Source organism: Staurois parvus, unplaced genomic scaffold (genome assembly GCF_062004578.1).
Source record: "Staurois parvus isolate SC_StPar_1 unplaced genomic scaffold, SC_StPar_1.0 ptg000607l, whole genome shotgun sequence".
Taxonomy (NCBI): Eukaryota; Metazoa; Chordata; class Amphibia; order Anura; family Ranidae; genus Staurois; species Staurois parvus.
Genome location: NW_028318403.1, coordinates 1,470,291 through 2,047,006, shown reverse-complemented (window position 1 = coordinate 2,047,006; position 576,716 = coordinate 1,470,291). Strand labels below are relative to the sequence as shown.

Sequence of the window (576,716 nt, the reverse complement as noted above, 5' to 3'; positions counted from 1 at the left end):
CCATCTATGACACGGGTGTCAAACTGGTGGCCCTCCAGATGTTGCTAAGGCCCATGAGGCATTGCAAGATTGACACTTACAAGCGTGACTCCCAAAGGAAGAGGCATGATGGGACTTGTAGTTTTGCAACAACTGGACACCCCTGATCTATGAGTAGATTTAGATAAAATACGAATATAGTTTAAACTAAATTGTGTGAAAAAAGCTTGCGGCACCACTGCAAGCCAGGAAGCAAAAGGAGATCACCCCACCGGTATTGAAAGATGGAGCAGCGCCCATAGATTGTTCCAGTGACTTGTGTGTAATAAAGAAATGGAGGTGCCTCTGTGAGCAAGCCTGGTGTGCAGGGTGAAACGCGTCAGTGGACATGATTGGAACGGTGCAGAGGGAACGCGTCAGTGGACATGGCTGGAACAGCGGCTGAGGCCATCCTACATACCAGATTTCAGGGACTAGTCTGAGCAGCACCCATTTTTCTATTACACACATAGTTTAGCCCAAGCTTCTTGACAAGCTTTCTATGGACAATATTTTATGCATTCCCAACACACTTGTGTACTAAGAAAATACTCTGTAAACGCTGTAGGATTTTAGAGACTCAGGACATGCCTAGAGATGAACGAACGAAACCAGCGCTCCAGTCTTCATACAACCAAGGCGATGCCAAAATGCCAACCGAAGAGGTGCTGCCCTTTTAAGATCGGGGAATCTGACCACTAGTGGAAAAGAACAAACAAGGGCGCAATCTCATCGTGCATTACCGTGGTATAACACGTATTTATTAAATGAAAAGAGGATATATACTCACAAACCAACGTGATAAAAGCTAGCTCTGAGGAAGGGGGTTTAGCTCCCGAAACACGTTAGCCTATCTGCACCATTAGACACAGATGTATTGTGACTGTCCTTGTGGACCACTTTTACTACTTTTTATCACGTTGGTTTACGAGTATATATCCTCTTTTCATTTAATAAATACGTGTTATACCACGGTAATGCACGATGAGAGTGCGCCCTTGTTTGTTCTTTTCCACTCAGGACATACCTAGTTCATCTGGCAGCACTACCCATTGGCATACAATAAAAGCCGTTGAAAATAGCTCTTGCTTCAGTGATAACCTTGATGATTTAAATAAACAATGTAACAATTTTATTACATTGTAAATTGGTACAACTGTTAAATGCCAGTCTGATGTCAGCCTACATTTTTCTATCATGGCAGCTTTTCTCTAACATTGGTAAATGGATACAGTGATGTAAAGCTCTGGTAATGCACCCCCTTTTTCCTTGCTTTATGTTACTGATTACACATGTGCTGAAATCCAAAACATTAACAATAACATATAAAGCCATTTATAACTCTGCCCCAAATTACATCACCGATCTTGTCTCCAAATATCACCCAAACCGTCCTCTCCGCTCCTCGCACGACCTCCTGCTCTCTAGCTCCCTTGTCTCCTCCTCCCATGCTCATCTCCAGGACTTCTCCAGAGCTTCCCCCATCAACTGGAACGCTCTACCCCAATTTATCAGACTATTGCCTACTCTGCTCACTTTTAGGCAATCTCTGAAAACCTATCTCTTCAGGGAAGCCTATCCTGCCTTCAACTAATAATGGAATCTTCTACTCCTTCTACCAGTTCATCCCCCACAGTTACTACCTTTTGTACCACTAGCCCCTCCCTCCTAGATTGTAAGCTCCAAGGAGCAGGAACCTCCTTCCCCTCTTGTATTGAACTGTATTGTTGCTGTATTGTCTCCCGTTATATTGTTAAGCGCTGATCAAACTGTTGGCGCTATATAAGTCCTATATAATAATAATATGTCTCCTTGCTGAACCATATGGACCCTCTTTATTACTAAATAGGAAAGTTTCATATGGCAGTTTAGTTCACACGATATCAATCTATCATAATAACTTCTCTTTCTGTACAGTTATATGTGGTAAGTCTGTGGGTTTGATTTATTAAAACTGGAGAGTGCAAAATCTGGTGCAGCTGTGCAGGGCAGCCAATCAACTTCTAACTTCAGTGTGTTCAATTAAGCTTTGACAATAAAACCTGGAAGCTGATTGGTTTCTATGCAGAGTTGCACCCGATTTTGCACTCTCTAGTTTTAGTAAATCAACCCCTTTGTGTTACTGGAAGACATATTTTGATTGCAGAATATTATTGCTAATATTTAAATCTCTTGTTATATGTTGTTGATCGTTGGGCGAGTGTTAACCATTACAATTTAGCATGTTTCATTTCTATACGGAGAAGATTTGGATTTTAATACCATCTTCAAATTTCATCTTCAATCCTCATCAAACATTTTCACAATCCTATGTTATCCCTCCCCCACCCCAAATCAGGTTCTCTATCTTTTCACTTGTGGACCTCCAAAGTCCTATACAAGATAGATAACCTACTGCAACTCAGTTAGCCCATCACAATGATCAACTTTATCTTGGAGCGGTACCACAAGCTTTTGCACACAGTTTGGGTTAAACTATGTTAGTATTTTATCTAAATCTACTCATAGATGGATCATATGTGTTTCGATCAGCCCACTGAACAAATGAACAGGTTCCCTCATCTACACAAGTGAGGTGGATGGAGGAATCTTCCCTGTTGTGCTACTGTATTCTTTCAGCAGGGACACCTCCGATTGGCTGCAGCTGTTGATTGAATGATCAACACTTCCATTTGATAGATGTCAGTCATTAAATAAAAACCATGGACTTCTCCTTTCTGAAGACTTTGCTGCTTCTTTAGAAACCAAGAGAGCAATCATGTAACATACATGAGATTTTCCATCAAAATATTACATAATCCCAGAAGACATAATTCCAGCAGATAATAGCTTGTTATGGACTTGGGCCTTATTCCTAGCTCGAAAATTACCTTTCAGAAATGGCTCTCACCCACTCCTCCAACTTTATCGCAATGGAGGGTTGCCATTAACTCTGAGATCAAAAAGGAAATCAAAAAGTATAAAAGTTGTAATAAAAATGGTACATAGAGAAGAAATGACCTATAAACGTAGGGGTTGTCCAAAAATGTTTCAAAAATGTTGGTCCCCATGGTTGTTCCCTGCTGAGTTGACATTCGCCGCAGCATGAACCTCCATTTGATCTGTGGACATATGCTCTACTAGGTTCCATATAAACTATGATTATCTGATTTGCACTCCCAATGTCTTGCATGCACTATTTTTCAAGTCCTTATGCTTGAGGTTCTATCAGGGGCGGACTGACCATTTGGAAACTCAGGCACTGCCCGAGGGCCTGGTGTCAGTAGGGGGCCCCATGAGATGCCCCTGGTACCTTTTTAATAGGCTTTTTTAAGTTTGGGCAAGGACACAGTGGCACTATGATCCCCTATTGCCCAGGGGCCCCATGAGTTGTCAGTCCGCCCCTGGGTTCTATGTTTACCCTTGTATGTAAGTTGAGTTCTTACCGAATGCACTGTGACAATTTGAAACTCACAAACACTATGTACCATTTTTATTACAACTTTTATACTTTTTGATTTCCCTTTTGATCTTATGGTCTATGTTTTTTCACTTGGACAAAATGAAAAATTTTCAATAAACATGACCTGATTCAAAATATTACATTACAGTCAAATTGGTCCCAAATTATTCCACTAGTTGAGAATGCCAAATAAGCTTTTTGTTTTGGAACATGCCAACAAATAAGATATGCAAAACGCGTCTGATGGAAAAAGCCAGAAGGTTTCTAGATTTATGTCTACTAAGAACTTATCAGTTTCTCTGTTAGAAAACAGATATTCTGAACCCAGGCCATAAACTGGTAAACTTTATCAGCATGGCTGTAAGCATTCACATCACATCATGATATTTGAAGGCCGGCCTTAATATCAAGGCAGTTCTAAAGTTAAATTTCTTACAAGTGAATACATTTGCGACATTTGCTTTGTTGTGGTCTGGCAACCATGGATCGTTCACACAATCCTAGTTTTAAACATTTCATATTTCCATGAGCCACTTCCCAGGTATTCAAATTTCTGTGCCCCTCCAAATTTCAACCTGTTAGGTCATAGTAATAGTTAATCATGTCACTGTTTCTTCTTCATTACAATTATTGCACTAGTATATTTAATAAATTATGTTTTAAAGAGGATAAGGCACTATATTTTTTTATTACATTCCATGGCCATTACACCTATGGAGAAAAATCCCTAAAGAAGCAAGGAGACCCTCTAATGGGTAGAGGGATATTCCCATCCATCCGGCTCCAGGAAAATCCATAAGGAAGCGAGGAGACCCCCTGCTTGAAAGAGGGAACACTCCATCCATCCATCCCAGGGAAAGAGGGATTATCCCATCCATTTACCACTAAGCCCTATTAAAGGGACACAAGCCTTTTATTTATTTATTTTTTTACCATTATATCTTTTATTAAATTTTCTTTTAAGAAAAAAATACCTTACAAAACCATCAAATCTTTTTACATCATGCATATAAACTTTATCCCCATACCCACCCCTGTCCAATCTCATCTTATCCTCTCTTTCCCCTCCTATTACTCTAGTCATATATATAGATATCTTTAACCATTTAAGTTCTCTGGTACTACTATCAGGGGACCTTTCATTTTTAAGTATTTTTCTGAAGTTCTAAACTTATATCATTTACCCCAAATCTTTCTAAACTTTTCCATTTCATCTTTCTCCACGTAACGTTTCTCCATCCTACTAACATATTCTACTCTGTCTATCCAATCCCTCATTGTCGGTGGATCCTGGGCCTTCCAAAACCTAGGAATGAAACCATTTGCAGCACCAATCAGATGTTATAAAAATCTGTTATTATATTGTTTTACAGACAACTCTGTTCTATAGAAAAGACACACCCATGGATCCTTCTGGATAGATGTCCCCCAAATCTCCTGTATATGATAAATTATCTCCTGCCAATATAACTGAATTTTTGGGCATTCCCACCTAGGGGCGGACTGACAACTTATGGGGCCCCCGGGCAATAGGGGATCATGGGGCCCCTGTGTCCTTGCCCACACTCAAAAAAGCCTATGAAAAAGGTACCAGGGGCATCTAATGGGGCCCCCTACTGACCCTGGGCCCTCGGGCAGTGCCCGAGTTTCTAAATGGTCAGTCTGCCCATCCCACCATATATGAGCTATTAGCTCACAATGGACACAAGCCTTTTATGACCTCCCTTAACGTTCTGGTCATATACACCAGGTGAGAGCACAACCGGTGAAGGTGCATTATATTTTTTATGATTGGTGAACTGCACAGTTATTGACACTAGAAGAAGTGTCAAGGTTAAGGACATGTTTGCAGCAGTAATATAATTGCAGAGATATTGATATGCACCCTTTAGAAGCTGGACTGTTATTTATTTAATATTTATTTATTCACATTTTGCAATTGGTAATGGAGCAAGACACCACTTCTGATTTTATGTTAACTATAAAATAGAGTAAACTTAGCATGGCAATTACATTACTTATTCTGCACATATAGTTCCCAAATTCATTAATTAGAGGAGCTTATCCGCTAAACTAAAGTACGTTTTCCAAAGATATATCATGTAATGTATTAAATATATTTATAGCTACAAACATAGTCATACGGCTTAGAGGCACCTGAAATAAAAAAAACCAGTCACTGCTAGAGAAGCACAAAGAATGTGCACTGTAATCTCTGTGTCTCAGATCATCAGACAGGGCACACCAGTGATCCGTTTGGTTTCTGAATCAAAGGTGAGAGTAAGAGAGATAGATGGAAAATTCCACTTGCGGTGTCCATACTGCTCGGTCTGTTTATGCAATTACCTGTATAAAAACTAAAATTCTATAAAATGTAATCTTAACCCTCTGTAACACAAACTGAAGGACAAAGGAGTACCTATCACCTGCTAGTTCTTGGTGCCAAGTTTGAGCTATAGTTCTCCAACTGTCACTTAGCTTTTCACATTGATCTATGGCTCCCTCTACTGTCCGAAACTTTTGCATAGCTGTTTAGGGGAATCTAGGCCTCTATAAGCCGTACATTATTCCCAGTTCTAAATGCCTCCTGCATACAGGATGTCAAAAATGCCAAAAATGCAAAATTTTGAGGGTTTGTTCTGCATATAAACACCCCTCCATGTTAGCCTACATATACATGCACACACAGGCATTTACAGGCAGAAAAAGAAATGCACAACCAGGGGAGGACTGACAACTCGTGGGGCCTCCGGGCAATAGGGGATCATGGGGCTCCTGTGTCCTTGCTCAGACTCAAAAAAGCCTATGAAAAAGGTACCAGGGGCATCTCATGGGGCCCCCTACTGACCCCGAGCCCTCAGGCAGTGCCCAAGTTTCCAAATGGTCAGTCTGCCCCTATGCACAGCCAGAGTGTTCAGGAGAGAAGCACTTGGGCAGAAAAAAATGCCAAATGTGCCAAAATATGCATTATCATGCATTATTGTTAGTGCATTTAGGCATGTTTGCACGTTAATGCGTCCTAATGGCCAGAATAAATGAATATTCTGGCCAACAGAATGCATTAACGCCAACCGTGCGAATACATATAAACACGCATTAACTTGATTTAACCGCTTTATGCCACCCCATAGAAGAAATGCTGCTACAGGGCAGCAGTTATGTGCAAAATCACATATATACATGATTTTGTATTTCTGGGTAGAGATCACGCGCAGGCCACGTGCGTGCCATACCCACGCTGGCATTCGTGGCCGTTGCTGTCAATCACCGGGTCTTGGCCGGTGATTACTCGCCGGCGCCCGGTGATTGCCGAGCATCTCCAACGGGAGGGAGAACTGCTCGTAAACAAAACAGTTCTCTCCCCTGTCAGTTCCTGCACACTGCTTTGCATGGCTTTGCAAAACAGTGTGCTTACAGTGAAGCACACACACAGCACACTTAGTAAAATGGCACACAGCACACAGTTATCCCTTTGATCGCCCCACATGTTAACCCCTTCCTGCCCAGTGCCATTAGTACAGTGACAGTGCTTTTTATTAGCACTGATCACTGTATTGGTGCCACTGGGGATGTCAGTGGCACCAAGTCAGTTCCCCCCAGTGTCAGAATACCCGCCGCAGTCCCACAGTCCTGCTATAAGTCGTTGATCGCCACCATTACTAGTAAAAATAAAAAATTAAAAGAAAAGCCCAGTTTTATTTAAACACTATAACTTTCAAGTAAACCAATTAATTTACACATATTGGGATTTTCTTTAGCAAAGACATGTAGCAAAATTTATGACGAAATTTGATTTTTTTTTATTTTTTTACTGGATATGTTTAATAGAAAAAAGTCAAAAATGTTTTTTTCTCAAAATTGTTAGTCTTTTTTTTTATAGCGCAAAAAATAAAAAATGCAGAGGTGATCAAATGCCCCTGAAAGAAAGCTCTATTCTTGGGGAAAAAAAGATGTGAATATCATTTGGGTGCAGCGTTGCATGATCGTGCAATTGTCAGTTAAAATAATGCACTGCGGTAAAGCAAAAAGGGCCTGGTCATGAAAGGGGGGTAAATCCTCTGGAGGGCAAGTGGTTAACGAGCATGCTAAATGTGGCTTTAGGCATGTTCCCCCCTGAAGCAAACGCATCTGGTGTAGGAAAAAAAAAATCATGTGTGCATTTAGTCAGTGGTTGGCTTTGACAAACATGGTCTCCAGTGTCAGGAAGGCCATACACGTGAAGATTTTTGGCTGAGAATATTCATTTCAAGAATATTCATTTGATTTTCTAATCGTTAGTGGGGTCAAATCGATGTTCATTTTTGACAGCAGTGACAGAAAAATTTAAAGGGGCAGAAAGGAAAACTTTTCTTGATCAAACAAATTTTTGGCCAGTGTATGTGGTTATCGTTCAGAAATTACATTCATTTTAAAATCGAATGTTAAAAGCAAAAGACAATTTTAGAATGACATTTGTCCATTCCTTGAATGTGCAAAGAATTTTCAGACGACTTTTCTTACGAATATTTTCAGCCGAAAATCTACACGTGTATGGCCAGCTTAAGATATAAGTCTTGGTGACCAGATTTCACTTTGATTACAAAAACACCAGAAAATCAGAATTGATATTATTATTATACAGGATTTAAATAGCACCAACAGTTTGCGCAGTACTTTACAACGTGAGGGCAAACAATACAATACAATTCAATACAGGAGGAATTGAGAGAACTGAATCAAAGTGTTACTAAACCCACAACAGTAAAATCAGTCTGTATATGCAGTAAAGTATGCTTGTTATACTCACTGTAGAACCTGAGGGGTTAATCTCCCGCATTGTGTAAAAAATCTGTTTGATCCTGTCTTCTTTGATCCTCCCCTTCTTCCACAGTTCACGATCCATCTGCTGATAGTACAGAGCTCTAGGAGGCACTCTGCACATGCTCAGTTTAGTGTGTATGGCTAGACAGTTTTGTTTTTCTTTGGGAGACTGCATGTGACCGGCACAGGGCCAATCACAGGGTCAAGGGTTATGCAGCCTCATAGGACAGTCAGAAGAGAATGAAAACTCCTCCTACAAGCATTAACCAGTGCTCTGCTGGGCACTGATAGAAGTCACAAGACTGCCACTGTATATACTGATGTTGATAAAAGGTATTTAGCAGTTTATATTTACTAAAATAATTGTATTTCCATGTTCTGTGTACTGTGGGAGACCAGATTGAATGAGTGAATGCAGGGTCCTGGATTTTATAACACTTTAAGCAAAACATCCAATCAGCCGTGAAGGGGCCAGCCCAGCAAAAGGCCTGAAAGCAGCTTTCCCACTAAGCAATTATGACAGGACAGTGTGAGTAATTCTACACCCCCTGTGCCAGATAAATAAAAACAACTAAAAACCAGCTCAAGGACTGTTTACTGACTTCAAGTGTGCAAATGTGGAAAATGCGTGTTGCCTGGTCATGCAGAGCTTAGGGGGACTCACCAAATCCAGCGGCCCTAAAGAGGGTAGTGCTTCATTGTAATAATGGGTCATATCCCATAAAATTCATACCTTGCAAAAATACCTTCCAATTCCATTTCACAAGTTCCTTATGTAAAATTACAGTATACTTCTATTCTACCTAAAGGTTCATTTAAATAAAAAAAAATAACAATCATGTTATACTTACTTGCTCTGTGCAGTGGTTTTGCAAAGAGCAGACCTAATCCTCCTCTTTTCGGGTCTCCTGCTGGTGCTCCTGTCTCTTCCCCCCTGCTAAGTGCTTGCTCTGGGGGCATGCCTACATGCTCGCTCTAGAACCGCCTCTGTGTCTGTCTATAAAACGCACAAACTCACTCCCTCCTCACTGGCTGTGATTGATAGCAGTAGGAGCCAATGACTCTCGTTGCTGTATCTCAGCCAATGAGGAGGGAGAGACCCAGGAGAGCCACTGCTCTCGTGCACATTGCTGGATCGAAATTGAGCTCAGGTAAGTATTAGGGGCACCAGGTCCAGACTGGCCATATGGGACACTGGTCATTTGCCCGGTGGGTTTGGGCCTCGGGCTTAAGAAGAGCAGCCTGTTGATGACTGGGCTGCACAGTGAGAGGCAAGCAGTGACCGTGGTCTGGACAGGGCTAACAAAGACTGCGGCCACCGCTCACCGCGGAGGTGCATCTATTCCTAAAGCAGGGCTGACAGAAGGAGAGACAGAGAAGGCTTCAGACGACAAGCAGGAAGCACCGCAGAGGACATACAGACACCTCCCTGGCTGGCCGCTGAACACACAGCCACACTGAAGAGACAATGGCGGCCTCTCTCCTTCACCGGCTGGCACACTGTGACAGCTCAGTAGCAGCGGCTGTCTCTTTGCTGGATGGGCTGCTGTCTCTTTGCTGGTTGGGATGTCTCTTTCCTGGATGGACTGTCTCTTTGCTGGATGGGCTGTCTCTTTCCTGGAGGGACTGTCTCTTTCCTGGTTGAGCTGTCCCTTTGCTGGATGAGCTGTCTCTTTGCTGGGCAGGATGTCTCTTTGCTGGATGTGTTGTCACTTTGCTGGATGGGCTGTCTCTTTGCTGGATGGGCTGTCTCTTTGCTGGTTGGGATGTCTCTTTGCTGGATGAGCTGTCTCTTTGCTGGCAGGATGTCTATTTGCTGGATGAGCTGTCTCTTTGCTAGACGGGCTGTGTATTTGCTGAGCAGGATGTCTCTTTGCTGAGCAGGATGTCTCTTTGCTGGATGAGCTGTCTCTTTACTGGATGGGCTGTCTCTCTGCTGGGCAGGATGTCTCTTTGCTGGATGAGCTGTCTCTTTGCTGGACGGGCTGTCTCTCTGCTGGGCAGGATGTCTCTTTGCTGGGCAGGATTTCTCTTTGCTGGATGAGCTGTTTCTTTACTGGACGGGCTGTGTATTTGTGGGCAGGATGTCTCTTTGCTGAGCAGGCTGTCTCTTTGCTGGATGAGCTGTCTCTTTACTGGATGGGCTGTCTCTCTGCTGGGCAGGATGTCTCTTTGCTGGGCAGGATGTCTCTTTGCTGGATGAGCTGTCTCTTTACTAGATGGGCTGTTTCTCTGCTGGGCAGGATGTCTCTTTGCTGGGCAGGATGTCTCTTTGCTGGATATGCTGTCTCTTTACTGGACGGGCTGTGTATTTGCTGGGCAGGATGTCTCTTTGCTAGACGGGCTGTCTCTTTACTGGTTGAGCTGTCTTTTTGCTGGATGGGCTATCTCTTTGTTGGACGGGCTGTTTCTGTGCTGGACGGGCTGTCTCTTTGCTGTATGAGTTGTGTCTTTGCTGGGAAGGATGTATCTTTGCTGGATGAGCTATCTCTTTGCTGGTTGAGATGTTTCTTTGCTGAACAGGATGTCTTTTTGCTATATGGGGATGTCTATTTTCTGGATTGGGATGTCACTTTGCTGGACGGGGATGTCACTTTCTTGGATGGGATGTCTCTTTGCTGGACCTAGCTGTCTCTTTGCTTAATCGGGTCCAGCAAAGAGGCAACCCAATCCAGCAAAGAGATAGCCCAGTCCAAGAAGGGACATTCCCATACAGCAAAGAGACATTCCTGTCCAGCAAAGTGACATCCCATCTCTTTGTGGATTGGGATGTCTCTTTGCTGGATGGGGATGTCTCTTTGCGATATGGGGATTTCTCTTTGCTGGACTGGGCTGTCTCTTTGCTATATGGGGATGTCTCTTTGTTGGATTTGGATGTCTCTTTGCTGGATTGGGCCAACTCTTTGAATATATAGCGGGCACTGTGATTAGATCTCTACTGTAGTGTAAAGGGGCACTGTGATATAAAGAGGACTGCGCTGTAAAGGGGCACTGTACATTATAGTGCAGAGGACTGACTCTGCGACTCCGTGAACATTCCATCACCAACTGTCCCAGCGATTGCCCTTGCACCCCCCCGGCCTATTTTTTGTCCCAACGTATCCTCTAAGTGATTCAGTAGCGCAAAATATCATAAACATAAATTTCACAGTGAAAATTCATACAAGTGAACAGAGTCCAAGGAAAAGTCCTTTTTTATCCCAAGATAATTCAGATTCTTCAGATACAATCACCACGTGAGTAAAATATATAGAGTCCCCCTCTCGGGTGTGTAACGGAACCGACCCAGACAGTGCTGGAGTACTTCCATTAGAATACTGCTTCCCCGTCTGAACACCGACAACAGACACCACAGCCGACCGTACAAGACTAGAGGACACCAGTCTGTCTGAACATGGAACTCTTTATTTTAAACTCAAACGGGCTTTTTATACAATACACACTGAAACTGATCACATGATCATGTGCAAATGCAGCTATATACAGAAATAGACTTAACACTCTAAACAGTAAGTTAATTAGGTTAGCTAGCTGGGTGACCTAAACAAAAGGTGAATAGGAATTCACACCTAGACAATGGTTTGATGAATTAGGATCTCACTACAGAGCAAATGGTCCTTCTTCTACACTGGAGTAGAGTAGAGGCCAGCGTGATCAGCCCTTTCAATTCACATGTCTAGTTCAAAATCAACTACCAGGAATAGTCTTCATATGGCTGATACATATTACTGTCCCATCTGAAGTAATTCCAACCACATTCTCAGCGTCCATTAGTCACCCTGTGCCCCTATGAGATACAGGGTGACTTGCGCATTAAGAGGGATATGCGGAGCTGAGACAGGAGTCTCCCAACCTCTACAAAGTAAGATGGGTTCCATGAGCCTTCCACCCAAAGTGACTCCTGTCACAGGGTGTGCACTCACCATGGATATGTATCCCATTCTCATGGTTGGCTTAATTGCTTAAGAGTAGTTATCCACAAGATGATCAACTTATATACTGGATGACAAACACCTCCTCCAATTCACCACAATCTCTCCTATTCCAGGATATCCAAATGGCATCACATAGATATGGATAAATTGTTGGTATACCGGTGCTGATGAAGGCGTGATTGTGCGGCAAATGGAAGTGAAGCGATCGGAACCAGAAGTGAAGAAATTGGCACCATGTTGTGGAACTCGGCGGTGGTGAGAGCACTGCAGTGCACTGCATCTGTTCTCCGACAGTACACAGAAAATGGAAATGCAATTATTTTAGAAATAATAGACTGCTAAATACCTTTTCTCATCAGTGGTTAGTGCAGTATTGTGACTTCTATCAGTGTCCAGGAGAGAACTGGTTAAAGCTTGTAGGAGATGTTTTCATTCTCCTCTCACTGTCCTATGAGACTGCAGGACCCCTGACCCTCTGTCTGGACAGTACTGATTGGCCCTGTCCTGATCACATGCACTCTACCAAGAAAAAAAGAGCACATTCTAAAGCTTGTAGGAGGAGTTTTAACCTCCCTGGCGGTATGATTATTTCAGATTTTTGGTGCTGAAAGCGGTACCATTTTTTTGCATGGAAATATGTATTTTTTTTATTGTAGGCTGTAATTTTTAGGAAAAACTCACTGAAATCTGTCCGAAAAAGAGTCTAGTAAACATCCCGGGTATGGTAAAATTTGAAACACAAAATCATAAATTATAATTTAATAAATAATCATAAAAATAATATAAAAATAATAAAATATTTAATTCAATAATATAATCAAACCAAAAACACTGAAATGTGAAATATAGCGCCAAGTTCGCACATTGCTGAGCTCAGTCGCAAAATCGTTTTCAGTTTCTGATGACGAATTTCCCCCACGAATCATTATCACTCAATTCTGTAAGTGGTTCTAATTTACTATCGCTGTTCTCTAGCTGGTCTAAACCGCTTTTGACCTAAAGGGACACTTTTTGGACGCCATGGACATTTCTCAGTTTCCAGGCAGAAAGAACAGACAAAATGCAGGCAGGGCACAGGACAAAGCACTCGGGACAATATGTATGTGAAATAGGTTGAAACAGCAATGTTTTACTGTGTAAAATGAAAAAAAAAAAAATGACATTTTTTAAAATTTTTAAATTTCCCGCCGCCGGCGGCGGCGCCAGTACGTCCCGACGTCACAGGGACAGGACACAGAAGCCGGATGCCGGCATCGGCCGGAGGAGATGGCCGGGGACGCTGCAGGGGACACATCGCGGGAGCGCAGGGTAAGGTAAGTGAAGAACACATGCCGGAGCAGCGCCGCATGGTATTCCCGAGTGTAGCTCGGGGTTACCGCTTTTGGTACTGAAATGTTACCCCGAGCTACACTCGGGAATACCGCCAAGGAGGTTAATGTTGCTCTAGGAGGATGCAGAACCCCTGACATCAGTGCTGATCACATGCACTCTCCCAGGAAGAAAAAACCTCTATAGCAATACACACCAAATTGAGCATGTGCAGAGTGACTCCGACTCCACACGATATGTCTTATCAGGAGATAAGAGGGGGACACTGGAAGAAGGATTAGAGAAGAGAGGACCAAACATTTTTACACAATGCAGAGGATTAACCCTGTAGGTTCCACAGTGAGTATAACAAGCATGCTTTATTGCATCTACAGACTGATTTCACTGTTGTTGGTTTAGTAACACTTTAATATTACACAACCAGTTTACGCAAGCTGTTTTGTAACCCCTGTGTGCTTTGCAATGTAGCATCAAAAAGGGAGTAGAGCTTGCCTAAAGTAACACACATACTGTACATTCGCATTAGGCTTCACCATTCTGCTTTATTACATAAAAGTCACATTAATGTGATTAGCAGCCTTTTATTTTGGGATATTTTTTCTTTATTTTTTTTCATATTATTCCCAATAAAAAACAAGAAAATTAAATTATATGCATCCAAATTTTCTATTGATCTGTCCTGAATAGAAACGATGTATAATTTCTAAAAGATATAATGTGGTGAATCGAGACATTGCATTAAACAAATTAGAAATCTGCTACTGAAATATTACTCTCAGTAGAATCTCCACTCAGATGGCAATATGCTTTATCATCCCCTAATTGTCTTATACCCTCTTTGTGGTAAACACTAGAGTTTAAAATGACCCCAACTCCCCCCTATATCTTCTAATGCTCTCAATGCTTCTTTCTCATGTCTAGTCACTTTGCTCTTCCTGATATTGATATGTGATTTTATTGTCTCAGCTGATGAAACTAGTTCCCGCTCTAAATGTTTCTGAAATACGTCCAGTGCTTCACCTCATCATTTGTAACATCCTCCTAGATAAGTTGCTAGTTGATAGGAAAATGTTGTTTTTGGCTGGATGGTAGTCAGCCAATTTTGATTTGTAAAATTGTGCACTTGGTTTCTCCTTAAGCTCAGTGAGGTTGTGATCTCCCACTCTTACCAGTAGGTGTCAGTGGTGTCACTGGCTATAGTATAAGGTTTCCCAGCCAAGCTGACTTATGAATGTTCATATTTACCCCCCAGCTATCCCAGAAGGAGGTTCAAGCCACTAAGGGCACGATGGTATAAATATTTGGGGTCATATGCTGACTCTCTTGCTTCAAGCTGAGGCCTGAAATGTTGCTGTTGGACTGTCTATACTGCTAGGCCCAGAAGCCTAATAGGAGCCTAGCATGCTGTGAGTATACAGCCCTACACATCTGGCCTAGGCCATCCACCAGCTGGGAAAGCTGCCATCTCTGAAGGCCTCACTGCTGATCTACATTGATGCTCATCAGGGTCCTGGTTGTGGCAGACCCAGGGGACCAATACCTGCAACTACAAAGATATCCCTGAGACTTCATCTTTGAGAATCCAATCTACTAGCAATCCACTAGAAGACAACAAGAAGCTAAGTCTGGGCAGCTATTTGGTGGCCTTGTGAGTAAAAGACTGCTGATCCAGGTGATGTTGGTGCTGTAAAGGGCTAGTGTTGCTTTATAGGGTACAGCCTTTACAGTGTCCCTGATTCGAAAATTCCTTCTAGTCTCAGGGATCAAGAAGGGCTATCTACAGGATAGTGACGTTTCCTCCTTTTTGGAACTTGCACCTATGAGGGTATCCCATGCCCTATAGCACTTCTCAGTTGCAGGTTTCATCAGTCACTATTGTGTGTATGCTGGTAGCCTCTGCATAATCAGGAAAAGAACCCAGGTCATCTGGTGGTCATCAGAAGAGGTGCGGGGACTAGGCTTATATCACATTCATTCATCATTCATCAGCAGCCCTTTTGGGGATATCGCTATACATTAATAGTATAAAAACTGGACTTATACTAAGCAGATATTTCAAGATGGTCACATTCCCATGCCTTTGTCCTAAATAACTACCTTCATATCTTATTATATCGAATGCTGATAAATCGTGTATAAAACAAATATCATTAAAATTCAAATCACCCAAACTTGAAGATCTTTAGTGCAATCTGATAAGTCATTAGTGGAAAGAACTCCTAAATCATTAGTATTATTATTATTATTATTATACAGTATTTATAAAGCGCCAATAGTTCGCTCAGCGCTGTAATTGTATCTTAAAACATCTTCAATATAATGGGTAAGGGTTATCTGGACTACACAGGGGGAAATGGGCTTGAGGTTCATTCCTCCCCCTCCTTCAACAACATATTTGTCTCCCCACTTTTGTAAAGCAATCTATGTTTGGTTATATATGATGACTTATACCACCTGGCCACTGCATTCCTGTTTTGAATGAACGATGACTTGGTCTACACAAGTCTTTAAATACATTTGAACCCTCTCTTGATCGATGACTTTTTCTTAGGGTCATTGGAGGCTTTTCCCTGTTCACCCAGATACCCTTGACCTATACCTAGCAGGAGATATCTCAGAATGTGCTGATATCATCGACTGCCACTTATCTTTTGTCCTTTTTCCATGAAGAAGTGGGTTGCGTCCCATGAAACGCGTCTATAACGCAAAGCATTTTTCATGGTTTCAAGTGGATACTGTATCACCAGTTGTTCATTAACACTTACTATGTCAGATGGTTGAGTGTACTTTGAATACATATGTTTATATTTCCACTGATATCCATTTACCATTTCATATACTATCTGTACAGTTGAGCCTACTTCGCTCCAAGACAGTGGCTGCTGTTCGCTATGGCCAATGCCCATGACGTCTATTACATCTAAGACATTGGCTGCTGCCTATTGTAGCCACCCTTTGTTGATTTTAATTATATCCCTTTTTGTGTCTATGTCTGACTAACTTTTTCCACCGATGGGTGTTTTTTTAACCTAATAAAAGGTGTTCAATTCTTTCTACTGTTTTCACGTTTTCAAGCTATTTGTGAGAAATTTGGTATGGAACCTTGCAAAGATATGTACTATGAGTAGCAAAAATAAAATTTGGCTAAGACAAATGCTTCGTGGGTAGGCAGAGAACTTTTCAGTCGCCCCTCGTATATGTAATAGAGCACCAATCGGACCGCAGTTTCTCCAGCATTGAGGATTATCTTGTTCCAGAATTTGGCCATTTGGTAAAGAGTTAGGTACCATTTTGTGGAAATTTTGTGCATTACCTCCCAAAGGTTAACACATCTAGTAGCTGATGATCACCAGATTTTGAGTGCATCATTTTTATTAACTCTACCATTTTGTTAATTAGGAGCAGTCTGGTCTGTGTTTTATAGTGTGCACAGAAAACAGGTCAACTGGATCACAGCTTAAAGTGATACTAAAGGTTCAGATGTTTTGTTATAAAAATAACAAACATGTTATACTTACCTGTTCTGTGTAATGGTTTTGTCATTACCTGCTCTTCTAGAGTCCCCACCAGTGCTCCTGGCTCCTCACCCCTGCTGAGAGCCCCCAGAACAAGCTGCTTGCTATGTGTGCTCGCTTTCGAATCACCTTGGCCCCTGCTCCCTCCTTAAAGGCTGTGATTGACAGTAGTGAAAGCCAATGGCTCCTACTGCTGTGTCTAAGCCAATGGGGAGAGAGAGACCCCGGAGAACTGCTGCTCTTGTGCACATCACTGGATCAGGATTGGGCTCAGTATTAGGTGGGATCTGCACACTGAAGGTTTTTTACCTTCATACATAGAATGCGTGAAGGTAAAAACCTTCAGCCTTTAGAACCACTTAAAAAAGTGGAGTTTAGCTTTAATTTGTTAATCATGTCCATCTATATCTGTGAGTTTAACGCCATTCTCTCCCCAAATAGACAATGCTGCTGTCCAAAGGTGTCTCCATTGCTTCTCTATCCAAAATACAGGCAACCTAAGTCTGGAAGTGTGCTATTGATGGGATCAATTAGTGAAATTGCGGGGAAAAATGTCTAAAAAAGAACCACCACAGCCACCACATTTATTGTAAGGAATGGTAAGCTGAAATATATTACATTTTGTTCTTGTGTTTAACACCCACTGATCTAATTAGTTAATTGTTCTTTATTCCATGTTGTGGAATACACTGCTATATAAATGAAAAAGGAAACTGTAATAATTAATTTTAAAGAACTCACATTGCTGCGTTACTGAAGCCTCCTATTTGCGAATAAATGCATTAACTGGTTTACAAGAAATAGACTTTTTTGCGGCCTCACCCTCAGCACTCAACAGAAAATCTGTCATTTTCCAGTCCATGGATCAAACACTTTTGGACTTTGTTTTGTTTGCTGCTAATTTAGAGATTTCTCTCCCTTTCTGTGGGGTTGGCAGCACTTTCTAGAATATGATCAAACAGCATTTACAGATCACAGGAAGAAGTAGAGCTGCCAGGCAATGATGGCTTAGTGACCTTTATCCAGCCTTTCCCCAGCGACAGCATGCCTTCCACTGGTGGCTGTGACAGTAATTGTCTGAGTAACCCTTGCCTGCTCCCATTGTTTTGAATGGCATGCCTTTCAAAAAAGCAAGGAGGTGAGCAAATATAATGAGATGAGTGTATATTTGGGGCTATATGCGTTTCGTGTTCAGAAAATGCCGTGTAGCTCAGTACTGATTATACTATTTTTGTTTCGCAGTAACAGAATGAGGTTGAATCTATCGTCTGTCGCTATCAATTATTTAAGCCTAAACAAGTGGACACGTCCACTCTTTGTCCAGTCCAGTCAACAGTTCTGCTCATTAGAGAAGTTTAGTCTTGTTGATAATAGCCGCTAAATATAAAGTCCTCCTTGATGGACAGATAGTAAGAGGCACTCTTGTAGAACCTTGAAGGATAACTAAGTCCAAGAACAAAAAGTTGTTATACTGCATCTTTAGTTTTGGTAGCTCTATTAGTCTCTTTTTATCACTCTAAGCAAGTAGAGAAAATAAACGTTCTTGCCAAACCTTGTCACTTCCTGTGAACTGAACTGGAAGATAGGAAGGTATGTTTAAGGTCCAGCCTGTGTGGAAACCTGACTCCTTCCATAGACACATTGGAGGAGTGCGTGTTGCCACCTAGGGTTAGAAAGTGTGTTTTTCACTAAGTTTGAGTTTGCTAGAGTCCTCTCTACCAAACTCGGTCGGTTAAAAATAAAATGTTGTGGTTTATATCCAATGAAAAACTAGCTGACATTTTATACGACAGTACCCACAAATATGAAAACATTTGGTCACCTTGGATCAAGTCTTTCCTTCCTGCTGACCTTGATAAATCCCTACTACTCTTATGACTTACTCATACATCCAAAAATGTCCACTCTTGTAAACCCCAACTTGCTATTCCTCTCCAACTTTCCCCCCTGTCCATATTTAATTGTATTTTATCTTGTAACTTGTTATCCGTTACTCAATGTTTAAGTTACAGATTCTGATTAAACATTTGTTATGTAATCTGTTCTTTCTTATCATAGGTATATAATATTGTATTTTTTTTCCACTTCTATACTTTGAACCTAATAAAAAATTATTGGAAAATAAAGAAAGTGTGTTATTCAAAATATTACCAGGTTAAAATAAAGGGGAAAGGTAAAACAAATGTATCTGGAATTAACGTTACTGGACTTGCAGGACTTTTTTCCTACACAAGATGGCAGCAGCAGGTGTGCTTAATGTTAGATTGAACTTAGACTGCAGAATGCTGGGAAATGTAGTTTAGGTGGAGAACGGGCCCATTACCACTGCTGGGAAAAAAAATACTATACCCAAGTGTTTCTGGAAGTAGGAGGAGCAGACTAGGGGGCAGGGGCGGACTGGCCATTTGGAAACTCGGGCACTGCCTGAGGGCCCGGGGTCAGTGGGGGGCCCCATGAGATGCCCCTGGTACCTTTTTCATAGGCTTTTTTGAGTTTGGGCAAGGACACAGGGGCCCCATGATCCCCTATTGCCCAGGGGCCCCATGAGTTGTCAGTCCGTCCCTGCTAGCGGGGGTTATAAAAAGGAAAGCCCAGGAAGTACTGGGAGGAGTTGGAGATTGCTGCCAACTGGAGAGCTGTTGTGGAGTGAGGAGTCCTGTTCATGACTCTCATGGAGGGAAAAGGAGCTGGTGGGCCAATTTCACGCAAAGTGCAGCTGTATCCTGATATAGACTGTTGGACTGAGCTATGGTGTCAACCTGACCCATTTACCAGTGATCTAGACTTCTGCTACAAAGGTCTGCTGCAGGAGAGAATGTGGTGTTCTACTGCCACGGTCCACAGAATGTTTCCCACCAGGCACGTGAAGGACATCAAGGGGGGGAGGGGGGTCCTCCAATGTCTTGGGTAAGTCACTGAGGAGGTCCAAAGGGAGAGTGGTGAGAGGGTCTCTGAACCACAGTTATGCTGGAATACTGACTACTACCCCCTTTCAAGGAATTTGTGCTTTCAAACCAATACAAACAATTGCCCTAGCATAGTGCTGTTTGCTGAACTAGGCCCAACTTGGTCTCTCCTTTCTGCTTTTCCACCAAGCTGTAGAAATTGAGTAATAAAGAACCTCTCCATATTTCAGCCCGCCCCACTGATTGCGGGATTAAAACTATTTACACCATAGAAATATCAAGTTCACGCATGCCAACGTCTTCAAGGGCCCCAACTCAGCCAGCAGAAGAGTAACGCTAAGGGCTATTCAGGCTACTTGATCCTGAGGGCAGATCTGAATTTGCCCTTGGTTCATTCTCCACAGGCCTAGGCTTAGTCCCTCATTCAACCAGTGGCTCCTACAGGGGTAGCGCTACACAAAGAAAATTAATGTAGCTACTATATCTAAGGGCTGGAAAGCTGCAATATATTACATTTTTGTTTTTGGTCTTAGAAACATTTTCCCAGAAATAACACTGGACACTTTCAACTCTTAATTAGTGGTGAGTCAGTTTGAATTGTTTTTGGCCAATCACTATAGTATGGAACAGGCTCCTGATCATCTGAGTGTTGTGAAAACCAAGCAGTCACCTGATACAGGAGCCATAGGGATTGTTTTAACACATGTTGCTTTCTTTTTACTTTTCTTTGCCAGAATATCTTCTTCTCTGCACTCCTCCAGTCTTGGTTTTGCTAAACTTGCCTTGCTTAGGAGCTAAGTCAAACCCCTTGTAGCTGAGGCTTTCCCATCGACCGTCTACCTACCCAGCAAGAGCATCCCTTTTTGGTCCTACCGTTGGACAATGGCATGGAAAGATTCTTAATAACAATAAATTACAATATGGCTTGTGTAGCAATCGCATGTGCTATATTTTTTTCTATTTGCTATATATTTTTCACAGTTGTGAAATTACCCTGTAAGCAACTGTTTCTTTGGAGCACATTCTTCAATCTTCAGTTGCTTAATGTGCCTTTTACAACACAGTCTGTTGAGTCTGCTGAGTGGCTGCATCTCAGTGAAGTTGATCTATTAAATACAGACTATTCACTTTACAAAGGACATTTCACTTCGCAAGGGACATTGCACTTTGCAAGGAAATTTTCCACGGCACTTGGTGAATGTGGTGAAATTTCACTTTGCAAAGAATACCCAATCCTGTGGAAGGTAAATAGAGAAAATATCTTTTCTGTTTGCACATCACTGGATGATAAAAGTCAGCAGAGATTCACTTCATTCACTAAGATAAGGAAAAATTCCCATGCAAAGTGCACCTCCACTTGCAAAGTAAAAAAGGGGAAATTCCTGATCGTAAGCCACCATCCCTGAAAAAGCAATATAGTTGAGAAAAGAGGGACCCCCTAAGGCTTGGGACTTTAAAGGCTTAATTAGTACCAAGAAAATATTTAAAAAAGTACAAACTTTTTATTTGTCAAAAAATTGTTGTAACACATAGACATACAATACAATACATCATTCAGAGTCATAGTACAGCATCAAAATCAGAATATGAAATTACATGATAAGGATGCCCAGTATGACTGTGTTTGACTGACCATAAAAATATATTGTGGTATCACCATTAGTATTAGATATACTCTGCTTATACATGTCACCCATATGCAGAGTTCTTCTCTCTTCCCTGAGGAAGGATTGAAGTCACTCCGAAACGCGTTGAATTATTTAGAATACTATCTCTGCAGTTGTGTATACTAATGGTCAATCCACAATATATTTTTATGGCCAGTCAAACACAATAATACTGGCTATCCTTATCATGTAATTTCATATTCTGATTTTGATGCTGTACTATAACTCTGAATGATGTATTGTATATCTATGTGTTACAACAATTTTTGACAAATAAAAAGTTTCTACTTTTTAAAATATTTCCTTGGTACTAATTAAGCCTTTAAAGTCCCAAGCCTTAGGGGGTTCCTCTTTTCTCAACTATATCCACTTGCAAAGTGAACAGTCTATTTGCCTTTAATAAATCAACCCCAGTGTGTAAGTACGAAATATGAAGTAAAACATTATCTCAAAATGATGTACGTCATGTTGTGTTATCAAAGTGAATGTGAACTTGAATAGTACCATGTTTCTATTCTACTTTACGACATACTCTGTTTGGCTGGATGTCTATCTGCTCATCGGTTTTATAAACCTTGTAGTATTTTATGACATTGTTGTCTTAGTTAACGCAATTCGTTTTTACTGTATATATAAATTTAATGCGCACAGATGAAAAGTTGTGTTCACTTACCTTTCAGGTCATGAAATAATCAGAATTAGAATCTCCGAGAGTGTCTCTTTATATAGAGAGGTGTCTAATTACAGTCTGCAGATAGTTTAAAGTGTTCTAAATGTTTAAGGCCTTACCATAATGTGTTCCATGCATTAAGGTAAAAAAACCTTCCAGTACCAGACCCCCCCCCCCCCCCCACTATATTCTAATTTTTTGAGTTTCACCTGTACTTTTATAATATACATCAACCTATAATTACAGGAAAAAGTTTCCTCTACCTCAAAATATGAGCCTCTATGTACAAGTATTCTCTCAGACCATACTAATGTACTGTACCTTTATATAAAGTATGCCAGTTATATGTAATTATTTTTTTCATTTTCTTGGTCTACTTCACATATGCATATAAGAGGTAACTGTATTCACAACGCGTTTCATTTTCTGCTTCTTTAGGAGCATGAGACACTCTAGGTCATTCTATGTGGGCCCCAATGTGACTATCTGGCAGTACATCTATGTCTTTTATAGACTATATCACCACTTGATTGCTTGTAAGTGTTGAATTTTCTATTCATGTATTTTGTAAATTCTACAAATTGTATTTTATATTACATATGTGTGTGTTATGACCTAGATTGCCTTGCTCTTCTGAAGAATCGTAAAATGAAATGCATTGAGAATACATCTACCTCTTATATGCTTCAGTAATGTGGACCAAGGAAATGAATGACAATATAACCACACTCTTGGTAATAAGGTGTAACTGCAGCCAAAACATTTTCTCATTTTTTTGGGGGGAATAGAGTAGGGAAGGGTTAGAACCAGTCTAAGGCTTTTATTGATGTCTGTGTATCTTCATATGTAATATTTCCCCTTTCTTCCTGCCCCAGTTGTCATGTCTGTATTGGGAGACTTCCCTTCCAGGACAGAAAGTACAAATGAATTTAACAAAAGAAGGCAATAATAGATGTCATCTGTCTTCCAGGCCGAGAGTCCAGACTGTCATGAATTCACACCCTGGGGTGTCCTCATCATCCCCCGTTTGTGCTCAAACTTCTTCTGCACTAAGTGGGGCCCACATGTCATTATGTGTGCACCACTTACTATAGAAGGAATGACCACCCACTGTTTTTAAAATAGAAAAAAGGACCAATGACGTCATCAGACTGGCCTGAAGACTGAAGGGAATAAAAATATCTGGAGGGTATTTTTAATAAATGAGATCTGATGGGAGGGTGGCTTGGCTGGATAAAGGAGAGTTCTGCTTTAATGACTAGAGATGTTTTGAATTCGCTTGTTAAGTTAATAATTTTGTTTCATCATATTCGTTATGTTAGAATTATTTATTTTCAGAATTCTTTTGTACATTTGGATTCGTTTTGTATGTTTGTTATTTTCAAATCAGTTTGAATTTCTGATGATGGCTATATTTGTTCTATTTTTTCTATTCTATTCTTTTCTATTCTGTTCAGTTCAATTCTATTTTATTTTATTCTATAATTTTTTTCTATTTTATTTTTTTCTGTTCTATAAAGCAGCCTAAGTCGCAATCATCATCTTATTTCATTTTTATACCTTACTGCATTTATTGCAATATGTTTCCATTTCAAATTCAAGTTAATTTTCGTGTTCAAATTCATTTTCTAATACAAATTCAGATCATTTGTTTCTTTATAATTTATTTCAGTTTCATTGAAATTCATTGTCATTATTGTGATTCGGAAATTCGGATACATCTGAGTCTCTGAATAATGAAAATTGCGTCTGAATTTCAATTTGTAACTAAATGAATCACACATGTCTATTAAGGACTTATACAATACAAATAGTTTTCACTCTGAAGTATTGTGTGAAAAGAACACTATCATTTGACATTGATTTTCTTTTTCTAAACAATGTTAGGCAAACCTTTGCTAGGTTAAATATGTATATTTACTAAAACTCTAAGCATGGATGTGGCAGTTGTAAACTATCTTTTTTTAGCAGAGTGTGCATTATTAGTTGTCTGGACTGGTTTCAATTATTGGCTGAAATTGATCTTTAAGGGCTCAAGGTGATTTAATTACCAATTGTACATGACCTTTCCCATTGTCATAAGGTTTTTTTCTTCTTGCCTGTAGTAAGTATTAGCATTAGCATTTGAGTAAAGCACATCTAGCTTTCTGCAATAATCCCTAGTCTGAAGGACATCAAGTTCAGCAGGCATTTGGGAGCTTCAACAGTTTTTTACTAAGCCCTGCAAATTTCAGACCAGTAGTCTTCCAGGGCTTGCCAATACATACTAAACCCTACTAAATGCTGTTCAAGGCTACAGCCATTAAGATCTACTAGTGACAAGCACCAGAAGGAGTTTGTTAATTTAATTAGTGTACTATATGTGTCAGCCTCTGTAGGCTTCAGGGGCGTTTTGAAAATGGCAGTATGATTATAGTCACCTGTCAGAATGTTGGCTTGGAAATTAAAGAAAAGACCCTGAGGAACCCTCAGCAAGAAAGGAAGAAGTGTGAGCCTGTGTATGAACTGTTTGTCTGGATAGCATAGTGGTAGCTAGTACAGTTAACGAGTGTTGTAACTGTGTATAATTGCGGTACACATTGAGAAATTTATTAGTACCACTAGTACTAAAACTATAATGATGGTACATGAGAGGCTCATGGGAATAAAGGTATCAGTGCTGATACCAAGTATTTTCATGAGTACTCATACTTGTACTCGTGAAAATGTTCCCGATACCTGAAACCGATACATTGTGGTGCGATGTGCGTCAATACAAAATGTATGGATGCAAATTGTACCACAAAGAATAGCATGTAATTTGAACAGGTGTGTGATTCCTGTCCAAATCGCATATGGTTTCCCCACTACTGCTGTCTGAACCCAGGCTTGTCACACAAGAACAGTGCAGGAAACCTCCCTGCACCAACCCCATACTGTCACAGAAGGAAAAGCTGGGGATTTAAAATCCCTGCAGGATTTTAAATCCCCAGACTTGTGAAGTGGTTTTCTCTCCTCTCCTTGCAGGGGTGACAGTATGGGCTGGACAGCTTTGGATTGGTCAGCAGTGTAGCGGTGCTGACCAATCAAAAGGCATCTAGCCCATACTGTCATTCTTGCACTGAGAGGAGAGAATGCCGTGGGGATTTTATATCCCCAGCTTTTCCTTCTGTGATCGGGAATCGGTGCACAGAAGTTTCCTGCAGTGCTCCTGTGTGACAAGCCTGGGTTCACAAAGGAGCAGTGAGGATACTGCATGCGATTTGGACAGAAATTGCATTCTTGTTCAAATTGCATGCAATTCTTGTCCATACATTTTGTATTGATGTAAATCGCACCTCAAAGTATCGATACTCGTATTCCTCAATTAAAAAAGGGTATTGGTGCATCCCTAGTAAACACTATGGATTTCTGGAGACAGAGGTAGCAGAGGAATTGGCTCAGTTAAAGATTAATAAAGCAATGGGCCCTGATGGCATTCATTCCAGAGTTCTAAGAGAACTTCGAGGTATAGTTGTTGGACCATTACCTGATCTTTTTAATCAATCTCTTCTAACAGGAGAAGTTCCCCATGACTGGCAGACAGCTAATATTGTACCTATCCACAAGAAGGGCAGCAAGGTAGAAACTGGCAGTTACAGGCCAGTGAGTCTAAGATCGGTTGTAGTCAAATTAATGGAATCACTCCTGAAAAGAAGGATCATTGATCACTTAAAAACACAACTAGCTAGATCCAGTGCAGCATGGCTTTACCGAGGGCAGATCATGTCAGAATAATCATGTCAGTAATGTTTACTGATTGGATTTGTTGACTATATTCAGGGGCGTATTTGCCGTGAGGCAAACAAGGCATTTGCCTAGGGCGGCAGTTGTCAGGGGGGCAGTATAGCGGCAGCGCCGCCCCCCCCCTTTCCTATGAAAGGGACACTTCCATGGGAACGGGACAGGGGCTGCTGTGTCTTACCTGTGTCCGCAACTCCGTGTCCCACGTCGATCCGGTCCACAAGGCGCTGCTGGAGGAGGGGTGCAGTGGGTGTCCGTCCGGTGTCTTCATCTTCCTGGATCTTGATCGGGATGTGGGTGGGATGACAAGCCATCCCTCGAATCTGGCCACAACCCTGGGATCACTGGGCAGCCTATGGCAGCCTGTCCCTCCCTCTGCAAGCTCCGCCTCCTCAATCTGTAGCTCAGAAAAGGCACACAGATAGCCAATCACAGGTGAGGAGGCAGAGCTTGGAGAGGAGGAGCTGAGCAGCAGTGCGAAGATTGAAGATCGAGTGAGGGAGCAGCTGGTGCCGGTGAAGAGGAGGAGACAGCTGGAAAAGGAAGACAGCTGATGGGTAAGTGTCTGTGCCTGAAGGATGGAGCCCGGGCTGGAGCAGGGGTCAGCACAGCGATGTAAGTATAATTGGTGTCAGTGGGAGTAATAGTGCCCCATCATTAGTGTCAGTGTGGGAGAAATAGTGCCCACTCATTGGTGTCAATGACACCAATGAGGGGGGCACTTTTCCTCCCACTGACACCAATGTTGAAGCACTATTCCTCCCACTGACAAAAATGATGGGGAACTATGCCTCCCACTGACATCAATGATGGGGCACTATGCCTCCCACTGACACCAATGATGGGGCACTATGCCTCCCACTGACACCAATGTTGGGGCACTATTCCTCCCACTGACACCAATGATGGGGCACTTCCTCCCACTGATACCAATGATGGGGCACTATTCCTCCCCCTGACACCAATGTTGGGGCACGATTCTTCCCACTGACACTAATGATGGAGTACTATTCCTCACACACTGACACCAATGATGGAGCACTTTTCCTCACACACTGACACTAGTGATGGAGCACTATGCCTCACACACTGACACGATGGGGCACCATCAATGGTATCAGTGGGAGGAATAGTGCCCCATCATTAGTGTCAGTGGGAGGAATCGTGCCCCATCATTGGTGTCAGTGGGAGGAATATCACCCCATCGTTGTCAGTGGAGCTCTAATAGGAAGAGGTGGAGCCTAAAGAGAAAGGGGTGGAGTTTGCAGATGAAAAAGTGGGACAAATTTAGATGCGGGGGGGAGGGTGCCCAATTTTAGTCTTGCCTAGGGCAGCACAAAACCAAAATACACCACTGACTATATTACCAATGTTGTGGACCAAGGTGGTGCTGTGGACATAGCATATCTTGATTTCAGCAAGGCATTTGATACAGTTCCACATAATGATCTAATAGAAAAGTTGTACAAGCTAGGAGTTAGCCCTTGGGTGGTTCAGTGGACATGCAGCTGGCTAAAGGATAGATACCAGAGTGTGGTTGTAAATGGGGTTCATTGGGAAGAGACCAGTCACTAGTGGTTTGCCCCAAGGCTCTGTACTCGGTCCTGTTCTATTTAATCTGTATGTAAGTGATATAACTAAAGGTTTGTTGGGTAAAGTATGTCTTTTTGCTGATGACACAAAGGTGTGCAATAGGGTTGGTATCCCTGGAGGTGTCTGTAACATGGAACATGATTTGGCATTGCTGGAAGATTGGTAATAAAAAGTGGAAATTGTAGTTCAGTGTTTCTAAATGTAAAATAATGCTCCTAGGGAACATAGAACGTGTCCATAGATGGGTAACAAAAATGTTGTATGGTCTGGGGGATGAAACATATCAAGAGAGACTTCAGGAACTTAACATGTACAGTCTGGAGGAAGGAAGGGAGAGGGGAGACATGACTGAAACCTGTAAATACATCAAGTGGGTGAATAAGGTTCAGGAGGGCAGGATTTTCAACATGAAATCAAAATCAAGAACACGGGGACATGACCTGGAGAACACTGGAGGAAAGTTCAAAACTAATCTCAGAAAGAACTATCTTGCTGAAAAAGTAGTTGATGCTTGGAATAAACGTCCAGTAGAGATAGTGAGCCAGTCAACAGTAAATATCTGCAAATGCATGGGACAAGCATAGATCTATACTCAGAAAAAAAATAAAAAAACAAAGAAAAATGCCAAGACCAAGACAAAAAAAAAAAAAAGCTGGAACAAACAAACAAAAAAAAACAACCCCCCCCCCAAAAAAAATACAACAGGCAGATACGATAGACCACTCTGTCTTTTTCTGCCGTCGCTTTTCTATGTTTCTATGTGTAAACTATGTGCAAAGTGATGCAAATTTTCCCCCAGCTGTATTAGGAATTGCATAAGATGCAATGCATCTGTGAGAGAGGAGAATTCTGTTCTGGAGAAAAGCCTTAGAAAAGCCCAGATCTCAGTGAAAGTTTTCCTGTGTGCTGAACTGTGCATGGGGAACGCTAGGATTTACACTGAAAATGCCCTGCTTGACATTGTGATGATGCCTACTATCCTGGGACAATCACACATCTAGGTGTTCTGTCCTGATGATGCTGTATCCCGGGATGCATCCTGAGACCACAGCCTCACCCTTGTTTGAGTTACTGAGCATGTGCAATAACCCAAACAAGGATTACATGGAGTAAATCCCAATCGTGAGCAGGTGGTTCATGTATAATTAGGGGCAAGACCACCCATAAAAATCTGAGCTGGACCAAAGTTGTGGTATGTGTACGGGCGGGGGTGACAATGTTTTGGGGACTGGTCAATCTTGGCAATTATAAATGTTCTCCCTGTGCCTGTGTGTGTTTCCTCCGGGTACTCCAGTTTCCTCCTACACTCTAAAAACATGCTGCTAGATTAGTTAGCTCCTGTCTAAATTGGCCCTAGTATATGTATGTATGAAGGTGAGTTAGGGACCTTAGATTGTACAATCTTTGAGAGAGTGATGTGAATGACAATATATATAAAGCTCTGTGCAAATTGATGGTGCTATATAAGTACTTGTAATAAATTAAATAAATAATAGTACTCCTTGCAATATTCCACAGGATTCTCCTACTTCAGCTCCTGGGGTTCAATGGGACCAGGAGCTAATATTATACATTTCATCTATAGTACCACCTGCTGGTGAAATATAGAATTGCAGTGAAACTATACAACCTTAACATGTTAAAGCAGACCTCCACCCTCTTCCACTACTCCCCTCCACTCCACCCCTCCTCCTCCACTCAATGCTGGATCTGCTGGATGGGTGTGCATCTGAAATCTGCAGATAACACCTTAAGGTAAGCAGGGCTGAAAAAAAAACAAAAAAAAAACGGGGTGGGTTGGGTGCAGATCCGCTTTAGGCATCTGAGTGTTGGCCCTGGAGCCCATACAATCATTGGCCATCAAGTTGAGGTGCTGACTGTGACTGGAGCTTGTGGCCAAAGCTGGCCACTGCAGCTTCAAAGAAACTTTATTTGAAGGTTTTCTTACCACTTTTTCACCACCCCCACTGAACTCTTCCAAGCAAACCTCCCTAGAAGTACATGAACCTAGTTGCACCAGCTGGATACCTGCTTAGCCGCTTCTTCCAGTCACCTGATTGGTTCCTTGAGGTCACATGATTGGGTTTAGGTAAGTAACATGATTGGCTCATGGAAATCACATAACTGACTCATGCAAGTAACATTCTTGACTCGTGCTAGTCACATGTTTAGCTCATGAAAGTTCCATGACAGACTCAAGTCAGTCATATGGTTGGTTAATGGCTCATGGGAGTCACACGGCTGGCTCACAGGAATCACATAACTGGCTCAGGTCAGTCACATGGCTGGCTCATTGAAATAACAAGACTAGCTCATGGGAATCATATGACTAGTTCATGGTAGTCACCTGACTAAATCATTGAAATCACATGGCTAACCTCGGTGCAAAAGGTGCTCCTTTTTTAAAGGATGTGAGTGGCAGAGGTGTGACGTTCAGCAGAAGGATCCCTTTAATTATTGGAAAATGCTGCAGCCATGCACTTTCAAAGAACACCCTCCATGTGCAAGTTTTTGGAAGGAAGCATGGTCACACCAGATAGGCCTTTTTGCCATTATAATGTGTATTCAAGAAGCTGGCCACCCAATAATGAACCATTTCCTTAATCAAATGTATGCAACGGTCCTTACATAGGCACTGTAACATGAAGGACTCCATATGATATAAATTGCCTGCAGATGAGGACTCAGAGTCCTCTACGTCATTGAGCACAATTTGTCCTCTGACTACTCATTCCACTCGGGTAAAATAAGAAGGGTTTGTGAAGGGTTAAAGTCCCCACAAGCCTGTATTCCTCCTCCTCTTCCCCTACAGCTCCCCAATCCTACTTCATGTACTCTTCCTTCAGCCTTCCGCTGTCTCTCTACCCAGTGACCAGGAGCGTATTTACCACAAGGCAAACAAGGCATTTGCCTAGGGCGGCACTTTTCAGGGAGGCAGCACCTCCCCACAGAAGAAGGGATGGAAGAAGGGACACGCACGCCATGGGAACCAGGTGGGACCCGAGACAGGCTGCATGCTGCTTGATGGTGTATGCAGAGTCTGACTCTCATTCCTGGGGATGTCCAGAGCTGTGAAGGTGAGTGTCTCTCTGTTGCTGTGGGGGGTGGTAGTGGAAGGGTCTCTCAAGGGTGGGGGGCAGAGGGTGTTATTGGTCAATGTCCGGTTCATGGTTTCTGACATTGGTCATGGTCCACTGTGACTCCTGTACCCCAGACACACAAGGTAAGGCACTGCATGGCAGCATTTTACTTAGAATGTGATAAAGTCTTTGGGGTGCTTGGGATGGGGGGGGGCTGGTGGTTCAGATAATGTAGAAGGGTTGTCCCTGACACACACACATGATTGGACCAATGATGAGGAAAGGATAGAGTTGCTAGAGCTGCCAACATCTCCCACAAAGCAAGGAGGAAACACAAAGTCCCAATGTCCATTGCTGCATTTTTCCCAGCAGCAAAAAGGATCATTACATAATTAAGTGCTAAGATGAACTTGACTGATGCAAAGTGTTTTCGGCGCACAACGTTTTATGTACATCAACACAGTAATGACCTGGTCTCTCTTCAGACACTATTCCATATGGTATATCTACAAGCTTTGTTATTTCCTGAAGAAGTGAATGCAGCTTCACAAAGCGTTGGGATTTTGTGTAGAGAGCTTGCTTCATGTAACCTACTGATCATGCAGATCTTGTATGTTTTTATTGATACATTATAAACTTCATTTGTTTTGTATATTGATATTTTGAAAGTTTTTAATATGTCTTTTTTCTAATAAAATGTGATTTTATAAATATAGTCTGTGTGCCTCTTGAACAATTTCTTTTTTCATTGTAACTATATCTGGGACTAAGTCACACTTTTTCCACACACACTACAGTCTCTTACATTTATAGACTGTGTAAGTTATCTTCTAAATGGCTTAAACAGAAAATAGCTACAAAAGTCAATCGCCATACTAAAGACAAGGAAAGACCTGTCTATGCTATATGTAGTTTCCACTTGTTCTAGCAATTGCATTATCCACCTCACCCACACCTAATCAAGAAAAATCTCATTTCAGACTGAGCCTCCTAGATGCCCCTTTACTTAGAATTACTTTGCTTAATTAATGAGACCCAAAACAGATGAGCTTGGATGGAAGCCAGACTCTGAATTGCAAACATGTTTTATTTCCTTCTTGATGAAGCAAATTGTCTGACTGGTCACCACACCACCAGTTTTTGCTGATTCACCACAATATACTTCATCCTCGGAAGGCTGGATCGATTCCACTTACCACTTGTCTGCTGCACTGACTTGTGTTCCTCATTTAAAAAAGTGCTATGCGACCAAACGATTGCTCTGCCAAAAATTAACTATTCACAGGCAAAACATTACATGTCCATTATTATCAAAACTATTTATTGTAAAGAAAATATTTTGAAGAAGCAGTTAGCAAAGAACACTGTCTTTATAGAAATAAAAGTGTAGTGCTACCCCCGCAGGGGCCACTTGATAATGCTTGTCCTCAGTGGTTGCCCTGACCTAGAAAGCCTCTCAACGCCTCTGAATGCCTCTGACACTCTGGGTTCTGACATATTTCAACAGTATGAAATAATAATGCATGTAAGCTTTAGGAACACCTCTATATTAGGCTAGTTCAAAAGAGTAGACCACAGAATGAAGGTTTAGGAGGTGCATCCCCAGTTAACGCATAAAAGCAAAACACTGATAAACTGAAAATAACCAAATAACAATGGTTAACAGATTATAAGGTCACAAATTATTATTTTTATTATTATTATACAGTATTTATATAGCGCCAATGGGTATGCTCAACGCTGTAAAGTAGCAGGGGGGACAGAACATGAGACAAGACAGTAACAATACAATACACGAGGGGTTCGAGGGCCCTGCTCTTTCGAGCTTACAATCTAGGAATGGTACATTGTGACTATGTAACTGCAACACCAGCAGCAGGAAGGGGAGGAAAATGTTTGTTGACTCTGCCACCGGCATCACAGTAGGGAATGCAAAAAAATTATGTAAATATATAAATACTCTGGCATAAATGGGTATAGACACCCTAATTTAAATAGCAATTGCTTAGAAGTGAAGAGGTCCCTTTAACTAGAAATAGCAACGTGAATCCTGAGATGTTTAAAGCTCCTGATGTTACAGTAGCCATTGTCTTCTGCTAGCAATGGTGGGGCCCACATACAGTAGTGAGTATATATAATTAATTGAAGATTAATTAGAATTATTAGAACATTATATTATATTATAATTATTCATTAAGGCTGTGGTAAATGCTCAAAGCAAATATCTCATGGTACTGAGGTGTAAAGATGTCTGCATGCATGTCTCTAGAGTGTTGTCAGAAAGAGGGTGTTATCCACATGCTCACCATTCCAATGGATAGCATGGCCACTTAAGAACAGGGTTCTTGCACAGGTTCTTTACTGTTCGCAGAGAAGAGCAATCAGAGATGACTGTCTGAAGACTGGTTAGTGACAGTCCTCATGCATAGAAGCTGATGCGATCCCTCTATGGTGATCTGTGTCACCACTGCACTGAACTTATATGCAGAGCCCCGCAGTAATAGCCAGCAATCCGTCTCAAAGGAGAACAGCAGTCCCCCGTGTTCAGTCCTGAATCCTGCACCAGAAGAGTGAGCCAGTTCCTTGCTGTAGCATATATCTGCTTTCCAAGCAACCTTCTGATTCCACAGCTCTCTGGTAGTTTTAGTTCAATCAGCACTCAGAAAGAACTGGATCTGCTGTCAGAACTGGATCCACTCTGCTAACAGGAAGTGATGTAGCAATCTCAGTCTTTGGAATTAGGGGGAAAAGGATTAACCATAGTCTCATCTGTAAATGTTCCTTAATGTCATAATGATATAGCCAGCACCTGGCTACAGAGCAGGGGCGGACTGACCATTTGGAAACTCAGGCACTGCCTGAGGGCCCGGGGTCAGTAGGGGGCCCCATGAGATGCTCCTGGTACTTTTTTCATAGGCTTTTTTGAGTTTGGGCAAGGACACAGGGACCCCATGATCCCCTATTGCCCGGGGGCCCCATGAGTTGTCAGTCCGCCCCTGATACAGAGGTTACAGATTTAAAATGAAAAGCTGATGAAAATCCAAGATAAGACTAAAAACGTGATGCTTTTTTTTACTTTTTGTTTCAGAATGGGTTGTTGATTTTTTTTCTGAAATCGCATAGGAGTTATATGGTGTGTTAGAAAATGTACTGTTTACCACATCAAAATGTGCCTTTCATAGGGACAAATAATAACACACATACATGTGAAGTACATGTAAAATGCAAGGACAAGGTGTGAATGTATCCTTAGCCTTAGTTCTAGGATTTAAAGGAAAACGGAGAGACTACAATTGTGACTTCACCTGGAAATGCTGTTTGCCTTAATATCAGGCTGACCATCTTGTTTGAGTTTGTTCAATCACTGATCTGAAACGAAAAAAAAAATTGTTTATTTTTTAACTTTAAAATGACTTTCCTGTCCTTCTCATGCCAGCAAACTATTTGGGTCAGCTTACAGGATGACCTTCAACTAGACCATAAAATTACGAGCAATTCACCCTTCTATGTTTCTCTTTTTCTCTTCACTCCAGAATAACTGTGTTCTTGCCCACTTATTTGACATTTTCCAGGGATGAAGGGTTCCTATATTAATGTTAAAGCTTTCAGGTTGTGGGCATCTGGGGTACCAGGGGTGTTGCATGCTGAGTTTAAATTGGTTGCTACATTTTTGTCTGTAGTTTCTGGTCCAGCTTCTTTTCACTTGTGGGGTTGATTGCTGGTAGGTATTTCTATCAGGGCATCACATGTTCCTCTGGCTGGACCTTTTAATCATGGGGGCCAGAAATCTTACCACTATTTCTCTGCTTCCTCTTCAGAAATATTTTGCAGTCCTTGGTATCACCCAACAGATAAAATGCTTTTTCCGAGACGGTCCACCAGATCAGAGAAGATCCTTCTTTCATTGAAGTACTAAATTGGTCTTCTTAACTATCATAACCTCAGCCAGGAGGGTTTTGGAGCTTAAAGGTCTTTTGTGCAGAGAGCCATTCTATAGTGTTTTCCAGGATCAAATGATTCTTGAGACACCTCAAGAGTTATTACCAAAGATCTTGATGCCTTTCAATTTGTCTTCCTTCTTTTTTTTTTCCAGCCACAATTAGTAGCTGGACAAAAACCCTTTCTTGGATATGGTTCACCTCATATTGAAATGTCTTGTCTCATATCAAAATACCAGCAGATTCTGGCCAGTGATCAACCTTTTTGTCCTTCTGAAATGTCCAAGGAAAGGTTTCACAGGATCTATGAATGTGGCTATGTCCTAGGTGTTGTGTCTAACGTGAGTTTCTTGGTGGATGAAAGCTATAAGACTTCCAAGTTGTGAACATCCAATTAGTCAATATTTTTTCTACTTTTTCTCAGAATGGGTTGTTGATTCTTTCTGAGATCCATAGTTTATGTCACAATTCTGGTTATGAAACACAGAGTGGGGAATGCTTGCAATTTTATAGTCTAGTTGGAGGTAGTCCTTCAAGGTCCTAAGGAGGCACAGCTAACTCAACAATTTACATATATATTCATGTCAGTGCTTCAGAAAATATTGAAACCAGTGGATAGGCCTACCAGCTGGGCACTTGTATTTTCAGCAAGTGCAATCTTTCTCTCATGACTGTTTACTTCAACTCTCATTGTGCCTTTGGTTTATATTTTGTTCAGATAAGAAGTACATTTGTGCCTATTTGTTATAATATCCACTTCAGCTCCAGCAACGTACCCATAAGTTGCTGGAGTTTGAGTCATTATAACGGGATGATGCCTGCAGCTGCACACATCATCCCATTACAATCTTTTAGGACCAGAGGTCAGCTATCTTGTAATAGCAATTGGAGTGGCTAACTAGCCACTTTATTGCTATTACAAGCATCGGGAGAGAACGTCACCCCCTCTCACCGCCTTCTGCAGCTTTAACGGAATACCTTGTCCCACTAGGCATACTGATGGACCAGCTGGCACTTCCGCCGGCTGATCACACAGCCAAACAAAGACTGGTTTGGGTTTGTTCAGTTCTGTGATATAGTAATCCGGAAGCGATGACCTTACATCACTTCCGGTTTACTCAGTAAACTGCCATTTTTAAAAAAGAAAAGCATTTAATCACACTGATTTTGGTGTGATTAAATGATTTTAAGGGCAGAGGCAGGATTTGGGGTCTTATTGACCCCAGATCTCTCCATAAAGATTACCTGTTACATGCCTATTACTGTCACAAGGGATGTTTACATTCCTTATGACAGCAACAAAAATGAATTAAAAAAAAAATTAAAGCAACAGTGTAAAAAATAAGACTAAATAAATAATTAAACAAAAAAAATTGAAGTGCCTCCATCCCCATGTGCTTGCTTGCAAAGGTGAAAGCACGCGTCGGTCCCACGTACACACAAACAGCAATTGTCCCACACGTGAAGTATAACGAGGAACGTCAGATCATGGGCATTCATTCTAGTACCAGACCTCATCTGTAAATCTAGAGTGATACCCTGTAAAGGCTTTTAAAGCGTGGCCTATGGATAGTAAAATTTACATAATTTGTTGTGGTTGCAAGGGTGTGAACAATTTTAAAGTGTGTCATGTTTGGTATCTATTTACTCTGTGTAACATCATCTTTTATATTTTCAAAAAAATGTGTTAAATTATGTGCTTTTTTGCATTGAAAGTTACACAACTAATGAAAAACTGCTGCACAAATAACACTGTTCAACAGGTAAAAAGTTTTGGGCATAAAATTAGCTAATCTTACATAATTTTGGGGTGCTGAAAACGAAAATGACCCTAAAAAATGTTGATTGGCTCTAGTTTCCATGATATATTCACCCATCTAATGACGTAAGCCATTCAAAATTATGATGCAACTTCAGCTGCATATTGCGCAATTTATACTGGTGACCAATAGAAAATTGCATGTATACTGAGATGATGCAATATTAGCCTTTAATTGCATCACTTCACTGCATAAAAGCTGCAGTATCTGCAGCTGATTGTAGTTCGACAGCGTCTTTACATTTCGTTTTATGCTTATATAGGCTACTCAGTAATGCCTCGAACTTGTGTGAATAAAGCAGATAATTTCTGCTATATCTGCGGTGAAATAACTTTTATCTCACAAAAAAGGAGGATAACAGGAATGATTAAGAAAGCCTACAACTTGTATTTTGGCTGCAAGATAGGAGACCAGGACAAGAGCTGGGCACCACATATATGCTGCAATTCTTGTGGGACGGCACTGGAGCAATGGTTGAATGGAAAAAAGGCATCTATGCCTTTCGCTGTGCCAATGATTTGGAGAGAGCCAACAGATCATGTTAGTAATTGTTACTTTTGTATGGTGCCTCCAATTGTAAAAGGGCTAAATAAGAAGAAAAAGTTATCTGTGCACTATCCAAATATTCCATCGGCAATACGTCCAGTTCCTCATGGAGAGGGGCTACCAATTCCTAAAGCACCAGAATCCTTTGTGGTTGAGTCAAGTGAGGAAGAACCTGAAGCGTGTAGTCACGTGCAGTTGTAAGAGATAGCCCTTTCCTCGAATACAAGAGAAAAGCCAAGAGAAGCAAAACCGACACAAACTGAAGACAAAACTAGTGAGAATCCTAAGTATTAAAATGATTCAACTTAGCTTATGGCTATAATTTTTCTTGGTAATCCTATGCAATATATTATGCCATTTAGGCTTTGTTATGTAGTCAATATCACTTGCTTTATATTTGTGGAAAGACATCTATCTATATAATTATTGTGCATTATGTAGTCATTACGCCTATAGTAGAAAACTTTCCGTTTACAGAAAAACTAGAGCCAATTGTTATATTTGAACTCAGAATGTGAAATTCATTAAGAAATGGATCCTTTTGTTTCCAAAACTGGCAAAAAATAAAAATTTGTTGAACAGTGTAACAGGTGACTTAAAAATTGCAAAACTCACCAATTTCTTCTCTAGGGCCTTTGCTTTTCAATACATATATAATGTTTGGGGGTTCTAGGAAAATTTCTAGCAAAAAATACTGATTGTCACATGTAAACAATAAGTGCTAGTGTTTTGCAGATTATTTAGTGGTATAAAGCTAAAATGTACCAACAGTAGTCATTTCATGAAAGGAGAACAAGAGAATAGTAATAGCATGTATGTTATTTTCTTCTTCAAAACAAACTTTGTAGTTTACAAGCATTAGAACAAAGACACACTATATAGGTGGATGCGTGGGAAGCTGAAGTGGGCATGAACAGATGCCAGGAACAGATGTACAGTAGCTTATCTAACAAACTTGTGTGCATTATGAAAAATACATACAACATAATTATAGAAACAAGAATTACAATGTGGTAACCCTATTTCTGACAGTCACTGACTACCAATGTATGGCATCACAGATACTGACAACACGTACTTTTCATGTCATAGACCACCAACACTGGCCGTTTTTTCCTCACACTGACACCAGGTAAATGCTAGACAATTTTTCTCCAGGACCAGGATCTGAAGCTACAACCTCTGCTGCATCCGGCAGTAGCTTTTCTTGCCGAGCCACCTAAGATGGTGGACAGCATCCTGTCTGAACCTTTAAATAATCATGTCTTGTACTTTGTTTTTGGTGAATTTCCTATTTAAGCTATACCTTTGCACTTCCTGTTTGCCAGATTATTGTGCATTCCCCAGCCAGTATCTTCCTCCTTTGCGTACTTGTTAGTTGTCCTTATTTCCACTACCAATTGTTATTGACCTTTGACTTGTTCCTCAGCTACGCTTCCCAACCTTCAACCACTTGTTAGCAACCTTTTGCTTGTTTACTGACTACACTTCTGCTTGATCCCTTTCTGCTATATCGGCTACTGGACCTGGCTTCTTGATGGGATGATCCCGAGGACTGCGATCTGGTAAAAACACACAGCAAAACCCATCTCCATCATCAGGAGCTCTGGGCAATACTGGTTAATGCTTAGATCTCAAACCTCTGGTGAGCCCATGTCATCCGCCAGGGTGACCTGCTTGCATACTTATGGAGCTGGTTGGTGGGAGCCTCTCAACTGCTATAGCTGCTGGTCTCCAAACATGGCCATGGCATATATGTAAATAAACAAAAATGTGCAGCCGCAGCGCTATACATTCAAAAAAACTAATAACCATAAAAATAATACATAAAAATTATAATGTCCAATAATGTGCAAAAAAAAAAAATTATAGTAATGAACTATAATGAATAATGAATTATTGAAATTGTTTATCATGGCAGTGTGTACTGCAAGTAGGCTTAGACTATATCTAACCATGTCCCTTAAGTTCATGCGCAATGTCCAGCGCAATTTAGCCACACCTACTTTTTTGCACTCCTGTCTTCTTCTTTTCAGATTTCAGGTACTGAGGTTTATGTTAGGTCTGTAAGACCCATGATTGTGGCACAGTAAATAATTAGTATTGTTTCATTGAACCCAACAGTAAACCATGTTATTTCAGAAAGAGGTGAATTATAGTTTTGCGCTCTGTCCCCTAATTTGCTAGATCAAATGCTATTATTTCCACTCCTACTCCAACCCATTTCCATTACTTTGCCAGAACACAGATGGCAACCCTACCTCTGTGACACCCTACTTGTGCAAATTATTGGAAACATCCCAACAAAGGACAGCATTAGGATGTTATCAGGTGGTATTTGCTATAATGTGGTTATAAATGTAGTCTTTACAGATGCAAGTTCCACTATGTAGCTGGGGTGTAGTTTCCTGTAACATAATGAAGAGAAAAGGGACCCTCCTGTCAATAGGTGAACAGCTCCTTTAAGCGCTATCTATAAATTTAGTTTAAATTCCATTTATTTTCTGTTGACGGTTGCTTTTCGGTGTTGTGTGCTGTAAAACGATAAATAACTGTGCACTCTCATTAGCTGATAGTGCTGTTTACAGTTTATGCTGTCTGCACTCGTGACAGTTTAATCATTTCAGATAGGTTTAGGGAGCTTGGAATTTTTATTCTTCAATCACATTTACACCAACACATAATAATTAACAATAGAGTAGGAAAAGTCAGATTATAATGATGTAATTGTTTACATAAAATTTTCCGTCTTTTCTACATAAGGTTTGCAGTCTATAAGGGCCATTATGGCTACAGGTTTGAGGCTAGAAATTGGTTTCAGCTGGATCCTCCTAAAGTGTTACTGAACCCACAACAGTAAAATCAGTCTGTATATGCAGTAAAACATGCTTGTTACACTCTTTGTGGAAGGGGTTATTCCTCTGCATTGTGTAAAAATGATGTTTGATCCTGTCTTCTCTGATCCTTCCCTTCTGCTGATAGAACAGAGCCTTGGGGGCAAGCGGCACATGCTCAGCCCTCTGGAACTTGTATGCTAAATAGCAGGACTCATCTGGTGAGCAAGGCAGTCAAGGATGACATTTCCCAAGAAAGGTAGCATGTGGGCTGGGGCAAATAAATATCAAAGCCTGGGAGATTGGCCAGGAGAGTGCGGGGAGAGACTGAAGAAGAAGAAGGAAGTTTTCTGATGGCATAGTGCTGAGCTAGGCTGCGGAGTCAGGGTTGGAGAGACAGGAAGAGCGTAAAGAGTCTACTGACCACCCAGTCTGCCACGCTGCCCAGCAGGCCAATCTCACAGCAGGAGAACAGACGGAATGCCTAGTCTGAACCAGAGAGTCCGTGGACTGAACCCCATCTGCAGGGAAATGTGGACCACTACGACTACTTTAATTGGGTGAGAGAGACCCATGCACCCACTAAGCAAGTGAATACTGCCAGTTTGCCACCTCAGCTATCTACCTTGACATAGTTGTGAACATTACATACAGTTGCCCAGTTTGCGGCCTAGTTCTCCCAGCCACCATCGTTGGGATACATCTGCATTACAGTTTGTTGTACAAGCTAACCACAGTTGCAGGCCAGAATACAGCAGGGTCAATTGAAACAAGTTTTCCCTTTTTCAACTAAGCACGATCCCTGCTACTGTTAATTTTCCTTGATATTCAGAGGGAGTTGTCTTTGTCCATAGACACTATTGCTGCTATTCATTACTTCAAGCCTGCCCTATGTTTAATGCTTTAAAGGGGATCCCGCACTAATTCGCTGCCACCAAGGGGAGAAGTGTTAAATCTCCTCTTTTCCCTCACTATCTTTGTGTTGCCATCCAGAGGAACAATATTCCACACCTCAAGTCAACTTGATAACAACTGGGCCCCAATCAGCGTGCAGAAGACACTGTAGTACTCTTAAAGGGACATTGCTCAATTCCAAATGAGAATTCTCTTTACTTCACATCTCTTCCTTGTCATCTAGTTATGAGGACCCACAGTGAGCTTATCTGTTACTTGATAGTTGTTCCTGCTCACTGGGGATTCAGCAGTCACCTTAGATTGGAGGCAGTGGATTATTTCTGAAAGCAGGCTTGCTAACAGGTATTGTTGCTTTACTATGAATGTTGTTACTATTGCTCATAATTGCCAAGAGTGATTATATTTGCTGCATATATCAGTGTCATTTTGTTCTTTTTCACCAAGTTACCTTTAATTCCAATACAAATGTCATATTGGTTTACACCAGTGCTTCTCAATTATTTTCTGTCATGCCCCCCCTAGGAAGAAGAAAACATTTTGCGCCCCCCCGCGCGACTGTAAATAGTATAATTTGTCTATAAAATTGTTATAAGTAGGAATAGTGCCCCATCATTGGTGTCAGTGGGAGGAATAGTGCCCCATCATTGGTGTCAGTGGGAGGAATAGTGCCCCATCATTGGTGTCAGTGGGAGGAATAGTGTCCCATCATTGGTGTCAGTGGGAGGAATAGTGCCCCACCATTGGTGTCAGTGGGAGGAATAGTGCCCCATCATTGGTGTCAGTGGGAGGAATAGTGCCCCATCATTGGTGTCAGTGGGAGGAATAGTGCCCCATCATTGGTGTCAGTGGGAGGAATAGTGCCCCATCATTAGTATCAGTGGGAGGAATAGTGCCCCATCATTGGTGTCAGTGGGAGGAATAGTGCCCCATCATTGGTATCAGTGGGAGGAATAGTGCCCCATCATTGGTGTCAGTGGGAGGAATAGTGCCCCATCATTGGTGTCAGTGGGAGGAATAGTGCCCCATCATTGGTATCACTGGGAGGAATAGTGCCCCATCGTTGGTGTCAGTGGGAGGAATAATGCCCCATCATTAGTATCAGTGGGAGGAATAGTGCCCCATCATTGGTGTCAGTGGGAGGAATAGTGCCCCATCGTTGGTGTCAGTGGGAGGAATAATGCCCCATCATTAGTATCAGTGACACCAATGATGCGGCACTATTCCTCCCACTGACACCAATGACACTTGCTGACCCCTGTTGCAGTATGGTGCTGCTGCAGCCAGCATATGTGGTTGCAGCAGCACCTCTGCACTGCACACTTACCGGCTTTTCCCTCACTCGATTTTCGCAAGTCCGCTCGGCTCCGCCTCCTCGCCCGTGATTGGCCGCCTGTGTACCTTTCCTGAGCTACAGTTCTGGCGGCCAATCACTGGTGAGGAGGCGGAGCTGAGCGGCAGGAGTGAGGGAGTGGCCGAAGTGACGGAAGGAGCAGCGCTTCCTGGATGGATCATCGTGGGAGCCAGGTAAGAGACAGCAGCCCTCTGCCCACCCCTGTACGCGCCCCCCTTGACGGAGCCTCGTGCCCCCCACTATTTGAGAAGCACTGGTTTACACTAACGTGTGTTTTAGTCCATCTTACATTCATGATTTATTCTGGTCACAAGAGCATGGTGGTGTCAGCAGAGGTTGTTCTTTCAGCAAGAGGTCCAGATTGCCAGGGAACCCAAAAAATGACTAAGCAACCCATAAGGGGGTAGTGCTACATGTGTACTGTGGGAGCCTAGATATAGTGAATAAAGGATCATGGGCTTAGTAACACTTTAATATCCCTGAAATATTTTGTTGCCAATTAGGATTTTCTAGACTGTTGATATAAAAATTCCAAATGACAGGTCCTTGCAATGGTAGAGGGATTATATAACCTCTTTGATGGTTGTATCTCTTACCTTTGCTTTTTCTAGCACCACAGCCTCCTTGAGACTCTTCAGCATTCAATGCTTCCTGGAGTGTCAGATGCCTTTGTCACGTGTTTTTCAACTATACCATGTAATTAAGCTAACTAAATTAAAATAATCATATGTTCTCTATTGTTGGTATGGATAATTAGGTATTGTAGAAGTTCATAAATGTGCAACCACAAGGTGACATTGAAACCTATTGGCCATGACGTTCTTTTGGTACACTTGAAATTTTATATTGAATAAAACTCCCATATAGAAAAGCAACAATCCTTTCTGCACATGTATTGTTGTCCAAAAATTCAACATATATTCCTCTGGAGAATCTTGTAGGAAGGTGACATGGACAGGTCTCTCTGCTAGGGTCCTGAGTAGCTGCTAAAACCCAGTGGTGGTGTAGGGTAGTGCCCAGTGTAGTGCCCTCCATTGTCTGATAGATGTTGATATGTTTATTTAGCCTTGAGAACCCTGTAGTGAAGACTAGGCAGTGTAAATACCTAGGTAGCCCCTAGAGTAGTGATGGGGTGTCCCAGAGATAATGAGGAAGTGCCAGCCCTGTTCCTGCCAAAGAAAGATCTAAGTATATATCGAATGACAGGGGTCTGTCTGGTTTGTTGGTCATGAGAAGAAGTGCAAGGATCAAGATGTAATCTTTAAGGATGTAGCTGTAAGGATATTCATCTTCAGAGAAAAGAAAGGAAGGAGAGGTGCAGGACCAGGGGCGGACTGACCATTTGGAAACTTGGGCACTGCCCGAGGGCCCGGGGTCAGTAGAGGGCCCCATGAGATGCCCCTGGTACCTTTTTCATAGGCTTTTTTGAGTTTGGGCAAGGACACAGGGGCCCCATGATCCCCTACTGCCCGGGGCCCCATGAGTTGTCAGTCCACCCCTGTGCAGGACTAAAGGGAATACTAAGGTAGACCATACACAGAACAAATTTTTCAATTCCAGACAGTGTTGACAGGGGAATCCCTTCCATCAAGCAATTGTAGAAGACAGTGAGTACCCCTAGCAGCTATACTTTCTGCTAGTGCTAATCACATGTAAAATCTACCAGGCTGGTTGTACCCAAGTTCATCTATCGATCACTTGGGCACATTCAGCCTGCCCATACATGGTTTGAATCTTTCCTACTGAACCAGCCGAGATTCAAAACATCTATGGCTGGCTTAACATCCCTTTTTCATGGGATGTAGGACTCTGACAAACCTCTAAAGGCAAGGGCTGCTCCTCCACTTGGCTCTTACCTCTGCTGTTATCTGTTTTGCAACCTACGGAATGTTCTGTCATCATTGGGATGACTGAAAAAAAATTAAATATGTAAATCAAATGTAAAGAGTTAAAAGGCTGTCATTAAGTGGACTCTTTCTTCTCTTAACCTCAAGATGGGAATGTCTTCTGGAAATGAAACTTGTACACGGTGCAGCTGCTATTGGAGTTCATTACTACGGTACTGGTTAGGCCGACCAGGCCAGGCCCAGGTTCCTTTGTATTGGCACTCATGGAGGATCCTGTGCCCGTGGTGCCTCAGTGAGTCTAAGGGGCCAACCTATGTTGGGCAGAAACAGGTTAAAGAATACAAACGCCCCCCCCTCCACATGGCTGTACATTTGGAGAACATGCTCCCTAGCATGCAGCTAGGCTACGACATAACAGTGACTCAAATCCTGCCTATCTTTACCTAAAGCAGAAAAATCTGTTTTGTTTCAAAGCCCAACTTCAGCCAAAAACCTTTTAGTTTTTAGCAGAGGGTTAGAATATTTTCTTATTTACAGTATTTGCTCTCTCTTTTTGTCTTTTGTTCAAAGATTTCCACTGCTATCTATGACCCTATTGGGGAGCTTTCCCTTTACTTCTTTGATGATCTTGGAGACAGGACTCAATTACTAAAGGCAAGTAGACTGTTTACTTTGTAAGAGAATTTTCCCTTAGCTTAGTGAATGTGGGAAAAAAAATCACTTTGTAAAGAATACCCAATCACATGCAAGGAAAATTAAAAAACAAACAGTATTTTCTCTTACACATGATGGGATGATGGAAATCAGTAGAGCTTTACCTCATTCACTAAGCAAAGTCAAACCTCCCCCTGCAAAGTGAACAGCCTATTAGCCTTTAGTAAATCATCCCCAAAATATCCTCAGTGGGGACATAAGTAGAGATAAAAACCTGACATTGACTCTGACCCTTCCCTATTCTAATTAAAGTAACAAAAAAAGCTTTGTTGGAACTGGACAGTAAATGATTTGATGTTGTAATCAGTTCATGATCTAGCATCCATGACCCCAAGAGAGACTAAATCAATGCAGTCAAGTTCTAGATTAAGAAATCGCACCTTGAATGTATTATATTGTGTACCCAAAATTCTTGCATGATTTAGACTTCTTTCATTCAGAAACAAGTTGACATTATTTTATTTTAAATCACATATTTTGTGTACTATTACTGTCATTCTTCACATACTGACAGATAGGCTCCAACAGGAGTTCCTTTAAATGGGTTCAGTAACAAAGAAATAACAGCACCACCATGTGACTACAGTATGCTATAACCACCTGCGTACTCTATAAAAGCCTGTTATGTGCAATTTAGAAAAACATTTGTTTCCGCTGTTGATCTTCTGTAGTAAAATAATTGGCAAAAGAAACCTATGGTATTTTTAACTTTTCTTTTTTTACATATGCATGTAAATATACCAGTCTTCTATTAAACTAAGCAATAAGGGCCAATATATTAAAAGTCCTGCATTTCTGTATAGTCTGCCTCTCAGGAGATCAGGAAAGAATTTTTTTTACCTGCAGGAGCAAATTGGATCATGCTTTGCTGGGTTTTTTTGCTTTCCTCTGGGTATATACTGTGGGTATAGGATTATAACTTTTTTTTTAATGGTTGAACTGGATGGATTTTTGTCTTTTTTCAGCCAGACTAACTATGTAACATGCATATAGGAAGCTACTCAGGGCCAGATTACCATAGGGGCTATTGGAGCTGCAGGTTTAGGCCCCTACCTTAAGATAGGCCCAGCCGCTCAAAAAGAACAAGCTGTACACGAAAAGCAATGGGCAAATGGGGAGAGACTTCCCTTGACCGGCCCTGCATTCGAAACGCTCTGACTGGGTTGGATGGTGGGATTAATAATGGGCAACGGGCAGGCAGTCCTAATAGAAGCCTGGTATTCAGCTTTTGTTGTGTTGTTAGACCTGCACCCTTCCACCTCGCCTTAAGGTGCGCCATACACACCGATGTAGGGCTCTTATGGAAGCCTGGGACTTCAGTAGCTTTGGGCTTGCATGACTGCGTCCTTTAACCTCAGGGCACACACCGACGCATGGCCCTTATGGAAACCTGGCAAATCAAATGTGTTATGCCTGTGCAGCTGCACCCTTTCGCCTCAAAGTGCACGCCTTAAGGACCGTACTCCCAATCCATTCCTGATCCTACTGTATATTTGCTCATTACATCAAAGCTGTGGTTCCAGCTTAGCAGTGCAGCATAACGATTGGTCTCTATACTGTTTTTCCATAGTGCAAAACTATCAGCCTTCTGAAACAGCCTGGGCACAGCACACTCTGTATGTGATTTATCATATAACTATGATGTGATGCAGAAGTCGCTGTCATTGAACTAAGGTCTAAAAAGGCTCCAAGTTTATTTCCCAATAACTTTGATTTTATATCAATTTCCCACTGTCAAACTCAGCTTTACATTTGGAAAGTCTGTTGGAAGGACTGTAGCCCTTTTACAACATTGTGTTTGCAACTTTTGTTTCTAAGAAAGTAAAAAAAAAATGGAGCTAGGTTACAAAAATAAAGACATAGTTACAACCTAACAAAGCAATAATATGCAATGTTACATGTAGTTCACATACAGAGAAATTAAACATGAAAAGCATGTAAAAGTCTATGAAACCTAGTAAATTTACAAACATTCCCTAAGCAGGGGCGGACTGACAACTCATGGGGCCCCTGGGCAATAGGGGATCATGGGGCCCCTGTGTCCTTGCCCACACTCAAAAAAGCCTATGGAAAAGGTACCAGGGGCATCTCATTGGGCCCCCTACTGACCCCGGGCCCTCAGGCAGTTCCCGAGTTTCCAAATGGTCAGTCCGCCCCTGTCCCTAAGTGTCCAGGACCTTCACTTTTCCCACCCACTTCCCGTCCTCTCACCCCTACCCAGGGGCGGACTGACCATTTGGAAACTCGGGCACTGCCCGAGGGCCCGGGGTCAGTAGGGGGCCTCATGAGATGCCCCTGGTACCTTTTTCATAGACTTTTTTTGAGTTTGGGCAAGGACACAGGGGTCCCATGATCCCCTATTGCCCGGGGGCCCCATGCGTAGTCAGTCCGCCCCTGCCCCTACCCCACTCCTCTCTCAAAAACCACAAATATCTTTTTTCTTTTAACTCATTTTTTTATTACCTTTTTTGGGGGAACCCTCCTACATGTTCTGGAGCAAGAATGACTTTTCACTTGTTCACAGCCTTCTGGGATACTCACATGCATTCCAGGAGGCCTCAGGGTATCCTATGGTGCATGCCCCATAGAATGTCAACAGAGGGCTAGCTGTCTTTTTCTGGTACTTGCAGCTGACCCCTGCTCATGCACATAATCAGGGGGCCAGGTGCAAGAACCCAGATCAGAGAGCCAGCCCCAAATGAAGTCACAGAAGAAGACGGCTGTGTGGGTTCAAGTATGCACAGCAGAGTATCAGATCCCCACAGAACACCACTAAATCACTAGACATGTGAGTAAAATGCTACCTTAAAAGTAACCCTCAATCCCTCCTACATCCTTACTTTCCATGGGTACATGTACAGTTGGATGTGTGAGTTTCATCCTATATATTAAGTGATTATTTGATCTTGATGGGTCTGATATATAGTTTCTACTAATTAAGTCTATGGCATGTGTCAGATATACTGATGCCCCACTACATCAGGATTTGGTTTGTGATATATTTGAGTAGCCTTAGTTTGTGTGAACTGTGACATAGGCTCAGTAATATTTTGTGGTAAAAATGGTGATTTAGGCTTGCTAATATGCTGTGAAAAATCATGCCATAGGGTCTGTTAGGAATAGATAACTGCTGTATCTTATCATTATTCATTTGATTTTTGGCCACAAGATGGTGTGTGTTATGTTTTGGCTTGATGTGGGTATGGGGTGATCTCCTGGTGGGACGGGATGGTGTCTGTTACTTCCTCCCTTGCTGTTCCCTCTGGGATGTGGGGCAGTGGTGTTCCTACCCACTTCCAGGGTTTGGATGGGTGGGGTGGAGGCTTGCTGCAGTCCTGCCACCAGGGGCGGACTGACAACTCATGGGGCCCCCAGGCAATAGGGGATCATGGGGCACCTGTGTCCTTGCCCAAACTCAAAAAAGCCTATGAAAAAGGTATCAGGGGTATATTATGGGGCCCCCTACTGACCCCGGGCCCTCGGGCAGTGCCCGAGTTTCCAAATGGTCAGTCCGCCCCTGCCTGCCACTCACTAGGAGTGCGCAGACTGTCATCTGGTGTCTGGTGCTACTGGGCATGCACTGTTGATGGGCCATTTCTGCATCACACCACACAGGCCGTCCATTTTTGGTGCCTGGGTGCCATGGGTGGCCTCGTTAAGGGGGTGGGATGGTCCAGGAGCTGTCCTATATGTTCCTTAGCATTGAACACATGGAGTAGATACTCCTGGAAGATTTTGCAGCATGACTCCTGGATGGAGAGGTACATATCAGTTATTTACAAACTCTTTTATATTGTCATTAATGGGCTATTATGAGTGCTTTGGGGGCAAGTGTGTTCACTATGCCCTTATGTAGTTCTCATATTGCTTTTGATGGCGGTCCTATCCTATATATATATATATATATATATATATATATATGTGTGTATATATATATATATATATATATATATATATACTTTTTCACAAATATAACAATTTCTTGCTATACCCTTTATACTGCCTGACTGCATTGAAGGTATTTATGTGAGCATTAATGCTATGGTGTATGAAAAACATATATATTGCCCGGTAGAGGTTTTGAAGATACCTTGGTGTTCCTTTTGTAGGCAAATACAATCCTTCAAAACCACTGGGGATCACCGCTGTTGCCTTTTTCTCCCTGTGTGTGACTTCTGGGGCTGTGGGCTGGTTCCTGCTCCTCTCTGTTTTGATACTATTTTGTGCCCCTTTCTGCGCCTGCTGACATATATGTGAGAGTGTACCATTAACATAATCTTCATTCCTTCTGTTTGAATCTGTAAGTGTATTAATATATATATATTTAAGTGTTTGTTACATTGATGTGATTTTTACATTCATAAATGATTTAAGCTATATATTATATTATGTGGCATCTTTCTGTGTTTTTAGCAGTTATTCACAACCGCACCCCCTGAAGAAGCTACAGTGTGAAACGCGTCGGTACTTGGCACATCCCCCACTTATAGATCAAGTTGTATTAAGCATTACACTGTATTATGTATTTATTTAAGAGGGGAAGTGCATTCTGGGGGTTGTGATACTAATGAAATGCGGTTCTGTTTTCTTAGTATGTTCTGATCCTATCTTTTTTTCAGGAAATGTATTACCCAATTTATTTTAATCAGTTGTATAGTACAAATTGATGATTTTATCTTCACGAGTGGTTGTTTCTGTTCTGAGATTAGGTATCAGCACCTTTCAAATACCAGTTTTTCCTTGTTTTGTTTTTGACTGGTTTTTCATATTAGGGATGTGGTGGCTGAACTTACCAACTGGACCTATTAATATTTTTTGTTCATGCCCCATAGAATGTCAACAGAGGGCTGGCTTCTTTTTCTGGTATTTGCAGCCGACCCCCTGATGACGTGCCACTGCCTCAGGAGCAAAAGACCAGAGCAGAGAGCCAGCCCCCGATGACGTCACGGAACAAGATGGCTGTGTGGGTTCCAGTATGTACAGCAGAGTGTCAGATCCTCACAGAACACCACTAAATCGCTAGACGTGTGTAAAATGCTACCCTAAAAGTAACCCTCAATCCCTCCTACATGTGACCTCTGTGAGAGCCAGTTAGAGCAGTCATGTGATACAAAGGCTGTTAACACCCCGAAACTGCCGCTGAAGCCGATTTAAATGCACAACGTTTACCAAAAGCTTTAGAATTGATTTGCATAAGCCTGCTGTACACATTGTTATAGAAGCTGAAACCTCTGGGTGCAATGCTTTATTGTAATAAAACAATTTGTTTTTTTTTCATGGTTATTCTGAACTGACATCAGTTGAAGCCTCTTCTGAAAAAGTCCTCATCTTTAAGCCATAGCTCTCGATAATTTCTCACAGTTCGTTTCGATGTATTGACTCGTGTCAGAATAATATGTGACTTTATTAGAGGCATAATTGTATTTCAGTACCATATTGTCAGACCAGGAAAAGACCCGATAGGTGTCAGGCATAATTTAAAGATCATATTTCTCTTCACTGTGATATACTGTAGCTTAACAGTCAATAATATAGGTGTCCGTTTATGGACCAGTGGTAATAGATCGCTGCTCAGTTCTCCGGCATTCTCGGAGAACACAGTTCTCCTGTGAATGCAGTTTATGAAGCAGTTCTCCGAACGAAGGGAGAACGGTCTCCAAACGCTGGAGAACGGTCTACAAACTCTGAAAAACTGCTCATTTTACTATAATCTCGCCAGATTACAGTAAAAGATCAGTTTACTAAACAGAGGTAAATTATCTCTGCTTAGTTTGCGGTCCCTCTGATTCTCCAGCTCTGAGCTGGAGAATCTGGAGGGAGAACACAGATCTCCAGTGAAGGGCTGACATGATCTCCTGAGTGTCATAAACTGTGAATGACCAGAGAATAGCTGAGATCCGTTGAATCGCAGCTATTCTCTGTGTCATAAAAGGACACCATAGTAGCTAAAGAATTATCACCACAACAACCGCAAACAACCCAAAAGATGGGTGCAGTGGTTACTATTGTGGACAAATTTTCCTGGGCTGGGATAACACAAAAAAAGTACTTAATTCAAAATATAATCAAACAATAAAGTTTTATTACTAAATATTAGTTAAAACAAACACTAAGGTGGATTCCAAGCAACTGCCAGCATAAATATAGCAATAATAAAGTATGAATAGCCAAAAAAAGACAAAAACATGAATAAAACACAAAATAAATGTCCGGGTGCATGTAGAGTCACACATGGGATCTATACTGCAGCAATTGCTGCATATTAGACTCTGAATCTTAGCATACAGCAATTGCTGCGGTATAGATCCAATGTGTGACTCTAGATGCATCCGGACATTTATTTTGTGTTTTGTTCATGTTTGTCTTGACTTTTTTGTCTATTCATTCTTTATGAATAGACATCAGTGGAGTGGACTGGAAGTGTTGCAATTGGATGTAGTCCCACCCAACTAATTTCGTCTACAGGGTCCAGCCATTCTCCTAGTGCTTTCCAAGAACTTCCTATTATACCTTTGCAAATCTATTTACGTTGTATTAGCATATTGGACTTATTTATGTATTCACTATTCAAATCACAGTTTATTTTGTTCCTCATTAGTCGCCCCTTAGGTATCCCTTTTATCCACAGTTTTTTTGTGGGAAGGTAACTATTCCAATGGGTGTTGTTAAGGTGTGATTTAGTGCCATAACCTCCATTCATGTTTAAAAAAATCTCCATCTAAAATGTTATTTCTGATTATAATCACAACTCCATGTGAATGAAATACCATATTTGTTTTTATTAAAACTTTCCATGAATACTTTACAAGATTCTTGTGATCCCTCCCACATGACTATGATGTCATCAATAAATCGTTTGCATAATTTCAACTTTGGCAAATCTTTATTATAAATCTCTTCATATTCCCATTTACTCATAAAAAATTACTCTTGGGGCACATATTGCACCCATCGCCGCACCCTTTATCTGGTTATAAATGAAGTGAAAGCAGTAAGGCAGGAATGTTCCTTTATAATGGTGTATTTAAAGTGATACTAAACTCTGGTTTTAAAATAAATCTATGCAAGTATTCTTAACTCAACAAAGTGCCTTCCATTGCACCCAGTCTCTTACAAATCTGCAAAAAAAATGGTAAGAAGGTATTTCATGAAAAATAGATTACATTTAAATACTGGTTATGTATGGATGATTTTTGGAGAATGAGGATATTGTTTAGTGTGCACATATCTAATGAATAAAGCAGGACAGGCACTAGGCACTAGACCCAGAAGGATGTGGAGATCACTAGAGTAGCAATGTCTACTACAGTGATTCCCTGATTCTAGAAGGATTCCACAGGTATGGTATAGAGATAGTTACACCAAGCTGGAACAATGTAACTATGTAAAAATTTCCATACCGTGGAATTATTCTTTAAGCAATCCTCAATGTGATAACAGCCCTATTTACAGTTCAAAGTTACAGTCTTCACACTTATTGCATAATGACATTACAGTAAATGTATATGTATATGTATAGACCTTGACATTTAGTTATTTAAACTTTAACAAGTTTTTCTTATCTGTAAAGAATTCCAAGGTGAGATGTGTAAGTTGTTTCTTATGCTCATCTATTGTACAGTAAGATAAGATGTACCATATACAGTTTGTATGAGAACTTATTTAACCTTACCCAGTCTGAATAAGCAGACCTGTTCATGAAATGCGTCAGTACATGACAATGCTTTAAAGTGATACTAAAGTTTCAGATTTTTTTTACCTAACAAGCATTTCATACTTACCTGCTCTGTGTAATGGTTTTGCACAGAGCAGCCCCGATCCTCCTATTATCAGGTCTCCCGCTGTTGCTCCTGCCTCCACCCCCTTGCTGTGTGCCCCCAATAACAAGCCGCATGCTTTGGGGGCACTTTTGCATGCTCATTCCTCAGCTGTCACTGTGTGCTCATAAGAAATACAGAGCAGGGCTTGGCCCTGCTCCCTCCTCACTGACTGTGATTGACAGCAGTGGGAACCAACAAGAAGGGAGAGACCCAGGAGAGCCGCTGCTCTTGTGTTAATCCCTAGACCAGGATTGGGCTCAGGGAAGTATTGGGGGGCTGCACACTAAAGTTTTTTACTTTCATGCACAGCATGCATGAAAGCAAAAAACCTTCATACTTTAAAAACAATTTAAGGCATAATTTTTTTGTGGGCAAATAATATTTATGAAAGATAAATACACTGCTCACAAAAATTAAAGGAACACTTTTTAATCAGAGTATAGCATCAAGTCAATTAAGCTCCTGGGATATTGATCTGGTCAGTTAAGTAGCAGAGAGGTTGTTAATCAGTTTCAGCTGCTTTTGTGTTAATGAAGTTAATAACAGGTGCGCTAGATGGGCAACAATGAGACAACCCCTAAAACAGGAATGGTTTTATAGGTGGAGGCCACTGACATTTTTTCCCCTATTCATCTTTTTTAACTGTTTTTCACTAGTTTTGCATTTGGCTACATTCAGTGTCACTACTGGTAGTATGAGGCGATACCTGGACCCTACAGAGGTTGCACAGGCAGTCCAACTCCTTCAGGATAGCACATCAATACGTGCCATTGCCAGAAGGTTTGCTGTGTCTCCCAGTACAGTCCCAAGAGCATGGAGGAGAGTCCAGGAGACAGGCAGTTACTCTAGGAGAGTTGGACAGGGACGGAGAAGGTCCTTAACCGATCAGCAGGACCGGGATATGCTTCTTTGTGCAAGGAGGAACAGGATGAGCAATGCCAGAGCCATACAAAATGACCTACAGCAGGCCACTGGTATGACTGTCTCTGACCAAACAATCAGAAACAGACTTCATGAGGGTGGTCTGAGAGCCTGACATCCTCTAGTGGGCCCTGTGCTCACTGCCGAGCACCATAGAGCTCGATTGGCATTTGCCATTGAACACCATAATTGGCAGGTCCACCACTGGCACCCTGTACTTTTCACAGATAAGAGCAGGTTCACCCTGAGCACATGTGACAGAAATAAAAGGGTCTGGAGAAGCCATGGAGAACATTATTCTGCCTGTAACATCGTTCAGCATGACTGTTTTGGTGGTGGGTCAGTGATGGTCTAGGGAGGCATATCTATGGAGGGACACACAGACCTCTACATGCTAGACAATGGCACCTTGTCTGCAATTAGGTATTGGGATGAAATCCTTAGGTCCACTGTCAGACCGCTGGTGCAGTGGGTCCTGGGTTCCTCCTGGTGCATGACAATGTCCAGCCTCATGTGGTGAGAGTATGCAGGCAATTCCTGGAGGATGCAGGAATTGATACCACTGAATGAAATATATATTCATTGACTTAAACCCAAAAACCCACAATTATAGTGAAAAGATCAAAACCCAAAGAGATTACCCAAAAAATAAAAAATATCAAATATATATAAAAGAACACAAATAAATAAAGTCCCAATATGCAAAGTGTCCAAATAATGTGTCCAAACAAAGATCAATTTCTCCACTGGAGAAGATGCAAATCAATCACGGGTGGTCTTCAAATACCTCAAAAAACAAAATCTCAACATAGTATATTACCTTTTAAATCCCAGAACTAAAGTGCCACACGTGTATCATGCAAAAAAAAACACTCCAGTGTCACAGCACTCATGTGAGAGAAAAAAAAAATAAAAATTTAAATTTTATAAATATCACTGCAAACTATATATAAAGTGCATAATTACCCTAAAACAAACAAATTCCAGTTTGTAGGATCCTTGTTGACAAAGTCCAGAAGAGACGAAACGCGTCCAGGGCACGCGACGTTCCCGGAAGTGCTGCGGCAGCCATTTTGGATTCTGGAATCCCTGTGTGTTGGAGGTCTGGAGAGTAACGGTGCACTTCAGGTGTCCCCCAGAGCTACAAAGTGATAGTGCTGGATAGGAGTAGCAAAGGGGAATTACCTGGTGATCGGGAGACCCTCTACACACGGAAAGGGGATCGCATACTGGGCATGAGGAGTTTGATGCTGTCTTGCTGATCTTATCGTTTTTATATGTAAGTGGCTACAATAAATTTTATATATGATTATAATTCACATACTGATTCCTGGTCTGTTTGTGAGGTCCTGAGGAACAAGAGGATACCAATCTAAGGACACTCTGTACATATGTGGTTGATTACAAACTGGAATTTGTTTGTTTTAGGGTAATTATGCACTTTATATATAGTTTGCAGTGATATTTATAAAATTTAAATATTTTTTATTTTTTTTTCTCTCACATGAGTGCTGTGACACTGGAGTGTTTTTTTTTGCATGATACACGTGTGGCACTTTAGTTCTGGGATTTAAAAGGTAATATACTATGTTGAGATTTTGTTTTTTGAGGTATTTGAAGAGCACCTGTGATTGATTTGCATCTTCTTCAGTGGAGTAGGAAGCGTCTTCCTATCAAGAAATTGATCTTTGTTTGGACACATTATTTGGACACTTTGCATATTGGGACTTTATTTATTTTTGTTCTTTTATATATATTTGATATTTTTTATTTTTTGGGTAATCTCTTTGGGTTTTGATCTTTTCACTATAATTGTGGGTTTTTGGGTTTAAGTCAATGAATATATATTTTATTAGTACTTCAGGGGAAGGATATTGATATGACTTTAAGGGATTTTTGAGGATTTTATATATATATATATATGTGTGCTGATTTATACTTATTCGATACCACTGAATGGCCCCAATGCTTGCCTGACCTAAATCAAATAGTACACCTCTGGGATATCATGTTTCGGTCCAATCCGACGCCACCAGGTTGTACCTCAGACTGTCCAGGAGCTCAGTGATGCCCTGGTCCAGATCTGGGAGGAAATACCTGTTGTCTCAATAGGAGCATGCCCCAATGTTGTCAGGCATACAAGCACATGGGGGCCATACAAACTACTTTTGAGTTGCTGCAATGAAATTTCAGCTAAATGGACTAGCCTGCTGCATAATTTTTTCACTTTGATTGTCCTGGTGTCTTTGAATTCAGTCCTCTGTACGTTGATAATTTTAATTTCCATCAAACGATGGGGCATCCGTACCTTCCTAACACATTGCCCAGTCCATATCAGTATAGATATCCAGCATGAGATTTTTCCACATTGAGATCTGATGTGTTTTCAAAGTGTTCCTTTAATTTTTTTGAGGAGTGTATGATATGTCAGTGCTAAAAGGAACGCAAGGCAGCTAGGAGCAGGTAAGTAAACCCCAAAAACTAATCTATACAACAAAGCGCAGTTCCTTTTCCAAAGAAAAATCTAAAGTCTTAGAATACAATGTGACAATAATCATATAACAAAGTAATAAATAGATGTGGGACAGTCCACTATATAAATGTGAAGTAATAAGCTAAATAAAAGTCTTTTCAAGATCCAATATGTGTTCATGTGTGACCTCCACCATCCAGGTGAATCCACAGTACTTACAGTCAGGTCCATAAATATTGGGACATCAACACAATTCTAACATTTTTGGCTCTATACACCACCACAATGGATTTGAAATGAAACGAACAAGATGTGCTTTAACTGCAGACTGTCAGCTTTAATTTGAGGGTATTTACATCCAAATCAGGTGAAAGGTGTAGGAATTACAACAGTTTGCATATGTGCCTCCCACTTGTTAAGGGACCAAAAGTAATGGGACAATTGGCTTCTCAGCTGTTCCATGGCCAGGTGTGTGTTATTCCTTCATTATCCCAATTACAATGAGCAGATAAAAGGTCCAGAGTTCATTTCAAGTGTGCTATTTGCATTTGGAATCTGTTGCTGTCAACTCTCAAGATGAGATCCACAGAGCTGTCACTATCAGTGAAGCAAGCCATCATTAGGCTGAAAAAACAAAACAAACCCATCAGAGAGATAGCAAAAACATTAGGCGTGGCCAAAACAACTGTTTGGAACATTCTTAAAAAGAAAGAATGCACCGGTGAGCTCAGCAACACCAAAAGACCCGGAGGACCACGGAAAACAACTGTGGTGGATGACCGAAGAATTCTTTCCCTGGTGAAGAAAACGCCCTTCACAACAGTTGGCCAGATCAAGAACACTCTCCAGGAGGTAGGTGTACGTGTGTCAAAGTCAACAATCAAGAGAAGACTTCACCAGAGTGAATACAGAGGGTTCACCACAAGATGTAAACCATTGGTGAGCCTCAAAAACAGGAGGGCCAATTTGAGTTTGCCAAACAACATATAAAAAAGCCTTCACAGTTCTGGAACAACATCCTATGGACAGATGAGACCAAGATCAACTTGTACCAGAGTGATGGGAAGAGAAGAGTATGGAGAAGGAAAGGAACTGCTCATGATCCTAAGCATACCTCCTCATCAGTGAAGCATGGTGGTGGTAGTGTCATGGCGTGGGCATGTATGGCTGCCAATGGAACTGGTTCTCTTGTATTTATTGATGATGTGACTGCTAACAAAAGCAGCAGGATGAATTCTGAAGTGTTTCGGGCAATATTATCTGCTCATATTCAGCCAAATGCTTCAGAACTCATTGGACGCCGCTTCACAGTGCAGATGGACAATGAACCAAAGCATACTGCAAAAGCAACCAAAGAGTTTTTTAAGGGAAAGAAGTGGAATATTATGCAATGGCCAAGTCAATCATCTGACCTGAATCCGATTGAGCATGCATTTCACTTGCTGAAGACAAAACTGAAGGGAAAATGCCCCAAGAACAAGCAGGAACTGAAGACAGTTGCAGTAGAGGCCTGGCAGAGCATCACCAGGGATGAAACCCAGCGTCTGGTGATGTCTATGCGCTCCAGACTTCAGGCTGTAATTGACTGCAAAGGATTTGCAACCAAGTATTAAAAAGTGAAAGTTTGATTTATGATTATTATTCTGTCCCTTTACTTTTGGTCCCTTAACAAGCGGGAAGCACATATGCAAACTGTTGTAATTCCTACACCGTTCACCTGATTTGGATGTAAATACCCTCAAATTAAAGCTGACAGTCTGCAGTTAAAGCACATCTTGTTCGTTTTATTTCAAATCCATTGTGGTGGTGTATAGAGCCAAAAATGTTAGAATTGTGTTGATGTCCCAATATTTATGGACCTGACTGTATGATTGAGAGTAATATCACACTCATCAGCTCCAAAGCTGTCAATGCAGCAAGTAGCATTGAAACATTCAATCACAGCCTGTCTGTATGGTCATCCAGCTCCATCCATGCACCTGTAATCTCCTGGCAGCAGCAGCAAAATGCACCACTAGAAGGAATTAAGCCACCCACACCACCACTAAATGGGAGAAAAGTGCTCACCACATAGAGCCAAACACCAAGAGATAGTATATAATGTAGTAATTTATTAAAGTTTTAAAATGGCCGCTAGTTCCGTCACTGGAAGTGACGGCATGATGCCAGTGTGTACCTCTGCCCTGACGTGTTTCGTGCAAATGCACATCTTCAGGGACGCTAGTACTAAAAGGTGCTCCTTCAGCCTGCTTTGTGCTGCTTGATCAGTCCCCTATGGGTCTTCCTTTCTTTGCTCCTGCAGTCTCTGATCAATTCTGCATACAAATACAGTTTACCTAAGAATTCCCAATCTTGCAGACTAACATCCTCCCATCAAGACAATTGTATATTTGCATAACTTCTCCCAAAAGCCAGCACATTGTTTGCATCAAATCTGAGAGCTTCTGAGAGGAGTACTGAGTCAGGAAGCAAAATACAGCACCCTGCTGGCCTCTCCCAACAACCATAATCTGCCTGCACTGCATGGAGAAACACAGAGACCCAGTGATGACAACACTGAGTCTAAAATAAAGAATGTAAATAAAACAGAAACATTTTACTGAGAGTTTTTATTAGCATGTTCATGAGGAGGAAAGCAGACAAAATATAATCAGATTAAACTGTAATGTATATATATATGTAAACAGGGTTTTAAGTATTCATCTCCTTCTGCCCATTTTCATATTATCAGTATTTTTTTTAACCTGCTCAGTCAAGGCATGCAGAAAACCCTTTTTCTAGCCTTGTGAGGTCAGCACTGAACAAGGTGACAACACTGCAGTAATTTTACTGCAGGGAAGTTTGTGTTGTCACCCCATTGAAGGAAGTGCCATGTACTGCAGGATCACCAGGTATTTGTGCATGGATAGAAAAAACACATTCCATATAAAATTATGTGTTTCCCTTATGGCTATAATTAGAGATGAGCGAAGAAATGAAAAATTCGATTCGACTGATTCGGCGAATTCGTGGACAATATTCGATTCGAGTCGAATAAATTCGCTGTGAATTTAACTTAAAAAAGGGTGTTTCTAGGCTTCAGAGAGACTTAATATTAGTGCAGAACACTGTACCTTTAATTTAAATGCCCTTGGAGTCTGCTGGGGAAGAGAAATAATACTGTCAGTCAGTATGACATGCAGATGAGTGCCGTCGATCTTAGAATCACCGCACACTTCACTCATTTGGGCAGTCACGGGGCCAAAACCAGAGTGTGGAGCCACAGTGTGGCGGTGGAGGCAGCAGCAATGGGAGGCCATACAGCACCCTATGACAAAAATGGAAACCACCAGCAGTGTGAGGAGACCTGAAAGTGGCACATGGCAGAGTGTGGCGATAGAGACAGCAGCAATGGGAGGCCGTACAGGGACCCATGACACACTCTGGACCTGGCAGCAGCATGAGGAGGCGGTACAGGGGCCCATGACAGATTACGGGCCTGGCAGCAGCATGAGGAGTCGGTACAGGGGCCCATGGCAGATTACGGGCCTGGCAGCAGCAATGGGAGGCCGTACAGGGACCCATGACACACTCTGGACCTGGCAGCAGCATGGGGAGGCGGTACAGGGGCCCATGACAGATTACGGGCCTGGCAGCAGCATGAGGAGTCGGTACGGGGGCCCATGACACACTCTGGACCTGGCAGCAGCATGAGGAGGCGGTACAGGGGCGCATGACAGATTACGAGCCTGGCAGCAGCAACTTGGACAGGAGGACGTTCAGCTTCTGCACCGTCGGGTGCGTGCTCGCAAACTGTTGTCTCTTGGAAACGGATTCCAAGAAAGACTGCTGACGGAATCCGTGAAGAGGAGTAGCAGGAGAAGGAGCATCTGAACGAGCGGAATATGCCAACAAGCGACAACAGTGGCCCATGACAGATTACGGGCCTGGCAGCAGCATGAGGAGTCGGTACGGGGGCCCATGGCAGATTACGGGCCTGGCAGCAGCTATGGGAGGCCCGTAATCTGCCAGCACCCTATGACAAAAAATGGAACCCACCAGCAGTGTGAGGAGACCTGAAAGTGGCACATGGCAGAGTGTGGCGATGGAGACAGCAGCAATGGGAGGCCGTACAGGGACCCATGAGAGACTCTGGACCTGGCAGCAGCATGAGGAGGCGGTATAGGGGCCCATGGCAGATTAGGGGCCTGGCAGCAGCTATGGGAGGCCCGTAATCTGCCAGCACCCTATGACAAAAAATGGAACACACCAGCAGTGTGAGGAGACCTGAAAGTGGCACATGGCAGAGTGTGGCGATGGAGGCAGCAGCAATGGGAGGCCGTACAGGGACCCATGAGAGACTCTGGACTTGGCAGCAGCATGAGGAGGCGGTATAGGGGCCCATGGCAGATTAGGGGCCTGGCAGCAGCTATGGGAGGCCCGTAATCTGCCAGCACCCTATGACAAAAAATGGAACACACCAGCAGTGTGAGGAGACCTGAAAGTGGCACATGTTTGGGGCATGATTCATGGCGGATTTAGTCAGTTGTGTCAGGAACTGGTGGTTTGAAATCCAGACTAATCCACGCCTGATTCATTTTCACAAACGTCAGTCTCTCCACACTTTGGGTGGACAGTCGTGTCCTCCGCGGAGTTGCAATACCTCCTGCCGCACTAAACACGCGCTCCGATGCCACGCTACTGGCCGGGCATGACAGCCTTTCAAGGGCAAATTCAGCTAGTTGGGGCCAAAGGTCAAGTTTCGTTGCCCAGTAGTCAAGGGGATTGTCTACCTCGGTTGGCAGGGTGCTGTCCAAGTAGGCCTAAGCCTGTTGTTTGAGGTCCTGCTCCAGGTCCACCTGATGCTGCTGCTGCTGCTGCGGCTGGTTAGTAGTTTCCTCACTGCGCTGGTGAAGAAAGCTACTCATCATCGACTGCAGACTGAGGCAGCCGCTGCTGGTGGAGCTGCCACTGCTCCTACCACCCCACCCCTCCCCTGCTGCCATGGCAGCGGAACACGAGCGCACAGGGCCCACAGTGTCTGAGGATGGACGTTGGCGCAGACAGGCAGAGACCAGCTGACTACATAGGTGTTTTTTATAGTACGTTATTTTGGCCTCCCTCTCAGCAGGTGTGAAAAAGGCCACCATTTTTGAACGGTAGCGAGGGTCCAACAAGGTGGACAGCCAAAAGTCATCCCTCTGTCTGATGGTTATTATTCGGCTGTCGCTACGCAAGCAACCGAGCATGCTATGGGCCATTTGTGCCAAGGAATGCGAGGGACTCCCTGCCTCCATCTCCACAGCATACTGCCACGGTGCGTCTAGGTCCTCTGTCTCCTCTTCCTCCTCCTCTACCAGATGCTCCTGCTCCTCCACTCCTGTCCGCTGAGTGGAAAAACCACCCATTTCACTCAATAATTCCTGAGCACCAATGTCCTCCTCTACCTCCTCCTCTTCTTCCAGTCCTGCCCCCACAGGGGCCATGTGGCGTTGAGATCTGTGCGCCACGTCTACCGCACCCTGACCAGCCATTGTTAACAGCATTTGTTCCAGGACGTGCAACAGAGGAATGACGTCGTTCATCCCATAGTCCTGCCGACTCACGAATAGCGTGGCCTCCTCAAAGGGCCTGAGCAAGCGCAGGTGTCACGCATGAGCTGCCAATGGCTGACATCTAAGTTACACAGGGAGTACCTTTATCTGCTTTTAACATCAGGAAATCTGTGATGGCCTTTTGCTGTTCGTAAAGGCGGTCTAACATATGTAGGGTTGAATTCCACCTTGTTGCAACGTCACAGCATGAGGAGTCGGTATAGGGGCCCATGGCAGATTAGGGGCCTGGCAGCAGTTATGGGAGGCCCATAATCTGCCAGCACCCTATGACAAAAAATGGAACACACCAGCAGTGTGAGGAGACCTGAAAGTGGCACATGGCAGAGTGTGGCGATGGAGACAGCAGCAATGGGAGGCCGTACAGGGACCCATGAGAGACTCTGGACCTGGCAGCAGCATGAGGAGGCGGTATATAGGGGCCTACGGCAGATTAGGGGCCTGGCAGCAGCTATAGGAGGCCCGTAATCTGCCAGCACCCTATGTCAAAAAATTCAACACACCAGCAGTGTGTGAGGAGACCTGAAAGTGGCACATGGCAGAGTGTGGCGATGGAGACAGCAGCAATGGGAGGCCGTACAGGGACCCATGACAGACTCTGGACTTGGCAGCAGCATGAGGAGGCGGTATATAGGGGCTTATGGCAGATTAGGGGCCTGGCAGCAGCTATAGGAGGCCCGTAATCTGCCAGCACCCTATGTCAAAAAATTCAACACACCAGCAGTGTGAGGAGACCTGAAAGTGGCACATGGCAGAGTGTGGCGATGGAGACAGCAGCAATGGGAGGCCGTACAGGGACCCATGACAGACTCTGAACTTGGCAGCAGCATGAGGAGGCGTTATATAGGGGCCCATGGCAGATTAGGGGCCTGGCAGCAGCTATGTGAGGCCCGTAATCTGCCTGCACCCTATGTCAAAAAATTTAACACACCAGCAGTGTGAAGAGACCTGAAAGTGGCACATGGCAGCAGAGTGTGGCGATGGAGACAGCAGCAATGGGAGGCCGTACAGGGACCATGACAGACTCTGGACTTGGCAGCAGCATGAGGAGGCGGTATATAGGGGCCCATGGCAGATTAGGGGCCTGGCAGCAGCTATGTGAGGCCCGTTATCTTGCAGCACCCTATGTCAAAAAATTTAACACACCAGCAGTGTGAAGAGACCTGAAAGTGGCACATGGCAGCAGAGTGTGGCGATGGAGACAGCAGCAATGGGAGGCCGTACAGGGACCCATGAGAGACTCTGGACCTGGCAGCAGCAGGAGGAGGCGGTATATAGGGGCCCATGGCAGATTAGGGGCCTGGCAGCAGCTATGTGAGGCCCGTAATCTGCCTGCACCCTATGTCAAAAAATTTAACACACCAGCAGTGTGAAGAGACCTGAAAGTGGCACATGGCAGCAGAGTGTGGCGATGGAGACAGCAGCAATGGGAGGCCGTACAGGGACCCATGACAGACTCTGAACTTGGCAGCAGCATGAGGAGGCGGTATATAGGGGCCCATGGCAGATTAGGGGCCTGGCAGCAGCTATAGGAGGCCCGTAATCTGCCAGCACCCTATGTCAAAAAATTTAACACACCAGCAGTGTGAAGAGACCTGAAAGTGGCACATGGCAGCAGAGTGTGGCGATGGAGACAGCAGCAATGGGAGGCCGTACAGGGACCATGACAGACTCTGGACTTGGCAGCAGCATGAGGAGGCGGTATATAGGGGCCCATGGCAGATTAGGGGCCTGGCAGCAGCTATGTGAGGCCCGTTATCTTGCAGCACCCTATGTCAAAAAATTTTACACACCAGCAGTGTGAAGAGACCTGAAAGTGGCACATGGCAGCAGAGTGTGGCGATGGAGACAGCAGCAATGGGAGGCCGTACAGGGACCCATGAGAGACTCTGGACCTGGCAGCAGCAGGAGGAGGCGGTATATAGGGGCCCATGGCAGATTAGGGGCCTGGCAGCAGCTATGTGAGGCCCGTAATCTGCCTGCACCCTATGTCAAAAAATTTAACACACCAGCAGTGTGAAGAGACCTGAAAGTGGCACATGGCAGCAGAGTGTGGCGATGGAGACAGCAGCAATGGGAGGCCGTACAGGGACCATGACAGACTCTGGACTTGGCAGCAGCATGAGGAGGCGGTATATAGGGGCCCATGGCAGATTAGGGGCCTGGCAGCAGCTATGTGAGGCCCGTAATCTGCCTGCACCCTATGTCAAAAAATTTAACACACCAGCAGTGTGAAGAGACCTGAAAGTGGCACATGGCAGCAGAGTGTGGCGATGGAGACAGCAGCAATGGGAGGCCGTACAGGGACCCATGAGAGACTCTGGACCTGGCAGCAGCAGGAGGAGGCGGTATATAGGGGCCCATGGCAGATTAGGGGCCTGGCAGCAGCTATGTGAGGCCCGTAATCTGCCTGCACCCTATGTCAAAAAATTTAACACACCAGCAGTGTGAAGAGACCTGAAAGTGGCACATGGCAGCAGAGTGTGGCGATGGAGACAGCAGCAATGGGAGGCCGTACAGGGACCCATGACAGACTCTGAACTTGGCAGCAGCATGAGGAGGCGGTATATAGGGGCCCATGGCAGATTAGGGGCCTGGCAGCAGCTATGTGAGGCCCGTAATCTGCCTGCACCCTATGTCAAAAAATTTAACACACCAGCAGTGTGAAGAGACCTGAAAGTGGCACATGGCAGCAGAGTGTGGCGATGGAGACAGCAGCAATGGGAGGCCGTACAGGGACCATGACAGACTCTGGACTTGGCAGCAGCATGAGGAGGCGGTATATAGGGGCCCATGGCAGATTAGGGGCCTGGCAGCAGCTATGTGAGGCCCGTAATCTGCCAGCACCCTATGTCAAAAAATTTAACACACCAGCAGTGTGAAGAGACCTGAAAGTGGCACATGGCAGCAGAGTGTGGCGATGGAGACAGCAGCAATGGGAGGCCGTACAGGGACCCATGAGAGACTCTGGACCTGGCAGCAGCAGGAGGAGGCGGTATATAGGGGCCCATGGCAGATTAGGGGCCTGGCAGCAGCTATGTGAGGCCCGTAATCTGCCTGCACCCTATGTCAAAAAATTTAACACACCAGCAGTGTGAAGAGACCTGAAAGTGGCACATGGCAGCAGAGTGTGGCGATGGAGACAGCAGCAATGGGAGGCCGTACAGGGACCCATGAGAGACTCTGGACCTGGCAGCAGCAGGAGGAGGCGGTATATAGGGGCCCATGGCAGATTAGGGGCCTGGCAGCAGCTATGTGAGGCCCGTAATCTGCCTGCACCCTATGTCAAAAAATTTAACACACCAGCAGTGTGAAGAGACCTGAAAGTGGCACATGGCAGCAGAGTGTGGCGATGGAGACAGCAGCAATGGGAGGCCGTACAGGGACCATGACAGACTCTGGACTTGGCAGCAGCATGAGGAGGCGGTATATAGGGGCCCATGGCAGATTAGGGGCCTGGCAGCAGCTATGTGAGGCCCGTTATCTTGCAGCACCCTATGTCAAAAAATTTAACACACCAGCAGTGTGAAGAGACCTGAAAGTGGCACATGGCAGCAGAGTGTGGCGATGGAGACAGCAGCAATGGGAGGCCGTACAGGGACCCATGAGAGACTCTGGACCTGGCAGCAGCAGGAGGAGGCGGTATATAGGGGCCCATGGCAGATTAGGGGCCTGGCAGCAGCTATGTGAGGCCCGTAATCTGCCTGCACCCTATGTCAAAAAATTTAACACACCAGCAGTGTGAAGAGACCTGAAAGTGGCACATGGCAGCAGAGTGTGGCGATGGAGACAGCAGCAATGGGAGGCCGTACAGGGACCCATGACAGACTCTGAACTTGGCAGCAGCATGAGGAGGCGGTATATAGGGGCCCATGGCAGATTAGGGGCCTGGCAGCAGCTATAGGAGGCCCGTAATCTGCCAGCACCCTATGTCAAAAAATTTAACACACCAGCAGTGTGAAGAGACCTGAAAGTGGCACATGGCAGCAGAGTGTGGCGATGGAGACAGCAGCAATGGGAGGCCGTACAGGGACCATGACAGACTCTGGACTTGGCAGCAGCATGAGGAGGCGGTATATAGGGGCCCATGGCAGATTAGGGGCCTGGCAGCAGCTATGTGAGGCCCGTTATCTTGCAGCACCCTATGTCAAAAAATTTTACACACCAGCAGTGTGAAGAGACCTGAAAGTGGCACATGGCAGCAGAGTGTGGCGATGGAGACAGCAGCAATGGGAGGCCGTACAGGGACCCATGAGAGACTCTGGACCTGGCAGCAGCAGGAGGAGGCGGTATATAGGGGCCCATGGCAGATTAGGGGCCTGGCAGCAGCTATGTGAGGCCCGTAATCTGCCTGCACCCTATGTCAAAAAATTTAACACACCAGCAGTGTGAAGAGACCTGAAAGTGGCACATGGCAGCAGAGTGTGGCGATGGAGACAGCAGCAATGGGAGGCCGTACAGGGACCCATGACAGACTCTGAACTTGGCAGCAGCATGAGGAGGCGGTATATAGGGGCCCATGGCAGATTAGGGGCCTGGCAGCAGCTATGTGAGGCCCGTAATCTGCCAGCACCCTATGTCAAAAAATTTAACACACCAGCAGTGTGAAGAGACCTGAAAGTGGCACATGGCAGCAGAGTGTGGCGATGGAGACAGCAGCAATGGGAGGCCGTACAGGGACCCATGAGAGACTCTGGACCTGGCAGCAGCAGGAGGAGGCGGTATATAGGGGCCCATGGCAGATTAGGGGCCTGGCAGCAGCTATGTGAGGCCCGTAATCTGCCTGCACCCTATGTCAAAAAATTTAACACACCAGCAGTGTGAAGAGACCTGAAAGTGGCACATGGCAGCAGAGTGTGGCGATGGAGACAGCAGCAATGGGAGGCCGTACAGGGACCCATGAGAGACTCTGGACCTGGCAGCAGCAGGAGGAGGCGGTATATAGGGGCCCATGGCAGATTAGGGGCCTGGCAGCAGCTATGTGAGGCCCGTAATCTGCCTGCACCCTATGTCAAAAAATTTAACACACCAGCAGTGTGAAGAGACCTGAAAGTGGCACATGGCAGCAGAGTGTGGCGATGGAGACAGCAGCAATGGGAGGCCGTACAGGGACCCATGACAGACTCTGAACTTGGCAGCAGCATGAGGAGGCGGTATATAGGGGCCCATGGCAGATTAGGGGCCTGGCAGCAGCTATGTGAGGCCCGTAATCTGCCTGCACCCTATGTCAAAAAATTTAACACACCAGCAGTGTGAAGAGACCTGAAAGTGGCACATGGCAGCAGAGTGTGGCGATGGAGACAGCAGCAATGGGAGGCCGTACAGGGACCATGACAGACTCTGGACTTGGCAGCAGCATGAGGAGGCGGTATATAGGGGCCCATGGCAGATTAGGGGCCTGGCAGCAGCTATGTGAGGCCCGTAATCTGCCAGCACCCTATGTCAAAAAATTTAACACACCAGCAGTGTGAAGAGACCTGAAAGTGGCACATGGCAGCAGAGTGTGGCGATGGAGACAGCAGCAATGGGAGGCCGTACAGGGACCCATGAGAGACTCTGGACCTGGCAGCAGCAGGAGGAGGCGGTATATAGGGGCCCATGGCAGATTAGGGGCCTGGCAGCAGCTATGTGAGGCCCGTAATCTGCCTGCACCCTATGTCAAAAAATTTAACACACCAGCAGTGTGAAGAGACCTGAAAGTGGCACATGGCAGCAGAGTGTGGCGATGGAGACAGCAGCAATGGGAGGCCGTACAGGGACCCATGAGAGACTCTGGACCTGGCAGCAGCAGGAGGAGGCGGTATATAGGGGCCCATGGCAGATTAGGGGCCTGGCAGCAGCTATGTGAGGCCCGTAATCTGCCTGCACCCTATGTCAAAAAATTTAACACACCAGCAGTGTGAAGAGACCTGAAAGTGGCACATGGCAGCAGAGTGTGGCGATGGAGACAGCAGCAATGGGAGGCCGTACAGGGACCATGACAGACTCTGGACTTGGCAGCAGCATGAGGAGGCGGTATATAGGGGCCCATGGCAGATTAGGGGCCTGGCAGCAGCTATGTGAGGCCCGTTATCTTGCAGCACCCTATGTCAAAAAATTTAACACACCAGCAGTGTGAAGAGACCTGAAAGTGGCACATGGCAGCAGAGTGTGGCGATGGAGACAGCAGCAATGGGAGGCCGTACAGGGACCCATGAGAGACTCTGGACCTGGCAGCAGCAGGAGGAGGCGGTATATAGGGGCCCATGGCAGATTAGGGGCCTGGCAGCAGCTATGTGAGGCCCGTAATCTGCCTGCACCCTATGTCAAAAAATTTAACACACCAGCAGTGTGAAGAGACCTGAAAGTGGCACATGGCAGCAGAGTGTGGCGATGGAGACAGCAGCAATGGGAGGCCGTACAGGGACCCATGACAGACTCTGAACTTGGCAGCAGCATGAGGAGGCGGTATATAGGGGCCCATGGCAGATTAGGGGCCTGGCAGCAGCTATAGGAGGCCCGTAATCTGCCAGCACCCTATGTCAAAAAATTTAACACACCAGCAGTGTGAAGAGACCTGAAAGTGGCACATGGCAGCAGAGTGTGGCGATGGAGACAGCAGCAATGGGAGGCCGTACAGGGACCATGACAGACTCTGGACTTGGCAGCAGCATGAGGAGGCGGTATATAGGGGCCCATGGCAGATTAGGGGCCTGGCAGCAGCTATGTGAGGCCCGTTATCTTGCAGCACCCTATGTCAAAAAATTTTACACACCAGCAGTGTGAAGAGACCTGAAAGTGGCACATGGCAGCAGAGTGTGGCGATGGAGACAGCAGCAATGGGAGGCCGTACAGGGACCCATGAGAGACTCTGGACCTGGCAGCAGCAGGAGGAGGTGGTATATAGGGGCCCATGGCAGATTAGGGGCCTGGCAGCAGCTATGTGAGGCCCGTTATCTTGCAGCACCCTATGTCAAAAAATTTAACACACCAGCAGTGTGAAGAGACCTGAAAGTGGCACATGGCAGCAGAGTGTGGCGATGGAGACAGCAGCAATGGGAGGCCGTACAGGGACCCATGAGAGACTCTGGACCTGGCAGCAGCATGAGGAGGCGGTATATTGGGGCCCATGGCAGATTAGGGGCCTGGCAGCAGCTATGTGAGGCCCGTTATCTTGCAGCACCCTATGTCAAAAAATTTTACACACCAGCAGTGTGAAGAGACCTGAAAGTGGCACATGGCAGCAGAGTGTGGCGATGGAGACAGCAGCAATGGGAGGCCGTACAGGGACCCATGAGAGACTCTGGACCTGGCAGCAGCAGGAGGAGGTGGTATATAGGGGCCCATGGCAGATTAGGGGCCTGGCAGCAGCTATGTGAGGCCCGTAATCTGCCTGCACCCTATGTCAAAAAATTTAACACACCAGCAGTGTGAAGAGACCTGAAAGTGGCACATGGCAGCAGAGTGTGGCGATGGAGACAGCAGCAATGGGAGGCCGTACAGGGACCCATGAGAGACTCTGGACCTGGCAGCAGCAGGAGGAGGCGGTATATAGGGGCCTATGGCAGATTAGGGGCCTGGCAGCAGCTATAGGAGGCCCGTAATCTGCCAGCACCCTATGTCAAAAAATTCAACACACCAGCAGTGTGAGGAGACCTGAAAGTGGCACATGTTTGAGGCATGATTCATGGCGGATTTAGTCAGTTGTGTCAGGAACTGGTGGTTTGAAATCCAGACTAATCCACGCCTGATTCATTTTCACAAACGTGAGTCTCTCCACACTTTGGGTGGACAGTCGTGTCCTCCGCGGAGTTACAATACCTCCTGCCGCACTAAACACGCGCTCCGATGCCACGCTACTGGCCGGGCATGACAGCCTTTCAAGGGCAAATTCAGCTAGTTGGGGCCAAAGGTCAAGTTTCGTTGCCCAGTAGTCAAGGGGATTGTCTACCTCGGTTGGCAGGGTGCTGTCCAAGTAGGCCCAAGCCTGTTGTTTGAGCTCCTGCTCCAGGTCCACCTGATGCTGCTGCTGCTGCTGCGGCTGGTTAGTAGTTTCCTCACTGCGCTGGTGAAGAAAGCTACTCATCATCGACTGCAGACTGAGGCAGCCGCTGCTGGTGGAGCTGCCACTGCTCCTACCACCCCACCCCTCCCCTGCTGCCATGCCAGCGGAACGCGAGCGCACAGGGCCCACAGTGTCTGAGGATGGACGTTGGCGCACAAAGGCAGAGACCAACTGACTACATAGGTGGTTTTTATAGTACGTAATTTTGGCCTCCCTCTCAGCAGGTGTGAAAAAGGCCACCATTTTGGACCGGTAGCGAGGGTCCAACAAGGTGGACAGCCAAAAGTCATCCCTCTGTCTGATGGTTATTATTCGGCTGTCGCTACGCAAGCAACCGAGCATGCTATGGGCCATTTGTGCCAAGGAATGCGAGGGACTCCCTGCCTCCATCTCCACAGCATACTGCCACGGTGCGTCTGGGTCCTCTGTCTCCTCCTCCTCCTCCTCTACCAGATGCTCCTGCTCCTCCACTCCTGTCCGCTGAGTGGAAAAACCACCCATTTCACTCAATAATTCCTGAGCACAAATGTCCTCCTCTACCTCCTCCTCTTCTTCCTGTCCTGCCCCCACAGGGGTCATGTGGCGTTGAGATCTGTGCGCCACGTCTACCGCACCCTGACCAGCCATTGTTAACAGCATTTGTTCCAGGACGTGCAACAGAGGAATGACGTCGTTCATCCCATAGTCCTGCCGACTCACGAATAGCGTGGCCTCCTCAAAGGGCCTGAGCAAGCGGCAGGTGTCACGCATGAGCTGCCAATGGCTGACATCTAAGTTACACAGGGGAGTACCTTTATCCGCTTGTAACATCAGGAAATCGGTGATGGCCTTTCGCTGCTCGTAAAGGCGGTCTAACATGTGTAGGGTTGAATTCCACCTTGTTGCAACGTCGCAGATCAGGCGATGCTGTGGAATTCCGTTCTGCCGCTGCAGCTCAATGAGGGTGTTCTTTGCGGTGTAGGAATGGCTGAAATGCATGCACAGTTTACGTGACATTTTAAGGATGTCTTGCAGTGGGATGGTGGATTTTAGGAACCGCTTGACAACCAGATTGAACACGTGAGCCATGCATGGCGCATGGCACAACCTTCCTTGACGCAGAGCAGACACCATGTTCTTTCCGTTGTCAGTCAACATGGTTCCGATTTTTAGTTTGCGCGGAGACAGCCATCTGTCGATTTCTCTGTTCATTACACTCAGCAGTTCCTCCCCTGTGTGACTACGTTCGCCAAGGCATACCAGGTGCAGCACAGCGTGACACCGTTGCGCCCTGCACATGTGATATGCCGGTCGGGTAATGGGACTTGGCACGGGGGTGGCGGCTGAGGACACGGCGGAAAAAGAGGTGGTAGAGGCGGACATGCTTGCTGGACCAAGGACGTGCAAACGTGGAGGCAAAAGCGTCGTGACCTGTCCAAGTTGCTGGTGCGGCTGTGCCGGCACCACGTTCACCCAGTGGGCCGTAAATGACATGTACTGTCCCTGACCGTAGTTACAGCTCCACACGTCGGCGCTGCCGTGCACTTTGGCAGAGACCGACATGCTCAAAGACTGGCCCACCATCTCTTCTACATGTGAATGCAGGGCTGGCACTGCCTTTTGGGCAAAGAAATGACGGCTTGGCACTCTCCACCGCGGCGCGGCACAAGCCATCATTTCTCGGAAAGGTGCTGAGTCCACCAGTTGGAAAGGGAGGGACTGCAGCACCAGCAACTTGGACAGGAGGACGTTCAGCTTTTGCACCGTCGGGTGCGTGCTCGCAAACTGTTGTCTCTTGGATACGGATTCCAAGAAAGACTGTTGACGGAATCCGAGAAGAGGAGTAGCAGGAGAAGGAGCATCTGAACGAGCGGAAGATGCCAATGAGCGACAACTCCCCTCAGCAGAGGTGTTGGAGCCTTGACTGGCTGATAGAGGGCGATTGACGACGTCGGGTGACGGAGCAAGTAACGGAGCGGGTGATGGAGCGGGGGCTGGGGCAGGCAGAACCGCCGTATGTTTATCACGGTTTTCCCAGGCCACCGAATGGTGACGCTGCATATGCTGACGCAACGCTGTAGTCCCAACATGGGCCCCCTGGCCACGCTTGCATTTCTGGCCACATAGTCGACATACGGCTACGTTTACTTCCTCGGGCGGCTTGAGGAAAAATTGCCACACCACCGAGTAGGAAACTTTGCCCCCGCTACTCTTCACTGGCTGACTGCTACTTCCTCCGTGCGCACCGGCACCACTACTGGCCGTGGTGGTAGGCTGCAGTGGAGCTGGTGCTCTACTCCGTGGACGTTTGGCTCCACTGACACTGATGCGACCCTGCTGCTGTCTCCTGGGCAACCCACCGACTGTTTTGCTCGCTGCCAAGCTGCCACCCTCTTCTCCTGATGATGCGGAAGAAATTGCCTGATGACGACGAGGCTGCCAAGTGCGATCAACCTCCTCATCATCAAGTAGGGTCTCCGCCTCACTACTAGCCCCCTCGGCTGCGTCTGGGTCAGGAGACAGACCTGTCTCTAGACCGGCTACCGAGCCACTCTCCTCGCCAGTACTTGTTCGCTTGGCTGCTGAAAAGGCCGATGTCTCCCCCCGTTCCTGACCGCCCTCTGTTAGCTCTTCCTCACTGTACAGTGGGGCTGAGCCCACAGCATGCGATACTTCGCTTGGTGAGGGAACAGCAAAGGACAGGGGCAGGTAGAGGACACGTGATTTCAGTGGGCTTGGTCCCGGGCCATGCCAACTAACGGTTGTGTCTGACGTACCCACCGACCGTTGGCTGTAGGTGTCAGAGGTGACCTGGGAAGAGGAAGACGACCGAGCCAACCAATCAATGACGGCAGGGTTGTCGGTGGAGACACGACCGCTGGATGACACCGGGAGCACTGGCCTCTGGCTGCGAATACTGCTGCCTCGACCCCTTCCTCTGCTGCCACGTCTGCTCGCTCCTAAAACATTGCCTCCTCTGCCACTCCTCTGCATGTTGTCTGACATACTATTTAATTCAACGATTAGGTGTCCCTGAGTAACAATTCTCTGGCACTCAGTAACAATTCTGTCTGTCCCTGAGTATGAATTCTGTGGCCCTGAGTAACAATTGTGTGTCTGTGCAAGTAACAATTCTGTGTCTGTGCAAGTAACAATTTTGTGTCTGTGAGAGTAACAATTCTCTGGCACTCAGTAACAATTCTGTCTGTCCCTGAGTAACAATTCTCTGGCACTCAGTAACAATTCTGTCTGTCCCTGAGTAACAATTCTGTCTGTCCCTGAGTATGAATTCTGTGGCCCTGAGTAAGAATTCTCTGGCACTCAGTAACAATTCTGTCTGTCCCTGAGTATGAATTCTGTGGCCCTGAGTAACAATTGTGTGTCTGTGCAAGTAACAATTCTGTGTCTGTGCAAGTAACAATTTTGTGTCTGTGAGAGTAACAATTCTCTGGCACTCAGTAACAATTCTGTCTGTCCCTGAGTAACAATTCTCTGGCACTCAGTAACAATTCTGTCTGTCCCTGAGTATGAATTCTGTGGCCCTGAGTAACAATTCTGTCTCTGTGCGAGTAACAATTCTGTGTCTGTGCAAGTAACAATTTTGTGTCTGTGAGAGTAACAATTCTCTGGCACTCAGTAACAATTCTGTCTGTCCCTGAGTAACAATTCTCTGGCACTCAGTAACAATTCTGTCTGTCCCTGAGTAACAATTCTCTGGCACTCAGTAACAATTCTGTCTGTCCCTGAGTAACAATTCTCTGGCACTCAGTAACAATTGTGTGTCTGTGCAAGTAACAATTCTGTGTCTGTGCAAGTAACAATTTTGTGTCTGTGAGAGTAACAATTCTCTGGCACTCAGTAACAATTCTGTCTGTCCCTGAGTAACAATTCTCTGGCACTCAGTAACAATTCTGTCTGTCCCTGAGTATGAATTCTGTGGCCCTGAGTAACAATTCTGTCTCTGTGCGAGTAACAATTCTGTGTCTGTGCAAGTAACAATTTTGTGTCTGTGAGAGTAACAATTCTCTGGCACTCAGTAACAATTCTGTCTGTCCCTGAGTAACAATTCTCTGGCACTCAGTAACAATTCTGTCTGTCCCTGAGTAACAATTCTCTGGCACTCAGTAACAATTCTGTCTGTCCCTGAGTAACAATTCTCTGGCACTCAGTAACAATTGTGTGTCTGTGCAAGTAACAATTCTGTGTCTGTGCAAGTAACAATTTTGTGTCTGTGAGAGTAACAATTCTCTGGCACTCAGTAACAATTCTGTCTGTCCCTGAGTAACAATTCTCTGGCACTCAGTAACAATTCTGTCTGTCCCTGAGTATGAATTCTGTGGCCCTGAGTAACAATTCTGTCTCTGTGCGAGTAACAATTCTGTGTCTGTGCAAGTAACAATTTTGTGTCTGTGAGAGTAACAATTCTCTGGCACTCAGTAACAATTCTGTCTGTCCCTGAGTAACAATTCTCTGGCACTCAGTAACAATTCTGTCTGTCCCTGAGTAACAATTCTCTGGCACTCAGTAACAATTCTGTCTGTCCCTGAGTAACAATTCTCTGGCACTCAGTAACAATTGTGTGTCTGTGCAAGTAACAATTCTGTGTCTGTGCAAGTAACAATTTTGTGTCTGTGAGAGTAACAATTCTCTGGCACTCAGTAACAATTCTGTCTGTCCCTGAGTAACAATTCTCTGGCACTCAGTAACAATTCTGTCTGTCCCTGAGTATGAATTCTGTGGCCCTGAGTAACAATTCTGTCTCTGTGCGAGTAACAATTCTGTGTCTGTGCAAGTAACAATTTTGTGTCTGTGAGAGTAACAATTCTCTGGCACTCAGTAACAATTCTGTCTGTCCCTGAGTAACAATTCTATGGCACTCAGTAACAATTCTGTCTTCCCTGAGTAACAATTCTCTGGCACTCAGTAACAATTCTGTCTGTCCCTGAGTATGAATTCTGTGGCCCTGAGTAACAATTCTGTCTCTGTGCGAGTAACAATTCTGTGTCTGTGCAAGTAACAATTTTGTGTCTGTGAGAGTAACAATTCTCTGGCACTCAGTAACAATTCTGTCTGTCCCTGAGTAACAATTCTCTGGCACTCAGTAACAATTCTGTCTGTCCCTGAGTAACAATTCTCTGGCACTCAGTAACAATTGTGTGTCTGTGCAAGTAACAATTCTGTGTCTGTGCAAGTAACAATTTTGTGTCTGTGAGAGTAACAATTCTCTGGCACTCAGTAACAATTCTGTCTGTCCCTGAGTAACAATTCTCTGGCACTCAGTAACAATTCTGTCTGTCCCTGAGTATGAATTCTGTGGCCCTGAGTAACAATTCTGTCTCTGTGCGAGTAACAATTCTGTGTCTGTGCAAGTAACAATTTTGTGTCTGTGAGAGTAACAATTCTCTGGCACTCAGTAACAATTCTGTCTGTCCCTGAGTAACAATTCTCTGGCACTCAGTAACAATTCTGTCTGTCCCTGAGTAACAATTCTCTGGCACTCAGTAACAATTCTGTCTGTCCCTGAGTAACAATTCTCTGGCACTCAGTAACAATTGTGTGTCTGTGCAAGTAACAATTCTGTGTCTGTGCAAGTAACAATTTTGTGTCTGTGAGAGTAACAATTCTCTGGCACTCAGTAACAATTCTGTCTGTCCCTGAGTAACAATTCTCTGGCACTCAGTAACAATTCTGTCTGTCCCTGAGTATGAATTCTGTGGCCCTGAGTAACAATTGTGTGTCTGTGCAAGTAACAATTCTGTGTCTGTGCAAGTAACAATTTTGTGTCTGTGAGAGTAACAATTCTCTGGCACTCAGTAACAATTCTGTCTGTCCCTGAGTAACAATTCTCTGGCACTCAGTAACAATTCTGTCTGTCCCTGAGTAACAATTCTGTCTGTCCCTGAGTATGAATTCTGTGGACCTGAGTAAGAATTCTCTGGCACTCAGTAACAATTCTGTCTGTCCCTGAGTATGAATTCTGTGGCCCTGAGTAACAATTGTGTGTCTGTGCAAGTAACAATTCTGTGTCTGTGCAAGTAACAATTTTGTGTCTGTGAGAGTAACAATTCTCTGGCACTCAGTAACAATTCTGTCTGTCCCTGAGTAACAATTCTCTGGCACTCAGTAACAATTCTGTCTGTCCCTGAGTAACAATTCTCTGGCACTCAGTAACAATTCTGTCTGTCCCTGAGTAACAATTCTGTCTGTCCCTGAGAATGAATTCTGTGGCCCTGAGTAAGAATTCTCTGGCACTCAGTAACAATTCTGTCTGTCCCTGAGTAACAATTCTCTGGCACTCAGTAACAATTCTGTCTGTCCCTGAGTAAAAATTCTGTGGCCCTAATAACGTTTCTGTGGCCCTAAGTAACAATTCTCTGGCACTGAGTAACAATTCTGTCTGTCCCTGAGTATGAATTCTGTGGCCCTAACTAGCGTTTCTTTGTCCCTAAAGAACGATTCTGTGGCCCTCATTAACAAGTCTGTGTCCCTGAGTAATGGTTCTCTGTCCCTAAGTAACTTCTCTCTGTCCCCAAGTATTGTTTCTGTGGCCCTAACTCTGTCCCTGTCCCTAGTACAGAGCGGTCTGCCTCTGTTCAATGACTGCAGGCAAATGAAGATTTCCAAAATGGCCGCTATATATACCTCGACCATTACACAGTGCTGGCTGGCTGGCTGCTGATTGGCTGATGCGATCACATGTCGTTGAGGAATGCATTATGGGGCAGCGCGCCTTGTCTGCGCGCCTTCCCCGACATCCCCGCTCCGTCGCCGCACATGTCAGCCGCCATTTTCGGAAAAATTTCGATTCGCGCGTCCGAATTAGGCTGTTTTTCGGATTCGGCACGAATCGAAATTTTTCCGAAATTCGACTCGAATTCCACTTCGGATACTTCGATTCGCTCATCTCTAGCTATAATCTCACTACTAAAACAGAAAAAAATTACCATAGGCCTGCTAGGACTGACGTAATGCCATCAAAGCCGTTGTGACTAGAATAAGGATCTCTTTGGATAATCAAGGCTTCTATAAAAGAAGCACAAAGAAAACTCTCTATCTCTGATAGCGTCATCAGTTGTGGAAAAAGAGCCTTTAAATCCCAAGTAGCATTGATTATCTTTTCAAGATTCCAAGAGCAGATCTGTTGGCATTGTGCTGTTGGTAAGGCAGCGATCACATATGGGTCTGTTTTTGGTAGCACCTGCCATGTAGTAAGCAATATCCTGGCAAGAGGGACTGTATGTATACACCCGGGGAACAATAATTGGTTCTGTACGAAGGATACAAACTGTTGTTCTGCTTAGGGTCTCATTTCTGTCCATGGCTGGCACCAAGTAATTTGGAAAGATGGTTGAGTATTGTAATTAACACTCCATTGGGACAATGCTGCCAAGAGTCTGTTGTAGAGACAGAAGAATGTTACCTTAAAGCCCAACTCTAGGCAAAATCAATTTTTTAAATAAAAACAAAGATGTAACTTGCGAGCCACTCACTGCTATTACAGGATCGCAAACATACAACACATCCTCTTTAAATGTGCAAATGATTAAAAAACATAAAAACAATATGTTGCGCTCCTTCTTTGAATATTAAATTAATACATATTTCCAATAAATCAATATTAATAAACTTGTCAAAAACAGAAAATCATGTGAAATCAAAATGTCATCCCGTGCTCATACAAAAAAATATATAATATAAAAAATATAAATTAATCAGTCTTGAATGAAAAATATATGTGACTTTTCCCAGTGATTCAAATCAATAATTCCAGGTGACTTCCTTAGTGAGTATAAGACGTGCGCTCACCTCCAGATTAGCCTGTAACAGGCTAATAACGCTTTTTTGTCCACTTAATGGGACTGATGTTTATTGCACCATATGAAGAGTGGTGGGTCCCTCTCAGGCTGATTCCTGTCTCCTTCTCCTGCTGAGATCAAACTCTTATACTGCTTATCTCCTGCTTTCCTTTCCTTGGCAGGTGCCCTCAGTGGAAAGAAAATTGCCAAAAATAGTGCTTTATCTTTTTAAAAAACAATGCTTTATTTAAGTACCTGTTGCACTCACATTTAAATAGTGTAAAAACCGATTTTATATCACCAACAATACATCAACAGCATACCAAACACTGCCTGTCTTGTGTAGACCTGTTGTCCTCGAATGGCCAGTGACGTCGTAGCCCTTCCCCTACGTGTTACGCCGCCGGTCACGTGGCTTCATCAGGGGGTTGTGATTGGACTTCACTTCTCCATTCAGTCTTTATATACTGGCTGTCCTCCATTTTATTGTAGTTAACATGTGCGCGGCCATCTTTTTGGGGCCGTGATTTTTTTTTTTTCTCGCCGATACCAATTGCTGATACCTGTCAGCAACTATTTTGTTTATACTTCAACTGTCAGCAGGGGAACCCCTTATGGACTCGAGCAGTTTTTACATTTTTGCTATGGATCTGTTTAATCGGGAATAATGTTGTCATTGCTGAAGATAACAATGTAATACATTTATTGTTTTTTTAAGGAAAAACCAGGCTTTCTTTTCATGAATATTGAAATTATATTTTTTTCACAATCCTTAGACAATTAAATGTAACAAAACACTTTTTTCTTTTTTTGAGTACTGCTAGTTTTTAAAATAAATAGTGTTACTGCACAAAAAAAGTGCATATTTTATTCTGTAATTTGTCCTGTTTAAAATGACACTAAAATCATGATTCTGGTGCAAAGCATTGAAAAGTGATTTACAAATGAAATACATTTATTCTTTTTTCAATGTTGAGATTTTTTTGAATGTAAAATGTGTAAATATTAAAGGTGTAAAAATATTAATGAACAAAGCAAAAAAAAAAAAGCTTTAATTCTTAACAGTTTATAAGATAGAAATGAACAAAAACAATCAGCAGGAAAATAATAATTAAATGGAGAAGGAGAATAGACAATTAAATGTAACAAAACTAGAAAAACTAACTTTTTCTTTTTTTATGCAGTGTTAGTTGAAAAAAAAAAAAATAGTGTCACTGCACATAAAAAGTAGACAGATAAAAATAGAAATGAACAAAAAAAAAAATCAGCAGGAAAATAATAATTAAATAGAGAAGGAGAATAATTAGGGCTGATTAGAGTAAATTAAGGGTTAAGAATGGGGTTAAACAGAGAAATATTTCATTAAAAAAAAAACTTTTTCTTGACAGGTGGAAGTTCACTCCTTTGATCTGTAGATGAATAAAGAGAAAGATACAAAATGAAACAATGTTTCTTTTTATCTTTCTGGCCAGGCTATGTTGTTGATAAAAATTGTCAGGCTGCTTTTTTTTTGACAGCTCCAGTTCCTGAGACATGTTTACACTTCAGCTGTCAGCAGGGAAACTCCCTGACAGTTGAATGAGTCATCAGTTGTTAAGGACAAGGCTGCCCAGCTCCTTAACAACCGATAAATGATGTCTCTCTTTTTGTTTTTGGCAGCTTCTTAAAATTTCCATTTCAGCTGTTAGTGGGGGTTAGTCCCACTGACAGCTGAAAGAACAAACCTGAAGGTAATGGTTTCAGGTATCAGAGCATTTGCACAAGTACCAATACTTGTACAAATAATTAGTATCGGCACAATACCAGTATAGGTTATTGGTACCGGTGCAACACTACAGCAAGCAGTTTTTTTTCCTTTTGGGATAAAGGTTTTACATGAACACTGTAAATAAAAGTTAATCACTGAAAGCACCCCTGCCAGTGTTAAATGGTTTGTCTTATCCCTGAAAACTGATAAAACTACAAAAGAGCTTGTTCTTTTGAAAAACAACAGACTTACTGTTTGGATCATCAGGTAAACATAGAAGAAAGAAAGCCTAAAAAAGAAAACTAATGCAAGCGTCTCATCTAAGAATTGGTAAAATGCAATATAATAAACGTTTGTTTTTGGGCAGGGGTGGACTGACAACTCATGGGGCCCCGGGCAATAAGAGATAATGGGGCCCCCTGTGTCTGCCTACACTCAAGCCAAAACCACACCCACACAACAACCCACTTACATATTGCAGCTCAGCTGCATAGGAAGGGAATTAAAAAGAATAAAAAAAATAATAAAACAACTTTGTGGGGTCCCCCCTCCATTCATACCAAGCCCTTCAGGTCTGGTATGGGTTTTGAGGGGAACCATCATTGCCAAAATTAAAAAAAAATGGTGTGGAGTCCCCCCAAGATCCATACCAGACCCGTATCTGAGCATACAGTCCGGCAGGTCAGGAAAGGGGGGGGGGACAAGAGAGCACCCCCCCTCCTGAACCATACCAGGCCACATGCCCTCAACATGGGGGGTTGCTTTGGGGGGGTTCCCCCCCCAGAGCACCTTGTTCCTATGTTGGTTCCCCCCCTGAGCACCTTGTTCCCATGTTGATGGGGACAAGGGCCTCTTCCCCACAACCCTGGCCGGTGGTTGTGGGGGTCTGCCCCCAGATCCTGCCCCCCCATGGGAATGAGTATGGGGTACATGGTACCACTAACCATTCACAAAAAACAAAAGTGTAGTGTGAAAAAAGACAGGAGACAGTCTTTGACAAGCCTTTTATTAAAAGAAGAAAAATAAAAGAACTATCAAGAACAGCGGAGCAGGCAGACAGCCCTGAGGCAGCGTCGGGAGTGCAGCCTTTTTTTTCGGGTTATCATTGTGATTGACATTGGATCTACTTCAGGGGACATTCTTTTATTTTTCTTCTTTTAAAAAAGTACTTGTCCTGTCTTTTTTCACACTACACTTTTTTTTGTAGTGTGATCTGGCCCACTTTTTTCATGTAGTGTGATCTGGCCCTAAAGGAGTGTTGGTCCTTTCTTGTAGTGGGGCTGCACCAGCACTGCAAGGGTTAACTGGTTGTTTAGTCTGGGAGAAAGTAAAAGAACTTTTTCTTGCCCGATCCTCTACTTCCCCAGCATTCCTCTATGCTCTGGCAATGAACTGTCCTTGGTGTTCTCACATCCAATGCAAGGGTATGTCCCAGCTTTAATCTTGATGATAGAGGCCCTTAGAGGTCAGAGGACCTTAGATCGACAGAGCCTGAAAGAGAAGAGGCTGGTCTAGCAGATAGTCAAGGGGTTTCCAAACTATCCGGGCCACTATAGGATTTTACCTGGCACGCAACCAGGGGCGGACTGACAACTTATGGGGCCCCCGGGCAATAGGGGATCATGGGGCCCCTGTGTCCTTGCCCAAACTAAAAAAAGCCTATGAAAAAGGTACCAGGGGTATCTCATGGGGCCCCCTACTGACCCTCAGGCAGTGCCCGAGTTTCCAAATGGTCAAACCGCCCCTGCACACAACTAGGGTCAGTGGCGTATCTTCAGTGGGCACAAATTAAGGAATCAGGTCAATAGAGGCTGCCAATGGTCTCTGCTTCAACCTGATGTAAGTTTGCTGTAGATATCCTCACCTCCTGTTGTTCCCTGAGGGGTGGGTGTTGAAGGGGTTAAATTCTATATCCTTGCCCCCTCTGAATCCAGGTGGCAATATCATCTATTGTGTTGTTCTTATTCCTCATTTTGTTATGACTACAGCCCACCAGGGCTGAAACGCGTCACCTTTCTCCTGTGTATTGGATCCTTTTATCTTTGATGGATTTACACTAAAGACGATTTTAGGATCATAGGACACCATGTCGCCTGCCTTTGTACAGATGAATAGTTTGCCAGCTTGTGTGGCTATGGTCTGGGCACAGGTGAGGCTCTTATTTTTATAAATTGGAAGAGTCGTCGTACACTACAAGATTTTATCCGGCCCTCATCTAGGGTCAGTGGAGTATCCTCAGTGGGCACAGATTAGGATTTGGGTCAGCAGAGGCTGCCTATGGCCTCTGCTTTATCCTGACTTAAGGAAGAATGATCAGGACTCTGATGGTGAGCATGAAGGAAGAGGGACTCTGATGGGCACCCTGATGTAAGGGGGTCTCTGATGGGCACCCTGATGAAAGGGGTCTCTGATGGGCACCCTGATGTAAGGGGGTCTCTGATGGGAGCCCTAATGTAAGTGGAACTTTAATGGGCACCTTGATGTAAGGGGGTCTCTGATGGGCATCTGGAAATAAAGGGACTCTGATGGGCACCCTGATGTAAGGGGATCTCTGATAGGCACTCTGATGTAAGGGGGTCTTTGATGGGCACCCTGATATAAGGGGTCTCTGATGGGCACCCTGATGTAAGGGGGTCTCTGATGGGCACCCTAATGTAAGTGGAACTTTAATGGGCTCCTTGATGTAAGGGGGTCTCTGATTGGCACCCTGATGTAAAGGGGTCTTTGACTGGCACCCTGTTGTAAGAGGGTCTCTGATGGGCACCCTGATGTTAGGGGGTCTCTGATGGGCACCCTGATGTAAAAGGGTCTCTGCTAGGCACCCTGATGTAAAGGGGATTCTGATGGGCACCCTGATGTAAGGGGGACCCTAATGGGCATCCTGATTCAAGAGAGACTCTGATGGGAAACCTGCTGCAAGAGGGAGTCTGAAGGGCACCCATGACGTAAGGGGGTCTCTGATGGGGACCCTAATGTAAAGGGAATTCATTAGTTTATAAAAGTGATTTTTTATTTTGGCCTGTGAGTATTTTGTAAATTATACAATGTGAACCTTGTACTGAAAAGTTTGGAGCCCCCCTACTTTAGATAGGAATGCTCAGTTAACCCTTGCAGTGCAGTCCAACTGCAAGGGAAGACCAGGGGTGGACTGACCATTTGGAAACTCGGGCACTGCCCGAGGGCCCGGGGTCAGTAGGGGCCCCATGAGATGCCCCTGGTACCTTTTTCATAGGCTTTTTTGAGTTTGGGCAAGGACACAGGGGCCCCATGATCCCCTATTGCCCGGGGGCCCCATGAGTTGTCAGTCCGCCCCTGGGGAAGACTTTTAGGTTTCCTGAAGTTCAGCTTTTTTTTCCATTCTAAGGATTGGAGCAAGGAAGTGACAACACTTGTCCTAAAGCAATACTAAACCCAAAGCAGTCATGTATGATATTGCAGCTTACCAATTCTTAAATGTGATGGCTGAATTCTTCTAGTTCTTTAATCTTTATTTTCATCTGGCGATCCAGCTGCTAAGCTCTCCTGCAAATTTAGAGGTTAAGATTGTTGAGACAAACTATTTACCACTGACAATTCACAATGATCAGCTCTTATTTATTCATATAAAACCTTTATCACCCCCCCCCCCCAAAAAAAATAAATAAAACTGTTGTTGTAAGTGCTTGTGTAACTGCAATGTGAGCTTGAGTTCAACTTCAATTTGTTAGTGTATTTAAATCTGCTAGTACATCTAACACTCCCATCTACCCAGACTCAGAGTGCTGCTGTCCAAAGGTGCCCACCGTGCTTCTTCATCCAGAGTGGGGGCACTACAGGAGGTGTTTTACTGGCCAGATCTACAGGTGATCTACAGGTGAAAGCAGAAGAGAAAAAAGAAACTGCAGCCACCACATTTAATGATTGGTAAGCTGCCATATATTACATTATTGGGTTTAATATGGAGAAAAATGAGGTCACTCTGCTGGTGGTGCAGCACGACAAGAACGTATCTCTACAAAACTAGAAATATTTGGGAAGGTAACTCAAATTTAGGTATATCAATCTGTCAGTAATTTCAGTGTTTCTTCAAAGTCTTCAGTAACAAGATGGTTAACCATCCACTTCATCCAGAAACCTAAATCTCATAAAACAAGTCCCACCCTCTGAAACTAATTTCCCAGCATGTTAGATAGCAGGCTGCAAGCTGAAGTGCCCTCTTATAACAAAGATATGCAAGCCGGGCCAATTTGTCACTTTTTAATTGCTTTGTGCCACTGCTACAGAAATTTAACAAGAGAACAAGAAATTCAAATTACAGATAAATATTAACTAAAATGAATATTCTCCAGCCTGAGTTAATGTGCCTCTGATTTGTATGTTTGCAGAACCTTTAAGTGCAATGCATTATACAGCAGTTAGATATTAAGAAAGTGTTCTCAGATAATAAATGAGGCAGAGTGGGACTTTTTTTTTATTTAATGCAATTATTTTTTATATTAAGAGGTCGTAATGTATCGATTGATTTGAAATACAGAGGTCAGTGTGAGTCCACAAGGCTAATTCATCAGAATCAAGCTCAAGCTTCCACATCCATCAGTGATGCCATCACCAGCTCTAAGTGTCAGGAAATAAACATGTTTGGCGACAAGACGTAATGATGCAATACGATTCATGCTTTACTGGTTGTCTACGTCACAGCCAGGGCAAGTGCTAGACAATTTTGCACCCTAGACAAGACCAGCTATTTGCCCCCCCCCCCCCCAAAAAAAAGAAACAGTAGAAAATATTAGATCAACAAAACATGAAACTGCTACATTTCTTTTAATTTGCAAACATCTGTGCCACAAGATGCCACCAGCACCAATATTAAAGACAAAATCAGTGTCACGGATTGACTGTATCTGTGGCTGGCAGCGGCAGGGTGACAGTTGCAGTGGAGAATGATGGATCCACTCTGACAGATCCAGGGCAGAGGAGTATAAAACGCTGTGACAGCAGGCAGCTGAACTGAGCGATCGCACACAGTGACAGATCCGACACAACGGATCGCCACCAAAAAAGACACAGATCAGCAGGCCCAGCACCAGAAGAGGAGGCTGACACTAGCTGACACATTGCTGAATGGTTGGCCAGGTCCGGGGTTGGTCCAGGGGCGAACTGACAACTCATGGGGCCTCCGGAATATAGGGGATCATGGGGCCCCTGTGTCCTTGCCCACACTCAAAGCACACCTAAAAAAGCCTATAAAATGTACCAGGGGCATTTCATGGGGCCCCCTACTGACCCCGGGCCATTGGGCAGTGCCCGGGTGCTTGAATAGTCAGTCTGCCCCTGGCCAGGTCACACTCACAGACACAAAACATCAGAGTTTGACATTACCTTCATCCGCAGGTGCAGCTCCACCTCCAATCAGCAGCGCCAGCTGGCTTGCAGTAAGGGACTGAGTCTGGGAGGAACACTGGAAGGAGCTGCAGCTCAGCTGCTACACTGGTCCCAGACACCCGGCATCTTCCTCTGTCCTTTCTTCCTGTCCTCTGCTGCCCCTCCTCTGTGCTGGAGGATCATTCATGACATGGCAGAGTCCTACACAGAGAGAGTGCCGGTCTGTGCTTTGCCCAGGTGCACCTAGGTGGCAGTGCGCCCTAGGCAGCAGCCTAATTTGTGTAGTGGAAGCATTGGCCCAGGTCACAGCATGCATAGGCTTCTTCAAGGAAATCTTTGCTTTAAGTAACATGGAAGCTACTATTGCTTCTCTTCATTGGGGTTGATTTTCTAAAGGCAAATAGATCATTTACTTTGCAAGGGAATTTACACTTTGCAAGGGAATGTTCCCCAGAGCTTTCATTATCCAATCCTGTGCAAGCAAAAATGCTTTCATTTTTCTTGCATGTGATTGGGTATTCTTTGCAAGGTGACATTTTACTGCATTTACTAAGTTTTGGGCCAGATTCCCTTGCGAAGTAAACAACCTCGCTTGTCTTAAAGCTCCAGTTGGTTTTCTAAAAACTAAGTCAGCAGCTATAAATACTGCAGCTGCTGACTTTTAATAATCAGACACTTACTTGTACCAGGATCCAGTGATGTGCTTACCTTAGGGGGTGCCAGGGACTGTGTTCAGTCCTTGGCACCAACATGTTAACTGTGGGCACCCACAAAGTCATGCCAAAAGCTGTCACAGCCAGGTCCCGGCTGCGCATGTGTGAGCCACAATCTTCTGGGACCTGTCACATGTCCCAGAAGACTGCAGGGAGGGAGGGAGAGGAGAACTTCTGATTCCAATCACCTAGTCCTCCACTTCCACTCCAACCTCTGGTGGAAATTAGGTACCTGATTGCTGTCAAAATCAGGTACCTGCTCCCCAAAAGTGCCAATTCCTTACCAGGATCAGGGGAGGAGGCCTTAAAGTGGAACTTCCCCTTTTGGATGGAGCTCCACTTTAACCGCTTAAGGACCGCCCTATAGCAGATATACTGCTACAGGGCGGCACCTGTGCGCAAAATCACGTATATATACGTCATTCTGGCCCGGCCAGTAATTACCCGCCGGCACCCGGTGATTACCAAGCATCTCCTATGGGGAGGATAACTGTTTTGTTTACAAGCAATCTCCCTCCCTGTCAGCTCTAGCACACTGCTCGGGATGGCTGTGCACAGTATAGCCATCCTGATCAGTGTGCGTACAGTGAAGAACACCCCCCCGCCCCCTGGTAAAACACTCCCAGCACACAGTTAACCCTTTGATCTCCCCTCGCATTAACCCCTTCCTGTCCAGTGTCATTAGTACAGTGTCAGTGCTTTTTTTAGCACTGATCGCTGTATTGATGTCACTGGGCTGTCAGTGACACACCAAGTTAGACCCCCCCCCAGTGTCAGAATGTCCACCACAGTCCCACTAAAAGTCACTGATTGCCACCAATACTAGTAGAAAAAAATCCCATTATATATACTGCCATTTGTAAACGCTATAACTTTCATGTAAACCAGTTAATTTACACGTATTGGGATTTTTTTTTCCAAAGACATGTAGCAGAATACATTTTGGCCTATATTTATGACGAAATTAGTTTTTTTTTAATTTTTATACTGAACATGTTTAATAGAAAAAAATCCAAAATATTGGGGTTTTTTTTTCAAAACTGTCGGTCTTTTTTTGCTTATAGCGCAAAAAATTAAAAAAAGCACAGACGATCAAATACAATAGAAAGAAGCTCAATTTGTGGGAAAAAAAGGATGTAAATTCCATTTGGGTTCAGCGTTGCATGACCGCGCAATTGTCAGTTAAAGTAACGCAGCGACGAAATGCAAAAAATAGCCTAATCATGAAGGGGGGTAAATCCTCGGGAGGGCAAGTGGTTAAGTAGATCGACCACCATTGTGCTCCAGCAGGCAAAACTGCAGAACCCAGTGAGGAACACACAGGGGTTGATTTACTAAAGACAAGCAGACTGTGCACTTTGCAAGTGCAGTTGCTCCAGAGCCTAGTAAATTAGGTGAAACTTAACTTTGCAAGTAACACCCAATCATATCAAGGAAAATAAAACAGAGCATTTTGCCTGCACATAATTGGATGCTGGAAGTCAGCAGAGCTTCCCCTCTTTTGCTAAGGTCTGGAGCACTACATTTGCAAAGTGTGCAGGTAAATCAACCCCATTATCTGATACACTTGGGCGTTTCAGTTGTAACTGTTCCAGGAAGCAAAATTTCACTCACAGCTTGCTGGAAAGGTAAGTGTTCTTACAAACATGTTCATTCACAAGATGCCTATGATTTAGTTTTTGTCCTGTGGCAACAAGGTTGCTTTAAAGCGGAGTTCCACTCAACCTATCAAAAAATAAAAGTCAGTAGCTACAAAAACTGTAGCTGCTGACATTTAAAAAACAGTCACTAACCTGTCCCTCGGTGTGTCCCCTGCAGCTTGTTTCACCGGCCGCCCTGTATTCCAAGAGGCCGGCATCTTCAGTGTGGGCACCCGGCTGTGATAGCTTGCGGCTTCACAGCCGGGTACCCACTGCGCATGCGCGAGTAGCGCTGCACTTCATGAATGGTCCTGTAGCCTTCCGGAACCTGTTATATGTCCCAGAAGACTACAGGTAGGGAGGGAGGGAGGACACCTTCCACTTCCGATCGGACCGGAAGTGGGAGCGGGTACCTGTCAAATTTGGGTACCCTATCCCCCCCGCCCTCCCAAAGGTGCCAATCCTTAATCCTTCCCCTTTTGGGTGGAGCTCCGCTTTAAGTACTGGAGATGCAGAAAGTAGAATACATTTTTTTAATACTGTACATAATATATTTTGCATGCATGTTTAGGGCCCATTTACATGACTGTGCTGCAGTAATGCATGTTACACATTAAAGCAGAGGTCCACTGAAAATTGGAAGCTCTGCTTATTTTCCTCCTTCCCTGCCATATTTGGCACCTTTTAGGGGGGTTCCGGTACCTGTTTTTGACAGGTACCCGCTCCCACTGCCGGCTCAGTTCGCCGCGGCAAAATGAGTTGGAAGTACAGCCCCCTCCTCCCTCCCGCAGTCTCATGGGAACTTTCCCAGGTCCCAGAAGACTGCTGGACCAATTAGGAGGTGCAGCGTGACTTGCACATGCACAGTGGGTACCAGGATGTGAAGCCACAAGCTGTCACAGCCTGGTGCCCACAGTTGAGATGTCAGCTCCGTAGAGGAGATAAGGCGAGAAGGGATGGCGCGGGTGGGTACATTGCTGGACCCCGGGACAGGTAAGTGTGTGTTTATTAAAAGTTATTAGCTACAGTTTTTGTAGCTTCTGACTTTTAATCAACACAAAAACGTCTGGAACTCCGCTTTAATGTAATGCCGTCATTAATTCTAAATGGCACCCCAATGCACCATGCTGACAGATATGCGTTGCAGCGCAATATGCAAACATGCCTCATGCACAGGGGCGGACTGACCATTGGGAAACTCGGTCACTGCCCGAGGGCCCGGGGTCAGTAGGGGGCCCCATGAGATGCCCCTGGTACCTTTTTCATAGGCTTTTTTGAGTTTGGGCAAGGACACAGGGGCCCCATGATCCCCTATTGCCCGGGGGCCCCATGAGTTGTCAGTCCGCCCCTGCTCATGCACATTTTTTGCTCCTTTAGGCTGCCATTCAAATGAATAGGCTGCCTGAAGATAATGGATTTTAATGGTGCAAATGGTGTCAGCCCTGGTTCACACTTATGCTGACCATGCAGTCCGCATTTGTGTGGGCACGACAGCCCATTCATTTGGATGGCCTGCAGTGTCTGTGTTTTCTGTTTTTAAAAACACGGCTGCAGGAAAATCGCATGCGATTTCCTTGCAGTTCCTATACCTGCAAATGCACTGCTGGCTGAGATGCATGGGGGTGCCATGAATGGTGGGGAATGACAGTCCCATGTCTCGGAAGAGCAGCGCGATTTGGCTGCGGGTGGTTGCGGGAACAGATGTGATTCCTGCACTTGCAACCAGTCCGCACAGTGTGAACCACGGCCTTAAAAAGGAAAGCACAATAGTGTGTTTTAGAAACATACATTGTGCTGTATCTGCTGAGCAACCTATTCTCTGATCACATATGACACCTACAGAAAATATATATGAATAATGCGGTGCTTATATAGCCATCCACAGCTTTTTTTAAAATTATTATTATACAGGATTTATATAGCGCCAACAGTTTGCTCAGCGCTTTACAATATAAAGGGAGACAATACAGCAACAATACAGTTCAATACAAGAGGGATAGGAGGGCCCTGCTCCTTGGAACTTACAATCTAAGAGGGAGGGGCTAGTGGTACAAAAAGTAGTAACTGTGGGGGATGGACAGGTAGGAGGAGTAGAAGATTCCATTCAGGAGCAGACTGACAACTTATGGGGCCCCTGTTTCCTTGCCCAAACTCAAAAAAGCCTATGAAAAAAGGTACCAGGGCATCTCATGGGGCCCCCTACTGACCCCGGGCCCTCGGGCAGTGCCCGAGTTTCCAAATGGTCAGTCCGCCCCTGATTCCATTATTAGCTGAGGGCAGGATAGGCTTCCCTGAAGAGATAGGTTTTCAGAGATCGCCTAAAAGTGAGCAGAGTAGGCGTTAGTCTGACAAATTGGGGTAGAGAGTTCCAGAGGATGGGGGAAGCTCTGGAGAAATCCTGGAGATGAGCATGAGAGGAGGAAACAAGGGAGCACGAGAGCAGCTCTAAAGTGGTTTTAAAGGCAGAAGGTTTTTTTATACTCACACACATCAGAATAAAGAAATGTACAAATGCTTGTGTTGGCACATTGGGTTGATTTACTAAAATCAAATACACTGTGCACTTTGCAGTTGCTACAGAGCTTAGTAAATGAGCAGAGGCTCTGCTGAGTTTTTTTTTTTAATTAATTTTCCTTGCATGTGATTGGGTATTCTTTGCGAAGTGAAGCTTTACCTTGTTTCCTAAGCTCTGGAGCAACTGCATTGGCAGAATGCACTTTGCAAAGTGCACAGTCTATTTGCCTTTAGTAAATCAACCCCATAACTACATGCATGTATGTGCATTTACTGGCTTACCTCTTGAGAAGAGGAGATTAAGGGGGGATATGATCAACATGTATAAATACATCAGTGGTTCATATAGTGAACTCGGTGTAGGGCTATTCACCCTGAGGTCATCACAGAGGACAAGGGGGCACTCTTTACGTCTGGAGGAAAAGAAATGTAATCTCCAAATATGGAAAGGTTTCTTCACAGTAAGAGCTGTGAAAATGTGGAATAGACTCCCTCAAGAGTTGGTTCTGGCCAGCTCAGTGGATTGCTTTAAAAAAGGCCAGGATTCTTTCCTAGATACACAGAATATAACTGGATACTAATATTTATAGGTAAAGTTGATCCAGGGAATATCCCATTGCCTCTTGGGGATCAGGAAAGAATTGTTTTCCCTGCAGGAGCAAATTGGATCATGCTTTACTGGGGAGTTTTTTGCCTTCCTCTGGATCAACTGTGGGTATAGGATTTTAACTTTTTTTTTTTTTAATGGTTGAACTGGATGGACTTTTGTCTTTTTTCAGCCAGACTAACTATGTAACTATGATGTTTAGAAGCATATGAGCGTAAACTCACTCTGTTGGCAAGAATATTCATTTATTCTAGCCACTGGAATAAATGTATTTCAATATGTGTGCATTTATGCATGTATGTGCATAAACTATGCCAGCGAGCTCCTCTCCAAAGGCAGGTTTGGTTAATTTTTATTTTTTGATCCTGAGCCCTGTTAAAAAAGCGCATGAGCGTAAACTCATTCTATTGGCAAGCATATTAATTTATTGTAGCCACAGGAATACATTTATACGAATATATGTGCATTTATGCATGTATGTGCATAAACGATGCCAGCGAGCTCTTCTCTGAAGACAGGTTTGGTTCATTTTTTTTTTTTGGATCCTGAGCCCTGTTAAAAAATACAAATTTAAATAACATAATGTACATGGATATATTGGCTGAAATGGAGCTGCATTCAGAGGCAAAAAAAAAAATACCTTTTAATGCAACTTTTTTTTCCTGCCTGTATGCATGAGGCCTAATACCGCATTTAGCAAAAAAAAGTTAATTTCTGCTATTTATATATATATAACTTTAATTATACATGTACAAGAAAGGAATGAGGGACACTTACCTGACATGCTGGCCAATCTAATACTCATTGGCGAGCAGAATAGTTGATCCTTCGCGGCTATTACTTGTTATGTTTGAAAACATATAGGCCATGTGTTTTCTGTGCCTTGTCCATGCAGATCTGATTGGTTTACAGGGCTTAGTCACACCCGAAACGCGTTTCTGCACTTTGTTGCATTTTCCAGTACGTGAAGGTTGTAACCACATGGAAGAAAAATATATTTGAAATATATTTTAAAAATATTCTTCCTAAATATATTGCCATATATTTAAAATGCTACAATTTTGGCCATATTCAATATATATTTCAATATATATATATATATATATATATATATATATATACTGTGTGTATATATATATATATATATATATATATATACTGTGTATATATATATATATATATATATATACAGTATATATATATATATATATTTATATACTGTATATATATATATATATATATACTGTGTATATATATATATATATATATATATATATATATATATATACTGCATGTTGAAATGTGTCTTTATTACAAAATATATGAAAAATATTTTTAACAATACATCTCAAATATACTGTATGTCTTTAAAAATGCAAATCTACATTTTTGGAAAGCATTTACAAATATATGTTAAAATAATTTTTTTATATGTTAAAAAAAATCTGAAGAATATATTTAAAATATATATTTAAAAAAATTTTTTTAAATATATTCTTCAGATTTTATTTAACATATAAAAGAGTAATTTTAACATATATTTTCACATATATTTGTAAATGCATTCCAAAAATGTAGATTTGTATTTTTAAAGACATACAGTTTGTTTGAAATGTATGTTTAAAAATATTTTTCATATATTTTGTGATAAAAATTAATTTCAACGTGCAGTAAATATATTTGAAATATATTTTAAAAATATTCTTCCCAAATATATTGCCATATATTTGAAATACTACAATGTTGGCCAGTATTTTATCTGATGCCGCATACCACAATGTGCAGAAGTGTGTTACTGTATGTTATAATGTGCTACAACACAAGTACAATGTGAAGGTGGCTTGAGGATTCATAATGAATTGCATCACAATGCACCAAGATGTATAACATGCATTAACACGTGTTGTGGAAGGTGCATGTTGCTGCAACACAATCGGGTGCATGGACCTTAACCACTTGCCTACAGGGCACTTATACCCCCTTCCTGACCAGGCCAATTTTTAGCTTTCAGTGCTGTCGCACTTTGATTGACAATTGCGCGGTCATGCAACACTGTACCCATATGAAATTTTTATACTTTTTTTGAGACAGATATAGTTTTCTTTTAGTGGTATTTAATCACCTCTGGTTGTTTTATTTTTTGCTAAACAACCCAAAGACTACTGAACATTTTGAAAAGAAAAACTTTTTTTTTCTTAGTTTCTGTTATAAAATTTTGTAAATATGTGATTTTTCTCCTTCACTGATGTGCCCTAATGAGGCTGCAGTGATGTGCACTGATAGGCTGCACTGATGGGCACTGATAGGCAGCACTGATGGGCACTGATGAGGAGGCACTGGTAGGTGGCACTGATGGGCATTGACAGGCATCACTGATGGGCACTGAAAGGCAGCACTCATATATCGCACTGCTAGGTGGCACTGATAGGTGACACTGATAGGCAGCACTGACTGGCACTGATAGACAGCACTGACTGACACTGTTAGGCGGCACTGATAGGTGGCACTGACGGGCACTGATAGGCGGCACTGACTGGCACTGATAGGTGGCACTGATAGGCGGCACTGACTGGCATTGATAGGTGACACTGACTGGCACTGATAGGTGGCACAGAAAAGCAGCTCAGATGGGCACTGATATGTGGCATTGATGTGCACTGATATGTGGCATTGATGTGCACTGATATGTGGAATTGATGTGGTATTGATGGGCACTGGCAGGTGGCATTGATGAGCACTGACAGGTCGCATTGATGGACACTGACAGGTGGCACTGCTGGGGCTACACTAATCATCATGTCCCCTCTGAGGAATGCCGATTATCGGCTCTCCCCTCCTCACGAGCTGTCAGCGTGACAGCTCGTGAGGAGAGAAATTCCGATAACTGGCATTTCCTTATTTACATGCGATCCACTGTGATTGGACACAGCTGATCACATGACAGAGCCAACGTCTTCGGCTCTTTCCGTGAATTGGTGATCCACTGTGTCCCAGGAACACAGAGCACCACCGATTGCCATGTTGCGCGCCCCCGGGGGCGCGCACGTGTGGTTGGAGTGGAAAGACGTCATATGACATCCTCCCAGAATGAGAGAACCGCCTTGCACCCGTCATCCTTACATGGCGGGCGGGAGGCGGTTAAAGTGACACTAAGCACACACTGTTTAATTTACATTGTCCCTTCTATTTCTGTACATGGATGATGGTTCTGTAATTATTTTAATAAAAAAAAAAATCTAAGTACCTTTTTCCTAATTGATATACAGCTATGACATGACCGAGCTCTTTCCCAACCTATCTGGGAAACATATGCAGGAGGAGTTTCTAGTCCTCTGCTGCTAGTCACATGTTTAAAAAAACAGCCTTTTGGGATACAGAGTAAAAATTAACAATTATATAAAAACTGTTTTAAATGGTCATATAAATATATATTTAAAACAAATTTTCATAATTTTTTGGCAATGGCAATAACACTGTGTGATTGGATTTCCGCCAGTCACAGGTGGTGTCACACCCTCAAATCTGTGTCTTAGAATAACAGGGAGGTAAAGCCTCCATCAATTAAGATGTAATATCCCACTCCCATTGTGTTTAGCTGGTTAGAGGGCATGGAGGAGAAGGGAGGGAGTGGGCGTTGATTTACCACTATGTATACACCCACATGTGTGATTCTATAGTCACATGGGCTGCTCACATGTGATAGGGAGAAAATGCTTAGCAAAGAAACTCACTGAAAACTGAGCATGTGCAGTAGCTGCCAACACTGCTCTGCAAAATCCCCAACTGCACTGGGGACATGGACAAGGGGGAGAAAAAGAACATCAGGATCAACCAGGTTTATTGCGGATTACACAAAACAAATTCCACAGTGAATGAGTGAGTATGAAAAGCACATAATACAGTATTTATAGATAGTTTTTATGATGTGGGTTTAATGACACTTTAACACTAATGCTGACCCTGTGGCAGTCCAATCATTTGGTGTCAATTTCAAGTAGATTTAGACATAAAAAAAATATTAATTTGGTTAATATACTATTTTCAATCAACCTTTGGACAATTTAACAATTCAAAAATCATTTCAATTTACAAGATCGATCAAGGTTTCCTGGTTGACCATATGTTCGATCGAAAGCAGGCTAATGGTGGTAGAAATTGCCTGAAAATGGCTACATGCTTGGCGAGGAAAAAAAGTTACACTGTAGATGACACAGAGATGAGTGACATTAGGAAATGAATTATTCTTATTCCTTCTCAGAAAACTGTAGCGGTCGAGTAACTGAGGCACTTAATTTGTTTCCCAGTAGAAATCAAAGCGGATAATTATTTAGTATTAATTATTATAACATATTCAACCTCCAGAGTTTTGATGGGTTAAGATTAGTAAATTGAAGCACTTCACTTGAAAGCAACATTTATTCAAATCTGCCAAGACAGTTGTGAAAGATGGCAGTAAGCCAGAAAGACGTTATACAAATGTCATCCTTTTCTGTTACTGCCTATCAGTTTTAGAGTTCTGTATCCGGAGAAATCTAAAGCTGTCGAAGGTATACATTGGAAGATTTTTTTCGATTAGCGGCTGAGACCAATCAGCTACTGCCGCTAATTCGTGTATTCTGACAGTGGCGGGTGCGAATTCTAATTTGTAATGGATATCCCTCTAATGAATCTGGACCCTGACCCTTTAATGCCTGTAAATATTTATTTATTTAATTAGTTATTACAGCGACTTATATAGTGCCATCAATTTACTCAGTGCTTTACATATATATATATATATATACAGTATATTTGTGTGTATATATATACTGTATTGTGTATATATATACTGTATGTATATATATATATATATATATATATATATATATATCCAGTGGCGGACTGACCATTTGGGTACTCGGGCACTGGCCGAGGGCCCAGGGTCAGTAGGGGGCCCCATGAGATGCCCCTAGTACATTTCATAGGCTTTTCTGGGTGTAGTTTGAGTGTGGGCGAGGAGACAGGGGCCCCATGATCCCCTATTGCGTGGGGGCCCCATGAGTTGTTAGTCCGCCCCTGTATATATCTATATATTGTACATTTACATCAGTCCCTAACCCTTAATCTAAGGCCCCTAATTGACATTCATTCATACACCTACTAGGACCAGTTTTAGATAGGAGCCAATTAACCTACCAGCATGTCTTTGGAGTATGGGAGGAATCTGGAGTACCCGGAGGAAACCCACGCAGGCAAGGGAACATCATACAACCAACCAGGCAGGTGGTTTTATAAATATACCTTTATGTATGGGCAATGAATCCCCCTCGCAAAGCCCAACACTAGCTTCTGCTCAGTTCCTCTGTGACACTCTTCAACAAAGAATATTGCCTATAGTTGCTCTCTCCAGGCAGCCATTTTCTAGCCCAGCTCCCTCCAGCAGGACAACTAAAGTCTAAGGCCTCCATCACAAGCCCCCAGCTGATGCAGCGCCTAAATAGAGACACACTGGGGGAGATTTACTAAAACTGGAGCAGTCAGAATCTGGTGCAGTTGTGCATGTGTCACGTACCTGGTTGGGGAGCCTGACATGGAGAGGAGGCGTCCTCTTACTACTCCCGCTCGGAGCCCCTGATAGTGGGAACAGAAGGCGCAGAGCCAGGAGTGGTACGAGTGCCGGGTGGGTTTGGAGCTGGTAGCAGGCAGGTGAAGACCCAGGAGATCCGGATGCAAGCCAGGTGCGGATGCAGGAACATGGGTGCAGCAGCAGGCAGGTATTGCGGCAATCAGGATGCAAACTGGGAACGGACACAGGAGCGTGGATGCGGTAGCAGGCAGGTATGGCGGTAACCAGGATGCAGGCCAGGTGTGGATGCAGGAACATGGGTGCAGCAGCAGGCAGGTATGGCGGCAATCAGAACGCAGACCGGGAATGGACACATTAGTGTGGATGCGGCAGCAGGCAGGTATGGCGGTAACCAGGATGCAGGCCAGGTGCAGGACCGTGGGTGCAAAAGCAGGTAAGTATGGCAGCAGGATACAGGCCAGGTGCAGATACAGGTAAGTAGGTGCAGCAGAGTCAGACAAGCCGGTTCAGGATCAAACGAGCAAATCAAGTACAAGGGAGCAGGCAAGTAGATAGTCAGGGATAAGCCGGGGTCGGTGCAGGCGGAGTTCTTTCTTAGTTAGGTCAGATCAGGATACAGGCAACAGAATCAGGTTATGGAGTGCACAACGTTATAGACCAGAAGGCATTGACTGAACTGTATTGGAGGTTTAAATAGCCCGCTTTGCGGTGACGTGTAAGCTCCCGCGCATACGCACTTGCACCGTCGCACGGCTGCACAGAGGACGGATCCCTGATAGCATGTTAGCCAATCAGCTTCTAACTTCAGCTGGAAGCTGATTGGTTTCTACGGAGAGCTGCACCAGATTTTGCACTCTCCAGTTTTAGTAAATCAACCCTTGTCTCTATTGACCTCTTCTCCAGGCAGAAGCTCCGGAGGAAAAAAACACTCTGGAAATGTGCTTCAAAAATGAATCATACCTACTGAGCAAAAACCTCAGGGATTGATCAGGCCAGATAAATATTCACAATTCAGTGATTGGTCTTCCAACGCTGATGGTTGCAAAGTTCTCAATATTAACATTCAGAAGTAATCAATATTTTGAGCTTAGGAGAACCAGCAGAGTCAAGAAAAAGTTAAAGTTCCCCAAAAGGGGAAGTTCCACTTATTTGCAACCTCCTCCCCTCCTGTATAGTAATTGGCACTTTTTATGGGGGGGGGGGCTCCCACTTTCCGTCTCAGCGATTTGACCAGAAGTTCATCCCCCCCCCCTCCTTCCCCTGCAGCCTTTTGGGACATATCACAAGTCCCAGAAGATTTCACTGCCGGTTTCTCTTAGTTAAGATTCCGGCGTCAGGAACCCGAAGCAAATTGAAGAATCGGCTTGGGTGAGGACAGCAATGGATCCCTGGACAGGTAAGTGTCCTTATACTAAAAGTCAACAGCTACAGTATTTGTAGCTGCTGACTTTTAATTTTTTGGGGGGAGACTCTAGCCCCTCTTTAAACAGAGCCCAGGCTCATTTCAGCTTAGCTGAAAAACCCACTAAACTTAATTAGGGACATTCCAGCTTAGGTCAGTGTGGTTCTGAGTGCACTGAGTGTGTTAGTGGATAATTTAAAGTTATTGCGCTGTTTTCATGCAACACATGTGAACACATGGAATAACCCATTTTAACAGGTCTGCAGTACACAGCAAAGATGTGAAGGTTGCCTTAATTACTGTCTCCCATGTCTGTGAAATACCCCTAACTTACTTGACACAAGGGAGCATTGGTGAAAGTCCATTAAAAAATGCCCGGACAACATTGGGTACAGGCAGCTGAATCCTATACTTACATTCCTATTCCTCACAGATCTATTAATGTTTCTTCCCAGAAAGGTCCTGAACAGCTCCCCTTCATATTGGACAAGTGCACCGCTTATTCCTATAGGTAGGCATACTCATGGTGGCTTCCAAAGCTGAAGTTGTGTAGCACCCTCCTAGTTTAGCTAGGGGGAGCTAGATCCTAATGGTTAGACAGGAGCTGTTAGCAGCTCAGGTGTAATAGTCAGAGGGGTCAAATTGTGATCAGGGCTGAGAGGCTCTGCAGGTCAGCCACTCTGGAATTTCCCCCTGCTCTGAGACTTTTGGAGGAGGGCCTTGAAGGCAGTGGGTGGATCTGAGGAGTGGCTGGCTTCACTCTTAAGGGACCTCAGCCAATCCCTAAAAGAAGGCTTGGCAAGGGGCTGGGATTTTCTTAAAAGTGATGGAGTGGGGAGAGTCGAAAGAAAGATGTGAGACTGTGAGGAAGGAGGCTGCCAGGAGGCCTAGTGGGATGAGACCTGCTTGCGAGCCTGGAGCTAGGAAGGAGGAAAGCTCGGAACTCACTGGCCCCCTGAGTGAGAACCACCTGTATGGCAGGGAAGGAACAGCCCAGGTGATAGGCCTGGTAGCAGCAGCCAACCCACAAGCGGTACAGGAGAGGATCTCAGTCAGTACACCTCCTGAGCAGAAAAGAGAGCACTTTGGTGGGAAACCAGATTAGCCCCCTACTAGTGATTGTTCACCTATTTAAAGGGACAAGAACCAGATCCCCTGCTCAGGAAAACCTCACAGATTACTGAAGAGAGTGAAGAGAATTTCATCTAGGGTCTGGGGTGGTACATCAAGGACACACTGGATAGCTCTCCAACAGAGACTGTGTTGCAGAAGAGAAGCTTGTGAGTAGTTTCAAGAAGTTTGTTTCAGTTATCGGTTCCATTGGGCATCCTATTCCCCCTTACCCTTTCCCAGTTCTAAACCCCCCTCCAGGAACAGCAAAACAAAATCTCAAGGACTGATTTATGACTCTGAATACAAGTTTGCATGGAGAATGCAGATTGCCAGGCTGTGCAGGACTATAGGGGGACCCAAATCAACAGCAACCCCCAAGGGGGTAGTGCTACAGTTGCATGGAACCTACTGTAATGACTAAGCTCCTTAGCTATGTCCTCCATGCTAATGGCCTTCCAGCCACTCCAATCCTTTCAAGCTCACAGAAACAGCAGAAATAACAGTTTCTACTCAACACAGCGTCAGGCACCCTACTTGTTTTGTCTGTTCTGGCTTCATCAAAGGGGATCCCCTTTAGGGCTCGCGCCCATGGCATTAGTTTGACATATGTTTGAGATGTCTTCTGAGATCATCCACAATTCATCTTCTGACCAGCATCTTACTTTCTTCAGATTTTAAATCCCCATAGACTTGTGTGGGAAAGCAGAGCCTATGTGATGTAAACAAAAGCCTGCCAGCAAAGGGCCTTAACTGGCTAAAAATTTGCATACAAATAAATAAATGGGCCAAGGCATAATAGCATAAAGAAAGTGACATTTTATTTTCAGGCTGCACTTTTGTAGATGCTATTGAACTGCTCTGATTCCTTCTTGATTTAACTAATACTAAACACCAACACACTGGTGGCAACCACCCTGAGTTTTTCTCCTCTATGATCACCTGGGTACCTTTACTACTTGCTCATCATCTTTCACAATTGGTGATCCCACTGCAAGACAGATATTAGAATTCAGGTGGCATTATTTAACCCAGACAGATTTCATGTATTTAGACCTGTTCTGCTTCTGCAATCTGAGCACTAAAAGTGTGGTCTCTATAACTGATCTGGTTGTGATGAGATAGCTTAGCTTACAGTCTCAGTCGCTTGGCAGATAGTTACTCAATCCTAATGACATCTTGCAGATCATAGAAAGCTTTAATCCAAACTTGTGCAGATCATAACAGATGAACATCAGAGAGGTCAAAAATCATTGTGTGTCTAGCTCCAGCAGAATACAGTACATGTGGTGAATGAACGCTAAACCATGAAGACGTAGTGTGGAGCAAACTGCATAGAGCATGCCCTAGCTATAAAGTAAGGTAGGGACAAAATTATTAAAGGCAAACATACAGCAATGCATATGTAACATGATAAGACCAGTTCAACTTTTTTGAAGGTACACATAAATGATCTTAAACATGTTTTATTGTTTGTCCAGACTTCTATGTTTAGCAATATAATTACTGTAAAAATGTGGATTTCATTCAAATTTATGTCCACTCAAAACTGATCCATGTCCACTTAAAACCAATCACAGTCCATCTGTGTCATGTGATTAGCCGTGGCCAATCACAGCTAATCACAAAAAACAAACCCTGAATTAATCGAATTAATTCAGTTAAATTCTTGCTTATAGCAAAGAAATTCTTTGCTATAAGCAATCAAATTGTGTAAAAAAATAAAATAAAATACTGATCATTTACCCGAAGTAGTACAATGTTACTATGGTAACATTATACTACTTTGGCCATAGTGCAATATGAAAAACAAAATCTTAAAAAAAGAGAAAAAAATAATAAAAAATAAAAAAAATAAAAAAATAAAAAACAAATTATCATTGTTACCAGTCAGTGTCCCTGATCACTGCTACACCAACTATATGCTGACTCTGTACTGCACTGGTGACAGTATGTAAAAAGCACATTGTGAAAATAATTTTTTTAATTTCTTCATTTTCTGATAAGTTATGACAAAAAAAATTACAACTTCAAAAAACTTGCCATGACTCTTATGAAATATGTCGGACTGTCTACTTTGCAAAAAGGGGTCATTTGAGGGATATCTGTACTGTTCTGACATTTTTGGGCCTCAAGAAATAAGATTGGCTGTCAGTACTTCAGGATTGGTCAATTTTCAGATATATCCCATAGATTGTGAACGCTATAACTTTCCTACAGACTAAATAATAAATACTGATTTGGATTATTTTTACCAAAGAAATTTAGCAGAATACATCTTGGCCTATATTTTCAGTCTTTTTTTTGTTAATTTAGCAAAAAATAAAAACCCCAGTGGTGATTACATACCACCAAAAGAAAGCTCTAGTTGTATGAATAAAATGATAAAATTTTAGTTTGGGTACAGTTTTTCATGACTGCGCAATTGTCATTCAAAGTGTAAGAGCGCTGAAACCTGAATATTTGTCTGAGCAGGAAGGGGGTAAAAGTGCCCGGTATTGAATTGAATTGTCCAATTGTCTTTAGATTTATCTTCAACTATGTAGTGCAAGGGTCTGCCTAATTGGATACAATTGAAAGTGTTGTTTAGGTTTGACCTCATATTATATGGTTTTTGGTAAATCTAAAGCAAACATCTCAAGAAAATTGTATAATGTATGGCCAGCCTAAGTATATCCATGCAGATCTGGCTATCTCAGCTGTTGATTCCTGACAATATATAGCATATACTCTAAGTAAGGTTTTGCAGTTTGTCAATTCACAATCCCCCTCTCCTCAAAATGAGCCTCAGGCTTAGTCAACTGTGTCTGTTGGTGCCCCATGGAAGTTAGGTCACTGCTCAGTTTGTGCCAAAATAGTGGGATACAGTCAGGGGCGGACTGACAACTCATGGGGCCCCCGGGCAATAGGGGATCATGGGGCCCCTGTGTCCTTGCCCAAACTAAAAAAAGCCTATGAAAAAGGTACCAAGGGCATCTCATGGGGCCCCCTACTGACCTCGGGCCCTCGGGCAGTGCCCAAGTTTCCAAATGGTCAGTCCGCCCCTGGATACAGTCCTGTACCATCTGGGCGCACCTTAATTCATTGCCGGTTTGGGATTTAATCCTTATGGTGAGCAGAAAATGAAGTCCGTAGAGAAATATACTCTCTCTGGACAAAATAATGCGATCCACTATGACTTCTACATTTAGGTGCTAGAGGACGTTGTTCCAACATTTCTGAAAATTCTGGGCATTGCCATGAAGGTTTGGTGAAGTTCTTCTCGCTCTAAAATTCAACTTAGCTTACATGTTAGTGTGAAGATTGCTGACAAATCTTTGCTATTATTATTATTAATATTATACAGTATTTATAAAGCGCCAATAGTTCACTCAGCGCTGTACATTACAAAGGGGGATAGAACATGTGACAGAACAATACCAATACAATGCAAAACATTGAAGGGATTGAGGGCCTTGCTCCTTCGAGCTTACAATCTAGGAGGGAGGGGATGGTGGTACAGGAGGGGATAGCTGTGGGGGATGGAGTGGTAGGAAGAGTGGAGGAGGCTGGCAAGTTAGCAGGGGGTGGGGTAGGCTTCCCTGAAGAGATGGGTTTTCAGGGTGCGCCTAAAGGAGAGGAGAGTAGGTGATAATCTGATGGGTTGGGGCAGGGAGTTCCAGAGGATGGGTGACACCCTGGAGAAGTCCTGGAGGCGGGCATGGGAGGAGGAGACCAGGGAACTAGAGAGAAGGAGGTCTTGTGAGGAGCGGAGTGTGCTTGTTGGGCGGTACTTGGATATTAGGTCAGTGATGTAGTTCGGGGCAGTATGGTGGACGGCTTTGTACGTCAGTGTTAGGATTTTGAATTTGATCCGTTGCGCAATCGGAAGCCAGTGGAGGGATTGGCAGAGGGGGGTGGCGGAGATGGAGCGGTTGGAAAGGTGAATGAGTCTGGCAGCCGTATTCAGGATCTACTGAAGTGGGGATAGCCAGCGGCGAGGCAGGCCAGTGAGGAGGGAGTTGCAGTAGTCGAGTCGTGATATGATGAGGGAGTGGATGAGCTGTTTAGTGGTTTCTGGGGTTAGGAACGAGCAGATTTTGGCGATGTTGCGGAGGTGGAGTCTGCATGAGTTAGTTAAAGATTGGACTTGGGGCTGGAAGGATAGGTTGGAGTCCAGAATGACACCAAGTACTCTGGCCTGCGGGGCGGGTTTGATGGTGGCGTTGTTGGATGTGATGGAGAAGTCAATGGGGGGTGGTGTCCGGGCTGGGGGGAAGACAAGAAACTCGGTTTTGGAGAGGTTCAGTTTAAGGAAGTGGAGCGACATCCAGTCTGTACTAGTACTGTACTAGTGAAATTACAGATTCAATCGACACTAAAGACCATTAGGTCCAGCGATGACAATTGAAAAGCAATTGCAGCAAACATTTTCCTGCAAAAGGTCTGCCTCTGACCATTTCATAGTAAGGATTATTTTCAGTTCTCTGATGTTCTCCAGAATAACAAGGAATGACCTTTCCACTGTATGTGTAAATTCTGCATAAATCAAGAGGAAAACTGGCAGCCTAGAGGGATAAAGATAGTATACAGTGGGGGAGATTTAAAGTGTTACCAAACCCACAACAGTAAAAACAGTTGCATTTTCCAGTGCGGGCGATGTGCCATTATGATTAATGGCACCCGCCTGTGAATCCCGCGTTTAGTGTGCAGGTGGTTGCAGCTGCAGGATGAAGAGCGGGTCCCACAGTGACTTCCACCTGCAGTAGTGTGAACCAACATTAAAGTGTTACTAAACCAACATCAATAAAAACAGTCTGTATATGCAGTAAAGCATGCTTGTTATACTGACTGTGGAACCTAAGGGGTTAATCCTCTGCATTGTGTAAAAAGGATGTTTGATCCTGTCTTCTCTGATCCTCCCCTTATTCCACTGTCCCCAATCCATGTGCTGATTGTACAGAGCCTTGGGGACAAACTGCACATGATCAGTGTGGTGTGTATTGCTAAAGCGTTTTGTTTTTTCTTGGGAAAGTGCATGTGATCAGCACAGGGCCAATCAGCACTGTCCAGACAGAGGGTCAGGGGTTATGCAGCCCCATAGGACAATCTGGGGAGAATTAAACCTCCTCCTACAAGCTTTAACCAGTGCTCTGCTGGACACTGATAGAATTCACAAGACTGCTCTAACTGCTGATGAGAAAAGGTATTTAGAAGTTTATATTTTCTAAAATAATTGCACTTCCACATTCTGTGTACTGTGGGAGACCAGATATAGTGAATGCAGGGTCCTGTGTTTCCATATAAACAAAGGTGCAGTGCTATGGAATGAATGCAAAATAATGTAAACAATAAGATACTTAAAATCTATATCACGTTTAGCATAAATAGTGATAAATAACACATCATAGTGTAAAAACATATAAAAGTGGGTAGTAGGAAGCTCACCAGGAGCCCAGCGCTGACTCCAAAACGCGGTGTATTTGGGAAGACGGGTGACCTGCAGACCATACTGTGCCTGGCTTGCGCAAGGGACGAGGTGACCTACTTCGGAGCTCTGAACGGTGACATCTACGTGTGGAAAGGGCTGAACCTTGCTCAGACAATCCAAGGAGCGCACGCCGGACTCCTGGTGAGCTTCCTACTACCCACAGAGTTACGTCTAAGGAGGACAGAGCTTGATAGCTGGGGGACCAAAACACGAAAGTAGACCAGACCTTATTCCAGACGGTTCCTGGATCCATACCTTAAGAGGGGTCATCTCTTACATGCGCATATTAATTGCGCATCTGGTGAGTGCGCAGTCTTATATCGATTTTGGATATCACCACATTCCATTTTGGATATCACCATATATGTATTTACAAGGATCCTAACAATCCTTTCATCACTCAACCTACTGGGATATTTCGGACTGGGCACTCACACTTAATTAAGTCACAGTATTAGTGACATCATGTGGACTATGCTATTGTTTGCACTTTTATATGTTTTTACACTATGATGTGTTATTTATCACTATTTATGCTAAATGTGATATAGATTTTAAGTATCCTATTGTTTACATTATTTTGCATTCATTCCATAGCGCTGCACCTTTGTTTATATGTGATCTTTTTGGAGGTTGATTTGGTACCTTTTGTGTTCAGCAGCTTTATCCACTTCTAGCGCTCACTTATCTGTGTTTTATAGGATGCTGTGTTTAGTAACACTTTAAGCTGGAGCACTCAGAATCTGGTGCATGGTATCAATCAGCTTCTAACCTCAGCTTTTTCAATTAAGCTTTGTCAATAAAACCTGGAAGCTGATTGTTTTCTATGCAGAGCTGCACCAGATTTTGCACTTTCCTGCTTTAGTAAATAACCCCCAATGAGTTCTTCTGGTTACAGCTACAGCTCCTACCTTCCTCTACCACACAATGGTTATTTCACATGGCCACCAGCAGAGGTCTCTCTTCAGTGTAAGAAAACTGCTTGCTATTTCCATGCATACGAGAGACAAGAATATACACTATATTGCCAAAAGTATTGGTCGGCCTGCCTTTACACGCACACAGGGGCAGACTGACAACTCATGGGGCCCCCGGGCAATAGGGGATCGTGGGGCCCCTGTGTCCTTGCCCAAATTCAAAAAAGCCTATGAAAAAGGTACCAGGGGCATCTCATGGGGCCCCCTACTGACCCCAGGACCTAGGGCAGTGCCGAGTTTCCAAATGGTTAGTCCGCCCCTGCACGCACATGAACTTTAATGGCATCCCAGTCTTAGTCCATAGGGTTCAACATTGAGTTGGCCCCGCCCTTTGCAGCTATAACAGCTTCAACTCTTCTGGGAAGGCCGTCCACAAGGTTTAGGAGGGTGTCTATGGGAATGTTTGACCATTCTTCCAGAAGCACATTTGTGAAGTCAAGCACTGATGTCGGATGAGAAGGCCTGGCTCCCAGTCTCCACTCTAATTCATCCCAAACGTGTTCTATCATGTTGAGATCAGGACTCTGTGCAGGCCAGTCATGTTCCTCCATCCCAAACTCGCTCATCCATGTCTTTATGGACCTTGCTTTGTGCACTGGTGTGCAGTCATGTTGGAACAGGAAGGGGCCATCCCCAAACTGTTCCCACAAAGTTGGAAATATGAAATTGTCCAAAATGTCTTGGTATGTTGATACCTTAACAGTTCCCTTCATTGCAACTAAGGGGCCAAGTCCAACCCCTGAAAAACAACCCCACACCATAATCCCTCTCCATCAAACTTTACACTTGGCACAGTGAAGTCAGGCAAGTACCGTTCTAATGGCAACCGCCAAACCCAGACACGTCCTTTGGATTGCCAGACAGAGAAGCGTGATTGGTCACTCCAGAGAACTCTACTGCTCTAGAGTCCAGTGGTGATACCATATTATCAGGTATCCGGTGATTCCATATTATCAGGTATCTGGTGATTCCATATTATCAAGTACCTGGTGATTCCATATTATCAGGTATCCGGTAATTCCATATTATCAGGTATCCGGTGATTCCCTATTATCAGGTATCCGGGGATTCCATATTATCAGGTATCCGGTGATTCCATATTATCAGGTATCCGGTGATTCCATATTATCAGGTATCCGGTGATACCATATTATCAGGTATCTGGTGATTCCATATTATCAGGTATCCGGTGATTCCATATTATCAGTTATCCGGTGATTCCATATTATTAGGTATCCGGTGATTCCATATTATCAGGTTTCCAGTGATTCCATATTATCAGGTATCCGGTGATACCATATTATCAGGTATCTGGTGATTCCATATTATCAGGTATCCGGTGATTCCATATTATCAGGTATCCGGTGATTCCATATTATCAGTTATCCGGTGATTCCATATTATTAGGTATCCGGTGATACCATATTATCAGGTATCCGGTGATTCCATATTATCAGGTATCCGGTGATTCCATATTATCAGGTATCCGGTGATTCCATATTATCAGGTATCCAGTGATACCATATTATCAGGTATCCGGTGATTCCATATTATCAGGTATCCGGTGATTCCATATTATCAGGTATCCGGTGATACCATATTATCAGGTATCTGGTGATTCCATATTATCAGGTATCCGGTGATTCCATATTATCAGGTATCCGGTGATTCCATATTATCAGTTATCCGGTGATTCCATATTATTAGGTATCCGGTGATACCATATTATCAGGTATCCGGTGATTCCATATTATCAGGTATCCAGTGATTCCATATTATCAGGTATCCAGTGATTCCATATTATCAGGTATCTGGTGATCCATATTATCAGGTATCCAGTGATTCCATATTATCAGGTATCTTTAGACATTGAGGCAAACAAAGTAATCCAAAATAGCCCACTGCAGGACTTTAAGATAGATATTGCCGAATACAGTATGTAACATGGTGGCCTACATCTCATGCCAGTTCCTGGCTACTTTTCAAATATAATGTAAATGCCTAGAAATAAAATGTGACGCATAAACTGACAACCCTGGCTGGTACTGTGTCTTGCAACACATAAAAAGACTTTGTGGCTTTGGTATCAGACTGTAACAGGGGCGGACTGACAACTCATGGGGCCCCCGGGCAATAGGGGATCATGGGGCCCCTATGACCTTGCCCAAACTCAAAAAAGCCTATGAAAAAGGTACCAGGGGCATCTCACGGGGCCCCCTACTGACCCCGGGCCCTCGGGTAGTGCCCAAGTTTCCATATGGTCAGTCCGCCCCTGGACTGTAAGGGTCTGTGAAACTGAACCCACAGAGGCAACTGAAAACTGGTCATAGAGGCATCTGTGAGCAAGCCTCGAAGGGAGGGCAAAACGTGTCAGTAAGCATGGCCGGGCTGAGGCCAACACAGACAATCTCCATTCAATCCATGTGGGCTGGTCTGAGCAGCCTCCATCTCTCCTTGTGAATCTACCCCCCTGACTAAGTATCAGGATGCCTGCTCCAACTCTCAGTGCATCGGTGGGGTTACTTCATACTGCCAGACTCTGAGCGGCGCCACAAGCCTGCTATATCACTTTACAGTAGTTTGGTTGAATTTGGAGATGACTGTTGGAGATGAAGCACTGTTTGGAAGAAACACGTTGCAAGTGTGTTAGACAGGCGTACATTGAAGGATTGACTTCTGTACAACCAGCCTGCCCATTGATGGATCAAAAATTGTAGCTGGTTCAGCAGGGAATTTTTGATCCAACTATGGCCAGTGTTAGAAGAGTTGATGAAACACTGAACATTAATTCCAAACAAGCTCCAAGTTATAGTTTTTATTTTTTAATTATATACATAAAACGTATATTGTATGGTAATTAAGCTCCAAGATACTGTACATATTAGAATAGTCAAGCTCAAGGTATATGTAGCACCCTTCTAGACTGGTGCTAGGTTAGGTAAATGTAGTTCCTTAGCTCTTCTGTAATCATTGGAGCTGCTTGTGATTTCTTTGGTCTGCCCTGTGTTTCACAAGCTGTGGGTTTGACTGCTCCCCACTCCTATCTGAAGGGTAGTGGGCTGAAAAAGTCACATTTACAGCCTGAATATTTATGTGGTCCAAGCCAATCCCTGGCAAACATGTCCAGTAGGTGGCTGGGAGGGAGTATAAATAGCTTGGGGCTTGGAACAGAGGGGTTCTTTTCCAGGAGGAGAAGATCCAAAGCTGAATGGCTGCTGCCCTTCCAGCTGTGATTCCTCATTTGCACATCGAGGTCCCAGCTGTGCCTTTTGGGATCTGGTCTGAAGAGTTCATGGGAGAAATGTCTAGCGATTGAGCTGTAATCCCAAAACGCTCAGGTGTGAATGGAGCCGCCTTGGTTCAGACATATGTGATTCTAGATCTGTTTTCAAACTCACAGATTCACATGACAGGCTAAATATTATGTGTTCCTATTGAGGTGGTTCACACATATTTGATCCACACACATCGAGTTTTGAATGCCATTACGAAAGGGGTCCTGTGCGAGTTTGTAGAGGTGCATTCCAGACTTGTAATTGATAGAGTAGAGTGGCATGTGGAGATAAGTGTTCCCATAGGATTGCTATTGACAGGAGTGTTTCCATTGAAGTGAATGGGTGAATGGAGGGCGTATTTGCATTGAGGTCTATTGAAGGCGTTTTTGCATTGAAGTCTATGGGAGAAGTTTTTGCATTGAAGTCTATGGGAGGCATTTTTGCATTGAAGTCTATGGAACGCTGTTTTGCTTTGAAGTCTATGAAGGGCGTATTTGCATTGAAGTCTATTAGAGGTGTTTTTGCATTGGAGTCTATGGGAGAAGTTTTTGCATTGAAGTCTATGGGAGGCATTTTTGCATTGAAGTCTATGAGAGGCAATTTTGCATTGAAGTATATGGGATGCGTCTTTGCATTAAAGTCTTGGAGAGTCATTTTTGCACTGAAGTCTATGGGAAGCATTTTTGCATTGAAGTCTATGGAATGCTATTTTTCATTTAAATCTATGGAGGGAGTATTTGCATTGAAGTCTATTAGAGATGTTTTTGCATTGAAGTCTATGAGAGGTGTTTTAGCATTGAAGTCTATGGGAGGCGTTTTTGCATTGAAGTCTGGGAGAGTCATTTTTGCACTGAAGTCTATGAGAGGTGTTTTTGCATTGAAGTCTACGGGAGGTGTTTTTGCATTGAAGTCTATGGGACACAATTTTGCATTGAAGTCTATGGGACACAATTTTGCATTGAACCTAGGCGCCAGCACGCAATTTCTAGTCACCATTGCAACCTAGCACCTGGGATTTGTCAAGCCCTGTATTAGGGTAGTCAGGCTCAAATGTATTTATTATGGTAGTCATACTCCATGTTATATACTGTATATCAGGGTAGTCAAATTCCAGTGTATATATTGGGGTAGTCAGGCTCCAAGATATATCTTAGTTCCAAATCTGTTGGGGTCTTGCATGTTATATGAGATGAGATTCATGTTTTGCTGTACACAGTTTATCGATATGAAATATAGCCCATATGATCATTAATGAAATGTGTGTTTACTGTATGCTGTATGACATGTGCTGTTTGGCTGGGCCTGTGTCCAAGAAGAAGATTGTTACCATCATGAGACAAAGACCATCATTATAAGCAATTACCATGATAACACTCATCTCCAACATCTGTTTTTTTTCCTATTGCTTCCCAAAACTGAATAATTTGTTTGCACAAAATCTATTTATTGTAATAATTTATCAAACCTAATTACATGCTGCAGGACTTTACAGAGCACTGCTGTCTTTACCCTGATGAAGCTCATGGGTGATGTCCATAAGATGGTCATATGGAGAGATGGTTAAATGGACTACGGCCAGTCTGGGTAGAAGCCAACTGGGCTATTAGTGTGTTTTTTTGATCGTAGCCTGGAACCTTGCCCATATGGAAAGAAATAAATGGCAATGTATGCCAAGGAATGAGCACATAAGGGGGATTATTTGCTGAGCGGAGAGGTTTATAGTATATGCATGTAAAGCACAGCATGCAAAATTTCAAGAGCCAGGTGGTGATATTTTTTATTGTAATCACTGGAAGCCCTGGCACCATAAACCATAAACTTTGCACAATACAAATACATTCTACCAGAATAATCTGCTTTGTATAGTTATCTGTAATAAATATGTAAAATGCAGAAAAATGTTACTTGTGTTAAAGATGAATCCCGGGCAGGGGCGTCCCTAGGCAGGTGTGGGGGGTGCGCGCTGCACCGGGTGACACCTACTGCATGGGGGTGACACCGGACCAGCTCCACGAAAAGGTAAGTTGTAAAGCAAGCCAACGATCCCTGCAGGGTCCGATCCAGCATGCTTCTTAATCCACAGATCCGATCCATCCGATCTGCTGAGTTCGATCCATTATGCTCCCCAATCCGCAGATCTGATCCATCCTGCGGGGATTTTCGGCTTGCTTACCTTACAACTTACCTTTTCGTGCAGCTGGTCTGGTATCACCCCGTACAGGTTACATGCCGACAATCCCCGCAGGATGGATCGGATCTGCGGATTGGGGAGCATAATAGATCGGACTCCGATCCATTATGCTCAATCCGTAGATCCGATCCATCCTGCGAGGATCATCAGCATGCAACCTATATGGGGTGACACCGGACCAGCTGCACGAAAAGGTAAGTTGTAAACAGGGGCGGACTGACCATTTGAAAATTCAGGCACTGCCCGAGGGCTGGGGGTCAGTAGGGGGCCCCATGAGATGCCCCTGGTACCTTTTTCATAGGCTTTTTTGAGTTTGGGCAAGGACACAGGGGCCCCATGATCCCCTATTGCCCGGGGGGCCCCATGAGTTGTCAGTCCGCCCCTGGTCATAAAGCAAGCCAACGATCCCGCAGGATGCAAAAAAATTAGTTCATGCACTACTTTAGAAATCGGTGCGACTCCGACAAAGTCAGAACCGCAGCGATTTGACCGCTGTAATTGCGGACAATAGGGGGCGACTTGGCATATGATTTGCAAGCCAGACGGCATGCAAAGCGCATGCCAAGTCGCACCCAACTGGGGTGTGAAAATCTTCACAAGTAGCAATAAAGTCTTCAGAAAACGCACCTGAAATCGCGATGAAATTGCACACAAATCGCGCTTTTTTTAAAAATCGCAGCGACGTGACCGGTGCAGGGGCGGACTGACCACTTGGAAACTCAGGCACTGCCCGAGGGCCGGTGGTCAGTAGGGGGCCTTATGAGATGCCCCTGGTACCTTTTTCATAGGCTTTTTTGAGTTTGGGCAAGGACACAGGGGCCCCATGATCCCCTATTGCCCGGGGGCCCCATGAGTTGCAAACTTGATGGAAAGATCAAAGGAGCCGGGTGGAAAATTGTCAGCTGAACAGTGCTGCATCCTATGGGAGGAGGTCACTGTTGGGGTGTTCAAGCAACCATGAATGCTGCCATTTAAATACCACAGCTGGCGGTTCAGATTCTGACATCCACACTGCTCTGCATGGATGGAGGATCCATTTGATTTTCTCAGATTTTCCGTTTCTGGCTAGATGTACCTCTGTGCCGCTAGAAATCCGATCCTGAAAGCTGTATAATTCCACCCTCTATGCTCTGCTCTGCGGTTGATGGTTCTCAGGAAATTCCTCCGAAAATTCTATCTGTCCATCAACTCATTCTGATTAGATATAGAGGCAGCAAGCCAAGGATGGAAGTGTGCTGGCACTTCAGCTGTCAGAAGAAAACCTCTGGATTGGGGAGATCAGTGTACATTATACTCGCCTTGTCCCACTCCAGGGATTTATCCTGCCTGGATTTATGTAAAGCAGTATTAAACCAAAAAGAAAACATATATTATATTGCAACTTACCAATTCTTAAATGTGAAGGCTGCATTAGTTTTCTTTCTCAGGCTTTCTTTCTTCTATTTTCACTTGGTAACTTGGCCGGTAAGTCTGTTGTTGTTCAAAAGAACAAGCTTTCCGGCAAATGTATCGGTTTACAGGGATGAGACAAACCATTTAGCGCTGATGATGATCAGCTTTCATTTATTCATATAAAACCTTTATCCTAAGAGGAGAGAAAAAAACTATTTTTGCAACTCCTTATAAAGTATTAGCTGGAGTTTGGCTTAAAGTGACACTAAGGCACTGGTCACACCGCTGCGATTTAAAATCGTGCAATTTCAGTGCGATTTCTGAAGATTTTATTGCTATTTGTGAAGATTTTCAACTATTTCTTGCAATTTGCACTGTGATTTCCATTCTATTCTATGTATGTGAATTTGCAACTAAACTGCAAAAAAGTCATGTAAGAACTACTTTAGAAACCGTGCTGCAGAAAATTGCACATGTTAAGACACCAACATTAACATTCATTAGATGCGATTTCAGGTGCAATTTCAACTGAAAATCACACCAGTGTGACCGGGCACTCAAGATTTATTTATTTTTTTCTAAAATCATAGACATGTCAATACTTACCTGCTCTGTGCAGTGATTTTGCACAGAGCAACCCCGAACCTTCTTCGTTTCGGGGCCCTCCAGTGCTCCTGGCTCCTCCTCCTAGAGCAGTGCCCCCAGGGAAAGCCGCTCGCCCTGGGGGCGCCTCTACATGCTTGTCCCCAAGCTGCAGCTCTATGCATTTACAAGACACACAGAGCTGTGGCTTGGCCACACCCCTGCTCTCTTTTCATTGGCTCAACGGCTGTGATTGACAAATGAGCTCCCGTTGGCGTCTCAGCTCTTGAGGAGGCTGTTGAGAACATTTCTGGATCGGAGGGGGCTCAGGTAAGGATTGAGGGGGCTGGGGGGCTGCTGCACACAGAAGTTTTTTTACCTTCATACATATTATTATTATTATACAATATTTATAAAGCGACAATAGTTCGCGCAGCGCTGTATATTACAAAGGGGGACAGAGCATGTGACAGAACAATACCAATACAATGCAAAACATGAGGGGATCGAGGGCCCTGCTCTTATAATACATGAAGGTAAAAAAAACCTTGAGCCTTTAGAACCACTTTAAGTTTGTTAATGTATTTAAATCTGCTAGTACATCCAACACTCCCCTCCCCCCAGACTGACAATGCTGCTGTCTGCTGTGCCCCGTGTTCCTTCATCCAGAGTGGGGGCACTCTAATGCAGGAAATGTGTTACTGGCCAGATCAGCAGTTGAAAACAGAGGAGAAAAAATCCCCAAAAAAGAAATCTAAAGCAGCCACCACATCTAATGAATGGTAAGCTGCAATATATTACATTTTTTGGTTTTGCATGTAATACCAATTTAACTCTTTATTTCTGAAGAAAACATATGACAATGTATTTTCTGTTTTAGCATTTAGCTTTAATATCAGATGATCCACAAATATAAATGTACAATTAAATATAATCTGCAGCATATGAAGCGATATCACTGTGGTGTACAGCAGAGATGATGGAAAAATTGCTTTCATTTTTTAAAACCATACAAAGTAGTGTGATATCCTTTTATTAAGTAACTTTTATTGAATATTTTATTACACTTTTGCTACAAAAAAAAAAATAAAGTTCTCCCTGACAGTAACATATCATGAGGATTCTAGAAAACATTATTTCAGTCTTTGCTCCAGCTGTGGTCACGGTGCTGGAATCAGTGTCAGGACAAGGTCATCCAATACCTAACGCACGGCCGTGGATAAGGGGGTACCACCAGTCCTCTTGGGGGGCTCAGACAGCTGGGTGAATCGGATGTGGGCAGGGAGGTTGATCGGTATGGCAGGAGGGGCAATTACCGGAACCGATCCCTTGTATGGCTCTCCCTGCAGCAGTTGAAAACTGATTCTTCTCCTCTCCCTTCTGCTTGCTCAGCTGCTGCAGAGAAAGCCATACAGGGGATCGGTTCCAGTAAATAACCCCCTTGCTGCACCCATCACCCTGCCTGCCCTCATGGAAGGAAAATATATTTGAAATATATTTTAACCTCTTCCATACCAGGCACGTTTACCCCCTTCCTGCCCAGGCTTTGAATGACAATTGCGCGGTCATACAACATTGTACCCAAACTAAAATTTTAGCATTTTCTTCACACAACTAGAGCTTTCTTTTGGTGGTATTTAATCACCGCCGTGGTTTTTATTTTTTGCTAAATTAGCAAAAAGAGACCGAAAATTTTGAAAAAAAACCCACGTTTTTCTTTGTTTCTGTTATAAAAGTTTACAAATAAATAATTGTTCTTCATAAATTTAGGCCGAGATGTATTCTACTACATGTGTTTGGTGAAAATAACCCAAATTAGGATGTATTTTTTAGTTTGTAGGAAAGTTATAGAGTTCACAAACTATGGGATAGATCTGAATATTGATCAATCCTGAAGTACTGACAGCCAATCTAATATCTTGAGGTCCAAGAATGTCGGAATAGTACAGATATCCACCAAATGACCCCTTTTTGCAAAGTAGACAGTCCGACGTACTTCATAAGAGGCATGGCAAGTTTTTTTAAGTTGTATTTTTTTTGTCATAATTTTTTCGGAAAATGAAAAAATTAAAAAAATTATTTTCACTATTTTTTTTTTTACATATTGTCACCAGTGCAGTACAGCATCATCATATAACTGGCATGGCGGCGATCAGGGACACTGACTGCTGACAGTATGAAAAAAAAAGTTTAAATTTTTTTTAATTTTTTTTTATTATTTTATTATTTTTAATTTTTTATTACATTTTCTTTTATTTTTTTCAAGATTTGTTTTTCATATTTCACTATGACCAAAGTAGTACAATGTTACCATAGTAACATTGTACTACTTTGGGGAAGTGATCAGTATTTTTTTTTTTTATCTTTTACACAATTTGCTTATAGCAAAGAATTACTACACAGTTAACTCTTTGATTTTTAATCCCTTCCTCCCCAGTGCCATTAGTACAGTGTCAGTGCTTTTTTTTTTTAGCACTGATCACAGTATTGGCGTCGCAGGGGATGTCAGTGACCCAAGTCAGCCCCCCCCCCAGTGTCAGAATGTCTGCTGCAGTCCCGCCATAAGTCGCTGATCGTCGCCGTAAGTCCCTGATCATCGCCGTAAGTCGCTGATTGCCGCCATAAGTCGCTGATTGCTGCCATAAGTCGCTGATTGCCGCTATTATTAGTATACAAAAAATCCAGTATCTATACCGCCATTTGTAAACACTATAACTTTCACATAAACCAATTAATTTACTCGTATTGGGATTTTTTTTAGCAAAGACATGTCGCAGAATACATTTTGGCCCAAATTTATGACGGAATTTGATTTTTACATTTTTTTACTAGAAATGTTTTATAGCAAAAAGGCCAAAATATTTGCGCAAAAAATAAAAAATACAGAGGCAATCAAATACCACCAAAAGAAAGCTCAATTCGTGGGGAAAAAAGGACGTGAATTTCATTTGGGTGCAGCGTTGCATGACCGCGCAATTGTCAGTTAAAGTAACGCAGCGCCATAACGCAAACCGCTTCTGTAATACAAGGATTTTCCATGATCATCAGCACCCTCTAGTGGCCATAATAAGGTACTTTTCCTTTAATGCAGGCCATAGATGGGGGAAAAACGTCCGATTTTTCTTTAAAAAAACGAAAAATCGGTCGTTCAAGTGGCCGACGTTACCAGGAACGGTAAAAAAAATTGGACGATTTTCATCCCATCTACAGCCGGCAAAAAGTGTCCCTGCAGAGAGCTCCGCTATTTCTTTGACAGTTCCTTGACATTTATAGCGGTTGCAACAATGTATCTATTTGTATCCATTTCGGATACAGATGTTTTTATTCGGAAACAAATAGATACATTGTTGCAACCGCTATAAATGTCAAAGAACTGTCAAAGAAATAGCGGAGCTCTCTGCAGGGACACTTTTTGCCAGACTGGAATTCTTCTTCATCCTTTTCTTCTTCTTCATCCTCTTCTTCATCTTCCTCTTCTTCTTCATCCTCTTCTTCATCTTCCTCTTCTTCTTCATCCTCTTCTTCTTCATCCTCTTCTTCTTCCTCTTCTTCCTCATCCTCTTCTTCATCCTCTTCTGCTTCTTCATCCTCTTCTTCTTCCTCTTCTTCTTCATCCTCTTCTTCTTTTTCTTCCTCTTTTTGTCTTCCTCTTGCAGGTCACTGCTTATGCGCAGATTTTTTTATCGGTAAAAAGATCGGCCGATTTGCCCGTAATTGCCGCGAAAATCGGCCGATCGGCAAAATCGGCTGATCTTTTTCCAACTTTACCGATAAAAAAAATCTGCCAAAATACCAAAAAATGGCCGAACAATTAGCCCACTAACGATCCAAAAATCGGCTGATTTTCGACCCATCTATGGCCTGCATAAGCCTCAATCAGAATAAACGACAAGATTGCACCACTAGATGGAGCTGCTGCTCATAGGAAACCATCATTGTAAGCAGACTATGGTCAGGATTCATCCAGGTTGTGTCAATTTTTCTCATGTGACGTTTTTCTAACTAGAGCACAGGGGTGGACTGACCATTTGGAAACTCAGGCACTGCCCCAGGGCCCGGGGTCAGTAGGGGACCCCATGAGATGCCCCTGGTACCTTTTTCATAGGCTTTTTTGAGTTTGGGCAAGGACACAGGGGCCCCATGATCCCCTATTGCCCGGGGGCCCCATGAGTTGTCAGTCCGCCCCTGCTCCAGTGTTTCTGTGGTGAGGAAGGGCATGCTGGAGGGAACAAGTAGTAACAAAAGCCAGCTGGGCAGGGCTGACACCACTCTCACGGGCGTTTGCAGAGATCAGTCCATGGACTGTAGAATTATCCTGAATACGTTTTGTTTTCCCCTGACATTCACTTCCATTGCTCTCCTGGGGTGACGGCAATGCCAAAGCAGCTGGGAGCAGGCAGCCACGTCATGCCATGGCAGAGCCAGGTCCCCTCATCGCCCCGCATTGCTCGGAAGCGCGCGCCCCCAGCCTCACCTAACTCTTCTGACCTAACTAGTCAAATGCGCGCTCCCGCCGCCTAGCTCGGTCTCCCGGGACCTGCATGGGCGGGGTTTGCTTAAATAAAGGCGTGGCCGCTTCACAAGGGAGCCGGCCAAGCTCATGGCTCCCCCGCCGCTTCCTTCCACTCCGTTGGCCGGCGCTGCTGCAGGGGGCGTGTTTTTGATGGTGCGGGGCGTGGCCCGGTGCAGGGGGCGGGCTGCGCTCCCCCTCCCCAGTCTCAGACATGTGTGAGCAGGCAGCCCGGTACTGCAGGTCCAGCGTCCACAAGCTCCTGCAGCAGCAGCACTCTCAGAGCCGGGCGCTGGACGGACTTCTCCGCTGGATCGTCACCAAGATGAGCGACAAGAACGAGCGAGAGCTGCGGGGAGAGGAGGCGCAGGGCATGGCCAACCCGGGCACCAGGAGGGGCATCTCTGTCATCCTGGATGTGAGTACACCTGGGCTGTGCATGGAGGAGGGATGCATGGAGTTTGCACATCGCTGACAGGTCGGAGTGTGTGTGCTCAGGGCAGCAAAACTTGTGCGGATCCCTGAGATCATAGGGCAGGCTGACACTTGGGGGGAGATTCACCAAAACTGGAGCAGCTCTGCATGGCAGCCAATCAGCTTCTAGCTTCAGTTGGTTCAGTGAAGCTTTGACAGTAAAACCTGGAAGCTGATTGGCTAGCCTGCAGAGCTGTCCCCGGATTCTGCATGTTCTGTGGGAGGGTGAGTGCAGGCAGCACGCAGTTCAGTCCTGGCTGGAGGGGTCCCAAAGTCACCACTTTCCTGATGTAACACCCACAAATCGCATCCGGGAAGTCCTAAAGAAATCTATACACCTTTCCATGCGTTTAGATGCGTCCTGCGTATCAGATCTGCCCCAGACGCACAGATTTCTGGGTTTTCTAACCACAGCCAAACTGATCTATATAAAAAGATGTGATGGATAGGTGTGAGTGCGACTAAATCGCATCTGGGAAACCATAACGAAATCTGTGCTTCCCACATCACCTTCCGGCGCGTTTAGACGCATTCCGCATACCGGATCCGCCCCCGGATGCTCAGATTTTTTTTTTTCTAAATGCAGCCAAAGTGATTTATGTACAAAAAGTGACACGCAGGTGTGAGCACGGCCAAATCGCATCTGTCATAGCGAAATCTATACGTCCCGCATTGCCTACCTGGGCGTTTAGACGCGCCGTGTGTATCAGATCTGCCCCTGGATGCACAGATCTCATTTGTTTCTAAATGCAGCCAAACTGATTTATGTACAAAAAAAGTGACACGAAGGTGTGAGCGCGGCCAAATCGCGTCTGTCATAGCGAAATCTATACGTTCCACATTGCCTTCCTGGGCATTTAGACGCATTCCGCTTATCAGATCTGCCCTCAGATGCACAGATTTAATTTTTTTCTAAATGCAGCCAAAGTGATTTATGTAAAAAAAAAAAGTGACATGCAGGTGTGAGCGCGGCCAAATCGCATCGGCCATAACGAATTCTATATGTCCAATAACCAGCCAAATTGATATATGTACAAAAAACGACATGTAGGTGTGAGTGCAGCCAAATCGCATCGGCCATAACAAATTCTATATGTCCCGCATCCCCTCCTGGGCATTTAGACACATCGTGTGTATCGGATCTTCCCCCGGATGCACAGATTTAATTTTTTTCTAAATGCAGCCAACGTGATTTATATAAAAAAAAAGTGACACGCAGGTGTGAGCGCGGCCAAGTCGCATTGGCCATAAAGAAATCTATACATCTCACAATCAGCCAAATTGATTTATGTACAAAAAAAAAGTAACACGCAGGTGTAACAGCAGCCAAATCGCATCTGTCATAGCGAAATCTATACGTCCTACAATCAGCCAAATTGATTTATGTACAAAAAAACGGCATGCAAGTGTGAGCGTGAGCAAATCGCATCTGTCATAGCGAAATCTATTCGTCCCACATCGCCTTCCTGTGCGTTTAGATGCATCGTGTGTATCGGATCTGCGCTCGGATTGCCAGATCTAATTTTTTTCCAAATGCAGCAAAAGTGATTTATGTACAAAAAAAAAGTGACACGCAGGTGTAAGCGACTAAATCGCATCTGGGAAGCCATAACGAAATCTGTACGTCCCGCATCACCTTCCGGCGCGTTTAGACGCATTCCGCGTATCGGATCTGCCCCCGGATGCACAGATCTCATTTTTTTCTAAATGGAGCCAAACTGATTTATGTACAAAAAAAAGTGACACGCAGGTGAAACAGCAGCCAAATCGCAACTGTCATAGCGAAATCTATACGTCCCACAATCAGCCAAATTGATTTATATACAAAAAAAACGACATGCATGTGTGAGCGTGACCAAATCGCATCTGTCATAACGAAATCTATACGTCCCGCATCACCTTCTTGGGCGTTTAGACGCATTCCGCTTATCAGATCTGCTCCCAGATGCACAGATTTTAATTTTTGCCAAACTGATTTATGTACAAAAAAAGTGACACGCAGGTGTAATCGCAGCCAAATCGCATCTGCCATAGCAAAATCTATACGTCCCATATCGCCTTCCTGGGTGTTTAGACGCACCGTGTGTATCAGATTTGCCCCCGGATGCACAGATTTCATTTTTTTCTAAATGCAGCCAAACTGATTTATTTACAAAAAAAGTGACACGCAGGTGTGAGCGCGGCCAAATCGCATCTGCCATAGCGAGCAAAATCTATACATCCCACAATCAGCCAAATTGATTTATGTACAAGAAAACGATATGTAGGTGTGAGCGCGGCCAAATCGCATCTGTCATAACAAATTCTATACATCCCACATCGCCTTCCTGTGCGTTTAGTCGCATCGTGTGTTTCGGATCTGCCCCCGGATGCACAGATCTCATTTGTTTCTAAATGCAGCCAAACTCATTTATGTACAAAAAAAGTGACACGCAGGTGTGAGCGCGGCCAAATCGCATCTGTCATAGCGAAATCTATACATCCCACAATCAGCCAAATTGATTTATGTACAAAAAAAAGTGACACGCAGGTGTAACCGCAGCCAAATCGCATCTGTCATAGCGAAATCTATACGTCCCACATCGCCTTCCTGTGCGTTTAGATGCATTGTGTGTATCGGATCTGCCCCCGGATGCACAGATTTAATTTTTGTCCAAATGCAGCAAAAGTGATTTATGTACAAAAAAAAAGTGACACACAGGTGTAAGCGACTAAATCGCATCCGGGAAGTCATAACGAATTCTATACGTCCCACATCGCCTTCCTGGACGTTTAGTCGCATCGTGTGTTTCGGATCTGCCCCCGGATGCACAGATTGAATTTTTTTCTAAATGGAGCCAAACTCATTTATGTACAAAAAAAAAAGTGACACGCATGTGTGAGCGCGGCCAAATCGCATCTGTCATAGCGAAATCTATACATCCCACAGTCAGCCAAATTGATTTATGTACAAAAAAACAACATGCAGGTGTGAGCGCGGCTAAATCGCATCTGCAGTCTATACATCCCACATTGCCTTCCTGTGCGTTTAGATTTGTCGTGTGTATCGGATCTGCCCCCGAATGCACAGATTTAATTTTTTTCTAAATGCAGCAAATTGATCTATGTGCAAAAAAAAAGTGACATGCAGCTGTAAGCGCGGCCAAGTCGCATCTGGCATGATGAACTCTGTACGTCCCGCATCGCCTTCCTGTGCGTTTAGACGCGTTCCGCTTATCAGATCTGCCCCCGGACATACAGATATCTGTATTTTCTAAACGCATCCAAATTGATCTATATAGAAAAAAAATGACGCGCTGGTGTAAGCATGGCCAAATCGCATCTGTCATAACAAAATCTATACGCCCCACTTCATCTTCCCATGCGATTACATTCCAAGTATTGGATCTGCCCCTATACGCACAGATTTCTTTATTTTCTAAACACAGCCAAACCGATCTCTATACAAAAAAGTGACGCGCTGGTATGAGTGCGGCCAAATCGCATCCGGGAAGCCATAACGAAATTATGTCCCGCATCGCCTTCCCGTGCGTTTTTGTGCATTTAGGCTCGGTTCACGCCTATGCAGGTTGTGGTCGATGCATTTTTCCAGTGCGGTTTGCGGTTTTCCACGCACATTTTTGATGTGTTTTTTGTTGTTGGGATGTATACAATTTTTTGCTAGGGGGAGGTGTCTGTTGTCATGCAGGAACAGCACCAAAAACGCATGTACATGCGTCTTTGATGCGTTAACTATGAAGTCTATGGAACCAAAAACAGAAACGGCAAAAAAGTCCCTGACCCTTTCCCAAAGACTCAACGGTTGAAAAGGAAAAGATGTGAATGTGACCCATAGGAGAAGGGACTGTAATGCATTTCTGCAAATCTGAAAACGCACCTCAAAACGCAGAAGTGTGAACCTAGTCTTACCGGTGCACTTTTAGGTGTGATTTGCAAATTGAAATTGCACCTGAAATCGCATCTAATGATGTGAATGTCAGTGTTTTAACATGTGCGATTTGCTGCAGTGCGATTTGGCATATGATTTGCAAGTCGCACGGCATGCAAAGCGCATGCCAAGTCGCATCCGATGTGACCGGGTGTGAAAATCTTCACAAGTAGCAATAAAGTCTTCGGAAAACGCACCTGAAATCGTGCTGAAATTGCACACAAATCGTGCTATTTAAAAATCGCAGCGATGTGACCGGTGCAGGGGCGGACTGACCACTTGGAAACTCAGGCACTGCCCGAGGGCCCGAGGTCAGTAGGGGGCCCCATGAGATGCCACTGGTACCTTTTTCATAGGCTTTTTTGAGTTTGGGCAAGGACACAGGGGCCCCATGATCCCCTATTGCCCGGGGGCCCCATGAGTTGTCAGTCCGCCCCCCTACCGCTGACGCATTCCAAGTATCAGATCTGCCCCCAGACTCACAGATTCTAAACATGTCCAAATGAAATACAAAGGGGGGATTAACCCTAGGCTCACACCTAAGCGTTTTCCACAGCGTTTTTCAGAAACGCAGTACAGTCCATTTAACATGATCTCCTATGAGATACGTTCACATCTGTGCACTTTCACCCGGTGCGTTTTCTGGAAAGGGTCAGGGACTTTTTTAAATGCGAAACGTTTTTGGTTCTATAGACTTCAATGGAAACGCTGCAGAAAAGCATGTATTTGTTTTTGATGCGTTTTGCATTTTAAATCTGCCTAGCAACAAAAAAAATTTAACAAATGAAAAGTGAAATGCAAAACGCATCAAAAATGCAAAAGGTTGCGTTTTTGGTTCTATAGACTTCAATGGAAACGCTGCAGAAAAGCCTGTATTACGTTTTTGATGCGTTTTGTATTTTAAATCTGCCGAGCAACAAAAAAAGTAAAAAAAAGTAAAAAAAAAAGCAAAATGCATCAGAACACAAAAAGTTGCATTTTTGGTTCTCTAGACTTCAATGGAAATGCTGCAGAAAAGAATGTATTACTTTTTGATGCGTTTTTGATGTGTTTTGCATTTTATATCTGCCTAGCAAAAAAAAACTGAAAAAAAAAAAGCAAAACGCATCAAAAATGCAAAAAGTTGCATTTTTGGTTGTATAGACTTCAGTGGAAAAGCACGGATTACGTTTTTGATGCGTTTTGCATTTTAAATATGTCTAGAAACAGCAAAAAAATGAAAAAAAAAAGCAAAACGCATCAAAAATGCAAAAAGTTGCATTTTTGGTTCTATAGACTTCAGTGGAAATGCTGCAGAAAAGCACGGATTACGTTTTTGATGCGTTTTGCATTTTAAATCTGCCTAGCAACAAAAAAAGTAAAAAAAAATGAAAAAAAAGCAAAACGCATCAAAAATGCAAAAAGTTGCATTTTTGGTTCTATAGACTTCAGTGGAAAAGCACGGATTACGTTTTTGATGTGTTTTGCATTTTAAATAAGTCTAGCAACAAAAAAAAATGTTAAAGAATGAAAAAAAAAAAACGCATCAAAAACGTGTCAAAAACGCAATGCAGAAACGTCTCAAACGCAACCTGCATAGATGTGAACCTAATCTTAGTAAATCCAGAGCAGTCAGAATCTGGTACACCTGTGCCTGGCAGCCAATCAGCTTCTCACTTCACCTTGTTCAATGAAGCTTTGACCACAAAACGTAGAAGCTGATTGGCTGCCATTCACATTCTGTGTGCACCAGTTTTTGTAAATCCCCCCCAAAGCGTGAACGATGGCTTGTAGGCTCAGCACACACATTACAGTCTGACTGTACAATCTCCTTTATGGTGGGCATACACACATCAGTAAATGTTCGATTTGATTTTCGATCGATCTGTAGCAGACAACACCATTGAGGGACATGACATGCATGGGGAGGTGGATTTTAATCGCTAGTTGGAAGATAGGATTGTCAACGATTGATCACATCCCTGTTTCCACATCATAATCCGATCCATCGATATCTGATCGGCCAGTCGATGCAAAGCGATCAATCGTTTTCCACCCTGGCTGATCGGTTGATCGAAACCGCTGTAAACCAAACCAAAATTGATTGGAAGGGTAGTTATGGCTCTTCGATTGATTGCCGACTTGATCGTTTGCATTTTGGTTGAGTTGTACAGAACATCGATCGGAGAATCAAATTGAAGTGTGTGTGTCCAGCATGAGATCTACTGGCAGCTTTGGGGTGCAGCTCCTGATTGGATGGATGAGGTAGGCGCTCATATGACATTTCCAGGGACGTTGGAAATAATGGGACTTAATAGAAGCCTACTAAATAGAATGCCTAATCCCAGCTTCACACCTAAGCGTCTTCCGCAGCGTTTTTCAGAAACACAATACAGTCCATTTGACATGATTTCCTATGGGACACGTTCACATCTCCGCGTTTTCACCCGGTGCGTTTTTTGGAAAGTATCAGGGACTTTTTTGAACGCCAAAAGTTGTGTTTTTAGTTCTATAGACTTCAATGGAAACGCTACATAAAAGCATGTGTTACGTTTTAATATGTTTTGCATTTTAAATCTGCCTAGCAACAAAAAATGTAAAAAAAAATGAAAAAAAAAACACCCCGTAAAACACATACAATAGAATACATAGAATAGAATGGAAATTGCACTGCAAATTGCAAGAAATCATTGACCCCCCCGGTCACATCAAGCCCTGACTGTGAAATTGTGCGACTTCACTGTACGTCATTTTAACCGCCTCCCGGCCTCCATATACTGATATGATGGACACAAGGTGGTTCTCTCATTCTGGGAGGACATCATATGACATCCTCCCATTCTCACCGCACATGCGTGGCGATCGGCGGTGTGCAATGTCCCTTGGACACAGCGGATCACCGATCCACGCAAAGAGCTGAAGATGTCGGCTCGGTCATGTGATCAGCTATGTCCAATCACAGCTGATCGCATGTAACATGGAAATGCCGATTATCGGCATTTCTCTTCTCAAGCTGTCACGCTGACAGAGGAGAAGAGAGGAGAGCCGGTAATCAGCATCCCTCAGAGGGGACATGAGAGCACTGATGATCTGTGTAGCCCCAGCAGTGCCACCTGTCAGTGTCCATCAGTGCCAGCTCTCCGTGCTCATCCATGTCACCTGCCAGTGCCACATTTCAGTGCCTATCAGTGCCATATCAATGCCACATATCAGTACCCATCTGAGCTGCCTTTCAGTGCCAGTCAGTGCCGCATATCAGTGCCAGTCAGTGCCGCCTATCAGTGCCCATCTGTGCCACCTATCAGTGTGCATCAGTGCTGTCTATCAGTGCTGCCTATCACTGCCACCTAACAGTGCCAGTCAGTGCCAGCTAACAGTGCCAGTCAGTGCCGCCTATCAGTGCCATATATGAGTGCTGCCTTTCAGTGCCCTTCAGTGATGCTTGTCAATGCCCATCAGTGCCACCTACCAGTGCCTCCTCATCAGTGCCACCTATAGTGTCCATCAGTGCAGCCTATCAGTGCCCATCACTACAGCCTCATTAGCGCACATCAGTGCCACCTATCAGTGTCCATCACTACAGCCTCATTAGCGCACATCAGTGCAGCCTATCGGTGCCCATCACTGCACCCTCATTAGCGCACATCAGTGAAGGAGAAAAATCAAGAACTAAGAAAAAAACTTTTTTTTTTTCAAAATTTTCAGTGGTTTTTGGTTTGTTTAGCAAAAAAGAAAAACCCCAGAGGTGATTAAATACCACCAAAATAAAGCTCTATCTGTCACAAAAAATGATAAAAATGTCATTTGGGTACAGTGTTGCATGACCGCGCAATTCTCATTCAAAGTGTGACAGCGCTGAAAGCTGGAAATTGACTTGGGCAGGAAGGGGGTATAAGTGCCCGGTAGGCTTGTGGTTAAAGTCGGGTGAGATGCCGATTTCAGGTGCGATTTGCAAGACATCTGACACAGATATCTATGCAAGGCACACCAAAAGTGATGCATGTACTACTTTAGATCCTATGCGATCCGATTCTGCACATCGCGCCACATTTTGCGAATCGATTTCGGGGTGTTGTTAACATACACACCCGCAGTGGTTCGCATGATCTGGGTGCGATTCTGATGCGGTGTTGAATTTACACAGAACCCAATGCAAATTCTGCACCGCATCAGTGTGAACCCAGGATCAATCGATTTCGGGGTGTCGTTAACATACACACCCGCATCGGTTCGCATAAACGAGGTGTGAATTCCACATCGCATCAGTGTGAGCCCAGAATCAGAGCTCGTTTATACTCAAATACATGGTTTAAGGGCCAGTTCACATTATAGACAAGCAGTCCGGATGCACTTCTGTATGTGCGTTTTTGTTGCGTTCTGGTGCGTTTTTTGATGAGTTTCAGTTCATTTCTTCTTCTTTTTCTTCAACTTAATAAGGACATGTGATTTCCAGTGCGTTTTGGTGCATTTTACTATGCTTCAGTACAATTCAGGGCTAGTCCACACTACCATGTATTTCATTAGCTTTTTTCTGCATCTAAAACGCACAGAAAGTTGGTTATATGGCTGTCAGTATCCTAGTTCACATCAGTGCTTGTAGTTCCAGTGTGTTCCGGTTGAAACACAGAATGCATCCAACCATGATCGCTACAGGTGATCGCTGGCTGTGTGACCCGTCATGAATATCAGACAAACAATGACAGGCTGACAGCTGGCGGCCAGGGATTACCTGCAGTGATCCTAGCTGGACGCACACAGAATGCATCCAACCATGATCGCTACAGGTGATCTCTGGCTGATCTCTGGCTGTGTGACCCGTCATGAATATCAGACAAACAATGACAGGCTGACAGCTAACGGCCAGGGATTACCTGCAGTGATCCTAGCTGGACGCACACAGAATGCATCCAACCATGATCTCTACAGGTGATCGCTGGCTGTGTGACCCGTCATGAATATCAGACAAACAATGACAGCCTGACAGCTGGCGGCCAGGGATTACCTGCAGTGATCCTAGCTGGACGCACACAGAATGCATCCAACCATGATCGCTACAGGTGATCTCTGGCTGATCTCTGGCTGTGTGACCTGTCATGAATATCAGACAAAACAATGACAGGCTGATGGCCAGCAAATACCTGCAGTGATCCTAGCTGGACGCACACAGAATGCATCCAACCATGATCGCTACAAGTGATCGCTGGCTGTGCGAATCGTCACAAATATCAGATAAAGCAATAACAGGCTGACAGCTGACGGCCAGGGATTACCTGCAGTGATCCTAGCTGGACGCACACAGAATGCATCCAACCATAATCGCTACAGGTGATCGCTGGCTGTGCGAATCGTCACAAATATCAGACAAAACAATGACAGCTGACGGCCAGCGATTACCTGCAGTCAGGGGCGGACTAACCATTTAGAAACTCGGGCACTGCCCGAGGGCCCAGGTCAGTAGGGGGCTCCATGAGATGCCCCTGGTACCTTTTTCATAGGCTTTTTTGAGTTTGGGCAAGGACACAGGGGCCCCATGATCCCTTATTGCCCGGGGGCCCCATGAGTTGTCAGTCCGCCCCTGCCTAGAGTGATCCTAGCTGGACGCACACAGAATGCATCTAACCATGATCGTTACAGGTGATCGCTGGCTGTGCGAATCGTCACAAATATCAGACAAAGCAATGACAGGCTGACAGCTGACGGCCAGGGATTACCTGCAGTGATCCTAGCTGGACGCACACAGAATGCATCCAACCATGATCTCTACAGGTGATATCTGGCTGTGTGACCCGTCACGAATATCAGACAAACAATGACAGGCTGACAGCTATTCATATCTGTTCACACAGCCAACAGCTGCGGCCGCTGTCAGCCTGTCATTGTTTTGTATGGACAGCCATTCACATATATCTGTCATTCCTGCCCCAGAAATCCGCAGATCCTTGCTGCTAGAAATCGCAGAGTGTGCTAATCACTCACCTGAATGTAGTCTTCTTGAAGGAGAGATGCCTCGAGCATTTGTTGTCACCTTTTCCTTGTCCTTGTTGTATCTCAGAACTGCTGATCGCCTGCAGCCTCTTTGCAGCCACGTCCTGCCTGCAGCCACTGCAGTGATGGCTGCATGATGGCTTTCAGCCCGGGTTCACACTTCTGCGGTGCGGAACATCACATGCGATCACAACAGCACCGCATTCCTGTGCAAATCACATGCGAATTCTGTGCGATGCAGTTTCAGCCATACATTTTGTATGGCTCAAATCGCACCGCATCCGCACCAAAAAGGTGCAGGACCCTTTTTTTTGTCCACACTAGATTCGGATCACATGGGTATTCACACCCATACAATCCGATTCTACACATCGCATCGTGTTTTGCAAACTGATTTCGGGATGTTGCTAACTTAACATACACACCCACAGCGGTTCGCATGAACGGGGTGCGATTATGATGCAGTGCGGAATTCGCTCAGAAACCAATGCGAATTCTGCACCACATCAGTCTGCACCCAGGATCAATCCCATCTCCATGGAGAATGAAAATCCTTCCTTGTAGTGGGGCTTCCCTGGCACTGCAGGGGTTAAATGTTCGTTTAGGTCTAGGGACCGGAAAAAAGCTTTTTGACTTACCTGATCCTCCACTCCCCCAGCTCCCCCCCACATGCTCCTACAGTGGACTATCCCTTGGTTTCCTTATGTCCAGTGCAGGGCTATGGGCTCTGCATTGGACTTGATGACATCAGAGGACTACCAGAACATAGGGGAGAAGAGGCTGCAGGAACTGGTCTCCCAGCATAGATGTAGAGAGCGTTTAACCCTTGCAGTGCCACTTTTTGTTTTGCCAGAGTTCAGCTTTCTGATGGTAACAGCAGCACCTGTCATGCGTGTTAAAATGGCCATGTAACAGGGTGACAACACAAGAGCACAGGTGGGATGCGGGGAAAGAATGTTGTCACCCAGTAGGTGCGGGGACCTTCATGGCAGGATCACCAGGTGTTTTGTTAACATAAGAAGCAGATTTGAAAAGATTGATAACGGCTTTTGAAATGACATTAACCTGCCAACATATATTTGAGATTTTGGGCACAGGTGGCGGGAGGGGCAGTAAAAATACGTAGTCAATGTGAATTTTTACCACCCATTTGCAAGTCGACAGGGTGCCACCCAGAGGTGCATACAGCTTCGATGCTTTGCATCCTGGCAGGCCAATTCAAACGCTACATGCAGACTTTGAAAGGCAGCCCGTCCTGTCAAACAAACGCTCCCGTGTAAGTAAACGCTTGGCTTGCAGTTGTGGTGCGTTCCGGCAATGCAAAATTTCTGCTCGGCAACTTTTTTAAAAAAAGGCAAACATCAGGAAGCAGCATTATCACCTCCTGAAAGTCTGCAAACCTCGTTTTACCACCCTCTGAATAGTGATCCATTGTGCGTCGCTTTTCAGGAGTGGGGGGAAGTGGTACATATGAACACCACAAGCCTTAAAGTGTTACTAAACCCAGGACCCTGCATTCACTATATCTGGTCTCCCCGGACCCTGCATCCACTATATCTGGTCTCCCCGGACCCTGCATCCACTATATCTGGTCTCCCTGGACCCTGCATCCACTATATCTGGTCTCCCTGGACCCTGCATCCACTATATCTGGTCTCCCCGGACCCTGCATTCACTATATCTGGTCTCCCCGGACCCAGCATTCACTATATCTGGTCTCCCAGGACCCCGCATCCACTATAGGTGGTCTCCCCGGACCCCGCATTCACTATATCTGGTCTCCCCGGACCCTGCATTCACTATATCTGGTCTCCCCGGACCCTGCATTCACTATATCTGGTCTCCCCAGACCCTGCATCCACTATATCTGGTCTCCCAGGACCCTGCATCCACTATATCTGGTCTCCCCGGACCCTGCATCCACTATATCTGGTCTCCCCGGACCCTGCATCCACTATATCTGGTCTCCCCGGACCCTGCATCCACTAAATCTGGTCTCTCCGGACCCTGCATTCACTATATCTGGTCTCCCCGGACCCTGCATTCACTATATCTGGTCTCCCCGGACCCTGCATCCACTATATCTGGTCTCCCAGGACCCTGAATTCACTATATCTGGTCTCCCCGGACCCTGCATTCACTATATCCAGTCTCCCCGGACCCTGCACCCACTATATCTGGTCTCCCCGGACCCTGCATTCACTATATCAGGTCTCCCAGGACCCTGCATTCACTATATCCGGTCTCCCCGGACCCTGCAGTCACTATATCCGGTCTCCCCGGACCCTGCATTCACTATATCTGGTCTCCCCGGACCCTGCATTCACTATATCCGGTCTCCCAGGACCCTGCATTCACTATATCCGATCTCCCAGGACCCTGCATTCACTATATCCGGTCTCCCTGGACCCTGCATTCACTATATTTGGTCTCCCCGGACCCTGCATTCACTATATCCGGTCTCCCCGGACCCTGCATTCACTATATTTGGTCTCCCCGGACCCTGCATTCACTATACCCGGTCTCCCCGGACCCTGCATTCAATATATCTGGTCTCCCCGAACCCTGCATTCACTATATCTGGTCTCCCAGGATCCTGCATTCACTATATCTGATCATCCCGGACCCTGCATTCACTATATCTGGCCTCCCAGGATCCTGCATCCATATATCTGGTCTCCCCGGACCCTGCATTCACTATATCTGGTCTCCCCGGACCCTGCATTCACTATATCCAGTCTCCCCGGACCCTGCATTCACTATATCTGGTCTCCCCGGACCCTGCATTCACTATATCTGGTCTCCCAGGACCCTGCATTCACTATATCTGGTCTCCCCGGACCCTGCATTCACTATATCTGGTCTCCCACAGTACACATAACATGGAAATGCAATTATTTTAGTAAATATAAACCGATAAATACCATAAAGCTTGTAGGAGGAGATTTCATTCTTCTCTGACTGTCCTATGAGGCTGCTGGACCCCTGACCCTCTGTCTGGACAGCACTGATTGGCCCTGTGCTGATCACATGCCCTCTCCCAAATAAAAAAAAAGACTCTAGCAATGCACACCAAACTGAGCATGTGCAGTGACTCCAAGGTTCTGTTCTATCAGCAGTTAGATTGGGGAGAGTGGAAGAAGGGGAGGATCAGAGAAGACAGGATCAAACAACCTTTTTACACAATGCAGAGGATTAACCCCTTAGGTTCCACAGTGAGTATAACAAGCATGCTTTACTACATACACAGACTGATTTTACTGTTGTGGGTTTAGTAACACTTTTTTCCGAACGAACAAACATTGTTATGAACAAAAAAACCCAAAAATTCTGAGCGCAGTCCACGGCTTGATAGATGTCATCGCAAAATGTTTGCGCTTAACGTTCGATTTTGGAGTGAATTGACTTTACCGAAGTGAACACTGTTAGAAATTCCCGTCTGAGAGAACAATGTCCCATTCATTTTTCTGAGGCTAGGGTCACACCTTATGCGGTTTGCGTTTGATCCGTTTCTGCAGTGCTTTTTGTGGTGCGTTTTGTGTTTTTGCACATGCGTTTTTGATGTGTTTTGTTTTTGTATTTTTTCAGCTTGTTGCTGGGCAGATTTAAACACAAAACGCATAAAAACCGCATCAAATACGCACTACATGCTTTTCTGCAGCGTCTCCATTAAAGTCTATAGGACCAAAAAATGCAGTGTTTTGCATTTAAAAAACCCCCTGACCCTTTCCAAAAAAACGCACCAGGTGAAATCGCAGAGATGTGAGCCTGTCCCATAGGAAATCATGTTAAATGGACTGCTGTGCCTTTCTGCAGAACACTGCAGAAAATACATTGCTGTGAACCTAGACTTCGAAAAAAGTCGAAAAACAAACATCGATTTTTTTCTTTTAACCCCATCAGCAGTTAGAAACTTAAACGAACGTTTTTAAAATGAAAACGCTTGAAACGGCTTCAGCGATTTGGTTTACAGGTACTTTTAGTGTAAGCAGGGTTGGGACTCCTTTCTGCAGCAGCAGGAGTGAGACTCTATGGTTGTTGTGGGGGGGGGGGGTCGGAGGGGTTAAGGGGCCAGCTGTGTCTTATGTTGGTTGGATTAACTCTTCACATACAGGACAGTATACATGGCCGTGCTGCTAGACCTGTCATTGCCGTGGGGTCTTCATTGTTGTATATGATGTTCCAGCAGTTCCAGGCTTCAGGATCGATCACTTCCTGCCCTCGTATATGGCACCAGAAAGTCGTCCCGATTGATCTTCCTTGAATTATCCCTTCCGTGAATCATTGCTGCCGCAGCGTTGTCCGGCTTCCCTTGTGTCCATCAGCTTGGAATTAAATCGTCCCGGGAGGACGATTGTACTGTGTCCCCCCAGGGAGGGTGATTGTGCTGTGCCCCCCCAGGGAGGACGATTGTACTGTGTCCCCCCAGGGAGGGTGATTGCACTGTGTCCCCCCAGGGAGGGTGATTGTGCTGTGCCCCCCCAGGGAGGGTGATTGCACTGTGTCCCCCCAGGGAGGGTGATTGTGCTGTGCCCCCCCAGGGAGGACGATTGTACTGTGTCCCCCCAGGGAGGGTGATTGTACTGTGTCCCCCCCCCCCCGGAAGACGATTGTACTGTGCCCTCCCCGGGAGGACGATTGTACTGTCCCCCCCCCAGGAGGATGATTGTACTGCGTCCCCCCCCAGGAGGATGATTGTACTGTGTCCCCCCCAAGAGGATGATTGTACTGCCCCCCCCCCCCCCCAGGAAGATGAATGATCTGAGACCCCCCCCCCAGGAGGGAGGACGATTGTACTGTGTCCCCCCAGGAGGATGATTGTACTGCCCCCCCCCCCAGGAAGACGAATGATCTGAGACCCCCCCCCCCAGGAGGGAGGACGATTGCACTGTGTTCCCCCCAGGAGGATGATTGTACTGTGTCCCCTCCCGCCCCAGGAAGACGATTGTACTGTGCCCCCTTAGGAGGGAGGACGATTGTACTATGTTCCCCCCAGGAAGACGATTGTACTGTCCCCCCCCCGGGAGGTCGATTGTGCCATGTTTCCCCCCCGGGAGGACGATTGTACTGTGTCCCCCCCAGGAGGATGATTGTACTGCGTCCCCCCCAGGAGGGTGATTGTACTGTGTGTCCCCCAGGAGGACGATTGTACTGTGTCCCCCCAGGGAGGGTGATTGTACTGTGTTCCCCCCAGGAGGATGATTGTACTGTCCCCCCCCCCCCCAGGAAGACGATTGATGAGACCCCCCCCCCAGGAGGGAGGACGATTGTACTGTGTTCCCCCCCAGAGGATGATTGTACTGTGTCCCCTCCCCCCCCAGGAAGACGATTGTACTGTGCCCCCCCCCCAGGAGGGAGGACGATTGTACTGTGTTCCCCCCAGGAGGATGATTGTATTGTGTGTCCTCCCAGGAAGACGATTGTACTGTGCCCCCCCCCCAGGAGGGAGGACGATTGTACTGTGTCCCCCCTGGGAGGTCGATTGTACTGTGTTGACCCCAGGAGGATGATTGTACTGTCCCCCCCCCCCAGGAGGGAGGACGATTGTACTGTGTTCACCCCAGGAGGATGATTGTTTTGTGTGTCCCCCGGGAAGACGATTGTACTGTGCCCCCCCCTTCCCCCCGGGAGGACGATTGTACTGTGCCCCCTTCCCCCGCGGAAGGACGATTGTACTGTGTCCCCCCCCGGGAGAACGATTGTACTATATGTCCCCCCCTCCCCCGGGAAGACAATTGTACTGTGCCCCCTCCCCCCCCCCCGGGAGGTCATTGTACTGTGTTCACCCCCCCAGGAGGATGATTGGGAGGACGATTGTACTGTGCCCCCCCAGGAGGACGAGTGTACTGTGCCCCTCCCCACAGAAGGACGCTTGTATTGTCTTTCCCCCCCGGGAGAACGATTGTACTGTGCCCCCCCCCCCCGGGAGGTCATTGTACTGTTTCCCCCCCCCCCCCGGAAGGACAATTGTACTGTGTTCACCCCAGGAGGATGATTGTACTGTCCCCCCCCCCAGGAGGACGACTGTACTGTGTCCCCCCCCTGGGAGGCTCCATGGATTCTGCTACATGGGAGCAGATTGGAACCATCTCCGGCAATATAACTGTCACTGGATCCTCAGGGATCCGATCATTTCCCTAAATGTATAATGATGGAAGTTGGTTCCGGCTGATCCTTGTGGATTTCATCTCGGTACCAGCTGTGCAGGACAACTAAATATAGACTGTCAGTGTGGTGACTCTGCATTCTACTTGTCATATAGATCGTCGTGTCACCATGGAAATCCGGCGTGGATGAAGGAAGGTTAGAGATGTATCACCGACACTTCGAGTCGCGTTTTCCAGCCGTCTGATTGGTGGTGGAGAGAGTTTAAATATCTTTGGTTGAAGCTGAACTCAGGAGAATGGAATGATGCTTCCTTGCCGTGGAGTCTCAGGGCTGATCCACACCATGTGTGCGTTCCTGTACGTTCCTGTGCGATCTGGGTGCAGGAAATTGTGCCGGACTTCACCAAAAGTAGAGCATGCCGTACTTTATAAAACGCAGAGCAACCAGATCGCAGGCATCTATTGTACCATGCGATGCGATGCAGGCAAACGCACTGCATTAGTGACCTACGTTTGGGGTGTCATTAAAGTGTTGCTCAGCCCACAACAGTAAAATCAGTCTGCATATGCAGTAAGGCTAGGTACACACCTATACAGGTTGCGTTTGAGCCTTTTCTGCATTGCGTTTTTGCACCCGCGTTTTTGATGCTTTTTGCCTTTTTTTTGCCTTTTTTAACATTTTTCTTGTTGCTAAGCAAATTTAAAATGCAAAACGCAGAAAAAACACAATACACGCTTTTCTTCATCTTTTCCATTGAAGTCTATAAAACCAAAAAATGCAACTTTTTGCATTCAAAAAAGTCCCTCATTCTTTCCAAAAAACCCAGCGGGTGAAAACGCAGAGATGTGAACATGTCCCATAGGAAATCATGTTAAATGGACTGTACTGCGTTTCTACAAAACACAAAACACTGCAGAAAACGCTTAGGTGTGAATCGTGGGTAAAGCTGTATTTACACTTTGCGATTTTTAATCGTGGGCAGAATCGCTGCATTTCATCCTGCGTTTCCAAATCGCACTGCAATCGGTCACATTTTCAGCAGAAAACTCTTAGATGTGAACCTACAGTAAAGCATGCTTGTCCTACTCACTGTGGATCCCAAGGGGTTAATTCTCTGCATTGTGTAAAAAGGCTGTTTGATCCTGTCTTCTTTTATCAGTCCCTTCTTCTACTGTCCCCAATCCATGATAGTACAGAGCTCTAGAAGTCACTTTGCACATGCTCAGTTTAGTGTGTATGGCTAGAGAGTTTTTCTTTCTTTAGGTGAGTGCATGTGTTCAGCACAGAGCCAATCAGTGCTGTCCAGACAGAGAGTCAGGGGTTATGCAGCCTCATAGGACAGTCAGAGGAGAATGAAAACTCCTCCTGCAAGCTTTAACCAGTGCTCACCTGGACACTGATTGAAGTCACAAGACCGCTATGTACTGTTGATGAGAAAAGGTATTTAGCAGTTTATATTTTCCAAAATAATTGCATTTCCATGTTGTGTGTACTGTGGGAGACCAGATATAGTGAATGCAGGGTCCTGGGTTTAGGAACACTTTTACATTAGGGTTTCACACTGCTCCAATGCAAAAATGCATATGTGTTTTTGCGGCATTTCTAGTGCATTTTGTGGGTGTCTATTACCCAGCATGCACCTGTGAAACTTGGACATGTGACTCAAACAACGCACCAAAAATGCGCTTTTGCTGCAGTTTTTTTTCATTGTGTTTATGGCTCGTTTTCTGTGGTGACAGGGGAGGGACCTCTAGCTGATCGACAGCCTCAGCTCTGTTCCTGTGACCTGTGTGAAGGGGGAGGTGTCCCTTCCCTTCAATCAGCTCTCAGAACTCTCCTCACTGATGTAACTTCAGCTTCCCGCCCCCTGCTTTTTAGAGCTGGGAGATCCTGTGTAAATTCTGCACTTTGAATGTATGTAGGGACAGATGGCTGCAGATAAACAGGTCCAACTTATGTAGGAGGATTGTTTTCATCTCTGTGTATCACCTGAGGATAGTCACTTCTATCCCAGCCAATTTTCAGTTTGTAATAATTACACTGATTAAAAAAACCAAAAAAAACAATATATACCCCAATTTTTTTGTAAAATATGAAAGAGGATGTTACGGCGAGTAAATAGATACCCAACATGTCACGCTTTAAAATTGCGCACGCTTGTGGAATGGCGTCAAACTGCAGTACTTAAAAATATACACAGGTGATGCTTTAAAAATTTCTACAGGTTAGCAGTGTAAAGTTACAGAGGAGGTCTAGTGTGAGAATTATCTTGCTCTGACGTTCGTGGCGATACCTCACATGTGTGGTTTGAACATCATTTACATATGTGGGCATGGCCTACGTATGCATTCACCACTACTTGCAAGCACGGGGGGGGGGGGCACTTTAAACTTTTTTTTTTTTAATTTAATTTTTTTGTTTTGTTTTGTTTTTTTGCACTGTTCCTTTAAAAAATTTTTTAATCACTTTTAATCTTATCACAAGAAATGCATGCATCCCTTTTGATATAAATAAGTAGTGACAGGTCCTCTTTATGAAAACATATGGGGTCAATAAGACCCCACATCTCTCCTCTGCAATGTAAAGCATTGGATCAAAAACAAGCATTGATCTGGTACTTTAAAAAAATTAATAAAAAATGGCCGTAACGGGAAGTGACATCGCTCCGGTCCTCCAAGGGCATAGAGATGAGTGGCAGCCATCTTTCCTTTATTCATCCCTATGCCCAGCGCTGGGATCGATGGTTCCTCAGGTAAGACTGAGAACTACCGAGCTGCGGTTCTCTTTCATTTCGGCCACCAAAATTTCGGTGTATCCCTAGTTCCAGAGCTTTGTAAATGAGATGAAGCTTCACTTTCCAAGGAATACCCAATCACATGCAAAGAAAATTTTAAAAAATCTGCATTTTTGCCTGCACATGATTGGATAGTGGAAGTCAGCAGAGCTCCCCTCATTTACTAAGCTCTGGAGCAACTACCCTTGCAGAGTGCAACTGCCCTTGAAGAGTGCAACTGCCCTTGAAGAATGCAACTGCCCTTGAAGAAGGCATCTGCCCTTGAAGAGTGCAACTGCCCTTGAAGAATGCAACTGCCCTTGAAGAATGCAACTGCCCTTGAAGAGTGCATCTGCCCTTGAAGAGTGCAACTGCCCTTGAAGAGTGCAGAGTCTATTTGCCTTCAGTAAATCTACCCCAATGTGTGATTCAGGCAACATTTACAACCATCAGCGACAATTTACTGATCCTTGCTGGCAGCCCCCCTGGCCACTGCTATTCGGCTGTGTGAATGTACCTTAACCACTTCCAGTCCGGACACTTTTACCCCCTTCCTGCCCAGGCCAATTTTCAGCTTTCAGCGCTATCACACTTTTAATGAAAATTGCGCGGTCATGCAACACTGTACCCATATGAATTTTTTAGCATTTGTTTTGAGACAGATAAAGCTTTATTTTGGTGGTATTTATTCACCGCTGGGATTTTTTTTTTGCTATATAAATGAAAAAGTCCAAAAATTTTGAAAAGTGTTTTTCTTATAAAATTTGCAAATAAATACTATTTCATCATAGATCTTGGCCAAAATTTATTCAGTTATCTTTTTAGTAAAAAAAATAACCCAAATTAGTTTAGAACCAAAAATTATAATTTTTTACATTTTTTTTTTTACATTTTTATTTTATTCTTTTATATCATTATTTATGTTTTTTTTTCTACATCCTGTCACCCTAGCAGTACAGTGTCACCATGGTGACACTATACCACTTGTGGGGGGTGATGAAGATTTTTTTTTTTTTTTACACTGATTGTTTTTACACCTGTAAAAGCAATAATTTCTCCTTCTCTCTGGCTGCATTCTTGCAGCCATTGAGAAATACTGTGTGAGCTGTGATTGGTCAGTTTGTCACATGATACAAGGCTGTTGTGAATAGCCTTGTACCATATGACCTCTGTGATCATTCACAGATTTCACACGTAGGAAGCAATGATGTCACAAGTGACATCTTGCTTACTACTCTGCATGTGATCACTGATTGGCCAACATGATCGGGACCTCACACAGGGGTCCAGTACGACGATCGGTGTTCCACCGTGTCTGGAAGGCACAGCGGGCACCGGATCACGGTGCTGCGTGCTCCCAGGGAGCATGCACAGTCCATAATGGCGGGCGCCGTTTATGAATGGCAACCCGCCCCTGGACTGCCACCTTCTGGCCGTTCATATACAGCAGCCGGACGGCAAGTGATTAAAAGTTCTTTTTACTCCCCCCAGACTAAATGAACATTTAGGGCCAGTTAACGCCATAGAAACACATTCTGGATGCGTTTCTGCATGCGTGTTTTTGATGCATTTTACTGCGTTCCAGTACAGTTCAGAAAAAATGCAGCATGTTCTACTTTTTTTCTAGAACTGTAACGCACTGGAACTCACCGTGAAATATGCCATTGGAAACCATCCAACATGATGTCCATGTATTTTGATGCAGAAAAAAAAATGCACTGGACTGAATGTGGTGTGAACCAGCCCTTAAAGCAGAACGCCATGAAAATGTTTTTTTTTTCTCCCATGCAGTGGGGCTGTGCCTGCACTGCAGAGGGAACTGCTTGTTTTGTCCAAGGGTGCACAGAAGGGCTATACTTACCCAATCCTTCAATCCTCTGGAAAAAAGTTTTCTGCTGGTGCTATTTAACCACCACTGAGATTTTTATTTTTTTGGTATATAAATAAAAAAATACAGAACATTTTGATTTAACTACTTCCTGTTCGGACACTTTTACCCCCTTCCTGTCCAGGACAATTTTCGGCTTTCAGCGCTATCACACTTTGAATTACAATTGCGCGGTCATGCAACACTGTACCCATATGAATTTTTTACCATTTTTTTGAGACAGACAAACTTTATTTTGGTGGTATTTATTCACCGCTGGGATTTTAATTTTTTTTGCTATGTAAATGAAAAAGTCCAAAAACTTTGAAAAAAAAGTGTTTTTCTTATAAAAGTTTGCAAATAAATAATCTTTCATCATAAATCTTGGCCGAAATGTATTCCGTTATCCTTTTATTAAAAAAAAAAAATAAGTCAAATTAGTTTATAACCACAAATTATAATTTTTAAACATTTTTTTTACATTTTTATTTTTTTTTATATTATTTGTTTGTTTTTTTTACATACTGTCACCCTAGCAGTACAGTGTCACCATGGTGACACTGTACTAATTGTGGGGGGTGATGAAGATTTTTTTTTTTTTTACAGTGATTGCTTTTACACCCATATAGGATGTAAAAGCAATCATTTCTCGTTCTCTGTCTGCATTCTTGCAGCCATTGAGAAATACTAAGTGAGCTGTGATTGGTCACAGCTTGTCACATAGCACAAGGCTGTTGTGAATAGCCTTGTACCATGTGACCTCTGTGATCATTCACAGATTTCACAAGTAGTAAGCAATGATGTCACAAGTGACATCTTGCTTACTACTTTGCATGTGATCACTGATTGGCCAATCAGTGATCATATGATCGGGATCCCATCCAACGATCGGTGGTTCACTGTGTCCGGAGAACACGGCAGGCACCGGATCGCGGTGCTGTGCGCTCCCAGGGAGTGCGCACAGCTAGAAATGGCGGGTGCCGTTTATGAATGGCAACCTGCCTCTGGAGTGCCATCGTCCTGCCGTTTATAAACAGCAGGCGGACGGCAAGTGGTTAAAAAAAAACACTTTTTTATTAATTTCTGTTAAAAAAATTTTTGTAAATAATCTTTCTTCATGAATTTAGGCCAAAATATAGCCTGCTACATTTCTTTGGTAAAAAAGCCCAAATCTGTGTATTTTATTTAGTCTGTGTGAAAGATATAGTCTAAAAACTATGGGATGTATATTTGGAAATTGATCAGTTCTGATGTACTGATGGCTGATCTCGTTTTCTGAGGCCCAAAAATGTCAGGACAGTATAAACAACCCCTCCCCCCTGTTGGGAATGCAACAGCATGTACTATAATGTACTATATATAGTATTGTGTGTTAATATCACTTGACCAGTAGATGGGACTGTACACTAAAGGTTACTAGTTGTGTATATCTGAAAACTTGTTTGTTCTTTCCTCTCTCTATCATCTCTTCAGGAAGTAATATGTCTGCTGAGAAATGTGCTCTGTATGTTTGTAATTTAAGCCACACAAGTAAAGCCTGAACTCTGCTATCACTACCAGTGTCTTCTATAACACATAACCAACACCCCCCCAAATGACTCCTTTTTGGAAAGAAATTAAATATTTTTTTCACAATTGTTTTTTTTTTACACACTGTCACCAGTGCAGTACAATGTCATCATATGGCTGGTGTGTCGGTGGTCAGGGATACGGACTGGTGACAGTATGCAAAAAATAGATAATTTTTTTTCATTTTTTTTTACTTTTTTTGTCTTTTTTTACATTTTGTTACATACTGTGACCAGAGCAGTGAAGTGTTACCACGGCACTACTCTGGGGAGGTGATCATTATTTTTTTTTTTTAACATTATGATTGCTTATAACAGTGATGATTGCTGCTATAAGCAATTATTTTTCTGAATGGCATCCATTCATTCAGAGCCATTCATTGAGTAGTATTGTGATTAGCTGTGATTTTCCCTGTCTGTACCATGTGATCACTGTGACCAATCACAGAGATCATCACAAAAGTACACAAAGAACAGCTAAAGAATGAAAGCCATTCATTGTGTAGAAATATCATGTGACTGCTGTGATTGGTCACAGAGGGACCGACCCGGTGTATTGATCGGTCATCAGCTGTGTCCCGTGGACAGATCTCACAGCGCTGCCCCTATGATGTCCTTGCAGATCTAGGAAGCTCCGGCTCGACTGTCAATTGACAATAGGCTGGGTGGGACAATTTAAAATGAAATTACCATCACAGTTACTTTAATGACAATTTTTTTAACCTCCCTGGCGGTATTCCCGAGTGTAGCTCGGGGTAAAGTTTCAGTACCAAAAGCGGTAACCCCGAGCTACACTCGGGATTACCCTGCAGCGTTGCTCTGGGATTCCCTCCAGCACTTACCTTGTCGTGCGCTCCCGCGATGTCCCCCCTGCAGCGTCCCCGGCCATCTCCTCCGGCCGATGCTGGCATCTGTCTTCTGGGTTCCGGTCCCTGCGAGTGTCGGGACGTACGGGGATGGAACCGGCGGGAAATTTTAAAATTTTAAAAACTGACATTCACTAATACACTAAAATCACATAGTATAACATTAATGTATCAAACTATTTCACATACATTTTGTCCCAAGTGCTTTGTTCTGAGCCCTGCCTGCATTTTTTTGTTCTTTCTGCCTTGAAACTAAGAAATGTCCATGGCGTCCAAAAAGCGTCCCTTTAGGTCAAAAGCGGTTTTAGACCGGCTAGAGAACAGCGATAGTAAATTAGAACCACTTGCAGAATTGAGTGATAATGATTCGTGGGGGAAATTCCTTATCAGACACTGAAACGATTTTGCGACTGAGCTCAGTGATGTGCAAACTTGGCGCTATATTTCAAATTTCAGTGTTTTTGGTTTGATTACATTATTGAATTAAATTGATAATTATTATATTATTATTTTTTATGATTATTTATTATATTATAATTTATGATTTCGTGTTTCAAGTTTTATTCTACCCGGGATGTTTACTAGACTCTTGTTCAGACAGATTTCAGTGAGTTATTCCTAAGAATTACAGGCCTACAATAAAAAAAGACATATTTCCATGCAAAAAAATGTACCGCTTTGGGCACAGAAATATTATTATAATACAGGATTTATATAGTGCCAACAGTTTGCTCAGCGCTTTACAATATAAAGGGAGACAATACAGCAACAATACAGTTCAATACAAGAGGGAAAGGAGGGCCTGATCCTTGGAGCTTACAATCTAGGTGAATATGGACATAATCAGAGATTGTAAGCTCGAAAGAGCAGGGCCCTTGAACCCCTCGTGTATCGTATTGTACTGTATTGTCTCATGTTCTGTCCCCCTCGCTAATGTAAAGCGCTGAGCAAACCCTTTGGTGCTATATAAATACTGTATAATAATAATAATAATCAGACCGCTAGGGAGGTTAACAAAAAAACTACAAAAAATGTTTCATTAAGTTATCAATCTCTATGTCTGTATGGAAGCGACCATTTTTTGATCACTTCCATACAGATGTAGAGTTTGGTAAATTAGTGAAATATATACTCCAGGCTTTACCTGCTAATAGGCTAGGCTTGATTTGCAGCTGGTAAATCTTCTTCAGGTCCATTATTGTTGGAAAGTGTCAGACTCAAGGCTTTCAGAAAACCACAACCTATGCACAGAACGGATAATTTGTATTTATGGAATCACATTTGGACACCTGGGAGTCTCACACCAATGAGCATAATGTCCTTTTACTATACTAATGGGCCATTGGATTCCATGAGAAGAGCCTTCATTGCAGTGCCGTGGTGTCCTCTCTGTCACCTGGGATGTCACTGTACATCCAAGATATAAATTGGATCTGGAGAACTGTGGGAGAGAGATACTAATGATCTACTTACCTGTCAGCAGAGGTGGTTGTGGCAAATTACTTTGTCACATTATGCACTGATCTGAAAAGAGATAGTCGTTTGTGGAATCTGAAGAAGGCATCCCCCCTGGGTAAGTGTCGTAGATGCCTTGACATCACACTATTTTCTAAAATATCAAGGGTGTCATTAATTTAACTCTTGTTTTACCAGTGCTGCCAGCATTAGATATCTAATATGGAGTTTTAGGGATGTGAGATCGGTTTAAAGAGATAGCACAGTGGCTAAATGGTTAGCACTTCCACCTGGCAGTACTAGGGTCAACCACAGCACCACCTGCCTGGAGTTTGCATGTTCTCCCTGTGCCTGTGTGGGTTTCCTCCCACACTCTAAAGACATGCTGGTAGGTTAATTGGCTTCTGTCTAAATTGGCCTTAGTATGTGTACAGTTGCAAGAAAAAGTATGTGAACCCCTTGGGATTACATAGAGTTTTGCATGAATTGGGCATAAACTTTCTCCATTTATAGACAGCCTGTCTTACCGTGGACACATGAACATCAAGGCTTTTGGAGATACTTTTGTAACCCTTTCCAGCTTCATGCAAGTCAACAATTCTTGATCGTAGGTCTTCTGAGAGCTCTTTTCTGCGAGGCATGGTTCACATCAGACAGTGCTTCTTGAAACCAGTAAACCCAAATTAGGTGTGTGTTTTTTAAGGGCAGGACAGCTGTCAGCGACACATCCAATATCATCACAGTGATTGGAGTCAAGGTTGGCTCACTCCTGGCTCCAATTAGCTCTGGGAGAAGTCATTAAGCTAGGGCCTCACATACTTTTTCCTCCCTGCACTGTAAATGGTTACATGTTATGTGCAATTAAACCATGGCAACATCTAATGTTTGTGTAGTATTATGTTCAGCAGACTGTGTTCTTCTATTGTTGTGACTTAGATGACGTTCAGAGCACATTTTATGCCCAATTCATGCAAAACTCCACGTAATCCCAAGGGGTTCACATACTTTTTCTTGCAACTGTTAGGGACCTTAGATTGTACGCTCCTTGAGGGTTAGGGACTAATGTGAATGTACAATATATATGTAAAGCAAATTGACTGTGCTATAAGTACCTATAATAAATATTAAAGTGATACTAAAGCTTTGGGTTTTTTTAGTAGTTTTGCACACAGCTGCCCCGTTCCTCTTCTTTTCAGGTCCCCTGCCAGCGCTCTGGCTCCTCCGCCTTAAGCAGTGCCCCCAGGTAAAGCTGCTTGCCCTGGGGGCACCACTGTGTGCTCATCTCTGAGCCACTACTCTATGCGTCCATAAGACACATAGGGCCGTGGCTTAGCCCCGCTCTCCACTCACTCCTGATTGGTTCACTGGCTGTGATTGACAGCAGTGGGAGCTGATTAGCTCAGCCTGTGAGGAGGAAGGGTCCCCATACAGCTGAGACTATTGTGAACATAGCTGGATCTGAGGGGGCTCAGGCAAGGATTGTGGGATTGGGGGGGGGGGGGGGGGGCTAGGGGGCCACTGCACACAGAAGGTTTTTTGCCTTCATGCATAGAACCTTGAGCCTTTTGAACACGGTTGTCAAACTGGTGGCCCTCCAGCTGTTGCCAAATTACAAGTCCCATAAGGCACTGCAAGTTTTACAATTACAAGCATGATTCCCAAAGTCAGAGGCATGATGGGACTTGTGGTTTCGCAACAGCTGGAGGGCCGCCAGTTTGACACCCCTGCTTTAGAACCACTTTAAATCCCAAACCAAAAATGTATTATATTGCAGCTTACCAATCATCAGATGTGGTAGCTGCATTTGCTTTCTTTTATTTAGTTTTTTTTTTCTCTCCTGTAGTCACCTGGTGATCTGTCCAGTAACACACCTCCTGTATTAGTGTGACACCACTTTGGAGGAATGAGCACAGGACACAGTAGCATTGTCAGCCTGGGGAGTGGGTAGTGTTACATGTATTAGCAGATTTAGCAAATTTAAATTTGGACTTAACTAATTGAAGCCAAATCCAGCTCACACTTTATAATTCGTTACAGTAATAAATTTTTTCCTTTTTGGTATAAAAGTTTTGCATGAATAAATAAAAGCTGATCATTGTAAGCACCCCTGTCAGTGTTAAGTGGATTGTCTCTGGAGAACCTGAGCTTGTGAAAAACAACAGACTTGGTGGATCACCAGGTGAAAATAGAAGAAAGACTTAAATAGGAAACGAATGCAGCCTTCACATCTAAGAATTGGTAGGCTGCAGTATAATAAATGTTTGCTTACTTTAATGTTTGTCAAATTCTATACTAAAGCGTCATATCATTTCAGCCTTAACCACTTCCATACCGGGCACTTTTACCCCCTTCCTGCCCAGGCCAATTTTCAGCTTTCAGCGCTGTTGCACTTTGAATGACAGTTGTGCGGTCATGCAACACTGTACCCAAACAACATTTTTATAGTTTTTTTTAGACAGATAGAGCTTTCTTTTGGTGGTATTTAATCACCTCTGGGTTTTTTATTTTTTGCTAAACAAACTGAAAATTTTGGGGAAAAAAAAGGTTTTTCTTAGTTTCTGTTATAAAAATTTTGTAAATAAGTAATTTTTCTCCTTCACTGATTAATGAAGCTGTAGTGATGGGCACTGATAGGCGGTACTGATGAGGAGGCACTGATAGGTGGCACTGATGGGCATTGGCAGGCATCACTTGTGGGTATTGACAGGCATCACTGATGGGCACTGAAAGGAAGTTCTCGTATATGGCACTGATAGGCTGCACTGATCGAAACTGTTACGTGGCACTGACTGGCACTGATAGGCAGCACTGATAGTTGGCACTGAAAGGGAGCTCTGGTGGGCACTGATATGTGGCATTGATGTGCACTGGTAGGCACTGATATGTGGCATTGATGTGCACTGGTAGGCACTGATATGTGGCATTGATGTGCACTGGTAGGCACTGATATGTGGCATTGATGTGTACTGGTAGGCACTGATATGTGGCATTGATGTGCACTGGTGGGCACTGATATGTGGCATTGATGTGCACTGGTAGGCACTGATATGTGGCATTGATGTGCACTGGTAGGCACTGATATGTGGCATTGATGTGCACTGGTAGGCACTGATATGTGGCATTGATGTGCACTGGTGGGCACTGGTATGTGGCATTGATGGGCACTGACAGGTTGCATTGATGGGGCTACACTGATCTTCAGGGCACTCATCATCAGTGCCCTGATGATTAATATAGAAGTCCCCTCTGGGGAATGCCACTTACCGGGTCTCCTCTCCTCATGCACTGTTGACTTTCCTTGTGTACATGCGATCAGCGGTGATTGGACACAGCTGATCACATGGCAGAGCCAACGTCATCGGCTCTTTACTGTGATCCGCTGTGTCCCAGGGACACAGCGCACCACCGATTGGAGTGGCGCACCACCCGGGGGTGCGCATGCGCAGTAAGTGTGGGTGGACATCATATGACATCCTCCCAGAACAAGAGAACCGCCGCACCCCCTGTCATTTCCTATTATGGCGGGTTGGAGGGGGTTAAAGTGACACTAAATGATATCCTTCTTTTCCAAACAAATAGTCCATACACATCTGCTTAATGTTCCTGTAATCTATTTTAAATAATGCCTCCTTGACGCTTGTAGAAGAGCGGCCCACCAAGGATCACTCATCCGAGGGCTACCTTTATTTTAAACGGGTCTTTAAATTAAAGGTCTCAAACCTGGGCAATTCAGACTAAGCATATGTAAAAAATATGTGGGTAGGGATTACATTCAGTGAACATTGTACAGTATGTAAAAAGTGTTGGCAGATCCAGAGATAAGGACCACCAACATTATTTGCACATCTCAACAATTTTTTTTTTTTTGTAGAGAATTGAGTTTGGCTCCTTCTATTTTTGCCATCAATAGCAGTGTGGTGCTGCCACTTACAAGGACCCATAAGCTGGCTGGGAAGAAGCAGGAGCATGGCCAACCTCATCTCATAGGCTACGTTCACACTAGCTTTGTCAGCAGGTGTTTGGGAAGCGTTTTTTTTTTAACGCTTCTCAAACGCCTATGAAAATTCTGCACATGGCAGAACACAGTGCTGTTCACACAGAAGCGTCAGCGTCGCAGCAAAACTGATGCCTCGTGTCGAGTCATGAGGAGTTGAAGCCTCCCATTCAAGTCTATGGTGCCACTCTGCAAACGCTTGGTGATTGCGAGGCGGTTGTGGAGTGTTAATACCATTTAACTTCATTATAGGAGTTTGTGGTGCGGTTTTAACGCTTGGCAAACACCCATCAACCACCTCAAAACCGCTCATAGGGCGTTTGGGGAGCGTTAAAAACGCTTCCCAAACACCTGTCAAATGCTATAGGGGCGTTTGGCAGGAGTTAGAAATTAAGTCAAGTGTGAACGAGCTCTAACAGGAAAAGCCAAGAATTGATATAACTTCAGTTGTCTATATCTCTGAATCTATTGATCATTTTGACATTTATTAAATGCTGTGTATTCATTTTTATTATATCACAGATTTGCTGTGTAGCTACTAGTAAGCTTTTCCTTTTGGGCAATGGTATGGTATAAAGAGATATAAACAATGAATCTGGAAAGCTGCTCTGTTGCTAAAATGAAAGCGGTAATAAATGGGCTTCCTGCAAAGAAGATAGTAAATACTTACTGCCTGTGCCGCCAAATGCTGCTCTAATGAAGATAAATCATGGTCGCTTTGAAAACCAGCACTTACAGAAACGTTCTAATTCTTCCTATAATAAAATCTTGTATAGGTGTTATTGCACTCTGGCCAGCTTGGCTCGTTTCATACCGACATGTCCCTCTATCTGCTTCAGTGGCTTTTCCTACGAGGGCACAATGACTCACCTTTGCTGGACTTGCTCAATGGTGAGTGGACTCTGGATATGGGTTTGTTATCTCACTCGCACACTGCTAAATGCTAGTTAAAACCCTTACGAAGCATTGCTCAATAAACTTGTTTTTGACCTTTTCTGTATAAAAGAGGCATTGGTCCTCCATAGTTTTCGTGGCCACCAGACTCACAATAGCTAGGGCCTGGAAGACTCCACCCTAAGGCAGGCCATAGATGATGTAGATTTCCCCATCAACACAGTCATTGTTGATGGAGGAATGGCTCCTGCAGAGCTATTGTGTTCTCCCAGGAGGGGGAGCTGTTCTTGTCAGAAGAACACAATGACTATGGGCAGCACAGTGGCTAAATGGTTAGTGTAACAAGCGTGCACACAGTGAAGGACGCAGCCTCCATTTTGTTAAGAATCTCCATTTTTCTCCCCTCATACTTTCCCTCCTTGCTCTCTGTTCATACACATTGACATATGGCCTGTGTGTTAAAAAGTGTCACAGGCCAGAGCACAGCAGGGAACCCCAGAGCTATAAAACATTTCTGAGTGAAATGCCGGGTTGTATACCAGAGCTGTACAATTTAGCACCTTGTAAAAAGATAACGCAGCCTTCCCAGGAGTTCAAGGCATTCCAGAGAAGCAGGAAACCAGATAACCTTTTTAAAAATCAATTTTTCCCCTATGTCTCATATCTTGGAGTATGAGAGACTTACATAAAAACCAGGCATATCTTCAGATTGGCCATGAGGAGACAAACAGTTTGGTACATCACACTCCCTGACTGGAATACATAGGAAAGAAGAAAAGTAGATCTCGTGAACCATTCAAATATGTATGTCATATTTCATATCTACCCGCTCCTCAGAGGCAGCTGCATAATAATCTACCCGCGGGTGGAATGTCACTTGTGCATAGGAAAAGTTATGAGCAAAATATGAGTTATGAGAGATTTTGGCTATAGTTTATGCCTCTGCCCGACGATCCCTCCCTAAACGGGGCATTGGTCCTTGACTTCAGAGACACCCCCTGCTAGGGAACACAAAATGGACTGTCAGGCCTAAGAGAGCTAAGTTGAAGAATTCTCCCACTTTAACATCAGTACCACCTGGGGAGACCCGTACCCTTTTGCTCTGAAACTTGATCTGCTAACCCAGGACTTTGACAAGTACTTTAACCCTTTAACCTCTCTCTGTCTCTCAGCAATCGTGGGATCGTCGCATATTGATGGCAGCGACAGTTAGCACTTCCGCCTGACAGTGCTAGGGTCGCTGGTTCAAATCCCAACCACGACACCACCTGCCATGCTCTCCCTGTGCCTGTGTGGGTACTCCAGTTTTCTCCCACACTCTAAAGACATGCTGGTAGGTGAATTGGCTTCTCTCTAAATTGGCCCAAGTATGCGTGTGTATGAATGTGAGTTAGGGACCTTAGATTGTACACCCCTTGAGGGTTAGGGACTGATGTGAATGTACAATTTATGTATGTAAATTGATGGTGCTATAGAAGCACCTGAAATAATTAAATATTGCTAGTGGCTATAGCTGCTGGCAATAATGGCATGGTAGAAAATAGGGATGCACTCTTTTTTAATCGGCGAGTATGAGTACCAATGCTTTCAGTCAAGTACTCACTGATACTGAGTGTGGTGCAGTTTGCGTCTATACATAATGTATGGACGCAAATTGCACTGCAAAGAATAGCATGCGATTTGAACTAGAATGCGATTGCTGTCCAAATCACATGCAGTTTCTCCATTGTTCCTGTGTGAACCCAAGCTTGTCAGAGCCTGAATCCAAACCCCTATTCAATCTGCGCAACACACCCAAAATAATATGATAGTGCTCTAAATAGTTGCTGCTAAAACAATGTTATTGACTTTACAACACCTGTACCAAAACGAATAACAATAAAGTGTAGCATAACATACTAATATCTCATATGAAAATAAATATAAAACAATAATTAAAGCGGAGCTCCACCCAAAAGGGGAAGTTCCGCTTTAAGCCTTTCTTCCATCGCTCCTCGTTAAGGATTGGCACCTTTGGGGAGCGGGTACCCGAATTGGACAGGTACCCGCTCCCACTTCTGCTGCAATCGCCTAGGCGATCGGAAGTGGAAGTTGTCCCCCCTCCTCGTAGTCTTCTGGGACATGTGACAGGTCTCAGAAGACTACGGGGCCATTCACACAGCGCAGCGCTTCTTGCGCATGCGCAGTGGACACCGACTGTGAAGCCGCAAGCTGTCACAGCCGGGTGCCCACACTGAAGATGCCGGCGCCAGGGAGAGAAGATGACCGGTAAAACCAGCCATGGTGAGGACACAGCTGGATCGTGGGACAGGTAAGTGTCTGTATTTTAAGTTTACAGTTTTTGTAGCGGCCGACTTTTATAAAAAATTTTTAGGTGGAACTCCGCTTTAAAGTCCCATGAAAAAGTCCCTTATAACACCACTGTGAAATGTGTATAAGATAAATCTTCTCTCTTCTTCAGTGCCAACCGTGCCACCACCATTAGGTGAAAAACCTGTTCACCTTACTTTATGACATCATCAATAGGTCATTATGCGCTCAATATGTGGACAGACTTGTGTACACCCTTTCTGGTCTTCCTCCAGCTCCTCTCCCAGCACCGCCACAGTATACACTCCTCCAGCTGACACTCTCATATAATATGTATTATGGAAAAGAGAAAAGTGGAACCATAGTGCTCCCTATTTATAAAACAACTTATTAGTGCCCAGATTAAAAACTCAAAATGTAAGAAACAAGCCAGCATGTAATGTATTATTTTGTTACATGGCTCACCACCCCGCACTCCCAGATGGTCATCAATTCAAAACTTCTAGGGCTTAGCTCCTTCCACCTATACGCGTTGCGCCCCAGATTTGGGCTTCCTCAGTAGGCCAAAAATAAGCAGTTAGCCCTTGTTGTTCAGGCAGAGTAAGTGGAGCAGCTGGATCATGGGGGAGCTCTGTTTGCCGCTGGAGCTGAGGATCGGGTATAGGTTTTCTGTTCTCCCCTTGACAAAATGAGCAGTTAACCCATGTAGTGCAGGCGGGCGTATTTACTACAAGGCAAACAAGGCATTTGCATAGGGTGGCATTTTTCAGGGGGGCACCACTACCTCCATGGAAGAAGGGATGGAAGAGGGGACACATGCGGCTTGGGGAGCAGGTGGGATCTGAGAGAGGCTCCGGGCTGCTTGACACTCGTTCCCTGGGATGTCCAGAGCTGTGAAGGTGAGTGTCTTTCTCTCTCTTGCTGGGCCAGGGGAATGACCGGTGTATGGTAGTGGAAGGCTCTCTCAGGTAGGGAGGGGGCAGGGCCTAGGGCAGCACAAAACCTAAATACGCCACTGAGTGCGGGCACAGTCCCACAGCATGGGTAAACTTTTTTTGGGGTTTTAATAAAGCAGCAAGTGAAAGAAAATCCCAAATTTTGGGTTGTCACCAAAACCGGATAGAGGTGAAATCCTCCAATGCGTATGCTAATTCTGATGACCCCGGTGACAACAAGAGGTCCCATCACTTTGGAGGGGTTTCCTCTCACTTCCTGTTTTGGCTATGGGACAGGAAGTGGAGGAAAATCTCCTCAGGGGACACAGATGGCAAAAAAAATAAAAATCTGGCTGGGGTATTATTATTATTATCATTATTATTATTATAACTTTCTAACTATAATAACTTTCCCTTACTCATATTGAAAAAAAGTTTTGCATTTAATTGTACTTTTACATAAAGACAGTAAAACAGCTAATTACTTGGCATTGACCATATAAATGTAAAAAGTAAAGATTTTTGCAGCATCTCAATACACTTTACAACCCCGGTCTCACTTGCTATGTATCACATTTGCTTCAACCATAAATCAGCTGTTCAGCATATGCATTTTAGGTGTGTGGCTTTTTAATGGAAACTTGCCTGAGATGAAAGTAACTCTACAGAGACAGCAGTTAAATGCAATGAGAAATGGCTTTTCAATTCTATATTGCCAGTTTCCTAATGTGAGGGATTACAATATATCCATAATGCCGGCTGCTTACAGCAAATATGCAAAAACCACAGCATAGGGTGAAAAGTTAAAGAGGAACTCCAATCAAAAATATCTTTCATAGAATCAAGATGAGTCCAGTGAAGCTTTAAAGTGGTTGTAAACCCATACATATACCCATTGAAGTAACTGGCCTCAGGTGATACACAGAGATTAAATAAATACTCCTACATACAGTTAGGTCCATTTATATTTGGACACAGGCACAATTTTAGTTTTTTCAGGTATTTACCAAAACATATTCAAGCTACAGTTATATAATGGATATGAGCTGAAAGTGCACACTCTCAGGTTTAATTTGAGGGTATGTACTTCCAAATTGGAGGAAGGGTTTAGGAATTACAGCTCTTAAGAGTAGCCATCCCACCTTTTTCAAGGGACCCAAAGTAATTGGACAATTGAATATAATCATAAATAAAATGTTCATTTTTAATATTTTGTTGAGAATTCTTTACTGGCTGAAGTCCGGAACCCATGGACATTACCAAAGACTGTGTTTCCTCCTTTCTGATGCTTTGCCAGGCTCTAACCTCAGCTGTGTTCAGTTGTTCCTTGGTTGTGGGTCTTTCTGCCTTTAGTTTCGCCTTCAGCAAGTGAAATGCATGTTCAATTGGGTTGAGATCAGGTGATTGACTCGGCCATTGCAGAATATTCCACTTCTTTTCTTTCAAAAGCTCCTGGGTTGCTTTTTCAGTGTGTTTTGGATCATTGTCCATCTGTACTGTGAAGAGCCGTCCAATCACCTTTGCTGCATTTGGCTGAATCTGGGCTGACAGTATATCTCTAAACACTGCAGAATTCATCTGGCTGCTTCTGTCTTCTGTCACATCATCAATAAACACCAATGACCCAGTGCCACTGGAAGCCATGGATGCCCATGCCATCACACTGCCTCCACCATGTTTTACAGATGACGTTATATGCTTTGGATCATGGGCTGTTCCGAGCCTTCACCACATTTTTTTATTCCTGTCATTCTGGTACAGATTAATCTTAGTTTCATCCGTCCAAAGAATGCTTTTCCAGAACTGGTCTGGCTATTTTAGAGGTTTTTTGGCAAAGTCTAATCTGGCTTTTCTATTCTTCAGGCTTATGAATGGTTTGCACCTTGTGATGAACCCTCTGTATTTGCTCTCGAGAAGTCTTCTCTTGATTGTAGACTATGACAATGATATGCCCACCTCCTGGAGAGTGTCCTTCACTTGTCTGGATGTTGTGAATGGGTTTTTCTTTACCATAGAGAGGATCCTGCGATCATCCACCACTGTTGTCTTCCGTGGACATCCATGCCTTTTTATGTTGCTGAGCTCACCAGTGCGTTCTTCTTTCCTCAGAATGTACTAAACTGTTGATTTGGCCACTCTTAATGTTGCTGCTATCTCTCTGATGGATTTGTTTTTGAAGTGTTACAATGGCCTGTTTCACTTGCATGGACAGCTCCTTTGAACGCATGATGTAGATTCACAGCAATAGTTTCCAAATGCAAATACCACACTTAGAATCAACTCCAGACCTTTTACCTGCTTAATTGATGAAGAAATAACGAAGGAGTAGCCCACACCTGGCCATGAAACAGCTTTTGATTCAATTGTCCAATTACGTTTGGTCCCTTAAAAAAGGGGGGATGGCTACTCTTAAGAGCTGTAATTCCAAAACCCTTCCTCCAATTTGGATGTACATACCCTCAAATTAAACCTGAGAGTGTGCACTTTCAGCCCATATCTATTATATAACTATAGATTGAATGTGTTTGGTAAATACCTGTTTATCTACATCTGTCTGTCCCCTACATCCTTTCAAAGTGCAGAATTTATTTAGGATCTCTCAGCTCTGAAAAGCAAGGGGCGGGGAGCTGAAGTTACACTCAGTGAGGAGATTACAGAGAGCTGAGTGAAACACCCCCCCCCCCTTACACAGCACACAGGTACAGAGTTGAGGCTGTCAATCACAGGCTATGTCCCCCCCCCCCCCCCCCCGCCCTATCATCTTTTTTCTCTTGGTGTCAGGAATAACTCATTAGAAGTGACTTATGCTGACAGCAGAGGAATGAGGCAGCAGACAGAAATGACACCTAGTGCTCTAGATTGAAAGTTTACATTATAGAGGGATATGCTTTGTTCATATTTCATGTCTGAGGTTTACAACCACTTTAACATCAACAATTCGCTCCTTGTGGGATGCCCCTTACTTTATTCTTGGGGAAAAGGGGGCACTTCACCTATTCATTTGCACTGTGCTTTTAAAAGCCAGTTGGCCATCCAGTTCAGACAGCTTGTTCCCCAACTCATGTCATCAACTAATCAAAGTGCTCATGGCCTGTTGGTTTCTAACCAATAAAATAGCAGCCTCCTACGTTAATACAAAAGAGCAAAGAGCTTTCCACAGGCCAACCTCTCAAACAACACAATGATGATATAATTAAGGTGATCAACCTGCCATATTAACAAGGTGTAGGACTTCTCATGTAGTCGTCACTCAGTGGGTCCCTTAGTGACCAGCCTAACTGCAGCTTAAAGCTGGCCATACACGTATAGATTTTCGGTCGAGAATTTTCGTTTCTTAAAAATGCATTTGATTTTCTAATCGGTAGCGTGGTTAAATCAATGTTTTTTTTTTCAACTGCAGTGACGGGAAAATTCAAATGGGCAGAAAGGAAAACCTTTCTCAATTAAACGAATTTTCGGCCAGTATAGGTGGTTAAGAAATTACATTCATTTTAAACTTGAATGTTAAAAGCAAAAGACAATTTTGGAACGACATTCGTCCATTCACCGAATGGTCAAAGAATTTTCATATGACTTTTTGTACGAATATTCTCGTACATGTGTATGGCCAGTTTAAGTCTCTTTTCAATATTGAAAAGTACTTGTGCAGATATAACAGGACTTCTACAATTCTATATTCTGTTTTGCTGTCATTTTGAGCCCCACGTCAGGCAGAACAAAAATACCTTTTGAGTGGATTCCTTTTTCCTGCAGGGGATAATATTTATAACGTCTAGGGGTAGAAGAATAGGTGTAATACTTACTTTCATAGCTTACTCTGGCAGTCTTTCTGTAACCTGTTTGACTGCTCCCCAGAAATCTTTTCTGTTTTTGCCAGTGGTTACAGATGAGGACCTCCCGTACCATGCAGAACCAATAGTCCTGCATTGTATGTGAGGATGGCAAAGACCTACCCACAACCCAGAGCGCGGGATAGAATAGAAGAGCACTAGCGACTGGGGGATCAAGGAATATGGTTAGTATCACAGCCTTTTCCACTAACCCCTAGACCAGTGGTGGCAAACCTATACCACTCATACCGCAGCAGGAGCGCAGAGCCCTCTGTTGGCTCACTAGCCAAGTCACCTCAGTATTGCCCCAGCAGCCGAGCATCAGATAACGGCACACATAGGGGCCAAGAAAAGGCAGAAAGGAGTAGTGGCGCCAGGCGATGACATCACGAGCTGTTACTCATTAGCCTTGACTCGTCCGAGCTTTCATATGGCTGGTCAGTGCCCTGTCAAGGAAATTATATATATATTTACTTGGACTGGCTGTGATTTTAGCAGAAGCCCCCACAAGGTAGGAAATGCACTCAGATGCCTTTTTCAGAGCAGGCTAAAAGCTGGTGGTCAGTGGAACATTGCCCTTTTGTGCTGGTGGTCGGTGGAATATTGCCCTTTTGTGCTGGTGGTCGGTGAAACATTGCCCTTTTGTGCTGGTGGTCGGTGGAACATTGCCCTTTTGTGCTGGTGGTCGGTGGAACATTGCCCTTTTGTGCTGGTGGTCGGTGGAACATTGCCCTTTTGTGCTGATGGTCAGTGAAACATTGCCCCTCTGTACTGGTGGTGAGTGGAAATTTGCCCTCTTGTGCCGGTGGTCAGTGGAACTTTGCCCCCTTGTGCTGGTGGTCAGTGGAAGTTTGCCCTCTTGCGCTGGTGGTCAGTGGAAATTTGCCCTCTTGTCCTGGTGGTCAGTGGATCATTGTCCTTTTGGGCTGGTGGTTGGTGGAACATTGCCTATTCGTGCTAGTGGTCAGTGGAACATGGCCCCTCTGTGCTGATGGTCAGTGGAACTTTTCCCACTTGTGCTGGTGGTCAGTGGAACTTTTCCCCCTTGTGCTGGTGGTCAATGGAACTTTTCCCCCTTGTGCTGGTGGTCAGTTTTCAGATATTTATTTGTAAAACATTTTGAAAACCATTTATCATTTTCCTTCCACTTCTCAATTATGCCACTTTGTGTTGGTCTATCACATAAAATCCCAATAAAATACTCTTACGTTTTTGGTTGTAACATGACAAAATTTGGAAAATTTCAAGGGGTTTGAATACTTTTTCAAGGCACTGTATAAGTACACTGGACAGCAAATGGTTAAGATGAACTTTAGGCATACGGCTTAAAGTGGATGCCACTTACCTGATGGGAGACTGAAATGATGAGGTCGGCCTCACTTGTGTCACTAGCCCTGACCCCACTGGAGTTGGAACAGAGGGAGCCTAGGACCCAGGGGAACAAGAGCGCCAGTAGTTGTTGTTTGCAGCTCTTGTAGATGATGACCTTGGAAGACTGATGATCCTCTGATTCAGGCACAATGGTAACATGCAGAGCTGGTTTTGTAGATCATCAGGTGTGCACCAGAGCAAGGCAGGAAGCGAGAGGAAGAGACAGGAGCAGTGTCATAGGAATAGCCAGGTTCATCAACAGGCGGACAGCAAGGTACAGAATCAAAAGCAAAGCCAAAGTCAGGAGCAGAGCCGAAGTCAGGAACCAGAATCAATCAGGAGAGCAATCAGAGTCAGGTGAGGAACAAGCCAGGTCAGCAACAAAGGAATCACACAGGAACAAGCAGGACATGGGGGAGCTGAAGATCAGTCAGCACTCAGCACAGGCAAAGGCACCTTTTAAATAGTCCATCTGGCACCAATCTTCATCGTGCGTGTGCGTGATCGTGCATTTCTGTGCACATGCGCACGTCTATTCACCAGCCGTCTCATGGGAATTCCCTTACAGTGGAGCTCCACCCAAAAGTGGGTGCTCCGCTGGTCTGCCTCCTTCCCCCCCTCCACTGCCACATTTGGCACTTTTTGGGGGGGAGCAGATACCTGGTATTGACAGGTATCCACTCCCACTTCCGGCTCAGTTTGCCGCGGTGAACTGAGCCAGAAGTTCAGCTCCCCTCCTTCCACCCCGCAGTCTTCTGGGACACATCACAGGTCCCAGAAGACTGCTGGACCAATCAGGAAGCACAGCACGATACACACATGCGCAGTGGGCACCCAGGTGTGAAGCCACAAGCTGTCACAACCGGATGCCCACAGTTGAGATGCCGACCCCGGGGAGAGAAGAGGGAGAGAAGGAACGGCGTGGGTGAGCACATCACTGAATCCTGGGACAGGTGATTGTGTGTTAAGTCAGCAGCTACATTTTTTGTAGCTACTGACTTTTACTAAACACAAAAACAACTGGAACTCCGCTTTAATAACAAATAGAAGTACTTATATGGAAACAATTTACCTGCCAATGGATTCATAATTAGTCTTGTAGATTATGCAAACAACATAGCTAGGTTTGTTACCTGAATTTTTCTTACTGCAGTTTGGTAATGCAGCTTGGCCACCAACCTACCTCTAGACTGTTTGGACTGTGAAGGAGGAGTGGCCCAAGGAGTTTGCTCTTCCATTCTGTAAGGCTCCGTGTACACGAGCCTACCCTGACTGCTGGCTGTGGGAGAGCAATTTTGCCACACTTTGTGTTTTCCCGCAGCTGGGAATCAAAACGCTTCTATCCTGAACGCGATTCTTCTGCGTTCAGGAGAGGGAGGTTTAACCTAACCGCAGCAGCTCCTAAATTCTGCTAAAGGCCTGTGTACATGGCAGGGTGGATTTGATTTAAATCAAACTGATTTAAATCACGATTTAAATCACTAGTCAGTAAGGCTTGATTTAAATCCTAGTTTTCTACATAAAGACTAATTCTTGCTGGTATAACTTTAATATGCAAGTAGATGAAGATTTTTAGAATAACAACTTTTCATATTAGTTTTTTTATCCCCAGTTTAATAGGTTAATAATTCATATTTGGACAACTTTTCTGTTGTATTTAGGAAGGAGAAAAATAATCATTACCTTAATAATAACAATTTAAATAGATTTATTCAACTGAAACAATAACATTCCAGCATATGTGATTTGCTTAAACAAACATCCATGTTTGTTAACTAATTTGGCTAAACAAAATATATATATTTTAAGAAACTTAGACTGTCAGCCCCTTCCTCCTCACACTTAGTTTCACTTTCTTCTTGTGCAGATCTATTCCACTCCAAACAATCAGAAAAATATTGTTTCTATTCTATTCACTGAACTTCGTGAAACTTAGCACTGAAGGGGTTGATTCTGTATTCATAGGTTTGTAGAAGTTAGGATTAAGGTCTTTTTCTTAACTCTGTTCATGTTATAACATTTTTGCTGTGAAGAAGAGGCATGTGATCTCCGCTGAGTCAAATTCAGTTTTGAGAACTGCAAAAGTAAACCAATCATCTGTGATAATATCTTGTAGGCAGAGAAACTGCCCAATAATCTTACAAAAACCTCTGGAAGAGCATGACATTGTGAATGGATTAATGGAATTTATTTACCAAAACAATTAAACATATACAGCCTTATTCTACATAATTAAAAAACTAATCTTTATTTCATGATGGAATAACCATTGGATGGTAATATATTTTCCTCAAAAAGCATTTTATTTTAAAAAATCCGATTTATATCAAAAAAATCCAATTTAAATAAAAAAAATCTGATTTAAATCAAAAAAATCCGATTTAAATTAAAAAAATCTGATTTTTTTGATTTTTAAAAAAAATCATTGATTTTTATCTGCCCTGTTACATGGACACATAGGCTTTTATGGAGTTGAGTTTAGAAGCTTTGGCAAAAAAAAATACCAAAAGCTCCTAAACTCAAGTTTATCAGCTGCTCGTGTACATGAGCCCTAAGCTTGTTCATAAGGTTTCATTCACAAAGTTACTATACCTAGATAATAAAGCATTGACCAAAGCAATGGAGTCCTGTTAGTTACAGTTGCAAGAAAAAGTATGTGAACCCCTTGGGATTACGTGGAGTTTTGCATGAATTGGGCATAAAATGTGCTCTGAACGTCATCTAAGTCACAACAATAGAAGAACACAGTCTGCTGAACATAATACTACACAAACATTAGATGTTGCCATGGTTTAATTACACATAACATGTAAACATTCACAGTGCAGGGAGGAAAAAGTATGTGAACCTTTGGACTTAATAACTGGTTGACCCTCCTTTGGCAGCAATAACCTCAACCAAACGTTTCCTGTAGTTGCAGATCAGACCTGCACAACGATCTGGAGTCATTTTGAACTACTCCTCTTCACAAAACTGTTTCAGTGTAGCAATATTCTTGGGATGTCTGGTGTGAATCACTCTCTTAAGGTCATGCCACAGCATTTCAATCGGGTTGAGGTCAGGACTCTGACTGGGCCACTCCAGAAGGCGTATTCTGTGCTGTTGCAGCCATTGTTTTGTTCAATTACTTGTATGCTTTGGGTCATTGTCCTGTTGCATCACCCATCCTCTGCGGAGCTTCAGTTGGCAGACAGATGGTCGTACGCTTTCCTGCAAAATGTCTTGATAAACTCTGGAATTCATTTTCCCATCAATGACAACAATCCGTCCAGGCCCTGAGGCAGCAAAGCAGCCCCAAACCATGATGCTCCCTCCGCCATGTTTTACAGTGGGGATGAGGTTTTGATGTTGGTGTGCTGTGCCTTTTTTTCTCCACACATAGTGTTGTGTGTTCTTCCCAAACAACTCAATCTTGGTTTCATCTGTCCACAGTATATTTTGCCAGTAGTGCTGTGGAATATCCAGGTGCTCTTTTGCAAACTTCAAATGTGCTGCAATATTCTTTGTGGACAGCAATGGCTTCCTCTGTGGTGTCCTCCCATGTACTCCATTCTTGTTTAATGTTTTCCTTATTGTAGATGTGTCAACAAAAATGTTAGCATGTGCCAGAGATTTCTGTAGGTCTTTAGCTGACACGCTGGGATTCTTCTTTACCTCATGCAGCATTCTGCGCTGTGCTCTTGCAGTCATTTTTGCAGGACGACCCCGCCTAGGGAGAGTAGCAACAGTGCTAAACTTTCTTCATTTGTAGACAGTCTGTCTTACCGTGGACACATGAACATCAAGACTTTTGGAGATACTTTTGTAACCCTTTCCAGCTTCATGCAAGTCAACAATTCTTGATCGTAGGTCTTCTGAGAGCTCATTTCTGCTAGGCATGGTTCACATCAGACAGTGCTTCTTGAAACCAGTAAACCCAAAACAGGTGTGTGTTTTTTAAGGGCAGGACAGCTCTCAGCAACACATCCAATATCATCACACTGATTGGAGTCAAGGTTGGCTCACTCCTGGCTCCAATTAGCTCTGGGAGAAGTCATTAAGCTAGTCACATACTTTTTCCTCCCTGCACTGTGAATGTTTACATGTTATGTGCAATTAAACCATGGCAACATCTAATGTTTGTGTAGTATTATGTTCAGCAGACTGTGTTCTTCTATTGTTGTGACTTAGATGACGTTCAGAGCACATTTTATGCCCAATTCATGCAAAACTCCACGTAATCCCAAGGGGTTCACATACTTTTTCTTGCAACTGTAGAGAGCTGCTCTTCTTTTACCTGCTATGAGCACTGCTGTACAGGAATAAAGCAAAGTAATAGCACAACAAATTCTAGTACTTATACTAGTTCTGTGTTAAAATAAGTAAAGCGTTTCTTAATAAATGCCTAACTGGATTAAATGGTATTTTGTGTGTCTTCTAATGAGGCAGGAGTAGTCAATTTTTTTGACAGTAAATGGCAAGCTAATACATAACTGTGACTAATACATTTGTGTGAATATGGAATGTACTGGATGAAAGCTTCTATATCAAATCCTAATAAATTAAACATCAATACTTAATAGTTGCAATATGTTAACAAGAAATGACCATAGCTGAATTATGGTTACAGGGATTGCTCTCAGTGATAATCACATACACATATAATTCACAGATGAAGAAGAAAGAGCAGCAGTGAGCCTTGGTTCACATATATGTGGCCGTGCGTGCTGTGTTTTGCGCGGGCACGAGAGCCCATTCATTTGAATGGACTCCCGTGCCCCATGACACGCAGGGAAGAAGTCACTGCACTTCTCTGGAAACCGCAGCCCGCACGGGAACCTCGGTTCCCAGTACAGTTGCGTTTTCCAGTGCGGGCGGCGTGACATTAGAATTAATGGCGGGTCCGCATTCCTCTGTGCGGGTGGTGCGGCTGCGCGGATTTTCGTGCAGATCTGCAGCAGCACCACCCACACAGATGTGAACCTAGCCTAAAGATTGTAGGCATTATACACACACTTTATTAGGTACACCTGTTCAATTGCTTGGTAACACAAATTGCAAATTAGTCAATCACATGGCAGCAACTCAGTGCATGAAGATGTGGTGAAGACGACATTCTGAAGTTCAAATTTCAAAATGGTGAAGAAAGTGGATTTAAGTGACTTTGAACATGGCATGGTTGTTGGTGCCAGACGGGCTTGTCTGAGTATTTCAAAAACTGCTGATCTACTGGGATTTTCACACACAACCATCTCTAGGGTTTACAGAGAATGGTCCGAAAAATATCTAGTAAGCAGCAGTTGTGTGGACGAAAATGCCTTGTTGATGTCAGAGATCAGAGGAGAATATGCAGACTGGTTTGAGATGATAGCAAGGCAACAGTAACTCAAAAACCCATTTGTTACAATCAAGGTATGCAGAATACCATCTCTTAACGAACAACACCACAAACCTTGAAGCAGATGGGCTACAGCAGCAGAAGACCACACCGGGTACCACTCCTGTCAGCTAAGAACAGGAAACAGAGGCTACAAGTCGCACAGGCTTACCAAAATTGGACAATAGAAGATTGTAAAAATGTTGCCTGGTCTGATGAGTCTCAATTTCAGCAGCAAAATTCAGATGGTAGGGTCAAAATTTGCGTAAACAACAAGAAAGCATGGATCCATCCTGCCCTTTATCAACGGTTCATGGATGTGCAGCCAACAAATCTACAGCAACTGCGTGATGCTGTCATGTCAATATGGACCAAAATCTCTGAGGAATGTTCCAACACCTTGTAAAATCTATGCCACAAAGAATTAAGGCAGTTCTGAAGGCAAAATGGGGGTCCAACCCGGTACTAGCAAGGTGTACCTAATAAAGTGGACGGTGAGTATATAAAACCTGTAGTGGCTATAAAATCCAAAAGCTGGTCTAAGAAGAACCTTTGGTGAATGAAATATTGGAATTGACTTGTTGGTACAGGTTTTGTAGATGTCATCCTGATCCTAACTTTTCTATGTGTAGTCCTTGTACATATAGGCTTTTGCTTGTATAAGAACAGTGCGTTGGACAAACTTTTATTAAACATTTGCAAGGTGCTTAGCAAGCTTTGTTTAACATCTCCAAACTTTGCTGAAGGGTGCATTCAAGGCTTAAACAGGAGTGCAGAGCTTGGCTGGCCAAAAGCTTTGCAAATTAAAGACCAGCAACGTACTGGTATGTTGCTGGACTTTAAGTGGTTATACTGGGATGATCCCTGCATCAAGGCATTATCCCCATATTGTTTTTTTCAGCAGGTGGTCGACTTTCTTGTAAAAGTAATTCTAGAAGGTAATGAACTGCTGGATTGATTTTACATGCAACGGGAGTGGACGCCCCCCTTCGGCCGCCTTCCACAGCTTTCCCAGGCTATCCTGTCCCATCTGGGAACCCAAGAATACAGCCAGCAGTTCTGCCGGCTGACCATAGAACTGATCCGTGGCCAGAATGGCTCCAATCATCTCTATGGTCTACAAAACTGGAAACGATGAGTATTTCATCACTTCTAGTTTCACTTGATGTAAACAAACCAATAGTGGTTTAAAAAAATCATTGAATCATACCGATCTTGGTACAATCCAAAGCTTTGAAGGGCAGAGGAGAGATCTGGGGTCTAACAGACTCCAGATCTGTCAGTAAAGAGGGCCTTTCACTGCCTGTTGTTATCATAGGGGATATTTACATTCCCTGTGATAACAATAAAAGTGATTAAAAAGGGAACAGTATTAAAAAAAATGAATTAAATTTTTTTTTAAAGTGCCCCAGTCCCTCTGTGCTCACGTGTAAGCATGCGCCGGTCCTTTCTCTGCACAAAAACACCAAACGCACTACATGTGAGGTATCACCATGAACGTCAGATCAAAGACAGTAATATCAGCTCTGGACCTCCTGTGTAAGTCTGAAGTGCTAACCTGTAAAGGCTTTTAAAGCGTCACTTACTGTATGGATAGTTATATTTATTATTATTGTACAGGATTTATATATTGCCAATAGTTTGCTCAGCGCTTTACAATATAAAGGGACACAATACAGCAACAATACAGTTCAATACTAGAGGCCCTGCTCCGTTGGTCACCATTGTATGGGCGTGCACAGTTTTAAAGCGTGACATGTTTAATATCTATTTACTTGGTGTAACATCATCTTTTATATTTTTACCAAACAATTGGGTATTATATTGTGTTTTTGTTCATCAAAATTCAAAAAAGTGTATTTCATGAAGTTCATGAAGTGGCACTGATGTCTTCCAAGTTGCACTGACATCCGACTTCAAGTGAAATTGCACGATTTCAAAGATGGATACAGTGTGAACCCGGGCTAAGATAAAAATTCGTACAGTATGTTTTCCCACCCTTCTCTATCATGCACCTATTATTTCAATTACTACATTCTTCTATATAATGACAGCTTAAAGATGCTTCCTGTATGGAGAAACTAGCCACATGCATTGCACAGGTGTGATTTTGGCCCATTCTTCCACACAAACAGTCTTTAAATCTTGAAAGTTCCGAGGGCCTCTTCTATGAACTCTGATTTTTAGTTCTTTCCATAGATTTTCTATTGGATTCAAGTCAGGTGATTGGCTGGGCTATTCTTGCTTCTGAACTGAAAGGAACTGTTCCCTCTGGCTGCTAGTCTTAGAAGATTTGAAGTGGGATTTGGTGATCTCATGACTGTGCTGCTCAACTTGTTCTCCTTGCTGGAGAGAAAACTGCATACGAGGAACTGCACTGCAAGTATCTCCTTGCTTTTGTTCCATTCATTCTGTGGATCTGTGAGTCCTCCACCTCTCCTGTTGCTTCTTGAACATTTCTTCACCAGTCATCGTAGGGCGGCTCAGCCTCTGCCTAGATGACACAAAAAGACAAGGCATGGTCATCGAGTAAGAGGAAAACTTCAGCTACAGGTGGAGCACAGTCATATACTGCTGAATTGTCCTTTGTGCTCTGCATGACATTTTTGGGCACAGCTTTCACAGTTCAGGTCCTCCCTTTACTATTCTATAAGCTTGTTCACCTTCTGTATCACTGTATTGTAATAGAAAGTAAGCATTCTAACTTCGCATATTGTTTATACTCTAATATAAGCTTTTCATTTTAAAAACTGCCCATGTTTACATTAGCATAAAACTGGGTACATTGGCAATACAGTAGATTGTAAGCCCTTTCCTGACCCCCATAATCACCTACTTATGCTCTTATCCCTATCTTAAATTTTGGTCTCCAACAATATTACGAATGAATCCAAGCTTACTTTCACAGCTTTTACCTTTGTTATTTTGTACCTAGAATATTAAGCAATGCTAGTTCACATTGGAGCAGACGATGTAGACTATTAGTCTGTTCTCCTTGATAGCTGCCTCAATGCCAGCCTACTTGCTTGGAGGCAAAACAATTCTGATGCAAGAGTGCCAAGGAGTAATATTAGAAGGAGGGACAGTGGTGTTTTGCAGTTAAGAGTTCCTGTTATTGAATACAGTAAACCCTAACAACCAATCAGAATCTGTCTTTTATAGGTTTTATTTTAGCGGAGTGAGTTTTGATTGATTGCTGTGCACAGAAACTGTAAAACATATAAGAGGGAGCAAACACCTAGTAAATTACCACCACTATGTTTTATTAAATATAAAAGTAAAAAACATACCAAATATACAATGAAAATGCGAGGCAATCCTCAGAAAACAGCGCTTCACTTCATATAACAACAAAACATGAATAATAATGCAAAACATTTTAAATTACAAAAATGCAAAATAATAAATGATACAATTAAACAAAATAACGTGACGTCAGCGCGTTCGCCGGATGTGACGTAGCCTCTCCTAACGGAAGTGCAACAGCGGTCTTTACACTGAAGCTTGGTGAGATGTTAGCGTTACCATCCAGGTGGTGATTGTTGCTTGAACCTAATGCACATTTCATACGTTTTATGTGAGTGATAGTTTATGGGGGACATTGGTAATACATTTTCTTTTTTTTTTCTGTTTTGTATTTCAATGTTTTTATTAATTTATAAACAGTTTAAGACAGGAGCAATAAAACGCCCACACAGGGGCTATCAATTGCACATAAAACATTTTTTTTGATGTATGTACTGGACCTACTCGATTTGTCTGAACGGTGGTGTTTGGCGAGCTTAGAAAGAGGATATCTAGTTGTGCTTAGTTTTCACCATGTTCTGGTGTGTTCATTTTGATGGGGTGCTAGTCACTTAAAGGACACTGGTGCTGGAGTAAATCTTTGGGATATTGAGAGTATAAAGACTGGATTTGACTCTCCCTATCACACTCTGTTACACCTTGGTGGAAGAACTGTTATTTTATTTAATTTTATAATTTATTTATTATTTTCTATATTTTATATAATTTAAAAAATGTTTGCATTATTAGTCATGTTTTGTTGTTATATGAAGTAAAAATATTTTATAAGGATTACATCACATTTTCATTGTATATTTGATGTATTTAATATCAAAACAGCAGCTCATTTGGGTGAGCTGGTTGGGTTTCTCGTTTTAATACACCAATACATAAGCGCGTAGCTTTATGCTCTTAGGAGCGTTTATTTGTTAAAAAACATACCAACAAACATAAATAGGAACAGGTGTATCAAATCCTTCTTGAAGAAGAGGACATGTCCCCCGAAACGTGTCAGCCTACCAACTTTGGCATGCATGGTTGTGATTTGATAAGCCTGTTCATATTTATTTATCAAATAAAGTGCTGCATTCTAAATATGTAAAAATAGTGACTGAATTAACACAGTAAATTATAAAAAGGCCCAATAGAAAGTCCAAAGATTGTGAACACCTCTGATGTGCCCAGAAATACATACTTCAGTGTTATCCTTCCACCAATAGTTACCACATTAAATTATCAAAAGTCCCAATAGAAAGTCCAAAGATTTTGAACACCTCTGATGTGCCCAGAAAGACAGACTTCAGTGTTATCCTTCCACCAATAGTTAGCACATGGAGCCTCTTACAAAATCTATTGACCCCCCCCCACATACTGAGTGGTCAAAAAGCACTTAATACACAACCAAGGTTCCACAGCCTCCACCTGTTCTCCTCCTTTAGTGTAGCATAAAACCCAAACATTTAATAAAACCACATATTGTATAATCCAAGACAAATCACCAACAAAAAGGATGTGGTCGACGTCACACATTCCCATAACTCCGCCCCACGTGTTTCGCCATAGTGTGATGTCATCAGGGGTGCCGTCCTGTGTGTTTTACAGTTACTTTGGAGATTTCCCAGTCTGCGGAGGGCTGCATTGGATGAAGCAATACAAGTTGTGCCAACTCCGGATGCAGTACAGCTTAAGTGCAGGAGTGTTTGACTTCTTCTGTGGAGCTATACTTCCACCGGTATGTAAACAAGGAAATTTGTGAGTTGAAAAAGGAAGTTCATATGAACACTTTAACTCATCTTCTACAAGCTTTTTGTGCCCAAAACTGGGCTTTAAAAGTTCTTATCCACGTTATGTCACTTTCAGACAGAAGCCTACGGAGATCCTTTTAGAAGTTCCGTTTGCTGACCTATTCATTGTACAGATAGAGGTGCCTGGGTCCCTGGATGACTGCTGGGCTCCAGACATTTGCCTAGGACACGTTATGGGCACTCTCACACTGATTATGGGAGTAGATTATGTGGGCAAACTTTGGCTTTGGAGCAGAAAGGTAGTATTTCCATACTGAGTGTCTTGGGTACAGTGGCTGCTGAGGCACTTTGTGCTTCCACCTTTCAGTCCATGGGAGAACTTTGATATTTTAGCCAATGTATGTTGTGTTTTTTAACGATGAAAAGCAGATAGATACACAACCACTTTTAATGGTGGTAGTACTTGCATAGAATTACTTCCCTATTAAATGATTGCTACTGATCCCTCTAATTGGGAACGATTTGAGGACCCCCTCCCATTGTTTTAGAACTAAATTACATTTTGTAATTGCATTCCTTAAAGGATTAACATGTTCTTGACAAATGCCTCATTTGCAACACATTGAAATCAATGTTTTACTAATGAGGTGATTTAAAAAAAACGCATAATCTCTTGCTAATAAGCAAATCAAGATATCTTGTATAGGTTATATTTAATGCCTTGAGCAGTGGTTCATGACTGTACTAATATAGCAATATCTGCTGCTTTTACTACTAGATGCTGCTTCCGTGTACAGAGCTCTGTACTGTCATTTGCTAAGCCGATCAGCAGGTACCGGCCATATATCATTGGCTGAAACCTGTTGACCGACTTGCACTGTAGCAAATGAAAGCATTGAGGGGGCGGCACGCTCGCCCTCTACCCGGAAATGCTGGATGACGTACATGATCCAGCACAGTGGGGGCGCTCTGCCACAGTAAAACTGCAGTAGGCAGTCTGCAACTTGTTAGCCTCTTGCCGACTGCAGATAGTCGAATGACGGCTTCACTGCGGCCGGCCAGTAAAATTTTTTGCTCTTTTTTTTGTTTGTAGCACAAAAAATAAAACACCCAGCGGCGAGTACATACCACCAAAAGAAAGCTCTATTTGTGTAAAAAGAATAATAACAATTTTATATGGGTATTGCACGACCGCGCAATTGTCATTCAAAGTGCGGCAGCGCTGAAAGCTGAAAATTGGCCTGGTAAGGGAGGGGGTATAAGTGCCCGGTAGGCAAGTGGTTAATGTTTGGGTGTTAAGTACATGGCCTGGAACTGAGCAAAGCTAAGGGGAGGGCCAGCATAACTGGGGCTTGCAGACAAGGTGGAGATTCCAATAGGGTGGGAGTATATTCATTTGGTAGAGGTGGTGGCTCACCTGATTGGAGTTTTTGAGTGAAGAGGGAGGTCTTTCCAGGATGAGGAGAGGGGTTGGTACTTGTCGGGGGTTAGTCGGAGCTTGTGCCAACAGTAGTGAGGTTTCTCCCGCACTCTCTCCCTGGACCTGTTTCGTTGGTTTGTTGTTTCATGTTCCTGGTTCTGTCTTTTGTGTTTGTCTTGCCGTTTTGTTTTTTGGGTTCTTTTTGTTTTTCTTTCTTTTATTTGCATTTTGTGTCTTGGGGTCCTTGTCTTGAGTTTTTTGTCACGGCAGCTGGCAGGGGTCGCTGGGTCTTTGAAGGCGGTGCTGGAGTGACATTTTTGAGGATTATGGTTTGGGCTCATCATAGGTATGGGTGTCCCTTCCCAATTATAAGGTTACGTTGGTAAGGTTGTAGTTAATGGGCTGTATCTGGGACTACGTAGCTGTAGCATTGTCCCCGAGGTGGTGTAGTAGCGGCTGGGGGCCTTCTCATTGGGTGTCAGATACAGCCAAGTTATTTGATGTGATTAGCAGTACTGGTTGGGATCATTACTGTCAGTTAATACATTGATTGTACTTGATGCATTGTTATGTAATAGTTATGTTAAATAAATGGGCTGCTATGGTAGTTTTGACACCAAAGAAGGAGAGTCCTGTGGTTATTTCAGGTGGGGAAGGTTGAGGGGTGGTTGTTTTATTAGTTGGCTCGTTAGTATTAGCCTCGATATTCTGCATGTCCTTCAGTCATGACAGCCACAGCCACGGGGTCTCAGATTACAGTAGTGGCAGTTGAAGATTCATCCATCCAGACTGTGTAGCATGGAAGGACATCTATGGATTTCTCTTGTTCATCCCACTAGACCAAGCTAGATAAATCATCTGATCAGATCTTCTAAAAACATCTAGCGGATTGGATTGGATGACAGACCCATATGGAAGAAAAATATATTTGAAATATATTTTAAAAATATTCTTCCCAAATATATTGACATATATTTGAAATACTTCAATTTTGGCCATATTCAATATATATACTTCATATTCGTATATATATGCCGTCGTTTCTGGTCTCCTAGACCAGGGGTCTCCAAACTTTCTAAACAAAGGGTCAGTTTATTGTCCTTCAGACATTGAGGGGGCCGGGCTTTGGTCATTGTGAGTAGAAAAGGCAAATAATGCCCCATCATAGGTATTAGTGGTATTCGGAGGAATAGTTCCCCATCAATACTGTCAGTGGGAGGAATAGTTCCCCAGCATAGCTATCAGTGGGTGGAATGCTTCATCCTTTGTGTCAGTGAAAGGAACAGTGCCCCTGCATTGGTGTAATTGGAGGAATAGTGCCCCATTGTTAGTGTCAGTGCGAGAAATAGTGCCCAAGGGCCAGATAAAGGCAAGGAAAGGGCCACATCTGGCCCCTGGGCCGCAGTTTGAAGACCACTGTCCTAGGCCATAGAGATTAGAGCTTTATGGTAACCTAGCATCCTAGCCGGACTGGATAATAGGCTCCGTGATCGCTGTCTGTAAAAGCAATCCAACAGCTAATCAAGTGCAGCCATAACCCCGTAATAACCACTTGTAAGCAAATTACATACAAGTACGTGATTTGGAGGCAAGTGGTTAAGGTATGGTTAGTTTAGCTGCATTTAGAGACTACAGAATTGTGTCCAAGATCTGAGTAGACACTCTAGAAGTGACTTAACTTTGTTTTAAAGCACGAACTTCCATGCAGGAAAAAGTGATCTGAGAAGGGTAAAAGTTATATATACTTCTCAGATTGCTTCTGACTAATCAGTGTGAATGAGGACTTGGATGGATCCATCCAAAAATGTTTTCAGATAACACGAGCCTTAGGGCAGGTAACATTTGCTGTGCTTTCCTACAGTGTTTTGGGGATCCTTTGTCATTTATTAAATGTTAATTTGCAAAACAAAGATTGTGTACATGCCTTAAAAAAACAGATATAAAATAGTTTAAAAATGAATACATTATGTACCCAAGGACACTAGGCTTCTAGCCCTGGTACATGAAGCTCTGGCATTTAGGTGTGAGTAGCTGACATAGGTAGAGTGGATAGATGAACGCCTTTCCTCAGTGCAAAACACATGAAAGCCCCCTAAAAGTCCTTCAGATGCTTTTTTGTAAACTTCATGTGGGTTTTCATGTGTTTTGCACTGAGGAGAGACTTTCATTTAGCCACTCACATAAAGCCCAGATCAGTGGAGGGCCTTCTGGAGCTTTATCCCATCTCCACAAAGGATCTCTGGAGCTCAGTCAGAGTGTCCATCGGATTCTTGGTCAATGGTCACTTCTCGGGCCCTTCTTCCCCGAAGGAAGTCCTTCTCTTGAAAGAGTCTTGGTTGTGGCAAACTTCTTCCATTTGAGAATTATGGAGGCTGCTGTGCTCTTGGGAACCTTCAGTGCAGTAAAACTTTTTTTTGTAGTCCTCCGCAAATCTTTGCCTTACAATAATCCTGTCTCTGAGCTCTGCAGGCAATTCCTTTGACCTCCTGGCTTTTGCTCTGATACAGTATACATTGTCAGCTGTGAGGCCTTTTATAGAGAGGTGTGTGCCTTTTCCAAATCATGTCCAATCAATTTAATTTACCACAGGAGGACTCCAATCAAGGTGTAGCAACATCTCAGCAGCTATAAATGGAAATGGGAGGCACCTGAGCTAAATTTCAAGTGTTTTTGCTGGAAGAAAGCAAAGAAGGGGCGCACTCTCCTCGTGCATTACCGTGATCAAAAGGAATTTATTTAAAAATGACAAAAGTATATACTCACAAACCAAGATTCATAAAACAAGCTAGGAACCAATGTGACAGTCCAAGCAAACGGTAGTCTGGTGACAGGGTATGCTAACGCGTTTCGGGAGACTCCGAGTACATCTCCCAAAATGCGTTAGCACACCCTGTCACCAGACTACCCTTTGCTTGGACTGTCACATTGGTTCCTAGTTTGTTTTATGAATCTTGGTTTGTGAGTATATACTTTTGTCATTTTTAAATAAATTCCTTTTGATCACGGTAATGCACGAGGCGAGTGCGCCCCTTCTTTGCTTTCTTCCAGTATTATCAAGATTCCCCGATATTTTTGCAAAGGGTCTGAATACTTATGTTAATATGATATTTCAGTTTTTCCTTTTTAATAAATTCATGGACATTTCTAAAATTCTGTTTTCATTTTGTCATTATGGTATATTGGTGTGTATATTAATGAGGGAAAAAAGTGAATTTAAACAACTGTAGTATTAGCCTGCAACATAACAAAATTAAAAAAAGGCAAAGAGGGGCTGAGTACTTTATGAATGCAGTGTATATAAGTACCATTTCTGGGGCTTGTTTACACTTGTAGTTGGGGAGCAGAAAAAAACCACCGTCGAGCTGTTCTTTTACCGTTCACCCCTCCAATCGCACTTCATTCAGCTTCAATGGCAACAGATGGGGGTGTACACATGCTGTAGTCGTGATGCCTGTATTCGCAGATGTGACAAGAATTAAAACCTCCCGTTGCATTCAACGGGCATAACCATCCACCAAATGTGACCTGGGCAGGGTTTAAATCAGGTGGTGCGGAGGTAACTGCTACCTGACATATACCCTCTGAAAAGTATTGCACTATGGATCACTCTTCAGAGGGCTAACTCTAGTGTCAAATGACCCCTAAAGTGATCATTCTTCTTTTTCCAGCACTGTTGCAGTCGGCAAGGCATTGGCTTTGTGTGATTTCAAAATAAACCTTGACCGCAGTGCCTAACCACTGTATGAAATGTGATTTGAATTGCATTCCCTGGCAGGTCTCACCTGCTGAAGTGGCATTGATAGGTGGAAAGAACATGGGGCCAAACCTCAGGAGCTGGATCACTTCTACTTTTAGCCCGTGTGCATAAATCTTTTTATCTGTTTGATTTAATACTTGTGGATGACATATTTTTATTAGCTTGTTAATTTGTCAAGTGTTTTATTTTTAACTTTTCTTTGTCTAATTAGTTCAGTTTAGTTTGTCCTTAGTACCCTGTTAGAGATGCACATAATTGTTTTGATGTAATATGAAATTGGTGCTATATTTAGTGCAGTTTATTGAGTTCTCGCTTCTGTTTCTTTGTTCTAAAAAACAAGTTTTCTCCAGTTTAAGTTGGGTGTTTTAATGGGATTAAACTCATAAATAGTAGAGCGGTGATTTGTTTACATTGTATAATAATGTACTAGCTTAATAAAGTAGAAGGCTGTTTTCTTAAGGTGGTTGTAAAGGTAAAAATATTTTTTACCTTAATGTATTCTCTGCATTAATGTAAAAAAAACTTTTCCTTGTCCCACATCCCAAATATGTGCCCAAGCCCAATCTCGTTCCAGCACTGTGCTGCAAGTGCTCCTCTCCCCTCTCCCCTGTTTTATAGGTTTGGCTGACACCCTCGCGAGCCATTGGCTGCTGCTGCTGTCAATCGCAACCTGTTTGCAGAGAGCAGTGGGCAGAGTTGAGCCCCGGCTAGGGAGTGACCCCTGCTCAAGTGCCCCCATAGGAAGTGGTGTCCTATGGGGGCACTCAGGATGGGGTAAAAGGCTAGAGGGCCAGCGTGGGATCCCAAAACAGGAGGATTGGGGCTGCTGTGTGCAAAACCATTACACAGAACAGGTAAGAATAACATTTTTATTATTTTAAGAACAGAAAAAGGAAAGTTTTACAATCACCTTAAGCTGGCCATTGAATCTTGATCAGTGTGTGGCCTCCTCACTCAGCAGAAGTCGATTATTTACACAATGTTCTGGCGGGAGGGATTCTGTCATCAATCTCATTTGTGCCAATGGAGGAATCTGTTCAGCTCAATGGCTGAAAGAAAAAAAAAGACTAATTGTGAATATTCAGCCCCAGTATGGACAGTCCTGGTATGGACATTGAAATTTAAAGGTTTCAAAGTGGTTGTAAAGGCTCAAGGTTTTTTACCTTCATGCATTCTATGGATGAAGGTAAAAAAACATCTCTGTGCAGCAGCTCCCACAGCCCCACTAATACTTACCTAAGCCTCATTGCGATCCAATGATGTGCACGAGAGCCTCGACTCTCCAGAGGCTCTCCCTCCTCTTAGGCTGAGACAGCAGCGGGAACTATTGACAATCACAGCCAGTGAGCCAATAAGGAGAAAGAGGGAGCGGGGCCAAGCAGAAGCTCTGTGTGTCAATCGACACGCAGAGCAGTGGCTCGGAAGCGAACCTGCTTGAGTGTCCCCATAGCAAGCTGCTTGCTCTGGGGCACTTGGCAGGAGGGAGAGGCCAGAAGCACCAGTCGGGGACCCGAGAGGAGGAGGATTGGGGCTGCTCTGCAAAACTACTGCACAGAGCAAGTAAGTATAAGATAGATTGGGGACAGTAGAGGAAAAGAAGAATAAGAGAAGACAGGATCAAACAGCCTTTTTATACAATGTGAGGGATTAACCCCTTAAGTTACACAATGATTATAACAAGCATGCTTTACTGCATATACAGACTGATTTTACTGTTGTGGGTTTAGTAACACTTTAATAATCTTTAATAACTTAACCATGCACATGTATTAAGATCTGACAATCTACATCAGCACCTCTTGGGATTTATAGAGAAGGTTTTTGTTTACAGTGACTGCATGCAGATGTCAATGTGGGACTTACATTTGCATTCAGGCAGTTCCATGCTCTAAAGTCTTTTTGTCAGTGTATTTTAACCCTTGCTGTAACAAGTAGACACAAACTAAAAGAACCGTATATTTATTAGTATATATGCAGCCTGAATGCATTACAGTAATAAATACAGAGGGTTCAATTGGGATTTAAAGTAAACATATGATAAATAAATGTGTAAGCAGAGGTTAGCATCAGTGAAAACTAATGGCAAAAGGACAAGTATATCCATAGATATAGGCAGCTGAAAATATATATATATATATATATATATATATATGCAAATCTTTTCTTTTCCTGTAACACTTCACCACACCCTTCTACACCCTAAAGTTTTCCTATTGGTCTGTTATTGTGATGTACCTACCAATAGGTAGGCTCAGCAGAGTTGATGGGATAGGAGCAAACTTGACCTTTACAAGAAAGCTGTGATACCTCTGTTTAACATGCGGTTTTATCATATGCTCTGTTTGAGTTCTCTATGTTTTGTGACATGTACGTTTATGGGAAACCAAAATTTTTTTACATTTATTTATAAATATATATAATTATATTTTTGTGTCACGTTTTTATTGTATACAGTCTTCATTTTCAAAAAGAAATATCTACAACCCAAAAACATTTTTTTTCCCGTGCAGTGGAGCCGTGCCTGCACTGCATGGGTTACTGTTCGTTTTTTCTAGGGGAGAGGAGAGCAGAGATATGCTTACCTGATCCTCCGATCCTCCCAGCGCAAGACCTGTCCGGCAGGGTGGATTTGATTTAAATGAAACTGATTTAAATCACGATTTAAATCACTAGTCAGTAAGGCTTGATTTAAATCCTAGTTTTCTACATAAAGACTAATTCTTGCTGGTATAACTTTAATATGCAAGTAGATGAAGATTTTTAGAAAACCAACTTTTCATATTAGTTTTTTTATCCCCAGGGAATTCCCTTACAGTGGAGCTCCACCCAAAAGTGGGTGCTCCGCTGGTCTGCCTCCTTCCCCCCCTCCACTGCCACATTTGGCACTTTTTGGGGGGGAGCAGATACCTGGTATTGACAGGTATCCACTCCCACTTCCGGCTCAGTTTGCCGCGGTGAACTGAGCCAGAAGTTCAGCTCCCCTCCTTCCACCCCGCAGTCTTCTGGGACACTTCACAGGTCCCAGAAGACTGCTGGACCAATCAGGAAGCACAGCACGATACACACATGCGCAGTGGGCACCCAGGTGTGAAGCCACAAGCTGTCACAACCGGATGCCCACAGTTGAGATGCCGACCCCGGGGAGAGAAGAGGGAGAGAAGGAACGGCGTGGGTGAGCACATCACTGAATCCTGGGACAGGTGATTGTGCGTTAAGTCAGCAGCTACATTTTTTGTAGCTACTGACTTTTACTAAACACAAAAACAACTGGAACTCCGCTTTAATAACAAATAGAAGTACTTATATGGAAACAATTTACCTGCCAATGGATTCATAATTAGTCTTGTAGATTATGCAAACAACATAGCTAGGTTTGTTACCTGAATTTTTCTTACTGCAGTTTGGTAATGCAGCTTGGCCACCAACCTACCTCTAGACTGTTTGGACTGTGAAGGAGGAGTGGCCCAAGGAGTTTGCTCTTCCATTCTGTAAGGCTCCGTGTACACGAGCCTACCCTGACTGCTGGCTGTGGGAGAGCAATTTTGCCACACTTTGTGTTTTCCCGCAGCCGGGAATCAAAACGCTTCTATCCTGAACGCGATTCTTCTGCGTTCAGGAGAGGGAGGTTTAACCTAACCGCAGCAGCTCCTAAATTCTGCTAAAGGCCTGTGTACATGGCAGGGTGGATTTGATTTAAATCAAACTGATTTAAATCACGATTTAAATCACTAGTCAGTAAGGCTTGATTTAAATCCTAGTTTTCTACATAAAGACTAATTCTTGCTGGTATAACTTTAATATGCAAGTAGATGAAGATTTTTAGAATAACAACTTTTCATATTAGTTTTTTATCCCCAGTTTAATAGGTTAATCATTCATATTTGGACAACTTTTCTGTTGTACTTAGGAAGGAGAAAAATAATCATTACCTTAATAATAACAATTTAAATAGATTTATTCAACTGAAACAATAACATTCTAGCATATGGTATTTGCTTAACCTCCCTGGCGGTATTCCCGAGTGTAGCTCGGGGTAACATTTCAGTACCAAAAGCGGTAACCCCGAGCTACACTCGGGAATACCATGCGGCGCTGCTCCGGCATGTGTTCTTCACTTACCTTACCCTGCGCTCCCACGATGTGTCCCCTGCAGCGTCCCCGGCCATCTCCTCCGGCCGATGCCGGCATCCGGCTTCTGTGTCCTGTCCCTGTGACGTCGGGACGTACGGGCGCCGCCGCCGCCGGCGGCGGGAAATTTAAAAATTTTAAAAAATGTCATATTTTTTTTTTTACATTTTACACAGTAAAACATTGCTGTTTCAACCTATTTCACATACATATTGTCCCTAGTGCTTTGTACTGCGCCCTGCCTGCATTTTGTCTGTTCTTTCTGCCTGGAAACTGAGAAATGTCCATGGCGTCCAAAAAGTGTCCCTTTAGGTCAAAAGCGGTTTAGATCAGCTAGAGAACAGCGATAGTAAATCAGAACCACTTGCAGAATTGAGTGATAATGATTCGTGGGGGAAATTCGTCATCAGAAACTGAAAACGATTTTGCGACTGAGCTCAGCAATGTGCGAACTTGGTGCTCTATTTCACATTTCAGTGTTTTTGGTTTGATTATATTATTGAATTAAATTTTTTATTATTTTTATATTATTTTTATGATTATATATTAAATTATAATTTATGATTTTGTGTTTCAAATTTTATCATACCCGGGATGTTTACTAGACTCTTGTTCGGACAGATTTCAGTGAGTTTTTCCTAAAAATTACAGCCTACAATAAAAAAAATACATATTTCCATGCAAAAAAATGGTACCGCTTTCAGCACCAAAAATCTGAAATAATCATACCGCCAGGGAGGTTAACCACTTCCTGTCCGGACACTTTTACCCCCTTCCTGTCCAGGGCAATTTTCAGCTTTCAGCGCTATCACACTTTGAATGACAATTGCGCGGTCATGCAATACTGTACGCACATGAATTTTTTACCATTTGTTTGAGACAGATAAAGCTTTATTTTGGTGGTATTTATTCACCGCTGGGATTTTTTTTTTTTCTATGTAAATGAAAATGTCCAAAAATTTTGAAAAAAAGTGTTTTTTTAAATAAAATTTTGCAAATAATATTTCATCATAAATATTGGCCAAAATTTATTCCGTTATTTTTTTAGTAAAAAAAAAAATCCAAATTAGTTTATAACCAAAAATGATAATTTTTAAACATTTTTTTTTACATTTTTATTTTATTTTTTTTATATTATTATTTTTTATTTTTTTTTTACATACTGTCACCCTAGCAGTACAGTGTCACCATGGTGACACTGTACTACTTTTGGGGGGTGATGAAGATTTTTTTTTTTTTTTTTTTTTTTTTACACTGATTGCTTTTACACCCATATAGGATGTAAAAGCAATCATTTCTCTTTCTCTCTGTGTGCATTCTTGCAGTCATTGAGAAGTACTGAGTGAGCTGTGATTGGTCACAGCTTGTCACATGGTACAAGGCTGTTGTGAATAGCCTTGTACCATGTGACCTCTGTGATCATTCACAGATTTCACACGTAGTAAGCAATGATGTCACAAGTGACATCTTGCTTACTACTTTGCATGTGATCACTGATTGGCCAATCAGTGATCACATGATCGGGACCTCGTACAAAGGTCCCGTCCGACGATCGGTGTTTCACTGTGTCCGGACACAGCGGGCACCGACGCGCAGTGCTGCGCGCTCCCAGGGAGCGCGCACAGCTAGAAAAGGTGGGTGCCGTTTATGAACGGCAACCCGCCCCTGAACTGCCACCGCCCTGCCGTTTGTAAACAGCAGGCGGACGGCAAGAGGTTAAACAAACATCCATGTTTGTTAACTAATTTGGCTAAACAAAATATATATATTTTAAGAAACTTAGACTGTCAGCCCCTTCCTCCTCACACTTAGTTTCACTTTCTTCTTGTGCAGATCTTTTCCACTCCAAACAATCAGAAAAATATTGTTTCTCTTCTATTCACTGAACTTCTTGAAACGTAGCACTGAAGGGGTTGATTCTGTATTCATAGGTTTGTAGAAGTTAGGATGAAGGTCTTTTTCTTAACTCTGTTCATGTTATAACATTTTTGCTGTGAAGAAGAGGCATGTGATCTCCGCTGAGTCAAATTCAGTTTTGAGAACTGCAAAAGTAAACCAATCATCTGTGATAATATCTTGTAGGCAGAGAAACTGCCCAATAATCTTACAAAAACCTCTGGAAGAGCATGACATTGTGAATGGATTCATGGAATTTATTTACCAAAAAAATTAAACATATACAGCCTTATTCTACATAATTAAAAAACTAATCTTTATTTCATGATGGAATAACCTTTGGATGGTAATATATTTTCCTCAAAAAGCATTTTATTTAAAAAAATCCGATTTAAATCAAAAAAATCCGATTTAAATAAAAAAAATCAGATTTTTTTGATTTTTTTTAAAAAAACATTGATTTTTATCCACCCAGCTGTCTGGCAACCCCGTGCTCCACTGGTCTTGAAAAGTGGACTGTTCCTGACATCATCACACCCAGAGCAAGCTCCATAGATCAAGAACAATCCACTGCTGGACCGTGGGGGGGGGGGGGGGGTGCCTTTTTCTGGAGGATTGAGGGATTTAGTGAGTATAAACTTTTTGCTCACCCCTAGAAAAAACGAGCAGTTGACCCATGCAGTGCAAACACAGCCCCACTGTATGGGAAAACAAACTTTTTTGCCCGGAGTTGGGCTTTTTATACTGTGCTTTCATGACAGATTCTACACTTTCCAGTAAGAGAGCCCATCAAAAATTGCCCACTTTTGGACAGTCTCTCTCTAACTGATACTGACACAGAGCTGTGTGCTTGGTGCTGGTAGCCAGAGATAGCCTAGAACTCCTGGCAGGCAATGATTGTGTTCTGTTGTAGTGCTAGGCCTCTCATCCACTGCAGTCTCTACTATGCCTTCTCCTTAGTCAGCATCATAAGGCTGGAGCACCTATTCAGCATTATAAATACCTCTGGTCAGTAAGAATGTTCTGAAAGCATGTTGTAAATGTCTGCGGTTTTCACAGGGTTCAGGCTGTTTTAAGCTACTTTGTATTGATTGATTTGCTCTTTTTTATTATTATTACAACTAGACACCATACTTCTCTTTAAACATTTATGGCCCTGATAAAAAACTTCAGGTAAACAGGCAGAAAATAGGTTTTAAGGAGAAGGTAATGGGATCCCAGACATCACAGTACATACAGTTGCAAGAAAAAGTATGTGAACCCCTTGGGATTATGTGGAGTTTTGCGTGAATTGGGCATAAAATGTGCTCTGAATGTCATCTAAGTCACAACAATAGAAGAACACAGTCTGCTGAACATAATACTACACAAACATTAGATGTTGCCATGGTTTATTTGCACATAACATGTAAACATTCACAGTGCAGGGAGGAAAAAGTATGTGAACCTTTGGACTTAATAACTGGTTGACCCTCCTTTGGCAGCAATAACCTCAACCAAACGTTTCCTGTAGTTGCAGATCAGACCTGCACAACGATCTGGAGTCATTTTGGACCACTCCTCTTCACAAAACTGTTTCAGTGTAGCAATATTCTTGGGATGTCTGGTGTGAATCGCTCTCTTAAGGTCATGCCACAGCATTTCAATCGGGTTGAGGTCAGGACTCTGACTGGGCCACTCCAGGAGGCGTATTCTGTGCTGTTGCAGCCATTGTTTTGTTGAATTACTTGTATACTTTGGGTCATTGTCCTGTTGCATCACCCATCCACTGCGGAGCTTCAGTTGGCGGACAGATGGTCGTACGTTTTCCTGCAAAATGTCTTGATAAACTCTGGAATTCATTTTCCCATCAATGACAACAATCCGTCCAGGCCCTGAGGCAGCAAAGCAGCCCCAAACCATGATGCTCCCTCCGCCATGTTTTACAGTGGGGATGAGGTTTTGATGTTGGTGTGCTGGGCCTTTTTTTCTCCACACATAGTGTTGTGTGTTCTTCCCAAACAACTCAATCTTGGTTTCATCTGTCCACAGTATATTTGCCAGTAGTGCTGTGGAACAGCCAGGTGCCCTTTTGCAAACTTCAAACGTGCTGCAATATTCTTTTTGGACAGCAATGGCTTCCTCCGTGGTGTCCTCCCATGTACTCCATTCTTGTTTAATGTTTTCCTTATTGTAGATGTGTCAACAAAAATGTTAGCATGTGCCAGAGATTTCTGTAGGTCTTTAGCTGACACTCTGGGATTCTTCTTTACCTCATGCAGCATTGTGCGCTGTGCTCTTGCAGTCATTTTTACAAGACGACCACGCCTAGGGAGAGTAGCAACAGTGCTAAACTTTCTCCATTTGTAGACAGTCTGTCTTACCCTTTCCAGCTTCATGCAAGTCAACAATTCTTGATCGTAGGTCTTCTGAGAGCTTGGTTCACATCAGACAGTGCTTCTTGAAACCAGTAAACCCAAAACAGGTGTGTGTTTTTTAAGGGCAGGACAGCTGTCAGCAACACATCCAATATCATCACACTGATTGGAGTCAAGGTTGGCTCACTCCTGGCTCCAATTAGCTCTGGGAAAAGTCATTAAGCTAGGGCCTCACATACTTTTTCCTCCCTGCACTGTGAATGTTTACATGTTATGTGCAATTAAACCATGGCAACATCTAATGTTTGTGTAGTATTATGTTCAGCAGACTGTGTTCTTCTATTGTTGTGACTTAGATGACGTTCAGAGCACATTTTATGCCCAATTCATGCAAAACTTCACGTAATCCCAAGGGGTTCACATACTTTTTCTTGCAACTGTACCTTGCTGCCAGGTTACTGCTGTGTACCTGATTTTAAGTGGTATTAAACCGAAGACTTGATATGTATTATATTTTAGTCTACCAATCATTAGATGTGGTGGCTGCATCGGTTTTCTCTTCTTTGGCTTTTTTCCCCTCTGTTTTCACCTGGTGATCTGGCCAGGAACACACCTCTTGTACTTATGAGACACCACTCTGGAGAAATGAGTACAGGACACAGCAGACAGGACACAGCAGACAACAGCATTGTCAGTCTAGGGGGTGAGGCTGTTAAATGTAATAGCAGATTTGAATATAATAAGAAAACTGAAGCCAAACTATAGCTAACACTTTATATTCAGTTACAGCAAACTGTTTTTTTCCCATTTGGGATAAAGGTTTTACAATAGATAAATCTGGACATTTTAATCACCCCTGCCAGTGTTAAATGGATTGCCCTATCCATGTAAACTGATACATTCTGCTGGTGAGCTTGAGCTTCTGAAAACAGAGTTGCTGGCTGAATCACCAGATGAAAATAGAAGAAAGAATGCCTAAAAAAAGAAAACCCATGCAGCAATCACATCTAAGAATTGGTAAGCTGCAATATAATTAATTAAACACTTTTGGACCAAGGGAGGATGCACAAACTACTTTTTTTGTGTGTTTTAGTTGTGTATGCCAATGCTAATGCCAACTTTGTCTTCTTTTTTTTGTTTTTTTTTAGATATTCCGTCGAGCCGATAAGAATGGTGAGTAGAAACAAAATTTTTTATGTTCTTCTGTATGGTATAGTTCTGGATTATTTACCCCTTAAAAAAAAATCCTGGCATTTCTGCATCTTTTGAAAAATCAGGAGAGCATAATGAACGTCTTTAAAAGAGCCACCTATGGCATTGTACTGTGAAATGTAAAATATACATTGTTATAGTAAGACTTCATCTGGGACTGTGGCAGACAGAGCTGCTGATAGAAAATATGGGGCCCCGTACCTGACAGGGTCCCACCTGAAAATATCAAAAGGATATTTTTACTAAAAATACACTAAAACCATTATCAGTGGACACCAGCATAACATATCTTACAAAATTCCTGCTAAATCTGAATTAAGTTAATAAATAAAGTTCTCTGTGTAAATATTCGCATATGTAGTGGGGCCTGTACAGTGTGAATCAGTGTTTCTCTTTAAATGTGGCTATTGCTGTGTGTAGGCAGCCTATGGCATGTGGATGAAGGTGTGTGGCCCTAAACAAAGCACAAGACATTGTAAATTTGGGGCAACTCACTCACCCACACCTGCACACTTATCAAATTAGGACCTGCAGTTGTGATCATACAGCCGCTGCATTTTCATAGAGTGACAGACATCGTCAGCCACACAAACAAACTGCTCATTCACACTGTATGGGCCAGAGAACCTGTGTGAGTGAGCCTTTCATTTTTTTTAAATTACATTTTTTAAATATTTTTTTTACAATTTAAAAACTTTTTTTTTTACAATCTGATTTTTTTTTCTTACAATTTTTTCTTACAACGCTGTGTGTGTGTGTGTGTGTGTGTGTGGGGGGGGGGGTGCTTGGGTAAAACATCAGGAGTCTAAACAGACCCCTGACATCTCACCTGATACAGAGAATTGAATTGAGGAAACTGATTATTCAGTTCCTTTCTCTGCAGCCTCAGCTGCACTGAATTTGAATGAACAGGAGACAGAGGCTTCTGTTCATTCTTAAAACAGAGTTCCACCCAAAAGGGGAAGATTCCCTTTAAGCCTCTGTTCCCCGCTCCTCATTAAGGATTGGCACCTTTGGGGAGCGAGGGGGAGGGGGTACCCGAATATGACAGGTACCCCCTCCTACTTCCACTGCGATTGCCTAGGCCAGTGGTCGGCAAGCCGCGGCTCGCGAGCCACATGCGGCTCTTTACAAGCTTAAATGCGGCTCTTCTGTGTGCCGGGCGCCCGCTCCCCTCCCTCCCCTCCCTCCTCTCCCTCCCCTCCCTCCTCTCCCTCCTCTCCCTCCTCTCCCTCCCCTCCCTCCTCTCGGACGGGCGTGTGCCGGGCGGCCGCCCCCTCACCTCCCCTCACCTCCCCTCACCTGCCCTCCCTCCTCTCGGACGGCCGCCCGCTCCCCTCCCTCCTCTCGGGCGGCCGCCCCAAAAGTCAGGACTCTGCAGCTGTCAGGATGTAGGCGGGGCAGCCAGGATGTAGGCGGGGCAGCGTGACGAACTCCTCTCCTCTCACAGTCCGCCCTGAAGACCAGAACGGCGCGGGAAGCACGACGAGAGGAACGTGCGGAGCAAAGGTAAGTGAATTGACACAGGGGGGACTTACTATATGGGGGATGAATTACTATATGGGGGACTTACTATATGGGGGGACTTACTATATGGGGGGGGACTTACTATATGGGGGATGAATTACTATATGGGGGGGGACTTACTATATGGGGGACTTACTATATGGGGGACTTACTATATGGGGGATGAATTACTATATGGGAGATGAATTACTATATGGGGGATGAATTACTATGGGGGATGAATTACTATATGGGGGATGAATTACTATATGGGGGATGAATTACTATGGGGGATGAATTACTATATGGGGGATGAATTACTATATGGGGGATGAATTACTATGGGGGATGAATTACTATGGGGGGATGAATTACTATATGGGGGATGAATTACTATGGGGGATGAATTACTATGGGGGGATGAATTACTATGGGGGGATGAATTACTATGGGGGATGAATTAATATGGGGGATGAATTACTATGGGGGATGAATTACTATATGGGGGATGAATTACTATATGGGGGGGGACTTACTATATGGGGGACTTACTATATGGGGGACTTACTATATGGGGGATGAATTACTATATGGGAGATGAATTACTATATGGGGGATGAATTACTATGGGGGATGAATTACTATATGGGGGATGAATTACTATATGGGGGATGAATTACTATGGGGGATGAATTACTATATGGGGGATGAATTACTATATGGGGGATGAATTACTATATGGGGGATGAATTACTATGGGGGATGAATTACTATGGGGGGATGAATTACTATATGGGGGATGAATTACTATGGGGGATGAATTACTATGGGGGGATGAATTACTATGGGGGGATGAATTACTATGGGGGATGAATTAATATGGGGGATGAATTACTATGGGGGATGAATTACTATATGGGGGATGAATTACTATATGGGGGATGAATTACTATGGGGGATGAATTACTATGGGGGGATGAATTACTATGGGGGGATGAATTACTATGGGGGATGAATTAATATGGGGGATGAATTACTATGGGGGATGAATTACTATATGGGGGATGAATTACTATATGGGGGATGAATTACTATGGGGGATGAATTACTATATGGGGGATGAATTGCTATGGGGGATGAATTGCTATATGGGGGATGAATTGCTATATGGGGGATGAATTACTATATGGGGGATGAATTACTATATGGGGGATGAATTACTCTATGGGGGATGAATTACTCTATGGGGGATGAATTACTATATGGGGGATGAATTACTATATGGGGGATGAATTACTATGGGGGATGAATTACTATATGGGAGATGTATTTTCAGTTTTAAAAATGTGGCTCTCAAAATAAATTTCAATCGTGGTTTTGGCGAGATTTGGCTCAGTTGAAAAAAAAGGTTGCCCACCACTGGCCTAGGCAATCGGAAGCAGAAGTTGTCCTCCCTCCCCCGTAGTCTTCTGGGACACGTGACAGGTCCCAGAAGACTACGGGGCCATTCACAAAGCAAAGCGCTTCTCGTGCATGCACAGTGGGCACCCGGCTGTGAAGCTGCCCACACTGAAGATGCCGGCGCCAGGGAGAGAAGACGGCCGGTAAACCAGCAGTGGTGAGGACAATGCTGGACCAAGGAAGAAGTAAGTGGCTGTATTTTAAGAGTCAGCAGCTACAGTTTTTGTACCTGCTTACTTCTATTTATTTTTTTCAGGTGGAACTCCGCTTTAAACTAAAGTATAGTAAACACAGTTTACTATGTTTTGGTTATGAATGGACACAGGAACGACCAGTACTGATCACTTACTTTGTCCATTCAGAAATAGGAGACAAAAAATTGCATATTTACTGGCCCCTTCCCCCACTCTCCATCCCCCGGTGTACCTGCAGCAGCCAGTGGGAAAGGGAAGCCGACAGTGCTGCTGGGGGACTTGGACGTGTTACATGGGGGGATAAGATGTGGGCAGCACAGGGGGGAGATGTGGTGGGGAACAGCTGAAAGCTGGGAGGGAGAGGGGGAGAAACTGGCTTTCAGCTGCTGAGAGCTGCACAGGGCATTGTTCTGTAATTGCCCCAATGCACCAATCCCCCTACTGTCTGGGCCCCCCCTGTATGTCCTACAGGAGGACCAGTGGTACCCCCTATCACCCTGTGGCAGATGTCATAGGGTAGGATAAGCAATTTTGGTAACTTAACTGGACAAAAGTCACAGAGACAATCAAATACTGTCCATGATATATTTTATATTTGTACTAACATCCAAATTTTCAGTAGTACTGCTTGGATCTTGAATATGGGGGTACACCCTGAAAACTTGTCCTGAAAATTAGGATGTAAAAAAAATAAACCTACCTGCCTGCTGACAGTCTTTTGTAGAACAAACACTGGGCTGTGCATACTCATTTTATATTCTGGCACAGTTCCTGTGTGCCAAGATGACTGCACTGCTATGCATGTGCGGGAATGACGTCATCCCGCATCGGCAAAGCAAGATGGCTGAATCCTGGCACCCAGAAGAAGTCAGGAAGAAGATGTCGTTGAGGGACCTTGCAGGCATCAGACTCTTTAAAGCAGTTCATCTTTAAAGCGGAGTTCCACTCACCTGTCAAAAAAAAAAAGTCAGCAGCTACAAAAACTGTAGCTGCTGACTTTTAAAACACAGACACTTACCTGTCCCGCGGTGTGTCCCCTGCAGCCCGTTTCACCGTCCGTCCTGTATTCCAGGAGGCCGGCATCTTCAGTGTGGGCACCCGGCTGTGATAGCTTGAGGCTTCACAGCCGGGTACCCACTGCGCATGCGCGAGTAGTGCTGTGCTTCATGAATGGTCCCGTAGTCTTCTGGGACTTGTCACGTGTCCCAAAAGACTATAGGAAGGGAGGGAAGGAGGACACCTTCCGCTTCGCCTAGGCCAGGGAAAGGAAACCTGCGGCTCTCCAGCTGTTGCAGGACTACAAGTTCCATCATGCCTCTGCAAGTCATAGCTGTACTGTCAGTTTTGTAATGTTGCAATGCCTCATGGGAAATTTAGTTCCACAACAGCTAGAGAGCCACAGGTTTCCTTTCCCTGGCCTAGGCGATCGGACCGGAAGTGGGAGCGGGTACCTGAAAAAAAATAAATAGAAGTCAGCAGCTACAAAAACTGTAGCTGCTGACTCTTAAAATACAGCCACTTACTTGTTCCTCGGTCCAACAATGTCTTCACCACCGCTGGTTTCACCGGCTGTCTTCTCTCCCTGGCGCCGGCATCTTCAGTGTGGGTGGCTTCACAGCCGGGTGCCCACTGCGCATGCGTGAGAAGTGCTGCGCTTTCTGAATGGCCCCGTAGTCTTCTTCGACCTGTCATGTGTCCCAGAAGACTACAGGGGGGGGGGGGGCAACTTCTGCTTCCGACCGCTTGGGTGATCGCAGTGGAAGTAGGAGGGGGTACTTGTCATATTCGGGTACCCCCTCCCCCCCCGTTCCCCAAAGGTGTCAATTCTTAATGGGGAGCTGGGGAGTAGTCCTTAAAGCGGAACTTCCCCTTTTAGTTGGAGCTCCGCTTTAACACAAGGTCAACTAACTACCCAGAGGAAGCCAGGGAGAAGATGCCAGTGGAGGACCTCACAGGCATCAAACCATTAAAGCAGAGGCAAGTATTTTGGTCTGTTGTTCTGCTTCAACACAAGGTCAGCTATCTTATTTTTAGCCATGTGACTGTCATTTTAAAATCTTGGACTCAACTGAAAATAACTGTCACTTTTTTAAAAATAAGTTTTCTTATCCCGGCGTGTTAGCTATGTCAATCAAGCCCATTGCATAATGCTGACTGTCAGATCATCTGTGAACCTGTGATTACAAAATGAAAATCCTATTAAGCCACAACAGCTTTGTCCTTTTTTAAGGCAGCGATTTTCATACTTTCGTACTGTGAGAGTAGTTAGTGGGTTGCTCTGATTGCAGAGCACCCCGACAGGTTAATTGTGTTTTGAACCCAGCTGCGCTTTGCAGTCCTCTATAATTTTGCATTATGGGTCTTATATTAATGGAGGCCACTATTAATAGAGTTGGCTTAAACCCAGAAACTCCAGGGGTTGATATACCCCATGCTGAGCCTTCTGTATACCCCCGAATGATGCATTCTTAACCCTCATGCTTGGCCCTTTCTCCGAATGGATTTTTCTCTTGGCTCCTGATTAGAAATAATTGTATTTTCTTAAAACGCTATTGATTGCTACCTCTGAGAAGATCCTTGAGAAAATAAAAAGCTTTACCTGTGGTGACAGTCTAAAGCATTAGTTTTCTATTATTTGCTGGATTTTATTAAAGTTTATTTAATGTATTTTGTGTTAAGAGTTTTGTGAAGTACATGCGGAGAATGCATTTTAATAATACAGTCTGAATATGACAAAGCGTATTTAAAGCAGGCGGAACTTGTGCTGTAACTAATAGTAGCCAGTTACTGACTTCAATTAACTGCACAGTGGGCAGTCCCCGATACAGTTCATTATTACTCCATGTTATTAAAAAGACTCCTTTATGCCTTTATTTTATGTGCTGCCATCTATTATCGTAAGGGAAAATTGCACTTTTTAAAATGCATTAGCTTTTTTAATATTTCCAAGGACATCAAACAGCTTTGCAAATTTAACAAATTAACTCTGCATTTTCTTTCCCTGTACTTAGAAAGCTCTCATCACAGGCTGATGCCAGTATATAATGGGATTTATTTACTGTACATCCAGCTTGTTTGCAGAATTCAGTGTACAGAGCAGACCAGTAGCATTGCCGTGTTAAAAACATGCGTTTTTCAGCTTTTTGACAATTTTTTTCATTAGCATTTTTAGCATGAAATCACCTCTCTGCATTTGTAACCCCCATCTCTTCTATAACTGCATCTCTAACTAGTCATTGGGAGAGATTTACTAAAGCTGGTTCACTCAGAAACTGGTGCACCTGTGCATGGTAGCCAATCAGCTTTAACCTCAGCTTGTTCAATTCAGCTTTAGGCTGGCCATACATTATACAATTTTCTTGAGAATGTTGCTTTAGATTTACCAAAAACCATATAATATGAGGTCAAACCTAAACAACACTTTCAATTGTATCCAATTAGGCAGGTCCTTCCACTACATAGTTGAAGGTAAATCTAAAGGAAATTGAGCAGAAATTGGGCAGAAAACTGTAAGACAATTGTATAGTGTATGGCCAGCCTTAGCAATACAACTTGGAAGCTGATTGGCTTCCATGCAGAAGTGCACCAGATTCTGAGTGAACCCGTTTTAGTAAATACACCCCGTTGTGTAGTTGTTTAGTCTCCATTTTCAGAGCAGAGAGAGCACTGTGTTGTTCAGGAGCTATCTTTCTTTTTCTTGCTGCGTCCATTATGGAAACTGTAATGCAGAGAATTGATGAGGCTATGCTACTGATTCTGTTAAGGATGGTGTGGAGACAGAGATAGCTGGAGGAGAGAAGCAGCCGTCAATGACACTTCTGGACCCTTCTCCATATGTCCATAAAAGGAATTTCCTGTTTGCACACAGTTCTGCTAGCTGAGACAATGAAGCAGCAAAGGACATTGGCAAATGTTCATAAAAGGAATTTCCTGTTTACACACAGTTCTGCTAGCTGAGACAATGAAGCAGCAAAGGACATTGGCAAATGTTCATAAAAGGAATTTCCTGTTTGCACACAGTTCTGCTAGCTGAGACAATGAGGCAGCAATGGACATTGGCAAATGTTCATAAAAGGAATGTACCTTTTGCACACAGTTCAGTCAGCTGAGACAATGAGGCAGCAAAGGACATTGACACATGTTCACAAAAGGAATTTCCTGTTTACACACAGTTCTGCTAGCTGAGACAATGAGGCAGCGAAGGACATTGGCAAATGTTCATAAAAGGAATTTCCTGTTTGCACACAGTTCTGCTAGCTGAGACAATGAGGCAGCGAAGGACATTGGCAAATGTTCATAAAAAGAATTTCCTGTTTGCACACAGTTCAGTCAGCTGAGACAATGAGGCAGCAAAGGACATTGACACATGTTAACAAAAGGAATTTCCTGTTTACACAGAGTTCTGCTAGCTGAGACAGTGAGGCAGCGAAAGACATTGGCAAATGTTCATAAAAGGAATTTCCTGTTTGCATACAGTTCTGCTAGCTGAGACAATGAGGCAGCGAAGGACATTGGCAAATGTTCATAAAAGGAATTTCCTGTTTGCGCAAAGTTCAGTCATCTGAGACAATGAGGCAGCTAAGGACATTGACAGATGTCCATAAAAGGAATTTCCTGTTTGCGCAAAGTTCAGTCATCTGAGATAATGAGGCAGCTAAGGACATTGACAGATGTTCATAAAAGGAATTTCCTGTTTGCGCAAAGTTCAGTCATCTGAGACAATGAGGCAGCTAAGGACATTGACAGATGTTCATAAAAGGAATTTCCTGTTTGCGCACAGTTCAGTCATCTGAGACAATGAGGCAGCAAAGGACATTGGCAAATGTTCATAAAAGGAATTTCCTGTTTGCGCACAGTTCAGTCATCTGAGACAATGAGGCAGCAAAGGACATTGACAGATGTTCATAAAAGGAATTTCCTGTTTGAGCACAGTTCAGTCATCTGAGACAATGAGGCAGTAAAGGACATTGGCAAATGTTCATAAAAGGAATTTCCTGTTTGTGCACAGTTCAGTCAGCTGAGACAATGAGGCAGCAAAGGATATTGGCAAATCTTCATAAAAGGAATTTCCTGTTTGCACACAGTTCAGTCATCTGAGACAATGAGGCAGCAAAGGACATTGGCAAATGTTCATAAAAGGAATTTCCTGTTTGCGCACAGTTCAGTCAACTGAGACAATGAGGCAGCAAAGGACATTTCCTGCTTGCACATAGCACAGGTAAGACAAGGAAAGCAAGAGCAGCGAAGCACACTGGGAAATATAGGAATTTACTGTAAAAAAATGGCGTTGTCCAATAATGCTCATAAACACTGGATAGCCATGTTTTTTTTAGTGTTTTTTACAGCTGAACAACTCCTCTTCAAACACAATAGTTCAGGGTTTTTTCCAGCCTGAAAACGCCCCTGACAAAATATGCTGATAAAAGCTTATGTGTTCATGGACACATAGGATAACATGCTGGGGAGTTTACTGGCTGCAGAATAAAATGCCCCATGCCAAAAACAGCAGCTGTAAAAATGTCCAGTGTGCAGGAGATGCAAGGAACCATATATTATGGTTTATATGTTCTGCAACACTTGGGACAGCTGCTGGATTGATTGTTGCATACAAGGACCATCATTATGGAGTCATGAAAAGCCTTTAATGATCGGTGCCTATTTCTAATTCATTGTGTGTTAAAGTGATTGTAAACCCTCACCTTATAAAACAACACATACAGTTTAAAATAGAAATGAAAGGCAGCATATTTGTGTATAGATACAAAAAGCATTATAAATATCTTATTTCCTCTTTTTTTGTAAGTGATCACATAGCCCCTGTTCTCAGATGCATAAGAGCTGGGGGGAGAGTGAAACAGCAGCACACTGGTCTTCCCAGTGAATAGCTGTGTGTGTGTGTGTGTGGGGGGGGGTGTCAGTACAGGTCTGATCATTTGTAGGAGAAAACAGGCTGAGTTCCAGCACAGCTAGAGAACTGACCATGCTGTGTTCTCCTGCTTAGTGTGGTCAGTTTTTAATAGGAAAGCAGAGAGACTGGCAAGAACACCAGAAATTTCACACAGAGGAAGCAATACAAAGAGAACAGGATATTTTTTCATACAAGTACATGGTACAGCATTGCACATAGCAGGAATATCAAATGTTGGGTTTACATATTAAACTAAACCAGGGACAGTAAGTAAAGCTAGTGATTTATGGGCAGCACAGTGGCTAAGTGGTTAGCACTTCCACATAGCAGCACTAGGATCGTTGGATTGAATCCCAGCCATGGCACTACCTGTATGGAGTTTGCATGTTTTCCCTGTGCCTGCGTGGTTTCCTTCCACAATCCAGAGATATGCTGGTAGGTTAACTAGCTCTTGTCTAAATTGGCCATAGTATGTATATGTATGAATGTGAATTACGGACCTTAGATTGTAAGCTCCTTGAGCGCAGGGACTGATGTGAACACACAATATATATGTAAAGCGCTGTGTATATTGACAGCACTATATAAGTACCCGAAATTAAATACATACGAGAGGGACAGTATAAGGCAAGGGTAGGCAACCTTAAAGAGGTGGAGATCTAACTGAACAACATGGGGGAAGTCAAAGATCACCAGGCACAGTGTCAGCTCCGCACACCTGATTTAAACCTCTAATTGCCATACTACTGTTTTGCAGTCGTGTGCATTGCATGGCAATCATGGGTTTAAATTTTTAAATTGGGTGGTGAGGAGGCAACATATCGCTTCCTCACCACCTGTTAAACACACTCAAATCATTTTTCAGAGGGCCAGCATTTCCTGCTTTACTTATGAATGAGCCCTTAGTTGCATTTGACAGTGGCACCCTTAGGGCCCTAGGGGTGCTTTTTCAGAAAGTGCACCAAACTCACTGGATATAATAGGAGTCTATGGTAAAGCGCAGCAAACCTGCAGGAAAGTTGAAGGTACACTGCACTGCACCCAAGGTGTGGGTAAACCGCAGCAGATCAGTGTGAAAGCAGCCCTATACTATTATGTCCAGTGTATTGCTTCACACTGACCTGAAGATCTCTTCTTTCCTGCTGCTGGCACCACTCTGGAGACCACTAGCAGATATAAGAGGTGGAGTGCAGTTGGTATCACTCCGCATGGGACAGGAGCCAGCACTGCAGAGGAGGCATCGGCTTATGCAGCTCTTGCTCCCTACTAAACCTCCAACTTTACTAGTAGTCCCTCTGCATTGCACTCTGTTTGATGCTCTAGGATGGCGGGTCAACAAGCCCAAATTGTTATCTACCAGTCACCTGGCCGTGATCTGGTAGATCGCGATATAAGGTTGCTGACCCCCAGTATAAGGCAAATCAGCATCGATTGAGATCACTCTTCTTTGTATTCCTTATTTATTCCACTCTACATTTATGTGCATTTTAATAGCCTGCCAACACATGCTGTATTGGAGTCCTTTCAAATGTAATGCCCAAGAATACTGTTTATCTCTGTGGTACTGTATGGACCTCTGTTTTTGTCCCTCCTGAAGCTCTCCCACCCAACTATATGGCCTATATGGTCTGAGCATACACACTGCCTGCTGTGATGTTGTAATGATATATGTAAAAACCAGCAAAAAGCAAGATATTTTTATATTTCTTTATCTCCTGAGGAAGTGACTGAGATGTCATGAAACACGTAGAGAGACTCCAGCCCCAAATCAAGACCGAGATCAAGAAAAGCTATTGAACCATTTATCATTTATATAGGGAATGGAAACGGAAATGCTGTCCAAATGGCTTCTTATGGATAATAAAAATTGATAATGTCCTAACTTATGTTAAAGGAGAAGTATGGTCAAAGTTAGGAGTGCGCTCCTATGACCCGTTTTCAGTCGACAGCTAAATCCTACTTCCCGCTGAGAGCCAGTCCAGGCTCTGGAAAGATCCTGACCATATTGTCAGGATCCGCCCAGATGCCTGACCAGCTCCTGTCTCAGTCTCTCAGCTCATCCGCTGGGAGACTGAGCCAGCCGCTAACTCCCCAGCCCGGTGCTCCAGTGAGCAGTGTTTGATCGCTCAGTTCCAAGTGCAGAGCCGACGGGGGACAGTTGCAGTATAGGATCGTTCCCAATGCAGATCCAGCAGGCGACAGTTGCAGCATCGGATTGTTGCTGCATCCACCTAGGTGAGTATTAGGCCCCGTTCACATCTTGCGATTTGCAGAATCACTGCAGAGTCTAAGTCACATAGCAATTGCAGCACAACGCCTGGCACACAATTAGGTGCCGTTATCCTTCACTGTCACCCCAAACGCGATGTTTTTCTGCTGTGAATGTCGCACATCAGGATCGTGCTGCAATCTCAGAAAAAAAAATTAAGCTTGTGGCCCGAAAAGGAGAAGGAGCTTCAATTCGGGCAACAAATATGCAAAGGGAAGCCCATTCAAGTCAATGGGCTGTTCAAATGTGACACGCAAACAATACAGATCTGTTGTATACAGGTTAGTCAGAATAGGTGTGTTAATTAGGAGCAGGATCTGCTCCCTTTGCTCAGTTTCAGGGAGTTTGTGCCTGTATCATGTTTTGTTAATTCCCCCCAATGTATTTAGGACTCTGCTCATTGGAGCTGAAAGTCAAATAGGGAACAGAACATTATAATAATAGTATGTACACTTTAAACGACAAGTATCCAATTATATCAGACTTTGACATACTCAGTAGCCAGCTTTCTTTCAGACTGTAACGTTCTTCACATTTCTTGCTTAGAATTACATTGATGCCTCTTCTCGGCACACACAGACCGCTGGAATTCAATTTGAAGCCTAGTTTACCTCTTTGAAAATTCATTCTGCTAAATTGACAGATAAACATGGTAGGGACACAAATTAGTCTAACGAATATTTACCTGGAGAGCAGAATATTGGCCATAACACTGCAAGAGATGGAACATCATGAATAATAGACAAAGCTGTATTAAATAATATGCTATACAAATACAACAGATTTTGTTTATATAAGCTCCTAGTAACTTGTTTTGAATGGTGGTTTAGTATATGATATTTACAAATGAGTTTGAAACTGAATGCATTAACCACTTCAGGTCCGGACACTTTCACCCCCTTCCTGTCCAGGTCAATTTTCAGCTTTCAGCGCTATCTCACTCTGAATGACAATTGCGCGGTCATGCAACACTGTATCCATATGAATTTTTTTTGCATTTTTTTTAGATAAAACTTTATTTTGGTGGTATTTATTAACAACTGGGATTTTTATTTGTTTTGCTATATGAATGAAAAAGTCCAAAAATTTTCTTATAACATTTTGCAAATAAATAATCTTTCTTCATAAATCTTGGGCAAAATTTATTTGGTTATCTTTTTAGTAAAAACAAATAACCCAAATTAGTTCATAACCAAAAATGATAATTTTTCAAAAAAATTTTTTACATTTTGTTTTTATTTTTTTTATATTATTATTTATGTTTTTGTTTTGTTTTTTTCTTAACAAACTGTCACCCTAGCAGTAGCACTGTACTACTTGTGGGGGGTGATGAAGATTTTTTTTTTTTTTACACTGATTTCTTTTACACCCATAAAGCCATTGAGAAATACTGTGAGTGCTGTGATTGGTCACAGCTTGTCACGAGGTACAAGGCTATTGTGAATAGCCTTGTACCATGTGACCTCTGTGATCATTCACAGATTTCACTAGTAGTAAGCAATGATGTCAGAAGTGACATCCTTGCTTACTACTCTTCATGTGATCACTGATTGCTCATCCAGTATGGCTCCAAAGAAAACTCAGAGCAAGCATGGTGCAGAGTGGTAATGAAGGTGACAAGAATGTCCAGAGCAAGCATGGTGGTAAAAAGAAAGTGCAGAGCGGTAATGAAGGTGAAAAGAATGTGCAGAGCGGTAATGAAGGTGAAAAGAATGTGCAGAGCAGTAATTAAGGTGACAAGAATGTGCAGAGCGATGATGAAGGTGACAAGAATGTGCAGAGCAATACACAGTGTTCCAAATTATTATGCAAATTACATTTTTCTCATTTGCCTAAATAATTGATGTAAATAACAGTCAGCATAATTCTCATGTTATCAACTATTAAGAATACAATTCAAATTTTATTGAACAAACCTCCTAATGATAACAGTATTTTTGTTAGACATAAAACACTTACAATGCACTGTTCCAAATTATTAAGCACAGTAAGTTTCAAAACACTTTATTATAATATAAAATTGTCATTTGTTGTGTTTGCCGCATATTTACTGATATCAAAAGCTATTTCAGTCAAACTTTTAACAACATTTTAACTTTTTAAACATTTTAACAGGTCAGGTTACATTTTAACATAGGACCCCTTATTTGATAGCAGCTTCACAAGTCTTGCATCCATTGAACTTGTGAGTTTTTGGACAGTTTCTGCTTGAATTTGTTTGAAAGATGTCAGAATAGCCTCCCAGAGCTGCTGTTTGGATGTAACCTGCCTCCCACCCTCATAGATCTTTTGCTTGAGGATGCTCCAAAGGTTCTCAATAGGATTGAGGTCAGGGGAGGATGGAGGCCACACCATGACTTTCTCTCCTTTTATCCCCATAACAGCCATTGATGCAGAGGTATTCTTTGCAGCATGAGATGGTGCATTGTCATTCATGAAGATGATTTTATTATGGAAAGCATAGTTCTTCCTTCTGTACCAGGGAAGAAAGTGGTCAGTCATAAACTCCACATACTTTGCAGAGGTCATCTTTACACCTTCGGGGGCTCTAAAGGGGCCGACCCGCTCTGTTCCCATGATTCCGGCCCAAAACATGACTCCACCACCGCCTTTCTGACATCGCAGCCTAGTTGGAACAGGGTGGCCGTCCACCAACCATCCACTACTCTATCCATCTGGACCATCCAGGGTTGCACGGCACTCATCAGTGAACAGGACTGTTTGAAAATTAGTCTTCACGTATTTTTCTGCCCAATGCAGCCATTTCTGCTTGTGAGCATTGGTTAGTGGTGGCCGAATAGAAGGTTTATGCCCAGTTGCAAGACTCTGGAGGACTCTACACCTTGATGTCCGTGGGACTCCAGAGGCACCAGCAGCTTCAAATATCTGTTTACTGCTATGTAATGGTATTTTAGCAGCTGCTCTCTTGATCCGATGCATGGATCTGGCAGAAATCTTCCTCAATGTGCCTTTATCTGCATGAACCCGTCTGTTCTCTGAAAAACAAAATAGTTAATGTTTGTGACACTTAAATGGAATTTGCATAATAATTTGGAACGCAGTGTAATGAAGGTGACAAGAATGTGCAGAGCGGTAATGAAGATGACAAGAATGTGCAGAACAAGCATGGTGGTAAAAAGAAAGTGCACAATGGTAATGAAGGTGACAAGAATGTGCAGAGGGATAATGAAGGTGACAAGAATGTGCAGAACGATAATGAAGGTGACAAGAATGCAGAACAAGCATGGTGGTAGAAAGAAAGTGCAGAGCAGTAATGAAGGTGACAAGAATGTGCAGAGCACACATGATGGTAAAAAGAAAGTGCGGAGCGGTAATGAAGGTGACCAGAAGCACCACCCCAACATAACTGTAACGAACAGAGTGTTGAATCTGATGAACGATAACGTGGTCTTTCATTTCTGAAGAATTATGCAGCGCCGGAAAAGACAAGTGACATTGGACAGATTTTTCACTAAAACTGAGCCTGCAGCTAAGAGACAAAGAAAAGAGGAAACCCCTGAAGGAGATCTCCCCAATGTCAATATAGAGAGGGACCCTCCCTCCAAACAATAACCACCTCCCATCCGCCTTCCTGTCCTCCTTGCCAGAAGTCATCTCAAGCAAGGTTAGATGCCTAACATGTTACACTTTAAAATTGCGCACGCTCATGGAATGGGGATCAGCTACGATACTTTAAAATCTCCATAGATGACACTTTAACGTTTGCAGCGATACCTCACATGTGTGGTGCGAACACTGTTTACATATGAGTACATGATCTACGTATGCATTCGCTACTGCACACGAGCATGGGGGACGGGGGAGCTTTAATTTTATTTTTTTATATTTTTTTTTTTCATTTTTACACTTTTTAATCACTTTTTTTTAGTTTATTTTATTCTGCGTATTTCTTGTGTTTTCTTTGTAAAGCGCTTTAAGAAGCTACCTAGAAATGCGCTATAGAATATAGAGTGTATTATTATTATTATCAACAAAAAAACATTCATATCATGCTTTCCAGAAAAAATATAAAAATTGCAGTGTTTACATTTGCTTTAACCGGACATAATGATGTCACTTTTGGTCTCCTAGACCAGTGGTCTCCAAACTGCGGCCCGGGGGTCAGATGCGGCTCTTTACGTGCCTCTGTCTGGCCCTTGGGACACTGTTGTTCCAACTGACACCAATGATGAGGTACCATTCCTCCCACTTTCACCACTAATGGGACACTCTTCTTCCCACTGATACCATCGATGGGGCACTGTTCTTCCTACTAAGACCAATGATGGGGCACAATTTCTCCCACTGATACCATCAATGGGGCACTATGCCTCCAATTGATAACAACAATGGTTCACTATTCCTCCTGCTAAAGCCAACAACGGGGTAATATTCTTCCTGTTAAAACCAATAGTGGAGCAGTGTTTACTCCCACAGATGCTCGGACATTTTCTACTCACACTGGCCACAGTTCAGCCCCCCTAAAGCCTCAAGGACAGTCAACTGGCCCTTTGTTTAAAAAGTTTGGAGACCCCTGTCCTAGACCATAGAGATGGCCCGGGACCTACTGATCCCTGACCAGCATCTATGGTAACCTAGTCGCACTGCTGGATCGGATACCATGCTCCCATGAACACAGGAGAGCCCAGAGAGGTGCCAGTGGGCACTCTGGTTTACATATATGTTGATCAGACATTCTGTATTTACATGGCAGACAAGAGGGTGTTCCAGCATCACCAGTAAGTGCTTTCCAGGATCACCAGACTACCATCAAAAGGGAGTGTTGTGGACTTGTGCACCACAGCAATGTCCAGATATAATACTGAACTATGCTGGCTAGGATGGTAGGGTAGGCTATGCACCTGAATTCTTATCAAAGTTTGCTCCCAGATTCATACCAAAGTTTAATTTTCACTTTTGACTGTACCTTTTCCTATGAAAATATGTAGTTCATAAAAACCAAGAAGAATCAGAAAGTAAAGCAGAATGGAAACCAGCTTAGCACAAAGAGCTTTTGTGTAAGGTTATCTTTACCCTTGGATTCCTTTTGGAGATCACTAGCTGTGAAGTGTTTCAGGTGATCACCTTGTTCCCGTTTTGTACCTGTCAGTGTTTGAAAATACATCATTGTCAGGGTTAATGTCAGTTGAAGAATTCTGAAGCAGACAACTTAAACAGGATCATATTTCTAACAAAGCACTTGTGTCATTGGCTATGACTAAAGACCTATATGGTGGAAATGTGACGGCGGGTGCTGTTTTATGGGCTTTGTGTTTGAAATAAAGTAACATTTGTATCTGCCGTTCTAGTATAAAGTTGTGTCATTATATCTAGGGTATAAGAGGCACCATCAAACCTTCAAGTATAAATAAAAGTGGTTCTAAACACTCAAGGTTTTTTACCTTTATGCATTCTATACATGAAGGTTAAAAACCTTCTCTGTGCAACATCTCCCCCAGCCCCCCTAATGCTCACTTAAGCCCCCCCTCGATCCAGCAATGTGCACTAGAGTCTCGTCTATCCTGGGACTCCTTCTCCTCATTGGTTGAGACGGAAGTGGGAGCCATCCCACTGCTGTCAATCACAGCTAGTGAGCCAATGAGAAGAGAGAGGGGGCTGAGTCGAGTCGTGTGAGAATTGGCACATGGAGCAGTGGGTGCCTCTATAGCATGCTGCTTGCTGTGGGGGCACCCGACAAGAGGGAGGGACCCAAAACCTGGTGCAGCTCTGCTTAGAAACCAATGAGCTTCCAGGTTTTATTAGCAAAGCTTAACCTCCTTAGCGGTATTCCCGAGTGTAGCTCGGGGTAAAATGTGAGTACCAAGAGCGGTAACCCCGAGCTATACTCGGGCTTACCATGCGGCGTTGCTCATGGAGTCCCTGCAGCACTTACCTTGTCCTTCGCTCCCATGATGTGTCCCCTGCAGCATCCCCGGCCATCTCCTCCGGCCGATACCGGCATCCGGCTTCCGTGTTCCGGTCCCTGTGACGTCGGGACGTACGGGCGGCAAATTTTACATTTTCAAAAAATGTCATTTTTTAAAAAATGATTATTACACAGTAAAACATTGCTGTTTCAATGCATTTCACATACATTTTGTCCCTACTGCTTTGTCCTGTGCCCTGCCTGCATTTTGACTGTTCGTTCTTTCTGCCTGGAAACTTAGAAAAGTCCATGGCGTCCAAAAAGCGTCCCTTTACGTCAATAGCGGTTTTAAACCAGCTAGAGAACAGCGATAGTAAATCAGAACCACTTGCAGAATTGAGTGATAATGATTCGTGGGGAAATTTGTCATCAGACACTGAAAACGATTTTGCGACTTTGCTCAGAGATGTGCAAATTTGCCTCTGTATTTCAAATTTCAGTGCTTTTTGGTTTGATTATATTATTGAATGAAATGTATTATTATTATATTATTTTTTATGATTATTTATTAAATTATAATTTATGATTTCGTGTTTCAAATTTTATCCTACCTGGGATGTTTACTAAACTCTTGTTCGGACAGATTTCAGTGAGTTTTTTTTAAAAATTACAGCCTACAATAAAAAACTACATATTTCCATGCAAAAAAATGGTACCGCTTTCAGCACAAAAAATCGGAAATAATCATACTGCCGAGGAGGTTAACTGAACAAGCTGAAATTAGAAGCTGATTGGCTACCACGCACAGCTGCACCAGATTCTGAGTGCTCCATTTTTAGTAAATCAACCCCTATGAGTCTTCCTGTACCAAAATTGCTTGAATTCTCCCATCAACACTCCAGCAGAGCTATTCTGCTAGCGAGAGGATCCCAGCCGCCAGAATACAACAATCACTGCCGGATGCTATAGCCGCCAACAGTGATTGAACAAAAAAAACGGACAAGCTCTTTGTACAGAAGTCGATCAATGGATCAACTTTAGTACAACCAGCCTGCCCATAGATAGATCGACTCTCAGCTGGACTCCGCTGAGCCGGGCCAAGATTTGATCCATCTATGATCAGCTTTAGGCTTGAGTTGGTCTTTCATTGTTGGTAACAGTCATATGCCATGATTTTAAAAAAGGGATTGGGGACTGTGTCATTCACTGGGCATCTCCTAAATGGCCCTGAGAATAAGCAGATAGGGGGAAACCATAATGCTGTACATGAGGTGCTCTAAATGCCGTTGCACCAAAGCTAAATTTATTTTGTTTCGAGAGCCTTACTATCGCCTGTTTTTTGTTACAAAACTTTCCTTGTATATTATATTAGTCACTTCTGCTAATTATTCATTTCCTTTATAACACTAGATAAATAGCGTTTGTGTTCAGTGCATTCATTGGCAGATTTTTATACATTTATGGATGATTAGGTTTTAGCTCCAGATGTATAGACACCCACACATGACCTTGAGGATGTACTCAGAAGTGCATATACGTAACTACATAAGGGTTCTGCTACAATGCCCTTGTACTGTACAAGCAGATATGTATCTTCAGATTTAGCTAGGGATCTCTGTGTTGAAATTATTCAAAGCTAAATGCCATGCAAACTGCTAAGTACACCAATGAAATATATATATGACAGCTGTTTTACCTGCCAAAGAATTTGTTTCTATCCATCCAGTCCTGAGATTTAGACCATTCTGTCCACAGCACAGTCCTGCCTGGCAGGGGAGGAGACCCAATCTTTCTCTATCGCAGTTTCACTTTCACTTTCCGGTCACCCATCTGTGACAGCATACTGGTGAGCCCATCTCTGTGTCATTTTGTTCTCTCCTCCTATCAGCATTTTCTTTTCTGTACATGTGATTGGCTCCTTCTTGCAGTACTTCTCTTTCCTCCCTCTCTTAAGATCTGCTGTACAGAGGCAAGAGTCAAATTCAGGTATTTACACTGCTTTTTTTACAAAGTTAGTCTGGCTGAAAAAAGACAAAAGTCCATCCAGTTCAACTATTAACAAAAAGTTATAGTGCTATACCCACAGTTGATCCAGGGGAAGGAAAACAAACCCAGAAAAGCATGATCCAATTTGCTCCTGCAGGGAAAAAAATTCCTTCCTGATCCCCCTGAGAGGCAATCGGATATTACCTGAATCAACTTTACCTATAAATGTTAGTATCCAGTTATATTCTGTGTATCTAAGAAAGAATCCAGGCCTTTTTTGAAGCAATCCACTGAGCTGGCCACAACCAACTCTTGAGGGAGTCTATTCCACATTTTCACAGCTCTCACTGTGAAGAAATCTTTCCGTGTTTGGAAATTATATTTATTTTCTTCCAGACGTAAAGAGTGCCCCCTTGTCCTCTGTGATGACCTCAGGGTGAATAACTCTACACTATATGAACCACTGATGTATTTATACATGTTGATCATATTCCCACTTAATCTCCTCTTCTCAAGAGAGAATAAATTCAGTTCCTCTAATCTTTCCTCATAGCTGATCTCCTCCATGCCTCTTATCAGTTTGGTTGCTCTTCTCTGCACTTTCTCCAGTTCCCCAATGTTCTTTTTGTGAATTAGTGTCCGAAGCTGTACTGCATATTCCAGATGAGGTGTTACTAATGATTTGTACCGGGGTAATATGATATCTCTCTCTCTGGAGTCTATACCTCTTTTAATACAAGAGAGGATTTTGCTCGCTTTAGAAACTGCAACTTGGCTTTGCATGCCATTATTAAGCTTGTGATCTACTAGAACTCCCAGATCCTTCTCCACCATTGATTCCCCTAGTTGTACCCCCCCCCCCAGTATATATGATGCATGCATATTCTTAGCCCCCAAGGGCATAACCTTACATTTATTAACATTAAACCTCATTTGCCACATAGTTGTCCAATTACACAGAGCATTGAGGTTGGCTTGTAAGTTGAAGACATCCTGCAGACAACCTACTTCCTTGGTCCCTTCTAAATACAAGGCAGTCTGTAAAAGAATAGTTAATAATCTGTAGAAGAAGAGGTAATCTTTCCAGTGTCCTATGTGTTGATAAGCCGCCACTTACATACCACTGTATGCCCTCCACTCTTCTAGGTGTGTAGAATACTTTCTGCTCCCCCACATGCTGTAGTTGCACCACTGGCCATCTCTATCATCGAGGGGCCAAACAACTGCAGCAGCTGTGGAGGCGGCTTTAAAATAAAAGGAGCAACCAGAAAGGTAAGTACTTTTAGCAGATGTCACTGTAAAACACTCTAAAACCTAACATTAATATTAATTTAAACCTGAGAACCTGATGTTAAGCCTAAAAAGGCATTTGGGGTGAAATATGGAAACAAAGATATACAGTCTGTGGCTCATCAAAAACCAATGTTAGCATCTCCTTTAAAATATCATCTAAAATTCCATCAGCCAAGTAGTCAACTTTCCTAAAATAAAAATAATAAAAAAAAAAATGTTTTCAACTGTTACTAGTGTCAGCACATGAGAGCCTGTCAGTCAGCTACCGGTTTGGCATGAGTGGATCTAGCCTTTTTATTTGCACACCAGTGTTTTATACTGCATTACCATTTTGCCCATGATAAATAACATAGTAAAATAATGACAAAATTAATTTCAGATATTAGGACAATCCTTTGAATTTTGAACTCCTCCACAGACCTTTGCTATAACATTTCCTGAAGAATCAGTGCAAGCGTACAGAGTCTGCATCCCCAACACTGTGTCTAATCATAGCTGCAGGAATAGTCATAACTGTGATGGGCATTGACCTTTGAAGCTGAAAGGAATCCTGCACCAAAAGCAATATGGAGGCTGAGGTTGTTCACTTGACTCTGAAAATGCCAACTCCCTGTCTGTCCTTAGCTATGACCTGAGACTAGCATAAAGCCAATGAAGTAAGAGGAAAGTAGTAACTGCTAAAGGTCGGTTACAAAGATCATTGAAGCCTTCGAGTCATGCATTTCGGAAGGAGATTTCAGCCTTGGCAACCTACGAGTTTATTGTAGCACCAATTGGATAATAGAGCTTAAAGTGGAATTCCAGGCTCTAACTAACGAAGCCTAAACCGGCTCCCTCCCACCTTCTAACTCCCATACTAAGTAAAAAGAGGGTGCACCGGCCTAGTGCATTACCTTACAAAATGTATTTATTGAATAATAAAAGTAGGTATTGTACTCACAAAATGACAATACAGTCAAAGGTGCAACTCAGAGTTGGCACTGAGGAAGAGGAAAGTCCTCGAAACGCGTCAGGCTGCTGGAGGTCCAGAGTTCCCATTACGGATGTACACGCAGTGCGGATCAAATCGAGCTGTTCTTATACGATGTACCTTTGACTGTATTGTCTTTTTGTAAGTACAATACCTACTTTTATCATTCAATAAATAAATTTTTTAAGGTAATGCACTAGGTCGGTGCACCCTCTTTCTGTTTTTCTCTACTCAGTACACTTGGACTTCCCCGGTCATTTGAGGGCAGCAAGGCGTGCATATTCCAAAAAATTCATGAAGTGGTCCCATCCTTTTGGAGTCCATCCCTAAGCGCAGATGTATTTGTTTTTGCCATTTCTTCCTATACTAACTACCCTGTAGAAGGAAGATGCTCGTACTTACCTATTCTTGGAGCACTCTGGTCCAGTTACACAATCTCTCCAGTGGTGGCTTCAGGAGAGAAAAGAGGGCGCCAACAACAGCCAAAATGCCTGGGAGGTGACATCACCCATAGGCTTACTATGGGGCATCCATTGTCGGCTGTCTCTCCTCTACACTGAAGCTGCCATTGGGAGCCGATCACGTGACACTCTGAGAATAGGTAAGTATAGAAGTCGTCCTTCTACGGGTTAGTTAGAATAGAAGTTAGGAGAGAAGGGGGTGGTAACTGTTTTAAGTTCAGTTAATTAGAACCTGGAATTTCACTTTAAAGTGCTAGTAAACTCTATTATAATACTTAATAATGCTTATAATAAAGCGTATCTTTAGGTAGAATGAATATCTTCTGAACGTGCACCATTTAGGAGATATTAGCTCTTTTTGATAGCCGGCGCATGCGCTCTGAAGGAGCAGCATACCCGTGCCGTTCCTTCAGAGCACTGTGCTGCGGTCCGGGACTCCCACGCACATGCATGGGGAATGACAGCTCGGCCAGTCAGACAGCTTGCGAACCCGAAAGGAGGACCATCTGAAATTGGAATCCCGATTCGATTTTAGGCAAGTGTTTTGTAAAGTGCTAGTACACGATGCATTCTAGCACAATATGACCATAACTTGCAGGACATTTATTTATTTATTTAACCTGTGGTTTATTACCGCTTTAATATGGGCCTAGAGCAAAAATACAGTCTCATACCCATTCTGACCACCCTGCTGTTTTTATTTTTTTTTAGAAAATGTTGCCAGTCATGTGCGACTATATGCTTAAAGTGTAACACTTAGACTCCATGCACACTGTGTACAAAAATGCTCTATATCAGGGTTTTTTTCTGCCAAGGGAACTGGCATTTTTTTAAAAGTGGAATTCCAGTGAAAATAAAAAAAATGAAAGTCAGCAGCTACAAAAACTGTAGATGCGGACATTTGAAAAATGGACACTTACCTGTCCCTTGATCCTCTGGTGTCCTTCCCACAGCCTGTTTCTCCGGCCACCCTTGCGGCTTCACAGCTGGGTGATCACTGCGCATGTGCAAGTAATTCTGTGCTTTGTGAATGGTCCTGTAGTCTTCTGGGACCTGTCACATGGGGAGGGAGGGGGGAGGACAACTTCCGCTTCCCGATCGCCTAGGCCAGGGGTCTCCTAACTTTCTAAACAAAGGGCCAGTTTACTGTCCTTCAGACTTTAGGGGAGCCGGACTTTGGCCATTGGGAGTATAAATTGTACTGCCGTCAGTGGGAGTAAACCACGGGTGTCAAACTGGCTGCCCTCCTGCTGTTGCCAAACCACAAGTCCCATGAGGCATTGCAAGATTGACAGTTACAAGTATGACTCCCAAAGGCAGAGGCATGATGGAACTTATTTATTTGAGGTACTTATATAGTGCTGTCAATTTATGCAGTATTTTACATATATATATATATTGTACATTCACATCAGTCCCTAACCCTCAAGAGGTGTACAATCTAAGATCCTTAACTTTATATTCATACATACACATACTAGGGCCAATTTAGACAGGATCCAATTAACCTATCAGCATGTCTTTGGAGTGTGGGAGAAAACCAGAGCACCCAGAGGAAACCCACGCAGGCACAGGGAGAACATGCAAATTCCAGGCAGGTGGTGCTATGGGTGGGATTTGAATCAACGACCCTAGTACTGCCAGGCGGAAGTGCTAACCATTTAGCCACTACGCTGCCCGTAGACTTTTTTCTCAACAGCTGAATGGCTACCAGTTTTACACCCCTGGAGTAAACCATGCATCTTTGGCATTAGGGGGAGGAATAGAACCCAATCATTGGTGTCAATGGGAGAAATAGTGCCCCACTGTTGTTGTCAGTAACAGTAATTATGTCCCTTTGGTGGTGTCAGTGGCAGGAATAGTGTCTTGCATCAGTGGGAGAAAAAGTGCTTGAAGGGCCAGATAAAAGCAAGCAAAGGGCCACATCCAGCCCCCGGGCCGCAGTTTGGAGACCACTGGCCTAGGTGATCGCAGCGGAAGTAGGAGTGGGTACCTGTCAATTTCAGGTACCCGCTCCCCAAAGGTGCCAATACTTAACGGGGAATGGGGCACCAATCCTTAAAGCGGAACTTCCCCTTTTGGGTGGATCTCTGCTTTAATACCAGTGTGCATGCAGCCTTAATGACCAACACCGGCTCTCAACAATGATATTACTCAACAATGTTGCTTTCCATGCAGTCTGTGCTGGTGCTGTAGGCTTCTCCCCTCCTTTAGGTGCCTCTTGTAGCAGTCTACTAACCTACTAAGTGATATATCGGCATGGATGTCACTCCACTTCCTCAAACTCAATCTTTCCAAAACTGAGCTCTTAGTATTCCCTCCAGCCCGTGCCCCCCCCCCCCCCGACTTCTTCATCAAGATCAATAACACAATCATCAGTCCCTCCCATCATGCCAGGGCACTAGGTATAATCATAGACTCCCATCTGTCCTTTCATCCCCAAATCCAATCACTGTCCAAATTTTGAAGTCTCCGCAACATCTCCAAGATACGCCCGTTCCTAACCTCGGAAACCACTAAGCAACTTATTCACTCCCTTGTTATATCTCGCCATGACTATTGTAACTCCCTCCTCATTGGCCTACCTCATCGCAGGCTATCCCCTCTTCAGTCTATCATGAATGCTGCTGCCAGACTCATCCACCTTACTAACCGTTCTGTATCTGCCAACCCTCTCTGCCAATCCCTCCACTGCCTTCCCATTGCCCAACGGATAAAATTCAAAACATTAACAATAACATATAAAGCCATTTATAACTCTGCCCCAAATTACATCACCGATCTTGTCTCTAAATATCACCCAAACCGTACTCTCCGCTCCTCGCAAGACCACCTACTTTCTAGCTCCCTTGTCTCCTCCTCCCATGCTCGTCTCCAGGACTTCTCCAGAGCTTCCCCCATCCTCTGGAACTCTCTACCCCAATTTATCAGACTATCGCCTACTCTGCTCACTTTTAGGCGATCTCTGAAAACCTATCTCTTCAGGGAAGCCTATCCTACCCTCAGCTAATACTGGAATCTTCTACTCTTTAAACCAGTCCATCCCCCACAGTTACTACCTTTTGTACCACTAGCCCCTCCCTCCTAGATTTTAAGCTCCAAGGAGCAGGGCCCTCCTAGCCCTCTTATATTGAACTGTATTGTTGCTGTATTGTCTCTCGTTATATTGTAAATCGCTGAGCAAACTGTTGACGCTATATAAATCCTGTATAATAACAATAATAATCTGGGTGCTAAGAAAGCATCTATGGGCGCTTGCTCCCGTCTGGTCATGTGCTGAGCCATGTACATCCAAAGATACTGTAATGCTTCTGCTCCTTCTTCACAGGAGTCAGACTGATGGCAGAAGAAGCCTATGGCTCTGCTGCCATCAGTGTCTCCTGTGAAAGCAGTACTAAAGTCTTAATGCATTAAGGTGAAATAACTCAGTTGAGAAAGTCATTTTTATTTTATTTTGATACTATTTACAAAGGTTCAAAAATCAAACATAAAAATACCAAACATTGGTAGGGCAATAAAACGAAAATTTGCTGCAGTCTAATAAAAATTCATTGAATCCATGCTGGGCACCTTGAATGCTCTGGCGAAGGATCTTTTACAAATGGTTGTTTAAAGATCTTAGGGCATGCTGACAGTTTCTTTGGTCTCTGAAGAGCGATCTGAATGAAGAGCATTTGACAAGCAGTGAGGAGTTTTCGTACCACCTCCTCACTGCTCTCTTTAACCCCTTGAAGCCTGCAATAATGGGAAATGAACGTGGTTGCTGGACGCTTGTAGAGCAGCCCTATTCACCTGACAAGGGGTCCTGACAGCGACAGGGGGTAAAATTTCTGCTGAGCGAATTATGCCTTTCCCACGCTCCCCCCGACTAGTCTGGGGATGTGATGTTGCTCGGTATTGGCGTTCTCGGACCCCTGCTCTTAGTTTTGTTATCTTTTTTCTTTTTTACTCCTCCTTCCCCCCCTTTTTTTTTTTTTTTTTGTTTTGTTTGTTTTTGGTGTGGCAGTGGATAGCTGCCTTTAGTTTGAGTTACTGTGGAAGAAAAGAACAAACAAGGGCGCACTCTTATCGTGCAATACCGTGGTATACCACGTGTTTAATGAATAGACAAATAGATATATACTCACAAACCAACGATAAAAGCACTGTGTGTGGTCCACAACAACGGTCACAAATGGCTGTGTCTAATGATGCGGATTAACTGACGCGTTTCGGGAGCTGAACCCCCTTTCTCAGAGCTAAAGATGCACCTGCTGGCCACATGCCTATATACCACAGAAATGTCAAAAGGAGGGTAAATAGGACCCTCCCACCCACTCCCAGCAGCCCAATGGCGAAAGAGAAAAAAACAAACAAACATATAATACACATATAAAATATATATTTGAATGACCTGAAATGTTATGGCAAAAGAATTCAGTGTGCTAAATAAATAATGCACTGGCGCACATATAAAATATTAATACATAAAATATACTGAAGGCGCACTGACGTTTATATTTACATTTGCTTCCAAAGAGGGGTCACTTGATGCACCAACTCAATGAGAATGCCCCCACACATGGAACAGCCGGGACACCACGCGGCAATGGATGGAAGGCAATGTCGAACCGAGGCGGCTATTGCCCAGTAAATGTATGTAGACATCAAGGACTGATGACAGAGGCAGCGTGGCGTCCACACAGTCCGCCATGCTGGTGGGCAGGGACATGTAGGGCTCCGGGTTGCGGGCGCGGCACGGCCCGACGGCACATGCGCGCCGCACGTCACACAGACCGCGCCGCGTCACAAACTACGAGTTCATCTGACAGGGGGGTCCTGACAGCGACGGGGTAAAATTTCTGCTGAGTGCATTATGCCTTTCCCATGCTCCCCCCGGCTAGTCTGGGGATGTGATGTTGCTCGGTATTGGCGTTCTCGGACCTCTGCTCTTAGTTTTGTTATCTTTTTTCTTTTTTACTCCTCCTTCCCCCTTTTTTTTGTTTTGTTTGTTTGTTTTTGGTGTGGCAGTGGATAGCTGCCTTTAGTTTGAGTTACTGTGGGTGTTATAATAATGTTTTTGTCATTTATGTGCCATTGATAGCCCCTGCATGGACGCACCTTTTGTTCTGTTGGTGTTAGAGCACTATATTTTATATGTGCAATTGATAGTTCCTGCGTGGGCGTGTTTTGTTGCTCCTGTCTTAAACTGTTTAAAAATTAATAAAAACATTAAAATATAAAAATTTAATTTCTTAAAGGTTAAAAAAAAAAATTCCCACTGAGAAGTAAAACATTTTGTTCGATGCTTGTGCACACCCCTGGCTGCTGCCTCTGCAGCTAAAGGGGGGAGTGGTTGTGGACAGTAAAAACATAACTGAACGGTGGCGTTTTACTGCCCCTCAACCGCTAGTGTGAATGAGCCCTAAAGCCGGCCATACATGGATCGAATTCTGAAAGAATTTTCTTTCAAAAATCTTTTCTAAGACCTGGAAAGAAAATACAATTCTTGGCCACAAAAATTCTTTCCTGTAGTGACATGAGGAGACATTGAAGGCTTGGTTGGTTGAATTTTGAAATCAATGGTGGCACTATCGGGTTACAAAACGCACAAAATTTCCGATTTGTGTTCGGAATTCGACCCATGTATAGCCTGCATTAGTGTATAGCCAGCTTTACTTTTCAGCCCTGAGCAGGGGCGGACTGACAACTCATGGGGCCCCCGGGCAATAGGGGATCATGGGGCCCCTGTGTCCTTGCCCAAACTCAAAAAAGCCTCTGAAAAAGGTACCGGGGCATCTCATGGGGCCCCCTACTGACTCCGGGCCATCGGGCAGTGCCTGAGTTTCCAAATGGTCAGTCCGCCCCTGGCCCTGAGTGTGAAAGGCAGGTTTACCAACCGATAGTGAGGTGCTGGAGGGGCTACGTGTGTTTATGTATGGATGTATGTGCATATGTATGTATTCAGTACATGCATATGCATGCACACCCACACATATACTGTAGATAGATAGATATACGTGTGTGTTTATATATATATATATACATATATATATATATATATATATATATATACAGTATATATATGTGTGTGTGTATATATTCCATTTTGATTTTATATATATATATATATATATATACAGTATATATATATGTGTGTGTGTGTATATATATATATATATATATATATATATATATATGTATATATATATAATCAAAATGGAATGTCTGTGGTTTAAAATCCCTTTATAAATGTGCGTGCTAGTGGCGTTTACTGTTGTTTTATATACCAGATTCTGTTATCTCACATTTGCTGTTTCAGTTTTGTATTTGTTTTGTTTGTAATTTTTTGGAATCGTCTAACTGAGGAGATGCTCATGGGAGCTCATTAAACTGACAGAGTCACATGAACTCGTCTGCCCTCAGGCCTTGCGGGTAAAATTCTGTGTAAACCTTCGGTCCCCAGACACCCAGTAAATTAAAACCTCTCACTTCAGGGAATGAAGTCCCATTCTCTGTCACAAACAAGACTGTGCTTTTGTTTTTCTGTATGAATGAGGGAAGCGCAAAGTTACCATGCTGCGGCAGAGCAGGCCAGGATCAGAAGAATTTGGCGCTGAGATTTTCGGCGCGGAGGAAGTAGGTTTAATTGGTGATAGATATGGTGCCCAGTTAAGTTAGTGTGGTCTTGCAAGGGTCAGTCTGTGCTAGGGATTGGATTATGAGCTGGTTTAAAGTGTTACTAAACCCACAACAGTAAAATCAGTCTGTGTATGTAGTAAAGCATGCTTGTTATACTCACTGTGGAACCTAAGGGGTTAATCCTCTGCCTTGTGTAAAAAGTTCACAGCCAGAAGCACCTACAGTGGGCACATGAACGTCAGAACTGGACCACGGAACAATGGAAGAAGGTGGCCTGGTTTGATGAATTCAAGAATGGTTGGAGAAACACAATAGGGTTTATTTACCAAAGCTGGCTCACTCAGAATCTGGTGCACTTCTGCTTAGAAACCAATCAGCTTCCAGGTTTTATTGCTGAAGCTGAATTGAACAAGCTGAAGTTAGAAGCTGATTGGCTAACATGTGCACCAGATTCGGAGTGAACCAGCTTTAGTAAATAAACCCCAATGAGTTGAAGGTGTTGACTTTCCAGTTCTCCAAATCTCCATCCAATAGAGCATCTGTGGGATGTGGTAGAAAAACAAGTTTGATCCTTAGAGACCACTTCTGAATAGGGGATGCCATTGCCACCACCCTGGATTGATTATGATATTTAGCACCTTAAAGAAAAAAAGCTTACTTCATAAAATTAACCACAAAAATGAACTTAATAAAAAAAAAAACACATTTGTCCTGCATATCTTTGTTGATGATCAACTCCAGTCTACATTCATGCACTTTGGAGATAATCCTGAGCCCATTATGACTTGCTCACGGAGGAACTAGTGCTATTCTATTTCCTGAACTCACACTTCATATGGGGCTCAGGACTATTTCCCAAGGAACATTCTGCGCTGTGGTGTTTTGTTTTTAAGTCCTTACTAAATCAGTTGGTTTACCTATGAGCAACACTAGCATGGGATTGTATTATTTATTTATTATTATTCATTTCAGGCACTTATATAGTGCCATCAATTTATGCAGTGCTTTACATATATTGTACATTTACATCAGTCCCTAACCCTCAAGGGGTGTACAATCTATGGTCCCTAACTTACATTCATACATACACATACTAGGGACAATTTAGACAGGAGCCAATTAACCTACCAGCATGTCTTTGGAGAGTGAGAGGAAACCGGAGTACCCAGAGGAAACCCACGCAGACACAGGGAGAACATGCAAACTCCAGGCAGGTGGTGCCGTGGTTGGGATTTGAACCAATGATCCTAGTACTGCCAGGGGGAAGTGCTAGCCATTTAGCCACTGTGCTACCCCTATGCTGCTAGCATTGGTAAATAGGTTTTTCCTATTTGTAGCTTTAAGTTGGGGTGCATCTCATGAGCAGTAAAATGGATCCCTGTGATAACAGGTTACACCTCTGACACATGGCACCACCTATCCTACCCTACCCATGGCCAGTAGTCATATAGCCATCCTTGGACTCCTTATCAAGTATCTATTTGTATGACAACACGAAACATAGCATTTTATTGGCTGCTGGTGATATGGCCGCCTGCTTTAGCAATTTGGCACCATTTGCAACTTCACACTGCTCTAATTACATACAAAACCACTCTTCTCTGCCCATTGGAGTATATGGCAACACAACACCTGGTTTCCTTGTGTTATGCTACACTTTTGTGTTGTGAAGATATGAGAAGAGAAGTTAGGAGCTAGGGTTTCCACTGTTAATGTGATTTGGTATAAATGTTACAGTTATACATATTTTTAGGACTTGGTGTCTAAAGTAATAAATCTTCAATATTTTTGCGTGCACATATATTTCCTTTTCTATTACATGGTATGCATAAAAAGCTCCCCTCTGGAACTAGGGATTTTTCAGGGTCTAGATCAGGTGTCTCTAAACTTTCTATACAAAGGGCCAATATACTGTCTTCCAAACTTTGGGGGGGGGGGGGGGGGCAGACTGTGGCCTGTGAGAGTAAAAAATGTCTCAGGCCTGGTGGTAAGTGGGGGTAAAAAAATTACATAGTGTCCGTAGCCAGTAGAAGGAGGAATAGTGCCGCATCATTGTCAGTGGAAGGAATAGTGCCCCATCATTGTCAGTGGAAGGAATAGTGCCCCATCATTGGTGTCAGTAGGAGGAATAGTGCATCGTCATTGATATCAGTGGGCGGAATAGTGATCCATCATTGATACCAGTGGGAGGAATAGTGACCCATCATTGGTGTCAATAGGAGGAATAGTGCATCATCATTGATATCAGTGGGAGGAATAGTGACCCATCATTGGTGTCAGTAGGAGGAATAGTGCATCATCATTGATATCAGTAGGAGGAATAGTGCATCATCATTGATATCAGTGGGAGGAATAGTGCCCCATCATTGGTGTCAGTAGGAGGAATAGTGCATCATCATTGATATCAGGGGGAGGAATAGTGACCCATCATTGATATCAGTGGGAGGAATAGTGACCCATCATTGATATCAGTGGGAGAAATAGTGCCCCATCATTGGTGTCAGTAGGAGGAATAGTGCCCCATCATTGGTATCAGTGGGAGAAATAGTGCCCCATCATTGGTGTCAGTAGGAGGAATAGTGCATGATCATTGATATCAGTGGGAGGAATAGTGACCCATCATTGATATCAGTGGGAGGAATAGTGACCCATCATTGATATCAGTGGGAGGAATAGTGTCCCATTATTGACATCAGTGGGAGATATCGTGTCCCATTATTGATATCAGTGGGAGGAATAGTGCCCCACCATTGTTGTCAGTGGCAGGAATAGGGCGCCATCATTTATTGTATATCAGTGGAAGGAATAGTGCCCTGTCATTGGTGCCAATAGAAGGAATAATGCCTCATCGTTGGTTTTACTGGGAGGAATATTGCCCCACTGTTGGTGTCAATGGAGGAATAGTGCCTCATGTTAGTGGGAGGAACAATGCTGTAAGATCTGGATAAAGGCAAGCACAGGGCCACATCTGGCCCACAAGGGGCCAGTTTGGAGACCACTGGTCTAGATGTAACATCATAGGTCTCATAACAGCCACTGAGGATATCCGAGAACACTAAGCCATGCAGTGATCCTTGTATGAAAGCATATGATGTTACCATTCCACAGGAGTCTTTACACCACCAACTAGGTGAGAACCTGGACAGCTCCTTGATAGTATGGTCTGATATTGTGGCAGTTCTAGAATAGCAGCTCCAGAATAGCAGTCTCTGATAACTTGACCCTTTTCTGGTAAGGTGGCAGTCTCTACGGTGACATGATGGAGCACTCTCTTGTAATATGTAGAATCACTGGGTAACCATCCATCTTTGAATAAAAACAATTTGGGTTCAAAAACGGTGTAATGGCAGCTAATTAAAAAAAAGAAAGAAGAAGAATTGACCTCTGTTTTGTTCTGCATTTAGCATTTTTTCAGTCAGCATTTTTAGAATAGGAGCCTTTTTTTCTTCATAGAACTAAGCTGTAGGTAAAGGCATTTTATAAACTCTGATGTTTCCTTTTTATCTGTAGCTTTTTGTTATGTACAGGTGGCATGCTAGATGCAGCATAGCATCCCATTAAAACTAAAGTGATATTAAACCCAAAAAACAACAATTGAATATATTACAGCTTACCAACCCTTGAATGTCACAGCTGCATTAATTTTTCTTTTTTATATATTTTTTTTTAACCTGGTGATCCAGCCATTATAACTCTCATAAGACACCCTTGAACAGCAGCACTGTCAGCCTGTGGAGGGGGTAGCGTTAGATACCTTAGCAAATTTAGATGGACTTGACTAAAAAATGAATGCCAAACCCCAGCTGATGCTTTTTAAGCAGCTACAGCAACATTTTTTTGTTATTTCGGGGTTAAAGTTGTAAATAAAAAAATAAAAGTTAATCATTGTAAGCATCTCTGTCAGTGTAAAACTGTCAGTCTCATCTCTCTAACTGCCATTTTTGCTGGACAGCTTGGTGTGTTAAAGGAAGTTGAAAATTAGCAGATTTTCTGGCAGGATCACCAGGTGAAAAGATAAGCAAAAAAGTCAAAGCCCGGGTTCACACTGATGCGGTGCGGAATTGACAGCGTTTTCTGTGCGAATTCCACACCGCATCAAAATCGTATCCCGTTCATGCGAATCTCTGCGGTTGTGCATGTTAAGTTAACAACACCACAAAATCGGTCAGCAAAACGCACTACGATGTGCAGAATCGGATTGTATAGGTGTGAATACCCATGCGATCCGATTCTAGTGCGGACCAAAAAAAGGGTCCTGCACCTTTTTGGTGCGGATGCAGTGTGATTTGAGCCATACAAAATGTATGACTTCAATCGCACCGCACACAATTCGCATGTGATTTGCACAGGAATGCAGTGCGGTTCCTGTGTGAATCACATGCGGTATACCATGTGAACCCAGCCTAAAAAGGAATGGTAGTATTAAACCCAAAAGTCAAAATTAATTATAATGCAGATTACGAAATCTTAGACGTGGTGCTGCATTTAGCAGCACCACGTCTAAGATTTGGTAATCTGCAATATAATTCATTTTGACTTTTGGGTTAAATACTACCATTTTCCATTTTTGAAGCCTGATTATTAAAAGGTGATTCTGATTGTTGTTGAGTTACATAGGTTTGCACAGAATAATTCATTTTTATACCGCTATAGCAAATAAAGGATAATTAGGAATTTTCCAGTCAGCAGGCATTAATGAAGTTATATCATAACACCCAATACTCATCTGATTCTACCTGGCTGCCTTGGATTAATGTATAGCCATAGGTTCTGCTTCATTCTATAGGCATTACTGCATTTTCCTGCCATTTGCAGCTAAAAAAAAAGGGATGATCACCTTGATCTTCATCTTACCAAGAAAAAGGACAAAGGTTGCAGGTCATTCCCTGTAATTCAAAGCCGTCTCGACCTAAAAGGCAGCGACTATAGACTTTGAAGGACAGCAATTACAGGCGGTAATGTAAGGAAAGAAGGCGAGAACGATGCGCTTTCACCCAGCTTCCTGTTTGATGAATCTCGTTACGGAGCTTCGAAGAGACTCTAATGAGGAGGAGTGTGTAGAGGTGGACCTAGACCATTTTAATGGTATTTCTAGAAACCTTCACGGATTTTGGTGGGTGATCATTAGCGAAGGAGAGACGAAGCTTTCTTTAGAAAAGGAAAAAAAAACAGCTATTGTAAATGGCAAATGCTTTATTAGGAATCTGGGATTTTTTTTCCTTTATAATATTTGAAACCAGTCATGTAGAAGATCTCAGCTGTGCACGTCACTGAATGCTTTCATTTTGACATTAAAGCAAATCCGTAACTTATATCTGTGCGGCGTTTGATGTTCAAAGCAAACTGCATTGGAAACAGGTTGCGAGAAGCAAGGACTCAAAGGTTTCCGATAAAATCTGCTCCTCCTTCTTTCTATTATGTGCATTCCGTAACATAACTTTGTGAAAAGCACAGATTGTGAGTGATGGCAGGTCACAGAAGAGATGTTAGTTGCTGTGTCCTTCTCCCCACACATCCCTCTTTTTGGATGTCTACTTATTAAGCACCAAATCTGGTGTTCCTGTTTTCACTGTGGGCTTTCAGCACCGATGATACAGTCAAGGAAGTTTTGGGTCGCTTCCCAGTGCGGTAATTAAAAAGAAGAGAAAGTTAAACAACGGGCAAATTAATGAGCTCGTTAAGCTATCCTTGAGCTTGTTCTGCCATCAGATGAGAGCTGTGGATAAAATCAGGCAAAACTGCTCCTTTCACAGTCATGTAATCCTTGGGGAATTAAAGAAACACTGCATCTAAATTGTAATTCAGTTTATTAAAAGATTTATATTTAAATGTTTTACAGGCTTGGTGTATTTGTTTATGTCTTAGAGGAATTTGATCTTAGGAAGGAAACTATTTCATATATCCTACTATTTTGACATCAGTAAGCCATTATTTTTCCACTTAGAATGTTCAGCATGGATCCTTAATTTTTTTGTATAGCGCCCACAAAATTTACTAAGTGTTGAAGTACAAAAAACATTTAGATCAGTCTTGGAAACACAAAAGAGCTTACAATCTATTGCCGTGGTAATCAACCTGTTTACCTGAAGCCCGATGGTATTTGTTGGGTGGCCTCTGGACCCCAGCAGTGGAAGTATGAGCTTTAAACTGTAAAGGGGACCCAAATGTGTGAATTTCAAAAAGGACTCATGTACTTAGGTGTGGGCACATAAAACCTTTGATCAGTTGAAGGCTGAATTTACTTTGCTGAATTATATGCTGTTTCGATATCTACAATTATGGCATGCCCTTCATGCTGAGTTTACTGGTCATTTCTCCATTGTATCCAGGTAGTGAAGAGCCTTGCAAATTGATATCTACCTTTTATGATCTTTTACTTATCCCGGCTGCGTCTCAATTAGAATACCCACCTAAATCCCATTGGGAAGACGACACTGGAGTTGTTGAGGATGAGGTCTGGAGTGAGATATTGGAGGCATGTAAACTGGTGTCCCCTAAAGTGTCCGATCCTATTACCTGACGTTACATTCTTCACAGGGCATTTCTTACTCCTGTATGCGTAGCTAAATTTTGTCCATCTCATAGCTTTATGTGCCCTAAATGTTTTATTGGTCTGGGAACATTTAATCATTTAATTTGTCCTTGTGTTTAAGGCTTTTGAAAGCAGGTTGTCCAATTTCTCCACAACCACATGGGTTCTCCGTTGACACTTGACCCCAAACAATGTTTATTGGGCTTTTTCCCTGATTTTGATATGGATAAGTATACCCTAAATAAACAATGTTTATTGGGCTTTTTCCATGAGTCTGATATGGAAACGTATACCCTAACGTTCCTACATGAGACATTGTTTGAACACAGAAAATTGATAGTAGAGGATGGTTGCAAGCTCTGTCCCCTACCCATTCAGACCTGGATAGCTGAGGTGAATAACTCATTGCCTTATAAAAAATTATATATGTTATGTTTCTATTTCTTCTGTTCTATATATGTTAACAGGAGTTGCCTGAACAATTATAATAAGATTTGGGACAGATGGTTACAGGCCGATGCCACATGCACCATATGTTGTTTTACCACCTGCTATGGTGCCTTACAGTTTCCTTTGGTGTTATTCATGGAGCCTCAGTGTGGATGCATACTTATTTCATTTGTATAGTTATTTGACAATCTACTTGATTTTCCTATATTGAAGTAATTCATGTGTCACGTGTATGTTCATTGGTTCCCATCACCTGATGCTTATTGTAGTCAATTTGTCACTCTCACTATGACTACATCCATATATATGTATTATTTACTGCTGGATAAGATTTTACCATATATTTTGAGATTTTGTTTTCGTTGTTATGAATGCTGTAAATGCATCTTATTTGTATTGTGATTATACTGTGTATCTCAATTAGCCTTTATTTTTTGTGCAAAAAGGAACTGTAAAGGGGTTGTAATGCCAATGATCTCTAGTATGGTCTTGTGTCCACAGCCACACCTGTAGCATGGCCACAGATTCTGTCCTTCTCCTGTAGTATGTCTTCCATGTCTGACAGCTTTCTGTAGCATTGCATTTACTTGAGCCCATTGGTGGTGTCAGAGACAGCTTTTAGGAACCCCTGTACCTTGTAGGTTGACTACCATTGGTCTAATGACTTCAGTTGTAAAAAAAAAAACATCTATTTCCATCTTGGGTGGGAGGTTAGTAAACTTTGAGTGTGTTGGAATAAAACAGGAATCATATGGAACCTACCCTAAGCTACCGAAGAACATTCATTCTAATAGAGTACCTAAACCTAGAACCTCAGAGCTACAGTAATCAGAATAAACTTGACACTTAAGCGCTCAGTATTCACAGGGAAGCTTGCCATAAAAAGTACAGATGCCACGACTACTGTGGAACTCAGACTAGATAGCTCTGGTGGTGCAGCCCTCCTTAGATCGGGAAATCCTGTACTGCACGAACCACAACAAACAAAAGGGTGCCTAGAGCATTATGTCGAGCACTTTATTAAAGCAGAGCTCCAGGTTCCAAACCAAAAAATTCAAAGTCAGCAGCTACAAATACTGTAGCTGCTTACTTTTAATATAAAGACACTTGCCTGTCCAGAGATCCAACGATATAATCACCCAAGCCAGTTCTTCAATCGGCTTCGAGTGCAGGTGACGGCGTCTTCAGTAAGGGAAACCAAAAGTGAAGCCTTGTGGCTTCACAGCCAGCTTTCTACTGCGCATAGTCAAAGCACGCTGCGCTTTTTGAATGGTCCTGCAGTCTTCTGGAACCTGTTTAGTGTCCCAGAAGGAGAAGGAGGGGGGCTAAACTTCCAGCTCAGATTGCCATGGCGCATCTGACTGGAATGGGAGTGTGTACCTGTCAAAACCAGGCACCCCTCCCCCCCAAAAGTGCCAAATGTGGCAGTGGGGGGGGGGGTATTAGTGAATGGTCCTGCAGTCTTCTGAAACTTGTTCAGTGTCCCAGAAGGTGAAGGAGGTGGGCTGAACTTCCAGCTCAGATTGCCATGACGCATCTGACTGGAATGGGAGCATGTACCTGTCAAAACCAGGCACCCCTCCCCCCCAAAAGTGCCGAATTTGGCAGTGGAGGGGGGTATTAGGCAAACAACCTCCCCTTTTGGTTTAAGTTCCATTTTAAAAGATATAAAATTGTACTCACAAGCCAAATTGGAATGGTAGTGTATCAAAATTACAAAGTCCAGAAGTCCGCCCTCCAACCTCATAGGATTACATGGATGACGGAACCAGCTGATGTGTTTTGGAGGACTGGCCCCCTACCTCAGAGCAATGACTCATGATGGCCAGTCCCCCAGTTCTGTCATCTGTGTAATCCTATGAAGTTGGAGGACAGACTTCTGGAATTTTAATATGCTACCATTCCATTTTGGTTTGTGAGTACAATTTGCATCTTATATGCTTAACCGTTTCCCGCTGCCCTACAGCAGATATACTGCTACAGGGCGTCAGGGGTGCGCAAAATCACGTATATATACGTGATTTTGCATTTCCGGGTAGGGGGCCCTACTCGCGCTGCTATTCGTGACCTCGGCTGTCGATCACAGGGTTACTCACCAGGATTACTTGCCGGCACCCGGTGATCGCGGAGTATTACTGACGGAGGGAGAGAACTTTATGTAAACAATACAGTTCTCTCCCCTGTCAGCTTCTGCACACTGCTTTGCATAGCAGAGCCATGCAAAGCAGTGTGCCTACAGTTGAAAGCACTAACACAGCCCCATAGTAAAACAGCACATAGCACACAGTTAACCCTTCGATTGCCTCACATGTTAACCCCTTCCTGTCCATTGTCATTAGTACAGTGTCAGTGCTTTTTACTAGCACGGATCACTGTATTGGTGCAACTGAGGATGTCAGTGACACCAAGTCAGTACCCCAGTGTCCCAATGCCCGCCGCAGTCCTGCTATAAATTGCTGATCGCCGCCATTACTAGTTAAAAAAAATAATTCCAGTATCTATACCACCATTTCTAAATGCTATAACTTTCACGGAAACCAATTCATTTACACATATTGGGATTTTTGTTAGCAAAGACATGTCGTACAATATATTTTGGTCTAAATTTATTACGAAATTTGATTTTTAAAATGTATTTACTGGACATGTTTAATAGCAAAAAGTCAAAAATCCTTTTTTTTTTCTATAGCGCAAAAAATAAAAAACACAGGCGATCAAATACCACGGAAAGAAAGCTGTATTCATGGGGAAAAAAGGACCTAAATTTCATTTGGGTGCAGCATTGCATGACCGCACAATTGTCAGGTAAAGTAATGCAGCGCCGTATAGCAAAAAATGACCTGGTCATGAAGGGGGGTAAATCATCGGGAGGGCAAGTGGTTAAGTAGATTGACCACCATTGTATTCCAGCAGACAAAACTGCAGTACCCAGTGAGAAAATCCTCTGGAGGGCAAGTGGTTAATAAAGTGCTGGAAATGATGCACTAGATGTTTTCACCCTTTTGAGCTATAGTGATGATTCCCTGTGCCAAGTAGAAGGATTGTGCTTCTCATACAACGGTCTCTTTAATCATGTGTAAGTTGTCCCCTAACAGCTTTTTCTATGGTACAATTCATAAATACTTTTCTTTGCTAATTTTTTGACTATTTTGAATGGTTGTCAATTTAGACAGCATTTCATTGAGGTTTGAGAAACAAAATGAATGTCCAGGAGCTTTAAAACATTCATCCACAATGCAATAAGTCCTTTAAAGAAGCATTTGGGCAAAAAGAACCAACACTACACTTTAAAGCAGCCATTCTCAAGCTTTTAATTCCAGAGGAACACTTGATATAGTCGGGTATCAGGGAACCTCTGTTAATATTCATTTATCAGAAGTCAGTAGAAGAATACCCCTTTAACAGTGGTGGTCAGGATGCCACCCTTACAGACAGCTAAAAAGATCATCGATGTCATGTTGGTGGCCCTGCTAAGTGAAATTGGACACAGTCCTATGCAGGCACCATCGTATGGGCGGTCAGTCAGCCACATCTGAAGAAACCCCTAGCAACATCTGTAGGGACCCTGGTTGAGAATGGCTGTCCTAAAGTGAACCTGTGCCCAAATGGAAATTATTTACACGTTTTAAACAAGCAGTGAAGTTACTTTAAAACAATCCATCACTTACGTCTGTATCTTTACGCACTGTGGAGAAATTAATATCCAAGCATACCAAAATAGGTGTTGTGGCTTTTCTGTTTTCTATGAGAGCAGATCTTGGCAGTCTGCCCGCCCTCCAATGTAAAGAAACAGCAGATATTTCTAAGCTGTTAAAAAAAATACTGAAATTGGACTTTATGGTCCCTCAACACCTGTGCATTGCATTCATGCATTGCACACCAGAGTGCAAAGATCTGTGAGGTCTGGTAAGAAAAGTTTGACATACAGCATCTTTAGGCCTCATTTACACTTGTGTTTTTTTTTGGGGGGGGGGCTTAAAAAAACACATTTTTGCCGCCCCCTAACCGATCCCCCTGATGCTGCAAAGGAAGTGGAGGGGGAAGAACCTATGCTGTGGCCACGATGGTTTGTATTGCTGGAAAAATGATCCTTGCTGACGCGCTCAGCAGACAGTACCACCTCCCGAATTCAAACTATTCAACTGAATGGGGGCACCCTACAACCATATGCAGTGTTCACAGATGCAATGCGCTAGTGAGTTTAGGGGGTTAAAACAGGCAGAGAGGAGGCGATACAGTTTGAGTAGATTCTATGCCTGGACAAAGTGGCCTTTGTGTGTTCAATATATGCATGGGAGTAATGTCATTCAAGCCTGGCCAATAAAGAACACGAAGTCTCCAAACTCCAAAGGCCAGGAGAAGGAAGTGCCGATGATGCCCTGACATAGCAGGGCTGGTGGGGCTTGTTTTGCTAGGTACGTAAGTATATCATAATGTACAAATAAACAAAGATTTTAAATGTAGTCTGGTGATTTACTTATGCTTTAAAAGCTGCTAAGGAGATTAGGGATGACTTGGTATAAAGCTCCTTAACTGCTCGTTATGAGTATGAGAATACGTGAGTAGTTTAATGTCCATAGTATGGGCACGGGTACACATTAAGAGAAACTTCCATACACTGACCTCAAAGAACATGAAAGTCAATAAAGCAAATGATCTGTATGATCCCCCCTTTGGTCGCGGCTTTATCTCCCCGTGTTTGTAATTTCTTTTACAACGGTCTGCACATAAACTTTCTTCAATATGGCTTTTATGGCTCCTATGACTCTGAAAATTGCTCTGCGATAGTAGCCAGGCTATGGAAAAGGTGGAATTGAGACAGACTAAAAATTTCTAATGTAAGTGAAATACTAAAGTTGGTTCACCCTCAGAATAAATGATATTCAGTGTCATCTAAATAAAGTAAACCTCATGCAGCATGGAAACACGCAGTGCTCACAAGTAGACACCCTTTAGGCTACATTTAAGAGCTTTTGAAGATCTAAAACATTGTATGCTTTTGTTAAGGGCATTTGTCACTCAGGGCTCTGGGCTTGTGACAGCTTTCAGCTTCCTGGCCCCTGCACCTCTGCCCATGCTTGTATTATTTTGCTGCTGTTTTTTAACCACTTGCTTGGACATGGAATTATTCTATCGATTGCCACCTGGCCTGACCTCCATGCCTGGATACTGATTACTCCAATGACTGCTGCCTGCTCTGACCCTTGCCTGGATAACAGATACATTACTGATTGCTGCCTGGAAACACAAAATTATCACAAGTAGATATCCTTAGGGGCTCCGCAAAAGCCATAAAGGCTACATTTAAAGGAGAAGTAGGATCAAAGTTCTTTTGGTCCTTCTTCTCCTGTGGATCACAGGAGTGCACTTCCTTCTGCGCTCTTGTGACCCTTTTTAGCCAACTGTCAGATGAAGTCACTCAGTGTAAGGAACCGCCTGGCGATACCTCTAGCAGCCCACTGGTGAGGCTTCCCCAGAGCGTGGAGTCTAAGTCCCGGTTCACTTGTTCACCAGGGCCCCTGATGGTGGGGATGGACTTGGAGCGCACCAAGACCAGGTCGCGGCCCCTGGGTATACCCACCAGTGGTAGAGGAGCCCGCCAGAGGTTCCTGCAGGGTGAGAGCCTGATGTGAGGAGGCTGGGAGATCCCGATGGAATGGACGGATGGCTGAGCAAGTGGAAGGTCAGACAAGCCGAGTCGGTAGCCGTGGGGTCGGTGCGGTACAAAGCAGCAGGCAGAGAATGGTCGGGTCACATGCCAGGTCAGCAACAAGAGGTCAGATCCACAAGGGGGCATCCAGGAGCGAGGTCAGGCAAGCCAAGGGTCAGGACAGGAGAAATCAGCAAGGTCAGCGTAATCCGGGTCAGCAACAATCAGCAACAATCACAAGAACTCAGATAACAGGAACAGGATACAGAAAGACCATACGGCAACCAGTGACAGCACAGGGGGGATTTAAATACCTCGCCCTGCGCTGTCATTGGTGCCAGGCAAGCACCCGTGGACCCTAGTGCGCATGCCAGGACCTAGCGCCCGCATCCCCGTGCGAGTCAGCATACTGCGCCCGCGCCGGGACCAGCGCCGCGGCAATCCCTGACACTCAGCCAGTCCAAGCTCTTGAAAGATCTCAACTATAAAGTGGACCAGCAGAACCTGAGCCAGCCGCTACCACCCCCTCCACAGCCCAGCACTCCAGTGAGAACTGGAGGGGCAGAGCAAGGAGCTGGTGACTGACAGAAGACCGAGAACTGAATCAGCAGTCTTTGATCGCTCAGTTCTTTATCATGGAGCCAGCAGGGGACAGATACAGCTGAGATCAGTGCTGCAGCCATCTAGATAAGTATAGCTGATTGTTTTTTTTTATTCTGGTATTTCTTTTTTTTTAAAGAGGTTGAAGACCTAAAACATTGTTTGCTTTTGTTAGGAGCATTTGTTGCTTGGGGCTCTAGGTTTGTGACAGCATTTAGCTCCCTGGCCCTTCTACCTGTGCGCATCTGTGTCTTGTTTTGAAACTGTTTCTAACCACATTCCTGGTCATGGATTATTCTACTGACTGCAACCTGACCTGACCTCATTGCCTGGATACTGATACTCTATTGATTGCTCCCTGCTCTGACCCTTCTCTGGATAACAGATACGGTGTTGATTGCTGCCTGAAAACACACAATGCTCACAAGTAGGTATCCTTAGGGGCTCTTCAAAGGCCGTAAAGGCTACATTTAAAGGAGAAGTAGGACCAAAGTTCTTTTGGTCCTACTTCTATGGATCACAGGAGTGCACTTCCTTCTGCACTCCTGTGACCTGTTTTCAGCCGACTGCGGGCTTTAGCCCACTGTCAAATGAAGTAAGTCACTCAGCCAGTCCAAGGTCTGGAAAGATACCAACTATTAAGTGGACTGGCAGAACCTGAGCCAGCTGCTACCAACCCCTCCACAGCCCAGCACTCCAGTGAGAACTGGAGGGTTAGAGCAAGGAGCTGGTGACTGACAGAAGACCGAGAACTGAGCAATCAGCAGTCTTTGATCGCTTATTTCTCAGTCTTGGAGCCAGCAGGGGACAGATGCAGCTGGGATGAGTGCTGCAGCCTTCTAGATGAGTATAGCTGATTTTTTTTATTCTGGAACTTCTTTTTTTAAAGAGAGGTTGAAGACCTAAAACATTGTTTTTGCTCAGGGCACTGGGCTTGTAGCAGCGTTTAGCTTCCTAACCCTTCTACCTGTGCCCATCCATGTCTTGTTTTGCAACTGTTTCTTAACCACATTCCTGGGCATGAATTATTCTACTGACTGCCACCTGACCTGACCTCATTGCCTGGATACTGATACTCTATTGATTGCTGCCTGCCCTGACTCTTGCCTGGATAACAAATGTGATACTGATTGCTGCCCGCCCTAACTCTTACCTGTAAAAAAATACTACTATTTGCCTCAATCCCAGATCCTTGTCTGACCCTTCCACATGCATGCAAGCCTATTTTTCGAAAAGTTAAATTTTAGGCATATGTGAATGGCCTTTTCTGTAATCCATCTCAGTGCGCAAGAATACACTGCAGCTGTAGCTCCTGGGCAACACAACAAGAGTATTTTATATCTAATGTACAGATATGTGCAAAATATTCTCCCCCCCAGTGATTGGCAACAATGTCAAAGCAAGTGACATGGTGAGGGGCTGCAGCAGGAGGCTGATTTGTGTCAGACCTTTGTGAATCTGCACTGGTACCAGGATTTACACGATTCTGTTATCTCTGTGCCAGCATCACTGTCTAGGAAAAAGGTGCTGATCCTGGATAATCTGTGAATGAAGATACCACCCTCCTTCTATAGAGTATGCAGATGCAAACATTGTCAGGGGAATATTGTGAGAGGTAATAAGTACCTTTCAGTGTTACACTAACAAACTACTTAGCATGCATGCACTTAACATGAAAAAATATAGCTGATGCTCCGTCTGTCTTAAAGTCAGTGGAAACTCTTAACAATATACCAACTTTAAAATGTTGCCACCTGGTTGCTGCACATTGCCCTGCATACAGTTTGGTCCATATATATTTGGACACAAGCACAATTTTAGTTTTTTTCAGGTATTTACCAAAGCATATTCAAGCTATATTTATATAATGTATATGGGCTGAAAGTGCACACTCTCAGGTTTAATTTGAGGGTATGTACATCTCTTACAGCTCTTAGCCATCCCCCCTTTTTCAAGGGACCAAAAGTAATTGGACAATTGAATCAAAAGCTGTTTCATGGCCAGGTGTGGGCTACTCCTTCATTATAGCTTCTTCAATTAAGCAGGTAAAAGATCTGGAGTTGATTCTAAGTGTGGTATTTGCATTTGGAATCTATTGCTGTGAACGTACATCATACGTTCAAAGCAGCTGTCCATGCAAGTGAAACAAGCCATTGTAAGGCTTCAAAAAGAAACAAATCCATCACAGAGATAGCAGCAACATTAGGAGTGGCCAAATCAACAGTTTGGTACATTCTGAGGAAAGAAGAACACACTGGTGAGCTCAGCAACAGCTCAGCAATGCAGGATCCCTCTATAGTAAAGAAAAACCCATTCACAACATCCAGACAAGTGAAGGACACTCTCCAGGAGGTGGGCGTATCATTGTCAAAGTCTACAATCAAGAGAAGACTTCACGAGAGCAAATACAGAGGGTTACCACAGGGTGCAAACCATACGTAAGCCTGAAGAAAAGAAAAGCCAGATTAGACTCTCCTAACAAACATCTAAAAAAGCCAGACCAGTTCTTGAAAAGCATTCTTTGGATAGATGAAACTAAGATTTATCTGTACCAGAATAATGGGAAGAAAAATGTGGAGAAGGCTTGGAACATCTCATGATCCAAAGCACACAACATCATCTGTAAAACATGGTGGAGGCAGTGTAATGGCATGGGCATGCATGGTTTCCAGAGGCACTGGGTCATTGGTGTTTATTAATGATGTGACAGAAGCAGCCGGATGAATACTGCAGTGTTTAGAGATATACTGTCAGCCAGATTCAGCCGAATGCAGAAAAGTTGATTGAACAGCTCTTCACAGTACAGATGGACAATGATCGAAAACACACTGCAAAATGAACCCAGGAGCTTTTGAAGGAAAAGAAGTGGAATATTCTGCAATGGCCGAGTCAATCACCTGATCTCAACCCAATTGAGCATGCATTTCACTTCCTGAAGGCAAAACTAAAGACAGAAAGACCCACAAAGAACAACTGAAGACAGTTGTAGTTAGAGCCTGGCAAAGCATCAGAAAGGAGTTTCGCCACAGGATCTGGCAGCTTTGGCTCATCTGTATCATGGAGCACTTAACAATGGCTGTGACATCACCCATATGCTCACATGGTCCAGTCATTGTCAGCGCTCCTACCACAATCCCTGCGGCAGCTGCTCACTGGCACAAGAGAGCTGGTGCTGCAGGATCACATGATTGGACAGGAGTGAATTAACAAAAGGTAAGCACATAGATTTTTTTTTTTATACAAAGTGCTATATTTAGGCTTTCTTCCACTTTAGGCTAGCTGCAGAAGCCATTTAAAGTGCCATGCATTGCTTATCCCCCTTACTGCCAGGTCCATGCATTGTACGGACTTGACATAGGCTGCAGCCACTGGGAGTGTGTATATATCTGAAAAGCTGACTGTCAACAGATAGAAGTGATCCGGCGACTAAGCTGCCATCCGATCACTTCCAAACAGCCCTGGGAATGGTTGCCCTGCACCTGCGCAACCCATGCCATGCATTCCGGGCTTTGCACACTCACCCGCCCCAGATTGGCATGGTGGGTGCTGCCGGGTAGAAGGGAGGGAGTCAAATGGATATGTATCCGCTCCCCTCCCCTTCTTGCTGACCCAGAAGCAACATTTAAAAAGGGTCCAAGTGTCAGTTTCTCAGGCCTGTTGGCCTGGGAAGAATCTAATGCATTGTGATCTGCAATTCATTGGAGGACAGGTGAGACATCAGGGGTGCCTCTGGTGTCTCATTAAAGAGAACCTGTCACAAAAAAAATCATTACATAGAGGACTTTTTATCCCTTGTGATGAAAAATGTTAAGTTAAAATAGTTTTTTTTAATTGTTAAAAATTCAAGTTACACCCAAGTACATAAAAAATGTTTTGAGACCCCCACCACCCTCACATACACATGTATGAACATAAGCACGTGCATCGGTGCTCCTATGCATGAAAACATAGATTGTGATATACATGTTACATATCACTGCTCAGGCCAGAGTGAATGCAATAATTTTAGCACCAGAGCTGTTGCATATCTCTAAACTGATAACCTGTTGGCACTTTTAAAGTGTTGCCTATAGAAAATAGAGGGTACTGAAGTTTGTTGCCATTTCACAGATGCACACAATTTTATGCTTTGACATGTTGGGTATCTATTTATTCAGAGCAACCTCATCTTTTATATTTTACAAAAAAAATTGGACAATTTGTGTGCACTAAAATGTACTTTTGTGTATATAATGTTCTGAGGTTTATGTCATCTCCAAGGTTAAAATGAAAAAAAAAAAAAAAATGCTCTGGCAGCGAAAGTATTAACCTCCCTAGCGGTATTCCCGAGTGTAGCTCGGGGTAAAATGTCAGTACCAAAAGCGGTAACCCCAAGCTACACTCGGGCTTACCATGCGGCGCTGCATAGGGAGTCCCTGCAGAGCTTACCTTGTCCTTCGCTCCCGCGATGTGTCCCCTGCAGCGTCCCCGGCCATCTCCTCCGGCTGATGCCGGCATCCGGCTTCTGTGTTCCGGTCCCTGTGACGTCAGGACATACGGGCGCCGGCGGCGGCGGGAAATTTTAAAATTTAATAAAAATGTCATTTTTTTCAAAACGAATTTTACATAGTAAAACATTGCTGTTTCAAACCATTTCACATACATTTTGTCCCTAGTGCTTTGTCCTGTCCCCTGTCTGCATTTTGTCTGTTCTTTCTGCCTGAAAACTTAGAAAAGTCCATGGCATCCAAAAAGCGTCCCTTTAGGTCAAAAGCGGTTTTAGACCAGCTAGAGAACAGCGATAGTAAATCAGAACCACTTAAAGAATTGAGTGATAATGATTCGTGGAGAAATTCGTCATCAGACACTGAAAACAATTTTGCGACTTTGCTCAGTGATGTGCGAACTTGGCGCTATATTTCAAATTTCAGTGTTTTTAGTTTGATTATATTATTAAATTAAATGTATTATTATTATATTATTATTTTTTACGATTATTTATTAAATTATAATTTATGATTTTGTGTTTCAAATTTTGTCATACCCGGGATGTTTAATAGACTCTTGTTAGGACAGATTTCAGTGAGTTATTCCTAAAAATTACAGCCTACAATAAAAAAACTACATATTTCCATGCAAAATAATGGTACCGCTTTCAGCACCAAAAATCTGAAATAATCATACCGCTAGGGAGGTTAAAGGACGGTACCTTTAAAAAAGCTTAAATATTTAATGCAAAAAGAGTTCCTGTCTGAGAAACCTTAAAGTGAAGTTTCCATTATTTGACCCCAAACTACATATTAGTTCAGGGCTGTGAAGCACCTGCTACACATCACTGTCTGTAAGGCGAATGTCCTAAATATGGTCAGCACTTCACAAGTTAAACCACAACAATTTTCCTCAATGGCTTCTTAGACAGGTAGTTAGCTTGGTGACAAATTACGTTTGATATTACAAACTCTTGCAGTCACTAATTAGAAGCAGATGACACTTATTATCTGTTATTAAAGAGATAAAGGAATAGATTAGTCCATACCCACCCAGGGCAGATATATTTAGCAATGACAGCTTTAGCAAGAGTAGTAACAACCCTATGATGAAAAAAAATGGCAAGGGGAAATACACTCTACAGGGTCATCGATACTTTTTTGTTCTGGGGGGTTCAGAAGCAGGTACCAAGAAAAAGTATTTTTAAATAAAATAAACTGTACCAAATCCATAAAGAATGGAAAACAATAAAACTATATGTGTTGCCCATAGTAAGCAATTCATCCTTGAAGTGTTACTAAACCCACAACAATAAAATCAGTCTGTATATTATTATTATACAGGATTTATATAGTGTCAACAGTTTGCGCAGCGTTTTACAAAATTAAGGTAGACATTACAGTTACAATACAATTTGGTATAAGAGGAAACAGAGGGCCCTGCTTGTTAGAGCTTACAATCTAGGAGAATATGCAGTAAAGCATGCTTGTTATATTCACTGTGGAACCTAAGGGGTTAATTCTCTGCATTGTGTAAACATGCTGTTTGATCCTCTCTTCTCTGACTCTCCTCTTCTCTCAGTGTCCTCCTCTTATCTCCTGATAAGACATATCATGTGGAGACACTCTGTGTATGGTTAGAGACAGTTTTTTTTTCTTGGGAGAGTGCATGTGATCAGCACAGGGCTAATCAGCACTGTCCAGACAGAGGTCAGGGGCTCTGCATCCTCCTAGAGCAGAAAGAAATCTCCTCCTACAAGCTGTAACCAGTGCTCGGCTGGACATTTATAGAAGTCACAAGACTGCTATATACTGCTGATGAGAAAAGGTGTTTAGCATGTTATATTTACTAAACTAATTGCATTTCCGTGTTCTGTGTAATGTGGGAGACCAGATATAGAGAGTACATGGTCCTGGGTTTAGTAACAATTTAATTCTATTTTCTAAGATCCTCTTGAAAACTTTATCTGATTTCAGTTTTTCGCTCTTCCAGTTTTTATGAATGTGGACAAGTACCGAAAATACAAAGCATGAGAATTACACCCAGCATACAAGACAAGAAAAGTGGTACTGTGCAGAGTCCATACATATAGGATAAGAACAGATACTAAGAATTACACCCAGCATACAGGACAAGAAAAGTGGTACTGTGCAGAGTCCATACATATAGGATAAGAACAGATACTAAGAATTACACCCAGCATACAGGACAAGAAAAGTGGTACTGTGCAGAGTCCATACATATAGGATAAGAACAGATACTAAGAATTACACCCAGCATACAAGACAAGAAAAGTGGTACTGTGCAGAGACCATACATATAGGATAAGAACAGATACTAAGAATTACACCCAGCATACAGGACAAGAAAAGTGGTACTGTGCAGAGTCCATACATATAGGATAAGAACAGATACTAAGAATTACACCCAGCATACAAGACAAGAAAAGTGGTACTGTGCAGAGACCATACATACCATGAGAAACCTGCGATCCGTGCGCGTTTTCTGCACCGCATTCAAATCACCCTGCCCCTGCAATCTGCAGTTGGTGTCAGTGCAATCTTAGTGACATTTCAAACGCACTGGACCGCATGCTGCAAAACAACCATGCGATTTAGTTGCAGTGCGGTTCCAAAATTGGTGCATGCACAACTTTGTTGCGATGCAGTGTGATTCGATCCCATTCAAAATGAATGGGCCCAAATCGCACTACATCGAATTGGTTGTGAATTGAACAGGAATGTGGTATAATTCATGTGTGGTTCATATTGTGAACTGAGGCTTAATCCTAATGGCACCCCCATGCACTGGGAACATATTGGGCAACTCACCAAATGTGGTTTACCTGCAGCCCTGTTTTCTGAAAAGGCACAGGGACCTTTTCCCTGCATTTTCAGCAGCCCATTCAAATGAATGTGCCCAAGCAAACAGCCACTGAAAACTGCATAGATGTGAACTGAACGGAACGTTTTATACTTTCCATTTTAACATGGTAGAAAAGGGCCAGGGCATGTCACTGAGAGCAGAGAGCTGAGTGGTAAACCCAATGAGCACAGCATGGCTGCCAGTGCCAGTCTGGACTGTCAGTAGGGAAGGCCACAGAGGGTGCGATTTTCTTTCCTGCAACCACGGATTCCCCGATCAACACTGTCTGTGTTCATCTCTCCTGTGTGTTCACCGAACAGGGGGGACCATCCCTGCTGGAGAACACAACGATTATTGCTAGCGGGTATAGCCGGTGGCAATAATTGCATACCGAAAATCTCACACGCAGGTTGTACCCAAGTCCATGAAATTTCCTTGTTACTAAATATTCCACTGTCAACTGTTAGTGGTATTATAACAAAGTGGAAGCAACTGGGAACAACAGCAGCTCAGCCATGAAGTGGTAGGCCACATAAAATGACAGAGCGGGGTCAGCGCATGCTGAAGCGCACAGTGAGCAGAAGTTGACAACTGTCTTCAGAGTCAATAGCTAAAGACCTCCAAACTTCATGTGGCCTTCAGATTAGCACAACAACAGTGCGTAGAGAGCTTCATGGAATGGGTTTCCATGGGCAAGCAGCTGCATCCAAGCCTTACATCAATCAAGTGCAATGCAAAGTGTCAGATTCAGTGGCGTAAAGCACACCACCACTGGACTCTAGAGCAGTGGAGACATGTTCTTTGGAGTGATGAATCACGCTTCTCTGTCTGGCAATCTGATGGACGTGTCTGTGTTTGGCGGTTGCCAGAAGAACAGTACTTGCCTGACTGCATTGTGCCAAGTGTAAAGTTTGGTGGAGGGGGGATTATGGTGTGGGGTTGTTTTTCAGGGGTTGGGTTTGGCTCCTTAGTTCCAGTGAAGGGAACTCTTCAGGCGTCAGCATACCAAGGCATTTTGGACAATTTCAAGCTCCCAACTTTGTGGGAACAGTTTGGAGATGGCCCCTTCCTCTTCCAACATGGCTGCGTACCAGTGCGCAAAGCAAGTTCACCTTTAGGATGAATTAGAGTGGAGACTGCAAGCCAGGCTTTCTTGTCCAACATCAATGCCTAACCTGACAAATTTGCTTCTGGAAGAATAGCCAAACATTTCTATAGACACACTCCTAAATCTTGTGGACAGCCTTCCCAGAAGAGTTGAAGCTTTTAAATCTGCAAAGAGTGGACTATTTATTGCTTTTAGGAAAAAAGATTTTTTTTATAACAGTGATCTAGTTTTTATTAAGGTGGCAGATAAAGCTAACTATAACTATTCTTAAAAATGTCCCCTCCTGCCTATCCTGCATGCCCGGTTTAAAAAAACTGTAAGATCTGTGTACTTACCTTTTAACCTGGTTGGGTCTGAGCACATGTTCCAGCATGTGTCAAAGAGCGGCTGCTGCAGGGAAGAGGAGGGAGTGATGACAACAGATAGGCTATGGGAGCTTATGGGTGAAGTGACATATCTGGGAACACACAGCTGTTGAGGAGTGCTACCTCTACACGAGGGTGCTGGAGTTGCTGAATCACATTACCATACCTGAAAAGGGTAAGCAAACAGAACTTTTGTACACAGGGGATGCAGGATAGGTAAGAGGAGGGGGAGGGAATGTTTTTAGAATAGTTATAATTGTTCTTTACTAAAACTTTAAGGTTGATTATTGATGGATAGATTATTTATTGAGAGTACAGAATAGTAAGAAAGCTGTCATTGTTGAGTTATAGGAGTTGCTGGGCTACCCTCTACTTTTTTCCATCTTTTGAAAGGAAATGGGTTGAACAGTAGTGGCAACCTATACAGAGAAGGCTGCTGAACACAGACCTTTGACTTGCTGTACTATGTTCAGTAGACATGTACTACTGAAGGCCTCCTTTTTGAAAAGGCAAAAGTCCTCCTTTCTCCTCCTTTGAGCCTTGGCCAGTCTCTTCACAACATTGGTTTGCTGAAGGCATAACTCCTTGAAGAACAAGGAGCCATCCTGAACATGCATCAAAAAACTGCCAGAAGCGCTAAGCACTTTTAGTGCTTGCTGGCACTCGGGTATTAACTCTTTCACAAGCTACACTTAGATTGTTCACGTTGCTTGGGAATTTCAGGTCAGTTATGACTAGCCCAACGTGGTCAATTACTCAGAACATCAATTTAAAAGAATAATTTAGTGAACAGACGAGGTGTAAGCCTGCCTTTGGCTGAGAGATGAGGCTTTTGAACCTCTTAAAACACTTGCGTCTGTTAATGGATGATCGAAGTTCCTGAAAATCACACTCCTTGGAGAGTATTCCGATGCGGTGCTCTCAGCTGCCACGGCTTGCTCAGCATGTAATATCCTAATTACCAGGGATAAAGGAAATGGATTATTTACAGAATAAGGTCCATTCATGGAGCTGGTTCGTCTTGTTCATTTGTTTTTGTCTTGTCTTTTTCTCTATATAAGCCAGACATTATGAAAAAAAATAGTACAGAAAACAAACTATTTAAACAGTCATCCAACGCTTCATTATTAAATCTTTTATTACATTCTTTAGAACCTTACTAATTAGCTTCATTAGCACTTATGATGAACCTTCCTCCTACCAGTTACTGTATTTTTCTATGTAGCTGTCTATTTTTCCTTTCCTGGCTCGTTCCTGGACTTCGTGTGCTTTTTAAACATCTTGCTTACATTTCACAATCATCTAAAACTTGACACAGGCATTGCTATATAACTTTAGTTATACAAAAAAAAAATCCTGCACTAGTCTTCCTAGGTGCCAATGGCCAGCCAATCTTAGAATCCACAATACTAGTGTTCTCCTCTGTAATAACAGAGACAGCTCTCCAACTTCCCTCTCCATGGAGAGACAACCTTGAAAATTTATAGAGTTTTGAGCAGCACCCATTAGATTTCTTTCCTGCCCTAACAGTGAATAGATCACGCCTGCACATCCGACCTTCTTTTAATGCCTGTGAACAGCCTTAGGGCTTGCCTCAGTGGACAAATGCAGCTTGCATTCAAGGGGATTCAGCTTGATATCAGCCTAAGATGCCTCTGAGATTGACAGGTATATATGACCTGCAGTTGTCCTCCTTCTAACCTGCATTTAAAGCTGAACTCCAGGTATGATGTTTATTGCATAGTTACATTGATCCATTTTGGACGTTCTGTGAATGCCGTCTGTGCCACACAATTGACTCCCAGTTCACTATGCTGAAGGGCAGCCCTTGGCACAGGACCCTGGAGACCATGCCCACATATTTGTTCCAGGTTCTCTTCCCATGTGGTTGTAAAGGCAGCCAGGCACACAGCAACACAAACGGTCTCACAACCCAAGGACCAGGCAGGGAATGTCTCTTTAAGATTTAATGCTTGTGGAACTTGGATAGGGTGCAAGGTGAGCTATGGGGTACTCCAGAATTAGTGCATTAAGTAAGCAGATGACACTCTTTGCTTCATCTACACTCTTCAGAATAATTTTCCTCTCGGCAGACCATAGGAGAATGAGCAACCCTGGGACTCTGAGCAAATGAACAGTCCCACACGAGCAACACAGGAGAAGCAACATTTACTAGGATCTCACACTCCAACCTATATTCACAATGTCCCCATGTACTTGGACGCCTCTGTCCAATACCAGCCAGACACTTCTCCTGTGAACCTCCAGGCCAGATCTTTAGTGAACCCCCCTTGAATTGGCTCCAGCTCCTTTAAGAAAGTAGGCCCTCTAGCTATCCCTGAGTTCAGACCTTGATGAACTCCTGCAGACTTCAGCTACTGTGCCCAGAAGGGCAGCAGCCCTTTAGCTGGATCTTCTTCTTCTGGGAAAGAACCCTGCTGCTCTAGGCCGCAGACTATTTTGCACTCCTCAACCACCTACTGGGCCTTATTTCCCCAGGGATTGGCTGAGACTACATGCATATTCAAATTGAGGGTCTGCCTCTTCCCGCCCACTGGAAGGCAGGGGGGAGCAGTTGAGATTGCAATCAGTGAGACCCAGAACAGCTAAAAATAATCAAACACCGGTCCAATGATTACAGAGGAGCTAAAGAACTAAATGTACCTGAACCTCTCTAACAACCTATTCTAGGAGGGTGCTACATCTGCTTCCACAGTGGTTCTACAGGTATGGAATATAGAGGTATTGAGACACCCCCCAAATCATTGGATTCAGGTGTTCCAATCACTTCCATGGCCACAGGAGTATAAAATCAAGTACCTAGGCATGCAGACTGTTTCTACAAACATTTGTGAAAGAATGGGTCGCTCTCAAGAGCTCAGTGAATTCAAGTGTGGTACCGTGATTGGTTGCCACCTTTGCAATAAGTACATTCGTGACATTTCCTTGCTACTAAATACTCCACAGTCAAATGTTAGTAGTATTATAACAAAGTGGAAGCCACTGGGAACAAGAGCAAGTCAGCCACGAAGTGGTAGGTAACTTAAAATGACACAGCGGGGTCAGCTGAACCGCACAGTGCGCAGAAGTCACCAACTGTCTGCAGAGTCAATAGCTAAAGACCTCCAAACTTCGTGTGGCCTTCAGATTAGCACAACAGTGAGTAGAGAACTTCATGGAATGAGTTTCCATGGCCGAGCAGCTGCATCCAAGCCTTACATCAATCAAGTGCAATGCAATGCATTGAATGCAGTGATGTAAAGCACACAGTCACTGGACTCTATAACAGTGGAGACGTGTTCTCTGGAGTGATGAATCACACTTCTCTGTCTGGCAATCTGATGGACGTGTCTGCATTTGGTGGTTACCAGGAGAACGGTACTTGCCTGACTGCATTGTGCCAAGTGTAAAGTTTGGTGGAGGGGGAATTATGGTGTGGGGTTGTTTTTCAGGGGTTGGGCTTGGCCCCTTAGTTCCAGTGACAGGAACTCTTAAGGGTTGTTTTTCAGGGGTTTGGCTTGGCCCTTAGTTCCAGTGACGGGAACTCTTAAGGTGGCAGCATAGCAAGACATTTTACACAATTTCATGCTCCCAACTTTGTTGGAACAGTTTGGGGATGGCCCCTTCCTCTTCCAACATGACTGCACACCAGTTCACAAAGGAAGTCTATAAAGACATGGATGAGCGAGTTTGTGGTGAAGAAATTTGACTGGCCTGCACCCAGTCATGGCCTCAACCTGATAGAACACCTTTAGGATGAATTGTAGTGGAGACTGCAGGCCAGGCCTTCTCATCCGACATCAGTGCCTGACCTCACAAATGCGCTTTTGGAAGAATGGTCAAACATTCCCATAGACCAGTGTTTCTCAACTCCAGTCCTCATGGACCCCCAACAGGTCATGTTTTCAGGATTTCCATTATTTTGCACAGGTGATTTGATCAGTTTCACTGCCTTAGTAATTACCACAGCTGTTTCATCTGAGGGAAATCCTGAAAACATGACCTGTTGGGGGTCCATGAGGACTGGAGTTGAGAAACACTGCCATAGACACACTCCACACCTTGTGGACAGCCTTCCCAGAAGAGTTGAAGCTTTTACAGTGGGGATCGAAAGTTTGGGCACCCCAGCTAAAATTATGTATTAATGTGCATAAAGAAGCCAAGGAAAGATGGAAAAATCTCCAAAAGTCATCAAATTACAGATTAGACATTCTTAAAATATGTCAACAAAAGTTAGATTTTATTTCCATCATTTACACTTTCAAAATAACAGAAAACAAAAAAATGGCGTCTGCAAAAGTTTGGGCACCCTGCAGAGTTAATATCTTGTACTGCCCCCTTTGGCAAGTATCACAGCTTGTAAACGATTTTTGTAGCCAGCCAAGAGTCTTTCAATTTTTGTTTGAGGTATCTTTGCCCATTCTTCCTTACAAAAGTCTTCCAGTTCTTTGAGATTTCTGGGCTGTCTGTCATGCACTGCTCTTTTAAGGTCTATCCATAGATTTTCAATTATGTTGAGGTCAGGAGATTGTGAAGGCCATGGCAAAACCTTCAGTTTACGCCTCTTGATGTAATCCCCCATGGATTTCGAGGTGTGTTTAGGATCATTGTCCATTTGTAGAAGCCATCCTCTGTTTAACTTCAGCTTTTTCACAGATGGCATCAAGTTACCATCCAAAAATTTGCTGAAATTTTATTGATTCCATTTTTCCTTCTACTCGTGAGATGTTCCCTGTGCCACTGGCTGCAACACAACCCCAAAGCATGATTGATCCAACCCCATACTTAACAGTTGGACAGAGGTTCTTTTCATCAAATTCTGTGCCCCTTCTTCTCCAAACGTACCTTTGCTTATTCCGGCCAAAAAGTTCAATTTTAACCTCATCGGTCTACAGAACTTGTTTCCAAAATGCATCAGGCTTGTCTATATGTTCATTTGCAAAGTTCAAACGATGATTTTTGTGGTGAAGACGTAGAAGAGGTTTTCTTCTGATGACTCTTCCATGAAGACCATATTTGTACAAGTATCTCTTTATAGTGGAATAGTGTAACACAACTCCAGTGTCTGCCAGATCTTTCTGGAGGGATCGTGCAGTCAAATGCGGGTTTTGAATTGTTTTTCTCACAATCCTGCGAGCTGTTCTGTCTGATATTTTTCTTGGTCTTCCAGATGTTGCTTTAACTTCTACTGTTCCTGATGACTGCCATTTCTTAATTACATTCCGAACAGAGGATATTGACATCTGAAAACGCTTTGCTATCTTCTTATAGCCTTCTCCAGCTTTGTGAGCGTCAACTATTTTTAGTTTCAGTTTTCTAGACAACTGCTTAGAAGAACCCATGGTGCTGATTGTTGGGGCAAGGTCAGATGAGTCTGGGCATTTAAAACCTTTGAGATTGACATCACCTGGTCTTCCCAGACGATGATTGAGAACAATCCATGACACTGGCAGGTCTCAGCTTGGCAAAGGGGGCAGTGCATGCTATAAATTCTGCAGGGTGCCCAAACTTTTGCAGACGCCATTTTTTTGTTTTCTGTTATTTTGAAAGTGTAAATGATGGAAATAAAATCTAACTTTTGTTGACATATTATAAGAATGTCTAATCTGTAATTTGATGCCTTTTGGAGATGTTTCCATCTTTCCTTGGCTTCTTTATGCACATTAATACAAATTTTTAGCTGGGGTGCCCAAACTTTCGATCCCCACTGTATATCTGCAAAGGGTGGGCCAACTCAATATTGAACCCTACAGACTAAGACAGGGATGCCATTAAAGTTCATGTGTATGTAAAGGCAGGCGTCCCAATACTTTTGCCAATGTAGTGTATGTGTATACTTACATTAGTCCAAGCTGGACTAATATAGTAATGCAAATAAAAACCATACCTGTATTTCAGCTTTATCCTCTCTCTAAGCTGTATCAATCTGATTTTGCAATCCCATAGATCTGACACAAACAAAAGCTTATCAAAACCGGCCCTAGAGCAGGCCATACGTGGGTCGAATTCTGAACGATTTTTCGATCGAAAACATTGTTTGTTCTGTAATCCGAAGGTACCACCAATGATTTCAAAAATTGGTTGTTTTTCACGAATATTCCAGCGTGCTCGGTAAACGAAATGGGGAAGAACCACGAAAATCAGCCGGTGCCATTGCCCCACTAACAGAGCAAAAATTGTCCGATTATTCTTTGGTCTGATTTTTGAATGAAAAATTGTTTGAAAATTGACCGTGTGTATGTATGGCCGTCCTTAGGCTTTGATTTAAAGTACAAAAAATGTGTTGTCTTAAATGAATGTGTCAGCTGTGTGTTTGTCTAATGCAGTGTAAACTAATGGCTTGAAAATATGTATGAAACACAAAATTATTTAGAATCTTCTGAATAAAGTACAACTGAGTAATCCGTAACCTTGTGTATCTCAAGTGCAAAAACCTTTTTTAGAATATGAATGAGAATGTGACAGGTCTCCCACCTGTTCTCAGCGCAGCATAATCAGCTGCCTTGTTCTTCTTCTGCCGATTGAGAATATAAATTTAGCATTATGGATGAAATTCTAAGAATATCCTTAAACATTGCTCAGCACATCATCCATTTTTCACCAGGGATGGGAGGAAGGGCCGCAGCTGGAGTCACCTAGCAGGAGACCAAACTATCAGGGCACATAAGGTTGGAAATCACCAAATGCACGTTTAAATGTATCTGATATTGTATGGGCTGAACCAAGACGGAGAATTCTGCCTGTTGCAGGGCACATGCACACAAATGTATGTGCAGACATACAGTATCACATATGCCTGTATCCGAGAAGCCCAGGGGCCCCAGTCTCTGTATAATTCTGCACATAGGTATGAAATGTACTATACAGGGGTTTATGCATGTAAATGCAGGTTTATAGGTGTATTTTCCTATTTGCAAAACTTGTGCATTTTGGAAGCTATGTACATACATGTCCACCTCTAAACACAAGTACTGCCGTTTACATGTGTATACCCACATACAGCATATTTTGTAATTCATTCCTATGGGCTTCCGTCATCAAACCTACAGGCATTTTTTATGCTGTATGTCCATATGCCTGGAAATTAGTCCGTCTGCATGAACTGATAAGAGTAATCAAATGAATTAGCTTGCTACACATGGGGGATATAATTAGTTGTTTCCAAATCAATATATGTATTTATTATTTATTTCACGTACTTATATAGTGCCATCAATTTACGCAGCGCTTTACATATATATTTTACATTCACATCAGTCCCTAACACTCAAGTGGCGTACAATCTAAGGTCCCTAACTTACAATCATACATATACATACTAGGGCCAATTTAGACAGGATCCAATTAGCCTACCAGCATGTCTTTGGAGTGTGGGAGGAAACCAGAGTCCCCAGAGGAAACCCGCGCAGGCACAGGGAGAACATGCAAACTCCAGGCAGGTGGCACTGTGGTTGGGATACGAACCAACAACCCTAGTACTGCCATGGTGAAGTGCTAACCATTTAGCCACTGTGCTGCCCATATATGTTAGGCTATGTTTACTTGGGTTGGGGAGGGAGCATTAAAAACGTGGTTGAGTCGCCATTTTACACCCCCCGTCCCCCCAAAGCTCCAAAGGCAGCGACCAGGGATGTACACATGCTGCAATTGTGAGGTTTAACTGCTTTTTTTTTGGTTGGATCCTCTGTGTATCTTGTCACCAACTTGACCACTCACATGTACTAGGACGCATTTTTTCCAATGCAATACACCATCACTGAAAAAAACAGTATCAGGGAAAAGGTTAACTGTGCAAAGCAGCCGTTTTATTAAACCATATAAAACCCTACAATTACACCGCACTCACATGTATAGGTGCCTAAGGACCTGCACCAGGTAGATACAGCACTTATGGTTACAGACAGAAGTTGTGGAGGCGGTGTTCGCCAGTCGATACATTATATCCCTGGAGCGCAAGCCAGCTTCAAGGTCTCAGGGCAGCGGTAGACATCTTAACCATAAGAGCTATTGCAAAACCCCAGTACTTACGCCAGGTACATACAGTTCTTATGGTTAAGATGGCTGCCTGGAACATGTGAATGGTCAAGTTGGTGACAAGATACATAGTGGATAAACAGAAAGTGCTTTAAATGAATAATATAAAAAATGAGAAATGAAAATCCTCTATTAACAACTACACAAATAAAGTCCAGACCCTAAAGTGTTCTCCAAATAAAGGCTAATTTTCATAGCAATGAAAAAACAAGTGTCCAAAGGATTGTAGTTCTTCCAATATATTCCACAGAAATATACCCTCAAAAAAAAGAAAAAATCACATAGTGCATTATCCTTTAAATATCATAAATATAGTGATTCAAGTGACATAAAACCAAAACCAAAACAATTTTTTTGTGAAAAAAAGTGAATAAAGTGAGAAAAAAATAGTGAATCCAAACAGTGAAAAACACTGTGTATGTAAATCAGTGCAGTTTTCAGTGCTCATATTCACACTAACACTGTGACACTTCTAATAGTGGTAAGGAATGCATACCCTTACCAATAATCAAAACCAAAGATGCTTTCAATATCATATATATGCAGGTGGGAGATGACCCTCTTGTAGAACTCCACAATATCTACATTCTATCCAGATCCATTAACCATGATACTCCATGCATCCCCATATATCCGGAACCATATAGATGTAAACGATATGAGGGACAAAATAGTGTAATACCGCCAACAATGTTAAAATCCAATAAACTTTAATATAGCTGCTCACATTAATAACACTTTAAAATCGCATAAATACCAAGTAGAAACCTGCTGCCATCCAGGAAAAACATCCAGAGATCTGAAGATGTACTTTGCCCTTTTCCAAAATGGCCGCCGGTCAACTTCCGGTTTCCGTGTGCGTCTTGACGTCACTTCCCTTGACGTGTTTCGTCATCGACTTAATCATAAGGGAAATGGTCAAGTTGGTGACAAGATACACAGTGGGTCCAACCTAAAAAGTGCAGTGAGACCTATCTAGTCATAGAAGGTGACACTGTGGTGAGTGCAAATCCATGCAAGGTCACCTGGAGCACTTGGAAGTGGTCACCTGTTTATCTGTTACTAATGGCACCAGCACCTGTTCACCTACCTTTTGTTTTTTAAGCAACTATTATTTCAATGACATTTAAGCCGGTCATCCATGGGTCGAATTCCAAAAAAATGCATTTTGAAAATCTTTTCTAAGAATTGTAGTTTGAATTTCACACCATTAGCCCGATTTTTTAAGCTCAATTTTCGAGCGACCATCGAATTTGAGTGAACGGGCATGTTGGAAATTTTTTGAAAAACAAAAAAAAATTCTAATCAATAATGTCAGAATCGTGTGAGAATTGTAATCGAAAAAGAAATGAGCATGAGCTGTGACCTGGAAAGAAGCAAATTCTTGGCCATGAAAATTCTTTTCTGTAGCAACATGAGGTGAAATAAAAGGTTTGGTTGGTAGAATTTCAATATCAATGGTGGCACCATCGGATTACAAAATGCACGAAAATAAGAAAATTTATTTGGAATTCGACCCTTGTATGGCCTGTGTTCTGTCTCTCCAATCAAAGCATTGAAAGTGTGATCTCTGTAACTTACAGTTGTGATGAGATAGCGATAACTTCAATCTTAGTTGAATAACACAGGCAGTGACTCGATTCTTGATGACACCTTCCATAAACTGAGAGACGCTTACAACAATGAACATCTGATAGGTTAAAAGATCATAATATGATCTGCTTCAAGACATGAGGCTTGAAGCTGAAATGCATTACTTGGAAAAGGGGTGGGCTATCTATACAGCAAAAACTAAACCAAAGGAAAGGGAGGAGCAGAGACAAAATACAAAGAACACTTAAAGACATATGACCATCATGTGAAACATGACAGCCTGCATAATTGATACATTGGACATTAGTTGTATTTTCTGGTGTTGTTCATTTATTTTTCTTTTGCACTTTTACATGTGGCTAACAGTTTAGTAATCTTGATTCACATTTTTGGCAGCGCGGTCTATAGATACATTTATAGAATTGTGATGCTGTGGATTACGGTGCAGCAAAAATGATCCCCTCTATGTCACATGGAGCTGTGCTGCAGCTGTGCGCAATACATGGTTGTGACATGGTGGTATTGGTTTTTAGGGGTTAAAACAGATGGTGTGGAGGCAACATAACACCTCCTTGCTGCCCCATCAAACTCTTTCCGAAAAGCGATCCAAGCTTTTTGTAAATGAACCCTTAGGGAGACCCCTTTTTTGCCTGCATTTATGTTAATGTCCATGAGTCAGCAGAAGTGTGTTATCTCCCAATTATTGCTAAGAATGCTATAGGACAATTGTAGTTTACCTTCCTCCCTCAGTCAGCAGAGAATTATTATGCATTGGTTACATTTTCCAGCCTTATGAAATTCCTGCAGAAGTAATGTCAGTAGCCGAGGCATTTTTACTATGATAGCTTCAGCTGAAATTCATTCAGGACCATACCATGAAGCCATGATTGTCTGCATTATATCTCACTTTCTCATTTTACTTGAATTCAAGGCAGACATAATAAATCTCTCAATGCAGGTATGTAGTCATTACATTTTTATTGCATTTAGGGTGGTTACTTGACGTTGTCTTGATATCAGCCTCCTGTAATCCCCTATACAGCAGCTTTAAAAATGGGAAAAGGAGAAGTACTTTGTGCCAAAGTTTAGCTACATTGTGTCAAGGTCCTACCTTTCCTCAGACCTTGTGCTGCTCCATGTGCTGGCATCCATCTTAGGTGTCTGCAAAGCATTGTGGGATCCTTTATGCTTTCAGCCCTCTGCGGCTCCTCCCCCAGGAGGTGGCGGCTTATCACATATAAGTCTGCTCTTTGTGGCTGTCCATTGCATTAGTGTCCTGTCTGTTGCACAACAGCAAGCTCCTGTTTAGCTACTCATTGCTTTCCTGGATACCGACTCGGCTTTGGCTAAGACTCCTCCTGGCTTCTGGCCCCGGCTCTGGCAACCATTCTTCCTGGCTCCTGATCCCAGCTCTGGCAACGATTCTTCCTGGCCCCTGATCCCGGCTCTGGCGACGATTCTTCCTGACTCTTGACCCCGGCTTTGGCTACGATTTCCGCTGTTGGACTTGCATAGACTCTTGTCTTATTTTTATATTAATAAACCTTCCTTTAATTGCACCTCCTTGTGTGTCTGGCTCCTCGCTCCCTGGCACATTGCGCATGTGGTTACAGTGAGCCTGCTGACAGGAGGAAGGAGATGACCTCATCACTTTGCTTCTTCTGCATTGTCCAACCAGCAGTCTGGTGGTGTGTTCTTGACAGGCTGTGCTGCTTTTGCAAGTCAAAGATCTGTCTGTCTAGCACCTTTTCCACCTTCTATACTTCCACCTAAATGGACATCACCCAAAAATACCACATATGCTTGGAAAAATAGAGCTAAGCCTTCTCGGTAGTGATGGGTTGATTGTGCAAGAGGGTGAACCGTGAATACTTTGCATGAAACTTACCGTTTCAAAAATCGATAACGTAATTTCTTGCACAGCTTCTTCTTCAGTTCTCTGGCTCTAGTAGGAGGGATCTCAAAAATCAACAATGCAACTTTTTGTTAATGTTTGACCTGGGATTTAGAGTCTTGAGTAGGCAGCACCACGGTGTGCATGGCAGATGATTATTGTTCTACTCACAGGACTCTGACACGGCCCACGCACATCGCTGCTCACTCTTCTCCTACTTTCACATGTTGGAGGTGTGAATATACGACACATTATCCCCACAGTATCAGGTATGGATGAGATGGAGACTGGTCATTGGAGATGGGACAGAACAGGAGTCTCCCGACTCAACAATCTAACTATGCAGCACCGTAGGCAGATCCGACTGGGCAGCCTGAGACTCCGGGGTCCTCGCACTGCAACAAGCGACTTTACAATAGACCATAATCGGGAATGTACAAGATCTGTGGCTGGAGGGAAAAAGGGCATATCAGCCACCGGTTCTCTGAACAGGATATGAGCAGGTTAGAGGAACCTTTCATGCATGAATGCTGAATTTTTCACAGGCAAGAGAACTACGTACAAAAACATCAACAATTTATTGAATGGTACGGCAGCACCTGTATATGTATGTAAAAATATTTTTTCCTGGATTTCCGCTTTAACTTTTGTGGAAGACTTAGCCCAACCTTTTGACCAGAACCAGCAGCTGAGAAGTCAGGCTGGTTCTTTTGTACTTCTTGTTGACCAGGTAGTAATCCACAATAAGATGCATTACTTCCAGCATGAAAGCCAACCTTGTGGTCAACCTAAGCACTTCCTCCAATGATGATGGTACTGGTGAGGCAATAGCGAATAGGACTGTTCCACACTGAGCTTGCTTAGTCAATATGGCCTATACGAGTGTATTTACTGATCATTAACTTAAAGCCTAAGTGTAGCTAAAAAGAAAATAAATAAAAACAATCAGCACAAGGAACGTTGTTTACCTTCAGTATGATATGTTGTCCTTTAGAAGAAATCTTCCTCCTCAGATGCCCTCACATCCTTTGCACAGTAATCTTCTGATGCAGTGGGGGTTGATACATCTGAAGGATTGTCAAAGACTGTTATCAAGAGGGCCTGACTATGCCCACCCTTTCTGCCTAGTTGCCCCATTCACAGAACCCATACTACAGCTTATAGGAATGGAACACAATCCAAAAATGGAGGACGGGTTGATGATTGTTAGGTCCTTCATTCATAGAAGCAGTAGTGTGGCTTCTATGACTTGAAAAGCTGGGTGGAAAGTGTGGGCATAGTTAAAAAGACTATTTCCCCAACAGGACTTTCAAGGCACTATTACTGCACCTTTTTTAAAAAACTTTTGAAAACAGTTTTATTGTAAGACAAAATCAGGTATCTTAAAACCATAAATACGGCTTACAACATAAGGTGTCACAAAATACCAAAACTGTCAATAGATACTATCAGCTTTATGATGTGTCTCCATTCACCCAACGTGTTTCAGAGATATGCAAAGCTTTTTTCAGGGGTTTGCGGGATATCACATCTTTATGATATAATAAGCAAATATTAAGCAATATGTACAAAAGTATGTATATTGTATATATTTACACATTTGCACATTCCAGATATATATCTGTTACTTACAGGTAGACAGTAGTACACGTAGAGGTAAAGCCACATGGATTAAAAACATTTGCGAATGTCATCACCCACCTAACCAGATATGAAAAGCCCAGACCCCAATCCCACCCAGGAGGGAAGGGGGCATGTAGTAACCACTGGGGCCCACAGATGCCAATCCTAAGAAATAAATAAAATATATCCCTTAAGGCCTTACTAAATCCAAAATACATATAGCATATATACTTAAGTATAAAAGAAAAGGACAAAAAAAGGGTAAGGGAGTTGTCAGTAAGAAAAATCCTACCCATATGGTATAGCAGACTTCAAACATATATTTTTGGGACTTTGATGTAATCAGAGAAACTTCCGGAGATATAACAATACCTGAAGGATAAATATAAATGGATATTAAAAAATATACTTCTAAATATAGTTTAGCAGTTGTTAAACGATCTTGCTGATTTGGTAAGGCTCTAAAATTAAAATATTGAAATCAGCCCAAGCCAAATTATTGAGGATGGGCATAGTTGGGCTCTCTTATTGGCCTTTGACAGCCCCTAAGCTGGCTCTTTACTAGTAGAATTTAATTCAACATTTTTTCATTAAAAGAACATTCATTCTATTTTCTAATTGTAAGAGGGGTCAAATCAATGTTAGTTTTTGACCACAGTGATGAGAAAATTCAAAGGAGCAGGAGAGAAATTATTTCTCGAGCAACATTTCTAAGTGTATGTGGTTTTCGATTGCATAAATTACTTTCATTCCAAACTGAAAGTTAAAAGCAAACAAAATCTTTAAGTATATTCGAGCTCCTGCTGCTGCCAATGAAAGCCAGTGAGCCAATGAGGAGACAGAGGGGGTGGGGCCGAGCCACGGCTCTGTGTGTGAATCGGAAGCGAGCCTGCTTGGGTGCCCCCATAGCAAGCTGCTTGCTCTGGGGGCACTAGGCAGAAGAGAGGGGCTAGGAGCCCCGGCGTGGGACCTGAGAAGAGGAGGATAGGAGCTGCTCTGTGCAAAACCACTGCACAGAGCAGGTGAGTAGAACATGTTTGTTATTTAAAAAAAAACACTGACTTTAATTTCACTTTTAGAGGAGTACTGAGGCAAGGGGTTGTGATTTTTTTAGGAAGATATGCACAGCAGCCTTGTGGCCCCTCCTACCAGCCACGGTCTGCCTGCATTGCATAGAAAAGCACAGGGAGCCATTAAAGACATCACTGGGTCTAAAAAAGATATGTAATAAAACCAGAAAGGTTTTATTTAAAAAAAAAATCAATAACATGCTGAAAAGGGGAAAAGAGCAACCAGGAAGGAAAATACAAGCAGATAAAATTTCAGTGGGTCATCATTACAGCCAGGTGACTAGTATTTCCAGAAGGAGATCAGCAATGATAGCTGCTGTATTTATCTCATGACAGATTGGGAAAAAGGCTATCTAGGTGGATTACTTATTTTTTTACTTGTTTTCGGCACCAAACTATCGGCTACTATGTCACACAAAGCCCTTTTTAGTTGAAGTAGTTGGACTTATGTCCAGTGATGACTGGGATGTCAAATTCTAATCCATTTTAGGGACAGAAATTGTATACACATTTTCTATATGAATTAACATTACTTTATTCCTGGCTATTTATTTTTGTCCCCAAGATGCTTGCAACACACTGATAATTTTTCCCCATGAATGGCTGAAATAAATTGGTTTAAAAAGTATTTGTCCTTGTGCAAAACAGCAGTAAAGTGAAAAATGTGGTAAACATTGGTGTGTAAGCCAAGATCGAGACAGCTGCTACCTCCAGGAGAATGAAGAGTGAGGGGCACGCTGTACACAACCATAAATTATTGAAAAATGCTTGAAATCCTGTGGCTTGATTAATTCATTATGCAACCAATGTGAATCACATAAATTGCTGACTGGAGAGGAACAAAAAAATAAATGTCAGTTTATCTCGAACTGAGTCAGCAGACTTGATATTGAAATTTTCTGCTTCTTTATTGGAGTCTTCTCGGCATCCAAAAAGGAGCAGCAGATATGAAGCTTTATTAGTGTCCTGCGTGTTTTACCTATCCACTGGCCCCCAAAAATGTGTGAAGACTAAATTCAGAAGTACCTAAAGAGATCCCATCATGGACTTTACCAATTCATGTGAAAAGCACAGAAAGATAAAACGAAGGTTAACATCTACTTACATCTTACATCCACTTTTATGCAAAAAAAAAAAAAATGGAAAAAAAAATATATATAAATAAAATAGTAATATAACCAATATCAGCATTTCTCAAACTTTTTTTAAACTTTTTTTTTACCATAGAGGAACTCCAAAAATAATTTTCATGTCTGTGGGAACCCTTACTAACACCAATTCATTGGGGGTCAATGGAAAAGATGGCCCTTTCATTGGTGGTCAGTAGAAAAATGCAACCCTTACAGTGGTGGTCAGGATGCTAGCTTTACAGACAGCTAAAAGGATAATAACTGGTGTCATGCTGCTGGTTTTGCCAAGTGGCAATAGCCCTGAAACTATGCAGGTACAATTCAGTCAGCTCAAAAAAACCCTCGCATGATCTGAAGTCACTCTATGGTTCCTTGGAACCCTGGTTGAGAATGGCTGGCATATACAATGCTACACAAGCTATGTTGTAATTGAATGCTCCTAAGGGAGTGAGCTACATCTGGGGGCTCATCCGGGATATCTCTAGTCTTAAAGTCACAACAACCTTTCTATTTCAATTTGCAGCTGCTGTAATCTCCTGTAAGAATTAGTGGAAACCTGAAGGCAATCTATATACCATGGGTGGACAGGATTCATTCAGGAATGTAAATTTCCGCTTCTTTGATTGGCTGACTGTTTTTCCCAAAAGTCTTGTCAAAATTTAGGTACCAACTGCAATAGGAATTTCTGTTTTAGTTGGATACTCTCCAAGGGTTAAATACTTCTAAAGGGATGCATACATTGCAGTTTTTCTCATTAGAACACTGAGAGTGCAACAGTTGATTACAATGAACCAAATTCTTTCATTCAGAACCAGTATGTAATCAGTATAATGGAATAAACAACTTTCTTCAGAGCCACAAAAGGTAGGAATCTGCTACAAAGTTTCTTAAAATCTGTAACATGTACAGTGATCACCAGATGGGATTTTTTTCTCAGCAAAAATGGAATTACTTTTTAAATATTTACTTGCAATTTGCCTCTGAACTTGCTAGCAAATCTGACTGCTTCAAAGGTTTCCTAGTACAGCCTCCTCTTTCTTTGCAGTTCATGGCACCCTTTGTCTTCGGAGAGTGCCTAATTATTCTCTCTGCTGACCCAGCTCCTCTGCCTCTCCCTCACCTTCTTACATAACCTTTTATGTAGTTGCTGGGGGAGGTTCAAAGGGGAGTACTATAGAAAAGCCTTTTTCAAATATTTTTACTTAATAATTTTTAGGTCTGAGGGAATCCCTGCTAAAATGATTATATCTACAGCTAATGGTACATGAGAATGATCAGGAAATGCCCACTTACATTCAAGGTCAGTGGAGAAGTGTCTCTACATTGATGGACAGTGGAGAAGCGCCCCTTTAAATTGGTGCCTAGCAAAAAGGGACTATTACATTTGTAAGTGGGTCAAAGGACCCCTCACACTGATGGAAAGTTCAATAATGTCCTTTACATTATTGATCGGTAAAGAAGGTCCTCCTTTTCATTGCTGATCAGTGGAGAAATGTCTCCTAACTTGATCGTCAATGAACAAAGGCCCCTTACCATGGTGGTTACCAGAGAGGGCCTATTACATTTATGGTCAGTGTGGCAAGGGATCCCCTAACGTTGGTGGACAGTTGTTGAATAATGTCCTTTACATTATTTATCAGTAAACACGTCTCTTCTTTACATTGTTGAAAAATGAAGAAATGTCTCCTACATTGATGATCAGTGGAGAAGGGCTTACGTTGGCAGTCAGCAGAGGAGGGTCTCTTACATTTACATTACTATTACAAGGGACCTTATATTAGCAGACATTTGGAGGAAAAAATTATCTTTACATTTGTGGCTCTATTACAAAAGAGTCAAGGAACCCTTAGCAACCTCTAAAGAAAAGCTAGGGTTCTACTAAGTGACATCATATCCAAGATGGTGGTGCTCAGGTTTTTTGAATGTCTAAACAAGATGTTTTACAGGTAAAAATTATCTTTACATTAGTGGCTCTATTACAAAAGAGTCAAGGAACCCTTAGCAACCTCTAAAGAAACCCTAGGGTTCTACTAAGTGACATCATATCCAAGATGGTGGTGCTCAGGTTTTTTGAATGTCTAAACAAGATGTTTTACAGGTAAAAATTATCTTTACATTAGTGTCTCTATTACAAAAGAGTCAAGGAACCCTTAGCAACCTCTAAAGAAACCCTAGGGTTCTACTAAGTGACATCATATCCAAGATGGTGGTGCCCAGGGTTTTTGAATGTCTAAACAAGATGTTTTACAGGTAAATAATATACTTAAAATATATGAAGCACACATATAATCTAATGGGAGCATTGCTGTACTATGTGCTTGTTTTGAGTCAGTGAATCAAGGTGTTAAAGCAGATCTTATGATTAAACTCATGAGTCCAAAACACGTCAAGGTGCTACAGGTACTTGTTGTGCCTATAATGTTCAATAAAGCTTTTGATTCCTACAAGGAACCAATGTAGATGGACATGTTCTTACTGCATTTGACATGCATTGGGAAAGCATGTTACACAGGTCAGCAAATTCCTATTGAAGTCAGTAGAGTAGTGTAGAAGACAGTTCAGAGGCTATGTTTGACCGGCAGTTCTTGCAGACACAGCATGCCCTCTTTAGGTTCATTTGAACCATGGGCAAAGCAGGTCAAACAGTTATTTCAAGGCTTTAAGAAGGCTGCACAATATAAAGTAAAATCTTCCAGAGTCTTCAGACCTAAAATTAAAGCCCAAGGCGGAGAAGCATGTCCTGTCATTTAAAGTCAAGTTCTAAATGTGTACTGTATCTTGTGTGAATTTAGATATTTTAATTGAAGTGGATTTTCTTCTACTGTATGTTTTAGATACTCAAACACTAAGACACAGAAAAAAATGAATGCCTTACATTCATTTTAGGACTTCCAAGAGTAGATCAATGTTTTAGTGACCCTGCATCTCTCTATCTTTAAAGTAAACCTGTTTAGGTCTCTTTATGATAACAATTTATCGTGACCTTTCTTTCTAGATTAAACAGGTTTGTGTATCCAATTAAATAAAACAGGGCACTCTTTTTGTGTACATTGTTAATTACTCTCTGCGGGATTCCCGGTCTTCAAGGAGATTCCTAAATGAGAATTGTGAATTATTTAAAGCAAACAAGTGGCGCTGTGCATTTTTTATTCCACCAAGGAGGGTGATTTATTTGCAGTGCTTATTGACTGAGGCAAAGTTCATCTCTTTCTAAAATGGCTTATAGGATGCTGCAAGTTTTTCTATCCCAGCTGAAGACAGGTATGAACATGAGTGGGATATGGGCTATTCATGCTAAACCTAGAGGTGTACCCTAAAGGGTTTGTAGACTGTTCATTGTTTGAAAATTGTTAATATGATTGGGGAATCTTTTGAAGTCTTTGTGTTGTAATGTGCCTGGCATACGCCATTGCAGCAGGACTAGTACTAGGAAGGAAGGCATTGGAGTTAAAGGATGATTGTACAGAAGGAGCACCCTAGGTTGATGCCTAGGTTTCTAGCCATCATGCTGATTCAGTGCAAAGGGATTAGCACCATCTTAGCTATTGGCCTAGAACATTTATACAGGTTAAGAGTTATGACTTTCCTGATCTGCATGCTTATTCTGGGTCAGTGTTTGAGAAAATATAAGTCAGAGAACCAGGTAACCAGCATTATAAGGAGATCAACAATGGCAGCCCATATTTCTGTACATGTAGCTTTATTTTAACCTCATTTGAAGTTTTGAGTTTGGTTTTCGAGATTTTTGTTTCTGTAATACTTTTGAGCATATTTGATTTAGTAATGAGTGAGGATGTACAAAATGCCAACTCTCATCAACCAATGAAATCTCAAGACTAATCTGCACCTGTAAATGGAAAGAGGGATGGCTACTATGGACTACAGTGTGTTGCACATCCCCATTGCTCTTGAAAACCTGTGCTTATTTAGAGCATTTAAGTTACTCCTGACTAGACTGTAGAGTTGTAAGCTGTAGAACACTTTGAAATAGGGGGGTTGATTTGCTAAAGGCAAATGAACTGTGCACTTTGCCAGTGCTGTTGCATTCTGTAAGGGCATTTGCTCCAGAGCTTAGGAAATGAGGGATACGCAATTACATGGAAGGGAAAAAAAAACTTTTTTTGCTTGCACATGATTGGTTGATGGAAGTCAGCAGAGCTTGCCTCATTTACTAAGCTCTGGAGCAAATGCCGTTGCAGTGTGCACAGTCTGTTTGCCTTTAGAAAATCAATTTAATGATTTTTAAATTAAAAGAAAACAGTTGTGATCAATTGTAAAGTAATTTGCAGCAGAAACAGTTTTTCTCCCTTTTATTTAGACAGCAAGACAGAAATCTACATGAGATTGGGAGTAATCAATTTTTTCATGTATTAAAGCACTCATGGTGATACTTGCACTAAATGTAACATTATGTACAGTAATACAATTACCCCTTGCCTATCCTAGTCTACTCTTTTTGGAAACGAAACCCTTTACTGATCATGCAGAATATGATGACGTGAAGGTATCCACAGCAAATAGAGGTGAGCGAATCTGTTTAAAAACTAGGCAAATCAGCAAACTGCAAATTTTCTGATTCTCCTGAATATGAATAAGGATTTGTCCAGTTTGCGGAGAACCGTACTATTCATTATTCATGCGCTGCGTTTCAGAATGGCGTGATTCTCCACATCATTTAGATCTACAAGGAAAAATTTAAGGCGAATCAAAAATTGATACATCAGCACTTCTCCTTGCTTGGTCACAAAGCAATTAAACTTTCTCATCTGTTAATCTGCTCATTCTAAACTACAAACAGGTGTCTCGTTGACTGGCATTTCTTAGCACACACAATTGCTTTTTGTGGTCTGTTCTAAAGTTTGGCCAATTTTACTGAATGCTAAATGTGCAGAAGAGCTAAAATCTGTAGATGAATGAAAATAGTAGAAGCAAAGCAGCTAAAATGTGAGTTTTTAAAATACTTTTTAAAAGACTCACCATTCAGTAGGACTGTAAATGTATTATACAATATGTAAAACTATGGCTTATAGTCAAAAACTGGAAGGTTTATAATACAAATTTTATTTTATATAGAAAATAATAAGATTCACAGTGAAGCTGATGTACTTTGGAAGATATTGGAGGAACCAAAATACACTCACCGGCCACTTTATTAGGTACACTTTGCTAGTAACGGGTTGGACCCCCTTTTGCATTCAGAACTGATTTACTTCTTCATTGCATAGATTCAACAAGGTGTTGGAAACATTGCTCAAATATTTTGGTCCATATTGACATGATTTACTGTTGCCTTTCTATCATCTCGAACCAGTCTGCCCATTCTTCTTTCACTTCAGACATCAACAAGGCATTTTCGTCCACACAACTGCCACTCACTGGATATCTTCTCTTTTTCGGACCATTCTCTGTAAACCCTAGAGATGGTTGTGCTTGAAAATCCCAGTAGATCAGTTTTTGAAATACTCAGACCAGCCCGTCAGGCACCAACAACCATGTCACATTCAAAGTCACCTAAATCCCCTTTCTTCCCCATTCTGATGCTCAGTTTGAACTTCAGAAAGTTGCCTTCACCACGTCTACCTAATGCATTGAGTTGCTGCCATGTGATTGGCTGATTAGCAGTTTGTGTTACCAAGCAATTGAACAGTGTACCTAATATAGTGGCCGGTGTGTATATATGTATGTAGGGTAACATTTTATTGATTCAGCCGGCAAAATGTAACATGCAAGGTGAGGTTGATTGCTTATGCAATAGCAGTCATCCATATTCTATGGATTGGCAGAATGTTGTGGTGTAATTCTTTTTAAATATTGTCTGCTAAGATATTTGTAACTCCTTTTCTTGGTCAAAAACAGAATGGTTTCTTTAGAGATGTACAGATGGTGTTGTGTCTAGCCCTTAGATTTATCTGCTTCAACTGCATTTGGAATTCAGCAGTTTTAGGTCTTTAAACTTGCTGCATAAAAGAAACTCAAAGACTTCTTGATTTTTGAATGATATTCTTTTTGGAAACTTTGAGCACTGTACCAAGGTTATGTTAGATACATTGCTCAGTTTATATTGTGTGCAATGTTGACTTTATGCATTCCAGTTCCATTAGAAGCTAACATGCAGTAACCCATACTATCTGCTCAAAAATAATTCCTTTAACATTTATTTTGCATACATTTTTAATCTTCCAGTCTCCACTTTTGAAGTATGAGCTGTTTTTCCTCTTAGTTTTATTTAAGTGCTTAGATGAGGGGGATTGAATTCTTGTTCTAAAATACTATTTGCCTAGCTCTCCTGGTGACCCTCTAGATTTGTTACTTTGAGTTACCGAACCACAGCATTTTATCCCATTCCTCTTACAAATTCATGTGCATAAAGACTATTGTAAGCCTGTTTTGATTCCTCTCCCGGGTCACAGCAATCTAACAAAATCTAGATAGCCGCAGTGACAGTAATTGGCTCCTGGAATCACTGTACGTTGATAGAAACTGCCAGTCATACAGGGCCTTCCACACTGATGGTCACATAAGTAATAATAAAATAGTAGGTACAGGTTTTTTTTTCACTAAGCCTTCCCATAGCTGAATTATTATTACTGTTTTCCAACAATTTGCGCAGCACTTCACAAAATAAAGGGAGACAGTAGAGTCACAGTACAATTCAACGCAAGTGAGTTAGAAGAGCCCTGCTTGTGAAGACTTACAATCTAAATTTAGAAGTAACTGATACAAAAGGTGATAACTGTAGGGGATAGGTTAATAGAGTAATTTCTTAGGTAGAAAGAGATTAGCTTTCAAGAGTAGGAGAACAGAGTAGGAGATAGTTGGATGGATTGGGGTAGGGAGGCCTGGAGGAAGGGAGAGGCTCTGGAGAAGTCCTGGAGAAGAGCATGGGAGTAGGTGATGAGGGGGTTGGAGAACAGGATTTGTTGGGAAGAATGAAGAGGATGGTTTTGGTGATATTTTGAGACAAGGCTACTGATGTAGCTTGAAGCAGAGTTGTGGATGGGTTGGGTTATTTGACTCACAATCGTAAGTAGTAGAGGCTTGTACTGTGTTAACCACTGATTAATGCAGAAAGTTGGATGTTTAACTAATTTATTGTCTAACCTAAATTATATCTAAAGGGAAGACTTTTTTTAGATTTGGGTAGAGTAGGGAAGGGTTGACACCCCTGTTAGGATTTTTATTTTGCTGTTTCTCCACTGAGGAAATTCACTCTGTTTGCTCTGGTGACCATTGTTTCTTGGACATAAAAAAAAGGGAAATTCTGTACAGTATTGGGTTGCCACCATAATAGGAAGTGAGGGGAAATCTCCTATTGGGGACATTTGTTCCAGTAACAACTAAGTAGAGACTTACCTTACTTTTGAAATTACCTATCACTTTCTGTTTTGTCTTCAAGACAGGAAGTAGAGAGTTATCTACTGAATAGGACACTAATGATAAAAAAAAAGGAGAAAGGAATTAACTATTCCCTGCTTTGTCTAGAAAAAAAAAGTTTTGTATTTTGATTTACACTGATCAGCTATAACATTATGACCACCCATTTAATATTGAGTAGCTCTCCCTTTTGTTGCCAGAACAGCTCTGACCCATCAAGGCATGGGCTCCACTAGACCTCTGAAGGTACACTGTAAACCATAAGTAACAGATCCTTTAGGTCTTGTATGTTGCAAAGTGAGGCTTCCATGGATTGGACTTTTTTTTAGCACATTCCACAGATACTCGATTGGACTGAGATCTAGAGAAATTGGATGCCAAATGAATACCTCAAAAGGGACCTTCTTCCAGTTCTGATGCTCATGTGCCTATTGTAGGCACTTTTAGCTGAGGACATTGGTCACCATGGGCACCCTGACTGATCTGTGGCTGTGCAGCCCCATACATGACAAACTGTGATGCACTGTGTTTTCTGACAACATTCTATCAGGACCATCAATTTGGGCTACAGTAGCTCTTCTATTGGCTTTGACTACATGGGCCAGCCTTATTTCCCTATGTGCATCAATGAGTGTTGACCACCCATGACCATGTCGCCAGTGTCCCAGTTTTCCCTCCTTGGACTCTTTGGTAGATTCTGACCAATGCAGACCAGGAACATCCCACAAAAGCTGCAGTTTTAGAGTTGCTGTGACCCAATCTTCTAGCCATTACAATTTGGCCCTTGTCAAAGGGTGTGCATGTTTTCTGGTATCGTGCTTTAGTCTGCTTGTTGGTTTTTGAATTACCAGATACTTAACGGCTAAGTTCGCTTTTTCCAGAAACTCAGCCGGCTGCCTTTATTGCCATCAGGAGACGTTAGTCTTCATCAGGCCTTAACACAAGTCCTCTAGTATATTCTATAGTGATTGTATTAACATTGAATGCTCAAGCCCTGAAGAAGGGGGAGTATTTTTTTCCTGAAATGCGTTGGCTGTATTTGATGCTCTTAACCATTAAATGTTACAAAAAGTTCTTCAAGTGAGATGAACGTTTTTACCAGGCTCTCCTTAGTTCACATTCAAGAATGCAATGTCTGGCAAGTTCTTTCTTTGTTGCTATCTTTGTAGCCTAGGACTAGAACAGGGTCCACTTACACTTTAGTTCAACCACGGATATGCTTCTTTAACGGTAAAATCACTTTACTGTAGGTCCATCGGAACCAGCTTTCAATTCTAGCAATCCAACGTTATCAAACACACAGCAGAAACTAGTCTATGTAGTCGAAGTTCCTCAGTAAATGTTAAAAAACTGTGCAGCTTTCTAAAATGTTCATTAGTTTTATGGTCATACCTGTTAGCCATATGAGACCCCTGTAAGCCTGGACATAGAACTGTTAGTTAGCAGTCCCCATACCCTACCTTGTTGTTAGTTAATGAAAACCATAAGACACTCGCCAACAGCATTACAGGAGTGAAAACAAACAGTTTTCACTTCCTAGCAAAAAGCCAGGACATGGGGATACCTATCTGTGCTCTTTTTGGCCAGGCTTCCTGGGGGCTCACATGGCCTACAGCTAGGACAATAAAATGAATTAACATTTTACAGTTTTTTTAATTTCAACTTGGTACCCGTGACTGCATAGGCTACTTTCTGGAAAAGAAATGTGAACTTAGCCTTTAAATATATTTTGCTGTCATAGGAAAGTATGGGATTCTGTACATTTGATGGTGTTCTTGAGTTTTCTAGTAAATCTCCCCACTGGTAGACTGGTGTTCTGAAGCCGTCTCTTTCTTGCAGATGATGGGAAATTGTCCCTGGAGGAATTTCAGGCTTTTTTCTCCGATGGCACCCTTAACGAGGAGGAACTGGAGAAGCTCTTTCATACCATTGACTCGGACAACACCAAGTAAGACAGCCATACATGTCTCCCCCTGTTCAGTAGAGCGTGTCCGTGTGCATTCCACTCTCCCGCTGTTGTCTCCTATTGCATACTGCTGTGTTTGAAAGCCACATTATGTTCTCTGTCTCTATTTCTCTCTCTGCCCGAATGTTTCTTTGCTCCTTTCTAATAGTTATAATGTATCAATTTACATTTTAGATTATAATTATTTCAGTAACAGTATACCTCCTGTGGAGAAATACAGTGCCTTGAAAAAGTATTCATACCCCTTGGAATTTTCCACATTTTGTCATGTTACAATCAAGAACGTAAATGGATTTTATTGGGATTTTATCTGATAGACCAACACAAAGTGGCACATAGTTGTGAAGTGGAAGGAAAATGATAAATGGTTTTCAAAATTTTTTACAAATATGTGAAAAGTGTGGCGTGCATTTGTATTCAGCCCCCCTGAGTCAATACTTTCTAGGACCACCTTTCGCTGCAATTACAGCTGCAAGTCTTTTTGGGGATGTCTTTACCAACTTTGCACATCTAGAGAGAGTGACAATTTTGGCCATTCTTTACAAAATAGCTCAAGCTTTGTCAGATTGGATGGAGAGTGTATGTGAACAACAATTTTCAAGTCTTGCCACAAACTCTCAATTGGATTTAGGTCTGGATTTTGACTGGGCCATGACTGTAACATGACAAAATGTGGAAAATTTCAAGGGTTATGAATGCTTTTTCAAGGCACTGTAGTTGAAGAGAGATTATAATGGTTGTGGGTCAATTTTATTTTCACATTTTTATACTAATGATATCTATCTATCTTGTTTGTAAAAAACAAAAAAAAAAACTCAAAAAAACAAAAAAAAACATTTGTTTTACAAGTAAATGTTCTTACCTTTCAGACTCTTCTCTACATCTGAATTTCTGAACAGACAGGGAGAGGGGGTGTAGGGGTGATAAGTCTGTGTTTGTATGCAAATTTTAGCTTCAGTGACTGGTCTTTAAAGTGTAACTGCTTTCACGCTTATGTTTGAATGCTCCTTTTTGGGGAGGGGGGCGATCTCCATTCAGTCCTATGGAGAGTTCACACTTCTGAATGGGTGGGATGGAGAAGATTTTGAAGAGCGACTCTAGGGTGCCAAGGAGACCACCTAGCTGAGACCTCAGAAAATCAGGGGAAGGAGAGTCAGACTGAGGAAGTGGGGTGGGAGCAGTGGGGGGGCTTTCATGTAGGCACGTCTGTTAGTAGGGCTACTGTTAAAAATCATGGAGCCCCTGTACAACCTACCTGACAGAGCCTGAACATTTAAGTGAATGGGGCTGCTTTGCCAGTGCCCTGGAATTGTGTGCACTAGTACAAGGATCAAGGGGTTATAGCAGGCAGTGAGGAGGTGATACGATGCCTCCTCACCACCCACCAAATGCTCTCTGAAGAGCAATCCAACTGTGGATCTCATTCAGATTGCTGAAGAGTGTTTCACATTCTAGATCACTCTTCAAAGAGCATTTGACAAGCGGTGCGGAGGTGTTGTATCACCTCCTTATTGCCTGCTTTAGTCCCTTAAATCCCACAGTAACACGCACATTGACATTTTTTGTTACGCCACAATGCAAAGCCATACAGCATACTTTGTACATATGGACCTAACCATCTTTGCTGTGCCCATCATGATGATGACGATCATCATAGGCATCTCACTGTGCTTATGAGAATCTTTATTGTCATTATGATGGTCGCAATAAAGGTTTTTAGCCATATACATATGCTCTATGGCTGTTTGAATACTGTGGTCTGACTATACCTGTTCCCTTTCCAGGAGTGCTGAGCCTGTGCACCTGCCAGGGTCCCTGTGCTGTGGACATCTCACTGATTGATTAGTTACTGCTTGGCTACAGCCTAAAGGTGGGAATACACAATTACAAAATCGACCGATCAGTCATCCGACGACTGAGAGGCGTTCATTCGTTTGTCGAAATCGTGGACCACATTAACCAATCTAAAAAAAGTGTTCGTCGGGCAATACGTAGTGTTGACGTCTTCCGTACAAGTGGAAGTGATGCGGTGTGCATGTGACCTTGTAGCCACGCCCTTCCGGCCAGAACGAGCGATATACACAACAATTACCAGCAATGAGTATAATATCATTTATTCCATGATCTATATACATAAATAGTGATACATAAAATATAATATGCAGAATTCTGGTTTCATTATCTCATTAGGCCAATCTACTTTTAACATTTGGATTTTTCGTTCGTGGTTATGACGATTCCTTGGACATAAACATTCAAGTCATCTTCTGTTTCCGCTCAAAAATCTATCAAGCGTGATAGCGCTTGATAGATTTTTTTCGTACAACCGTCATACCACCACAAAGAAAATCGATCGTTCGTATGTAAAACGACAACATTTTTCACTGTTGTTTAACTGGATTTTTTCGTTCACAATATCATTATCGGTTAAAACATCCTGCTCATCAACGAAGAGAAAATCGTGCGATCAGTGGTTCTGAAAAATTTTTCTTGTCGTGTGTACGGGGCATTACTGAGGCTACCGGCATATCACTCAGCAAAGGGCAGCCTGTGGGCGGTCAGAACTTTAAGGGCTCCATGTACACTGTAGCTCCTAAACGGACGTTCAGGAGCTGTTCAGCATTTTTTTCAGCAGCCCCTGAACTCTCCCTAATGTTTTCCTATGTGTCCATGTACACTATGTCATTTACAGGCAGTTGAGTTTACAGTGGGTTTTTTTTGAACGCACCAAACTTGCGTTCAGGATTACATTTTACTGGCATTTCAAATGCCAAACGCTTGTTTATAAGCATTTGCGTTTAGAAGCGTTTTTTAACTGTTTCATATCCAGATGCTGTCCAGAGCCTTTTTTCATCATCAGAAGTGCATGCAAAGCATTTTCCATGTATTCAAATGGACCCGGTACACCAGCGCAGTTAGTTCCCGGTTTCGCGTGAAGGAAAAAATGGTAGAACGTGCCGCATTATGCTCATGATGGGATCCATAGTAAATACAACTAGAAAAGACAGGTCATCTCAGCACATACTGCTCTCTCTGCTTCTGCTCTCTCTGTTCCTCTCAAAATGTCTGAAATAGTTAATTTTTTACTACTTTGTACATGTCATATAAAGTTTGGTTTAAAAAAAAGGGAGCTGTGTGGTGCGATAAAATGCTCATCACACTGCCCCTGCCTGCACGGCAATCCCCAAAAAAATGCAGGCACAACGTTTTGGCTGCAGAATAGTGTAAATGGGTCCTTAATTTTAGTGTCACGCCCGCATCATGGATTTATCTGCATGCACGCCGAAATAAAAAATGTCCCCTTACTGCCTGGACAAAAATATAAAGCTATAACGAAGAACAAAAACAAAAGCGCACCAACCTTGCGCATTACCTTAGTGAGTTACGGGTGAATTTATTGATTTGAGATACTGTATATACTTGCAAAAGTTATTACTACTTTTGTGAGTATGTATCTCAATTCAATAAATTCAGTCTTTACTCACTGAGGTAATGTGCAAGGTTGGTGTGCTTTTGTTTTTGTTCTTCGTTACAGCTGTTATTGGGCTTCCCCAGCCCTGTGTTGGAGCTGCACAACCTTTGATCGGCTATCGGATGAACTTTCATATATGGTTCAACCCGCTGAATTCTAATCTGGGTTTCTGAGCGCAGGAGGTTTTGTTTCTGTTTCCAAAAATATAAAGCTGCCTGGGCCCCCCTGTTGAATTTACGGGGCCCAGTTCTACTGCCTTATCAGCTGCTCTGCATGCTGATGGCAGTATACATGCATAACTAGTGATAAGGGTACATGTTAAAATCTAGAAAAGTAAAAACTTCATGGAAAATATTATTACCGCTTGGTAAAAAACAAATGTTAGCACAATGTATTTACAGCGATATATTTGTTTCCACCACTGAGAGCCTGGAGCCGATAGTTTTTGGTGTGAACCTCAACGTACTGAGAACCAGTATATACAGTTGCAAGAAAAAGTATGTGAACCCCTTGGGATTACGTGGCGTTTTGCATGAATTGGGCATAAAATGTGCTCTGAACGTCATCTAAGTCACTACAATAGAAGAACACAGTCTGCTGAACATAATACTACACAAACATTAGATGTTGCCATGGTTTAATTGCACATAACATGTAAACATTCACAGTGCAGGGAGGAAAAAGTATGTGAGGCCCTAGCTTAATGACTTCTCCCAGAGTTAATTGGAGCCAGGAGTGAGCCAACCTTGACTCCAATCACTGTGATGATATTGGATGTGTTGCTGACAGCTGTCCTGCCCTTAAAAAACACACACCTGTTTTGGGTTTACTGGTTTCAAGAAGCACTGTCTGATGTGAACCATGCCTCGCAGAAAAGAGCTCTCAGAAGACCTACGGTCAAGAATTGTTGACTTGCATGAAGCTGGAAAGGGTTACAAAAGTAGCTCCAAAAGCCTTGATGTTCATGTGTCCACGGTAAGACAGACTGTCTACAAATGGAGAAAGTTTAGCACTGTTGCTACTCTCCCTATGCGTGGTCGTCCTGTAAAAATGACTGCAAGAGCACAGCGCAGAATGCTGCATGAGGTAAAGAAGAATCCCAGAGTGTCAGCTAAAGACCTACAGAAATCTCTGGCACATGCTAACATTTTTGTTGACACATCTACAATAAGGAAAACATTAAACAAGAATGGAGTACATGGGAGGACACCACGGAGGAAGCCATTGCTGTCCAAAAAGAATATTGCAGCACGTTTGAAGTTTGCAAAAAAGCACCTGGATGTTCCACAGCACTACTGGCAAAATATACTGTGGACAGATGAAACCAAGATTGAGTTGTTTGGGAAGAACACACAACACTATGTGTGGAGAAAAAAAGGCACAGCACACCAACATCAAAACCTCATCCCCACTGTAAAACATGGTGGAGGGAGCATCATGGTTTGGGGCTGCTTTGCTGCCTCAGGGCCTGGACGGATTGTTGTCATTGATGGGAAAATGAATTCCAGAGTTTATCAAGACATTTTGCAGGAAAACGTACGACCATCTGTCCGCCAACTGAAGCTCCGCAGAGGATGGGTGATGCAACAGGACAATGACCCAAAGCATACAAGTAATTCAACTAAACAATGGCTGCCACAGCACAGAATACGCCTTCTGGAGTGGCCCAGTCAGAGTCCTGACCTCAACCCGATTGAAATGCTGTGGCGTGACCTTAAGAGAGCGATTCACACCAGACATCCAAAGAATATTGCTACACTGAAACAGTTTTTTGTGAAGAGGAGTGGTCCAAAATTACTCCAGATCGTTGTGCAGGTCTGATCTGCAACTACAGGAAACGTTTGGTTGAGGTTATTGTTGCCAAAGGAGGGTCAACCAGTTATTAAGTCCAAAGGTTCACATACTTTTTCCTCCCTGCACTGTGAATGTTTACATGTTATGTGCAATTAAACCATGGCAACATCTAATGTTTGTGTAGTATTATGTTCAGCAGATTGTGTTTTTCTATTGTTGTGACTTGGATGACGTTCAGAGCACATTTTATGCCCAATTCATGCAAAACTCCACGTAATCCCAAGGGGTTCACATACTTTTTCTTGCAGCTGTATCAGGAAAAAAGTTTTTTTAATATACAGTATATCATTTAAACATAAGCCTCCTGCTACAATAGGAATATCAGCATTGCTATCATACTGTCATACCGCATTATCTTCAATTTAGCCCATTTTTCCCTTCTCATCCCACTCACCTCCCCTGTTTTATTTCTGAAAAGAAAATTTCCCTAGGAGAGCATAAAAAAACAAAATAAATAAATAAAATTAATTAAAAGAAGAAAAAAAAGAACTCCGGAAAGACCTGGCCAGGTTAGCGGGATCATGTCTAATCCTATGCCGCTCTCTTCATAATCTCCTTATAATTAGATGTGAGTTGAAACCAAGTCCATTGGCAACATGTCTTATGGAATCTTTCTCCTTAATTCCTTAAAGACAGTGTTAGGTATTCCACTTTCATTAGTTCATTTAATGTTGTCAACCACTGCCTTCCTGTAGAAGGAGACGAGTCTTTCCATTTTGCAGAAATGCCTGACCTTGCTGCATTTATCAAATTAATCACTAATGAGAGTTGATATCTTCTCTTTGATAAAGAGGTAAGGTGCAAGAGGCTAGTTGCTGGATTATCTACTAAAGATGGGCCAGTGAGATCATGAATCAGTTTACAGATCTCAAGCCAAAAACAACCTGACTTTCAGACAGGCCCCGAATATATGCAGGGCAGCACAGTGGCTAAATGGTTAGCACTCCCGCCTGGCAGTACTAGGGTCGTTGGTTCAAATCCCAACCACAGCACCACCTGCCTGGAGTTTGCATGTTCTCCCTGTGCCTGCAGGTACTCTGGTTTCCTCCTACACTCCAAAGACACGGTGGTAGGCTAATTGGATCCTGTCTAATTTGCCCTAGTATGCATATGTATGAATGTGAGTTAGGGACCTTAGATTGTACACTCCTTGAGGGTTAGGAACTCATGTGAATGTACAATATATATGTAAAACACTGCATACATTGATGGTGCTATACAAGTACCTGAAATCAGAAATAAATATGCAAGTGTATTCCTTCAGTTTCCCCAAACCTCTAGCATAAGGATCTATCCCTGGATACATCCTATGCAGTAAGAATCTTATATCCAGACTCTTGAAATTTGGAGGCAATTGTGGATTTGTGAGCAAAATACAGTATATATCTACGTTGTGAAATAATATAAAAATCATGGAATTCCTAAATCCCCACCCAGTACAGCGCTAATCAATAAACTCCAGTACATATATAAATGAAACACATACAAATAGGAATGTAAATGGTTGCTCAAACAATAAATCAGTATATACGTTCAAAACACCAGAATGTTATGTCCATAAGTTGCAAAAACCTAAAACCCAACAAAGGTAGCATACTCACATAATGATAAGAGACTGTTAGGGACCTGCTGGCGGTAGCCTCTAGCGTTCCACAGACCGGAATTCCCCACGGCATGGAGTCTAAGCCCCGACCTGCTTGTTCACCAGGGCCCCTGATGGTGGGGATGGACTTGGAGCAGGCTGGAACCAGGTCGCAGCCCCTGGGTGCACCCAGCTGTGGTAGAAGCGCTTGCCGGAGGTGTATACCAGGTGAGAGCCTGATGTGAGGAGGTAGAAAGAGCAGAGTTGGGCAGGCCGGATCGCTAGCGGTGGAGGCAGCATGGTACAAAACAGTAGATAGAAGGATAAACGGGTCACAAGCCGGGTTCGGTAACAGAAGATCAAAACGTGTGGGATAAGACAGGAGAATGGTCAGGCAAGCCAAGGTTAAGAGCAGGAGACAATCAGCACATCAAAGGTCAGGCAGGGTTGGCAACAAAGCAATCTAATCTTCAGGAACACAGGATACCGGTAAGACCATACAGCAATTAGAGCCAGACCTGACCTGTTTTAAATAGGGCGCCCTGCGCCCTGATTGGTCCCAGCGATCGCGAGTGCGCATGCACAAGCGCCACTGCCGTCACGGGTGCCCAGGTCCCAATGCTCGCATGCTAGTGCCGCGCATGCGCAAACCCATGTGCGATCGCGGCCAGATATGGGGTCCCTGACAGAGACTATAGGCAAAACACAAGATATGTAAACACCGCACTTGTATACGCTAAAAAGTATAGCTAAAAACAGCACTGTCCCACTCTTAATAGCTGCAGAGATGCAGTGCATTCACACTCCAAGGCAGCTGACAGTGTTGGGCTCTGACCCTACACGTTTTGTCATCTGAGACTTAATCAAAAGGATCAAAGGCTCAGGTGACGAAATGCATAGGGATGGAACTTAACACCACCTATTACCGTTATGTGAGTATGATACTCACTAAGTGAGGTTTTTTTTATAGTTTTCATCTCACTTTCCTGGATTATTCTGAAACCACTGAGGGGCGGCGAGTGAAGGAGAATCATTCTAGGTGCTTTACAAGTGGTTTCCTTATCTGGACTGTGTCTATAGAAGCCGTGTCCACCTAAATGGGCAAACACATTCAGTGAGTGCAACTCCAAGACTGTGGTGAAGGGAGCATGGAGGACCTCATTAACACACTGAGTGGACATTTGGGTTTGGAAATAGAATGTTGTTTCGCGCATTTTTACATGGACACTGAATTTTAAATGTATGCAATTTATGAACACACCATTCCGGTGTTTTGAATGCATATATTGATTTATTGCTTGAGCAACAATTTCACTTTCTTATTTGTGTGTGTTTCATTTATGTAAGCACTGGAGTTCATTGATTAGTGCTGTACTAGGCAGGGATTTTGGTATTTAATGATCTTCATATTGTTTCACAATTTTTAGGGGCATTTTAAGTACAGCATCTGTTTTAAGGAGCTATGCACATATTTACAGTGCCTTGAAAAAATACTAATATACCTTGAAATTTTCCACATTTTGTCATGTTACAACCAAAAAAGTAAATGTTTTTTATTGGGAATGTATGTGATAGACCAACACAAAGTGGCACATAATTGTGAAATGGAAGGAAAATGATAAATGGTTTTTGAAACTTTTTTTATAAATAAATAAATGAAAAGTGTGGCGTGCATTTGTATTCAGCCCCCTTTACTCTGGGACACCTGACTAAATTCTAATGGAACCAATTGCCTTCAGAAGTCACCTAATTAGTATATAGAGTCCACCTGTGTGTAATTTAATCTCAGTATAAATACATCTGTTCTGTGACGCCCTCAGAGGTTTGTTAGAGAACATTAGCGAATAAACAGTATCATGAAGGCCAAGGAACACACCAGACAGGTCATGGATAAGGTTGTGGAGAAGTTTAAAGCAGGGTTAGGTTATAAAAAATATCCCAAGCTTTGAACATCTTATGGAGCAATGTTCAATCTACCATCCAAAAATGGAAAGAGTATGGCACAACTGCAAACCTACCAAGACGTGGCCGTCCACCTAATCTGACAAGCGGGGCAAGGAGAGCATTAATCAGAGAAGCAGCCAAGAGGCCTATGGTAACTATGGAGGAGCTACAGAGATCCACAGCTCAGGTGGGAGAATCTGTCCACAAGACAACTATTAGTCATGCACTTCACAAATCTGGCCTTTATGGAAGAGTGGCAAGAAGAAAGCCATGAGAAGTTTGCAGTTTGCGAGAAGCCATGTGTGGGACACAGCAAACATGTGGAAGAAGGTGCTCTGGTCAGATGAGACCAAAATTGAACTCTTTGGCCTAAAAGCAAAATGATATGTATGGTGGAAAGCTAACACTGCACATCACCCTGAACACACCATCCCCACCGTGAAACATGGTGGTGGCAGCATCATGTTGTGTGGATGCTTTTCTTCAGTAGGGACAGGGAAGCTAGTCAGAGTTGATGGGAAGAACGATGGAGCCAAATACAGGGCAATCTTAGAAGAAAACCTGTTAGAGTCTGCAAAAGACTTGAAACTAAGGCGGAGGTTCATGTTCCAGCAGGACAACGACCCTAAACATACAGCCAGAGCTACAATGGAATGGTTTAGATCAAAGCATATTTATGTGTTAGAAAGACCCAGTCAAAGTCCAGACCTAATTCTAACTGAGAATCTGTGTGCAAGACTTGAAAATTGCTGTTCACAGACTCTCTCCATCCAATCTCACAGAGCTTGAGCTATTTTGCAAAGATGAATGGGCAGAAATGTCCCTCTCTACATGTGCAAAGCTGGGAGAGACATCCCCAAAAAGATTTGCATCTGTAATTGCAGCGAAAGGTGGTTCTACAAAGTATTTACTCTAATGGGCTGAATACAAATGCACGCCATACTTTTCAGATATTTATTTGTAAAAAATGTTGAAAATCATTTATCATTTTCCTTCCACTTCAGAATTATGTACCACTTTGTGTTGGTACAGTGGGGATCGAAAGTTTGGGCACCCCAGCTAAAAATTTGTATTAATGTGCATAAAGATGCCAAGGAAAGATGGAAAAATCTCCAAAAGGCATCAAATTACAGATTAGACATTCTTATAATATGTCAACAAAAGTTAGATTTTATTTCCATCATTTACACTTTCAAAATAACAGAAAACAAAAAAATGGCGTCTGCAAAAGTTTGGGCACCCTGCAGAGTTAATATCTTGTACTGCCCCCCTTGGCAAGTATCACAGCTTGTAAACGCTTTTTGTAGCCAGCCAACAGTCTTTCAATTCTTGTTTGAGGTATCTTTGCCCATTCTTCCTTACAAAAGTCTTCCAGTTCTTTGAGATTTCTGGGCTGTCTGTCACGCACTGCTCTTTTAAGGTCTATCCATAGATTTTCAATTATGTTGAGGTCAGGAGATTGTGAAGGCCATGGCAAAACCTTCAGTTTACGCCTCTTGATGTAATCCCCCGTGGATTTCGAGGTGTGTTTAGGATCATTATCCATTTGTAGAAGCCATCCTCTCTTTAACTTCAGCTTTTTCACAGATGGCATCAAGTTACCATCCAAAATTTGTTGAAATTTTATTGAATCCATTTTTCCTACTACTTGTGAGATGTTCCCTGTGCCACTGGCTGCAACACAACCCCAAAGCATGATTGATCTAACCCCATGCTTAACAGTTGGACAGAGATTCTTTTCATTAAATTCTGTGTCCCTTCTTCTCCAAACGTACCTTTGCTCATTCCGGACAAAAAATTCAATTTTAACCTCATCGGTCCACAGAACTTGTTTCCAAAATGCATCAGGCTTGTCTGTATGTTCATTCGCAAAGTTCAAACGATGATTTTTGTGGTGAGGACGTAGAAGAGGTTTTCTTCTGATGACTCTTCCATGAAGACCATATTTGTACAAGTATCTCTTTATAGTGGAATAGTGTACCACAACTCCAGTGTCTGCCAGATCTTTCTGGAGGGATCGTGCAGTCAAACGTGGGTTTTGAATTGTTTTTCTTACAATCCTGCGAGCTGTTCTGTCTGATATTTTTCTTGGTCTTCCAGATCTTGCTTTAACTTCCACTGTTCCTGATGACTGCCATTCTTAATTACATTCCGAACAGAGGATATTGACATCTGAAAACGCTTTGCTATCTTCTTATAGCCTTCTCCAGCTTTGTGAGCGTCAACTATTTTCAGTTTCAGTTTTCTAGACAACTGCTTAGAAGAACCCATGGTGCTGATTGTTGGGGCAAGGTCAGATGAGTTTGGGCATTTAAAACCTTTGAGCTTGATATCACCTGGTCTTCCCAGACGATGATTGAGAACAATCCATGACACTGGCAGGTCTCAGCTTTGCAAAGGGGGCAGTGCATGCTATAAATTCTGCAGGGTGCCCAAACTTTTGCAAACGCCATTTTTTTTGTTTTCTGTTATTTTGAAAGTGTAAATGATGGAAATAAAATCTAACTTTTGTTGACATATTATAAGAATGTCTAATCTGTAATTTGATGCCTTTTGGAGATTTTTCCATCTTTCCTTGGCATCTTTATGCACATTAATACACATTTTTAGCTGGGGTGCCCAAACTTTCGATCCCTACTGTACATAAAATCCCAATAAAATTAATTTACATTTTTGATTGTAACATGACAAAATGTGGAAAATTTCAAGGGGTTTGAATACTTTTTCCAGGCACTGTATATATTTTTTTGTGTGAATATCAAGTAAAGAGCAGAAGTGTTGAGTATGGATTTCCTATGTACGTTTTTCATCCATGAATTACTGATTCAAGTCTCATTCCTACTTCAAAGGAAATTGAGTTTCCCAGAAACTGTATATGCCACCATAACCTTTGATACTGTACCTTGTGACACGGCAAATAAAATTTTCAACTTCAGTCACAGAGGCACCAGCTAAACAGGCACAAACAATTTGCCCTCTTTGAAGCTCAGTATGCTCTGACATGACTCCATATCACTAGCAGCACATGCAGTGAATTGTTAAAAGTGAGGCTTCTCACCTGTAGGTGTCTCATCACACATTGGAAGCAAAAGAATATTACATCACTTCCGCTTTCAATGCAAAACATGTCACTTTTACACCTGCCAATCATGTAGTGTTTCCATGTTTTTGTCTAATCCCTGTATTTATATAGTGCTAACAGTTTGCACAGCACTTTATGTTATACAGTACAGTTAAAATACAGTTCAGTACAAGAGGATTAGAAGGGCCCTCCTCCAGAAAACTTACAATCCAATAGGGATGGGCAAATGGAATAAAACATAAGAACTGTGAGGGATGAACTGATGGAAGAAATCAAAGGTTCAGTTCATAGCTGAAGGCAGGATAGCCTTTCCTGAAGAGATGAGTTTTCAGGGATCACCTAAAAGTGGAAAGTGTAGGAGATAGCTGGACAGATTGGGTAGAGAGTTCCAGAAGATGAGAAAGTCTCTGGGGAAGAGCATGGGAGGAGACAAGGAAGTTAGAGAGCAGGAAGGTCATGGGAGAAGCAGAGAGAATTGCTTGGGTGATACATTGAAACAAAATTGGTGATGTAGCATGGGACAAAATTGAAATTGTTTTTTATGTTGTTAGTATTTTGAATGTTATTAGCTGGCCCATAGGAAGTCTGAAGGGACAGGCAGAGAGGGATGGTGGACACTGAGTGGATGGTAAAGTGGATGAGTCTGGCAGCAGCATTCATGATAGACTGAAGGGAAATCTTGTGTAGAAGTAGGCTTATCAGAAGGAAGTTTCAAAAGGCAAGGCGAGAGATAACAGGAGAGTGAATCAGTTGCTAGGTGGTTTCATTAGTTAAAAAGGCTTAATTTGGAGATGTTACAGAGGTGAAGTCTACAAGAATTGGGCAGTGATCGAATTTGGGGCTGAAATTACAGGTCAGAGTCCAGGATTACACCTAGCACCCTAGAAAGAGGGAAGAGACTGATAGTTGTATTTTTTATTTTGATGGAGAAGTCAGGGGAAGGAGCACTGGCATGGGGGAAATATAAGTAAGTAATGTGAGAGGCGACTGAAGGTGTGATGTGGGGAGTAGAGAGATATTTTTGAGCATCATCAGCATAGAGATGGTATTGGAATTCCTGGCCATTCCTCAGGTGACCAACGGAGAAGGTATAGTTAGAGGAGAGAAGAGGCCCGAGGACAGAACTTTGGGGGATCCCTACAGAAAGAGCGCAGAGGAGGACACAGAGTTGTAAACAACACTGAAGGAACGTTGTGATAGGTAGGAGGAGAACCAAGAAAGAGCAGTCTTGGAGGCCAAGAGAGTGGAGTTTTTTGAAGAGGAGTGAGTGGTCAATAGTATCAGCAAAATAGTCTAGTAGTACGAGTATGGAGTAGTGGCCTTTGGTTTTAGCAGTTAGTAAACTGTTAGTGAGGACAGTTTCTGTGGAGTGCTGTGAGTTAAAGCCAGACTGTAAGGGGTCAGGTAGGTTAGTGATGTAAGAGCTCAGACAGTTGTAGATTAGACATTCTCGAAGTTATAGGTAAATGTGAGCACGGAGATTGTCAAAATCAGATCAACCCCAGACACAGGCAAAAGTCATAAAAAGTAATTGACTCTTTGATCACAAAAGACAAAAGAGAGGCGAGAATATAGACAAGTTTATAAGATCTAATAGACAAGTTTAAAGCATTTTAGAGACTTTACCATAATGATTGCACAGTGCCAGTCATATACTGTAAATCATGAGATGGTTAAACAAGGAATATTTACAACTTTATATCTAACTTTACTTTTGTTTTTGGCAATTATAGAGACAGTAGAGACAACTGCAGAATCGGATATCGATACCTGTGTGGTTCCTGATGTTGCTTTTGTTTGATTATCAGCATAGCTGGTTGGACAATTGCAGCCGTCTGCCCATTCTGCTGTGCTGCTGTCTCTCTCATGCATAATGTTCAGTTTCAGGCTTTTATGTTGAGATGTTTCAGTGCTTAGGCAGAACTGATTATTATCATCACAATTTCATTGAAGCTGGCTTCAAAGAATCCATTATAAATTTTAGAACAGACTCTCTGCTAAAGAAGGAACACAGTTATATAGTTAGCTGGAGTTTCACCATGTTTCCTTTTCTTAATTTCTTAATGCCTTTCCCCAGATTGGCAACTCTGGCATATACCACCATGGCTGCTTTGTACTATTGGTAATGTCACACTCCCCACAAGAACAACATTTGGAAGTCAGCACAATTTAGCACGTACCTCAAGCAAAGTCTGTACTTGAACTTTGTCATTTTAACACTGCCCCATTGCTCAGAAAGCTCTGTGTATGTGAAGGGCAGAAAAAACCATGGGTTGGTGTATTTGATAAATCCTATCCTGCATCACTAACAGAGTTTCTAATCTACTCTATTTATGTGGTTGGTATACACTGTAAAGGGTTGTCTGGCAGCCAGTGATGCCACTTCTGTAGGGCCCATTTGACAGCCAGGAGCTGTCTGTTACCAATATCTTATTTCCTTTCTGTGGAGGAAAATTTCCTGGAAAAGATGGCACAATGGCATAGCAGGAGGGAATTACAGGGACCAAAATGAAGGTTCTCTTAAGGATCTGAAAGGTGGACAATGCATCTTATAATTACAGGCACACCTCTGTTTCAGTGCCATAAAGGGAGTGATTTTCATTGAGAGAATCTTAATTATTTGTAGAAATTGGCAAAGCCATTAAAGCACTGTATTGCTTTTAGATCATGGGGGTTGTATCCAACAGAGTCTTGCTTGGACCTTGTTGGGTTCCATGGAAATACTGGTATCAGAAATGATGAGAATGTAAACCTGAGCTCAGTGGAAAATGCATTTAGAGTCTGACATTGAGAGGTACTCCTGTAACTTGGAGAGGACATTGTGAGCATATTTGACATGCTCAGAGAAGGAAGAAGAAAATATGAGAATGTCATCCAAATAGACTACTACAAACCAGCCCAAGCATTGCTGAAATATATCAGTGGCAAACTCTTAAATACAGCAGGATCATTTCTGTTCCCAAAACACAATACTAAATACACATAATGCCCCTTATAAGATTTAAAGGGTGTTTTTGCAATCCTTTCCTGGGCTGATAGGGACAAGGTTGTAAGCTCCTTGGAGATCTAGCTTGGAGAAAACTCGAATCCAACAGCATTCGAGTGAACAGTTTAGTGATGAGATGTTAGGATACTTGTTAGTTGTTATTTTGTTGAGGTTTCTGTATTCTATGCAAGGGCATAAGGTACCATCCTTCTTCTGCACAAAGAACCCTTTGCATGCAGGGGAAGTTGATGTGTGAATAAAGTGGTTTCTGAGATTCTCCTGTAAATAGTCCCTCATGGATTGATTCTCTGGCTTTGAAAGAGGGTGTAATGACCTTTTTGGCAGCTTAGTACATGGCAGAGGTTCATCACTTGTAAGACCTGTAAAGAAGAGAAGCAGTGGAAGCTTTTTTACAGAGGACATCTGAAATATTGGAGTAGAGTCAGGAAGAGTAGTGGTACTTGCAGGAGAGACAAGGGTGTATTGCTGCAGGCAGGTTTCAATGCAGGACTCAAACCATGAGAGGGTCTCATCAACTGCCCAGTCAATTTGTGGATTGTAATGTAACCATGGGTAGCCCATAGTCAAGGGATAGGCTAGACAGAAGAAGATGTAGAAGGAAACTTTTTCATAATGTAGAGCCACAGTTCTTACAGTGAGGTCAGATTTAGGGTAGGGTGTTTGGCTCAGAGGACAATGGAAAGTTTTTAAAGGCAACAAAGGAGAATGGAGTCTCCATCAGGAGAATAGGATCTGGAGATGGAACAAACAGCTTATTCTTTTTGGCCCTAAACTGGCTGAGACTTGAATAACTCCAATTTCCTCCAGACCCTGGCTTTTCCCAGGTTGCTTGGACAGATAGTCACACAGTGCCCTTGGGCAGTAAAGTCAGAAGCCTAGTATATGTCGATAGAGGTTTTCCTTGGAGGATGAACATGTAGGTCCAATTTTCATGGGCTAATCTGTACAGGCAGAATCAGCCCTTGGGAGCAATTGTGATTCATTGATGGGCACTGGCATTAAGGCAGCACTGCATTCCAAACATCTCATAAGCAATAGGCAATACAAATGGTGAGAGTCTTGGTTTTCTATTTAGGGTGGCGGAACCAGGGTCATGAACAAACAAGTCTGTTATGCTTTCTGAAAGTCCCAGCTTGAATTATTTATAGGGAACTGGGTCATTGCAGGTGGAATCTGGTGCTCAACTCTGAAATTCGTAGGAGTACTGTTTAGCCAGATGCCCCTGATGTTTGTTTCTGGGTCATTGTAAAGAAGGCCCAAAGCTTTAGTCAACAGACTGTAAGGTCTGATCAGATGGAGACAAACAGAAAGCCAAGCTTGTGGGTCCCCATAGAGCATAGAAATTATTATTCTGTCCCTGAAGCTGAAAATGTAACTAGCAACTGTTGAAAAAATTGTAAAAACTTTAGCTATGAAGTATGAATATGAATTTCTCCACAGTTCTTATAGCTGCAAAGGTGTATGGTTGCTTTTGTTAAAGTGTTTTTTATGGCTTCTTCAGTATATTAAATAAACGTTAGGTTGCATAGTCTAAGTGTAGGTTTACTTAAAGATTATATGGAGGTAGGAGGAGGAGGTAGGAAAAGGTGTACTGTGTCTGTGCCCATCCCCACCAATACATAATCATGACTAAAGTATGAATGGATGGTTTAACGAAAACTCCTGTTTTTCATGGGATCAGACTGTGCAAATTATTCTACATTTGCATCGTTTTTATCCTTCTGAAATTTGCTTTTTTTTTTCTTTTATTATTTAATTGGTATTCTATGTGGCCAGGTTACATTCAGATCTAAGTTCTTCTCCTCAGAGTAAACTATTTATTCAATCTTTTTCATGATTTGAAAGTCAGGATACCAAAGCTTTGTCGACATTATGAATATTTGACTTGAATACACTAGCTGTTTTATAGAGTCCAGTTTACAAACCAGCAATTGGACATTCCAGGTCTTAAGTGTACCTGCTATTTCAGCTATTTTGCAAATGTCAGCCTCAGCCCCAAACCTCTAACGGCAGAACTGAAACCACCATTAGTATTTGACTCTGTTTATTTTATCTTTGAGGCTTTAGGTCATTATTTTAATTGCTTTCCATTTTTTTTTATCTCTGGCATTCTCCCCCACCCTGTTTTCTCTTGTAATGAGATTACGTCTACTGTGTCAGATGCTCTACACCAGAGCAATGCAGTAATTAAACGAGTGTCACTTTAAAATCACTTACTGACTTTGAAAAGAGACCTTTCATGCTCACGGGTTATAAAAAAGTGTTTCATACTTCAAGATGGCAATTAGAAAGTTAATTTGTTCTTTGTATTTTGTCCATAATAAGCAGATAACGGGTTCACTTTAACAGACAACTTTACCATTTTATGAAATTGTCTTTAAATTAATTCGCCGCAGCTCCATGAGTGCAACCCACTTGGTAACATAATTCCAATTTAGTGATGTTTGCTGTGTGGCCCTGCCCAGTGCTGCACAGTCTTTGCAAAGAAAACCAGCTCTTCATATGGCATGTATGCTACATCCCCATTCATTCCCTATGTGACAGTCATGCCTACGAGTATAGCTGTTCCACAAGAATGAATGGGGGTCATGGCACATATGCACACTGTGAACCACCAAAGACCAATGTTTTCTTTCCAAGGACTTTGTGGTGCCATGCATGGCTGCTTGGCGAACATCTATGGTGAATAGCACCCTCCCCTATTTTATCCAAACTTTAAAAAAAAAACGTTTTGGCTTTAGTTATATTTTAAGGTTATATTGTAAGGGGTTAGCTAAGGTAAAAGTATCTATAAAGTCAAAATCACCAATGAACCATTTAGATTAATTTGCCCTTCTGACATTTGGCTGCATTTGTCTGGCATTTCATGGCCTTGTTCACTATTTTTATTAGGGTGAATGTGCACTGGGTGAATTGGACAGCTGTTGAAGGTCATTTTTACAGCACGCGATCCAAACTCAACAGGCAAACTTGCTGGCTGGAGCACTCAATAGTTCTGAAACTTTTTCTGAAACTGTAGGTCTGGGAAAAAATTAAAAGTAAAAACACGCCTATGCATGGGACTAACTACATTGTCAAAATATAGGCAGTATAATGGCAAATATGGGCCGTAATATGGCACAGGGAACACTGGGACATCACAGTCATGTACAGGAACCTATACAGTTGTATCTGAATGTAACAGATTGTACAACCGATCATGTGTCATTCTCTATAGGCGTATTGTTATCCAGATCTATTACCTATTAAGTATTGGTATTGTGAAGGCATGTAAACATTTTCTCTTACATATTCATGAATCTGTGAAAAAAATCCTTGCTTTCCCCCCAGGATTTGGTCCTGTCCTGTGGCCCACCATCCATTGGAATGGTGTTGCCATAGCAACTAAGAGGCTTCCCAGCGAATACTCCTGTAGCTCAAAATGAGTTGAAAGCATTTATTCTATATATAGCATAGGTGACCATAGGGATATGCAGAGGGCAGTTACCTATAGCAGTCAGTCATATTTCAGGAGGAACATGGACAATTCTAAGAGCACTGTGTTGCTAAATTAGAAAGGGATGGTTTTAATTGTGGGGGCACCGCTATGTCACAAGTAACATGTGACAGCGAAATCATTATGTGCTTTATTACATGTAATATGAATGATGAGCCTTACACTGTCTGCATTATAAATGCCCTCCTGGTTCCTTTCACACAGATGGTATCTGGTCCATTCAGTATGGGATGCGTGAACAGATCCTTTGCTGAATTGGAGCAGAATGGTGGTAGAATGGGCATAGAATCAGTTATGTGACGTCCTTGCCTGTTTCATTTTTTCTTTTTTTTTTTGCATTTTGACAGCTGACCTTTCTGGCCCTGGGTGTTCGGATGAAAATGGCATTGCATCCATTTACATCAGGCTGGCGATCCGTCAAGTTTAGGTCTGGAAAAATGGAAAAAGGACGCCATCCTTTTCCAACTTTTTCCAGACCTGAACAAAGTTGAAGGTAAACGGATGTAAACGGGCACATGTTCATTTACAGCAGTGGTTCTCAACCTTTCTAATGCCGCGACCCCTTAATACAGTTCCTCATGTTGTGGTGACCCCCAACCATAAAATTATTTTCGTTGCTACTTCATAACTGTAATTTTGCAGTGGGAGGACTAGTGCCACATCATTGGTGTCAGTGGAAGGAGTAGTGCCCCATCACTGATGTCAGTGGGATGAATAGTGTCCCATCGTTGGTGTCAGTGGGAGGAATAGTGTCCCATCGTTGGTGTCAGTGGGAGGAATAGTGTCCCATCGTTGGTGTCAGTGGGAGGAATAGTGCCCCATCGTTGGTATCAGTGGGAGGAATAGTGCTCCATCATTGGTATCAGTGGAAGGAATAGCGCCCCATCATTGGTGTCAGTGGGAGGAATAGTGCCCCATCATTGGTGTCAGTGGGAGGAATAGCGCCCCATCATTGGTATCAGTGGGAGGAATAGTGCTCCATCATTGGTGTCAGTGGGGGGAATAGCGCCCCATCATTGGTGTCAGTGGGAGGAATAGTGCTCCATCATTGGTATCAGTGGGAGGAATAGTGCCCCATCATTGGTGTCAGTGGGAGGAATAGTGCCCCATCATTGGTGTCAGTGGGAGGAATAGTGCCCCATCATTGGTGTCAGTGGGAGGAATAGTGCCCCATCATTGGTGTCAGTGGGAGGAATAGTTCTCCATCATTGGTGTCAGTGGGAGGAATAGTGCCCCATCATTGGTGTCAGTGGGAGGAATAGTGCTCCATCATTGGTGTCAGTGGGAGGAATAGTGCCCCATCATTGGTGTCAGTGAGAGGAATAGTGTCCCATCATTGGTGTCAGTGGGAGGAATAGTATCCCATCATTGGTGTCAGTGGGAGGAATAGTGCCCCATCCTTGGTGTCAGTGGGAAGAATAGTGTCCCATCATTGGTGTCAGTGGGAGAAATAGTGTCCCATCATTGGTGTCAGTGGGAGGAATAGTGCCCCATCCTTGGTGTCAGTGGGAGGAATAGTGCCCCATCATTGATGTCAGTGTGGTGGAGGGGGGAATACTGCCCCATGATTGGGGTCAGGGGGGGAAATAGTGTCCCATCGTTGGTGTCGGTGGGGGGAGGAATAGTGCCCCATTCTTGGTGTCAGTGGGAGGAATAGTGCCCCATCGTTGGTGTCAGTGGGGGGAGGAATAGTGCCCCATCGTTGGTGTCAGTGGGGGGAGGAATAGTGCCCCATCGTTGGTGTCAGTGAGGGGAGAAATAGTGCCCCATCGTTGGTGTCAGTGAGGGGAGGAATAGTGTCCCATCATTGGTGTCAGTAGGGGGAGGAATAGTGCCCCATCGTTGGTGTCAGTGGGGGGAGGAATAGTGCCCCATCGTTGGTGTCAGTGAGGGGAGGAATAGTGCCCCATCGTTGGTGTCAGTGGGGGGAGGAATAGTGCCCCATCGTTGGTGTCAGTGTGGTGGAGGGGGGAATAGTGCCCCATCGTTGGTGTCAGTGGGGGAAGGAATAGTGTCCCATCGTTGGTGTCAGTGGGGGGAGGAATAGTGCCCCATCGTTGGTGTCAGTGAGGGGAGGAATAGTGCCCCATCGTTGGTGTCAGTTGGTGGAGGAATAGTGCCCCATCGTTGGTGTCAGTGGGGGGAGGAATAGTGCCCCATCGTTGGTGTCAGTGGGGGGAGGAATAGTGCCCCATCGTTGGTGTCAGTGAGGGGAGAAATAGTGCCCCATCGTTGGTGTCAGTGAGGGGAGGAATAGTGTCCCATCATTGGTGTCAGTAGGGGGAGGAATAGTGCCCCATCGTTGGTGTCAGTGGGGGGAGGAATAGTGCCCCATCGTTGGTGTCAGTGAGGGGAGGAATAGTGCCCCATCGTTGGTGTCAGTGGGGGGAGGAATAGTGCCCCATCGTTGGTGTATGTGTGGGAGAAATAGTGCCCCATCGTTGGTATTAGTGACACAAATGATGGGGCACTATTCCTCCCACTGACACCAATGATACTTACCTTGCTGACCCCTGCTCCAGCCTGGGCTCTCTCTCTCTCTCCCTCTCCAATCTACAGGCAGCATTCCTGGCTGCAGCAGCAAAATTTGCACTTACCTGTCAGCTGTCTTCCTTCTCTGGCCGCTCTCCTCTTCACTTGCTCCCGTAGCTCCCTCGATCTTCTTTGATCTACGCGCGCTGCCGCTCGGCTCCTCCTCTCCAAGCTCCACCTCCTCGCCGGTGATTGGCCGCCTGTGTGCCTCTCCTGAGCTACAGTTCCGGTATCCAATCAGCGGCGAGGAGGCGGAGCTGTTGAGTGATCCCGGAGGTGTGGCCAGGTGACAGGAGCAGCATATCATCCCGCCCACCGATCGCCTGAGATAGAGGAGCGGTGTCTCGGTTCCTAAGACCATCGGAAATATGTGTTTTCCGATGGTCTTAGGCGACCCCTGTGAAATGGTCGTTCGACCCCCAAAGGGGTCGCGACCCACAGGTTGAGAACCGCTGATTTACAGCCATCTGCCAGTAAACTTTACATGAAGCTTCTGATCAGGTCAGTCTGAAAACCTGACTATTGGAAAACCCAAATGAAAGGACCTTACAGGATCCAAAGGGTGGATCTGCAGGAGATAGCTGTGCAGGCATTTCATATTAATGTTCACATGAATGTGTGACCAATTGGAAAGTTATGCAGGCCATAGATGGGTCAAAAACCGGCCGTTTTTTTTAACAAAAAAACGAAAAATCGTTCGTTCAATAGGCCACCGTTACCACCAACGGTAAAAAAAAAAAAATCGGCCGATTTTCGTCCCGTCTACGGCCGGCATTTAATTACTTCTGTCCCTGCAGAGAGCTCCGCTATTATATTTGACATTAAAAAGTATAGCGGTTGCAACATTGTATCTATTTGTATCTATTTCGAATATAGATGTTTTTATTTGGATACAAATAGATACATTGTTGCAACCGCAATACTTTTTCATGTCAAATATAATAGCGGACTGGAATTCTTCTTCTTCTTCTCCTTCTCCTCCTTCTTCTCCTCCTTCTCCTCCTTCTTCTCCTCCTTCTTTTCTTCTCCTTCTTCTCCTCCTTCTCCTCCTTCTTCTTCTCCTCCTTCTTCTTCTTCTCCTTCTTCTTCTTTTCCTCCTTCTTCTCCTCCTTCTCCTCCTTCTTCTTCTCCTTCTTCTCCTCCTTCTTCTCCTTCTCCTTCTTCTCCTCCTCTTCTCCTCCTTCTTCTCCTCCTTCTCCTGCTTCTTCTCCTCCTCCTTCTCCTCCTCCTTCTCCTCCTTCTTCTCTTCCTTCTTCTTCTCCTCCTTCTTCTCCTCCTTCTTCTCCTCCTCCTTCTCCTTCTTCTTCTTCTTCTTCTCCTCCCATCATTGGCCGATTTAATTTTTTCAACTTTACCGATCAAAAAAATGTGCCAAAATCCAGAAAAACGGCCAACCAATTAACCCATTAACTGTGCGAAAATAGGCCGATCTTTTTTTCGGCCGAAAAATCTGCCAATTTTCGACCCATCTGTGGCCTGCATTAGAATGTGTTTCTATAACAGATATGGTAGAACAGCTTAAATACTCTGCAGGAAGTTTAACAAAGCACCCTGTGACATTATCGTGATGCAGGAAACTGGCATGGGTGGCGTGAGCCACATTAACAAGGTATTAAGACCTGTTTTAGGTTTATCTTCACCATTCACGTCAGTTTCTTTTTCAGAGGAAAATAGAACTAATGTGGGTTTCATGCCTAATTAATAAAGGGATCCCAGCAGTTTTTAATATGGAAAACCACCGCAGATCCCCGCCAAATTGGAACTAGAATACTTGGCATTCAGTATTATTATTATTGTAAAGAAGCGTCATGCTCAAGATGTGATCACAGTATTGAAAATACTTGGATAATTAAAAGAAATGTAAATCTCCTCCTTGGCTGGCGATAGCAGGCAGCAAAGTTTAACCCTTTATCCAACGGAGACGAATTGTGATAAGGTGTTATGGACAACAATTCATTTTTGGTGCTTGTTTTCTTTTCTTTGGTTTATTTCAACTGGAAAGCAGAGAAATTAAAGTAGATAGTAACCCAAATGCTAAAATCTCATAAAAATTGTAGTCATTGTAGAAAAATCTACATAAACATGTAGTTGCAAAAGTACTGATCAATCTTTTTAAATCTGCAGCTTTCATGATAAGAATACAAAACTAGCATCCACCCCAATCTATAAGGTTCCATGTACACGGTGTGTTTGGAGAACTCTTCTGAACGCTGGAAATTGACAGCATTGACAGCAGGAAAATGCAGGTTAAAAACCGTCAGTTTTGCCGCGTTTGCATACTGCATTTATGAGCGTTTACCCACGTTTATGAACGTTTGTGTTTAGAAGCGTTTTTTAAAGTTAAGCACAGGAGAACCTCCCAAATGCCCAGAATGCACTGAAAAATGGTAAATTATTAACGATTTCAAACTGTTTAACTGCTTCCATACAGGGCACTTTTACCCCCTTCCTGCCCAGGCCATTTTTCAGGTTTCAGCGCTCTCACACTTTGAATGACAATTGCGCGGTCATACAACATTGTACCCAAACTAAAATTTTATCATTTTCTTCACACAACTAGAGCTTTCTTTTGGTGGTATTTAATCATCGCTGGGGTTTTTAGTTTTTGCTAAATTAACAAAAAAGTCCGAACATTTTGAAAACAAAACACGTTTTTCTTTGTTTCTGTTATAAAAGTTTGCAAATAAATAATTGTTCTTCATAAAATTTAGGCCGAGATGTATTCTGCTACATATCTTTGGTGAAAATAACCCAAATTAGGATGTATTTTTTAGTTTGTAGGAAAGTTATAAAGTTCACAAACTATGGTATAGATCTGAATATTGATCAATCCTGAAGTACTGACAGCCAATCTAATTTCTTGAGGTCCAAGAATGTCAGAACAGTACAGATATCCCCCAAATGACCCCTTTTTGCAAAGTAGACAGTCCGACGTACTTCATAAGAGGCATGGCAAGTTTTTTGAAGTTGTATTTTTTTTGTCATAATTTTTCGGAAAATGAAAAAATAAAAAAAAATATTTTCACTATTTTTTTTACATACTGTCACCAGTGCAGTACAGCGCCATCATATAACTGGCATGGCGGTGATCAGGGACACTGACTGGTGACAGTGTGAAAAAAAAAATATTTTATTTTATTTTTTATTTTTAATTTTTTATTACATTTTTTTCTTTTTTTTTAAAGATTTTTTTTTCATATTTCACTATGTCCAAAGTAGTACAATGTTACCATAGTAACATTGTACTACTTTGGGGAAGTGATCAGTATTTTTTTTTTTTTTCTTACACAATTTGCTTATAGCAAAGAATTACTTTGCTATAAGCAAGCATTTACCTGAATGACATCGATTCATTCAGGGGTTTTTTTTGGGGTTTTTTTTTGGTGCTTAGCTGTGATTTGGCCACAGCTAATCACATGACATGTGCATGTGATTAGCTGTGACCATTCATAGCTAGACACTAGTATACAATGGATGGCATGAATGAAGCCATCCATTGTATACAACTGTCATGTGACCACAGCAGGTCACATGGTACCGGCAACGGGGGCCGGTACTCAAATCTGTTATTGGCCGTGTCCGAGGTACACGGCCGGTGACAGATCGCGCCGCTGCGCAGCTCTGCAAGCGCGCGAACTGCACATGTGCGGGAGGACGCCATATGGCGGCCTCACAGAAAGCTAATACATTTTTACGGACGCCATTTGGCCATAGGCCGGGCGTCAAATGGTTAAAGATAAGCACAGGAGAACCTCCCAAATGCCCAGAATGCACTGGAAAATGGTAAATTATTAACGATTTCAAACAGTTTGAGAGAAATAGAGAGAGTAGAAGCGGAGAGATCAGTATTTGTTGGGATTAGCTGTCTTTTTTTTTGTGGTGTTTGAATGTGTTCCAGCTCATTTCTGTGCAGAAATTATTGCAGCAGTGTCTAACATATTTTCTTTCATAGGGCGTTTGGGGGGCGTTTGGGGAGCGTTTGAGGAGCGTTAAAAACGATTCCCAAATGCCTGTCTAATGCCTGTCAATAGGGGCGTTTGGCAAGAGTTAGAAATAAAGTCAAGTGTGAACGAGCCCTAAGAATGCAAGCCCTTTGCAGGGGGAATTCCTCCATCTACCTTGTTTGTGTGGATGAAGGAATCTGTTTTTTGTTTTTTTAGTCTTCTGGCCAAACAAAAAAAAAACAAATAGTGTATGGCAAGCTATAGACAGGGAAAATTTACGGAGGACATCTACAGCACTAAGATGCAAAAAAGGATGAGAAAAGTGACAAACAAAATGGCAGTTGTATGATACACAGTACTTTGGCGAACTAAATGTCATCCAGTTAGGGTTTAGATCTACTTTAATACTACAGCATAAGGAGTCGATTTGGGTGGGAAGGATGGATATAAATGTGCTGTCTATTGTAACGCTGTCCTCTTAGAGGATTAGTTTCTGCTGTGTTACTGACAGATGTTACACTGAAAGAATGAACAGTCAGTCAGCCATTTTTCTTACGCTGTAATTGTTTAAAATAAGAAAAAGATATATGTAACCATCAAGAGATAGAATAATAGAAAATAGCCGTGTAAATGGATACCCCTGTATGACCTGCGACATGAACAATTTTTTTTCCCTGTATCAAAGTTGAAAGAAAATCTTTGTGTTCTCTTTTCATAGTCTGCATATATCAATGTGTAGCAGCTGCTGCATTTGAGGTAAAAATAGGATTGGAGATGAAGTACGAGAGAAAGTGACCTGATTTTCCTGATCTGTCTCTGATCCACATTAATAGCTGGTCCCATCCACTGCAGCTACCAGTCCACGCAAGAGTTCTCTTTAATCATGCTGACTGATTCAGACTGTGTGGCTGACTTCTGATTTATTTGTTGCAATTAAAATGATGAATGATGGGCTGCAGGTTCTGCAGCAGTGACATGTCAGGCTTAAGGCTGGCCATACACTATACAATTTTCTGTTCAATTTCTGCCTAATTTCCTTTAGATTTACCTTCAACTATGTAGTGCAAGGGCTTGCTTAATTGGATACAATTGAAAGTGTTGTTAGTTTTGACCTCATATTATATGGTTTTTGGTAAATGTAAGCCAAAAACCTCAAGAAAATTGTATAATGTATGGCCAGCCTAAGGCTGGCCATACACTATACAACTTTCTGTCCAATTTCTGCCTAATTTCCTTTAGATGTACCTTCAACTATGTAGTGCAAGGGCCTGCTTAATTGGATACAATTGAACCATATAATAGGAGGTCAAACCTAAACAACACTTTCAGTTGTATTCAATCAGGCAGGCCCTTGCACTACACAGTTGAAGGTAAATCTAAAGATAATTGGGCAGAAATTGGACAGAAAATTGTAAGCCTTAAACTGGCCATACATTATACAATTTTCTTGAGAATTTTACTTTATATTTACCAAAAACCATAGAATATGAGGTCAAACCTAAACAACACTTCCAATTGTATCCAATTTGGCGGGCCCTTGCACTACATAGTTGAAGATAAATCTAAAGGAAATTGGACAGAAAATTGTATAGTGTATGGCCAGCCTTAGGCTGGCCATACATTATACAATTTTTTTGAGATTTATTCTTTAGATTTACCAAAAACCATATAATTATTATTATTATAATACAGGATTTATATAGTTTGCTCAGCGCTTTACATTATGGGGGTAGACAGTACATGAGACAGTACAGTAAAAATACGATTCAATACACGGGAGGTTCGAGGGCCCTGCTTCTTGGAGCTTACAATCTAGGAGGGAGGGGATAGTGGTACAGGAGGAAATAGCTGTGGGGGGTGGAGTGGTAGGAGGAGTAGAGGAGTTCAGTAATTAGCTGAGGGTGGGGTAGGCTTCCCTGAAGAGATAGGTTTTCAAGGTGCGCCTAAAGGTGAGCAGAGTAGATGATAGTCTGATGGATTGGGGTAGGGAGTTCCAGAGGATGGGGGAAGCCCTGGAGAATTCCTGGAGACGGACATGGGAGGAGGAGACCAGGGAACTAGAGAGTAGGAGGTCTTGTGAGGAGCGGAGAGTACGTTTTGGGTGGTATTTGGAGACAGGATCGGTGATGTAGTTTGGGGCAGTGTTATGAACGGCTTTATACGTCAGTGTTAACATTTTGAATTTTATCCGTTGGGCAATCGGAAGTCAGTGGAGGGATTGGCAGAGAGGGGTGGTAGATACGGAACAGTTAGTAAGGTGGATGAGTCTGGCCGCAGCATTCAAGATAGACTGAAGAAGGGATAGCCTGCGATGAGGTAGGCCAATGAGGAGGGAGTTACAATAGTCGAGGCATGATATAATAAGGGAGTGAATGAGTTGCTTAGTGGTTTCCGAGGTCAGGAACGGCCGTATCTTGGAGATGTTGCGGAGGTGAAGTCTACATGAGTTTGTCAGTGATTGGACCTGGGACTGGAAGGATAGATTGGAGTCTAGGATGACACCAAGTACTCTGGCGTGAGGGGTGGGACTGATGGTAGTGTTGTTGGTCTTGATGGAGAAGTCAGGGGAGGGGGCGCAGGCTGGAGGGAAAACTAGGAGCTCAGTTTTGGAAAGATTTAGTTTGAGGAAGTGGAATGACATTCAATCCGATATATCGCTCAGTAGGCTTGTGATACGGGCGGAGACTGAAGGGGTGAGGTGAGGGGTAGAGAGATAGATTTGCATGTCATCGGCATAATAGGAGGTCAAACCCAAACAACACTTTCAGTTGTATCCAATTAGGCAGGCCCTTGAACTACACAGTTTAAGGAAACTCTAAAGGAAATTGGGCAGAAATTCTAAGAAAACTGTATAGTGTATGGCTAGCCTTACACTTGGATAAGGATGTGGGATTTGAAGAAACTGCAGTGTGTGCTTGCTATACTTATTACTGTATTGTATGCTGCTTACAGTGAACACACAACTTTTTTCTTTGTGCTGCTTACTACAAATACATACTCCCAGACCTAGATCCAGTTAACAACTGTTTGTTTCATTGTATAAGGGTTGTGTTTTTACATGCGATTTATTATTATTATTATTATACAGTATTTATATAGCGCCTAAGGGTATGCTCAGCGCTGTACAGTAGCAAGGGGGACATAACATGAGACAAGACAGTAACAATAAACTACACGAGGGGTTCGAGGGCCCTGCTCTTTCGAGCTTACAATCTAGGAGGGAGGGGAAGGTGGCACAGGGGGAGATGGCTGTGGGGGATGGAGTGGTGGGAGGAGTGGGGGAGGTTAGTTGTTAGGTGAGGTCGGGTGTTAGGTGAGGTTGGGGTAGGCTTCCCTGAAGAGGAGGGTTTTCAGGGTGCGCCTGAAGGTAAAGAGGGTAGGTGACAGTCTGATGGATTGGGGTAGGGAGTTCCAGAGCATGGGGGAAGTCCTGGAGAAGTCCTGCAATTGGGCGTGGGAGGAGGAGACCAGGGAGCTAGAGAGCAGTAGGTCCTGTGAGGAGCGGAGGGTACGGGTAGGGTAGTATCTGGGTATCAGGTCAGTTATGTAGTTTGGGGCGGCATTGTGAATGGCCTTGTAGGTCAGGGTTAGCAGCCCTCACCCCTCCAGTCTCCGCCCGTATCACAATCCTACTAAGCGACATATCGGATTGGATGTCACTCCACTTCTTCAAACTAAATCTTTCCAAAACTGAGCTCCTAGTTTTGACATGTCACCAACACTATGGGGGAGATTTACTAAAATTGACCATGCAAAATCTGGAGCAGATGTGCATAGAAACCAATCAGCTTCCAGGTTTTATTGTTAAAGCTTAACTGAACTAGCTGAAGTTAAGCTGGCCATACACTATACAATTTTCTGTCTAATTTCTGCCAAATTTCCTTTAGATTTACCTTCAACTATGTAGTTCAAAAGCCTGCCATATTGGATACAATTGAAAGTGTTGTTAGGTTTGACCTCCTATTATATGGCTTATGGTAAATCTATACCAAAAATTTCAAGAAAATTGTATAATGTATGGCCAGCCTAAGAAGCTGATTGGCTACCATGCACAGCTGCACCAGGTTCTGAGTGCTCCAATTTTAGTAAATCTCCCCTGCATAACATACATGTTGATAGAAACTGCATCAAAGATGAACAGGACTTTTATTACCACATCCCAATGCTTTTGTAGGGCACAGCTGTGAACAGCTCCTTAAGCCCATGACAAAGTGGCGAGCGTGTTGTTGATGACAAGAGAAATTACTCATGTGTTTCTATGCATCGCTGCCTTGCTGGCTGGATGAGCGAGGTGTCACTTCGGGAAAAACTGCAGATTGTCACTCATCAGTGAGGGAGTAATGCCTTGTTCATCTGTCAAGCAATGGAGTGACAGTCTTTCTCTGGCCTTTATAGTGGTTGGGTCATTGGTGAGTTGTAACCAGTGACATGATTGCTTTAGGCCATGGCCCTTAGGTGAAATGGTTCTTAGCATATAGCTAGAGCTACCCGACATTTCTCCTTGACATTACAGAAGGGCCAAACTGGATCAAATTCGGCTATCCATAGGGAAGTCTAGATAAGACCTTTATTTATGAGATACATGCACACAATGACTCTTCTCTCAGGTTGTTGTACGTTTTGTTCAAGCCATTTGATAACCAAGTACATATCAGCCTCAAAAGTAGAAAGTAGTCTTTCTCTGGCCTTTATAGTGGTTGGGTCATTGACGAGTTGTAACCAGTGACATGATTGCTAGTAGGCCATGGCCCTTAGGTGAAATGGTTCTTAGCATATAGCTAGAGCTGCCCGACATTTCTCCTTAACATTGCAGAAGGACAAAACTGGATCAAATTTGACTATCCACAGGGAAGGCTAGATGAGACCTTTATTTGGGAGAAACATGCACACAGTGACTCTTCTCTCGGGTTATTGTATGTTTTGTCCCAGCCATTTGATAACCAAGTGCATATCAGCCTCAAAAGTAGAAAGTAGTCTTTCTCTGGTCTTTATAGTGGTTGGGTCATTGGTGAGTTGTAACCAGTGACATGATTGCTATTAGGCCATGGCCCTTGGGTGAAATGGTTCTTAGCATATAGCATGAGCTTCCCAACATTTCTCCTTAACATTGCAGAAGGGCCAAACTTGATCAAATTTGGCTATCCACAGGGAAGGCTAGATAAGACCTTTATTTATGAGAAACATGAACACAATGACTCTTCTCTCGGGTTATTGTATGCTTTGTCCTAGCCATTTGATAACCAAGTGCATATCAGCCTCCAAAGTAGAAAGTAGCCTGTAAGTGGCATTTTGTTCTGTAGCATATCTGCATTTGTATGAGAATCTTAAAGTATACCTCTCAATGCCATAAAATAGCTTAATAGCTTGCATTAATCATGATCTTATATGACTACTCCAGTGTCCTAAGAGTTCCTAATCCCAGGCTGCTGCAGTGTAACAGCCCAACTTTCCTGGTAATGGAGAGAGCTGGCCCAAACCCTCCTTTGTGTTCCTATTAGAGCAGGTGTCTGCAAACATTTTCAGTTCAAGGGCCACATTATATATTGTTCAAATATTTGTGTGCCGAATAAAATCCCTATCAAATTCCCCTCCTTACATCAGGAACCCGTCAGAGCTCCTTACATCAGGGTCCCTGTCTGATTCCCCACCTACATCAGTGTCCCCATCAGAGTCACCCCCCACCCCTTACATTAGGGTCTCCAGCAAAGTCCCCTACTTACATTAGGGTCCCCATCAGAATCCCCCCTTACATCTGAAGCAGAGACCATAGGCTGCCTCTGCTGACCTTAGTCCTCCGTCAGTGCACATTGGGTACGCCACTGACCCTAGCTGCAGGCTGGGTAAAATCTTGTAAAGGGCCAGATGTGGCCCATGGGCCATAGTTTGGAGACTCCTGTATTAGACCATCACTATGCAAACTAACAGTCATGTGCAAGGTAGGGTTGGGTAGCTGTAAAAGTTACCAATAGCTGTATGGCACAGTAGTTCAGGATCTAAGGCACCTGGGACTGGACAAGTAAACCCAGATGTAGGTGAAGGTCCTTAGTGTACTATAGCTTCCTCAGTACCTCTATTGTACTGACAGGGTTATTTTAAAGCCCACTCGTAGTTTGGCAGGGCCTCATTGAAACCAGAAGGGGACTGGTGATAGATCACACAGCAGCATGAGCAGAATCAGCAAGAACAGCACAAGTTAAAGGATATATATATCATTTTTTTTTTTAAGTGTGTAAGCTGGAGTTGAGCTTTAAAGCTGAACTCTAGGAATTCAGCCACTTTCTATAATGTTTGGATTATTAGGGGTTCATTTATCTGTTTAATTTAATTTTCATGTTTCCTGAGCGCCTGGAGCACAAATATGGATATACTTCTGGCTGTCTGATGCTGGCCTTTCCGGTCTCAGCCCCTGAAGGTGAATAGTTGTATGCAGCCACTCTGTCCCCCTCCTTCTCCCCAGTCACAGAGCGCTTTGTATTATGTGAACCCATTCTCAAAATACAAAGTCTTCTGTGAATGGGCAGTGGAGGGAAGGGTTATGCAGAGTTGCTGCATGTGAGAATGCAGCTTCTCTTCTGTCAGAGGTCTGGGATTATAGTGATAGCTGTACTGAATAGAGAAAAACAAACAGAGGGCGCACGGCCCAAATGTTTGACACGTTTCGAGGACTAGTCTCTTCCTCAGAGCCAGCTAGTCCTCAAAACATGCCAGCCTTTTGCGTGTCCAGAGTTCTCACTACAGATAGACACGCAGTGTGAATTGGACAGAGCTGTTTCTTTATGATGTACCTTTTATTTATTGATCATTTCTGAGTATAATACTTATTATTTACATTTATTAAACATTTTTAAGGTAATGCACTAGGCCGGTGCGCCCTCTGTTTGTTTTTCTCTATTCAGTACTTTGGACTCCCCCGGTCCTTTTGAGGGCAGCAAGAAATGGGTTTTCCACTTCTGCACAGTGATAGCTGTACTCCTGGGGCTCAGTAAAACCTTCAGATGCAAATTAAAGAGACAAGTCCATGAGATTGCATGCACCTGGTCGGACTTAACCCAGCAAATGTGAGAACGTGGCTGAAATGCCATATTTGGCCTTTATGGCTTATGTGCTGTAAACGATGGGATAATTCAAGTTTTCGACAGTCGTACATTACTGTTCCTTGCCTAAACACTATTTTACGCCAGCACTTTCTATAGTAGCTTATGTAACGTGTCGCTTTGTACGATACTGTCAAACGTTGTATGATGTTCCATGTGATTGTTCACTTTCTGCAGTCACTAGGTCACTGTGTGTAGAGGAGAACACGAGGTTTCTTTGCACAGTACAGTGAACGTGGCTTTATCTGAAATACTATTCATGACTTACCCTTGGATTATTCCCAACAGTACACAGTCAGCATATGTCTTATTACGACTTTTTCATTCACAATGACATAATTTAGGTATTTCTCTGGGACCTTCTATATTTCTCTGTTGATAATTGATGTTGACAACCGCATCTTCTGCTTTGTGACATTTGTGCCTGTCCCAGATACCGGAGCGACCAACCTCCTAGGTGTCAGCATTAATGAGGTTACAGTGGGTACAGAGTAGATATGTCAATATATTGGTTCCCATAGAAACGGCGCTCCATGAATCCATATGAGATGTTTAATAACCTGAAGCGCTGAAAACAGCCCCGTTCTAACCACCCAAAACAAACAAGACAAATTAAATTCAAGGAAGCTGTTCCCGGGAGTTCACATGCCTTGTGCCTCAAAGTCTTCGTCTGCTTGCTCGCAACATAACACAATGCGCAGGAATTGACTGCGGCTGCAAAAGAGCTAATGTTCTGCAGTTAACCCCAATAGGCTCCATTGCATTAAAATGAAACATTAATCCTGACTGCAATTTGCAATGTCGTTTCAGTTTCATTCCGTGGCATCTGTAGATGTATAGCAGTGTCTGGATACACGCATACATAAAAATGCGTATGGGGCGAGGACACTAATAATTCACTATTAATAGATTTCCCTGGGTTTATTTATAAACTTCATTAATCCTCCTTGTCTTTTTGTAAGTTTGATTTTGCGCTTTATTCATTAGGAGTATACTGTATATAGATAGATTCTACCAAGTGAAGGGCGCATCTAGTGGGCGCATCTAGTTCACAAGTACAAAAATGACTCTGTTCTTAGATTAACTGCTTCCCCTTTACCCTATAGCAGAAATACTGCTGCAGGGTGGCACGAGTGCGCAAAATTTTGCAGTTCCGGGTAGGGGGCACATGCACGCCCTACCCACACCCCCATTTGCAGCCTCAGCTGTCAATCACCGTGTCCTGGTTGGTGATTACTCGCCAGCACCCTGTGATTGCCAAGTATTACTGACGGGGGAGAGACCTGTATTTAAACAATAGAGTTCTCACCCCTGTCAGCTCCTGCGCACTGCTTTGTATGACTCTGCATAGCAGAGCCATACAAAGCAGTGTGCTTACAGTGTAAAGCCCACACACAGCATACTGTGAAACAGCACACAGTTAACCCTTTGATCGCCCTAGATGTTAACCCCTTCCTGCCCAGTGCCATTAGTACAGTGTCAGTGCTTTTTATTAGCACTGATCACTGTATTGGTGTCACAGGGGATGTCAATTACACCAAGTCAGTTCCCCCCAGTGTCAGAATGCCCACCACAGTCCCGCTATAAGTCGCTGATTGCAGCCATTACTAGTGAAAAAAAAATGTCAGTATATATACCGCTATTTGTAAACGCTGTAACTTTTGCATAAACCAATTAATTTATACGTATTGGGATTTTTTTTTTTGCAAAGACATGTCGCAGAATACGTTTTGCCCTAAATTTATGATGAAATTTGATTTTTAAAATTTTTTTATTGGACATGTTTAATAGCAAAAAAGTAAAAAATATCGTTTTTTTCTCACAATTGTCAGTCTGTGTTTGTTTATAGCACAAAAAATAAAAAGTGCATAGGCGATCAAATACCACCAAAAAAAATCTATTTGTGGGAAAAAAAGGACGTAAATTTCATTTGGGTGTAGCGTTGCATGACCGCGCAATTGTCAGTTAAAGTAACAAAGTGCCGTAATGCAGAAAATGGCCAAATGTCTTGGTATGCTGACGCCTAAAGAGTTCCCTTCACTGGAACTAAGGGGCCAAGCCCAACCCCTGAAAAACAACCCCACACCATAATCCCCCTCCACCAAACTTTACACTTGGCACAATGCAGTCAGGCAATTACCATTCTCCTGGCAACCGCCAAACCCAGACATGTCCATCAGATTGTCAGACAGAGAAGTGTGATTTGTCACCCCAGAGAACACGTCTCCACTGCCCTAGAGTCCAGTGGCAGTGTGCTTTACACCACTGCATCCGACGCTTTGCATTGCACTTGGTGATGTAAGGCTTGGATGCAGCTGCTCAGCCATGGAAACCCATTCTATGAAGCTCTCTACACACTGTTGTTGTGCTAATATGAATGCCACATGAAGTCTGGAGGTCTTAAGCTATTGACTCTGTAGACAGTTGGTGACTGCTGAGCACTGTGCGTTTCATCATGCGCTGACCCCGCTCTGTCATTTTATGTGGCCAACCACTTCATGGCTGAGTTGCTGTTGTTCCCAGTTGCTTCCATTTTGTTATAAAACCACTAACAGTTGACCGTGGAATATTTAGTAACAAGGAAATTTCACGGATGGACTTATTGCTCAGGTGGCAACCTATCACGGGACCACTCTTGAATTCACTGAGCTCCTGTGAGCAGCCCATTCTTTCACAAATGTTTGTAGAAGCAGTCTGCATGCCTAGGTGCTTGATTTTATACACCTGTGGCCATGGAGGTGATTGGAACACCTGAATCCAATGATTTGGAGGGGTGTCCCAATACTTTTGACAATATAGTGTATATTACAGGGAAATCTCTTTCTGCCAATGAGAAAAATATCAATTAAAGTGGTTGTAAACTCTTACCTATACTCAGTGAAGTGACTGACCTCGGGTGGTACAGAGATGAAACAAACCCTCCTACATAAGTTGTACCTATTTATCTGGGGCCATATTTCCCCTACATCCATTCAAAGTGCGGAATTTACACAGTATCTCTCAGCTCTGAAAAGCAAGGGGCAGGGAGCTGAAGTTACATCAGTGAGGAGAACTCTGAGAGCTGATTGGAGGGAAAGGACACACACCCCTTCACACAGCACACAGGAACAAAGTTGAGTCTGTCAATCTGCTGGTGCTCCCTCCCCTGTCACCATTTTTCTCTTGGTGTCAGGAAAACTTGTCAGTAATGACTCATGCTGATAACAGAGAAACAAAGCAGTAGTCATCGACGTCCTCACGGAGCGGATGTCGATGACGAAAAGCGTGAGGGCGTCGATGACGAAAAGCTTAGGGCGGTGCCTTTGGATGTGATGTTCAGAACACTTCTGGTCTGTTTGCACTTTGCATTTTTAGCTGGATCTGAGTCGCTTGTATTCATTGCACACACTGTCTATACTGGTGTCAGTCTGGACACCTTGCTTGTAAGTGCATTTCTTCATTAAAGTTTGATGCTTTTTAAAACATACTGCACCATGATTGTTCACTTTTTTCTTTCGAGTGACGGTCTGACCATCTCTCAGTTTGGATACTAAATCACCTTTGGAGTGGATTTTCAGCTTTGCAGCACATCATCTGTTGGAGTTCATCCCTCTACAGTGTTGCTGTCACCATATTATTTATTGCTCCTAGAGTAACAAGTACTACAGTTGCAAGAAAAAGTATGTGAACTCCTTGGGGTTACGTAGAGTTTTGCATGAATTGGGCATAAAATGTGCTCTGAACGTCATCTAAGTCACAACAATAGAAGAACAAAGTCTGCTGAACATAATACTACACAAACATTAGATGTTGCCATGGTTTAATTGCACATAACATGTAAACATTCACAGTGCAGGGAGGAAAAAGTATGTGAACATTTGGACTTAATAACTGGTTGACCTTCCTTTGGCAACAATAACCTCAACCAAACGTTTCCTGTAGTTGCAGATCAGACCTGCACAACGATCTGGAGTAATTTTGGACCACTCCTCTTCACAAAACTGTTTCAGTGTAGCAATATTCTTGGGATGTCTGGTGTGAATCGCTCTCTTAAGGTCATGCCACAGCATTTCAATCGGGTTGAGGTCAGGACTCTGACTGGGCCACTCCAGAAGGCATATTCTGTGCTGTTGCAGCCATTGTTTTGTTGAATTACTTGTATGCTTTGGGTGATTGTCCTGTTGCATCACCCATCATCTGCGGAGCTTCAGTTGGCGGACAGATGGTCGTACGTTTTCTATAAAATGTCTTGATAAACTCTGGAATTCATTTTCCCATCAATGACAACAATCCGTCCAGGCCCTGAGGCAGCAAAGCAGCCCCAAACCATGATGCTCCCTCCACCATGTTTTACAGTGGGGATGAGGTTTTGATGTTGGTGTGCTGTGCCTTTTTTTTCTCCACACATAGTGTTGTGTGTTCTTCCCAAACACCTCAATCTTGGTTTCATCTGTCCACAGTATATTTTGCCAGTAGTGCTGTGGAACATCCAGGTGCTCTTTTGCAAACTTCAAACGTGCTGCAATATTCTTTTTGGACAGCAATGGCTTCCTCCGTGGTGTCCTCCCATGTATTCCATTCTTGTTTAATGTTTTCCTTATTGTAGATGTGTCAACAAAAATGTTAGCATGTGCCAGAGATTTCTGTAGGTCTTTAGCTGACACTCTGGGATTCTTCTTTACCTCATGCAGCATTCTGCGCTGTGCTCTTGCAGTCATTTTTACAGGACGACCACGCCTAGGGAGAGTAGCAACAGTGCTAAACTTTCTCCATTTGTAGACAGTCTGTCTTACCGTGGACACATGAACATCAAGGCTTTTGGAGATACTTTTGTAACCCTTTCCAGCTTCATGCAAGTCAACAATTCTTGATCGTAGGTCTTCTGAGGTCTTCTTGCGAGGCATGGTTCACATCAGACAGTGCTTCTTGAAACCAGTAAACCCAAAACAGGTGTGTGTTTTTTAAGGGCAGGACAGCTGTCAGCAACACATCCAATATCATCACACTGATTGGAGTCAAGGTTGGCTCACTCCTGGCTCCAATTAGCTCTGGGAGAAGTCATTAAGCTAGGGCTTCACATACTTTTTCCTCCCTGCACTGTGAATTTTTACATGTTATGTGCAATTAAACCATGGCAACATCTAATGTTTGTGTAGTATTATGTTCAGCAGACTGTGTTCTTCTATTGTTGTGACTTAGATGACGTTCAGAGCACATTTTATGCCCAATTCATGCAAAACTCCACGTAATCCCAAGGGGTTCACATATTTTTTCTTGCAACTGTATATGCTGGTTTTTCAACAATCAGCATATTACTCTGGTGAGTTCTATTTAACCATTTTTGGTGGTGGATTCACTTGGTGATTAATTATTTTGGACATTATGTGAATGCCAATAAAAATTCATAGATCACTCCATAGACTCTCTGGTTGTCAAAGGTGATGCTCATAGCAGTCCAACTAAGATAGAATATTGCTGTTGTATGCACTTAAAGCTTGTGAGGCTATCAAACGCAACTCCTTATCTACCATTATATAACAGTGTATTTATGTAGGACTGTCAGTTGGCATGGAAACAGCACCCTTCACTTTTCCGTAACAAGAAAATAGGATCACCTCACACTTTACGTGAGATTAAATCGAGAGAAGACACTCCACAAGTCTAGCTCATTTATTCATCCTATACATAGTCTGTCATAAAGCAGTGTGAAAAATATTCTGCCATACCCAGGCAATAAGTCATGTTGTGGAAGTGTTTTCAGGATGTCCTTCAGTTGTAGTAGGAGAGCATTCTATTATTCTATTTTCTGAGAACTGCCAAAACCTATCATAGTGAATTGCAATGGATGTTTCTACGGTGATCATGGGTGTCACACACTAAGGGGGACATTTACCAGCAAATTAGCAACACGATTAGTCGCAAATCAGGCTGAATCTCCTTCAGCAAAGTCTCTGAAACAGGTTTACAGACCTGGTGCATCCAAATGTGACAGTTTGCAAAGTTCAGAGACAGATTTATTATTGAAGGTAAGACTGATTTCCACTCTAAACAGACACAACATTCAGAAGTGGTCAGGGTCAGGTTTAATACAGTCACATATGCAGAACCCAGTGTTGCTAAACCCACAACAGTAAAATCAGTTTGTATATGCAGTATAGTATGCTTGTTATACTCACTGTGGAACCTAAGGGGTTAATCCTCTGCATTGCGTAAAACATCTGTTTGATCCTGTGTTCTCTAATCCTCCCCTTCTTCTACTGTTCCCAATCCATCTGAGAGTACAGAGCTCTAGAAGACACTCTGCACATGTTCAGTTTAGTGTGTACTCCTTTCTCTCTTGTATTGAACTGTATTGTTGCTGTTTTGTCTCCCGTTATATTGTAAAGCACTGAGCAAACTGTTGGCGCTATATAAATACTGTATAATAATAATAAGAATAATATTGCTAGAGAATTTTTTTTTTCTTCGGGAGGTTGCATGTGAACAGCAAACGGCCAATCAGCATTTTCCAGAGGGTCAGGGGTCATGCAGCCCCATAGGACAGTCACAGGAGAATGAAAACTCCTCCTACATGCGTTAACAATGCTTTAACTTGTTATACTCACTGCGGAACCTCAGGGGCTAATCCTCCACATTTTGTAAAAAGGATGTTTGATCTTGTCTTCTCTAAACCTCCCTGAAAATGAAAGCTCCTCCTACAAGCTTTAACCAGTGCTCTGCTGGGCACTGATAGAAGTCAAAAGACTGCTCTAACTGCTGATAGGAAAAGATATTTAGCATTTTTTCTTTAGTAAAATAATTGTAGTTCCATGTGCTGTATACTGTGGGAGATCAGATATAGTGAATGCAGAGTCATGGGATTAGTAACACTTTAAAGTGGTTCTAATGGCTGGTTCTAAAGTTTTTTTACCTTCATGCAATTCAGTGTGCAGCTCCCCCTCAGCCCCCCTAATACTTGTCTACCCATATGGAAGAAACATATATTTGAAATACTACAATTTTGGCCATATTCAATATATATATATATATATATATATATATATATATATATATAATATATATACACTGCCACACTGCATGTTGAAATGCATTTTTATTACAAAATATATGATAAATATTTTTAAAAATACATTTCAAATATAATGTATGTCTTTAAAAATAAAAATCTACATTTTTGGAATGCATTTACAAATATATGTAAAAATATATGTTAAAATGACTTTTTTTAATGTTAAAAAAAATCTGAAGAATATATTTAAAAAATATATTTAAAAAAATATATATATTTTTAAATATATTCTTCAGATTTTTTTTCACATATAAAATAGTCATTTTAACATACCGTATTTTCCGGCGTATAAGACGACTTTTTACCCCTTGAAAATCTTCTCAAAAGTCGGGGGTCGTCTTACACACCGGTAACGGCATGCTGACACTTTTTAGGGGGGCGGTGCGGTGCCGCCGCCGCCCTCCCCCTTCCAACAGAAGGGAAACTAAGTACAGGGGTGGGCAGGGGCTGCTGTCTCTTACCTGGCTCCGGATCCCACGACGATCCGGTCCAGGAAGCGCGGCTGCTCCTTCCTTCGGTTCGTTCACTGGATGTTCGCGCGGCTGCTCGGCTCCGCCTCCTCACCGGTGATTGGCCGCCAGAATTGTAGGTCAGGAAAGGCACACAGGCTGCCAATCACCGGCGAGGAGGCGGAGCTGAGCGGCCCCGCGAAAATCGAGTGGAGATGCAGGTAAGTGTGCCGTGCTTAGGTGCTGCTGCAACCACATATGCTGGCTGCAGCAGCACCATACTGGAACAGGGGTCAGCAAGTGTCAGTGGGAGGAATAGTGCCCCATCGTTGGTGTCACTGATACCAATGATGGGGCATTATTTCTCCCACTGACACCAACGATGGGGCACTTTTCCTCCCCCCCACTGACACCAACGATGGGGCACTATTCCTCCCCCCCCCACTGACACCAACGATTGGGCACTATTCCTCCCCCCCCACTGACACCAATGATGGGGCACTATTCCACCCCCCACTGACACCAATGATGGGGCACTATTCCTCCCACTGACACCAATGATGGGGCACTATTCCTCCCCCCCCCACTGACACCAACGATTGGGCACTATTCCTCCCCCCCCACTGACACCAATGATGGGGCACTATTCCACCCCCCACTGACACCAATGATGGGGCACTATTCCACCCCCCACTGACACCAATGATGGGGCACTATTCCACCCCCCACTGACACCAATGATGGGATACTATTCCTCCCCCCCACTGACACCAACGATGGGGCACTATTCCTCCCCCCCCACTGACACCAATGATGGGATACTATTCCTCCCACTGACACCAATGATGGGGCACTATTCCTCCCACTGATACCAATGATGGGGCACTATTCCTCCCACTGATACCAATGATGGGGCACTATTCCTCCCACTGATACCAATGATGGGGCACTATTCCTCCCACTGACACCAATGGTGGGGCACTATTCCTCCCACTAATACCAATGATGGGGCACTATTCCTCCCACTGACACCAATGATGGGGCACGATTCTTCCCACTGGTGTGCACTGGAAGAGGGGTAGTCTTATACGGCGAGTATAGCCCAAACACTACATTTTAAACAGGAAAGGTAGGGGGTCGTCTTATACGCCCAGTCGTCTTATACGCCGGAAAATACGGTATATTTGTAAATGCATTCAAAAAATGTAGATTTGTATTTTTAAAGACATACAGTATATTTGAAATGTATTTTTAAAAATATTTTTCATATATTTTGTAATAAAAAAGCATTTCAACATGCAGTCTATATATATTTATTGAAATATATTGAATATGGCCAACATTGTAGTCTTTCAAATATATGTCAATATATTTGCGACAAATATATTTCAAATATATTTTACTTCCATATGGGTAAGCCCAATATCGATCCAGGGATGTGCACAAGAACAGCAGCTCTCCCACGTCTCTCCCTCCCCATTGGCTCAGACACAGCAGCGCTCCAATCACAGCCAGTGAAGAGGGATTGGGGTGGGCCTGAGGTTATACACGCAGAGGTGGCTCGGGAATGAGCGTGCAAGCTGCTTGCACTCAGCAGGGGAGAAGAGCCAGGAGTGAGGGACCCGAGAAGAGGAGGATCGGGGCTGCCCTGTGCAATGATAAATATGAAATGTTTGGGTTTTTTAAAACAAAACATAGGAACCCGTAGTATCACTTTTGAGAGCAGCCAAAGGAGGAATTTATGACTCGGGCTTTAACCTTGCAATAAATCTGTCTCATGATCAATCTTAGTGCCCTTGTTTACTATTGCTTTGCCTTGTGACCAGATTAATAAATGTTCCCTAGTGTGTTCCTAAGGGCGCAGTCACACCTGCGAATGCACCCAATACCAATTTTATCTAAGAACCCCAGCTAGGGTGCTTAGCGATTAGCTACGGGAAGCAGCCACATTGAAAATAGTGGGAGGCTACCGACACCCACAGCTAATCATGGTCACTCGCATGTATTCAGTCATGCAGCGATCACATAAGAGTCCAGGGCTGATCATTCGCATGCGATTGATGCATGAGTGATTACATATGAGTGGCCATGTTTAGCTGTGGGAACCAACAGTCCCCATTTCTTTCAGTGGAGCTGCCTCCCACTGGGGTTCTTGCATGTCATTGGACTCAGGTGCATTCGCAGGTATGAATGCACCCTAAAGCTGGCCATACACTAGTACAGTGTTTCTCAACCTGTTTTCAGGCAAGGCACCTTTTAAAATCATGGACAGTCTTGAGACACCCAATTCTAAAATGGGGTGCCTCAAGACTGTCTGTAATTTTAAAAGGGCACCCCAATCTAAAATGTGAAAAACTATTGTAATCGTTTTATATAAGACAGCAACATCCACATATGTATGACACCCAACGTTAGAGGTGATTTATTCTTCCAAAGCAAATACACTTTTGCACACTAGCACCGACTAGTATCCCAGTGTTTCTCCTCTCCCTGAGTTTTTCTCCATCACTGAGCTAATGTGACCCCAGCACTGATGGAGTGGGGCAGGGGAGGGTCAAACTAGGATGCTGTGTAGTCAACCGACATCCTTCTTATCAACTGATGATGTCATTGGCTGTCAGGACACCGGTGGCTAGAAGGTGCACAATGAAAACCTGTGGCTTTATATAACTAAAAGGCAGGCTTGTTCCACCCGCTGGCTTGTATACAAGTTTGGGGTCAATTTTTAGACATTTGGACAAGGCACCCCTGAAGAAACCTCAAGGCACCCAAGGGTGCCTGGGCACCCTGGTTGAGAAAGGCTGCACTAGTAGAATTGTGGCCAAAATGTTTCCTTTTAAGAATGTTTGTTCAATTCTATAATTGTTAGTGGGGTCAACTCAACATTTGTTTTTGACCGCAGTGACTTGAAAATTCGAAGGAGCAGGATGGAAATTTTTCTCAAACAAACAGTATGTGGGGGTTTAGACTCAAAATCGAATGGTAAAAGCAAACAAAATTGCAAAGTACTTTTGAACAACAGTCATTAATTGTACTTGGAATTTTTGTACAAATTTTCACGCAAATGTTTGTAGGAATGGAGATGTAGAAAAGGCTGGAGATATCTAGTGGAATTACATCTTTCAGATGGTTTGGGCATGTTGGAGTCCATGGCCAGGAAAAGGGTCTATGGCCTCTACCTTTTGCACAGGTGCCTTTAAAAAAAATTGGAATTTTTAAAATTATATTATGGAGAATTAGTTAATTATGTGTCGTCACATTTCTGTTAGTAGTATAGACAAAATGCTGTTACTATGAGAATCAGAAAGACTGTTTGATAGCTATATCCTTCATGGAAATAAAACGATTGTGGTGGAAAAGGGACGTTTCCATTTAGGTAGGTCAAGTACACCTGAGTAGCAGAATGGAATTCAGCTTAGTGGACTCTCAACCAGGAGAATGAAGACACGGGAGATGCAAACGAAGGTAGCTCTGCTCTTATCCTCCCAGTTTCCACTTACTGCCAGGAACTTATTATCAGCTCCTTTTGGAGGGCTCTTAACTCAGAATCCTATTAACTTTATCTATGTAGACGTCCTTTATACTCAATGGAAGAATTTCACTCCTGAGAGGTTTGCACAATCTGTCTATTTCATTCTGTCGCTCATTTTTATTTTCATATTAAGATGATTTACACTTATGTTAGACATTTGGTGCCTTTGTGCAATTCTCATTGTTAATTCTCCTTTTCAGTTTCATAATGTCTCTGGTGTGTATTAAGAGCTCCAGTAAGAGGTGTTTGTATCTTAAATAGCCAGATGATATAACGTCATGAAAGCTATAGAAAAAAAAAGAAACTACAACCTTTTCTGTTACCTACTTTTTATTGCGTTCTGAAACTTTGTCCTGGCAGATGCCAACTTAGTAAAGTTTATAATCTTCTTCCTTTTGTGGTCAGTTTTTTTATATGCCTGCCACGCATGAGTAAGTCTGAAATCATGTAAAGTTCAGGTCTGATTATGAAATGGAAGCTTTGAAGTTGATATCCATGACATTTCTGCCCAATTCTCCTTTGCTACTGCTTTAAAACGTGGAAACTGAAATACCTAGGAATCTACAATATTCCTTCCATCTCAGACATATTCCAGGAAAACTTACAGCTCTCAACAGCTGAAATAACGATACGCTTGTTTTATTAGAAACAACATCCTAAAAATAAGTATTTTCCTTCATCTGCTGTACCTGCTGCAAGCTCTTCGCAATACCCACTGCTTTTCTCCACTCACTAAAAAATTAACTTTTACAATTGCTATGGGCTCAAAAATCTTCCTGCATAGCTCACCCCATACTCAGACTGCCAAAAATGAAAAAGCCACCTGGATTCCCAGACTTTGTACGCTATTATCAGGCATTACACCGACCAAGTTACTGTATTGGTGCAAGCATGAAACCTTTAAAAGCTGGCTAACTATAGAACAGGAATCCTCTAACATCCCTCTGTAAGCATTACTTCTAAAAGCTTCCTAGCACAATAAAACACCTGCCTTCTATAAGTACGACCCTAAAGTGTGCAACAAATGTTTTTCTCTCTCTTTCACTTCACTTTACTACTTCATACATGACCTCAGTCATTGGGAACCTAGACTTTTCCCCTGACATGTATGGCTACCAGTTTATACTTATCTTTTGGGGAACGAATACATACTGTACTGCTTCATCTCTCAAGAGATCCCAAAAACTTACATTAGATCAGTGGTTCTCAACCTGTGGGTTGCGACCCTTTTGGGGGTCGAATGACCCTTTCACAGGGGTCCCCTAAGACCATCAGAAAACACATATTTCCGATGTGTAATGAGCAGCTACTGTGTAGAAAGCAGCTGCTGTGTAGAAAGCAGCTACTCTGTTAAAAGCAGCTACTGTGTTGAAAGCAGCAGTATTGGAGGTAAAACGACACTCATGAATTATAATTACTGGGTAAATAATTTTATGGTTGGGGGTCACCACAACATGAGGAACTGTATTAAAGGGTCACGGCATTAGGAAGGTTGAGAACCACTGCATTAGATACATATACAAACAATGGTTGACACAACTTTGAAAAGATGGCAAGCCATGTAGCCTTGACTCTCAACCTCGTAGAAATGTGCTATCACATCTAAACTGATCTTAGACCCTCCTCAGAACTACTCCTACTCCTTTCCCCTCATTTCTCTAAAAATGGAGGACCTTAACTCAACATTTACACTGGAGCAGAAGGACTACATGTTATATTCTGTTCATAGATCATCCATGTCTAGCAGACTCCAAGAATTGGGGTATAAACTCCTGACTAGATGGTACAAAGTGTCTACAGTACTTGTCTACAGAACATTTCTCATACATTCCTCTGGTGGAAATGTGATCAAGAAAAAAGGGTCCTACTTATAATATTTTGGTCCTGCCTGCTTCCCAAAAAATATGGGGGATAAGTACAAAGGCTACATTTAAAACTCACTGGCTTTACTCTCAACAATACCCCAGCCACCATTCTGCTACCCTGAACCTTTCTAGAAAACTGTTTTCTCATTCACCTCATATATGCATGTAGAGTCCTGTATTCCTACCAAATGAAAAAACAGTTGGAGCCACCAGTAGTGCTACAGCGTTAGGAACTTGCCAGGTGACAAGAGCAGAATAATAGGGAGGTGATCTCATCCGTCTCTTGCTTCTCCTTCACTGTCCAATTAAAGGCTAGGGGCAGGGACAAAAACCTAGTTATATCACCTAAAATTCTGATCTCCAGGTTCAACTTTAGATGATAAGTGCACTCTGACTAAGCCTCAGTTGACCAGCCTCTCCCTCTGTATCAAATACTCAAATTCACAAGCACAGACCTAATATTCTTGCTGCAGCTTATGATTGGTCTGAATTTGAATTATTGCAAAAGGTCAATTCTTAATTTATCAAATTATTGAATGACACAACACAATATTTTTAGCTCTGCCAGTACGTTTACATACCATCCAATACAAATATAGTATCGATAAATGCATTTCTGTGCCTAATTATTCAGCCCCTTTCACAACAAAAAAACACTGATTGACGTGTCTCTTTCAATTCTTTCCCTTATTGACGAAAAGCTGCATTTTGTTTGTGTCTAGTTTGATGTATTCAGTCACATTGAACAATTAATTGAATGCTTATTTTGATATGTGTATGACCAACTTTGATAAATCTTTGTTCTATTAGTACAGTTATCCTTAAATTACCCTACTCCAAGTCTTGTGTGTTCATATCCCCAGAAAGGCTCCTGCTGTTCTTCTGTGCATGCATTGATAAATCTTCTTGCACTCCTATGGAGAAGTCATCTACTTCGCACAGCAAAGATCTCAAAGGAGCTAGGACAGGTGCATATACGGCTTAAAGAAGAAATATCACCAGAAGTTTGAAATCTTTATTACATCTCTCTTGAGGACCCATTGCACATTGCACTTAATCTAATTCAAAACTGTACAGTGGTTTTTAAATAAAATAGCACTTTTATTTCTGTCTGTGCTGGCTGTAGTTTCACTCCAGGCCAAAGCACAATGTAAGGGTGTTCCTATGGGGGAGCTACAGCTATCACTGAAGCCACCATCCCCTCTTCATTCTGCAGCCCTGTGCCCCCTCTGCTCTCCCCTGCCACCTAGTTTATAATGAAAAGATTTTTTTGATTGTAAAAGAACTGAATTTTAACACTTAGCCAAACCATAAGCCATTTAGGGGCGAGAGAGACTACTGTAGTAGCTGTTGGCTTGTGTTGTTGTGAATGACTGTGGCAGAAGAGGGGCGCTGTCATTCACCAAAACACAAGCCAGCTACTACACTAGTATTTTTTGGACAAGTATAGTATCTGGCTTGCGGTTTTGTGAATGATGGCACTGCTTTTCAGCCACTGTCATTCACAACAACACAAGTTGACAGTTACTACTACACTCTCTCCCCTGAATAGCAGGCAGCTGGTGGGCAGGTCTGAGCTCAGTCTTTCTTGTCTCTACAAAGAACATGGCAGAGGAGATGAAAAAGGGCAATCTGTCATGTCCACTCTCCTCTTGTCAGGTGGAAGTAATTTAGTATTTGTCTTCCTATGAGCAGCATGGTTGGACAGCGGTGGGGGAATGGGGCAAGCCATGCGGCTCGGCAACCACCCCACAGATTTCAGCTGAACCAAGTATGCTATACACTGGGTTCTCTAGGGAATTTAAGCTTTTTACAATCCTGGCAATACATCTTCTTTAAATTAGGGTGGGGGTACTGGAGGTAGGGGGTGGTCTATAAAGGATAACTGTACTAACAGTACAATTATCCTTTAAAGAAGATCTATCATTAGAATTTTTATTTTACAGTTCTGTGTTGTATGTAACAAAGTACATGTAGTCGGGTGGACTGACCATTCGAGCACTCGGGCACTGCCCGAGGGCCCGGGGTCAGTAGGGGGCCCCATGAAATGCCTTTTATAGGCTTTTTTTGAGTGTGGGCAAGGACACAGGGGCCCCATGATCCCCTATTGCCCGGGGGCCCCATGAGTGGTCAGTCCGCCCCTGCATGTAGTACATGTAGTATTTTGTTCCATGTTTCTAAGTGCTTTCTAACCCTACAGGACACGGCAGGCACAACAGGAGATGGCTGATTTTTAGCTTCAGCTGTGAACTTTTTCTAGGGATAAGCAATGACAAGAGAAGGGAGTGTGGATGTGTCAGGCTGTATGCAGTTCCTCATCTCGGGAAAGTGTTCATAGCCTGAGAAAAACAGCATCTATGAATCAAGCATCTCCTTGTCAGATTGAACGCGGCAGGTGGGGTTTTTTTGTGGCCAAGACCAGTAGGTGCTCATAACTAAGCTGAGAAAAATGGGACAAAGTATTGCATGTTTTATGTCACATAGGGGCCAGAACTGTAAAATAAAAATGCCAATGATAGATCTTCTTTAGGCTACATTTGCAAAGGCAATTTAGCCTGGTGTGAATGGCAGTGGCAATTTGCGAATTGTAGCTTTAACTTGCCCTCCTGAGAATTTTCCCCCCTTCCTGACCAGGCCATTCTTTGCATTACACCGCTGCGTTACTTTAGCTGACAATTGCCCGGCCATGCAATGCTGGACCCAAATTAAATTTACGTATTTTTTTTCTCACGAATTGAGCTTTCTTTCGGTGGTATTTGATTGCCTGTACATTTTTTATTTTTTGCACTATAAAAAAGTCTGACAATTTTGAGAAAAAAACAATATTTTTGACTTTTTGCTATTAAACATGTCCAGTAAAAATTTTTTAAAAATGGTCAAAATGCATGTCTGCTAAAATAAATCCCAGTACTTTGAAATTAATTGGTTTATGTGAAAGTTATAGCGTCTACAAATGGTGGTATATATACTGGGATTTTTTTTTTTTTTTAATTTTACAAGTAATGGCAGCGATCAGCGACATCCAAAGCAGTGTGCCCGAGCTGACAGGAAAGAGAAAAACAAGAGACTAAACAAAACAGTTCTCCTCCCCGTTGGAGATTCTCAGTAATCACGGGGTGCAGGCGAGTAATCACCAACTGGGACTTGGTGATTGATGGCCGCGAATGGTAGCAGATAGGGCGCGCGTGCCTAGCGCATGCATTCTACTCGGAAATGCAAAATCACGTATATATACTTGATTTTGCGCACCCATGCCGCCCTGTAGCAATATTTCTGCTATAGGGCAGTCGAGAAGCTGTTAAAGTTATAGTAAAGGCAATTAAAAAAAACAAAAAACAAACATGTTATACTTACCTGCTCTGTTCACACAGAAGATTTTTTTTATAGAGTGCATGAAGGTAAAGAAAACCTTGAACTTTTACAACCACTTTAATTGCTTTGACAGGCACAATTCTGACATTAAACCTGAATGTTCTCATAATGGAACAGTTCAGGGTTCATTCACAGCAGAAGGAATATATATGAATCAGGAGGTGATTGTAGGAGAAATTCATGCACCTCATCCCATTGGTGTTTAAAAAAAAACTATTCCTAAAACAGTGCTTCATTGTTTGGCTGGATGCTGACTGGTTTGATCAGCCACTGGCTTCATCTGGAGAATCCAACAGAGGGAGAGCATGACACCTTTTTTTGGTTTCATAAAGTGGAATTCTGTCCAATGAAATCCTAAGAGATATGGTGTATATAATAATAAGTGCTGCGCTACACAATCAAAGGTGAAATAAAAATCCATATGAAATCATAACTGTATAAATCCCTTAACACAGAAAGTGAATAAAAAATTAAAATTCAAATAATAAAAAAATAAAAAAAAGTCCAAACAAAGAGAATTCTTCTGTGGACAATCCTTATCATTATGACCACCATGTGCAGCTATCACAGGATGCAGGTGCGTAATATCTTCCACCATATATCTGCTCACCTCCAACAGTGTGACCTCATATTATACCATATTTTGGTCTAACTGCACTTTTGGTCCCAATAGTATGGACTAAGGAATTCAACTTGCTGAATAGTAGCTCCAAAAACGCCCACTCCGGACAACTGCCAAGGATCAGTCGTGTTCCTCATAAACAATAGCTAAACATAGTGCGTTATCCTTTAAAACGTTTTATTGCACAATATCCATTAAGAATGAACTCACATTCAATAGGTGCAAAACCGCACCAGGTATAATGAGCATCCAGTAATGAACTCCTTAGACACCTGATGGCAGTATCGTCCCCAGCAGCACAGAACAGTATATCAAATATTGGCTCCAACTCATCACAATCCTGTATATTAATAGGCAAAAATGAGCCCTGTATGTGTAATGCAATTGCCTTACAGTTATGGATGATCCTGGAGCAGTAAATGGCTCTGTATATCACTGTGTTGATCGTGGCAACGTCATGACGTCATCCGCACGCTCCTCCCCATATCCTTAGAGATACTGTATAGGCATCCAGCAGCACAGAGCAGTATACCAAATATTGGCTCCATGGAACTCATCACAATCTTGTATATTAATAGGCAAAAAGTGGGCCCTGTATGTGTAATGCAATTGCCTTACAGTTATGGGTGATCCTGGAGCAGTAAATAGCTCTGTATACCACTGTGTCGATCGTGGCAACGTCATGATGTCATCCGCATGCTCCTCCCCAAATCCTTAGAGATACACCGTATAGGCATCCAGGCATCAACCACTTGATCAGTCTTCCCACTGTCCACACAAGACTTGAGTTATAAGTTTTAGGTTTTACATTCACTTTGCCTATCATTTGATAAGAAATAATATTGTTAGCATATAATTAGAATTTTAGCATTAGTTCCTTCTGAACACCAGTACCTGGCATTTCCCCGGAGAGGCACTGATCTAGCCATAATCCTATTTCAAGAAAACTGCATTTGATTTCATTGTGCGGTTTTCATTTAGCAACACAAAAGTGTTTTGAGGGAATATTTCCAGCAATAACTCAGTCTCTTTAATTGAGTTTTTCATGCATACTATGGATTTTGGGATGTCAGGAGTGAAATTAGTACTCACTTGTTGGTTAAGCTCTCATTATTTGCCTATGGATGAGCAGTACAGTATTACATCAAGCTATGAAAAAGGAAATACTAGCAGGTACATAACTACAGCGGATCGGGAGACCCAGCAGCACAGGAACCGACTGGCTACAGAGGAACTTATCCAGGCTGCAGTAATATATGCAGATAAGTAATATCTTTTTAAAGAAGCATTTCCCCCAGGATGCTCTCTTATGTCTGTTGCAAGCATTGGGAATGCCATTTTGGCTAGGAAGAGATGTTGTTGGTTCCTGATGACCTATAGTAATCAGGGAGAACTAGACTACTGTTGTGACTAGTCTTTATAAAGAAGGCAGTTGCCTTCATAAGTGTATGAAACTCCTTATAGAGAAGGCAGTTGCCTTCATAAGTGTATGAAACTCTTTATAGAGAAGGCAGTTGCCTTCATAAGTGTATGGAGCACTTTATAGAGAAAGCAGTTGCCTTCATAAGTGTATGGAACTCTTTATAGAGAAGGCAGTTGCCTTCATAAGTGTATGAAACTCTTTATAGAGAAGGCAGTTGCCTTCATAAGTGTATGGAGCACTTTATAGAGAAAGCAGTTGCCTTCATAAGTGTATGGAACTCTTTATAGAGAAGGCAGTTGCCTTCATAAGTGTATGGAACACTTTATAGAGAAGGCAGTTGCCTTCATAAGTGTATGGAACTCTTTATAGAGAAGGCAGTTGCCTTCATAAGTGTATGGAACTCTTTATAGAGAAGGCAGTTGCCTTCATAAGTGTATGGAACTCTTTATAGAGAAGGCAGTTGCCTTCATAAGTGTATGGAACTCTTTATAGAGAAGGCAGTTGCCTTCATAAGTGTATGGAACTCTTTTTAGAGAAGGCAGTTGTCTTCATAAGTGTATGGAACTATCGCAAATATTGGGGAAGTTAGAGCAAGCTTTCCTGCAGAGAGACATTTGGGGGGGGGGGGTTCCATAAATGGTGCTGTAGACACCCTAAAGAATTTCATTGAAATGTTGCACCCAATTCACAAATTTGTCAAGCACTGAGGTTGGAGTCTCCATATTGGACACCCTTTCGTAAGAGCGCTAGCTGCCCTCCCACTGCACCCAACACACTGACAGGCACATGGCAGAGGAGTTTTTTAGTATGGGTGGTGGAGGAAAAGAAATGTAATCTCCAAATGCGGAAAGGTTTCTTCACAGTGAGAGCAGTTAAAATGTGGAATAGACTCCCTCAAGAGTTGGTTCTGGCCAGCTCAGTGGATTACTTGAAAAAAGGCCTGGATTCTTTCCTAGATACACAGAATATAACTGGATACTAACAATTATAGGTAAAGGTTATCCAGGGAATATCCGATTGCCTCTCGGGGGATCAGTCAGGAATATTTTTCCCTGCAGGAGCAAATTGCATCATGCTTTGCTGGGCTTTTTTTGCCTTCTTCTGGATCAACTGTGGGTGTAGGATTATAACTTTTTTTTAATTTTATGTTAATGGTTTAACTGGATGAAGCCAGACTAACTATGTAACTATGGGGAACTGAGAGACTATGACGCGGATCCATAGCTGCTGTTCAGTCAAATAACAGTTTTAAAATCTGCTCCCTGCCATGGGTTATCAGTCAACAGTAAGGTGGACTTGGTGGGGAACTATTCTCTCAATTACCCATCATGCTCGGCCCACTGCATTACAAAACTCTTCGGCTATGTGCCTATTAGTGTGACGGGTGCAGTGGCCAGAGAGGGACTAAGTAAGGATTGTCCAGTATGCTCCCCACCAGACTCTGCCAACCCAATGACACAAGTCATTACCCAAATATGGCATTGTCTACATTTACATTTAGCTTTTGGGGGATGGGGGGGATACAGTATTGTACAGAAGATGTCACATTCATGACAACTTCCCAACACAGCCATGCTCCACCCTGAACATTGACATACCTCTGCACTTCAGTTCAGAGCTGGTCTTAATAATCACCACTACAACTTGCCAGTAATGAATCCGTTGCTGCCTTAGCTACCAAAAACTTTCACCTGTGTTTGCAAGGTTACCAAAACTGTCACAAATGCTTACCTTAGTTAGGCATCAGTAATTTTAAAGGAAAGTTCCTATAGAAGAATTATGTACATGTTTTTTTAAATTCCCCAGACAGTGTGGTGGCACTTTGTTAAGTGAGAATTACTGTTTTGTTTTGGGGTTTTTTTTGGATCTGGACACAAGGTACATTTCCCTGTTTGAAATTTATTTTATTACTTAGTACTGTACAGGTGTGGTTTTGTTTGATTCAAATTTCGTCTGACATGCAATAAAATTGGTTGGGATCTGCTTGAAACTGCCTTGTTGACTTTTGCCAGCTTTGCCCATTTGAGGTTGTCTGCTTCAGCAAAACAAGGCTGATGTAATCACAGCAAGCCAGGCATCCAGAATAATATTCCATGAATGGACAGCTCCAAGCTTGTGGGTCTTCTGCTATACAGATAGCTACTTGCTTGTACTTCAGCAGTGGGTGGGTGCAAGGAGGGTTTTTTTTTTTCTTGCAATTGTTAAACAGCTATAACAAAATGCTTTAAGGGCTCATGTACACGGGGCATTTGAAAACCTCTTCTGAATGATGGAAACTGACTGCTGGGAAACGTAGGTTAAAAAACGTCAGTTAAGCCATGTTTGCATTTATGCGAGTTTATAAGCGTTTGCGTTTAGAAGCATTTTTAAAAGATAACATCAGGAGACCTTCCCAAATGCCCAGAATCCACTGAAAAATAGTAAAAAGTTTTGAGAGAAATAGAGAGACATTTTGAGAGAAATAGAGAGAGCAGAAGCAGAGAGAGCAGTATGTGTTGAGATGACCTGTCTTTTCTGGTTGTATTCACTATGGATCTCATCATGAGCATAATGCAGCATGTTCTACCATTGTTTCCTTCACGCAAAACCTGGAACTGACTGCGCTGGTGTACCGGGTCCATTTGAATACATGGAAAACGCATTGCATGCATTTCTGATGATGAAAAAAGGCTCTGGACAGCATCTGGATATGGACCAGTTAAAAAACGCTTCTAAACGCAAACGCTTATAAATACGGTTAACCCCAAGTTTCGTGCACTCAACTGCCTGTAAATGAGTATGTGTACATGGACACATAGGAAAACATTAGGGAGAGTTCAGGGGCTGCTGAAAAAAATGCTGAACAACTCCTGAACGTCAGTTTATCAGCTGCAGTGTACATGAACCGTAAATTGTATATTTAGTCCATTAGCGGCAGGGCCTCCTGGCCCTTTAAGGGGCTTGTGATACTGGGAGGTGGGGCGGGGGTTTGGGTCATGTGACCACTGTGATTGGCTGTCACAGTGGTCACATGATCAGAAAGGTCCCGATCACAAGTAGCGATCGGGACCTTTCCGTGAGATGCCAGGAAATGTGTCAGGAGCGCACAGAACACATGCTCATGGCACATCTTTTGTTTACATTGGATATGCAAATATGCGGCCCATCAGCGCCAAGGCCCAGCTGCCGAGAGGCCGCTTATTTGCGTACACTCAGTGCCAAGGAATTAAAAGACCGTAAGGAGACTAATAAGAGAAATGTGCTGTTTACATACACTTCAAGCAGGTTTTATTACAATATGTATGATTTTTCTTTAACCAAAAAAGCATTTTTAAGCCAGCCATGGAAGGCTTGCATCTCGCACGGTTAAACAGGGATTGACTGAGATTTGATCTATCTATGGGCAGGCTGGTGGTGCTGAAGTCGATCCATGTATCAACTTTAGTACAACCAGCCTGTTGGATTTTTTATACGATTACTGCTGGCGGCTATAGCCTCCAGCAGTAATCATTGTGTTCTGCTGGCATGGAAGGCTCCTCACTGGCAGAACACAATAGCACTACGGGAAGGATTAGTGTTGATGGGGGAATCGAGTGGTTTTCATTTCTACCACCCTTGATAGAAGGAAAAAAAATGCATACTCTCTGGCTTCCCTTACAGTTAAATCTTGATTTGTAAGAGAAAAAAATTCAATCCCGCTCCTTCACAATGTCTCATCACTTGGTCAAAGAGAATTACAATTAGAAAAAACAAATGAACATTCTGAAAAAGAAAATTTTTGAACGAGCTTCTACTAGTATATGGCTAACTTAGGCTGGGCAGCTCTGAACCAGTAAGGGCTCTTTCACACGAATGTTCCAATCGGGTCCTCCTGCTCGTTCTTCAGGCGGACCCGATCAGAACCTCCATTCTCCTCTATGGAGCGGCGGGTTCGTTAACACCCGCCGACATCCAATCCGATCCACCAAAAAGGGACGGATGGGGATCCAATTCCCCTTCCGTCCTTTGGATCGTGTCAGATGAAAACGGACAAGCGGTCTGTTTTCATCTCACCTCCCATTGAGCGAGCAGCTCTGTGTCTGTTCTGCAGCAGTGGAGTGGACACAGAGCTGTCATCCACTTTCTCAGCGGAGAGATCCCCTGCTGAGCAAGCGGATCCTCTAAACGGGTCCGCTCCGTGTGAAAGGTCCCGACAAGGAAAATAGTTCTGCTCTCTTGAATAAACCAGAGCCTCTGCCGCTTCTGTGTAATTTCTACTGTCAGTCAACATTAAGTCATCGAGAAAGAAGGCAAAGGCCAGGGTGAAACAGGCAGTTGCTTTAGGTCAGGCCAGGAAGGCCAGAGAAAAGTACATTTTTTCATTGGTGACTGATAAATATCTGACAGCATTGATTTCTGCTGTAGCATAGGGAATGTCTGCGTGAAATGTGTTATAATATACCCCCTGCTTTGGTTTTTAGTGGAAGCTGTAACTACTGTAGTCTTTAGGAGAGAGAGCATTTACCCAGGAGGCACGCTGAAATCATCATGATCAGGGCCTTTGCAGTCTCCTTTGGTAGTTCCTATGCATTGCTTTATACACTTACAAGCAGAGGCTTACAATATATACCGGCACCATATACTAGAATTCTATTTTCCCAAAGTACCTGGAGTTGGCTTAACACAGAGGGTTTGGTTTACTAAAGGCAAATAGACTGTGAACTTTTCAAGTGTAGTTGCGCTCATTTTCCCCAGAGCTTAGTGAATGCAGTGAAGCTTCACTTTGTAAAGAATACCCAATCAGGTGCAAGAAATATAAAAAAAACCCCTGCATTTTTGCTTGCATATGATTGGATGATGGAAGTCAGCAGATGTATATTGAAAAAATGGGGCGACCATTGGGTTGTAGGAGGCCAAGACCCGGCTTATACCAAGGTGCCATGTAGCTAGAGTTAAATATTAGAGAGAAGGATATTGGATAGACTTTTTAGGCATGAAAACTCAGTACACAAAAAAAATAAAATCAATGTGCCTTTATTTTTTATTTTTTTAAAAAGGTGTTTATTTTGCATTTATAAAACACAAACAATAACAGAACAAGGAAAAGACAAATAATAACAGGAACTCAAAACAAAAATCAAAGAATAAGGATACAGAAAAGGGGATAAAAAAACAAACAACAAATTATTGTAGGCAAAAACATATAACAAAAGAGAATCAAAACAACATAATAACATAACAGGTAAGCAGTCAGAAAAATACAACTGCAGCCAAACACATACAACAGTCACAAACAAGCACAAACACCCGCACCATCAACTCCCTTACAAATCAGAGGAAATCATTAGCATGTAAAATACAACCACTCAAACCATAGAACCCTGTGACAATGGTTGTGACAAGAGCAGGGGCGGACTGACAACTCATGGGGCCCCCGGGCAATAGGGGATCATGGGGCCCCTGTGTCCTTGCCCAAACTCAAAAAAGCCTATGAAAAAGGTACCAGGGGCATCTCATGGGGCCCCCTGCTGACCCTGGGCCCTCGGGGAGTGCCCGAGTTTCCAAATGGTCAGTCCACCCCTGCACAAGAGAGCATCTCCCCAAAAAGAGGACAATGTGCCTTTATTAACACATCACCTTTAAAACGTATCCTGTATGCCGTTACATTGCACAGTTATCCCACAGCTAATATCCCACACCAACCATAAATAGAAAGACAGATTCCAATAAATGTGTTGAGTATGAACTGGATATTTCTTCAAGAAGGTAGGGGATATTCAAGCTGTGCAATCAAAGCCCGACATGTTTTGCGACAGAACGTTGCTTCTTCAGGGGCTAGCAATGTATCTGAGATTGATGAACAGACCTATGCTCCATAGACACGATAAGAAAATCGTCCGAAAAATTTTGCGGAACCACCGATCGAACAATTTTCTCTTCGTTGATGAGCAGGATGTTTTAACCGATAACGATATTGTGAACGAAAAAATCTGGTTGAACAACAGTGAAAAATGTTGTCGTTTTGCATACGAACGACCGATTTTCTATGCGGTGATATGACGGTCGTACGAAAAAAAATCTATCAAGCGCTATAACGCATGAGCGGAAACAGAAGATGACCCGGATGTTTATGTCCAAGGAATCTTCGTAAACACGAACAAAAAATCCAAATGTTAAAAGTAGATTAGCCTAATGAGATGATGAAACCAGAATTCTGCAGATTATATTTTATGTATCACTATTTATGTATATAGGTCATGTAATAAACTATAATATACTCATTGCTGGTAATTGTGTATATCGCTCGTTCTGGCCGGAAGGGCATGGCTACAAGGTCACACGCACACTGCATTACTTCCACTTGTACGGAAGACATCAACACTACATATTGCCCGACTAACAATTTTTTCAGATTGGTTAATGCGGGCCATGATTTCGACCAACGAACGGTCGTCGGATGACCGATTGGTCGATTTTCTAATCGTGTATTCCTTTAGACAGTATGTGTACATATGATTTCAACAAAACATGGTATACAAAACGTTAGTCACCACTTACATAGTTAGCCAGTGTGCATTGTGTAGCAATGGACTCCCCAGGGCAAGCAACTGTAGGTTCCCTCAGGCCAACACACGGGGGATAGCATCCAAGGGTTGGGTATGGGGGTGCAGGGACCAGGCTATGGGTGGGTGAGAGACCTACGAGACTCCCCAAATATACAAACTCTGTATACAAGTTCAACTATCTTCAGGTTAATAGTATCAAGACAAAAATAGGCCTAAGGAAAGACCATAATGTATAGATTAATCAAATAACATCGTCCTATAACACGGGTATTACGGCAGGGGTCTGCTTCCATGAGAAATCTTTACCTCTACACTTCAAAGAATATATAAACCATAATGGACAATATGTATGCAATCCCTCACTAGGGAATAGGAGGCAGACAGCTCTAAGGTTAGCCCACAATAATTGTCTCCAGTAATAGGTAAAGAGGCCTGTAGGCCTAAAAAAAGACAAAGTACCTTCATTAGTATAACTCCCCTCTATATTAGTTATATCTCTGACCCCGATAGAAGGTCAACTACCTGTAGACATAAAAAGAGAGGGTTCGTGAGATCACCGACAAGGTCTGCTCAACCGTAGAGGAGTCCCGAGAGTCCGTACAATAGCACACGCCACTTATATACACCCTGACCGGGCGCGCCACCGCCGCATGGCGTGTGACATCAACCCTGCCTGGCCAGGAAAGTCTGCGCATGTGCAGGATATCCGCACAGTCGCAGAGCCCAGACGGGAATCTGCAAGCGCGGGGGCAACCTCGCATGCGCAGGTGGGGAGAAAAAAAGATCTAAGTCAGCAGATATTCACCACATTCATTCATCACTTGCCTTTAGTAAATCAACCCCAAAGTCAACAGAGAATGGAAATATACTGTCACTTCTCAGTGTGAGCATTTTCCCAAGCCTCAGAAGTTTGTTTTATACATGTCAATTCCCATGCTGATCTTGTAATGCATTGGCTCTTTTTTTGGTACGCTAAGATCAGAGGAGACCCTGGGGATTGCTGTAGGTAAGGATCAGATGTTGGGGAAAATGTCTTACTTCAAATTACTGGATTGTAACATTTTATTACATGAAAGCTGAACTCCAGATAAACTAAATTACTTATAAATTTTAACTGCCAAATGATTTGTGTTTTGGTTAATCCAGTTCTGTGATTTACTGTTTGGCAGGACAGGAGATCAGATTTTTTTTTGCTGCAGCTCTTTTACACTTACAGGTCTCCTCTCCACCCTTTAACTGGACAGTGAAAGGAGAAGCAGCAGACTGATGGGATTGTCTTTCTGTCACTCTGTTCGCCCCTCCTATCAGCATGCCCATTGCACTGCAGCACAACTGATTGGCTCTGTGCACTGCTATTTCCTCCCAAAGTGTGAGCGCTGCTGTACATTAATTGCAAGCTGTTAACACTAAGCCAAATTCAGATACTTAAAGTGGAGCTCCACCCAAAAGGGAAGTTCTGCTTTAAGGACTGGTTCCCCACTCCCTGTTAAGGATTGGCACCTTTGGGGAGCGGGTACCCGTAATTGACAGGTACCTGCTTCCACGGAAGTTGTCCTCCCTCCCCATAGTCTTCTGGGACACGTGACAGGTCCCAGAAGACTACAAGACCATTCACAAAGCGCAGCACTACTTGCGCAAAGGGAACCCAGCTGTAAACCACAAGTTGTCACAACCGGGTGCCCACATTGAAAATGCCAGCGCCGGGGACACAGGGCAGCCAGTGAAACCGGCTATGGAGGGGGCGGGCACCACGGGATCAAGGGACAGGTAAGTGTCTGTTTTTTAAAAGTCAGCAGCTACAGTTTTTATAGCTGCTGACTTTTATTTTATTTTTTTTTCACTGGAGCTCCGCTTCAAGCTGCTTGAAAATAAATAACAAAGGTGTATTATACCTTTGAAGGTTCTCATTTTTCCAGGTCATGATATAGCAAGTAGTAGTTTGTCCCATTCAGCTGGACTTGTTTTATTATATTGAAGACACTTTGTAGCCTATCCAGTCCACGTCTCCTGTTCCAATGAGTGTCAGGAAGGTACTCCAACATTTATGTCCATGCCTTAAAAAACACTTGTCTGCCTGGGCATTTTTCATTTTTTGTACACATGTTAAAATCTGCATTTATTGCTAAAATTGCCCCTAAAAAAGTAAATATTTCATGAAAGCAGAGATCCTAGACAATAAAATGATGGTAGTTGCAATTTCGGACGATAAACGAACCGTCTATGGCCTGCATTAGTTGCATCTCCAACGATTGCTTATCCTGGGCTAGCTGCTCCCCTGAAAGTTGATTGGAGCAACTGGGGAGAATTACTAAAACTGGAGCACTCAGAATCTGGTACAGCTGTACTTACTAACCAATCAGCTTCTAGTTTCAGCTTGTTCAATTACACTTTGACAATAAAAATTAGAAGCTGATTGGTTATTATGCACAGCTGCACCAGATTCTGTGTGCACCAGTTTTAGTAAATCCCCCCCAGTGTGTTAGCGGAGGAAAGGTGAGTATGTGCTATGGTGTGAATCAGTAAAATGTGTGACGACAGTGCTGTCCAGGGGGACTCCCTGTTACTGCACGGGAAGGTCCCTGAAAGGCAGGAGATCCAACATGACAGTTGCAGCATCAGCTGCCCAGCCTCAGGTTGTGTATGCCTATGTTACATTGGGCTCTTATCTTACAAGGATGCCCCTTTTCCTCTCTCGGGGTATTCTCATTTGGAAAGTAATTAAAATTCATTCGCATCAGAGATTTTAATTTAACTTCTAGGCTGTAAAATCTGACAAGACCCTTCTTCTTGAATACGGCCTTTAGTGCAGGTTGAATTCTTTTGTTAACCCTTTTTCATCCAGTACCACAAGATTACCCCTGGACCAGCTGTGCCAGTAACTCTGCATCTTCGAGAGTGAATGTGAAAATATCTAAGGCAATTGTATGGCTGTCTTCTGCATCAGATGGGTTTATATAATTAGATTTGCCAGTGCTAGAGAGGACAGGTGAATGGGCTCAGGTAATATCGCTTTGGATCTACTGTAATTGAGGTCTCTAGGCAGAAATCCAATTATCTTTTCAATCCTTTCCTTGCTCTTATTGTAATTGTTTCTGTAACAGGCTTGCAATCTACAGACTTTTTTTTTAAAATCTGCTCCACAGTCAAGGCTGCTGTCTGACAAGTCATTGTGTGGCCATTTTGGCAGGATCACCTTAGCTGTTGCTTCATTGTTGACGCATAGTTCAAGTCTTAATGAATACGCCACAGCCATAATTTACTGAATGCTTGGACACTGCTATTATTCTTCATGCCATAATAAATGGCCTGCAGCAAGCCAGAGGTGGCTGACAATTTCTAGCTAGGGCTGTGACCTTTTTACCAATTGATAAACTTACAATCCCGGAGCCATTAACCTCCCTAGTGGTCTGATTATGTCCAAAATTCTGTGCTCAAAGCGGTACATTTTTTTGCATGGAAATATGTATTTTTTCTATTGTAGGCCTGTAACTTTTAGCAATAACTCACTGAAATCTGTCCGAACAAGAGTCTAGTAAACATCCTGGGTAGGATAAAACTTGAAACACGAAATCATAAATGTAATAAATAATCATAAATGTAATAATCATAAATAATAATAATATAATAATAATAAATTTAATTCAATAATATAATCAAACCAAAAACTGAAATTTGAAATATAGCGCCAAGTTCGCACATCACTGAGCAAAGTTGCAAGATCGTTTTCAGTGTCTGATGAGGAATTCCCCCACGAATCATTATCAATCAATTCTGCAAGTGGTTCTGATTTACTATCGCTGTTCTCTAGCTGGTCTAAAACCGCTTTTGACCTAAAGGGACGCTTTTTGGACGTTTCTCAGTTCCCAGGCAGAAAGAACAGTAAAAATGCAGGCAGGGCACAGGACAAAGCACTCGGGACAAAATGTATGTGAAATGGTTTGATACAGTAATGTTTTACTATGTGATTTTAGTGAATGTCACTTTTTGTCATTTTCAAATTTCCCGCTGTTCCGTCCCCGTATGTCCCGCAGGGGACGGAACCCAGATGAGAGATGCCGGCATCGGCTGGATTACATTGCTGGGGACACTGCAGGAGGGACATCGCGGGAGCGCAGGACAAGGTAAGTGATCGAGGGATCACGGAGCAGCGCCGCAGGGTAAGCCCAAGTGTAGGTTTCCGCTTGTGGTACTGAAACTTTACCCCGAGCTACACTCGGGAATACCGCCAGGGAGGTTAATTAGTATCCTATGAGTTTGAATCAGAGAATCAGAGCATGGCTGGTAAAAATGATTGCGACACTCCCACGCTATTATTAAACAAGTGTGGGGTCATATTTAATGGCTTATCAGTCAGCAGCTGCCTTGTTTCATCCTATTACTAATTTTCCCCTCTCTTGTTCTTGCTTTCCTTACTGCTGCAGTAATGTGGACACCAGAGAGCTCTGTGGTAAGTTTCTGCTTCTAATGACTTGAACTAACAGTGGGGAACACAGTCTGATGACCATTTATTGCTTTCTATAGCGGCCATAAAGATATGCAGTTTGGATCTATTTCACTTTTAATTTCTGACTTGACCTTTATTGTGTTAACAGCAAGTAATACCATGACACAGGTAGGTTAGCGGTTGGTAAAGATATTCATCCCAAATGAAGTCTCATACAATTTTTCTCATCATAGTCCTTTGTCACCCTATGTTTTATGATTAATGTCTGATTTTTCTCTTGGAGAAGCTTTAAAGTAGAACTACAGTCAGTTTATGGACATTCAAATACAGTCCATATTCTTAACATCAGTAAAAAAGCTGTCACTAACCTTAGTAGCACCAGGCACTGTGCAACAATTCATCCACAATATTCACAAGAGAAACAGTGAAGTCACCCAAGTTGAATCTCGGCACTCTCGCTTTCCCCCTCTTGCTGCTCAACTGCTGTGTACTTTTAATCAAAATTAGATGACTGGCAAACTGCTATTTTTTTCTGGAGATGGAATGGGGGAGTAAAAGAAGGAGGAGGAGTCTTTCTGACTATGTTTCATGTTACACCAATATTTAGGGTGTAACATCAAACAAGCCCCCCCTCCTTACAAGAGGGGGGGTTGGTTTCCCGCAAGCTCCTGTCGCAAAGATCTTTGAAAGAAAAACTACAAGCCCCATCTTCCACCATGGAAGAGGAACTCTTAGTGTGGTAATGTCATTGTACTTGTAGTCCACTGATACTTCCTACAGGTGTAACAAATTGATGCTAAAGGTAATTTTTTTTTTTAATTACAAACATGTCATACTTGCCTACTCTGTGCAATGATCATATGGGTCCCCCTCCCCCATAGATAACTCTGTGGCTCAGCCCTGCCCCCTGCTCCCTCCTCACTGGCTGTGATTGACAGCAGCCTGGCAGTACTAGGGTCGTTGGTTCGAATCCCAGCCACGGCACGACCTGCCTGGAGTTTGCATGTTCTCCCTGTGCCTGCATGGGTTTCCTACGGGCACTCCAAAGACATGCTGGTAGGTTAATTGGATCCTGTCTAAATTGGCCCTAGTATGTGTATGTATGAATGTGAGTTAGGGACCTTAGATTGTATTCCCCTTGAGGGTTAGGGACTGATGTGAATGTACAATATATGTGTAAAGTGCTACGTAAATTGACGGCACTATATAACTACCTGAAATAAATAAATAGTGGAAGCCAATGGCTCCCACTGCTGTCCTTGAGGAGGGAGAGAGCCGCTGCTCTTGTGCACAGAGCTGGATCGAGCTTGGGCTCACATAAGTATTAGGTGGGGCTGAGGGGGGGCGAGGAGTTGCACACAGAAGGTTTTTTAACCTTCGTGCATAGAAGGCATGAAGGTAGGAAAAAAGCCTTCAGTCTTTAGAACCACTTTGAAGGTCTGTACCACGGTAGGGACCTGAGCTGGGGTAAGAGTCTGAGTAGGAACCGGAGGATTGTCACAGTGATCCACTGATTGTGGTTGCAGTGCTTTGTAGGCTAAATTTTAATATATTAATACATGCACATTTTTGCATTTTGCAAAATGGGTGTATTTATTTATTTATTTATTTATTTTAAGTGGACGTAGCCTTTAATTAACATGCAAAGACTGCTACAGCTACAGAGGTCAGTGAGGTCTTGTTTTAAAAGCACTGTTACTGCTGGTTAAGCACATACAGTATATAGCTGAATGTTCATAGCTTGGCCACGGTCCTACTTTAAAATGATTTTTTTGTATTAGTAGAATTGCACCCTCTGCCCTCCCAGTCCAGTGTTCTATACTGGTATGAATGAGTAATGCCCGCACCTCTCATCACATGTCCTCCTGTAGGCAAAGAGAAGGTGTGTCTGACCAGCCATGTTGGCTTATGGGATGATTTGGACAGAACAGTCAAGCTCCGGTGATTATAGGTCTGTCCAGTTATAATTAGGCACACTGTTCAACTGCTACAACTGGAACGTGGATATAATAAGGATGCTAGAACAATGCTTATATGATTGAATATCAATTTCTGTGACTTCAGATGGGCTTTTAGGTGACAGAATAACAAAGCCATACAAAGCAGTGTGCTTACAGTGAAACACAGCACATAGCCTCATAGTAAAACAGCACACTTTGTTCTCTCCACATGTTAACCCCTTCCTGCCCTGTGCCATTAGTACAGTGGCAGTACTTTTTATTAGCACTGATCACTGTATTGGTGTCACTGGGGATATCAGTGACACCAAGTCAGTTCCCCCCAGTGTCAGAATGCCCACCGCAGTCCTGCTATAAGTCACTGATCGCTGCCATTACTAGTAAAAAATTTTTAAAAATTCCAGCATATATACTGCCATTTGTAAACACTATAACTTTCACGTAAACCAATAAATTTTAACGTATTGGGATTTTTTTTTTAGCAAAGACATGTAGCAGAATACATTTTGGCCTAAATTTATGACGAAATTTGATTTTTTTTTTACATTTTTTTACTGGACATGTTTAATAGCAAAATGTCAAAAATACAGTTTTTTTTTCTCCAAATTGTTGGTCTTTTTTGTTTATAGCTCAAAAAATAAAAAATGTATTGGTGAAAAAAAAAGGCAAATACCAGCGAAAGAAAGCTCTGTGGGAAAAAAAAGGACGTAAATTTCATTTGAGTGAAGCGTTGCATGAGCGCACAATTGTCAGTTAAAGTAACACAGCGCCATATCACAAAAAATGGCCTGGCCAAGAAGGGGGGTAAATCATCTGGAGGGCAAGTGGGTAAGCATAGTAAACAATAGCCTGGAATTCCAATCTGTACACAGCCATTGTATTCGTTTGCTTCCACATTAAATACATCTGCCAATGAGCTCTGGATGCTCCATTTGTATTATCTGAATTTTGGTCATGTTCTTTTTTATAAATACATTTTTTCTATTTTTACAGACTATTTTGCAAACCATATGGGGGATTATGAAGATGTTCTCTCTTCTCTGGAAACCCTAAATTTGTCAATACTGAAGGCCATGGACTACACCAAGAAGGTGAGTTCTGCAGCCTGTCAATGTCATGTATAGAAATAAGAAAGTACTAAAGCAACCTCTGTGCCTGTTACTTGATTCTTCTTTTGATAATCTGCATCAGTCAAGAACTTTCACGGTGTTCTTATCCACGATTGCCACGTGCTATCTTCTTATAGAGGTTCTTCAGTCATTTATAAAAAGAATTAAAAATCAGCTGCAAATACTTTTACTACTGCCCCAAATTACATCACCGATCTTGTCTCCAAATATCACCCAAACCGTACTCTCCGCTCCTCGCAATACCTCCTGCTCTCTAACTCCCTTGTCTCCTCCCATGCTTGTCTCCAGGACTTCTCAAGAGCATCCCCCATCCTCTGGACCTCTCTACCCCAATTTATCAGACTATCGCCTACTCTGCTCACTTTTAGGCAATCTCTGAAAACTTTTCTCTTCAGGGAAGCCTACCCTGCCCTCAGCTAATACTGGAATGTTCTACTCCTCCTAACAGTCCATCCCCCACCATTACTACCTTTTGTACCACTAGCCCCTCCCTCTTAGATTGTAAGCTCTGAGGAGCAGGGCCCTCCTAGCCCTCTTGTATTGAACTATATTGTTGCTGTATTGTCTCCCGTTATATTGTAAAACGCTGAGCAAACTGTTGGCGCTATATAAATCCTGTATAATAATAATAACTACTGACCTTTAATAAAAGGACACTTACGTTTTCAGGGATCCAGTCATGCTTGAGTCGCAATGGACCTGCAACCTCCTGGGATCTGTGATGTGTCCCAGAAGGTTGCAAGGGGGAGAGCGGAGAAAATCTGGTGGAATCATCTAGTCAATTCAGTGGGAGCGGGTACCTGGCAATACTAGTTACCCACCGCCCAAAGAAAAAAAATGTTTCAAAAGTAGAAGGGTGGGTGGGGAGGAGGCCATAAAGTAGAAATTCCCTTTTTAGGTGAGGTTCTGCATTAAGGTAAGTTGCAGGTAAGACAGGCTATATCTGGTGCACTTTGAGCAAATGCTATCTTTTCCATTAAAGTGTTACTAAACCCAGGACCCTGCATCCACTCTATCCGGTCTCCCACAGTACACACAACATGGAAGTGCAATTATTTTAGTAAGTATAAACCTTTTCTCATCAGCAGTTAGAGCAGTCTTGTGACTTCTATCAGTGTCCAGCAGAGCACTGGTTAAAGCTTGTAGGAAGAGTTTTCATTTTGCTCTAGGAGAATGCAGAACCGCTGACCTCTGTTTGGACAGTGCTGATTGGCCCTGTGCTGATCACATGCACTCTCCCAAGTAGAAAAAAAAAACTTTAGCAATACACACCAAACTGAGCATGTGCAGAGTGTCTCCACACGACATTATCAGGAGATAAGATAGGGAGGATCAGCGAAGTCAGGATCAAACATCATTTTTCACAATGCAGAGGATTAACCCCTTAGGTTCCACAGTGGGTATAACAAGCATGTTTTACTGCATATACAGACTGATTTTACTGTTGTGGGTTTAGTAACACTTTAAGTAATTGAAAGTTGTCATCTCCTGAAAGCTGCCAGAAGTCACAATTGTTAGATTTGTGTGGGGTGGGGCATAGCAGCATACTCTGACACTACCTGGAAGAGCTGGAGCTTTGCCTGCCAGAACAGTCCAGTATTCAGCCATGACAATAGGGTTTAGGAGGCCATTTCAGGGATGTGCAGACATATCAAGATGCCTGCACATCATACCTGTGGCATACCACCTTCCTCCCATAGAGTCTTTTTAAAACAGATCTTCACTGCATCTGAGCACCACAAACCAAAAAAAGGTTTAATTTATGTTTAATATTCAAAGTAAACCCCCCCATTCACCCACATCTCCATTATTTATTTTTGCTAAGAAATCTTCCTGACAAACACCCTTCTAGCATTTCTGGCAATGGTCGTCTTGAGTAAGGCAGATTACTCAGATAGCATTTACTTCCTGGAATCCATCTTCCCTTAGCTCAGGCATGCAGACAGGAGGGTGTGCTTAACTAAGAAAACCCCTCCCCCCTGAAGACTACTGGGGATGTATGACATCATTTGCCTAGGCATGGAAACCAGGAAGTTACTGAAGAAATGTATTGATATACTTTCCTATTTTCCTATTTTTTTTACCAATGCTAGCAGCCTAAGAATGAAGACTAGTCAGTGTTTACTGCGAGTGATGTTCCACTTTAAATACGGATTTTAGGTGCAGTATCTCATAGCAGCCAGGCAGAATAATCTTTCTACAGCATAGGGAATTCCTCTTGGTTGCAGTGATTTAAAGGCTAGCAGAAAATGGTTTCACTTACTTTCCTTTCTGCCCTTTGTTGTGTTTCTCAGCAGCCTCCAGGCAACTCTGACCTAAAGCATATCTAAACCAAAAAGCAAAATTATCATATATTGCAGCTTACCAGTCTTTAAACATGGTGGACTGCACTAGTTTTCTTTTTCTTTGCTGTGTTTTCACTTGGTGATCCAGTCAGTATGACTGTTATTTTTCAACTTTCTTTAACAGACCAAGCTGTCCAGCAAAAGTGGCAGTTAGAGTTTACAGTGATCAGCTTTCTTTATTTATTTACGTTAAAACTTTATCCCAAAAGGAGAACAAACAAAAACAGTTGCTGTAAATGCTTATATAGTGTTATGCCTGGTGCATACATATCAGTTTTTTTGTTCAGCTCCTTGGGAGGAGTTCACTGTTCTAACTATCCGATGTTAGTACAGCGATCTCCCTGCTGAGTTATTGTGTTCTGACAGAGGGACTACCCTTCACCGGAACACACTGCCAGCCATTAGCTGCCATCACTGATCGGATGCTGATTGAGTCCGGGTTTGCACCTCCAATTATCTCCACTTGCTTCTGGGTCCCACACTGAGGGGCAGCTGAAATCATTGTGTATACAGGATGTTGGCCGTTTGGCATGGGAGCCATTCAATGAATGCTTTGCATTTTCTGAATGAATGCAAAGCATTCTCTGATTGGATGAGGTGGAGAGCATAACGTTACCACCCAGCCTCTCCACTTCATCGAACACTTGGTATTTTGTTAGAAAATGCAAAGCCTTCTCTGAATGGCACCCATGGTGAATGGCTGACCTCCTATAGTAATAGTAATAAAGTGAATAGTGAGCGCAAGGAACAAATGTAAAAAGCTGACCTCCTATGTTCACAATGCAGCAGAGCAGCTAATTGAAAGAAGACCTGGAAGAAAATGGAGATCACTGGAGCAGTGGTGTCTACTTTAGTGATTTCCAGCTTCCAGGGACATCAGCCAGGTATGGTATATACCTAGTTACATTAGTCCAAGCTGGACCAATGTAACTATGTATAACATGCCAGTGCCTGGAATGATCCCTAAAGTTGTTGGAAATCCTAAGCATTTTTTTTACCTTAAAGCAGAGCTCCACCCAAAAGGGGAAGTTCCACTTTAGGCACTGCGCCCCCGCTCCCCATTAAGGATTGGCACCTTTGGGGTGCAGGGGGGGAGCGGGTACCCGAATTTGACAGGTACCCGCTCCCACTTCCGGTCTGATCGCCTAGGAGATCAGAAGCGGAAGGTGTCCTCCCTCCCTGTAGTCTTTTGGGACACGTGACAGGTCCCAGAAGACTACAGGCCATTCATTAAGCGCAGCACTACTCACGCATGCGCAGTGGGTACCTGGCTGTGAAGCCGCACGCTATCACACTGAAGATGCCAGACTCCTGGAATACAGGACGGCCGGTGAAACGGGCTGCAGTGGACACACCAAGGGACCGAGGGACAGGTAAGTGGCTGTTTTTTTAAAAGTCAGCAGCTACAGTTTTTGTAGCTGCTGACTTTTATTTTTTGACAGGGTGAGTGGAACTCCACTGCATTAAGTTAAAAATGTTTCAGGGTGTGTATTGCCCCCCCCCCCCTTATACATACCTGAGCCCAATCCTGATCCAGTGCTGTGCCCATCTGCAGTGGCACTCTCCTCTTCTCCCTGCTCGCAAAGGCCATTGGCTCCCACTGCTGTCAGTCAAATCCTGTGATGAGGGAGTAGGGGGTGAGGCCTAGCCTCACTGTGTGTGTATATAGACGCAGGCAGCCAGGCTTAGGGATCAAGCCAACAGGTGTTCCCCAATAGGAAGTGGCTTTATATGGTGCCCACCAAGAAGAGGAGTAGCCAGGAGTGCTGGAGGGGGACCTCGGAAAAAGAGGATCAAGGCTGATCTGTCCAATACCATTTCATAGAGCAGGTAAGTATAACGTGTATTATTAAAAAAAAATATTTTACAAACACTTTAAGGAATACTAAGCTGCAGTATACTATATTTTGGTTTTGGGTTTAGAGACACTTTCATGTGACAAACATCTGGCTTATACTGATGAGCTTTGGTATTCAACGAATAGGCTGTTATTTGGTAAGATTCTGCTTCTTTTATGGCATAAATTGGCTTAGAATTGTTTGATATCTGAAAAAATTTCCAGGAATATGTAAAAAGAAACATACAGAACATGTTCTAGCCTAGATAAAGAGCAAATATAGAAGTACCAAATAAAGAATTCAAATAGAATATGTGTCAGCTCTTGATTTGCCTGCGAACACTGAAAACTCACATGGGACTTGTCATCACATCGGTGTGTATTACATAGCTTGCTAGGCGGAATAAAGACACATGTCCATAGAGTTTAACCTCTGGCAAACTCCCGCTGTTTGATCCCGTATTGTTCCCAGCTTAGCTTCACAGCACACGCAACAAAAGCTACAGTGGCGATCCTTGAGCTCGCTAGACCTTTTTTGTGTTTGCACAAACTGATTACACAGAAGTGATCTGTGCCATACAAAATATGAAGTCTGGCATTTCCCTTCAGCTCTTTAGGCGTAATCCTTTTATCATTTGTATCCCTTACGGATTGTATCTGTGCCATTGCTCCCAGATTTGCAGCGTTGGAATCTTCTTATATTTGCACATTGTGCTGTTTCAGAAGAACTTTGTGAGGTTGTTGAAGTAAACACTTTGAGGTCTGCAAAGTCAGCGGGTCATGGCATTGGTATTAATTAGGACTGAGTACATAGCGGTCTATTCTTCTAGGCGGAAAGCAAACCCTATTTTCCGTGCATTGTTTAGCAGATGATGTGCCGCTCTTAGCAAACAACTTGTCAAACCAGCATGTTTTTCTGACAAAGTCCATTAGCCAAAGTGACCTCAAATCTTCCTGCTGTGAAAAGTCTGTCCTGTAAATAAAAAATACATTTATTAAAGTGGAACTAAACCCACCAATTTAACACCCAAACAGTTAAATTCAAAGTTTTCTATGAATGATAACTGTCACAGTTAAAATCAAAATCTCTGTGAATTCCTAAAGAAAAGTAAAACTTTCACCCTTGAAAGTGCAAATGACATAAACCTTTTCTGCAATCCTTCCCCAAAACTTAAATCCTACCTCACATTTTCCCAATATATTCAAAATATCCACAATGCAAAGTCCCTTGAGAAAAAGTTGGAAGTGACGAAACGCGTCAGGGTCGTGACGTCAGACGCAAAACCGGAAGGAGGAGCGCGGCCATCTTTGATGCTGGTTTGATGGTTATGCTGGAACAGGATGGTCTTTCGTTTCTCTGATGTAAGCAGCAATAAAAATTTCATTGTATTACTTATACATCCCGCTGAATCTTGCTCTTTCTTGCCCTGTGAGGATCGGGGAACAATGCTTTGAGTTATTTGGAAGGAGAAAGCTGCTGTACCCTGGAGTATTTAAATGCTTATAAGAGATGAAAGAGGGTAATAATTTTTAATCCTACCAGAGTGGTGGCCCTTATTTTTGGATTGCGGATTATACATACTCACAAGTTGAGCACTTGCTGTGTATTTTATTGGCACTTTTTACACAAGTTTGGTCATTTTGTAGTGGATTCACCTCACGAGTGGGTTGTGTAGGTGTTTTCACCCTAATTTTATTTACATAATTTTACACATGAGACTCACTAAAAGTAGTAATTTAAAATAATTTTTTTTTTTTTCTCTCTTTCACGAGTGATTTTTGCATGGTATCACAATTTGATTGTTGGTAAAAGTTAATGCACTATATTGAGTTTATTTTATTTGAGGATTCCTGGATTTGAAGTGAGGAATGGGATAATTCTTAAACGTTTGAAGATTTTATATGAGTGTGGACTCGTGGTGGACTTTTGTTATTTACATCGTGGACTTTGCATTGTGGATATTTTGAATATATTGGGAAAATGCGGGGTAGGATTTACGTTTTGGGGAAGGATTGCAAAAAAGGTTTATGTCAACTGTCACAGTTGTTTGTCCTCTCAACTGGACTGTCAAGCCAGCAAATGGCTGGTGTCATCACTGATCACATGTGGAGCAAAATGGCAACTCTAGTTCAAATAGAGGCTACAATGGCAGCTTCCTTGTCTGTAAAGGATAGGAGGGTGTAATTTTACAGTAAAGTGGAACTTCACCCTAAAGAAGAAGTTCTGCTTTATGACCTCCTTTCCTCCTGTTCTTCTTTTTGAACTTTTTTTTCTTTTTGGGGGGGTACCTAGTTTTCTTAGGTACCTGGTCATACTTCCACTGGACTGCAGCAAAAGTAGTGCATGCGCCAGCCGTGCGCAAATGTGAGGCCTTCCAGTGCCTGGGCCTTGACACCGAGCGGCCACACATTTGCTTGCAATTAAGAAAAACATATGTGCTAAGAGCGCGCGCCCTGCCCGCTCTCAGCACACATTTCTGGTACTCATGGAAAGGTCCCGATTTCCTCTTGCATTTGGGACCTTTCCTGATCATGTGACCGCCGTGACAGCGAATCATGGCGGTCACATGACCCTAAAACCCCACCCTGCCTCCCGGCTTTTGAAACCCTTAAAGGGCCGAGAAGCGCCAAGGGGTTAAAAAAAATGTAGTGCATTACTAGACACTGGAAAAAAGACATAGCCCCTTCTCTAAGAAGTCATTGAGCTAGTCCAGACCCACTTCATCTATGAGAAATCTTTAGCTTACCTAAACGATAGAATTACCAAATTTGGCAAAGCTTGGACTCCCTGGTCTAACTGGTTCAGAACTGTAACCTAAGATTTTATAAATGTTGAACCTATTTTTGGATACTCTAAAATGATTATTTCGTGGAACTAGTAGGACTGGGATTATTGAATATTTCCTTTTTTCCCTTTGTTAAACTTTACCGCAACACCTATATTGTGATATTGTGTAGCTTTTCACTGTCCTGTTTTTGTTTTTGTTTTTTTGGGTTTTTTTGTTGTTGTAACTATATTTGTAAAACCAAATAAAAATGTATTGTTGAAAAAACAAATGCAGTGCAACCGGATTGCATGGTACTTGTGTACTTCTGCATGCAGTGAATTTGCAACCTGCGTTAGGGGTGTCATTAGCATTGCATTGATATCCACTGCAGATTGTAATTGCAGTGCTCTTTGAACGTGGTGCGGGAAACGCACATGGAATTTGGGTTTTTTACTGTGTTCTGGTGTGAACAGGTGCTCAAAGACTCGGCAAGTAATTGCAAATACCAGTTAATACTGGCAGAAATGCACTCTAATCCTAATTACTTGTTACAAATTGTTACAACTCGGAACCCACACCGACGAGCATGCAGGGTAGGGTTGACCTGAGTTTGTTTTGTAGGTTGGCAAAGAGAAAGAAAGATGTCAGCTCTGCCTGGTTGTCTTTTCCTGAACTTCAGAACATCTCCTCTCTGTTCATTTCTACATCATGGGCTGCTCTGTTTTGTAGTCCAAGGAAATAGCTGGGAGGGCTGATTAGACTTGGGATAACAAAGGAAGAGTGCAAAGGACAGCTCTGAATTTATAACAGAAGCAATACTTTTTTTTCACCGTTACTGAACAGATATAACAAAACACTTTCAATGGAATATTTTGTTAGGTTTTTTTATACAGTTTGGTTCTAAGATAGTATGAGACTAGCTTCTGTATTTTATGGCTTGCTCTATGCATAGATTTGCTCTCTAGAAATGCATATGTTGATGGTGTACAGAGGCTCCCAAAGGAGAGCTGAAGTCAACTACATTTATCTCCCCTCCAGCATCTCTGGCTATTTTGAATGGCTGTCCTGGGATAACATACAATGTCACTCCATACCCACCACCATTCCCCCGGAGCGCGCAAATGGGCACCAAGGCATGTCGAGATTTATACTAAAGTTGGCCATTGATAGATTGCAATTCGGCTGGTTCAGCTGTGACCCGACAAATTTTAATCCATCTATGGCTGTTCAACAGAGGTTAATATTAACGATTGCCTTCTGTTATATGGGCATGATTGAAAACTTTTGTCGATCAGTGGCTGTCAGAATACAAAAATGGCACAGTGGGGAGGATTCCTTGATCCACCTCGCTTGTCTGGATTATTTACTTCGACCTCCTAATGATATATTAATCTATTGGCAGTTCAGTGTACATTCTAATGAAGTATGCAGGAAGATAAGAATCTTTTTTTTACCCGAGGAGCCATAGTATGCATATTCTTCAATAAAAATTCTTTTTACTAGCAATTTCTTTTTAACAGGTAAGGTTTTGCTTTAAATTACTCCTGCCATCACCAAATCAAATACAACACAATTCCCACACTGCATAGCAGGAGGACAGGAACACTGCTGTTATGGTACCATAGAGTGTCTGCCATGCAGTGGATGGTCAAATATATTTTATATGGCCAATAACAATATGGCTAATAAAACATTTTTGTGATATATAGAGACCTAAATATCAAGCTCTCCACAATTAAAAATGTGCCTTTTTTCCTATTAATATTTAGATATGGGTACATAAAAATGTATCTAATGGGAAGACTTTTTCAATAATTTTGGATAAAGTGATGAGGGGGTAGAACCCTGACTGTGTCCCAACTGGAAAGGGTCACCCTCTCTATTTATCCAGTGTCTATTGGCATTAAGACAAAAAGTGGGAAAATACAACATTTTGAGTGGTCACCAGAAAAGGAATAGAGGGGAAATTGTCCAGTTAGGACACTTCCAGTTACAGCTGTTTAAGAGGACATTTCCCTTACTTTGTAGACTTCACTCTTATCTCCTGCTGTGTCTATAGAACAGCAAGTGAATGAAAATCTCTCCAATAAGACACACATGGCAATACAATCTGCCAGCAGTTTTAATCATGCTAAATTCTACTTCAAAAGAAAAAAGTTTTAGCTTTAGAGAGTGGCACCAAACTCTCTCCCCTGGATGTTTTTTTCTCCCCTGATGCCTCAATTGCTAGGTCATCTTTAAAATACATACTCACTCGCAACAAATCCAGCGTTGTCCCCCTGAATCTGGTGAAATGGGTCCCGTGCTGCTACTTTGGACCTCTTTCGTTGACTTCCTCTTTACCTCTTCCAGGTTCAGGCAGCCAGCTCTGGATGATGTTGCAGGCCCACCCTCTGGCTGCTCTGTATCTCTGGACTTGTAGCTTCCTGGGAGATATAACATTAGTATCTCATAAGGCTGCAGGACCAGGGACATGACATTCTGACCTAGGCCAAAATGATTGCATGGCCAGAACAAACATAATAAAAAAAAAAGTAATTTATGATTGCAGAGTTAAGAAGGTTGGAAAGGAACTATCTTCATTTTCAGAGTTAAGTTCCGCTTCAAGATAAAATCCAACAGGGTGCATAAGATAAAAAAAGCACAGTGGCTAAATGGTTAGCACTTCCACCTGGCAGTACTAGGATCATTGGTTCAAATCCCAGCTACAGCACCACTTGCCTGGAATTTGTATGTTCTGTATGTTCTCCCTGTGCCTGCATGGGTTTCCTCCAGGTACTCCAGTTTCACCCCACACTCCAAAGACATGCTGGAAGGTTAATTGGATCCTGTCTAAATTGGCCCTAGTATGTGTATGAATGTAAGTTAGGGCCATTAGATTGTATGCCCCTTAAGGGTTTGGGACTGATGTGAATGTACAATATAAATGTAAAGTGCTGTGTAAATTGATGGCGCTATATAAGTTACATAGTTAGTCTGGCTGAAAAAAAGACAAAAGTCCATCCAGTTAAACCATTAAAAAAAAAAAAAAAAATTATAATCCTATACCCACAGTTGGTTCAGAGGAAGGCAAAAAAAATAGCAAAGCATGATTCAATTTGCTCCTGCAGGGAAAACAATTCCTTTCTGATCCCCCGAGAGACAATCGGATATTACCTGAAACAAAATAAATAAAAGACCACCTTGTAAGGATCACAACTGGTGGGCTTACCTGGAACCAAATGCAATGATGTTGACTCCAAAGTCCTTGAGGGACATAAAAATTGTGTGTGATTCAGTACACTGGCACCTATCTAAAACTAAACTAACAGTTCTTGATGTATTGACTAAGTAATAAAAATATTACTAGAATATCTGGATTTGTAAAATCATAGTGATGAGGCAAGTTATTAGGATTTTGCTGATGCTAAATTGTCAATTGGGTTCATGCACACAATACTTTTACAGGCGTTTAGCATTTTTTTTCTTGCTTGTAAGTGCCATTCTTTATCAGCCTATCTCCATGCACACATATGCATTTACAGGTGTATTAGGAGAGCAGAGCTTTTGGGCAGAAAAACAACGATTGACTGTCATAAACGCGCCTAAACACTAAGCAAGTTTAGCGCTTGAGCATTTACTCATTCCAGTGGCCAGAATAAATTAATATTCTGGCCAGTGGAATCCTTTAACAATTTAATGCCTAAAACACAGGTATCAAACTGGTGGCCCTCCAGCTGTTACCAAACTACAAGTCCCATGAGGCATTGCAAGATTGACAGTTACAAGCATGACTTCGAAAGGCAGAGGAATGATGGGACTTGTACCGGATATCGTATGTACTCTCCAGCGCCTCAGGATATGCACAGCCAAAAGGGAAGCCAAGGGTACCAGGACAACGACAACCAAAGGAAATGCTTCAAGGATGCAGCCCTCCACAGACGGGGAAATCAGCCTTGCTGTTGATGCCTGACACCATCCCACTCAGGCATCAACAGCAAGGCTCCTACTTTCCATTCATCATACATCTGCATCAGAGGCTGGTCATCAGCTCTGAGGAAAGGGATTTGTCCCCGAAACGCGTCAGCCATTTGACCGCACTGACAGTGAGAACACCTTGCCTGCCGTTGTGGCCATTGTCATTTTTCTATGCTTTTTAGATACATGCTTCGTCTGTGAGTATGTTTTTATTATTCTTTCACTCCTACAATAAACCTTGGATAATGTACTAGGTGTGTGCGCCACCTGTTTTCTCTCTATGATGGGACTTGTAGTGTCGCAACAGCTGGACGGCCACCAGTTTGGCACCCCTGCCCTAAAGGCATGTGCCATATGCTGATTTAGACAGTATTAAAAAAATCGCTGCTCGGCCTTTTGGCTAAGATCAAGTGTAGTATCTGTTCTTATCAGTGTCCAGTGGGGGTGCTCCCAGTCATTCTAGCTTTGCGGGGATGACTGTTGTATAGTACCCTCGCTGGTATGATGGGGGTCTGGATGGCTATTACGGGGGGAACAGAACCCGGGACGCCCACACGTAGCTGGGGCCTGGTAGTAATTCCCCTTTGGAACGTCTGAAGGACCCAGTACCTCCTGATTTGGACGGATCTACCTTGTCTGGCCAGGGGTCGGGAAGGCAGAGCGTCCGCAAACCAGTGCCCCGAGTAGTCGCCTCAGGGGTGCCACTAATAGCACCTGGGTGTGGAACCCCACTGTGTGAAAATGGCACATGGTCACTTGTTTACAAACTTTTTCTGCACAGCGCCCTTAGGACCAGGCCTTCTGGCTAGGACCAGAGCAATTTTTGCTACAGGCCTCAGGGCCTGGTCTGTGCACAATTTGGCACGACCACATTTTTATTTTTTATTTATTTAATTTAACACCTCCCACGTTTTGTCACTTTTTCTTTACTTATGTGTGTGTTTTCCTCACAGGATGGAGGGTGTGGGTCCTCGGGCCTGCCCTGAAGTCTAGGGGGAGGATGTTTGGCCTTTTGGTTCCTTCCTCCCCTGTCCCTAGGGGGTTTTCTCTTCGGGAGAGCCCCCTGACCAAGTACTGGGTGTTCGGCTTCGGCTGGACACAAGGAACGGTGGTCCACCAGGCCTTTTGGCCAGGAGGACCAAATGGGAACCTTGTCCCTGTCAGGAGCTTCGTGCCCCGGGGGATCAGGGTAGTGGTCCAACCCCTTCGGGGGTAGAACAAAGCACACCCCTAAGTGCACTTTTTCGTGTGGTGTTTTGCACTTGCACTTTTTTTGTGAACACTTACGGGTTTTTCGTTATAGTTGCACGTTTGTGGACTTAAAAAAAAAAAAGTAGTAAAAGGCATTCAGAGGAGAATGTCAAACGCCCTTTGTGCATGAGCCCTAACAGAAGGAACATATTACATGCATAAATATGGCCAGCCCCTAAGTAACAGCTTCATAAGATTTTCATATAAATTCAGTTAACTATTTCTCTGGGTCTACTGATCATTTTGACATGGGTTTTCACAGAAGGAAACCTCAAATTATGCATGTATTTCATTAAATGCACAGCTTGGATTCCCAGGTTAGTGACAGGCTTTCTTGAATAAAAACTGAACACAAACATTTAAGACAGAAGTAAAGACTAATGACTTTTTGTTGACTACATCGGTTGTGTAACAGAACCATAGGATTTGTCATTAAATCTGCTACCACAGAGTTTCTCCAGTAGTCTTGTGACAAGATGTTGATGGATTACAAAAAAAGAAAAACGGTGTTAAAAAAGAAAAGTGTGAAACCCCTGTGTCTAACATTGCAACCACTGATCACTTAGATTGTAAGCGAACCTTTTTGTAAACCCAATCAATAAGTGTTTTTTACATACGATTTTACGTGTATAGTGAATTTTTTTTTCTGGATAGAGTAGGCAAAAGTTTAAAACAAGTTATTTTGCAGTTTCTGTACCACTGAGGTAATATCCACTACTTTCTGTCCCAGAAAAGCAACAGATTAATTCTATAAAAGTGTGGGGAGTTTCTATCTTTGAATGTTTCCCCAGGACAAGTGTCTCCTCTGAAAGATTCCCCTGCTTCTTGTTCTGAGAAAACTCTAAAATTTTGGGTTAATACTCACTGTTAAAGATGAGCTTGGACACCCTCTGAACAGATCTCTAGGCGAACAATGTTCCATTCCCCTCCTCAGTAAACTCCACTCCTTTGGCCTCCGTGACCTCTTTCCTGGTTCTCATCTTACCTTTTACAGCGCACTTTCAGCGTCACATACAACGCCAACTCCTCCTCTCCTCTTTCTGTTGGGGTACCCCAAGGCTCTCTACTTGGGCCCCTCCTTTTCTCTCTCTATACCTCCTCCCTGGGCCAGTTGATAACCTCCCATGGCTTCCAATACCACCTCTATGCTGATGGCACCCAGATCTATCTCTCCACTCCCCAGTTCACTCCCTCAATCTCCTCACTTATCACAAATCTAATGAGCGACATATCAACATGGATATCACACTTCTTCCTCAATCTCAAGCTTTCTAAAACTGAGTTTGTAATATTTCCTCCCCCACCTATCCCCCACATATGACTTTACCATTAAGATCAACAGCACAACCATTGGTCCTTCCCAACATGCCAGGGTGCTAGGCGTAATCCTAGACTCTGACCTCTCCTTCAGACCCCACATCCAATCACTGGCTAAATCCTGCCGCTTTAACCTCCACAACATTCCAGAATTCTCCCCTTCCTGACTAATGACACCACAAAACAACTTATCCACACCTTGGTTATATCCCATATAAAATGGTAGTGCAGCAATAAAAATGGTGGACAACAAACTAGTAGCATGAAAGATGCACACACTCGATAGGTGTGATTGTGCCTGAAGGAATTAAAACTATAAAAATGATCATGTAAAGCTTATAATGATAGAACCAACTAAAAATGTTAATGCCAAACGTATAACCAAAAAACCCATCCCATAAAGGTATGAGGTAGATACGTTGATATCATGTACAAAACACAAAACACACACAATATTCATATGTGCACAGTAATCACATATATAGTGAAATTAGTCCAAATCTGGATGTAGATGATGATGCAAAACGCATGAACCTGGAATGAATCCAAGTTATGAGATGACGTGAAGTGTAATCTTAAGGTGATATGATTGGATCCCAGTGTGCAGACAGTCCACGGGTGCGTGTGCCAATAGTGTATAAAATGCGCACTCACCAGATGCGCTATTAAAAAGCGCGTTGTATCTAATGTGGTGGATCAGTCGTGGGTCCCTTCACACGGCGATCCAAAATGCAGCCTGGGGGTGGGTGACCGTCCTTAGATGGCAGGGTGTTTAGACAAGCCCATACGGAATAATTCAACCTCTTCCAGGTAATGGGAAATTCGCCGGGAACCACTGTTGTTGTCGGAGTTTAGAATGACTTCATGGACGTATATGCTACGTGTGGAGTTTCTTCTCCAATGTATTAGGAAGAGGTTTGAAATGGCGATAAACACCATACAGGATGGGCGATCGATCAGGTGACCCTTGGTTATATCCCGCCTTGATTACCGCAACTCCCTCCTCACTGGTCTACCTTTACACAGGCTATCCCCCCTTCAGTCTATTGTGAATGTTCCTGCTAGACTTGTATACCTTGCCAACCAATCAGCGATTTCTGCCTCTCTCTGCCAATCCCTTCACTGGCTTCCATTACTACAACATCTAAAATTCAAAATACTAACCACAACGTACAAAGCCATCCACAACACTGCCCCTAGCTACATCACCAGCCTCATCCGCAGATAAAATCGTCCTCCTCATTCCTCCCAAGACATCTTGCTGTCTAACTTCCTTCTCACCTCCTCCCATACCCACCTCCAGGACTTCTCCAGAACCTCTCCCATCCTCTGGAACTTCCTACCCCAGTATGTCTAGTTACCCCCACCTCCTTTAGGCGATCTTTGAAAACCCACTTATTCAGGGATGCCTACCCCACCTCCACCTCCACCTTAGAACTGTACTTGAATCATCTCCACCAGATCATCCCCTGCAGCTATCGCCTTTTGTATTACCTCTCCTTCCTTTAGATTGTAAGCTCCATGATCAGGGCCCTCCTATTTCTTCTGTATTGAACTGTATTGTAATTATATCATCCCCCTTTATATTGTAAAGTGCTGTGCAAACTTTTGGCATTATATAAATCCTGTATAATAATAATAATGCTCTATTTTTTTCCTCCAATGAACTGCAAGACAAGTAATATGGCCCCACAGCCTCTTTGTTTGCAGGAGCTGAGGGGCAGGAATGGAGTGAATGGAGTTCAGCTAGAGATGACTTCTGAGGATGCTTACTCTTGTTCTGTCTTGGTTGTCACCAGTACAAATAAAGGGGTGAATATTCTCAAAGGGGAAAGCATGTTACCCCAACACCAAGAATCTCCAGAGCGGGTCTTGCACCAGGCATGTGATCTGGTCTCATGCCATATGAAGAGGTCCTGTGAAACTCCTAAACATTGCCTCTGTAAACTACGATGTGATCTCTGAATAAAGCTTTGGACCTGCTCTGGAGTTCCTTGGTGTGTTGATGACATACTTTTCACTTTAAAAGTCTTAGGTTTTCAGCTGGTGATCACTGCAGCACCCACTTACACTGTTATTTTTCAGGAACGTGTGCATTGGGCAGACACCAATAAAAATATTACATAGTATCAAAGTCTTCCTCACCAAATCTAAGTTTTACCCAGAGATACACTTTACTGTACTTTCAAAGGTTGTTTTCAGTCATTAAAAATCTGCAGCTTTTATTAAAATAATACAGGGTGATACTGCCATGAAGGTCCTTTTTCAGGCACTTCCTGCTATACGGTCACTCGTGCTTCTCATTGGGACTCCAAATGGTCGTGCTGAATCTAATTGCCCATGCATGGTCCACCATTGTTACTATAAAGCATTCCAGAGCAATGCTGTGCTGTCGAATCTGAAAGTGCATGGAAGTGGATTAAAAATGGCGGAAGGAGATCAACAGAGGAACCTCAAAAAATTATGAAATAATTGTGAAAACAGTATTTTACAAGATAAAAGTGAACACCAACTGAAATACAGTGGGGATCGAAAGTTTGGGCACCCCAGCTAAAAATTTGTATTAATGTGCATAAAGAAGCCAAGGAAAGATGGAAAAATCTCCAAAAGGCATCAAATTACAGATTAGACATTCTTATAATATGTCAACAAAAGTTAGATTTTATTTCCATCATTTACACTTTCAAAATAACAGAAAACAAAAAAATGGCATCTGCAAAAGTTTGGACACCCTGCAGAATTTATAGCATGCACTGCCCCCTTTGCCAAGCTGAGACCTGCCAGTGTCATGGATTGTTCTCAATCATCATCTGGGAAGACCAGGTGATGTCAATCTCAAAGGTTTTAAATGCCCAGACTCATCTGACCTTGCCCAACAATCAGCACCATGGGTTCTTCTAAGCAGTTGTCTAGAAAACTGAAACTGAAAATAGTTGACGCTCACAAAGCTGGAGAAGGCTATAAGAAGATAGCAAAGCGTTTTCAGATGTCAATATCCTCTGTTCGGAATGTAATTAAGAAATGGCAGTCATCAGGAACAGTGGAAGTTAAAGCAAGATCTGGAAGACCAAGAAAAATATCAGACAAAACAGCTTGCAGGATTGTGAGAAAAACTATTCAAAACCCAGGTTTGACTGCACGATCCCTCCAGAAAGATCTGGCAGACACTGGAGTTGTGGTACACTATTCCACTATAAAGAGATACTTGTACAAATATGGTCTTCATGGAAGAGTCATCAGAGAAAACCTCTTCTACGTCCTCACCACAAAAATCAACGTTTGAACTTTGCAAATGAACATATAGACAAGCCTGATGCATTTTGGAAACAAGTTCTGTGGACCGATGAGGTTAAAATTGAACTTTTTGGCCGGAATGAGCAAAGGTACGTTTGGAGAAGAAGGGGCACAGAATTGAATGAAAAGAACCTCTGTCCAACTATTAAGCATGGGGTTGGATCAATCATGCTTTGGGGTTGTGTTGCAGCCAGTAGCACAGGGAACATCTCACAAGTAGAAGGAAAAATGGATTCAATAAAATTTCAGCAAATTTTGGATGGTAACTTGATGCCATCTGTGAAAAAGCTGAAGTTAAAGAGAGGATGGCTTCTACAAATGGATAATGATCCTAAACACACCTCAAAATCCACAGGGGATTACATCAAGAGGCGTAAACTGAAGGTTTTGCCATGGCCTTCACAATCTCCTGACCTCAACATAATTGAAAATCTATGGATAGACCTTAAAAGAGCAGTGCGTAACAGACAGCCCAGAAATCTCAAAGAACTGGAAGACTTTTGTAAGGAAGAATGGGCAAAGATACCTCAAACAAGAATTGAAAGACTCTTGGCTGGCTACAAAAAGCGTTTACAAGCTGTGATACTTGCCAAAGGGGGCAGTACAAGATATTAACTCTGCAGGGTGCCCAAACTTTTGCAGACGCCTTTTTTTTGTTTTCTGTTATTTTGAAAGTGTAAATGATGGAAATAAAATCTAACTTTTGTTGACATATTATAAAAATGTCTAATCTGTAATTTGATGCCTTTTGGAGATTTTTCCATCTTTCCTTGGCTTTTTTATGCACATTAATACAAATTTTTAGCTGGGGTGCCCACATTTTCGATCCCCACTGTATATGGGCTTCCACTGCTGATGTCCAATATCCCTTCTGAAAAAGCTAGCAGCTTGGCTGTTATACTGATGCTTTGGCTTTGATGCTTTGAATCACTGACCTGGAACAGGTTTTCAGGAGTACAGGCTTTCCCAGTACTTCATTAGCTGCATGCTGTTTCAGGTCAGTGAACCAGGCCTGTAGACACATTACAGGGCACATAATTGAGATCCTCTGCAAGTTTCCTGTGTGGTTGGGAAATTCCAATGACCCCTGTGCATAGTTGGAATCATATCTGCATAGTTGGAGCCCCTCCGAAACAAGTCAGACCTTTCTTTTCAACTTCCTAGTGCAGTATGGATTGGGAACAGCTCATCCTTGAAAAATATTCAATCATAAAATTCTCTGCAGTCCCGAGGCACTCCATTCTAAAATGGAAAAAACTAAACAAATCATTTTACATAATGCATTGACATCGACACATGTAGAACACCCAACTTTAGAGGTGTTTTTTTTTTACAAAGCAAATGCACCTCTTCACACTGGTACTAATTCCAGCATTTCTCTTTTCACCATCATTTAGCTAATGTGACCCCTGTGCTGACATAGAGGGGCAAACAATGACATGCTCAGGCGCTCAATGTCCTCCATATCAACCTATGACATCATTGGTTGTTAGAATGCCAGCAGCTTACGGCCTCATGACCACTGAATGTTTTTGTTATCTCTCCAAGACGCTTTTGTTCCAGAAGCGTTTTGGAAGAAAGAAAACACTTGACGGATGTAAGCGTGTGTAATGCATTTAACCGTGTCAATCGCTTGGTCGTTAATTCATTTAATTGGCCAGAATATTAAATTGTGCAAAAAAGTATAAAAACTCCCAAAACTGCACTAAATAACTATAAATAAATCCCCAACATATATTTTTTGCAAATTATAACCGTGTCCCAAATAGTTCATTGATACATGCGCCATTAAAATATTTTTTCTTAGAGTATTAAATTATTCTGATAATATGAGAAATAGAGAAAAAAAAAGCGCCACAAACTAAATAGAACAAAAGCTGCACTCTTAACCAAAAAAAGGTAAAAATGTGAATAAATCAGAGTGCGCTAAATAGAAGTAAATACAAAAAAAAGTATTAGTTTAAAATAATGATGTCCGTGATAGAAAATATTTTATATAAAAGTCCATCCAGCATCACAAAGTAATTAAACAGTTCTGAAATCTTGTATAAATCAAACACCGTGCAAAAAAAATCCACCACCGAATGAGATTATAAGTCAGCAAAGATAGCGTTTGCTCTGGGAGCGATGATCAGCAGAAGTAATCCAAACTGGGAGCAATATACTGCAAGCAGCCAATCAACACAATATGGAATAGCCTTAACAGCAGGTAGTCATCACGTCTCCATACCATAGATCATGTTCGGGGAATCAAAAAAGGAAATCATGGTGCAGTACGTTTAAAACCAAAATGTTTTATTAAACCGTCAGAAATGCACTCACAAACAGGGTGTCTAGCCGACACCAGCAATGACAGCCTCAAGAAAACAGGGATGAGCCTCGCTCACCGCGATATCACAGCCGACAGTCTACAAGGAGCATCCAGACGTCACATCCAAAAGAAGCCCCACCCTAATTATTCTGACCATTGAAATTAACTAATGCTTACAGAGGAACTGCAGGCAAAGCTGATTTGCTACCAAAAACACCACATTAAAGTGTAGAGATAGCAAAAATGATACATAGTAATCTTTTTTCCATTCATTTTTACTATTAATATAAAAAAAAAAATTTTCCTTACATGTCCCTGTCCTGTATGCGGTCATTTTAACTTTGGGCAAATTAAGCCCTGGTCGCTCTCTTGCTGGTCTTCGACTTTCCGCTCTGCACCACATGCTTAGCAAAGGCTCGTTGGGTTCAGGGGCGGACTGACAACTCATGGGGCCCCCAGGCAATAGGGGATCATGGGGCCCCTGTGTCCTTGCCCAAACTCAAAAAAGCCTATGAAAATGTGCCAGGGGCATCTCATGGGGCCCCCTACTGACCCCGGACCCTCGGGCAGTGCCGGAGTTTCCAAATGGTCAGTCCGCCCCTGGTTGGGTTGCATGTGCGCACTAAGCACAGCGCATCCAGCCCTATGCGTACACATTGTTCTAGCAGCAGCAGTGAACTTCTGCTGTGGCTGCTATAGCAACATGTACACAAAGGGCTGGAGGCGCATGCACAGTATGGCAGTGTTTCAGCCGTGCATGCGCAATAATAACACACATGGGGCTCCTCCCATCTTTGACCTCATTCAGCCCTTCAGCCCTCCTCTGCTGTCCTCCAGCCCTCTTCCTCTCACCTCCCCCTACTCCTCTAGCTACAAACTCTTATGAGAGCTAATAAGAAAGAAAAAAAAAATTAAAAGTATTAGTGACGTTTGTATCCCAGGAGTCATCAGGACTACAGCAGCCTACGTCATTCGCCTAGGCAAATGACAGACATAGAAACTGGACGTGCAATGGGTTGTAATTAAGTATAGATTATTGCATTGTAAGATGTTGGTTTGAAATGGATTCGTATGATAAAAATTAATAAAGATATAATAATAATAACAAGAAAAGAAACTGTAAATGCAGGAAAAAAGGTATTTACTGCCACCAAAATATTTTTATTTTTTATGCAATGATTGTTAAGGATGAGTAGACTGTTTATAATAGAGAAAGTGAAAAAAATGACTGAAGGTGTGCTTTAAGTGCTAAATCCCTACAGTATCAAGGCACTTTTACATGCATCAGGCGTTTATTCTGCCAAAACGCTGGTGCTCCTGGACGCGCTGGCATTGTTTTTTTGTTCTGCCTCTAAATGCCCCTGCATGGACACAGGCTAACATGGAGGGGTGTCTAGAGACAGAAAAAAAAATGCCGGGTGCCCCTAGGAGCAGCATTAAATGTTCAGTGTGTATGAGGCCTACAAGGTTGTAATTCTGTACAATTAAAACTTAATTATTATAAGTACTTATATAGCGCCATCAATTTACGCAGCTCTTCACATACACGTAGATATTGTACATTCACATCAGTCCCTAACCCTCAAGGGGCATACAATCTAAGGTCCCTAACTCACATTCATACATACACATACTAGGGCCAATTTAGACAGGATCCAATTAACCTACCAGCATGTCTTTGGAATGTGGGAGAAAACTGGAGTACCCAGAGGAAACCCATGCAGACACAGAGAGAACATGCAAACTCCAGGCAGGTTGTGCCGTGGTTGGGATTCAAACCAATGACCCTAATACTGCCAGGCGGAAGTGCTAACCACTTAGCCACTGTGCTGCCACATCTCAGCTTGTCAACATTTTTTGGCCAGTTTGAGGCTTTTTTAGGCTTTTTGCCAAGGCATCCCTAAGGCACCCTGGTTGAAAAAGGCTGGTGCAGAAGATCTTGGTCCTCCACCAGTAGTGATCCATGTTTGCGGCATATACAGTCAGGTCCATAAACATTGGGACATCGACACAGTTCTAACATTTTTGGCTCTATACACCACCACAATGGATTTGAAATGAAACGAACAAGATGTGCTTTAACTGCAGCCTGTCAGCTTTAATTTGAGGGTATTTACATCCAAATCAGGTGAACGGTGTAGGAATTACAACAGTTTGCATATGTGCCTCCCACTTGTTAAGGGACCAAAAGTAATGTGACAGAATAATAATCTTAAATCAAACTTTCACTTTTTAATACTTAGTTGCAAATCCTTTGCAGTCAATTACAGCCTGAAGTCTGGAATGCATGGACATCACCAGACGCTGGGTTTCATCCCTGGTGATGCTCTGCCAGGCCTCTACTGCAACTGTCTTCAGTTTCTGCTTGTTCTTGGGGCATTTTCCCTTCAGTTTTGTCTTCAGCAAGTGAAATGCATGCTCAATCGGATTCAGGTCAGGTGATTGACTTGGCCATTGCATAACATTCCACTTCTTTCCCTTAAAAAACTCTTTGGTTGCTTTTGCAGTATGCTTTGGGTCATTGTCCATCTGTACTGTGAAGCGGCGTCCAATGAGTTCTGAAGCATTTGGCTGAATATGAGCAGATAATATTGCCCGAAACACTTCAGAATTCATCCTGCTGCTTTTGTCAGCAGTCACATCATCAATAAATACAAGAGAACCAGATCCATTGGCAGCCATACATGCCCACGCCATGACACTACCACCACCATGCTTCACTGTTGAGGTGGTATGCTTAGGATCATGAGCAGTTCCTTTCCTTCTCCATACTCTTCTCTTCCCATCACTCTGGTACAAGTTGATCTTGGTCTCATCTGTCCATAGGATGTTGTTCCAGAACTGTAAAGGCTTTTTTTTATGTCGTTTGGCAAACTCTAATCTGGCCTTCTTGTTTTGAGGCTCACCAATGGTTTACATCTTGTGGTGAACCCTCTGTATTCACTCTGGTGAAGTCTTCTCTTGATTGTTGACTTTGACACACATACACCTACCTCCTGGAGAGTGTTCTTGATCTGGCCAACTGTTGTGAAGGGTGTTTTCTTCACCAGGAAAAGAATTCTTTGGTCATCCACCACAGTTGTTTTCCGTGGTCTTCCGGGTATTTTGGTGTTGCTGAGCTCACCGGTGCGTTCCTTCTTTTTAAGAATGTTCCAAACAGTTGTTTTGGCCACGCCTAATGTTTTTGCTATCTCTCTGATGGGTTTGTTTTGTTTTTTCAGCCTAATGATGGCTTGCTTCACTGATAGTGACAGCTCTTTGGATCTCATCTTGAGAGTTGACAGCAACAGATTACAAATGCAAATAGCACACTTGAAATGAACTCTGGACCTTTTATCTGCTCACTGTAATTGGGATAATGAGGGAATAACACACACCTGGCCATGGAACAGCTGAGAAGCCAATTGTCCCATTACTTTTGGTCCCTTAACAAGTGGGAGGCACATATGCAAACTGTTGTAATTCCTACACCGTTCACCTGATTTGGATGTAAATACCCTCAAATTAAAGCTGACAGTCTTCAGTTAAAGCACATCTTGTTCGTTTCATTTCAAATCCATTGTGGTGGTGTATAGAGCCAAAAATGTTAGAATTGTGTCGATGTCCCAATATTTATGGACCTGACTGTAGAACTCCAACCCAGCCCTAGGGGTGGTGGAATTGAACCTTTAGCAACCACTCTAGTTTCAACTACAAGTTGCTTCTAACTAGTTACCTTCTAATAAAGTCCTGTTGTTTCTCTAAATTAGAACTTGATTAAAATCTTTTTTTAAAGGCTTTTGTACAGCTTACTAAAGGATTTGGCTCATTAAAACAAAAATAAACTTTTAGCCGTAAAACCGTCAATCCCTGACGGTAATTACAAAGAAATAGGAGTTTGTCCTGTTCACTGGTAAATGGCATTTTTGATCATCCTGTTGCTCTTTGCCCCCTTCCTTCCCTTTTCTGTCCCCCACAGTGTTCCTGATAGGCAGCCAATTAAATTACAGCACAAAATCTCCTGTCATGGGTATACTTGTTTTTGCCGCCTGCAGTGAAGCAGCGATAAAAATAGCAGCGACAGAACCTACTCGTGTGCTGGTAAAGGTGCGTTCTCTGCAAGTCAAGAGCAATTCATGTAATAGAATTAACACAGCTCAGAGCCTGCCTGTCACTTGTATATTGAGGTCTCATTCAAGATGGCAAGCAGCTGCAGTAATGTAATTTTCCTTTAAATGAGCTGCACTTTTTTTTGTTGTATTTTATTCACTCGTGGATTATTTAGAAAGAAAGCATGGATGCCATGAATACATTTTTTATTTGGCAGCATATCCATAGTCATGGTAGGCAAAAGTAATTGCTTTGTTTATCTGCTTGGCTTTTTAGGTTCCGTGCTTTTTAATGCCTTGCATACCCTCACTAGTAACTGTGGATCTGTGGCAGATGAGTTAAAGAAAAGAATAAGTCTTATCATTTTTTTTTTTTCCATCAGCATCCAAGCTGGTTGGCAGTACACAGGCTTTACTGCCTATCCTCTTGACAAGCTCCTACTGAAATCTTTTTACTGTGTATTTTTTTTTAAGAAGAACTCAGGATAGGCAAACAAATGACCCATTAGTACACACCCTACACAAAACACTAAACGGTTATTAAAAATGTGAAAATCCTTACCATTTAGGGCTCACGTACACTGCAGCTGATAAACTCACGTTTAGGAGCTGTTCAGCATTTTTTTCAGCAGCCCCTGAACTCTCCCTAATGTTTTCCTATGTGTCCATGTACACATCTTCGTTTACAGTCATTTACAGGCAGTTGAGTTTACAGTCGTTTTTTGGAACGCAGAAAACTTGCGTTCAGCAGTCGATTTTATCAGTGTTTCAAACGCAAACCGCTTGTAAATTCGGCTAAACGTGGCAAATCGCGTTTATAAGCATTTGCTTTTGAAAATTTTTTCTTAACTCTTCCAGTTCCCAATGCTGTCCAGAGCCTTTTTTCATCATGAGAAATGCATGCAAAGCGTTTTCAAGGTACTCAGATGGACAAAACACTGAACACAGGATGTTCCTACCAAGCTTGTCACACATTGGAATGAACAATTCATACCTCAGACCTCTCCCACCCTTGGAAACACAAGATATGTTAATGACCATTTACACCTCAGACCTCTCCCACCCTTGGAAACACAAGATATGTTAATGACCATTCACACATCAAATTCCTCATGAAGACCCCCTACCAGGTGGCTTTAATGACTCCCTCCACCAGACACCTTTCCCACCCTTGTAAACAAAAGCAATGTTAATGAGCAACTCACACCTAATTATCTCAACACATACTGCTGTCTCTGCTTCTATTCCCTGTATTTCTCTGAAACAGTCTGAAATAGTTAATAATTTACCACTTTTCAGTGCATTCTGGGCACTAGATTGTAAGCTCGAAAGAGCAGGGCCCTCGATCCCCTCATGTTTTGCATTGTATTGGTATTGTTCTATCACATGTTCTGTCCCCCTTTGTAATGTACAGCGCTGAGTGAACTATTGGCGCTTTATAAATACTGTATAATAATAATAATTTGGGAGGTTCTCCTGTGCTTAAGCTTTTAAGCGCACATAAACGCGTTATGCAAACACGGCTAAACAGATGGTTTTTAACCTACATTTTCCAGCAGTCAATTTCCATCGTTCAAAATTGTCTCATGTACGTGGGGCCTTAGGAGAAAGTCTATTTGAATTTTTATGACCTCATCTCTGTAATTCAAAAGATTACAGCGTCTGCTCTGCCAAGGAAGAGGTGTAATAGCTGGGATTACATCATATCCTCTGCTCTCTCTGCAGTAAAAGGAAAGTAGAGTTCCCATCAATCACAGGGAATTTTAGTGACTGTGGGCGGGTACACTAGGCCTGTACATGTTGAATGTGTCTAAAAGACTCTGTCCGCCCACCACTGCAAGTGGGGCTGAATTACATCACTGCTTCCTTGTGGAAGAACTACAGAAGAGACCAGTGGATAGGGAAATAGGAGGCATAGCAGCCACCAGTCATACAAACTGGAAACTAGAGGATTAATGGTTTGATTTGAAAATGAATAGGCTATTTCAGAGCAACTACTGAGTCAACCAGAAGTTAAAAAAAGAAAATTGCCTGTGGTGCTCATTCACAGATCAGGTGCTGTTAATGAATTCAGTGAAATAAATCACATAAATTGAGTAACAACTGGTCTACTCATTGACTGAACCTTGTAACAACTTAAAAGTAAACACACATGATGCAATGTAACAAATTCTTCATACTGTGACATGTGAGAATAAACATAATCCCAGAGGTAAGGCTGTATAACTAAATATACACTGCTCAAAAAAATTTGAAAACACATCAGATCTCAATGAGGAAAAATATCATGCTGGATATCTATACTGATATAGGCTAAGTAATGCGCTAGGAATGTAAGGATGCCCCATTCGTTTGAATTCTGTCCTCTGTAGGTTGATAATTGTCATTTCCATCAAAGACATCCCGAAAAAGTGAAAAAATGATGCAGCAGGCTAGTCTATTTTGCTGAAATATTATTGCAGAAAGTCAAAATGGTACTCCGTAGTTTGTATGGCCCCCACGTGCTTGAAAGCATGCCTGACAACGTCGGGGCATGCTCCTAATGAGACGTCGGATGGTGTCCTGGGGTATTTCCTCCCAGATCTGGACCACAGCATCACTGAGCTCTTGGACAGTCTGAGGTGCAACCTGGCAGTGTTGGATGGACCAAAACATGATATCCCAGAGGTGTTCTATTGGATTTAAGGCAGGAGAGCGTGGGGGCCATTCAATGGTATCAATTCCTTCATCCTCCAGGAACTGCCTGCATACTCTCGCCACATGAGGCCGGGCATTGTCATGCACAAGGAGGAACCCAGGACCACTGCACCAGCATAGGGTCTTACAATGGGTCCAAGGTTTTCATCCCGATACCTAATGGCAGTCAGGGTGCCATTGTCTAGCCTGTAGAGGTCTGTGCGGCCCTCCATGGATATGCCTCCCCAGACAATCACTGACCCACCACCAAAACGGTCATGCTGAATGATGTTACAGGCAGCATAATGTTCTTCATGGCTTCTCCAGACCCTATCATGACTGTCACATGTGCTCAGGGTGAACTTGCTCTCATCTGTGAGAAGCACAGGGTGCCAGTGGCAGACCTGCCATTTCTGGTGTTCAATGGCAAATGTTATTCGAGCCCTATGGTGCCGGGCAGTGAGCACTGGGCCCACTAAAGGATTCAGGCCACCGTCATGAAGTCTGTTTCTGATTGTTTGGTCAGAGACATTCACACCAGTGGCCTGCTGGAGGTCATTTTGTAGGGCTCTGGCAGTGTTCATCCTGTTCCTCCTTGCACAAAGGAGCAGATACTGGTCCTGCTGATGGATTAAGGACCTTCTACGGCCCTGTCCAGCTCTAATAGAATAACTGCCTGTCTCCTGGAATCTCCTCCATGCTCTTGAGACTGTGCTGGGAGACACAGCAAACCTTATTGCAATGGTATGTATTGATGTGCCATCTTGGAGGAGCTGGACTGCCTGTGCAACCTCTGTAGGGTCCAGGTAATGTTACCAGTAATGACACTGACCCTAGCCAAATGCAAAACTAGTGAAAAACAGTCAGAAAAGATGAGTAGGGAACAAAATGTCAGTGGCCTCCACCTGTAAAACTATTCCTGTTTTGGGGGTCGTCTCATTGTTGCCCATCTAGTGCACCTGTTGTTACTTACATTAACACCAAAGCAGTGAAACTGATTAACAACCCCCTCTGCTACTTACCTGACCAGATCAATATCCCAGGAGTTCAATTGACTAGATGCTATGCTCTGAATAAAAAGTATTCCTTTAATTTTTTGAGCAGTGTATTTAGAGACACTAATGGGACCAGGCTGCCGACTCCAGTCTGGCTGGGGAAGACCGATATCTGAAATGAATAAATGGGGAAGGGGAGAGAGGTGTCCAAGGAACCTAATGTAGTATGACAATTTATTAAAAAGATCATTAAAATCATATAATATTGCATTGACATGGTTGAAGTGCAATATGACATGCCTTCAGAAGTCCATAACCGCAGGCAGATGGATGGCTTGATCCACTTGGAGCTGGATAGAGAGGCAGCCACTGGAGGTACAGAGAGGATGGGCGGCTTAGAGAGCGGGATGCAAAGCCAGGAGCATAGCAAAAAGTGCAAGAGCTTCATCTGTGTGCACCAGCGAATCAGTGGATTGCCAGAATGCTGGAACTGAAGCTTCACTGGAAAGGACCGCAGGAATGGATGAGCAGCCTGGGAGTGAATGTGTGTGACTCTAGGGAATGCGGTTTCAGAACAACAACAAACTTCCTTCATCAGATCTCTAAGGCGCCCATCCTCTCTTCTCCTCCATGTGGCTGCTTCTCCATCCAGCTCCCAGTGGATCATGCCATCCATCTGCCTTCGGTTATGGATATCTGCCATATTGACATGTCTGCAAACACTTTACCCTTGTGAGTGCAATATTATGTGAGTTTATTAAATTGACGTACTACACTATATTTGTCTGTGAACCAAAAGATGGATGACATATTCAGTAAAGGAAGGAAATCGGCAACAAGGACATATAGAAGTTGTGGCCCGAAGTTCTGCTTTAAATTTATGTTGTAGTGACTGCATTGCTTACAAAAAAAATGTTAGTTCTTGCAAAGAAGCTCCCACCCCAGGGCTTAGTATTCGCAGGGGAAGCTTCTTATGAAATCAAAGCTTCTAGGTTCACTGGTTCACCCTGCGGACCTACCCATCACTGCCGGCTTCTGTGAGAAGTGACGGTCACCTGGATGAACCAGTCAGCATTGACAGAAATGTTGGTCTTCAGCTGGGAACTACTCAGCACAGAGTGATTTGGCTTAAGGCTCCATGTACACGGGACCAGGGGTGGACTGACCATTCAAACACTCGGGCACTGCCCGAAGGCCCGGGTCAGTAGGGGGCCCCATGAGATGCCCCTGGTACCTTCCATAGGCTTTTTTGGGAGTGGTTTGAGTGTGGTCAAGGACATAGGGGCCCCATGACCCCCATGGGCAGCACAGTGACTAAATGGTTAGCCCTTCCGCCTGGCAGCACAAGGGTTGTTGGTTCAAATCTCAGCCACGGCACCACCTGCCTGGAGTTTGCATGTTCTCCCTGTGCCTGTGTGGGTTTCATCCAGGTACTCCAGTTTTCTTCCACACTTCAAAGACATGCTGGTAGGTTAATTGGATCCTGTCTAAATTGTCCCTAGTATGTGTGTGTATGTATGAATGTGAGTTAGGGACCTTAGATTGTACGCCCCTTGAGGGTTAGGGACTGATGTGAATGTACAATATTGTCAAGGTTTCGTTAAAACGATCACCCTGTCACGTGTCCACCACACGCCACGCCCACAGCGACTAGCTAACCGTGACGCACGCGTGCGGCCGCGACAGGGTGGTAAAGAGGGGATAATAAAGGGATTTACACTTAAATATCTCAAACCGTATATAAGATCAGCCGTGATACCTTTTCACAGCCCGCACTACCTCTGGCCACCACCAGATGGAGACTCCACTCCAATCCAGCTGGTCGGCCACACACTGGCAGATACGATCTTACATACAACCTGATGCCCTGATTAGAGTTGAGGACCAGCTTAGTAATCACACACCCTTCTAAAGGTCCCTTCAGCTATCCTAGCTTGAACCCCGGTGTTGATAACCCTTCCACTGTCATCACACCCCCACACCAGACGCACCACAAAGGTAGCCTGCCACCACCCAACAGTTTATCCGCAGAATGGTCTGTTGAGACACCACACACACACAGATCTCCGTCTGGCAGATCTGTTACCTTTGCAATCTGCGTGCAATCTGCCCACTCACAGTGCAGTTGCATACAGATTGGCAATGAGCTTAACCGAGCGTTTTAAAGGCACTAAAATACAATCCAATATAACCCAATCTAGTCTCACCGATCTAGTCTCTCCGAAGATATGAGCACGTGCTTAAGTACACAGAAGTTCACTAATTAATTTTAAGATTTAATTTCCCAAAGTGGGCAGTGCATAAAATATGTACAAAAGATAAAAGGTTACAGAAATACAAAGATATAAGAAGACACACAAATGACTAATTACTATAAAATAAAAGGGAATAAAAAGACAGAATAACACTTTACCCTGTGGCTGGAGCAAGCCAGAAACTTGGCAATCCGCTAGTCAATCGAACCAGCTCCGTACGAATCACCCTGTCCAAATGTCCATGCGTTCAATTTATTGCGATTTGGACATGGGCGGGACATTAGTCTTCGGCCAATTGACTCTGGGGGAGGTGGTCCTGACCTGCCCACAAGAGGTACTGTGTATGGACCTGCCCAAGTTCAATTGGGCCGAGACTGGCCTGAACACTAAGTCGGGGATTGGATTTCTGACACCGGCGCATCAGCTCGATCGCAACAGTACCAATCACCATTGGACTGTCGCACCCCCGCGTCATCTAATCATTCCATGCATTTCCCTGGCTTCCTCCCCAAGCCACAAATATGATTCTTATATGTAAATGTAGTGCACAGAATGGCCTGCACAAAGAAAGCATTTCCATCTCTCTCCAACTAATATTTTGGCTTTTATAAGAGATTAAACATACTTCTTTGATGTGAATATTACTTATAGAGCTTTCCACAAAAGGCAGACCGTCTGTCTGCTGTCACTGGTTTTCCTAGAAGGTGATAACCTGATTGACACACAAAAGGTGTCACATCCAGGAACCTGGCTTTAGACTAATTAATGCTAAATGATGATTGGGTCTGTAAGGCCTATGGAGTAATTGTGTATACATACACATCTGACCCCAGACCATTTGTACCTTCTATTCATTTCCCTACTGCCCAGGGGCTCAATGTACATCCTTAATGACCAGACTGTTCCTGCACACACCTTTGTAATGAAAGGGCCTGACATAATCTAATCTACTCAACCTGTCATGGCTATGATTCCATATTTCCACTCAAATCTTACATGTCCGTTACAATAAATTTTACATGTCCGTTACATCTCCCCTCTTCCAGATGACGCATAGCTGAGCCTAAACGGCTCGGTTACCGCGTCTACATGGAAGATTCCCTAGGTTGGGGGGGGGGAAGTTCTCCCAACTAAAGTTTGACACCGCTGACAGCTCAGCCCATCCCCCTGCCGATGGGGAAGGGCTTCTGCCCAGCTCTCTGACTGATCCCAAAGGGTTTGGGTCACCACTGGCCAGCAGATCCCCCTGCGGATCCATTTCATCTGCTGGCCCCCGACTATCGACTGGACGGGTACTGGCAAACCTGTCATTGTGCGCTGTCAACATTTTCAGCCACTGGCCAGGGTCATCTGGTGGTTCGCCATTGGCTGCGACACCCAGATGCCTGAGCCTGACATAAGGTTGTTCCTGGGTGATCTAGACCTGGTTCCATGGCTTGGATACCAGAACCTCCACCCTTGGACCTGTCTCCCACACTTCTGCTCTTTCTGCCTCAGCCAGAGACCGGTCAGCACAACCCCTGAGTTCCTCCGGGCTGACATCAAACCTATCAGCCAGCAAGAATACAGGGTTGTCAGCTCCAGCCTCTGAGAAAGCAGATTCAGAGGGGGTCAGTGTTCCCCCGTCATCCTGTGATCCTTCCCTTGCTGTGCACAGCAATGAGTCCTCAATCATGATACTCATAGCTGTGGGGACAAAGGATAAATCCACAGACTTTACTCCACCAGGGGTCATCCTCTGACCCATGCCACACCCTTCTACTCTGTCCTCCTCAGCAGAACATCTGTCAGCACCACCCCTGAGCTCCTCCGGGCCAACCTCAAACCTATCAGCCTGGAAGGACTCAGTGAGGTCAGCTGCAACTGCTGAGGTGGAAGACACTGATTGGGCTGAATTTGCCTCAACATCCTGCAGACTTCCCTCTGCAACACACAGAAATGAGTCTGCACTGGCAGCACCCATGACTGTGGTGACAGAGGGGAAGGTTACAGAAGGAAAAATTCCACTAGGGGTTGTCCTCTGTCCCAAATCACACACTTCTACCCCGTCCTCAGCAGAGCATCTGTCAGCGCCCATGAGTTCCTCTGGGCTGGCATCAGATGTAACAGCCTCTGGAAACTCAGGGCCGTCAGCCACAGCTACTGAGGAGGTAGAGTCAGAATGAATCAGACTTAAACCTTCACCCTGTGGTCCCTCCTCTGTGCTCCACAGTCCAGGATCCAAAATGGCATGACTGGTATCTGTGGTGTCAGGGGAGCAGACAACAGAGAACTTCATCCCACAAGGGGCGAGGGGCACACAACACTGGTCTACTGAAACCCAATGTGCCTTTTCCCCGGGGACTTCAGAAGAACATCCTGTTGCTTTACATAGGGGTAAACAACCAAATTCCTTTTCCCCATGCACCCCCATCCTGCTAACCACCGCTGGCGGTCCTTCAGCCAGACCCCTGAGATCCTCTGGGCTGCCATCAATTCTCACAGCTCCAGGGGACTCAGAGCTATCTGCCACAGGTGCCAGGTGGACAACAGTCTGAGGAGACCTTAGGCCCTCTGGGCCAGGCTCACAAGGGTCCAACCCAGCTAGATTGGGCCCTTCCACAGACAGTCCCTCTGTAGCAGTGGGCAATGACTGGTCCGGGGCCCCCTGGCGGGCACCCCGAGTCACTACTGCAGCAGAGGAAAGGTCTGCCTTACACGTCATTACATTTATCATCACATAAAACATTATCAGTTGCAGAGTCCTCTGCGATTTTAAACTCTTCTCCAGGCCTTGACCCCAGACATCCACTAGAGCCAGGCCCTGGTACACAGTCCTTCACCCCCTGACCCTCCCCAGAATTCCCAGTGTGCATTGAGTCACTCAACAGTACATTACGTGAATCCGAGGCCTCGGGTGTAAATGTAGACTTCAGGGGTATTGACTTAGACTTGTTCTGGGTTACCAACCGCCCCAGGTCAGTACCCGACAGTATGTTCGTGGTAGCTGCTATGCCCACTTCTCTCACTTTGCTTCTGGATCCTTGGGGCAAAGCAACACAAGCTGCAGGTAGTACAGGGGTGACTCCTCCAACCCCTATGATAACTGTAGCTTTCTTTGGGACCACATCCTCACGACTCTTCCATCCGGGAAGGGCTAGGATATCCTCGGGTCCCTTATCTCGGAGTCCAGCTGAAACACTGTTGCCTGCAGTGACTGACTGCAGGCTCTCCACATGGCCTCCTTCATTAGTGGGATCTGCTCTGCCCACTTCTTCCACTTGACTTCCAGACTCCTGGCTCAAAGAAACACAAGCCATAGGCACTGCAGGGATGGCTCCTCCAACCCCTGTGCCAGCCATGGCTTCCACTGGGATCACATCCTCACAGCTCCTCAATTCTGAATGAGCTAGGACATTCTCTGATCCCGTACCTTGTAGTCCAACTGTAACGCTGTTATTTGTAGTAAATGGTGGCTGGTTATTCGCTCGGCCTCCTCCATTTTCTCCAACAAGAAACACAGTAGGGGGTACATTTTCCACTTTTGCTGGCGGGCTAGATATCCTCACGTTTGGACAGGGCCGTGCGTAATGTCCCACTTGGTTACAGGTAACACACTCCCAGGTCTCCACAAATGTAGGTCTGGCCCTTATAGTTCTTGATGCAGATGGAGGTAACAATGCATTACCCTGCTGGACTTGGACCATCTTGGGTTTGCGCCTTCTCTCAATTTGCTCTATCCGCTGTTGGTACCTTCTCTCAATTTGAAGTAACGCGGAAATGAGCTGAAACTGCACCTCGGGGTCATCACCTCCCAAAAGCTGTAGGTTTGTTCCCACATCATGGTTCTCTCTGCGTGCTGATCTCTTGTACCGAGCGGGTTTGAGAACAGAGTCACACCGATTCATGCAGTCATCTGGAGTGGCACAGTTGCAGTGTTCCACCGACATGGTGCGCTGTTCTAACTCCATCTCTATCAGAGCACCTAGGAGCTGGCATCTTGTTTTGCCAACTGTATTGATGTCCTTTAGATCACAAAGGTCAATCAAAGTCTCATTGGATTGTCTCAGGTGCCAGCGTATTAACTCATCTTCCTGTGTTACCATCTTCACGTTTTGCCAAAATAAAAGATAGAAAAGAAAAAAGAAGGGGGGGGGCGCAAATAGCCAAGTATGTCTTCTACAAAACAATTATTATGCACTGAGTGAGCTTCTGTAGGTCAGTCACTTCTACCGAGCTTCCAACCTTTAGTACACGGGTTAAATGAATAAACCATGCACTAATGTACTAAGCAGATCCCGCACGCTGCCGCCAACTGTCAAGGTTTTGTTAAAACGATCACCCTGTCACGTGTCCACCACACGCCACGCCCACAGCGACTAGCTAACCGTGACGCACGCGTGCGGCCGCGACAGGGTGGTAAAGAGGGGATAATAAAGGGATTTACACTTAAATATCTCAAACCGTATATAAGATCAGCCGTGATACCTTTTCACAGCCCGCACTACCTCTGGCCACCACCAGATGGAGACTCCACTCCAATCCAGCTGGTCGGCCACACACTGGCAGATACGATCTTACATACAACCTGATGCCCTGATTAGAGTTGAGGACCAGCTTAGTAATCACACACCCTTCTAAAGGTCCCTTCAGCTATCCTAGCTTGAACCCCGGTGTTGATAACCCTTCCACTGTCATCACACCCCCACACCAGACGCACCACAAAGGTAGCCTGCCACCACCCAACAGTTTATCCGCAGAATGGTCTGTTGAGACACCACACACACACAGATCTCCGTCTGGCAGATCTGTTACCTTTGCAATCTGCGTGCAATCTGCCCACTCACAGTGCAGTTGCATACAGATTGGCAATGAGCTTAACCGAGCGTTTTAAAGGCACTAAAATACAATCCAATATAACCCAATCTAGTCTCACCGATCTAGTCTCTCCGAAGATATGAGCACGTGCTTAAGTACACAGAAGTTCACTAATTAATTTTAAGATTTAATTTCCCAAAGTGGGCAGTGCATAAAATATGTACAAAAGATAAAAGGTTACAGAAATACAAAGATATAAGAAGACACACAAATGACTAATTACTATAAAATAAAAGGGAATAAAAAGACAGAATAACACTTTACCCTGTGGCTGGAGCAAGCCAGAAACTTGGCAATCCGCTAGTCAATCGAACCAGCTCCGTACGAATCACCCTGTCCAAATGTCCATGCGTTCAATTTATTGCGATTTGGACATGGGCGGGACATTAGTCTTCCGCCAATTGACTCTGGGGGAGGTGGTCCTGACCTGCCCACAAGAGGTACTGTGTATGGACCTGCCCAAGTTCAATTGGGCCGAGACTGGCCTGAACACCAAGTCGGGGATTGGATTTCTGACACCGGCGCATCAGCTCGATCGCAACAGTACCAATCACCATCGGACTGTCGCACCCCCGCGTCATCTAATCATTCCATGCATTTCCCTGGCTTCCTCCCCAAGCCACAAATATGATTCTTATATGTAAATGTAGCGCACAGAATGGCCTGCACAAAGAAAGCATTTCCATCTCTCTCCAACTAATATTTTGGCTTTTATAAGAGATTAAACATACTTCTTTGATGTGAATATTACTTATAGAGCTTTCCACAAAAGGCAGACCGTCTGTCTGCTGTCACTGGTTTTCCTAGAAGGTGATAACCTGATTGACACACAAAAGGTGTCACATCCAGGAACCTGGCTTTAGACTAATTAATGCTAAATGATGATTGGGTCTGTAAGGCCTATGGAGTAATTGTGTATACATACACATCTGACCCCAGACCATTTGTACCTTCTATTCATTTCCCTACTGCCCAGGGGCTCAATGTACATCCTTAATGACCAGACTGTTCCTGCACACACCTTTGTAATGAAAGGGCCTGACATAATCTAATCTACTCAACCTGTCATGGCTATGATTCCATATTTCCACTCAAATCTTACATGTCCGTTACAATAAATTTTACATGTCCGTTACAAATATATATGTAAAGCGCTGTGTAAATTGACAGCGCTATATAAGTACCCAAAATAAATAAATGATCCTCTATTGTCCGGGGACCCTATGAGTTGTCAGTCCGCCCCTGCACTGGACGTTTAGAAAACACTTCTGAACGATGGAAACTGACTGCTGGATAACGTAGGGTAAAAACGTCTGTTTAGCCGCGTTTGTATACCGCGTTTATGAGCAGTTGCGTTTAGAAGAGTTTTTTAAAGATAACCTCAGGAGACCTTCCAAAATGCCCAGAATGCACTGAAAAACAGTAAAAAATTAACTATTTCAGACATTTTGAGAGAAATAGAGAAAGCAGAAGCAGAGAGAACAGTATGTGTTGAGATGACCTGTCTTTTCTGGTTGTATTCACTATGGATCCCATCATCAGCATAATGCGGCACGTTTTACCATTTTGTCCTTCACGCAAAACCTGGAACTGACTGCGCTGGTGTTCCGGGTCCATTTGAAAACATGGAAAACACTTTGCATGCATTTCTGATGATGGACAAAGGCGCTGGACAGCATCTGGATATGGAACAGTTAAAAAACTCTTCTAAACGCAAACGCTTATAAACGTGGTTAGCCACGTTTACAAATGTTTGGCGATTGAAACACTGATAAAATCTACTCCTGAACGCAAGTTTGGTGCGTTCAAAACAACGACTGTAAACTCAACTGCCTGTAAGTGGATGTAAACAACTATGTGTACATGAACACATAGGAAAACATTAGGGAGAGTTCAGGAGCTGCTGAAAAGAACGCAGAAAAGGTCCTGAACGTCAGTTTATCAGCTGCAGTGTAACAGAAGTATTACTATGCTTCTTTGCAGGTACAAAGTCGCTTTAACCTCCCTGGCGGTATTCCCGAGTGTAGCTCGGGGTAAAGTTTCAGCACCACAAGCGGTAACCCCGAGCTACACTCAGGAATACCCTGCAGCGTTGCTCTGGGATCTCTTCTTCACTTACCTTGTCCTGCGCTCCCATGATGTCCCCCCTGCAGTGTCCCCAGCAATGTCCTCCGGCCGATGCCGGCATCTTTTTTCTGGGTTCCGTTCCCTGCGACGTTGGGACGTACGGGGAACGGAACGGCGGGAAATTTAAAAATGTGAAAGAGGGACATGCACTAAAATCACATAGTAAAACATTACTGTATCAAAGCATTTCACATACATTTTGTCCCGAGTGCTTTGTCCTGTGCACTGCCTGCATTTTTACTGTTCTTTCTGCCTGAAAACTGAGAAATGTCCATGGCGTCCAAAAAGCGTCCCTTTAGGTCAAAAGCGGTTTTAGGCCAGCTAGAGAACAGCGATAGTAAATCAGAACCACTTGCAGAATTGAGTGATAATGATTCGTGGGGAAATTCGTCATCAGACACTGAAAAAGATTCTGCGACTTTGCTCAGTGATGTGCGAACTTGGCGCTATATTTCAAATTTCAGTGTTTTTGGTTTGATTATATTATTGAATTAAATTTATTATTATTATATTATTATTTTTTATGATTATTTATTAAATAAATAAATTATTATGTTTAATAGACTCTTGTTCGGACAGATTTCAGTGAGTTATTCCTAAAAATTACAGACCTACAATAAAAAAAATACATATTTCCATGCAAAAATATGTACCGCTTTGAGCACAGAAATACTGACATAATCAAACTGCTAGGGAGGCTACGAAAACAATGATGTTTGAACCCATTAAAATGATTCCATAAATGAAGTAACAATTTTGGGTGGACTGGCTTTTTAAATATGCCTGCGGAATTTTAGATTAGATTGATTGACGTTAAATAGTCTTTCCATCCAAAGTTTTATTAGCATTTTCATCTAAAATCTTTTAGAGGCCAAGTGTTGATTTAAATCTGTTGTTGATACCAGTGAAAAGACCTTTTGAGCAAAAGTTTATTACTCTTCTTGCCTAGTTGGACTTTTGGGTATTTCTACCTTTGGGATGTTCCCAATGCTCCTGGCATTCACTTTAAAAAGCACCCAGCAAAGTAGGGTAGTCATTTGTAATTGCCATGGAAGGTGTTTGTACCTTGGTAACAGAGCTGCTACGAGAAATCTTGGGGCCCTGTACAGCCTACCTAACAAGACCCCCCCCCCAAAAAAAAATATAAAATTATATTTTTTCTAAAATGTCACAGCCACAATGCTATGCTTTGGCAGAAATTATACTTTTACTGAACAAGTGAATAGCTCTGCTCTGCAAGTGCCCCGCAGCCGCATCCAGATTGGTTGCTGTGCGTTAGTGCAGGTTTAAAGCACACGATGAAAAGACAATATGCCTCCTCACTGCCTATCAAATGCTCTCTGAAGAGCGATCCAAATACTGACTGGTCTTCAGAGAGCAAAGCACATGTGAACAAGCCCCTGTTTATTTTTTTAGACTAGTAGACTTTTTTTTTTCTACTTTTTAGAATTTATTTTTTTTTTTTACATTTTATTTTTTACTTATTTACATTTTTAACTGCCCTGTTGGGGGGCTTTGGTGAAATATTAAGGGTCTAATCAGTCCCTTGGTGTCTCACATTTGAGGCAGAGAAAGGGACTGAGGACAGAGATTTCCCAGTTCCTTTCTCTGCAGCCTCAGCTGCATAGATGAAATAATAGGAAGTGCTCTGAGGCTCTCAACACAGTTTACTATGCTTCAGTGTTGAATGGACACGAGAGTGAATAGTACTGATTGCTCACTGTGTTCATTCAGAAAAGGAAGGGGCCATTAAATATGACATATTTGCTGGCCCCCTGCTCTCTACCCTGAGACAATGCCCTTGTGTGTCCTTAGCAGTTGCTGGTGGGAGAGGAAAGACACTGGCAGCACTGCAGGGGAGGGCACACAGGGAGGCTTGACAGCAGGTAGAAGGGGGCGTAGATACAAGAACCGATCCGCCTGCAGTACAGCCAAAGGGAGAAAGCCAGCAGCGCTGCTGGGGGATCCTCGAGTTACAAGGCAATACAGTTAACCCTTCTGTTTGGCAGGTGCCCAAGCCTCTCTTTTGAACTGATGGGGCCCAAGCTGGTATAGGAGGACCGGCTGTAGTGCCTTATCAGTGGCCCTGCCCTGCAGTGGTCAAGCACAGAGATCTTACTACTGATGTTTCTGACAGATATAAGAACCCTTTAGGTGGCTTCAAGCTCATTCACTTTTCTGCATTCCTGTGCTTTGTGTTAATGCTCATGCATTAATGGCAGTGATCGGCACCACAACACACTAATGCACGGAAGGTGAATTGCATTAAGAACTTGTTCAAATGCAAGTTACCACAATGTAATGACTTTCAGTGGCAGGAACTAGCCCTAAAGTACTGAGAAAGCTATTGAGTCTGCCATTGCCGACCTCCATCTAGCTGCCTGACTCTCCCTGGCCACAATATTCGATTCACTGACCTGTAACTAGCATGCAGCTAATAAGTCTGTGAAAAGGTCAGCGACTTAGTATTGACGTCTTGCTTTAACAAAACAGCCAGGCAAATAGCATTTTTAAGGCAAGTTCTGCAGTGGCAGACAATATATTTTCTCAGCGCAGGTTTTCCTTGAAATGTTACTTAACCCACAACAGTAACATCAATCTTTATATGCAGTAAAGCATGCTTGCTATACTCACTGTGGAACCTAAGGGGTTAATCCTCTGCATTGTGTAAAAAGGCGGTTTGATCCTGTCTTCTCTGCTCCTCCTCTTGTTCAAATGTCCATGGTCTTATCCCCTGATAAGACAGACTTTTGATCCTGTCTTCTTCCAGTGTCTCCTAAATATCCCCTGATTGAACAGAGATTTGGGGGCAAACTGCACATGCTCAGTTTAGTGTGTATTGCTAGAGAGGTTTTTCTTTTCTTGGGAGAGTGCATGTGATCAGCACTGTCCAGGCAGATGGTCAGGGGTTTTGCATCCTCCTAGAGCAGAAAGAAAACTCCTCCTACAAGCTTTAACATGTGCTCAGCTGAAGTCACAAGACTGCTCTAACTGCTGATGAGAAAAGGTATTTAGCAGTTTATATTTACTAAAATAATTGCATTTCCATGTTCTGTGTACTGTGGGAGACCAGATATAGTGAATGCAGGGTCCGGGGTATAAGAACACTTTAAGGGCTCATTCACATGGGCAGAAAAAAGCTCTGCGTTCAGATGCGCATTGGGCATAGTGTTGTGCTCATCTACCCACAGCGCTGTAGCAATCAGTGAGTCAATACACACAGCTGTGAATATGTGCATTGCGTTTAGCCATGCACAAAAAAAATTAGGACACCTCTATATTCCGGGCAGCACAAATCTGCAGATTTTACATGTGCATACGCCTAAACATGTACAAGTGTAGTCATTCATTTGTATGAAAGAGGAATTGTATGTGCCTAAACGCATCTAAGCGTGAGTACTTGTATTTTCTGTAGGATCTTCTGCCAGCAAGAAGTGTTCCTGCAGAAAATACACATATGCCCATGGGAATACTAAAATACTAAAGCTGCCGGACTGCTGAAATTTAAGCCATGGTTAACTCTATGCAACACCTGGCTCAACAAATTTGATTTTAAAATTGATGGTGTTGGGGGGAAAATTGTTAGCCAAACACTGAGTGCATCTTATCGGATACAGTCACTGTTGAGATATTTAGGGGTCACAGCTTCATGAATACAATAGCCATCAATGGAGATTCCTCCATCTGTTCTGTTGGTGCGGATGGGAGATATCGAGCCATGTATGGCCAACCTTGTTAATCAGTATTAGGTATAAAATAAGAAAAAGAAAGGGGCGCACTAGCCCTGCACATTACCTCAATATAAAACTTCATCATAAAATATAGAAGATGTATACTCACAAACGCCAAATATGCACAGGCATATCATGACCGGCATTGGTGCATGGTCTGGAGTACTGTGCGAGTCCCACATGCCAGAGGACACTTAAACTGGTTGATGCGTTTCGAGGGGGGATCCCCTCTTTCTCAGAGCCTATTCATAATGTTTCACCGTCACTCCTTATATATCATTATTTGACTCAGGTCCCAATTCATGTAAATGGGCTCCTCCCATTCGCCAGTGGGCGGATTTAATATCTGGGGGGTGTACTAAAACACTGGACATGATACCCAAAAACAATCAAAGAATGACAAGTGTATAAACACATGCAAAACCTTTAAGAATTGTCCAATAATTATTATTATTAGTATTACACATACATTATGCATGGCATTAAATGGGGAGCAGCTGGCACAGAAGCCTAACATAGTGGTGTATTATCTGGGTTTGGTACTAGCACCTACAAACTCTGGGGACTCAATGTGAAGACTTCTGTTTACATTGAAAAAGGAAAAGACCCCTTTAAAGTAATCTCTTCATATAACAATAATCTAAAATGGTTGCTGTTTCGCCATGGAATGCACGCCGCCGGGTACATCAGAAGTGCGGCATTGCATTGCGTTCCAGCCGCTGATTCCCCCTGATGAAGTCACGTGACCTGTGGCGTAACGCGTAGGGGAAGGGCTTTGACGTCACGACGCTCAATGGTTCCATACTGACACCATCTGGCAATTTTAGGATTTTCACCACTGAAAAAAATCTAGAGGACACATTTTGTGCACAAAGCGGTTTATATACAGAGTGTATGTGAGTGCATTACTTTTATTAATAAAACATTTTTAAAAGGGTAATACACTATGTTTTGATTCATTCCTCTATATCAACCACTCTTGAAGGGGAGCCCATCAATTGAGTGGAGGAGGACCCCAAACAGCAAGATACCACCCTATCCATACTACGGCCAATTTAAAGTGACACAAGCGTTATATGACCTTACTTTATGGTTTGGTCATATACTTGAGGTGAGAGCACAACCGGTGGAGGATCACACTTATGCAAGTTTTTTTCACACAAAAAATCAATTAAGAAGCACGGGATATTTAATTCTACAGTGAACTTTGCACATTTGTAGAAGTTCCTGTATGGACCCCTTTTTTTACTTTTTTGACTGTTTTTGACAATTATATGGACATTGCTTTTGGAAATTGCTATTAGTTGATTCCTTTATTTTAACTTTATTTATTTTGATATGCATTATAAATAGTAGCATTTGGATGCACATATTATTTATTTTGAGCAATTTTGACTTTTTGATAATTAGTATTGGTTTGGCACACTAGCATGGGTATGTGTTAGGTTCAGGCGATTCACAATTAGCACTTAATAGTATTCATCGCTCACAAGCTTTCACTTTCCATTCTATAGAAGTACGTCACTTCCGGTTTGCGCTCCAGTGGCCATATTTGATTCAGGTCGCCAGAAGAGATGTATATCAAGGACACTGGACAGCAAGTGAGGGCTTTGCAGTAGATATGCGCTGAGCAGCAGATGTTAATCTGTAGCTATAGCGCCCCTCATCTGCATACTTACTATCAGGGTTAACCTGCACTGAGATGTATATTTGTCGATCATACTTTCGTTAGGCTGCCAACTAATACATAAAAATTACCCAATAGTTTCCTGGATTGACAGCCATATAAAAAATAAATATCAATAAAAATCATATTAATAATGAAAACGATGGTTATATTAATAATAGTGATACAAAAGATGCATGTATAACCGTATCTATGTGTGCGTAATGTATGTATGTGTCAGTTTGCATGAAGAATAGGAGGAAAACAATTAAATATTAAATAAATAATGGATAGCTACACTATCAATAAAATTATTCCCTGATTACTCTCTGGGGCTTTTGAAGGCAGACTATAGCAAGTAGTTTTTTATTATTATTATTATTATAAACAAAAATCAACCTGACTGTGAACTTGGAGTATCAATGTACAGAAGATGGTGTATTTAAACAGTATAAAAGCGGTTTTAAATAATTGTGGTGTGAACGCACATATGCTTGTACATATGTGCATCAAACCCATACTTGCACATGCCTGTTTAACAAGAGAAAGTAAGGAAAAAGGAAAACAATATAAATAAATAATAATCAGAACTGGAAGCGACAGAAAATGAGCAATGGTGGTGAAAACTAGCAAATATAAAGGGATAGATAGCATAGTTTATCGCTATTCCGGGTCTTGGAAAAATTCATATTTAAACTAACGTAATAATCTCCAGATCCTCATTTAGACCCTTGGGGGCGAGGCTGTCCAATGTGAAGATCCAATAGCTCTCTCTTTTGCACAGCCTTTGTATCTCCTGCCATTGTCCAAATCCCTGGAAATAGGCTTCATTCCAAATACTTGCATTCCTCAGTGATCACCTTGGTGTGTTTCTTTAAAGTGTCATGTGACTGAGAATTTGTCCTTACCACCATGAATGCTGCACTTATGCTCACCAATGTAGACCCTTAGTGGGACTGAAGTGTGGCCAACATATAGTATGCCGCAGGGGGAAAAGAAGCCCATAGATGACATATGAGGTGCCGCAATGTATACACTGTTTGATGCAATGTTTCCGGCCATTGGTACCAGTTATCCCGTTTGCGGTGCCTAATTAGGCAACATGTTCCACAATTTTTTGCACCACATATATAGCTACCTTTTAGGTAGACTGATACTTTGATTTAGGAGTTTTGGATAAAGTGAAGAATTTATTTTTATTTGTTCTTTTTAAAATGCTTCCCTCAAACTGTTCCATTGGCTAGAATATCTTGCTCTTAAGCAGTGATTTTATGAACAGCGGACATATTCTGTTAAATTACTGTGATATTTCTGCTGTCTAACCACAAGCTCACCCAGAATATATATACAACGTAGTGTTGAATCCAGGGCAGTTTTTAGTGCTGCCGCTTTAGAGAAAAATCTATTTTCCTGTGGACATTTTTTCTTCATGGGGTTTGATGCTATCCCAATATTTCACCAAATTCATATTCTGGCATCAAGTGGAACAAAACCTCTCTCTTAGTAACGAAACTGCAATGTACTGTATATGATAAAACATACTCTGGATTGGCATTATATCCTTGTTTTCTTATCAATAGACCAACAATACTGTATATTACTGTATCAAGCATTAGGCAGAACCATGAAATACTATATGATCACAGCCCATCTACATCATAATTGACCAGAGAATTATGATATAGTGATTTATTGTTGCAGAATGTTTGAAATCAGTGATGCTGTCTTTAAATTAAATAAAACGTAGAAACCTGTTGGTGAGATAATAAAATGATTTCTTATAATTGGCCATTCAGATTAATCATTTGGTTAAAGTGACCCTGTTGACTGACTATTATAATTTCAACAAAAATATTCCCATAGGATTATATCACATTTAACACTTACTGGCTACTTTATTAGGTACACTTGTTCAATTGCTTGGTTACACAATTTGCTAATCAGCCAATCACATGGCAGCAACTCAATGCATTTAGGTATGTAGACGTGGGGAGGATGACTTGCTGAAGTTCAAACCATGCTTCAGAATGGGGAAGAAATGGGATTTAAATGACTTTGTTAGGGACCAGCCGGTGGTAGCCTCTAGCGTTCCACAGACCAGAATTCCCAGGGCGCGGAATCTAAGTTCCGACCTGCTTGTTCACCAGAGCCCCTGATGGTGGGGATGGACTTGGAGCAAGCCGAGACCAGGTCGCGGCCCCTGGGTGCAACCAGCTGTGGTAGAGGCACCTGTCAGTGGTACGCAGCAGGTGAGAGTCTGATGTGAGGAGGTAGAGTAAGCGAGGTCAGACAGGCCAGGTCGGTAACAGCGGAGCAGGTCGGTACAAAATGGCAGGCAGAAGAATAAACGGGTCACGGTCCGGGTTTGGCAACAGGAGATCAAAAGTGCAGGAGCAGGCAGAAGAATGGTCAGGCAAGCAAGGGGTCAGAGCAGGAGAAGTCAGCAGATCAGGATCAGGCAGGGTCAGCAGCAAAGTAAACTCACAGGAACACAGGAAAGACCATACGGCACTTGAGCATTGCAAGAGCTGGGTTTAAATAGCCCGCCCGACTCCTGACAGGCACTCCTGGGTCCTAGTGCTTGCCCAGCGCAGTCATTGGTGACAGGCGCACCTGGGTCCTAGTGCCCGCCTGCTTGTACGTTTTGTCAGGATTCTATGCATGTGCAGATTCGATCGCTGCAGCGATCTTCCCATTCCCTGACAGACTTTGAATGTGTCATGGTTGTTGGTATTGAGTATTTCAAAAACTGCTCATCTACTGGGATTTTTCTCTAGAATTTACAGAGAATGGTCCAAAAAAAGAGAAAATATCCAGTGAGCGTCAGCTGTGTGGACAAAAATTCCTTGTTGATGTCAGAGGTCAGAGGAGAATGAGCAGACTGGTTGCTTCGACATTCAGATCATAGGGTGCTGAATTTGGCGTAAACAACATGAAAGCATGGATCCATCCTGCCTTGTATCAATGGTTCAGGTTGGTGGTGGTGGTGGTGGTGGTGTAATGGTGTGGAGGATTTCTTTTTTGGACTAACAAGGTGTACCTAAGAAGTGGCCAATGAGTGTATTTCATGTGTATTATTTACCTGTAAAAGCCTCTCATGTGTAGACATTTAAAAGCCCAAATATTTGCTGTTGGGCATCACCATCTTGGACATAACGTCAGTAGCCCCGGCAGACTCAAGTTTGGCACTTACTGGATACTATGTAGTATTCCACTTCTGTCCACACCCAGCAGCTACATTAAAGTGGGCCTTTAACACAACCCGCTTCAGAGCGTTCATCGCACTTGCATCCATCACACGTTGTGTTAGGGCAACACTTTCATTTGAATTGGCTGTCCAGTGCACCACAACGGATCAGAAATCTTGCATGCAGCAATTTCAGCAGCACAGCGCAAAGAATTTTTGAGGGGCATGGCCAAGAGAGTTGTGACCAAGATTCGGGGAATGTAACTGAAACCTTTGTTAGCTCATCTGCGGGTGTGGTTGTTCTATGTGGTGTGCACCCCCTAATTTTGCTATTGTACTTTTTAAACTTTTTATTCACCCCAGCAACATTGCAAATGGTGTACTGCATCCCAGCACTCTATGGTGAACAGAAATACTACATGTGTGAACTGTCCAAATTGTAAAGAAAGGCAAACCGCCTTGTCTATGGCTTGGGACTGCACTAGGAAAGCTGGAAAGTGCAGATCAACACATATGGTGAGAGTGGGCTCTAAAGGATTTGTAGGGCGGCTACAGACTGAAATCTATGCATGTATGGCCAGCTTAAGACCTTTGCTAGTGAACTCGCTTCTCCGAGTGGGGTAAAACACATATCCTCAAAATAAAGAATCTAGATACAGTTCCAAGCTGATGTCTTCCAACTATGCTCCTTAGTTTGTAAAATAAATCATACCCACACCCAAGGTGTAGTCTTCCAAGTAAAATCACACGTTATGCTTGGTAAAAGAACCCCTATTGGCTTGTGCCACCAGATTTCAAGGTAAAATTAGGCTGAGATATCCTCAGCAAGTGGAATATAGTAATATCTAATGCATTTTCTGTTGAATATATGGCAGATTATGTTATCTTTTTGCACGTCTTGTGGAATTCCAGAAATGTAAAGACATTCTGGTACCGCTTTATACCATCTTTCATATTCTTCTATTTTTCATGTGTGCTAAATCTATAAATAGTAAAATGTAGAGTTGTTCAGGTTATGTTATAGAGTTTTATCTTTAATGATATAAAAATATACCATATTTTAACAGGCAAAAGGACTGAGAAAAAGTAACGTGCTTTTGTGTGTATGTCTTTGGTGGCTACAGAATAGAATTTTATTTTGTATCAAAGCAGCTTCAAGACAAGGTTGGAGATAGAGGCTCAGGAGTTGGTGTCTCTGGAGACACGTCAAGCTGATGGTTTATTAGGCTCTCCAACAAGCAACTGGTAGAGCTTCCAAACTGCCAGCTCTAGAATGAAACCTGCCTTACTTACCCCAAAATAAAGTAGTCTGTTTTAGCTGGAGTTGTTTTTCTTTCCATCTGTAGCTCTTATATAGTAGTTACCTCTTCAGTGTTTAAAATGAAGTTGACAACTGGCCTCTACAACAGGGGTGTCAAACTCAATTTCATTGGGGGCCCCATCAGCTATATAGTTGCCCTCAAAGGGCCGGTTGTATCTGTAAGACTATATAAATTTATCTACTCTTTATCATATTAAAAAATTGCTTTAGCTTTTGATTATTATTACCTGTTTTAGTAGTAACGTAAGACTTAAGCTGTACACTCCTGTAGGAGATGACGCATGTGTGAAAATGAGGGTTGCACACCACTGGTATCATACACATGCAACTTTATTGGAGATTGCTCAGACAGAACACTATGTTCTCTCTGAGCAGTCTCCAGTAAAGTTTCTTGTGCATGTGCAAGACCAAAGGAGGGCTGAAGTCCACTGCCGGAGTCTGCTAAATGCTGAGACCAGGGGAGGCGAGATAGGAGGGGCTGAGGCTGCACAGAGTGGCATAGGATATGTAGGAGGAGTTTTGTTTTCCTCTCTGCTGCCGACTACTGAAATGGCGAGATGAGCTTCTCCATGGCTGCACAGAGAAATGCAGGATCTGGCAGAGGAGTTCTGTCCTCCTCTCTGCTGTCTTCTGCAGATACAAGGTGGGATGGAGACGAGGGGAGTGCCGCAGCTGCAGGAGAGGTGCAAGGGCCATATGAAATGGCTTGGAGGGCCAGATCCAGCCCACAAGCCTTGCGTTTGACACATGTGCTGTACAACATTGAGGGTGAACGTCTAAATTATGTGCTATATTCAAAAGGGTAAAATTTTAAAAAGAATTTACATTTGCACAGAAGAGACACAGGCTGCCTTCTAGGTGGCTCTGTTTTTTATCCTCGCGTTCATCTTGTGTAAGTAGGTTGGTTCCCTGAATTTCTCTGGCTGTCAGTATTCCTATTTACTAAATGGTCATGAATTTGAGCCTGTGAAAATGTAGACCATTGTGTGTTATGTGCTCACTTGTTGCTAGCATAGAGCAGCCTTTCTCAACCAGGGTGCCCAGGCTCCCTGGGGTGCCTTGAGGTTTCTTCAGGGGTGCCTTGGCAAAATGTCTAAAAATTGGCCAAAATTTGTATACAAGCCAACGGGTGAAAGAAGCGTGCCTTTTAGTTACACAAAGCCACAGGTTTTCTTTGTGCACCATTTCAACCTTCTAGCTGCTGGCACCCTGACAACCAATGACATCATCAATTGATAAGGAGGATGTCAGCTGCCTGAACAGCATCCTAGTTTGACCCTCCCCTGCCCCTCTCCATCAGTGCTGGGGTCACATTAGCTCAGTGGAGAAAAAACTGAGGGAGAAGAAAAACACTGGAATACTACTCAATACCAGTGTGCAAAAGTGCATTTGGCTTGGAAGAATAAATCCCCTCTAAGGTTGGGTGTCCTACATGTGTGGTTGTTACTGCGTTATATAAAACTATTAGAATAGTTTTTCACATTTTAGAATGAGGTGCCCTTTTGAAAACATGGACAGTCTTGAGGCACCCCATTTATGAATGTGGTGCCTCAAGACTATCCATAATTTTAACCACTTCCCGACCGGCTGTTGCATATAAACGGCCGGACGGTGGCAGTGCAGGGTCGGGTGGCCGTTTATAAACAGCCTACCCGCACCCTGCTTGTGCGTGCTCCCTGGGAGCGCGCAGGACCGCGGTCCGGTGCCCGCTGTGTCCTCCGGACACACTGAAACACCGATCGTCGGACGGGACCTCTGTACGAGGTCCCGATCATGTGATCACCGATTGGCCAATCAGTGATCACATGCAAAGTAGTTAGCAAGATGTCACTTGTGACATCATTACTTACTACGTGTGAAATCTGTGAATGATCACAGAGGTCACATGGTACAAGGCTATTCACAACAGCCTTGTACCATGTGACAAGCTGTGACCAATCACAGCTCACTCAGTACTTCTCAATGAGTGCAAGAATGCAGACAGAGAGAAGGAGAAATGATTGCTGTTACATTCTATATGGGTGTAAAAGCAATAAGTGTAAAAAAAAAAAAATCTTCATCACCCCCCACAAGTAGTACAGTGTCACCATGGTGACACTGTACTGCTAGGGTGACAGTATGTAAAAAAAAAAATAAAAAATAATAATATAAAAAAATAAAATAAAAATGTAAAAAAAAATGTTTAAAAAATATAATTTTTGGTTATAAACTAATTTGGATTGTTTTTTACTAAAAAGATAACGGAATACATTTTGGCAAAGATTTATGATGAAATATTATTTATTTGCAAAATTTTATTTAAAAAAAACACTTTTTTTCAAAATTTTTGGACTTTTTCATTTACATAGCAAAAAAAATAAAAATCCCAGCGGTGAATAAATACCACCAAAATAAATCTTTATCTGTCTCAAAAAAATGGTAAAAAATTCATTTGGGTACAGTGTAGCATTACCGCGCAATTGTTATTCAAAGTGTGATAGCGCAGAAAGCTGAAAATTGCCCTGGTCAGGAAGGGGGTAAAAGTGTCCGGTCTGGAAGTGGTTAATGGGTTCCTCGGGATCATCTATAATTTTAAAGGGTGCCTTGACTGAAAAAGGTTGAGAAACACTGGCATAGAGCACAGTAGTCCCTAAAGTGGAACTCCAGCAATTATCATTTCTATGCTTACAATGGTCCAGCTTGACCAAGTATCAATATGTGATATCTTGAGGGCCACTGGGGATGCTGAAAATCACTGTAGTAGTTTGTGTTACATATCGTAATAGTGGTGATTTTTTTTCAATGAATAAAAGGCATTCTCTGGATGCTGTGAAGATCGTGGTATCATCTGACCCTCCACTCCTCTTCGTCTAATCAGGGATTGCATTGTATCCATTAAATAAAACACAAGGTGTTCTCTGAATGGCAGCAGTACAGAGTGAGCTACCCCCTGTAGTTGGTGTGCAGATGTGAAGTTGCTAGAGCACTGTCATGTGTCCATTAAAAGTGATGGACAGCAAATGATGGGAGATCTCTCTGCAATGGACAAAAACACATTTTAGTGCTACGAGGGGTTAGAACTTCTGGTAATGTTTTTGCTATCCAAGTCCAAATGACAGCCACCCTTGCTCCCATCCTATTTCTTGTATGAACATCACAAGCACAGGACGCGAGGGAAAATCTACCCTATCAGGGTTATACACAAAAATAAAAAAAAAACAGAAAATTTAGATTTGAAAGGTTTTGGTCTTACACTGAGTTGACTTTGGCACAGCTTCAATGGCTGTTGGGGAGCTTCAGCTGTTCCCTGTTAGGTTTTACTTGCTGCCTGAAGTTACTCTTCAAACATTTCATTACATGTAGGAAAGCCCCTTATGAATATAGAGGCAAATTCTTTAGCTTTGTCTAAAGCTCCAGCATAATAAATGCTTCATTTCAATGCTTGCGGCAGGTGTTTGCATTGATCTTTCTGGGCAGTGATCCAGGTTAGCAGAATGCTGAGAAACCCATCTCCATTGTGCAGGGCTCATCTAACCCTTTTATACTGGCTTGGTTTGTGTTGTAGTGTACTATATTGGTCGTGTAATCATACAAGGGTCAGCCATGGGATAACATCAGCCACATTGTGTTTTTTTTAATTGCACTGTAAACACAGCACATCCAAATTGTATCACATTTCCATGGGATGCATGTGTGTAATCTGGAGAAAACGACATTGGGGCCAACTTGTTAAAGTGATACTAAAGGCTCCTATTTTCCCTAAAATAAAAAAGAGGTTTATACGTACTTGCTCTGTGCAAGGACATTACGCAGAGCGGTCCCTTACCCCCTCTTCTGGGGTCACCCACCGGTGCTGTCCACTCCTCCTCTTCTCCATGTGCCCCATGGCAAGCTGTGTGCTTTGGGGGCACATGTGTGGGCGTCCTTCTGAGCTGGGCTGGGTACATCCATAGACACACACAGCACATCTCACCCACACCCCCACTCCCTCCTCTCTGGATGTGACTGAAATCAGTAGGAGCCAATGAGTGAAATGTCATATCCAACAATATTCTTGTGTAAGACTAGGGAACAGCCAGCTGCTCCATAACTTTCTCCCATTCCTTTTTCACACAATGCATTAGGTCATTATGTACTGCAAAATAGGGTGTACTGGATGCCAGGGATGGGTCCTGGGTGGCTTTCAAACACCATGTTAAGGGAAGAGTGTGACTGGTGGTGAGCCACCCCCTTTTTTATTATACCAACAAGTGATGGACTGTTTTGGTTTGCTAAAATCAGTTGTTTGTTTGCATGGTTTTTGAAAATATTAAGGACTGTTTTCTTTTACCAATATGCTTAGCTGATGATCTCAGGGTCCTCGAGGTTTGCGACTGTGCCATCACCAACACTTCTCTGGCCACTGGTTTATCCATTCTTTCAGCACAGAGGCTGTTTCTTCTGATTCCCCAGCATGGGGATGTCATCTTCCTCCTAAAGGTTAGGCAAAGGTTTGATATCATTCATTTCAGACAAATGGTCAGAACTGGTTCCATGAATTTGCAATACTGGGATGCCGCTACTGTGCAGTCACAAAACCTTCTCCGACCACTGGTATATTCATTTTTTCTGGTACTACGGCTGTTTCTTCTGATTCCCCAGCATAGGGTTGTCAACTTCCTCCTCAAGTTCAGGCAAAATTTAAATAAAATTAATTTCAGACCCATTTTCAGAACTGGATGACTGTTTTTACCCCAACAATTTTATACCACAGTATTAAACTGTGTAGAAAGTTAACATCTAGGATAAGCTTTCAAATTCCAAACCTGCCATGGACCAAAGTGTTGAGGCTTCCAAAAACAAAAATGCCATCACCGAGAGTTCTTCTGTTGTAATGGGAAATGTCTGCCTTCCCGTCTTAGTTCCTTGGTGTGCTGCCAGAACAGGCTTGGCAAATAGTGACATATGCCTCCCAAAATTACATTCAATAGGCTTGTATATAATGGGGCAAATGTCAGCCACATGTCACAGTCCTTGGCACTGCCAGAACCTTATATGATAGAGAGACTCAAAGAGCTACTCCTTTTGGGTATATATCTGGCACCCAGGTGTATCTCAACCCCTCCTTAAGAGCTTGTTTAACCCTTTTGGATAAAGGAACAGTGTTACCAGAAGTTGATGTTTTCATGTTTCTTGGGGTTTCCAGCTTGGAAATATTCTGGAGATATCCCGTGGTAGAAGTATGTTGTTCCACTGTGGACACCAGCAGATACTCAATCTTGATATCTGTATGCCTAATGTGCCTCTATAATTTAACAAGCACGACTCTTATGGAGCAGTTGCAGATCACTCACTCCACAATCTAAGCAGGTTTGAGCACCTCTGGCTTCAACCACTTGTAATGTGGATAAATTATACATTTGATACATTGCAGGTAATCCAGAGTCATATTCCTATATATACTTCTGCACTCAGACAGCCATGGTAACCCTGAATCTGGCTAGTTTTGTTCTTTTAAATTTAGAATACTCCTTGGCATTCATGAGTTGTAAGTCAAAGCAGGCTTTTTGGGCTTCTGTGTTGATATTTTGCAACTCTCTTAAAGATGTCATGGTAGGCTTCAACATCATCTTCCAGGGATGTTTACAAATAGCTCTGTACCTGCTGTCCAGGTATAGATGTTGGTCCCCGTGACACCATCTTCCATTCTAACAAGGCCTGTATCTGCTGCTGTAGAGATAAGTTGACTTGCTTCTCTCCATCTAAGAAGATGTCATGGTAGGCTTCAACATCATCTTCCAGGGATGTTTACAAATAGCTCTGTACCAGCTGTCCAGGTATAGATGTTGGCCCCCGTGACACCATCTTCCATTCTAACAAGGCCTGTATCTGCTGCTGTAGAGATAAGTTGACTTGCTTCTCTCCATCTAAGAAGATGTCATGGTAGGCTTCAACATCATCTTCCAGGGATGTTTACAAATAGCTCTGTACCAGCTGTCCAGGTATAGATGTTGGCCCCCGTGACACCATCTTCCATTCTAACAAGGCCTGTATCTGCTGCTGTAGAGATAAGTTGACTTGCTTCTCTCCATCTAAGAAGGTCTGGTGGGTTTAATGGTTAGCAGTAACTTTGTGGGGGCTACCTGCTATTGTTTTGGGTACACTCTTATGCTGGTGTATAGTTTAGTTTATATGAATGAAGTTTAGTTACTATGTTGGTGTACGTTTGGTTTGATTTGTATCAAGTGGTTTTTATTTCCTGTTACATTTTAACAACTTTAAAAGTACTTGTTCTTTACCTGTGTACCTGTCGCAGGTTGGAAACGTCTGAAATTGTAGTACATACATTCCTCTGGATTATGTAATGAATTGTTACCAGAGAGTAAGCAAGATATTTGGAGAGCTGTAACTTTTTTTGGACTTTAAAATGAATAGAGACTGAACGCAATCTGTCTGTACCTATCACCCATTGCTGACTGAAAAACTGATTTACTGAATTCAGTATTTATATAATATGCAAGAGGCAGTCAAAACTGAAATATTGCTACTACTACAGACAGCATGAGCCTAAAAAGCAGTACAATTCTGCTGTGCTCTTCCTTTAGATAACCCACAGTGCTCTGGAAATAATTTGTTTACATGTTTGCATATATATATATATATAGAGAGAGAGAGAGAGAGATAGGGAACATTTTGTATGTGGTGAAAAATTTATCAGAGCAAAAGCTTGTCCATTAAGTTACTTACAGCAGTACTCCAGTTTTTTATTTTATCATTCAGTGGAGCTGTGCCCGGCTGCATTGATCGGCTGCTCATTTTTTCTAGGGGAGGACAAAGCTTATACTCACCTGACCCGCCAGTCCTACGGAAAACTGTGCTCCCCATGGTCTAGCGGTGGACTGTTCCTGTCTGTGGAGCGTGCTGACATCAGGAACAGCCCATTTACAAGACCGCTAGAGCGTGTAGGGGGGCAGGAGCTAAAGGGACCTTCGGTGTCCTCTCTCCTAGAACAAAATGAGCATTTGATCTGTGCAGTGCCGGCTCAGCTCCACTGCACAGGCCACATAAAAATTCTCCCAGATTTCTGTTTTAGCATATGATAACTTAGTGGGCAAACTTTTGCTCTAATAAATCCGAAGATGTTGCAGATTTTCATCTCTCTTTTTTCAGTATTTTGGAGAAATGTATATATATATATATATATATATATATATATATATATATATATATAAATATATATAATTTTTTGTGGGTTTTTTTTTTTTGCTTTTTTTGCAAGCCATCCTTTTGCTATAGTGCACCGTTTGAATGTATTAAAGAAAATGATCCCTGTAATTAAATTGATCTAATTATCACATCTGTGATTCATTTGTACAGAGATTTTTTTTTTCTTGTTGTAATTAAGCAAGTGGCTAGATTCCAGGTATATTTGACCCCACTTTGTTGGAGTGAATGTAGAACATCTATATCTGCGTGAAAGCACAAGGTAATTGGGTGAGAGCTTTAAAGTGGCTGTTGATTATTTGCTATTTTAAGTTCTAGAAATAAAGGCTTTAGATTTTTGATTTGATGGACCCGTAAAGGATTCCTCCATCTCTGTATTCAGGTAAAAGTGAAGCAAACTTGCAAAATACTGCACTGCTTTAATCTGCCTCTCATTGTTGCTTTCCCTGTATTTTAATTGATTCCACTGCTGTAAATGAAACCAAGTCAAAATGAACAGACTGTATGTATTCTTAGTTTACTTTGGCTCCATGCTGCTCTTTGTGTGATTCACTTCTGCCTATCAACTGTCTGGGGAACTCCACCTTTGACAGTTTTGCTAGAAGGTGGGTTTCTATATTTGGAGAGTCCTCCTCTGTTGCTGTTCAGTTAATAACTGTAAAACTTTAGTTTTGCTCACACTTTCTGTTCTGGTGACATCCATCTGTTTTGACTACCTTCAAGCGGAACTAAACACAACGATTTCAAAAAGCAGTTATAATTCTGTCATGCTGGGAATGCCAACTGTCACATTTGCTTGTGCTCTCAACCAAACTATCAATGCATCAAATGGCTGGTGTCATAGCTGATCCCATGTGCAACACCATGGCAGTCATAGATCAAACACAGGCTAAGATGAAAGTTTCCTTGGCTGAAAAGGATAGGAGGTAGGGACATCCCTAAGGTTGGTGTCACCCGCTGCGATAACACTTGGTGATACCCCCTCCGACGATCAGACTCTGATCCATTATGCTCCCCAATCCACAGATCCGATCCATCCTGCTGGGATCGTCAGCATGCAACCTATATGGGGTGACACTGGCCCCGCTCCACGAAAAGGTAAGTTGGAAAGCAAGCTGATGATCCCCGCAGGATGGATCCGATTGCTTTGCCATTCAGGGCAAGTTCACTGTAAAGCCTAGTACACACAATCAGAAAATAATACAAAGAATACCTTTTTCCAAGTGATTGTATGATAATCTGATCGTTAGTACACAACTTTTGTCTGAAATTATTCAAAGGGACAAGCACAAAAATTTTTCTCAGATGATACCAGATCATACAATTTTTGTTTAATCAGTACAGTTTTCCACCAAAAATACAATACAAATACATTACCATACATGATATCACTTCCGAATTTTTGTTCTGTCCTACAACAATTTTCGTAACTTTAGTAAACTTTTTATTATCGATATGAGACTAGAATGCAGAAAAAACTGACGATCATTTGTCCAGTATTCTCATCGTGTGTACGGGGCTTAAAGGAGTTACTTGAGGCAGAATTGTAGTCAGGTTTTGAGAAAATGCTAACAGATAGGTTTTTCTTTTTAAAATCTGTTACCTGGCCTGCCAGCTTTTTTTCTCTGAGCTCATACTTTTGCCCCCGAATGAAGTAACGTCATCCTGTCATCTCAGCTAATCAAGGCAGCCGACCACTCCAAATGCAGAAGAAAACCAGGAGAAGATGGAAGTGCCATTGAGTAATGAGGGGAAGTGTAGACATCACTGCACTATAGGGGGCACGTTTTAAGGTAAATGTGCCATAATATGCAATTATGATGTGCATCCTTCCACATTATAGCATGATTTCCTGGAGGGGTCCAAGACAGTTTGTGAGGTCTAGACCCACTTTAATGAATAATGGTTGTTTAGCTGAGTAAAGGCTGATTTTGATGGTAAAGCCTATCACCAATCTGATCAAAATGAACTATTACCTTCACTAACAAATGCATCTGCTGTGATCACTTAAAGTGATATTAAAGATTTTTTGTTTTTTTTAATATCAGACATATCATACTTACTTGCTCTGTGCAATGGTTTGGCACAGAGCAGCCCCAAACCTCTTCCTCTTTGGTCTGCCCCTGGCAGTGCTGGCTCCTCCCCCTTGACCAGTGCCTCCAATAGCAAACTGCTTGCTATGGAAGTACTGGTGTGTGCTCGCTCTATGCATCCATAAGACACCCAGAGCCGTGACTCGATCCTGCGCCCGTTCTCTGACCATTAGCTCACTGGCTGAGACTGACAGCAGTGGAAGCCAATGGCTCCCGCTACTGTGCCTCAGACAATGAGGAGAGAGAGAGAGACCGATGCGTCCGTGCACATCTCTGGATCAAGAGGGGGCTCAGGTGAGTATTAGGGGGAGCTGTGGGGGGGAGCAGCACTCAAAAGAATGCATGGAGGTAAAAAACCTTCAGCCTTTACAACCACTTAAATCTGTATGTAGCATCAGTCACATACAGTACAAAGCACCGCGTTCTGGCAGCGGATCAAGGACTTCCCGTCCTGTTGCTGCAACAAAAGTGAGTTGGACTGAGCGGTGCTCAGCCATTCACAGGGAGCTTTGTATTTTCTGAATGAATACAAAGCTTTCTCTGATTGACTGAGGTGTAGAAGCAGGCGGATGGCATCATGATCATCATCTCAGCCAATCAGTGGAAGCCTTATATTCATTCAGAAAATACACTTCCTGTGATTGGCTGAGCAGCACTCAGCCCAACTCAATTTTGTTGCGGGAATAGGACAGGAAGATCCTGTCCCGCTACCGAAACACAGCGCTGTATACAGTATGACGTTATTTTAAAGTGAGCGAAAGCTGGAGTTAAGTTTTAATTGGAATTTGTAAGTTTTGGGCACAGCACTAGACTAAGTTCACAAGAATAAGGAGCTTTATTTTCAAAAAAGTGATAGTTATTTTCAACTGCATCCAATGAGATTTAAAAATACCCGTCACATTGATGAAAATAAAAATCCTTTATCCCTGTGTAAAGCCTTAGAACTGAGCCTATAGTGTTCCATGTGTCCCCACACACTTATAAATAATACACTCTTTGCCTTTACATGTCTTCCTAATGCAGCCTATAATTTTTTTCTTCTTCATTGATTGTACATTTATATAAAATATGGCACAGGCTGCATACATTTTGCGAGTGGCTAATACTGTATTTTCTTGGCAGAGCGGTGTAGTCATATATCTCCATAATTGGGTGTCATTACCTATTCATGTTCTTGCTGCATTAGAGGAAATAGTGTTTCAGTTGTGCATATATTTTGAGCAATAAATATTATTATAAATGTTAAACATATGATATGGTAAATTTTTTCATTCTTACAGATTTAAGGTCAGAAACCTTTTTTTGTACCATGTTCTTGTTTAGCTATAGGTAGTCCTCTTAGGTTTGAGCCCTTTAAAGGAGCAAACTCCATTTGATATTTAATCTCTTTTTCGTAATTTCTGAACAAAGAAATATACAAGGTACCCATACAATGAAGACATGTAAAATCATTTAAAAGATACAGAGATAAAGCTACTATATCTGTATCAGGGCTTCCAGGCAATGCAATGAAAGTTGAAAAGCACTGTATACACAGATCAGCCATAACTTATTTGAATGACCCTGATTATCTTAGTATAACAGCGTTTGAAAGTGGGTGGGATATATTAGGCAGCAAGTAAATATGTTGTTCCTGAAGTTGATGGGTTGAAAGCAGAAAAATGGGCATTGCAGTTTATTGTGCATGGGGCTTTGTAGCCACAGACCAGTCAGGGTGCCCATGCTGACCCGTGTCCACAGCCAAAAGCACCTACAGTATGCACATGAGCATCAAAACTGGACCGCAAGGCAGTGGAAGAAGATGGCCTGATCTGATGAATCATGCTTTTTCTTTTACATCATGTGGATGGCTGGGTGTGTGTGTGTCAAATACCTAGATAAGAGATGGCACCAGGATGTAGTATGGGAAGAAAGCAAGCTGGCCTAGGTAGTGTGATGCTTTGGGCAATGTTGTGCTGGAAAACCTTGGACCCTGGTATTCATGTGAATGTTACTTGATTTGTACCACCTATCTAAACATTGTTGCTGACCAAGTACACCCCTTCATAGAAACGGTATTCCCTGATGGCAGTGGCCTCTTTCAGCAGAATAATTCATCCTGCCACTATGCAAAAATGGTTCAAGAATGGTTTGAGGAACACAGCAAGTTTGAGGTGTTGGCTCGTTTTCCAAATCCTCCTGATCTCAATCAAATTGAGCATCTGGCGCATGTGCTGGAAAATTTAGTCCAGTCCATGGAGGAGGCTCCATCTTTCAAATTACAAGGACTGCCACTGATGGTTTGGTGTCAGATATTACAGCATACCTTCAGAGGTCTATTGGTGTCCATACCTGGACGGGTCAGGGCTGTTTTGACAGCAAAAGGAGGACCTACTCAATATTAGGTGGGTGGTTATAAAGTTATGACTGATCGGTCTATATTTATATTCACGAACAATTGAGTAACAACATTTTTTAGTATATTATTATATATTTATTAGTTATATTCTGGTAATGTAGGGGTGCACATCAATTAAGTTGTATGACTTGTAACAGGGTTAGCTCGGCAGCGGGTGTGTGTGACCCCCTGGATGGGTGCACAACACAAAAAGACAGGCACAGCACAACAACAGTGGAGGTGAAAACAAACAGGTGCAATTTATTTACAATATTTACAAAAAAATGGTAAACCAAAAAGAAACATCAAAATAAATCCTGGCCAACTTGGCTACTTACTGCAACAACCGCTTTCCCTAGCTACCCACTAGGTACAGCCTGCTGCTATACCTAGTTGCTAGTACTTGAAGGCTAGCCACACAGGCTTTGGTCTCTCTGCACACAGATAACAGGTCAGCTCCCCAGACAGTTCAGGCACAGATCTGGTTCCAGGGTGGAGCAACTCCCTAAGCACTCTGGGAAGTTTTATACAGGTGGTAATGAGCCCACTACCTTCAGCTGGGCTCATTACCTCAGTGCTGAAGGACTCAGCACTTCCCTCTAGTGGTACAAATCCCCATAAAGCCTGAACCTCGGACAAATAAATCGTCCATCCAGGACGCAACCAGGTGATTTCACCTGCCTACTGTCACATACCCCCCCCTCTTGTTTCAACCTTGGGGTTGTAACACCAGTAGCCAGGCAGGCATGTACCCGGGATAAAGCATCCACATTTCCGATCTGAACTCCAGGGCGATGCTTCACCGTAAAGGTAAATTCCTGTAGGGCCAGAAACCACCTATTTACCCTTCTATTGGTCTCCTTATTTTGAGCCATCCATTTCAAGGGAGCGTGATCGGTGATCAGGTCAAAATGTCTGCCCAGCAGATAGTACCGAAGGGAATCTAGGGCCCACTTTACCGCTAAACACTCCTTCTCAATCGTGGCGTAATTTTCCTCATGAGACTTTAGCTTTCGGCTGAGATAGATTACTGGGTGCTCCTCCCCCTGCCAAACCTGGGACAGCACTGCTCCTAAGCCAACATTGGATGCATCCGTCTGGACCACAAAGTCTTTTGAGAAGTCTGGTGAGTATAGGACTGGCTGGCTACATAAGGCCCTTTTTAAAGACAGGAAGGCTACTTCAGCATCAGGGGACCACTTAACCATGACAGCCTCCTTCCCTTTTGTCAGGTTGGTTAGGGGTACTGCCATAGAAGCAAAATGGGGAATGAATCGCCGATAGTAGCCAGCAATTCCTAAAAAAGCCCGTACCTGCTTTTTGTTATTTGGGCATGGCCAATTCTGTATTGCTTCCACTTTGTTTATCTGAGGTTTTATTACCCCTCTCCCAATAGTGTACCCAAGGTACCTGGCCTCCTCCTGTCCAATCGTACACTTCTTTGGGTTGGCCGTAAACCCAGCTTTCCGTATTGAGTCTAGCACAGCCTGAACTTTTGGCAAATGTGAGGCCCAATCTGCGCTATGGATAATCACATCGTCCAAGTACGCTGCAGCATACTTCTGATGGGGACGAAGAATCTGATCCATTTTTCGCTGAAAGGTGGCCGGTGCATTCTGTAACCCGAACGGCATTCTTTTATACTGGAATGACCCTTCTGGGGTTACAAATGCAGTCTTCTCCTTTGCTGACTTAGCTAGGGGAATTTGCCAATAACCTTTTGTCAAGTCTAGCGATGTCATGTACCGGGCTGCTCCCAGTCGGTCGATTAGTTCGTCTATCCTTGGCATGGGGTAGGTATCAAATTTTGTAACTTTATTCAACTGTCGAAAGTCATTACAAAATCGCCAGCTCCCATCTGGTTTGGGCACCAACACTATGGGGCTGGACCAGTCACTTTGGGACTCCTCTATTACCCCCAAATCTAGCATTCTCTGTACTTCCCCACGTATTGCCTCCCGTCGAGCCTCTGGGATTCTGTAGGGTTTCAGTTTTACCCTTTCCCCCGGTGGGGTGATAATGTCATGCTCCACCCCCGAGGTTTGTCCCGGCAGCTCAGAAAAAACATCTGTGTTGCGGAGCACAAACTCTTTAGCCTCCTGTTTTTGAATGGTAGACAGCGTGACTGCTATTCCAACCTCCGGAACCAAGCAGTTAGATGGCGATGGTGACAAAACCTCAGCAACTAGGGATTCCCTGTCCCTCCAGGCCTTTAACAGATTGATGTGGTAGATCTGCTCCGGTTTCCGCCTTCCTGGTTGTCTGACCCTGTAATTCACCTCACTCACTCTCTCAATCACCTCGTATGGACCATGCCATTTGGCCAGGAATTTGCTTTCAACCGTAGGGATTAGCACTAGCACCCTATCTCCTTCAGCAAACGACCTGGTCTGGGCCCCCCGATTGTATACCCTCTGCTGCGCTAATTGTGCTTGGGCCAAATGTTCCTTTACGATAGGCAGGACCTGGGCAATTCTATCTTGCATTTGGGCGACATGCTCAATCACACTCCGGTGGGGAGAACTCTCACTTTCCCAAGTTTCCTTGGCGATATCTAACAGCCCCCTTGGGTGTCTCCCATAGAGCAACTCAAATGGTGAAAACCCTGTGGAGGACTGGGGTACCTCCCGGATGGCAAACATCAAATAAGGTACTAAATAATCCCAACTCTTTCCATCCTTATCTACCACCTTCCTTAGCATTTGTTTCAGGGTTTTGTTGAACCTTTCCACCAACCCGTCAGTTTGGGGATGGTACACAGAGGTGCGCAACTGTTTTACCTTGAACAACTTGCACAGCTCCTTCATCACCCGGGACATAAAGGGGGTTCCCTGATCCGTAAGCAGTTCCTTTGAAATACCCACTCGGGTGAACACGAGGAATAGCTCCTTAGCTATTGTCTTGGCAGAGGTATTTCGGAGTGGAATTGCTTCTGGATAGCGGGTGGCATAGTCGAGTATGACCAACATGTACTGATGCCCCCTAGCGGATTTCACCAGTGGACCTACCAAATTCATGGCAATCCTTTCAAAGGGGACCTCAATAATGGGAAGAGGTACCAGTGGACTACGGAAATGGGGCATAGGGGCCGACTTCTGACACACAAGGCAAGAGGAACAGTAATTTTCTACCTCCTTAATGACCCCAGGCCAATAGAACCGCTGCAGTACTCTTTCCCGTGTTTTCTCCGCCCCCAAATGACCCCCAAGGATGTGTCCATGGGCCAACACCAACTTCCTGTAAGGTCTGGGCACCACCAGTTGCTCAGTGGTTTCTTCTGCCCCTTGAGCAACTCGATAGAGTAGGTCCCTTTCCACAAGGAAGTATGGATAAGCAGCAGTTTTCTCAGGACTCACTAGTTGGCCATCTACTTTTACTACATTTTCACGGGCTGTTATCAGCGTGGGGTCTTTCAGCTGTTCGGTGGCAAAATTTTCCCTATGCTCCTCTAAGTCCGAGAACTCCACAACCGGCAGATTTTCATCTGAGGAGGCGGGCTCCTCCCCAGTTCCTTGGGTCTCCCCAGCTAGTACCGACAAGGGGAACTTGGGAGAGACCTCACCACACTCAGACGCTTTCTGGGATTCACCTTCCTGGTCTGCAGGGGAGACAGTGGGGGGGTCAGAACAATCCCAGATTTCCCAGAATTTTGGAAAATCCCTCCCCACAATGGCATCATGTGGTAAGTGAGGTACCAATCCTACCTGATGAGACAGGTTACCTTTGGGGGTCTCAAAAAACACAGTAGCCATGGGATACTCCCTAGTGTCCCCATGCACACAAATCACCGCCACCTTTTTATGCCCAGAGACCTCTGTAGTGACCATCTCCTCTCTTATCAAGGTTACCAGGCTACCTGAATCCAGCAACCCCACAATATTATTTCCATTAACAGTCATTTTGCACAAATGTTTCTCAGTGCCCGGGCTGGCCGTGCATACCACTGTCGCAAACAGCGACTGACGTCTATTGCTCAGAAAGTCACACTGCATAGGCTCATCCACCACTGGGCAATTAGCTGCAATATGTCCCTCTTGCCGGCAGCGGTAACAAATAATTTTTTTCACCGCTTCTTGCGGCCTTGGCCTTCCTGGCCGCTCTTGCCAGACATTGGGTAATACTCCCACCCTCTCACTCTCTCCACCCTCACCCCTTGTAGTCATCTTACCTGCCGCTGGGGATGGTCTGGTCTTAGGGTGGAAAGTCCGTGAGTCTCTGGAAGAGGAGGTCAGGTTCTCAGTAGCCAAGTATCTCTCCACTAGATCCACCAGCTTGTCTGCGGTTTCTGGGTCTCCATGGCTGACCCACTTTTGAATAGTATTAGGCAGAGACCTTAGGAACCGATCCATGACGACACGTTCCACAATTTTTGGGGCGGTCAAAGTCTCTGGCTGCAGCCACTTCCTGCTCAGGTGAATGAGATCATACATCTGTGACCTGGGAGGTTTCCCAAGCCGAAAAGTCCAATTATGTACCCGCTGAGCACGGACAGCGAGGGTAACACCCAATCGGGCCAAAATTTCCGCTTTTAGCACATCATAGTTTTTGGCCTGGTCCGGCTCCAGGTCATAGTAAGCTTTTTGCGACTCTCCAGTTAATAATGGGGCCATCAATCCAGCCCACTGTTCTTTAGGCCACTTTTCCCTTTCAGCAGTCCTTTCAAAGGTGGTTAGAAACACCTCCGGATCATCCTCTCCAGTCATTTTTGGCAATAAACGGCCCACAAAAAATGATGGTGTTTTACCAGAATCATCACCAGCCTCAGTCTGCTGCCTCTGCTGGAGCTGCTTCAAAACAGCCTCAATTTGTTGCTGGTGTTTCTGGTCCTGTGGCACCAGCAATTCCCTATGGCGGACCTCTGCTTGTTCCAAGGCCTTCTGCTGGGCTGCAGTGCTCTGCTGGAAACTTGCATTTGCCTGCTGTTGATTGGCATTTGCCTGTTGTTGATTGGCATTTGCCAGAGCCAACTGTCTGATTATCTCCTCCATGCTGGCCTTTAGTTACCACAACTGCCCGCATCCTCCACCATATGTAACAGGGTTAGCTCGGCAGCGGGTGTGTGTGACCCCCTGGATGGGTGCACAACACAAAAAGACAGGCACAGCACAACAACAGTGGAGGTGAAAACAAACAGGTGCAATTTATTTACAATATTTACAAAAAAATGGTAAACCAAAAAGAAACATCAAAATAAATCCTGGCCAACTTGGCTACTTACTGCAACAACCGTTTTCCCTAGCTACCCACTAGGTACAGCCTGCTGCTATACCTAGTTGCTAGTACTTGAAGGCTAGCCACACAGGCTTTGGTCTCTCTGCACACAGATAACAGGTCAGCTCCCCAGACAGTTCAGGCACAGATCTGGTTCCAGGGTGGAGCAACTCCCTAAGCACTCTGGGAAGTTTTATACAGGTGGTAATGAGCCCACTACCTTCAGCTGGGCTCATTACCTCAGTGCTGAAGGACTCAGCACTTCCCTCTAGTGGTACAAATCCCCATAAAGCCTGAACCTCGGACAAATATATCGTCCATCCAGGACGCAACCAGGTGATTTCACCTGCCTACTGTCACAGACTGTAGAAAGCTCACATAAACCACCAGGCTTAGAGTATAGTAACATTCTGCAGAGGACTGCAGATCTTTGCCTCTCAGTGCACTAGTATGCAAGCATAAGGGAATAAAGAAAAGAAGTAAAAGAAATGAAAAAGAAAGAAATCATGCTTAGATAGGTGGGGACACCCACTCTTAGGTTAGATTTTGCTCATTCCCAGAACTGGGCTTTAAGGCTTTATTCATACCATTGTTTTAGGCTAGTGCGAATTGTAGTGTCAGGAATATTCCAACTCCTGCTGCTGCTGTGATCGGCTAGATGTGGCCACCAGACCTGTTCTTTGTCAAGTCACCAGTGGACGCAACTATTCGTGGCTATCCTTGCAGCCATTGATTACCTGCAGTGGTCACTGCTGGACGCATTTTATGTGCATCCAGCAGTGGTCACCACAGGTAATTGCTTGCTGTGCTGACAGCTGGCTGTCCACCTAGCCCAGGGGTCTGCAACCTTTAAGACATAAAGAGCCACTTGGACCCGTTTCCGAGAGGGAAAAAAAGACTGGGAGCCGCAAAACCATTGCAACATTTAAAACAAATCCGACACTGCATATATTGCAAATAACGCTCAAAGGGTTAATCAGGGCCACAGTGTATCGTCATAATCACAATCATAGCCTTAGGTCAGTGGTGGGCAACCTTTTTTTTCGACTGAGCCAAATCTCGCCAAAACCACGATTGAAATTTATTTTGAGAGAAACATTTTTAAAACTGAAAATACATCCCCCATATAGTAATTCATCCCCCATATAGTAATTCATCCCCCATATAGTAATTCATCCCCCCTATAGTAATTCATCCCCCATATAGTAATTCATCCCCCATAGTAATTCATCCCCCCTATAGTAATTCATCCCCCCTATAGTAATTCATCCCCCATATAGTAATTCATCCCCCGTAGTAATTCATCCCCCATAGTAATTCATCCCCCCTATAGTAATTCATCCCCCCTATAGTAATTCATCCCCCATATAGTAATTCATCCCCCATATAGTAATTCATCCCCCCTATAGTAATTCATTCCCCATATTGTGTGAATTCACTTACCTTTGCTCCGCGCGTTCCTCTCGCTGGGTTCCCGCGCCGTTCTGGTCTTCAGGGCGGACTGTGAGAGGAGAGGAGTTCGTCACGCTGCCCCGCCTACATCCGGGCTGCCCCGCCTACATCCTGACAGCCAATGTTTGCCAGCGGGCGCCCGGCACACAGAAGATCTGCATTAAAAGAGCCGCGGCTTGCCGACCCTATTGCCTGTCACCTGGTGGGCAGTGTGCTCCGGAGCCGCAGGAAAGGTGAAAAAGAGCCGCATGCGGCTCCGGAGCCGCGGGTTGCCGACACCCGACCTAGCCACTCAATGCAGCAGCAGAAACTATCAGAAAATATGGTAATGGTATGGATGTAGCCTAAAACAGAGCTTCATAAAATTTTTACATAAATAGTTGCTATACACATTTTTAGGCTGTCTTATCTCCCAAAGGATTTGTAATTCTATCCAGCCAACATGATAAAGTAACTTTCTTTTTTGAGTTAAAGTAATACAGTGTCACTTTCCATCTCTTGAATGCTGATTGGACATTGAATTTGAAATTGAATAGGTCATTGGGGGGGAATGATGGAATCATCCTGGACTAGGCCAGAAAGACAAAAGCACTGGCTGTGCTCCACTGAAAAAAAGTATTCTACAGCCAACTCACACACACCAGATTTTTTTTTTTTTAATTGCCAAAGTGTATGTCTTGGCAAAAATTAAAAAGCCACCCCACCTTCCCAGTAATCTCCAATATGTGCACATTTTGCCATTTTTTTTTGCCGTTACAAATGCTGCAAATACAAAAAAAGTAAGTTAATTTGCTAAAAAAAAAAAAAAAAAATCCATGCACTCCTAACTTGCTGTTTGGTCTGAGCATAAAATTCCTAAAATGCTGCTCTGAAATCCTCAGTGGTGTTGTAAGGCAGCTCCAGGCCTCCAAGTTGACTAGTCACATGATCTGAAAGCAGAACAATAGGGCAGGGAGCACAATGATGGTGTAGTAATAACTTTAATTCAAGTCAAGGAAGCAATTAAACTAAACTTATAAGATAATTGCTTATGTGTGGTCCAAGATCGCTTTCCATGTCCAGTAAAGAAAAGACTCCCAGATATGGACATCGGGGTTGTAGCTGTACAGTGTCCGGAGTCCTGGAATCGGCTCAACACAGCATGTTAAGTGCAGCGTCTGGTGGTCAAGAGGAGGTGAAGTTCTGTACACTCCAGGGTCAAAGCCTCAATGGTACCATTAAATGTTTCTGCCTTATTTGTTTGCCTATAGGTAAATGGTGGATAATTCCAGACTGTTTTCAGTTGAGAGCTGCAGATGGTTGTAGTGCCCTTAATTGGTTTATAATTAGAGCTATATCTTATCCTTTCACATAAGGTTGGGATGTTTAAACATCTCTTTTTGACTACTCACATGGTGCCTCGGCATTGGTTAGGTCAGCTCGCTGAAGTGGCTTTCGGAATAATATTGAGTCAGGCCTGGCCAATCACCAACTCTGTCTGAACTCTAATCCTTCCACTTACCTGAAATCACATGACTATATGCTGCTTAGGTAAGTATTACGATACATTTTTTAGGAGGCAGTATGGTCAGTTTGAGGGCTTGTAGGTTCACATATCCTATACATAAATATACAGTAGAAGCATTGTCACAATACCTTTTATCAAATATATTATAGGAAAACATGCAGAAAAGCTTGCCCCAGTAATCATGTGATCTTCTAATGTAGGGTCATGTGAGCCTTGCCACAAGCTCTCTTCTACTGCTTGGGATCTAGTTCCTGGTCATCTGGCAACAGGCATGTGGCCAGTGCCTAAGCACAGAAGGAACAACGAGTCACATTATTTTATACTGTCCTAGCTCCATTTTATATGGCTTTAAAAATTATTGGTCTGCTTTAAAGTAAACCTGCCCAAGCAGGGCAAAATAATAGGTTCAATCCAATGGTTCCACTAGATGTGCATACTCACTATCCCTTTGCTCTTCTGCCTTTCTGCTCAGCCACTGGAACTGACAAAACATACCCAATTCCTCAGTACCTTTGGTCATGGAGAAGCATGTGACTCCCTTCCTTTTCTTCCATGGGTTGGTGGTTGGTATCTTTGGCACCCCACACTGTCACATGTTGTAGGCAGGGAGATAGTCATTAGCCCCATAGAAGATCTAAGTTGAATTTTGGAGCTTACATTTGGGGCAATATCTTTTCACTGTTAAATGGAGCAACAAAGGGAAAGGAACTAATTTGGCAGGTGTGTCTGGTATCAACATGAACTTGCTGCTGTGCCTTTCATGCTCTCAAATGTGCAGTGTTTTGGCTATAAACATACATACTCAGATCCCAAAATTTGATTGCTTGGTCTAAATGGCCAACTTTTTATTATATTGCCTTGAAAATAGAACCCTTCCATTTGCCTACTCTGTATTGACAGAATACAGTCAGCAGAATTCTTCTGTCTCTAGTAAATTGTCATTTGGAATAAAAGGAACAAAAGAATCTCATTTTGGCAGCTATCAGCAAGCAGACTGTGCTGAGCAGAGTTCAGCTGGGTGTTTGTTTTACAGAGATGATTAGTAAGTAGACAGGTTTGTTTTATCCATATAACGAGCACAGCAATTTTTACTTCTTAATTATGAACTGGAAACAGTATGGCATCTTTTTCTCCCGCTCATTAACTCTCTCTCTCTCTGCCTGAACTGCTAAAAATACATAATTGTATTACTCTTTAGGGTTCATGCACATGAAGATTTAGAGGCATTTTATATGCCTAGCATAAGTTTCCCGTTGTTCCCATTTGCAGGTGCTACATGCAGCTAAAATCCAATCGAATGACTGTACGCAGCTGAATTCTTGTGAATGTTGATGTTTCTTTGCATTGGGGTTTACCCATGTATGTGTGCTTGGTGTAATTCATGTTTTGCATTCAAGAAAGTACACTGGATGCGCATGCGTGAGTAAATGTCGATGCAAAGAATCATCGCCGATCACAAGAGCATGGACGCATTCAGCCATTTACTTGAATAGCAGGCTATGTGTCAGGAATGGATTCAGCACTGGTGGTGGGACTCTCCTGCCGTGTGGGCTGCAGTACCAGAGCTGACCAGCGGGTGCTCTCAGCACTGGTGGTGGGACTCTCCTGCCGTGTGGGCTGCAGTACTAGAGCTGACCAGCGGGTGCTCTCAGCACTGGTGGTGGGACTCTCCTGCCTTGTGGGCTGCAGTACCAGAGCTCACCAGCGGGTGCTCTTAGCAGCCAGAAGCTCACAATCAGCCAAACCTGGGGCTGATTACAGAAAGGTGTATATAAGGCATGACCAGGCCTGTGCTCTGGGCCTTGGTGTATGTTTTCCCATGAGCCCCTGTATCCTGTTCCTAGTTCCTGTAATAAGATACCTTGTTGCCGACCCTGCCTGATCCTGATTCCTGTTGACCGTCTCCTGTTCTGACTACTGGCTCATCCCTGACCATCCTTCTGCCTGATCCTCTGTACTGCACTGTCCGTGAGTTACTGAACCCGGCTTGTGACCTTGACCATTCTCTGCCTGCTCCTTTGATACCTTGCTCACGTTGCTGACTTGGCCCGTCTGACCACGCTCACTACTCTGCCATCCATCCATCCTGCACGGATCCAGCCGTACCTGCACATACCTCTGGCGGATCCCTCTATCACTAGCAGGTGTACTCAGGGGCCGCGACCTGGTTCCTGTCTGCTCCAAGTCCATCCCCACCATCAGGGGCCCTGGTGAATAGCAGACTGGGACTTAGACTCCGCGCCCTGGGGAATCCTGCCCTGAGGACCGCTAGAGGTACCACCAGGCAGTCGTTACAGAACCCTACGGCCGGCCTGACCATTCCACCTCTCCAGCCCTGACTACGCCTGTGTTCCTGCACCTCCTAAGATTAGTGGAAGGTTAGTTTGCTCACTGTGCGTTTATATATATATCTGGGTGGCTAATAATAACCTGTATTATACTATACCTGAAACCTGCGTTTCCCTGTGTCAGTCCACACCTTTCTGGTCACTCCTTGATTCCTGACACTATGTGCACCACCTGCAGCTCCCCAGGCATGGGAAAGTGCTGGGAAATACAAAGTCTGTCCCGAAAACATCCAGCCATTGATAATACAACGTGCACTTTTTGCACAATATGGATGTAATCTGACAGCCAATGAAAGTGGAATGCTCATGAGCGAACAATGACGACTTCCCTGCACCAGTCAATGGAGGTGCTAGATGCCGTTGAGTGAGCATGTGTACTGTGTAGTCGTCACATTCAAAATGACTGAGCAAGTAGAGCAATAAATCTGCATCAAAGTTTGTGTTCAGCTTGAACATTCCTCTGCGGAAACTATTCAGATGATTCAGAAGGATTTTTAGGATGATTTAATGAGTGCAGCACAAATAAAAGTGTGGCACCAAAATTTCAAAGATGGTTGAGAATCTGTTGAAAGTGATCCATGTTCTGGAAAGCCCGTGACTTCTTGCTAATCGCTAACTCACTACCACCGTTTTTATGTTTTTATACTCCGAATTGTCCAAAATGTTTGAGAACCTAACCTAAAACCTGAGGAATCTGACTACAGTTGGTTAAAGGCAAAGAAGCCTCCTCCCCTGTGGCTAAATGCCCTAAATACGTTTCTAAATCTATAGTCATATCAGGGCTCAAAATTTCAAGTCCAGGCCTTAAGAAATACTTGCCACCAGTTGCCCCACCCAACCCCTACCCTGCCCCGCCCCTAATTCTGCCCCTAAGCACGCCCTAGATTAACTCATGAAATTACACTGTTAAATGTTTTATGTAGATCCAACTCCAGGTCAGTCTGTCCCCAGTAAGACCCACCCCCAGGTTAGTCTGGCCCCAGTAAGATCCCCCCACAGGAGGGGGGCAGCTAGGGAGGTGGCGAGCAGTGGGCTAGGTGGGGGGGCAGTATCACAGGAGGGGGAGCAGTGGGGCAGGTGGGGGGCAGCGTCACAGGAAGGGGAGACCAATGGATAGGCAGGGGGGGCAGTGTTACAGGAGCGGGCAGAAGGATAGGTGAGGGGCAGTGGGATAGGTGGGGGGCAGCGGGATATGTGGGGGGCAGCATCACAGGGTGAGGGGCAGTAGGACAGGTGGGGGGCAGTGTCACAGGAGGGGGGCAGCAGGACAGGTGGGGGGCAGTGTCACAAGAGGAGGGGCAGCAGGATAGGTGGGGCAGTGGGATAGGTGGGGGGTAGTGTCACAGGAGGAGGGGCAGCATTGCAGGAGGTAGGGGGCAGCAGGATAGGTGGGAGGCAGTGTCACAGGAGGAGGGGCAGCATCGCAGGAGGTAGGGGGCAGCAGGATAGGTGGGAGGCAGTGTCACAGGAGGAGGGGCAACGGGATAGGTGGGGTCAGCATCATAGGAGTGAGGGCAGCGGGATAGGTGGAAGGCAGTGTCACAGAAGGGAGGCAGTGGGATAGATGGAGAGCAGCAAGATAGATGAGGGGCAGCGTCACCTGTTAAGCAGCGACTCCTCTAAATGGTGTCAGTGGATAGGATCTGGTGTCAGGAAGGGTAGCTGAGCCTTGGGTCCGCCTGGTTGTTGTGGTTGGTGGGGGGGGGGGGTTCGGAGCCGTGCTGGAGGTGAGACAATCCGCTGTCACACTGGTGGCGGGACTTGGTGGCCCCAGTGACTCTGGTCCTCTGATGGGGAGTGCTGCTGCAGTTGAAGGCAACATTGACAGGCTTCGGCGTGTGGCTGGTCACCCTTTGAGCACTTGTCCAGTGGTATGGATGGGGTGGCCGGTTTGGGAGGCCGCATCCTCCGTTCCATGGGCTCTCTGGGGGGCTGGGTGGTGAGGGGCGAGCCTGCGGTGTCCTTCGTGGGGCTGTGCAGTACTCTGTTCCACCTGGACTGTGCACTGGTAGGGATGGGGGAGACTCCTGAGGTCCTGGAACACTGGGCTGGGCTCCACACTCACCCCTGCTCCACACTCGCTAAAGCAAGCAGGCGAGTGGAAATTTTGAAGCCTGCCCATATGATTATCTCGAGCCCAGTGGTCTATTTAGGTTTTGTGCTGCCCTAGGCAACATAGCTACAATGTAACTAATGTTGTAATTGTAATTAGTTGCAGCTGTTAAAAGCAGGTGACAAGCTTTTCATGCAATCAGCCATTTAAAGTTTCTAGTGATTTTTATATGTATTTGCTTTTTTTGTTTATTATGGTCAGGAATAAAATAAAAATAAAATGTATGAAAGCCTTTTAAGGTAAAAATAACATATTATACTCAAAACTGGAAGTTTTAACACAATAATTTTTTCGTGTAACTATGTGGTTCATTGGACTTAGCCAATATTACTGTCACTTATCTATATACTTTTTTGTCAGGTCTGATGAAAATGTTAGGCTTTTACAGAGATTACTAGTTTAAGGGTAAATTTACACTTTGTATAAATTAGCACGTTCTCTTATCCCTTTTCAGATGGCTCAATTTAGGTTTACATTGAAAGCCAAGCTATGTGAACAGAGGCTATTAATTCTTTGCTTTCTCTTTAGCTAACTTCTATTGCTCTGGGAATCCTTTATCATGCATTAAATTGTATTTGTAAACTAAGAATACATTTATTATAAAAAGATATAAAATGATAGTTTAAAAGCTTAAAATGTGGAAGTCCATTGAATGAAATTCATTAGAGCTGCAAAAACCTTCATGAAAAGATAATTTTTTTAACACTTGAGTAACCCCTAGTTGATCATAATGAATGCCTTCTTTTGCCTTCTTTCTTTAGATTTTTTTAAAACAAAAAAAAATACAATTTGTAGGCTACATTTTTACCTTTTGGGTTTTCTTTGTTGTGTTGTGTAATAGAAAAAAATTAAACCCCTTTCATTTTTTTGTAAAAAAAACTTCATCATTTTGATTTTTGTACCAAATACAAAATGTTAGTGTTGTGATAAATTGGACAAATTGCAGACTAAAATTTTTACTTTATATCTACACATTAGTGGCTTTAAAATTATCACAGGTGAACTATCACTGGTCAAAGATGAAAAAGGAGTATTTTTTTCTAATTTTTCCTTGTTTTTCCAGTAACAGATCTAGAAAATGAAACCATTTTGGAACCCTGTACCACTAAAATAAAAGACATTTGTTCTTTGATACAGTATATTTAAACCTTCAGGGCTGTAAATAAGTTATTGGCAAATCACAAGGCCCATAGCTAAAATGTGAAAATTGCTCTGGTCCATAAAATTAAATAGGTGTGATAGCTAAAAGGGGCACAAATAGTCCACTCTGTATTTGAGCTCTGTAATGGTACAGAGGGCATTATTGCTATGATATGAACGTTATTGGTGCACCAGGCTTGGCCTCAACAGCATTCCATGTTTTTGGATCTCCACATAAAATCCCAGGAAAGTCTACTTGGTTAAGTTAGTGATCTCATGGATATTGCTGATTCCCAGGTATAACCAGTGTTAAACTTGAGCTTCCATCAAGGAGCTAGTCTGAGGCTGGTCAGGTCAGATGTTTCAGAGGTAAGTAAAACAAATCACAATGAATCATCTTCTTTTACAATCCATTGATGTAACTCGTACATTTTAGGCCAGTCATTTGTTTATGAATACGTCTTTCTATGAACAGTAGCAGGGTTTTATTATATTGAAAATGTTATGTAATACAGTCAGGTCCATAAATATTGGGACATTGACACAATTCTAACATTTTTGGCTCTATACACCACAACAATGGATTTGAAATGAAACGAACAAGATGTGCTTTAACTGCAGACTGTCAGCTTTAATTTGAGGGTATTTACATTCAAATCAGGTGAACGGTGTAGGAATTACAACAGTTTGCATATGTGCCTCCCACTTGTTAAGGAACCAAAAGTAATGGGACAGAATAATAATCATAAATCAAACTTTCACTTTTGAATACTTGGTTGCAAATCCTTTGCAGTCAATTACAGCCTGAAGTTTGAAACGCATAGACATCACCAGACGCTGGGTTTCATCCCTGGTGATGCTCTGCCAGGCCTCTACTGCAACTGTCTTCAGTTCCTGCTTGTTCTTGGGGCATTTTCCCTTCAGTTTTGTCTTCAGCAAGTGAAATGCATGCTCAATCGGATTCAGGTCAGGTGATTGACTTGGCCATTGCATAACATTCCACTTCTTTCCCTTAAAAAACTCTTTGGTTGCTTTTGCAGTATGCTTTGGGTCATTGTCCATCTGCACTGTGAAGCGGCGTCCAATGAGTTGTGAAGCATTTGGCTGAATATGAGCAGATAATATTGCCCAAAATACTTCAGAATTCATCCTGCTGCTTTTGTCAGCAGTCACATCATCAATAAATACAAGAGAACCAGTTCCATTGGCAGCCATACATGCCCACGCCATGACACTACCACCACCATGCTTCACTGATGAGGTGGTATGCTTAGGATCATGAGCAGTTCCTTTCCTTCTCCATACTCTTCTCTTCCCATCACTCTGGTACAAGTTGATCTTGGTCTCATCTGTCCATAGGATGTTGTTCCAGAACTGTGAAGGCTTTTTTAGATGTCGTTTGGCAAACTCTAATCTGGCTTCCTGTTTTTGAGGCGCACCAATGGTTTCCATCTTGTGGTGAACCCTCTGTATTCACTCTGGTGAAGTCTTCTCTTGATTGTTGACATTGACACACATACACCTACCTCCTGGAAAGTGTTCTTGATCTGGCCAACTGTTGTGAAGGGTGTTTTCTTCACAAGGGAAATAATTCGTCGGTCATCCACCACAGTTGTTTTCCGTGGTCTTCCGGGTCTTTTGGTGTTGCTGAGCTCACCGGTGCGTTCCTTCTTTTTAAGAATGTTCCAAACAGTTGTTTTGGCCATGCCTAATGTTTTTGCTATCTCTCTGATGGGATTGTTTTGTTTTTTCAGCCTAATGATGGCTTGCTTCACTGATAGTGACAGCTCTTTGGATCTCATCTTGAGAGTTGACAGCAACAGATTCCAAATGCAAATAGCACACTTGAAATGAACTCTGGACCTTTTATCTACTCATTGTAATTGGGATAATGAGGTAATAACACACCGGGCCATGGAACAGCTGAGAAGCCAATTGTCCCATTACTTTTGGTCCCTTAACAAGTAGGAGGCACATATGCAAACTGTTGTAATTCCTACACAGTTCACCTGATTTGGATGTAAATACCCTCAAATTAAAGCTGACAGTCTGCAGCTAAAGCAAATCTTGTTTGTTTCATTTCAAATCCATTGTGGTGGTGTATAGAGCCAAAAATGTTAGAATTGTGTCGATGTCCCAATATTTATGGACCTGACTGTATGTGCAAATGTCTCAATTTCATAAGCATGATCAGTGAATGCATTTCCTAACAGCTGGAGAATAGTTTTGATCATCATTTCTAAATTTAATTTGTCAGTGGTGAATTTATTTTAAACTAGAACATAGTGATTGCTATTTGAGTCGTTACAGCAAATCCTTTGACAGGCACACTGTCAGTAAAACACCATTTCATCCAGTAGAGAACACTAGCCTAGAAGCATCACACCCAGGCTGGTAAAGAGGAGACTGGTGATAGACCCCACAAGGAGACCAGAAATCATTAGCACATATTTTTACTTTGCCTTAGTTTCAAAGCTGAAAGGTGCCTAATATCTATTCTGTGTGTTGGTGAGCCCAAAGCTAAAGGCTGGTGTTATTTTTAAATGAGGGCAGCCTCTATTCCCAGTTTAGTCCTAATGTATACATGTGTAACCCAAAGAGTCATGGTGCAAATCTTATCACTGCTTAGACCAACCTTTCTCAACCAGGGTGCCTTGAAGTTTCTTCAGAGGTGCCCTGAAAAAAATGTCTAAAAATTGCCCAGAACTTGTATACCAGCCAGCGGGTGGAAGAAGCCCACTTTTTTAGTTGCACCAAACTAAAGGTTTTCATTGTGCAACATTTCTAACTTCTAGCCATCGGCGACCTGACAACCAATGACATCAGTTGATAAGGAGGATGTCAGCTGCCTGCACAGCATCCTAGTTTGACCCTCCCCTGCCCCTCTCCATTATTGCTGGGGTCACATTAGTTCAGTGATGAAGAAAAACTGAGGGAGAAGAGAAACATTGGGATACTAGTCAGTACCAGTGTGCAAATATGTATTTGCTTTGGAAGAATAAATCACCTCTAATGTTGGGTGTCCTACATGTGCGGATGTTGCTGCATTATATAAAACCATTAGAATAGTTTTTTACATTTTAGAAGGGGGTGCCTTTTTAAAATTATGGACAGTCTTGAGGCACCCCATTTTAGAATGGGGTGCCTCAAGACTGTGCATAATTTTAAAGGGTGCCTTGACTGAAAAAAGGTTGAGAAACACTGGCTTAGACAATGTTATAAGGACCACCATGCCTCAAAGATGTTGATTTAGAGAAGCCCGTGTAATATTCTGTACTGTTTTTCATTTTGCCTAAATGTCAGTTACCTTTCTATTTTTTTAGTTTAAAACAAGCTTAGAAAGATAACTTTTCGTATAGATGGATCTAATAAAATACACCAGAGAGCACCAGACTAAGCAGGAAGAAATGTGCTCCCTCATTAGCCTTCACCCTCCAGTTTGTGCCTGCAAGAGATAGATCGATGTCTTATTTGTCATTTAGTACAGTGTGTACTGTGCCCTTTAGTTACTCTCACTTGCAGAGTTCATCGTTACATATTAGAAAACCCATCTGAGACTATTACCTGCTTTATTTTCAAATCAAAACTTGTCCTCACATTTCAGATATGAAACTTCCACCCGATAGATGCTAATAATGAACTCTTCATAAAACGTTTGCTGAAAGTAAGGCATAATCTAATTAAAAAAGACCATGCTGCATTCATAGCTTTAATGACATTCTTCTTTAATGGCTGCCAGTACTTAGTTAAAGACCTGGCGCCAGAGGTTTATTGCAGAAAGCTCCTATTATCCTGGGGCCTCAATATCCAGGGTGCTGCATTATGCAAATACCAACTTTAGGAACTGTTGGGGCTCAGGCAGGTCTTCTTACTGCTGGTCAGCAAGGTAGCCTAGTGGTTCCATTAAGAAACCAGTTGTGAGGGCCATAGGTCTAAACTCAACTTGAGCTGTAAAGTCAACGTAGGCATACAAAATGTCTCCCAGCACACTGTTTAGCTTTTTAAAAGTATATACAGTAACTCCTGATATCCATTTAGTACATTGAGCTTTAAAAAAATAATTGTCAGGGGTCAGGCTTGGAAACCAATAGAGAGTCTTCCGCAGACGAGCTGGATAAGTACACAAGCAGGTCACCCTGGCGGATGACATGGGCTCACCTGAGGTGCTGGGTCTAAGCAATAACTAGTATTCACCAGAGTTCCAGATGGTGGAGATGGGTTTGCTGTGTTTTACTACCAGGTCACTGTCTTCTGGATGACTCAACGAGGAGGTGAGCAAGCCAGGGTTCAGTAACAGATATGGATCATGCAAAAGCGTAACAAATGGTTGCAGGTTGGAATCAAGTGGAAGCGTAGTCAAGGAACAGGCCAAAAGAGTGGTAGTGGAGATAAGAGCAGCTGCAGCAGGTATGCAAAGGAGCAAAATATCGGCAGGGGAGAGCACAATAATCTTGCAAACAGGATGTGCAAAGCTATGGCTTAAATAGAAGTTCATGGGAAGAGCAAGTCGTTCAAGGGTCACCAGAAACAAGGCACTAGGCAAGATGATATAAGGAATCAGACATGATGCTGTCCAGGACCTTAGGTGGCTCAGCAAGAAGAGCTACTGCTAAATGCAGCAGAGGTCATGGGTTCAGATACCAGTTGTGATAATTATACTGTTTCATATGTAAATTTCCAAGCAAATTAGTAAGCCAACCCTTTATAAAGGAGATACAGTCCTTGGAGTAGGACATCTTCCAGGAGTTTCTAAGCACCAGTAATATACATACCACAGCTTCACACTGTGTTGCTGGAAGTGCAGCAAGTAGTGTTTTTCATGTGTTGACATACCCACAAATGTAAAGGGGGATTAGAAATGTCAGTGTTGAGTAATGCAACACCTCATACCACTCTGTATTGTTCTAAGCAGACATTTACAAAAGTCAGGAGTGGGTGCCCTGTGTTCTATCTGCTTCAGTGTTCATGACAGGTCCACTTTAAATAATTATTTGATAGCACATACCAATAAAAAAAGAAATAATGTTAAATGCACAGTATGTGATTGTTTAAATTTCTTTTTGTCTAGAGTGCACACAGAGTAATGAGTTTGCTCCTTTGGTGTAATTATAAATTATATGGTTTTACTGGTGGTTAAGTGTTGCCTGCAGCTTAAATCAGTGCTAAAAAGCACATTTATAGACATTGCCAAGATTTTACTACTGTGAAATGTGTTACAAATAGGAATCTTGGGTTCATTGCCTAGATATTCCAGCACTAGCAAATGCCTGAGTATATGTATTAGATGCAGGCAAGTTACTGCCCATACTAATTGCTGTCGGACTCTTGATTAATCATCCCTTTTTCTTTCTCAGGTGTATGAAAAAGGTACCAATGTTGATCAGTTTGTAACAAGATTCTTGCTGAAGGAAACGGCCAATCAGATCCAGTCACTTCTCAGTTCTGTGGAGAGTGCTGTTGATGCCATTGACGAGCAGACAAATCAAATCAGGTCAGTTAAATGAAATATATTCCTAAAGTGGAACTTTATTCTAAAAATAAAAATGGGTGAACAGGCAGGGATTTAATGCACAAGGGACATGCTTTGTTAAGTTACCTACCTGCCTGTCCTCCCCTGTCCAATGAGCTGTATAGATTTGGCAGTGCTAAAGCTGACGGACATTCTCTGTGTTGTCATCTTTGCTGGAGCCCGGCGCACCAGTGAGTGCTGGAGGGGCAGAGCAGAGAGCTGGAGACAGTCACGACTCTCTGCTCAGAGCAGAGATGGAGAACTAATTGATCAGCAGTGTTTGATTGCTCAGTTCTCACTGCATAGCCAGCAGGGGACAGATGCAGCATCGGATTCATGCTGCATGCACCTAGGTTAGTATAATGTGTTTTTTGGGGTTTTTTTGCATAGCCCATGTTTTCTTTTAAAGGAGAAAAATACCTTTGATTTGAAATTCAGTGATAAAACGTTTAAAGACAAAGTGGAAAAATAATTAGTAATTCTTGGGTTTTAAGTCCCTGTATTTAATAGTTTATCATAAAGAAAAGGGGAATGGACATGTGGACCCTGATTTATAAATCTTTACAAAATTGTACCAACATTCCAGCATAATAAATAAACTAAAAAACATATTTATATAGTTGGGTTTTTAAACGGTACCAAAAAGGCTTAAGAACACTCCAATAAAATGCAGTATTAATGTTACTGTGCAAAAGTCTTCAATATAAAATGCCATTCATTAATAAAAATACACGTTGTTAATGGAAATAACACCTTCCTGGCTCAATAAGAATGCTCTCTGGGTAGAAGTACAGAGCCTAGTATCCACAATAAAAATTCAATGTCAGTGATCAAAGAGATTTTGTTGATTACACAACTTCTTCAGGAACAGGAAGGAGGTAAGTATTTTCCGATATATATACAAAAAAATTATTATGTTACACATTCATGATTCCTTATACAAATGAGTAGAAAAAATATTTAGTCATTATTTATCAAAAAGACAACTTACAAAAATCAAGGTGAGATGCCCCGAAAAGGTATCGGTCCCCCCCCAAAATAGAAGGACAGCAATATACAATATTCTTTACCTTACCTCCTGTGACAGCATTGGCACCAAAAAACAGATTCCTTCATCCATGCTATACAGCTCAGATGGACAAATCTCTCACTTTAGCTATTGTATTCATACATCCAATGCTACTAAATGTCAGAATACCCAAACAACAGCTGCATCTAAATAATTGCAGCCACTGTTCACCAACAACTTTCCATCCAGCTCCTTTGTTTTTTCAGTCAAAGGATACTGGGCCCGAAGTTGGGGACGTGGCCAACCACACAGCATATTTCAGCTGGTTAACTTAGGGCTCATTCACACTTGACTGTTTTTCCAACTCTTGCCAAACGCCCCTATAGCGTTTGACAAGCGTTGGTCCAGTGTTTGCAGAACGTTTTTAATGCTCCGTAAACTCTGCATGCGCGGTTTAGCAGCAGTTGCTAGGCGTTTGACAAGCGGTAAAAACGCCCCACAAATGCCTATAATGAAGTTTGAATGGTGGAGCGGCACCATAGACTTGAATAGGAGGCTTCAACTCCTCCTGACTCGACCAGAGGCGTCCCGTTTGAACAACACCATGTGCTGCAATGTGCAGAATTTTCCCAGGCGTTTGGGAAACGGTAAAAGCGCTTCCCAAACGCCTGTCTGACGCTTGCTAACAAGCCTAGTGTGAACGTAACCTAAATCAGTCCAGCATTGCCAGCGTAACGGAGACTTCTGTGTTCATTGTTGTCTCTGGCATTTATGGAGAGGTCTCATGTCTTGTCTCAGTGGCAGTGATGCAGAAAGTGAATAGAAACTTCCCAAACGAGTCAACAAGATATCAGCTTTGCCCCAAATGATCCAAAATTTTAAAAAAGGAGTATGTTAAAACAACACCTATTACTGTCACCAAAGCCTGCAAATTGCTTTTGTTCACATGTTAATATCTTTCAATTTCAGTCAATTTATGGAGACAAAACTACAGTATTTTAGTCATTTTTCATTATTAACACATTGGCTGGAGGGTTTACAAAGCCAGTAGTATACATTGCTGAAGCAGAATAAATATATGAAGAGTATGATATTGTTGTGCGTATTGTTGAAATATTAAATAGAATTAGGCATGGTTGGTTAAAAAGAGAAAGATAAAATGTGTGGTTGTCATCCAAGGTGACCCCTATGTTTTCTAAGTTCCTAAATCACATTGAATGTCTGCCCAAAAAAATTCAAGGTAACGTCTCATTGACCATTACTTAGTTTAATTTGTTTCATGATTTGGAAATAATATGAAATGAGCCAAGATCTTTTTGTTACAGTTCTAGCTGCTAGTAGATGTAATTTGTTAATTTCCTTGATAGAGAGTGAGTGAATTGGGTAAGTGTCTATGAAGGTGACTGCCCCATAGGATTTCTTTTTTTCCAAATTGGTTTGGGTGACAGGAAGGATTATATAGTCTGCTACAGATACATTTCTACCAAAAAGACCATGTTTTCTTTGGGACACTAAGGAGAGAGATGCTAAAAAGGTTGAATTGTATACTTATTACAGTATCATACACCAGTGTTCCACAACTTTAGGGACTATAAATATTGCCTGTGAGTACAATGTGAAATGATTGAAGTTATAGGCATACCTTTATTCCTTTAAATATTTTCTGACTCTACTTGCTTTGTCTTCAGCAACTAGTAATATCCTGCTATAATTCACCTGCCTCTACCCAGTCCCAGTCCTGATCAGTTATATTTAGGGAAAGGTGAGTGCACATGAAGCTGTGACCTCCCAATCACTGTCCAGGTCATCCATAACATAGGATAGATCCTCTACTATGAACTATAGTATTACTAAATATATATAAATCAAAAGTAGAATGCAAATCGGATTTCATGGTAAAATCTCCACATTGCATGCTTTTGATAAGGAGAGGCTCCAATGGTAGAATGAGGTAGATATGCAAAAAAGAGGGTTAGGTAGTGCTGAGGTTTTGTTTAAGGGATATCTTTGTGTTAGGGCTTGGTTTTTAGGTGTTAAGTGTAGAGAGGAAGTTCCATAGTTTGTGGTTTAGGGGTCAGGTATTAAAACAGACCTCCAGCTAACAAATAGCAAGACACAAATGAATAGCCCATTAAAAATATAATAACAAAGCCAGCCATTGCTTCATTATTCACCTTCACCAATCCAGAGATTTCCCCCACAGAACTTTTTGATAGTGTCATTCAACTTCCTTTAAGCCAAGGTTGTCCTAGACCAGCCCCAACTGAACAGTAAAAGGAGAAGGAACTAATTAACTCATCCATCTACAGCTTTTACCTTTGACAAGAAAAGAGTTCCTTGTTCCATCAAAATTCCCTTAGGATTTTGGGTACAGAAAAAAAACATGTGGAACAGCTTTTTTGTTTTAATCTCAAAGGGCATGTTTCTAAGGAGGAAATGCTTCTGGATGCAGGATGGCATAAGGACTACCAATATGGGCTGGTGCCCCAAGGAAGACTTTTGGTAATGACCCAATCAGATCCATAGCAAATCTCTCAATTATAGGCAAGAGAACCAGCAAGTTTCAAAAAAGTAGTTGAGGTGCAATAATATAACCCTCAGGGAAAGCTTTTCAATACCCCTCAACTGCTTTGTAACTACCAGGTCATGAAAAAAATGCTGCTTTACTCTTTTGTTTTCTTGTTCCCTTAAATGACTAATATGCACTGGTGTCCCACTCTTGACCTTGGCAGTAGCCAAGTAAATCCATAGTTATCTTTTAAAAGGGGCCTTAATTATAGGCAACGCTACCAATGGACTTAAAGAATATGGTTGTCTTAATTGACACTCGCAGGACAATACTCCTCAACTGCTTTGTGAATAATGGGTCGTAATTAGTCCTCACTTTTGTTTTTTCTACCCCTAAATGACCACCCAACCTTTGGAAATAGCCCAGATCCAACTATCCTTATGTGAGACTAGGGGACCACCATCTGCTCCACAACGTGATCCTGTTCCTTCTTTACACAATATAGTAAGTATATTATACTGCAAAATGAGGTCAGAGGTAACATTGAAGAGTCACAGGAGTTGATTTAATAAAACTGGAGAGTGCAAAATCTGGTGCAGCTCTGCATCAGATTCCAACCAGCTTTCATGTTTGTTGTCAAAGCTTAATTGACCAAGCTGAAGTTAAAAACTGATTGGCTACCATGCACAGCTTCCCCTGATTTTGCACTCTCAAGTTTTTGCAAATCAACCCCACAGTGTAACATTCAAAGCAGGTTTACATAAGGGGTGATTTACTAAAACTGGAGAGTGCAAAAGCTGGTGCAACTGTGCATGGTAGCCACTCAGCTTCTAACTTCAGCTTTGACAACAAACCTGGAAGCTGATTGGTTTATTTGCAGAGCTGCACCCAATTTTGTACTCTCCAGTTTTTGTAAATCAACCCCTAAGTCTCCATGTTAGAGTGAGACACAACTTTCCTTTCTCATGGCAGATCGTTTACAGTAATTAAAGCGAGGAACAGAAGTATTTGAACACCCTGTGATTTTGCAAGTTCTCCCACTTAGAAATCATGGAGGGGTCTGAAATTCACACTGTAGGTGCATTCTCAGTTTGAGAGACAGAATTTTTTTAAAAAATTCAGGAAATCACATTGTATGATTTTATAGAATGTATTTGTCTTGCACTGCTGAACATAAGTATTTGAACACCTGAGAAAATCAGTGTTAATATTTGGTACAGAAGCCTTTGTTTGCAATTACAGAGGTCAAACGTTTCCTGTAGTTCTTGACCAGGTTTGCACACACTGCAACTGGGTTTTTGGCCCACTCCTCCACACAGATCTCCTCTAGATCTGTCAGGTTTCGGGGCTGTCCCTGAGCAACACGGAGTTTCAGCTCCCTCCAAAGATATTCTATTGGATTTAGGTCTGGAGACTGGCTGGGCCACTCCAGAAGCTTGATATGCTTCTTACGGAGCCACTCCTTGGTTATCCTAGCTGTGTGCTTCGGGTCGTTGTCATGTTGGAAGACCCAACCATGACCCATCTTCAATGCTCTGACTGAGGGAAGGAGGTTGTTGCTCAAAATCTCACAATAAATGGCCCCATTCATCCTCTCCTTAATACAGTGCAGTCATCCTGTCCCCTTCGCAGAAAAGCACCCCCAAAGCATGATGTTACCACCCCCATGCTTCACAGTAGGGATGGTGTTCTTGGTATGCAGCTCATCCTTTTTCCTCCAAACACGACGAGTGAAGTTTAGACCAAAAAGTTCTACTTTGGTCTCATCTGACCACATGATTTTCTCCCATGCCTCCTCTGGATCATCCAGATGGTCATTGGCAAACTTCAGATGGGCCTGGACATGTGGTGACTTGAGCAGGCGAACCTTCCGTGCAATGCATGATTTGAAACCATGACGGCGTAGTGTTCTACCGACAGTGACCTTTGAAACTGTGGTCCCAGCTCTCTTGATGTCACTGACCAGCTCCTCCCTTGTAGTTCTGGGCTGATTCCTCTACTTTCTTATCATCAGTGATACCCCACGAGGTGAGATCTTGCATGGAGCCCCAGTCCGAGGGAGACTGACAGTCATCTTTAGCCTCTTCCATTTTCTAACAATTGCTCCAACAGTTGGTCTATTTTCACCAAGCTGCTTGGAAATTGCCCCATAGCCCTTTCCAGCCTTGTGGAGGTCCACAATTTTGTCTCTGGTGTCCTTTGACAGCTCTTTGGTCTTGCCCATGGTAGTAGTTGGCGTCTGACTGACTGTGGGGTGGACAGGAGTCTTTAAAGAGCTCAGACAGGTGCTACTAAATTAGATTAATGAGTAGAGTAGAGGTGGACTTTTTAAAGGCACAGTCAGTAACAGGTCTTTGAGAGCCAGAACTCTTGCTGTTTCTCAGGTGTTCAAATACTTATGTTCAGCAGTGCAAGACAAATAAATTCTTTAAAAATCATACAATGTGATTTCCTGAATTTTTTTTTTAATTCTGTCTCGCAGAGTGGGAATGCACCTACAATGTGAATTTCAGACCCCTCTATGATTTCTAAGTGGGAGAACTTGCAAAATCGCAGGGTGTTCAAATACTTCTGTTCCTCACTGTATAATATATAATATCAGCTAAACAAACTGTTTAGCTCTAAAAAAAAATGCATTTGATTTGACTTTTACAACACATGTAATAAAGATAGACCTTTTATCATTATTTACCAGGTAGAATTTAGTAAAATGTAGTGTAATATCCATGAAGTTAAGACATTTTAGAGAAACATATGTTGTAAAATAGAATTCACTTTATCATGGATTATACATTGTACAATTCATCTTGGAACTCAAGGAGTGTTAGCTGAAATATTTTAATAGTAATGGTGATTTATTCTAAGGCACAAAAATAAATAATGCATTACATGATGCTAGAAGCTTTAAATTATCATTATGTATTTTGAGAAAACTGAAGACAATGCAACTAGATTTTTGTGTGAGACAACGACCTCAACCTGCCTGCTTAGGTATGTAGATAGAAAACATCACCCAGTTTTAGAATGCTGGAAGCCTTCAACCTCACAGAAATGGTTTTGCATCAGCCCAAGGTGACTCCCTGCAGCCTGGTTCATTTCACGGTTTCCCAGCATACTCAAAGATACTTTCCATTCTAACTCAGAATTGCATTCTGAGGGGTTTCACATTCTTACAGAATCATTTTATTGTTCTGCCTGCTCCCAAGGGCACCCATTAAGTTAGTTTCTATGTTGCGGATTACAGACAAAAGTTTTAAGCCTCAGGCTGGACTCAACCTGGCTGTACAAAAAGGACCACTCAAATTCTACAACAAGGGAGCCAAAACACAGACCTCAGTATTTGACAATGATAAAACAAAAAAGAAACTTTGCAATAAAACAAAAAAGAAACTTTGCAATTACTCTTCCGCAAGCTTCTTCTTATGTTATCTATAAAGACTGTGAGAATTTTTGCTGACTGCAGTCGTTTAGAAAGACATAAAAGAGACTCGCAATACTGGAACAGATGAACACAAAAGTGCTTGCAAGCCCAAAGACAAAAAAATGAAGATCTAGTGCACAGCTGGCAATGTAAGATAAAGCTAAATATTCAGCATTGCTATGTGGTTTTACTTGTGCAAAAGAGACACAGAATGGAGCTCCAGGACCACCATATTGTCTGGTATTCATGGCAGCAGAGGTCCCTGAATTTTCATGAGTTCAGACATATCTGCAGGCCAGCCTGGGTATGGAGGTAGATCTGGTGTCTCTGACCCAAAATTGCCATCTTCATTTTCTATGGTTTTTCTGAAAAGACTGTTGCTCAAAGACTAAATGTGATGCACTATTGACACTGAAGTTGGGGTCTCTTAAGATAGCTGTACCAAAAGAACCCAGGCAGTCCATAAAAAAATTTGAAGAATATATTTTAAAAATATATATTTTTAAAGTATATATTTTTAAATATATTCTTCAGATTTTTTTTAACATATAAAAAAGTCATTTTAACATATATTTTTAAATATATTTGTAAATGCATTCCAGAATTGTAGATTTGTATTTTTAAAGACATACAGTATATTTGAAAAGTATTTTTAAAAATATGTTTCATATATTTTGTAATAAAAATGCATTTCAACATGCAGTGTGTATATATATATACATATAATTTTATTTTTAATTTAAATATATTTTGAAATATATTGAATATGACCAAAATTGTAGCATTTCAAATATACGGCAATATATTTGGGAAGAATATTTTTTAAATGTATTTCAAATATATTTTTCTTCCATGTGGGTAGCACAGTGTCCGGGCTTTTTATTAGCACTGATCACTGTATTGGTGTCACTGGGGATGCCAGTGACACCAAGTCAGTTCCCCCCCAGTGTCAGAAAGCCCGCCGCAGTCCTGCTATAAGTCGCTGATTGCCGCCATTACTAGTAAAAAATGTCTTAAAAATTCGAGTATATATACCGCCATTTGTAAATGCTGTAACTTTCACAATTAATTAATTTACACTTATTGGGATTTTTTTAGTAAAGACATGTCGCAAAATACATTTTGGCGTAAATTTATGACGAAATTAGATTTTTTTATTTTTTTTTGCTGGACATAGCAATAGTAATAGCAAAAAGTAAAAAATATTGTTTTTTTTTCTCAAAATTGTCGGTCTTTTTTTTTTATAGCGCAAAAAATTAAAAATGCACAGGTGATCAAATACCACCGAAAAAAGCTCTATTCGTGGGGAAAAATTACATAAATTTCATTTGGGTGCAGCGTTGCATGACCACACAACTGTCAGTCAAAGTAACGCAGCTCCGTAACGCAAAAAATGGCCTGGTCAGGAAAGGGGGTATATCCTCAGGAGGGCAAGTGGTTAAAGCGGAGCTCCACCCAAAGGGGGAAGTTCTGCTTTAAGCCTTTGTCCCCCGCTCCCCATTAAGGATTGGCACCTTTGGGGCGCGGGTACCGAATATGACAGGTACCTGCTCCCACTTCAGCTGCAATCGCCCAGGCGATCGGAAGCGGAAGGTTTCTTCCCTTCCTGTAGTCTTCTGAGACACGTGACAGGTCCCAGAAGACTACGGGGCCATTCACAAAGCGCAGCACTTCTCACATTTGCGCAGTGGGCACCCAGCTGTGAAGCTGCAAGCTGTCACAACCAGCTGCCCACACTCAAGATGCCGGCGCCAGGGAGAGAAGACAGCCGGTGAAACCAGCGGTGCTGAGGACACCGCTGGACTGAAGAACAGGTAAGTGTCTATATTTTAAAAGTCAGCAGCTACAGTTTTTGTAGCTGCTAACTTTTTTTTTTTTTAGGTGGAACTCCGCTTTAAGGGTGTGCACACTTATGCAACAATATTATTTTAGTTTTTTATTTTCTCTTCCCTCTGCCTAAAAGATTTCAGTTTGTTGTTTAACTGAGTTGTACAGTTTATAGGTCACATTAAAGGTGGAAAAAGTTCTGAAATGATTTATCTCATTTTTTTACATCACAGAAACCTGAGATATTAACAGGGGGGTGTAGACTTTTTATATCCACTGTAGCACCTACAATTTCCCAGTGCTTTACGTACAGTATATAGCATTTCATTTTTAAAATAATGAAATGCAGAAATAGAAATTCATACAAATAGATTTGTTGCCAACCAGACCTTATCCCCAGGCTTCAGCACCAGATTCCCTCTTCGTTTCTTGTTATATGCATTCTTATTATCCTCCTGGGCCCGAGCGATGGCTTCCTGTAGTACTTTGTTGTTCGAGGAGAAGAAGTTTAATGCGTCTTGCGTTGCCGGAACTGGGCACTCAGAGACCAAATCAGGAAGAAAGACAGGGTGAAATCCGTAATTAGAGAAGAACGGAGATTGCCCTGTCGCTGAATGGCTTGCGTTGTTATATGCAAATTCCGCTAAAGGTAACAGTGGTAACCAATTATCTTGAAGGAAGGATGTGTAGCAACGCAAGTATTGTTCTAGGGTCTGGTTTGTCCTCTCGGTCTGTCCGTTGGTCTGAGGGTGGAAAGCAGAGGAGAGGGACAACTTGATATCCAGGGCCTTGCACAGGGCCCTCCAAAATCTAGATGTAAATTGGACCCCGCGATCCGAGACGATGTCCTCCGGGATTCCATGTAACCTTACGATTTCCTGGATGAATAGTCGCGCAGTCTCGGACGCAGACGGAGTCCTCCTCAATGGTACAAAGTGAGCCATTTTCGATAATCGATCGATGACCACGAAGATCGCGGTGTGTTCTTGGGACGGTGGGAGCTCGACTATAAAGTCCATTGCGATCCCTTGCCACGGTCGTTCAGGAATCGGCAAGGGACGCAGCAGTCCCCAAGCCTTGTTCCTCGATGGCTTGTTTTTCTGGCAGACGGTACAGGATCTTACATAGAGTTTACAATCCTTGGCCATACTTGGCCACCAAAAAGAGCGTTGGAGAAGCTCCAGGGTCTTGGCTGGGCCAAAGTGTCCCGCCATCGGGTGGTCATGGCAATGTCCCAGGACAAGGGTCCGGACCTCTTCAGGGACCATGACCAACCCATCCTTCCATAGGAGTCCCCCCTTGTTCTGGAGGGACACACCAACTGGGACTGACGCGGCCGTGGATGCCTCCAATAGTTTGGACCGAAGGTCCGTCTGGAGCGCCAAGAAATTTCCTGCAGACAGAATCGTATCAGGTACCGGATCTTCTTTGGAGTCTTCAAACATGCGAGATAGTGCATCAGGTTTCGTATTTTTAGATCCGGGCCTATACGTGATGTGAAAAATGAACCTGGAGAAGAACAATGCCCATCTTGCCTGCCGTGGGCGTAAGCGTTTGGCGGTCCTTAGGTACTCGAGATTCTTGTGATCAGTGAAGATCAAGATGGGGTGCGAGGCACCTTCCAGCAGGTACCTCCATTCTTCGATAGCTGTTTTGATGGCCAACAACTCTCGATCGCCGATATCGTAGTTCTTTTCTGCTGGGGTAAGTTTCCTTGAGAAGAACGCTACAGGATGGAGCAACTCCTTGGTGCCCTTTCGCTGGGACAGGATGGACCCCACTGCATTCTCTGAAGCGTCTACTTCCAAGATGTATGGCAGGGCAGCGTCCGGGTGGCCCAGAATGGGTGCCGAGGTAAAGAGTTTCTTCAAGGCCTCAAAGGCTTCCTGAGCCTCCGGCGTCCATCTGAACCGGGTTCCAAGCTTGGTCAACTGAGTTATGGGGGAGACCAGACCCGAGAAGTTCTTAATGAACTTCCGGTAGAAATTCGCAAAACCGATAAACCGCTGGACGCCCTTCTTGTCCGCGGGTACCGGCCACTCCAAAATCGCCGAGACTTTCTGAGGGTCCATTGCGACCCCCGCGGTGGAGATAATCAACCCCAGGAACGTAATGCTAGGTTGCTCAAAGCAACACTTATCTGCCTTGGCGTATAACCCATGCTGACGTAACCGCCCCAACACCCTTGCCACATGTATCCTGTGATCCTTCAGGGAGGATGAGAAAATCAGTATATCGTCCAGGTAAACGATAACGAAAATGTCCAGGTAATCCCTAAAAATATCGTTTACGAAATGCTGAAATGTGGCTGGTGCATTGCACAGACCAAATGGCATGACCAGGTATTCAAAGTGCCCAAATCGTGTACGGAACGCGGTTTTCCACTCGTCCCCCTCCCTTATGCGAACTAGGTTGTACGCCCCCCTTAGATCAAGTTTAGTAAATATGACCGCAGTCTTCAGGCTCTGAAATAACTCTGGCACTAACGGTAATGGGTAACGATTTTTAATCGTGACCCTGTTCAGCTCCCGGTAGTCTATACATGGTCTCAGAGATTTGTCTTTTTTTTCCACGAAGAAGATCCCCGCCCCTGCTGGCGAAGTGGAGGGACGGATGAACCCCTTCTGGAGACTGTCCTCAATGTATTCCTTCAGGGCCCCCAATTCGAGTTCCGATAGGGGAAAAATTCGCCCAAAAGGAATCTCAGAGCCGGGTAACAGGTCAATGGGACAGTCATACGGGCGGTGGGGGGGCAGGGCATCTGCTCCCCGTTTACTGAACACGTCCAGGAATTCATGATATTCTGTGGGAATAACCTGTTTCAGATCAGAATCCCCCTCGGAGCATAGGAGGACCTGGGGGCCTGCCGGGCCTGAAGTGCGGCAGTGTTCCTGACAGTATGGGGAAGGGAACAAGATTGACCCGGTTTCCCAGTCAATTTGGGGGTTATGGGCCCGTAACCAAGGGAGCCCCAAAATGACTGGGAACAGAGGTGACGCAATGGCATCCAGGCGGAGGAATTCCCGGTGTTGGTTGGCAATGGTAGTGGCAATGGGGGGAGTTTCCTGATTAACCACTCCTGATTTTATCTGGGAACCATCGGCCAAAAATATGTTAAAACCCCTCTTTCTGGGTTGGAGGGGAATTTTCTGCTGACGAGCAAAGTCTAAATCCAGAAAACAACTGCATGCCCCCGAATCAATTATGGCTGTCACTTCCACGGTCCTTTCGGGGAGCTGAAAGGAGAGGGGTACAACTAAGTATTGGGAAGGACTGACATTGCCAATAGACAAGGAAGAAAAAGAGGTACACTTACTCATTTTCTGAGGGCAGGATCGTACCATATGACCGGCTTCCCCGCAGTAGAGGCAGAGGTTCTGCGAGCGTCTCCGCTGGTGTTCTTCTGGCGATAATTTGGGTCGAGCCAGGCCTAGTTGCATGGGTTCTGGAACATCTCCTGGGAGTGGATTCTGGATACTTGGTCTAGGTGGTTGGCTGGGGCCTAGGAATGGACCCCAGTTGTTTCCACGACCCTGGTCGGACCTCTCAAACCTGCGTTCCCGCAGTCGTCGGTCAATCTTTATCGTCAGGGCAATTAGGTCCTCTAATGACTCAGGAACCTCTACCCGGGCCAGCTCATCCTTTAGGGGTTCTGATAGCCCCATGCGGAACTGGTGCAACAAAGCAAACTCGTTCCAGCGAGTGTCCCCCATCCAGCGCCTAAAATCTGAGGCGTATTCCTCGGCCGCCCGACGGCCCTGTCGGAGTGTGTATAAGATTGCTTCGGCAGAAGCAGCCCGCTGCGGGTCATCATATAGGATGGCCATCGCCTCAAAGAAGTCCTTGACTGTTCCTAGGTGTGGGTCATTGTTTCCCCTTAACCGATGGGCCCAATCTTGGGGTTCGCCCTGCAACAGTGAGATTATAAATCCCACCTTCACTGATTCGGTCAAAAAGGTACGGGGTTGAAGTTCAAAAAATAGGAGGCAGGACTCACGGAATGACCTGAAGCGTGTGCGGTCCCCGTGAAAACGCTCCGGTAGGGGTACCCGGGGTTCCGCCATAGGTAGCGGGGCGGAGGCCCCTGATGCTGGCTCAAGAGCAGCCGGGGGTGCAGAAACTGGGGCCTGTGGGGCTGGGTCAGATAGGGAGCAGGTCTGGAAGCGGTGCTCCAGCTGCATGCATTTATCCTGCAGGGCTGCTACGGCCTGCGTCAGGTTAGATAGATGCCTGCAAATTTCTTCCAGCGGGGAGGGCCCTCCTCTAGGCTCAGTCATGGCCTTCTGGTACTGTAAGGGACCGCCTGGCGACACCACTAGCACTCCACTAATCAGGCGTCCCCAGCGCACGGAGTCTAAGTCCCAGAGTACTTGTTCACCAGATCCCCTGATGGTGGGGATGGACTTGGAGTACCCCGGGACCAGGTCGTGCTTACTGAGGGCACCCGTCAGTGGTAGGGGTGGTCGCCAGGGGCTCCCACGGGAGAGAGCCTGATATGAGGAGGTCTGGGAACCCCGCTGAGAGGAATGGATGGATGGATGAGCAAGTGCAGAGTCAGGCAAGCCGGGTCGGTAACTGGGAGGACAGCACGGTACAAGGCAGCGGGCAGAGAATAGTCGGGTCACACGCCAGGTCATCAACAGTAGGTCAAATCCAATAGGGGACATACGGAAGAGAGGCCAGGCAAAGCAAGGGTCTGGGCAGGAGAATTCAGCAGTGGTCAGGTACAATCCGGGTCAGCAACTTACAGGTTCAGGTTCAGATACAGGATACAGGGCAAGGACAAGACCAGAAGGCACTGAATGACAGCTCAGGGCCGTTTAAATATCGCGCCCTGCGCTGCCATTGGTGCCCAGCGGGCGGCCGCGGCTCCTATTGCGCATGCGCGAACTCACGCGCCGCGGCCGGCCCGGACCTAGAGCCCGCGTCCCTGCACAGGGCGGCATACTGCGCCTGCGCCGGGACCATCGCGGCGGGGATCGAGGGGATCCCTGACATGTGGTTTGTACCTGTCAGGGTCATCGGATGCAGATCCCCGAGGAGGATTTTTGGTATTGATATAGCCCCTGTGAAGGAACACCGGTTACCATTAGCAACGTTGCTTAATGCCTGTGAAGGAAGACCGGTTACCATTACAACGTTGCACACTGGGATAGTCCCAAAAGCGCATACGACCATCCTAGAGATAGGTGGTCATGGGATGACGGTGAGTGCAAATCCATGTGGGGTACCAATCCGAGCACAGTGGAACACCTGTCACTTTATTACGGAGTTCACAATCAAGGATTTAGCACCTCACAAATTATTTACTTATTGTCACTATTATTATTGTTTGCATGGCCCAAGTGCTATTTAGCTATTCTACATGGTATGCACAGATCATTCAGGGGTATGCAACTATTCTACATGGTATGCACAGATCATACAGGGGTATGCGCCTATTCTACATAGTATGCCCAGATCATTCATGGCATGCCCAGATCATACAGGGGTATACATAGATCATACATGGTGGTATGCCCAGATCATACAGGGGTATACATAGATCATACATGGTGGTATGCACAGATCATACATGGTATGCCCAGGTCATACAGGGGAATGCCCAGATCATACATGGTATGCCCAGATCATCCACGGTGTCTGTGATCGGCCTTCATTTCCGGGGCACAGCCCGGGACAAGGTCTTGTCGGGACACCTTTTTAAAATCTGTGACTATCCCAGCCAAATCAGGACATTTGGCAATGCTGCCAATGTAAGTATATGTAGCCAGGACTATAGTTGCTGTGGACTTTTGTTTTTCCACTTTTTATTGATGCTGTTCTGTAGAATTGACAAAATTCAGTTGAACATTTGTTTGTGTACAAATACAGCAGCCATCTTAAAGAAGACTATTAGTTGAACATTCAATAATACAGAAATGAGGAAGCCATCTTTAAGGAGACCACTGAGAGAAGCCATTTTGGCAGTGTCTGGTTCTAACCTACTCTGCTGACTAAAATTATACCAAACTGAGTCTGTGTGAATGCATAGTGATTGTGTGAGTGAGCGCCGTACTGGTAAGAGCTAAAACTTCAGAAAGCTGACATTATTCCCTATGGAGACTGTGTTATTTCTTAAAGGGCCTCACCACTGTCGACCAATGTGCTTATCTCATCTATCACTGGCCAGTGAGGAAGGGACTGTTTAGCCACAATAATTAGCCTTTTTTTCCCTCTTGGTACTAAGCATAGGCTACCCATAAAGTTGTATATTGCAAGAAAAGAGCATTGCTAGTGCTTAGCTATTATTCCCTTAATACAAAATATATTGTGTTATTGCTTGTGTGCTCTTTGACATACTAATTATCTTTTTTTCAGATTGTTGCTGTTTAAATACATTATTACAACTACCAGAGTGTGTCAGTAAGTGCACGGTGAGCCAGGTGTGTCATCTCCGATTACACAGAGACATTATGTCCAGCGGCTCCTCTGGGGATGGGCTACATATGAAAAATATATCACCATTGGTGTACAGCTCTTTTTTTTTTTTGCACCATTATTGTTCCCTTTTTATTTGGGTTGTTTGAACACTTCCATGTGTTTATTGATAATAGCCTTCCCCATCATTTGTCATTTATTGTCGCAGGTCACCACTTTGTAGATGATCACATTCTAGTTTGGACTAAGACCAATTTGAATGATAACAAGTTCAGTATGAGATTTATCACTGAATTATAGCAATATAAAATAATGTTTTATTAGAGTCCTCAGTTGGTAATACACAGCAAACCTAGTTTGTAGAGTATTATATTGAGACTATATTTCATTGTCCCCAATAGCTCAGTGCTCCCATGGGGGACAGCATTTGCATCTCAGATGGAACTTTTACTGTAATTTGCTGGAATTGAGACACAGGCCAACATTTTATATGATTGTTTAAAGCTAAATTCCAGGCAAACAGTTAAATACATAGAAGACATATATGGACGCTGTTTTACCTGTCAAAAGTTATGTATTATGTCTATCCAGACCTGATTTTACATGGCTCTGGTATACAGCACAACCATGTCTCTTGTTAGCATGTCAGCACCTCTTTTGTTGGCACATGAACACTGCAGCACAACTGATTTGCTTCCTCTCCCAGCCTCAGCTCTGTCATTGGCTTACAAAAGGCTGATACCAAGTCAAATTCAGGTACTTACACTACTTGCATTTAAAAAAATGCATGTAATTGAAATGGTGGGATTGGCCTCCCTAATCTTTACACATATTTCCAAGCCACCCAAATTGCACAATTGACCTATGCTATCGCTATGGGATCTATTTCCCTTTGGGTCTCTATTGAAGCTCTCTCCTGTCATCCCTTAGCGGTTGGTGCTCTACTTTGGCTTCCTAGTCAATCTCACCCTCCTATTATTATTATTATTATACAGTATTTATAAAGCGCCAATAGTTTGCTCATTATCTTTTTTGTTGTCGGTCTGGGATAGGGTACGCCATTACAAATCCCTAGCCTCCTTGCACAAGCCTTTAGCCCTGTGTTCTGTAATCCTGAATTTATACCTGGCCTGGTCCCGTCTGCGTTCCAATGGTGGATCAATAAAGGGTTACAGAGGATAGGTGACTTCCTCTGGGGGTGCCTGAATCTACCCTCTTCAATATTTTAAAGATAAATAGAAGATGCCTCCCACCCAATTTTTACATTTTATAAAATTGCCTGTTTTATCCGCTCAAAAATTGCCTTATTGGATGAACCAGCCAATCTTAGCTCTTTCAAAATCTCCTGTCAAGGTAACAATTTTTCTAGAGGCCGTATTTCTACGGTGTATGCCCTTCTCGCCGATCCGAGTTGTAAACTCCTCTGTATGGACCAATGAGAAAGGGACCTGAATATCAGTTATAATATATCAGACTGGCGAGATATAGCCTTAGCATTATCAAAAGTTTCTGTCAACATCACCTTAATTGAAGCGAATTACAAATCTTTACTGAGATGGTACTTGGTCCCAACTCGGATTGCGAAGGTGCATCCGCCTACTTTCCCATTGCTTTCAGAGTTGTGGCCAGATGGGGTCTATGTTTCACATCTGGTGGCAATATCCAGTAGTAACTAGATTTTGGATCCAGGTTTAATTTAATTTACATGGTATCGGGGGTGAATGTCTGTACGGCTCCGGAGACGGCCCCCTTCCATAAATATCCCACTACGATACCAAAGAATTCCCTTAAACTGCTTACTTATATGCTGTTAGCAGCAGGAATTATTATAGCTAGACATTGGCAGAATTATCTTATTGCACTTGAATATGTTAGAAATGAATTAAACTGGATCATGATCAAGGACAAACCTACCTGTATTCTACACAACAATACTACTAAATTTGACAAAACGTGTGACCCATGGATTCAATACATTCCTGTACCTTGATCCTTCCCGAGGTAGCCCTCTTCTTCTTCTTCTACTCCTCTTCTTCTTCTACTCCTTCTTTAGCCTCTTCTTTTTTCTCTTCTCTTATTCTTCTTTATTTCTTTTCTTACTTTGTTATGTCCTTTCTCACTCCGTGTAATGTGGTTGGGTGAGCCAATTTGTATTTGTTCTACAACATTTGTCATGTTTGTCTTAATGCTTATTTAATGTGCTTCATGCAGCTACAAGTATTGAGTCTTATTCCTGTGATATATCATGACATTTGTCTTTTGATTTTATTTGTATTTTGAAAACTTTTCAATAAAAATCATTGGTAAATAAAAAATGCACGTGAATCTGAAATCCAGGCACCCCCACCCCCTTTAACTAATCATTGAGTTGGTTGAACAGGTTGAAAAAAAAGTGAATTCCTTGGCGTCAGCGGTACAAAAATATGCATCTTGACGCTGAGGCTTGCATGTTTGCATAACCAATGCAAATAAACATGTGCTGAGAACATGCACACTTATGGCACAGAAAGCTCCCGATCGCTATTTGCGATCGAGAGCTTTCTGATCATGTGACCACTGTTACAGCCAATCATGGCGGTCACATGACCCTAAACCCTGCCCCACCTTCTGGTGTCAGAAATGCTTAAAGGGACAGGAGGCCTACTTTTTACTCACTTAAAGTCCCAAGTCTTCGGTGTTCTTTATTCAGGAGGGTACTTAGGTTAGGTAAGTAGAAAGAAAGCTTCTATTGCTTGTGTCCATTTACATCCACCTACCTCCAATCATATCTGGTCCCCAAAAGGGAATCTGTCCCCCTCTATCTAGGTGGATTGGAGGACTGTTGGTGTGGTCCATTTGCACCCAACCGCCATAAATCCGTTTGCACCCAACTGCCATAAATCAGAGCTGACTCTGTGTCCGCTCAGCATAAACTGAGTGGACATAGACCTGTCATCCGCCTGCTCTGCTCTGATCAGCAGGAGATCTGTGGACCAATCACCTACTGATCAAATCAGTGTCTGCCGTGTGTGAAAGGGGTCTTAATGTGGTACCCACCACTTCTGACAGTTTCCTCTGTCATTATAATGGTGCAGGAAGCTTAGTTTATTCCCCAGATTGTATATATTATATACAATTATACTATTTCATGCATATGTGACCTTTGATCTGCATATGACATCAGTTCAAGAAATCCTAGAATAAGTCTAACATCTAATTATATTTCTTCCCTAAGTGTCATCTCTCAGTACAGTACTGATACCAGTAATACAAATAATGGCATAAGCAGTAATTAAGCCATCTCTAGGATTGGAGGTAAAGGAGACAGTATAATTGCTTATATGCAAAGCCCTTTTGAAACTGACATACATTATTATCAGTAAGTATGTGATATGTAAAAATGCAGTCACTCAATTTGCAAATGTAGTTCTTGTGTTCATGAATATAAGCATTTTTCTTCCAAGATACTGGTAAGACCTTTTCCATTCATTGTCATAAGTTGTTTTAAAAAAAAATTGCTGTTCGCTTGGTAAATTATAAGCACAGTAAATAGTATGTGGGACAGGCTGCTTAAGGACTGAATGAACATATTAATGTTCGGGAAGTAAAGTTCACCTTTTTTTTGAACATCCCATACTTTAAACTTTTAGTTTTAATGGGTGTATGGAGAGTGCTTTCAGTTAACAGGCTGGTACTTTACATAAGCATTAAAACCACAATGAATTTATGTGGATGTTTAAACTTAAAGCTTAATACCGTATAGGATTATGACAACGTATATACCATTTTTAATGTGCACATCGGGGGGATTTATCAGGAAAGATGGAGATGGAATTAGGCACAAATCCAGCTGCCTTTCATTTAGAAAAGGATTTGCAATGATTTCTGTGTATTTATGACCCTTGCATCTACAATCCTAGACAGCCCCACTGCAAGTTTTCCAAACATCTGTGACAGATTTGGCTTTGTACACAAACATGCACAATTAAGAAGAGGTCAGATTGTGTTATATTTTGGTATTGTGCAGGGGTGTCAAACTGGTGGCCCTCCAGCTGATGCGAAACTACAAGTCCCATCATGCCTCTACCTTTGGGAGTCATGCTTGTTAACTGTCAATCTTGCAATGCCTCATGGGACTTGTAGTTTGGCAACAGCAGGAGGGCCGCCAGATTGACACCTGTGGTATAGTGCCACTGTTTGAGCAGTATAGGAAGGAGATGTATGAATCAAGATGTGATCCTACAGTAGATCCAGCCTTAGATGGTTCGAATTTCAGATGGTTCAGCAGGGAATCGAACTATGTGTGGGCAGGCTGAATATACTAAAGATCAATCAACTTGGGTACAACCAGGGGTTGACTGACAACTCATGGGGCCCCCTGGGCAATAGGGGATCATGGGGCCCCTGTGTCCTTGCCCACACTCAAAGCACACCCAAAAAAGCCTATAAAAAGTACCAGGGGCATTTCATGGGGCTCCCTACTGACCCCGGGCCCTCGGGCAGTGCTCGACTGGTCAGTCCGCCCCTGGGTACAACCAGCCTGTCGGATTCTACACGTGATTATTGCTAGTGGCTATTATAGCTACTAGCAGTCATCACTGTGTTCTCCCAGTGGGGACGGCTCCCCCCACCCCCCTACTGTAAAGTGAAGCAAAAAGAGAGCACACCAAGCTTCCATGCATTGGTGGAACTGTTTCAAGGTTCCCTTCCACCCTTGTTCTGAGTTCAGGAGGTGTTGTTTCTGTTTCCCCCCACCCCCCCTCTGGGAGAACACAACTGCTCCATGGAAGGGATTCCCCCATAAACATTGACTCTGTGATGAAAGAGTGGAGTAATTTTCTTTCCTGCAACCACGGGTCGCAGGAAAGAAAATTGCTCCATCAATGGCCGGATTAAGACCCTTTGCACACGGTGGCATCTAACTGTTATGCGTCCCTCCCAACATTTTTTTTTAATCAGGTAGTTTTTATTAAATGGTTTTTCATTTAACAACAAAAACTTATACAGAAACACACATCTGCAGTATGAATAGAAGCATCCTGGAGATATCCAAAGAAATAGAAAATACAGAGTACAAATAGCACATACTACCTTGAGATCATGCCAAAACAGATGTAAGAGACCTTGAATTAAAGCTGTAAACTCACAGCGATAAGTTCTATTCCAAATACTGTCAATAAGTCACATCAAAGATTCATACAATGCATCTCAGTTAGAGAGACATTCAACTTCCCAGAGCAATTACCTAACACCCCAAAACAGCTCCCAGACATTGTGGAATGAGTTGATAGATTAGAATCCAGCCATTGGGGCTGTGTGAAATATTTTAGTGCAGCCCCTATGTTTATATGTCAACTCCTCCCTCCATAAGTTAAAATTAATCACGTCTATCCACTGATTGCATGTCCGTGGAGCTGACGAGATCCATTTTTATGAGTTTACGAGCTAAATATAAAGATCTAATCCACATTAATTGTGCATCAGATGGAAGAATATCTTCCAGGACCACTCCTAGGAGAGCAGCTTTTGGGTCAAGCAAAACGTGTGGAGCAAAGTGTATTTAGGGTAATGAAAATATACTCCAAATAGCGGTGAAGCTTAGAGCAGCGCAACAACATGTGTATGAGGGTACCTGCAGCCATAGGGCATCTGGGACATCTTTATTATAAGTACTTATATAGCACCATCAATTTATGCAGTACTTTTCATATACAGTTGTGTTCAAAATAATAGCAGTCAGACATCACTAACCTGATCAATCACTGTTTTTGGTAGAAATTATATTTCTACATGGCAAATAATTTACTAGCAGGTGTAGTAGAGTAATAGAAATCCAACAGACCCAACAGCCATGACATGCATGCTGCTGATTCTATGTAATTGAATCACTAACTGAAAGGGGCATGTTCAAAATAATAGCAGTGTGGAGTTCTATTAGTGAGGTCATTCATTCTTTGAAAAACAGGTGGCAATTATTGCCCTTATTTAAGGAAGGAAGGCAGCAAATGTTGTACATGCTGGTTACAGTGCATTTCTCTCTGAAATTCTGAGGAAAATGGGTCGTTCCAGACATTGTTCAGAAGAACAGCGTACCTTGATTAAAAAGTTGATTGGAGAGAGGAAAACATATAAAGAAGTGCAGAAAATGATAGGCTGCTCAGCTAAAATGATTGCAAATGCTTTAAAATGGCAACCAAAACCTGAAGGACGTGGAAGAAAGCGAAAAACTACCATTCGAATGGATAGAAGAATAGCCAAAATGGCAAGGACTCAGCCAACAATCAGCTCCAGGAAGATCAAAGAAGGTCTAAAGTTACCTGTGAGTACTGTTACAATTAGAAGACGCCTATGTGAAGCCAAGCTATCTGCAAGAAGCCCCCGCAAAGTCCTACTGTAGAAAAAAAGACGCGCTGAAGAGGTTACAGTTTGCCACAGAGCACATTGACTGGCCTAAAGAGAAATGGCGCAACATTTTGTGGACTGGTGAAAGTAAGATTGTTCTTTTTCGGTCTATTGGCCGGAAACAGTTTGTCAGACGACCCCCAAACACTGAATTCAAGCCACAGTACACTGTGAAGACAGTGAAGCATGGTGGCACAAGCATCATGATATGGGGATGTTTCTCATACTACGGTGTTGGGCCTATTTATCGCATACCAGGGATCATGGATCAGTTTGAATACATCAGAATACTTGAAGAGGTCATGCTGCCTTATGCTGAAGAGGAAATACCCTTGAAATGGGTGTTCCAGCAAGACAACGACCCCAAACACATCAGTAAATGTGCAACATCTTGGTTCCAGACCAACAAGATTGACGTTATGGAGTGGCCAGCCCAATCCCTGGATCTTAATCCAATAGAAAACTTGTGGGGTGACATAAAAAATGCAGTTTCTGAGGCAAAACCAAGAAAGAGAGAAGAACTGTGGAATGTAGTCCAATTATCCTGGGCTGGAATACCTGTTCACAGGGGCCAGAAGTTGGTTGACTCCATGCAACACAGATGTACAGCAGTTCTCAGAAACAGTGCTTATACAACGAAATATTCATTAAGTGATTCAAAGAAAAGCAAAATCTTCAAACATTTTTCAGTTTATATAGTGAATGTTTGAGTTTGTAAAGAAGAATACAAACACTGCTATTTTTTGAACAGTCTAATATTCACTTTTCTTCAATTTTTTTCAGAGGAACAACACAAATTTGATATATTTTTCTTCATGTTTTGATTTGGAATATAATGTGTAGTGTTCCCAATGCATGTGTGTGTATGGAAATAAAAGCTATTAGAAGGATTTTGAGCTTTATTCACTTTTTTCAACACACTGCTATTATTTTGAACACAACTGTATATTGTACATTCACATCAGTCCCTAACCCTCAAGGGGTGTACAAGGTCCCTAACTTAGATTCATACATACACAGAGTACAATGGGAGGAGACAAATGGAATCCGATAGACTAGCCGAGGTCAGGACGGGCGGAAAACAAGCACAGTCAGAGAACAAAGCCAGGATCAGTACACGAGTAATCAAATGCAGGATACAGGCGATAGCAACACACAGGAGCTCAGACAACTAAGACATTGCTCAGGCAAAGTGGCCTAGACTGAGCATGTCTTATATAGGCAGGCAAACATGGAGGCAGGCCAGGAAATGATGGAAGGGAATGAGATAAAACCCAGAGAACAGCAGACGATGTCCATAGGTGAGTGCAGACAAACCAAACATGTGAAAGGGATCAGGAACAACACTACCGCAAGTAGGTAAGAATACACAAACAAGAAACTGCAGGCTAACTTGTGACAATAGCCACCAGCAGTATTCGCATGCAAAACATCTGACATGCTGGTTGTACCCAAGTCAATAGATGGGTTGACTTGGGTACAACCAGCCTGCCTATAGATGGTTAACATCTTGGCCAGTCCCTGCTGAACTGGCCAAGATTCAATCCATCTATGGCCGGATTTATGTGTTATCCAAGTTTACACTCAGTTCATATACTCACCTGTGCAGTGGATCCAGCATTGTGCTGTATTGATCAACTCTGCTGCTGCCATATGCCTTGTCCCATGCCTGTATCTTTACTCCTGATGTCATTGGATGATTCTTTCTCATTCAGGCAGCCAGGCCCTCTGATTACACATGCCAGGCCCACCCAGCCATTGTGAATGGAAAAGTGCAGCATCCCTGGATATATGACAAACTTGGCCTTGTCTGAACGAGGATCCAGAACCATGTGTGCGGGACCACCAGGCAGTACAGGTCATCTGTACTGAGCAAAACATCTGCCTGAGCATTCTCTGTCCTGCAATATCATGTGTATAGTTATATAGCTTCATGGAAAGGGCTTTCACACTTTTCCCTTACAGACAGGACTCTTACAACTGTGGATTGTACGTCTATAGAATGAATGCAGCCCTTGAAGACACTGATTGGAGCTTGGTGAGAGAAGCCAAGATTGTCAATAGTCACACTAGTCACGGCAATGTGAAGACCAGCCTTTAGAATTTTGTCTGGGTCATGTGTCTCCATGGAAATGGAACTCACTTAATGTAACTATGGTAACTACCTTGGTATAACGGCAGAGATATTAAAAATGCCACTTCTATTTAGGACAAAAGATGTTTTCTACCACAAGCTCTACAAAAGCTAGAATTGGGTTCACCTGTATTCTGTACATCACTGTTATGTCATCCTGACCACCTAAAATGAATTATATTTTGCGTCTTTCTATGATATTAAACTATCAGAAACTTGATTTTATAATTTGCCAAAAATGCACATAATGCTATACGATTTCTAGATGGGCTACAAATAAAGAAAAACTAAAACAACATATTATGCAATGCTCTCTGTAGAGCCATTTCCTTGGGGTGGGGAGATAACATACATGATTATTCCATGTGTCTAGAAATCTCTGCTTTGAATAGATGACTGATGAAAAGTCATACTTCTTGGAGTGAACAAAATACAAGCACTAGTCATATCTTCCAAAACTGAATAAAAAATCAGGACATTTTAAGAATAAGTTCATCTTTGGAACATGTTACATGTTCCACCCATTTTAGAGTAGACCATATAACATGTTCCAACATCTGCACTATCTCCCCCCTTTCCTGTGACAGCAGGTGGGGAAATCTTCTCCCCAAACCCTCTGGCACAATTTGAAACCAGCGCAACCGCGTGGGTCTCAAGAGTCCGAACGATTTCAGTGTTAGCCAATACAAGTGAAGGATGGATGCTGCTCAACCGACCCCAGCCTTTCTGTGACCAAGCCCTGGTGGGCAGGGTGAAATACGTCAGAGGGCGTGGACAGAATGGCAGCTGAGGCTTTTCATCAACATTGGACTCTTGTGGTCAGTTGAACAGCGCCCATCCCTTTACTTCAATTATCAGTAGCCATTGTGGCTGATGGATTGTAGTTTTCATTGAATTACTAGCGGGCCAGTGAGCACTCTTGTAGTTCATTGATCGTCCTACTATCATGTAACTGTCTGCCCATTTGAGGTATGGGCAGTCAGCTATCCTGAGAGTCTGCAGGAACCTGACATTGCACGCACGATCTCCTGATCACGGGTGCAATGCTCTGAAGGCTCCTTAAAGAAAAAATAGGAAATGCACATTCTGTGTCTGCAAAAAATGTGCTTTTATTATATTTTTTCAAAAGGTGAACGTAGCCTATTCCACCAAAACTCCAATCTGTATTTACATATATAGTGCAAATCCACACCTACTTCACTAAGCCCAACTTTTAAAGGTCCCACTAACTGTGGCTTTTTCCAGAAATGTTGGTTATGTCACTGCTTTGTCACCGGTATCATCGCTTACCCCTAAAGCTGTAGTAAACCTGGTACTTAAAAAAAAAAAACGTTTCCCCTGCAAGGCAATGTCATAATGTGCAAATAAGCATTGCATACTAACACATTATATGAAACTTACCTTAAAACGAAGCCCTCCAGCAGCGCGCTGTCACCGCTGACAGGGCTTCCATCTTCACCTGGTCCTTCTGGGTTCACGGGCTCCAGCATCATGAATGGCCGAGCCGCGATGACTTTTTACGGCACACAGCTCTGAAGGAACGGCAAGGGCATGCCTTTCCTTCAGTTTGCATCCGCCATTGCTGCTTTACAAGTAAATATCTCCTAAACAGTGCACATTTAGGAGATATTTAGAGTACCTACAGGTAAGCCTTATTATAGGCTTACCTGAAGGTACAAGTAAAAAAACTGACTTTGCTATCACTTTAATTTACACCCTGCACATAGCTGGATTACTAAAGTCAGGACTGAAATTGGCATTGCCAGACCCAAAATCCACTGTGGTGTGCTCTTGGTGGAAGCACCCAGGCTTGATAGTATGTATTCATTTGATGATTCATATAGGTACAAAATGGAGTGCCAGAGCAAAAATGAAAACAAAAGAGTGCTAGAAGATTTGAATTATTAATTGGCATATCTAAAAACATCCAGCTCATATTAGAGGCAACAGACCCCACAGGTTTGGTGCTCCTTTTTGTATTTCTATGGTTTGAGTTACTACCGGGTGTCCATTGAGGGAAACCTTGCTGTGTGGGAACCACCTCTCCAGAACTGTTTGACGTTTTCCTTCATCTGACTGCAAGTTTGAAAGTTCCAAGTGCTTCCTTAATATGTTTCCTTGAGTTCATTTTATGATTTTTTAGGCTTTATACCCACTAGAGGCCATAGTGAATGGTGACATTATCCCCTGCACAAGGGAAGCTGGTGATAGGTAAATACAGTCATGGCCATAAATATTGGCACCCCTGCATTTCTATCAGACAACGCCCCACTTCACCCAGAAAATTGTTGCAGTTACAAATGTTTAGGCATTCTCATGTGTATTCCTTTTGTTTATCTCGGTATGACACAAAAAAGTGGAGAAACAAAAAGCTAAATCTGACACATTCCATGCAAAACCCCAAAAATGGACTGAATGAAATTATTGGCACCTTCACAAAATTGTAAAAAATAATTGCTTTCCAAGTTTATGATGCTTCTGTAATTTTTAATTAAACTCACCTGTATCACTTAACAGGTGCTGACAATATAGAAATCACACAATATAGCAATCAGTTAAACTGGTGAAAATTGTCTCAACCTTTCTGTTGTGCGTCTCTGTGTCACATGGAGCATGGAGAAGAGAAAGAGCAGCAAAGAATTGTCTGAGGATTTGAGAACAAAAATTGTGGAAAAGCATGGACAACCTCAAGGTTACAAGTCCATCTCCAGAGATCTTAATGTTCCTGTGTCCACTGTGCGCAACATTGTCACTTTTACAACCCATGGCACTGTAGCTAATCTCCCTGCACTTGGATGAAGGAGAAAAGTTGATCAAAGATTGCAACGAAGGATTGTTTGAATGCAGGCTAAAAGACCTTGATCAATTTCCAGACAAATTCAAGCTGACTTTCAAGCACAGGGTACAACTGTGTCAGCTTGAACTATATGATGCCATGCTAAATGAAAAGGGATGGAGTTTGCCAAAACTTACCTGAGGAAGCCAAAATCCTTTTGGGAGAATGTGCTGTGGACAGACTAAACAAAATCACAACTTTTTGGTAAATACCAACATTCTACTATTTTCAGAAAAAGAAATGAGGCCTCTAAAGAAAAGAATAAAGTCTCTACAAACAAACATTTTCACTGATGTTTTGGGGTTGCTTTGCTGCTCCAGGCACTGGATGTCTTGACCATGTGCATAGCAATATGAAATCTGAAGACTACCAAAAAATTCTGGCATGCAATGTAGGGCCCAGTGCCAGAAGGTTGGCTCTCCGTCAAAGATCATCTGTCTTAGAGCAGGACAATGACCCACAGCACACGTCACAAAGGACCCAAAACTGGTTTCAGACAAAGCACTAGAGAATACTGAACTGGCCAGCAATGAGTCCAGATCTCAGTCCCATAGAACACCTGTGGAGAGATCTCAAAACAGCAGTTGGGAAAAGGAACCCATCTGATCTGAGAGACCTGGAGTGTTTGGTGAAAAAGAGTAGTCCAAAATTCAGAGGTATAAGAAACTCATTGATGGTTACAGGAAGTGATTGATTCCAGGTATTTTTTCCAAGGGGTATGCTACAAAATATTAATTTGAGGGTGCCAATAATTTTGTCCAGTCCATTTTTGGAGTTTAGGTGGAATGTGTCAGATTTTGCTTTTTCTTTCTTAATTTTTTTGTGTCATACCAATACAAACAAAAGAAATAAACATGAGAATGCCTAAACATTTGTAATTGCAACAATTTTCTGGGCGAAGTGGTGCATTATCTGACAGAAATGCAGGGGTGCCAATATTTCTGGCCATGACTGTATTTACCTATCCACCGGCTTCCCTTGTGCAGGGGGATAATGTCACCATTCTGCCGACAAGATCCCAGCGAACGCTAAGTACTCCAAATTTGCGAGAAGATGCTGCAGTACAGTATAGGATCTTCTTCTTGGCAAGATTTGGACTACTCAGCATTCCCGTAGATATTGCCATAATGACGTTGCCATAATGACATTGCCATCCTCATCTAGGTACATTGGGCCAAGTCGAGGGAAAAGTAGGTATATTATCTCATTTTTGTTTTCCCCACAGGTATTTTTTTACATTTATTGTGGTTCTGAAAGAGGAGAGGATATCACACTAAGGCTACATGCACATGAATGTTTGGAGGTCTAAAAACTATGCCCAGGATAATATCCCAACATTTTCTAATGCCTGGGTAGCTACAGCTGGTCATAGAAGTGAATCACTGTATGCAACTGTGCTTCAGCGTAAACGCAAAAAGATTCGCGATTCTGTATTTTGAAGGAATATATCATACGCTCATGTTTATACCAATACACAAATAAATTAGTATTTATTCGAGTATGACCATGTATAGCCGTTCACTTCTATGGCTAGCTGGACGTGCCACCTACAGCTCCCCAGGTGTGGAAAAACACTGAGATTTTATGCTAGGCAACTTTGTAAGCCTCAAAAAATCAGTATGCATTTAGCCTAAAAAAACGCAGACCTTACTATCCTTGTGAAGATCGACTTTAATATACTCTAAATATCTGTGATGCTGTAGAAGTAGGAACTGCCAAATTGTTTCTTCTAATCACTGTGTGCCAGGAAAGGGAAAATAGTTCAGACAAGATAATACATTTTACAGACCTCCGCTGGCTACTCTGCTTCAGTTCCGACATTTACAATTGCAACGGTTTGACAAACGAACTCCTCTGTGGGCTGTTTGGCCTCATCCGCCTTCTGGTTTTATACTTCCATTCCCTTCTGTGTTGGTATTCTCAATTTCCCTTTAGCACGTCTTTATATGACACTTACTTCCCCTGTTGCACTCCTCTTGCATATCTTTGTAAGCTCTGTATTATGTTCTTAGCAGGAGTAAATGAACAATATGGGAGCAAACCATATCGACTCAAGGCTTGTAACCAGGGGTGGACTGACAACTCATGGGGCCCCTGGGCAATAGGGGATCATGGGGCCCCTGTGTCCTTGCCCAAACTCAAAAAAGCCTATGAAAAAGGTACCAAGGGCATCTCATGGGGCCCCCTACTGACCCCGGGCCCTCGGGCAGTGCCCGAGTTTCCAAATGGTAAGCCCGCCCCTGCTTGTAACTAGAATACATTTTTTTCTGGTTTGAATTCAGTTAAACTACAGTAAATCTAAAGGCATTATTGGACAGAGTAGATAGTGATTAAAATATATTTTATGTCTGTGTTCCTTAGGGGGAAGTGAAATCCACTTTAAGGGCCCATGTACACTGAAGCTGATAAACGTTTAGGAGCTGTTCAGCGTTTTTTCAGCAGCCCCTGAACTCTCCCTAATTTTTTCCTATGTGTCCATGTACACATCTTCGTTTACAGTCATTTACAGGCAGTTGAGTTTACAGTCGTTTTTCTGAACGCAGAAAACGTGCGTTCAGCAGTTGATTTTATCAGCGTTTCAAATGCAAAACGCTTTGTAAATGCAGCAAATCGCGTTTATAAGCGTTTGCATCTGACATTTTTTTTTAACTCATCCAGTTTCTGATGCTGTCTAGAGCCTTTTTTCATCATGAAAAATGCATGCAAAGCATTTTCAAGGTACTCAGATGGACAAAACACTAAAAACAGGATGTTCCTACCAAGCTTGTCACACATTGTAATGACCAATTCACACCTCAGACCTCTCCCACTGTTGGAAACAAAAGATATTCACACCTCACATTCCTCCTGAAGACCACCTGCCAGGTGGCCTTAATGACTCACTCCACTAGACACCTTCCCACCCTTGGAAACAAAAGAAATGTTAATGAGCAACTCACACCTAAGCTAATTTCAACACATACTGCTGTCTCCGCTTCTACTCTCTGTCTTTCTCTGAAACAGTCTACAGAAACAATTGAGTACTGTCCGTGATACTTTTTTTTTTCTGAAACAGTCTGAAAGAGTTAATAATTTACCACTTTTCAGTGTATTCTGGGCATTTGGGAGGTTCTCCTGTGCTTATCTTTAAAAAGCGCTTCTAAACGCAAACGCGGTTAAACAGACGTTTTTTAACCTACGTTTTCCAGCAGTCAGTTTCCATCGTTCAGAAGTGTCCCATGTACATGGGGCCTTAAAGCGTAGCTTTGTCCAAAAGGTTTTTTTCTGCTTTTCTGCCACCTCCCCGTCCTGTATCACTTTTGGATACATTTATTTTTTGGGAGGGAGTGGGTACCTGGTTTTGACAGGCACCCGCTCCCACTTCCACTCAGATCTCCTAGGCAATTCGAGCAGAAGTTGCCCCCACCCCTTTTGCCTGCAGCCTTCTGGGACATGTCATAGTTCTCAGAAGGCCGCGGGACCATTCACATAGCACAGCAAGTATGGTGGGAAGCTGGCTGTGAAGCCACAAGGAGTCATGCCGGAGCCAGGGACCCGAAGACCTGTGAAGTATCATCCCGCTGTTGGACCCTTGGACAGGGTCCAAAATAAAGCTCTATTTATGTGAAAAAAATGATAAAAATTTCATATGGGTACAGTGTTACATGACCACGCAATTGTCATTCAAAGTGTGACAGCGCTGAAAGCTGAAAATTGGCCTGGGCACGAAGGGGGTATAAGTGCCCGGTAAGCAAGTTGTTAAAATGCAATGGAGCAGGTCTACCAGGTCCATGCAGGAACAGAATAATGGATGTGTGCTTTCACATGTAGAACAGATAAAGTAGAAACACAGTTGGACTATACAGGATAAATGGCCAGGCAGACTTTTTGAGTTGCAGTACAATGTAGGAGTAGGTGTGTGCTGGAAAACATCAGGATACAATTTAGAGCTGTATACAGAGAGCTATAGGATAGAGATTATAGAGACAGATCGATCGGACACCAAGCTGGAAATTGTGGGGTGGGGTCGGGGTGAAACACAGAAGAACTAAAGGAGAGCCAAGGGGAGGAATGTGTGCATAGGAGAAACAGGAGGGTGTAGACCTGTATCCTCAGGAGATATGAATGGCATGCAAACAGATCTATGCTCTATTAGTAAATGTATGGCGAGTCTTTTAAAATGCTATTTGTTGTACTGTCTAGTGAAGCCTTTCAACTTTTCTTTACCTGGGAGGAACTTCAAACTCATTTTCAGGTATCATTCATCCACTGCTTAAAGCGGAGTTCCAGTCATTTTTGTTTATTAAATGTCAGTTTCTGACTTGCAATAAACATGCATTCACCTGTCCCAGGATCCAGCAATGTGCTCCCCCCGTGCCGTTCCTCCTCTTCTTCTTTTCTACTTGGCACCGGCATCCTCCTATTGACTCCTATGATGGGGCACTATTCCTCCTATTGACACCTACGATGAGGCACTGTTCCACCTATTGACACCTACAATGGGGCACTATTCCTCCTATTAACACCTACGATGGGGCACTATTCCTCCTATTAACACCTACGATGGGGCACTGTTCCTCCTATTGACACCTATGATGGGGCACTATTCCTCCTATTGACACCTACGATGGGGCACTATTCCTCCTATTAACACCTACGATGAGGCACTATTCCTCCTATTGACACCTATGATGGGGCACTATTCCTCCTATTGACACCTACGATGGGGCACTATTCCTCCTATTAACACCTTTGATTGGGCACTATTCCTCCTATTGACACCTACGATGGGGCACTATTCCTCCTATTAACACCTACGATGGGGCACTATTCCTCCTATTAACACCTATGATGGGGCACTATTCCTCCTATTGACACCTACGATGGGGCACTATTCCTCCTATTGACACCTACAATGGGGCACTATTCCTCCTATTGACACCTACGATGAGGCACTGTTCCTCCTATTAACACCTACGATGGGGCACTATTCCTCCTATTGACACCTACGATGAGGCACTGTTCCTCCTATTGACACCTACGATGGGGCACTATTCCTCCTATTGACACCTACAATGGGGCACTATTCCTCCTATTGACACCTACGATGAGGCACTGTTCCTCCTATTAACACCTACGATGGGGCACTATTCCTCCTATTGACACCTACGATGAGGCACTGTTCCTCCTATTAACACCTATGATGGGGCACTATTCCTCCTATTGACACCTACGATGGGGCACTGTTCCTCCTATTGACACCTGCGATGGGGCACTATTCCTCCTATTGACACCTACGATGGGGCACTGTTCCTCCTATTGACACCTACGATGAGGCACTATTCCTCCTATTGACACCTACGATGGGGCACTATTCCTCCTATTGACACCTACGATGGGGCACTATTCCTCCTATTGACATCTATGATGAGGCACTATTCCTCCTATTGACACCTACGGTGGGGCACTATTCCTCCTATTGACATCTATGATGAGGCAGTATTCCTCCTATTGACACCTACAATGGGGCACTATTCCTCCTATTGATACCTACAATGGGGCACTATTCCTCCTATTGACACCTACGATGGGGCACTGTTCCTCCTATTAACACCTATGATGGGGCACTATTCCTCCTATTGACACCTACAATGAGGCACTGTTCCTCCTATTGACACCTACGATGGGGCACTATTCCTCCTATTGACACATACGATGGGGCACTGTTCCTCCTATTGACACCTACGATGGGGCACTATTCCTCCTATTGACACCTACGATGGGGCACTATTCCTCCTATTGACATCTATGATGAGGCACTATTCCTCCTATTGACACCTACGATGGGGCACTATTCCTCCTATTGGCATCTACGATGGGGCACTATTCCTCCTATTGACATCTATGATGAGGCAGTATTCCTCCTATTGACACCTACAATGGGGCACTATTCCTCCTATTGATACCTACGAGGGGGAACTATTCCTCCTATTTACATCAACAATTGGGCACTATTCCTCTAAGATCTCCAACTTACACCAAGAATAGGGCACTAATCCTCCCCCTAATGCCAAAGATGCATTGTTTACTCCCAATGGCCACAGTCCAGCCTCCCTAAAGTCTGAAAGCCAGTAAACTGGCCTTTTGTTTAGGAGTTTGGAGACCCCTGCCCTACACGAATGGTCAGTGTATTGTTCTCTTGAATCAGTGATCAGTGAAAATTATTCCTTTACATTGGTGGCCAGTGTAGACAGGAGATTGTCAAGGAACTCATAACTTCTGAAGGTACTTTAGGGTTTCATAGAACCCTGGCTGAGAAAACATAGTCAAGTAGATATCTTATAGGGATATGAGGAAGATTCACAGGTGGCACTAGAAGCTCAGCTGAAAAGTCTGACTGTTCCTGTCACTAAAATACAATTTTTTATTTTTATTAAATTTCTCCCTAAGTGTGATACATATGACCACTGATCTTTGCTTTACTTTATTAAATTTGCCTAGCACATTCACTGACTCCCTGCCTGCAGATTTTCCACTTCCCCAGAAACATCCTGTAATAACAAGTACACAGTGACACATTTTCTGAGGTTCTGGTAGCAGCAGCTGTTGGGTTAAGAGGCTGCTTACAGAAGCAAGCTCTGTCTGCCATTGCCTCATTTGCTGACAAATTGCTTAGATTTTGTGCTCAGTAGGACATTAGAATACCGTTGCTAACTGCAGTAACATCATTTGAATTAGAGTTTACGGTAATCCATCTCAGTCTCCATGAAGGAAGAAGGGTGGTGTTCTTTTATGGAGGGTGATATCTGGGAGCTAAAACTCACCCGAGGAAAAGAAAATGTTGATTAAATTAAGAGGGTCTCCAAATATGAGGCTCACATACATGTATTATATTTTTTCCATTTCAGACACTGCCATGGTAAGGGACCAGGGATGATGGATGGATGGTACGATGAACCTGTGCCCGCTTACCCTGCAAGTAGGAGCTCTACTAAGGACCTGAGGAAGAGCGTCAAAAGCAGTGAGCAGAACATTATAATGTATTCTGGCCTTCTATGTAAATACTTTTGTAAAGGCGTGTTCAAATTACATGGTAGAGATGACCACATTGGGGAGAACCTGTTCCCCTACCTTAAAATAATCAAAGTGCAGTCCTTGGAGCTGTGCAGAGCGTGACGTCATTTCACCGCCGGAGCCACGAGGAGGCCCGGCGGCCATCTTTACTGGGGTCAGTACTGCTGCTTTTCCTGTGCGTACATGAATTTGAATGTGCATACTGCCCTGCTGTGTTCTTTACATTAATAAAATTGTCTGGGAAATACTACACTATCTCTGGCATCTGTTTTCTGGGGCTCCTATGTGGAGCTATTACCCCCACAGAGAAAGCATTTTGCCACCCAGAGAAGAGATTTGTGTGGAGTACCTGGCTGACCTTAAGGGGACCCCTGGATCTGATTAAGGAGTCTGTGATGACCCACCATGAGGGAGATGCCTGCTGCTTAACCTTTGATGTACCTATCATCTGGAATGTTTGATCATATATGCGCATAACCCATGCGTTTCTGGTGAGTGCGCATTTCTGTTATTTGAGACAGTAAAGGCTGTGGAAGTTCGCATTACTCCAGAGAAACACTGTGGATACTTTATTGACTTTCTGCTATTTTCAGTCACATACATACTTTTCTGAGCGCTGCACTTTGATTATTTTATGGTTATATTGAGATTCTAGAGGTATTGTGGTTACCTGAAGTGTTCTAGCTGCTGTATATATAAGAGCGCTCACTATCCTTTATGCTAAATCTGTTCCCCTACCTGTTTTACCTGCCATTGAAATCCATCTAGTGCAGCTTTCTGTACAGGTGTGGCAACAATGCTGCACTGCTCCTGAATTCAGACCACAGTTGCCACTCTCACGTAAGCTATGCCTGCTTGCCTAGAAAGCTACAAGGATGTGGTTGTAAGTCTTATCACTGTCGATTCACAAGCCTGTGGCTTGTCAATCAGCCGCTGCCCACACTTTGTCCTGACCACCACTTTCTGCATTGACAGAATCGAAACGAAGTGTGTGAAGCACTAATGAAAGAGGATTTTGCCAAGTCAGGGAAGTTAAAAGAAATTTTCTGTTTACTCCATGAGGCTGGCATATCACGAAAAAATTAATAAATCAGTATTAATGGTTATAAAACACATACTAGCCACATAAAAGCAGTTAGGTTTTCCAGCTGGGAACTGGACTCCAGGCTTACCGCTTCCTGCAGCGGCTCTAATTACACCATTCATCTCCAGGATGTACATTTCACCCACTGATTTGTTCATGAGAATGAAGGGAACAAAAGTGTCAACAAGTAAATTACACCGCTTAACCTTAAGAAATATGAAAGCATAGAAATCTTGGAACTGCCAGTGCAGACTTGTGTTTGGAAGAGATTATCAGTCCTGCTATCACCATTGCTTTACCACTTAAGCTGGCCATACTTGGATTGAAATTCAGCTGGATCAGCAGGGACTGGCTGAATTTCTATTCATGTATGGGCTAGCTGGTTGTACACAAGTCGATCTATCGAACGACTGACTGTATATATTATCCCTCTGGTTGGTCTGGGTAGTAGTAATCCGTCCTTGGAGTGGATCTGTGGGCTAGAGTACTCCCCCAGGGGGTGACAAGGACACTCCCATAGTGTAGCAAGTTTAAAAGGATTTTATTAAAGATGCATCAAGGTAAACAAACATTAAAATCGTTGCAGACAGTAGTCTGTTAAGGGACTGACCGACTGGTATAGTGAAATGGCCGCCGAAGCTCCACGTTGCTCCGGCGGCGTGACCTCACGGCATGAGGAGGAGCCACACCACGCCATGACGTCACGCCGCCGGAGCAATGTGGAGCTCCGGCGGCCATTTCACTATACCAGTCGGTCAGTCCATTAACAGACTACTGTCTGCAACGATTTTAATGTTTGTTTACCTTGATGCATCTTTAATAAAATCCTTTTAAACTTGCTACACTATGGGAGTGTCCTTGTCACCCCCTGGGGGAGTACTCTAGCCCACAGATCCACTCCAAGGACGGATTACTACTACCCAGAGCAACCAGAGGGATAATATCCATCAGGAACACATAGGGGGACCCCCAGTGGAAGAGGATCATCTGCCTCAGACCAAATAGAGGGAGGCCCACTCACCATCAGATGACATCTGGATGATTTATATATAAGGCGCATTTATTATGCGCGTCCGGTGAGTGCGCATTGCTTTATCAATATCACACAGATACTGGACATCCAAGTCACCCTAAGCACTTATTTGCTGGACTATCCTTTGTTACGTTTTTGCATATATATTTTTACTAATGATCCAATAAGGACTTATTGTTCTTCCATTATTTCTATTATCGAGCGCTGCACTTTCTACATACATTGTTTTCTCCTAGGGTCATTGGTACCTTCTTTGTGCATAGCAGCTTGTTGCTTTTATACTTAGGCGCTTGTACTACTCTTTGTATAATATCATCACACTGATTGGAGTCAACGTTGGCTCACTCCTGTCTCCAATTAGCTCTGGGAGAAGTCATTAATCTAGGGCCTCACATACTTTTTCCTCCCTGCACTGTGAATGTTTACATGTTATGTGCAATTAAACCATGGCAACATCTAATGTTTGTGTAGTATTATGTTCAGCAGACTGTGTTCTTCTATTGTTGTGACTTAGATGACGTTCAGAGCACATTTTATGCCCAATTGATGCAAAACTCCACGTAATCCCAAGGGGTTCACATACTTTTTCTTGCAACTGTAAACTGCTAAATAGCTTTTTTCATCACCCCAGTGTTTAATATTTGCTCTCAGCTTTGGATGCACTAGGGCTATTAAAGGAAACTTGTACTTGTAAAGAATGCCATTGCTGAGCAGGGAAGGTAGGTATCAGCAGCAAAGACGTTGGGTGTCAAGTGAGCCTGTTACCTTCCCTTGAATATGCAGGTTCCCGTTAATGTTTCTATTTCGAAGGACAGCCTTGGTTAAAATAATGTTTTATTTTGAAAATATATTATAAAAAATGCAAACTGATCATATACTGACCACAGTTAAATAACAGAGTTCTTATTATAAGTAAGTTCTATTCACTGCTGTATTAAACTCCAAAAATTAGACAAAACATCCTTGCAGTGGACCCCTCCAGACACAACTTCCCACCCCTACTGCAGGGATTAAATGCTTGTTTAGTCCAGGAGTGCCGGGATGAAGTATATTGCTCACCATATTTCTCAGTCCAGCAGGCTCCAGTGCTGTCCTCAAACTCTGGGTTGCGTGTTGTCTGTAAAATGGCATTTGGGTAGCAGATGCCCAGATCTATGATTAAAAAAAACTGTAAACTGTTGTAGAACTTTCTTGTTCTTTTTTTTTTTTGTGCATCCACTGACTGATAGTCTTAGTATATGGTAAAGGTCAGTACTAGTAACTATCCTCGTGAAATGTTTAGAATGTGAGAACTTAAAGGAGAACTCCAGACAAGACACAACATTCCAAAAAATACACTATGATGTCTGCCTCAGCATTCACACATCCATCAGGAATAATCCCTGTAGTGTGTCTAATATTTGTATTTCCTGTGATTTTCAACTCCATTTAGTGGCCTTAATGCAGTATTTTTCTGTTTGTGGTATTTTATAAATAATACAGCCTTATGACCACTAGATGGAGCTGGTGATCATAGGAAATACACATATTAGACACATGACGGGGATTATTTTTAGAAATAGAGTGAATAGTGGTTTGTTTGTTTTTTTCATTTGTCCATATTTTTATTTATCTTTAATGTATTTCAAGGCCCAAAAGTAATATTCCATTTCATTTGTTGTCTACAGCTTCACCAAAGCCTTCCTGTGCCGATATCTGGCCTGTGTTTTGTGCTATAGAGAACAGTTGTTTGTTTGTTTTTTTGTTTCCTTCCCAATCAAAAATTAGTAGACATCTGATGGAGGCTAATCAGTTTAAGTGCAACTGACAGTACCTACCATGGACTGGTTGTTTTGTCAAGCCTGGAGCTTTCCTTCTATCATAGTTAGTTTCAGTTTCTAGTTAGTTTGTGTTGTGAATTGTGTATTTCAGTGTCTATAATCCTGTCCTCCAAGCCCATGACTGATATATAACCTTAGAGATGCTGATCCTCGTTTTCAATGGTGTTTGCCAATAATCCTATAGAGAAGTAGGCTGTAAATTTCATGTTTCTTTACATGCAGGTTGCTCAGATGTGAAGGAAGAGGGTCTGGAGGCGCAGATTAACCGACTGGCCGAGCTGATCGGGAGACTGGAAAACAAGGTGATTCATTCTGCTGTGAATAAAGTGCTGTGTGCGGTGATAGATCTTTGCACATTGGCTCATGCTCCTTCACAAGCCATGGCAGTGTGTGATGAGATATGACACAGAGTAGCAAGCCCACTGGGGTTGTGCATTAGACTTACATATCTGAATCCATGCATTTATTCCAATATTTTTAATGATCTGAGGACTGCTACACACTCCTCTCTGTCTCTGGCAACCTATGGTGATTTAATTGCTTTAATAATAACTCAGTTTTCCTATTCCTCCTAAAGGAGTAGTGCACATTTCATATAGAAAAAGGAGCACATCCAGACCCCAACCTTCCTCTGCTGCAGTAAACCAGTTAAAAGGTGTACTTCAGAGCCAGGCTAAGCATTGCTGGCCTCCCCTTCGGAACATGCCAGTTGCCCATTTTTTTCATGCTGATAAGACACCCCTCCAAATCATTGGATTCAGGTTTTCCAATCACCTCCATAGCCACAGGTGTATAAAATCAGTCACCTTGGCATGCAGACTGCTTCTACAAACATTTGTGAATGAATGGGTCGCTCTCAGGAGCTCAGTGAATTCAAGTGTGGTACCGTGATAGGTTGCCACCTGTTCATACGTGAAATTTTCTTGCTACTAAATATTCCACGGTCAACTGTTAGTTGTATTATAACAAAGTGGAAGCAACTGAGAGCAACAGCAACTCAGCCACCAAGTGGGAAGCCACGTAAAATGACGTAAAACGCACAGTGCACAGAAGTCACCAACTGTCTGCAGAGTCAATAGCTAAAGACCTTGGGAGAATCAATCTTCACTGGCAATCCATTGGATGTGTCTGGGTTTGGTGCTTGCCTGTCTGCATTGTGCCAAGTGTAAAGTTTGGTGGAGGGGGGATTATGGTGTGGGGTTGTTTTCAGGAGTTGAGCTTGGCCCCTTAGTTCCAGTGAAGGGAACTCTTAAGGTGTCAGCATACCAAGACATTTTGGACAATTTCATGCTACCCAACCATGTGGGAACAATTTGGGGGTGGCCCCTTGCTGTTCCAACATGACTGTTCCCCAGCACACAAAGCAAGGTCCATAAAGACATGGATGAGCAAGTTTGGGGTGGAGGAACTTGACTGGCCTGCACACAGTCCTGACCTCAACCCAATAAAACACCTTTGGGATGAAATAGAGTGGAGACTGCGAGCCAGACCTTCTCATCCAACATCAGTGCCTGACCTCACAAATGCGTTTCTGGAAGAATGGTCAAACATTCCCATAGACACACCCCTAAACCTTGTGGACAGCCTTCCCAGAAGAGTTGAAGCTGTTATAGCTGCAAATATTGAACCCTACGGACTAAGACTGGGATGCCATTAAAGTTCATGTGCGTGTAAAGGCAGGCCGACCAATACTTTTGGCAATATAGTGTATATAAAGATAAGACTTTTATTTGCAAAATTATTTTTCCAGGAAAGTGATTCAGTAGTATCGAAGCCAGAGATAGTCAAGCAATGAGCATTTTAAACATTGAAGTTGTGCAGTGGTAGCCTCAGCATTTCTTAAATTGTATGTAAAGCCAACATTTATTTTGGAGCTTTGAATCTTTGGAGTAAGGAATGGTCAAAGTGGTTCTAAATTATAAAGTTTCTCTGCATTAAGATAAAAAATGCCCACTGCTATCCTACCCATCCTCATCCCTAAAGGCACACCTGGCTTCTGTCACTGCTCCAGAGTTGTCTCCCCTCACTTCCTGGTCTCACAGGAGACACTGAGGGCAGCAGGAGCCATAGGTTGCTGCTGCTGTCATTCAAACTCCTGTGAGGAGGAAGCAGGGGCATGGCTTATCTGCACTGTGTGTGTCTATGGATGCACACAGCCTGACTCAGGAGTGCACATGCTCAGGTGCCTTCTGAGAATCTGGATTGCTAAGGAGACACCCAAAGAAAGGAGAAGCTGACAGCATTGGTGAAGGACTACCAGAAGGTCTGGGCAGCACAGTTGCTAAGTGGTTAGCACTTCTGCCCAGCAGTACTGGGGTCATCAGTTCGAATCACAAACACAACACTACCTGCATGGAGTTTTGCATGGTCTCCCTGTGCCTGCGTGGGTTTTCCTCCCACACTCCAAAGACATGTTGGTAGGTTAATTGGCTCCTTTCACAATTGGCCCTAGTATGTGTATGAATGTGAGTTAGGGACCTCAGATTGTAAGCTCATTGAGGGCAGGGACTCATGTGAATGAAAAATAGATACATGTAAAAGTGCTGCGTAAATTGACAGCATTATATACGTACCTGTAATAAGAGGAGAAGTGACCTTTCTGTAATGTCGCACAGAGTAGGTAAGTATCACATTCATCTTTTTTATTTTGAACAAAAAGAACATTTTGCCTTTAGTACCACTTTAAAACCCCTGGTTTCCACTATTTACTTTTCCAGCCAGAAAGCCTGCTTTTCACATTTTTATAAGGCTTACCTTAGTTGTTCTGCTGAAAAAAGCCTCCATTTATAGAGCTCAATAACTCAAGATGTATTGATAAAACTAAAGCCAGCGGAGTGAATTACTCCCTCTCTTGCTTTACTTGCTCTGAGTGTTACAGAAAGACAGCCTGAAGGCTTTGCTGCTTTGTCGCCTCATAAATGCTCTCCAACACCAGTGTCATTAAAGTCCATTAATGTCAATTTAAATTAATCTATTTGTAATTTAATATACAGGTTTTATATAAATAGTGACAAGAAAAATAAACCATTTTAAAAGGTATTTAAAAAAAGAAAAAGTAGAAACAAAATTGCCCCCAGTCTCCCAATAAAGCTCAAGGATATTTTGTGCCTCCCCGTCATCAACATGCAATTGGAATGCAAATAAAAAACCTTTCAATTTTCATTACATATCTTATTTTAGCTCCAGTAATGTCATCACTGGGTCTCTGTGCTTCTCGAAGCAATATATGGCTGGTGGGAGGGATTGGCAGGGGGATGTACATTGCATCCTGCAAAACATCACAACACCCTTCTCCGGTAGCCTCAAGAACCCTCAGCCCTGTTGGAAGCAGTGGGCTGGATCTTAGATGGAGTTATGTAAATATTAAATTGTCTTGATGGGTGAATGAAACCAGTGTAATCAATTCCAGTATATCTGTGCAAGACTGAAGGTAAGGCTTGGTTCATACTGCCGTGACTTGGGATCCGACCTGTAAGATCCCAAGTCGCATGACATGTGAAATCCCATGTTAGTCAATGAGAGCTGTCTTAATTAACACTACTGAAGTCGCTCTGCCTTTAGAAAAGGTTCCTGTACTACTTCAAGGCGACTTCTATCCAACTTGTGCCCATAGACTTTAATGGAAGTTGCCTCCAAATTGGATCCTCATCTATATTGATGTGATTTGGATCCGACATTACAGGAAGATTACCCAGGCATTCCCTCAAAGTCACATCAAGTCACATCAAATTAGTCCTCAAGTCGCCAGGAAGTCGCGCTACTTCCAGGTCTCGGTAGTATTAAGGCTGGAGTTAAAAGTGAAACTTTTCCACATTTTACTAAAATTCACATCACCATGTATCTCTGCATGTGGATGTAAATTATCTAACACATTACTTTTTTTTTTATATTTACTTGCCTTGTCCACTTTCTAGTTTCCCCAAAGGCACTGATGACATTGATGCCCCCTGGGAGGGCAACCTGATCAGTGCCTTTTAGGAAGATCTAGTTCCTAAAAATGCAAGATCTCACAGTATTGTCATGCTACACACGTACGAGATGACGTGCACATGACGTCATGAAGCTCATCTCACGCATGTGTCATATGACATTACATTTGTCCTTTCAAAAAAGAAATCTTCATGCTCTACGTGGTTGCGATGATGTCTTGTGCTCCATCTCCCACATGCACAGTACAACTATATTGTGAGCCAACTCTCAGATATACATTTCAAATTGGCGCTGCATGGGGCATACTGTAGGTAGCAGAATGGCAGCCAGAAAAGGACTAAAGGAGAAGAGGAGGCAGCATGGAGATATGTAATTGTACTTGTTTAGATACACTTTTTAGCTATTCATGCCTTTCTTCTATAAGGAATAGGGGGGTTCTCTTTAAGCTACGAAGGGGAACTAAACCTAAATGCGACAAGCAGCTCTTTATCGGAGGAGAGTCTTGGTATGTCTCTTCTGCAATAACACTCACTTACCTGCCTGCTTGCAGTCCTCTATTGAATGAGCAGCTCAGTGTGCATTTCCAGTATACACCAGCTGTGTCAGAATGACTGACTTCCATGTGCTTGCGCAGGATGACGTCATTCCCCAACAGCCAATCAAGATGCTGAAAACCCAGCATCCAGATGTAGCCTGGGGAGTAGATGACAGCGGCCAATGAAGGATGTACCCATCGCTTCTCTGGAAGGTGGAGGTGAGTATTTTAACAAGATTTGCTTTCACTTCCTGTCCATAGACATAACTGGGGGTAAAAGGAGATCTCCCTAATGCAATATCTCCCCGCCTAGTTGTCACCAGAACAGTTTTCCACATTTTAATTTTTTCCCCCTCACAAAATTATATTTACATTTCCATCCACAAGTGGGGCTGTAAGCATCTTTTCACATCTTATAAGGCTCACCTTAGCTGTTTTGCTGAAAAAGCATCCGTTTACAAAGCTCAATAACTCAAGCTCTGATTTATTTTCAAAACTAAAGTCAGAGAAGCAGCTTACTCCCCCTCTTGCTCTACTCGTAATGACAATATAGGGTTCAGTTTGAGATAACCCAGCACATAAAAGTAGCCTGGAGAGAAGATGACAGCGACTGGAGAGGAATATAACCACTGCTTCCCTGGAATGTGGAAGTGAGTATGTTCAGAAGATTTGCTTTCACTTCCTGTCCAGATACACTGCAGGAAGTAAAAGGAAATCTTTCCAATGCTAGATCTCTCCTCTTAGGGCCCATTCCCACTAGAATACAATGCGTTCCCATGCAGCTTCCTGCACTGCATTGCATATGCACTTCCCTTGCAATCTGCTGTGGGTGTCAGTGCAAAGTTGACGACACTCCAAACGCAGGTCGCAAAACCCATTGCGTTGGCCTGCATTGGATTACATGGTGCAAAAGAACCATGCAAATCGGTTGCCACTTGTTTGGTGCAGTGCAGTGCGATTTCAGTCCATTCAAAATGAATGGGGCTGAAATCACACTGCACAGAACTGCATATGAAGAGCGCAGGAACCTCACAGCGATTCCTGTGCAATTCGCATGTAGTTCCAAGTGTAAATGGGCCCTAAGTTGTCACCAGAATAGGTTTCCACATTTTAATTTTTCTCCTCACAAAATTATATTTACATTTACAGCAGGCAAGTAGGTCTCTAAGCAGCTTTTCACATTTTATAAGGCTCACCCTAGCTGTTTTGCTGAAAAAGCATCTGTTTACAAAGCTCAATAACTGAAGCTCTGATTTATTCACAAAACGGAATGAGTCAGAGGAATGGCTGACTCCCCCTCCTGCTCTACTCATAATGACCATATAGAGTTCAGTTTGAGAAGTAGCCTAGAGAGAAGATGACAGCAGCCAGCAAGGAATGTAACTGCCAAGTCACTGGAAGGTGGAGCTGAGTATTTTCAGGAGTTTAGTTTACATGTGCCGCAGTCCTTAATGCTGCTGTGATCTGTGGATCACTTTTTAGAGGCATTTGACAATGAGGAGGTGATATGTTGTGTCGTCTTTAGATAACACAAACCTCTCAGGCTTCAAACACTATAAAAAAGTCAATCACTTAGCGACTGAGATACAAACTTCTGAAATGGCTGCGACACAGACCTTCGCATTGACTGTAGCTGATTTTTTCCAGTCAACAAGAACACTAAGGGATTGATTGTGTAGCCGTTACAAATCCCTGCTACAAATTCACGTCTCTGGGGGTGTGAAGAATACGACAATACTGTAGAGCAAACTTTCTAAGCAAAGGGCCAGTTTTTGTCCTTCAGACATCAGAGGGGCTGGACTGTGACCAGTGGGAGTCTCAGCATCAGTAGGCATAAACAATGCCCCATCATTGGTTTGAATGGAAGGAATAGTGCCCCATCATTGGTTGAATGGAAGGAATCATGCCCCATCATTGACTGAATGGAAGGAATAGTGCCCCATCATTAGTTGAATGGAAGGAATAGTGCCCCATCATTGGTTGAATGGAAGGAATAGTGCCCCATCATTGGTTGAATGGAAGGAATAGTGTCCCATCTTTGGTTGAATGGAAGGAATAGTGTACCATCATTGGTTGAATGGAAGGAATAGTACCCCATCATTGATTGAATGGAAGGAATAGTGTCCCATCTTTGGTTGAATGGAAGGAATAGTGCCCCATCTTTGGTTGAATGGAAGGAATAGTGTCCCATATTTGGTTAAATGGAAGGAATAGTGCCCCATCATTGGTTGAATGGAAGGAATAGTGCCCCATCATTGGTTGAATGGAAGGAATAGTGCCCCATCATTGGTTTGAATGGAGGAATAGTGCACCTTGCTGTTATCAATGGAAAGAACAGTGCCCTATCAATGATGTCAGTGTGAGGAATAGTGCCCCATCAATGGTGTCAGCGTAAGGAATAGTGCCCCTTCAATGGTGTCAGCGTAAGGAATAGTGCCCCTTCAATGGTGTCAGCGTAAGGAATAGTGCCCCTTCTATGGTGTCAGCGTAAGGAATAGTGCCCCTTCAATGATGTCAGCGTAAGGAATAGTGCCCAATTGAGGGTGTCAGTGTAAGGAATAGTGCCCCTTCAATGGTGTCAGTGTAAGGAATAGTGCCCCTTCAATATTGTTAGTGTGAGGAATAGTACCCCTTCAATTGTGTCAGTGTAAGGAATAGTGCCCCTTCAGTTGTGTCAGTGTAAGGAATAGTGCCCCTTTAGTTGTGTCAGTGTAAGGAATAGTGCCCCTTCAATGGTGTCAGTGTAAGGAATAGTGCCCCATCAATAGTGTCAGTGTAAGGAATAGTTCCCCTTCAATGGTGTCAGTGTAAGGAATAGTTCCCCTTCAATGGTGTCAGTGTAAGGAATAGTGGCCCTTCAATGCTGTCAGTGTAAGGAATAGTGCCCCTTCAATTGTGTCAGTGTAAGGAATAGTGACCCTTCAATAGTGTCAAAGTAAGGAATAGTGCCCCTTCAATTGTGTCAGTGTGAGGAATAGTGCCCCTTCAATGGTGTCAGTGTAAGGAATAGTGCCCCATCAATGGTGTCAGTGTAAGGAATAGTTCCCCTTCAATGGTGTCAGTGTAAGGAATAGTTCCCCTTCAATGGTGTCAGTGTAAGGAATAGTGGCCCTTCAATGCTGTCAGTGTGAGGAATAGTGCCCCATCAATGGTGTCAGTGTAAGGAATAGTGCCCCTTCAATGGTGTCAGAGTAAGGAATAATGCCCCAAGGGCCAGATTAAGGCAGCCAGGGGCCACATTCGGCCCTTGGGCAGCAGTTTGGAGACCACTTCTGTAGAGGACTGGGGGGTTGGCAGCTATGCTGAGCCCCCTTTCACTCCCTTTAATGACATGCATCCCTATTCATTATCATATTTAACTACATAACAATATAAGATCTGAACAAAAAGTGGACTTTGCAAAGTATTTTTCTGATACAATTAATAAGCTCTGTATCCTTAGGAGCCCGTTGATAGCAAATGAATCAAGGTTCACCTTTAAACACAGGAAGAGCTCTGGGTAATAAAGCTTTGGCTGAAGGCTGCATTAAGCACTGGCCTTTGCTCTGTGCAGTCAGTGCATCCAGCAGAATGAGAGCCCAGCTGGAATCTGAATTATTGGAGGGCGGAGGGCAATGGTCCGTACATTAAACTCCTGTAGAATAGGTAATGAAAGTGATAAAAGCTCTGGGTGTTTCACCTGTTCACCTTATGCTCCTTATATAATCTACATTATAATATATTCGTCTGTGTTCTGCTTCTTTGTGATCATTTTCCTGAAAATCATTCTTTATTTCCACTTTATTGCTCTTCATTAGATATCCTGCTCATTTATACTGCTTCACCCCTCCTCTTTACTGTTTTCCATTTGGTTAGACATACACGCAAGAGGGGTAATACAATATTTCGAAATGGCGGGTACTAATGGCTTTTTATCATTTGTGGCAGTGTTCCTCACCCCTCTGAAAAGTGATCGCCTGTGGAATGCTTTTCAGAGGCATTTGTCACGTGGCGTGGAGGTGATATGTCGCCACCTGTTTTAAACAGCGAATGCCCTCATCACCTGGTATTATGTACTGCTTGGACTGATCAGGAAGTCACAGTTGGTGGTGCGGGACTGAAGACTTCTAGTGACCTCAAGATATGCTCAGAGCGACTCTCAGAGCCAGGGACACTGCTCCCATGAACCGAAGGAATGAAGGGGTGCAGGCATGCCAATGTGCTCATCCTGAGCCGTGTGTGCAATCAATGAAAGAAGACGCCGCTCTCTCTAACAGCCAACGTGACGCAACAGTAAGGAACCGCTTCAGCCTACATGTCTCTCCCCCAAAAAAAAATTCCTTTGACGCGTTTCACCCCATCCACCAGGGCTTAGTCGTAGGGTGGGAGCCTGGAGCAGGATGAAGGTCATAGGCTCCCACCCTATGAAAGGGTGCAAGCATGCCAATGTGCTCATCCAGAGTCCTGTGTGCAATCATGCCTTTGATGCGTTTCACCCCACCCACCAGGGCTTAGTCATAGGGTGGGAGCCTGGAGCAGGATGAAGGTCATTGGCTCCCACCCTAAGAAAGGGCTCAGGCATGCCAATGTGCTCATCCAGAGCCGTGTGTGCAATCATGCCTTTGACGCGTTTCACCCCACCCACCAGGGCTTAGTCATATGGAGGGAGCCTGGATCAGGATGAAGGTCATAGGCTCCCACCCTATCGCTAAGCTCTGGTGGATGGGGCGAAACGCGTCCTACGGTTTAGTTTCTTGCCGGAAACATTTAGGCTGAAGCATTCCTTACCATTGTGTCTGGTCAGGAGAGCGGCATCTTCTTCCATTGATTTCTAGTTGTAGGAAGACAAGGAAGACAGTGCTGGACTTCTTGGGCTGGTAAGTATGTGTTTTGTAAAAGTCAGCAGCTACAGTATTTTTCAGACCCTGGTGGAGTTCTGCTTCAGGTAACACTTATAGGACCCCCGTCCCAAGTGAGACTGAAGAGTAAAAGGAGAAGCAGCAGAGTGATAAGCTCATCTCTCTGTCACTCTGCTCTCTGTTCCTATCAGCGTGCTCTTTGTACTACAGCACATGAGATTGTGTGCTACAGGACATAGAGCATGCTGAGTCTCCATCTCTCAATCTGAGCTCTGCTGTATGGAGGCTAAATACCAGGTCAAATCCAGAAGCTAAGTGACAGCACTGAAGACTTCTAGTGACCTCAAGATATGCTCAGGACGCCTCTCAGAGCCAGGGACACCACTCACATGAACTGCAGGAATGAAGGGGTGCAGGCATGCCAATGTGCTCATCCAGAGCCATGTGTGCAATCATGCCTTTGACGCGTTTCGCCCCACCCAACAGGGCTTAGTCATAGGGTGGGAGCCTGGAGCAGGATGAAGGTCATAGGCTCCCACCCTATGACTACTAAGCCCTGATAGATGGGGCGAAACACGTCATAGGGTGTAGTTTTGTGCCAAAAACATTTAGGCTGAAGCTGTTCCTTACCATTGTGTCTGGTCAGGAGAGCGGCATCTTCTTCCATTGACTTCTAGTTGTAGGAACACAGTGCTGGACTTCTTGGGCTGGTAAGTATGTGTTTTGTAAAAGTCAGCAGCTACAGTCATTTTCAAACCCTGGTGGAGTTTTTCTTCAGGTAACACTTATAGGGCCCCAGTTCCACGTGAGACTGAAGAGTAAAAGGAGACACTGCTCCCATGAACCACAGGAATGGCAATGTGCTCATTCAGAGCCATGTGTGCAATCATGTCTTTGACGCATTTCACCCCACCCATCAGGGCTTAGTCATAGGGTGGAAGCCTAGAGCAAGCTGAAGGTCATAGGCTCCCACCCAAAGAGCATGCTGAGTCTCCATCTCTCAGTCTGAGCTCTGCTGCATGGAGATTAAATACCAGGTCAAATCCAGAAGCTAAGTGACAGCACTGAAGACTTCTAGTGACCTCAAGATATGCTCAGGGTGCCTCTCAGAGCCAGGGACACCGCTCCCATGAACCGCAGGAATGCCAATGTGCTCATCCAGAGCCATGTGTGCAATCATGCCTTTGACGCGTTTCGCCAAACCCAACAGGGCTTAGTCATAGGGTGGAAGCCTGGAGCAGGATGAAGGTCATAGACTCCCATCCTATGACTAAGCCCTGGTAGATGGGGCGAAACACATCATAGGGTATAGTTTTGTGCCGAAAACATTTAGGCTGAAGCCGTTCCTGACCGTTGTGGCTGTTCAGGAGAACGGCATCTTCTTTCATTGACTTCTAGTTCTAGGAAGACAGTGCCAATGTGCTCATCCAGAGCCATGTGTGCAATCATGCCTTTGATGCGTTTCGCCCCACCCCACAGGGCTTAGTCATAGGGTGGAAGCCTGGAGCAGGATGAAGGTCATAGGCTGCCACCCAAACAGCATGTTGAGTCTCCATCTCTCAGTCTGAGCTCTGCTGTATGGAGGCTAAATACCAGGTCAAATCCATCTTAGCTTAGCATGCTTCCATTAAAAAACGCATTTTATAATGTATTCATGAATAAAGAACTGTATTAATCTATGTCTTATATCTGCCTGGAGGTCAGCTTTAAAAAAAAACAGAGATGAAAAAGTCATGTGAATTTATTCTACATCATGCAATTTTAGAACAAGTTTAGTGTTCGGTGGAGTTCTTCTTTAAACCATCTTTATGATATACCCCGGGAAGACTTCATGCGTCTCCTTTTCCTTTCAGGCGCTGTCCTTTGATTTGCACCAGAGACTTTCTGACAGCGAGAATACTGCTTCTGCGGTGAGTATAGGATATGACAGGAGGAGTGTTCTGATTTATCGCTAATCCTAATTTTGTGCAGTAAAACGCAGGCTGAGGTATAATTATACAACGGACCTGATGTCATTTGTAGAATTTCTCTCTAAGGCTGCAAATGCACCAGTTTTCAGTGACATTTTAGTGAAATGAAGATGTCACAACCGGTTTACTATGTGTCACTATTTATTTCTTAGGACACTTGCTGCCTGCAGGCTTTGTTTGGATATCCAGCTCTGCCTAGGGATTACATTAGATATTTCAGCCAGTCTCTTCCTGCCACACTGCACCACTGATCTTCAGATACGGCTGTCATGTTCTTAAATGCTTTCTAAAGTGTCCGCCGCAATGGCAGATTGGATTAACTACATCCTTCATCCCAGAATTTTGTTTTTTGAAGGGAATCTGTGAGGACAGACGTACGGGCACTTTTATTGCAGTCTTTTTTTTTGTGATTTAGCCAGAATATAGAACTGGGCATTGCACCTTTAGGGCTCATGTACACTGCAGCTGATAAACTCACGTTTAGGAGCTGTTCAGTGTTTTTTTCAGCAGCCCCTGAACCAGGGACTGACAACTCATGGGGCCCCCGGGCAATAGGGGATCATGGAGCCCCTGTGTCCTTGCCCAAACTCAAAAAAGCCTATGAAAAAGGTACCAGGGGCATCTCATGGGGCCCCCTACTGACCCCGGGCCCTCGGGCAGTGTCCGAGTTTCCAAATGGTCAGGCCGCCCCTGCCCTGAACTCACCCTAATGTTTTCCTATGTGTCCATGTACACATCTTCGCTTACAGTCATTTGCAGGCATTTGAGTTTACAGTTGTTTTTTTGAATGCAGAAAACTTGCATTTAGCAGTCGATTTTATCAGTGTTTCAAATGCAAAACGCTTGTAAACGTGGGTAAACGCATTTATAAGCATTTGCATCTCAAAATATTTTTTTTAACTCTTTCAGTTCCCGATGCTGTTCAGAGCCTTTTTTCATCATGAAAAATGCATGCAAAGCATTTTCAGGGTACTCAGATGGACAAAACACTGAACACAGGATGTTCCTACCAAGCTTGTCATACATTGTAATGACCAATTCACACCTCAGACCTCTCCCACCCCTGGAAACAAAAGATATGTTAATGAAAATTCACACCTCAAATTCCTCCTGCAGACCCCCTGCCAGGTGGCCTTAATGACGCACTCCACCAGACACCTTTCCCCCCCCTGGAAACAAAAGAAATGTTAATGAGCAACTCACACCTAAGCTAATGTAAATACATACTGCTGTCTCTGCTTCTACTCTTTGTATTTCTCTGAAACAGTCTGAAATAGTTAATAATTTACCACTTTTCAGTGCATTCTGTGCATTTGGGAGGTTCTCCTGTGCTTATCTTTAAAAAATGCTTCTAAATGCAAACGCACATAAACGCGTTATTCAAACGCTGCTAAACAGACGTTTTTTAACCTACGTTTTCCAGCAGTCAGTTTCCATCGTTCAAAAGTGTCACGTGTACATGGGGCCTTAAAGGGAAACTTTAAAGTCTGCTGATTTGGGGTTTAAATGTGTGTCTAATGTATTGTCTGTGCCATACGCTGATCAGCTGTAACATTATAACCATTGACAGGTAAAGTGAATAAAACCTAGTACACACAATCAGAAAATTGTACGAAAAATACCGCTTTCAAAGCGATCGTACGATAATCTTATTGTTAGTACACAGATTTCAACCAAAATTATTCAAAGGGACAAGCATGGAAATTTTTCTTGTATGATTTTCTTTAATCAGTAAAGTTTTTGTCCAAAAATACAAATAAATTACATCACTTTTGCAATTTTATTCTGTCATATAAGAATTTTCGCAACTTTAGTAACCTCTTCACTTTCGATATGAAACTAGCATGCAATAAAAAAAATGGACGATCATTCATCCGATATTCTCATTGTGTGTACGGGGCTTTACAGTAAATAACATTGATTATAATCAAAATGATAATAATTATCTTACAAAAGCATCTAAACGTGAATGGGATATTCTAGGCAGCAAGTGACCATGTTGTTCCTGAAGTTGATCTGATGAAAGCAGAACAATGGGCAAGCATAAGCATTTGAGCGACTTTGACAAGATCCAAATTGTAATAATTAGATGAGTGGGTCAGAGCATCTCCAAAACTGCATTAATGGGTGGCCAAGGCTCATGTGGGGAGCAAAGACTAGCCTGTGTAGTCTGATCCAGTAGAAGAGCTACCGTAGCTCAGATTGTTGAGAAGGTTAATACTGGTTCCAGTAGAAAGGTGTCAGAAGACACAGTACATCACAGTTTGCTGTGTATGGGGCTGTGTAGCCACAGACCGGTCAGGGTGTCCATGCCGATCCATGTCCACAGCCAAAATCACTTACAGTGGGCACGTGAGCACCAGAACTGGAGCTATGGACAAAGGTGGTCTGGTCTCATAAATTCAAGAATGGTTTGAGGAACACAACAATGAGTCTGAGGAGTTGTCTGGACTCCAAATTCTCCAGATCTCAATCCAATTGAACATCTGTGGGATGTACTGGAAAAACAAGTCTTATCCATGGAGGCCCTACCTCACAACTTTTAGGACTGCTGCTGATGACTTGGTGCCAGATACCACAGCACACATTCAGAGGTATAGTAGAGTCCATGCATCTATGGTTATAGTTGATGGTCTGAATGTTAGGGCTGATCAGTTCATGACTTGATGAAGTCCTGTGTGGCTCAAAAACATTTCACCAGTGCCAGGACAAGGTCATCCAACACCCAGGGCAAAGATACCAAACTGCGCCTCTTTCCCCCCAGTTTATGGTGTGTAAGCCTTGGAGGATCCTAAGCTCAGCAGTCACTTGCTTGTCAAAATCACTGCTGCCATCACTATTCCTGTCAGCCTTGTAACAGAAGAAAGTCCCCATTCCTACAGCAAACCATTGTGCCCAGGGCAGCCGCCCCTTCCATCCACCCCATATATTTCAAATATATTTTTCTTCCATGTGGGATAGAAAACAGATTTGAATCACACTTGAACCGCTGAACAACCTTTGACAATCGCAATGAAAACTGACATAAAAAAGTAAACCCTGATCCGTGCCCACAGCAGGACTAAATTAAAAAAAAAACCCACCAGAACTGAATGTCCTGGGTGTAGGGTGATATAATTTGCACTTGGTTAATTTAGTTACAATCTTTAACTGCAACACACTACCATGAATGTTCTGATTTGATGTGCAGTTGGAATTTACTAACTATAGCATGGCTACAGTATAGACTTTCATATAGGGAGAACCCATCTTAAAGCAAATAAAAGGGCTTTGCTCTTGGTTTACAAAGTTTATAATGCTCTGTAAATTAGACACAATCAGATTTAAATGTTTGTTTCTACTAAAATATTTTATATAAATGGTTAAAAAATTACCGTATTTTTCGCTCCATAAGACGCACCTAGGTTTTAGAGGCAGAAAACAGGAAAAAAAAAATTCTGAACTAATGGACTGCAGATATAGTACAGGAGATGACCAGAGACTGCGGACAGCACAGGGATGACCAGAGACTGCGGACAGCACAGGGATGACCACAGACTGCGGACAGCACAGGGATGACCACAGACTGCGGACAGCACAGGGATGACCAGAGACTGCGGACAGCACAGGGATGACCAGAGACTGCGGACAGCACAGGGCTGACCAGAGACTGCGGACAGCATAGGGATGACCAGAGACTGCGGACAGCACAGGGATGACCAGAGACTGCGGACAGTACAGGAGATGACTGCTGACCTTTGGGGAGGGGGGGGAGCGGGTACCTGAATTTGACAGGTACCCGCTCTTACTTCCGCGGAGTTGTTCTTTGATCTTACCTGTTCCTCTATCCAGCGGCGCGCTGTCTTCCCGGCTTCTGTAGTGTTGGCGCTCGGCATGACAGTCGGGTGCACATGGGCGAGAAGCACTTGCGCTTTGTGATTGGTTCGGCAGCTTCTGGGATCTGTCATGTGTCCCAGGTACCGCCTTACCATTCACAAAAAGCACCGCTTCTTGCGCATGTGCACTTGGCACCCGGCTGTCAAGCCGAGCGCCGACACTACAGAAGCCGGGAAGACAGCGCGCCGCTGGATAGAGGAACAGGTAAGATCAAAGAACAACTCCGCGGAAGTAAGAGCGGGTACCTGTCAAATTCAGGTACCCGCTTCCCACCTCCCCAAAAGTCAGCAGTCATCTCCATAAGGTCCCGCTGCAGAGCTGAGCAGCCGGACCGGTATTCTGACACGGCGGCGGTGGAAATACCGGACCGGCCGCTCCATATTCGCTCCATAAGACGCACTGACATTTTCCCCCCTTTTTTGGGGGGAAAAAAGTGCGTCTTATGGAGCGAAAAATACGGTATATAAAACATCAGTTGAAAAATTTAAAGCTTATCTAAACCCAAAAACAAAAATGTTATATCTGCAGTTTACCAGTCTTTAGATATGGTGGCTGCAATAATTTTCTTTTTCCTTTAGTCCTCATACACTCGGGACATTTTAAAAATGCTGATAACGTTAGCTGTGTAAAGTCACATTAAAAACGTGAGTTTTTCAGGGTTTTTTAGCATTTTCACATTAGCGTTTAGCAGATTTTTGCTGTGTTTAGCGAGGTTTTTCTGCGTTCGTGTTTTTTTAACCAAAAAAAAATTGTCAAAAAAAGTTCAAAAACTCCAATTTGCAGCGTTTTACCACGTTTTGTTGCATTTTTTAGCCTTACAGCATTTTACAGCTAAAAAACTCCTTTAGAAACCCACTAGTTCTGGGTTTTTTTTCCAGCCAAAAAACGTCCCAGCCAAAAAACATTGATTATAGTCTATGTGTGCATGGTCACATAGGATAACATGCCGGGGGTTTACTGGCTGTAGAAAAAAATGTCAAAAGCCAAAAACAGCCGCTGTAAATATGTCCCGTGTGCATGAGGACTTACAGTTGTGTCCAAAATTATTCAACCCCCACTGAAATTGAGTGTTTTGGCCAGTTTGACATTGCTTTTGATCATTCAGTCATCTTGCTTACATTTACATTAAAGAGGCACTTGTAGGTCAGACAAATATAACATAACAGTTATAATGAAATAACCACAAATGTCTTTTCTGTGCTCACAGCATTATCAGTTTTATTCAACCCCCAAGTGACATTCAATCTTAGTACTTAGTACAGCATCCTTTTACAGTTATAACAGCTTTTAAACGTGAAGCATAGCTTGACACAAGTGTCTTGCAGCGATCTACGGGTATCTTCGCCCATTCTTCATGGGCAAAGGCCTCCAGTTCAGTCACATTCTTAGGCTTGCGCACTGCAACTGCTTTCTTTAAGTCCCACCAGAGGTTCTCAATCGGATTTAAGTCTGGTGACTGCGATGGCCACTCCAAAATGTTCCAGCCTTTCCTCTGCAACCATGCTCTAGTGGACTTGGAGGTATGCTTGGGATCATTGTCCTGTTGAAAGGTCCAACGTCTCCCAAGCCTCAGGTGTGTGACGGACTGCATCACGTTTCCATCCAATATCTCCTGGTACTGAAGAGAATTCATGGTACCTTGCACACGCTGAAGCTTCCCTGTACCTGCAGAAGCAAAACAGCCCCAAAGCATGATTGACCCTCCACCATGCTTCACAGTAGGCAAGGTGTTCTTTTCATCATAGGCCTTGTTCTTCCTCCTCCAAACATAGCGTTGATCCATGGGCCCAAACAGTTCTAATTTTGTTTCATCAGTCCACAGAACACTATCCCACAACTTTTGTGGTTTGTCCACATGGCTTTTGGCATACTGCAGTCGACTCTTCTTATTCTTTGGAGACAGCAAGGGGGTACGCCTGGGAGTTCTGGCACGGAGGCCTTCATTACGCAGTGTGCGTCTTATTGTCTGGGCTGAAACTTCTGTACCCACATCTGACAAATCTTTTCTCAGTTCCTCAGCAGTCACACGGGGACTTCTCTCCACTCTACGCTTCAGGTAGCGCACAGCAGTCGAAGTCAGCATCTTCTTTCTGCCACGACCAGGTAGCGTTTCAACAGTGCCCTTTGCCTTGAATTTGCGAATGATGCTTCCTAAGGTGTCTCTTGGTATGTTTAACATCTTTGCAATCTTCTTATAGCCATTGCCCTTCCTGTGAAGAGAAATCACCTCTTCTCTTGTCTTCCTGGACCATTCTCTTGCCTTCACCATGTTTGTAACCACACCAGTAAATGTCTAGAAGGAGCTGAGTATCACAGTCATTTTAAAGCTGCCTAATTGGTGCTTATTATGCTTGATTGCTGCTCGGTGACATCCACAGGTGTTTTCAATACCTGATGGAAAGCACCTGTATGAACCTCTGTTCTTCAGAGTGGTAGTCTTTAAGGGGTTGAATAATTGTGGCAATGAAGAAACCACATAAGAACCATTTACTACTGTATTACATAAACAATTGATGTCATTTTAGTTGCATTTGGGTAGTTACAACGTCCTTGTAGGATTTGATTCTGAATACAATTCCAAATGTACACTATAGTCCCTAAACCCCTTTACAGCATTGGGGGTTGAATAATTTTGGACACAACTGTAGTTTCACCTGGTCAGTAAGTCTGTTATTTTTCAGATCAATTTAAAAGACCAAGCTGTGGCAATAAAAGACCAACAAAAGTGGCAATTAAACTGTTGAGAAAAACCATTAACCACTGATAGGGGTTCTTACAAGGGTTAGTTTTTATTTATTTATGTAAAATCTTTGTCCAAAAAAAAACCTGTAGCTGTAACTGATTAAAAAGCGTTGGCTGGAGTTCGGCTTTAACTTGTAAGTCACTTTTGTAAACCCATCTAAAGCTACTAGTCCATCTAACACAAGTTGACAGTGCTGCTGTCCAAGGGTGGCTACATTGCTCTTCCATAGATAGACTGGAGGAATTAGTGTAGCCACAGGAGGCGTGTTACTGCTTGGATAGCCAGGTGAAAATAAAGGAAAAAAATAAATGCAGGCACCATATTTAAGGGTTGGCAAGGCTCGGTTCACACCAATGCAGTTTGCATTTGATCCATTTTGCAGTGTTTTTTGCGTTGCGTTTTGCTTTTTTTGTAGGAAGCGTAATAATAAAGCGTTTTGCTTTATTAAATTTTGTTTGTTTTTTTTCTTTTGCTAACCAATTCCAAATTTTCAGAATGATTTATTAAATTTTGTTTGTTTTTTTTCTTTTGCTAACCAATTCCAAATTTTCAGAATTATTGGAATTCGAATTGGTCAAAAATTGATTGATCAATCTGAATTCTGCGTAAAGAATTGCTGGTTGCTAAGGAGCAGGCCAGCAAGTCAACGGCTAAGTCCTTGACAGCCATTGACTCGTAAGCTGTCAGCGGGGTAGTGACGTCATTGACTGGGTCATGCTGGGTCGACTGTGCCCGCTTAGCTTATTTAAGAGCTGTCAGACAGTGGAGCTGTCAGATGGTGGGAGCCTTCATCGGGTGCGGAGCTCTTTTTTTTTCTTCAGGTCAGCAGCAGTAGTTTGATCTGCTTCAGGGGACAATTTTTTTTTTTTAGTTTTTTAATAAAGGATTTGTCAAAAACGGTTGTGTTTTTACTCTCTTTTGACACTTTTGTGGTAAATGAGTAGGGGTACTATGTACCCCTACTCATTCACAGAGGGGGGACCAGGATCTGGGGGCCCCCTTGTTAAAGGAAGCTTTCAGATTCCGCTAAGTCACCCCCCTTACCCTCGCAACCAGTGGGGCAGGTGTATGGGAAAGAGGCCCTTGTACTCATCAACATGGGGTCACGGTGTTTTGGAGGTTGAGCCCCAAAGCACCCCCCCTCCATGTTGAGGGCATGTCGCTCACTTAAATCCCCCCCAATTTCCTGGCCAGTCAGACTGCCTGCTTGGATAAGGGTCTGGTATGGATTTTGGGGGGGACCCTTGTGGCTTTTTTTTCTTTCAAATTTTGGTATGGGGTTTCCTTTTAAATCGATACCAGACCCGAAGAAATGGGGGGGGGTCCCCACGCAGTTTTTTTTCCACATTTTTCATTGCTGGCATTCTTGTTTTTTTTTACATTCAGCTTTCAGCGGGAACATCGCTGACAGCTGATGAGTCGTCGGTTGTTAAGGATACGGCGGCCGGTTTTTCGGCCTTGCTCCTTAGCAACCAGCAATTCTTTACACAAAATTCTTATTGGTCGTGCAATTTTTGACCAATTGCAATTCCAATTGTTATGAAAAATTGGAATGAATAAATGAAACAGAAAAAAAAATAAAGAACGCGTCAAAAAATACACTACATGCGTTTCTATTGAACTCTGTGGAACCAAAAAATGCTCAATTTTATATTTAAAAAAGTCCCTGACCCTTTCCAAAAACGCTGCAGCTGAAAAATACATGGATGTGAACATGTCCCATAGGAAACCATGTTAAATGGACTGCAAAAAGCACGAAAAAAATGGTAAGATGCAATATATTGTTGGTTTTGAGTGTATATATACTTTTATTAACATAGACCAAAGCCATTGTAGTTTCCTTTTAATGTTGCATCTCACCTAAAAGTAGGTTATGAATGACGTTCCACCACTTGATGTGGTCACCAGTATTTTGGTTTGGACATTTGGACACCAACAGAGATCAGTATGCGCACAGAACATGCTTTCAATGTGTGCATTGGACATGACTTGGTCCTTAGGCATTGGAGTTGATTTATTAAAACTGGAGAGTGCAACATCTGGTGCAGCTCTGTGTAGAAACCAATCAGCTTCCAGGTTTTATTGGCAAAGCTTAATTGAACAAGCTGAAGATAGAATCTCATTGGCTACCATAGACTCCTCCACAGAGCTACTTACATATATATAACAATAGTGTTACAGTCATGATTTGTACATTGGGATGTTGGGTAAACAAGCAGTATTGGTAGTAAAAGTGTATGTATGTAGGGGTATGTATTATGTTGAACCCTAAAGGCACCAGTAGTGCTTTATGGACCATCATGTAACAACCCATGATTTCACGATATCACCTCTCTGCTTCTTTCCTCAGTATCTATTCCTGGTGAGACATGAGATGAAAGTTTCCCAGAAGTCTGTGGGTGAATTCTGCAGCTCTCTGAAGCAATATCTGAAGAATGTATCTGGCCAGGGAGAATGCTTTCAGTAAGTCAAGAGATGTAAATGGATTTTCAGTTTGTATTTCTTCTTCACCAAGTGAATATGTCAGTAGTGGAGGTTTCATTAGCATGCAAACTACATCCAGCCAGGCCCAGTCTTGGCAGCTCAACAAACTCAGCAATTGCCAGAGACGCTGAATGTCAGAGCTAACTTGTACTATGTGGACCTAATTATCAGACGGCAAGTTCCCTGTGCACATTGCTCCTCTTACAGAAGTCAGTAACAATGTCATTTGATTAAAGCTTAATACAAACAGCTAAAATATAGTTGAAATACATGTGTGACATTTTTTTTTCAGGCTTGTAGTCCACCAGTAATCTCAACCAGTTCTTTGACCTCCATGCAGACTACACTACAGTAACTCCTTGGCACCAATAGTATACATACAGTTGTGCTCAAAAGTTTGCATACCCTGGCAGAAATTGTGACATTTTGGCATTGATATTGAAAATATGACTGATCATGCCAAAAAATGCTCTTTTATTGAAGGATGATGATCATATGAAGCCATTTGTTGTCAAATAGTTGTTTGGCTCCTTTTTAAATCATAATGATAACAGAAATCACCCAAATGGCCATGATCAAAAAGTTTACATACCCTGGAATGTTTGGCCTTGGCACAGACACACAAGGTGGCACACACGGGTTAAAATGCCAATTAGAGGTTAATGTCCCACATCTGTGGCTTTTTAAATTGTAATTAGTGTCAGTGTATAAATAGCCAATGAGTTTGTTAGCTCTTACGTGGAAGCACTGACTTTTTATGTCCTTTTCCAACTTTATAAAGTTCCATTAACTTGTTACGCCGGACTTTTTACAGTTCTTTTCTGATCCCCATGGCTCAGCATCTAGCCTAGTCAGTTCTTCTACGTAAGGGCTAACAAACTCATTGACTATTTATACACTGACACTAAATGCAATTTAAAAAGCCATAAATGTGGGACATTAACCTCTAATTGGCATTTTAACCCTGTGTGTCACTTTGTGTGTCTGTACCAAGGCCAAACATTCCAGGGTATGCAAACTTTTAATCATGGCCATTTGGGTGATTTCTGTTATCATTATGATTTAAAAAGGAGCCAAACAACTATTTGATAATAAATGGCTTCATATGATCATCATCCTTCAATAAAAGAGCATTTTTTGGCATGATCAGAACCTCACACAGAGGCCCTGTACAGCAACACAGCGGGCACTGGATCGTGGTGCCGTGCGCTCACAGGGAAGCGGGCAAAATGTTTAGAAATGGCCACCCGCTCCTGCAATGCTCCCGTCCGGCTGTTTATATACATGGGCCGGATAGGAAGTGGTTAAGCAATTCAGCCTGGTCTGTGACCCACCCCAGCCCCCGTTTATCATAAAAAGGGCAACAGTACACTAATGAGGTCATCCTTCTGTCCTCCTCTCCTGTATGCATGTTCACAGTCAACACCGTGCATAGTAAAAGAGCCCTAATTGGCTTACGGTGCTGTTGCCCATCTCTTCTAGTGTCAATGTTTTAGAGGGATTGCAAAACGATGATTCAGGTACTTGTGCTGCTTCTTCGTAAAAATATGTTTAGACCAGATTCAAAGCTTTGCATTGTGGTAACACAGGTAAAATACATGCGTCACTGCAGCACAGTGCATTGCAGCACCATTCGTCTTTAATGTCACCTCAATGAACCTACCTTTTTGGTGTTCTACATCTCACAGATGTTAACCATCTGTACATTGTGATGCACTGCATTGAAAAAACAACCAGCAAACTCTAACAATTTGATTCCTTTTGTACTAAATCGTATTGTAACTGTAATGTCTGCCTTCATTTTGTAGAGAGCTGTGAAAACTGTTGGTGCCATATGAATCCTGTATAATAATAAACAGAGGGTCCCCAGTACACGTTCATGCTAGCTCGCAAAAAAATAACTGTTTTAACTAATCAGGTTAAAAACAGCTTTTAAGCCTCATTCACACGAACCTACTACAGCTTACATCCATGCGAGGGCCGTGTTTGTCCGCAAGGTGTTGCACAGGTGTTAGGTGCATCCCTATGCAGGCAGTCCCATTTGTGTCAATTGGGATGCAGAGTCTGCATGCGCACAGCCACTGCTCTTAATTTGACCGCCGTGCAGGTGCGGACATCGTGCATTCGGGGCTGTGCACCCATGTCACTCTCAAATTGGGAGCAGCAGCTGTGCCTCTGCATCCCAAATTATATGAATGAGACACCTTGCACAGGAATGCATGGAACCCCAGTGCATTCCCGTGTGGGTAAACAGTGTCCACGCATAGGTGTACGCTGTAGTACGCCCATGTGAATAAGGCCTTAGTTGCATGCATTTGCAAATACATGTGAAAACCACACTGCTGCATCAATGCACCTCAGTAATGTGTGGTCCCTAACTCTAGACTACATATACAGCAATACACAAACAGAGAGCAGGCTCACTTGGAGATTAATCTATTTATGGTACTTATATAACGCCGTCAATTTACACATATATATTGTACATTCACATCAGTCCCTAACCCTCAAGGGGTGTACAATCTAAGGTCCCTAACTTACATACTCATATTAGGGCCAATTTAGACAGGATCCAATTAACCAACCAGCATGTCTTTTGGAGTAAATCAAAGACGAATTCTCCTGCGCTCTAGGGCTCAGACAGGTGGCGATCAGATGGAACCAGGCCTGGAGGGATCGTCCACCAATGCATAAAGGGCTGTGCGGCTCCAAAACAAGGCTGGGGAAGCCCAATCAACACTGCAGAATGAAATGAAAACGAGAAGCGCACCAACCTTGCGCATTACCTCAGTAACCAAAATTTATTAATTGTAAAAAATATACTCACAAACAGCGAATAAAATCAGGCATGTAAGTCCTCACAGGGACTTGAAGAGCTCTGAGGAAGAAGGGACCCCCTTCGCGTCAGCTGTACTGAACACCCACTCCCCTGATGGGACTCATGTTATCTTCAAGTCCCTGTGAGGACTTACAGTTGTGACCAAAATTATTCAACCCCCACTGAAATTGAGTGTTTTGGCCAGTTTGACATTGCTTTTGATCATTCAGTCATCTTGCTTACATTTACATTAAAGAGGCACTTGTAGGTCAGACAAATATAACATAACAGTTATAATGAAATAACCACAAATGTCTTTTCTGTGCTCACAGCATTATCAGTTTTATTCAACCCCCAAGTGACATTCAATCTTAGTACTTAGTACAGCATCCTTTTACAGTTATAACAGCTTTTAAACGTGAAGCATAGCTTGACACAAGTGTCTTGCAGCGATCTACGGGTATCTTCGCCCATTCTTCATGGGCAAAGGCCTCCAGTTCAGTCACATTCTTAGGCTTGCGCACTGCAACTGCTTTCTTTAAGTCCCACCAGAGGTTCTCAATCGGATTTAAGTCTGGTGACTGCGATGGCCACTCCAAAATGTTCCAGCCTTTCCTCTGCAACCATGCTCTAGTGGACTTGGAGGTATGCTTGGGATCATTGTCCTGTTGAAAGGTCCAACGTCTCCCAAGCCTCAGGTGTGTGACGGACTGCATCACGTTTCCATCCAATATCTCCTGGTACTGAAGAGAATTCATGGTACCTTGCACACGCTGAAGCTTCCCTGTACCTGCAGAAGCAAAACAGCCCCAAAGCATGATTGACCCTCCACCATGCTTCACAGTAGGCAAGGTGTTCTTTTCATCAAAGGCCTTGTTCTTCCTCCTCCAAACATAGCGTTGATCCATGGGCCCAAACAGTTCTAATTTTGTTTCATCAGTCCACAGAACACTATCCCACAACTTTTGTGGTTTGTCCACATGGCTTTTGGCATACTCTTCTTATTCTTTGGAGACAGCAAGGGGGTACGCCTGGGAGTTCTGGCACGGAGGCCTTCATTACGCAGTGTGCGTCTTATTGTCTGGGCTGAAACTTCTGTACCCACATCTGACAAATCTTTTCTCAGTTCCTCAGCAGTCACACGGGGACTTCTCTCCACTCTACGCTTCAGGTAGCGCACAGCAGTCGAAGTCAGCATCTTCTTTCTGCCACGACCAGGTAGCGTTTCAACAGTGCCCTTTGCCTTGAATTTGCGAATGATGCTTCCTAAGGTGTCTCTTGGTATGTTTAACATCTTTGCAATCTTCTTATAGCCATTGCCCTTCCTGTGAAGAGAAATCACCTCTTCTCTTGTCTTCCTGGACCATTCTCTTGCCTTCACCATGTTTGTAACCACACCAGTAAATGTCTAGAAGGAGCTGAGTATCACAGTCATTTTAAAGCTGCCTAATTGGTGCTTATTATGCTTGATTGCTGCTCGGTGACATCCACAGGTGTTTTCAATACCTGATGGAAAGCACCTGTATGAACCTCTGTTCTTCAGAGTGGTAGTCTTTAAGGGGTTGAATAATTGTGGCAATGAAGAAACCACATAAGAACCATTTACTACTGTATTACATAAACAATTGATGTCATTTTAGTTGCATTTGGGTAGTTACAACGTCCTTGTAGGATTTGATTCTGAATACAATTCCAAATGTACACTATAGTCCCTAAACCCCTTTACAGCATTGGGGGTTGAATAATTTTGGTCACAACTGTACATGCCTGATTTTATTCGCTGTTTGTGAATATATTTTTTACAATTAATAAATTTTGGTTACTGAGGTAATGCGCAAGGTTGGTGCGCTTCTCATTTTCATTTCATGTCTTTTGGAGTGTCAGAGGAAACCGGAGTACCCGGAGGAAACCCACGCAGGCATAGGGAGAACATGCAAACTCTGGGCAGGTGGTGCCGTGGCTGGGATCCGAACCAAGAACCCTAGTACTGCCAGGCGGAAGTGCTAACCATTTAGCCACTGTGCTGCCCCAGGAGATAGACCATTCCTTCTTGAAGTTACAGCATCCTTTGAAAATATGGGTTGCATTACCGCAGTGCACGTTAACACCCTTGCTGTAAACACACCGCGGCAATGTTAACCCCTTCACACCTAAGGGTAAAACAGATCTTAAGGCCTAAGCACAATTTTGCAACGTTGACATGTGTTACTAAAACCATACATATCATCACAACTACTTTGTACATCCAGGTGAATTATACCTAATTTTTTTCAGGACAAATTGGGCTTTCATTTGGTGGTAAATGGTAATGGATATCTCCTGATTTTTTTTTTATTATCAAAGGAAAACTGACCCAAAATAGTAAAAAAAAATATTTTTTTTTTAAATTAGCTGTGTTTTTTGTTACTACCATAACCTACCATCAAAGAACAACCCAAAATAAATTTTCCAGCTCTTGATGATCGCAGCGATACCATATATGTATGTTGTTGGTTGTTTGTACCCATAGTACAGCCCAGAAACAATAGTGCACATTTTTGTTTTTAATTTTTTTACCTAAAACACACTGACACCATTTTTTTTAAAATCCTGACCTTTTGACATTGAGCTTTGACCCTGACCTTGACCCAAACACTTACCCTGGCACTGAACTAGATCAAACCTTGATCTAGGTATTTTTTCATTATTTTTTTATTTTATTTTTTAATATTTATTTATCTTTTTTTTTTTTTACAAACATTTTTTCCCCCTCTATGCCAGGAGTTAGAGAGCTACTATGTATCTCTCTCCTCCATTCATAGAAAGAAAAAAAAAAGTGGGCCAGGCTGCGGCACGCTCCCAGCAGAAAGACAGGCACGCAAATATGCGGCCCCACGGAAAAAAGCCCAATTCTGTGAGGCAGCATATTTGTGTTAAATTGGCGTCAAGGGGTTAAAATGGCTGATTTTCGTATGAATTCATACCTTGCAGTGTTTTTTATCTGTCAGGTGTTCACCATTCATATGTTAGCACCATTGAATTTAGCAAACTTTCATTATGTGTGCTTTTATTGTGAGATTATGTTTATGTAAGGAAAGAGGAATATGATCTATGTCCGTTGTTTACCTTCTGAGACACTATGAACACCTCAGAAATTCCTGCATCTTATCTGCTTTATTTCAGTGTTACTGCTGTAAGACTGCCGGATATGGTAACATTTATTGTGTATGAATTCTGGGAAACAGAGGAGGATTGGAAGAGGTGAGTGGCCTGGTGTCTGGATTTTAACAGGTATTGTCTGTGTTTAGAGGCATAGCTATGAAAGAACAATAATAGATACTGTAAATCAATGGCCTCCAAACTGTGGCTTGGGAGATGGATGTGGCCCTTTGCTTGCTTTTATCCGACCCTTGGGGCACTATTCTCCCTACTGACACCATTTTTGGGGCACTATTCCTTCCACTGACATCAACAATGGGGCATAATTCCTGTCACTGATACCAACAATGGAGCACTATTTCTACCACTAATTGTACCACTGTTCCCAACAAAGGAGCATGATTCCTCCTACTGATACCAACAGCAGGGCACTTCTCTTACCACTGACACCAATGACGGGGCACTATTCCTTCCACTGACATCAACAACAGGGCATAATTCCTGTCACTGATACCAACAATGGAGCACTATTTCTACCACTACCACTAATTGTACCACTGACCCCAACAAAGGAGCATGATTCCTCCTACTGACACCAACAGCAGGGCACTATTCTTACCACTGACACCAATGACGGGGCACTATTCCTTCCACTGACATCAACAACGAGGCATAATTCCTGTCACTGATACCAACAATGGAGCACTATTTCTACTACTAATTGTACCACTGACCCCAACAATGGAGCATGATTCCTCCTACTGACACCAACAGCAGGGCACTATTCTTACCACTGACACCAATGACGGGGCACTATTCCTTCCACTGACATCAACAACGGGGCATAATTCCTGTCACTGATACCAACAATGGAGCACTATTTCTACCACTACCACTAATTGTACCACTGACTCCAACAATGGAGCATGATTCCTCCTACTGACACCAACAGCAGGGCACTATTCTTACCTTTGACACCAATGATGGGGCACTATTCCTTCCCCTGATAGCATCGGGACATTTTCTACTCTCACTAGCCACAATCCAGCCCCCTCAAAGTCTTAGGGACAGTAAACTGGCCCTTTGTTTAGTAAGTTTGGAGACCCCTGTTATAAATAATGAATGATCAGTTATAAAACTTGCTTGGGAGAAACCAATTTTTTCACATTATAGTAAATATGTAAAATTGTGTGAATTATTTAGTTGTACTTTATAAAGTAGTTAAAAAAGTCAAAACTGTATGTAATAAATAAAATTCATTTTGGTGGAAAATACAACTGTGAAAGGTCTTTTAGGCTGGGTTTTGAATTGATCCAGAAATAAGGTCTGAAGTAGTGTTCTCAAAACTTGGCTCCCAGTATCACCAAAGACCTTAGTATAGGGGTGATAGAATGCACACTCACCGACACATCCAAAACCCTGAAGTTTATTTTTATTTATTTATTTCAGGTACTTATATAGCGCCTTCAATTTATGCAGCACTTTACATATATGTTGTACATTCACATCAGTCCCTAACCCTCAAGGGGTGTACAATCTAAGGTCCCTAACTTTAACTCATACATATTAGGGCCAATTTAGACAGGATTCAGTTAACCTACCAGCATGTCTTTGGAGTGTGGTAGGAAACTGGAGTACCCGGAGGAAACCCATGCAGGCACAGGAAGAATATGCAAACTCCAGGCAGGTGGTGCTGTGGTTGGGAAGTTGCAAATCAGCATAAAGCCTGCATGGTCTATGTGCTTTTCATTGATACACACAGCATATCTCAAACCTGTGTGCCTGTGTACAATACATTGTGCTGGGCACTCACCCATACCACGTTTACAACCTCTGTATATCATAGAGTTATATACAGACTGTAAGACCATGGATGATGTGCACTGGCAGCCTGTGGTCATTAGGAAGCATCAGTAAAGTTGTATCTGTGTCTTGTGTGCAGGGACCCTAAATGAACCCGTTAGTATTAGAAGCCGGTTGCCCAGTCTGCTTACATTGGATTGATGGATAACCTTATGTTTGTAGGAGACCTTTGACTCTGCCTGCAGGTTGCTGTCATTGACAGTCCGTTGAGCAGGTTATATGTGTGTTGATTGCTAATGTTAAATCACAGAAACGTCTATACTGGCTCCTTGTCCACAGATCTCCGCTCCTTCTCCATGTATCCTATAATCTCTCCAGTTTCAAAGCTAAAATGTACCTTTCACCTTCTTACTGGGAGATATTGAAACCAATACTTAAAGAGTAACTCCACTTGTGTTGAGAATAAAAACAATCCCCCCTGGGTGGTCAACATACCTTGCAAGGATTTTAAATGTTGAAAATTCCTGTACCTGCTCTAAAGTAGAAACTGGCTGCTCCATTATGGCATTTGGATACTGATGCTGAAAGGGAACAACTAATTAATTATAATCAGCTGGTGCACTTTCTGTGTTCTGATGCAAAAAGGTGCAGTGTCTGCATCCCTTTAGAAGTGATTAACCCTTAGGGAGTATCTCACCAAAATTTACATTTTTTGTTGCAGAGGATGCCTAAAACTTGACTTGTATCTTAGTGTAGAGTTCTAATAGAAAATTACATTTTTGGGAACTGTGAACAGAATGCGTCCAGGTTGCCATATGGTAGTGAATATGATAGTATTGGAGAATGAAAAGGAAAGGTAATTTTTATTAACATTAAAATACAATATGGCTTATGTAGAAATTGGATATGCTATATTAATTGTTTTATTTGCTATATTTATTCCCGCAAAAGTGGAGTTACCCTTGAATTTAGCTCTAGCATAGATTTACACTTTCACACTTTGCTGCATGCCTCTCTCACACTTCCAGCGCTGTGCTGTACTCTACACCGTAGACATGCTCCCTCTCTGCTTGCTGCCCCATAAGATGCTTTCCTACAGGAAGACTGGAAAATTGCAAATAAACAATTGTAGGCCAGTTTTTCGTGCTAGTGCCCTAGGATAGACATCTTTTTTCAGCTCTGTTGAGAAATGCCTGACCAATTTTTGCTAGCCTTTTTTTTCAGTGTTATTTTTTAAATTTCTTCTCCAGTCGACTCCAGTCATGTTTCCTCACTGCAGCAGTGTTTGAGCTAGTTTGTAAATGGCAGCTATGCAGTTCAGCCTTTCCTTAACCTAGCTTTGGGGTGCCAAATCTAAACCCAACTAGACTTGATGTGAAGGGCCAGCCGAGAAGTGACCTTTGATTACTGGATTTTGCCTTGGGCACCTCCCAGAAATAAAGTACTGGTAAAAGGTAGCTGCAGAGCTCTTTCCGAGGTCAAGGTCATAGTATTAGCTCAGCACTTGCCATGTCTCTGAAGACTCGCTTTGTTGAATAGGTTGATCGCCTGACTACTGGGAGATACCTCATTATTTACTCCTCTGGATGCTTTTCAAATTTCCTGCTACCACTGGTTTTACTAGAGAAAGGATTAGTGCTGAGGAATTGAGTATGGTTGTCATCCTCTGGGTGGAATGTATGTTGTGCATGTTCTTTTTTCCCTGCTGTTTGTCATCAAGGAAGCATCATTTCACTACTGCTCCTGCTTTACAAAAAGAGAACTCTAGACTGTTCTTACTGCCTGTCCTCAATGATTTTGGTCACCTTCTGACCCTCATCAGCCTTCAGTTGTTTGAGTTTGTGAGTACCAAAGGCCTCGCTTCTTACGTTAAACCTTGTTGCTTCACCATCATGTGGTTGCAACATGTTTGCATCTATAAAGAGAGGAGACAGTCCCATCACTACAGGTGACCCCAGAACACACTCTTGTAATAATTCCACAGACATTTAAGCTAGATTTTTGAACGAGCGTTTGTGTGAACATTCTTATAAAAATTCTCATCAGTACATATGATTAATTGACAGATGTTGTTTGGAAGTACTTCAAAAATGTTTGCTTTTAACATTCAGTTTTAGAATGAATGGACTTTTTCTAGCAAAAACTTAATTCAAAATTAGAAATTTGTTCATTTGAGAAAGATTTTCTAATCTGCTCCTTCAACTTTTCTCATCACTGTGGTCAAAAACAGTTGTTGATTTGATCCCACTAACCATTAGAACACTGAATGAAAATTCTTAAAACAAACATTTTCATACAAATTCTACTAGTGTATGGCCGGCTTCACTTTGACCCTCTGAGGGCACCAACATCTGTGATGTAAAATTTGTTACCCTCTGGTTATAGGATCTGTCTTATTGGAGTTACCTCCTCAACTCTGTCGGGTGAAGCGGAGTCCCCTACTTTATGTCAGGGGTCCACATCATAAACTTTGTGGCCATGCTCCTTCCCCTGCAAAGCCTAAGCAGACTATCTATACCCACTGTGGATCTTCCAGTGACCCACCTTAACAAGACAAAGGGTGTGTTTACCTCTAAGGATTTTGCTAATAAGCAGTTGAAATCCCTCCCTAAATACTAGTTTTTGCAGGCAGGTTCTGTCCTCCCTCCTATGCTCGCAGTGAACTTAAAATGCCAAGGCAGAATTGCTTGGCAGTTTTTAAAAGGATCTCTAAACAGCAGGGGCAGACAACTTCCTAATAGAGTAGGTAGAGCAGATGTTTTGAGCCTTATGCTTCAGTTGTGATACTTCCTAGAAACATCTAATTCTAAATCATATTTGGGTCTCATGTCCATAGAGATGCACAGAGCACTATGGTTATGGTGCTTGGATGCTGATGTCATACTCAAAGGACATCTGATTCGCTTGGCCCTTGAGGGCAGTTGTTTTTTGGGGCCTACACTTAATACCATCGTCAAGAATTCAACAAGAGGCTAGAGCGTATGTAGAGACTTCTCATTTTCTCCTCTTCTTGGTCCACTTCTGCCACCTTTTCAGCTGTTCCTGGCCTAGTTCCTGAGCAGTCTTACATGTCTGTCTCTAAGTATCAGGTAGTAGTCCCTGTTGTGATTAATCAGCCCTTCCATTAAGATTCATCCACACTGATCCCTTTAAGGGAAATTCCCTGAAAACTGGTTCCTCTCACTTGGTAAACTCTAGACATGGAGAAGAGGTTCACACATCTAGATGCGCTTTAGACCCTGCATTGCAGGTGAAGGTCATCCTCTGAAGGCCTACATGTTCCCTTTGTCTACCAGGAAGCAGAATACTCCAGTTTCTTTCTGCAGGAATCCTCTGGCAGGACCAGGGAATGCGTTAAGGAGTCCATAAGTTCCTATGTCCATCAATGGACTCCAAGAAAGGGTTTTTATGATGTGCAGAAAAAAATCCTATTATCTGTATTTTCCTTGCCTTTCCTCTTCCAACACTCTCACCCTGCACACTGCCCTTCTCCATTTTTCTCAACTTCTGCTATATGCCTTTCCTTTCCTAATCACGAATATACATCTATTGTCCCCAGTCCCCTCCACCTACAGCACAAATCTCAAGTGTTGCCAATCTGCTCCACCCCTGATACATGCCTCCAGCATTCTGTCTCCAATCCTTCTACCTCAAATACATGTTTCCACAATTTCAGAACATACCCTTACAAGCTCTTGTCCTCTCCACCTTGAGAACATAGCTCCACCATCACCATCACCATCTCCTCTGTCTCCAGAACTTGGACCCAAGGTCTTCTCCAACTTCAGAACATGCCTTTATGTGATCCTTAGTCCTCTCTACTTCCAGAACATGACTCCACCGTCCTTATTCATCTCCACTTTCAGAATAAGCCTCTACCATCTTCATGCTCTCTGTTTCCAGAACTTGTGCCCACTATCCCTTGTCCGTCTCCAGAATATGTCTTCATTGTCCCTTATCTCCTCCACCTCCAGATCATCCTTCTTCCATTTCAAAGCATTTGCTAACCAATCCAATTCTCCTTCAGAACATGGCTTTACCATCTCTGTCACCTCCACCTTCAGAATATGGCTCCACCAACTCCCACCCCTCCACCTTTAAAACATGCATCTGCCATCAGCAGTCCCTTCCCTTAAGCACATGCATCCACTGTCCTCTACACCTTCAGATAATGCCTCCATTATCCCCAGTCCTCTCCAACTCCAGAACATGCTTCCATCATCCTCAATCCCCTAATTCTCCAGAACATCCCTCAATCATTCCCTGGTTCCTACAGTTTTCAAGCAATTTAAACACATTTGATGATAAGGAATTTGGAGCAAGAGAACACAACACTAATTGTTTTGATTGCATCAGACCTCTTATTAGAATCGCAGGCGACTTGATTGAATGAAGGTAGAGCAATTTATACAGAAACATTTGCTGGATTAATGTCAGCTTCATCAGCTCAGCATATAAAATGCTGTTCTTTAATAGCTGAGACATTGGGGTTCCTTTACTAATAGGCTATTCAGATTTAAAAATTGTATTGTCATCTTAAAAAAAAAAAAAAACAACAGAAGCTTCTAATGCTAACAAAAAAATATTAAACCCAGAGATCAGTTTATGAATAAGACCCACACTTTGCAAAACTATTGGTAAGCCATAAGAAACTTTGTGTATAGGCCTAGTTTCTATTCACTAATTAGTTTAACCATCTTCACCCAGGCATCTGCAGAGTGGACCATGTAAGCAGTTCCAGCATGTGAAGGTTGATGCTCTCATTCAGCCAGAATCCATCTCCAGTGTGTCTGTTCCAGGTAAGCTCTCAAGCATCGCATACAGAAGACTTTAAAGAAAGTCTATCAGTTAAAATAGTCACTACATAAGAGCAAGCATCACAAGGTGCTTGCACATGGTATTCTAAGTTCCAAGATGCCATACTGGGAGCCTCCAATACTTGGGAACACACCTTATTAAAATATGAAATTTGGAGACAAAGTCAAATCTTAGGTGACTTGCTTCAAATCACTGCATTGTTGAGAGGCCAACCTGAGCTTAGATCTGTGCTCGAAATTTATATTTAAATTTAGAGCAAGTTCAGGTTTGGAGGTTTCCAGTAATGCATCTCAAAATGTATAATTCAAAATTTTGTACTTGCTATTAGGAGGTATTGTATGCAAGAAAATATATCAGATATAATACTACTGGGGTGTTTGAGCAAGTTGTTTTCAGGGAGATTTAAACCATATAAATAAAGGTAACCACTGTAACCACCTGGCCCTGATCTTATGGAGAAAAATATAAAGGATGGAATTCAGGGAATTTGCCAAATACTATCGTTAAACAGTCACCAGAATGCAACTTTTTCACACTAGTAGGCCAGTGCTTCAGGAATGAAAAGGGTCTGTTTTACCTAGAAGCTGAATTCTACATATCACAGTTCTAAAGCAGTTTAAAGTTGAAATCCATTTGGGTGTAAAGTGCACTAATAGAAATTTTCTTCAGTCTTAAAATGCATGTGCTACCAAACTGCTGTTCTTATTCTAATGGTTTTTGATTTAGAAACCGTTTGACTTTCCTGGGCCACATTGGAAGAAGAAGAATTGTCTTTGGCCGCACATAAAATGCACTAACAATAAAGATAGCTGATGTGCAGAAAAAGATGGGGCAGATCTTACATTAACGATCACTGATATAGATAATGTACCTGTCTGAGTAATAAAACTTAATTGTTTTATAATAAAAAATATTACAAAGTAAAAGAAGTCAACATAAAACTAGTGCGATATTTGACACTGTTTTTGATAAACTTAACAAATCAATATCTGGTTCGATGGCTGTAGTAGCAATTCTCATTGACGTCTCAAAGTGCTCATCAAATATTTTGGGTCTTATCTTGCCCTTTGTGTGCTTCATCCTTGAAAATAGTTGCTCACAAATATAGATGCTGCCGCAAACTGATGATATGAATAAGACGTGATTGTAAAGTGTGGGATATTTTTCTTTGGGAAGCTAAAATTTATAAAAGTCCAGTAAAGAGACACTGTAAAATTTTTCTTTGCCCCACAGGTTTGCAAAATGCATTTTTACAAAAAAATTCCAAAAAAAACCGCCAACATTTTTAAATAAGTTCTAGAGTAGAAATTAGATATTATGGTTATTGGTAAAGGTCAGCTGTCACTTGGGAGAGCAGTAATACACAGCTCTCTTTTTGCATTACACCTATTTTGAGCTGTTTTCTCAATATTTGAAGTGTGTAGAAACTGATTTTTTTGGTACAATATTTTTATTGAAAAAAGATCTAATAAGGGATACACAACATGAGTTTCCTACACAGGGGATTCAAACAGTAAAACATGTAGACAATTGCAATGATAATACATGTAGTACACAGAGTATGTGAAATAAAAACTGATTTTCAAAGGATAAAGAGCACTCATAAGCACCAGAAGTGCTTGTAGGACATTTCTATATTCTTTCAACAGTTTACTGCTTCTCCCTAGAGAAGACCTAATGATTATGGTTTATGCATGTGCTGCATCCGTTCATTGGACACGATGGCTCTTTGCAGTTTCAAGTTAGATCATTGACAGGCTCATTTGTTACAGCCCATCATTGTCAGTAAAACAACCCTTGCATGTCTATGTTTTGAGCAATTGGTTAATTAGGAACATTTTTTTTCCAGCTTCCTGGTGTATCCTGAGCCGAGACTGACAGCGTTTCTTGTGAAACTTTTCAATTCTGTCTGTAACATCAGTGGCTCACTGAGACTTGTGTCACCGTCCCACCAGAAGACCTCAATTATTCTGGCTGAGATATGTCTCCTGATGACAATGTTCAAGTGCTGTCTTTTCAATCCACCTAGTGGGGAATGTATTTGCTTGTTATAAAGGGAAATCCTCAGAGAGCCAGCTTATGAGATGCCTCATAATATATACAGAAAATTAATCAAAATAACCATATATGAAAAAGAGCCTTAGTCAGGATCAAGGAGCCCACCTAGTAACCCATATATACCAGACCTTTAGGGACTAGGCCCATAACACAGACCGTTAAAACTGCATGTGAAACCAAACCTAGCTGTTTATAGGATAACAATACTCCACAGGTATTCAGTAGGAGCAAAGTCAATTTTTAAAAGAAATATTATTGAAAACTATAGAAAACCATATTTTAGATGCTGGATTATTCATACATATCACTGCCATGCTGACCTTTAGTAGTAAAAACAGGGAAGATCCATTCTCATCTTCTAGTTCTAGATCTAACTTTAAAGAGCATCTCCAGGAAACAGCAAGTCTAAGGCTACACTGGCGACTAACCACTTGTTGGCTGTCACCTCACAGCACACTAAAATTATAACAATGCTAACAGGATAATTGACAGCAAGTAGTTGCATATCTTAGTAGTAAAGAGATTTAATTACCAGTGTAACCTTAGCCTACCATATTTTTACTCACATACAGTGGCTGTCCAGTAATACACTGTATGCATCCCTTATAAACTTCTATAGGAAACCAAGGGCTGTGTGAAGCCTGAGACCTTATCTGATATTAGCTGAGATAGACTAGTTGTGAGATACGTAATATAAAGAGAGGAAGTGCTTTCTGCACTTGTAGTAATTACCCAGTGATAGCTTTTAATGATTTTCAATACATCACAAACTGGAGTAAACACAGGTTTTGCATCAAAATCAGGAGCACACACAGGCCCGGCGTCACAACTGGTAGCACACGCAGGCCTGGCATCACAACCATGAGCACACACAGATCCCGTCATCACAACCGAGAGCACGCACAGACCCCGTCATCACAACCGGGAGCACGCACAGACCCCGTCATCACAACCGGGAGCACACACAGACCCCGTCATCACAACCAGGAGCACGCAGAGACCCGACATTACAACCGGGAGCACACAGGCCCTGCATCACAACAATGAGCACACACAGACCTGGCATCACAACCGGGAGCATACAGGCCCTGCATCACAACCGGGAACACACACAGACCCAACATCACATCCGGGAGTACATAGGCCCTACATCACAACCGAGAGCACACACAGACCCAATATCACAACCGGGAGCATACACAGACCCGACATCACAACCAGGAGCACTCACAGACCCGACATCACAACCAGGAGCACCCACAGACCCGACATCACAACCAGGAGCACACACAGACCCAATATCACAACCGGGAGCATACACAGACCCGACATCACAACCAGGAGCACTCACAGACCCGACATCTCAACCAGGAGCACACACAGGCCCAACATCACAACGGGGAGCACATACAGGCCCAACATCACAAACTGAAGTAACACAGGCCCCACATCACAAACTGGTGTGCGCACAGGCCCTACATCACAAACTGGTGTGCGCACAGGCCCTACATCACAACAGGGAGCGTGCACAGGCCCACCATCACAAACTGGTGTGCACACAGGCCCTACATTACAACCGGGAGCACGCACAAGCCCTACATCATGACCGGGAACACACAGGCCTGCATCACAACCGGGAGCAGACCCGACATCACAACTGGGAGCACACACAGGCCCTACATCACAACCGGGAGCACACACAGGCCCAACATCACAAACTGAAGTAACACAGGCCCCACATCACAAAATGGTGTGCACAGAGGCCCTACATCACAACTGGGAGAGTGCACAGGCCCACCATCACAAACTGGCATGCACACAGGCCCACTATCACAAACTGGCATGAACACAGGCCCAACATCACAACTGGGAGCACACATAGGCACAACATCACAAGCATCTCAAACTGGAGCCCACATGCCTAGCATTGAAACAACAGTAGCTTTAGTGTGAATATTTTGAGTTGATTTACTACAAACATGCTGTTCACTTTTCAAGGGAATTTTCCCTTAGCTTAGTGAATGTGGTGAAAATTCACTTTGCACTTGGTTGGAGGTTGGATGTCAGCAGAGCTTTACTTCATTCAGGAAGTTGAGGAAAACTCCTTTGCAAAGTGTGAATTCCGCTGAAAAGTGAACAGCCTATTTGCCTTTAGTAAATCAACCCCAGTGCATCAGCCACTAATGTGCTCCTCCAGGACTCTTCCTTTATTATCTGAATTTCCACTTCCACTGGGACGTTGCACAGCCAATCTAGCTAAGGACTTAGTTTTAGACCTCTCTACTGCAGAGATCTATACAGCTCTGACAGTTGCCCTTTGTGAGTAATGTGAAAGAATTTAACTTCTTCCTGGAAAACATATTTAGCTGTATATCCTGGGGCAGTTCTTCCTAATTTCATCCAAATGATGCATGGCTAGGTTCACAGAGCCACTGAAGCAGCTGACACCTTTACCCAGTTATACATTCTTTTTTTTTACCCTGGGAATGATTAATATAGAAGACCTTCTCGGAATGTTGATTTCTTTTTTAATTATGTATTGTTTGATATTCTATATATGTAAACTGTTCACTATTGGTATGGGAATTAATGCCTAGTACAATGCAAGTTGCTAGAAAATGTCTTTCCAAAAGGAGTTATTTATTATAGGATATGTACAGTTGAGAAACGTACCTATTAAAACTCTTAAATTATGTTGTGTCATTGTAGAAAAATGATCATTATGACTTTTTGAAATTTTACTTGTTTTTTGCTATCTGCCTTTATTTTTAAAATGCCCCACCTGTACTCCTTCACTATGCACTTGCTTATATTACTAGACTGACCTTCAATCATATGGGTTTGCTTAATAAGGTGCAGTGAAAGTGCAATAGAGCACCGCAGCCATCTCTCACATGCAGCAACCTGAAAATAGATTGGCTGGTATGAGTTGCCTTATTGTGACCTCCAGCGCCACCCGTTGCTGAAATTTGGTACAGCAGTTCATTCATCTAAATGCAATGGTTCCCATTGTAAGCACAGTTACTATTCCTATTCACTACTTTGTAGTGACCAATAGCAACCAGTCTGTTTTCAAGTTACCCTTAGCAGATGATGAAAACTGTTAAATAATTTTGCTTGCGGTTAGCCATTTTTCACATAGCGCACTACTAAGGTCCATCAACCATTCTTAAAAAGAAGCACTGGATCAGATAAACTATTGTTGGTGTGTCAAATATTTGGTTCACAAAAATTGATGGGCAAAATAATAGTTAATTTGATGGCTGTGAAAAAAAAGTTGTGACTAGTGCACCAATTATTTTAAACATTCCAAGTTACAATCTACCCCAAATAAATAATGAATCATAATAGTTTGCAACGTAATAGTTTGACATGTGGTGCTCCAAAATAAGATGTCAAGTGTGATAATTCACATTCCTCAACAACTGCCCATTGAGTATATATGGCTGAGATGCCATGCTGGACTTCACCAGCACATGGCAATGTGTAAAAGGTACATTTCTGTCTGCCAGTAAAACGGAGTAGCTAGAGATTCAACTGCTTTAGGAAACGTGTTTTGATTAGTTTTTTTCATTTGGATTCTCCTTAAAAAGAAGAGCTAGCATAAAATATCATATATTCATGTGATCACAAACATCTGAGCCAGGACAGCATCCTGCTATGACCTTGGTAACTTATTAGAGAGAGAATAACAATATTGCAGTCTGATAACTGGAGAAGGGACTGAAGAAATGCTTCCTTCTGTCTGCAACAGACTGATGTTTGGGGAGATGGACAAATGGGGCTGAAACTCCAGGGTTGTTCAACCTCCACAGATATTGTAGAGTTTGTGATCTGCAGAATTTTAACAATGGGCAAGCAGCTGTTATGCTCAGATGGGCTTTCAGAACAACCTCAGGGTGGATTCAAAGAGAGAGCAAAGAACAGGAGCTCTACACCAAGAAGTCCAAAAATGTTTATTCTGCTAAAGTGGCCTCAACAGGATCAGTAGGTGCAGCCTATTTCTTTTGCCTTATGAGTGTATCATACCAGCTGCTGAGGAGCATTCCTGTGGATTCAGATATCCAAAGTTTAACATCTGGCTACATCCACCCAGTAGTGAATCTGCATGCAGCACAAGCTCTGATGAAAGGACAGTTTCGATCCCTGAAATAAGTTGGCTGCACCTAACAATTTAGTTGAAATTACTCAAAAACATTTTGGGCTCTTAAGTTCTTGGTGTGGTGCTCCTGTTCTTCCTACAGCAGACTGATGACATCATCTAAGCCAGGGTTTCTCTTCCAGGGTTCCTCCAAGGATTGCTAGGGATTCCTTGAGCAATGAGAAATTTCTGCCTCTCAGAGAAGTTCTTACTGACACCATTGATCTTTTTAACGATCTATAAGGAGTTAATTCTTTCCAATGACCACAAGTGTAAGGAAAGAAGCAGGAGATTTTAAAAATGCCCTATTTCACACCCACCTGTACTCCTTCACAATGCAGTTGCTTATAGTACTAGACTGACCTTCAATCATATGGGTTTGTTTAATAAGGTGCAGTGAAAGTGCAATAGAACAATGGACTAGCCTGCTGCATCATTTTTTCACTTTGATTTTTGGGGTGTCTTTGAATTCAGTCCTCTGTAAGTTGATATTTTTCGTTTCCATCATCCTTATGTTCCTAACACATTACCCAGTCCATATCAGCATGATATTTTTCCCCATTGAGATCTGATGTGTTTTCAAAGTGTTCCTTTCAATTTTTCAGTGTATTTTCCCCATACTACTATCATACTGATCTACAGACTTCTGACTTCACCAGGCAATAAAATAATATAATTGCTTTTGTATGGTCACCTGCACCTATGGGTTTTGCATAAAATTACTCTAAATATGTTAACAGAAGTTTTGGTTGCCATTTAATTCACAACAAAATTCTGTTAAGCAGGTTAGCTCTTCGGCCTGTGTTGTGCACACAGATGTAGTAAGAAGTTCAGATTGCAGGTTATCACTGGTTAAAAAAATCCTTCTGTGCCAAAGGGCCTGTTTTTATTGGTAAATGAGTCCTCTGTTCAGTGAGCGAAGTGCTGAACGTGAAAGAGAGATTTAAATCCCATACAGTCAATCAGTCAAATGCTTTGTTCACTTTTATGGACCTTGCACACAGAAGATCCATCTTACAAGATCAATCTCCAACAAATCATGCAATATAGTCTCTTTTCAGAACGTAATAGCAATTAATCTACTCCATAGGTTTGAATGAGAGAAGGAGATTAATTGTTCATTCATGAGACTGCTGGATGATTTTTCTTTTCTGAAGTATTCCCCCAGGGGATAATTCTACTCAGACTGCTTACTTAATCTCCCACAGCAGCATCTATTTTCTGGTCTTGAGAAGCTTTCTAAAATGTCAAAGATTAACCAGTTGTGGGACTAAACGTCGTCTTGGTACCTTGAAGGTACACATGCAGCCATTGCTTGCACTCTACCATTCCGATAGGTGTAATTGCTTGGACCCAGCAATCAGTCTGAGACCCTGGAGTAGGGTGAGAGTGGTGCTTGTTATGAAACAGCTTTGCTTACAGATTTAGTGGCAGATTGAAGACCACTCTTAGGAAGAAAAGATAGCCACAGGTAACTACCCTGTTTTCCCTAAAATAAGACCTACCCTGAAAATAAGACCTAGTTGTGTTCAGCGGTTTTTTTCAACCGGAACATGGTGGAACGCCATACCGCCACCTCCACCACTGGCCTTGCGCACACCCATATCTACTGTCTCTTATAAACACAGAAGTGCGGCTGAAGTGACAGCACCATCCGCTCCCACAGAACCTCCCTACCTTTGTACTAACTGTGAGACAGGGAAGGAAAAGATATCTGCGGGTGCAGTAAGAATGCAGTGTGTTTAGGGGTGGGGCATCTCCTCCTGCAGCCTAATGCATGGAAGCCAATGCCCCAGGGGTGATCACCAGCCAGTGGGGAAGAGGCGGAGCGGTGAGTAAGTGCGCTTGGTACACTGTGTGGGAAGATAGGACCCAAAATGGGAGTTACTATAGAGAGGGGCCGGCTGCTGACAGCTGTGTTTTGCAAAGCTAGTTAACCATATGAGGGCAGTGGTGGGGAAAGGGGGGGATGTGCAAAGGTGAGCTGCAGTCAGGTGTTGCAGAGGTAAATTGAGTTGAGTTGCAGACAGGGTGCATAGGTGAGCTGCAGCAGGGGGGAGGGGTGCAGAGGCGAGCTGAGTTGCAACCCACCTTTGCACCCCCGCAGCCACAGCTCAGCTCTGCACCCCCTGGCCACAGTTCACCTCTGCATTTCCTATCTGCAACTGTCAGGGCAGGAGCGGTGGAATGGGCAGGCAGGGCTAATGGTAGGGTCACGCAGCGACTGACAACAGCCGCTACTCACAGACCAGAGTCCCTCAGGGTACGGAGTCTAAGCCCCAGGCTGCCCTTCACCAGGGCCCCTGATGGTTGGGATGGACTTGACGCAGCCTGAGACCAGGTCGCGGCCCCCGAGTAACCCCAGCTGCGGTAACGACTGCCGCCAATGGCGTACAGCTGGTGGGAGCCAGATGGAAAACGTATAGCGTGGTCGGACAGGCCGGGTCGATAACAAGGGAGCAAACAGTACAAGACGGTAGACAAGAATACTCAGGTCACGGGCCGGGTTCAGCAACGGGAGGTCAGGTAATGGGATAAAGCAGAGAATAATCTTGTCCAAGCCGAGTCGGTTACCAGGAGAGCAACGAGAACAGAACAAGAGCTTGCTGCAAAGGAACATACAGGACACGAATACAAAGAGCAACTGCAGACAGCAGGCTTAAATATGATCAGCCACACCCTTCTGGAGGAGGAGCCGCAGAGGCCTGAAAGCATAAAGGCTCCCACCATGCTTTGCAGGAACTTAAGATGGATGCCAGCACATGGAGCAACACCATCTCTGAGGAAAGGTAGGACCTTGACAGCAACTCACCCCTTCACCTTGTCTGTGGCTCATATATGCACCCTGTCTAAAACTCACCTATCAAGTCACCCCTGCAACACCTGACTGCAGCTCACAACTGTCATGAACCGGCCCTCTCTATAGTAACCCTCATCCACATCTGCCTGCAGCTCACCTCTGCACCCCGTCCACACCTGGACATTTAAAAAATAAGACCTACCCCAAAAATAAGACCTAGTGTGTTTTTTTAAGCCAAAAAAAATATAAGACAGTGTCTTATTTTCGGGGAAACACGGTACTAAGGGACCTTGACTGAATACAATATACTTAGGGCAACCTTTCTTTCTGGCATCCTCTGCTTTTCACAGATGAGAGCAGGTTCACCCTGAGCACATGTGACAGACATGAAAGTCTGGAGATGCCGTGGAAACGTTATGCTGCCTATAACAGTGTTCAGCATGACCGTTTTAGTGGTGGGTCAGTGATGGTCTGGGGAGGCATATCCATATAGTGACACAAAGACCTCTGCAGGCTAGACAATGGCACCCTGACTGCCATTAGGTATCGGGATGAAATCCATGGACCTATAGTCAGACCTTACGCTGGTGCAGTGGGTCCTGGGTTCCTCCTGGTGCATGACAATGCCCGGCCTCGTGGCAAGAGTATACAGGCAGTTCCTGAAGGATGAAGAAATTGATACCATTGAATGGCCCCTACACTCGCCTGGCCTAAATCTAATAGAACGCCTCTGGAAGATCATGTTTTTCGGTCTATTTGATGCCTCTAGGATGCACCTCAAACTGTCCAGGAGCTCAGTGATGACTTGGTCCAGACCTAGGAGGAAATACCCCAGGACACCATCCCTCGTCTCATTAGGAGCATGCCCTGACATTCAGGTATGCATACAAGCACATGGGGGCCATACAAACTAATGAGTACCATTTTGAGTTGCTGCAATGAAATTTCAGTAAAATGGACTAGCCTGCTGCATCATTTTTTTTTTCACTTTGATTTTCACAGTGTCTTTGAATTCAGTCCTCTGTAGGTTGATCATTTTCATTACCATCAAACAATGGAGCATCCTTATGTTCTAACACATTACCCAAGCCATACCAGTATAGATATCCAGCATGATATTTTTCCCCATTGAGATCTGATGCATTTTCAGAGTGTTCCTTTAATTTTTTTGAGCAGTGTCTATTGTAACAATATTATTACTTGTAGTGCCTGCTGAGCTGCATACTCAAGATGAGGGCAATCGAGTGTTTTACAAATTGGTAGAATTATAGCGTTTTTCTGTTGAGTAAATAACTTTTGTATTGCATGATAGTATTCTGCTAGCTGCAGCTTGCCCTTGGTGAGCCTGTGGTCTACAGAGAGCCCCAGATTTTTTTTTCTCTATCCCAGTTTCCCCCAGAGGTTCTCCCCTAGCAAGTAACTTGCATTCATATTTTTGCTCCCAAGTGCAAACCTTTATCTCTTTCAATAAGAAATTCATATTCCATGGAGCTGTCCATCCCTTATCTTATGAGGTCATCTAAAGCTGCTATATCTTATGGCAAAGTTATTGCCCAGCATAGCTTGGTATAATCAGCAAACACTGAGATTGAAATACCAGAAACATATTTTTATTTTAGATTATAAAATGGAAAAAAAAACAATATTTGTATTTTTATTACTAATGAAACACTACCTGTGTGAAAATAATCAGTGGTCAACCTGGGAAAGCACTATGGAACATGATTTGGCATTGCTGGAAGATTGGTCAAAGCAGTTTAAAGGTCGCCAAATGTAAAATAATGCAGCTAGGAAAAAAGAATCTCTTGCCAGAGTACAATATTGGTAGTAGAGTGTTGGCCAGCACTACAGAGGAAATAGATTTGAGGGTACTTCTTTCAGTTGATTGAAAAATGGGCAAACCATGTGGAATCACTAGATGGGTCACCAGGATCAGGAAGGAAGTCCTGATTCCTCTATACAGATCTTTAGATAGTTAGACCTCATATAGAATACTGCATTCAGTTCTGAAGACTTAATTTACAAAAAGATATTAATAAAATAGAACAAGTCCAAAGACGGGCAACAAAAATGGTGAAAGGTCTGAGGTATAAAACATATCAAAAGCGACTTCAGGAACTTAATGTGTAAAATTTGGAGGAAAGAAGGGAAAGAGGAGACATGATTGAAACCTTCAAATACATGGAGGGGTGAATAAAGTTCAGGAGGGCACTATTTTCAATATGAAACCAAGATCAAGAACATGAGGACATGAACTCAAATTAGCTAAAGAAAAGTCCAAAACTAATTTAGAAAGTATTCATTTACCGAAAGGGTACAGTTGATTCTTGGAACAGACTTCCAGCAGAGGTGGTGAGTCAGTCAACCATAAGTGGCTTCAAACAGACTCAATGGACCACTTGTTCTTTGACCATCACTCTTCTAAATTTTAATACAGCTAGCAGTAAGCTTTCTGTAAATAATGATAGTTAGTGCTAAATTCATAGGGCCAGAGCTGAAATGTAAAAATCATTCACAGAGGGTGTGGAAATTGAAGTGGTTAAAAGCTGCACATATAGTTCCAGCCTAATGATGTTGAAAATCTCTGAATGACAATAATTTTTCTTCATCACAGACTAAAGTGATTGTATCAGGGGATGTCAGCTTCTTGTCCAGTCATTGCTAGGGAGTGGCTGCATTTCAAGAAGGTTATCATCTGTATAAGAGACAGGTAACCAACACATTCTGGAAATATTTCTCAGTTCTCTAGTTTCCCCAGCTGATCATTGACAGCAAAAGCTTCTTCATTAGGACATTATTTCTACAACTGGCAACACATTTAAAGCAGAACTCAGGTCAAAAAACTTTTATTTTCCCATGCAGTGGGGCTGTGTCCACACTGCATGCGCTAAGTGCTTGTTTTGTCCAGGGGCTCAGGCAAAATCTGTACCTTCCTATTCCTCTGGTTCCTCTGGCTCAGACAAAAGCTGTACCTACCTACCTATGATTTTACTCCGGAAAACCACATTCCCTCACTATGGTGACACTGTACTGCTAGAGTGACAGTACGTAAAAAAAAACAATATAAAAAAGTGTAAAACATTTTGAAAAATAAATTTTTGGTTATAAACCAATTTGGGTTATTTTTTTTTTACTTTTTCATTTAAATAGCAAAAAAACAAAAAAATCCCAGTAGTGAATAAATACCACCAAAATAAATTTTTATCTGTCTCAAAAAAATGCAAATAAATTCATATGGGTACAGTGTTGCATGACCGCGCAATTATCATTCAAAGTGTGATAGCGGTGAAAGCTGAAAATTGGCCTGGACAGGAAGGGGGTGAAAGTGTCCAGACTTGAAGTGGTTAAAGAATTGAACTCTGTCATTTCAAAGCCATTGTTTCTAATTTTTAGGGACTCTTAATGGCTGGCATAGTACCACTGGATTGGCGTAAGGCCAATATTTAAAAAGGGGTCAAAATCTTTACTAAGTAATTATAGACTAATTATTTACGAAGAATTATAGTTTAACTTCTAAAGTTGGGAAGATACTGGAGAGTTTAATAAAAGACCACATAGATGAGTCCTTGCTGGAAAAAAATATTTTAAGCAACAGACAGCATGGATTCATGAAAGACAGAAGTTGTCAAACAAATCTGATTTCTTTTTATGAGGGGGTGAGAAATCCTTGGACAGAGGGGTGGCGGTGGACGTGGTATACTTCGATTTTGCAAAAGCATTTGACACAGTTCCCCATACATGGCTAATGTGTAAGGTATCGTATTCAGAGAGTAGTGGTTAATGATTCATACTCTGAATGGTCTCGGGGTGTCAGTGGTGTACCCCAAGGTTCAGTGTTGGGGCCCTTACTTTTTAATATATTTATAAACGATATAGGGTCTGGGATTAAAATCCCATTTCAGTCTTTGCTGATGACACCAAGCTGTGCAGTGCAATAACATCCTTACAGGATGTCTCCAATTTACAAGTCAACCTCAATGCTCTGTTTAATTGGGCAACTATGTGGCAAATGAGATTTAATGTTGATAAATGTAAGGTTCTACACTTGGGGGCTAAGAATATGCATGCATCATATATACTAGGGGGTACAACTGGGGGAATCAATGGTGGAGAAGGATCTGGGAGTTCTGGTGGATCACAAGCTTAATAATGTCATGCAATGCCAAGCTGAGGTTTCTAAAGCGAACAAAATCCTCTCTTGTATTAAAAGAGGTATAGACTCCAGAGAGAGAGATATCATATTACCCCGGTACAAATCATTAGTAACACCTCATCTGGAATATGCAGTTCAGTTTTGGGCAACAATTCACAAAAAGAACATTGGGGAACTGGAGAAAGTACTGAGAAGGGCAAGCAAACTGATAAGAGGCATGGAGGAGATCAGCTATGAGGAAAGATTAGAGGAACTGAATTTATTCTCTCTTGAGAGGAAGAGATTAAGGGGGGATATGATCAACATGTATAAATACATAAGGGGGGATATTATCAACATGTATAAATACATCAGTGGTTCATATAGTGAACTCGGTGTAGAGCTATTCACCCTGAGGTCATCACAGAGGACAAGGGGGCACTCTACGTCTGGTGGAAAAGAAATTTAATCTCCAAACACTGAAAGGTTTCTTCACAGTGAGAGCTGTGAAAACGTGGAATAGACTCCCTCAAGAGTTGGTTCTGGCCAGCTCAGTGTATTGCTTCAAAAAGGCCTGGATTCTTTCTTAGATACACAGAATATAACTGGTTACTAACATTTATAGGTAAAGTTGATCCAGGGAATATATGATTGCCTCTCGGGGGATCAGGAAGGATTTTTTTTCCCAGCGGGAGCAAATTTGATCATGCTTTGCTGGTTTTTTTGCTTTCCTCTGGATCAACTGTGGGTATAGGATTATAACTTTTTTTTTTTTGTATGGTTGAACTGGATGGACTTTTGTCTTTTTTTTCAGCCAGACTAACTATGAACGGGGATGCTGACTAATAGCATTATCCAATAATGACCATGACAATATTTGAGTAATGACCTCAGCCAGCATCCCTTCCCCTTTGTTAGCTGTCAGCCAGGGAATCTCTAAGCTAAAAGTAAACAAAAGATGGGGATAGTGACTGACATCTTGAGAAATGACCACAACCAGCATCCTGCCCCTTTGTTACTTTCACCTTTTGGCCTGGGAATCCCCAGACCAGCAGCTAAATAGGTGATCTATGGCTATGATGCTGTCGGTGCTACAGCATCCTAGCTAGAAAGGGTTAAACATGAACTGAGGTTGTATGCACACTCCAGACTCAATGATGGGCTACAGATTTATGGACCTACTCCCGATAGATACATGAATGTCTCATCTGCACTAACATTTTTCGTGAAGAGGAATTCAAGACAAAAAGATTCATTTTCAAGCTATTGGTACAGTTGCCATCTCTACACTATGTGCACAATTTTTAGGTAAGTTGTACATTACATTGTGACTATTCATTTCATTATTGAATAACTACAGTGCTCTCGGTCAATCCAAAATGTTAATAAACCTCAAACCTGAATATTTAAGAAAATAAAGTGAGGTTTTGGCTTTCTTAGTAGAATATCTATATGTGAACAATTATTGAGCAACTATTAGTATTGTTTTGCAACTAAATGAAAAACAAAAAATTTCCCATCTCACTTATTTATTTTTATCTGTTAAAGTGAGAATAATCAACAACTCAAATTTTACAAATACACATTTGCTATTTAAAAAAAAAAGTAAAACCAATGACCAATATAGCCACCCTTAATTTCAATAAAAGTCATAAGCCTTCCATTCATGGCGTCCGTCCGTTTCTTGATCTGTTGACGATCAACTTTTTGTGCAGCAGCAACCACAGCCTCCCAGACACTGTTCAGAGAGGTGTACTGTTTTCCTTCACCTTAAATCTCCTCTTTAAGAAGGGCCCACACGTTCTCCATAGGGTTTAGGTTGGGTGAGAAAGGTGCCTAAAATCATTCTTTCATCTTTAAGACCTTTACTGGCTAGCCATGCAGTGGAGTACTTCAATGCATGCGATTGAGTATTGTCCTGTATAAATATCATGGTCTTCTTGAAAGATGCAGACTTTTTCCTGTACCACTACTTGAAGAAAGTCGCTTCTAAAAACTGACAGTAGGTTTGTGAGTTGAGTCCATCTTTGACCCAAAAAAGGTCAAACTAGCTCATACCAGTACCCCTCCTCTAACTTGCTCTGTACCCATTACTGATGGCCCAGCCACAGGCCCATTCATCTGGTCCTTCAAGAGTCACTCATCTCATCAGTCCATAAAACCTTTTAAAAATCTGTCTTCAGATATTTCTTGGCCCAGTCTTAATGTTTCAACTCATGTGTCTTGTTCAGTGTTGGTCGGGTTTCAGCCTTCCTTACCTTAGCCATGTCTCTGAGCACTGAACACCGTGTACTTCTGGGCACTCCAGGTAGGTTGCAGTTCTGGAATATGACATCACTGGAGGATAATGGGTTCCTGGTAGCTTAACATTTGATTCTTCTCAAATCTTTGGCAATTCATTTGCGTCTTTCTTTCTCAACACGTTACTTATGACTCTGTTGACTATTCGCAACAAAACGTTTGATGGTTCTGTGATCATGCCCCAATATCTTAGCAATTTCAAGAGTGCTGCATCCCTCTGAAAGACTTTACAATTTTTGACTTTTCAGAGTCAGTGAAATCTCTTTTTTGGCCGATTTTGCCTGAGGAAAAAAAGCTGCCTAATAATTACGCACACCCTGATGTAGGGTGTCGATTTCCTTAGGCCACACCCTCCCTTATTATACAAATACACATCACCTGATATGCTTAAATCCAATAAGCATTCAAGTTTATACAGCTTGGAGTTGGACAATATTCATGAAAATGATGATTTGGTCATAAATACTCACTTAATAATTGTGCACAGAGTGTAGATGTTCCCAATAATATAGCAAAACTTCACTTTTTCAGTTCAGGTCTGCTTTAACCACTTAGAACCCCCAAACATTATATAATTTTCTGAAAGCAGACACCCTGGAGAATAAAATAGTGGCCATTACAATTTTTTATGCTCCACGATATTTGTGCAGCTATTTTCAAAAAGTAAATTTTCAGGAAAAACAAAAAAAACACCTAAATTAATTTTAGTGCACACAAACACAATATAATACCCACACATAATATATACACAATAATAATATTTTTGGGGAAAATATAAAAGATGTATCAAATAAACAGACACCAAACATGTCAACACTTAACGTTGCGCATGCCTGTGAAATGGTGACAAACTACATTACATTAAAAGCCTTTACGTGTTACCAATTTACAGTTAAAGTGTTGTCTATGGAGATTTTTAACATGAGCTAGAATTATTACTCTAGTTTGTGGTGATCTGCTGATTTTGAATGTTTGCCCACTCACAAAGAAATGATCAGTCTAAAAATCCTTGTCGGTGTAGTGTGTTACTAATTGTTTTCTTAGTGACTGTGGTCCCAGCTGCCTGGAGATCATTGACAAGATCCTCACATGTAGGTCTGGGATGATTCCTCACTGTTCTCATGATCATTGACACTCCAAGAGATCTTGCATGGTTTACTAAACCTAGGGAGACTGACAGTTGTTCTGTATTTCTTCCATTTGCGAATGATTGCACCAACTGTTGTCAGCTTCTCACCAAGCTGCTTGGCTATAGTTTGTAGATCTACACAAGGCTGGACTGGGCTACCAATCTTGTCCCTGACATCCTTGGACAGCTCTTTGGTCTTTGCCATGGCAGAGAGTTTGGAATCTGATTGATTGCTCCTGTGGACAGGTGTCTTTTATACAAGTAACAAAATGAGATTAGCAGCACTCCCTTTAAGAGACTGCTTCTAATCTCAGCTTGTTACCTGTATGAAAGACACCTGGTAGCCAGAAATCCTGCTGAATGATAAGGGATCAAATACTTATTTCCCTCATGAACATGCAAATCAGTGCATAATTTGTTAGACATGCATTTATTTTTAAATTTTTCTTGTTATTCTGTCTCTCGGTGTTACAATACACCTACCATCGATTTTTAGACTGATCATTTCTTTGTGAGTGGGCAAACATGCAAAATCAGCAGGGGATCAAATACTTATTTCCTTCACCGTGTGTATATTGTAATTATATATATATATATATATATATATATATATATACAGGGCTTTCTTTCTGCCGGAACGCGGCGGTACTGCGTTCCGCCACCTTTTTCTTCTTGTCCCCGCTCACCGACTGCCTCTGCAGAGCTGACAAGCTATGCAGAGCAGCGAAAGTGACAGGTGCCGGACGCGGCTTGTTTATGTCATGCTTGCGCGTGCCCGGCACCTGTCACTGCCGCTGCTCACAGCCGGTGAGCGGGGACATGCACGCTTCACCCCCCCCCCCTCTACCGCCAGCGTGTAAACATCGGGGGCGCGGACGATGGGCGAGGACACTATGCACGCTTCACCGCCCCCCCCCGCCGGCGTGTAAACATCGGGGGCGGCGCGGCGACATCAACGGCAGTGACAGCGTGGAAGCAGGGGCCGTACAGCTTGGAGTAGGTAAGCTGCGCTCGGCTCCCTGTCACTGACTGCAGTATCATGTATTGCTCTAAATTTTTACTCTCTCCCCAGCCTGTGCCCACCTAAACTATCCCAACCACCTGTGCCCACCTAAACTATCTGAGCCCACCTAAACTATCCTCACCCACCTGAGCCCACCTAAACTATTTCAGAACGCAATTGCTCAGCGCTCAGCGGCGCCGATCGAGAGCGCCCCTCCTGTGCATGAGGAACAGGAAAGATAAATTCAGTGATGGACGGTATTTTTTGGAGGAAAAGGTGGCAACCCTAGGGGAGCCTGTAGGAGCAGGCACATCTACCAGACAGGGTACACATGCATGCTAGACTGATTTTATATCTATGCTGGACGTTTACAAACGGCCTGCCATGATTTTATATCTATGCATGTGTTCCTGGTGTCAGTACGGTACTGATTTTATATCTATGCGTGTGTTTCTGGTGTCAGTACGGTACTGATTTTATATCTATGCATGTGTTTCTGGTGTCAGTACGGTACTGATTTTATATCTATGCGTGTGTTTCTGGTGTCAGTACGGTACTGATTTTATATCTATGCATGTGTTTCTGGTGTCAGTACATTAGTCATTTTATATCTATGCATGTGTTTCTGGTGTCAGTACGGTACTGATTTTATATCTATGCGTGTGTTTCTGGTGTCAGTACGGTATTCATTTTATATCTATGCATGTGTTTCTGGTGTCAGTACATTAGTCATTTTATATCTATGCATGTGTTTCTGGTGTCAGTACATTAGTCATTTTATATCTATGCATGTGTTTCATGCAGATCATGCAAGAGGCAGCCGGGGGTCCGATGACATCATTTCCCTTATATGGTATGTACGGGAAATGATGTCATCGGAAGCCCCTCCCAAATTTTACTTGCATTCCTGTTCTCTAAAGGGGTGGTCCTAGGGTTTGATGGGGGCGTGGCCAGGTTTGGGTGGGGGAGTTCCACCACCTTTCCTCTGAGAAAAAAAGCCCTGTATATATATATACACATACATATACATACACACACATATATATATATATATACACATACACATATACATACACACATATATATATATATATACATATATATATACACACACATATATATATACATATATATACACACACATATATATACACACACATATATATACACACACATATACACACACATATACACACACACATATATATACACACACACACATATACATATATATACACACACACATATACATATATATACACACACACATATATATATATATATACACACACACATATACATATATATACACACACACATATACATATATATACACACACACATATATATATATATATACACACACACATATACATATATACAGTCATGGCCGAAATTGTTGGCACCCTTGATATTTTTCCTGAAAATCAAGTATTTCACACAAAAAAGGTATTGCATTAACACATGTTTTGCTATACACATGTTTATTCCCTTTGTATGTATTGGAACAAATATAAAACAGAGGCAGAAAAGCAAATATGACATAATGTCACACAAAACCCCAAAAATGGGCTGGACAAAAGTATTGGCACCCTTAACTTAATATTTGGTTGCACACCCTTTGGAAAACATAACTGAAATCAGTCGCTTCCTATAACCATCAATAAGCTTCTGACACCTCTCACCCGGAATTTTGGACCACTCTTCCTTTGCAAACAGCTCCAGGTCTCTCTTATTGGAAGGACACCTTTTCCCAACAGCAATTTTAAGATCTCTCCACAGGTGTTCAATGGGATTTAGATCTGGGCTCATTGCTGGCCACTTCAGAACTCTCCAGCGCTTCTTTGCCATCCATTTCTGAGTGCTTTTTGACGTATGTTTGGGGTCATTGTCCTGCTGGAAGACCCAGGATCTTGGACGCAAACCCAGCTTTCTGACACTGGGCCCTACAGTGCGACCCAAAATCCTTTGGTAATCCTCAGATTTCATGATGCCTTGCACACAGTCAAGGCACCCAGTGCCAGAGGCAGCAAAACAACCCCAAAACATCATTGAACCTCCACCATATTTTACCGTAGGTACTGTGTTTTGTTCTTTGTAGGCCTCATTCCGTTTTCGGTAAACAGTAGAATGATGTGCTTTACCGAAAAGCTCTATCTTGGTCTCATCTGTCCACAAGACGTTTTCCCAGAAGGCTTTTGGCTTACTCAAGTACATTTTGGCAAACTGTAGTCTTGCTTTTTTATGTCTCTGTGTCAGCAGTGGGGTCCTCCTGGGTCTCCTGCCATAGCGTTTCATTTCATTTAAATGTCGACGGATAGTTCGCGCTGACACTGATGCTCCCTGAGCCTGCAGGACAGCTTGAATGTCTTTGGAACATGTTTGGGGCTGCTTATCCACCATCCGGACTATTCTGCGTTGCAATCTTTCATCAATTTTCCTCATCCGTCCACGACCAGGGAGATTAGCTACAGTGCCATGGGTTGCAAACTTCTTGATAATGTTGCGCACTGTGGACAAAGGCAAATCTAGTTCTCTGGAGATGGACTTGTAACCTTGAGATTGTTGATATTTTGCCACAATTTTGGTTCTCAGGTCCTCAGACAGTTCTCGTCTCCTCTTTCTGTTGTCCATGCTTAGTGTGGCACAGACAGACACACAATGCAAAGGTTAAGTGAACGTCTCTCCTTTTTATCTGCTTTCAGGTGTGATTTCTATATTGCCCACACCTGTTACTTGCCCCAGGTGAGTTTACAGGAGCATCACATGCTTGTAACATTCTTATTTATCCGCAGTTGTGAAAGGGTGCCAATACTTTTGTCCAGCCCATTTTTGGAGGTTTGTGTGACATTATGTCGAATTTGCTTTCTTTCCTCCCTTTTTTTGTTTTGTCCCAATACACACAAAGGGAATAAACATGTGTATAGCAAAACATGTGTTAATGCAATACGTTTCGTGAGAAATACATGATTTCCTGGAGAAATATCAAGGGTGCCAACAATTTCGGCCATGACTGTATACACACACACATATACATATATATACACACACACACACATACACACACACACACATATATATATATATATATATACACATACATACATACACACACACACACACACACACACACACACACACACACACACACACACACACACACACACACACACATACATATATATATATATATACACATACACACACACACACACACACACACGTATATATATATATACATACATATACACACACACATATATACACACACACACATATATACACACACACATACATACATATACACACACATACATACACATATACACACACACACATACATACATATACATACACACACACACACACACACACACACACATATATATATTTACACACACATCTCAATAAATTAGAATATCATCAAAAAGTTAATTTATTTCAGTAATTCAATTCAAAACAAGAAACTCATATTATAAAGATTCGTAACACACAGAGTGATACATTTCAAGCACTTCTCTTAATGTTGATGTTATGGCTTACAGCTAGTGAAAACCCAAAATTCAGTATCTCAGAAGAATTAGAATATTGTGAAAATGTTCAATATTGTAGATTCATGGGGGTTATTTACTAGAACTGGAGAGTGCAAAATCTGGTTCAGCTGTGCATAGAAACCAATCAGCTTCCAGGTTTGTTTGTCAAAGCTTAACTGAACAAACTGAAGTTAGAAGCTGATTGGCTACCGTGCACAGCTGCACCAGATTCTGAGTGTGCCAGGGTTAGTAAATTTCCCCAATGGTGTCACACACTAATAAGGAAATTAACTCAAAATACCTGTAAAAGGTTTTCCGAGCCTTTAAATGGTCACTCAGTCTGGTTCAGTAGGTTACACAATCATGGGGAAGACTGCTGACTTGACAGTTGTCCATAATTTACATCCTCCACAAGGAGGGTAAGTCACAAAAGGTCATTGCCAAAGAAGATGGCTGTTCACAGAGTGCTGTATCCAAGCATATTAATGAGTGGAAGGAAAAAGTGTGGTAGAAAAAGGTGCACAAGCAACAGGGATAACCACAGCCTTGAGAGAATTGTGAAGCAAAGGCCATTCATTAATTTGGGGGAGATTCACAAGGAGTGGAGTACAGCTGGTGTTAGTGCTTCAAGAGCCACCACACACAGATGTATCCAGGACATGGGCTACAACTGTTGTATTCCTTGTGTCAAGCCACTCCTGAACCAGAGACAACGTGAGAAGTGTCTTACCTGGGCTTAGGAGAAAAAGAACTGGACTGTTACTCAGTGGTCCACAGTCCTCTTTTCAGATGAAAGTAAATTTTGCATTTCATTTGGAATTTAAGGTCCCATAGTCTGGAGGAATAGTGGAGAGGAACAGAATCCAAGTTACATGAGGTCCAGTGTGAAGTTTCTACAGTCAGTGATGATTTGAGGAGCCATGTCATCTGCTGGTGTTGGTCCACTGTGTTTTATCAAGTCCAAAATCAACGTAGCCCTCTACCAGGAAATTCTAGAGCACTTCATGCTTCCCTCTGCTGACCAGCTATATGGAGATGCAGATTTCATTTTCCAGCAGGACTTGACACCTGCCCACACTGCCAAAAGTACAAATACCTGGTTTAATGATCATGATATCACTGTGCTTGATTGGCCAGCAAACTCACCTGACCTAAACTCCATAGAGAATCATGAGGAAGAATCATGTCAAGAGGAAGATGAGACACCAGATCCAACAATGCAGATGAACTGAAGGCAGTTATCAAAGCAACCTGGGCTTCCATAACACCTCAGCAGTGCCACAGGCTGATCACCTCCATGCCACGGCACACTGATGCAGTACTTCATGCAAAAGGAGCCCCACCAAGTATTGAGTGCATACTATACTGTACATGGACATACTTTTCAGTAAGCCAACATTTCTAATTTTCTGAGATATTGAATTTTGGGTTTTCACTAGCTGTAAATCATAATCATCAAAATTAAAAGAAAGAAATGCTTGAAATATATCACTGTGTCTATGTAATATATGAGTTTCATGTTTTGAACTGAATTACTGAAATAAATTAACTTTTTGCTTGTTCAGTTAAGCTTTGTAAAATTTGGTGCAACTCTACATAGAAACCAACAAGCTTCCAGGTTTTTTTGCCACTCTCCAGTTTTAGTAAATAACCTTCAAAGCATTTTCAGTCTGAAGGGGAAACCCTACCAGAGATAACTGTAGTCCCTATACTTACAGCCATCACTTTCTATGGAGATTCTCCAATTACACCCTGCCACCTTATTTTATTGAAACCACCAACATTTAGATAGATAGGTCAGTGCTGGGTGGTTGTCAAAGCTACATTGCATCAGTTTTTAAAAGTTGCCTGCCTTTATTAAACTATTGGATGCCAAGGCCAAGAAAAAAGGAGAAGATGGGGGAGTGACATTCTACACAAAAGGTGTAGTTGTCCTTTAAAAAACCTTTGTCACAAGGAAAACCAAAGACAGAGTCTGATTTCTTGAGCCTCTGGCTTTTATATTACTAGTAACTTACAGGCTATATATAAGGGCCCATTGGGAAGTGGACCGAAAGCAAAAATGACAAATACCACCTTCAGCATTCTGAGGTTTGCTTTACCTTTGACCTGCAGAAGAATTACAAAGATACAAGCTATGTGCCATGTGACGTTCATTCCTTTTGAACAAACACTTGTACCTCAATAAACAGCTTGCCTAGTCATCTACTCCAATTTCTGTCTTGTGTAATTGTGTAAATATTGTCACCCAAATCTGTTTTTTGGAAATAAAATCATTTAATCTTTAAAAGGATAAAAAGATAACTTATATAAAAATATTAAAAATTTCAAATTAAACCCAACCAAATACACCACATCTCAGAACTTGTGCAGGAGCTCCATGACGGCAATGGTTGTACTCTGACCAAATATGAAGGACCCACAGAGGACAGAAATGATCCCCCAGGCGATGAAGCATGTCCTGCAAAGACATTAACAGAGGATCGGTTAGATCTATATTACAGACTGAGTGATTACCTGCTTAGCTATCACCATACAGAAGATGATCAATCCTTTATGAAAAATAAAAGCTCTCTTTTTTTCAATCAAAAACATTCTGCCAATAAATAAAAGGACCCAAAAAAAAAGGACATTATTGGATATTTTTGATTGAGAAATTAACTTTTTGTTTAACTGCATCCACTAAAAATTGTGAAGGGGTCCGAAGCAGGGGTGTACTGACAACTCATGGGGTCCCCGGGCAATAGGGGATCATGGGGCCCCTGTGTCTTTGCTCAAACTCAAAAAAGCCTATGAAAAAGGTACCAGGGGCATCTCATGGGGCCCCCTATTGACCCTGGGCCCACGGGCAGTGCCCGAGTTTCCAAATGGTCAGTCCGCCCCTGGTCCGAAGGACGCCTATGTAGGTTTACCAGAGAGGGGATGGCAACCTAAATGCTTCCCATGGTGTGTAGCTAGTTGGAGCATAAACCTACCTTCCATACCCATATACCAAAACCAAAAAGTCTGGTGCCTACATGCATTAGACACTGATAATTTGGAAAGGGTGCAAACAGTGCAACTGCCAATTTCTTGTCTATGTGAAGGTACAGGCTCCAGAGCTATTATTCTTTTAGTGACTTACTCTCCTGAAACAAATATGTGGATATAATGTTTTTCCAGCACTTTGTTGGCTGCATTCTTGTTTCAGGGCAGTACCAGATCTTCAGTAAAATCTTAAAACACTAGAAGATCCATTGATTCCCCCATCAACGTTAAACAGCATGGAATCTCACATGACAGCTATTGTATTCGGATACCCTCCACCTCTGGCTGTTAGAATACTTATACAGTAGTTTCATCTAATTGGATGCAGCTGCTGTTCAGCCGGCAATTTTCCATCCAGCTACTTTGATTTTCAAATTAAAAGGATGGTGGGTGCGAGGGTGCCAACCCAGGTTCCAATTTCAACCAGTCCGTCAGGAACCGGCGGAAATTCGCTTCGTTTATGGCCAGCATAAGTACGGAAACAAAGATAAAAGGTGACGAAGGTTGGAAATTGCAGTATCCATATTCCTTTCCTTGTAGGTTCCTTTTGAACTATTAAAAATGAGGGTTGTACTGGGATTAGTCAATTTCTGGAGTCTTGGTGGAGGCCAATCTTTGCTAAACAAAACATGATTACTAAGGGATGTAGTAAACCACCTGCGCTACCCAGATAGAATAAAACCGAAATAAGGAAGCTGCTATCACCTAGCTATACACCTGAATAAATTACAAAGATAAAGAAATAAAATGATGTTGCGCTCCCATATACAGTACCCAAATATTAAATACACTCAAATGGCATGATATATACATGGATATAATACATCTCTAATAAGCTCTAAGGTGTGAGATATGAACATCAAAAAAAGACAATCTCATGTGATAATTTGCAAAAATATATACATATATAAAAGAAAAAATACACATCAAAAACTGAAGAAAATGGTGAGACAATGTACATGCGTCCCTTCATTAGGGGCAAAAGTGACATAAATCACAAATAAAAAAGTGATAAATATATGGCATAAAATATGCCTGCAAAAGTGCTGTGAAAAAGGACTCACAACTGACGTGAATACCTATAGTAATATACGGTGAGACTGTCAGGATAAAAACCCGACTCAAGACAAGACTTTAGGACCACACAAAGTCCTTGCACATAAATGTGTTTAAAAAATGTGATAAGTGACCAAAGTAAACAAAAATAAATAAATAATGCGCTCCAGTCCATAATTGAGACTTATTTGTGCTAATACAAACACATCAAAAAGTGCCACAAAGTAAATAGCACAATGTGCTGCAAAATATATAAAATACCCTACTAAGGCACAAAATATGTGCCACCAAAAAACAACAATAAACAGCAAATCTTCAAACAGATGAATAAAGTGAAAAATTTCAAACGGAAGAAAATTGGTGATGCAGGTGTATGAAAATGGGATCAGTCTCCGGCTGGATTGACCCCCTCACCTTCATGTAGCGACTCCGAGGGGCCAATAAGCCTTCAAAATATTAGACACAGCAATACGGCCAATCAGCAGGTACGGATCCGGTTTATCCCCTTATGGAATAACAGGTATAACCAATCCTGATATCTGTGTTTTTCCCTTAGGCAGGATAAGCTCAGCCAACTCACATATATAGGAAAGAAGAATCCTCCCATAGTGTAATACTGTAAATTTATTCAAATATCACAAGCCAGTAAAGTGCTCACTCACATGTTAGAGGTAAAAGACAAGCTCAGGGGCGAACTGACCATTCGATCACTCGGGCACTGCCCGAGGGCAGGGGTCAGTAGGGGGCCCCATGAGATGCCCCTGGTACCTTTCATGGTCTTTTTCATAGGCTTTTTTGGGTGTGGGCAAGGAAACAGGGGCTCCATGATCCCCTATTGCCTGTGGGCCCCATGAGTTGTCAGTCCACCCCTGGACAAGCTCACAGAAACTCATGTAAAAAACGCTGGGTGTACTCTCTGGGCGTACCAAAATGGCGCCCACTAAGGGAAACTGACATGAGGTTGGTTTGATAAAATGAGAAGCTCTGCACTGATCTCCTCCTAACCATAGAACTTCTGAAGAAATGTAGGAAAGGGGGCATTTTTATCACCTTTAGGCTCCATGCAAACTAGCATTTTTTATAAGCTCAAAAAACACTGAATGAAAAACGGCGCTAATAGCATTTAGAACAATTAGCTTTTTATTAGCGATTTTACAGTACAGTACAAAAAAAATAAAAAAAGCTTTTTTTAGGAGCGTTTAGAAGCATTTAGCATTCTTTCTGCTCCTAATGGCTAAAGTTTGAGAAATACTTCTAGCATAAAATTAATGCTCATAATACCTTCTAGGAGCTTAAAAAATGCTAATGTGCGTGGAGCCTTAGAAAGTATGTCGGGATCCAAAATTCAGTTAGATATAATCGTTACAATTAAAGTAATAGCTGCATTGATTTGGTTGTAAATTCTTAAAGTGTTACTAAACCCACAACAGTAAAATCAGTCTGTATATGCAGTAAAGCATGCTTGTTATACTCACTGTGGAACTTCAGGGGTTAGTCCTCTGCATTGTGTAAAAAGGATGTTTGATCCTGACTTCTCTGCTCCTCCTCTTGTTCAAATGTCCATGTCTTATGTCCTGATAAGACAGACTGAACCGTAGCCATTCTGCACATGCTCAGTTTGGTGTGTATTGCTAGAGAGGTTTTTTTTCCTTCTTGGGAGAGTGCATGTGATCAGCACAGGGCCAATCAGCACTATCCAGACAGAGGTCAGGGATTTTGCATCCTGCTAGAGCAGAAAGTAAACTCCTACTACAAGCTTTAACCAGTGCTCTGCTGGACATTGATAGAAGTCACAAGACTGCTCTAACTGCTAATGAGAAAAGGTATTTAGCAGTTCATTTACTAAAATAATTGCATTTCCGTGGTCTATGTACTGTGGGAGACCAGATATAGTGAATGCAGGATCCTGGGTTTAGTAACACTAACTATACCCAGTGAAGTGATTGGCCTCAGGGGATACAAATCTACCTAAAAAAGGTTGTACCTGTTTATTTGCACCATTTGACTTCTACAATGTGTAACTGCAGCTCCGCGCCTCCTGCTTTTTGAATGAAAAATCCTTTTCAATCTCTGAGTTTTACAATGATGTACAAGAGTCGAGAGCCGACTGTAGGGCACACCCCTCTTTACACAGCACACAGGAACAGAGCTGGAGCTGTCAATCACTGGAGATCCCTGCCAACTTTTGTCCTCTTTTTGTCAGAAAAACTTGTCAAAAGAACTTGTCAAAAGTGACTCATGCTGACAACAGAGGAACTAGACAGCAGAAATGACACCCAAGTCCCATACACAAAATGAAAAAATATCGATCATCAGGTTGTTTTTGCATGCTAGTCTCCATATTGAAAATGAAGAGGTTTCTAAAATTATGAAAATTCTCCTACGACAGAATAAATACAAACAAAATAAAGTGATGTAATGTATTGTATTTTCAGCCAAACACTGTACTGATTCTAGTATTGTAAGAGAAAAATGTTTGTGCTTGTCCCTTCGAATGTCAGACGAAAGCTGTGTACTGAACAATCAGATAATCGTAGGATGGCTTTGAAAGAGGTATTTTTCATACGATATTCTGACCGTGTGTACTAGGCTTAAGTGCTTCGGAAAGAGGCAAGCAAACACTATGGAAATATATGTTTTGTGCAGATTTCATGTCTGAGGTTTATAAACCACTTTAACTTATTAACCACTTCAATACCGGCACTTCTACCCCTTCCTGCCAAGGCCAATTTCCAGCTTTCAGCTCTGTTGCACTTTGAATGAATTGCACGGTCATGCAACACTGTACCCATATGAAATTTTTATCATTTTTTTTCCACACAAATAGAACTTTCTTTTGGTGGTAATAACCACTGAGTTTTTATTTTTTGTGAAAACAAAAAACACCTGAAACTTTTGGGGAAAAAAAAAAAAGCACTTTTCTTCATTTCGGTTATAAAATTTTGCAACTACATAACATTTCTTCATAAAATTTAGGTTTAAATGTATTCTGCAACATTTCTTTGGTGAAAATATTAGAATTTGTATTTTTTTCCCAAATGTTTATTTTTTTAATAACATTTTTTCTTTTTTTTACCATTTTATTTTTCAGCACACTGTGACCAAAGCAATACAATGTTACCATAGTAACATTGAACTGCTCTGGGCAAGCAATTAGGATTTTTTTTTTAACCACCTCCCGCCCGCCATATAGTAATATGAGGACACAAGGTGGTTCTCTCGTTCTGGGAGGATGTCATATGACGTCCTCCCATTCTCACTGCGCATGCGCGGCTCAGGGAGCGCGCAGCACGGCGATCGGCGGTGCGCTGTGTCCCTCAGACACAGCGGATCACCGATCACGGAAAGAGCTAAAGAGGTCGGCTCGGTCATGTGATCAGCTGTGTCCAAAGTAATGCAAAAAATGGCCTGGTCATGAAAGGGGGGTAAATCCTCAGGAGGGCAAGTGGTTAATCAGCTGATGCACGTGCACAGTGATTTTCTAATGAGAAAAGTTGCAGGGTTTCCTAGAGGTAACTACCTTTTGGGAGTATCTCACCAAAAAGGACATATTTGTTGCAGAGGATGCCTAAAATCATTGAGCCGATCACACAAACAGTAAATGACATTTCTGCCAATGATAGTTGGTATACAGAACACCTCCTGGATGCCATATTGCATTGCATTTTACAGAAAATTACTGCATTGCAAATTAAAAAAGGAAAGGTAATTTTTAAAATGTAACTCCACTTTAGTGGAAAAAAAATTAGCAAATAAAAAAAATATACAGTGTATACAATTTCAAAACGCAAATTATATTGTAATTGAATGTTATTGAAAATTACCTTTTCTTTTAAATCTGCAGCGCTGTAATTTTCTGTAAAATGCAATGCAATATGGCTACCTGGAGGCGTTCTGAGAATGCCCCCTGAAAATGTCATTTCCTGCTTGAGTGATTTGCTTCCAGATTTTCCCAGAAGTCTGCACTAAGATGCAGGTCAGATTTTTTGTCATCCCCTGCAAGAAAATTGTCATTTTTGGTGAGATAGTCCCAAAGCGAAGTCAAGTGTAAAAAGGGATGCAGACCCTGCAACTTTCCTCATTACAGCCCTGCAGGTGCAGCAGCTGATTGATAATTGTAAAACCACTGCCATACAGACTCACTCAGCACATGGACACAAACAGCCACTCCTTCAGAATAACAAAAGGGTAGGAATCTGCAAAAAGCATGTTAAAATCTTTTTTCCCACAAAAGTGAAGTTGCCCTCTAAGTATATAGGATGACTCACTTTTTTCTTGGATCCATTGCTTCACTTTCCATTGCACATATCAGACACAATCCTACAATATACAAAAAGAGAATTGAAACGTCATTTACAAAAAGGGCATACATTTTCATATCCACACACAGTCAGTCAATCTTGTATTTTCACTATACAGACACCAGCAAAAGATTTACAGTGTAACCAAGAGCTACACTTGACCCCATATGACTGTGCACATATTTGGGGAAATATTTTGCTCAGGTAGGGAAAAAAAAAAAAAAAAAAAAAAAAAAAAAAAAACTCTTAAACCCACCTCCAGCAAAAATGTAAAGTTTTGATAGAGTGAGGACCTGGTATCACTGACACCATTATAAAAAGTTTAAACCGCTTCCCACTAGAACTAACAAGTACAAAACAATTATGCTGGAGTTAAGCTTTTAATTCCATTTGAGAAAAAAAAAAAAAAATTAAAAAAAAAACCCTGTTCTGAGAAATGCATGCGTGGTACGTTTCATTCTGATCAATATTTGGACAATTTTTTTATTATCCGGAGATTAAGATGTATCTAAATTTCTGAATTACAATTGTAACGATATTAATAGAATCTGATATAACAAAACAAAATTTCAGATGAAATTTAAATTGAATCAAATTTCGAACACAAGAAAAGAATAAAAACAAAGGAATAGAATAGAGTAAAAACAGAATAGAAAATAAGAGAATAGAACAAAAAAGAAAGTAGATTAGAAAAGAATAGAAAAAAAAATATTGGTTTGTTATCCATGCTTATGGACTGATTATTAGAGCAATGTAGCTGCCTACCACTCCTCTTATATCCTCAGATGGATAAAGATGACAATATTACAAAAATTATAGTGCGGCGCTACCAAATGGTGGTAGAAAAACACCTTCCTCCCACATGTGTACAACACTTACATACTATATGTGCGTCCTCCTCAAATAAAGGCAAAGAAAAAAAAAGAAAAAAAAAAAAAAGAAAAAAAAAAAAAGGATTACAATGATGAAAAAATTCCTACAAAATCATGATGTACTACAATACACCTCCCTCCACAGAAACGTGCTGTTGTGTATATTTATATACCAATAATCATTTGTGACATCATCCCAACGCAATAGTAAAAAAAAAAAGCACTCGGATATGGCAAACTGTGTACTACCGGACACCTCCCCCCTACTGGAACATTAAAATGTGCTCCTATGCAAAATCTATGCAATAACAAATAGTTGTGACATCCATAATATACAATTCCCCCCACAAAGTGCTTCAGTGCAGTCCACTTAAAAGTGCTCTTGATTTCAATGTAGTGTTAGGTTCCTTCGTGTGATACCTGGGGCGGGCTGACAACTCATGGGGCCCCCAGGCAATAGGGGATCATGGGGCCCCTGTGTCCTTGCCCAAACTCAAAAAAGCCTATGAAAAATGTACCAGGGGCATCTCATGGGGCCCCTACAGACCCCGGGCCCTCAGGCAGTGCCCGAGTTTCCAAATGGTCAGTCCGCCCCTGTGTGACACTCATGCTCCCCATCCCCATTTGGTCCGCACTCAACAACAATGTAGACTCCCTTTATATAGTAAAAGGATTGGAGAACACATCTAGAATATAAAAGGATTCAAAACACCATAGCTTAATCAAGACATATTAGATTAAAAACACAACAGAGACCCAAAGGGAGTGTTTCCCCCCCCCCCCTACCTGTAAGCACCCCTGCCTCTAAAACACGTATGTGTGCATGGACACATGAGTTGTAGCAATTTAATTTCTGGAATGGACTGGAAAAAAAAACAAAATCTATGCTTATCCATCACTCTTTCAAAGCAGTCCCCTTGTGAAGTGACACACTTTTCTAGATGGCTCTGCTACTGCCAGAAACATTTCTGGAATTCGTTTTTCTAAAAGCTGCGCAGTATCTTTGTCGCAATGCCCTGAATGTCCAGAATGTCGTAAAATTTCCTTTTAAGAAGGCATTTTTAAATTTTGGAAATAGCTGAAAGTCGCAGGGCGCAAGGTCAGGGGAATAAGGTGGTCGGTCAAGTTTCGGAATGGATTTCAGGGCAGGAATCCATGAACACTTAACGCATTATGTGCAGGAGCATTGTCGTGGTGGAGAATCCACTTGTCAGGTCAGAGTTCTAGTCTGTTCCTCCGTACAGAGTTTTGTAACCTTTTCAGAAATTCCAAGTAACAATGTTGGCTGACTCTTGTACCAGGTTCTATGAACTCTACCAGGTTCTATGAACTACCCCCTTGTGATCTTTGCAGAACTTTAAAAGCAGAATGAGACGAGTGCTTTCTTCAGGGGAGGTGAATTCACACACAAGTGTTATTTCTTCTGCTATAGTAGACTGAGACAACTAGTCTACAACCCAGGCGAGCGCAATTTAGAACATGCTCAAGTGCAAATGGCTGTGTGATGCACCACCAGAGTGCTGCAGGCCTTCCAGGAATTAAATTGTCACACTCCTTACTGACTTTTTTTCTGCATCTAAACCCCCCTCAATGTTAAATGTTCCTAAAAGTGGAGTTTAACGCCCAATGTGCGCGAGGCCTTAAAGTGTTCATTATCTTTCCTACTTGGTCATAATTTACTCCAAACAAATAAAACAAGTTATAATCAAATTACAACTAAAATTACAGTCCATTTTACATAGAGACAGCAGCTGACCTGGGAAGATGAAGATGAAGAAAGCACTTATTCCTCCGATGATGGAGATGACCTCACTGATGTCAGGAACAAACAAGGCAATGATGAGGGTGACCAGGATCCATAGTACTGTAAGGGTAACCCGTACAAAGCGCTCATAGGAAGCAGTCACATATACTGTCATGTGCTTGTGGTCCATCCAGACCTCCTGTAGAACAGACCTGCGGAACAGGGAAAACATTGTGGGGTTATTCACTAAAACTGCATGGTGCAAAATCTGATGCAGCTCTGCATAAAAAAAAAAAAAAAAAAAAATCCAAAAAACACACAATTAGCTTCCAGGTTTAATTGTCAAATCTTAAGGCTACTTTCACACGGAGGAGTTTTTGAAGTGTTTTTGCATAAAAAAAAAAAAAAGGCACCTGAAAATCTCAAGAAAAAAAATGCTTCCCTATGATTGTCTGTATGTTTTCACACTGGGTCGTTGTGCTTCCGTTGCCATGTAAAAACTCCTCTTTGCAGCATCTTTGCAGCATGTTTCTTCAGTTAACAAAAAAAAAAAAAAAAAAAAAAAAGCCTCTTCCCATTTAAATCAATGGAAAGCGCTTGAAAAATTATTATTATTATTATACAGGATTTATATAGCGCCAACGGTTTGCTCAGCACTTTACAATATAACGGGAGACAATACAGCAACAATACAGTTCAATACAAGAGGGAAAGGAGGGCCTGATCCTTGGAGCTTACAATCTAGGAGGGAGGGGCTAGTGGTACAAAAGGTAGTAATTGTGGGGGACAGACTGGTAGATGGAGTAGAAGATTCCATTATTAGCTGAGGTCAGGATAGGCTTCCCTGAAGAGATAGGTTTTCAGAGACCGCCTAAAAGTGAGCAGAGTAGGCGATAGTCTGATAAGATAGGGGTAGAGAATTCCAGAGGATGGGGGAAGCTCTGGAGAAGACCTGGAGACGTGCATGGGAGGAGGAGATAAGGGAGCTAGAGAGCAGGAGGTCATGCAAGAATGCCTCTGAGAAGTGTTTTTGGTGCAGTTTTTAAGTCACGTCATTTAAAAAAAGCCCAGAAAGCATGGCAACAGCACGGTAAACGCACATGTGGCACATCACTATGAAAGTATCCTACAGCTAAAGTTAGAAGCTGATTGGCTACCATGCACAGCTGCAGTAGACTCAGAGCACTCCAGTTTTAGTAAATCTCCCCCATTAAGTAACAGAGATATACCAACAGGAACAGAGGATGGCAACTCCATTCCAGACCTATTTACCTAGTAAATCTGCATGCAGGGAAATGGCTACAAATCTTGGGACCCAGAGAAAAATTGTTATGAGCCCATGTGACCTCTCTCCAGGATACGTAGCAGTGTCAAATGCGACAGGACAAATATTGATTTTAAGAAAGTAGCCTAAATAAAAAGGATAGAGAACATAAGAGCGATTATCATAGTATACTCTTAGGACCAGGGGCAGACTGACAACTCATGGGGCCCCCAGGCAATAGGGGATCATGGGGCCCGTGTCCTTGCCCAAACTAAAAAAAAACCTATAGTTGCAAGAAAAAGTATGTGAACCCCTTGGGATTACGTGGAGTTTTGCATGAATTGGGCATAAAATGTGCTCTGAACGTCATCCAAGTCACAACAATAGAAGAACACAGTCTGCTGAACATAATACTACACAAACATTAGATGTTGCCATGGTTTAATTGTACATAACATATAAACATTCACAGTACAGGGAGAAAAAAGTATGTGAGGCCCTAGCTTAATGACTTCTCCCAGAGCTAATTGGAGCCAGGAGTGAGCCAACCTTGACTCCAATCAGTGTGATGATATTGGATGTGTTGCTGACAGCTGTCCTGCCCTTAAAAAAACACACACCTGTTTTGGGTTTACTGGTTTCAAGAAGCACTGTCTGATGTGAACCATGCCTCGCAGAAAAGAGCTCTCAGAAGACCTACGATCAAGAATTGTTGACTTGCATGAAGCTGGAAAGGGTTACAAAAGTATCTCCAAAAGCCTTGATGTTCATGTGTCCACGGTAAGACAGACTGTCTACAAATGGAGAAAGTTTAGCACTGTAATTCAACAAAACAATGGCTGCAACAGCACAGAATACGCCTTCTGGAGTGGCCCAGTCAGAGTCCTGACCTCAACCCGATTGAAATGCTGTGGCATGACCTTAAGAGAGCGATTCACACCAGACATCCCAAGAATATTGCTACACTGAAACAGTTTTGTGAAGAGGAGTGGTCCAAAATGACTCCAGATCGTTGTGCAGGTCTGATCTGCAACTACAGGAAACGTTTGGTTGAGGTTATTGCTGTCAAAAGGAGGGTCAACCAGTTATTAAGTCCAAAGGTTCACATACTTTTTCCTCCCTTCACTGTGAATGTTTACATGTTATGTGCAATTAAACCATGGCAACATGTAATGTTTGTGTAGTATTATGTTCAGCAGACTGTGTTCTTCTATTGTGACTTAGATGACATTCAGAGCACATTTTATGCCCAATTCATGCAAAACTCCACATAATCCCAAGGGGTTCACATACTTTTTCTTGCAACTGTATGAAAAAGGTACCAGGGGCATCTCATGGGGCCCCCTACTGACCCCGGGCCCTCGGGCAGTGCCCGAGTTTCCAAATGGTTAGTCCGCCCCTGCTTAGGACTATGGCTGTGGATAGGTTGCCTGGAAAGAGAAGGCTAACATCTCAGGACCTTAGGGTAAATTGTAAGCCTCCCATCACGTCCACAGCCACAGCAAGCAAGTTCTCAAAGAGGCAATCTAGAAGGAAGGAAGGAAGGAAGGAAGGAAGGAAGGAAGAAAGGAAGAAAGGAAGAAAGGAAGAAAGGAAGAAAGGAAGAAAGGAAGAAAGGAAGAAAGGAAGAAAGGAAGAAAGAAAGAAAGAAAGAAAGAAAGAAAGAAAGAAAGAAAAAGAAAGAAAGAAAGAAAAAGAAAGAAAGAAAGAAAAAGAAAGAAAGAAAGAAAAAGAAAGAAAGAAAGAAAAAGAAAGAAAGAAAGAAAAAGAAAGAAAGAAAAAGAAAGAAAGAAAGAAAAAGAAAGAAAGAAAGAAAAAGAAAGAAAGAAAAAGAAAGAAAGAAAAAGAAAGAAAGAAAGAAAAAGAAAGAAAAAGAAAGAAAGAAAGAAAGAAAGAAAGAAAAAGAAAGAAAGAAACAAACATACAAGTTATAGTAAAAAAACAACTACTATCACAATATTTTATTTGATTACATTATTGGTAATGCTTCAGCACAGTTACTCTAGAACCCAAATGCAAACTTTTTTCAACTTTTGATTTTAGTACAACCCTCAGCTGTCTTATCAGTTTTTAGCTCAGGGCACGCTCTTAACAGCCTGAGGAAAGCTGTATACAGGGTTCAATTCAGAGCTAGTCACAAATTTTCTAACTTTAATCCCAGTTCACATATATGCAACTGAGCACGTCGTGTGTGCATGGGCATAACAGCCCATTTATTTGAATGGGCTGCTCTGTATGTGTTTTCTACAGGAAAAAAAAAGTTCCCTGCACCTTTTTAAAAACAGCCACATGGAAACTACATGGCATTTCTTTGCACTATGCAAATTTCATAAAAGAAACCAAACTATATTTTTCAGTGCGTGGAGATGCTACTAGGAGTTAATGGCAACCCAATGCATTTTCCATGCAGCACCGTGTTTTGTGTGAGACTGCATGTATGTGCAATTTACACGCATTCCCACACCCACATATATGTGAACCTAGGGTAATTTAACCCACCATTTTTTCTAAGGACTGATTCACACTACATGCATCGCAGTACATATTTTCTACATCTAAAATAGGTTACATGGTTGTCAATGGCATGGTTCACACCAGTGCTTGCAGTTCCAGTGCATTCTGGTTCCAGAAAGCAAAAAAAAAAAAAAAAAGAGAACATGCTGCATTTTTCCTGCAAAGAACTGCACTGGAACACATGAAGAATGCACCAGAATGCATAAAAGAACAAAACAAAAAAAAATATAAAATACACTGGACCCCAAATGACCCAAAAAACGAGGAAAGAAAAAAGCATCTGAATTTGTTAAAAACCTGCATGCAGAAACACATCCAGACTGCATTTGTGTGGTGCCCTAAAAGAGGCACCCCCATACCCCAGGCCCCATAGCAGCAGCATGGGCTGTTGTGGCTATTGTTACACTACAGTCTGCAAGTGCATAATATGCAAAGTTAAAAATGCAGTCGATACTTACCTTTGTTCCAAAGAAAAAAAAAATGCCCACTGTCACACCATACACCCAGTGATCACTACTTGTCCCAGTCATAATGCAGGCCTGTGTGTTATCTGCTTTCAAACACTGACAACTGCAAAATCACATGACAAGAGATTACAGCTCCTACCCAGTATTATGTGGCGAAATCAGATTCCAAAAAAACTCAACTTACAAAAAAGGTAAGCCAAATGAGCACTCACCCAAGTTTCAGCCAATACAAGTAAAGGGATGGACACTGCTCAACCAATCCCAGGAGTCCAATGTTAAGGAATGACCTCATCCGCTGTTCTGGCCACGCCCTCTGATGCATTTTGTCCCACCCAGCTGGGCTTGGTCACACAGGTGACCAAGCCCTGGTGGGCAGGGCGAAACGTGTCTCGGACAGTGGTGCATTTAGGTTTTGTGCTGCTCTAGACAACACAAAACGCGGACCCCCACCCACCTGATATTGACCAACAACACCCCTGCCCCCCCACCCAGAGAGTTAGTCACTCATGTTTACAGCTCTGGCCATACCTGGGAACAAGAGTTGGGCTCTGCATTCACCATCAAGCAGTTCGCAGCATCTCTCGGCTCCCACCTGGTCCCCATGCTGCAAGTGTCCCTTTTTCCAGGGGGTAGTGCTGCCCCCCTGAAAAATGCCGCCCTAGGCAACCGCCTTTTTTGCCTTGTGGTAAATACGCCCCTAGTCTCAGACTCATGCTCCCCTCTTCTCACTTGCCGGTGGGGTGATCCTTCTCCTTCCATCCATAGCTTGGTATACTTTTCACTCAAACGTTTGGTGCTTTCCAAAAAACATCTACACAGTCTTCAAATTTCCCTGTAGTTTCTCATTAGGCACTTACCTTCCCAGCAAGAGGATGATTGGATAGATGGTGACGATTGAGACAGCAAACAGTAGCCTGGCTATTATCACAACCACATCATCTCCAGGGTAAGACATCAGAATATCAGCTGCGACGGCATCTCCAAATGTCAGATACCCATAAATACCTGAAAAGGGGAAAATAGTGCAACAATATTGGGAACAGGCTAAACTCTGGACAAACAGCCCACAACACATTCAAACAGGGGAGCATTCAAAATTGACATTCTGTGTTACTGTGGGGTACGGGAAAGGCATCCCAGTTGATTAGTCAAGCATTTTCCCTTTCAAAATGTTTGGTCAGGGTGGAGCTCCAGCCAAAAGTTTGTCTTGTTCCTCACTGTGGTAGACATTTCCTCTCACTATCTTTTCTGGCACTGGGACAAGAAACAAGGGGAGGGGAAAATAGCTGTTGAGACATCAGTATAGTATATACCTGACAAAGATTTAAACACTTCCCAAAAAATTTGGGATGGATTTGCATCCAACAACCTTCTACAGATCTCAAAGCTCTATGACTATAAGAAGCCCCACCATCCAGCCTCCAGGTTGTCATACTATTCAGTTAGTACAAATTGGTAGTGAGTTAAACAACCCGTACACCTCAATCAAGTAGCTAGGAAGGTAATCAGCATGGTCTAGTGTTAGCTTTGTTTTAGGAATGTACAGTCCTCTGTACTGGCATGGTCATGAAAATAAAACCCAGCCATGTAATGAGCTTGGAAGGAAGTCTTGTTGCACATAGCAGAAGGATGCAGCCATATCAAGTAACAAACATTCACTGCATCCAAAATGGTTTGCCAAATGCTACTGCTATCTGCACAAATCTTTCTGAGACAAAATTTCACAGTGCCCTCAGACCCCAGAGTAGTCACGTGGTCTCCCAAGTTGTAGTAATGCCAATTCCATAGTACTAGGGAGCCCCAGAACAGTCATATGGTCTCCTAAATTTTAGTCATGCCAATTCTACAGTACTAGGGGCCCCAGAGCAGCCACATAGTCTTCTACGGCTGTAGTCATGCTAATGTTACAATGTTAGGGGGCCCCAGAGTGGTTACATGGTCTCCTAAGTTTTAGTTGGGCCAATTTTACATTGCTAGGGGATCATGGAGCATTTGCATGGTCTACTAAGGTTGTAGTCATGCCAATTTTACAATGCTACTGGGGCCCAGAGTAGTCACATTTATTTATTACAGGTACTTACATAGCACCATTGATTTACGCAGCACTTTCACATATATATTGTACATTCACATCAGTCCCTAACCCTCAAGGAGCATACAATCTAAGAGCCCTAACTCACATTCATACATACACATACTAGGGCCAATTTAGACAGCAGCCAATTAACTTACCAGCAGGTCTTTGGCGTGTGGGAGGAAACTGGAGTACCTGGAGGAAACCCAGGTACAAGGAGAACATGCAAACTCCAGGCAGGTAGCGCCATGGTTAGGATTCCAAACCAACAACCCTAGTGCTGCCAGGTGGAAGTGCTAATCATTTATCTACTGTACTGCCCTGTCTTCAAGGAATGTAGTCATACCAATGTTACTGTTATAGGGGCACCAGAGCAGCCAAATGGTCTGTTAGGGTTGTAGTCATGCCAATTTTAAAGTGCTAATGTGCTCTAGAGCAGTCACATTGTCTGCTAGGGTTATAGTCATGCCAATTTTACCATATTAGGGGCCCCCAGAACAGTGTCATGGTCCACTAGGGTTTTAGGCATGCCAATTTTACAGTTCTAGGGGGTCCAGAGCAGTCACCTGGTCTGCTAGGGTTATAGTCATGCCAATTTTACCATATTAGGGGCCCCCAGAACAGTTCCATGGTCCACTAGTGTTCATTCATGCCAATTTTACAGTCCTAGGGGCCCCAGAGCAGTCATCTGGTCTGCTAGGGTTGTAATCATACCAATTATACTGTGTTAGGGGGCACCAGAACAGTCTCATGGTCCCCTAGGGTTTTATCCATGCCAATTTTACAGTTCTAGGAGCCCCCAGAGCAGTCACCTGGTCTGCTAGGGTTGTAGTCATGCCAATTAAACTGTGTTAGGTGGCCCCAGAACAGTCTCATGGTCCTCTAGGGTTTTATTCATGTCAATTTTACAATGTTAGGGGGCCCCAGAACAGTCTCATGGTCCACTAGGGTTTATTCATGCCAATTTTACAGGTCTAGGGGCCCCAGAGCAGTCACCTGGTCTGCTAGGGTTGTAATCATGCCAACTATACTGTGTTAGGGGGCCCCAGAACAGTCCCATGGTTCCCTAAGGTTTTATCCATGCCAATTTTACAGTTCTAGGGGCCCCAGAGCAGTCACCTGGTCTGCTAGGGTTATAGTCATGCCAATTTTACCATGTTAGGGGGCCCCATAACAGTCTCATAGTCCCCTAGGGTTTTATTCATGCCAATTTTACAGTTCTAGGAGCCCCTAGAGCAGTCACCTGGTCTGCTAGGGTTGTAGTCATGCCAATTAAACTGTGTTGGGGAGCAGTCACATGGTCCATTAAGGTTTTAGTAATGCAAACAACAGCAACCTGTACAATCAAAAATGATCTTTTTTATAATTAGCTCAAATCACCCCCCCAAAAAATGTCATTTTCTTGCATTCTAACATATTGCCTTTTGAAACAATGCTACATGTAATATGGATTAAAGAAAAGCTGCATTTGTCTACCTGTCAGGGAGTAAATAAGAAGGCAGATGAGCATGGACACCACAGACACTGCTACCCAATTAGACAGGCATTTGTTCCTCATGCTGCTGTAAATTGTGATACAAGCTTCATGGCACTGGAAAGCAGAAACAAGCAGTTATGTCACATCAGTTGGTATGTCCATTTTTCATTTTATGAAAGTGGAAAGACGGGATCGCTGTTGGCTATACACAGCAGTTACACCACTAATGGGCAGTCACTCCATATAACCTTACTTACTGAAGGCTTCTTATTTTTTTGCTGATAACATTTTGCTGAATACAGATTTGCTGCCATCCAAAACAAGAAAATATAAATCCATTTCTTTCTAGTGTTATGCATGGTTAGCAAAAAAAATTAATACAAGTCAAACTGAAATAATAGAACTTAATGAAAGTGTTTCTTTGACTTACTGCCTTGCTAACATAAAATGTAAGCCAATCAAAGTAGATCTAAACCCAATCACTTAAAAGCTCACATAATCTCTCAAATATTCATTTAAATTCAAAAATCATTTTAAAATCTGCAGCTTTCATTAAAACAATATGGGGTTGACCAGGGGCGGACTGACCATTTGGAAACTCGGGCACTGCCCGAGGGCCCGGGGTCAGTAGGGGGCCCCATGAGATGCCTCTGGTAACTTTTTCATAGGCTTTTTTGAGTTTGGGCAAGGACACAGGGGCCCCATGATGCCCTATTGCCCGGGGGCCCTATGAATTGTCAGTCCATCCCTGGGGTTGACTTAAATCTGAACAGTGCAAAATATGGTGCAGCTCTGCATAGAAACCAAATCATCTTCTAATTTCCGCTTGTTCAATTAGGCTTTGACTGAAAAACTGGGAAGCAGATTAGTTTCTATGCAGATCTGCACCAGATTTTGCACGCTCCAGTTTTAGTAAATTAACTCCTATGAGTCCGCCAATAAGGTCCTTGACTAGGCATTTATTACTACAGTATAGGGTGACAACATTCAGTCTACAGCAACCAGATTGCATCCTGCACTATCACCCCGTCATAATTTCCCAATGGATATAAGTGGTTATGCTGACGGTTAGGGCTGCTTCACATTGCCCTGGTGAGCTTTGGGCAAAGCACAGCTAACCTGCACTTTTTGCGAGAGTTAGCTTTGCTTTCCTGTAGACTTCTATGAGGTCTCAAAGATGTTGCAAAAATGTAGCATACATTGGTTTTTAGTGTGCTTTCTGAAACTGTGCCAAAACTGCAGGACCTCATAGAAGTCTATTGGTCAGCGCAGCTAACCTGCAAAAAAAAAAAAAAAAAAAAAGAAAAATTGCAGGTTAGCAAAAAACACAGAGGGGCAGTATGAAGGCACTATAAATGTGCACTATGTTGAGTGGTTGTAACCATAAAGTGCTACTAAACCCACAAATGTAAAATCAGTCTGTATATGCAGTAAAGCATGCTTGTTATACTCACTGTGGAACCTAAGGGGTTAATCCTCTGCATTGTGTAAAAAGGCTGTTTGATACTGACTTCTCTGACCCTCCTCTTGTTTAAAATGTCCACACCGATGACTGACTGAACCCGTAGCCCTTCTGCACATGCTCAGTTTAGTGTGTATTGCTAGAGAGGTTTTTTTTTCCCCTTAGAAAAGTGCATGTGATCAGCACAGGGCCAATCAGCACTGAATAGACAGAGGTCAGGGGTTCTGCATCCTCCTAAAGCAGAAAGAAAACTCCTACAAGCTTTAACCAGTGCTCAACTGAAGTCATAAGACTGCTCTGACTGCTGATGAGTTTATATTTACTAAAATAATTGCATTTCCATGTTGTGTGTACTGTGGGAGACCAGAGATAGTGAATGCAGGGTCCTGGGTTTAGTAACACTTTAAAGCAGAGCTCCACCCAAAAAAGGGGAAGTTCCGCTTTAAGGACTGCTTCTCATTAAAGTTTGGTACCTTTGGGGGGCGGAAGGGGCAGGTAACCGAATTTGACAGGTACCCGCTCCCACTTCTGGTCCGATCACCTAGGTGACCGTAAGCAGAATATGTCCTCCCTCCCTGTAGTCTTTTGGGACATGTGACAGGTCCCAGAAGACTACAGGACCATTCAGGAAGCGCAGCTCTACTCGCGCATGTGCAGTGGGTACCCGGCTGAGAAGCCACAAGCTGTCAGAGCCGAGTGCCCACACTAAAGAAGCCGGCCTCCTGGAATACAGGACGGCCAGTAAAACGGGCTGCGGGGGACACCGCAGGACAGGTAAGTGACTGTTAAACGTTAGCAGCTACAGTTTTTGTAGCTGCTGACTTATTTTGACAGCGTAAGTGGAACTCTGCTTTAAGGAAGCTAGTCCTGGACAATGACCTGCAGCTACTGCTTGAGTGAATACATGCATGTAGGTAGGTTCATGCACACTGGATGTTCAGCCCCGGTGCATGAGATCCCAGCATTTCGGTATAGGCAGAAGGCACAGGTGAAAGTTCCAGCCCTGTTGCCAGCAGCCTGTACAACACAGAGTCCACAAGCTGCAGTAGCTGGACAGGGGTAGACAGTGCACCTAGTGGTCAGGGGCAGACTGACAACTCATGGGGCCCCTGGGCAATAGGGGATCATGGGGCCCCTGTGTCCTTGCCCAAACAAAAAAAAAAAAAAAAAAAAAAAAAAAAAAAAAAGTACCAGGGGAATCTCATGGGGCCCCCTACTGACCCCGGGCCCTCGGGCAGTGCCCGAGTTTCCTAATGGTCAGTCCACCCCTGCTAGTGGTACTTGATTTTAGGGCAATGTGTGCCCAGGGATTAATGCCGGAGTTCAGGATATTCATCCCTGGGCACATACTGCCCTTAATGCAGTGTTTCTTAACTCTAGTCCTCATGGACCCCCAACAGGTCATGTTTTCAGGATTTCCATTATTTGCACAGGTGATTTGATCAGTTTCACTGCCTTAGTAATTACCACAGCTGTTTCATCTGAGGGAAATCCTGAAAACATGACCTGTTGGGGGTCCATGAGGACTGGAGTTGAGAAACACTGCCTTAATACAAGTACCACTCTTTGCTCTGTCCAGCTGCAGCAGCCTTAAGCCTCCCATAGACTTTACAGGCTGCTGACAATGGAGCCTATGCCTTCCACCTGCATGAAAACTCTAAGATCTCATACGCCGGAGCCAAACACCCAGTGTGCATGAGGCCATAGAAGTGGCTACAAAGTGATGGTGAGAAAAAATAATAATACACAGTATAGTTTATAATAAACATCATTAGCAAACTAACAGCAAATCAAGGATTCAGAACCACCTGAAGATGTATTTTTTTTTAAATATCCAAGTTATCTGCAGTTCCTTTTTTTTTCTTCTTTTAAAAAAGGACATTTCTTTTTACAAATACCACATTGCGATAGGGTTACCCATTCTTCAGGGATATGCCTGATTCAAATCTAAAATGTCCTATTTGAACATTGTTAACAAGCATGGGAATTGGGACCAGAAGGAGCCATATCTGGCATAGCATTATCTCTAAGGACAATTAAAAAAAAATAAAATAAAAAATAAAAAAAAAAAGATCCTAATTGCCGAGTTCTAATAAAAAAAAGAAAGAAAAAAAAACAAACGAAAAAAAAAAAAAACACCACACAAAAACAAACACACACACACACTCTATTCCAGTATGTATTCTCAACTCTTTCAACTTAAAAACACCTTCCATTGCTCACAGCCACCTCCACATCCAATTTTTTTTTAAATTATTGCTACTGTGATCCTGTGATTTTGTTAGATGGCTACCTTTTTTCTCGGGGACTCCCAAGATGAACTAGAGACTATATCATTTATAGTGTCTATGGAGCAGTGCAATTGACTGTGTGACTAACGTGCACTGTTGGTTTGAAACAAACAGAAAACGTGAGGGGGAAGAGCAAAGGTTTGGGATGCTGTTGCAAGGAGGCAGAAAAATACAGTAGGAGATTATTTCCTGAAAAGCAGGTTATAGGACCATTAAGTAGTGGATATGTATGGATTATTTTTATAGAATGCAGGTATCATTTAGTGTCACTTTAAATCTTGTGTACATAGCTAGACGCTGTGCACATAGATGGCAGTTCATTACCTGAAAACCAAAGCAGATTGTGGGAATCACGCCAAACATTGAAGCCAGTGAGGAAACCCTATAAATAAAAATGCATATATTAAAAAAGATATTTCATCCAAACCATAGCATCCAACATCATCCCTTAGCAAAACTGAGTATTGTATGGCTGGAGTTTTATTTTATCTGATCAACATCGGAGAGGAGAGAAAAAGGGGGAAGGAGGAGAGAAAAGGACAAGAAGGAAAAAAAAAAAAAAAAAAAGGAGAAAAAGAAGAAAGCTATTATATTAAAGTTACTATCCATGGGCCAGCTATTGGAAGACTAGGATCAATATGATACTGTGGCATTTGTGGCCAGTGTTGGGTACAGGGGCGGACTGACCATTTCAGTAGGGGTCAGTAGGGGGCCCCATGAGATGCCCCTGGTACCTTTTTCATAGGCTCTTTTGAGTTAGGGCAAGGACACAGGGGCCCCATGATCCCCTATTCCCCGGGGGCCCCATGAGTTAGTCAGTCCGCCCCTGGTTGGGTACCATTATGGTCATAAATACATTTACAGTATTAATATGTAAAATTAGTGAACCTACTATTTTCACAACCAACCAGTTTTCAAAGTTTAGTTCAGATAAATCATTGTCTAATTACTTGTGTTAAGTTTCTGCTGCTTGGACATTTATCAAATTAAAAGGTTCATTTAAACTTCTAATCCAGGACAAGTGTATGGCAAGGTAATTGTTATCTAAAATAAAGTAATTGTTTTCCAAAACAAATGTCTTTTTTTTTCTTAAGTAATACTTAAAACGCTAAAAACAAAAAAACTTTAGTATAGCATCTTACCAGCCCTTAGATATGGTGGCTGCTTTTTTTTTTTTCATCTTTTTCACTTTTTCCTGCCAGAAAAACTGTCCCAAAAGGTGACAACACTCACTGTATGATATCAATGGAGGGGCAGTGTTGTCATGCTAAGCTGGGATGCATGTTAGGAATAGAGAATTTCTCATCTCCATTACATAGGCAAGGGGGGGGGGGGGGATATTCTGTGACCCACAGAAATAAAATGATGATCAGTGCAGAACAGGCAGAGAGCACAGGAAGCTATTAGTTCAATAGAGGGCAAGTCCACACGTCCTTTTTGCATGCAGATATTTCAAAACACTTTTAATGAAATATTTAACAGACCAAAATGGAGCAAATCCAGCTTTATTGTTCAGGTTTACATACACTAAAATGATCTCTTACCTTACTATACAATTGTATCTGCAGCGTAGCCATGGCCTCTCTGTTCACCTTACATATACCAATAAACAACTGTCCAACATACCAATATAAATGGCAGTGTTTGAAACATTCTTCATTTAGATAAGACTGCACATTTTTTTATGACATTGAAGGCACTTGCAGCATGAAGAGAATAATAACATGAATTTGGTGTATCAACAAAAATTTAAATAGATAGGAAAGTTTCCATTTTATTACATTTTATGTACACATACATTAATACTATTAAATCCTTCTAGATACAGCATTTAATAACACAACCCAAATCAAGTATAGGGATTATTATCTCAAGGCTGGGATGACATATGGGAAAAGATAATCTAGTGTATTTTGTGGTTTGCAGTATTAAATGATGTATGGAAACATTACAGCGGTTTTGTAAATAAGGCTCTCATTTTAAAGTCAGAGTTATTCTGGTTTGACCATTCACATTTATGATATTTGTTGTCAGAAAGATAAAACCCCAACCGAGTACTCCATGATCTACCCACACAGCAATCCCTGCAGATCTCAGAGCTCTCACATAGAGGGCATTTCCATAAGTAGTTGTATGGAGTGCCAACACAATAAGTAAAGGGGTGCCATACTCCTCATCTGTAGCATCTGCTGCCTGATTTTCCGACAACGATAACAAGTAGTTCTATTTTTTGGAGGAGACCAGAGCAAAAATGGATTATCAACCTGTAATTATACTACATGGCCAAAAGTTAGTTAACACCTGACCAAAACCTTTGCTATCTGGCCAACGTTATGTGAACACCCCTTCAAAAGTTCAAATGTTTCCAGTGATTGATAATTGTGTGCTTTCAACTTTGTGCATGCTCATCAGTGACCAGGAGGGACTGAGTTCATGTGACATCAACATTATGGCAGTACCCAAACATAAAGACAAGCCATACACTGTGTGTGGCGTCCCTCTGGTGAAACAAGTTGTCCCGTATTACTATACACCTTGCCTGTGAGTTGTATTTAGGAGGGACAGCGTTAAGCCTGTGCCCTCTCCACCAGTCCAGAGTACCTCTGCCACTTCACTTCCATTAATTAACATGCATGACATAGTCTAGGCCCTAAACTAACAGAGGTGGCTGCCCAGGCATACCTTTACAGGTGTTAGTCCGTAACTGGGGATCTCCAATGATTGAGTCAGCATGTATCCCTACAAGGGATGGATACTACCAAACTACTGGACTTCAGGCTCTTGATGCGTTCTCTCTCCAACCTTTCTCGGGAACTTACCTCAAACTGATCCCCCCCCCCACCCTTATTAATGTATGCCTTGGGCTGGCCCTAGAAAAATTAAAGGAATCGAGATGCTAGAAAAGTTATCCCTTCCCCAGCCTGGGCAGAGCAGCTAGCTATACTGAATATACACCTCCCACTAGGCACCTGCCTACAAGCTTCATAAAAATGTGCCTTGAAGGCTTTGGTGTGGAAGAACTTGAGTGGTCTGCTCAAGTCTACTGAACACTTTCCATATCAATTGGAATGCCAATTGTGAGCCAGGTCTTCTCATCCAATATCAGCACCTGACCTCACAAATGCTGGCCGAATGGACTCAGATTCTCATATACACACACTGCAAAATCATTTGGAAAACCTTCTGAGACCTTTAAAAAGGTAAAAACAAAGGCAAAGGAAGGCGGTAATCTCCATATTAATGATCACTGACTGGACCTGTGTTCATCAAACTCATGTGGGTGTGATGTTCAGGTGTCAAACATTGGGTCTTATAGTTTAAGTAGATGTGTGCATTGAATATGTATGAGATTCTTTGCTATGCCTTTGTAAATTATTTCCCCTGGGTACGGCCATTGTTAGACTAACTCTGCAATACCGAAGCTTCAGCCTTGGCTAATTAAAAAGAAGCTGACAGAACTGAAATACAGAATGGTTTCTGGAGGATGTAGACCCTAGGACTACAATCACTCATTTAGAATACCATTATCTGTGATGAGCCTTCACTGGCTGCATGCTTGTTCTAGGTCAGTGAATTATTTAGCAATAAAGCAAGGAGAAGGATGATGCCCTAGAGCTTACAGTGTATTTCCACTTTTGCCGTCAAAGTTGAGAAAAACCCACTATGTTATGTGTTCCTATTCACAGAGCATACCTCAATTTTTGTTAATATTTCTTACATTTTAGATGTTCCCTAGGAAAAGGTATAATGGAGGACTGCAAGAATTTCTCAACTAGCTCAGCCTGATCTGTCTCAATAGCTGGGCTTGGGACTGGTTGAGCCAAGTTCTCAGTAATAAAGAAGCCCAGCATGCTACATGCTTGTTCTATCACAGCAACTCAGAGTGTTGACAGCACAGCCAGGCAACTAGGATTTCCACAAAGAGGCCAGCAATGCCGGCTGCCATATTTCTGTCACTACTGGTTTCATTTAGGAATAATGTTAGATAATGGCTATCCCTTCAGTGTAAAATTGTGATCACATGATTGACAATTAATGGACTTGATTAAGACCCATTTAAAAAGGGCCACTGGGAGGGGGCATGGAGAAAGGTTAAAATATAACTAAAGGAGGGGTTAGGACCACTGTCAGGGTTTTTATTGCTGTCTGTTCCCTGCTTCAGGGCATTCACTTTCCCTAACTGTTGTGATCACCAATTTTGCCAGGAAGGAAAGTGAAGGCAATAAAAAAAATGCGTATATAATTACGGTATCGACCTAAATGAAAAAATATACCCCATAGCATAAAATCACACCTTCACCCTTGAAAGTGTATCTATTATAACTTTCTTTCATATGCTATCTATATCATACAAAACTCCCCAAATGTGAAAAAATAAATGTATAAACTCCCCAAATGTTGCTTTCCATTTGCGCTTGAAAAGACTATGTGCAGATATTGAGTGACATTTACAAAATAAATAAATAAAAAAACAAAAAGAAACACACTTTTCAGCTGCCACCATAACAGAAATATAGATAGGACATGTGTTCCCAGAACAATTAAAGGGTGGAATAAACATTGTGTGGTGACAGACCTCTCACTGCATTGTAAAACATCTGTCACCGCAGGGACACATAGGAAAACAATTGTTTCCTATGTGTCCCATTCACAATGCAACACAGCATATGGCTGCCCTACAGCATGCTGCAATAAAATTCAGAGATGCTGCATTTTATCGCAGCTCACTGTGCGGAGTTGCATGGCAATGCACAGCAGCTCAGCTCATCACACTGCCATACATTGTCATTAATGAAATGTACATATTGTACACTTCAGATCAGGGGCGGACTGACAACTCATGGGGCCCCCGGGCAATAGGGGATCTTGGGGCCCCTGTGTCGTTGCCCAAACTCAAAAAAGCCTATGAAAATAGGTACCAGGGGGATCTCATGGGGCCCCCTACTGCCCCCGGGCCCTTGGGCAGTGCCCAAGTTTACAAATGGTCAGTCCGCCCCTGCTTCAGATAACAAAACAAAAAAAACACAAAAAAAAAAAAAAAAAAAAAAAAAAAAGGGAGCCATGTGATGCACTGAATCGAGCACCACACTGCCCCCTACTGCAGCTGGGAGCAGAATGCTGCCAGAGGAGCAGTGTTTCACTCCAGCAGCTCTGCGTTCCACTGTGAATGGGTTCTAAGAAGAGACCCCCTCACTTTCTCTTGAGTCTACAAGACTTAAATATGAAGGGAAATCCCTCCAATAAGACACAGACGGCAAAAAATAAAATAAAAAATGGACAGCAGTTTAACCCTCCCCAATCTATAAAACAAACTTTTGGCCTTAGATATAATTTAATAGAGTCTGACATTCTTTTAAGTTCATTCAGCCAATCTTCAGAAACTTTAATTTTTATTTCTTTTATTTTTATTCTTTTATTTTTACCATCTGTGTGTCTTCATTACAAATGTATCATATCCAACCATTTGATTTACAGTGTTATGACAGTTTCAACAGTTTAATTGTCTACAAACCATCCTAGCCACCCAATATGATCTGTATTCTGTTTTTCATGTAAATCAGCTACAACAGTCACTTAGGATTAATATCCCTTTGAAGAACAATCTGGCTAGATGACATTTTGTGCATTATATTTTAATCATCTTTTTAGAGGCTGAGTTCACACTCATGCGGTGCAGTATATCGCATGTGATTCGCACAGGAACCACACTGCATTCCTGTGCAAATCACAGGTGAATTGTGTGCGGTGCGATTGGAGCCATACATTTTGTATGGCTCCAATCGCACCGCATCAAAAAGGTGCAGGACCTTTTTTTGGTCCACACTAGAATCGAATCGCATGGGTATTCACACCCATGCAATCCAACTCTGCACATCGCACCGTGTTTTTGAACATATTCCGGGGTGTTAACATACACACCCGCAGCGGTTTGCAATTCTGATGCGGTGCAGAATTTACACAGAAAATGCTGTGAATTCCGTACCGCATCAGTGTGAACCCAGGCTAAGGATTAATGGCTTAAAATACGATTTGTTTCAATTATATTTAACAAAAATACGATTTGTTTCAATTATATTTAACTTTATTTTCATTCGGATTTCATTTTTTACCAATCATTATTGATTTATTTGGTTTGGTTACTTGACCATTGACAGGGGTGCTTACAATAAACAGCTTTAATTTATTCATGTAAAACCTTCATCCCAAATTAAGCAAAACTGTTGCTATAACTGCTTGTGCAATTGAAGTGTGAGCTGGAGCACGGCTTCAATTTGTTAGTGTATCCAAATCTGCTACTCTCCTCCCCCCAGACTGACAATTCTGCCTTCTGTTGTGCCGTCTGTGCTAGTTCATCCAGAGTGGGGGCACTTAATACAGGTGGTGTGTTACTGGCTTGAAAACCAGCTAAAAAACAGAGGAAGAGAGGAAGGAAGGGAGGAAGAGAGGAAGGAAGAGAGGAAGGAAGGGAGGAAGGAAGAGAGGAAGGAAGGAAGGAAGAGAGGAAGGAAGAGAGGAAGGAAGAGAGGGAGGAAGAGAGGGAGGAAGAGAGGAAGGAAGAGAGGAAGGAAGAGAGGAAGGAAGAGAGGAAGGAAGAGAGGAAGGAAGAGAGGAAGGAAGGGAGGAAGGAAGGGAGGAAGGAAGGGAGGAAGGAAGAGAGAGAGGGAGGAAGAGAGGAAGAGAGGAAGGAAGGAAGAGAGGAAGGAAGGAAGAGAGGAAGGGAGGAAGAGAGGAAGGAAGAGAGGAAGGAAGGAAGAGAGGAAGGAAGGAAGAGAGGAAGGAAGGAAGAGAGGAAGGAAGGAAGAGAGGAAGGAAGGAAGAGAGGAAGGGAGGAAGAGAGGAAGGGAGGAAGAGAGGAAGGGAGGAAGAGAGGAAGGGAGGAAGAGAGGAAGGGAGGAAGAGAGGAAGGGAGGAAGAGAGGAAGGGAGGAAGAGAGGAAGGGAGGAAGAGAGGAAGGGAGGAAGAGAGGAAGGGAGGAAGAGAGGAAGGAAGGGAGGAAGGGAGGAAGAGAGGAAGGGAGGAAGAGAGGAAGGGAGGAAGAGAGGAAGGGAGGAAGAGAGGAAGGGAGGAAGAGAGGAAGGGAGGAAGAGAGGAAGGGAGGAAGGAAGGGAGGAAGAGAGGAAGGAAGGGAGGAAGAGAGGAAGGGAGGAAGGAAGGGAGGAAGAGAGGAAGGAAGGGAGGAAGAGAGGAAGGAAGGGAGGAAGAGAGGAAGGAAGGGAGGAAGAGAGGAAGGAAGGGAGGAAGAGAGGAAGGAAGGGAGGAAGAGAGGGAGGAAGTGCAGTCACCACATCTAAAGGACTGGTAAGCTGCAATATATTCCATTTTTAGTACTGGGTTTAATACCACTTTCATTTTTAATTAGGCTAGTGTCAAAGACTAATTATTGTATATAATCATTTTGTGTATTTGTTGTAACCCTGATAGAGGAGGAGTGCTTGAGTGTCCTGGAACGGGTTGGCTGTCCTGTTTTGACTATACGACATTTGGACTTGTTCAACGCTCTTTAGGACATTTTCTCTTGATAAGAGAGAAAAAAAAAAAAAAGCACTGACGGGACTAACTCTGTATTTTATGGAGTCCCAGATTTGACTCCAGGAGATGAGAAACTGAAGGCGTGCTTCGGCCATACTTACTTTGAGATATGCTCATGCTCCCGGAATATAGTGTGCTCCATGAAGTAGTACTTCACAATGATTACCACTGTCAGGTAACAGGCCGCCAGGGTGCCCAGAATACTGAAAACCAAAAGGAAGGAAACAGGACAGTCATCCTTGGCAATTACTTTATTCAGCAACATGGTGTACACTACATTTACTGTTATATATAAAGTTTGACTAATCTGTTTTACATTTATAACAAGATGTCAATAAACTGAATTACAGCGTCATACCAGTCTATACTTTGGAAGAAATGTCAAGCATTGGCAGAAATATGCTTTATACTGTAATCCATAGGAATGACTTTTCTGTAAAATATTGGACTTTTTATTTTTACTCTGGATGTTATAGATTTCAAACCCTGGAATGCATGCAAAGACTAGGGTCAAAAGTTAGGCTGCATTCCCATTACAGTTCATTACTTAGACAGTGTAAAGTCATTCTCCAAATGTGTTCAGTTTCATATGGATTAGTCACAGAGCAATAAAAAGATGACCATGGTAACACGTTTCAACTGTAAGCTGGTCCTTAGATTATACCCATCTCTACCTGAACATCCATTCAGTGCTTCTGTCTGACGTAGTACAACAAAGACAGAGGATGATGGTGGTGGCCAGCTGGACTCTTGAAGAAAAGTATACATTTGTGGGGCCCCTGTGTCCTTGCCCAAACTTAAAAAAGCCTATGAAAAAAAGGTACCAGGGGCATCTCATGGGGCCCCCTACTGATCCCGGGCCCTTGGGCAGTGTCCGAGTTTCCAAATGGTCAGTCCGCCCCTGGGCCTAACTGCTATTCATATGGGTCTGCAAAGCTAAAAGTAGTTTTTAATTTTGATGAAGATACTAAAGCATTGAAACGTGTTGGGAGGTACGAGAGCACGAACATGATCAGTCCAGTTGCCTAGGGCTACCACTGAAGATAGCTGGCCCCTGATGGAAATACCTTGGCAACACTGCATATGATCTTGAAACTTAACATGAATAGTATTTTAACCTTTTATTAAATGAAAGCACAGTGTTACCATTCATTGAAGAGTTAGGAGCCGAACCACAGCATGGCAGTGGATATTACCTAGAGAAACCAGAGAACGCGAGGATACATTGCCAATGGTGGACAGAGACATATCACATACTCCTCTGCATTCTAAATTAAGGATTTCTCTCTTTCTGCTAAGAGGATCTATATTCCTGGGAATTATTGCATCTAGACTGAGACTTAGAATGGAAAGTGAGAGAAACACTGGCTGCAGCTGCTTTCTGTAGCTACGGCCCTGCAGTGTTGAACAGGTTAACAGAGCTGCTGATCGGAAATATTTCAGTAGACTGAGTCAGACAGCACTGCACTGTGGGAATTGTAGTCTGGAAGAGAAGGACTCTACTGAAATCAAGAATTTTTGAACTGCATTTCTCAGAGGGAGACTGCCAGGAGGAGGGGGAAGAGCTGCTTTTCACAGTCTGTAAAAGGACACTCTTGCCATGAGGGAGCTCAGCAGTAGTAGAGCACAATGGATCGCGATGTGAATACCTGTGGCCTGAGCAGGATCCAGAGTGATGAGTCCAGAATTCTCAACAGCTACCTGGGTGCAGATCAAAGACAGGACTAAATCACTGTGTGTGCCTGGATGATGAGCTGCAATATCACTGGGACTGGTGAGCTGCTGGTAAGCGGTTGCTGTAGGGATTTACCATCTGCTGCTAAAGAGATGACTATACAGCTTGCAGGCATGACTGGGACACTAAAACAACAATGGAAGCTCTGTGCCACAGGCAAAACCAAAAACAAACAAAAAAACTAAAAAACACAAATAAAATGTGATTATGGCTGCTGCAGTCTTCAAAATTACTGTATAAAATCCAAACACCAGGACTAACCCCAATTACCAAATTTTCTAAAATTAAAAAAAATGTAAAAATCAATAAAACACATCCACATGATATAGAGTTTACGGTCGCCAAGGTATTACTTCCTTCCTATGAAGCCAAAAACTATAAACAGCATCCAAAATCAATACTCATTTTGTAAAATTCAAGTCTTTCTTCCAAGATTTTCACCATGGATAACCGAGTGCTTAAATTCTCATATCAAGATGAAAAAGCAGAAAAAAAATAAAATAAAACTGCACAGTGAATTATCTTTTTTATATGCAATATATCAAAGTTAAACTCACAAAAAAAGTGCTCAAAATAGTGCCAAACTTCACCATGTGCCACCATTCAATTCGTAATTCCTACTGATAGCTCTCCAACAAAACAGAAATTCATATATAGTGTAGTGTGATGGAGAGCCAAAATATTTTATTTTTGTGTTGTTTGTTGAAATCAACAAGTGTGTCATTCAGCTTGTCTGCTTAGTTAAATCTGGGAGTTCCTGTGCCCCGAAGGGGGTGGGAGATGAGGTTGATCTCAACAGGGAGCACAGAGAGCATGATGTCCTGTGGCTGCGAAAAGCCAGAAGTGTCAGGCCCGTGGGGGGCTTGGAGCTTGGTGAAATTGACCATATAAATGTTCCTGGGGGGAGGAGAATGGGCAGAGATGAGTCAGGATGGACAGAGCAGCTCATGGATGCCGGCCTCACTAGGAGAGGCATTGAACTGTGCTTTGGCTTTTGCTTTGTGCACTGCTGGGACTTGTGGTTCTACATTGCCGGTGGGGTCCTGAAGCTGCGGCCAGGACACACAGCCCTCAGAAGACCCGTGAAGAGTTGGTGCCTATCTGCCTAGACTTCCTCTGCTGAGGTCACTGCTGGCTGGCGAGTCCCTGAATTGCTAACCCATTGCCAGTCTGCCGCTCTCATGTGCCACTAGGACTTAACCGATTGTATGCAGAGTCTGCTTCCCTGTTGTGGGCCCAGACAGTGCTATGGACTAACCCCCCTTTGTTGCCTACCAGAACTCTGTTATCCTTGGCGTGTGTCCCACCCTGTGGTACGGACTTAACTTTTTTTGCCAGAACCTTGAAATTGTGTGCCCTTCAACCTACTCAATAAAAGCCTTGTGTGTCCCATTGCTCTCCTTGTGTGTTCTGTCCCACCTACACTTCCGTCACATGTAGTATTTAAATTAAGTAAATATCAATCGTGTCCATATGTGCGCCCTTAGCCAAATCCTGTGATCAGTCAGTGCACGACATTAAGGTGACCCACCACCTCGCAGCTCATGCACCTTACCAGATATCCCAAATATGAAGCTTTGGATATATAACAAATCACGGATATGATTTAGACAGTCATCACTCTTGCCAATACTCCGCTTCCAAATAGATGCATATAAATCAAAGCAGAAGTGGGCAAACCATAGTGTAGTGAACCAAATATATGAATTTATTAAACATTAAAAAGCACTTACAAGTTGAATGATGTACATCAGAGTTTAGCATGCAGTTCCTAGCTTGGACCTTAACCAAGATGGCTGCCGCTGAACTTCCGATTGGTGTCTAATGTCACTTACTTCGTCACATGCCTGATGAAGGGGTCCTGCGAGACACCGAAATGTTGCCTTGCTGTAACTATGTGATCATTCATTAAAACTTTAGGACCCATATTGGTGATCCTCGGTGTGCTGGTGACATTCTCCCTTGCCAATTCTGTTTGGTTCTAGCCGACGGTTGCAGCAGCACCCACAGCCATTTTTAATGCAGGAATGTGTGCGTTTGAATTGTACACCTGATATCACTTACTGACGCATTTCGTCATTATGACTCTCTCAAAGGATGTGCCCACTTCTGCTTTGATTATATGCATCTATTTGGAAGCAGAGTATCGGCAAGAGTGATGACTGGCTGAATCATAGCCGTGATTTGTTATATATCCAAAACTTCATATTTGGGATATCTGGTAAGGTGCATGAGCAGTGAAGTGGTGGGTCACCTTAATGTCGTGCACGGATTGGTGATCACAGTATTTGGCTAAGGGTGCACATATGGACACAATTGATATTTATTTAAATACACTATATGAATTTCTTTTTTATTGAAGCGATATTTATCACATATGAAGAGCAAACATTTAAGAAGGAATCCACAAGATTGATCTCCCTTCACAAAGCAAAGACTTTATGATTGGAGGGCAAGAGTAGGAGTTAGGGCTCGTTCACACTAGGCTGTTTTGCCAACGCTTGCCAAACGCCCGTATAGCGTTTGGCAAGTGTTGGTCCGGCATTTGCGGAGCGTTTAACGCTCTGCAAACGCTGCATGCGCGGTTTAGCGGCGGTTGCTAGGCGTTTGCCGAGCGTTAATAACGCCCCACAAACGCCTACAATGCAGTTTGAGTGGTGTTACCGCTCCGCAAACCGAGTCGCAACCGCACCACAAACGCCGGCCGGGTGTTTGCGGAGCGGCACCATAGACGAGAATAGGAGGCTTCAAAGCCTCCTAACTCGACCAGAGGCGTCCGTTTGGCCGCGACGCAAACGCTCCCGTTAGAACAGCACCATGTGCTGTAATGTGCAGAATTGGCAGAGGCGTTTGGGAAGCGGTAAAAACGCTTCTCAAACGCCTCTCTGCCGCCTGCACACAAGGCTAGTGTGAACGTAGCCTTATGGATTGAAAGCGGTAGCACATGGTGAAGTTTGGCATTATTTTGAGCACTTTTGCATGAGTTAAACTTTGATATATTGCATATAAAAAAAAATACACTATGTGCAGTTTTATATATTTTTTTGAGGTGTAACACTTTTTGAAAAGAGGAAGAGGATCACATCATCTTGATGATATAAGAATTGGGCATTCAGATAACCATGGTGAAAATCTTGGAAGAGTAAGACTTACGATATGAATTTTTACAGAAGGAGTAGAAAGACTGATTGATTTTGGACGCTGAGCATAGGTTTATAAAGGTTTAGAAGTCTTCAAAATTAGACTGCACTTTTCACATTTTTGGCACCGCAACCTATATACACACACATTTATAGGGACAATACTTGTGCACCAACGGTAAAACTAGGCCTCGGCTAGCTGGCTGAGTAGTCTCTTTACAGTTGCTACACAGAGACCTTCACCTACTGTTTAGGCTAAGAGGTACCTTTCAAAAAAAAGGGGCATTGCACTACTGCATATCCTAGCCCAGGGGTCTCCAAACTATGGCCCTCCAGGTGTTGAACTGCAAGTCCCATGAGGGACTTTGCCATCCACAGGCAAGATACCCAGAGGCATGATGGGACCTCAACAGCTGGAGGGCCATAGTTTGGACACCCCTGTGCTAGCCTCCCAGAGTGCATTCTAGACTAGTTATAGTATTATTTACATTGCAGTTAAAACTTATATGTACTTTTTTTGCTGATTTAGGAGTTAATCCCAGTCAAGTGGTACAGAACTCTATTTTAAGATACCGGAGAATAGTGATCAGACTTTCTAGCCGACCCTCTGTGTGTTCATGTATGTCAAACCACCATTTACTCTAACCTGTACCAATACATTGAGTTAATTTGCCAATAAAAAACAGGCTTGTGTCTATTTTATGGTGCTAATTCACAGCCAAGTTGAAAAAAGGTATCTATACGTGTGTTCTTAGATGTTCAGTAACTTCCATTCAACCAGGTGTGTCAGATAGGCTGACGGTGTTCGTAAAATAGAGGCACAAAAAAGGGAACCTAAATTACCAGGCGTTACCATGAGGACCACTTGAATACACAGCAACAATACATTTACTAGATTCCATGATGTAAATCTAATAAATGTAAACCGAGCGGAGCATTATGCAACGTGTTAGGGTGGAGCAAATGACATCAAGTCAAACCCAAAATTAAGAAGTTTATTTGCCCAAAATATGGTTGCTGAACTCTTAAGGGGGAAGTGTACACACTTACCTGTAGTGTATCAGTGTTGTCCACAGTATACTCTTAGTGGAGATTTTAACTTTTTATATAAAAATTAGTGATTTTTTTTTAAAGCAGAAAGCATGATTTCTTGTTTTTCTTCAAAGGTTGTTGAAAGGTAAAAAAGTAATACATAGTAATACATAGGAATACAATTCTGGTATATTTGGAGACATTTGAGGCCAAGGAAAATGGGAAAGGTTTGGAGGATAAAGAGCAATACAAGAGATATGAAACCACCCGGTATCCATATGCCCCTTAACTACTTGCCCTCCTGAGAATTTACCCCCCTTAATGACCAGGCCTCTTTTTGCTACTCAGCGCTGCACTAATTCAACTGATAATTGCGCGGTCATGCAATGCTGCACCCAAACAAAATTTACATCCTTTTTTTTTTCACACAAGTAGAGCTTTCTTTGGGTGGTATTTGATCACCTGTGCGCTTTTTATTTTTCACACTATAAAACAAAAAAAAGCCAAACATTTTGAAGAAAAACAATATTTTTTACTTTCAGCTATAAAAAATATATAGTAAACTCAAAGTTAGTTATAAATTTAGGCCAAAATGTATTCTGCTACATGTTTTTGGTAAAAAAATCCCAATAAGTGTATATTGATTGCTTTGTGTGAACGTTATAGTGTCTACAAACTATGGTATAGATACTGCAATTTACGCCTTTTTTTGCTATACAGCGCTGCGCTAGTTTGACAATTGCGCGGTTATGCAAAACGGTACATAAATGAAATTTACACCCTTTTTTTCCCACAAATTGAGCTTTCTTTCGGTGGTATTTGATCGCCTGTGCGGTTTTTTTTGCGCTATAAAAAAAAAAAGTCTGACAATTTTGAGGAGAAAAAACATTTTGGACTTTTTGCTATAAAACATGTCCAGTAAAAAAAAATTTTAAACTCAAATTTAGTCATAAATTTCTGCCACAATGCATTCTGTGACATGTCTTTGCTAAAATAAAAACCCAATACGTGTAAATTAATTGGTTTACGTGAAAGTTATAGCGTTTACAAATGGCGGGAAAGATACTGAGATTTTGAGGGTTTTTTTATACTAATAATGGCGGCGATCAACGACTTATGGCGGCGATCAGTGACTTATGGCGGGACTGCGGCGGACATTCTGACATTGGAGGGTACTGACTTGGGGTCACTGACATCCCCAGTGACATCAATACAGTGATCAGTGCAAAAAAAAAAAAACAAAACAAAAAAAAAAAAAAAAACACTGACACTGTACTAATGGCACTGGGGAGGAAGGGGTTAAGTTTAATATTCATGGAAAGGGTTAACTGTGTGAGGGGAGTGTTTTACTAGGGGGCAGGGGTGTGTACTGCAGGGAACACCGCTGATCAGGACAGAAACTCTTCTGTCCCAATCAGCGTGTCCTGGAGCTGTCAGGGAACTGACAGAAAGCACAGCTATAGCAGCCCTGCTCTCGGTCAGCGATTGCCACCGATCGCCGGGGCCTAGCCGGTAATGACCGGCTGTGACCTGGCGAATGACATCTGCGGCTGTGATCGGCGGGACAGGTAGGGCAACGGCGCGCCTCCCTACCCGTTTTAAAACGTGGTTTTGCCCAGCCGTGCCGCCCTGCCGCCGTATTTCTACAGTGGCTAGGCGGCATGTGGTTAAAAGGGAATGCTCATCTTGCAAAATCTGGTGCAGCTCTGCACAGAAACCAATCAGCTTTCAGGTTTTATTGTAAAAGCTTAAAGCGGCACTCCAACCAAAAGGGGAAGTTCCGCTTTAATGCTTTGTCCCCCGCTCTCCATTAAGGATTGGCACCTTTGGGGGAGCGGGTACCCAAATTTGACAGGTACCTGCTCCCACTATGATCGCCTAGGCAATTGGAAGTTGTCCCCCCTCCCTCCCCATGGTCTTCTGGGACACGTGACAAGTCCCAGAAGACTACGGGGCCATTCACAAAGCACAGTGCTTCTTGCACATGCGCTGTGGGCACCTGGCTGTGAAGCTGCAAGCTGACACAGCCAGGTGCCCACACTGAAGATGCCAGTGCCAGGGAGAGAAGGTGAAACCAGTGGTGGTGAAGAGACCGCAGGAAAGAGGGACAGGTAAGTGGCTGTATTTTAAAAGTCAGCAGCTACAGTTTTTGTAGCTGCTGACTTTTTTTTTTCCCTAAGTGGAACTCCGCTTTAATTGAACAAGGCGATTGGCTAGCATGCACAGCTGCACTAGATTCTGGATGCTCCAATTTTAACAAAATCCTCCCATAGTTTTGTTTTTACATAGATTGAGTTTGTATATTTTTAGGATGCATATTATTCATCAAGATAATGTAATTTTGATATCTGAAGCACTGCAATCATATCAGATGTAGTTGGTGATGTGTTAGAGCACATTGCAACCTGAAGCGACTATCTGGTCACATTATATAGGATTGTCCTGGGGTTTGTTCACTTTAATAGCTGTAACTCCACTGAGTTATCACAGCTGTGATTCATCCCTTTCCAGACTGTTAAGTCAGAGGTTTCTTTTAGATAAGGGGATTTGCAAAGCAAGCTGTTCTGTTGTATTCGTAGATAAACTGTCCCCAGAAAACTGGGTTATTATGTAACAGTTGTAAATGGATGTCGAGACAAAACAGATATAAAATTTAAAATTTTGTTAACATCCCTAGCGGTCTGATTATATCCATATTTCTGTGATCAAAGCGGAACTTTTTTGCATGGAAATATGTATTTTTTTTTATTGTAGGCCTGTAATTTTTAGGAATAACTCACTGAAATCTGTCTGAACAAGAATCTAGTAAACATCCCGGGTATGTTAAAATTTGAAACACGAAATCATAATATAATAAATGATCATAAAAAATATAATAATAATTTTAATTAAATAATATAATCAAACCAAAAGCACTGAAATTTGAAATAGAGCGCCAAGTTCGCACATCACTGAGAAAAGTCGCTAAATCGTTTTCAGTGTCTGATCACTGTTCTCTAGCTGGTCTAAAACCACTTTTGACCTAAAGGGACGCTTTTTGGACACCATGGACATTTCTCAGTTTCCAGGCAGAAAGAAGAGTAAAAATGCAAGTATGTGAAATGGTTTGATACAGTAATGTTTTACTATGCGATTTTAGTGTATTTAGTGAATGTCACTTTTACAACTTTCAAATTTCCCAGCAGTTCCATCCCCGTACGTCCCGACGTCACAGGGAACAGAACCCAGAAGACAGATGCCGGCAACCACCAGAGGACTTTGTAGGGAACACTGCAGGAGGGACATTGCGGGAGCGCATGACAAGGTAAGTGAAGAAGAGATCCCGGAGCAGCGCTGCAGGGTATTCCCGAGTGTAGCTTGGGGTTATCGCTTGTGGTGCTGAAACTTTACACTGAGCTACACTCGGGAATACCTCCAGGGAGGTTAAAGAAAACAAAAACCCACATCCAGCACTTGGTCAATGATTTGAACTGTTCTGATTTAATCAGGGAGTGTATCTTTTTGCCCTAAACACAACAGCAAGCCGTTTTAGTTTTGTCATGCACTTGTTTAGACCCACCAGATCCCTCCTGAACACAAAAGGCATACAGATGGAGATTTACTAAAACTGGAGCACTCAGAATCTGGTGCAGCTGTGCATGGTAGCCAATCAGCTTCTAATTTCAGCTTGGTCAGAACTTCAATTAAAAAATCTTATTTTGCCCATGCAGTGGGGCAGTGCCTGCACTGAATGGGTTAAGTGTTCATTTTGTCCAGGGGCTCAGGGTAAAGAGGTTTGTTTGCAAGCTGTCTGGCACGTTAGAGCTGGGAATTCTTTTGTTGTTTTATATGCGTCGCCCTTCCATGTGCTCCTTGCTGTGAAGGCCGGTTATAGACTGGGGCAGTGGCCATTTTTTGTACTGTTGACTTGTTGGTGAGGGGGCGCACTGGACACCTTAGCTGCCATTGTGCTACATGCTTGGTGTCCAGTGCACTCCTGTACCTTTAAGGAGGGGTGGGTTCCCTCAGGCCCATCTGTCCTTGGTTTATCCATTAAAAATGTGCCTCTGCTATGGGTCTCTTAAAATTGGAGAGTAATGCAGGTCATATTAGTCCGCACTGAAAAATTGGCCGATAATCACGCCGTTAGTGGGACATGGGTGGCAGCATCGACAATGGGGCCAACCGATTTTTCGTTTATCGGCCGAAAATTCCCGTCTATGGCCTGCCTAAGGCTAGCCATACATTATACAATTTTCTTTAGAAAATTACTTTAGATTTACCAAAAACCATATAATAGGAGGTCAAACCTAAACAACACTTTCAATTGTAACCAATTAGACAGGCCTTTGCACTATATAGTTGAATGTAAATCAAAAGGAAATTGGGCAGAAATTGAACAGAAAAATTTGTATAGTGTATGGCCAGCCTTAGGAACTACAGAATACTGGGGTGCATTGACGAGGCTCTGTAGCTTATGCATGTGTTTGCAAATGTGTGCAAAGTAAACCCCTGTTTTTAATGTATACTGTTAGACAGGATAATTCGGTTTGTTTGCAAGCTGGCTGGCAAGTTAAAGCTGAGAATTTTGTTGTTTGACATGCGTCACCCTGTTAAAGCTATACTTATCCACTACTCAATCCTCTAGAAAACCCAGCTCCCTGAGGAGTCCTGAAGTGGTCAGTCACTGACCAGAGGGTGGAAAAACATTGTACCTTTAAGGGTTTGGCACCATTGACATGGAAGAATCACTAGGAAAGGCTATCTTTATTGGATAGTCCAGCTGATGGTCTCATGATTTCGAAAATACGACAATTTCCTAAAGTGATACATAACTGGTGCATACCATGAAAAACACCCTACAGTGGAAAGGCCATAGAAAAAGCCTCAGCAAGAGTTACAGGTGGGCACATAGAAAGAACAACCTGTCAGGATTGTGATAATTATGCGCACAGATATGGATAATGACAAATCATAATTTGGTTCTTACTCTGCAAATATCACTGTCCCCCTCCTTTTCTTTGAATGGAATATGGTCTGTGTGTGTGTGCTGATTTTAGGAGTGCACAGCTGGATATGCTTCATGGTTATAAACCCAATTAGCTTGTTCCAGGGTGTCTGTCAGGCTCTTGCCTTAGCCTGGTCGTAAAGCTATAAACCAGTCAGTCACTGGACATGAAAGCATTCCTGAGTAGCAGTAAAAACGTACATTCCACTGAAATCACTTTTTCATACAACTCCATAACTCCCGACAGGAACAAAGTACAATAAAACAAAGCATATATTCAGGTAGGACATTTTAATACAAGTCACCTGATACCTTACACCCCTAGATAACATCTACCAGAGAGCAGAAAGCAATCTCTTTAACCGTCACAGGCAGATATGTCATATCTAGTGTCTGGACATTCAGCAGACAATTCTGAAGATTATCCTACCAGTGGATATGATGCTACATGTACCTATGGAAGGTTATTAGCCATGGTATAAACTTGCGAGGGATTTGGGTCACAGCCTGGGTCTCTGCCTAAACCCCCTCCCCAAATGAGGTGATTGGCCCTTGGCTTCAGTAGACACCCCCTGCTGGGGGACTATAAAACAGGGTGTCAGGCCTGGAGGTGAAGATGAAGAGATTCTCCTTTTTAATATCAGCAACCAACTTTGGGAGAAAAGGCACCCTTTTGTTCGGACACTTGAACACTGCTTAAACCTGGACTTCTGCAAATATTCTACCTTCTTAAACTTCTTCCTTTATCTGTTTCTTGTGCTCTGTAAAATATGCTTATTGCACCATTTTGACCTTTTTAGTAATAAATCCTATTTTCTGAAAAGTGTTGAACTGTTTCTAAAGCTCTTTAATGCAAACTAGGAATCCCTGTCTCTGAAGAGTGCTACTGTGTGTTTTAAAACCTCTGGATACATCTGTCTGCAGTGACAGGGTGTATACAGACGCTTATTCAAACATCATAGTGTTACTGCTAAGATTTGTGAGTTTCCTCCTTCTCTGTAAAAAGGTGGTGGTGGCAGTGTGAAGGGTTAATTGCGTAATTAACCTGACCCAGTAACAATCGCTCTCAGGCTGTTGGCACCTAGATTGGGGACCAGTGAGCTGGAAATCTTTGTGCAGGGTGCAGTTGAGAGTGGCATTGTTACGCAAGTGACAGCGCGGTTTTAGATTGGCTAGTCCTTCGGTCACAAGTTGGTTGGAAGGGCTGGGGTCTGACGCTGCACCCGTCACAAGGATCACAATATGAAAGCTATTGTTGAAAAAAAAAAAAAAAAAAAATGGCTGTCAGCATCATTATCCATGCTTCACAACCTTGTCAGCATTTATTCCTCAAACAGGTAGTAAGGGTTGACATTTTACTTTAATGTGTAAGCATAAAAATGCTGCCCTACCTTTCCTAAAAACTACTGTAAATAAACTAAATGAACTCCCTGCTCCACAAATAGTCCCAGCATGTGCTATAATACCCCGCGTGCTGGCAATTGTATCCCTCCTCTCAGTGACCAAGTCCTAGATGACCCGATATTTAAAAACCAGGTGCTTATACATCACTGGTGCTAAAAAAAAAAAAAAAAAAAAAAATTATATACAATACCATAAACCTATGTATATAGTGAATTTGTATTATATAATTTTTTTATGTTACACACACACACACATTCTAGTTTTTGGAATTTTTATGTTTTCATAATATTGGGAAAGTTCCAAAAAAAACAAAAAAAAACTAAAAGAAACACTCATCCGGGTCCAGTGTGCATATTGAATGATGCAATAGTAAATCTTATCCATAGCAATTCTCTGTGCGTAGTGCTCCAATTAGTGCTCCAATTAGTGCTCCCCCTCCAGTGCCCCACTCACCACAGATAATTGACCACCTGGAATGGTAGGTCAAACTATTGCATAAGATTTTGCAGCGCTCTCCTGCAGGGAAGTTGGCCATCTGAGTGATCTTGACACCTCTATACGCTGATGACAGACTCCATAGTGGAAACACCTCTAGATTATCGTTTGCGACAAAACTCCTCCAGAACCTCCACAGTACTCCTCCTCTGCTGCCACTTCCACCAATGTCTCTCTCTATGTCCTGTCTGTACCTGACCTCACTTACTTTACTGAATATATACCTAATCCGGGTTTGCAACTTGCGATTTAATAAAGCATTTATGTGAATGACATGTAGTAGACATGTGCGATTCTTTTAGTTATCAATCAAACTTTGGACAGAATGTTCGTTATTTGGATGTAGCCGAATTTCCGAATCACAATACTAATGAATTGCAACAAATTTGAAATAAATAACGAAACTAATTATCTGAATTTGGAATGGAAACATATATACAGTAAAAAGGTATAAAAAGTGAAATAAGAGGAGGATTCTTACTTCGGTTGCTTTATAGAAAAAGGAAAGAATAAATCAGACTAGAATAAAAATGGAATAGAAAATAAAGGCAATAAGGTATAAAAAGTTTAATAAAGGATGATTCCTACTTGTGCTGCTTTATAGAATAGAATAAAAATGGAATAGAAAATAAAGGAAGCAAATAGAAATTAAAAATAGAATATAAAATAATAGCATTGATTAAAACAAAATAGAAAAGAATGAAATAAAAATCGAAAATAAGAAAAAAAAAAAAAAAATTTAAATTGAATATAATAGTAGACTAGAATAAATACAGCTATCTTCTGAAATTTGAATCGATTTGAAAATAATGAATATACAAAATAAATCTGCATATACAAAATGAATTCCGAAACGACGCATTCTAACATAACGAATGACAAAATGGTTAACTTACACTACGCTCACACTAGCTCTGTCAGCAGGCATCAGACAGGCGTTTGGGAAGCAATTTTAACGCTTCTCAAACGCCTATGAAAATTCTGCACATGGCAGCACACAGTGCTGTTCACACTGAAGTGTTATCATTGCGGCAAAACTAGCGCCTCATGAGGAGTCAGGAGGAGTTGAAGCCTCCCATTCAAGTCTATGGTGCCGCTCCTCAAACGCCTGGCAGGCATGTGCGGTGTGGTTGTGAGGCGTTTGCGGAGTGTTAATACCATTTAACTTCATTACAGGCATTTGTGGTGCAGTTTTAATGCTTGGCAAACGCCTACCAAATGCCTCAAAACTCTGCATAGGGCGTTTGGGGAGCATTTGAGGAGTGTTAAAAAAGCTTCCAGAACGCCTGTCAAATGCTATAGGATCGTTTGGCAAGAGTTAGAAATAAAGTCAAGTGTGAACGAGACCTTAAAGTGGAGTTCCAGCTGGTTTGTGTTTATTAAGTCAGCAGGTACAAAAAAAAAAAAAAAAAAAAAAAAAAAAAAATCCAATGATGTGCTCACCTGCGCTGTCCCTTCTCTCCTTCATGGCGCCGGCATATCAACTGTGGGTACCAGGATGTGACAGCTTGGGGCTTCATAGTGCCCACTGCACATGCAAGAGTCACGCTGTGCCTCCTAATTGGTCCAAAGTTCCCTTGGAAAGTTCCCAGGAGACTGCAGGAGGAAGGAGGGTGGCCAAACTTCCGGCTCACTTCTCCGCAGCGAAGTGAGCCGAAAGTGGGAGCGGGTACCTGTCAAAAATAGTTACCTGCTCCCCCCCAAAAGCAGCCAAACATGGCAGTGGAGAGGGGTAGGAGCAGGGGCAGACTGACAACTCATGGGCCCCTGGGCAATAGGGGATCACGGGGCCCCTGTGTCCTTGCCCAAACTCAAAAAAAAAAAAAAAAAAAAGTACCAGGGGCATCTTATGGGGGCCCCCTACTGACCTCGGGCAGTGCCCAAGTTTCCAAATGGTCAGTCCGCCCCTGGGTAGGAGACAAACGAGTAAAGCTTTCACTTTAACAAACCCAAAACACATTTGTCCGTCATGCACATCTTTAGGTGACAGTTCTGGAGTATGAACATTGAAAACTCTAGGGAAAAGAAAAAAAAAAAAAAAAAAAAAAAAACCACACACACTTTGGGGTTTGTTTGGTTATGGATGGATTTCCCAGACTATTTATTTCTCCACTCATGGTTATTAATTTATAACTGATGGCCCAAAATGATTGAATTTCCTCAGGATACAGTACAAAGACAGTTTGCTAAAATCACCTAAATCACTATCAATATTTGTTTCTGGAGGACAGAAATCCGATCAGAGTCTCAGCCACATTAAGCTGAATTATGTCTCATCAATATGGGAACTAAATGCTGAGGTAGAGGTTCTACATGGAATACAAAGTATTTGCTTAATGAAAGTCAGATGCAGATTTACATTTCACAGAAAAAAAAAATAAATGGAGCACAACCTGAAAGTCAGGAGCCCAAATTCAGCTAACACCCTTGCATTGCAATAAATCAAGTGCTCAACTGAATATTTAGCACATGATGAAGCAGAGATTACCTGAAGGTAAAAGCTACATTGAAAGTGATCAACAGATCCAGAAATATAGGCAGATATTATATTCTAATCTCCACGTTACTGGCAAATGTCAAGCTTAGTCTGATCCCTTTGTGCTTCCCAAGCCACCCTACTGCTCACTTACCTTAGTGATGGTCAGCCTCATTAACCAAATGGTTAGTCCTGTGTACACAGGAAAGGTGGATATAAAGTTGCCCATACACAAATATTTCTCTTTCAGCCCAGTGGACTGAACATAAGAAGTCCTTGGTTTCTCACAATCAGGCAGGAATAGATGGAATTTCCATTTGCTGGTTATTGTATTCTGACAGCCAGCACCACTGGCTGTCAGAATACTCAAACATTGCATGCATCCGATTGGCTGCAGTCACCGTTAACATATTTCAGCTGAAATAGACAGAAAATAAAGTGGAGCCAGGCTGTGTCGGCAGGGCCATAAAAAAAAAACAAAAAACAAAAACACGCATTTAATCGGTTTATGGCCTACTTTAAGTGGTTGTAAACCTCAACACATGAAATATGAACAAAGCATGTCCCTCTATATTGTGTACTTGTCTCAATTAGGAACACTTTGGGGTTGATTTACTAAAGGCAAGTAGACTTGAAAGTGCAGTTGCTCCAGAGCTTAGTAAATGAGCAGAAGCTCTTCTGACTGTCATCGTCCGTCTGCCTATTCGTTATTTTGCTATCAGCATAAGTCACAAGTTTTCCTGACACCAAGAGAAAAATGGTGACAACTGAAGGCGCTCCAGCTGATTGCCATCCTAACCTCTGTTGCTGTATGGAGGGGGGGGGGGTGTCCCTTCCCACCAATCAGCTCTCAAGAGTTCTCCTCACTGAGCTCTGCAGAGTAACTTCAGCTCTCTGTCCTCTATTTCTGAGCTCTCAGACAAGCTTTATAAAAATTCATCACTTGAAATGGATGTAGAGAAAAGACTGCAGATAGACAGGTACATCTTATGTAGGAGGAGTGGTTTCATCTCGGAGGACAGTCACTTCACTGGGTATAAGGGTTTACAAAAACTGAACTTTCTCGGAATTTCATGATGATTTTGACACAGTTTTCACGGAAGGTTACCTTTATATTCACAGGTTTTCATTGAACCTATGAATGAACATAAGACCACCAGTTATTGGTGGTGCTCCACATTCTTACTGTAGGAGCCCTTTTATTCTAAAACCCTCAGGTTTCCTTAGATCAAGAATACATTCTCTCTTGTGCTTCGAGTGTAGCATTACTGTTGCTCAGAATTGTAGACACCAAGGAGCACTTTCTTCCCCTTGCAACCAGTATCCTGCAAGACAACCCCCTCAATAGCTCTTAATAGTGGGTCCACCAGGGCATCCTATCCCCCAAACAACAAGGGTGCAACAATGACCACCTTTCTGCATGCAGCTACACAGCAGCAGTTTCCAAGGTCTAGTAGGGTTTCTATACTTCCCCAAAAAGTATGTATATATCTGGATACCGATTCCTCACCAACATAGGTAGGAGCCCGCTTCTTCCTGAATGTTGCCAGTGATAACTAGGACCTCCATTTAATAACCATAGCTACTTGTGTACATCAAAGCTTCCATACATCTCCTTCTTGAATGTAGCCAGTGGCAGCCAGGACCTCCTTTTAATAGACCTAATTACTTGTGTGCATCAGAGCTTTCCTACACTTTCTTCTTGAATGTAGAGGAGTGATAATAACCAGAACCTCATTTTAATAAACCTAATACTACTGTTCATTAGGACCTTTATTACACATCCATTGGCAAATGTTGAAATGGACCTAGCATCAGATGTATTATTTCATGATCCATGCAATTAAGGTGCAGATGTAACACCATGTATTTATACCTGCTCATAGGTCATGTAGTGTGAAGACGCCACACAACAGCTAAATGTAAGAGAATTGTGAGAAACCGCTTAAGCTTCAGCTTCTAAGCCATGCCCTTACATGTTTCGTCCTGCCCCAGGGCTTAGTCTTAAACCTCTAGGACTAATCTCCCGGGGTGGTGCAAAACATGTCAGGAGGGCATTGCTTAGGAGGAGCAGAAGCTGAGGTCATTTTTTTACCGTCATCTTCCATTGTATTGTTGGTGTGTAGAGTCTACACACTACATGGACAACATGGTTACTGGGTGAGCATTCTAGACCCTCTCAAGTAGTGCATCACCAGAGCAGTAACAAAACACACTTACGTACAGCAGCTCACTGAGCCATAATGGGTCGCCATCTTCATAGAGATCACCATACTCCCCATGACAATACCTTTGTCTGCTTTTCTCTCGAGAAAGCCAGAGCCACTTTTGTTCAGGCATCATCCAGGTTCAGCTTCTACTTCCTGATATGCTGGCTCAGAGATGACACAGCCAATATTGCATTCTGATCATGGTGGGTGAGGAGACTAAGGAAATGCTTGATCTTACCTGCAGCAGAATTACCTCAGCCTAGGCATTTGTCTGGAGATGAAATACAGCTTTTGGATGCTAAAAATGTACAGCTTCTTTGAAAAACTACATATTAGGACGTCAGGAATTTATTCATACATACCAGTGATGTCAACTGTAAAAAAGAATCCCCAAACGTACTCTGTAGAAAGCAGCTAGAGAGATTACTGCCATGTCCATATTGTACTAATATGCAACAAGGCTTTACACAAAGGCCCCAGTTGGTCTGTATTCAATACTTGCACAAATTTAGGTGTGCACAAGACTTACTGTTTGTTTGGCGACATGTAAATTTTGTATGGAATTTGCGAATAACAAAAAAAATATATATATATTATATATATATATATATATAAAATAGATCTCCTGCAGCCAGCAATAGACCCCCAGCAACAATAGCTCCACACCAGCAACAATAGGTCTCCCAGTAGCCAACATCAATAGACCACTCCTAGCAACAATTCACCCCCCCAGCAACAAAAGATTCCCTACTAGCAACTATACCCCCCCCAATAGATCCCCACTAACAATAGACCCCCCAGCAGGCAGAATCAATAGACCTTCCAACATAACCCAGCACCCCTTGGCACTAGATACATTTAGTGCTGGGAGGTGCCAGAACTGTATTCCCCGGATTTCCTGCTGAAAAAAGCCCTGGGCATACATTAGATTTGGTTGCTTTTAGATATGTACTGCTCCTTTTGCTTATTTATCATAGTCACAAACTATGAATTTCTTGTCCTTATAATGCCAGGCAAGGGATTAAAGAGCCACAGAAGAAACATTGGGATTGGTAGAAAGGGGGATGTCTCGCACACAATCCGTGCTGGGATCAAAATCGAAGGTGCTATGCAAGGAGGTCATTTTTTAAAAAAGGTATACAAAAGTATAACTAAACCCAAAATGTAAAAAAAAAAAAAAAAAAAATATTGCAGCTTACTAGTGCAAAAGTACAAATAATAATCTGTTGACATAAATGCCAGAAATTCCATGTCCTTGTCAATTCCCATGAGCTGAACAGAAAGCAAAGATTGCCATTAGACTAGAGATAAGTAAACTACTGATCTCTAATGTAATGGCAATGAACAAAAGGCAGACATAGAAATCCAGCCTGGGTTATAGCCATGGTTCACTCCATAGAAACAAATAAAGGAGTGAGCATAGCCAACTAGGGAAAGAGTGTTATTTGCTGGATTATCGATTGAAAATAAAAGGGGAAAGGCCTGGCAAAAAAAAAAAAAAAAAAAAAAAAGGGAGAGAACAAATACAGCCGTCTCATTTAAGGACTGGAAAGTGCAATACATTATATTTTTGATTTGGGATTTTTGATTTAAATATCTTTTTTTTGTGTATGGTCACTTTTTTTTTACCATAGAAAAAATATATGCTACAGTATAAAAGCATATGAAATTAAAAGGAAATCCATACACTGAATGATATAATCACATGTATTACCAAATAAAGCTGAAAGTGGACAACATTTTTCATAATATTGGTCCTTAAAGTGTTACTAAACCCAGGACCCGGCATTCACTATATCTGGTCTGCCACAGTACACAGAACACGGAAGTGCAATTATTTTAGTAAATATAAACTGTTACATTCCTTTTTCATCAGCAGTTAGAACAGTCTTATGACTTCTATCAGTGTCCAGCAGAGCACTGGTTAAAGCTTGTAGGAGGAGTTCTCTTTCTGCTCTAGGAGGAAGCAGAACCCCTGAGCTCTGTCTGGACAGTGCTGATTGACCCTGTGCTAATCACATGCACTCTCCCAAGAAAATAAAAACCTCTAGCAATATACACACTAAACTGAGCATGTGCAGAATGGCTACAGGTTCAGTTTGTCTTATTAGGAGATAAGACGTGGGCATTAGAACAAGGAGGAGTAGAGAAGACAGGATCAAACAGCCTTTTTACACAATGTGGAGGATTAACCCCTTAGTTTCCACAGTGAGTATAACAAGCATGCTGTACTGCATATGCAGACTGGTTTTACTGTTGTAGGTTAAGTAACACTTTAAATCTCTGGTCAAGTATTGGTTAATCACCGAATTATGACTGTAGACTAATACCACAATTATATTCCATGAGAAGAGTAGTGACTAATCTACATTGAAGCGCACAGATATAGAATTAAACATGACACTTCAGGAAACCATCTTATAAGCTTTTGACATATAAGAAAAGCGTTAATTGAAGAGAATATGAAGAGCTGAGATTGATTGCTCTCAATACCTTAAAGTTAAGCTTAACTAGAATAGAAAAAAAATGAACTATTTATATTATATACTTACTGTGATAGAGGGCTATTCATAGTTAAAGTGATAAATGAGAATCTCTTACCAATGTATGAGTTCTGTATTACGCAATCTATACTAAACTACAGGAAATAATCATTTTTCTTTGACATCACTATTAAAAAAGGAGATATCTAGTTTGTTTAAAACCAGTGGTTGAGTTACAAAGGGATGGATCCCACTGCTAATTTTGGGTCCCACCTTTTCTTGGCTACCACTCCTACTCTTGCTTGCCCCTTACGGTCTTCCAGTATTAAACACTTAGAGAGTCAACAGGCCATTTATTTTAAAAACAATCTTCTTATAAGATTATATTTGTATTTTACAGTGGTTGTATAATGAACATAGCATGTTCTTCTGTAACTGTACTTGCCGTGGTCCAAATAACCTAGTGTAATTTCTGTCTGCTTTCTCGTTCCTCTGCTACCTGCTGTCAGGGAGCGAGGAGCCAGACACACAAGGAGGTGCAATTAAAGGTAGGTTTATTAATATAAAAATAAGACAAGAGTCTATGCAAGTCCAACAGTGGAAATTGTAGCCAAAGCCGGGGTCAAGAGCCAGGAAGAATCGTCGCCAGAGCCGGGATCAGGAGCCAGGAAGAATGGTTGCCAGAGCCGGGATCAGGAGCCAGGAAGAATGGTTGCCAGAGCTGGGGTCAGAAGCCAGGAGGAGACTTAGCCAAAGCTGAGTCGGTATCCAGGAAAGCAATGAGTAGCTAAACAGGAGCTTGCTGCTGTGCAACAGACAGGACACGAATGCAATGGACAGCCACAAACAGCAGACTTATATGTGATAAGCCGCCACCTCCTGGGGGAGGAGCTGCAGAGGGCTGAAAGCATAAAGGATCCCATAATGCTTTGCAGACGCCTAAGATGGATGCCAGCACATGGAGCAGCACAAGGTCTGAGGAAAGGTAGGACCTTGACACCTGCATGCTTCAATTCTGAAAGTCTATGCTGATACCAGACTTTTCTGGTGGGGGGGGGGGGGGTGTCCTTTCCCTCCCCCTCCCCCAGGTCTCAGATTACACTCAGTTCACTGCTCAGTATATGTAAGGATTTAACCTCTTTAGTATGTAAAAGTCTTCAGCAGGGGCAGACTGACCATTCGGGCACTGCCCGAGGGCCTGGGGTTAGTAGGGGGCCCCCATGAGATGCCCCTGGTACCTTTCATAGGCTTTTTTGGGTTTGGTTTGAGTGTGGGCGAGGACACAGGGGCCTCATAATCCCCTATTGTCTGGGGGCCCCATCAGTTGTCAGTCCAGCCCTGGTCTTCAGTGTCTATACATGCAAAAGCCCCAAGACTACTGCTAGGCACCGCCATCTTGGATGTGGTGTCAGCAGACTCAGAGCTGTCACTCAGGTGACACTCTACAGTATTCCCCTTCGATTCTCCTCTGACTGCTACATAAAATGGTTACATAAGAAGATAAAGGAAGGGATGGAAGAGCAAGGCCAACACAATGTAATTAGACATTCCAGAAGAGGACAAGGCTATGATGCACAAGGAAGGGGGCTGTGCTAGGGAATGGACACCTTCTGGAGTGTTACTTTCCTAGCAAGGTCAGAGGCATGTTGCAGGCCAATACAAAGGAGTATATGGAAAGAAAAAACACAGTAAAAACAGGAGAAAACCTCAGACATTAAAATGTGAACAAAGCATATCCCTCTATAGTGTGTACTTGTCTCAATCAAGAGCACCAAGTGTCATTTCTGTCTGCTGCTTCATTCCTCTGCTATCTGCCTGAGTCACTTCGGACACGTTTTCCTCACACCGAGATAAAAATGGTGACATTGGAGGGACCTCCAGCAGATTGACAGCCTCAGCTCTTCCCTCCAATCAGCTCTCAAAAAGTCTCCTTACTGAAATCTGCAGTTTCAGCTTTCCACCCCTTTACAAACTTTATAAATTCTGAACATTGAATGGATGTAGAGAAGAGAATACTGCAGATAAACCGGTACAATTTATGTAGGAGGATTTGCTTCAACCCTGTATATTACCTGAGGCTAGTCACTTACCTGGATATATGTGTAGCACCCTCTTACTTTAGCTAGAGGAAGCTAGACTCTAATGGTTAGACAGGGGCTGAGCAGCAGCCCTGGGGTAATAGCCAGAGGGGGTGTCAAATTGTGGTCAGGGCCGAGAGGCTCTGCAGGTCAGCCCCTCTGGAATTTCCCCCTCTAGGCTTTTGGAGGTAAGCCCTAGAGGCAGTGGGCGGATCTGAGGTGTGTCTTGTTGGGGATTGGCTAGGATCCCACAAAGTGCAACCAGAAGTTGGCAAGGGGATGGACACCCTTAAAACTGTTGGAGCCAGCTCAGTGGCAGGAGAGTTCGGGTGGAAGATGTGAGGTTGAAGGAAGGAGGCTGTGAGGAGGCCCAGTGGGATGGAACCTACCTGCAGGCCTGGAGCTGGAAAGCTCAGAGCTCACCAGCCTCCTGAAAGAGGACCACTTGTATGGCAGCGAAGGAGCAGGCCTGGTAGTAGCAAGTACATCTACACCCCCTGGGCGGATAGGGGGAAGGAGCACCTGCCAGTGACTGTTCATCTCTTAAAATGAAAGAAACTGGAGATACCCTGTTCAAGGATACCTCCAGATTGATGGGTGAAGAGGAGAAGTTCATCTAGGGTCTAGTTCCAGGAAGTTGTTATCAGTTCATCGGTACCCTTGGACATCTTGTACACCCTTAACCCTATCCCAGTTCAAATCCCCCAAATAAACAAAACCAATGCTCAAGGACTGAATTCGGACTCTGGATGCAAGCTTTTGTGAAGATGTGTGATGCCTAGCTGTGCAGGACTATAGGGGGACCCAAGTCTTCTAGCGACTCCCAAGGGGGTAGTGCTACATATGCAAGGGTTTACAACCACTTTAAAAATAGTTACTAAACCCACAACAGTAAAATCAGTCTGTATATGCAGTAAAACCTGCTTGTTATACTCACTGTGGAACCTACAGGGTTAATCCTCCACATTGTGTAAAAAGGCTGTTAGATCCTGACTTCTCTTCCACTGCCCCCAATCCATCTGTCACAGCAATGCCAAGTCTGCACATGCTCTGTTTGGTGTGTATTGCTAGAGAGTTTAGTTTTTTTTGGGAGGGTGTAGGTGATCAGCACAGGGAAACATCAGCACTGTCCGGACAGAGGGTCAAGGGTCATGCAGCCTCTTAGGATAGTCAGAGGAAACTAAAAACTACAAGATTAACCAGTGCTCAGCCAGACACTGATAGAGGTCACAAGACTGTTATATACTGCTGATGAGAAAGGTATTTAGCAATTTATATTTACTAAACGAATTGCATTTCCATGTTCTGTGTGTTGTGGGAGACCAGATATAGTGAATGCAGGGTCCTGGGTTTAGGAACACTATAAAACCTTTTCTTTGCTGCACCTGCAATTTGTTTTTTCGTTTTTTTAGAATGATGGCGTCTCTTTAAAATGTAGACATCCTTTATGGCAGAGCTACAAAGGAAAGTTGCTGAGGACTAGTGCAAATCTCAAGGATGAATATTCCATACAACATCATAACAAGGGTCCCATATGAGGGATTCTTAGGGGTGGGAATTCTGCAATGGAAGGGGTCACTATTAAATAGCTGAATCCTATTATACTGTATTACTAATCTCTTGCTTAAGTTGAACTAAAGGCAAAAAACGTTATTCCCATTCTGGACAGAGTAAGGGAGGGTTATAACCCCTAATCAGGTTTTTAATTGCCATGTGTCTCCCCCCCCCAAAAAAAAAAAAACCCCACACACACAACCCACACTATAGCACCCAATCCTATTCATAGACAAGTGCACTTTAAAAAAAGTACAAAAGTGGCATTGAGCATTGCATGGACGAGCAACACAGCTGCAGCCACATGGGTGAGCAAAACGTAAATGCGGAAATAAGACCGTGAAGTGCTTTAAAGTAATCTGCAAGCAGTGCCATACATAATGATGCCATATACGTATAAACTCAGAAAAATGGGTCACATCTCTGGGTTTCCACTCGTATTTGGGACAAATCACTGCTTAAAGAAATACATATGAAATCTAGAAGAGGGAGGAATGACCTAGATTCTCTATACTAAAATTAAATTCACTTATGTACTGAATGATCATACCCTAAAGCCATCTGACCAAGATGCCCTAGCGATATGCCCTGACAGCATTCTTTTTGCTTCCCTTAATCGCTATGTTTTCCACAGAGATATTAGGGCCAAAAGATGGGAAATTTTATAAAAGTAGGTCTAAAAAAGGCACAATTAGATCAACTGTGCATCCAGGTCTACATTGAGAGTTTTTCAAAACTATTTGTACTATAGTGTGCTGCCACTTCAACCCCTTCATGGCCAAGGTCAAAAAACAAACCTTAAAAGCAGTAGTAAACCCAAAACCTAAACTGTAATATATTGCAGCTTACGAATAATTAGATGTGGTGACTGCATTAGTCTCTTTTTAGGCCTTTTCCCTATATTTTCAACTGGCGATCAGACCAGTAACACCTCCTGTATTAGAGTGCCCCTACTCTGGATGAAGGGGCACCTTTGGACCTGTGCATGAGGACTTGCATCCCCCCCCCCCCAGACTGACAGTGCATCTGGGGGGGAATGTAAGACCTCATGCACAGGATGAAAAAAAAAATAAAAAATAAAAAAAAATAAAAAATAAAAAAAAAAATCAAAAAACATTTTATTTATAGATTAAAAGGTGTTTTTTCAGCCTCTTAATTGCACTCCTATGTTAGCCTATGTGGCCATGCACAGGTCATGCACTCCGATCCATTATGCTCAATCCGCAGATCTGATCCATCCTGCGGGGATCGTTGGCTTGCTTTACAACTTACCTTTTTGTGGAGCGGGTCCGGTGTCACCCCCTGCGGTCGGTGTCACTCGGTGCGGCGCGCACCCCCCGCACCTGCCTCGGGACGTCAGTGGACCTGTAGTCCTATAGCCAATACATCTTATATTTCTGAGTGCTGATTGAACTACAACTACCAGAGAGCTAGTGATCAAGAAGGATGCTGGGAAAGCAGATATATTTGACAAGGGACCGTCCGTCTCTCTATCTAGGTGTGGGATCCAGGGCTGAACACAGAGGGACTACCGTTCTTCTCCAGAGACAGATTGCTGGCCTACTGCTGTGGGACTCTACACATCAGTTCAGCACAGCAGTGATGCCGATTGTTACACTGGGATCACATCATCTTCTCTGCATCAGGATTGTCGCTGTCCGTTCTTCACATCTTTGCACACTGCGTTGACAGACTATCAAAACGGTAATTCTGCACATCCCTGCTAACAGCCAAGAGTCTGACCAAGAATTCTAGGAGACCGTGCTATCCATAGGATTGGTGAGCTGGCGAATGCCCAACCGCTCTGTCATCACTCTAGAAAAACACTGCATGAAGACACCGATGCACTGTAGCATCAGGAGATCTTTGCTTTGAGCAGTACCATGGCTTATCTGTTTAACTTACCAGTAGTCATTAATGGTTATGGGCCCCACCATGGCTAGCAGAAACCACCATATTAGGAAACATCACAAGACTCGAGTTGCAATCTCAGGCTAAAAGGGGACTTCTCTTCTAAAGGCCATTGTTATTCAACTTAGGGTACTTCTATTTATGCCAGAGTATACATTTACTGTATATAATTCTCTGCATTCCTAATTGTGGCACTGGTGGCCTAGAGAGAGTTGATAAGTTAGCATGCCTTTCTTCCCCCTCTTGCTGCTGGTGTTGCAACTAAACTTGTTGAAGCTTACTACTCCTGTGTTTAAACCTGTAAAATGTTGCTCATTGTATTATTCCGAATACTAAACCCATTATTCCTGTAGCCTACTCTTTTGAACAAGTCTAATATAGAGGTACTAAAGAATTGTGTCTCTTGCATTATTATTTCATACTGTTGAAATATGTCTGAACAGAGTGTCAGAAGGCTTACAAAAGGCGAGGGCAACCACAGGGGACCAGCATTATCAAGTGGCCCCTGTGAAGGTAGCAATATACACACAAATAGGCATTTACAGTCATGTTAGGGGACTTTAGAGCAGTGCGTATAAAGTTAAAATGTACCACCAGCGTGTGCAGAAAAAAAAAAAAAAAGAAAAAAGCTGACCATGCCCAAATGCATGTACATGTGCCTAAACAATAAGAGTGTTTAGCGTTTGAGTGTTCATTTATTCCTGTGGCCAATATTGAATGAATGAATGCTCAAATGCTTGAAACGCCTAAACATATTTGCAAAATGTGGCTGTAGGCGCAAGTCCTGTGTGTATGAGGCCTTAGATTGACTAGCAGATTTAGATACACTAACAAATCTCACACAAGCAGATACAGAAACATCCTTCTTTTCGGGTAAAGGTTTTACATCAATAAATAAAAACTGATCATTGTACAGTGAATGAAATAAGTATTTGATCCCCTGCTGATTTTGAATGTTTCAAACTGACAAAGGCGCAGCGCTATTCTGAAATAAAAAGCATCCAAAAATGGACATCAATAAATGGAAAAATGTGTTCTGTAGTCACAATAGCAAGTGCTAAATATGCATAAAAATACCACTGGTAATGGAAAGGTAACTGAAATTGACAGTAACGTTTATACATAAAAGTGACTGTGTGAGATGCCAATGTCTATGTATATAGATGGATGAAATAAAACATAATTTTTATACTTGAGCTTTTGGAATTTGCGATGACCAGAAACTATTTTTGGTTTAACAACCAATTTTATTTACAAAAGAAAGGTGTTGCAATGGGAGCTAAATCAACTTGTTCATGGCCAGGTGAGAGGAGGATATAATATACAGAACAGACTGGCCAGAGCTCTCATTCTATAGACGATATATTTTTAATCTGGAATGGGGATGAGCAAGCACTGATAAATTTTTTTGGCACTTTAAACTACAATACACTTAATATTAAATTAACATATGAATACAGCACCCAGAGTGTACATTTCCTTGACATTGTTTAATCAAGGAGGAAGGATTGTAACTGAATCTTTCTTCAAGTCAACAGACAGAAATAGTTACATCCCCACCAATAGTTGTCACCACCCCATCTGGCTAAGAAATATCCCAAGAGGTCAATTTTTCAGGATCAGGAGAAACTGCACTAATATCGATACCTATTTATTCCAGGCAGTTATCCTTAAAACGATTCTCAGAAAAAATGATATGATGAGACTATACTCAATAATGTCATTAATAAAGTGGCTTTGATTGATAGAGAGAATATTCTGAACAAAGAAATTAAGCAGAGACCACCCAAATCTTGTCCCTTTGTCACAAACTTCTCAATACAACACAAAGCGGTCTAAAAGCAGACCCTACATATCTAACTTCTTGCCGGATAGGCCAGAGATCACATTTAGAAATCCATGTCTTTACGTAATAAAATAGCTCCAAATGTGATCAACCCCCCTACTAACACCACCTTCTTTGCAGAGCTAAAAGGGTTCTTCCCATGTAATAAGTGTGTAAAATGTCACTGTAATAATACCAGAAAAAGGAGACTGGAGACCTTCAGTTCAACATCAACAGGCAGAACATATAATAGACAGTTTCATCACATGCAATAGCAAATATGTGTATTTACTCCAGTGCCCCTGCAACAAGCAGTATGTGGGCCGAACGACAAGAAATTTAAAAGACCGCTTAAGAGAACATGTTAGTAACATAAAAAAGGGATTTACAGAACATTCATTATCCAAGCATTACCGTCTGTCACAATAGAGACCCCTCATCCCTCAAGTTTGTAGGGATAGAGATTACCAAAACACATTGGAGAGGCATTAACAAATAGAGGGCTGTTTCACAGCAAGAATCTAGACGGATATTCGAATTGGATACCTCATATCCAAGGGGACTCAATATGGAGTTCGATATCAACTGTTTTATTGACAACAGTTGACATTATCCGTGGTTTTTAGTCTCTTGCTGTATTGGTGCCCACCAATGTACTTTCAGGCTATTTTTACATCTTTTATAGCTATCTTACTCAATAGACATGCGCCATTCGCAGGCTATAAATTGGAGATACCAGATGTCTGACTCCTTGCAAGCACACACCCTATGAATACGCGCTTTTAGCTCGAAACGCGTAAATGAAAGAGCTGCGGAGTCCAGACATCACGCCACCGTGTCCCCACATGGGCCGGTGGCCATCTTTAACCTTTTCATGGTCAGTTTTTTTCGTTTACCTACTATGCTTCTGTTAATTTTGGATCAATAAATTACTTCATAAAACTATATCACAACATTCTGGCGCCTTTTTTGGGACTCTTGCTGAGTCCATCACCCACAGAGCCCTCAGAGGAGGGAGTCTAGAGGTGCTGTATCCAACCAGATGATCCAGAAGGTCCCCCAAAAGGATAGATGTGTCCAGAGGGAAGTCCAGAGATGGTAGACGTGCCTGTATGACGGCTTCACTGAACCATGGAGATTATATATGTTTCTATATGCATATTGGCATTATGCATCTGGTGAGTGTGTAATTTGATCACCAGAAGACGCACAGTGGATGTTTTACTTCATCCATCTATATACATAGACTTTGGCATCTCACACAGTCACTTTTATGTATAATAATTACTGTCACTTTCAGTTACCTTTACATTACCAGTGGTTCTAAAGGTTCTTTGGTGCCTTTTCAGTGTACAGCAGCTCATAGTTTTTAGTGCTCACTTATATATCTTTGTTACTTAATGATTTTGAATGTTTGCCCACTCACAAAGAAATGTTTAAAAAAAAAAAAATGTAATGGTAAGTGTATTGTAACACCGAGAGACAGAATAGCAACAAAAAATTCAAAAGAAATGTATGTCTAACAAATTATGCACTGATTTGCATGTTCATGAGGGAAATAAGTATTTGATTCCCCATCATTCAGTAGGATTTATGGCTACCGGGTGTCTTTTATACAGGTAACAAGCTAAGAATAGAAGCAGTCTCTTAAAAGGGAGTGCTGCTAATCTCATTTTGTTACCTGTATAAAAAGACACCTGTTCACAGGAGCAATCAAACAAATCAGATTCCAAACTCTCCACCATGGCAAAGACCAAAGAGCTGTCCAAAAATGTCAAGGACAAGATTGTAGACCTACACAAGGCTGGACTGGGCTACCAAACGATCGCCAAGCAGCTTGGTGAGAAGGTGACAACAGCTGGTGCAATCATTCGCAAACGGAAGAAACACAAACCTACGGTCAGTCTCCCTATGTCTGGTGCACCATGCAAGATCTCACCTCATGGAGTGTCAGTGATCATGAGAACAGCGAGGAATCATCCCAGAACTACACGTGAGGATCTTGTCAATGATCTCCAGGCAGCTGGGACCACAGTCACCAAGAAAACAATTGGTAACACACTACTCCAACAAGGACTGAAATCCTGCAGCACCCGCAAGGTCCCTCTGCTCAAGAAAGCACATGTCCAGGCCAGTCTGAAGTTTGCCACTGAACACCTGAATGATGCAGAAGAGGACTGGTTGAAATGGTTGTGGTCAGGAGACCAAAATCAAGCTCTTTGGCATTAACTCAACTCGCCGTGTTTGGAGGAGGAGGAATGCTGCCTATGACCCCAAGAACACCATCCCAACTGTCAAACATGGTGGTGGAAACATTCTGCTTTGGGGGTGTTTTTCTGCTAAGGGGACAATGTATGATTATGCAGAAGCACTAGTGTGAACCTAGATTTATGGTTCAGGTAGCACTGGGTCATGCGATCTATTGTTCAGACATAACTCTAGTGCTGGACTCAGCTGCAAGGTAGAATTCCATTTTTTTGTTTTCAGTAGTGGTTTTCTTACTGGTAACGTTTAGGGAGGTTCTCAGTGGTAAAACCTTATTACTAGGAAGGAATTTTGAAGACACAGTCCTCATGGACTGGTTAAAGTTGAACTCCATTTTTTAGTACATTTTACAAAGTTCATTTGGGCCAAGCTGGCCCAAACGAACTAGGTTTCGCACTAAGAAGTGAGGCGACTGGTTGTAGCGGAGGTAATCTTGTTCCTCCTTACCTCTCTGAACATCTGCATATCAACAGACCCTCCCACACTCTCAGGTCTTCTTCCATCCACCTCAATGGTCCATTTGCCTGCCTGACCACTATGGGACTGAGAGCCTTAGCTTCTCTGCACCCTGAATTTGGAACACCCTGCCACCTGACATGATTTTCCTACCCAGCCAATCAGAGAAAGCTTTGTCTTCATTTATAAAATACATCACTTTTTATGAATGGCTGAGCACTGCTCAGACAGAATATTGCGTACCGGGTCTGAGACAGGAAGATCTTGGCTCACACACAAAACACAGTGCTGTATGCTGCATGTAGCTCTAGCTATTATACAGTTTACAGTACATCCAGTGGCCTCACATGTTAGTAACGGACATAGTTGGTTTGGGCCAAGATGCCCAGTGTAAAGTGTATGAAAAGATTAAATTAAAAGCACACACACACACACACACACACACACACACACACCTCATCAAAATGTGTCCAACTGTGGATACAAATAATCCTGGGTTCTACAGTAGATTGCCCAGGTACATGCACAAAGCGTCGTTTGTAGACAACCACTATCCTATATGGTCAGGCTCGATACATGTATCATATATCAAAACAACTCCAAAAACATCAGAGGCTGTAAAAGTTGAAACCTTTGTCAGGTTTCAGCAGTAGGAATATTGGTTACCAGCATATGTGGCCCCTAGTTATGAGTTTGTTTGTTTTTTTACTACATATACCCTTTACCATACTGCAGGGATCCTGATATTGTTCAGTAAATTAGTCCAAGCAGGCTTTGGAAAGACGAGGTGTCAGACCTTTCAGAAGGTAGTGGTGACCATAGAGGTGTATTGCGCAGGAGGAATAAGGAAGATTACTCTTTCATGCCTTATGAAGAGCTGTTAAAAATGTTGAAAAATCCCTGCATTGCATACTGAGGATCCTGATGACTTGAATTCACTAAAGCACTCATGGATAGTGCATACTGAAGCACTAATGTGGACAGAGCACATGGAGCCACTAGAGCACCCTTGGGCAGGGCACATTGGCCATTGGAATAGGACTTTGCATAGTATATGGAGAATGAGACACCACACAGTAAGCTGAATTTTTAAAAGACTCTCATAGCTATCATTACAGTGTCTACTGGGTCACATTGTATCGTTCTTTAGTCGTTCTGTTACTAAAGTTGACTTTTACTGTATGCTGGATGTTGCAAGTTAAAAAATAAATAAATAAAATAATGTATGACAGAACTCAGTACAGACACACCTCGTGTATTTCTGGAAACTGATCTCCTTGGGGATGGAAAGCGGGAGGATGACAAGGAGGCAGAGGAGGCTCATGGATAATCTTGGATCAAGGTACCATGGCTGGAAACTTTCACCCACTCCATTCATGGTCAGGTTTGCATGGATAGAGTCACATACTGCATAGGGAAGAACAAACCAAAATGTATGTGAAAAATACCCTGTCTGTTATAAAACACACTCAAAAAGCATTAAAACACATTTAAAAAAAACTGAAAACATTGGATGGGAGGAAGAGATTGCAAAGGGCCCTTCAGTACTGGACACAGTGGTGTAAAATGTAAGAGCTCAATTTTTCAGTGTTCCCATAAAGAAGAACCAGCCTTTAAAAGAACTTAATATAAGAAAGGGAGATTATGTAACAGTCAATTCATCTTTATGTATAAGCTACTTTTTCCTTTTCTTAGTAATTATTTTACACCAGGCTTTGCATTAAAAAGGAGGCCAAACCTGATAAGAATGTGTCATCATTCATGGGTAGACTTATCATTAAATACAGTTGTGATCACTAGGAGAGTTAGACTTAATGTCATTTTCCTGAAAATAGATTCTTCCTTCAATGTTAACCTCCCTAGCGGTCTGATTATGTCCATATATTTCTGTGCTCACAGCGGTACCTTTTTTTTTGCATGGAAATATGTATTTTTTTATTGTAGGCTGTAATTTTTAGGAATAACTCACTGAAATCTGTCCGAACCAGAGTCTAGTAAACATCCCGGGTATGTTAAAATTTGAAACACAGAATCATAAATTATAATTTAATAAATAGCCATAAAAATCATTATAATAATAAATTTAATTCAATAATATAATCAAACCAAAAACACTGAAATTTGAAATAGAGTGCCAAGTTCGCACATCACTGAGCAAAGTCGCAAAATCGTTTTCAGTGTCTGCTGAAAAATTTCCCCACGAATCATTATCACTCAATTCTGCAAGTGATTCTAATTTACCAACGCTGTTCTCTAGCTGGTCTAAAACCACTTTTGACATAAAGGGACGATTTTTGGACACCATGGACATTTCTCAGTTTCCAGGCAGAAAGAACGATAAAAATGCAGGCAGGGCACAGGACAAAGCACCAGGGACAAAATGTACGTGAAATGGTTCGATGATACAGGAATGTTTTACTATGTGATTTTAGTGAATGTCACTTTTACAATTTTCCCGCCAGTTCCGTCCAGACGTCGCAGGGAACAGAACCCAGAAGACAGATGCCGGCATCGGCTGGAGGACATTGCAGGGGACACTGCAGGGGGACATCGCGGGAGCGCAGGTAAGTGAAGAAGAAATCCCGGAGAAGTGCTGCAAGGTATTCCCGAGTGTAGCTCGGGGGTTATCGCTCGTGGTGCTGAAACTTTACCCCGAGCTACACTCAGGAATACTGCCAGGGAGGTAATAAACTATCAAGAGCCTGATCATCAGAAAGTTGTATTTTTGTTGCAAATAGAAATTGACATTCAAGTCATCTGTTCCAAGATCTCCATAGTTTATGGACCATGTCCCTGTCCACCTTGGGGTGTTCCTGAGTTTTCTAGAAAATTAATTAAAAACTCCAGCAGGAGGGGAATATCCTCAAAATGACTCACTGGTGCACAGACCTAAGAACTACAGCACAGAGCCTTAGAGACATACAAACTTGCTAGGTTGTAACTCTCCATTAGTTACCAGGGCATATTTTAGATCAACTAAGCCATGAATTGATAAGTCTTTTCAAGAATTAGGCTTCATGTACACGAGCAGCTCCTAAACTCCACTCCATAAAAGCCTACATGTCCATGTACACATAGGCTTGAGTTTAGGAGCTGCCGTGTTTAGATGAGGTTAAACCTCCCTCTCCTGAACGTGGAAGAATTGCATTCAGGATAGGAACGTTTTGACAGTCAACTGCAGGAAAATTGCAAAACTGCAGCCGGCGGTCAGGGTAGGCTTGTGTACATGGAGCCTTACAGTGCAAAAAAGTATTGTGCTACAAAAAAAAACAAAAAATAAATAAAAATAAAAAACACAAGACACATTTTTCTTTATCGTACATCATGGGACACAGAGCAGGCTATTCATGACTATGTGGGTTATAGGCTACCTAGAGGTGAATAGACACTGGCTGACCAATCAGAAGAGGTCCTCCCCTATAAAACCCCTCCTATACAGGAAATACTGCATTTTTTTTCCGCCAGTGTCTGTAAGGTGGATGGTCACTGAAAGTGTTGCTGTGCTCTTGGAGCATACCTGAAAGTCCAGAACGGTTCCATTAGAAAATCAGGGACTTTAATTGGATCCATTCGTAAAGCTGTGAGCCAAAATGGATGGTACCCAAGCCTCACTGGAGAAGGAGAAGAATCCTCAAGGTTTTGCCTGCAATGGAGCCTTATGGTGCTGGACCCCACGCAGATGGAACCCTTTGCAGTTTTAAATCTGACCAAGGCACTGCCAGCGGGGTGCTATACGGGTCCAAGGCGGTAGCCCCTCAGCATGGGGACTGAGTCCTTGAAGGTCTGTATGACAATGCCCACCGTGATGGGTGAAGGTTGGTGCCTGATGGAAGTCAAGCTATTTCCTTTTTTTTTCCTCTCTGTAAAGAGAAACAAAGAAAGCTCTAAATTGGAGGCAAAAGGAGGTGTTGACTGATTTTCCACCAGGGGGAGTGCTCATAATGATTCCAGAGATGTGCTTGCTCTTGTTTTCAGCCACAAGAGGGGAGTACAGCTGAAGCGTGTGCGAATGCGCAGTAACGACAGGAAATGGAAGTTGGACACACGTGGGCTCCTGCTGGGGAATCTCCTGAGGCCGGGACACAGAGTGGGATATTCTATAGGGGCAAGAGAGCAGGCAGCCGAGTAGGTCCTGAGGTATTATTGACGGGGGCCATTATGGTGTCACCCTCCCCTCAAAATGTCTTATTGCTTTGGGACATCCCACAGTCATGAATAGTCTGCTCTGTGTCCCATGATGTAGGATAAAGAAAATTGGATTTTTTTCTACATAAATTTTTGTGCCAAGCAATGGAAAAGTAAGTACATCCTGTATAGGAACATTTCTTCCTTTACCTCCAATTTTGAGCTTTGCTTGTTTCTCTTTACAGAAAGGAGGGGGGGGGGGGGGAAGAAAAAAAAAAAAAAAAAGGGGAGGGATATCTAACCAGTCCTGCCGCAGGTCACCGACTTCTGTCAGGTACCAACCTTCACAGCGAGCATTGTCATACAGACCTTCAAAAAGAGGGGCCACTGCCTTGGTCAGATTTAAAACTGCACAGGGTTCTATCTGCATGGAGTCCAGCACCATAAGGCTGCATTACAAGCAAAACCTTGAGGATTATTCTCCTTATCCAGCGAGGCTCGGGTACCATCCATTTTGGCTCACAGCTTTACGAATGGATCCAATTAAAGTCAGATTCTCTAATTGAACCGTTCTGGACTTTCAGGGAGGGGCGGACTGACCATTTGGAAACTCAGGCACTGCCCGAGGGCCCGGGGTCAGTAGGGGACCCCATGAGATGCCCCTGGTACCTTTTTCATAGGCTTTTTTGAGTTTGGGCAAGGACACAGGGGCCCCATGATCCCCTATTGCCCGGGGGCCCCATGAGTTGTCAGTCCGCCCCTGCTTTCAAGTGTTCTCCAAGAGCACAGCAACACTTTCAGTGACCATCCACCATACAGACACTGGCGTAAAAAAAAAAAAAAAACTGAAGTACTTCCTTTATAGGAGGGGTTATATAGGTAAGGACCTCCTCTCTGATTGGTCGGCCAGTGTTCATTCACCAATAGGTGGCCTATAACCCGCATAGTCATGAATAGCCTGCTCTGTGTCACGTGATGTACTCCAAAAAATGGATTTTACAGGCAAGTATGTAGAAAAAAAAAAATCCAATTTTGATTAGCCAAGTGACCTTAGACCAGTGATGGCGAACCCGTGGCACGCGTGCCACAGCCGGCACGCCGAGCCTTATCTGTGGGCACGCCAGGAGAATACTGTATTTTTCGCTCCATAAGACGCACTTTTTTTCCCCCAAAAAAGGGGGGAAATGTCAGTGCGTCTTATGGAGCGAATATAGAGCGGCCGGTCTGGTATTTCCACCGCCGCCGTGTCAGAATACCGGGCCGGCCGCTCAGCTCTGCAGTGGGACCTTACCTGTCCCTCTATCCAGCGGCGCGCTGTCTTCCCGGCTTCTGTAGTGTGCGTGACAGCCGGGTCCCAAGTGCGCATGCGCAAGAAGCAGTGCTCTTTGTGAATGGTAAGGCGGTACCTGGGACACATGACAGATCCCAGAAGCCGCCGGACCAATCACAAAGCGCAGCGCTTCTCACGCATGCGCACTGGGCATCCGGCTGTCCGACGAGCGCCCACACTACAGAAGCCGGGAAGACAGCACGCGGCTGGATAAAGGAACAGGTAAGATAAAAAAAAAAACTCTGCGGAAGTAAGAGCGGGTACCTGTCAAATTCAGGTACCCGCTCCCCCTCCCTCCCCAAAGGTCAGCAGTCATCTGTACTGTGTCCGCGGTCTCTGGTCATCCCTCTACTGTGTCCGCGGTCTCTGGTCATCCCTCTACTGTGTCCGCGGTCTCTGGTCATCCCTCTACTGTGTCCGCGGTCTCTGGTCATCCCTCTACTGTGTCCGCGGTCTCTGGTCATCCCTCTACTGTGTCCGCGGTCTCTGGTCATCCCTCTACTGTGTCCGCGGTCTCTGGTCATCCCTCTACTGTGCCCGCGGTCTCTGGTCATCCCTCTACTGTGCCCGCGGTCTCTGGTCATCCCTCTACTGTGCCCGCGGTCTCTGGTCATCCCTCTACTGTGCCCGCGGTCTCTGGTCATCCCTGTACTGTGCCCGCGGTCTCTGGTCATCCCTGTACTGTGCCCGCGGTCTCTGGTCATCCCTGTACTGTGTCCGCGGTCTCTGGTCATCCCTGTACTGTGTCCGCGGTCTCTGGTCATCCCTGTACTGTGTCCGCGGTCTCTGGTCATCCCTGTACTGTGTCCGCGGTCTCTGGTCATCCCTGTACTGTGTCCGCGGTCTCTGGTCATCCCTGTACTGTGTCCGCGGTCTCTGGTCATCCCTGTACTGTGTCCGCGGTCTCTGGTCATCCCTGTACTGTGTCCGCGGTCTCTGGTCATCCCTGTACTGTGTCCGCGGTCTCTGGTCATCCCTGTACTGTGTCCGCGGTCTCTGGTCATCCCTGTACTGTGTCCGCGGTCTCTGGTCATCCCTGTACTGTGTCCGCGGTCTCTGGTCATCCCTGTACTGTGTCCGCGGTCTCTGGTCATCCCTGTACTGTGTCCGCGGTCTCTGGTCATCCCTGTACTGTGTCCGCGGTCTCTGGTCATCCCTGTACTGTGTCCGCAGTCTCTGGTCATCCCTGTACTGTGTCCGCAGTCTCTGGTCATCCCTGTACTGTGTCCGCAGTCTCTGGTCATCCCTGTACTGTGTCCGCAGTCTCTGGTCATCCCTGTACTGTGTCCGCAGTCTCTGGTCATCCCTGTACTGTGTCCGCAGTCTCTGGTCATCCCTGTACTGTGTCCGCAGTCTCTGGTCATCCCTGTACTGTTAATTAGTTTGCACTACTGTACGAGTTGTTTTTTCTAAACCAAAAGCTCGATATTCAGGTTTCATTGCAGTGTTGGCACTTTGAAAGAAATAAGTTGGTTTTGGGTTGCAGTTTGGGCACTCGGGCTCAAAAAGGTTCGCCATCACTGCCTTAGACCGTATGTGTGATCAGATTCTAATAAGTTCTACATAACCTTTTTTACAACAAAAAAAAAAAACATTATTATTAGGAGCAAAGTGCAGTAATTCGGAAAAACAAGCAGCTTTAAGTATTTCAGAATAATGAAGGACACTTATTCATTGATTGACATTGGTTTCTGCACATCCTTCTTAACTTTGGTAAATGAGTCTGCTTGTCTTTTAAAGCAATTACCTAGAAGGGTAACTCACATTTTTCCAGCTGATCTTCCACCACACGGAGAAAAGCCACAGATATCATGAACAGGTTGAATATGAAGCAGATTCCGCATAGTTTTCCAATTGCTGGTCCACAGACATCTCTCACCACTCCCTGGTATGTGGAATGGTTACTGAGAGAGGATGCATATCCCAGAATTACCAGTCCACTTATGAGAAAGACCAAAGAACCCTATGTAGAGAATAAAATGGATTCAGTCAAACAATCCAGTCTTCACTAATTTCCACTAGATTTGTAAAAAACGCTTTTCACTGGTATGTACGAGGTGGTATCAAAACGTTTCAAGACTAGTCGTGTAACATGCCAACAGATGGCAGCACAAGGCTGCACGTACAGTCACAGGAAGCACTGACCTTCACCTGTGTACATCGGGAGCTGTGCAACTGGTGCTTTTCTGACTGTGCGTTACCATGTCTGCTATTTCATCATGGACAGCAAGTCAGAACAAAGAGCAAATATGAAATTCTGATTGGTAAAATTGGGTAAACGAGCACTAGAAAAGAACCAAAAAACGTAAATAGCAGCTGGCATAAAAGGTTAAACCTCCAACCCTCATAAAATAATAAATATAAAAAATGCAGCGCTTTAAAATAATAACCTCATATAACAGTAGAAGATATAAATTAAATTGCAAATTCATGTGATTCAATAAAACTGCGTCTAAGTAAACGTACATATAACAATATTATTGTGCACAGTCCAAACAAAGATCAATCTAAATGCACTATGGAGCGCAACAGTAAAGTGCAGATCGCGTCTAAATATGGCGCAAGTAGTGTATAGGTGACAGCTATTGTCCAAATACAGGTAGGTGAAAAAAAAAAAAAAAAAAAAAAATCTGTGCTTCCGGTGCATGTGGGAATGAGAATAAATTGCACTAATCAGATAGCGCAATTAAAAGCGCCTTTGAGTAACAGACCACTCCTGGTCATCATCCTGGGGTAACCACTGGGATCATCTGGCATATGTCTGCACAACAGCTGATCATCCACTGCTACTCTCCGGATTCCAGGAAAAACTCTACTTCAAGTATATGCACCCAATATAAAAGCCCTTAAGGAATCCATCTTAATAGCGCAAAATAAATGAGCCAGAAAGAGAAGTGCTATATAGTGCAGTAAGTTTATTAATTCAATGGTAAAACATGTATTTTAACAGAAAGCACTCACATCTGGTATACAGGAATGTACAAAACAGGATCAAAGATGGCCACCGGCCTCCCTGGTGGCTCATGCGGTGTGATGTCACTGACTTGGTTCCTCCCTGGGACATCACACCGTATGAGCCACGAGGGAGGCTGGCAGCCATCTTTGTTAAAATACAAGGCATTTGCCTAGGGTGGCATTTTTCAGGCAGGCGGCGCTGCCTCCTGGCAGCAGGAACACACGGGTTGATCTGATACTCCAACAAAAAAAAAAAAAAAAAAAAAAAAAAAAAAAAAAAAAGGCCTCCACAGTGCTGCTTTACTCACAGACAGTAATCAAGTATTAGTGTCCCGGCTGGCCATTTTCACTTGTCCCAATGCTGATGCTACTGCCTTAGTTGCTAGGACCGCCTGGCACCTAGCAACCAGTGACGTCACCTAATGCAGAGTAAGCCCGAAGCTCAAGCATTGAGAGTGGAGGAGGAATTTACTTCCTTCTTCTCTGCTCCTATTGGTTATCTCCGCCCTCCTCCTCCAGCATCTGCAGCGGCACTGCTCAGAGGGAAGGGATCTGGATCTGAGTCTCAACTCAGAGGTGGGATGGAACCATGTGTGTCATGACTGGGGGAGCCAGGCAGAGACCTATACAGAGAGGATGGCAGATGAGCTGACAGCAGAGGACAGATGACACCCCTGGAAGGATGGGAGGAGAAGGTCACATCCTTAGATCTCAGGGGGTCATGCTGGGACCTGTAGTCCTTCACTTTTGGGTGTTGTGACCCCCTCAAAAGTGAAGAACTACAGGTCCCAGCATGAACCCCTCAGAGCTGAGAATGTGACACCCCCACAAACTAGTGCCGGACTACAGGTCCCAGCATGAACTCATGAGCTCTAAGGGGTCACAGCCTTAGATCTCAGGGGTTCATGCTTGGACTTGTAGTCCTTCAATTGGGGGGGGGGGGGGTCACATCCTTAGATCTCAGGGGCTCATGCTAGGACTTGTAGTCCTTCAATTTTGGGAATGTTAAATCCTCAGATCTCAGGGGTTCATGCTGGAACTTTTAGTCCTTCCATTTTTTTAGGGGGGGGGGTTACATCCTTAGATCTCAGGGGTTCATTCTGGGACTTTTAGTCCTTAGATTTGGGGGAGGGGGCACATTCTTAGATCTCAGGGGTTCATGCTGGGATTTCCAGTCCTTCACTAGTTGGGGAGGGGGTGTCACACCTTCAGCTCTGAGGGGTTCATGCTGGGACTTGTAGTCCACTAATTTTTTTTCGGGGGTTGGTCACATCTTTAGATCTCAGGGGTTCATGCTGGGACTTGTAGTCCTTCACTAGTTGGAGATTGTGGGATCACATGCCCAGCTATAAACTTTAGTTCCTGGAGGTACAAGTCCCCCAAGGACCCTGGATGGCCACACTGTTTGAAACCCACCTTTGTGATTACGGAAAACCTTAGATTACTTTCCCCGATACATCACTCTGCCACCACTGGCTCCAATTTGAATGGGGGGGGGGGCACCCAATTTGTCTTGCCTAGGGCAGCCCAAAACCAAAATACATCACTGGGTCCCCCAACAAAAGACTGTTCTTCACTCCGCCCTGATTGCAGACTTGATGAGAGGGTTCCACGACCCAAACTGTCCTCAGTTACCAGATGTCCTGTTCTTTTCTCAGTTATATCAGCGAAGCACAGTTTACCACTTGAAAACACAGACTTCTTAGCTCAATACAGTACTGAGGCCTACAGCTTCTGCGCCCCCTCCCACTGCTCTGAACGCAAGACTGCTCCTGCAGCACATGTGTCTTGGAGGATAGCAGCCCTGTTAATGCCTCATCTCCAACATATATCCGGAAATGAGCTTGCGTCAAGTTAATACCCCATCTATTGGAATATAAATTCTAGTGGAGTCCACTCCCGCCCCTTCTTCACCTGTACTGATCCTTGTCTTCATGCAAAGAGACCCTTTCTCAAACTTTGTCACCATCAGTCAGGGGAGAAAATTTTTTCCCACTACTGGGTTTCCTTACTCAACAAATTTTGCGTTCAATCAAAAAAACAAAAACAAAACAGACCTCTACTTTAATGTGCACCAACTAGGGCCCCAACAAGCACGCAGAAGAGTTGTATTCTTTTTCTTATTCTGGGGTAGTATCTAAGAGTACATTAACATTTGTATATTCATCTTCTAGTTAAACTCTATTCCCAGACAACAGAGAATCCAAAAGTTGGCTATCAAGAATTTGGGCTAACTCTACTACAGCTCATATTTGGGAAAGATATCTCAGTGTGGGGATTGGCATTTACTCGGGTCCTGCAAGACATTTTGTGTTTGATTTAAGAGGGATACGGTGTTTGATCATTTGGCTGAGCCTTGCAGAGCATCCAGCAGCTGTACACAATTACTATTGTTTCTTTTGTGTTTGCACCATTTCTTTGATCTCAATACAATCAAAATATTGGTTCACCTTAAACTGTGTAATTACTTTGTGTTCCAGGGCCAAGGAATTCTCCTGAATGGTTTTATGGTGGTGTCAGCAGGAGTGGCATTTCCAAATCAGGCTCAGAACAGACAGGGAACCCAAAAATACAAAAAACACAGCGCATGTGAATGAAACCCTACTTGATTATAGTATACCAGGGGATTGTTAGCTGGTTGTGATCAATTGCTGATACTTTGTAACATGTACTGTAGCCAAAGTGTAAGTGTCCACACAGTTGTGTCATTCAATTTACAATACAGAGAAATTGTTAGGACAACTTTTTTGGACTGTCCAACCGGCAGCTGTGCTAGCAAGCTTTGTAAGCGCAAAATGTTTGTGTGCAGAGTGCCAACTGTTACTGAGATATTGTTAACGTGTTGAAGGTGTCATCCATTTCACTTTACTAATAATGACAGCAGACAAAAATAGTTTATTTCATAACACAATATAGAGGGCAAAAATTACAGCATCCAAAATGGATATTTTCAGTTTAGAAAGTCAAATGAATTAAAACATTTTTTTTCTGGTTAGTTGTTATAGGCTACAACCAGCATTGTTCTTCATCCCCTATGGACCTCTATTAACTACATGCCGCCCAGCCACTGTATATATACAGCGGCAGGGCGGCACTCGCAAGCAAAACCACGTTTTAAAACGTGTGTTTTGTAAACAAATAGGGGGTGCGCGCGAGGCACGCCGCCGCCCTATCTGTCCCGTGGATCACCGCTTCAGATGTCAGTCGCTGGGTCACAGCAGCTCCTTAGCTGCTATGTCCCGGCGATCGGCGGCAAACCGTGACAGAGAGCACAGCTGCAGTAGCTGTGCTCTGTCACTTCCCTGTCAGCTCGAGGATGAGCTGATCGAGAAAGAACAGTTTCTCTTTCTCGATCAGCCTTGTCCCGTGCAGTACACACCCCCGCCCCCTAGTAAAACACTCCCCTCACTCCTATAACCCTTCCCTGCAAAATAAAGTTAACCCCTTCCTCCCCATTGCCATTAGTACAATGTCAGTGTTTTTTTTTTGCACTGATCACTGTATTAGTGTTTTTGGGGATGTCAGTGACCCCAAGTCAGTACCCCCCAATGTCAGAATGTCCGTCGCAGTCCCGCCATAAGTCCCTGATCGCCGCCATTATTAGTATAAAAAAAAAAAAAAAAAAAACTAAAAATCCCAGTATCTTTCCCGCCATTTGTAAACGCTATAACTTTCACGTAAACCAATTAATTTACACGTATTGGTTTTTTTTTTTTTAGCAAAGACATGTCGCAGAATTCATTTTGGCAGAAATTTATGACTAAATTTGATTTTTGCATTTTTTTTTTACTTGACATGTTTTATAGCAAAAAGTCCAAAATATTGTTTTTTTTCCCTCAAAATTGTCAGCCTTTTTTTTTTTTAATAGCGCAAAAAATTAAAACCGCACAGGCGATCAAATACCACTGAAAGAAAGCTCAATTTGTGGGGAAAAAAGGATGTAAATTTCATTTATGTACCGTATTGCATGACCGCGCAATTGTCCGTTAAACTAGCGCAGCGCTGTATAGCAGAAAAATGGCGTAAATTGCAGTATCTACACCATAGTTTGTAGACGCTATAACTTCCACACAAAGCAATCAATATACACTTATTGGGTTTTTTTTACCAAAAACATGGAGCAGAATACATTTTGGCCTAAATTTTTAACCAACTTTGAGTTTACTATATATTTTTTATAGCTGAAAGTAAAAAATATTGTTTTTCTTCAAAATTTTTGGCCTTTTTTTGTTTATAGCGGGAAAAATAAAAAGCGCACAGGTGATCAAATTACACCGAAAGAAAGCTCTATTTGTGTGAAAAAAAGGACGTAAATTTCGTTTGGGTGCAGCATTGCATGACCACGCAATTATCAGTTGAGTTAGTGCAGCGCCGAGTAGCAAAAAGAGTCCTGGTCATTAAGGGGGGTAAATCCTCAGGAGCTCAAGTGGTTAATTACCTCCTATTAAACTACAAGACGTGAAAACATTCATTCCAATGAACACATGCCTAATGTCCTAGATTGTAAGCTCGAAAGAGCAGAGCCCTCGAACCCCTCGTGTATTGTTTTGTTACTGTATTGTCTCATGTTCTGTCCCCCACTATAATGAACAGTGCTGAGCAAACCTTTCTGGCGCTATATAAATACTGTATAATAATATTAATAATGTCAAGCTGAAAATTTACAGACACTCCTAAACTTTGGGCATCTATGCTAAAAACCCAAATCCAGGCATTAAAAACTTGCCAGCACAGTGGCTTACTGGAGTCATCATTCTGAATCCTGGCCAGGACACCATCTGCGTTGAGTTTGCATGTTGCCTCTGTGCTTGTGTCCGTTTCCTCAGAGCACACTAGTTTTCTCGCAAACTCCAAAAGACATTTGGTAGATTAATTGGCCCACATTCAAAATTGTCTCTAGTGCAGGGGCGGACTGACCATTTGGAAACTCAGGCACCGCCCGAGGGCCCGGGGTCAGTAGGGGGCCCCAGGAGATGCCCCATGTACCTTTTTCATAGGCTTTTTTGAGTTTGGGCAAGGACACAGGGACCCCATGAGCCCCTATTGCCTGGGGGCCCCATGAGTTGTCAGTCCGCCCCTGTTCTAGTGTATGTATGCATGCAGGATAAGAACCTTATATTGTTAACTCCTCAAGGGCAGGGGCTGAAATACAATACTGCATAAAATATCAGTGCTATAGAATGCAATAAATTACAACAGTTCATTCCAGTTCACACTGGACACACAGATGCGATCTGAAAAGCATAGAGTCGCATGTCATCTGAAAACACATTGTTTGCTATGAAAGCGGTTTACATCAATGTCGTGCGATTTTGATCTGTTTAAAAGAAGGGTCTTGTGCAAATTTAGTGTGAGAGCAGTGCACATTTTTATCTCCAGCTATACCCAGTCCCCTCAGAAATCACAATAAATTCACATCTGTCAAAACACAAATCGCACTGTGAAATCGCATCAATTCATACCGCATTAGTGTGAACCTAGCATTACACTGTACGTTTAGTTGGCACAAACCTCCTATCATGCTGGCTTTTATTCTACAACTGTCAAATCTGCCCGCTTGGATGTAATCAAAAGGTGTTTTGTGAATGGCCAGATTTGACAGCTGTATTATAGCCAACATGGCAGGTGGTTTCTTTTCCGCCAAAGGAATGTATAACTGGTGCGATTTTGAGTTGAGATTTAAAAAAAAAGAAAAAAATATAAAAAAAAAAAAAAACACACACACCACAAGTACACTCCGGATCCTGCACCTGTAATGACCTGTCCTTACCTGGACCTAAGACTACACCAACACCTTACACAGTTTAAATGGGATTTACTTAAAGAGGTTGTAAACCTCAGATATGAACAAAGCATATCTCCCTATAGTGTGTACTTGTAGCAATTTATAGCACGAAAGGTCATGTCTGTCTACTGCTTCAGTCCTCTGCCATCAGCATGAATCACTTCTGACAAGTTTTCCTGACACCAACAGAAAAATGGTGACAGGGGAGGGACCTCCACCAGATTGACAGCCTCAGTTCTGTTCCTGTAAACTGTGTGGAGGGGGGGGGGGGGGGGGGTATGGGGGTGTTGTCTCCCTTCCTTCCAAATCAGCTCTCCTCGCTGAGCTCTGCAGCGAGTAACTTCAGCTCTTCTCCCCCTTTATTTGATAGCTCAGCAAGCTTTAGAAATTCAACACTTTGAACAGATGTAGAGAAGAGAAGACTGCAGATAGGCAGGAACAACCTATGTAGGAGGCTATGTTTCATCTCTGTGTATCACCTGAAGCCAGTCACTTCACTAGGTATTCTGTATATAAGGGTTTACAACCACTTTAACCACCTACCGCCCGCCATATAGTAATATGACGGACGCAAGGTGGTGCTCTCGTTCTGGGACGTCATAGGACGTCCTCCCATTTTACCTGCGCATGCGCGGCTACCGGAGTGCGGCGATCGGCAGTGCGCTGTGTCCCTCGGACACAGTGGATCATGTCATGTGATTAGCTGTGGCCAAATCACAGCTAAGCACAAAAAAACCCCCAAATGAATCGATGTCATTCAGGTAAATGCTTGCTTAAAGCAAAGTAATTCTTTGCTATAAGCAAATTGTGTAAAAAAAAAAAAAAAAAATACTGATCACTTCCCCAAAGTTGTACAATGTTACTATGGTAACATTGTACTACTTTGGTCATAGTGAAATATGAAAAAATAAATCTTACTAAAATAAATAATATACAGTCATGGCCGAAATTGTTGGCACCCTTGATATTTTTCCTGAAAATCAAGTATTTCACACAAAAAAGGTATTGCATTAACACATGTTTTGCTATACACATGTTTATTCCCTTTGTATGTATTGGAACAAATATAAAACAGAGGCAGAAAAGCAAATATGACATAATGTCACACAAAACCCCAAAAATGGGCTGGACAAAAGTATTGGCACCCTTAACTTAATATTTGGTTGCACACCCTTTGGAAAACATAACTGAAATCAGTCGCTTCCTATAACCATCAATAAGCTTCTGACACCTCTCACCCGGAATTTTGGACCACTCTTCCTTTGCAAACAGCTCCAGGTCTCTCTTATTGGAAGGACACCTTTTCCCAACAGCAATTTTAAGATCTCTCCACAGGTGTTCAATGGGATTTAGATCTGGGCTCATTGCTGGCCACTTCAGAACTCTCCAGCGCTTCTTTGCCATCCATTTCTGAGTGCTTTTTGACGTATGTTTGGGGTCATTGTCCTGCTGGAAGACCCAGGATCTTGGACGCAAACCCAGCTTTCTGACACTGGGCCCTACAGTGCGACCCAAAATCCTTTGGTAATCCTCAGATTTCATGATGCCTTGCACACAGTCAAGGCACCCAGTGCCAGAGGCAGCAAAACAACCCCAAAACATCATTGAACCTCCACCATATTTTACCGTAGGTACTGTGTTTTGTTCTTTGTAGGCCTCATTCCGTTTTCGGTAAACAGTAGAATGATGTGCTTTACCGAAAAGCTCTATCTTGGTCTCATCTGTCCACAAGACGTTTTCCCAGAAGGCTTTTGGCTTACTCAAGTACATTTTGGCAAACTGTAGTCTTGCTTTTTTATGTCTCTGTGTCAGCAGTGGGGTCCTCCTGGGTCTCCTGCCATAGCGTTTCATTTCATTTAAATGTCGACGGATAGTTCGCGCTGACACTGATGCTCCCTGAGCCTGCAGGACAGCTTGAATGTCTTTGGAACATGTTTGGGGCTGCTTATCCACCATCCGGACTATTCTGCGTTGCAATCTTTCATCAATTTTCCTCATCCGTCCACGACCAGGGAGATTAGCTACAGTGCCATGGGTTGCAAACTTCTTGATAATGTTGCGCACTGTGGACAAAGGCAAATCTAGTTCTCTGGAGATGGACTTGTAACCTTGAGATTGTTGATATTTTGCCACAATTTTGGTTCTCAGGTCCTCAGACAGTTCTCGTCTCCTCTTTCTGTTGTCCATGCTTAGTGTGGCACAGACAGACACACAATGCAAAGGTTAAGTGAACGTCTCTCCTTTTTATCTGCTTTCAGGTGTGATTTCTATATTGCCCACACCTGTTACTTGCCCCAGGTGAGTTTACAGGAGCATCACATGCTTGTAACATTCTTATTTATCCGCAGTTGTGAAAGGGTGCCAATACTTTTGTCCAGCCCATTTTTGGAGGTTTGTGTGACATTATGTCGAATTTGCTTTCTTTCCTCCCTTTTTTTGTTTTGTCCCAATACACACAAAGGGAATAAACATGTGTATAGCAAAACATGTGTTAATGCAATACGTTTCGTGAGAAATACATGATTTCCTGGAGAAATATCAAGGGTGCCAACAATTTCGGCCATGACTGTATATATTTTTTTTCCCCATACTGTCACCAGTCAGTGTCCCTGATCACCACCATGCCAGTTATATGAGGACGCTGTACTGCACTGGTGACAATATGTAAAAAAAAAAATAGTGAAATTATTTTAATTTTTTCATTTTCTGAAAAATTATGACAAAAAAAAAAAAATACAACTTCAAAAAACTCGCCATGCCTCTTATGAAGTACATCGGACTGTCTACTTTGCAAAAAGGGGTCATTTGGGGGATCTCTGTACTCTTCTGACATTCTTGGACCTCAAGAAATTAGATTGGCTGTCAGTACTTCAGGATTGATCAATATTTAGATCTATACCATAGTTTTTGAACTCTAACCTTCCCACAAACTAAAAAATACATCCTAATTCGGGTTATTTTCACCAAAGACATGTAGTAGAATACATCTCGGCCTAAATTTATGAACAACAATTATTTATTTGCAAACTTTTATAACAGAAAGAAAAACGTGTTTTTTTCAACATTTTTGGTCTTTTTTTGTTAATTTAGCAAAAAATAAAAACCCCAGCGGTGATTAAATACCACCAAAAGAAAGCTCTAGTTGTGTAAAGAAAATGATAAAATGTTAGTTTGGGTACAATGTTGTATGACTGCGCAATTGTCATTCAAAGTGTGAGAGCGCTGAAACCTGAAAACTGGCCTGGGCAGGAAGGTGTAAAATTGCCCGGTATTGAATTGGTTAAATACCACCAAAATAAAGCTCTGTCACAAAAAAAATGATAAAGTCTTATATGGGTACAGTGTTGCATGAGCGCGCAATTGTCATTCATGTGCAACAGTGCTGAAAGCTGGAAATTGGCCTGGGCAGGAAGAGGGTATAAGTGCCCTGTAGGCTTGTGGTTAAAGAGAAACTAAGCCTTTTTCACCCAAGGAAGCCGCCATCTTGGCCTCTCTTTGATCTGTAATGTAGGGACAGGTCTTCCGTCTGTCAGGGACAGTATTAGGGTCAGGGAAAAGTTCCAGACAAGAAGGGAGAGCTTAGGGCTCACAATTTCCTTGCACAGCTTTCTATTTTGGTACAAGACGGCCAGGCCGCATTCTATCCCTCCAGACAGATGCCGTCAGTCCGGCTGATGCCTGCTCAACTACATGCTGTTGGAATTAGTAAATGCTCGCAGTTGGGTCCTCTCCCAAGGAGTTTATTGTGAACAGTTTTGCTTTTAATGCAATACAAGTTCTGTCTTTACCACAATAAAAAGGTTTATGGATTTCATATGGACTGTGTGCGAGATATTAACATCGCACCCACACTCGCCAGAAGTACACCAAATTGATGTGGGGTCCCTTTTTCAAGAAAAGGTTGCCTCACCCAAGATGGCCACCAGAGGTTATAGCAGCCAGGCAGCTGCTCCCTTTGAGACACCAGAGGTCGTGAGGGGACAACTTCTCCTAACAAAGTCCTCCAATACATCTGTATAATGGCACAGTGTCACCATCTAGACCAAGGAAAATCTGTGCCAGCCTACACATTGGATCTCAGTGCAGTCCAGCAAGCAGAATCCCAGAGCCCCTGTCTGGGCTCATATAACCCGAGCACCTTCAGTCCCCATGTGTCCTGACATACCCTGTATGGGTCCCTGCTCCTCACCTGAGTGATGGCCAGGGGCGGACTGACCATTTGGAAACTCGGGCACTGCCCGAGGGCCCGTGGTCAGTAGGGGGCCCCAGGAGATGCCCCATGTACCTTTTTCATAGGCTTTTTTGAGTTTGGGCAAGGACACAGGGGCCCCATGATCCCCTATTGCCCGGGGGCCCCATGAGTTGTCAGTCCGCCCCTGGTGATGGCCAAGGGTAAAATGTGGCCAGCATCCAATCAGGATCCTCCTTTCCTACCCATTTTTCCTGCCTGTTTACCTTTCTAGAGTCGGGCCCTGCTCCTTGGCTGTTCTGGCTGCCAATAAGGGTCAGATTCAGCCTCTTCTCCCCTGAAGCAGTCCACGAAGACAAGAGAAGATGAAAAGAACCTTTTTTTTTTTTTTTTTTTTTTAATAGCCCAGCTGGAGCCACAATAAGAGTGATGTACAAAGCACATAGATTTACAGAAAACCATAGTATCTGTTCACAGAACACAATTTACTCTAAATTGTAAAAAAGCTGATAAAGATTTCTACTGATCTATGTTTCAAATACTGGTCTACTTACAAAGCATTCTGTAAATTTGATAGAGGGAGGTTAGATAAGGTTTTCATTGTTGTGTCCCTGCTGGAAGATCCACATTCTCTTTTTGTGCTGATTACTATTGTCACAGGGACTGGAAGTGAGAAAATCCAACATTGTTTACTTGTCATAGGAATAGAAGGAACTTTTGACCCTTTTTTCTAATTACATCTTCAAAGAGGAGATTTTCCTGATTTTTGAAAGGCTTCCTTTGATTTCTTTTGGGTCTGTGGGAATGCATGATGGAAATGTAGGATGTCCATATATTGATCAAAATTTGGCCAGTGCAGCAGGGACTGTGTGAATGGTCCTGCTCGACAGAAGCTGATCATCTTCTGTTGAACGGACATGTTTAAACTTTTCCTTAATCAGAAACCAGTCCGGGTGCTGCGGTCAGAAAACAATGTCCTGGGTGGGAAGGTTCCCTAAGCCACAACATTCGTATGGATGAAGATTTTTTTTTTTGTGGCTCAATGGGGGGGGGGGGGGGGAACCCCCCCACACACACACACAAAGCCCGAACTTGTATACCCCGATTACTAATGTATGGCCAGCTTTAAACCATTGCTACATTGTGCAGGGGGGGGGGGGTTCTGATCACTGGAGACCCCGGCCACTGCATTGTGTGTGAGAGCAGCAGTCTCCCTACTGTGACGGAACGCGTAGGATGGAGCAGAGTGATTTAATTGCTGAAACCAGAAGTGCGGGCAGGAGCCTATTCCATTACCGTTATGACTTTGTTTACATGTGCTTTACTTCTGTGAACTGGTAAGTGCAGTTACAGTAATATGTTTTTTAAAGTACTGCACTATGGAGGAGCCAGTCCATGCTCGGAGTTGATTTGCAGAGTGCCAGTGGTGAATCCCGATCCCTTAAAAAGGGACATACATATCTAATTGGCAGAGCTTGCGATGCAGTCATGTTGGAGAAGACTGAAGTTAGAAAAATCCACCTTACCATACCCATTGTGTGAGAAGAGAGGGAGAAGGAATGAAAGATTGATCCTTGAGGCTTGGTTCACACTATTGCGGGCCATGTGGCCCGCATTGCCACACAATAAAAAGGTATTTACACCTTTTTGAAAACACAGCTGCAGGGAAACCGCATGGTCTTTTTGACCATGCAGTTTCCCTGCGGTTCCCACACCCACAGCCACACACCCGCAGCCCTGTGCATCTCGAAAGAGCAGCAAGCTTGGACTGCAAGGTGGAGGGAACAGCCAAGTCCACAGGAGTGAACCCAGCATTAAAGGGAAAGCACTGCTAGACCTGATGTTTACTAGGTCAATGCTTGCAGGAGAGAGCATTGTATGAACGGTGGTGGGACTCACTGACCAGCTGCTGAAGGAAAAAGTGATGGATGATTAAATAAACATAAATTTATACATCTTTAAGGAATTACATGGTAATTGAAAGATTAAGGAGAACACACTGGGACATTAACATACTTTATATATCGATTTAATGAACTTTTTTTATAATAATTATTGAAAAATGTATGAGGCATGGGTTTGAATTTTTTTTTTTTTTTTTAAAAGGTGTGCAGATTTGCACAAATTTTTATTTATTTTGTTTTAGTCATTGAGAAGCGCAGCATCATTTTATATATATATATTTTTTTTTTATTTATCTGTGTATGGTGGGAACAAAATTTGGTGTTTGCAGCAACCTGTACATAGTTAGTAATGATCACATACAGGTGTGTTGGCACATAGTAGGTAGCACAGGTGTCATTAACTCTTTATAAACTGTCAGATGGAATGGTGCTTTTGTCTCTCTCCAATAGTACATACCCTTCCATAGCCTAGAAAGGGCAGCAAAGATCATACATTAACAAATAAGGTCTCTTTCTCAGGTCTGTAGGCAGCTATAGACCTGCCATTAACTGGCAGATCTTGTAGCAGACTAAAGGAAGCCATAGACAGGCAGAGATATGGTGCCTAGGAATGGCAGCCAAGGAGACGTATGTCTATAGCAATTGGACCAGCCACTAACCCCTGACCATAGGTTCACATCTGTGCGAGTGGTGCAGCTGCGGATCCGCATGAAAATCCGTGCAGCCGCACCACCTGCACAGAGGAATGCGGACCCACAGGCGGGTGCCATTAGTTCTAATGGCACGCCGCCCGCACTGGAAAACGGAACTGTACTGGGAACCGAGCTTCCCGTGCGGGCTGCATTTTCCAAAAAAGTGCAGGGACTTCTTTCCTGCGTGTCACAGGCAGGGAAGTCCATTGAAATGGATGGGCTCACGTACCCGTGCAAAACGCAGCCCGCACATGTGAAACGGGGGTGATTCACATACATGCGGCAGTGCGGGCCGTGTTTTTGCAGGCATTCATTTGAATGGACTCCCGAGCCCTGTGACACGCAGGGAAGAAGTCCCTGTACTTCTTCAGAAAACGCAGCCTGCATGGGAACCTCGGTTCCCAGTACGGTTGCGGTTTCCAGTGCAGGCGGCATGCCATTAGAACTAATGGCACCCGCCCGCGGGTCCACATTTCTCTGTGCAGGTGGTGCGGCTGCACAGATTTTCATGCGGATCCGCAGCGGCACCAACCGCATAGATGTGAACCAAGCCTAATTCTCAAGTACAATATAATTTGCCCAATGTCTTGTAGTTAATCCATTATTTCCTCAGGGAGAAGGATGGATAAGCAAGGCTGCACACAGATTTTCCAATTAGCTAGGAAATAGAAGTAAATTCAAAATGTCCTCTTGGTATCAGAAGCAAAACATTTGCTATCGCCCCCTAGAGGGACCCTCCAGGGTCTCAATCCCCTCCTTGGTAAAGTATCAAGTCATCATATCTTTTCTAAAGCTGGCCATACACTAAATTAATTTCCTCATGAACCAGGCAAAAAGTTGTGGGTGGCCCTGCCAACACCCTACTGTGCGACATAGTTTGGGTATTTTACAGCTGCTGTCTGATTGTCGGAATACAATAGCTGACACTGCAGATTCTCATCCATCTGTATATATAGTGTGGATGGATACCTGATTTTCTTCGTTCAACCTCAAGGAGGACCATTAAAAAAAAAAAAAAAAAAAAAGGGCCCTTGTACACACAGGCTTTGGATTGTAGAACAGCATTGTTCAAAGCATGCATTTATATAACTGCAAATATTTTATCAAACTTCCAGCAGCTTTCTTGAAGTCCCCTGTCCTAAATTTCACCAAACGCACTTTTTTTAGTGCTTTTTGGGCCCTACCATTCATTTAACATGGTTTCCTATGGGACACATTCATATCTATTTTTTGGAAAGGATCAGAGACTTTTTTTTTTTTACTCAAAGTGCTGCATTTTTGGTTCAGTAGACATCAATGGAGATGCTGCAGAAAACGCATGTAGCATTTTTTTTGGCCCAACTTGTTGCTGGGCAGATTAACATGTTGATGCGTTCACATTTAAAAAAAACAAAAAAAAAACAAAAGCACTACACATCTTTTATGCAGCGTCTCCATTGAAGTCTGTTGAACCAAAAAGACAACGTTTTGCATTTTAAGATGTCCCTGACCCTTTCCAGAAATGCAGCGGCTCAAAAAAGCATAAATGTGAACATGTCCCATAGGAAACCATGTTAAATGGACTGTAGTACTTTTTTTGCAAAAAGCATTAAAAAACGCATTGGTGTGAATCAGGCCTAAAGCTAGGCTCACACCTATGCAATTTGCGTTTGACCCGTTTCTGCTGTGTTCTCCTTTGTTGCTGGGCACTACATGCTTTTCTGCAGCATTTCCATTGAAGTCTATAGAACCAAAAATGCAACTTTTTGCATGCAAAAAAGTCCCTGACCCTTTCCAAAAAATGCTCTGGGTGAAAACTGAGATGTGAACGTGTCCCATAGGAAATCATGTTAAATGGATTGTAGTGCGTTTCTGCAAAATGCTTTAGGTGTGAACCTAGGGTTAGACCCAAATCATAATGAGCTGGCTGTCAGATTAAAACAAGCTCCTAGCAGGTAAAAACTAAGGCCTGGTTCATACTAATTCAGTTTTGGAGGGATGGAAGGAGCAGGGGTGGACTGACAACTCATGGGGCCCCGGGCAATAGGGGATCATGGGGCCCCTGTGTCCTTGCCCAAACTCAAAAAAGCCTATGAAAAAAGGTACCAGGGGCATCTCATGGGGCCCCCTACTGACCCCGGGCCCTTGGGCAGTGCCCGAGTTTCCAAATGGTCAGTCCGCCCCTGGGTAGGAGGGAACAGGCCACTGAAATGGTGGAGTGTAATACCTCTCACTTACAGAAAGCTGATCTGGATTTATTTAAAGACCTGACAGGGTCTCTTTACACTTCCTGGAAGTTGTGAAAATGCTTTATATAAAAGCTTTCTGTACACACTGCATTTTCTGCCTGCAATGAGAATTGTTCTATACCAGGGGCCGACTGACAACGCATGGGGCCCCCCAGCAATAGGGCCCCTGTGTCCTCGCCCACACCCAAAAAAAGCCTATGAAAAAAAAAAAAAGAAAAAAAAAAAAAAAAAAGAAGTGTACCAGGGGCATCTCATGGGGCCCCCTACTGATCCCGAGCCCTCGGGCAGTGCCCGAGTGCTTGAATGGTCAGTCCGCCCTTGTTCTATACTGAATGGAACCATCCAAGATCAGTTATAAAATTCATCACATGCCCTGTACCAGGGATTCAATCTACTATGCTGGAAATGATAAAAGCAAAAGAACAATGATGATGTGCAAAGTAAACTATTCTATACCAGCCAATCTGAATGTTGAGATTATTGCAAATTCATTGACAGATTTGACCAGTGATGATATAAGGTCCTTCAGCACCAAAAATGTCATTATGCACCCCCCTCCCCATGAGCTACTTCAACTGCATAGGTAGCAGGTCCTGCATTTGTGTAACCCTCCCTGCCGAAGGGCAAAAGACTCATCTCTTCTGCCTACCCCTCAACCTGGCCCTGAATGTGACCTGCATTAGGACTACTAGTAGTGGGTTGTATGGCAATGCACAACCCACAAAAAAAAAAAAAAAAAAAGCCCATTGACACAAGCCCTAATGGCAAGGCCATCCTGGGTGTGGATGCCACCTGAGGTGCCCATGTTTGCTCCCCATTTTTTATTGATCAATTGGTTTTGCAATGCTCAGCATCACTGAAGACATTATGTCCAGTATGGACACCCAAACCTCAATGCAGTCCTCCAGCAAAACTTTGAGTGCCAGCTCAATTGGCCTCATGGGTGATACAGCCCTGCCTGAAAGGTGACAAGTACACCTGTCAGGAGACACATACTGGTCCTAAAGACCTCATTCTGATAATGCCTTTTACCTTTCACTGGTTACAACACATCTGATTCACTGCCGCATAACAAACAAGCAGCACATGAGTGTCATAAAAGTGTCCAAATTCCAATACCTTTTCCAGGTCAGAGATTCATCAAACTAAGGCTACGTTCACACTAGCGTTGTGTGCTGGCGGCAGGGAGGTGTTTGGGAAGAGTTTTTACCACTTCCCAAACGCCTCGGACAATTCTGCACATTGCAGCACATGGTGCTGTTCTAACGGGACCGTTAACGTCGCGGCAAAACGGATGCCTCTGGTCGAGTCAGAAGGTGTTGAGACCTCCTATTCTAGTCCATGGTGATGCTCTGCAAATGCCCAGCCGGCGTTTGCAGCGCGGTTGCGACACGGTTTCGGGGCCTTTGCGGAGCGGTAACACCATTTAAACTTCATTACAGGCATTTTTAACGCTTGGCAAACGTCTAGCAACCTCCGCTAAACCGCGCATGCGGCTTTGCCGAGCGTTAGAAAACGCTCCGCAAACGCCGGACTAACGCTTGCCAAACGCTCTAGGGGCGTTTGGCAAGCATTGGTAAAACAGTCAAGTGTGAACGAGCCCAAAAGCATCCACATGAAATCAGGCAACTAATATTTTTGAGAAGTAAAGTTGAGTGGAAGCCTACAGATTTTTTCTTCACTATTGATGTGTTTTTAAAGGGGTTTGACATGTAATACGTTTTTTGGCAACGGTTCTCCATACACTTGTTAGAGCAGAGTGATCCCCAATTACTTCAAACTTCAGGCGGTGAAGCTGAAAAGAAGAGACCCCAAACCATCTCAAGGAATTGTCAAGTGTCTGATTTCCCAACCACTGTCAACTTGTCTTTAGTTGCAGGAACAACTGAACGGGTCAAAGCACACGGATACCAAATGATGGGGCACCATTCTCACCATTGCTACCAATGATGTTGCACTATTCCTCCTACTGATACCAATGATGGCACACTATTACCCCGATACCCATGAAGGCATTATGCCTTCCACTGACACCAATGATGGTGCGCTATCCTCCACCACACACTGATACCAACAATGGGGCACTATTCCACCCACATTGACACCAATGATGGGGCACTATTCCTCCCACTGACAGCAATGATGGTGCCTTTCCTCCACCACACACTGATACCAACAATGGGGCACTATTCCACCCACGTTGACACCAATGATGGGGCACTATTCCTCCCACTGACACCAACAATGCTACAGATCTCCACCACAGCCTGCCTTTAGTTTAGGATGGAGCTCTAATGAAAGGTTGGTTTTACTTTCTAATTAAAACACCTGTGCTTCTACCTGGTAAGTAACCTGTTTTACTGGCCATACACAAGAAAATTGAATAGACCCAGCTTTCCAGCATAAAAATAATTGAATGGATCAAGTCAACCTACCACCACCAACTAGGGTTGCCACCTCATCCCTTTAGAACTGAACACATTAGTTATAATAGGTTCTGAGGCTAATTTAATGCAGATAAGGCACTAAGTGAGTTTATTACCACCTTAATGAGCCACAGAACCTGTGCAATTATTATGGTTTTGGTTTTAAAGGGATGAGATGGCAACCCTAGTTGGTGGTGGTAGGTTGACTTGATCCATTCAATTATTTTTATGTTGGAAAGCTGGGTCTATTCAATGTTCTTGTGTATGGCCAGTGAAACAGGTTACTTGCACATTTCCAGGTAGAAGCACGGGTGTTTTAATTAGAAAGTAAAACCAACCTTTCATTAGAGCTCCATCCTAAACTAAAGGCAGGCTGTGGTGGAGATCTGCAGCACTACAGAGTTCAAAGACCTGGGAAACTGGAAAGGTAAGGGTACAGTGATTTCTTACAGGTTGCCTTCAGTTAAGATTGAAGCTCTGCATGGCAAGATCCCTCTTAAACTGATCATAGATTATGCAATTTCCACAGGTTGAAGGAAAGAAAATCACTCAAATTCCCTCATCACAGTCATTGTTGATCGAGGAATCCCTCTCACTGTGCTATTGTATTCCCTGTCATCAGAATACAATGATCACTGCTGCTGGAGGTTATAGCTGCCAGCAGTGATCAGAGGAAAAAACCCAACAGGCTGGTTGTACTGAAGTTGATCGATGTCTTCAATACAACCAGCCTGACCACAGATGGATCGAAATTTTGATCCATCTATGACCAGCGTAAAAGAACTGCATTACCATTACTAGTCTGTGTGTTGGGGAGAGAGGTTTCCATTTATACCTACAAATCTGAATGGGGAGAGCACACTCCCTGGAATTCATAAAGGCTGGCAAAAACAGATTTTATGAAGGGGTCTTTCATATGTTGTAATAATGGTGCAGCATGTGCCAATTTCAGGTACCTGTACTAGAATTTGGTGCATGCTGCACCACTTTTAGAATGTACATAAGACACTTGCAGTGTCTGTCTGTGCCAGTTTCTGTGTGTATGTATGTGTATATATAATAGTTGGTCTTAATTAGCTCCATTTTTCCCTCAACTTAGCACCACTGAGCTCCATTTCCCCCCCCCCCCCCATCCACTGAGTTCAATTTCCCCCCCCCCCATCCACTGAGCTCCACTCCCCCCCCCCCCCCCCCCCATCCACTGAGCTCCACTTCCCCCCCCATCCACTGAGCCCCACTTTTTCCCCCCCATCCACTGAGCCCCACTTTTTCCCCCCCATCCACTGAGCCCCACTTCCCCCCCCCCCATCCACTGAGCTCCACTTCCCCCCCCCCCCATCCACTGAGCTCCACTCCCCCCCCCCCCCCATCCACTGAGCTCCACTTCCCCCCCCCCCCCCCATCCACTGAGCCCCACTTCCCCCCCCATCCACTGAGCCCCACTTTTTCCCCCCCATCCACTGAGCTCCACTTCCCCCCCCCATCCACTGAGCTCCACTGAAATTCCATTAGCTCCACTTTACACCACTAAACTCCACTTTTGTAGATATGAACTGCCATTATTTTACTTTCAAAATTTGATGAATTTTAGAACTACCTAAATTTGGTACACGAGTTGCTGTCAGAACCAAAAAAGTGTTGCAAAAGCTCCATGAATTTGGTGCAATACATTAAGAGGGATTAACGCCAGAAAAGTGGTGAGCAGCTTTATTGAATTCTCCCCACTATTGCTTCAAATTCTTAGTTACAGTATTTTAGATTGCTCCTCTAACTTTGCACTGACACGCTTCAACTTTAATAATTGGCAACAATAGTGTGTGTGAGAGCATGTGCATAGAATATTTGTGTATATCTATATATCTCTCAAACTTGCATTCAAAAAAAAAAAAAAAAAAAAAAAAGTAACTTATCCTACCAATGCACACATTCTCATCTAATTATTTGACCCACGCTGGGTTTTATCCGTAGTCTGTGCAGCTTATGGATTCTGTATAGTTTAACATTTAACTGACTACAATCCAAACGCAGCATGCATGGCCAACTTTACAAATTGCTTGTAACATCATCCAATTTTATTAAAATGTTATCCTGCCCACTTTTGATTTCGCATTGTACAGACTGTTCAATTTTGAACAATCAGATTGTGAAGTGTGTGGTCATCTTCAAAATCAGCCTTTAACCCAATTAAAGCCAATAACCGGTTCCCATATTAAAAATGTAAAGCCTACATTGGGTCTTATCAGAGCATACCTAATGGCTACTTTATAGTTAACAGACTGTACAGCCAGATTGTAAACTGTGTGGGCAGCTTTACAATCGGGTTGGATATAATGTAGGCATCTAAATTATCCAATTTTCATTATTTGATTATTACACAAGTCTGCACACTTGATAGCTTTCCGTATCATTCTAAGCGTAAGAGGCTGTACATTCAGATTGTAACATGTGTGGCCAGTGTCGGTTACAGAAGAGCTTTACTTACCAGTTCTACCAGAAGTGCGGCGTGAGTTCCACCTGCTCTGTTGAACGCCCAGGGGAAGTTGAGGAGCCCAGCTCCCAGCGCAGACTTTAACATGATGAAAATAGCTCCCATGGAGGACAGATTGGGGCTTCCACATTCCCCACCAGGTTTGGCCAACAAGCTGATGCTCTCTCTAGCCAATTCCTCCATCCCAAATGCCCTTCCTAGGAAGCCAATAGAGTACAGGGGGCTCAGTGCAAGCCTGGAGCACCAAGCATGAGGATGTCCCCCCTTCTAGCTCTAGCTGGGCCTTTTTGTTATTTGGGCTGACAAGAGTTAACCCCTAAACTCCCAGGCCAGCCTGTACAGACACACGCCCCAAACCACCCCCCTCCGGGGGTCCTGTCTGTAGGAATCAGTGGGGGTCTCCTCTCTCCAATCACTGGCTGTCAGGATTGTCTCCAATCTATAAGAGTGCTGCCAGTTTAATTAGCGAGATTCCAGGATTAGTAA

At 42.8% G+C, this 576,716-nt stretch overlaps 2 protein-coding genes and 1 pseudogene across 4 annotated transcripts; 2 read left to right on the top strand and 1 right to left on the bottom strand.

Moving 5' to 3' along the window:
• Positions 1-116,535: 116,535 nt before the first annotated feature.
• On the top strand, positions 116,536-471,632 carry NECAB2 (N-terminal EF-hand calcium binding protein 2). Of its 3 annotated transcripts, XR_016315375.1 has the most exons (14): positions 116,538-116,781; positions 179,793-179,817; positions 254,986-255,094; positions 316,376-316,401; positions 319,350-319,447; positions 396,247-396,383; positions 429,826-429,938; positions 434,151-434,230; positions 445,085-445,141; positions 454,171-454,283; positions 460,285-460,362; positions 466,771-466,862; positions 468,731-470,761; positions 470,792-471,632. XR_016315375.1 is itself a non-coding variant. In XM_089692862.1 (13 exons), the coding sequence occupies exons 1-13, from the start codon at positions 116,578-116,580 to the stop codon at positions 468,757-468,759; spliced, it is 1,161 nt and encodes a 386-aa protein (XP_089548988.1). In that variant the 5' UTR covers positions 116,538-116,577; the 3' UTR covers positions 468,760-471,632. The 3 variants fall into 3 exon arrangements, 2 of the variants coding, with proteins under 2 accessions (XP_089548989.1, XP_089548988.1); XM_089692862.1 differs by having other exon boundaries at positions 468,731-471,632; XM_089692863.1 differs by lacking the exon at positions 445,085-445,141 and having other exon boundaries at positions 116,536-116,781; positions 468,731-471,632.
• Positions 330,774-330,933, top strand: LOC149449702 (U2 spliceosomal RNA; annotated as a pseudogene).
• Positions 471,633-490,235: 18,603 nt separating the features above from the next.
• Positions 490,236-576,499, bottom strand: SLC38A8 (solute carrier family 38 member 8). Its single transcript, XM_089692861.1, has 10 exons — positions 576,225-576,499; positions 555,328-555,526; positions 549,359-549,515; positions 518,159-518,260; positions 510,852-510,909; positions 506,774-506,888; positions 504,081-504,228; positions 498,991-499,190; positions 496,330-496,381; positions 490,236-490,439 (listed from the first exon to the last, which is right to left on the bottom strand). Exons 1-10 carry the CDS (start codon positions 576,411-576,413, stop codon positions 490,337-490,339), a joined length of 1,323 nt encoding a protein of 440 aa, XP_089548987.1. The 5' UTR covers positions 576,414-576,499; the 3' UTR covers positions 490,236-490,336.
• Positions 576,500-576,716: the final 217 nt, after the last annotated feature.

Excerpts from the sequence above, each read along its gene's own strand:
- NECAB2 (XM_089692862.1), top strand. The coding sequence starts at position 116,578 with ATGTGTGAGCAGGCAGCCCGGTACTGCAGGTCCAGCGTCCACAAGCTC. Across the intron at positions 319,448-396,246 it reads CCATGGACTACACCAAGAAG|GTGTATGAAAAAGGTACCAA; the intron begins GTGAGTTCTGCA and ends TTTCTTTCTCAG. Across the intron at positions 429,939-434,150 it reads GAGGAAGAGCGTCAAAAGCA|GTTGCTCAGATGTGAAGGAA; the intron begins GTGAGCAGAACA and ends CTTTACATGCAG.
- SLC38A8 (XM_089692861.1), bottom strand. The coding sequence starts at position 576,413 with ATGGAGGAATTGGCTAGAGAGAGCATCAGCTTGTTGGCCAAACCTGGT. Across the intron at positions 506,889-510,851 it reads CAATCTGCTTTGGTTTTCAG|TGCCATGAAGCTTGTATCAC; the intron begins GTAATGAACTGC and ends TCTGCTTTCCAG. Across the intron at positions 490,440-496,329 it reads GCAATGGATCCAAGAAAAAA|GACATGCTTCATCGCCTGGG; the intron begins GTGAGTCATCCT and ends ATGTCTTTGCAG.